This window comes from Rhamphochromis sp. 'chilingali', assembly GCF_963969265.1.
Source record: "Rhamphochromis sp. 'chilingali' genome assembly, chromosome: 11".
NCBI classification, from domain to species: Eukaryota; Metazoa; Chordata; class Actinopteri; order Cichliformes; family Cichlidae; genus Rhamphochromis; species Rhamphochromis sp. 'chilingali'.
The window spans coordinates 26210251-26784778 of NC_137938.1; the positions used below are offsets into that span (position 1 = coordinate 26210251).

General features: G+C 40.1%; 34 protein-coding genes across 59 annotated transcripts in view; 24 read left to right on the forward strand and 10 right to left on the reverse strand.

Moving 5' to 3' along the window:
• Positions 1–2870: 2870 nt before the first annotated feature.
• Positions 2871–7132, forward strand: LOC308405958 (C-X-C chemokine receptor type 3-like). Of its 3 annotated transcripts, none has more exons than XM_080896776.1 (3): positions 2871–3317; positions 3966–4400; positions 4665–7132. In XM_080896776.1, the coding sequence occupies exons 2-3, from the start codon at positions 3969–3971 to the stop codon at positions 5412–5414; spliced, it is 1182 nt and encodes a 393-aa protein (XP_080752902.1). In that variant the 5' UTR covers positions 2871–3317; positions 3966–3968; the 3' UTR covers positions 5415–7132. The 3 variants fall into 3 exon arrangements, with proteins under 3 accessions (XP_080752902.1, XP_080752900.1, XP_080752901.1); XM_080896774.1 differs by having other exon boundaries at positions 2871–3090; XM_080896775.1 differs by having other exon boundaries at positions 2871–3063.
• Positions 7133–10178: 3046 nt separating this feature from the next.
• Positions 10179–15949, forward strand: LOC308406192 (C-X-C chemokine receptor type 3-like). 4 transcript variants are annotated; one of them, XM_080897058.1, is made up of 4 exons: positions 10186–10449; positions 10618–10808; positions 11343–11711; positions 12042–15949. In XM_080897058.1, exons 3-4 carry the CDS (start codon positions 11352–11354, stop codon positions 12786–12788), a joined length of 1107 nt encoding a protein of 368 aa, XP_080753184.1. In that variant the 5' UTR covers positions 10186–10449; positions 10618–10808; positions 11343–11351; the 3' UTR covers positions 12789–15949. The 4 variants fall into 4 exon arrangements, with proteins under 4 accessions (XP_080753185.1, XP_080753184.1, XP_080753183.1 ...); XM_080897059.1 differs by lacking the exon at positions 10618–10808 and having other exon boundaries at positions 10179–10449; XM_080897057.1 differs by having other exon boundaries at positions 10186–10808.
• Positions 15950–16451: 502 nt separating this feature from the next.
• LOC308406034 (uncharacterized protein) lies at positions 16452–27609 on the reverse strand (the record flags this gene model as incomplete). The annotated part of the gene is made up of 5 exons (XM_080896840.1): positions 27544–27609; positions 24674–25054; positions 23842–24567; positions 17222–17602; positions 16452–17129 (listed from the first exon to the last, which is right to left on the reverse strand). Exons 2-5 carry the CDS (start codon positions 25052–25054, stop codon positions 16452–16454), a joined length of 2166 nt encoding a protein of 721 aa, XP_080752966.1. The 5' UTR covers positions 27544–27609.
• Positions 27610–28498: 889 nt separating this feature from the next.
• On the reverse strand, positions 28499–33191 carry LOC308405974 (C-X-C chemokine receptor type 3-like). Of its 2 annotated transcripts, XM_080896789.1 has the most exons (3): positions 33079–33191; positions 29714–30100; positions 28499–29607 (listed from the first exon to the last, which is right to left on the reverse strand). In XM_080896789.1, the coding sequence occupies exons 1-3, from the start codon at positions 33079–33081 to the stop codon at positions 28873–28875; spliced, it is 1125 nt and encodes a 374-aa protein (XP_080752915.1). In that variant the 5' UTR covers positions 33082–33191; the 3' UTR covers positions 28499–28872. The 2 variants fall into 2 exon arrangements, with proteins under 2 accessions (XP_080752915.1, XP_080752916.1); XM_080896790.1 differs by lacking the exon at positions 33079–33191 and having other exon boundaries at positions 29714–31097.
• A 9874-nt stretch (positions 33192–43065) lies between these two features.
• trim35-28 (tripartite motif containing 35-28) lies at positions 43066–48016 on the forward strand. Its single transcript, XM_080897156.1, has 6 exons — positions 43066–43718; positions 44543–44638; positions 45296–45526; positions 45634–45656; positions 45876–45994; positions 46530–48016. The coding sequence occupies exons 1-6, from the start codon at positions 43305–43307 to the stop codon at positions 47102–47104; spliced, it is 1458 nt and encodes a 485-aa protein (XP_080753282.1). The 5' UTR covers positions 43066–43304; the 3' UTR covers positions 47105–48016.
• A 746-nt stretch (positions 48017–48762) lies between these two features.
• On the forward strand, positions 48763–73766 carry megf8 (multiple EGF-like-domains 8). Its single transcript, XM_080897125.1, has 44 exons — positions 48763–49199; positions 49888–50077; positions 50164–50327; positions 50433–50642; positions 50799–50979; positions 51247–51335; positions 52620–52833; positions 52933–53116; positions 53577–53722; positions 53800–53904; positions 54399–54550; positions 54686–54787; positions 54953–55100; positions 55490–55653; positions 55984–56187; positions 56458–56655; positions 56933–57193; positions 57296–57414; positions 57508–57639; positions 62032–62145; positions 62300–62383; positions 62495–62734; positions 62839–63023; positions 63165–63378; positions 63480–63720; positions 63805–63937; positions 64043–64290; positions 64580–64690; positions 64789–64907; positions 65698–65923; positions 66010–66181; positions 66350–66513; positions 66609–66744; positions 66827–67058; positions 67157–67283; positions 67374–67584; positions 67697–67911; positions 68944–69139; positions 69260–69428; positions 69515–69707; positions 69815–69985; positions 70097–70227; positions 70422–70554; positions 70683–73766. The coding sequence occupies exons 1-44, from the start codon at positions 49176–49178 to the stop codon at positions 72171–72173; spliced, it is 8643 nt and encodes a 2880-aa protein (XP_080753251.1). The 5' UTR covers positions 48763–49175; the 3' UTR covers positions 72174–73766.
• Positions 73767–75088: 1322 nt separating this feature from the next.
• On the forward strand, positions 75089–80661 carry LOC308405615 (uncharacterized protein). Its single transcript, XM_080896302.1, has 3 exons — positions 75089–75204; positions 75456–75916; positions 78131–80661. The coding sequence occupies exons 2-3, from the start codon at positions 75493–75495 to the stop codon at positions 79513–79515; spliced, it is 1809 nt and encodes a 602-aa protein (XP_080752428.1). The 5' UTR covers positions 75089–75204; positions 75456–75492; the 3' UTR covers positions 79516–80661.
• A 48905-nt stretch (positions 80662–129566) lies between these two features.
• On the forward strand, positions 129567–168585 carry erfl1 (Ets2 repressor factor like 1). The gene is made up of 7 exons (XM_080896224.1): positions 129567–129645; positions 133344–133499; positions 159891–159964; positions 160661–160895; positions 162549–162726; positions 164426–164555; positions 166117–168585. The coding sequence occupies exons 3-7, from the start codon at positions 159904–159906 to the stop codon at positions 166926–166928; spliced, it is 1416 nt and encodes a 471-aa protein (XP_080752350.1). The 5' UTR covers positions 129567–129645; positions 133344–133499; positions 159891–159903; the 3' UTR covers positions 166929–168585.
• A 2277-nt stretch (positions 168586–170862) lies between these two features.
• arhgef1 (Rho guanine nucleotide exchange factor (GEF) 1) lies at positions 170863–213720 on the forward strand. Of its 5 annotated transcripts, none has more exons than XM_080896930.1 (30): positions 170863–171145; positions 187952–188038; positions 188148–188261; positions 189273–189371; positions 190521–190563; positions 190674–190779; positions 193721–193861; positions 195632–195661; positions 196808–196916; positions 197113–197182; positions 197322–197354; positions 197923–198111; positions 198551–198686; positions 201561–201748; positions 201860–202006; positions 202325–202407; positions 202656–202781; positions 203000–203114; positions 205012–205112; positions 205292–205366; positions 205482–205557; positions 205916–206083; positions 206172–206259; positions 206352–206468; positions 208256–208308; positions 208401–208544; positions 208668–208793; positions 209436–209617; positions 210059–210163; positions 210654–213720. In XM_080896930.1, exons 2-29 carry the CDS (start codon positions 187988–187990, stop codon positions 210128–210130), a joined length of 2982 nt encoding a protein of 993 aa, XP_080753056.1. In that variant the 5' UTR covers positions 170863–171145; positions 187952–187987; the 3' UTR covers positions 210131–210163; positions 210654–213720. The 5 variants fall into 5 exon arrangements, with proteins under 5 accessions (XP_080753056.1, XP_080753058.1, XP_080753059.1 ...); XM_080896932.1 differs by having other exon boundaries at positions 197926–198111; XM_080896933.1 differs by having other exon boundaries at positions 197328–197354.
• A 925-nt stretch (positions 213721–214645) lies between these two features.
• On the forward strand, positions 214646–217955 carry cd79a (CD79a molecule, immunoglobulin-associated alpha). Of its 2 annotated transcripts, none has more exons than XM_080896334.1 (6): positions 214646–214995; positions 215380–215440; positions 215899–216222; positions 216845–216960; positions 217182–217244; positions 217404–217955. In XM_080896334.1, exons 2-6 carry the CDS (start codon positions 215401–215403, stop codon positions 217527–217529), a joined length of 669 nt encoding a protein of 222 aa, XP_080752460.1. In that variant the 5' UTR covers positions 214646–214995; positions 215380–215400; the 3' UTR covers positions 217530–217955. The 2 variants fall into 2 exon arrangements, with proteins under 2 accessions (XP_080752460.1, XP_080752461.1); XM_080896335.1 differs by having other exon boundaries at positions 214646–214836.
• A 256-nt stretch (positions 217956–218211) lies between these two features.
• On the forward strand, positions 218212–246947 carry lipeb (lipase, hormone-sensitive b). Of its 2 annotated transcripts, XM_080896269.1 has the most exons (14): positions 218244–218331; positions 221785–221825; positions 225620–225861; positions 226745–227029; positions 227764–227854; positions 228903–229048; positions 229478–229663; positions 232142–232294; positions 234947–235091; positions 236742–236969; positions 239530–239715; positions 240653–240834; positions 241780–242046; positions 242832–246947. In XM_080896269.1, exons 2-14 carry the CDS (start codon positions 221798–221800, stop codon positions 243231–243233), a joined length of 2541 nt encoding a protein of 846 aa, XP_080752395.1. In that variant the 5' UTR covers positions 218244–218331; positions 221785–221797; the 3' UTR covers positions 243234–246947. The 2 variants fall into 2 exon arrangements, with proteins under 2 accessions (XP_080752394.1, XP_080752395.1); XM_080896268.1 differs by lacking the exon at positions 221785–221825 and having other exon boundaries at positions 218212–218331.
• Positions 246948–248014: 1067 nt separating this feature from the next.
• tmem145 (transmembrane protein 145) lies at positions 248015–296958 on the forward strand. Its single transcript, XM_080895518.1, has 15 exons — positions 248015–248140; positions 261585–261659; positions 262108–262185; positions 266091–266177; positions 266825–266926; positions 280370–280454; positions 281049–281120; positions 283859–283927; positions 284536–284616; positions 284923–285001; positions 286441–286534; positions 289436–289608; positions 290296–290416; positions 290770–290958; positions 292437–296958. Exons 1-15 carry the CDS (start codon positions 248030–248032, stop codon positions 292674–292676), a joined length of 1656 nt encoding a protein of 551 aa, XP_080751644.1. The 5' UTR covers positions 248015–248029; the 3' UTR covers positions 292677–296958.
• A 910-nt stretch (positions 296959–297868) lies between these two features.
• Positions 297869–301035, reverse strand: mrpl17 (mitochondrial ribosomal protein L17). Its single transcript, XM_080897008.1, has 3 exons — positions 300659–301035; positions 298522–298590; positions 297869–298415 (listed from the first exon to the last, which is right to left on the reverse strand). Exons 1-3 carry the CDS (start codon positions 300830–300832, stop codon positions 298161–298163), a joined length of 498 nt encoding a protein of 165 aa, XP_080753134.1. The 5' UTR covers positions 300833–301035; the 3' UTR covers positions 297869–298160.
• A 414-nt stretch (positions 301036–301449) lies between these two features.
• Positions 301450–302166, forward strand: LOC308406035 (trypsin-1-like; the record flags this gene model as incomplete). The annotated part of the gene is made up of 4 exons (XM_080896841.1): positions 301450–301462; positions 301553–301689; positions 301864–301965; positions 302088–302166. 4 exons carry the CDS (start codon positions 301450–301452, stop codon positions 302133–302135), a joined length of 300 nt encoding a protein of 99 aa, XP_080752967.1. The 3' UTR covers positions 302136–302166.
• A 4216-nt stretch (positions 302167–306382) lies between these two features.
• LOC308405980 (trypsin-2) lies at positions 306383–307893 on the forward strand (the record flags this gene model as incomplete). Its single annotated transcript, XM_080896795.1, has 6 exons — positions 306383–306458; positions 306688–306838; positions 306955–307205; positions 307313–307449; positions 307624–307725; positions 307846–307893. Exons 1-6 carry the CDS (start codon positions 306419–306421, stop codon positions 307891–307893), a joined length of 729 nt encoding a protein of 242 aa, XP_080752921.1. The 5' UTR covers positions 306383–306418.
• Positions 307894–310164: 2271 nt separating this feature from the next.
• LOC308406433 (trypsin-1) lies at positions 310165–311622 on the forward strand (the record flags this gene model as incomplete). The annotated part of the gene is made up of 6 exons (XM_080897446.1): positions 310165–310229; positions 310427–310577; positions 310683–310933; positions 311041–311177; positions 311352–311453; positions 311575–311622. Exons 1-6 carry the CDS (start codon positions 310190–310192, stop codon positions 311620–311622), a joined length of 729 nt encoding a protein of 242 aa, XP_080753572.1. The 5' UTR covers positions 310165–310189.
• Positions 311623–322488: 10866 nt separating this feature from the next.
• LOC308405488 (trypsin-1-like) lies at positions 322489–324322 on the forward strand (the record flags this gene model as incomplete). Its single annotated transcript, XM_080896164.1, has 6 exons — positions 322489–322603; positions 322801–322951; positions 323068–323318; positions 323426–323562; positions 323737–323838; positions 324275–324322. Exons 1-6 carry the CDS (start codon positions 322564–322566, stop codon positions 324320–324322), a joined length of 729 nt encoding a protein of 242 aa, XP_080752290.1. The 5' UTR covers positions 322489–322563.
• Positions 324323–329626: 5304 nt separating this feature from the next.
• Positions 329627–331027, reverse strand: LOC308405556 (trypsin-2-like; the record flags this gene model as incomplete). Its single annotated transcript, XM_080896225.1, has 5 exons — positions 329627–329779; positions 329901–330034; positions 330394–330653; positions 330739–330892; positions 330988–331027. 5 exons carry the CDS (start codon positions 331025–331027, stop codon positions 329627–329629), a joined length of 741 nt encoding a protein of 246 aa, XP_080752351.1.
• A 2162-nt stretch (positions 331028–333189) lies between these two features.
• On the reverse strand, positions 333190–349824 carry cblc (Cbl proto-oncogene C, E3 ubiquitin protein ligase). Of its 3 annotated transcripts, none has more exons than XM_080896560.1 (14): positions 349690–349824; positions 348614–348991; positions 342187–342333; positions 341952–342108; positions 341525–341646; positions 341019–341156; positions 340845–340932; positions 340587–340718; positions 337976–338161; positions 337288–337440; positions 337045–337091; positions 335874–335948; positions 335659–335714; positions 333190–334330 (listed from the first exon to the last, which is right to left on the reverse strand). In XM_080896560.1, the coding sequence occupies exons 2-14, from the start codon at positions 348985–348987 to the stop codon at positions 334200–334202; spliced, it is 1806 nt and encodes a 601-aa protein (XP_080752686.1). In that variant the 5' UTR covers positions 348988–348991; positions 349690–349824; the 3' UTR covers positions 333190–334199. The 3 variants fall into 3 exon arrangements, with proteins under 3 accessions (XP_080752686.1, XP_080752687.1, XP_080752685.1); XM_080896561.1 differs by having other exon boundaries at positions 337976–338158; positions 348614–348994; XM_080896559.1 differs by having other exon boundaries at positions 348614–348994.
• A 4438-nt stretch (positions 349825–354262) lies between these two features.
• bcl3 (BCL3 transcription coactivator) lies at positions 354263–372453 on the forward strand. 2 transcript variants are annotated; one of them, XM_080895638.1, is made up of 10 exons: positions 354263–354975; positions 355893–356539; positions 357314–357434; positions 365302–365410; positions 369266–369467; positions 370148–370236; positions 370354–370431; positions 370767–370934; positions 371403–371502; positions 371591–372453. In XM_080895638.1, the coding sequence occupies exons 2-10, from the start codon at positions 356068–356070 to the stop codon at positions 371821–371823; spliced, it is 1572 nt and encodes a 523-aa protein (XP_080751764.1). In that variant the 5' UTR covers positions 354263–354975; positions 355893–356067; the 3' UTR covers positions 371824–372453. The 2 variants fall into 2 exon arrangements, with proteins under 2 accessions (XP_080751764.1, XP_080751765.1); XM_080895639.1 differs by lacking the exon at positions 354263–354975 and adding an exon at positions 355310–355800.
• A 1276-nt stretch (positions 372454–373729) lies between these two features.
• Positions 373730–384010, forward strand: ddx61 (DEAD (Asp-Glu-Ala-Asp) box helicase 61). Of its 4 annotated transcripts, none has more exons than XM_080896898.1 (13): positions 373730–373868; positions 374675–375476; positions 376630–376693; positions 376832–376936; positions 377386–377515; positions 378005–378151; positions 378746–378840; positions 378952–379074; positions 379172–379300; positions 382241–382421; positions 382507–382608; positions 382702–382913; positions 383582–384010. In XM_080896898.1, exons 2-12 carry the CDS (start codon positions 375301–375303, stop codon positions 382881–382883), a joined length of 1434 nt encoding a protein of 477 aa, XP_080753024.1. In that variant the 5' UTR covers positions 373730–373868; positions 374675–375300; the 3' UTR covers positions 382884–382913; positions 383582–384010. The 4 variants fall into 4 exon arrangements, with proteins under 4 accessions (XP_080753024.1, XP_080753027.1, XP_080753025.1 ...); XM_080896901.1 differs by having other exon boundaries at positions 374731–375476; XM_080896899.1 differs by lacking the exon at positions 373730–373868 and adding an exon at positions 373870–373988.
• Positions 384011–385893: 1883 nt separating this feature from the next.
• Positions 385894–396233, forward strand: tomm40 (translocase of outer mitochondrial membrane 40 homolog (yeast)). 4 transcript variants are annotated; one of them, XM_080896904.1, is made up of 9 exons: positions 385894–386011; positions 386708–386943; positions 387072–387232; positions 391720–391821; positions 391941–392046; positions 392887–393009; positions 393165–393241; positions 394165–394267; positions 395732–396233. In XM_080896904.1, exons 2-9 carry the CDS (start codon positions 386727–386729, stop codon positions 395869–395871), a joined length of 1029 nt encoding a protein of 342 aa, XP_080753030.1. In that variant the 5' UTR covers positions 385894–386011; positions 386708–386726; the 3' UTR covers positions 395872–396233. The 4 variants fall into 4 exon arrangements, with proteins under 4 accessions (XP_080753030.1, XP_080753028.1, XP_080753029.1 ...); XM_080896902.1 differs by having other exon boundaries at positions 385899–386015; XM_080896903.1 differs by having other exon boundaries at positions 385913–386019.
• A 12457-nt stretch (positions 396234–408690) lies between these two features.
• Positions 408691–419381, reverse strand: LOC308405253 (meprin A subunit beta-like). Its single transcript, XM_080895756.1, has 18 exons — positions 419115–419381; positions 416640–416684; positions 416422–416523; positions 416064–416082; positions 415923–415961; positions 415783–415808; positions 415595–415679; positions 415118–415235; positions 413182–413360; positions 412662–412880; positions 411808–411969; positions 411407–411637; positions 410826–411278; positions 410565–410738; positions 410342–410447; positions 410091–410135; positions 409912–409956; positions 408691–409212 (listed from the first exon to the last, which is right to left on the reverse strand). Exons 3-18 carry the CDS (start codon positions 416488–416490, stop codon positions 409134–409136), a joined length of 2049 nt encoding a protein of 682 aa, XP_080751882.1. The 5' UTR covers positions 416491–416523; positions 416640–416684; positions 419115–419381; the 3' UTR covers positions 408691–409133.
• Positions 419382–424818: 5437 nt separating this feature from the next.
• LOC308405803 (uncharacterized protein) lies at positions 424819–426540 on the reverse strand. The gene is made up of 4 exons (XM_080896548.1): positions 426442–426540; positions 426285–426336; positions 425811–425961; positions 424819–425693 (listed from the first exon to the last, which is right to left on the reverse strand). The coding sequence occupies exons 2-4, from the start codon at positions 426322–426324 to the stop codon at positions 425117–425119; spliced, it is 768 nt and encodes a 255-aa protein (XP_080752674.1). The 5' UTR covers positions 426325–426336; positions 426442–426540; the 3' UTR covers positions 424819–425116.
• A 2395-nt stretch (positions 426541–428935) lies between these two features.
• apoa4b.2 (apolipoprotein A-IV b, tandem duplicate 2) lies at positions 428936–430479 on the forward strand. The gene is made up of 4 exons (XM_080897032.1): positions 428936–429041; positions 429131–429182; positions 429384–429534; positions 429672–430479. The coding sequence occupies exons 2-4, from the start codon at positions 429143–429145 to the stop codon at positions 430246–430248; spliced, it is 768 nt and encodes a 255-aa protein (XP_080753158.1). The 5' UTR covers positions 428936–429041; positions 429131–429142; the 3' UTR covers positions 430249–430479.
• Positions 430480–434203: 3724 nt separating this feature from the next.
• Positions 434204–436450, forward strand: apoeb (apolipoprotein Eb). The gene is made up of 5 exons (XM_080897320.1): positions 434204–434294; positions 434576–434641; positions 434740–434893; positions 434987–435274; positions 435357–436450. The coding sequence occupies exons 2-5, from the start codon at positions 434599–434601 to the stop codon at positions 435700–435702; spliced, it is 831 nt and encodes a 276-aa protein (XP_080753446.1). The 5' UTR covers positions 434204–434294; positions 434576–434598; the 3' UTR covers positions 435703–436450.
• Positions 436451–439934: 3484 nt separating this feature from the next.
• apoc1 (apolipoprotein C-I) lies at positions 439935–441332 on the forward strand. The gene is made up of 4 exons (XM_080896158.1): positions 439935–440068; positions 440676–440745; positions 440844–440982; positions 441071–441332. The coding sequence occupies exons 2-4, from the start codon at positions 440691–440693 to the stop codon at positions 441129–441131; spliced, it is 255 nt and encodes an 84-aa protein (XP_080752284.1). The 5' UTR covers positions 439935–440068; positions 440676–440690; the 3' UTR covers positions 441132–441332.
• Positions 441333–446167: 4835 nt separating this feature from the next.
• Positions 446168–448203, forward strand: apoc4 (apolipoprotein C-IV). Its single transcript, XM_080896811.1, has 4 exons — positions 446168–446255; positions 447583–447628; positions 447721–447805; positions 447976–448203. The coding sequence occupies exons 2-4, from the start codon at positions 447622–447624 to the stop codon at positions 448166–448168; spliced, it is 285 nt and encodes a 94-aa protein (XP_080752937.1). The 5' UTR covers positions 446168–446255; positions 447583–447621; the 3' UTR covers positions 448169–448203.
• Positions 448204–449114: 911 nt separating this feature from the next.
• On the forward strand, positions 449115–450904 carry apoa2 (apolipoprotein A-II). The gene is made up of 4 exons (XM_080897038.1): positions 449115–449223; positions 449448–449492; positions 449987–450218; positions 450474–450904. Exons 2-4 carry the CDS (start codon positions 449450–449452, stop codon positions 450628–450630), a joined length of 432 nt encoding a protein of 143 aa, XP_080753164.1. The 5' UTR covers positions 449115–449223; positions 449448–449449; the 3' UTR covers positions 450631–450904.
• A 2075-nt stretch (positions 450905–452979) lies between these two features.
• Positions 452980–454510, forward strand: apoc2 (apolipoprotein C-II). The gene is made up of 4 exons (XM_080896523.1): positions 452980–453053; positions 453325–453384; positions 453788–453947; positions 454031–454510. Exons 2-4 carry the CDS (start codon positions 453336–453338, stop codon positions 454113–454115), a joined length of 294 nt encoding a protein of 97 aa, XP_080752649.1. The 5' UTR covers positions 452980–453053; positions 453325–453335; the 3' UTR covers positions 454116–454510.
• Positions 454511–483517: 29007 nt separating this feature from the next.
• Positions 483518–532992, reverse strand: bcam (basal cell adhesion molecule (Lutheran blood group)). Of its 3 annotated transcripts, XM_080897561.1 has the most exons (17): positions 532668–532992; positions 499603–499727; positions 499189–499396; positions 497138–497205; positions 496958–497054; positions 496637–496819; positions 495961–496085; positions 495691–495829; positions 495093–495208; positions 493604–493745; positions 492164–492291; positions 491372–491513; positions 490432–490449; positions 489778–489810; positions 488129–488264; positions 487401–487500; positions 483518–485612 (listed from the first exon to the last, which is right to left on the reverse strand). In XM_080897561.1, the coding sequence occupies exons 1-17, from the start codon at positions 532729–532731 to the stop codon at positions 485610–485612; spliced, it is 1827 nt and encodes a 608-aa protein (XP_080753687.1). In that variant the 5' UTR covers positions 532732–532992; the 3' UTR covers positions 483518–485609. The 3 variants fall into 3 exon arrangements, with proteins under 3 accessions (XP_080753687.1, XP_080753688.1, XP_080753689.1); XM_080897562.1 differs by lacking the exon at positions 489778–489810 and having other exon boundaries at positions 532668–532989; XM_080897563.1 differs by lacking the exons at positions 489778–489810; positions 490432–490449 and having other exon boundaries at positions 532668–532990.
• Positions 532993–549179: 16187 nt separating this feature from the next.
• rps19 (ribosomal protein S19) lies at positions 549180–557616 on the reverse strand. The gene is made up of 6 exons (XM_080897564.1): positions 557544–557616; positions 556757–556827; positions 556446–556546; positions 555905–556088; positions 552229–552283; positions 549180–549233 (listed from the first exon to the last, which is right to left on the reverse strand). Exons 1-6 carry the CDS (start codon positions 557607–557609, stop codon positions 549204–549206), a joined length of 507 nt encoding a protein of 168 aa, XP_080753690.1. The 5' UTR covers positions 557610–557616; the 3' UTR covers positions 549180–549203.
• A 739-nt stretch (positions 557617–558355) lies between these two features.
• On the forward strand, positions 558356–562195 carry LOC308406155 (adenosine receptor A1). Of its 2 annotated transcripts, XM_080897021.1 has the most exons (4): positions 559068–559293; positions 559692–559759; positions 559919–560288; positions 561016–562195. In XM_080897021.1, exons 1-4 carry the CDS (start codon positions 559247–559249, stop codon positions 561863–561865), a joined length of 1335 nt encoding a protein of 444 aa, XP_080753147.1. In that variant the 5' UTR covers positions 559068–559246; the 3' UTR covers positions 561866–562195. The 2 variants fall into 2 exon arrangements, with proteins under 2 accessions (XP_080753148.1, XP_080753147.1); XM_080897022.1 differs by lacking the exons at positions 559068–559293; positions 559692–559759 and adding an exon at positions 558356–558624.
• Positions 562196–563578: 1383 nt separating this feature from the next.
• The window catches only part of cadm4 (cell adhesion molecule 4), a 118851-nt gene continuing 107901 nt past the window's right edge, over positions 563579–574528 (reverse strand). Inside the window, exons 7-9 of one of the 2 annotated variants that reach the window (XM_080897489.1) lie at positions 573356–573472; positions 567585–567713; positions 563579–566385 (exon numbers count right to left, since the gene is read on the reverse strand). In XM_080897489.1, the coding sequence (XP_080753615.1) occupies positions 566276–566385; positions 567585–567713; positions 573356–573472 (356 nt within the window). In that variant the 3' untranslated portion in view covers positions 563579–566275. The remainder of the gene's footprint in view (positions 566386–567584; positions 567714–573355; positions 573473–574528) is intronic. The other variant, XM_080897490.1, reaches the window with a different exon arrangement.

Here is a 574528-nt window from a genome sequence, read left to right on the forward strand (position 1 = left end):
CACAGCTGATCCATGCTGCAGGAATAACAGAAGATCATGATGGCCGAAGAAAGCATTTAGACCACTATTTCATAAATCAATGTGATTCAAGCTTCCAAGAATCTACTGCCTGTTGGCCAAACTTGGGATAGCTGTGAACACACTCTTCTCTACCTCGTCTTTCATCCAACACATCTTCTAAAAAATCCAGTCAGAGAAAGGAAGAAGCATCGACTGGCCTGAATGACCCAAGGCTTCTTTGGAAATACATCTAGTGTGGATGATCGACAGGTAGCAGTCAGGACTGTTTCAAACCAGGAAACTCATAATAGAAACTGATCTAAATGTACCAAGAAATAAACGCGCCCTCTGCTAAATGATACAGGTACAGATCCAGGCACTTTCAAAGCATCTTCACTCCAGCACAATACTTACTGTAAAAATTGTTCCAATGACATGTTTCCTATTGCTACCCTGCAAGTTTACTCCAGGAAACCCTCACACAGTACAGTATGCAGATGACAAGGTCATTTACCATAAAATGTCATTGACAGAAAAACACAATTATTCATTTCACTAATAAAATGTAGGAAGAAGCAGTAAGGTGTTGTTAGTGAATGGCATCTATTTTGCTGTTGTCTACTTGGGGGGAGGGGCAGCATCGGTGACAGAGATGCCATCAGGATCAAGAAACTAATCTGCAAGGCCGCAGTCATCATTGGTCTGAAATTGGAGGTGTTTGGAGTGAGGGACACGAGGTCACTGAACAAACTGCCCTCCATCATGGACAGCCCATCACAACAGCTCCACTCCTCACTTCTGAGGCAGCAGAGCTCCTTCCCCCTCAGACTGATTCAACCTCGCTGCCATAAAGAACTCTACAGGAAATCACTCCTACCGTTCTCTATGAAGCTCTTCATTCTGTGACACGTGATCACACCTGCCAGGCACAAAAGCCCAAACATATTTTATATTTTACTTTCATTCAGCTGTTCTTCTAATATTTACTGTATAAATATTTTTTATTAATGAAATTTGCACTTCTCTCTTACACTCTGTCAGTCTTACCTTCACTGTTTTTTACTAACTTAATTTTTACTGTTCTTTGGTTTTTATCTCTGTTGTAAATGTATTAATTCCTACTCTTATCTCACAGTATAAGCCTGTTACCAAGAGGCACTTTTCTATAACTGTGTTGTTTATTTCTTGTGAATTGTAGACTGTACTATTATTTACTTTTTATCATGTTGCTGTAACACAGCAAATTCCCGTGTGGGATCAAAAAAACATCTGTCTGTCTGTGCAAATAAAAAAACATTGTTTAAGCTGAAAACTGAGCTCACTTGCAGGTGTGACAATAAATCCCAGGTGTTGTTGGATTCTTTATTATAGATAACTGCATGTGTCGCCATACTGTAGTGGTTACCAATTTACCTGACATTCAAAAGATTTCCAGTTTTTTGTCTGTCCCCAGCCTGTATGGGACAGGAGCATCAGGAAAGGCATTTAGAATTTTATTAAAATAAATAAACCAAACAAAACTGCCATATCAAATATGCAGATGCACTCGTCGTGATGACCCTTAAGGAAATAAGACAGTGTGTGAAAGTACCGTCTATATTATAGAAAATTTCACTGACACATACACTGTAAAATTTCATTAGTTCCCAGAACTTAAAAAACTATGCAAACTCGTTGCCTCAAAAAATTTGAGTAAAACTTACTTAAGATGACTAAGTTAGGGCAACTAATTGGTTTTGAGCAGTTTGGCGCTGAGACGGTGTGGGTATAATGATGGAAAGAGAAACCTTTTAGTCAAGAGTGACTCATGACTAAGCCACTGCAACACAGCTGCACGCTTACTTGAAGCATCCTGTCAAGTGAAACGAAGGATTAACTGTCAAGATAAAAAAAAAAATCGTAACCGTCAAAAACAATACAATGATTGCTAAATGTGAAAACACAGACTTGGAGGTAACCATGCATGAATCAGCAAATAGGGGAATCTGTAACGTCTTTCTGCCTCACATAGTTCATGAAAGAAATGATTCAAACTCCAAAGAGCAGTTAATAGAAGAAGTAACAATCCAGAAAGGTTTAAAAAGACCTGGTTTATTCCGTTTAATAACATCGTAATTTGTATGGAAAATATTTATTTTAAAAAAATCTGCATGTAGTTGCTGTTACGATATTGCTTCAGGGAGCAGACATGACAGTCTTTTAGGTTTTGCCATCACTTTTTATTATGCGCTCAACACCACCCTCCTGTGGCTTCCACATGAACTGCACCTTAAACAACAACTTCACGCATATCATGACAGTTGTCAGGTCTAAAATATCTGACTTAAAAGTGTTTTAAACTAAATAAAAATACTTTGAAGTACATCAAAAAGTTCCAGAGACATTATAATGACTACCTAATAATTCCTGAAATGAAATCTATAAGAGAAGTTCAAAGGACAAAGTCTGCAGACTTTTTAAGGGGTCCCTAACATGCTTTTTTTGTCGATGGCCATTATTTAAGGTTGAATTTAAATAATACTTCAAGATAAGTGCCCAAATAAATCAAATGATAACTGATTTATGATAATTACTTTATTAACAGATGTCTTTGAGCCAGTGTTTCCTTAGGACTTTTCTTATTTATGATTTCTTGTGTCTAGTTAGATCTCCCAACTGCCCACCCCATCTCACAATATCACAATATCAACAGCTCCCTCTAGTTTAGTAGCTCTTTATTCGATTATCTTTGTTTGCTGAAATCTAGTGGATCAAGCCAGGCATATAAACTAGTAACACGGAAGTGACGTTACGTGGTTTTTCGAAACAAACCACCTGTTTTTTTCTTATTAAAGCCGGATGTCACAGAGGCTGAGCCAGTGTAACGCGTCTGTATAAGCGCTACTAAACCGCAGAGCCTCGTCTTTTTGAAAACGCATCTTTCTTTGAGATTTTTAGTCGTAGGCCTATCTGTTGCAGTTAAATTGTTATAATGCAATATTTTATTGTGAAAAACAACGAGGTGAGGCGTGGAATAGAAGTTAAGGTGTTTATAAGTCCTTTCTGTGCATGAGAGGCTTTAAGGTACGAGTCCGCATCGTCTGCATGATTGTGAGTGAAGATTCTTTGCTGAGCTCAGCTTTTCTTATCGTCTCGTTTACCATGACCCTTGTTTTTTATAGATTGAGTACTCAGCACGTGCGAGTTTTCTGTATTACAGTTTTATGATTCCTAAATTTTGAGCGCAAACGCAGCTTCTTAAGAGATTTCAGAGAAATAATGTATCTCTTCACCTGAAAAAGCTTCCCAAACTCTGCAGCTGAAGCTCTTTATGTGACGTAAGTGCATTTGTTTGCATAGATTAGCCCTCATGCAATATGAATATATTTTGACTTTTGTGAAGTGTTTTAACGTTACGCACATTTTCTTGCAGCAATTGAAGCTGCTGATAATTATCAGGCATGTCCCTTTCAGTTTCTTTTTGTATCAGCTTGCAAAAACTGTGTTGGCTGGCTTAACGTTCCTAATCTTTAACTCCTGACTGTCCATTTCAACATCACTTAATAACAAAGCTGCGAGACTTTCTTGTAGATTTTAAGTGTGTGTGTGTGTGTGTGTGTGTGTGTGTGTGTGTGTGTGTGTGTGTGTGTGTGTGTGTGTGTGTGTGTGTGACAGAGAGAGAGAGAGAAAGGGGGGGAGCGACAACTGAGTACTGTACATCACACAGAACGAGAGACAGAGGAATCTATTCTGACATACAGCTTTTGAGGCACTGCAGCGCTTTTATCTTCTCTCTGTGTTTTGACTTTTTGTTTTGGTTCAACAGAACACGAATATGAGTACAGATGGTCTGGATGTGAACAGTGGAATTGACTATGACCCTAACATTAACTATCACTATCAGATGAGCCTTTTGTGAAAAGAGGCAGTGAGGCAGTGTGGGTGGCACTGATGTATTTTCTTCTGTCCTGTTTATGTCTCCACAGTATATGGACATGGCACAGCTGCATGTGGAAACCGACGGAATCTTAAAGTCTGATGACTATTTGGAATATGGCCAGAACAACACCCGTGATTATGATTATGATTACGATGCAGCAAATACAGTGAATAACACTACAGTGTTTACAGTGTTTAACAGCACAGTGGATAATGTTCCTGTGGAAAGAGGCAGTGAGGCAGTGTGGGTCCCTGCTCTGTATGCTGTAGTGTTTTTTGTTGGAATCCTGGGAAATATTATTCTCCTGAGAGTTCTGGTTCAAAAAAGGAGACAGTGGAGCCTATCGGACACCTTTATTCTCCACCTGAGTTTTATGGACATCCTCCTCCTGTTGATGCTGCCCTTCTGGGCTGCACAGACAACTCAGCTTTGTGACTCGTTTTGGGGGATTTTCAGCCGGGTCTTTGGGGTCGTTTTCAAGGTAAGGACCAGATGTTGTGTGAAACAGAGACTGAAAGTGAAAACAAGACATTTTCAGTGAAGCTGTGAGAAAGCTGAACAGAGTCATTGTACTCAACAGGATGACAGTGACATCCACTGAGTATTTAAAATTTATATGGAAGAGAACAAGCTTAGAACAGCAGTTTAGAGTAGGACAGATGTGAAAGGGAAGAAATGAAGTGTAATTTTTATAGATGTTAGAGGTTTGTGTCTTACGCTAAAAGTTCTCCCTGTCTTCTTCTAGCTCAACTACTATTGTGGGATCTTTCTGCTGGTTTGCATCAGTCTTCAAAACTACCTCTCTGCCATCCATGGCATCCAGTTATATTCCCACAGGAGGCACTGGTTAGTTCACATCAGCTGCCTGTTAGTCTGGCTTATCTCTGTCCTCCTCACTGCACCTGACTGGATTTTCCTGGTGGGTAAAAATAATTACACAGAAGTTAATACTTGTGTTAATATCTACCCTCAATCTGGAACTGACTGGCAGTTGTGGTCACGCCTGCTCCACCACATATTTGGCTTGGTGCTACCTGGACTCATGTTGATGATCTTTTGCTCACATATGCTACGGCGGCAGTGCAGCTGTAATGGCCTCCCAATCCCGAGAAATGTCACCGTCATCCTGTCTCTGGTGGTCGTATTCTGTCTGTGTTGGATGCCGTACAACTTCATACTTGTTTTGGACACTCTCCAGAACAGACTTCGGGATCCTGCTAACGATTCACAGGAAGGTTCTGAAAGTTTATTAAAAACCTTTCTCACGGTCACCTCTGCGTTAGGCTGCCTTCACGCCAGCCTGAGGCCTCTGCTGTATCTCGGCCTGTGTGGAAACTTCAGGCAACACTTACTGGCCATGCTGAGATGTAGTAAAACTGAACCAAAAGGCTCACTCTGGGATCTTGGTGTAGGCCAGAGACAGCAGCCTGATCACGGTCAGGATCAACAGGAAGAGCTGGAACGGATGATGGCTGTAGAGAATCTGTTAGCTTAGTGAAGATGAACAGATTTTGACTCAGATGTAAGTAGAACAACTTTACACTCCTGAGAGGAAGTGAATTCAGTTTCATGTCATGAGTTCAAGGGCTGGAGGATGTTATTCTGTGTAACTGACAAACAGATGTTTATATATAAAAATGACTCTCACATTCCACACATGCATCATAGTGACATATGCTCACCCAAAAGGGTTAAAAGTAGATATCTGTAAGTATCTGTATGATGAAGACGACGAGCTGAAACAGATGATGGGTGTAGAGAACCAGTCAGTTTAGGGAAGATGAACAGAGAAACATACTCTTTCGTGAGAAAGCTCAGATGTGATCATGATGATGTTACTGTCATGGTACTGGTTCATTGACCCACAGCTTTGAGTTTATTTAGGTCCATGACGTATTTTGTAGAATGTGTTTTTGCAGTGTTTGGTCTTGTTCTTTCTTTATAGAGTTATTGCTATTCTTATGTTCAGTTTGAAGCCCTGATGTCTATTGATTTTTTTTTTTTCCTTTCGGGTCCTGTTTGCCTTGGTATTGCCTCTGCGTGTCCTCCTCAGTATCTCCTGCGTCATTTTGCCACCCAGTGGAGTCTGTCTTGTCTTGTTTATTTGCCCGTTTCCACAGGCATGTGGGCATCTGTGTGTGTGTCTGGTTTCCCTCACCCTCTCTGTCCCTCACTCTCTCACCCTCGTTCTGTGTCTCCCTAGTCGTGTCTCTGAGTTTCGTCTCCCTTTGCTTACATGTTCTTGCCTGGGTCTCTATGTGAGTGTCACTTGTTGTTTTATTTTGACAGTACCTTATCTCATGTGTGTTATGTTCAGTTTGGCTTCCCTTGTTTTGTCAGATTTGTTCCTGATGTCTTTCCACCTGTTGTCCATCCTCTCCTAATCTGGTGTATTTAAGTCCTCAGATTGTTTCTGTTTGTTGTCCGTCTTTGTGTTGGTCCTCCTGTCATGGAGCCTGAGGGGCAGCACTGATAGTCGCCAGTATTTTTACATCTTGATTTCACTGTTGTAGCATGAGTACTGGGAATGTCCAGACAGGAGACCGGATGACAACAGCATGTAGTGTTGTTTGTTTTTGTTGGCAGATTTTAATCCTGCTCTAAATGTGTCTTATGCTTAAAACTGATTCACAAATATTTTAAAAAGAATTATAGTGGAATAGTCTTTAACCTGACTAGCAATAAAATAAGTTTGCATTTAAAATGTTTACTTTTCTTTTGTTTACATAGCAGATTTTTGCTCAAAATGTGTGCTTATGTCTAAAACATTTTTTCTAATTTTGCACATATTACAGTGCACATTTCTAAGATTTTATATTTTTTTAAAGTGTTAAGTCTTTTGTTTGTTTGGGGTTTTTTTTTTTTGTTTGTTTGTTTGTTTGTTTTGTTTTTTACAGCTCAGCAAATTAAGATTCAGAAACTCACTAACATACAACCAAAACACCTTTTAGATCAATAATGGCATTTTCAAATTACATGCATTATTATTATTATTATTATGTCACTTAAAGTAAGTGGAAACGCTGTTATGTGCTTTGTGTTTTACAACCCTACATTCTTGTTTAAGATAACCTCAGAGAAGCTATAAGTCAGGGAAGGTAGCTGTCGTAGCTGTGTTTGCACGCTGCAAAGTGGCTCTACTTTTAGCATCACACCTGCCACCATTTCCTTCAGAATGCACTGTCAAGATTCTTTCTGTGTCTCTAATATATCTCTTATATCTTCTGCAGATATGCTTTGATGTTAATTATTTTCTATATACCAAAATGTATCAAATAATAATAATTGTGAAATAAAAGGAAAAGGATACATAATGTTCAATGTGTAATGTGTATTTCTTTTCAGGGTCCACAACCAGCCTGATAAAACTGTGTTCTTTTAGCTGGAAACAAAGTAAAGCTCTTTGTTTTTCTTGGTGAATTTTTTATTTTAGAAAATTGCATGCGTGCAAAAGAGCCCCAGGTTGGTACTGTCCCATGCCTAGACACGATGGGACAAGTGCATCAGGGTATTTGGCATTTAAACAAAACAAACAAGTTTAAAAACAAAAACAAAAACAAAAAACAGCCATATCAAATACGCAGATACACTTGCTGTTATGGCCCTTTAGGAAATAAGAGTGTGGGAAAATACCATATATAGTGTAAAAAAAACTCCCTGACACAAAGTTTGGAGCTGAGATGTTCTGGGTATGATGATGGAAAGAGAAACCTCAGAAGAGGTTGTTATTTTTTTTAAATCTTCTGTACCTTGTAGCTGACATCAGGTCTGGCTTGATTACAGAATTATGTCATTTTCTTACACCTCAAATTATTTTTGAGGGGATTTCCTTACTCTTTTACTTAGAATGGTGAAAGTGTAGTCATACAAACGAGGTGGAGGAGGGTCAAACATTACAGTAAGAAAGTAAAGGCTCAGACGAGGACGTACCAGCTTTTGAGCCTGAAAAGAGGGAACACGATGGCCTCCAAAGTCCATTGTGGGTAAGAAGTGGTGTACAAGCTAGGGCTCTGAAGTTGTGAAATTTGGTTTCTCAACTGGCATATACGCACTGACCTGTGCAGGGAGTCAATCCGGTTTAAGTGTTGTTGAAAGTTAACTGACAAAGACGGGAGGCTCACAATTCAAAGCATTTTTATCATATATCCTATTAATCAAAAAGGATAAAGAAAGCGTGTGTGTGTGTGTGCACGCGCGCGCGCACGTGCCTGCGTATGCGTGCATGTGAGCCGTACAATTAATACTTGTTATTATGGATGGTATGGGTGGCAGCACATTGTTCATGCTAAGGCACCTTAAACGCTTATATGTCTTCCTCTGAGCTTTCACCTTCCTGTTCTAATGTCTTGCCTTCCTCTACCTCATGACAGCAGTGAGTCTGACTTCCCTTCCACACTTTCAAGTAAAATCTGCTTCACCCTGCCCTCTGCTTTCTGAAGTGAGGACATATAGGTTGGAAATGGTGGTACATTTCTGAAATCCTACACATAACCACTAAGAGTTTCAAATTGAAACAATTTGAGTTTTGGCAATAGAATCATAATATCAGCAAAACAAGGTATCTGTTTCCCATCTGGACATAAAATGTGCATGCTGCAATTCCCATCCTTTTGAAAAGAAAGTCTATGTAGTCTGTTAGCTCAACCCCCACAAATGTGTTGTTAATTGAAAGCCCTAGATATCACATTGATAGTGCAGCAGGACTCATAAATCATATAAATGTCCCCAACAGAGGACAAAAATTAAATTCTGGGTTTCAGAGGATAATAAATGTGAGCATAATTTATTCTCAGAAGCCACTATAAAGTTAAGAAGACAAAGGACCACACATTGAACAACTGAGATGAAACACACTGAGTGCTGCATTGAGTTAAACTTAATATTTACAGTTAAGCTGGGATTCCTGTTTAGGACCTTTCTTTTAGAAAAAAAACAGACCTTTGTGTCAAAATAGCAAAGTCAGATATAAATCCTGTAAAGACCATGATACTACATACGTACTTACATGTATGGAACGCCACATGCACATCATCACGCATCGTTTGATTGCAATGGAGCGCCCTCTGCTGGATTTGGGTTAAACGGCAGACATCTAAACTTTTTGTTTTTAACCTTACACGTTGTATAAGTACGGAAGAGGATTAGGGCCACTGGGGGGAAAAAAAGAATTCTGACTTTAATCTCAGAATTCTGACTTTTTTCTCAGAATTCTGACTTTAATCTCAGAATTCTGACTTTTTTCTCAGAATTCTGACTTTAATCTCAGAATTCTGACTTTAATCTCAGAATTCTGAGATTAAAGTCAGAATTCTGAGATTCTTCATATAAAAAAAGAATTCTGACTTTAATCTCAGAATTCTGACTTTTTTCTCAGAATTCTGACTTTAATCTCAGAATTCTGAGATTAAAGTCAGAATTCTGAGATTCTTCATATAAAAAAAGAATTCTGACTTTAATCTCAGAATTCTGACTTTTTTCTCAGAATTCTGACTTTAATCTCAGAATTCTGAGATTAAAGTCAGAATTCTGAGATTCTTCATATAAAAAAAGAATTCTGACTTTAATCTCAGAATTCTGACGAGATTAAAGTCAGAGTTCTTTTTTTCCCCCAGTGGCCCTAATCCTCTTCCGTATATAAGCATGTTTACACATTGACTTATTTCCTATTTTTCCAGAAAAAAAATTAAAAACGAAGGACGGCTTGAAACTTTTTCAAAGTATTGCATGTTATAAATATTCTGACACCTGCACCAACAAACAACAGCTGCATTCGTCTTGGCCACAGACTGCGGTAAACGACTTTTGAGCAGGTCATGTTAAAAATCAGTTTAATTAAAATAACTAATATGAAACTTACATTAGTGTCTCTTTCACAATTAAAGTTAGATTGGCATCATTTTGATATTTAGCTCTCTACTTCATTCTAATTATCTGCTACACTCTTAGGTTTGTTTAAATAGCAACATCATCACTTTATGAGTGGAGTTAGGTAACTCCAGCCGGCCAACCCATCTCACAATCTCAACAGCTCCCTCTAGTTTAGCAGCTATTTATGCGACGCTTTGTCTGTTTTGTTTCCTTCTTTTCAGAAGTCCGAATCAAGCCAGACGTCTAAAGGCGAGACACGGAAGTGAGTTGGGGGCCACCTTCAAAACAAACCACCTGTTTTTCCACATTAAACACGGAGGTCACAGAGAATTAGCCAGTGTCGCCACTGGAAGGTGTCTGTCTGAGCGCCGCAAAACCACAGAGCCTAGTCTTTTTCTTAAATTCTCTTTCTTTTGGATTTTCAGTCGTATCCGCTGTAGTGTAATTATTATGCAGTATTTTATTTTGAAAAATAAAATATTGTATTTTCGTGTATTGTATTATTTGACTGAAGTGGCAATTTGCGAGCGAGGTGACGTGTGATGAACCAAAACAAGTCAGTGGAGTAAAAATTAAAATGTTTATAATTCCTTTATGTGCGTGACACGTTTAAAGGTAGCAGTTTGTGTGCGGGGCGTGTCTCCGATAAGCGAACTACTGTGGTGAGCTCAGCTTTTTTTTTCACCGTCTCCTTCTAAGTTACGTCTGCTCGCCGGAGCGCTTATGTTTGTGGATCTACTTTCAGCGTATTGTTCTGTAATTACAGTTTCATGGTTCTATAATTTAACTGTGTTTGGTAGCTGTAAAGAACGCTATCGCGCCTTTTTCAGTTGTACTTGACAGGCGTCGGACAGCTGCGGGAGTTCGTCTGTGCTCCCTCCAAAAACACCCGACCGGTAGTCACCCTATAAAACTGAGTGACCCGAGGTTGAAGGCTATGTGCGGGTCCTGTTTTTAGTAACATCGACCTACAGCGCGCAGAAAGCTGCTCAAACTCTACAGCCGAAGCTCTTTATGTGAAGTACGTACATTTATTTGCATATATCAGCCCTCCTACAATATGTATTTTAACATATGAACATTTTACTGGCAGCCATGAAAGTTACTGATAATTCTGTCTACTTTCTGTTTGCAATAACTGTGTGCGCAAACTTAGCGTTCCCTATCCTTAACTCTTGACTCTTCTGGTTTTGTAGAAGCTTTATTTTAACAACGGTAAAAAGCAAAGCTGGGAGGCAGTTTTATAGATTAAAATGTGTGTGTGTGTGTGTGTGTGTGTGTGTGTGTGTGTGTGTGTGTGTGTGTGTGTGTGTGTGTGACTAAGGAGAACTGTACTTTCCGTTTGTCAGCCCCACAATTGCTACATCACAACATGTGAGTTGTTGTATGTTTGTGCATTTACTATAAGCTGGGTTTACCAACGGGAAATTTCAGGGAACTAACATGACTTTTACCCAGAGAGAAAGAAAGAGAGGAATCTATTCTGACATAGAGCTTCTGAGGCACTGCAGCATTTTTGTCTGGTCTCAGTGTTTCAACATTTTTGTCTTCACAGTTCACGAACATGGGTGATCTAGATGTGGATCTCGATGGAATATTTAAAGAGAATGACACATTTCCTGAGGAGGACTATGAGTATGAGTATCCAGGGGATGAGTCTTTTGTGAAAAGAGGCAGTGAGGCAGTGTGGGTCCCTGCTCTGTACTCCATAGTGTTTGTTGTTGGAATCCTGGGAAATATTATTCTCCTGACAGTTCTGGTTCAAAAGAGGAGACTGTGGAGCATATCGGACACCTTTATTCTCCACCTGAGTATCGCGGACATCCTCCTCCTGTTAATGCTGCCCTTCTGGGCTGCACAGACAAGTCAGCCTTGTGACTGGTCCTTGGGCATTTTCAGCCAGATCTTTGGAGTCGTTTTCAAGGTAAGGACTAGATGTTGTATGGATCAGATAGAGACTGAAAATAAAAGCAAGACATTTTCAGTGAAGCTGTGAGAAAGTTTTTTTTGTTTTGCTGTACTCCATCATTTTTCTGCTGAATTTAGTTTCTTGGCAGAACGTGCAGAACAGAGTCATTGTACTCAACAGGATGACAGTGACATCCACTGAGTATTTAACATTTTTAAGGAAGAGAACAAGCTTAGAACAGCAGTTTAGAGTAGGACAGATGTGAAAGGGAAGAAATGAAGTGTAATTTTTATAGAAGTTAGAGGTTTGTGTCTTACGCTAAAAGTTCTCCCTGTCTTCTTCTAGCTCAACTACTACTGTGGAATCTTTCTGCTGTTTTGCATCAGTCTTCAAAACTACCTCTCTGCCATCCATGGCATCCAGTTGTATTCCCACGAGAAGCCCTTCTTTGTTCACATCAGCTGCCTGTCAGTCTGGCTTATCTCTGTCATCCTCACCGTACCTGACTGGATTTCCCCAGGGGCTAAAAAGGACTCCACAGAAGAGAAAACATGTGTTCACATCTACCCTCAATCTGGAACTGACTGGCAGTTGTGGTCACGCCTGTTCCACCACATATTTGGCTTGGTGCTACCTGCATTCATGCTGATGATCTTCTCACATATGCTATGGTGGCAGTGCAGCTCTAATGGGGCCCGAAGGCAGAGAAATGTCACCGTCATCCTGCCTCTGGTGGTCGTATTCTGTGTGTGTTGGATGCCGTACAACTTCATATTTTTTTTGGACACTGTCCAGAACAGACTTCAGAAACATCCTGATGATTTACATAAAAGCTCTGAAGGTTCACTAAAAATACTTCTTATGGGCACCTCTGCGTTAGGCTGCCTTCACGCCAGCCTGAGGCCTCTGCTGTATCTCGGCCTGTGTGGAAACTTCAGGCAACACTTACTGGCCATGCTGAGATGTAGTAAAACTGAACCAAAAGGCTCACTCTGGGATCTTGGTGTAGGCCAGAGACAGCAGCCTGATCACGGTCAGGATCAACAGCAAGAGCTGGAACAGATGACGGATGCAGAGAATCCGTTAGCTTAGTGAAGATGAACATACTCTCTTGCGACTCAAGTGTGAGATGAGCAACTTTACACTCCTGAGACGAAGTGAATTCAGTTTCATGTCATGAGTTGATGGGGTGGAGGACTTGTTTCTGCGTAACTGACAAGCAGATTTTTATATATAAAAATGACTCTCACATTCCACACATGCATCATAGTGACATATGCTCACCCAAAAGGGTTAAAACGGATGTCTGTATTTTATTTTTGAATTATTTAAAATAAAGGTATTTAGTTTTTTATGATTAGTAAAACATTTGTGTTGCCAATTAACAGTTTTCAACACAGTTTTCGTAAAGCTAATATCATAATCTTTGAAATTCAGTGTAATGCAAGTTGTTACCTTTGGCAGTGTTATTGACATCGTATGTTAAACAGTCCCAAACAGTTTATAACTTTAACACCATTAAAACAATTCGGTGTTTAAGCTTTCTCTCTTGTGCTCTCTTTGACTTGTCTTGAAGCAGTAAATCCCGAGATTGCGTAATGACATGTCAGCGTGTGATTGCTTTGCAGTTAAGGGATTTTCCCTCAGGCCAGTTTACTTAACTTTAAAAATCGTTGTTTCTGGGAATGTACAAATGTGACACAGGAAGAAAAGAAAAAAGTGGTGATGTCATCAGTCAGGTGACAGAGCGCGGTGGAGGAGGGGTGCTGCACCCTTTTCGTAGCTTTCTATTTACAGTCATCTGAAGACGTGTCTGTGTTTAGTAGGAAGAACTGTGTGAGGCTTTGTGAACAGAGCCAGCTGACAGAAAACCAGCAGACCAGTATGTGGGAGAAGAACGCACGTTAGAGAAGATAAAAACTTATTGTGATGATAATAGTCTGTGTTGTGCTGCACACACACACAAAAGCCTGTGGTTTTATGCTTTCACACTGCTCAGCACGTCGTGACCTGCCATGCTTGCCTGGTTTCAAATCCTAACAATCTTGAGAAATGTAACTATGTTCAGAAATAAATGTACTTTCGGTACTGAGTGTTCTTCTGAAAACTCGCTGTGCAGTAATTTCACACTTGAAAATATTCAGTTTCCTCGTTTCGACGCACTCCTTCCTCTGTTTAGTGTTTTGTGACTCCAGAGAGTCTGTAAGAGCGCATGATGCAATAAAAGAAATGGTGGCTGTCGAAAGCAGCAGAAACATTCTTCGTGTTTAAGATGTGGTTTACAGTTTTCAGCTGCACCTCAAGCATTATTTCCTGCTTCAGCTTATCTGGCAACTAAGATAGAGAAAACCAGCTAATCAGGTCTTTTGTTTAATGAGTAACAAATCTGGTATGAGCAAAGAGAAAGTCTTTGTATACAACTCGATCAAATGTAAGCACATTTAGCAAAAATACTAAATGATTAACACAAATCCAGGGCTAGTTGACCCTGTTTGGCTGTGTTTGCAGACAGTGTCTTTAATCCACCTTACTCTCTGTTGCTTTACTGAAATGTTTATAGTGTAGACATCCTGACTGTGGTTGGGATGATCTAAGCACTGCTGTCATCAGCCTGCTATTGTCAGATATTTGCCTTTCACGTAATTATGAAAACAAAAGCAGTCATGTCATTGTCCACATGTTTTTCTGAATGTCGATCATGTGGATGTCATTTGTTTTGGAGAAGTGAGTCACATGTCATATTATATCTCATTGTTTCCATCTGTTACGTAAGATCTCTGTCACCGAGCCAGTGCGTCTACCTTTCATTTTTATGGTTTCAGTTTCCAGTTAAAAGCATGTAAGCTGTTTTTACAAAAACTGCTGGATGTGAGTTTAAAATTTTCTCTATCATTCTTACATCCATTCTTCATCTGTTTGCCAAAATCGGTCGTGAACTTAACTTCTGCTCGGTTTACACAGGCCATTATAAAAATTTTATATATACAGAAAAAAAGAGGGAAGAAATAGACCAAAATGTTGCGCTGTCTTCTGTCACGTCAGTCGACATGTACTGAGTAAAGACTTCATGAGCAGAAGACAAACAAGTCACACAGTGGTTTCATAACGTGATTTGAAAGCTGCTTTTTTTGTTTAGATAATGTTTAAAGCAGGTAGAAATAAGCAAATAATGCATGTAATAATGCAGCTTTTTTATCTTTGCAGGCTCCTCTCCTGCACTGAACTCTATACTGTAAACATTAAATATTGGGAGTCGTTATAATAAGTAGAGTTATGGTATGTTGTAAACAGGAAAGTTCCCTTCAGCTCAATAAGATTGTAGAGCAGCATCTATACTGACAACCAATAAACTAACCAAAACAATAACTTACTCATTTTTTTTGTTCTTTTAAAAAATGTTTTTTACACGTTTATTTTGTCAGCAATTGTAACAGTTATTTCTCTGGTTTTACTTTTTATTTATTTAGCAACAAAATTGTTATTACCACAAATATAAACTCTGGGAAATAAAATTCCTCAAAAAAGAGCCAAAAGCTTTTACTGAGGAGTAGAATTTTTGATTTAACTACCTATAAACTCACCAACAAACATGTTCACTCATTTAAGTGTTCATTTTACATTTTTATTTTACTTTTGCTTTTAAGTTTTGTTAAAAATGTGTGTTTTATGTCTAAAATTGCTTTTTAGAAACATGTTCTAACATACCTCAGATTTTGAATTTTCCAAACTGTTAAGTATTTTTTATACAGCTCAGAAAAACAGTTTGTTTAACATAAAAACATTAAAATAATAGAACGTTGTATAACAGTAAGAGTAATGGTGGCCTTCATTATGGTTTTAAAATCACCAGCGATAGACAACATTTCCAAACTGCATGCATTATAGGCCACAGAAATTATGCAATCCCACACACAAAAAAAGCTGAAGTAATTCTGGGAAGTAATTATAAACCTATGCATACATTAATTATACTTGTATAGGAGAGCCACAGAGAGTCAAGTCAGCAAAAGTAGCAGTGTCAATGCCTGTAATTTAAGCCTCACACCTCATCTTTCTTGCGGTGTGGACTGGAAAGAATCTCTCTGCATGTCTAATATATCTCTTTAAATCCACTACAGATTTGCTTTCTTATTAATTAATTCCATATATTTCAAAATGTAGTAAATATCCATATTGTTTACAGTAATTTTGTTGGTTGGTTTTAAAATGCCATTTTGAAGTAATGTAAATAAAGTGTGTGTAGTAAATTTGAATTTTGAAAGATGTGGTGGCTGAATATTCATTGGGTTGACTTTTGCTTTGTCAACTATGTGAAGTTTTTAAAACAAAATTTCATTACTTTAAACATTTTTTGCGCAAATTAAAAAAATATTTGTCTGTAAAAGTGAATTTAGCCTTTAATCCTGAGAGTAAAATCCTCATCTAATGGTGCTTTCCAGAAGTATTCCAAGAGAATATATATCCCTGGGTATAAATCCTGATATTTTCAAAAGCAGCCTATATAAACAGGAACAAACCCAGCTTAAAACGACTGGGCCCCCGCATAACACCAGTGGGTCCTTCCTATTTAAAGAACTGCTTTCAGTCAGTCAGAATTCTCTGTAACATCAACTAAAACTTTACACTTTGTACCAGAGAAGGTGGGGTGCTGCTGCCTTCAACTGAGGACATAGCCAGACTGTGGAAGAAATACTTAGAGGAGCTCCTTAATCTGGCTGACTGTTCTTTAGAGGAAGCACGGTCAGGGGGAAGAATTCACCTATGATTTGTTTGATGACTTGAAACATTTAAGTCTGACATGAACACTGTTTCCCTGCTCAGGAGCCGACGCCGGAACTTCTCACTCACAAAAGCATACAGGATGGGATTGAGGCAGCAGTGAAAGAAGCCCAGAGAGGTGGTCACTGTCTTTGCTTTCTCCAGAGATATTGTGTCTGAACAAGTTTGATTACTGATATCAAAATTAAACGTTTCCACTAACAGTGTGATGTTGTACGGGGTCCAGCAGATAAAGAAAACCACCACCACAGCCACAATGACTTTGAAAGCTCTCTGCTTTTGATGGCTCTGGGCACCACACCTCAGCTGATGCAAAATGCAGGAGTAGCAGAACATCATGATGGCGAAAGGAAGCACAAAACCCACTATGAGATAAATCATGCGTGATCCCAACCTCCAATAATATACTGCATTCTCACCAAATTTGCTATAGTTGTGAATACACTCTCTCCTGCCTCGTCTATCATCAAATATTTCTTCCAAAAAGATCCAGTCAGTGATAGAGAGAAGCAGTGAAAAGCACCACACCATCAGGCAGCTGGCCTGAACAACCCAAGGCTTCTTTCTTGAGTACATCTGTGTAGCATGGACGATGGACAGGTAGCGGTCCAGACTGATGCAGGCCAGGAGAAGGATCCCACTGTAGAAGTTAATCTAAAGAAATCAATGAGAGACAAGACACCTCTGCTAAATTAATTGAAAGTACAGATATTTTCACTGCATCTTTACTTCAGCACAATACTTACTGTAAAAACACTTCCAGCGATCTTGCAAAGGGGAGTACCAAATGTCCATCCATCACTTTTGGCATACTGTGCAGCCCAGATGGGCAGCGTCACCAGCATCAGGATATCTGCCACTCCCAGATGGAGGATGAAGGTATCTGTTACGCTCCAGGTCTTTCTACTCCGAGCCAGTATCCTCAACAGCAATCCGTTCCCAGTTAGACCAACAGCAAACACCACAGAGTACAGAACTGGTATGAACACAGCTTCAAAGTCCACAGTCTCAGTCAGGCTGCAAATATCACTCCCCTCATAAGAGATGTTCCCGTCTGAATAGTTATAGTTTTCATACAAATCAGACCAGTCAAGGTCCTCCCCTGTAAACTTTTTATATTCCATCATCTGTGGACAGAAAGAGGAATGGCCATTAATTTTATTTTCACTTAGACTCTGACTTGTGAAGTGGCTTTCAACCACATGGTCGCTCAGTCAGCCGGTCTGTAAAGTATTGGATGGATTGTTGGATTGTTCATGTTGAAATGCAAAAATAATGTTTTTTGTGTTCTGTATTTAGTCTTTTGTTTGTTTATTTGTTTGTTTGTTTGTTTTTAATGCATGCATTTTTTTTAAACTGCTGCATTAGATATTCAGTGCCTTCCAAGTATTTGGAAACACTACTATTATTTTCCAGGTAAAGAACACAGTGTTTATTATTATTTTTATTTTTTTTGTTAACTGAATTACTTGTACCAATCAACATAAGGCAGTGTCAACCATTTCAGTCATACTATTGGTTTATTTTTTAATTTCTTAATTTGTTTTAACTGTTTTGTATTCAATCTTCTTCTTCTTTTATTTATGTTGGTAAAATTTAGGGAAGAGAAACTGAAATACATCAACAAAGAGGAAGCATGTAAATTCACATTTTACAACAAATTAAGAGTCAGGAGGCTGTAGACATTAGTGTGTCATAAACATAATGTCATAAACTTAATGAATGTTAAAAAAAATATGTAACAGGAAAATATCACCCTTCACAACATCACAGTTTAATATACTGTAGTTTGTCACTGAGAGCTAAAGGTGTGTATACAAACAGAAAAACAAACAGTAAAGAAAACAACACAAAACATCCTTTCTGCATCAAAATTTCATTTGTGATTATTTAGTAAATTCTTAAACTCATAATTAATTAATGTATAAAGAGAGTGGTCAGTGTACTTCAAATACATAATATGATGTTAACCCAAATTTTACAATAATGACATACTCGAGAAAAATGAGAAATAGCCAGCATAGGATTATATATATATATATATATATATATATATATATATATATATATATATATATATATATATATATATATAGGAATAACATAAAAACATACCAAACATACCAAAGAAGTCTCTGATATCGTAGATCATAAGAATCTGACCAGTAAAAGAGCTCTACCTCCAGAAGTGCTGATAAAAAGCATCCGATAAAAGCATGTAAAGCAGTTAAAGAGGAAGCTTGCACAAACACTAAAGACAAAAACAAAACATTACCTCCTCTACCTTGTGCTGTGTAAGAGGTTTGATGGGGTTTTTATTATAGAAAATTGTTCATGTTGTTTTGAAACAGTATTTTTGTGAAAAAATATAACAATAACTTTAAAATTTCAGCTTTACTTTTTAATTTACTCTTTTTTCCAAGACGCTGAGAATTAGGTTTCAGGCCTCATTTAAAAATGTAGCTTACATTTTTACAGAGCTATAAAATAATCCAAATATATGAAATGTAACTGCACTTCATATATTTAAATTGTGTGTTTAAGATGTCTGGAATTAACTACAGCAGAGATAACTGAACCCATTTATAAATTTGCTGTAAAACTACAATTTTCTTTCTCCTTGTTGACCTTCCATTTTTGTTAATAATGTGAAGATAAATATATGATATAAACTTTTATGGAATCTGTGTGCAAGTTGCGGTTCCACTTTAGATTTACACATTTCATAACCCTGTCAAATAAAGAAAAGTTAACAAATTACTCAACTGGTGTCAAATGGAAACTGAAACCTAGGAACCAGTAGTGCCAATCAAAGTAAAGTAGCAACTGTTTGATGGGGGTTTTTTCCTAATCTATCTTTCGGTTTTGATAGCTGCCCTTGTATAACTTTAACGATCATTAAGTCAGTGTCAGTAAGATTTCTTTACCTGGCTTTTTGGTCCTGTGAGTGTACTGTATTAAAATGGACTTGTTTGTATTAATTTTAATAATGCATGTTGTATGTTCTGATGTTTTTTTTTTACTTCATGTTTGTCTATTTTCATTTGTAAGCTCAGTCAAGATTTGTTATTTTTGTCTTTTTTAGAGACATATTGCCAAAAGTATTCCCTCACCCATCTAATTTATTGAATTCAGCTGTTCTGCTCACTTCCACGGTCACAGGTGTACGAAATCAGGCAGCTAGGCCTGCAGACTGCTTCTACAAATATTTGTGAGAGAATGGCTCGCTCTCAGGAGCTCAGTGGATATCAGTGTGGTATTGTGATAGGATGCCACCTGTGCAACTTGTACAGTTGTGAAATTTCCTCACTAATAAATATTCCACAGTCAGTTGTTAGTGGTATTATAACAAAGTGGATGTGTTTGGGAACAACAGCCACAAATAAGTAGCCAACCTAAAATCACAAAGTTGGCTCAGCGGTTGGGTATGGGGTTGTGAACCTTCTGCAGAGCCAGTCAGTATAGACCTCCAAACTTCATGTGGCCTTCAGATTAGCCCAAGAACAGTGTGTAGAAAGCTTCATGGAATGCATTTACACTAGTGTGAAAATATGTATATGATGAAAAACGTTACTGAATAAGCATGTAAGTAAGGTAGTCACACTTTCTGTAAATATTCCTGTGAAATCAAAGACTAAACCTGAAAATAATCATCAGTTTAATTTAGTTGTAAGTCGTGCTTCTGAATTTTTTAATCTTTTTTTTTCAAAAAAACAAATATAGCATTTTTAACCCTAGAACACTATCGCTGGGTGATTTACACCCGAGAAAATACATTTACATGATTTCTCTCTCCTGAAGCTGTTTGCGTGTCGAGGAGCCTGTGCCATCACCAGGGAAGTCTCAAATGTCCCAGGAATGGGTGGACCAAAGACCAGCTTTCCAGAGTCATTATTTTGTTTTAGGAGTTTTATTTTTCATTTTGTTAGACATGGCACAGTTGAAAGTAAAAGAAGACCACTCTAATTTGTCATGTGTTGTCATATTTTGATATATTTGATTACTTTTCATTGGTTATATTATACCGGGTATAAATCACCCGGCATTAGTGATCGTGTTACTATTTATAGCGATAGTGTTCTAGGGTTAATATATGCCAGTGTCCCCTTATTATTTTAGTCCATTGCAATTAATGGGTAAACAAATAAATGAATGAGCCATAATCTTTCTGAGCTTAATGCTGAAAAACAGAAATAATCATTTTTGGTTCCAAAAATTAAAGTAAATGAAATTCAATACTACAGATCAATTTTTAAAAAAAAATAGCATAGTTATGGATGCTGATTTAAATTTTAATAGTTATACAAAGACCATTACAAAATCCGTTTCCATCTTAAGGATATTAGAATTACAATTAAGAGATACTAAAATGCTTATTATGCATTTATTTTTTGTAAGCAAAATTACTGTAATTCAATGTATATCCAAAATCCTGTTGCTAGGACCGACACCAGGAAAAATTTATCATATTGAAATAAATTTAATCATTCTACTGGCTTCCTGTCTGTAAAGGGACTGATTGTAAAATACTGTTAATGGTTTATAAAGTATTGAGGGCACTGGACCTAAATATACTGGTGATCTACTTGAAGTCTGTGAGGCTCTTAGGTCTGTTAGGCTTACTTAATATCCTTAGCTTGCCTCCACCAGTGTATGAATGTGAGAGTGAATGAATAGTGGTATTGTAAAGCGCTTTGGGTGCCTTGAAAAGCGCTATATAAATCCAATCCATTATTATTATTATTATTATTATTAGGTCTAGAACCAAAACAGGTGAGGTAGCATTTAGTATTTATGTTTCTCAGTTGAGGAATAAACTTCCTGTGGTGTGCAGAATCTTTTTAAAATTTGGGTTAAACGTTGTTTTGTTTTCTGAAGCTTTTATATTGAATATTTACTTCATTTTCATTTAAATATTGTCTTCCTATTTTTTTTTATATAATGTTTGCCTTTTTATGTCATTTTTTTGTCTTTGTAAACAATGTTGGATTCTTTTTGTATGAAAGATGCTATATGAATAAATTTGACTTGAAAAGAGGTTTTCGATTTTAGTCTAGACGTGTTTTCTGTGTGTCAGTAACTTTTGTAGTAACTTGTATTCATATTTTAAGTTTTTGTAGTTTCCGGCACAAAGTCAAATTTAAAACAAATTTTATGCCATTTCTATATAAAATAAAGTAAATTAAACTAATTAGTCACCAGGCTTCAAATGGAAACTGAAACTTGGAGACCAAACTCATCAAAGGAAGGTCTCAACTGTTTGATGAACTGCTTGTAGTTTTGACACGTTTCCAATTTTGCCTTCATAGTTTAGTGATTTTAGTGAATAATCATCAAAGTTCCATTGATTGGCATTTTGGTGCTGTGGGGATTGTTATATTGGAAACAGACTTTATTATGGTTTAAAATTATATAGTCTTCATTTTAATATTTTTTACAAAATATAAATCAAGATACAAAAAAATAGTATGAAATATAAGCTGTTGAAAACATGTTAATCTTTTTAAACTAATGATTCTCATGTTGTTGTGACTTATTTCTATTACAATACTGCCCGGCAATTAGAAAAAAGAAATATTATTAGCTGTCATGTTCAACTACAGAAGATACCAAAATAACCAATGCCCATTTCAGGTTATCTAACACAACAATATACAAAAGCACACTGTACATTCTGACGTTTATGTATTTCCCTGGTCTTGTCTTTGTCAGATAGCAAGGGAGTTGGAGGTCTCAGCAGATTCAAAAATGGTGCATCTGTTGCTGACAAAAGACTGGATTTTTGCACTAGTCACCTTGCAGGCAAGAGACCTGAGGATGCTCAGGAATTAACAGCAAAACTTCACACCCACAAAAGCATACAGGATGGGATTGAGGCAGCAGTGAATGAAACCCACACAGGTGGTCACTGTCTTTGCTTTCTCCAGAGATGTTGTGCCTGAACAAGTTTCTGTGTTGTTCTAAAAATGAAAGGCTTCCACCAAAATCATGATGTTGTACGGTGTCCAGCAAATAAAGAAAACCACCACCACAGCCACAATAAATTTAAAAGCTCTCTGCTTTTGAAGGCTCTGGGCACCACACCTCAGGATGCGGGAGTAGGAGAACATCATGATGACTGAAGGGAGCGCAAAGCCCACTATGAGATAAATCATGTGTGATGCCAACCTCCAATTATATACGGCATTCTCACCAAATTTATAATAGATGCGAACACATTCTCTTCTGCCTTGTCTATCATCATCCATTAAACCCTCATCTTTGAGAAAATGTCAACAACTTCTTGAGTGAAAAAAAAAATGCTAGCAAGCTATCACACTTCAAACCACAGCAGATTTTAACACACAGTGGTCTGCTACCTTCAATTAAAGGTGTGTCTACAAACTGGAAAAACAAATGATTAAATAATACAAAGTAAAGCAAGTGTTCATCCTCAAAAGTAGGGCTGGGTATCGTCACTGATTTCTAGAATCGATTTGATTCCAATTCACAAGGTCCCGAATCGATTCGATCCACGATTCGATTCAATTCGATTTGAATCTGGGAAATTTTGACAGTCAGAAATATTATAATTCAGATCAGTACATTTACATATTTTTGTATGTATAAAAAGGAAGCTGACACACGCAAGTCTTTATAAAAGGTGTGCGTCCACCATATGATGGGCCACACAGGGTTCTTAAGCCAGACGAAAAACATTTCATTTTGGACTTTGGCGGTCGGCAGGAGGTTGTCTCTGTTGACAGACTTGTGTCATGTGAGGAGAAAAGACACAGGCACACTATGCTGACAGAATGTGATGAGACGATGCTCGTCAAATATTATTATATAATATATTTGTTAAAAGCATATTTCTTTGTTGTGGAATAAGATAAATAAAAGGAATTGTAATAGCTAGAACTCCATGTATATAATAATCCAAAAATAAAATAAACAAATGCATTTCATTTAGCTGATGGTTTATTTGAACATTTTGCACAAAACATAAATCAATATACCCAAAGAATTTGTATAAAATACAAGCTATTGAAAACAGATTAATCTCAAACATATAAATCTCTTTACACTTATAATTCTCATGCTCTCGTGGCTTATTTCTATTACAATGCTGCCCGGCAATCAGAAAAAAGGAATAAATTTTAGCTGCTAACAAAAACGTATGAGTGGCGGATTGACAAAATCATTTCTGTCTTGTCACGTACAACTACAGAAAACAACACAATAACCACTGCCCATTTCAGCAATTAAACAAAACAATATACAAAAACATACTGTATGCTCTGATATTCATGTATTTGTCTTAATGTCCATTCAGCTTAGTTGGTCAGCTGGATCAGATTTGTTGTTTTTGTCTTTCTCAGATAGCAAGGGAGTGGGAGGTGTCTGCAGACTCGGACCACATGGAGCTTCTCCTGTTGCTGACAAAAGACTGGATTTTTGCACTTGCCACTTTGCAGCCCAGAGACCTGAGGATGCTCATGAGCTGACGGCGGAACTTCACACCCACAAAAGCATACAGGATGGGATTGAGGCAGCAGTGAATGAAACACACACACTTGGTCACTGTTTCAGCTTTTGCCACAGATTTTGTGACAGAACAAGTCACATTATTTTTGGAGCAATTTATTGTATCCACCAAAATCATAATGTTGTATGGCATCCAGCAGATAAAGAAAACCACCACCACAGCCACAATAACTTTAAAAGCTCTCTGCTTTTGAAGGCTCTGGGCACCATACCTCAGCTGATCCAGGATACGGGCGTAGCAGAAAATCATGCTGGCTGAAGGAAGCACAAAACCCACTATGAGATAAATCATGCGTGATGCCAACCTCCAATTATATACAGCCTTCTCACCAAATTTGTAATAATTGGGAACACACTCTCTCCTGCCTTGTCTAGCATCAAATAGTTCTTCTAAAAAAATCCAGTCAATGATAGAGAGAAGCAGGGAAAAGCACCACACCATCAGGCAGCTGGTCTGAGCAACCCAAGGCTTCTTTCTTGAGTACATCTGTGTAGCATGGACGATGGACAGGTAGCGGTCCAGACTGATGCAGGCCAGGAGAAGGATCCCACTGTAGAAGTTAATCTAAAGAGATAAACGAGAGATGAGAAAGGCATACTTTGAAACCTCTGCTAAATTAATTGAAAATACAGATATTTTCACTGCATTTTTACTTCAGGACAATACTTACTGTAAAAACACTTCCAATGATCTTGCAAAGGGGAGTACCAAATGTCCATCCATCACTTTGGGCATACTGTACTGCCCATATGGGCAGCGTCACCAGCATCAGGATATCTGCCACTCCCAGATGGAGGATGAAAATATCTGTCACACTCCAGGTCTTCCTACTCCGAGCCAGTATTCCCAACAGCACGCCATTCCCAAGCAGACCAACAACAAACACCACAGAGTACAGAACTGGTATGAACACAGCTTCAAAGTTCACAACCTTAGTCAGGTCATAAATATCACCCCCTTCATAAGAGCTGTTCCAGTATGAAACGTTTTCAAATAAATCAGACCAGTCAAGGTCCTCCCCTGTCACTGTAATCTTTCCATCTTCCATCATCTGTGGACAAACAGAGAAAAGGCCGTTAGTTTGGTTTTCACTTAGATTTAATTATCTGGCTTGTGAAGTGTCTTTGAACCACATGGTCAATCAGTCATCAGTCTAAGTACTGTGTTTTGAAGATTGTTTGCTTTTGTTGAAAAGCAAAAATGATGTTTTCCTTCAGGCCTTTTTTAAAAACATTTACATTATAAAAAGGTTGCATGTGAGCTAAGGGCTTTATAAAAAAAAAAAAAAAAGTAAAGCTGCTGCATTATCTATTTAGTGCCTTCCAACTAAAGTAGTAAACTTTTTCCAGGTAAAGAACACAGTGTTTTTTAATAGATAACATTTTAACTGTGAGAACAGAGTGAGATACCACAGAAACTGGATACATAACACTTCGCTTTGTAAGGTTTATAATTTTATTTTTGATGAACTGAATTATTTGTACCAATCAACATGAGGCAGTGTCAAGCATTTCAGTCATACTATTGGTTTATTTTTTAATTTATTAATTTATTTTAACTGTTTTGTATTCAATCTTCCTCTTCTTTTATTTTGTGGTACAACCTGAGTTAGGTCATATATATCACTCCCCTCATAAGAAATGTTGTCCCCTGTCCCTGTAATCTTTTCATCTTCCATCATCTGTGGACAGACAGAGAAAAGGACATTAATTTGGTTTGATCATCTGACGTGTCAAATGTTTTTCAACCACATGGTGGTGCCATCAAACTATACATCTGCAGTGCTTTTGCTTGGTTGTTTTTGGTGACACAAACTAAATGCAAAAAATAATGTACTATTTTTCTGTATTTAGCTTAATGAATTCAACAAAATTTTCACAGTAATTTTATTTATACACTGCCAAATTTACAACAATGGTTCCTATTAAGGCACTTTAAATTGTAAGGTAAAGACCCTACAATAATATAAAGAACCCAGAAGAATCAGACAATCTAACACGATGAAGCTTCTGGCAGAACCGGGCTTAGGTAGTGGCTGCCATCTGCTGCAAACAGGTGGAGGTGACGAGAGGAAGACAAGACAAAACACAGAACATTTAGGTTTTTTTAAAATCTCAGCTATCAGATTTATTGTATCAAGACAAAACTGCTCTATTAGACATCCAGTGCATTTCAGAGAACGTTAGAAACACTTTCCAAATGTTTTCCAGGTAAAGAACTAATACCAACTACAAACCATAAGGACAGCATGGAAAACCACAGAACCTGCATATATCACATTTGAATGTGTGGAAGCCAGATTGTAAACTCAAGAAGCAGGAGATAAGCACAAACATCAATTTTAATACTGTTAGTATTACAAAACACTTGCAGAGAATGGCACATGACATTAGGAACCTCCTAGGAAACCACGCAGCAAGGAGCACACAACCATGTGGGACAACACAACAAATGACAAAGGGAGACCGAAACAATATTTACACACACAGGCTAATGAAGGGAGAGGTAACAGGCGGGAGGAGTGCTGACACTGATCGGGAAAACAAGAAAATGTTTCTGATGTACAAACTTGACACAGAAAGACAAAACAACAAATACAGAGACATGACTGAAGGAACAGAATGGGTTCACAAAAGGGAACTAACAAACCTTTCGGCAACTTAAATCTAAGCAAGGAACTAAGAATGTAGATTTTAAAAAAACTCATCAGCACAGAGAATACAAAATTACTTAAGTAACAAAAGGCTAGAAAGCCTGTACATAAATCCCATCTCAAAACCAAAAAGAAATCATCAACACACACACACCATCATACCATCACAGGATCCATAATATTTTGCTCTGTAAAGTTTTCAGGCATCTGAAATGTTAATTTATTCTTTATGGTTTTTTTGTCCCTTTAATTTGTTTTACATTCATTTTTTTTAAAAAAATCTAGTGTTAAAATTTTGGGAGGACAAATTAATGTGCACATTCAAGAGGAAGCACATTTAAATTCAGTTTTCAAAAAATTAAGAGCCAGAAGGCTCTAAACATTAATCTGAATTTTAATTCTCTGTGACTCAATGGTATATCATGAAAAAATAATCATTCTTTTGTTAAAATAAAGGATCCAAAGAGTAGTATCACATCCATTAAACCCTCATGTTTGAGAAAATGTCAGCAACTTCTTGAATGCTAAAAAATATATATTGTAACAAACTATCACACTTCAAACCACAGCGCATTTTAACACGCCGTGGTCTGTTACTGTGAACTAAAGGTGTGTCTACAAACTGAAAAAGAAATAAGCAAATAATACAAATTAAAGCAAGTGTTCATCCTCAAAAGTCAATTTGTGCTCATTTTGTAAATTGATAACCACATTTATTTGTCCAGAGAGGAGAAAGTGCAATTTAATCCATAATGTGATGTGTGTAAAGAAAGGTGAACAAAAATTCTATAATAATGAACTGCAAGAGGAATCAAAACTAACTAGTATACAATGATAAAACAGTAAATACATTAAAAAAAAAAGATAGGCATGAAATAAAAACATACCAAAGCAGAAGTCGTTGATATTTTAGATCACAGAAATATGCTCAGTGAAAAACACCTCTACCTCCAGCAGCACCGATAAAAGCATGTATTACCACTGAAGAGGAAGCTGACATAAGACAGACTCAGACAAAAGCCAAAAAACCCCTCCTCCACCTTGCAGAGCACATTATACATAAAAACTTTCATAAACCTCCATCAAGATGTTTGGTAGTTTTACACAGTCTTAGAGACACCATAACTAAAGTGAAGATAATCTCACTATTAATATTTATTCTATTTCTTTTTTCTTTTTTTTTCAAGACAGTGAGAATAAATTTGATCCCTTATTTAAAATGTCATATGTATTTTTAACTATCTATAAAATAATCCCAATCTGTAATTGTTGCCCCTCTGTTTATGTTAGACCCTTTCACCAACATGAAGATTTGCATATGATAAGAACGTTTACGGGGTAAGTCTGTAAGTAAGGTGGTTACACTTTCTGCAAATGTTTCTGTCAAATCAGAGACTAAACCTGAAAACGCACATCAGTTTCATTTGTTTTAAGTTTTGTTTCAGATTCTTTTGACATTTAAAAGAGGTTTTGATTTTAGTCGATATGTGTAATCTGTATGTGAATAATATGTGTCCTTTTTTATTCATATTTTAGGTTGTTGTTTTAAGTACAAAGGTGAAAGAAAATTATTTTTTTAATGCAATTTCTTTCATCAAATTAGTCACCAGGGCTCAAATAGAAACTGGAACCCGGAGACCAGTTCACCTCATCAAAGGACTGTACACACTGTCTGATGAACTGTCTTGTAGTTTTGATATGTTTCCAAAACTCCTCCCAAAGTTGTAACAATAAGTAAGTTTACTTCAGTGAAAATACATCCAATATTCCTTTAATAAACCTGTTGGTCCTAATATTGAAAACAGACTTTATTATGATAATAAAGATTTATTGTGCATTTGAACATTTTACACATAAAACATTAATCAATATACAAAAGCAAATGTCGCATAAAATACATTCTGTTCAAAACATTTTAAGATAAAATAGTAGCTCTTTACGTTAATAATTCTCGTGCTGTCATAACTTATTTCTATTACAATACTGCCCAGAAAACAGACAAAGGAAATCTCATACACTGCCAACAAATGCAGGTGTGAGTTATTTCTGTCCTGTCACATTCAACTACTGGTGCACTAAGAACTGTAGCAAATAACCAGTGCTGATTTCAGGTAATGTAACACAAAAAATATACAAACACAAGTTGTATGTGCTGATGTTCATGTATTTGTCTCCATGTTTGTTTAGGTCAGTCAGATTTGTTGTTTTTGTCTTTCTCAGATAGCAAGCGAGTGGGAAGTTTCAGCAGACTCGGACCACATGGAGCTTCTCCTGTTGCTGACAAAAGACTGGATTTTTGCACTTGCCACTTTGCAGCCCAGAGACCTGAGGATGCTCATGAGCTGACGGCGGAACTTCACACCCACAAAAGCATACAGGATGGGATTGAGGCAGCAGTGAATGAAACCCACACAGGTGGTCACTGTCTTAATTTTCTCCAGAGATGTTGTGCCTGAACAAGTTTCTGTTTTGTTGTCAAAATGAATTGTTTCCACTAAGAGTGTGAAGTTGTACGGAGTCCAGCAGATAAAGAAAACCACCACCACAGCCACAATAACTTTAAAAGCTCTCTGCTTTTGAAGGCTCTGGGCACCACACCTCAGCTGATCCAGGATGCGGGAGTAGCAGAAAATCATTACACCAGAAGGAAGTACAAAGCCCACTATGAGATAAATCATGCGTGATGCCAACCTCCAATTATATACAGCCTTCTCACCAAATTTGTAATAATTGGGAACACACTCTCTTCTGCCTCGTCTATCATCAAACACATCTTCTAAAAAGATCCAGTCAATGATAGAGAGAAGCAGGGAAAAGCACCACACCATCAGGCAGCTGGCCTGAACAACCCAAGGCTTCTTCCTTGAGTACATCTGTGTAGCATGGACGATGGACAGGTAGCGGTCCAGACTGATGCAGGCCAGGAGAAGGATCCCACTGTAGAAGTTAATCTAAAGAAATCAATGAGAGATGAGCAAGACATATTTTGAAACCTCTGCTAAATTAATTGAAAGTACAGATATTTTCACTGCATCTTTACTTCAGCACAATACTTACTGTAAAAACACTTCCAGCGATCTTGCACAGGGGAGTACCAAAAGTCCATCCATCACTTTGGGCATACTGTACTGCCCAGATGGGCAGCGTCACCAGCATCAGGATATCTGCCACTCCCAGATGGAGGATGAAGGTATCTGTTACGCTCCAGGTCTTCCTACTCCGAGCCAGTATTCCCAACAGCAATCCGTTCCCAAGTAGACCAACAACAAACACCACAGAGTACAGAACTGGTATGAACACAGCTTCAAAATTCACATTCTCAGTCAGGTCGCAAATATCACCCCCTTCATAAGAGCCATTCGAGTCTGAATAGTTATAGTTTTCATAGAAATCAGACCAGTCAAGGTCCTCCCCTGTCACTGTAATCTTTTCATCTTCCATCATCTGTGGACAGACAGAGAAAAGGCCGTTAATTTGGTTTCAGCACAAATGTTTTCTACCACATGGTGGTGCTATCTATCATCTATCTATCTATCTATCTATCTATCTATCTATCTATCTATCTATCTATCTATCTATCTATCTATCTATCTATCTATCTATCTATCTATCTATCTAGCATTTAGTTTGGTCATTTAGATATTCTTGATGATCACATTATAAGCAGGTAAAAAACACCGTGTTTTGTAAATAATGTCATAACTGTAAGGACAGAGTAACACCACATGAACATACATACATATATACAAGTTTTGTGATATTTTTTTTTAATAAATGGAATTTATTATATCAATAAACATAAAAGTAAAGGATTCAAAAGAGCTCTATCACATCTCATCTTTACAAAACCTGGAAACTTACTCAGTGACAAAAATATAATAGCAAACTATAACACTTCACACCACATCAGAGTTTAATATGCTGTGGTCTGTCACTGTGAGCTAAAGGTGTGCGTACAAACAGAAAAACAAATGAGCACAATGAAAGCAATGCAAACATCAAAATTCAATCATACGCAAATTGAATTTTTATGCAGAATTCATCGTTTGCATTGTTTTCAATACAAACCGATTTTAATTATTTCTTAATTACATACTTAACTGCATGCATTTGTGCAGAGAGGGGAGAGTGCAGTTTAAATGTTCAATGTAATGTGTGTACTCTTATGTAAGCACAACTGAAATTTTACAACAAGGAATGACAAATGCATGAAATTTAACTAGTATAGCCTGATTGAAAACAGCATAAAATAAAAAACATACCAAACTAGGAGTCTCTGATATTGTAGATCACATAAATCTGCCCTGCGAAAAAGAGCTCTACCTCTAGCAGTCCCGATAAAAGCATCTAAAGCTACTACAAAGGAAGCTGACATAAGACAAAGGCTCAGGCACACAAACCAAAAAAAAAACCCTCCTCCACCTCACAGGGTACGTTATGACAGTATGAAAACTCTCATAAGCTGTAAATAAGAAGTCTGATGATTTACAGAAATTTAATGAAATAATTGCTAAGACAGTTTTAAGAAACGTCTTACTTTTAAAAAGTTTTATTTTTTATTTCCTCTTTTTTCCGAGACGCTAAGAATAAAGTTTTATCCTTTAATTTAAAAAAAAACAATTAACAAACTTAAAATGTTAAACTATGTGTTTCAGATGTCTGAAACAAGCCTACAATAGAAACAACTTAACATATTTATAAATTCTCAAAAAAATTGTAAAATTTTCTTTCTCCTTGTCGCCCTTCTGTTTATGTTAAAGTAGTAGTAAAGGGCCTTTACACCAATGTGGAGATATGAATACGTAAAAACACTTTCGGGGTCACTGTGTGAGTAACGTAGTCGCACTTTCCGTGAACGTTTCTGTGAAATCAGAGACTAAAAATGAAAACACTCATCAGTTTCATTTGGTTTGGAAGTTGTGTTTCAGAATTTGTTGCCATTTAAGAGAAACACACGATTTAAAAGAAATGCATTGTGTTGAGTGCTGAATTTGTCATATGTATTTGACATATATTACATGCAAATATGCTCTGATCCTGGACAAGCTCGGGCACATTGTTTCTGGCCACTGATCACAAATGTTGATGGGGTTCTTTTTTTTAAGCTTTTTTTGGGGGGGTAGACATGAGCTTAAGCTCTCTGTCACCACCAAAGATCAACCATCATCATGCAGTTTGACCAGATTTATTTCAGTGAGTAGTGTCTGATTGTCTTATTTGTATATTTTGCAGTGTTTAACTTGTTATGTATTATTCATGCATGTGCACATGTCCTCACACATCAGTTGAAAGCTGTAAAACGCTCTCTGGAATATGTTAAATTTATAAACTGCAAATTTAGATTAGATGACAATGTCATAGCACACAAGTAATGGACTTTGCATACATCCATTTAGTTTTGCCACAAAATTGAAAGACAGTGTCATAAAAGTTGATCAAATATACGTTTCTGTATTGCTTTAACTGAATTGTGCACCAGTGTTTTGTTGCATTTGTTTGCTTCAGGCCTGAAAACTTAAAAACAATTCTAAAATGTGCTCAAGCAATCAAGAAAAACTGCAATAAGGACAAGAAATGCATATAAAATAAACAACATACATGAAATCCAAATTTTAAAACAGTTTTCACAGCAAGAAATTACAACACAAATATTGTTGTAAATGCACTCTTCTTGTTACTCATGTCAGGGCGACACATTCACACTTATTTCTAATTTAGAAAAGAAAAAGTTCTCTAAAGTGGCAACGGAAGATATGCACACATAGAAATGCCTTTGGAGACCACTGATGTTCAAACCAGAAACCTTCGTGCAGTGAGGTGACAGTGCTAACCACTGCCCTACAGCACCCTTTTATAGGTCTAATTTATGTTACTATCATATTTTTCAAAAGCAGACTCTATGCAGAGAACATAAAACTGACTGAACGTGCAGTGAAATAATAGTGTAGTCATGCTGTGCATCTTTTTGTCTTACATGTCTGTTTACACAAACAAATCACACTCTGGTTTTATTAGAACAGTAGTAGTGAAGAATATTGGTGCAGAATGCATGCCCAGAGACACAGCAGCAATTCACACCATTCATATAAAGCTCCTGGACTACACAGTCTCGTCAAAATGAATGAAAAAAACAAACTGAAATTATGAATGAACAGCTACATGTTGATAGATAAGCTCCTGGCATGTCTTAACAAACCAAAAAAAAAGATAGCGTTTTATGACACTCATATCAGTGTTAAATCTCACTTTATATCATTTTCAAGATCAGCATTTCAAAGATTTAGTTACCTTCCCCCAAAACCTCAAGATATTTCTCACACCTTTTTTTTTCACTGTATTGCTCATGCTTTGTACGCAGCCACCAAACATGCAAAGATGACACCTGTGACAGAACTTGGTTTCAAATGTCTGTTTCCCCTTACCATTTACAAAAGCTTCAGATCGTGTTCCTGTTGTTTTTCACACCTTTCCTCGGCTGGTTGTGCAGCTCTTATGCAATTCATCTTAGAGGCAAATGGAAATGTAGGTACCTGTCAGAGAAAGAGAGAAAAGCACAGCTAGAAAACAGTTCTGTTGTGACCCAGATTATACATTTTACAAAGCAGCATGCATGTCTGGCTTTTTGGTTCATTCTGCAGTGGGATGCAGCACGCTGGAAACAGTGGGATTTAAACACAAGTCATTCAAATCTAACATAACATGACAACATTCTGATACAAACAAAAATATATAATATAAACACACGAATACTACTTTTTTGTCTCTAAGAAACTAATTAAAACTTGTTTGTTCACCATAAAATCTGTGCTTCTAAACTGAGGTTTGTTTTTTTTAAGCTACAGTGAAACCATTGAGATGTTGTTTTGGGCAGTTTGAGGAACTGAGAGAAGAAAACTGGCAGTTTTAATTCCTAAAATCGTTTTTGTATTGCTAAGTTTTAGCAGTAGTGAATCATTTCCTATAGCACATAGGAATCACAGTTCCAGTTTACAGGTTCAATCACATCTGCTCACTGATGTAATACCATCGGCTTCGTGTGATGTTGATGGTGTGATTGGATGTAAGATAAGATTCACAGAAGATGAATAAGCCTCTTGGCAAGATTTTTCTTTAGCAACTGTTTGAACATTTGCAGAATGGCTTCAACTTGAACCACCTCTTCCTTTTGCTTAGGCGGTTAATTTGACCACATTGTAGGTTAGTGTGCCACTAACCTGTGCCACTTGCTGAAAAAGGTTTCCGTTGTAATGCATGACTATCTATGATTGACAGAAGGGTCGGGAAGGAAAGACATAGTTCATATTGGGAAATCTATTTGATAGCGTGCTTGTTTCGACACTTCATTGGTAAGGGGACAGGCTTAGGTACACACTCGCACTCTATACAACTTACATTTAACGATGAAAAGACTTCCTCGGATATAATTCGTCATAGGTGTGAATGCTACTTTGTTTTGTTTTTGCGAAACTGCTACCATTATATAATGCACCCAGAATAAACTATTAAAACAGTACTTGATTTTAAATCCCTGAGTGATGGCAAAACAAACAGCAACAACAACAAAAAAATGTCACTTGTGCAGGTTCAACTTGTAAACAGAAGGAACTCACAGCACCTCTGTGGATTTCCTGTGTGACATTCAGTCTCAAAAAATATATTCACCCTTTCAGCTGTAGTTAAGTAAAACAGAGCTCAACAACAGTGCTGATGTCACAACAAATATGTACAGTTTATTTTGCAGATGGAAGCGTGCAAAATCCACCACCCTGTCACAGTCATGATGTATTCAGAAGTGAATTATTAATGAATCTCATTGCTAAATGTGTGGTTTTAAAGCTGCACCCTTAAAAACGCCCAACATTACAGTTACCATCAAATCAGTGCCATACACCCTACGTGATTGTCCATGATCATATGAACCATCTGGGCTGGCTGTCAGGGAACAATCATTAAACCTTAGTACCATCAGTCTAAGACACAGTACTAGACAACAGACAAAAAGAGTTGTAATGACCAAACAGTTAAAACTGGTTTGGTGTGACAGATAAGCCTCTTCTGAGCATTAATCACTTAGTTCTTCCATGGTGCACACAGGAAAATCAGTCCATCACACTTTACTACTCTATTGTGAGCAGAGTAACAAAGCTAAGTTGAGGAACTCCTCCATAACCTGGTGTTTGGTAGAGCACAGCACATTACTCTTGCTGTCTGCTCTTACTGATAGTCAGGCTTCAGCCTAATTGAGGAAGGCATCCTTCACCTGTCTGTGAACTTGGGATTACACGGAAGACAAAGTTTTGCAATGTCTCAAAGTATCATTTTCACAGTGAATAGTGGGAGGAGGTGTTCTATGTGCAAGCTGCACGCTCAGCTCTGGGGCATCCCAGGCAGGAAATACAAGGCGCTGAAAGGTCAGGTTGAGCTGTTTTCCTCTTCCCGAGCAGCAGGCAGCAGATTGGCAGGATTTTATAAAATTGCAGTGTTTGCAGTGATGTTTGTTCTATATTTGACCATAAGGGCCAAAATCCTCTCATCTGTCACTGCCGTGCTTTGAGAGCAGCACATAAGGATCAGATTTGGTGCATTAAGCTGTGTGGCTGCTTCACGGCCACAACAGATTTCTAAAGTCTCAATAAGCATGTGCATCAAAGCCTCATGAGGCAGAATGTGATATCAAATATTTCCAAACTGGGGAGTGCTAAAAGTAAGAAGTTTTTCTCTTTATTTTTTGGTTTATTTTAGTTTTCCAAACAAACAAAATCATTTCAGGAGTTATAATTTTTTCCCTCAGAATCTATTTTTCATGTTTTTTCCTTAACTGACTGAAAAAACTAAATATTTCACATCTAGTTTTAATTCATGTTAAAAACCTTGCTGTCTATAGTGTGCATTCCCAGTTCCTATTATTTCACCACATATTCAGTCAGCGCTAAAAGTTGGAAACTACTTTTGGTCTTTTCAAATTATGAGAGTTTTTATTAATACCAGCCAATCAGGACTGACACTGTGAGATTTAGGCTCAAACCCTTCAGGTTTAACTACTCTGAGGGCTTTCAAAAATGACAAACAACACTTTAGATAACAGTCTAAAAAAGTTGTTTAAAAACAGACAGACAGTAAAATTGCCTGTTTAAAAGTTAGATTTTCTCCAGTTCATCAAGTGATAAAGTAAAATGTTCTCTCTCAACTTACTCCCACACACTGATAGAGTGAACTTAGTTGCCACTAACTTGTGAAGGAGTTACTCAAGTGTGAGCTCAGGCTGGTATACTATCATGTGCATGTGCCAAAGGCGTGGTACCGTCAACTTCAGGTATCAGATGAGTCAGAATAGTTGCACGTCTCTCGTTGTCATTTCTTGTGGCAATGCTGTCCCGGTTGAGGCATTCCTTCTGATAGCACTTGAAACAGGTCATATCATCCTCATCCTCTGGAGTTCTGGCAAAGAGGCTGTAGCTTGAACTGATCGGTACAGGGTTTGGATCATCAGGTGGAGCACTTTGTCCATTTTCTCCTTTTTTCTTCTTCTGCTGGGTTCTGATGGTATTCTCAGTGTGAACGAGATGGTGTCTTGCATTACATGGCTGCTATGGCCTCCCTGTATGCCCTCTCTCAATGCCCTGCCCCGATCTCATCATCGCCTCAATCACAATCTTGATGTTTATGTAGGAAATTTGCTAGGACCTTTTGCAAGTGATGAGTCAAGACTTTTCTCTTGAGCTTCTCCTTTCCCTCTGTTCCAGCATTCTGCTTCATATTTCCACAGATGTAATGTCTTTTCAGTTTCTTTTCTTCTTTATTCTATGATCTATTTTTTTCCTTCCAAATAAATTAGCTCATGCTGAGTGTTCCTCTCTGTGGAGCCCCAAAGTTTTTTACCCAAACATACGTAACACTTATAGCACCATCACCATATTTTCCCCTCATATAAACAGCATCCACCTCTTCAGTCTTCAGTGGGATTTTCTTTACCAGACCTATCCCCATGCTCACAAATGCTTAATTGTATCTATCTGGCACATTAATTTCTATCAATGTCACCTCAAATCCAAACTGTCTTTCGCTACAACCAGGCAAAACAGTCACAACAGACTTAAACGTTCGGAAAACCCTTGTCCTCAATTTACTTTCCCATTGAGAAAGTACTCTTTGTTCCCTGAGCACTGAATTTACTCAGCCTTGTGATGACAAATCTCTAGACCAAAAGCGGGCAATCAGTTTTTGTGCGGGGGTTTTGTTTGTTTGTTGTCTTTTCCCCAAAGAATTATCACAATTTATTTCACATATCTGACCTCTGAGAACAACATTTCTGGATACACAATGGGAATACATCTAGGGTCTACACTGTTTGGCCTTTTTGTGTCTCAACTATGGAAGGTAAAGCTAAAAAAAATAGATTATTCCAGTATGATCTGTCTCTGTCCATCTCACACCCCTCATTCAATCAACCAAGGCGTCAATGCTGAAGCTTGTTATGGAAATCTGAAATAAACCTCAAACAGTCAGTTTGAGTTTGAATTTACTTTGCAAAGGGATCAGCCAACAGCACAGCATGCATAATCCTGTCATGCATACATGACAGGATTATGCATGCTATACAAAGAGGTATCGTAAGTCTAGATTATGTGTCTATCTGCCATGATCACAGTATAAAGTCAGTGTGCAAAAGATACTTTACAGCTCAACATGTGGTATATCTGAAAGATCACGCTGAGAAAGAATAAGACTGTAGGGAGCTTCTCACTGAGTAGGTTCAGCTTTACACAGGGAAAAAGAGAATCGTAAAATTTTCCATCACAGTATGCATTGGGGTATTAATAAAGTCTGTATGACTAAGCCCAGTAGCCCCTGGTTACAGTGGCTTAATATAACATACAGCAAACAAAACACTTTCTGAAGTTGCATCAGAAAGTGCTCGGACTCTTTCACTTTCTGCATAACTTGTCTTACAGTTTCTAAATGTCTCAAATGACTTGCATAAATGGCCTAAAATTCATGAACCATAAATAACAATGAGAATATTTTTTGTGTTTTTTATAGAATTGATTAAAAGTCAAAATATGAAATTGCTCACTTAATAAAAACTTAAGACCTTTAAATTCGCATATCTCAGAAATGCACACGTAGATTTGTGCAGTTTATCCCCACTCAGTGTGGTGCATGCTCTCGAGCCCTGTCAGAAATGTGTGAACTGGACTCTTCACAGATACTCTGGGGGGTGGAAACCTTATCTGAACCAAGTTCCTGAGGTTACTTCAGTAATATCTTTTGCTTTGGGTCATTAAAATGCTGAAAGCTAAACCATTGCCCTATTCTCAGATCACATGCACTGTGGGAAAGGTTTTCTTTGAGTACCTCTGTGTGGGACTACATTCATCTTTTCTTTAGTTCTGGGCAGCCTCCCTGTGCCTCTGCCGAGAAGCGCTGCCATACTACAGTGCTAAGGCTCGAGGATGGTGCTAGTCCAGGGGCTTTTTTCCTTATGCGCTCACTTTACATTTAAGTCAAACCCTCACCACGGTCTCCAAGTAGCTGATTGCCAGAGGAAGCAGAGAAATACTGAACCTCTATTACAGCGATGCGTTGGGCTCTTGATCACCTCCCTGACTCAGGCCCTTCTTGCTTTATTTCCCATTTTAGCCAAATGGTCAACTCTAGATGGAGTCCAGTCCAGACACAGTGATTTGGTTATGCTTTTGTAAAATAATGTAATTTTCCACTGCATTCGGGTTCTGCCATCTGTTCACAGCTTTATTAACAGTAAAAAGTATTTTTTAATGTTGAGGTTGTCAGAAAAAGAGCATTAGTTTCACAGCAAATGCATGTTTGTTTGTTGGTTGGTTAAATGAGGACTTTCTGAAGCCTCTTTACAGTTTGTTGTCCAAAATACCAAACTTGCACTGAATTGTTGCTACTGGGAGCTTCACTGTTTTGGTTCCTTTTTAAAACGTTACCAAGATTGTTCAAAAGACACACATACAAACCAAACCACACATTTTCCACACGCTGTCACTGTCCTTCTAAAAGGAATTTTTCTCTTTTATTTGTTTTCTTTTACTTGTTGTTGCAGAATTCACAGTGTCTCTGAGTTTGGTAACTTTACCGTGCTCAGTGGTTTTCAAGTATTTTGAGGCAAAAACACACTAAAGGTTAAACTGGATTATTCACACCTGCCAAAAACAAAAAAACATATCTTACCCACAGAAGAACAGTGTCATCAGTTCTTCTCTTAACTGTAAACACTTTTCTTAAAGCAACACCATCATCATCACTCCATCATCAAATTTTCTACATTTCTGGTAACGGTCTCTTTGTCGCAAACAGATGTTAAAGGCTGAGTTTAATTCATTTACTGACAAAGAGAGAAAACACACATTAATAAAAGTCAAAGATGTTTTCATTGGAAAAACTCTCCTTGTTATTTTTATTCAAATTTCCAGTGGATAATGCAGGAATATTCATTTCACCATGATGGAAATGTAGTAAAAATCAGATAAAGTGAAAGCTTTTGTTCAGCTCAAGCCTTTCCTTTGAGAAGCCAAGTTTCTCTCAGAAAGGATGGGTTAGGTTTCCTTTTCAGCTTGCTTGGCACCATGTCAGCCAACTTCTCCCCACAGTGGAGGCATTTAGGCTGAAACTATGGCCAAGCTAAAAACTCTGTAGTTAGTAGATTGTGTTGGCTGCTTGTGTTTTGCTTTAAAACAAAAGCAGTCCCCCACCACCACCACCACCACCACCCTCGCAGATTTTTGTTTTCCTCATCGACACCAGTGAGGGCCTTTGATGTGCACTAATGGTAAATGCAACTGCAGTTAAAGGGAAAGTTTACAAGATGTTGGTGATGGTTTGGAGATGATGGCACACATAAAACAGAAAGGAGGCAGAGCTGGAGTTGACAACTCCTTTTAAGCATTTTGGAGACAAAGTAAGAAAAGCAAGACTGAGATGATTTGAACTTGTGCAGAGGAGGAATAGTGGATATATTGGGAAAATTATCTTAAATATGGAGCTGCCAGGCAGGAGGAAAAGAGGAAGACCACAGAGAAGATTCATGGATGTAGCAACCCCTAAGGGGACCAGCTGAAGAAAGAAAGGTTTATGGTCAGTTGCAACGACAATTTATGGTTGAAGCCACATTTCAAGGGGCACACCTTTGGGGAACCACTCTTTAACAATCACCACTCAGAGTACGTCACGCAGTAGTGCTGCAGTGCCATCTGTTGGATACCCCGCTATCATCTCTCAGAACAGTGTTTTGTAAAACAAATCTACTGTATGATTGCATCAGTGACTAAAGGATTGATGTTCCAAATAACGCAAAGACTGTTTAATAAACTAAGATAAACAGAGGAAACCAGATTAAGTGCAAAATCCTGCTCCAGCTCTTTTATAAACTCTAAGCAGCAAACAGGAAAATGTTTTAGATTCTTCACTGGCAAGTAAAAATAAAGAGAAAATATACAAAAACAATGTGCTTGTGTGCTGCAGTTATGTATCTTCATAGATTATGCTTGCCTGGTTTAAGAATTGGTTAAGTCACCTTAAGTTATTTCTACTGCACAATGACAGCTGCTGTGTTATCTGAGCTTCCAGGGAGACGTGTTGGTACTCCATGATGTACATCAAAATATGAGGCAAAAGTAAAGGAAACACAAAAAGTAATAAAACCATCTCAAATAATATTTATTCATTGTGACAGCCTCAAGCGGCCTAAATGTACAAAAACTGTCATTCATTTGGGAAATGCATAGTGGGCATGCCTTTTTATAAATCTATGCCGTAGTTCATAGGTTTCATTTCTCCTTTCACTGGGGTGAAAACACCTTCTGTTTTATATGGGACCGCAACACATTTTTGTCCTTTGCTCTCCCCATACTGAAAAAATGTTCTACATTTTGATTACCTTTAATTTTTGAAAATCAACACCCACCGTAAGGGAAGATAGTTTTCTAAAATCTGCCTGCAAAAGCACCAAAACGTTTCACTGTGGGTCTCCTGCAGGCTAAAGTGTTATTTAGTTTCCACGCTGCAGCAAAGTGGAAAAATGTTTGTCACTGCAGATTTCAAAGGTTGTGCAGATTTCTTTGGAATAGGCTTTAAAAAAAAATAACCACAAAGAGAAAGAAAGACAGCCACAAGAATTGCAAACATCCAGTGGGTGAAACTTGCTTGACAGTACCTGGCACAGGGTTTTCCCCTGTGGTGACACCTATCTGTCAGTGTCATGAGAAAGCTGTCGCTCTGAAAGAAATGTGCTAGCAGATGGATGGATGGCACCATCTCTGAAACCTGAACTGAAATAACAGCAAGGAGCTCATATAAATGTTACTGGGACAAAATGGAGAATGCATGAAAGTAAAACTATGATCGAAGGAAAAGAAGAAACCTCATGTTCCTTTAATCGCTGGTCTGTTTCAGACCACAAAAGGAACATCGAGTCCCACCTGTCCAGCAACAACACACGAGAGGTGTGGCAGGGAATGCAAGACATCATCAACCACAGAGGCAGCACTGCGAAAACAGAAAACCCGAATGGGCAGCTGGCAGAGGAAATAAACAGCTTCTTCGCCCGCTTTGAAACACCACAACTGCAACACTCATCTGCTTCAGCCCTGCTCCCATCCTCATCCTCACCTGGTTCCTGCACCGCTCCACTCACTGTAACGGAGCACGATGTCAGACGTGTGCTCCTAAAAGTGAACCCCAGGAAGGCGGCCGGTGCAGATGGAGTACCTAGCAAGGTACTAAGAGCATGCGCACACCAGCTCACCCTCATCTTCACCAGACTCTTCAACCTCTCACTGGATCAGGCAGCCATCCCATCCTGTCTAAAATCAGCCACAATCATCCCAGTGCCGAAGAAGTCTCCCATCTCCAGCCTGAATGATTACCGCCCTGTGGCCCTCACACCGGTAATCATGAAATGCTTTGAGAGACTAGTCCTTCAGCACATCAAGGATTACCTCCCCCCAGAATTCGACCCCCACCAGTTTGCATACCGTGCAAACAGATCCACAGAAGACGCCATCGCCACAGCCCTCCACGCTGTGCTGAGTCACCTACAGTAGAGCAGCGGCAATGCTACGTCCGAATGCTCTTTGTGGACTACAGCTCAGCCTTTAATACAATCATCCCGGACATCCTCATCACCAAACTGGTCACTCTTGGCCTCCCTCCTCTCACATGTGCCTGGATAAAGGATTTCCTCACAAACCGGCCCCAGACTGTAAGACTCGGCCCTCATCTCTCCTCCACTCGCACACTGAGCACCGGCTCCCCACAGGGCTGTGTGCTGAGCCCCCTCTTGTGTTCTCTCTACACCCACGACTGCAGTTCGACCCACAACAACACTCTCATCATCAAGTTTGCTGATGACACCACGGTAGTCGGACTCATCTCGAAGGGAGACAAGGCAGAGTACAGAGAGGAAGTCCTGAAGCTGGCAGCATGGTGTTCAAAAAACAACCTGGCACTGAACACTAAGAAAACCAAAGAGCTCATTGTTGACTTCAGGAGACACAGCACTGACTTGGCCCCCCTCTACATCAACGGGGAGTGTGTGGAGAGGGTCCACACTTTCCGGTTCCTTGGTGTCCTCATCTCTGCTGACATCTCCTGGACAGGAAACATCTCAGTGGTCATCAAGAAGGCTCAACAGCGGCTGCACTTCCTGAGAGTCCTCAGGAAGTACAAGCTGAACTCCAACCTGCTGCTGACCTTCTACCGCTCGTCCATTGAGAGCCTGCTAACCTACTGCATCACGGTATGTTACGGCAGCTGCACCAAAAACAGTTTCTTCCCCAAAGCGATAACCACCCTGAACTCACACATGCACAGATAACACAGCCCCCCACTTCCCACTTCCTCTATATGGACCACCACTGTGCAATACCAATTCTACGTGCAACAACTCAACTGTATATACAAAACACTATTTATACTATTTATACCAATTCCATGTGCAATACTCAACTGTATATACATAACGCTATTTATTACATATTACTTACATATTACCTGTATATTGTACATTATATATATATATATATATGGTTTTTTCCCTATGTTAATACTGTCCATATGTACATAATGCTGCAGAACTGTATCCCCCCCCCCAGCATGTTTAGACTGAGTAGGAGATGCTCTATATCTCATTGTACAACTGTATAGTGACAATAAAGGCATTCTATTCTATTCTATTCTATTATGGAATTTTTGAATGTCAAATTTCAGAAAAAATAAATTTCTTCACATCCTTTTCAGCACTAGAAGCGTGTCCCTCATTTTCCCACAAACAAACTCTTTGTCCTATATTGGGTTTGTTGGGATCAGCTCATCCTGCTCCCCACCAGATATTTATTGTTCCCTCCAGGACCACTAGAGGGCAGTGCTTCAAAAAACAGTGAGTAGATCTGCTTCCTGTATCACAAACACGGAAAAGGAGTTGCGGGAAGAAGTTGTTGAACTTTGTCAACGCAATGATAGTAAATCTTCGTTATTTTTTGCTTTCTGTTCTAATCTAACCAACATTTCGCCAGTTGATTTCGCCTAACCCACGGAGGCGGGTGGATACGTGTCTGTCTGCCTTTATTTGTCGATTTTCGCTGTTTTTGAAAGCGAAAGCAAATTGAAGCGGGCCTGTGAAGCCATGTCTGACAACATGGAAGAGGATGAGCCTTTACCTCTCCAGCAGGAGCTGACCTGCCCTGTATGCCAGGGCATATTCCGGGACCCGATGCTGCTGCCCTGCACCCACAGCTTCTGTCGGCAGTGTCTGGAGGAAAATTTTAAGTACAGCAAAAAGTGTCCCGTCTGCAGGGAGGAGTGTGAGAAAGACAAGGCCATCGCCAATCGTGCGCTCAATAGCACCTGCGAGTCCTTCCTTAAACAGACGAACAAACGACCGAAAACCATTCAGCCCAGTGACGCAGTCTGCAACCTGCACCTGAAACCCCTGGAGCTGTACTGCGAGAAGGACGAGGAGCCGGTGTGCGTGGAATGCGTCACTCTGCACAGCACCCACAGGCTGTACACACTGAGCGATGGGGCGCCCATGTGCAAGGTAAGAGTTCCCCTAACCAGTTTGTCAGATTCTTCTTGAGAAAGAAAAAAAGTGCTATGCAATCCTGTTTCCACCAGCAGGAACTGGTTTGTTTGAGATTTCTTAAAAGCTGACAAACTGTAGTTGCAGCTGCTCATTTAGTAATATGTTATGTAAAGGTGTTAACAGTAAGTTTACCAAACTTGGTTTAAGGCCAGTGCCAGACTAAAAAAGAAAAACTGAATGTGGATTCAAATTACAAATGCGTTTTTAGTTAGCGTTAATGTCCTTTCTATCAGCTATGTAGGCTCTGATATAATGTCATCAGCAGCAACGGTGGCAATTTTGGATCTTCTGTAAAAGGAGATAATCAAGAAGTATATCAGATGCCCGTTATCTGCCATCAAAGACAGAAAATTGTTCACAGGATTGTTATTGCAGTCTGTACAACCACCTGAAGCACCACAGTGAATGCTTGTGAATATCTTGGCCTGCAATAAACGTTGTCACCCTTTTTTGGTAACAGCTCTCTGGTAACTCTATCCCCCTACAACAATTGTTTTAAAGCACAATCTTTTGGGCAGCAGTGGCTCTGGTAGCAGAAAGGGTCAATCCCCAGATCCTACAGTCTGTTGAAGTATCCTTGAGCAAGATACTGATAGATGGATAGACATAGTAGGAAGAACTTTGAATGCTCATATTAAATAGAAGGCACTATATAAGTATCTCCTATAAGTACCAGACCATTTACAATTTGATATCCTGTTATCTGTCTAACATGTGTATATTTGTGTTGTGTGTGTAACCCTTGTCACTGGCCTAAAACATTTTGTGCTTTTTTGCAGAAGGAGCTGAGCGAGAGAGTCCACATTTTTGAAAAGAAAGTGGACTCGTACAAGAAAACATCTCGCAATCTCAAAAACGCAGTGACCTATATCAAGGTAAGGTGACTGACATGTCTCACGGTGTTCTTATTACATGAATAGTGATTAAGCTGGTTATTAATAGCAGCAGGACTGTTATTTTGAATTCAGACATCTTCAGTTTCTAAAGCGTGGCTTCCTGGGGCGATCTGTAAAGTACTTTGCCCCCTTATGTTAAACTGATCCGGTGCAGATTAAATAAATTAGAGAGAAATATGACTCAGAAACATCGCAAATACGTACAATGTTATCCACAGGCAAAAAGTAAGATACACAATTGTGTACAGTGATTCATGTGTAACTTCTGTGGACTCACAAATACATGCTTCAATCCACGCACTAATACAAAGCAATTTGACCACACGTGCACGGTTCTGTCTATTGAGAACAAGAAAAGACTTTTTCATTAAAAAAAAAAAGGTAATACATTAAAAAAAGACAAATACAGAGAGAAAGCCCAGATGTCTCCATTTCAGTCTGTGACATGAAACAAAAGTTACACACAAATCACTGTACACAATTGTACGCTTGTGGATCATATCGTTCATATTTGCAACGCTTTTAAAGCATATTTCTGTCCATAGGTTATGGGGTATTAATTTCACTGCTTCACGTTAATATTTTTCTGGCATACAGCACAAATGTACAGTACAAATCTGCTCTGTCTTAATACAGTATCAGGCTGAAGAAGCAGAAAAGCAGATCAAAGCAGAGTTTCAGAGGCTTCACGACGTGCTCACCGCAGAAGAAGCGATGCGTCTTAAAGCTCTGTCTGATGAGGAGGGGGAGAAGATCGCTGGCATACAGAAACAGATTGAAAGCACAGAAAAGGATGTTGTCGCTATGAAGGAGCTCATTGATACAATTAAGAAGGAGATGGGCAATGAGGATCTACCACTCCTCCGGGTAAAAAAAAACAAAAAAAAAGTCTGTTATCACAATGTCGTTTTGTGTCTCACGAGCGCTTTACATGACTTGAATCAAACTGATTTCGGTCACTTTTTTTGTTTCAGAATTTCCAGAATTTAAAAAGACAGTAAGTCCCTGCAAAACTTGCTGTAATCAGAAATAATCTTTGCAAAAACAATCTCTGTTATAGATTAAATACATCTAAAAAATTCATTACAATGATGTTTTTGATAAATATTTGCACAATCGTCACATTACAGTTTTTTCTTTTATTTAGCTCTCTGCTGTCTTTTGCTAAGTTACAACTGTCTCTCATTAACTTTCCACATTGCCGTCTCTTGTCTAGAGCTCACTGGTCTCGTTCAGAGCCTCGCCTTCCCTACGGATCCCTTTTGAACGTGGCCAAACACGTTGGTGGTCTGGGCTTCAACGTATGGAAGAAAATGCAGTCTCATGTGAAATATTGTGAGTACGTTACACAGTGGGATTTTGGAACAGTGGAACTGCCTTTATTGCCCGAAATATACACAAATTTTAGAAGACACACGTGCACTAGAGTGCATCTGATAGGCTAAACTTTATTATAAGAATTGTGAATGTAGATCAGTATTGCACTTCAGTCATTGCCTGAAAACCAGTGTTGTATGGACTGAGCTGTTCATCATGTATTTGTTATCATTTGACAGTGATCCAGATCCTCCATGAAAACTAAGCTTGAGCTTGAGGATGGCTATACTACAGTATTTCAGGACCGAATACAAAAATAACTAGTCTGTTTATTTATTTCAGACAGAAAAAAATGCCACTGAACCTTGGAATCAGTACATTTTAATACTAGTTAGTCTTTTCCTGCCAGCACTTAATAGTGGATGTTTGTAGTCTTGAGCTCTAGAACAGTACATGGAGATTGTACATGACTTTCCTACATTTAGTACATTTAGCATATCTCTTCACAAGAAATTTGACCCCCATTGTGCCTTTTCTCACCCTGTGTGTGCAGATCCAGTGCTGTTGAACCCGAACACAGCCTCGCCTTGGCTGTCTTTGAGTTCAGACCTGGTCAGTGTGAAGGAAAGCTCAGAGCGGCTGACCATCCCCGATAACCCACAGCGCTTTGATCCCTGCGTCTTTGTCCTAGGTGCTGAAGCTTACACCTCCGGGAAACACAAATGGGATGTCTTTGTAGGTGACAACCCCAAGTGGATAGTGGGAGTGTGCAGAGAGTCATTGCAGCGTAAAAAGAAGTTTACAGTTGCAACAAACCGCGGTGTGTGGGCCTTAGGACTGAGCAAAGGGGTGTATAATGTAATGACGACTAAGCGTGAAGAGCTGCAGCTTCAGCAGCGACCTGAAAAGATTCGAGTCAAGCTTAATATAGAAAAGGGAGAGGTGTCATTTTGGGATGGAGGGTTAGGGAAGCACCTGGTCACACTTACACACAAGTTTGAAGGTGCGATATTTCCTATTTTTGGTCCCGGCCTCCATAGCTCGCCCATGGCTCTGGTTCCAGGAAAAATAGCTATACACATGTCAACAACCCAAGATAAGGTTATTGACGTGAAGATGCAAGATTGAAAATCAATGATGAAAAACTTTTAAAAGCAAGAGAAACTCGACAAGCCTTTATCAGTCGATCAGGGGCAACGAGAACATCAAATAAAAGTTTAAAAGATTAAATCTGCCAGTAGATGAAACATCAGTTTAAGTATAAAGATGAAAATAATGACACTGACATAATGTTCGAAGCGTGTGATAAAACACAATGTCAGAAACACAATTTAGAGTGAAATGCCTAAACTTTAAAACATGCAAACCAGCCTGCAAAAGACAGTCAAGATGAAACGTGTTGACGGCGTGCAGAAGACAGAAACCAAGAAGTGATCAAAGGATGACACTTTGTGCCGTAGTGCCTTTGCTGAGGGAAACCGAATCCACTGATCTTTTGGCACCTTGCTAGTGACCGACCAAAGGAGGAAAAAGTAAACTGAATTTGGGATGTCACGCTATGTTGTATCGAAGATGATCGCCATGATCGAAAGGTTCTTGCTGTGTTAATATTACTGATATGATAGTCTCATAAATAATTAACAGTGACTGTGACATATGACACCACCAACATAGGTGGTGATATTACAGCTTAATGCGGGCTGCCGTTCAGGCTGTGATTTACAACCACAGTAAGGATGTGGTTATTTATATCAGAGCGATGAAATATCAGCCTGTGGTCCACACACAGACACTCACGCTTTCTGTCTCGTCTCTACTCATAGGTGTATTTTGTTATTTCTTTCTTTTTTCTTTGTTTTCACCTTGCATTGCAATGATGGAAGATTTCAGGCTGTATTGATTTGTTTATGAGTTCACAGCGTTGCCTTTACAGTGTTTATTTTGCACAACTGTTTTCTGGCCCTCTGCACCTCCCTACCCTCGTGTTTTGAGCGTAGTTAATGTGGCCAAACAGAAACAAAACACATGACAAAAACAAAGGATTGGACTGAGAGCTTTATTTTTTTTTAACCCTTCAATGAAATAAAGGCGATGATGGTGATTAAGTTTGAAACTTCACTGTTATAAAGTCACTTGCTTCTGGGTTTTAGGGGATGATATTGTAGTTGTTGTTAGCCTTTGATTCATTTGATTTCTGTGAGTAATAGGAATATTTCTTGAAATATACACTTAAATGCGCTTCAAATGTTTTTGGTAATGCTGATGTTTTGGATTAAAATGCAAAATGAAACTGCTGATTGTTGGGATAGTTAGACTGCTATGCTGGCTATCATTCACTATACTAAGTTCATGCTTAGCAACACTTTGTGATATAAAATATGCTACTACAGTGTGTGTAAACATTAACACTTGTGTGTAAGTCTTCAATTAAAAACTGTTTCAAATTAAATGTGTGTTGAGTTCTTTTCAAAACGTTTGCAAACAGTATGGGGAACTTTATTCGGCAGGGAGCAGATGAGTTCAGCAGTGGTGAAAATAATACTTTAACTTGTTAATTTGCAGAAAATCAATAAGTGCTTACAGATACCCAAACAAACAAAAAGCAAGAACATAAGAATGCAAATAGATGATCCGCTGCTGAACCTCTAAAGGCATTCACTTTATCCACAAATAAGTGATATAAATAATGAACAAAATATTTCATAAACAACCCTCCGTTTATGGCTTACACAAGATCCAAGTGTAAATCTTGATTGTCTCCGCTGGGTGGCAGTAGTGGGATGGGTCTTTGTGTTGGTCACCGTTGGTTATTGCTCGCCTGCCAAAAAGCACCAAAACACTGGCTTCTCACCACAACATGGTCCGCAGGAGTAGCGTCGATGCTTTTAAAACGTGTCGCTGATAGCTGCAAGCAGTTCCCCGAGGTGTACCATCATTTTGTTATTACATAATGAAGAATTACTCTCAAGAATGACTGATTCTTTTAGGGTCTGCAGCAACCAACGATTGCGCATCTGGATTTGGCCGAGCCGCTACCACTAGCTAGCGGACAGGCTAGCAGAGCAGAATGCTGTAGCGCTCTCCTCTGCAGTGAATCCAATTTAGTATCGACTGGATAGCCAGCTGTCAGTTTGCAGCCCTCACTAGTTAGCTCGTGCAGTAACTGACGTTTAAAGGCCTGCCGAAAATGTAAACCACCATGCGAACAAAGAGACGGGAAATGGTAAGTGTTATTTTGTATCCAGACCAACTGATGAGCTCAGATTAACTGTATTCCGTTTGCTACCTTAGCTTAGCTACCCTTTCGTTAGCTTTGTTGTGATAGCCTGCAGAGACCCTTGCTGCTAATTGTCGTAGGTTCATCCTTTGGCTAGTTTTTTGTAAGAAACCCAGATAATAAAAGTTAAACTGTGTTGTGTGCTATTCTAATGTAACACTGCAGATGTGGATTATCGTCGTTTCACCTTGACGTTTGTGTGGTATGATTTCTGGAGTCGTAATGTTTACGAGCTACTTCCCTGTACACGTTAGCAACATCAGCATAAGAATTTTTGCAATAGCTTTTCTTGAGTCTGGCAATTTGTAGTAATCCTTGTAATCTGATCATTAAGCCTGATTGGTTGTTGCTGCAGGGTTAATGGCATTGCAGTTGACATATGACTCATAGCGCTTTAAATTGGACCCTTTCAGTGGCATAAGACTGAACAGCGAGACCTGAGAACAACTAGGGGGACTTTGATGTCCATAAGGCGTTCCCTTGTATCCAGATCGGATCGTTCAGTTGTTATATGTAGTCGATAAACGAACCTTAAGAGATTGGTCTTCATATGTGCTGAAAATGTTCAAGGTTTGTTATTAGGACACCAACACCAACCGATTCCCACCTTGCTCTTTCCCTTTCCATCTTTCAGGCAGTGCCAGTGATGGCCTCCCCCCTCCCTGTCTCCTTCATACTGGTGGTTCTCCTGTTGGCCAAGTCGCCTTTGTGCCAGGCAGGGGACTGCAAGGGCCACAGGCAGGTTTTGAGGGGACCACCTGGCTATGTGACAGATGGAGCAGGAAACTACTCTGTCAATGGGAATTGCGAGTGGCTCATCAAAGGTGGAGAAAATGGTTTTTGTCATTATTTTTTGTTGTTTTCTGTGATTATTCAAAGTGATATTTATCGAATTCTTCATATTTTCCAGCTCCCAACAACAGTCACCGCATTGTCTTGAATTTCACCTTCATGAACACAGAGTGCACTTATGACTACCTTTTTGTGTATGATGGGGACTCCTACCAAAGCCCCCTGCTAGCCAGTCTGAGTGGCCACACGTTGCCCCAGCCCGTTGAAGCAAAGTCTGGCAAGGTAACCAAGAAAAGATACCACAGCTGAAAGGCCAGGATGATTCTTGAAACTTCATTAGCATTGAATTCTAACTTAATTTGTGTTCACTCTTAAACTGTGTTCCAGATGCTGCTTCACCTCTTCAGTGACGCTAATTACAACCTCCTGGGTTTCAATGCAACTTACACCTTCTCTTTGTGCCCTGGAGCGTGTGGCGGTCATGGTCGTTGTGATTCCTCTACATCAAAGTGCCATTGTCATCAGGGTTGGGGTGGGCCCTCATGTACAACCCCTCTGTGCACTCAAGCTTGTTCTGTGAACGGCCAGTGTGACAAGGTAAGAGTAGGGATAGGGACGATTAAATGAACACACACAAAAAATATATACTATAGTCGCACAGTAACGCGTTTCTCAACCTGATTAGGTTATTCATTTGTGTGCCGTGATGAAACTTTTCATATTTGCCTTCATTCATTTATTGATTTTTTTCAGAAAGGAGAGCGTTGTCTGTGTAAGCCAGGCTTTGTGGGTCAAAACTGCCAGCTTGGTCTCTATAATGACAGCGGTGCAGGGAAGTGGTGGCGTGTGAGTGAAGAAAACCCCTACACACCTCCCAGGACAGGTTCTGCAGGCGTGTACCTCTCCTCCACAGGAGCCATGTACCTGTTTGGCGGTAAGAGCAACACACAGTTAAATTCCACTGATACAATTTTTCTGCTTAGAAAAACATTTTTAACACACAAGACAACGGCAAGGTTTTTGACTTTGATTCTTTGGTATATGTTAATAATCATAACTCAACACAATTTGTTGCTGTGTTACATATTAACCATCAGTGATGTTGATGTCTTTGTTAGAGCTGAATGTCAATGTCTGAGTCATCAGTCTCATATCTCATTATTGGCTTGTTTGAATTATATTTTGCTTATCTTCTTTGCAGGATTTGATCTGAACAGAGCTCTTGGTGACTTGATCAAATACAATTTTACATCCAACCAATGGGAAAGCAGGTCTTATGGTCATTCACCTGTAAGTGAACATACACTCAAACATGTGCTGTTTTTCTTTCCTTCTGCTATTGCATTTGCTTTGTCATTCTCTATGCAAACAAGTGTCCAAGTTACTGTCAGCACTTTACAATAAATTGATCCTCAAAATGTCATGTAGGCAAGAAATGTAGTTTCCTTAATCAGGAGAATGGATTCAAAGATATCCATTCCAAGATTTTCTCTCAATGACTTGTCAGGCCCCAACTTATCCTCTGACAACCAGGAACTCAGGAACAACTCTGGAATCAGGATTTCTTTTTAAAATAACTTTAAAAGACAATATTAAAACTATAGAGAAGGATTAAAGCCAAAACATATTACTATTACTTATAACTTATACTAGTTTAACCATTTACTTATGGCCATTTATTGCAATAGCCTAAATGCAAAATCTTAAAAAACAGAAACATATTACTAGCTAATGCAGGACTATACCAGTCTCACAAAGTTGGTCTCTACAGCTGTTTAATATCATTTGTAAAATTTTAATACAAATGCTCAATTTTTTCACTCCAACAACTCAGTTAATGCAGTCCATTATTCACACTTTTTAAACATTTTATTTTATGCTTCTCTCTGGTTACTGTCCAAACGTACGATCTAATCTCAACATGGCACAGCTGTTTAACCAGTTTCTGACAGTTAGCACCTCTTACACTTATTTGAAGTGTGGCTGAAGGGCACATGGTAGCTAGTGCTCTGTGATGCAGTCATCCAGTAGCAAAAGACTGGCAGACATGCAGACATCTGCACAGATCCTTAAGGTCACCATCTAGTGTTAAAATTTCCATCACTTGAATTTAAGTAGATCCTAGCATACTTGTGGATATCAAAACTTTTAACATGCCTTTCTTGCTTTCATTTATTTATTTATTTATTTTTGTTGTTCAGTGCTCATTGACCGTATTTATTTAATGCCACTTTGTGGTGATAGAGTATTACATTCTACTGATTGCTTGTTAAAAACAAGGTAAATCGATAAAGTCAAGAATATTTGCTTATTTTTTTTGTAAATAATGTTGTAACTGTTTAAGAATTTATTTTTTAATTTATCGAACCTGTTTATGACAAATGTGCATTTTTAGTTTTTATAGAAATCAGTTTATTGCAGTGTATACTCTGCTCACTCATTTTTTTTTATATATCCTATTTGTTTGCACATGTAAACATAGTCGATGGGAATTCTAGCATTCTCATTTTTTGGTTTAACATCTCAATCGTATTCCTTTCCTTCGTGCTCTCTTTGGCTCTCCTACTCTGTCAGGTGGCTCGTCATTCCCACACAGCAGTAGAGTATATGGGTAAAATGGTTGTCTTTGGAGGAGAGCTAGCCAACGGCTCCCTGGCCAATGATGTGTGGATGTACCGGCCTCTCAATGATGACTGGCAACAGCTTGGCTTTTCCACTTCACGTGGTGCTCCTAAACTGGCTAATCACGCTGCGGCTATAGTAGACAGTTATCTCTATGTGTTTGGAGGTGGGTTCGCATGTATACTGTCACGTTGCACTTTGTCTTTTTTTTATATCAGCATTTTTAATCCACTAAGAAACGAACAAACCCAAATTTGTTTCCCAGGTCGTACTGAGGAGGATATGTTTTCCTCGACTCTGTATCGGTTTGGCCTGCATGGCTCTGGACGGTGGGAGACGGTTCAGCCCACAGGTGGGAAGCCACCTGCCACTGCTGGGCACTCCATGGTCTTCCACGGCCCTTCCAGGACATTGCTTGTCTATGGAGGGCACAGGCCTACCACTGCCAGGTATGTACCTTCTCATACATTAGAAGGTAGAGGTTGAGAGGAGAGTGGGAATCTGTCTTTTATGTAGAAGACCACATCACACTCACTTAAACATTGATTTCCTAAGTTTATTAATTATACTATTAGTTTAGTCTATGTTATTTTATCAATCCCTCCTGCTAGTGATGCACTAGCATCACTGACATTTGCTGACATTTTGTGTAAGCAACACACAATCTGTTCCCTAGACAGGCTCATTGTCATCGATGTCCACTTGAGCTTTTTAAGTCAGTATTGGACCAATATCTCACCAGTGGATCCCAACATAATAAGATATATTTTATCCCAAGATTTAATTCTTTTGTGATAACTTGCTACACAAAGTTAGTTAAGTGCTTCAGAAAAATCCAGGAAGTGGGGACTTTTAAAAAACGGCATCTTTATAGACAATAGAAATATACATACTGTATATGTTTCTTAGGTTTAGTGTCAGGGTGAACAAAACAGACGTGTTCCATGTGGATCGACGATTTTGGACATCCTTCCGTTCGCGTTTCGCAGCAACTGGCCCAAGAGAGCGAGCTTTCCATTCAGCCACTGTCATCGGAAACTACATGGTTGTCTACGGTGAGTCCTGAGATAATTAGCAGTTTGTTTCGTAATCAGTCCAGCCATGTTTATATTTATCTCTGTTTGTCTTGCAGGAGGAAATGTGCACATTCATTTCCATGAGGAAAAGTGCTATGATGAGGAAATCTTTTTCTACCATCTGGGTTGTCACCAGTGGGTCTCGGCAAAGGAGAAACTCAGTGAGTATGAAAGTGAACAAAACAGCCGACTTCTAGATTGCACCTTCCTTGTTTTATTTATTTTTCTAACACATTATATTTTATTTGGTCTTGAAATGGTTGTGATTAGACAGCCAAATAAAGTCCACTTTGTATATGTAGATGAAATAAGCACTAAATGTCTTTATGCTCCACTGTGAGTATATTTGTACAAACCTAAGGGACAATCAGAAGATTTGGGGCTAAAATCTGTTTGAGATCTGAGCAGGTTGCACAAATGCACAAGTTTATTTTCACTTCTCCTTTTTACTTCAACTTTTTTTATTTTCACCATCTTCAGTTTTTTCCTGAGTGGGTAGCCTTATGCCAGAACTCTGAAATGCAAAGGCACATGCAGTTTTTTCTTGTTGTTTTACATTTGTTTTTTTATTTAAGGTCCATTTTAAACACCATCCATCTTAGTGATTGTTACCTCTGCATGTGAAGTGGTCACAGAGCTTTCATATTTTTCCAAGGTGGTGATGCTGTGAGGGGGCGTTACTCACATGTTGCTGCAGTGATGGAGGGACGAGTGTTGCTGGTTGCTGGAGGTTACAGTGGCATTGCGCGTGGAGACCTTGTGGCTTACAAAGTTCCCCTTTTTGTCAGTAGCGACCAAGGTGACAGGGTGAGTGAAAGCGCTGTAAACCAATAGTATTTGGAAGACTGTCTGTGGCTGGAAGAATCTCAGTGGTTGAAAATTATGTTGACTAAGAGCATCTAATGGTAATGAAATTGTTGTGTTTGTTTGTTTCATCATCAGGATGCTGTTTGTGCTGAGGCAGTAGATGAAAATATGTGCCTGAAGAACCCAGAGTGCAGCTGGTGTGAAGGCCGCTGTCGAGAGTACCAGCCCACTAACCCGGTAACGCTTCTCTCAGACTTTGTGTTAAATTGTAACAATGCCTGTTTTTTTTGTTTTTTTTTTGGGGGGGGGATCCATTTCTACGTTTTCAGAAATCTAATCCTTTCCTTTTCAGACTGTTTGTTTAGGTATAGCTAAAGTGCAAATTCTGTTTTCTGGTCGCAGTGTGGAAGTACTGGTTGCTTGGGCCTTGCTCGCTTCCTGTCTGACTGCCAGTCCTGTCTGGTGTTCAGTGGCACTCCAGCTTCTCTGGCCCGTGCCCCTGGTGAATTTGGCTGGTGTGTTCAGAATGAGTCCTGCCTACCAGTGTCAGGTGAGTCCCAGGGAGGGAGGAATGAGGGCAGACGAAAAGGGTCAAGACTGGAAAATGATGTTGGGAGTTGACATGGGAGGGACGTAATTGACTCGTGTTTGGTGTGTTTCAGAGGTGAAGTACAGTGACTTGGCTATACCCAGCTGAGACTGGACAGGTTCCTCAAACCACAGTTTGACTCGCCTGTCTAGTCACATACTTCTGGTGCAGTGAGGTCATTTTACTCCTTCAGAACACACGTCAAACAAGACTCACCAATTACATTCATTTCAGTACAGTAGTGCACAGTAGAAAGCTGCTGTAATATGAGATTTAAGAGGCCCGATGTGTGGGGGTATTTTAGGGGTTTTTTTTGTGCATGTGCTGACCTTTCCCTCTCGGTCTCACAGAGCGAAGTGCGTGCCGTGTGGACCAGATCTCAGGGGCGTACGGCTGGTGGGGGGAGCGTACCCTTTTCCTAACCTCCCTCCACTCCTGTCGCACCGAGAACTATGTCCCGGGACTGCACCTGCTCACCTTCCAGCACCCCCGCAACGACTCCCAGCCTGACCAGGTACGGAGTCCAAATGTTTTGACTTTACCAGTTGAGCCTGTAACTACTTCCCTCTCTGCTTATACTTACTCCTCCTTCCTGCCACCAATATTGCATTCGAGCTTGGATATAATGATTCTATTTTTGTTAGTTTTTCTTTGTGCTTTATGCTTTTTAACCTCGTCATGTCTCTTTTTCTTTTTCTCTGTTTGCTTTGGGTAGAAAGGATATTTTTGTTCAAGTTGTTTGTGAAACTTTGTGGAGCAGTTAGTAGAGAATAGTGCCTCTGTTGATGTGTTTCCACTTCCATCATCCTCCACTGTCCTCCATCCTCCTCACCCCTCACATTAGGTAACCATCCTCCGCAGCGCCACCATCATGCTTGGCCCCACCACAGAAATGGACGTAGCCTTACAGTTTAGGGGGTTTGTCCACCCATTGTGGGGCGGGCCTCCACCTGCACCCCCTCCTACAGAGACAGTCTCCATGTGGGCTCGCATCCAGAGGCTTCACTTTGAGGCTCGAATGGCAACAGGACCCAACTCCAGCCAGATGGTGAGGAGAAGTGCATGTCAGCTGGAATTTCTTTGTCTCTTTCTTTACAGCATAATTCTTTAGAGGATTATTTGTAGTAGATTTGATAATAAATTAAAATAATTTCAATTTCATATGGCCAAACATTGGAACTGTTGGAATGCTTAAGAATTGTCGGCGAAAGCCAATATCCTTGTCCCCAGGGCTCAATATTGTTATGAAACACTATTGTTTTATCCATATTTTCTTCATGTCCATATTTTGTGCATTGTGAACCCATTTGCTGATCAGGAGGTGGTGGGTCACTGGGCAGCTCAGCAGGAAAAGGAGCTGAAGCTCCTGACTCGACCAGATGGGAGTCGACTTTTCTCTAACCTCACTCGGGGAAACCATTACCTTGTTCAGGCGGAGGGCTACCTGAACAACTCGGGCTCAGGACAAACAAGTGAGATGGCCTTGATCTGGAACAGAACGTTGCCTGGAGGAAGTGTGAGTTTAACTTTAGCAGCAAAACTAATTTATGCAAAATTCTTTTGTGATTTTTCTTAGATCATGAAACAAAAGCATAGTTTTAATACCCTTTCCTTTATATCAGAATCAGAATACTTTATTGATCCCTGGGGGAAATTATTTTTTGTTACAGTGCTCCATTATAAACCAACATTAAGACAAGACAGACAATACACTAACTAAGAATAGTACAATATATACATATATATACATACATACATAAGTCACTCAAATATCTTGTGATATCTCCTTCTAGGAGATCTCCTTCCTATTCTCGGAGCCGTACCGCTCAGGTTCCTGCTCAGGGTACATGTCCTGTCTGGCCTGCCTGTCAGACCAGTCTTGTGGCTGGTGCCCGTCTTTGTCCCGCTGTCTGCTGCGTGACAGCCCAGACCTCGAACCCTGCCCTGAGGGGCTGAACAGTGAAGGGAAGATGGAAGGTCAGCTCCATCTGCTGTTAGCACCCCAGCACTGCACCATGTGTGAAGAATACAGAGACTGCTCTGCTTGTACTCAGGTATAACACAGATGCACATAAAAACTGACATTATCTGTCATTATTCTGACTTGTATACCATAACTATATTCTTGACTCATGCTGTGCTAACTTTGATTGTAGGACCCTTATTGTGAGTGGCAGATAAACTCCAGCAAGAAAGGCGACTACCAGTGCAGTCGGCGAGGAAGAGTAGATGGATCCATACGTGATCCAAGGGGGTGTCCTAAAGTGTGCAACCAGTAAGTTGAAAAATAATATTCATTTTACATATTTTCGGTCATACAAACATCTCCAGCTCATCTTTTCTACTCTACTTTCACTTTCTTTTACAGGAGAAAGACATGTGGTGAATGCCTTTCCAACTCCAGCCAGTGTGCGTGGTGTGAATCTGCTCAAGCCTGCTTCTATTTTGCTGCCTACCTCACAAAGTACCCCTATGGAGAGTGTAGGGATTGGTATGACAGGTAAGATGAGAACATTGTTAAGATATTTTTGTTTTTTCCTTTTGTTTTATTTATAATCATTATAAATACTATAATAATATAGTCATCATGTCTATAATGCTGTAATGACTATAATCATTTTCTTTTTTACATTTTAAATGTAAAGTCATGCTTAACATAATCAAATGACTCATGAATACCTAAGAGTAAGTAAGTCAGTAAAGTCATCATATTAAATATTTTGTAAGATAAGATAACCGTTATTAGTCCCAGCAGAAAGTGGACAGTGCAAAGTTATATAGCAAAAATTAAAAACCCATAGTCATCAGCATTTAAGCGGTTTCCCTGGTTACGCGCTCTCATCTCTTTATTTGTCCAAAGGTTTCTTTGCCTTTTTCTGGGTGTTAGCAACTGCACAGTTGGACTGGCATTACATAATTGGCTCTGACATTTCAAGACTGTTCCTACTGTATTTTTATCCTGTGAAATGATGAAATGTGTTTGACTGCCTCTAAAAATTCAAGTTTTGTTCTTATGCTCATCCCTAAGACTACTGCTGGTCAGGGCTCCTGCTTGTACCTGTCTTATTTATAATTTACTTCTTACTATGTCTAATGGAAAATAAGTTCATATTGCTTTTTCTGAGCCTTATTATTATGATTTGTAGTACTACTACTAGTAGTAGTAGTATTTCCCTTGCATGGCCAGGTCAACACAGACTAACAACTCCACTTCAATTTAAATTGCAACTTTCACCTCATAATCAGCTGTGAGTGTAATTTCTGCTAATAGCAGCAAGCACCCTTTCATTTGGTCACTGTATTCATCCATCCATCCATCCATCCATCCATCTTCATCCGCTTTATCCGAGGCTGGGTCGCGGGGGCAGCAGCCTAAGCAAAGAGGCCCAGACCTCCCTCTCCCCAGCCACCTCCTCCAGCTTATCCGAGGGAACACCAAGGCTTTCCCAGGCCAGCCGAGAGATATAATCTCTCCAGCGTGTCCTGGGTCTGCCCCGGGGCCTCCTCCCGGTGGGACATGCCCGGAACACCTCACCCAGGAGGCGCCCAGGAGGTATCCTTGTCAGATGCCTGAACCACCTCAGCTGGCTCCTTTCGATGTGGAGCAGCAGCTGCTCTACTCTGAGCCCCTCCCGGATGGCCGAACTTCTCACCCTATCTCTAAGGGAGAGGCCAGCCACCCTTCGGAGGAAGCTCATTTCTGCCGCTTGTATCCGCGATCTCGTTCTTTCGGTCACTACCCACAGCTCATGGCCATAGGGTAGGGACGTAGATTGACCGGTAAATTGAGAGCTTCGCTTTTACACTCAGCTCCCTCTTCACCACGACGGACCGGTGCAGCGTCCACATCGCCTCTGTCAGTGTGCCCCAGGGCAGCTGTGGCTACAATGTAGCTTGCTATCGCCAGTGTGTGAATGTGTGTGTGAATGGGTGAATGACTGAATGTGGTGTAAAGCGCTTTGGGGTCCTATGGACTAGAAAAGCGCTATACAAATGCAGGCCATTTACCATTTACCATTTACATCACTGCAGCCGCAGCCCCAATCCGTCTGTCGATCTCCTGCTCCCTTCTCCCATCACTCGCGCACAAAACCCCGAGATATTTGAACTCCTCCACTTGGGGCAGGAACTCATCCCCGACCCGGAGTGGGCACTCCACCCTTTTCCAGCTGAGAACCATGGCCTCAGATTTGGAGGTGCTGATCCTCATTCCCGCTGCTTCACACTTGGCTGCGAACCGTTTCAGTGCGAGCTGGAGGCCCTCACCCGATGAAGTCAACAGAACCACATCATCCGCAAAAAGCAGAGATGAGATTCTGAGGCCACCAAAGTGAAAGCCCTCAGCCACTTGGCTGCGCCTAGAAATCCTGTCCATAAAAATTATGAACAGAACCGGTGACAAAGGGCAGCCACGGCAGAGCCCATCACCCACCGGGAACGAGTCCGACTTATTGCCGGCAATGCAAACCAAGCTCTTGCAACAGTTGTATAGGGATCGAATGGCCTGTAGCAATGGGCCAGACACCCCATACTCCTGCAACACCTCCCACAGGACACCCAGGGGGACACGGTCGAATGCCTTCTCCAAGTCCACAAAACACATGTAGACTGGTTTGGCAAACTCCCATGCACCCTCAAGTATCCTTGAGAGGATAAAGAGCTGGTCCTGTGTTCTGCGACCAGGACGAAAACCGCATTGTTCCTCCTGTATCCGAGGTTCGACTAGCAGACGAACTCTCCTTTCCAGCACCCTGGCATAGACTTTCCCAGGGAGGCTGAGGAGTGTGATTCCCCCTGTAGTTGGAACACACCCTCCGGTCTCCCTTCTTAAAGATGGGGACCACCACCCCGGTCTGCCAGTCCAGGGGTACGGCCCTGATCTCCACGCAACATTGTAGAGGCGTGTCAACCAGGACAGCCCTACAACGTCCAGAGCCTTCATGAATTCGGGGAGGACCTCATCAACACCAGGGGCTCTGCCACCAAGGAGTTGTTTAACTGCCTCACTGACCTCGCCCCTGGAAATTGGCAGGTCATTCCCCTCATCCCCAGACTCTGCTTCCTCCTCGGAAGACGTGTCAGTGGGATTAAAGAGGTCCTCGAAGTATTCCTTCCACCGCCTGACAATTTTCTCAGTCGACATCAGCAGCGCTCCGCCAGCACTATACACAGTGCAAGTAGAGCACCGCTTTCCCCTCCTGAGACGCCTGACAGTTTGCCAGAATCTCTTCGAGGCAGTCCGAAAGTCTTTTTCCATGGCCTCTCCGAGCTCCTCCCACACCCGAGTTTTTGCTTCAGCCACTGCCCGAGCCACATTCCGCTTGGCTTGTCGATAGCTGTCGGCTGCCTCCGGAGTCCCACAGGCTAACCAAGCCCGATAGGACTCCTTCTTCAGCCTGGTGGCTCCCTTCACCTCTGGTGTCCACCATTTGGTTCGGGGATTACCACCACGGCAGGCACCAACCACCTTGCGGCCGCAGCTCAGTGCAGCAGTTTCAGCAATGGAGACGCTGAACATGGTCCATTCGGACTCAATGTCCCCAGTCTCCCTCGGAATGCTGTTGAAGCTCTGCCGGAGGTGTGCGTTGAAGATCTCGCGGACTGGGGCCTCTGCTAGACGTTCCCAGCACACCCTCACTACGCGTTTAGGTGCACCGGGTCTGTCCAGCATCCTCCCCCGCCACATGATCCAACTCACCACCAGGTGGTGATCAGTTGACAGCTCAGCCCCTCTCTTTACCCGAGTGTCCAAAACATATGGTCGCAGGTCTGGTGATACGATTACAACGGCCTACGGCCTAGAGCGTCCTGGTGCCACGTGCACTTATGGACACTCTTATGTTCGAACAAGGTGTTCGTTATGGCCAAACTGTGATTTGCACAGAAGTCCAATAACAAAACACCGCTCAGGTTCAGATCAGGGAGGCCGTTCCTCCCAATCACACCCCTCCAGGTCTCGCTGTCGTTACCCACGTGAGCATTGAAGTCTCCCAGCAGGACAACAGAGACTCCAGGTGGAGCACCTTCCAGCACCCCGCCGCGTCTCACCAGGGGCAACTCCAGACTGAGACAGAGTCCAGCCCATCTCCAGGAGACTGGTTCCAGAGCCCAAGAGGTGAGCCCGACTATATCTAGCCGGTACCTCTCAACCTCACGCACTAACTCAGGCTCCTTCCCCACCAGAGAGGTGACATTCCATGTCCCTATTACCAGTCTTGGTAGCCGGGGATCAGTCCGCCAGGGCCTCCGCTCCTGGCCGCCATCCGGCACACAATGCACCCGACCCCTATGGCGCCTGCGGGAGGATGGGCCCATGTCTCCTCTTCGGGCTGTGCCCGGCCGGGCCCCATGGACTAAGGCCCAGACGCTCGCCCTCGGGCACCCTCCCCGGGCCTGGCTCCAGGGCGGGGCCCCGGTAACCCTATCCCGGGCAGGGTAAACTGTTCCCTCGATGTTCTCTTCATAAGGGTCTTCTGAATCGCTCTTTGTCTGGTCCCTCACCCACAACCAATTTGCCATGGGAGACCCTACCAGGGGGCAAAAGCCCCCAGTCAACATAGCCCCTGGGATCCCTGGGACACACAAACCCCTCCACCACGATAAGGTAGCGATTCACGGAGAGGCTGTATTCATGTAAACTCAATTTAAAACAAGGATTTTGGATTTGGTATCAAAAGCAGTTGCCAGTATTTGATTAAAAGTGGAAGGTACTGAAGCGTCAGCCCTGAAGAGAGAATTTTTTTTCTTAACTTTCCAAATGCTTTCACATGCAGTAATATACTCGCATTAGATGAGCAAAAACACAAGAAACAACACATTTAGATTTTGCCAGACAGTTGAATTGACCCTTTAATGGCAATCAATAATAAAATATTATTTTTTTGCTTGTCAGTGTTCACTCAGTTCCCCAGTGTAAGCAGTGTTCAGCTTTAAACACATGTACAGAGTGCCTGAAGACTTTTCAGTGTGGCTGGTGTGGTGACTACAATAATCCCACAATTGGAAAGTAAGTACAGCAAACCCATAACAACACAAAAAAGTATACAGATTCCCAGAACTGCATATAAGGCAAATGCAATCTTTATAGTATCAGGTTGCTGATAAGTTAACACTCATTGTGATTTCTGTGTGTATTTCGTATTTTCTGCCCTTCTTTTCAGATGCTTGAGGGGAGACTGGGCAGGAATGGATGATCCATCAGTGTATAACTGTAGTGTGGCTGTGGCTGAAGCTCGGGCTGCAAAGTGAGATATCTCTCATCATGTTTCTTGTACATATATCCTGAACAAACTGATAGCCAGATGTGTGTGTAGTATATCAGTCCAAGTTTACATTTGTCTTTCTTGCTTCTCTAGCCCTGAACCCCAAACTTCAGCCCCACCTCGCCCCTTAGAAATGGAGATGGAGTTGGAGCATTTGAGTGATGAAGAGCAAGATGCAATCTGGGCCTATCCCACATGTCCTGATGTAGAGGAATGCAGGCTGGGCCTCCACAACTGTCACCCCTCTGCTACCTGCATCAACACTCCCACTTCATATGAGTGCCATTGTGAGAGAGGATTCACAGGGGATGGCACACTGCACTGCAACCAAACGTAAGTGCATTAAAATACAGTAATCCACGAATTCCTTCTTTAAATCTCTTAATAAAATCTTTTTATTCGTCTTGCTCATTGAGTTATCTTCCTTCGTCCCACAGCTGTTACAATGAGTGTCGTGAGGGCCAGTGTAGCGGCAGCCCACGGTTTGAGTGTGAATGCGCCCTGGGCTGGACATCTGATCCCGCTACTCTGGTTCTGAGTGGCGTAGAATGTGATGTTGACTGTGGCTGCAACTTCCACTCCACCTGTATTACTGCTCCAGGGATCTGTGATGAATGCCAAGGTCAGATTTTGATAAAGGGATTATAGTGATTTGATTTCAGTCACTATTCATAAAACTGAAACTGTGGGAGGCATTTTGGTGTTTGATAGATAAAGGCTGTCGTGTTGTTTATTGGTTAACATTCACTTGCTTCACTTTCAGACTGGACTACAGGGCCTCACTGTGAGCACTGCCGTCCAGGTAGCTTTGGCTCAGCCCTGGCTGGTGGCAGCGGCTGTGTTCCCTGTGAGTGTAACGGACACGGCGACTCTCTCCAGGGATACTGTCACAACCAGACAGGCCAGTGTTACTGCACCCACAACACTCAGGGACCACACTGCGAGTCCTGTCTGCCTGGCTACTATGGAGATCCCAGGTAAAGATCTTCACTATTTTGCTGAGTAGGAATAATTTCCTTGAATGATTTTCAGTGTATTCTGTGATCGTGACTTGTCTATGCTATCCTGTACCATCTAGGAACAATGGAACATGTTACCGCCAGTGCCAGGGCCGCTCTGTCCTGCTGTCCTCCACTTCCTCCACCACCATTCCCCTGTCCTCTTCTTTGGGGTGGCGGAGTGGCACAGAGGGGAAAGGTGGACTTTCTCATTGCCTGTGGGTCCTCTCTGTGACTGAAAACTTGGCACCCTGTCTGCCCAGACAGTTTTGTCCCCCAGTAGCTCTCACACTACACCCAGACTCTCATACCCATTGTAAAGTGAGTTCAAATAAACACAAATTACTTAACAGCTCACTGTACCTGAAATTGTGTTCATGACATTCAGGATGCTTTATTTTTCAGAGTTCGTATGTCTATGTGTTCGATGGCCTGCCTCGTTTTCTGGGTAACGGAGTCATACATTCTGATCACAATCTAATTGGAGCATTTTGTGGCACCACGAGGACTCAGCCTATCACAGTGGAGGCCACTTCAGGTTTATCTTTAACTCATTGATTAATAAATACACAGTTTAGACTACAAAACCAGTTTACATATACACAATCACTCAGCATCGTATAATCGTCTCTTCTACCTCCAGGTGTGATCTCAGTCTACTTTGAAGCCAACGTCACTTCAGACAGACCTCAAGGCTTCAATGCATCTTTCTGGGTACGACGGTGTCAGCAGAGCTCTGATGAGGATGAAGATGGATCTGTATGTCCAGGTGGAGCCCAGTGCCAGGGTGGGCTCTGCCAGTGCCCTCAGGGATATGGGGGACCACATTGTGACCGGCTAGTGTGCCCACAGGATTGTGGAATAGCAGAAGGAAGAGGAACTTGTAATATAGTAAGAGCTGTGAACTTTTTTTTTTTTTAAAGTTTGCTTTTCTTAAATTTCCAAGTGTCTCTTTTTTCAAAAGTAAAACTTAATTAAATATACTGTGACATTTTTATTTTTATTTTATTTGTAACGCTCATAAAAACATATTTCTAGTTGTGTACTTGATAATTTTGGTGTTTTTCTTTTTTTGTTTGTTTGGTTGGTTTTTGAGGGTTTTTTTGTTTAGGAAGTCAGTTTTAAAAAAATTATAAAATAAAACACAGAACATTAACCAGCATAACTCTGTTTGTCTTAGTCTCTGGGAGTGTGCGTGTGCTCAGAGAGCTGGGTTGGGTCAGACTGCTCTATTCCTCGAGACTTCAACAGCTTGGTGTGGGAAACCTTACTGGACACACAGATGACTGTGGTAAGGACCAAAGAAAAACAAACGAGAACAATACTGAAGTGTGCATGGCTGACACAATGCAGCACACACAAATAAACATTGTGCTTTCCCCCCAACAGAACCAGGCCCACAGGTTCCTCCACAGGATGGGACACTCTCTGGTGTCTGGACCACAGGGCAACCTCTGGATGTATGGAGGGCTTTCTCTGACAGAAGGAATTCTGGGAAATGTCTATAGGTAAGAAAGTGCACCAACAGTCTATAAATGCTTAGACAAAGAGCTTGTAAGAATCAATTTTCAGTAGTATTCATGTTTCAGGTTGGGGCACATGTGACTCAGGAGCTAAAGTAGGTTGTCTATTGGAAGGTGAGAGGTTTGATACCTGGCTACTCTAGTCTTCATGTCAAAGTATCTTTGGGTAAAATACTGAAGCCCAAGTTGCACTTGATGAATCTATCAGAGTGAGTGTGTATGAATGCTAGGTTATATGCACTCAAATGCATGTGTGTTTGAATGGGTGAATGGATATGGTAGTAGAAATGCATTTGGAGTGCTCAGAGTAGAAAAATGCCATTTCAGGCAACAAGCCCATCCATTTGTGAAAACTACTGAAAACCTTCTGTCTTATTACTGTGAAAGTGTCATGTGTTTAACTCCTTGAAGGAGTTTGTTCATATTTGGGACAAACCTTTGTTCAACTTGTAACTCCGAATAAGTTACATTTTGATTTTGGTTTTATGGAATTGGTAACACGAATGTTGAATCTTGAAATGCATTGCTTTCTTTGCAGCAGCATCTTAAACATTTTGAAATATAATCTTCAACATTTTAATCTATCACAATCACCTTTATTGGCATAATAATAATAATATTCTGAGACTGTAGCATAGGAACAATAAAACTTACATAACCCTTTTGCACATAGCTTGGCGTAGGCATCCAGCAACAAGTTGGTTAGGTAATCTCACAGTCACATAGTGCAGTGTTGCCTCTGTATGTGTGTAATAATTCCTTCTGGTTGGTTTAGATATTCTGTGTTGGAACGTCGTTGGACACAAATGTTGACAAGCTCTGTGGAAGAAGGGTCGATGCCAAACCCTCGCTACCATCACGCCTCTGCAATGCTGAGTCATGAGTCTGGCGCTGGAGCCAATCATAACTTTATGTTGGTAGTAGGTGGGGTCACACAAGATGGCGTTTCCATGGATACCTGGACTCTCAATCTCAGCAGTTTAGTCTGGAGAGAGCACAAGGTTGGTATCTGACTTGATATGGAAATAAAGAATATGTGAAAAATCTTTTTTCTTTCTTTAACTAATGAATTTTGTTCTGCTGACAGAGCACAGTGCTTCCTCCAGTGGCAGGTCACACTTTAACTGTACGGCGAGACTGCTCTGTGCTGTTGATTGGCGGTTACTCTCCTGAAAATGGTTTCAATCACCATTTACTTGAGTTCAACCCTCAGTCTGGAAACTGGACCATTGCCCCCCACACTGGCACACCACCTACAGGTTTTTGAAGCCTTTCATAATGTCAATAACTCACTGATGCACCGCTTATTGTTATAACAATACAAAATCACATTGTGAAAAAAATTTTTTTTTAAAGAGACAAATATAGCTCTAAACACTCTTTTCATTGCACATAAACCTATTTTACTTGCTTTGTTCTTGAATCAGGTTTGTATGGCCACACGGCAGTCTACCATGAACAGACTGATGCCATCTATGTCTTTGGAGGCTACCGCTTTCACGTGGAAAGTGTAGAGCCATCTGCTGAGCTCTACAGCCTGTATTACCCCAACCTCACCTGGTCTTTGCTGGCCACCTCTCAGGGTATTAAGGTAAGAAGTTGGAAAATCCAAGCAGTTGACATCCATCCATCCACTTTAGAAAGATAACTTCTGGATTCCTGCTGTGTCATCTCTCTCCTGTGTAGCCCCTGTCCCGTTTCTTCCATGCTGCTGCACTGATTAAAGACACTATGGTGATTGTGGGCGGCAGGACAGAAGCAGAAGACTACAGTAACTCTGTCTCTCTGTACCAGATCAACTGTAACACCTGGATACAACCAGGTAACTATACATTTCTAGCTGCAGGTTAATTTGTAAATCATAAAACATCATAGGCTAATCTCTTCTCGTGTTTTTGTTTTAGTGTCAGCTGTTGGAGATCCAGTTAATGGTTCGGTGTCCCTTGCTATGACGAGCTGGGGCGGTCGTCTCTTCCTGTCAGGAGGCTTCAATGGCGTCACCCTTGGCAGACTCCTAACCCTGTCTGTGCCCTCTGACCCCTGCGCCCTTCTTCTCACACCAGAGGCTTGCAACACCACCACAGGCAGCTGCATATGGTGTAGAGGGAGCTGTGCTTCTTCTGACACTGCTGAGAGGTAACACGTTGTTTGACAGCAACTCTGAGCTTGAAGTTATGTGCAGCTATGAAATAAAATGCATATGACATTCACTTCTGTTCCTTGTTCTCCATCAGAATGGGATGCTTCACTGGACAGTCTCCCTGTTCTCCAACCCCTCGTGAGCCAGACCAATGTCGCAGACTCAAGACATGCAGTGAATGCCTTGCACGACACCCTAAAACATTTTCCAGTCAATCCCAGGTAACATGTAATGCCCCTTCTCAAACACAGTTAATCACTCAAAGAGAGACCGTTACTGTGAACTAAAGTCTGTTCTTAATAAATTCCCAGCCTGTTTTACAGTGTAAGTGGTGCACAAATTGTCCAGAGGGGGCTTGTATCAGCAGCTCTCTCAGCTGTACAGCTGTACATGACTGTCGAATCAACCAGAGAGAGATCTTCCTGTCCAGCAACTGCACTGAGACTAGCTGTGAGGCTTCTGACTGCCCCAAGTGTACAGCTTCTGGAAAATGCATGTGGACTCGCCAGTTCAAACGCACAGGTACCCAGGTTCAGATGATGTGTTGGTGTTACAGAAAATGAATTTTATGATTAATAAATATTTTCCAATAAGAAATGTCGACCCCCTTCTCTTCTTTTTTTCCCTTCTCCAGGCGAAACGAGGCGCATCTTGAGTGTGAATCCCACTTATGACTGGACATGTTTCAGCTACGCTCTGCTCAACGTCTCACCCATGCAGGTGGAGTCATCCCCTCCTCTGCCGTGCCCTCCGCCATGCCACAGTCTCCATAACTGCAGCCTTTGTCTGAGCTCCAATGGCTCTGATGGGGGCTGGCAGCACTGTGTGTGGAGCATGGCCCTGCAGCGGGTAAGATTGTCATCATCATAAGATCACGTCACAATATCACAGCTATAGCAATGCAATTAAAGAATAACTTAAAAAAGAGCTACTTCAACAACCTCTAACAAAGCTCAATATGCAAGAAAATAGTTCCAACTGAAGGTGGAAACGACCAGTTGAAGCCAAAAAACCCACTAACAAGTGCAAACAGGATGTGAAGGGGGCAATATTAGCGATCGGTGTTGTGCTGTCAATGTGTGAAAGACCCGCTCTACCCAGTGTCGCCGTAGCACTCGCTAATTTCACTCGCAGGTTGTACATGACAGAAAGACCAAACAGTGGATGTAGTTGTCTTTTATTTGGCTAAAGATATGATGCAATACAGATTGTGGTGAAAGGGGCTTTGACCAGCTGGTTAAGACTTTACTCAAGAAATGATATCCCAGGTAGAAAACATTTTTCAGTTTCTCATGTAACAAAGTAGTGGTTTACATGTTCTCCTAACAAGTAGCAGATCTCTATCCCAATTCTGGGTGGATAGTTTTATGGTTGCATCAGGAAGAGTGTCTAATGTAAAAAATCTACCAGATCAAACATGATGAGCCACTGTGGCGACTCCTTGTAAGTGAGGGAGCAGTTGAAATTAGCTCTGATAATGCATTATTTAACAGTAGCTAAGCTAAATTTTTGTGCTTAGGTTTTACTTTACTCTCACTGGATGTGGTGCTGTGTCACTACTATTGTACTATGTTGCTGCTACCTCTGGCACCTTGTTTTAGTAGATTGCTAAGGTTAGCATCAGTGATAGTAGCTCATTGGAAGGAAGGATAGAAAATGCAGTTCATTTACTTACACTTATAAATGTTGCTGTGCGCAACCATCATTAAAATGTTCCTATATTTTTTATGTTGTAGTGTTATCATTAAAACATATGTTTTCTGAAAATATTGTGACATAACTTTGAGGCCGTATCACCCACCCCTGATTGGAATGTTGGACTTTAAGTTAATTTATTTTCTTTTTAATTTAACTGAGCAAATCTCTTTCCCCTTCCTGTAGTGCATGAGCCGATCTTTTCTGCCCCTCCGGTGTGAGGCAGGCCAGTGCGGTCGACTGCTTTCTAGGGGAGACTCCTGCTCTCCCCAGTGCTCCCAGCTCACTCAGTGCTCCCAGTGCATTGCTAGGCCTCAGTGTGGTTGGTGTTCTTCTCGCGGGGGCAATGGAGCTGGACGCTGCCTACAGGGAGGACTTGATGGTGAGAACAATGTTAAATTTATGGTTTTGAAGAAGCTGAGCATCTTGGCATGTTATGAGTGGATTGTTTTGTTATTTATCAGCATACCTCTGTGTCTTTCTCTCTCTCCCCCCTCCACAGGTGTGAGTGAGGGTGTCTGCCCTTTGACAAACAGCAGCTGGTCTTTTCTCCATTGTCCAGAGGAGGATGAATGCGCCAACGGTCATCACAACTGTAACAGCACTCAGGACTGCCACGATCTGCCACAAGGATACCACTGCACCTGCAAACAGGGTTACATACTTAGCAGGTAATATAAGAGGATAGTTTGAACTTTATTGTGTAGTGACTGAAGAAGTTCACTGAAATCTCTGCTTTTTGCGTCCTTCTGTGCAGTATTTCTGGTCAGTGTGAGCCAGTGTGTGCACAAGGCTGTGTGAATGGGACATGCACATCCCCTGGAGTTTGCCAGTGTCACTTTGGCTTTGTAGGGGATAACTGCTCCTCTCAGTGCAGCTGCAACAAACACAGCAACTGTGCTGGTGTTAACAAACCAGATGTTTGTTTGGAGTGTCACAATAACACCATGGTAAGTGCTTATAATAATCTACATTCACGTGCCTTAAACGTTTTTTGTTTTTTTTTTTTTTTTCATATTCAGTAATCCACTTTGTTTCCTCTATGCCCCAAATCTAGGGTAAACATTGTGAGAAGTGTAAGCCTCTGTTTGTGGGCTCTGCCAAGGGGGGTGGCACTTGCCATCCATGTCGGGAATTTTGCAAGGGAAACAGCGCTGTGTGTCTATCCCGGGATGAACTTAAGAAGGCACAGGAAACTCTACAATTATATCCTCTTGACCCTAACAGCGTAAGTAACTGAAATCCGTGAGGGTTTGTGTATGTGAATATATTTATATTAAAAAAACAAACACAAACCACTTTAGTTTTAAAGTTCTGTCACTTTTTGTCCTCCTATTAGATTCAGTCCTGGGTGTCTGAGGGTCCAACAGAGGAGAATGCTGTATGTGTAAATTGTCAGAACAACAGCGTAGGGGATCGGTGTGAGAGCTGCCTTAGTGGCTACTTCCTGCTGCAGGGGAAGTGTGAGAAGTGAGTAAAATCTGCTGCTGAGCTGTCACTGGAGTGTTATTATATAAAGTTATTATATAAAGTTTTAATGTGTGATTTTGATTACTCAGTACCTGGTCTGTCAGTTATAATCAGCAGATGTGTCTTTTACTATTAAGAGAAATGCTTATACATGCACAGTTGTAGTGAATGTTAATTTCTCCTCTTCATCACAGGTGTCAGTGTAATGGCCACGCAGACACATGCAATGAACACGATGGCACAGGCTGCCCCTGCCAAAACAACACAGAGACCTCCTCCTGCCTCAGCAGCCCCCAGAGTGATCGCAAAGATTGCTACAGACAACAGGTATGTGCATGCTGGAGTTCACAGTTTCCACTTTTTACAGTTTTGACTTGTTGAAATCCACATTTTTCTTTTTTTTTTTGTCAGTGAATGAAACATGCTTAAATTCTGTGTTTTACTCTTTCATTTAGTGTGCAAAGTGCAAGGATTCTTTCAATGGTACACCAGTGAATGGGCGTCAGTGCTACCGTCAGTTTAATGTGGACACAGAGTGCTGCTTTGACCCCACATCGCAGACCAACTGCTTTCATGATCCCACCATTCGCAACCTGCCCAAGGGGCGCACTGTATTCTTTGCTGCCCAGCCAAAGTTCACCAATGTGGACATTCGGGTCACCATTGATGTCACTTTTGGTGAGGTGGAGGTGTACGTGTCCAACTCTCATGACACCTTCATTGTGGACGTAGATCGATACACAGGGATTCACACCATCAAGATCGAGGAGGAATCTGTAGTTCCAGGGAAAACTGCCGGGACAGAAAAGGATTCACCTCCATCCCCTATAAAGGTGTTTGCCAACACCTCATCCAACTTTGCAGGTTCTGTGCTTTCCCAAAGCCTGCAAGCAAAACCTCCAGGAGCGGAAAGGGAAATTAGAGAGGAACGTGCTGAAGGACTCATCACCTATATCACCGTGTGGAAACCCCAGACGGTGCTGATTGTCCGTGGTGTTCGAGATCGTGTGGTGATCACCTTCCCCCATGAGGTGCACTCCTTGAAATCTAGTCGCTTTTACATCGCTCTGAGAGGTGTTGGAACTGAAGAGAGACAAGGAGAGTCCCAGGGCCTGCTGTTTCTGCGACAGGACCAAGCCCACATTGACCTTTTTGTCTTCTTCTCTGTCTTCTTCTCCTGCTTTTTCCTCTTCCTGTCTGTCTGCGTCCTCCTGTGGAAGGTTAAGCAGTTCCTGGACTTCCGTCGGGAGCAGCGTCGCCACATTCAGGAGATGACAAAGATGGCATCAAGGCCTTTTGCTAAGCTCACTATATACCTTGAGCCGGAGGAGCCTCAGCTCATCTACTTGCCTTCATCTGGTGGAGGGGTAGGGGGCAGCACTGTGTCGCTTGCTCATGCCCGCACAAGCAAGTTAAGTGGAGTGGTGGTTGGCCAGAGGGGCAGAGCAGGACCTGTCTCCTATAAACATGACCCATCCTCCGGACCCACAGCCCATCACCACCATCACCTCACCTTGGGTGGAGGAGGCAACAGCGGCCAGCATTTACCACTGCACTACTTGAACACCCATCATTATGCCAGTACCACAGCTGGCAACCCAGCCTCACATCATCACCACCCATCCACATACAGCGCTTACCAGCACTTTTGCCGTCCTGACCCTTTCCTCTCTCAGCTTATGGGCTTTTCCTATTCCTCCTTCAAGGTGGGGCCCATTACCCTGGAGCCCACAGATGATGGTATGGCTGGAGTGGCTACAGTCCTCTTCCAGCTGCCGGGGGGTGTCTTGGCTCCGAACCGCGCCTGTCTGGGCTCCGCACTGGTTACTTTGCGACAGAACCTGCAGGAATACTGTGGCCACGGCAATGGAGGCGGGCATCCAGGAGCGGGTGCAGGCCGCAAGGGGCTGCTGGGGCATCAGCACCTGACCACTATGGCTATGTAGAGAAACAAGTAACATTTTTATGAGAGATAGAATAAGTCTTTAAAGGGTTTGGTATATAATAAATTAATTTTGAAAGAAACAGCCACAAGGCAATGACAATATCCAGAAGTAAGAGCAACTTGAGCATTTTGAAGAGATGTACATATACTGTATAATGAATTTAAAGTGTCTTTTATTCTATTATGTGTTGCTATACTGTATTTCAGTGCTTCACATGACCAAGCCAGCTGTCTCTAGAATACACTACAACTGCTATACGTATCAGCAAAATGCGTCACATCGTGTCTGTGATCACTAAAGAAGTATGAGTGCACTCGACAGATTATGCGACTGAAGACTGAAGCTGGACTCATTGACCAACAGAGGTGTAAAACCATGTGCTTGCTTTGAACCAACATGTGCTTTATACCCCCCTCCCCCAAAAAGTGACAATCAGAATTGCCATTGAGAACAAAAGACTTGATTTCGGCATAATGTGCAACATTTTGATTGTCAGCGCAGGAAAAAAGTCTGAGTTACTTGTGAGATGGTTTTTATATCATAGTCGATATGAATGATTTATTAATTGTAGCTAAGTATATGGCAGGCTTCTAAGCTACACGTTTATGTTAAACAGACTCAGTATGTTTCCGCATATGCATTCACCTGCTCTGTTACGTTATACATCTTTTTGCTCGTCTGCCTTCACTTCTTGCCTTGTCTGTGTGTCAGATGGCTTACACTGAATACTTGTGTTAATGGAAATGTGTTTGGTGCAGCTCCTGGAAGATGTTAAAGTGACATTTAGAGTTTTCTTTCATGAGTTGTTTTGAATTGAGAAGTTGTGAAGGATAATGTTTTCAGTATCGTTTTTGCACTCACGACACTACACTAACTTAACAGAACTCGTCCATTAAAATGAAGAAATTGTCCTTTTTTATGATTATTTTTTGTTCACATTAAATGTGTGTCGGTGTTGAGATGGTTCATTAAGCTGCCTTTTTTATGGCAGCTTGCCTTCTTAGGTGATTGTATGCACCAATCAAACTATGGTCTAACTAAAAATAAATAAATACAGTATGAACAGTTACATTTCATTAACAGTGGAAAGTGTTACATTAGAAAGTTCTCCTGGTGAGAGGTTTGTAAAGGTTTTGCAGCATTATTTTAATTGAATTACATGTTCACTGGTTTGTGTTAACGGGAGTATTTTGATTTACTTTTTTGCACTGCACAGAGCCATGGGGCTTTAAAATTCATGTGAAACACAAGAGCGGGGTGTCATCCATGCTCGGATGGCAAACATTGTCGTGGACGAACTCAGAATGGTGCTACTGGCGTTTTGTTTTTCTTTTCTTTTTTTTCCATTTTTTTTGGGTAGTTCAGCAAAATAAAGCTCATATGAATACTGTCACTATTTATAGCAGCCATGCCCAAATGAGCATTAAAATTGTTGTGTCTTGTATCTCTGTAATTTTTTTTAACATGCTTTATTTTTGTACATAACTTTTATTGTGTTTGTATTTTCGTTTTCAAAGAAGGGAACAGTGTTGTACAGAGGATTGTGTGAGGAGTCTGTCTTGAGTCAGCTGAAATAAAGTCTGTGGAACCTGATTATGCGCTTTTTTTTCTGTTACAAGTAAAAATACTTTAATATTTAAAAGCTGTAAAATTCTGGTGTTTGTGGCTCAGACATTAATCTTGTCACATTGACCACAAGAAACCTAGCAATGGCTTACAACTGAAGTTTTAGTAAAAATAAGCGTGCTGTAATGGTAACATTTTAATGTTGAGGTAAAAGTAATTTACAGTGATTTTAAATTTTTAAATCTGACAGTTAAGAGTTCAAAACTGCAAATGACTTGCCCAGAAGGTACTGCCTAATACATCGGTGTAACTTTGTGCTGAACATTGGGGGGTCAAGATCTGTCTAAATAAATAAATCTGGGTAAATTCCTAGATGATTAAACATGCAACTAATTTGCTGTTAAAACCTGAAAGGAGTAAAGAAAACAGCCTATTTATGCAAGATAATTCATAATTTTATTAGGGGGTTATATTGGTTGGGTCTTTTTATGGGGGGTCATAACACCCCCCCCCCCCCCCCTGGAAATTACCCCCCTGGCCCAATATGATATTTTGGAGGAGAGCTGGAAAACCCTACAACATATTTATACCTGGTACAGACTAATGTGCTTCTAATTGAGAAGCCTAAGTATTTCAAGTTCTTGCATACATTTTCTGATGCAACACATCAACAGTGATGCAATCTGGTTTCAGTGAGTGTTTCGGGTCGTTCAACGTCATACACCCTCACCCGTGCAACCCAGGCACTGACTGTCCAAGTAGCAATTGTCATCCATGGATTGGTCCGCTTGATCCATAGGCTGCTTGGCACCTTTTCTGCTGCATCTGTGTCGTTCTTGATTGCTCTATGGTTTTGGAGTCCTCTAGTGCCCAGACACTTTAGTGCCTGCAGAGACTGGCCTGCAAAGCCTCTGCATCTTTACCTCCCCTGGCCCTGCTTTGGCATTCAAGGCAACAGCAAATCAAATAACCACTTGCCATCAAGGATATGTATCTGACAAATCTACAGCAACTGTGTAATGCTCTCATGTCAATATGTAATGTTCCCAAAACTTTGTTGATTCTATACCATGAATAATTAGGACAAAGGAGGTTGTAACGCAGTATTATCAAGGTGAACTTAACGAATTGACCAGTGAGAATTTGTTAAAACTGAGGATATTTTTCTTTTTGTAGTTTTTCTTTTTCTTTTTTATCTTTCTTAACCCATCTACATCACGTATAGCATGACAGATAAGTTATGATGCAGGATGGCGTGATTTGTTGTGACGCTTGTTTTTTGTAGCTGTCACTTTAAAAGCGGGTTCAAGGTAAACAAGGCTGGTGTGCTCTGGTTGGCCAGCACCAGAGGAAGTGTGCGGTGCTCTTCCTGTGTTTTTATCCATTTATAACTGATGCAGGCTGCCAGTAAATGGTCGCTTAAATGTGAAGAAGCTGCTGCGGCTTAAGCGCCCGATTTAACACTGTGAGTCTCTTCTTTGTGGCGGAATATAAGCGAAACGGTGACAGTTGCACAGCTGTAGGAAAGTAAACGGCGTTAGCCTATTGCTAGGCTAATGCTTCTTAGCTAATATGAGCTAACAAAGATCAGATAACCAGAGTCAGGGAATATTTAGATGACGCTTGCTTCTGTTCCCTGTGTTTTTCGGACTGCCTTTTTAAATCTAAGTGTCCATCGAGATATTCGACATAACGGTGTTTTCCTCTGCTCCACAGCACGCCACGACGAAACCCTAATGGTGATTACGTGAAGATGAAATCCACAAAAGGGGAGGCAAAGACAGAAGAGACACAAAGCGATGCGGTCACTATTAAAGCTGAGCATAAATTAGAGCAGGGGAGTGATGGCGAGGAAGGCTTCAGTGAAGTATACACTAATGGGCACGGCCTCAATATCCAGATAAAGGAGGAGCCACATTCGCAGGAGATCAGCGAGGAGCACAGTGAAGGCACAGAAGACACTAAGCCTGACACTATTACAGATGCTTATATTTCACAAGGACACATAAAGGAGGAGTTTGACTCCTACCATCCACCACATTATGAATTCACTGAAGCTGCTGTCAAGGAGGAGCCGGAGTCGTGGGTCAAAGAAGAGAGAGAGAGTGAAGAAGAGGTGGAGGATGCAAGCAGCGCCCGAGAGGGGTTTGAAGAGGGAGAGGAGGAGGCTTGCAGAGGTAGAGACCGGCCTTAAGTCTGGGTCTTTTTGCTTTTAGTTGTTATTCACCTTTTCCAAATTTTACAAATAGCCAGTTTTAGCTTGAAAAGTATGTATAAGAAACACATTAATGCAAGCTCTAGAGGTGTATCTGCATTTACATTTTTTTAATCAGCTGAGGGTTAAATACATATGTTTTAAAAAAAGTTAAGAAATAACAGGAGCACTGTTAGTGATCCTTAAGCTAGACACCCTCATTGAAGGGAATAGCAAGACAAGAAAATGGAAAGATTCTGACCAAAAACTACATTACATTAAAAAAATCCAGATCCAGCCACTGAATATATACAGTGGGGCAAAAAAGTATTTAGTCAGCCACCGATTGTGCAAGTTCCCCCACTTAAAATGATGACAGAGGTCAGTAATTTGCACCAGAGGTACACTTCAACTGTGAGAGACAGAATGTGAAAAAAAAATCCATGAATTCACATGGTAGGATTTGTAAAGAATTTATTCGTAAATCAGGGTGGAAAATAAGTATTTGGTCACCTCAAACAAGGAAAATCTCTGGCTCTCACAGACCTGTAACATCTTCTGTAAGACGCTTTTCTGTCCCCCACTCGTTACCTGTATGAATGGCACCTGTTTGAACCCATCATCTGTATAAATGACACCTGTCCACAGCCTCAAACAGTCAGACTCCAAACTCCGCCATGGCCAAGACCAAAGAGCTTTCGAAGGACACCAGGAAAAGTATTGTAGACCTGCACCAGACTGGGAAGAGTGAATCTACAATAGGCAAGCAGCTTGGTGTGAAAAAAATCAACTGTGGGAGCAATCATCAGAAAATGGAAGACATACAAGACCACTGATAATCTCCCACGATCTGGGGCTCCACGCAAGATCTCATCCCGTGGGGTCAAAATGATCATGAGAACGGTGAGCAAAGATCCCAGAACCACACGGGGGGACCTGGTGAATGACCTGCAGAGAGCTGGGACCAAAGTAACAAAGGTCACCATCAGTAACACACTACAACGGCAGGGAATCAAATCCCGCAGTGCCAGACGTGTTCCGCTGCTGAAGCCAGTGCATGTCCAGGCCCGTCTGAAGTTTGCCAGAGAGCACATGGATGATACAGCAGAGGATTGGGAGAATGTCATGTGGTCAGATGAAACCAAAGTAGAACTTTTTGGTATAAACTCAACTCGTCGTGTTTGGAGGACGAAGAATACTGAGTTGCATCCCAAGAACACCATACCTACTGTGAAGCATGGGGGTGGAAACATCATGCTATGGGGCTGTTTTTCTGCCAAGGGGACAGGACGACTGATCCGTGTTAAGGACAGAATGAATGGGGCCATGTATCGTGAGATTTTGAGCCAAAACCTCCTTCCATCAGTGAGAACTTTGAAGATGAAACGAGGCTGGGTCTTCCAACATGACAATGATCCAAAACACACCACCCGGGCAACAAAGGAGTGGCTCCGTAAGAAGCATTTGAAAGTCCTGGAGTGGCCTAGCCAGTCTCCAGACCTCAACCCCATAGAAAATCTGTGGCGGGAGTTGAAAGTCCGTGTTGCTCGGCGACAGCCCCAAAACATCACTGCTCTCGAGAAGATCTGCATGGAGGAATGGGCCAAAATACCAGCTACTGTGTGTGCAAACCTGGTAAAGACCTATAGTAAACGTTTGACCTCTGTTATTGCCAACAAAGGTTATGTTACAAAGTATTGAGTTGTATTTTTGTTATTGACCAAATACTTATTTTCCACCCTGATTTACGAATAAATTCTTTACAAATCCTACCATGTGGATTCATGGATTTTTTTTTTCACATTCTGTCTCTCACAGTTGAAGTGTACCTCTGGTGCAAATTACTGACCTCTGTCATGATTTTAGGTGGGGGAACTTGCACAATCGGTGGCTGACTAAATACTTTTTTGCCCCACTGTAGTTATAGTCAGAAGTTTACATAGTCTCATCATGGGCATGAATTTAGGGCTTTAAATTATTTATTTGAACTGCTCTTTTTCAAGAGTGGAATTATCTTACAGCATACATCTTTAATAACTTTAAAAACAAAAATTGGGTGCAAATTGGGTGACACAGCTTAAATGTCTTTATTATAAATCAAGAGAGTTTCCTATTACTGTAACAGGAAAAGTCTAATCATACATTCTTACCTTTGCTTGATGTGACTCCTGTCTATTTTTTTGTCACTCCTATGTAGAGTCGTCATCTGAGTTTTTTCCATGTCCGCACTGCACTGTCTCCTTTACTGACTTGGACTTCCTGGAGAAGCATGTTAAGTGGGTCCATCAGAAACAGTACCTTGCGAAACTCAACACGTGCTTCTCAAGCCGCACACTAAATCTCATCCCCAAATACAGCTGCAGTGCATGCAGCAGTACCTTTAACTCTAAAGTACACCTCAGGGTCCACGTACGTGAAGTCCACCCTTCTGCCCCTCCCCGCAGGCTTCACCCTTGCCCAACCTGTGCTCGCAGCTTCCAGTACCTGAAGAACCTAAAAAATCACTGTCAGCGCTGGCACAACATGTCTGTGGTTACTAGAGGAGGATATCTCAGTTGTGCTGATTGTGGGAAGAGTTTCAAAACTACCTGGGGTCAAGGACCTCATTTGTGTCATGAACTAGATAGCACGGAGCCTGAAGATAAACCAATCTGTCTGGACACTGGTGTGGAGTGTCCAGAATGTGGTAAGAAAGTGCGCACACCTCAAAGCCTGGAAGACCACATGCGCACCCACACAGGCGACCGGCCGTTTGTCTGCAAGGATTGCGGCAGGAGGTTTGTAGAGCGCAGCGGCTGGCGACAACACATGAAAATACACACAGGGGAGAAGCCCTACAAATGTCAGGTGTGTGAGAAAGCCTTTTTAAGGTCCCACCATCTTAAGTGCCATTTAACCACACACTCTGGCAAGAAGGAATATTCCTGCTCGGAATGTGGAAAGGAGTTTGGATTGAAGTCTAGCCTGGATCTACACCTGAGGACACATTCAAGTGAAAGACCCTTCCACTGCAATGTGTGCGGGAAAAATTTTAACACTCAGAGAAACCTGAGGGTTCACACTAAACTTCATACCAACGAGAAAGCTCATCAGTGCGGAGACTGCGGGTTGAAGATCGGAGATCTTGGCGCTTTAAAAATACACTTACGAACACACACTGGTGAAAGGCCTTACCACTGCACTGTCTGCGGCAGTAGGTTCATTCGCCTTGCCCATTTAAGAAATCACCAACGCACCCACACTGGTGAGAGACCCTACAAATGTACTGAATGCGATAAGAGTTTCACACAGTCCGGTGACTTGGTGAAACACAAACGGATACACTCTGGGGAAAAGCCCTTTGAATGTCCCGAGTGCCACCGCTGTTACACTTCATCTGGTGATCTGGGGAAGCACAGGAGGAGTCACACTAACCTGCGCCCCTACACATGTCAAGAATGTGGGAAAAGCTTTCGCCTGTCGGGCCATTTGAAAACTCACATGTTAACTCACACGGGCGAGAAGCCGTATTCTTGCCCTAAATGCCTCCGCAGGTTTGCCCGCTCTCACCATCTTTCCGGTCACGTTGCCAAATGCCGCTAAGCTTTAAAGAGAAGATTGTAAATAGGACAGTGCTGACTTTAAGTTGCAAGTAAAAGTACACTACCCAGTCTGTTTTTGTTTGGTTTTTTTAAATGAATGTGTTAAAGCAAACTCTTACCTGTAAATGTAATGCATGACATTTTTTACCCATCAAAAGTAAAAGGCTGTTGTCACGCTGCTGGAGCGGCGTGGGGAACCAAGTTTGTGTAAAAACCTAAGTTCAAATCTCAGTGAGCTTGATGTAAAGGTCAGAGGTCAGCATTTCTGAAAATCATCTAGTATTTTCAAATGTATAGCATAGGTCCATCTACAAGGAGGCTGCTGGGTAGAACTGGTGGTTGCCAGTAGTTTTTCTTTTAACGGCACTGTCGCAACAATAATCTGTTTTTGCAAAACACTATAAAGATAGCTTGAACAAATCATATGAAATTCTGCTAATGGATTGTTTTTGTTCTTCCACTTGTTGATTACTAAATTATCTGTAATACATCAATGAAAGTTTGAAGTGCAAGGTGTATCCCTGTATTTATTGCTTTTATATATTTATTTTTAGTATTATATTTTATTGTCTATAATTTATATAATTAATGTTGTGAATGGTTTTAATGTCATTCTGTGTCGTTTTGGTTTTGCTGTGTGAAGCGCTTTAAGCTGCATGTTTGTCTGAATGTTTGTGTGTAAATAAAGTGAAGTTGAGTCAGTTTATGTGACGAATGCATTAACACTGAGTCACGTGTGAGATCTAGCATCAACCTAACACACGCAGAACAGATCATCTTACAAATGCAGAATTAGCTTATGATTGGTGTTTTTGCCTCCTCCCCCCCCCGACTTGGCAGTAAATGGGTTATGTTAGGTTGGTTTTTTTGCACTGAAAAAAGAAGGAATCTAATTACTTCACCACCTTAAAAATAATAAGCAGAAGTAGAAGTAAGAGTGTAGACTGTTATTTTTTTTTTAGTAGCTGGCTAATTAATTGGCCAGAATTGTGTAATTATTTTGGGAGATGATTATATTCTTGAAAACTTATTGTGCATGTAGGACACATACAAAAATTCTGGATATTCTTCCTGTACAGTTGGATTATTATTAAATCAGTCTTGCATTTTAATGCCTTAATACAGTTTCTTTTATCCTTATACTGCAATGTTGTGTGGGCAGCCACTTGTCCCACCAATCTTAATAAAATTAAAAGAATTTTGAGAATAATTTGTTGTGCTAATGTTATTTAAGACATTTTTTTTGGTTTTAGTTGAATGTTCCTCAGTCTGACTGTATTGAAGCTTCCTCTGAGGTATGTAAGAAATTTCTGAATTTCTTTGTGGAAAAGGTGAATAACACCAGGGCTCAGAAAACACCACCTGCTCTTGACCCTTCAGTCCCTGTTTCTTGCTGTGCTGTTTTCTACCAGTTTAAGCCTGTAACTTTCTCTTTATTCTATGAGGTTGTTAGTCATCTGAAGCCCTCAGGTTCCCCTACTGATGTTGTTCTACTTCAATTATTTAAAGAGGTCGTTTCTACTCTTGGGCTATTCATTCTTGTTATTGTTATTACCAGTTTCTCATCTGGTATTTTTCCTAAAATTTTGAAGCATGCTATAGTTCAGCCTCTGCTTTAGAAAACTAGCCTGGGTCCCTCTGTTTTATCAAATTTTAGGCCTATTTCCAAGCTTCCTTTTTCTCTAAAATTCTGGAGAAAATTACATATAATCAGCTGAAAACCTTTTTAAATGAAAATAATGTCCTTGAGATTTTTCAGTCTGGTTTTAAATCTCTGCATAGCACCAAATCTGCATTGCTTACAGTTGTTAACGACGTCCTCCTGGCTACAAATAGGGGATCATGTGATCTTGGTTCTCCGAGACTTAACAGTTGCCTTTGACACAGTGGATCACAATATTTTACTATGATTCTTGGTACACTGTGTAGGCATTCATGGTACTGCTCTGAAGTGATTTAGGTCTTACCTGGCTGAGAGAACATTTTGTGTCAGCCTTTCAGATTTTAGATCCTCCCCAGCTCTAGTCTCATGTGGGGTACCACAGAGATCAATACTTGGACCTCTGCTTTTCTCCCCTTTTTTTTTAGAAGGCAAAAAATTGCTTTCCATTTATATGCAGATGATACGCAGGTTTATATGCCCCTAAAAAAGACAAATTGTGGAACGCATTGCCATTACAAATTAGAAAGGCCTCCTCAAGCGATCAAAGATCCACCTTTTCAGTTTGTCTTTTAACCCAGTATAGAAATGTTAAATTTATTTGCATTTTATTTTTGATGTTAGTGTTCTATTTGTTTACTGTATTTTTATTTTTAGTATTTATATTTATTTTGATATTTTTTCTTATTTTATGTTCAGCACTTTGGTCAGTGCTCGCTGTTTTTAAAGTACATTATAGAGGCACTTTAAGTGGGGCAGAGGCAGGATTTAGTGCAGATGAACTTTTGTTATTTTTATTTACCAAAGTGAAAACAGGTGAATAAATGTTAGACCACAAATCCACCCCTGCATTAAAATCCGCACTTCTCCGGAATACATTGCATAACATAATATTATTTTCGGTTAATATTGTCTTTTTATCTTATAGCATCTGTCCACCACAAACGTAGCTGCCTGGAAGACCGATCCACAGCAATCAGTAAAATGCTCAGTAAATAATTCATATTTAAGGGTTTTCATGTGCAAGTTTATGCGTCATAATGTTTTTTTTTTCTGTCATTAATCTCTATAATCTTCTCATATAATGTGAAACTAAAGTAAGTTTGTGCTTTTCTCCACCAACCTTCAAGTGTTCAACATAAACGCCACGCCTCTGCGGTGCTGGAGGGAATTTAAAACGACCGCTTCCTTTTCCGCTTAGCCGAGAGCTCCGGCAGGTAGAGTTTGGATAAAAAACAATAACACAAGCCAGTGTAGCTTACAAGTGAAATGACGCTCCTTCCGAGATATTCCAGCTTCAATAACCAGGCTCAAGAATACCGTGTCCAGATGCGAGTTCATTTTAGGTATGTACGAAGTACTGCACCCATCATTAAAGGTTCAAGGAAAACCAAAAAACCAAGTCCGGAGTAATAAGCAATATAGTGAATGACGCAGTAGGTCAGTTAAGTGGGTTTAGTTTTATGTGAAGTTAAGTCTATCAGTTTTATTGCTGAGAAAAGTAGCATTTAATACCTTTAATCCACATTTCTATTCATATAATCTAATTTAAAATACAAACAAAATATAAAAATTATTAACCAGAAAAAAATATTTTCATAACCAAATGTGTTATGTATTGCAAAATTGGTAGATAGACAAGCTGGCTTTTATAAGCTAACGTTAGCTGAAAACACGTCCATGTAAAGTAATAGATGCCTCCACTGTGGATTGCAGATAGCTGTAGACATTAGATGGCTGTTGTACTTTTCTCCCAACTTTCTCTGGACCTGAGATGATTTAAACCATAATTTTTCTAAACTGGATTAACTCCACTCCATAAGACCTATTGCACCTAATTTTCAGTCCAGTTCTAGTGTGATTTGGCATACTGGAGCATTTTCTTCAGTGTAGCAGAGAAAATGCTTGTTTAAGAATGGCTTTGTGACAGCTACACATCCACTGAGACCATTTCTGACAAGAAAACAGATCAATTGAATAGCCAGATTTATCTCTCAGGTCCTGTGTTGCTGGAGCTTTACCTATTAAGGGCATGACTTATAGAAAGTGTTCATCTGATGTAGGTAGACCAGCCCCTAAAGTTGTTGGCTAATAGCTCTTTGGGAATCAACATGCTGATGTAAAAAACACGACTTTTTTCCAGTCTGTGTTGTCTTTGGCATTTTTTGGTTCTTTGCTAGGTTGTCTGTTATGCATAGACAAAATACTCGTTCATCCCCCTTTTTTCTTTTTATTTAGTGTCAATCACAACAGCAATCAAGGGGCTTTATATTGCAACCCCAACAATCAAATGACCCTCTTTGAGCAAGCACGTAGTGACAGTGGGAGGGAAAAACTCACTTTTAACAGGAAGAAACCTTCAGCAGAACCAAGCTCAGAGAAAGGCAGACATTTGCCACGACTGGTTGAGGGCTAGGGGAGAAAGACAGGCCCAAATACACACTATGGAAGAGAGCCCAAGATTAATAATGACTAATGATTACATGCAGAGTGATGTGTAAGCACATAGTGAGTGAAAAAGGTAGGTAGGAAGGCCCCAGTCTTGGCCTAGTGCAGAGGGAGAATCCAGGGTTACCTTGTTGAGCCCCAATTATATGCTTGAATATGTCAGCATTAAGTGGATTAACAAACAAGACATGCCTCGTAAAATGGTCAGGTGCAAGGAGTCAACTGAAAATGAGTGAAAAAGCAATCAAATCCAAAGACCAACATTAAAGGACCTGTAGAAAGCCTGGAAAACTATAAATCGAGGCCACTTTTAAAAAACTCACAAAGTCTGGCTCCTTGAAAGCAGACTATCTAGAAATCAGGGATGGCTCAAGACCTTTTCACAGTACAGGCATTTGAAGTAGGCATTTGCGTTAGGTCCTTAAAATGACCTTAATCTAGTATGCATAAACCACGGCTACCCATTAAGTGGCATGCACCACTGTTAATACACCTGTGCTTTTCCTGCTATGATATGTCAGATTGTCAGCTGTGAAAAGAAGGTATGCCGGCCAGGATTGCCTCCAAGACATGTCCAAGACTGTGCTGTTGAGCATCATATGCTTAAATTGGCCTCTTCAGTTTGTCATATAATCAATAACTTTCCCTTTGTATTTAAAATGAAGCGAGGGGATGTGACATATTTTCATTTGATATGTTTTTAGTTCACACTTCTGCTTTCAGAACTACACAGATGATGTAGAAACACTGAAAATAATCTCAGCAAACAAAAACCTCAGAGACTGAAACCTCATGGGATTTAGGCATTAAGTAACAAGCCACAGAAGTTCAGTTTGAGTCGGTCCTGTTTATGATATACCTCAGTACTACTCTTTGTAATAATGTAAGCATTTACTTTACATTACAATGACATAATAATAAAATCCCTTTTTAGGTTAATATATGACATTAAATGTCTGTACACTGCAGTTATTTTTGTCTACACTGATGAGAAGGCAGCTGGTAAGATGACCAAGCTTGCTAAGACAGATCTGCAGTCAGATTGCAAACACCATGCAGAATTCAAAGACATACAAGACTGCCATTATAAGCCGGAGACTGCAGGAAATGAGGCAGATCTTTGGCGAGATTCTGTTCCCCAAAATCATTTATTGACCCAAAACCAAAACTACAGTTTTCAATCCCACAAAAACTGAGGTATGTTGACCAGGATTGCCTCCAAGCAGTTCTAAAAAAACATTACACACTTTGGGAGAATGACAGACATTATCTTGCACTGAAAAGAATACTTTACAGTGCAGTGAAGTACACACCATTAATAACAACTTTGTCAAGTCTGCAAAATGAGCTAGAATCACACTGTACTAAATATAAAGGAGAGCTGAGGAGTGAACAAGAGAGCTCAGGCTGGAATAATGTTAACTGTAAACAATTCAAAGAGGTGCCAGCAGAAACCGAGATGCATGAAACGTACCTTTTAACAAAGTTTGGGTATTGGGAATTTAAAGGCTTGGAGGCATTTGTTAAGGAAGATACTGATGCATGCTTAACTGGACTCTATGAGGTGACACCACAAGCTGAGGCAGTGGAAAGCAACATTGGTAAGTTGCTTCATACATAATCTTTTACTGATCCTTGTCTTTCAGCTAGATGTATGATAAGGTATTTTAAGCTTTAAACAATTGGAACTCTCATTGGAATATCTTTTTTTTATTTGTTCAGATCAGAGCAGGGTTGTTTTCAAGATTCAGCTTTCGTTTTGCCATTTCTGCTTATTTTTTGTTATAGTTCCTGCTGTAGCAAACAGTCAATCAAGTTCAGGAGAACTCATACAATCACATTTGATACCTTTTCAAACCATTCATTACAAGTAAACCATGTACACTCATGCAACTCCTCATCTAAATCCCTTTTCAAACAGAGTAGTTGTATTGTGCTGGTCAACACAAAGTTATTATTTTCTGAACAGTAAGATTTGAATGCTGTAATTTGTCTGGCCTCTCAGACCCAGATTGAGAAAAAAACTCCTAATGCTGCCACTATTGTTGCACTACAATAAAAAGCAGAGCTGAATTATTAAAATGTTCAGTCTCCAAGCAGTTCTTTATAACTTCACCATCACAAGGTTTTAACTTTCATCTAAAATAAAAACACCTAAGAGAAAAAAATCAGTTTCCTGAAATGAAAGAGGGTTTTTATTTTTGCAAATACCAAAGGACTAAATGCCAGCACTGATATTTGATGTTTGTTGTGTAGGAAACCAGAAAGGTGCTGAGCAGTATGTAAAAACAGATCAACAGGCTATAAGAAACAAGAAGAAGAATGTTTCTCGTTTTCATGTCGTTTCTGGGAAATCACACATGCCCAGTTTGTTTTGAGGAGTTGCTGTCACCAGGTATAGCATGGTATTGGGAATAGTGGTAACTACATTGCTCCCATTGTACAGGTAATATCTATAGTTCCTGGTGACACAAACCTCATGAGTGTGTTTACAAAAAACGATAGAAAGGTGCAGGAGTTGAAAGTATATTCGCATGAAAATACCAGAGAAAATGCCTTATCACTGCAAGGTGCATGACAGGCTGTGGGATTTATTCTATGTGTGAGGTGACACAGTGGTAAGACGGCACACGGATGGTGACAGACCTAAAGGTGTAACTGCATTAAAGGCCCAGCTGAGCATCTCACAGTAGGAAATGTAGAACTTGATGTTGTCCATGGGTCTCGAGTTCAGACAGTCACTGAATGCAAAGGATTTGATTATGATGATTATATCTGCAAAAGATTAACAGACTAGCATAATAAAGGCCTGTTTTGCCAGTTAGAAATGCTAGATTATTATAGGGCTTATTATAGGGCACACAAGACATCTGATTTAAAAGCCCAAAACAAAAGTATATTTTGAACATGAGAAAAAAAAAACCCAGTGGGCCTAATGGAATGTTTAGTAGGAAAAAAATAAATGATAAACTTAATAAATGACAAAGCTCTGTGAGAGGGAAACATATTCTGAAACAATGCATAGAAAAGAAAAGCTCCATTTATATCTTTCAGATGCGTAAAATGCATTGCTTTGTGTCTTTTTCACTTTATTTCCTATTTGGATTGTTATATATAAATATGTGTGTATATCTACCTCTAGTAAGGCAGTCATCAGAGGAAAACCTTGTTCACGTTCATTTACACCCAGGATATGCATCACTAGGACACGGGCCGCAACCAAACCTGTCTCGATCAATTCAGTGGGAATTGGTCTATTATTTTTATGTCCGCAATTACAGGGACAGAGTAGTAACTACGATTCCAGCACAGATAACAAAGATATATTTAGGAGTAAATAATATTGACTGTACCTTTGTTTAAAGCTGGAATCAATACTTCTTAAAGCGTGTCCATTTTTCATTTAGCTGCGTCATGTCTGTGTGGAGGAGGGGCAGAGAGATGAATGGGTGGATTCTCTAATTCCCCCTGTTGCAGTTATCATAATTGTTGAACATCCACGGTTTTTAAAGATCGGGCTCGAGGAGAGGCAGGCCACACAAAGAAAGTTAATAGATTTGGAAAATTGAGATAGATTGCACAGCAGCCATTTTTGGAATGTTCCATCGGCGTGGCAGGCAGATGGACAAATATGATCCAGGGATGAGAAAGTGGTGGGGGGAGCGATGGAGCACACAAACACAGGATGGGAGAGAATGGGTCCTGATAAATAATGGTGTTACTCTTTACCCTTTCCATACAGTGTTATGCGTATCTTATCCCCAGTTGAGTGACAGCTGGATGCGTCACAGTTTGAGGCCTACACCAGTCTTAGACCGGGCGAGCTGGCTGAAGATTTCTCCCCAAAGAGACCACCTTTTGAAATGGCAGTAGTTCCTCTCTTGAGACACCAGGGGGAAATGGATAGCTGTGGAAAGGATGCTTCGGGGAATGAGTGAGCTCAGGAAATGTCTCCTGCTCAGAAGTTTAGGCGATTTGTTTGAACTACCGTATGGAGTGAGCGTGCGGTTGGCACTGTATGTAGAAAATATGTTTTATGTTCCATTGTAAAGTAACATTTTACCTCCTCCCTCATCATAAACAGTGCTGCTTCATCTTACAGCGCTCCCCGTGAAAGACCTCTGACCTTCTCATTTGTCAGCTGAAGATGGCTTTTAGGATCTCTAAAAGAGATTTTACAGCAGTGATTTATCCACAGGGGCCCGCATTTGTTTCCATCCGTTTTGATATCCGTCATTGTTTTCACATTTGATGCATTCAGGCTTTCCTCTGCTCTTCAGAAATCTTTCCCATATCCAATTTTCGCCTTTCCTATGTCCAATTTTCCCTAATATTCAGATGATTATGGCAGGATGCTTTCCTTCCCCCCCTCTCAGCGTTCTGCTCTTTTCCTCCCCTGCTTCTATTTTCCCTTCATTCTCTTTCACTGTCCTTCTTGGATTCGAACATGCAGCTGTATTATTTCAATGTTTACAGTGACATTACATTTTATCAGGGAAGATATAGAAGCACTAAAATGGCCAAGAATCTACTGCAAATCATCAACAAATTGACAACGTAAAACCTTACATTTATTTAGGTTTCCCCGTCTGAAAGCCAAATGGCCAAAAACATTTTCAATCAGCCACCTTTGACAGACACTTGGTAGTGTTTTAGGTTGCAGACTGAGAATTAAATTACCCCATATTGAATCTTATAAAAGTCCAGTTGAGAGGATTTTCTTTTTGTGATGTAATTTGAGCTATCCAATTTTCCTTGTATTTACTGTCTATATTTTTGTCAATTTGGCAGAGGAACACATTGCGCGCGTTGGCGCTGCGTGTCACTGATGTCGTCATGCTACAGTGGTTTTGGTGTTGGCTGGCCTCCGAGGTCAGTGTGTGGGAAGAGATGGTGGCTCTGCAGGGCTTTGCGGCGGCTCTTGGCCTGTCCCTTTGGGCTCTGGTAGGCCCACATCCATTCCTCTCATTCATGAAGGGGTCAACACACGGGTCAAAACACACAGTTTGACTCGCTGCAACACACTGCTGCATGTAGGCGTAGATGAAACCAGGTATTTTGTGGGCCTTTGGTAAGCTGCTGCTGGTAGCGGCTCTTACTTCTCTCCCTCTCAAGTCCACTTTGCCTAAAAGCATGGCTCACACAAAGGAAGGAGAGAAAACTGAGAGTGGGCTGCTGAGTTACACATAAAAGGATGGAAAGACGCTGTTTATTCCCTATTACCATCACCACATTGACAGCTTGGTCGAGAGGTACGCGGGATTTCTCTCTCACTCCGACGCCAAATGCTAGCATTGACAAACTATGCTAGTCCATACTAACGTGGTCCCCACCAGGCCAGCTGCTATCGTGCTGACTGCTGAAGTGGATCTCTTTGCATTGGCCTCCCTCCTCCTCTCATCCCACTGTAACCTCTTGCTCTCTCTGTCTCTTTAGTGGAGGAATAGAGATGTGGAGGGCAAGAGAGACTGACAGTGTGCGCTCCCCTGCTCAGTAAATATGAACTGCACCCAGCAGACAGACTCATTCATCACAGGGGAAAGAGGGGGAAAAGAGGGTGTAGAGGCAGGGTGGAGGGATACCGAAAGGACCAAGAGAAGTGTCCAAAAGACAGAAAGACAGAGGGAGGAAGAGGAGAGGTGGGAGGAATAGGAAGCAGATGGAGAGAGAATGAAAGAAAGGAAAGTGTTCTGGGAGAAGTGAGTGGGAGAAAGGGATAACAGGCTGAAAAAGAAGAGAGTGCCTTGGATGATTGAAGGATAAATAAAGGATGGAAGAAAGGATGTGCAAGGGAGGAGAAACCTCAAGCATGGGAAAACTGATGAAATATAGGAGGACATTTTATATCTCATCACCAAGAGATCTTGTGTTGTGATCGGTGCCCTTAAGCATCTTGTTACAACAGAAATATTAGTTTTTCTGCCCTGCAGTCAGAAAGCTTGCGTCTCACACAGACTTGGTGTTTTTAGCCTTTTTTTTTAACCTTAAATATGTAGTTGTACTACATAGTGAGTGTATTAATTCCTGCATAAACATACCCCCCCCCCCCCCCCAAAAAAAAGAAGTTATTAGGTTTTCAAAAAAGTATTAACATTACATTAAGAGTACCTAGTTTGCTTTTTTTTAAAGAGAAAAAAAATAAATGTCTTGATTTATTTAATGTGGGAAATAAGCCGGTATCACATATCTGTGCGTGGATGAAGTATGTGATCCTTGTGTAATAGTTTTAGAGGTAACTAAAGGAACAAGGCTAATTCAAGCCACCGAAGTCCTCTGTCATATTTGATCATGCTTATGGTGGCCCATCAGGAGAACCCTAAACAACAATGAGCTTCAAAGATAAAGTCAGTCTGAGCAGCAAAGAACATCATTGGCCATCTGCATCTTGCTAAATATCACAGGAATAAATTGGAAGGTTGTTTTAACTATGTTAATGAATGAGACCAATAAGAAACATTCTGTTGGGAGGAAGGTAAATACCTTAAATAGCTCATCTGTGAAATGGGGTGGTTGTAGTATCATGGTGGAGCAATGAATTGTGAAATATGCCAGCACCTTTTAATGGAAAATGTCTTTTAACTAAAAAGAATAAAGTTGGTCATGTAGAAAGACAGTGTTTTACCTTAATGCTTTTAATGAAGATAATGCTTTGGAAATGTAAAATCAAAGTCCTGCCTGTAATCTAGCTGAAAGATTTGGACTTTTGAAAATATTTGAAATAAGCAGTCCATGAGAGCACACCAACCATAAAGGCTATCTTATATCCAGGGCTGACTGACAGATATTTAAATGCATTTATTGCTTCACAAAGGTACTGAAATATATCCCCCCCCCCCCCCCCCCCCCCACACACACACACACACACACAGATATTTTGATTATGTAATGACAATGTATCCATCTGCCATTATCTCTACAATTCACAGGACTCACTTCTTCTCACATAGTTTGGGTCTTCACCCAAACTGCACTTAAAGGGGAAAGTCACATTTGGAGTTTCACAAGAATTGCTACTCCTGCTACAGAAATGACTGTTTGTGAGCCTCCTTCACTTCTCAGTGGATTTTAATTCTCATCATTTTGAACAATTCAGCAAACTAGTGATAACTAAACTTAGAACTTTCTTTCTGTAGTCCACAAATTACAAACCTATGAATTGTGATGGATCATGAGCAGGGTGAGCCACTACATCACTGACATTCTGGTTTTCTCGTTTGTTGTACTTTAAGGATGCTTTAGGTCATATCTCTGCAGAAATATAGAAAATATTAAAGGGTTGACAAACATTGTGTATGCGTTTGGATATTAGGTCATATTTCATCACTGGAAACAATGATTTTTTTTCATCCATATTATGAGTATATTTCCAGTTAGGACTCAGTCAGGAGAATGTACTAGCTGTCTATATCTAAATTTCATGTTTTTAAAGTTTAAGGCTAACAATGCTCCAGGTTTTATTTTTGTCAGTAAGTCATGCATAAAGCACTCCCAGTACTTTATATGCCTCAAACAAAATATTTCTTGGAAACCCCATATAGTCCTTTGCCCTTTCTGGTCCATGTCTGCAATTTCCAACAACTTCCCCGTCTTCACTCTCACCAGCACCACCTCCTTTCCATCTTTTTCCACTCCAAAGAAAGACAGGAGAGAGGGAAGATGATGTGTGACAGATGCCATATTTCGACTTTCTGTCAGGGAGATTAATATTGACACATTGTGTTTCTTGGGGCTTGTTGACTGTGTGTGTTGGGCTTTGATTTCATTATCCTCTGCTCAGCCACTTTTTTCTTAAGAATCAGACAATAACAGATGTGGCGACTGAAATAGAGACAGCGATATTGGAGGGGCTGAGTGAGCAAGTCATATTGGGTGGGTCGGCCATCAGTCCTGTTTGCTGTGGAAGTGCAAACCCCCCAAGGATATCCAGAGTACAGAGACCTTTCCATCTTATCAAGCCTTTCAGCTCATCAGTAGCACGAGCCTTAAGCTTGTCCTACAGTAGTTTCCATGCATAAATGCTTTAGTTTGAACTTAATGTAGCAGTGTATCATTATAACATAGAACCTGCATGTTTTACAATTATTTAATTTTCTGTTATAGACTGATTTACTCCCTTCATAGCCACATATTGGACTTTTAATACATGTATTTGGCAGTTATAGTCAATAATATATTATATTAAGAGTCTGAGCAAAAGATCAAATGTATTTTAACACAATAACTATGAAGCAAGACTGATATGGAGCAGATTTTTTGAAGTTGGTATTTGAATTTAAAATATTCTCATACAAATGTATCTGCCAGTGCACCTTTTATAAAGAGAAACACACCTTTTAATAAGAGTTGAGCTTTAACACATTTTAAAGATAATATAAAGTGAGTGAAGTTTAATTGTGTCACAGTTTTTAAATGACTTAAAAACCATAAAAATCTGTCTATAAATATAAATGAATGAATATGCTGTTTATACATGATTTTGGATCTTTAATCAAGGATTGATGATGTTTTAGCTGAATGACAATTATTTTGCGATATATCAAAGTACTGGTAACTGTGGTCCCTTTGCCTGGCCATAGATTGCCTTTCAGGGCTATAAATGAACTCCTAAATTTATCAGTGTAAAATAAAATCAAATTAGTTCAACATTAATTACTTTGCTGATCTAAAGTTGGATCTGAAAGTGGATTCATTTCTCTGAGACAAAACTCACCGGCCTTCGTCTCCAACCTGTAAGCCTTTGAGAACTTTCTGATGATTATCGAAATATTTCTGAGGTGGATACGAGAGATGGATTCTACAGCTTCCTGATTTTGTAATTTCAAAGTGTGGAGCTTGCTGTTAGTGGAAGAATAAAATCAATAGGCCTCTCTTGAGAGGAATAGGTATAGGCTTGTAGTCCTATGATATGAGAGAGGATCCGAAACAGGAAACACAGGCAAAGGATGAGGAAATAGGGAGGAGCAAAGCACCTTCAGTGAATAAACAAATAGAAAGCAAAGCAAGAGAGATAATGCAAGAAGGAGACGAGAGACCAAGGGGGGAAACAGTTGTCGCCAGAGACTTTTATTGACTTTTTCCCCCCTCCTCTGGCCACGTGACTACCAGATAAATTCACACAGAGAGGGAGAAGGGTAGTGAGGGGAGAGAGAGAGAAATGAGAAAATAAATTACTCTGGAAAGATATGACGATAGGCTACACGCGGCTTTAAATCTAAAAGGGAATTCACGACACACTCGACCAATTTGTCACTGTGCTTTTTGCCTCTTTTCATTTCTTTTTTGATACTTTGCCCCCCTATTATTTTTCACCCCCTCTATACCCCGATGCCCCTAATTTACCCCACTTTTCTCATGCAGGCCTGTCCAATTCTTCTTCACTTCATGTTTTCCTAATCTTCTTCAGGATCTACACATTGTGGAGACATCATTGAGTCTTTCTTTTGTTCGTTCCTTTTTCTTTCTTTCTTAAACGAATTTCCCATGAATGGAAAACCTGTAAATCCATCCAACCTAACTCATCCTACCTTCATCTGTAACTACAGTCAGATCCACGCCGCCACCAGCTTCGCAAACGCGGGTCTATCAAAATCTAAGAGAAAAGAGGAAATGAGATGCATCGTAAAAAAGGAATGAGCGGGCGGACGGTAAAGGATGGCTGGAAAAGAGGTGGAAGAATGGAATGGAAAAGAGAAAAGAAAGAAAATGCAGACTTAAAGTATACCCCCCTCTCTTTTATTTAATTTAGACGCCAGGCGAAAATCGATCCTGCCATTCGATACGCAATCCGAATCAAGGCGAATTAAGCGGGCGGAAATTAACTCTGAAAATATTTTTGATGGAGTGGCTTGTAGTCTCTCGGCCAAATGGACTGCAAAGTGGAACAAATGACAGGGGCCTAGTGGTGGAGACAGCGCCGCTCCATCTTCCATTAGGCCGTAATGGGATAGGTCCAGCCCCCTAGCTCGACTCGGCTGCATTAATCAAAACAGCCGCTATATGAAGATTTATGGTTCTCCACTCCAGCGAAGCTGGAGCTGGAGCCAGTTCTCGGTGTGTATGTTTGAAGGAGGGGGTCGGGAGTCTTTCTCCCCTTCTTTCTCTCTCCTTCCTTTCCATCTATCCTGTAGACTTTGCCCCTACCTGTGGGCCTACACACACACACACACACACACACACACTGCATCTTTAATCCAGGGACTGTGTAATCGCATCTTGTCATATATTGTCAACATTCATGTCAAGTCATTCATGTCAAGTAATATACCTGTAATAGCCAGTCTATATGCATATGAGCATGCTCCTTAATCAAACATTATGTTAAGTGATGTGGTGGGAAATAAAAAAGGGATCTAGATGACCTTCAGATGATGTAAGGTAAACTATAAACAGTAAGTCGGGCATTAGAAAAAAAACGACCACATTTTCTTTATTTAAGAAAAATCTGTATTGTGGATAAGTGTGTTTTTCTTATCCCCTTAGATCAGAACAGAAAATGTTGCCAACACTTGATTTGCTGCTTTTTGGTTTTTTCAGATCTTTCATTTCTCCTTCTCATCCACTGCCTGTGCAGTTTTCCTATTGCCACATATTTCTCGTCCAACACAACAAACAGCAGACAAACTAACACGGGGATCCTCTGCTGTTCAGAAGTGAGACTTTAGATTATAGCCTGTATTGCTGCAGCTCCTCTCTCTGTGGCAGCCGATTAGGAGCGTATAGCCCAGTAAGCAGGCCACTGCTGTGACGAGCCAAAGGGACAGACAGGGGGAGACAGTGTGACGGAGAAGAGTGTGGCGCCTTGAGTAGATTGGAGCTGGAAGCCATCCAAAAAACTTCAGCCAAGTTTTGATGAGATGAGACTGATGGGACCCACTGCTGAGAAACCCTGTTTTACTTTCTTTCATTCTCTTTGTTTCTCACTGTTTCTTCAATAGGGGGAGGATGGATGAACTCTTCCCAACAGATGGATCGTACCTCCATCTATTCACACACACACACCTCTATTACCTAACTTTCACCGCTCTTTCCTATTCTCCTCTCCCTTAACCCGTGTATCTTGTCAGTGTTTTTCCCCATTATTTGTGTCCTATCTCTGCTTCTTCTAGCTCCCTATCTTATTCCACTTCAGTCTATATATTCCTCCACTCTCCTTTCCTCTCCTCTGGCCTCTAACGATCCCATGCGGATAAGCAAACCAGCACAGAGACATCTCAATATCCATCTATCTATCGCTCCTTTCCTTTTGCCCTCCCTTTTTTCCCTTTTTGCTTTCTTCTCCATCTTTTCCTTGCAAGCAAAGGGGAAGCTCGCTGCCAGTTTCAGTCTGCCAAAGGGTTTATTTAAATTAGAAACGCTTCAGTCTCCTCATCCCCCTTTCCCATCTCTCCCCCCTCTCTCTCTCACACACACACACTCATTTCCTTTCTTACCCCTTTCTCTTGGCTGGGGGTGAGTCCCTCTCTTTCCTGCTGACAGCCTCTCGGGTCCCGTCAATGCCAGGCAACTTTGTTTTGTAGATGTTATTGGTGGAAAGGAGGCTTGGAAGGAGAGAGGAAGAGGAAAAGTAGAGTTGGGAGAGCGGGAGTTGGAGAAGGGTCAGGGGAGACCTGTTAGTCGGTGTACTTTAGTTCCTTCTTCCTCTCACGGCTCATTCCACCCAGATTAGGACCTGTAAATGGCTTTAGACTACCTCACCTGGCTTTGGATTTCCCCATTTCACAGGAACACAAGCAAACTATTACCTTTCACTCCCTCATTATCACAGCCTCAGATATGCCTTGTACTCACCTTTGTCATTTTTTTCCAGTTCTGGTGCAGAGTTTGACCTCTAATTATTGCCAAACAACTCTTCCACTGTTTCTGTGACCAGGAAGGGCCACTCATTGCACCTAATCATCTTGTCTGTTAACAATGACCCATCTCCCTGATAATCCTTCTATTCCTCCCTCCCCAGGCTCTAATCCCCCTCACGCCCACCCTTCTCCCCCATTAACACACAATTATCTCGGGGTGGGGGGGGGGGGGGGGACACGGGCGAGGGGGAGGAAACGAGGTGTGGAGAACACAGAGAGTCTGTCTCTCTAATGGCTGACTGACATCAGACGAGCTCATAGATCATGGAGATTATTAATACCACTGTTAAACACCCCATTCAGGGGCCACCACTATCCGCACGCGCTATCGCACACAACCGAAATCCACACACCCACATTCTCAGATCCCCCATCATATCTCATTCCCAGCACACATCTTCATATGAGCTGTCATTCATGCTTGGTGAATCGGCATCAATTTAATTTGAGTCATTTAAAAAATGCCGGGTGTTCATTACAGCGTGTGGTTTAGGGGTAGAATCAGATTTACAATTACAACTCTCATTGGCAGTGTTGGCTATTATTCACAGAGTCTTTTCCTTATGATTCGCCTCCTGCAATATTTCTAATGATGGTAATCCCAGGTTTGATCTGATTATTGTGCATACAGTGAGGTGAGAGATTCTCTTTGACTCACTAGTAATGACCAGGGAAATGTGGCCTTTATGTGGGAGTGGGGCCTATCTAGGGGAAGGGAGATTGAAAGATAGGCAGAGAGGGGGTGTGTGTGCGCCTGTGTGTATCAATGACCTGTCCGTTTAACCGGTGGGGTTCTGGGGAGATGGCAGTGGGAGCCAGGCATCCCTGGGGAGCAGGGTCTGGGGAAATCACACTCTCACTTTCACCAAACAACAAGGAGGCTGCATGGCAGCTGGCAACAGCCAATAAGCACACTCCCACTCTCCATATTCTAGTTTATATGCAAAGAGATTGGTAAACACACTTGATCTGCTATGTATAGACTATGTAAAAAATGATATGTGGCTCCTCTGCCAGAAACAGCCACTGGTTCTGTTTCTCAAACACACCGGAGAAGGGAACCCAAATGCATCCAGAGCTTCATCCATTATTGTTAATATTTATTGGAAGTTTTATTTGGCACTTGAGTGGCTTTTTAAAACATCCCTTGCTTTCTGGATCGGGAGATTACGCTTGCAGAAACGAGCCAATAACAAAAGGAGTTTGTAGTCAGAGCAGGGGTGTAAAAGCTTACTTTGGAGTTCTACTGCTCCATTAGCTGATCCCAGGTCTCCCTCTGAGCTCTGCTAGTGCCAGCTCATTGATTCCTTAACTAATCACTCTAATTAAAATGCCTTTTATTCATTCAGTGGTTTACATGCCAGCCTACTGCTTGCATTTAAAGATCAATTGCCACTCAGATATACAGAAATTTCTGTCAACAATTTCAGTGTCTGCTTGTCTGCCTGGTGTTTTTTTGTTTTTGTTTTTTTTTGGTAAAGCTCTGCATTTGTACAGATTTTTTTGTTTGTTTGTACCCTTGTTTGGCAATTCACTATTTAATTAAGTGAGAAGATTCTGGTTCAAGCGAGTAGCAGGCCAGGACCACATGAAGCATGAATGTAGCCACTGGCTGGCTTTTCCTAAAAATAATTTGTCACCTGAGGAAGTTAGTTTCCTGTTTATGCTGCATTGTTCTCTTTGTCTATGAGTAATTCAGGCAGAAAGAACATACAACCTCATTATTTGAAGACATTAGAATGGTATAGTCATTAAATAATTAAATTATACTGCCAAAGAATTATACATTGTCTCAAGCTGTCTTGTTTTGATGGATGTCTGTTTATGACTCGTTCCGCCTAGAAATTCCTACAACATTTCTTTCCTGATAATATATCAATTTATCAGCAGAGATTTTTATGTTAATTTCCTCCCCCTCCCCCCCAAAACAAAGTATCTCACTCTCAAACGATCTCGAACTAATTAAGCAAGCGTTAATTAAAAATTCGAGAGAGAGAATAAACGTGGTAGGATTGTTATGGAAACGTTGAAGTTAATCAAGCTTTCAAATTATTGATAACATCCTTAGTACAGTGATCGATCGGGAAGACATTAAGTGGCAAAATAAAGCAGCAGCATTCAGATGTGATGGGTGTCCTTGCGTGCGCGCGCAAAGCAATGTGCAAAAACAATTAGGCCCATAATATATAATATTAGTCCGCGTGTCAAAGAGGATATCTTCTGTGTCATTCTAAACTTGCCTGCGTGCGCGTGCGAAACCACGCGCCGTGCACGCGCACACGCATGCGGGTGACTGAGTGCGGGGCGGAGGCATCTCTTTATCACGCGAACGCCATTAATCAAATGCGTGCGTTCAAATTGCGCCGTGAACTCCGCCAGACTGAAATATTGACGTCTGCTGATATGAATATTTCCCTGTTTGCGCCTGTTTTAAAAGCGGCGCGCTTCCCCGCGTGTTTACATGTTTCTCCCCGGCCTGCATGTCTGTTTACCCCGGTGTCAAAGCCTGTGTGGCATGTACTTACAAGGCGCTTCATCATCCCACCAGCGATAGGAGCAATTCACCCATAAAGTGGGTCTTTCGCCCATAAATAATATTCAAGTCCCTCTATTGTTAAGTGAAAAGTTGACTGGTGTTTGATTTTTTTCTTATTTTTTTTCTTCTTCTTCTTTTCCGCAGCGACCTCGGGTTAGGACTCATACATCACGGGATGACAGCTATAGAAAGGCCCTAAATTAGCAACTAAATCGAATATTGATCAGCTATGTGCGGCCCTGTGAGTCGCGCCTCCTTGCCGTTTTTTTTCCAGAGAGAAAGAGAGAGGGAGTTAGGGGAGGGGAGGGGGGGGGGGGGGGGGGGGGGGGGGCGAAAACGAGAGATAGAGGGGAGACGGAGGAGAGGAGGAGAGGGGGGGGGGGGGGGTGAAAGGTGCATCACTCCTCTCTTTCTCCTCTCTGTTTGAGTTAAAGTGTTGTGTGCATTTTATTGTCCATCGCTAGAGCAAAAGCATATGTCCTGAAATTGTTATTATTATTATTATTATTATTATTATTATTATTATTTATGCATTCGTACGCCTGTTTTGTTTGTTTTATAAGCTGCGAGTCTACAGTGACACTAGTCTTTATATTTATATATTTATATTTAGCCAAATATAGCTTCTTATTGTTATATAAAGTCCCTCATTACCCGCTCGCCTATTGGCTCCTGTTTATGGATCATTGACTATGTTGCATCGACCCCCCATCCCCGCTGCTGGGACGTGTGGGAGGTCGGCGGCGCGCACTTGCGCTTAAGCGGGGACGCATTTGATGAAACGATCAAGCGGGCTCTTTTGTCTCTCCTGGGAAGCTTGTGTGTCCGGGGCGGCGATGAGCCAGGCACAATGCTGGGGGGAGTGGGTGGTCAAGGTTGCACCGGGTCAGTGAGATTACCCCCGGCGTGCTGTGTAACAAAGGGCCTGATCGTCAGGTACCTCAAAGTTCGGATCAAAGTACTGGTTGTAAAACAAGGCTGCCATAAGACAGGGATGAGCTGTGGATTATAGGGGGCTAATTGGAGAGGGTACTTTCCCTTTGCTGGTACTCTTATATGGATCAGGGTTCCTTAATTGTTGATGTTTCTTTTACTTTTGCAAAGATTTTGAATAAGGGTCCGGAAATATGCTGCATTTCGCAGCATAAGCGTTTGGTGATTTGCAGGCAGTTGTGGACGAAGTGCTGAAACTCTTTAGTGGAATTACCACGTCGTAAAATGGTCTGTTGAGTGAAAATGTATCTAAAATGATATTTAATATACCTGGATTCGTTTGTTTTTTTTTAACAGATTTTGTTTTTTAATTCTCTCGTTTTACTGCGATTTGTCTTGTTACAGTGGCATCACTCTGTCTGACACGCAATCATTCAATCGTCGCTCTCCTCTATTTAGTTCGCCTCTGTCCATAAATGACACAACTTCAGTACTGTGATTACCTCACCAAGGTCAGCACTTATCGGTGTTTTTCGCTTCGCTGTCCACGGTGCTGAATTTGCCGACCCCACCGTGAACATAAAGTTTGCTGTCCAAGGTGCTGAAACTACCACAGCGCACACTCTTCAAGTTCAAACTCTCGCCTTCTTTTCTTCTTTTAGCCACTTCTTGAGTTCGACGCAGATGAAGAATGCCAGTTTATCTTCCCAGGGTTTTTTTTTAATAACAAAAAAAAGGTTAGACTGAAACAACCAATAAATACCCATCTGTAACCAAGTAACCGGAAACCACATCTCACCCTGAAGAGGTCACGTCATTTAACTCCAAGCTTCTCTAGCTTTGTCATATCAGCGACCCATGAAACAAGACATGCTTCCTGCTGAAATCTGTTCATATCAGCGGGGATGCAGTGGTGAAATAAAAACTGGTAAACTTAACCTGACAGAGTGGCTTATCATTCCCAGTCTAAGACATAATATAGCTACCTCTGTTTGTCTTTTTCCCAGATTTTATGAGTTGGGAAAATGTTGTGTAGGTGCTTCCACTACAGCTCTGCATCACTGTTTGTAGTCTAAACAACAATGGTGTTAGATGATAAGGTAAAGTGAGTAAGATAACAGTGAACTGAATCTGCTTTAAGAGCTCACTGCGTGGCAACATAATCACATTGAACTATTATTAAGTATCCTAATGGAGCGGGAAGATGGAGAGCTACACAGAGAGAGAGACACGAGAAGTTAAGTTTGTCTGAGAGACATCGCGCTCCCTCCCTCCTTCACGCGCCTCGGAGGCTAGTCGCAGCTCCTCTGAAGTCTGCTCGAGGACATTCCGGGAACCATCTGTTTCCGGGAGAGTGCCGGGCGCGAGGCATACAGGAAGCGAGGCTCACAAATTTGCGAGGAAAGGGTGGTTGTCTGCCAATGTGCTTGTTGAGAAATACCCCTCCCCTTGAATTCTTATCAGTCTTGTTATAAACCTAACAGGAGCAATGAAGTGCTGCAGAACAGAGCATCGGCCTAATAACTCTGCAGGAGGAGAGAGGGTGAAAGCACAGTGCAGTATATTACAGAGTAGTTGACTGCATACAGTCGTGAGCAACTAACCTGTTAATGGCAGTTTGGCCTGGTCCAGGCAAACACAGAACAGGTGTTAGGGCAAGTCCTAGGTTGCTAACGATATTACACATGGGCGTAAATACACTTCAGATGAAGTCCCCTCATTTGCAACATCCAGTCCATCAATGCAAGAAACATATGATCCATGTTTCTGCTCTGCGGATCTGCTTACGCACATACAGAGAGTACTGTCAGCAGCACGGTGACTAATAGCATGCTTGTTTCAGCATACAGCAATAAAGCCTTTGTGCCCTCATCTCTTTTGCATTCTGTTGCTGGATTTGGGGCTAATCCAGGAAAATTTGCTCGTTCTCTCTTTAGGAGGCAAGTTTTTTTCTACTCGGGTTGATTGTGCCCTGCAGAAGTGGCACCTGAGACCAAAGTAACCTACAGACACTTTAACAGTGAGTGGAAAGTGTTAACAGGTCTGTAGCCTAAGGTCGAAGCGTGCAGTGCCAATTAATGTATATTCAACAGAACACATTATTCCATTCCTGTGCTGCGAATGGATTTCATTGTTGTATTTGCTGCTTTTTTAATTAAATAATTCAAATTACCAGATACAGAATCCACACAGTGCTCTTGTTTTAAACTGTATAGATTTTTTTTAATTTCTCTTTAAACCTATAAATGACAGGGTTTTGATAAAACAGTGCAAACTTATAATGAAACAGACTTTAAATACACACAACCTGTAAATAACTTAATCACAATTACAAATGCTGCAACAATCATTGCAGGTACAATGCCAATTAGCAGGTATCCTCAGCCAAAAACAGGTCTGGCAATTAACGCTTTGATCTGTGAGTTTTCAAAGAAACAGAAGCTAACAGAAAAGTCAGGCTATCTGTGAAAAAAAAAAAACCATTTCAGTCAACAAAACTGCAAAATGATTTCCCCGTTTCAGAAACAACTTAAAATCTGGACAAATAGCATCAAATAATTACTTATTCAACAAAGGGATGCGATGAATATATTTATATAGACCTAGCAGACACTGCAGATGGTCATGTATCCTAAAGTAGCATACCTTTTCAATGCTAAATCTTGAGTAGTAAATTGGTTGTTTTTCTCACCTCTACATTTGTTCACAAGTGTAATGTATGTTTTTTTTTCTTTTTTTTTTCTTGGCCAGATTGCAGAGGCTCAGAGAAGAATGTTACACATTTGGAGAGTGATATTGATTAATGAGAACCTTGTTGTCACACACAGAGGATACGGGAGACTGATCACTAAAGATCAAAACAAAGAAGAGAGCCAGGTAAGAGCAAACAACCAGGAACAATAAGTACAACTGACAATGGTAGACACGGTGTTGTTAGCAGAACATGACTGGAGAGACAAAGAAAAAGAGGAAAGAGACACTAAAAAAAGAAAAGAAAAGAAAATCTCAGAAAGTGAATCTGAGTAGCGCCTGGAGGAGAAGGATAGAAGTCGTATAAAGAGAGGGAAAGAGGTAGGAAAGAATGAATGAGGGATAATTGCATTAGAAAGAAGAGAGGCCCAAAAGGAAGGAAATGATTAGAGGAGAAGGGACTGATATCCGATAGAAAGAAGGAGCATGAAGGAGAGAATGGGCGGGAGAGGAGGGCTCACTTACCGCCCGCCGTTCAATACATGCTGACACTCTCTCTCTCTGTGTCAATACACACTGTATGTGTGCGTGCTGGTATAGGTCTGTTAATCCTAGTCTAGCATCCTATCTCATCGCTGTCCCATGCAGACTCTTCAAGAACCTTCATGTCAGCCTTGCTTGATCCCTGCTCTTCAGTTCCTATTCAAACTTCCATATTGCCACCTTGAATTTAAAGAAAAGACCTGGCAAAATAAAATTTTCATCATTTGTTACCTCCTGCTCAAATCTTTTTGGCAATAAAATTAGTCAAATCACATTTACTACAGTCTGAACCATTACTAAATATTGTCTGGTTTGGTCTTGACACCTTCTCTACTTCATGTTTCTCTTTCTTCCTCTGTCTGCCATCTTCCCATTTGTTTCTTTTGTCTTTCACCTTTTACGTCTTTTTCTTCAGCTGTATTATCTCAGTGCATATCTTGTGCCTCCCTATCTATGAACCTTCTTCCCCTCCTATCCCCTCAGCTTTCTCTCTCCTTTCTGTGTTCCCTCTTTCCAGGCGGCCTACCTTTTGTCATTGACCCCCTGCCCCGGGTGTCTGGGCATTGACTGGCTCTCTCCGTGTCACTGGAGCTCCCTGTCAATACTTACCAGGTTTGGCCACCCTCTGCGCTGTGGTCAGAGAGTCGGGGAGAGAGGGAGATACACGAGATGCTCCACAGCACCGGGAGATAAAATAAAAATGAATGTGAGGGAGAGTAAAACAAAGAGCGATGGCGAAGAAAATGACAGAGTGAGGCTGTGTGTGAAACAGCTGGTCAGCAACCTTATAAGGCTGTTACACTTTGGTGGCAAACTGTAACTCTACATCTTCTTACCCTGCAGCAGATTATGTCTGGCACATAAAAACAAAATGAAGAAATATGACATCGACCATTTTTAAAATAATTAAAACGGCAATTAACTTAGCCAGTTTATGGGCAGACAGCTGCATTTAGTCAATATTTATTTTAAAATTACTGTTACAAGTCAAACAGCTGTTATATTGCTTATTAATGATTGGTTACATGATTGGATTCATTTTGGCTAGCCTGTATTTTTGCTCACACAAACTACAGTTAGCTTAGCTTCACATAGTCACTGACGCACATAATCCCTCACCCCCCTATTCATGTTTCTTAAATATGAAAATACCTTAAATATGATATATTTTTGTGATGTAGCCTCGTGGAAATAAATCAGTACTGGTATATTGGCTAAATGTAATTTAAACTTCAAGTATATCTGAAGAATTTAAACATATATATTTCGGTTAAGCTAAAAATCTTGGAGTAATACATTCTAACAATCCAAATGTCCAAGGTCAGTCAGAAAAAAATGAATAAGAACTGTAAAATATTTGTCAATGTTTGGAAATTCTGTTGTGATTGGTGGACAAACCAAAGTAAAACACACCCAAACAGAAGAAACCAATACTGAGAATAAGTGAAAGGCAAACATAATGATTGCTGGTAATAAGTATTTATTGTTCACACTGATTCTACACACATTCATGGTGTACGCTGAGGTAAACAATGACATGTATCTGGTATGAGGTATCCCAAATCATGGTTTGCGGTTGTCATCGTAGATTCATAAAGTATCGTTCATAAACTATGTGGGCGTCACTCCCTGTTTTACAGTCTACTCCATCTGCAACACGCTCGGCCTCCCATTCCCTCTTCCCCTCTTTCCTCTTTACTCTTTTCATTTCCTCTAATCTCTCGCTCCCCCTTGCTCTACCTCCATGTCACTTTGATTTCCCTATCCACTGGCCTGTGGCGTGTGTGTGTGTGTGAGTGAGTGAGTGAGTCAGAGAGAGAGGAAGGAAAGAGTGTGCATGTGTATTGTGTGTTAAGAGAGCAAGACTTAATTGTGTAAAGCAGTCTCACAATTGTAAGTGAATCAGTGGATGTGTCCTTTAGCACATCAGTAGACGTGGCATTGGAATTACATGGAAAGTCTTGTGTAATCCATGTACCCCAGAAACACACACGCTCACGTTTTTATTTTGCTTGCAGATGTCCCAAAACATTTTCTGCTCTGTTTAAAAAGAGTTGATATTGATATCAGCGAGAGAGCTTTTCGTGAATACATATGTGTATGTCTCCATATATATATATACATGCATGTCTGCGAGTCCATCCGTGCATATGCGATTGTGTCGTGCATATGTCTGTGTTTACCAACGTGTGCGTGTAAATGCAGGAGTAAATCTGTGTGTTTTCGTACTTGTGTGCATGTGTGTGTGTGTGCGCACAGATGCCCCCGCGTCTGGGCTCAAGCCTGGATGGGCCTGTGTATATGAGAGTAGACAGTGTGCGCGAGGAGAGCAGGGGAGTGAGAAGGACGTAGCGGCAGTTGGGGGGGGGGGGAGGCAGGCCAGGCCGAGGGGCCCCCCTCTCGTAGACAGTTTGACTGATGACATGCATTAAACAGTTAATCTGTCTGATTGAATGTTTGCTTCCTCCAAATTGAAACATTAAACAACAAGGCGAGAGAGAGAGGGAGGGGAGAGCCCGAAGAGGAGAGAGGGATATGGCTTCATCTATTGCCCAAATCATGCAAAGCATGAGACTGGAATATATAATACTGTCCTGTGAGCTAGAGAGAGGGGGAGGCAAGGGGAGGAGAGAGATTGGAAGGGACAGAGCGAGGAGTGTGAATGAGGGAAAGAAAAAACGAGTGAGGGAGAGAGATGAGAATGGAAAGGTTCAGGGTAGGTGGATGGGATCGGGGGGGGGGGATGGGTGAGACGCAGAGGATGCAGCAGAATAGGCCCATAGAGAGGAGGAGGCTCTGTAAAATAAAAGTTTTATTTATCCTACAGCTCAATGGAAATGCACAGATGAAATTGTATCTTTAAAAGGATCATATCTCTATTTTAAACAAGGAAAAACTTTAACAATTAGGACAGTTTTGTCTCTTTGGAAACTTCTTCGGTGAAAACGAACTTTTGGGCACTTCCATTTATTTATTTGTCAAAAATGCCTTGTCTGGCTTTAAGTTCCAGGCAGGAGACTTTGAAGCAGTTGTTGTCTGGTTTTACTTCCTGGGTTCATGACCCTCGAGCATCTTAAAAGCTCCTTATGTTATCAGCGCTCTCCCGGTGGAACGGACACAAAGTAAGGTGCTGCTTTTCAAACAACATAATGTGATCATCGATTACATCCATCTTTGGGTAATTTCCTCAGTATTTCTGACACTGGCAGGATTTGTCTTTAGTGAGAGAAATGTACAGTAAAGTAGAAAATTGCTCTAAAGTAGACCAATTATATTCACACTTTTTTTCATAAATCATTTTATGGATCAAAGATGCTCTGCTTTTATTTTTTTATAGCACATCAGATGATTTCATGGGCAGAAGAATAGAAGAACACTAAAAGACAGACATATAAACGAGACATTAGTTTTGAACAGAGCTGTTGCCACAGAAATGCTGCTACTAGATTGGGAGAAATTGGGTGACCCCTAGCTGGTAATGTGATATGTCATTTAGCCTTAGCCTGACCCTGTCCCCTCCCAGGGTTCACCATCATCACCATGTTCCAAATGGGCTTCCCTTCCCTTTGTCTCAAGTGCATATTCTCCTCTGTCAAAATGACCCTCATTTTCTCCAACAGCTGATTTTGGTCCAGCTCTAAGACTGTGGTATAATTGCACAAACACACACCTTGTGTCTTGATGAGCACATGAGCTTAAAGCCACTTTTCCACCCAACAGCCGGCACCCAGAGAGAAGGGGGGGGGGGGGGGGACAGGGAAAGATGAAAACATTAATGGATAGGTTGCAGGATGGACGGATAAATTGATAGATCTTTTAGAGAAGGTCAAACTTCTGTGCCCACACGCGGGACCATCATGAAGAGAAGAGAAATTGATTGCCGCTCACAAAGGCACTAAAATGACTAGAGAAATTATTTTCTGGGCAATGAACATTCTAGGAGGTATGGTGGTGGTGGTGGTGGTGGGGGGAGCGCTGGGGGAAAGTGCAAACCTTTCTCAAAGGGTACAAAATGGCTCAAGCAAGCTGCTGTCAAGTGCAGTTGTTGGTGAGAAAGCCCAATGAGTGTATCTTCAGGTAGATCCTCAACAAGCTCAGGTTGTTAGGGCATGTATGTGTGTAAGTGTGTGTATGTACAGTACATATACACACCAGGTGGTGTGGTGTCTAAAAAGGCTGTGTGGGGTCTTCTATTATTAGATACCTCATCCAAACTGCAGCAGAGCCTTGGTATTAAATAGCATCTATCTTTTGTAACTCATGTGTAGGGATGGGTATTGATAAGATTTTCACGATTCCGATTCTATTTTCGATTCTGTTTAACGATTCGATTCTTTATCGATTCTCTTATCGATTTTTTTTTTAAAAAGGAGAACACTAAGGTCGATTAGCATAGAACTTTGTTTCATATCTTCTCTTTGAACAAGATAGAAATTTAGGAGTAACATGGCCTTACAAACCCAACAGTGAGATCTTAAGAGATCAGCCTACAGCTCTTCAATGGGGTGTCACAGGGTCCCCAGGGAAAAAAATTGTAAATGTAAAATAATAAAATAAATATTCTTCTGTAGCAATAACAAAGTATAACATAAATTATTCTGTAGAAATTACACAAGAATATCCAGTAATGTCCCTGCCTACAATTAAACACATTCACTTACTGAAAATCGGGGGCATCTTCTGTGGCAAATGGGTTCAAGCCTTTTACCACAAACTTAGTCACTGCTCGGTGACATTCGTCTATCCTGGCCTGAAAGGAGACGCTACCGGTAGACTGCAGGGAGAACTGCCAGCATCTGAGCCAGACTCTGTCTGTCTCATCATGGTCACCTAAATGCACAGTAATGGCAGGTTTTGTAATAAGGCAGATCTCACTAACATAATATGCACTGTTAGTTGATTATTTACCTGCCGCATTAACGGGAGAGGACGTGCAAACGTTACCGCTGCTGCTGGGTTGAGATTCACGAGTCCGGAGCGGAATTAAAAACATGACATTCATTTAAGGTCATCGCGTGTTTTGTGAGCAAATGCTTTTGCATATTCGTAGTGTTTCCTCCCTTAAATGAAATATCTACTTTGCAAGTTGCCCTGTTGCAAGTATAACCAAACTTTTGAGCCGCCATGTTTCCTGCCAGGTAAATGACGCTCCGCAACGTGGTGACATCATTTGGGGCGACTGGAATCGATAAGGGATTCGTTTGCAAAAATGGCAAACAATTCCAAGGAATTGAATCAGTGGGAACAGGTTCTCAACAAGAACCGGTTTTCGATACCCATCCCTACTCATGTGACAACTGAATTGTCAGCACCTTCTGAAATTTTACAGATCATTTTTCCCAACATAAATCCATGGACACTGCTGCGGTTTAGGTTTATTTAAGCACAGAATAAGTTAAGCCTGAGTTAAAATTTGTGGAAACAGTTAAAACTCTTCTTTTCACCGAAGGACGGGGCAAACATGCCTGTTAATGTAGTGCAAATGTGGGAGAAATCTCCCTGCTGAAATATTTGCTTTGGGTGAACTATAGGCTATATTTCTATAAATTCCAAGGAGTATGAATTTTGATTTGCCATATTATCTATGTTTTAGCTCTTTGAGTGCACAGGTAGAGTAGAAGAGCGCTGTATAAGAACTAGTACGCTTACCATTTACTTTCAGACATCAAACAGTGATGCTGCACTTGCTAGTCTTTAAAGAAAATACAATAACCTCAACAGCTTTTTGCTGTGACTCTTACATGGTTTTAACTTTGCTCCCTTTTTAGTCATCATAAAAGCTATTTCCAACATGTCCACATGTGTGCAGTTTTATCCCCATCTGAACATATCGTGGCCCTTTTGTTTGACGATCCTTTAACTGTGGTCCTTTTGGAAAAGCTATGAACATCTTTATCATCGGCTGCTTCTACCTCATATTTTCTGCATTTTCCCTGGAGTTGCACTAGGAAGGGAACTCAGGTGAGAATGATCTCAATGGCAAATGGATCTTTCACTATACATATATATACATATGTCTTTACTAACAAAGGCCCAGAGTGGCATCACTAGTATTGCTCATGTAATTTAGCTATCAGTGTTGTATTAAACACCTCCATCGTGAATGCGAAACGATAAACAAACTGCTCCCATGAGACTTCAAATAAATTCGTTTTCATCACATTACAAGAGTCACACTCCTTGAGCGCTCCCCCATTAAACCCCACACCTAAAATTACAACATAATGAATTAATCTCATTCTTGTTTATGTTGTGGATTTGATGAGGGATGATGAGTGATCCCTTGACACACAAAGTCTTCTTTCTACCAACTTATTGCCGCACTTGGTAAATATATTAATTCCTTCATACATAAACAAATCTTTGACCTCCGCATCTAAACCTCATCACAAAAATGAGTGATCCTCCTGTCTGCTGACAGTCCCCCACTTTCTGATGACAGTGGGGCCCCTTCCTCCTCTGAGCTTGCCTAATGACACTCAGATTGATAGAGACCTCCACCAGCAGCCCAATAAATGGCCCAGCTTCAGGACCAGAAGAATGGAGTACAGTGGCGGATATGTAGATTGGGGGGAGAGCAGACAGAGATGGATCAGGGGGGCTTATGTGTGGATAAACAGAGTGAGTTTGATTGCTAGCACAGAGAGGGGCCATTACGGCGAATCCGCACGCTAATCATAATGAATCACTTACTTATTAAGCGTTAATTATGGCATGCAAATACATCCCATGCAGGCGAGCGAGCAGGGATGGTGCTTGCCACTGTTCTGGGGGGTACAGGAGGAGGCGAGGAGGCCACATTAATTTATTCTTATTTATTAATTTCCCTAATTAAAACAACAAGGCTGTGGAATAGAAGTGTTTTCTTTGGGTGAAACAAATGAAGGCCCTGGAAAAGCGATATGAAACCAGGCGTGGCATGGTGTAAACATTAAATCATGTGAAGTGATGGTGCTTGTTCAGCTGTTCATTATTAGAATAGCTTTATCCAATTGGGCTGCCCCCTCTTACCCTTTTTCTTTGTTATTATACCACACGGCAGCCCCTCCTCAGTCATGACGAACACACACACATTCCCAAACACTTGTACTCTGGTGATGGGGATGGCAGATTTCATCATCATTATTCAGTAAATGGTTTACTTGCCACAGGCAGTATCACAATAAGCCACAGTTCCTCTTTAAACGCATCCTGCACAAATGCCATAAAATCAGACAAACGCCCCATCTTCCCCATTTGATTGTCAGATGTTTATACCTCCTCTGCACAACTGTAGAGGCCTTTACTGAATCTAAACTGCTTCTCCCATTTTCTCAAATTCATCTATCTCATCGTTACCCTCCCTCCTTCTCCACAGCGCCTTCTCTCAATTTCCTGATCTCTCTCTTTTGGTCCCGGAGTGGCCCACCTGAGCGGGCGGAGCGCAATAATGGCGTTAATGCCCAGTAATACGGGCCAGATATTATAATCTCAACACTGTCACATTGCGTTAGCTGCGGGAGACTGACGTGTCAATGCCACGGCGAGCAGGTGACGCGCGGGGCTCAGGAAGCGTGGCCCGGTAATCGTCCAATACAGACACATTTATTTTAGAGTTGAATATTTCGCCACGCTGCTTTTGCAGGAGCGCAGCAGGTATTTGTGGGGAAACTTGTGTCAGCCTGTCCAGGGATGAGGCACAGCTCCTTCTGGTATAAACTTTTTAGCTGCTCTGAAATAGGTTTCTGTTTTCTTGAGCTGGTTAAAATTTAAATCTCTGTGATTTCTCTGCAGTGCATAGGTGGTGCTGTGAATACAGATTACTATAATAACTACAGGATTTATAGAGTATCAGAAAGTATAACAGCATTTGTATTTTACAGGTCTGAAACTGAATTTTTGAATCAAGAAATGCAGCAGCCTGGTTAGCATTTTTGCTTTTTCATGTTGATAAAAATCCAAAGCCCAACTTTAGGTCCTGTAATGTAAAATATTGCTATAATTGTATTTTAGATTGGAAAAATTCACAAATGGTGAATTTTGCCTGATTTTGCTGAAAAAAAGAGCAAAATCTTTGTGATTCTTTGGATTTTCATGTAGTGCTAATACTGTTATTTTACGCAAAACATCATCAGCATCAGAAGACCTTAAAAGGCTGCTTTTGGTTAATTTGTGTCACTCCTAGTATATTTAAACACTGCAGATGACAACATGTACAGAAGGAAACAGGCAGTATTAAATCCTTATTAATACACAATATTATCACACACATAGCGATAGTGCTATTTACAGATACAAACATTTTCCTTACACATACATAATGCAGAAAAATAACCCGTGGAGTAATTATTTAAAAATGGTCTTATCCCATAATTTGTCTACTTAGGCTCCTGATTTCATTGTTTACAACATGCCCAGGCTGCAGCACATGTAGCTGTGTAGCATTACAGCTGAACAGACGGTGATATAAAGCAAAGTGTTGCCTTCACAGCAATTTAGTAAGTTTATACACAATGACACTATCATTTTTTTCTTTTCACCTCAACCATCCAAAGATTTAAAAGCAGTATCAACTCCTAAAACTATCAGCTGGTGCTCTACCAGATAAGATAACATGTAACAGGATACATTTCATACTTTAATATTGATTGTTGGGGGTGTTTGAGAAATCATATTTGTTTGTGAGTCTTGCAAAGTTCTTCACATTCAATATTAAGTAGTGCAATATACACTCATGGGACACTTTACTAGGTACTAATGTTGGTACTGAGTTGGACCCCCTTTACAGCAAGGTGCTGAAAACATTCCTCAGAGGTTTATACTCACATACTGACGTGATTACTGGTAATAATCTGACTCTCTGCTTTTGGCCTGTCTCTCTCCCCTCACCCCCAACCAGCTGCACTAGATGGCTCCTGTTTCCTGAACCTGGTTCTATCGGAGGTTTCTTCATGTTAAAAAGGAGATTTTCCTTGTCCTTGTCACCAATTGCTTGCTCATAGAGGATTGTCTGATTGTTGGGGTTTTCGCTCTGTTATTGTAGGGTTTTTACTTTACAATATAAATCACCTTGATGCCCCTTCTCCCAAAGGTGCTCTGTTGGATTGGATTAATGACTGTGGAGGGCATTTAAGTACATTATCATGTTCAAGAAACCAGTTTGAGATGATTTGTGCTTTCTGCCGTGGTGTGTTATCTTACTGGAAGTATAGCCATCAGAATATGGGATGGACGGGTAGCTGTGGAAATACCTGGTAGGCTGTGGAGTTTAAATAATCCTCGCTTGGTGCTAAGGGGCTCGAAGTGCGCTAAGAACCATTACACCATATGAGGCACTGATACAAGGCAGGATGATCTGTGCTTTAATGCTGTTTACGTCAAATTGTGTTGCAGCAGAAATCGAGATTCATCAGATCAGATAATGTTTTTCCAATCTTCTGTTGTTCAATATGGTGAGCCTGAGCAGATTGTAGCCTCAGTTTTCCACCCCATCTGACAACAACAACCACACGACGCTTAAAGTCACTGTAATTACCTTTCTTCCCCATTCTGATGCTGGGCTTGCACTTCAGCAGGTTTTCTTGACCATGTCTACAAGCCTAGATGCATTGAGTTTCTGCCATGTGATTGGCTGATTACATATATGTATTAATGAGCAGACAAATAGGCATGCCTAACAAAGAGGTATCATATGTTGCATTTCATAACTTGCTGCATGCTAGGTATATAGACTGCTTACAGGTACGTGGTGTAATGTTATACACAATATTTTGATAGCATTTTGATTCCCAAACCGGTCTATCTGCAGTGACTCCATATTTTTTCCATATTGTTTTTATCTAAGCCCCATATCTTTGCATTTTAGGAAGACAGTGGGACAGAGAGTCAGTAAAACCTCCCTTCGTAAAGGTTTATAGCTCATTTTGGTGATAAATCCAACAATTGTTTTTATTTAGAAGGTGAACTTCGTTTGCACTGGAACTTTGATTTTGGGACACGGCCAGACAAATAACATATTATTACATATGTTATGCATACATGGTCTCGTATTTTCAAACCAAGAATGCACTTAATAAATACTTTGTAAGCTCACACCATTCCAACTTTGCCTGCAGCCGTGCTCTTCCTTCTACTGTATATACGTCTGAAAATCTTTGTTCTTTTCTAGCTGCAGAAGAAGAAGAAGAAAAAAGAATGGAAAAAGAAAATGATCCATCCCTCAAATGTCTGTGTGGGGACTCATGGGTGCACGGTTCGTCAGTGATTTATGCGTGTGTGTAATTGAGTGTTAATAAAAAGTGTGTCCGGAGCGCGTGTAATTGTGTGTTTTCAAGACCCACCATGTGTGAGCTTGTGTGTAATTGGGTGTTATCGATGTTGTGAGAGTATGTCGGGGATGAAAGACCAAATGGACAGGTTACAGTGTGATTGCTGTGTGAAAAGTCGAAAGTTTATTTTTATTTATATATAGTTGGAAGGATATTTTTATATTTTCCAGGAAGGAATATTTTATTATCTTCTTGAACTTACAGTTAACAGATTAGAAATAATAGCAGTAACCTTTACTCTGTGCTCTGTTTGCGTGAGAACATGGCAATGACTAATTTATCATATAACACAAAAGACTTAAGAGCAGGTACATTTCAAAGTCAGTCTTTTTTTGTATATATTTAGAAATCAATTGCGCTGGGAACATATAACAAACCAGCATAGCTATGAAACATAGATCACTAAAGATAGAGTCATTTATTTTTTGCATTTTGCTTTTTTTGTGTTAGTTTTGATATGCATGTATGCTGTATTTGTGCACACGCCTATGTTGAGTGTTGCGGTAACAGAAAAGGCATGTGTGTGGAAGGTGTGTGTGTTTGTATGTGGTGGTGATGGTAGTAGATAGAATAGGTATATGTGTGTGTGTATATATAGTGCGGTGCGGGTGCTGTTTAATTGATGCGGGCTGGCCATCGATCCCTCCCGCCCAGCCTAATGAAGGCCTGATTGGTTTGTGAGGGCTGGCTGGTTCTGCTTAGCTGCCTCTGTCTGCTGCCCTGGCTGCACACACTATAACACACACGCACACACTAAATTCAAGATCATTCTTTTTTCTCTCTCTCTCGGTCTCATGCTTTGTCTCTGTCTCCCACTTTACATTTTTGTTTGGACTTTCTCTTTGTCTCACTGTCTCTAACGGTCTCTACAGCCTTCTCTGGTTTACTCTTTGTGGTGGCGAATCCATTCTCTCTGAATCCTAAAATGGCAACGAAATTCCCCATAATTTAGAGCAAAGTGCTACACTTACTGATAATGAAAATTCATTTTGTGGTGAAATTTCAAGATACAACACTCAGTGATCCATTAACTGGAAATCTTGTGTGCTCAAACTTGACCCGAGCTGTGTGAAATCTTGGCCCGCTCTTTTTATGATCGATTTGAAAAAACTTGGAGTCGGCGTGTCAGTACAATAAGTAAAATTATGTTGACATATTCCTGTGTGTTGCTATCCCATGTGTAAGCCTTGTAGAACATGTGACTCTTCCCTTACTCGGACGTGATCCATGTCCCATCTCTTGTCTCCATCGCTGTTTCGGTGGTGTCGGTGTCTCTGTGTGCCTTTATCTGTCAACCAGCTTGCAGTCCACTCACTCAGTCAGTCAGATGTCACAGTGCTTCTCCTGTCATGGCAGTGCCCATAAATGTCTTTCTGTGTCATTCAGCTCACTACAGACACAGGCATTACACCACCCTGTTAATGGCTTTGTCAGATGGCCTTTTCACAGAGCCACTCACGAAGACAGACGGGACCTTCTATCAGTTCGTGCATGTGCGTCCCTGTGTGCGTGCGTGTAAATGTGTATGTTTCACTCACTGGCATCTGTTCAGGAAATAAAAGACCACCCAAATATCTGCCAGTCATGTATCAACAAAATTCCTCAGAGTGGCTTTTCAGTCAGGCCACAGAACAGTTATTCTTTTCTGTCACTGTCATTCAACCTGCCATCGCACTGAGGAATCTGTCTGATACATTCTTCCTCTAAAAGCAAAATTACTTCCCAAACCAGGTCACTTAACAAATCTGCATCACATAAGTTAGAGTTTACGTCTCTGCGGTGTAGTGCTATGATCCCACTTAGAACTGTCATTGCTGTGGGGCCAAAACTGGATGCTATAAACTGTGGAAACAGAACACACATCCTAATTTTTCTAGTGTGTTTACAGTATTATGACGTGCCTCGTAATGTGATCAGGGAAATGTATCTTTAATGTAATGATGCAGTTGCTTTTAGCTATTTTAAAGGTTGAGGCTAGTAATGCTTTTGCCATTTTAATAAATATAGCTCGCATTTAATCCAGATCAACGTACATGAAACAATATTTACATCACCAGGACCTGGTTTTAAAAAACAACAAAAAACCTCTCATTAAAGAACACAAGTGGGTTTTTAAAATGTCTTTTTAATATTTTGAGATTTAGTTGTGACGTGTAAAAAGTGGGAAATGGCCAGACGAGGCTCACAGACAGTATAAAAGTGCAGACACCACAAGCCTTATTCCATAGCGTCTGTATAAATATTCAGCGTTTTCTGTAACCATCCACATTGCGGTAGTTGCAGTTTTAGAGCAAAAGGGTGTCGAGAGTGACCGGCAGCGCACTGATCAAACTGCTTTTCAACCTGTTGTGCATCTTTATTTCACGTCTGTCCGTCTGCTAAGGCAGCCAACACCTCTGGCCTCATATACCACAGCCTTCACCTCTCCAGCCTTCACCAACAAATACACAACAGCATACACTGTGATAAGTGGTGTGTGTTTACAGCTTGTTCATTTCCACTCTCCAGCTCTCAGCAGAGGAAAAAGAACGGGGGAGAGTGGGAAAAAAGAGAGAAGGGTAGAAACGATGGGGAGAGAGAAGGGGGCTATCGGAAAGTAGAGGGAGGGCTTGCGGGGAGTGTTTTTGTCCTGGAGAGAAATAGCCCTCTAGGTTGTAATTGGAGGTAGAGAAAGGGACAGAGGGAGAGAAAGAGAGTGAGGGAGAGGAGGGAGGAAGAGACAGCAGAAATTGCTTGGCTGGGGCTGTGTGGGATGATAGTGTTTTTGACAGGTAAATAAGGCTGTGATTGTCGACAGTTACACTGCACCTCGCTGACCCTCACACACACCGGCCTCCTCCATCTATATTTCACTCTGACACACATGCTGACTCTCTGCCTCTCTCATGTCTCTGCTTACACACACACACACACACACACACACACACACACACACACACACACACACACACACACACACACACACACACACACACACACACACACACACACACACACATAAACAAACACACACGCATTTATGCACATGAATGGCATGCGCACAAGTTTGCTTATGTTATATTAAATGCACATGTTAAGAGTGCTGTTGAAATGATTTTAAGCTACTGTCATATGAATGATCACTGAATAGCAACTTCCCACTTCCAAGAGCATTTCTCATTTGTAGTGATCCTTAAGTCCATACACGTTACTTGAATGATGGTGACTCACTGCAAAGTTTACCACATAACATTTTAAAATGCACAAAAAAAAAAAAAAGCCCAAACAACATTTAATCAGTGTACCATCCATCTACCCTAGCATCTAAATCTAGGCAGGGAGAAAATAACAGGAAACATCATCAAAAATAACTACAGAGTTATTGCAACATATCTTTAACAAAATAGAGACACACATAAGATTCTCAAATATGGCAGTTTTTATTTCAAGTGGATTGTACGTCTAATTTTATCCACCTTTGTGTAGATCTGCCTTTATCTTCTGCTTTTAAAGATAGATAGACTGCTGCTGTTTCTGCAACACCACCAGTAGTATCTCTTCTTCCTACCCCCTTTCCCCTTCCTTCCATCTTCCCATTCTCTTTTATCAAGTCAACAGCAGTCTCCCCCTCCCCTCCTGCCTGCCCTTGCCTCCCTCCTCTCCTCGCTTCTCTCTTGCTCACTCCCTCTCTCTCCCTCTCTCACTTCAATCTCAAGTGTTTTCAATTTTATTCTAGAGTGGAATTAACTACCCCCGATGTCAAATTGCCGACGAAATCGATAATAATATCTTTACAAAAGAGGATATTCCAGTCTCTCGCGTCGGCTTTTGAAAAATGGAAAATTTAGCCGAGATTGATTCATTAGTTGACACGTTATAGGACGGTATAAGTATTGATCGCGGCCTGTCATGTCCCATCTCGGCTAATCGAAGCTGAGGCGCTCTGTCGATGGGCGCATTTTTCATAATTCCGTCGCCGGGGAGAGAGACCAGCCGGCAGAGGCGACTGCAAGGCACAGAGAGAAAAAGGGGAGAGTATAGGGGGGCAGAAGAAAGATAGACGGGGGGAGAGAGATGACTTGGGGGGAAATAGGTAGGGGGCAAAGAGTGGAAGAGCGAGAAATAGAGTGAAAAAGAGGCATGGGGTAAAAAGGAACAGGGAGAGAAAGAGAGAGCGGTTTTGTGTGTCTGTGCGTGTGCGCGGGTATAGCCGTGTGTCCATACGGCATCTCCTGCCCAGAGGCCTCGGGGTGAGGCAGTGATGGAGCCACGGGAAGGAGAGGCTATGTTAATGGTGCAGGTATTGGGGCGTAGATAATTAATGCATTAACTAATTAAAGCCAAATGGGGGAGATAACGAGGTGGAGGCAAGTATAAGGAAAGGGAAAAGACAGCGGGGTGGAGAATTAGGGCGACAACAGGGGGAAGAATGGATTTTAATGGCGAGCGGGGAGATGCGGAGAGGTGTGAAAAGGGAGAGATGAGAAGGAGGATGAGGGAGACGGGGGAGGTGTTGGGTGGCGCGGGTGGGAGAGCTTGAGGAGTGGAGGGGTGAAATAAATAGAAATTGAATGGTTTGGGTGCGAGCAGAGAGAAGTTCTGAGGCGGAAAAAAAATATAAAGAGGAGTGAGAGAAGACACAACGACAATGATGGAGAAACTTTTGATAGTTGTGCAGTTCGTTTGGAAAGTTGGCATTGGCGTGCTCAAGACTTATAAGTCCAACATAATGCCACTCCTCTGGCAGTCTTGTCACGAGCTGCACAAATCCAGGGTCCCCGTCAATCAACAAAAGGAGTTTGTTGGAAAGGAATGGAGCCTACCTGTTTGTCTTTTGGTCTAAAGTCTCAAACCCGCAAACTCCATTGTCCCATGTTGGGTATAAAACGCTAGATTATAGGCCATCATATTGCACAGGGATCCATAGAGGTTTTCTAATAAATGCCAAAAAGGTGCAGTCACCTACTCCACTGAAAGATCCAAACAGACGCCCCAAAAACACACTTGGTCAATAGTGCCTGTGCACTTTTATCCTTTAGATTTTTTTTTCGCTGGGCTCTTTTAAGCTTTTGTTTTTGTGTTAATTCATCATAAAGAAGGCCCTACTGTCCCAAGAAAGGGTCTCTCAAAGGTCAAGTGGATCTGTCATGAACTCATCCTTTCATTATTTATCATCTAATAGCCCCAAATAACCCAAATGTATTGTTAATTTCTTGACCTGCCTCTACATTTTGGAAACTGTGGCAAGGAGCTTCACACAGTTTTACGCACCAAAAAAATAAAATTAAAAACCCCATAAAGAAAAACCAAAGAGTTCACCAGGAGACAACGTCAAAGAGTTGCTATGTGTTGCAGTGGCTAGAGCCTTTGCTCTAACATCTACGCGGGAGAGAACCACGCGAATCTCAATCCCATAATTGATTTTGATAAACTAACATGCATGGTGTGAGGAAGTCCTTTTGCACTGAGAGAAAATGAGAGTGTGTCCAAGAGGCCACCCCCAAATCAGCAATGATAAAAGTGGAGCTGAAATGGGTTGTGGGATGGAATCAAGAGAAATGAGATACACCAAATTAGAAGAGATTGGCCTGATGGACTTGGATTAGAAGGAAAAGAGGTATATAGGGAGGGGATGACGAGAAAAGGAGGAGAGTGAGTGAGGGACTGTGTGAGTGAGTGCATATGTGGAAGATGGGGGGGAAAGGGGAAGGGAGGAGGGGGTCTCGGTACTTGGCAGTCTCTGGGTATCTCAGGTTCTCTCCGGCCGGGAAAGCGGTCGATATTTAATTGTTATTGCTAGCATGGAACGCACGGAAGCGGGGCCTGTACGAAAATTTCTCATTTATTTGGTATTCTTGTTTTCTCTCCTTTGCCTCCCTTCACCCACCACCCCTGTTTGCGGGGTGGAGGAAAGTGAAAGGAGGTGTGGGGGTCTTGTGCGCACACTGGGGGCAAATGGAGAAAGGGGATGAGATCCTTGGATGACTCTGAAGGGGGGAAAAACACTGCGTCCTCCTCGCCCAAGTTTAGTTTCTGTCCCTAGACACATCATATCCACCCACCATCACCTCCACTCTGCCCCCCACCTCACTCACTCTATCTACCCCCACCTGTCCAAAATGAAAAATCCGTCATTTTCATCAAACGTCCAACCAAATATTATCTACACTCCATTCCCGAAGATCGAATCTTATTTAGGGGCGACGGGATTCGCCATCTGTTTTTAAATTTCATTCCTCCATGAACTTTATTTTCCCTCGACTTTTGGACAAAATTATAACCCGATCGATCCGCTTTCTGGCCACCACCCGTCTACATATATTTTCCTTGTGCGGTCTCTTCACTGTGTGGGTCAATTTTCTGTCTCACGTCCACATGAACACGTGCAGAACACCGTCTGCAGCTGATAGAAACTTAAATGCAGTCCGGCTGATGTGGGGTGGAGGTTCAGGCTCTGCACCTTCGTTTTTTTTAAACCTTCCCCCTATTTCTGCGCTCTCATCCTTACATCCCTCCCAGCGCCCGGATCTCTACCTTTTCGCGCGCTCTCCCCTCGCACCTCTGACCGTTTCTCCTTGTTTTCCTTTTCATGTTTTGCTAACATTGCTAATATAAACTATATCATAACAGAATAGGGACACAAGCAGATTGGGGTCCCTTTTTTTCCTCGTCAACTTTTTTTCCCGCTCCGAGGATAACTTTTCTCCGGCTATAGTCCGCGCGCTGTTTGCTCATCTTGATTTTTTTTCTGACGCCCTACGGGCGGTATTCACTCTTATTGCCGCTCATACGTCATGCCAGTGTAACACTTCACCAATGTGGTTTAATGCAGGAGGAAGGATTCGCTGTCCGATCTGTTAAATTGCTCGATTGCCACCAGTCCTCTGCGCACGTCGACAGGATTCCCATCAACCTAAGTAGGAGCTGCCGGACAAGTCAATGAAGGTGCTTCGATGAAGGTAAGCATCCTACTTTCCCATTCTGTTACAGACAAGTGGCATTAATAATAGAGAAAAGCGTCAGGAATAAGAATCCCACGAGAAATATAATGCACTTTAGTGCGAGGGAAACATGCGCACCTACTGCAGAAATTGATTGATGTAGGCTGTGTACGCTTGTGCGCCGGAGTTTGTCGAACAGCGCGCTGTACGCGGTACTTTCCCCTCAAATAGATCGGCAACAACTCCTAAAAGGTTCCTGCTTTAAAGTGAAAGCGTGTTTATGCGTTGAATTCGTGGGTTTGTATCCTACAGCGGCTTCGGGGACTCAGACGCTAAGGAGAGGGGATGAAGGTAAACAAATGTGCGGTGGAAAGTATAGCAGCTGTCGGGGAACTGAAACATGAACTTGGCAAATGAAGATATTCGCTTCAAAAACTTGTTCAGCCAGGATGGAGCGTGTCCATTTGCGAGCATATCTCAGTACTCCATGCATTTAATTCCAGTGTGCATATGCATGGAATTATGGATTCATTTTAATCGTAAAAGTGGCTAAAGACATAGATCCTCTCAGATGCTAACCTGTACCTCTAGAAGAGTTTACACGGGGGTATTTAACAGTAGTTTATGTCCGTAAAGCTAAACCACAATAATTTTACCAGCTGAAAATTCAAATGCAGCTCCTTCTTTTGTGTATTATGCTTCACAAACGCCTATCTTATTACTTTTAAAAATATTTACCTTTTGGATTATGTCAAGTGTAATGTGTGTGGGTGCTGCGATGAAAGGGAATTTCACACAGTTCAAGATCCCAGCATCATCCTCGTGCTTTTGTCGTGCGTTTTCGTGTTTTTGTGATTATGAAGAACAACCCAAACATAGACAGCAGAGAAATGAGACTCTAATCTTTGAGGTCCCACTGATGTCACTCTGCAGCTGCTGCTTTGATGCAGGAAATCAGACTGACTTTGTGTATTCATACAGCGCTGGAATTTTTATACTTTTAATACTTTTTCATGCATTTTGTTGTGTTAATTTTAGTTACAAATCAGTGAAGGTTGGCCAAAAGGTCAAGGTCACATGGACCTTTCCTCTATACGTGTATAACCTTTTTTCATCTAACAATTTTTCACATTCCCAAACCTGAACATGTGCAGTTTTATTATGATAATTTTTATGACCAGTCCTTAAATAAATTTAAGGTGATGGCTTTTTTATGTGGAATAATGAAAAATGTACTGAAAAGCGCTGCGAAAATTTTAGTGTAAAAACTGTTTCTCACACTCTGCCCTGCTTGTGGGTCCACAGTGGCCTGAAGGGCAGTCTGGATACTGTCAGCTTGACCTTTGCATTGATTTCAACTTCACGTCACACAAGGTCAAAAGCATCACACTGATGGCTCGGGTGCTTTTCAAATATACACTCGAAATGATGCATTTACATCGACATGTGTGCACGTCTCAGTAGCCTATGCAACTGCATGCAAGTTATTTATCTATGTAATTATGGATTAATAATAATGTATTCTATAATGCATAATTATTAATCAATCAGTATTATTAATCATACAGATCCTCTCAGATACTAATCTAAGAATGTAGAAGAGTTTACATATATTTATGTCTGTGCCAACAGACATAAAGCACCCAGGAATTATTTTGGAAAATAAGAAATGTCGTCCATGTCTGTGTTAGCCGTGCAGTCACACGTGAGAGAGCCAGACTGTTGCTGCTGTTGTTAGATGATATATAATTTACAGTGTTTAGGTAATATTCTGAAGTAGTGTAATAAAAAAAATCAGTGCAAACAGCCTGAAAATGGCTGAGAGTGTTTAATCTCAGCCAAATTGATTATATGTTTTTGCTGCTAAGATGTGACAAAATTGGTTTTCCCTATAAATCGTTGAGCAGAACCCAAAGACAAAGCATGAGCTTTAACTCCCCCCCCCCCCCCCCCCCCAATTAATCTTGAATACATGCACAAATTCCATTTTAGAGTCATATTAATTATTACTTTTCATAAATGTGCATCATTGCTGTTGCCAAGATGCTGCCTATCAGTGACATCTGTGCCGCTAATCAGAAAGAAACCTGTTAAGATATTAGAGAAAACTTTTGCGTGACTAAAAGTAGAAAAAAAAAGCTTTTTCTTGTTGTATTTCTGTATTGTTTGTGTTTACTTTGTTTTGAAAGATAAAAACTCATTTGAACATATTTTCAGATTGATCATATGAAAGTTTTCACATAACTTAGTGTTTTACTCCTTGAAGTATTTGAAATGTAACAGGATGCCTTGCTTAAGGCTTCGGAAACCATCTTATCTCACTTAATCACACGAGAAACCTTCCTTTTGTGAACTGGGAAATGTTTTGATTTCCTAGGCTTGTAGAACCTGGACTCACAACTAATCTGTAACACCGGCACCCAACAATGGGAGAGTGACCCTGCCGTAGAGTTAAGTCTGAATTTCTCTCAGGGGCAGGCAGGAAGGTGTGTAGTTCCCACTGCAGTCTTTTCATGTTTTTTTTTTCAACAGCTATCCCAGTACCCCTGCAGTTTTTACTTCTTCCTGAAAAACCCTTTCCTATTGACACTGATAATGTGTTAATCAATATGGTAGTTTTGTGCTTATTCTAAACAACATTATATCCGCACCCACAGTATGAATCAAGGCTCTGCGAGGGCCCACTCCAAGAGAGTTCCCCTCCATTGATTAAGTATTAGCTTCAGCACCTCCAACGCCCAGCCACTTGTTTGCAAACGGTGCTCTATTTCCGAGGTAATTCAAACGATCACTAAGCATGGGAGCCAATATTTATAGAGGCTTTAACAGGTTCATTATAGTCAGAGGAGCCAGTTCCACCGGGGGATGAAGCACTCATAAAGGGCCCAGCAGAGTTAGTCCCTATCCACTGAGCATTTGACAGTACAGTCAATGGCTCCAATCATTCCTCATCTGCTTTATGGCTGCATCAATGTTTATAGCTGTTATGGGGTTAAAATAAAGCATTAACGGATGCAAAGGGTAAGGTGGTGCATTTAATCAAAGGTCACTCTGTGTGAAGTCTATAATCCACTTGGTGACAGCTAGAGCCATCCAGAGTTTTGACTGTGTGCACACTTTGTTTTGTTGACAATTGTTGAAATGCATTTTACTGTTTTGGGGGGGGGGCTGTCCTGAACACTGTTGATCACTTATACTCAGTCTAGTTTTGATGCTGAAAGCTTCACCAGCTAAAATATATACAGACAAAAGTATAAGTATCCATAATTTTGCATCAATTTCATCTATTGATAAGCTTTTTCGGGAATACTTTCGGTATTTGTTAAATATAAACACTTTAAAATCCCTGAATGCCCCAAGTCAACTTTTACTCCTTTATACTATTTATATGTATTCTGACATGCAAGTGCTGCTGAAATGTAGTTTCTGTCTTAACACACACTTTTATTTCCTTTCATGTGTTCAGACGTAAACTTAAACTTGCAGCTTGTGTATACTAATTCCTCTCTCACATCATTATTATTCTCTTACACTTCCTGCTTTACCTTCTTCAGCCCTGCTGAATGTTACTAAAACTATCCATTTGTGTTCCTGCTTCATTTTCTATCATCGCCATCTTCTTCTGCTCCTAAAGCAGCATTTCTTTTAGACAATTTGAACCCTGTTTTGGAGTCACTGACCCCACTACTCGGCTTCTCTTCTCCATACCCCGTCTCCCACTTAACCCCATATTTCACAGCTGAACTACGGTTAATTTCCCCCCAGTCCTGCGAACAACGCTCTCTATACTGCTGGAGCACGCTTAATTACCCACAATTAAAGCCAAACGCTAACAAGAAAATTGCCCTGTTATGAAATGACTTCAAAAGGACTAGAGTAAGTAGAATAGATTGAAGGAAAAGTTGGGTGGTAGCCTCGGGTGGAAGGGAAGAGATTCTCTGCTGTGTTTTCCCCTCAAGCTGTCTCAGTGGAAGTCAGTAAGCAAAGTCTCTGTTGGCAATACCCAAAGCTGTAGACTCCAGTTTTTAACAGCTAAATTAAAGCACTGGTACTGAGAAAGCACAAGTAAGGCTGTTCATTTTACTAATGGAAGAAGGACTCTGTGAAAGCTTTGTTTTGAAAAGGGAAACTTTGGCTTCATCTTTGGTTTCTTTTATAACATCAGTTCAAAAATATACTCACCTGGACAGCTTAACTTGCGTCTTATGTGTCTCACTTAAAAAATATATACTGTGGATCATGTTTCATGACTGCACAGGAATAATCATGGTCACCGGAACAAGTGTGGCCAAATGAATTCCAACAGTTTGCCATAAATAACTCTCAAAGATATACATGATGTGTAACCCTGTTACAAATGTAAAATGTAAATCACAGAATTCAGTGTTTTTATAATAATTAAAAACCTTCATCCATGTGTATTTGAAAACAGTACCAAAACAACATATCAAGTGGCAACAATTAAAGTTTTACAGTAAAAGATCAAGTGAATGTATCTTCAGAGTATCCAGTTCAGGTACAATGTGGAGCTAATACACCCTGAACAGGCTGCCAGTTTTTCGCAGGGCTAATACAGACAGATGGGCCGCCCGTAATGCTCACATTCATTTTGGAATTTTAGAATCGCCAGTAAACCTGATCCATGCATAGCTTTGGACTGTGAGAAAACACCAGGGAAAAACTCCTGCAGATCCTGGAGGAACATGTAAACTCCACACAGAAAGGTCTCTGCCTGGTTTCAAACCCAGGGCCTTCTTGCTGCAAAGCAACAGTGCTAACCACCACAGCTCCTCATGTGGCACCGGCCAGAAAAGACAATTCAGTAATATAAGATCAATACATGAGCTCTGAAACACTCTATCCATGAGTGCAAGTTTAATCTTCCATACAGTGACAAAAACGTATTTACATAAGGTCCTGAAATTCCATTAAATGCTCTTGGTACACCAAATAGAGGTGAAGTGGAAAGCGCACCTCTGGGTTGAAGAGGAGACGGATCATCCAGCTTATTAACAACACACTTTTTAAATGTGTATCAACTCCTTGTGTTCCTCTAGGCTTGATACGGTAACTTTGCCACCACTGCTGTGTGAGCCTGTGTCTCAGTGGGTGAAACACATTATAAAGCTCTTTATAGACTCAAGCTAAAGTTAAAAGATATAAGTGCAATCCTTTTTCTGCTTGGTTATTTGCGTATCTATGAAGGCTGCATTAGGAGAACTTATGCTGCCATACAAACATCTAATATATCGTAGACCTAGCTTATTTCAACAAGACAACGCCAAAGCAGACTAACCTCATATCACAACAGCATGGCTCCATGCTGTTGTGATATGTTAGAAAACAGTCACATTCTCTGTTAAAATGTTTCCTGTCATGTCCCTATGCCCTATTTAGCAGTTAGGTACATTGTTCAAATTATTGCGATTTTTGTGTATTTGGGTTTTTTTTAAGCTACCCTCACAGTATCTGACTTTTGGGAGACCGGCGATCTATATCAGTCGCAGGTGCATCTTTGAAGAAACAGCTGCAAAGGATTTTAGTCACGTATTTGGACACAGGGCTGCAGAGTTTTGCACCCTATAGGTGAGGGTTCACAAAAACATGTTTTTTTTTTCCCAACTACAACAAAATATAATGCTGCACAGTCAAGAATTTGACATGATCAGCTCACTCAGATGTTAAAACTGAAACATTTGGAATCTGCAACTAGTCTAGCGATTAAAAAAAAAAAGGGCAAATATACTCTTTTAAAACATTTGTCTAGAAAACATCTGCTTTCTTTACCTAACGCCATGCTGAACAAAAGCTATTGTCAGTATTTTGATATATACAAACTAAAAATGTTCAAAAGGTTTAACTAAATTTAAAGTTAAGGGACTGCCAAGTTATTCGAGTTTGGAAGACATGGATTTTACTATGGTGTTTGAGGAAAATTCAGGGAATAACCAGTGCGAAGGGGCTTCTTCCCATGGTATTATTGGATGGTAAATGTACTAATTGTTGAAAAACATTTATTCTGTAAAAAAGTAATCAACCAACCACAAAGGGATACATTTTTCTAGAGAAAGGGTTGTGTCACTCTGGAAAATTCACCAGTTTTATTAAGAAAAGCATAGAAAATAATGAAATTCTTCACATGTTGTGTGTGGGCTGAGAAACGTATTGTTGGGAAGAGATACTGATCTAAAATGTTATTTCTCCTATTTCTCATCACTGTCAGCACACAGCTGTAATTCCATTCAAGTCCATTTTTGGGGGGTTGGGATTTGAGACCCATGTAGTTCAATATGAGGCCACAAAAACTGAAGATATACACATGACTAGTCAACAGACGTAAGACAGAAAATAGAGTACTGTGAAACAGTTCCTAAAACCAAAAACTAAAGCACAAACTCAAAATAATTTATGTGAATAATATTGCATAATGGGTAAGTAGTCTTCAAAGTGGATGAGTGGTTAGCATGGTTGCCTCGCAGGATGGGTTCCTGGGTTCAAACCTGGGTAGAACCTCCTGTATGGACCCTGTATGTCCTCATCACGCTTAAGTGGGTTTTCTCCAGGAGCTCCCACTACTGAAAAACATTGTAGGTCTTGCAAAAAATGTTCTTAATCTCAAGAGTTTCAGTTTCTTGTTAAAGAGAAAGGTTATAAAAGTGCCTCGTTTTCTTCCACAACACTTTATCCAGAGTATTTTCTGTTGTGTTTAGGTGCGCCCCCACCATTAAAGCCGAGGATCTGAGATGCCTGACAGAATTAAAAAAAAATAATGGTGCAATATAAGATCCAGAACACAACCACCAATAAGAAGATCGTGAACACATTCTTGTAACAAAACAGTACCTATTGAAGCCCTGCTGGTACAACCTCACAGCAGCTGAGAGGAATTGAGACACCCAGATGTTGGAGTGTGTCTAGGACAATATAACTGACCACAGATCCCATTCTCTGTCACTGAGGAATGGGCCGAGCCTTCAATGCCATCAACAACCCTCCCTGCACGCTTCCCCTCCATCCTCCCAAAGCAATCCAATCTACAGCTGGCAAAATGAAACAAATAAACACTAATTTGGATTATTTACGTCCAGTTTACACCACAGGAGGCAAGGTATGAGACGGAGGAAAGAAGAGCTATATGGTCGGAGGATAATTGTAACAGTGGTAGTAATAAGTGCAGCAGCTACAGTGATAACAATTAGATTTGATTTCATTTGAGAATGCCTCCACAGCTGCTCCTCACTCACCCCCTTAACCCCCTTCTTTCCCTTCCCCCTCCTCTCCCTCCCCTCACTCCTCTCCCCCTAGATTAAAGTGGGTGTGTTAATTCCGTGGTGTAGCGATCGAACAGCTCTGGCAACAATGGGAAATGGGCTATTGATCAGAACAGCTCAGATTAAGACTAGGCAGTGGAGCTCTTTCTTGCTCTCTTTCCCCTCCTTTTCTCTCCATTTCCCACCTTCTACTGCCTGTCTTCCTGTCTGTCCTGCTTGTGTCACCCCCTCCTATACACACACACGCACACACGGACACGCACACTTCTCTCTCTTGTCTTTCAACCTCAAAGAGGAAGAGAGTGTTTGCATGCATAAGAGTCTATGAGGATTTCCTGTCCTTTCCTCCTTGTCCCTTCTCTCTATCTCGGCTCCTCCCACTTCTAATTTCTCTGCTGACAACGCCTCTCCTAACTCAATGTCCCAAAAACATAATATTTTAGCTTCATCAAAAGCAAAGAATGCACGGAATCCAATAACTACGGTAGTCTCAAAAGGCATAGAGCTCGAGTCTTTTAACGGTTCACTCTGCAGCAATTTGACATCCATTCACATGAGATTTTATATCAGTCAGTCACAGGGAGGCCTTGTGTTGTGCCACCACAATTAAAATCTGCCCTATCAAAATGCCTCGCATACCAAAATTAGCTGTCATGATTGTGCTGCAGGACGGAACACATTGAGTTTGCATTGAATAGACATAGAACATGCCAAATGTGAGGAGACAGCAAATCCATACAGTGAAAAGTGAGCTAAGAATCCCCAGCTCTACTTATATTAATTAACTCAGTCAATGGGGATGTGATAGGTCAGTTATTCATCCTCTTCCAGCGCCTCCCCACTCTGTCACATATACCTCCCAGGTGTCAGAGGCTCAGACGCTCCAGCTGCTGAGCAGATATCATTGGGAGGGAAAAAAACATGGATGAATGGGCTGGTCTGAGATCAGTGGCTGGAGGTTACTAGCATGTTTCAGTGTTTCTCTATGTGCTTTTGCCCTTTTGGATTTTAGAGGTGACATGGAGAAATGCAGCAGACACCGTATACATGTACATGCACCAGCAATATTTACGCACACACACACACCAGTGGTCACATCAATATTGCTGTGACCCTCAGGGGACTCAGAGTACTGGCGAAGCTTTTATCTGCAGAGTGTGTGAGTGTCCTTGCTCCTGACATGGCCATCCGTACAAAGCTGATGTACATTAAAGACAAAAGCTATGCGCACAAGCAAATACACTCATAAACTGGTGTTGCAGCATGGCGTTATGTCCAATGTGAGCCGAAAATCCGGGCAAAAAAGTTGAGAAGCACTGGTGTCTGCTGGAAGCCTTAACAAGCTGTGATGGAAGGCTGAGATCAAAAGTGGACACCAGAGGGCGATAAAGAGGTCCGTGTGTCGTTGTCTGAATTTATTGTATGGACTCCGTGTGTGTGCGTGGCTGTGGCCATAGCCGTGTTGTGCAACTGATGCTCATTCAGTAGTTTTGGCCCTTCCAAATATTTTTGGAAAGATCTTTCTGTTTGTGTGTTTTCGCGGGAATTAGAGCCAATTTGCATTTTTCTAATTGCTGATTAGGACAGAAACTAATAATATTTTGCTTCACGGCTGATTTTTTAATCAATCAACAAGCCTTTGAAAGCTTCTGAAAACACTGAAACGTACTCACCGTGTTTTTGTAGAGTCCAACGTGTGGCTTTCAGCTTCTTTCCCATGCTTCCATCTCCAACCCCTTCCCTTGATACCCTTGTCATAGGCTTTGGCTCTCTGCACTCAAGTGAGTTTCATTGGTTTACCTAATTGATTATTAACTTGCTTATTGAGGATCAATTAAATAATTAAAGTTTGTTAAGGGCAGAGTTGATTCAGTCGCACAAGAGCTGGGGCATTCTTTCCGCTGCGCTGCGTGCTTGTGCGGGTGTGTGGTTTTCATTTATGCAGACACTTGATGGAAGTCACGAGTTGAAGGAAGACGATTTGTTTCACTGTAGTGTGGATTTTGCTACAGGGACAGCAAACAAATAACAGTTTGCTTAAGCCAGACTGACAGGTGGGGCTCGACCTTTAGTGAATGTCGTTTAAGGTTTCCTTTATATTCATTGAAAACAAAGAAAATATTGCTTTGGCTAGGTAGCATTTTATTTAGCACATAGGAAATCACAGTGATACCTCTAGTCTCAGACTTCAATCCGACTTCAGCTGTAGGTGGAAGGTTTTTGTGTCATAGAAAACACTGTCAGGCACATCAGTCCCCAGTCGCATTGGCACTGGAAACGCACTGAAGTGGCCACTTTCATTGCTTGTTTGGGGAATTGGTGCCCAATTCAATGTGAGTAACTTTTAGGGTCAGGTCAACAGGGTGGTGAGTACTGTGACTCTTCAAAGCCGGCGGGGGGAGACGCGATGGAGGGGCTCCTCTTGTGGCAGCAAAGAGAGCCCTGAATAAGAGAGAGGGAGAAAGAAAAACACACCCAGTCACAAACACACACAATTACACTACACACATACACACACACACACTCTCTCACACACAGAGACCTCATATATGAGACACGGGAGCGGAAACGGGTCGAATCCTACTTCAAATTCTCTTTCCTCTCGGCTTGTCGACCGGGGAAAACAAACCGACCCGAGGCACAGCGAATAGGGATTTACTAATTAACTGCTTACACACACACACACACACACACACACACACACACACACACACACACACACACACACACACACACACACACACACACACACACACAGGGAGAAAGAGAAGAGAGAGAGAAGAGAGAGAGAAAGATACACACCTTCTCTCCTCCCTCCTCCCCCCTCCCTCTGCTCTCCTTCCCGGGTTCAGGCTGGTAGTAGTGCTGCCTCTCCGGTCTCTGGCTCGGTGCGCCGTCAGAGTGAATGCGTGTGGATAGACTGGTCGCCGGTGAGAAAACAATTTACTAAAAAAAAAAATCATACTAGAGGTATGTTTTCCTCTTTGTGCATTTTATTTATTGCGTGTAATATTTATAGACATTGAATTTGATATTTTTATTGTTTGTTTTGGGGGTTTTTCCCCTCGAGGAAAAAAGTTGGGGTTCTAGTGAGTTAGTAAGTGTTTTTAAAAAAGCATTTCACGATACGTCTGCGCTGGGCGATATTATTCTTCACGGCTGTCATTTTTGCTATAAATAAGATGTTTATGTTTTCCTGTATGGCATTCTCTCCGCAGTGTAATCTTGTAACAAAAAAGTTGGACTGCACGTAATTCACACAGGCTCTTTTAGCCACCATTACTGGGATTTTGTGTTGTTGTTGTTTTTTGTTTTTAAATATTTGTCTTTTTTGAAATATTGCAAACGTTTAAGTGCTCTTTGCATCCTTTGCAAGTAGACACTCACACAAACACACCAGAAAGGTGGTTAAATAGTCCACTTCTTCAGTGCATGTGTGAAGCCTCGCCTGTTCGGGCGCACTTGGATGCGTTCAGCTGTCTGCGTTGGCCCGGATTAGCCTTTAAATGTCTCTATTTGTTAAGGCGTCCAGATCTCACCTCCACACCGCCTTATCAATCAGTCAATTAAACAGCCACTCACACGCGGCGAGCTGCACAAGTCCTCAGCCGGTGTATCTCTCTCTCTCTCTGTCTCTCTCTCGCTCTGCTCCATTTGTTTGTGTGTGTGCGAGTGGCCTCATGCAATTTATAAATATTGTATAATAAAGTGTGCCTGTGTGACGTTTGGATCTTGTTTTTTGTGGGGGGGTTTCATTGTGCGAGTGCGTCTTGTTGCCTGCATGCTTGTGCCATGTCCTCAACTTTGGGACGTGCACGTGTTGCACGTGGTCATATTTTGATTTGGTTTTAGTTTATTTCATTATTTGACTTTTTGTTTTCTTTAATTTCTCGTCTTTAAGTTAGAGTCAGCTTTCACGGTTATCGACAGTACAGCTACCAACGTTTAGGTTGTTCGAGTTTATTCCAAGTTTTGGCCCAACACACACACACACACACACACACACACACACACACACACACACACACACACACACACACACACACACACACACACACACACACACAAGAGAAAATAAATAAATAAATCAACAACCAAGCAGCAAAGAAGTGGTTTGCTCTCTGTGACCATCCTTCAGTGTGCTCACCACAGAAAAATATTGAAGTTTACTCCAGCAGGAATGAAGCCGGCGATATGTGTGTGTGTGTGTGTGTGCGCGCGCGCGCGCGCGCGCGCACGCGCGTGTATCTGCCTGTATATGTGTTTTCAGACTCACATGGGAGTTTGTTTCAGAAGTGGGCGCATCGATACATTTCGGAGTCTAGCTTAAAAATATATATATTTGGAATAATCTTTATTTGATTTCGCTGGTCTCTCCCTCATATGGTGTTTTCTTTTTAGGTGTTTGCCCCTTTGCAACTTTGATGCATATTTATGCGCGCCGTGGGTGTACTCCATCAATTATTTGTGCCAGTATAATTCTAGATAAACAGTGTTTGTAAATCAATACATGCATGTAACTATTGCAGATTAAGAGATCGATCAATGGATCCACCGTAACCCCAACCAGTGCTGTTTTTTCCTTCCTCTCTCTCTTTTTTCGAGTCAGTTACAACTCACATCTAACTTTTCACATCTGTCTAAAAAGAAGTTTTAATGCGTGTGAAAGTGCTTGTTTGTGTCTGTGAAAAACATTTTTGACATTTGAGGAAACTTTAGTTTTCTATTTTATAATAACCAGAAATTACTTAAATATGCCCAGATTGTGCGTAATAATGTTAATAATAATAATAATAATAATAATAATAATAATAATAATAATAATAATAATAATAATAATGTCTTGTTCTTATAATTAATTTTGTTTTTGTATTTATTTTTCGTCACCCTCGTGGCCTCCGTCAGTTTTCCCCTCTCTGTGTTTCCTGTGTGTGAACTTTCAGACCAACGTGTTGAACCTCGGTAATTGGATAATATTCCTGCTTTTTGCGCCGCTCCTTGCCAGTCGCCTCATCCGTCTCACTGCTGTCAATACAATAACATAATAATGTTGGAAATGTTTCCGACATTAAATGCCATTCGGGGAAATTTCTCTCCACGTCACTCACCCTCCCCTCCTTAATCGTTCACCTCTGCACGGCTTGAACTTGTTAACGTGTCCAATTTATTATAATACCAGCACTTTAACGCAAATGTTTATTTAAACACACGGTTCACACAGTAATTAAGAATATGTCTCCGTTCCTTCCTGCCTAATAATAATAATAATAATAATAATAATAATAATAATAATAATAATAATAATAATAACTAGTGTATTTTCGTTTTAAAATAATGGACATTTTCGATTATTATTATTATTATTATTATTATTATTATTATTATTATTATTATTATTATTATTATTACATCAAATAACATGCCTTGCCTAAATGCCTAAAACTTCAAATTTCTCTTTCCGATTATCTTACTTCGTTGTTAGGACAATTGTTTATTAATTTAATTTGCTCGGATTCATATTTTAGTTTTTCTTTTATGTCTACAGAAAAAAATACATTTACTCTTGCTCTTTTTTCTGCAATTCATTTGTATTTTACCTGCCGTCACTTCTAAAAGGTAAATATAAATATCGTTTCTTCCTTTTATGTCCGTGTTTTTATTCGTTTCTCGCTTTGTTATTATTATATTTTATTATTATTACGTTAGTTTTTTTTAAGCCGTCCCAGCTTTTTAATGTCAGTTACATCAAATCAAACTTACTTTTCAGGCTTATGATCATAATTATTTGATAAGGAATTTGGATATTGGATGCGCCCTCGCTTCCTCATTTTCTCCTTTGTTTTTCGCCTTTTTCCTTTACTCGTTTCTGAAATAGACTATTGACTTCATTTTATTCATCAAGACAATCCACCTATGGGGTCTCGCACCTCTCCTCATCTCCATCTCGTCTAGAGGAGAAACTTCTGACAGGTGCGAGAAGCGGGTTTGATTTTTAAAAAATGCTCTCATCCTTAATGTGTTGTCATCTGGAAAGCAATTTCGTATGATCAAAGTGCGGCTAGTTAGTGCGGTCAATATTCTTTCCAGCAAGCATCTCATATATCGATAACAAGACAGCAAAGCCTCTCGCCGAACTGCATTCAGGCCCTGTATGTGCCGATAATCCCGGGTACATCCTGTGCGTAAAATGCGTTATAGCCTCATATACATTTCAGGAAGCTTTAATATAAATATAGGAAAGAATATACCTCATTTATAAGGATTTTATAGGAATACTGCAGAGAGAAAAACTCGAGGAAATGCTGTCTAGTGCGATAAGGTCATCCACAAATGGGTGGCAAATACGCACGAAGTCATTATGTGAGTATTATAAGCTCTAACTAGCTCTTCCTCTCTCTTGCTGTCACGGTTACTGTATGACAGTAAGGAGTAAATAAGGTGATTGATCTGTGGTCTATGAAGCAGCAGTGGTCCTGCGGGAAAACATCAGAACACAAGCCAAAGGATCGACTCCAGTCAGCTGGGCCAAAGCGCCACCTCCCCTGTTTCCTGTTACTTCATTTATTTTCATTAATTATTTGAATTGAGGGCAACCCCGCGTACGTACTTGTCCTTTTAACGGAGGATCTTCCAGTCGTACTAATATATATATATAATTTTTTTTTCAGTGACGCCTTCGTGCGACAGCGACACTTTCCTCCTTGTTTCCTCCTTTCCGGTCGGATCAAGCGAAGCAGCGAAGAAACTTCAAGTCCAGTCCGTGAGACCGTGATCGGGCTTCGGCCTCAGGTGCATCTCTGAGGCGGAGCGACGCGGAGGTCCAGGTGGGTGAATTCAACCCCCCCCCCCCCCCCCTCCTTTTTTATTTCTTTCTAATTTTTTTTAACCGTGTGTCTTTAGTGTTTATTTTCTTCCATTGCTTCTCTTCTGCGGTTGCATTTTCTAATTACAGTCGAACCTTTTTCTATAATAATTAAAATAGTTTAAAATGTTTTTAAGGTAATCTGAGGTCACTTAAGTCAAGATGCTTTCCAGTGGGTGGAGTCATTTGTTGCTGATTTAAAAAAAAGAAAAGAAAACGGAACTGTATTTTACAAAGAGAGTCCGTGTAGAGATGCAACGTTAAACCAACGTAACCATTCAAAGTGGTAATTTAAACTTTATAAGACAGCTTTCTGCACTCTATGAAATCTTTCAGACTCACCTATTTCTTAAAGATTCACAGAAGAACAACTTCTAAAAATTATGAAAAGAAAATAATTTTTTTAATGTGTGGAAATGCTTTTCAAAATTTCAAGATTGTCCTGTTTTTCTATTTTAAAAAACACTGCAATTAAAAAAATAAATAAATAAATCCAAACACCTCTTTTTGGATTTTGAAAATGTGTCAGTGACAAAGTGGCACAGAACTATCTACAAATAATCAAAGGTGTCCAGTCTACTATCCAGTAACCCTTGGCCATGTGCAAGATTGCTCTCCATCAAGGTAATGAATGCTTCCTTCGTTTCTTCTGCACCCGTCTAATTCTTCCCGTTTGATATTACACTCTTAAAATTTGTATTTTAGTATTTATGATTCAATATTCATTAATGTCTGCTGGAAGAGAAAATTCTACCTCTTACTCTCGTAGCCTTATAGGGGAACTGAAGGACTTCTCCATATCTTTTCCATCATCTGCAAACACTCCCTCTTTCTCCGCCCCCCAACCCCCTCCTGTCGTCTTTCCCTGCCACACCTGGTAACTACAAACTTGTACACAATAATAACAGCCAGATGTATCCATCTATCTCTCTATCTAGCCTGTCGACAGTTAGTGGAGTGGCTGAGAGACTTGCAGGCGTGAAAGGTCAGTTAATCAATGGCGCACAATTTGACAAATCCCAGTGACTCTTATCATCCTCACGGGTGTTTAGGGCCGAAAGGAGGACCACCGAGATAAATGCTTAATCCTGAGTGCTCAGTGAAAGAGAGAGAGCGAGAAAGAGAAAGGACAAGGACGGGAGCGCTCTGAAGCAGATGGGCATGCAGAGAGGTTGAACGCCAGGGTTGGTAGTGGAGGGCAGTGGACTTTGGAAGAGTTGACAAGTAGAGATAGAAATTGAAGAAAGAAAGAGATTCGGAAGTGACTCAGTGCAACAACTGGAAGGTGAAAAATGTGCCTGCTTTTGGAAATGACAGATTATACTTTTGTCTGTCGCAATCAAAGGACATGTGCAACTTTGTGGCTCTCAGATCACAGAACATTGCCTCAGGCTGGACAGGCCGAACACATGCCTTCTGGTCTGACAAAGAAATCCTGGTTCACTCTCGGTTATGGCTCTGCTTCTGTGTGTAAAGTTGAGAAAAACCTGAGGAAAACAAAGGTGTATGAGTGGTTGAATTCTCCTGTGGCATGTTAGCCCGCCTGCAGCAGTGTGCAACCAAGAGGAAAATGAGCTTTTGTCCACAAGGCTGGCCTCTTTTTTCCTTCAGTTTTTTTTAAACTGCAGGGGTTTTGGAAGAGGGAACAATTTCTCTGTCCTTATACCCTTAACAAACATCACCTCAGTAGGACATGTCGTCACTTGTTTTCTATACTGAACTGCTAGGACCTTGTTATTTCCTGTTTTTATATTGGCATACATCACATTTAGTTAAAGAATCCAAATAGCATTACTGTCACCAAAAGTGATGGCTTGAATCTGAGGGCATGAATGGAATTTCCTTGCCGTGTGTGTTTTATCTTTTTTTCACATGGGTGCAAGAGAACTGGAGCTCTTTGAGCAATCACACAGACAGACCCTCATGTCCTTTATCTCCATCTCAATACAAGTTCAATGTAATTCAATTGAGATTAGTTGAACTGGCATGACAGCAGATCCGTAGTATTGCCAAAGCACTTAGGAGGCAATGACAGAACCACATCGATGTGGACTAACACATACACAACGCTGCACGACCAGCCAACCTTGTAGTGAGACTAAGACACACACATGCACACACAAAGTATAGGATCGAGCGAGAGAGTGACAGTCAAGTCAAAGAGGTTTTGGCAAATCTCGGGATGATGAAGTTAAAGGCTGATAGAAACTTGTCTAAAAAATGCGAAAAGAAGGAGAGAGGAATGATAAAGGGACCCGGACGATGAGTAGAGCTCATGTATGACAGAGTTCGTCCAAAAAAGATGAAAGAATGATTGACTCTCGGGGAGCACGATGGAGAGAGAAGAAGAAGGAAGGACAGGAAAAGGGGAAGAGGAGGACGTGACAAAGTGAAAGAGGTGAGCGATGCTGAGGAGAGCGAGAGAAGAGAAGGAGCGAGTGAGGAGAAAGCGCTGAAGGCGAAAAAAAGGAGAGGACAAGAGATAAAGAGAGCAAAGGGGGGGGGGGGCAAGAAAGGATAAAATGTATAAGAGTGATGTACGAGAAGAGGGGAGAGGAAGAGATTTACTAGAAGAGAGATTAAGTCAAGTTGTCCCCGGTCAGTCATTAATCCGATTTAAGAGCAATTAAGGTGAGACTGATTCCTTCCTAGAGAGAAAGAAATAGATGGAGAGGGTGAAGAGAAGGGGGGAAGAAAAGAGGAGACAGGGAGGGAGACAAGGAAGGAGTGATTGAAAGAGAAAAGTGGGAAAATAGAACAGGTGCCTGAACTCTGGATGTCAGTTAGTGGACAAATTACAAGCAATGTACTGAAAAACTAACAGGAACACTGGCAGAATACTCTAATCTGTTTATTTGACTGTCATGTAAAATTGGACAAATCTAAAACTTGCTAAAAGTCACAGGTTAGGGAGCGAGGTGAAATCAATTTTTCAAAAGGCACTCCAGAAGTTTGGTCGTGGCTTTTCGTGTATTCTCGCATTCGTTGACTAACACACATTCCCTTTTGATCAAACCATGGATTTTCCGTGACATTGGGATCATAGAAGGGTACCTCCACACTCTGTTAACAGAAACTAACATCTAAAGTCTGCGTGCTATAGCTCAGTTATCTGTGAGATTTGTTTTGTGAGAGTGGACAGGAGACGTGAAGTTGAATTTCAGGTGAAAGTGCAGCGGCTGCTTCCCTCCAGTCAACATTAGACAGCGAAGGGCAAAGAGGAGAAAGAGACAGTGTTAGAGAGAAGGAGAGTGAAAGACAAAGTGGATGACTCTCCTCTGAATGAAAATGAAAAGCACGGGAGCAATGAAGAGTTTCCCTCCTCCTCCTCTTCCTCTTCCTCCTACTGCAACAAACCCCTCCAATCCCCACTCGGTGTGCTCTGTTGTTCCAGATATGTATCAGGGGTCTCGGGGTCAGCAGAGGGGTCCCTCCACTTGCTGTAGTGTTTCTATGTCTATTGGGAGATGGTGGTCCTGATAGCTTGGCCGTCTGACACGTACACAACAGTACATAAATCAAAGGCGCACATACACACCCTCACTCCGTTTATCTCCCACTCAAACAGTGCGGTGATAGCAGCCAACTCTGCATAGAGTCAGACAGAGGGAGAGGTTGTGGTCTGTCTTGTTAAGTGGGAAAGTAATAGGTAGCTGTAAAAGGTTTACTTCTGTTGCTGCCATCTCTATTGTTCAGGCTTTTCCAGTGTTTGTGCCTCTTTTGTTTGATGTGCTTCAATAGTATATAGCACACTCAACTACGTACATAATTGCTGTTCCACATAACTGCAGGACAGCAGCATGTTATTATGAAGTCTTTTAAGGCAAAGAATGTAGCAAATTGAAAGTGAGGTTATAGATTTTGTTTGTAACATTTTAGGTATCTGAATGGAAATGGTTTTACATGATTTCATTGACTTACATCAGTCACAAATGCACGTTTTTCAAAAGAACTCGGCCATTACTGGGAAAATGCACTTATACACATCTCTTTATTTCATTTTCTGTTTTGTCCTGGCTTTTCTCCTATTAAGATTCTCTCTATATTTCTGTGGCGCATCTATTGCAGTTTCTGTGGACCAATCTGTAGACCATCGCAAGTCACAGATTGAGAGGCCATTTGGCTGCTGTTGACAGGAGACAGCAGCTATTGACAGGGCCCTGCCGGGGAGGCGTGTCTCAGGCCCCACGTCCAAAGCGTTTGTGGCATTTAATACACTGTAGCAGTGGTCCTCACAGCCCTCACCCTGCGTGCTACTGCCATAGGGATCAATATGCACTGGGTTAGAGAGAAATGGACCATCTGATGCACACTCAGAGAGGGGGATGAGAGGAAAAAAGAGTGTAAGAGATGGAATCAGCGGGGAGGGGTGGGGTAGCAAGGGATTTAAGGGAAGAGAGGCAAAAGACTTGAAAAGGGGGAAATGGTGAGACCTAAAAGTGAAGAAAAGAAGAGAGGAAATGATTAGAGGCATGGTTTAAAAAGACATGGAGGCAGAGTGTTGCCCAGCACAGAGATAGATAGCAAGGGAGAGAAAGTGGTCAGTGGTTGAAAGAGACATTCAGCTGGGAAAGAAAACAGATTGGAGGGAACGGGGATAGACACTGAAAAAGAGGAAGGCTCTAGACACCAGGGAGGATACACACAGGAAAGGAAAAAAGACATAAGGGAAGAGACGAGTGGGAGATAGGAAGGGAGAGGGGGAGTAGAAGGAAGAAAGGAGAGGGGAGAAAAACAGAGGTGGTGGTGGTGGTGGTGGTGGGGGGGGGGGGGTGCTGGGAAGGATGAGGAGGAAAGGAGGGGAGTGGGGGGGGGACTAAAATTTCCATCAGGTTTTCAATTGGGGCGGATCAATAGTGTATTAGAGCTCACCTTGACCCCATCCCTCCCCCCTCTCCCTGGCCCAGCACACAGGCCAAGCTACTCTCCCTCACAGCAGGGGACAGAGAGGGGGAGAGATTGCATTACGGCCCCCCTTTCTTGGACCAAAGTGGCAGAAAATGGCACAATAAAAGCAAGAGCGGACAGAAAGAAAGAGGAAAACTAAGTCGCGGCAGGTAGAAACAGAGAAAGTGGGAGACGAGGAGTAAGAGACCACGGAATGAGCTGGAGGAGAACCCAGCAGGTGCTGCCGTGCTTGTTCGGATGGAACTTTCTAAGAGAGGAAACTTGTTGGGCAGGGTGGTGTGTGCATGACTTGTGTGCATTTGTATCACTATAACACTCAAAAGGACAGATTGGAACTGAAATGTGTGATCCACATAAAACACAAGCATGTTTTTTGAACATGTATAGAATTTGGTTAAGTAACTGTGCTAAGTGTTGACGCAGTCACGGGGCTGCTGAACCTTGAAAGACGGAGAGTTTTGTTCATCAGTGTAAAAAAAATGCACTCATATGGACTCGAACAAGTCCGTGCATTAGTATTTTTATTTTATTAATATGCCACTAGTTTAAAAATTGTAATATTCTGCATAGAATACCTTAAATATATAACTATTGGCATTGGTTAGGCTACAAAGCCTACCAATGCTTTTAAGGTGTGGTGTACAAATCGGTGATCTGCTGCACGGTTACACACAAATGCTCAGTTAAATAAGTTGGTAGATGTGCACGAGACTGGTAGGACACCCTCCATCACTGGAGGACAGCGGGACTTGAAGCTGTTGCAGAAGGACAGAGGCAGGGGCCAGAGTGAGGGTGATGATGGGGGGAGAGGTTGAATAAAAAAATTGATCTAGGAATTTAGCATTTAGACACAGTTTGCAAAGTGATATAGAGGGGAGGCAGAGGAGCAGAGGGGACAGTGCGGGGGAGGACACTTAACTTTACAATAGGTCAGCTCTGCTGCTAAGTCTCTTACTAACTGGAATCTTGACATCCTGCCTCATATGCCGCTCTGTGCATATTCCCCAGAAAATAAACACAAAATGCGATTCCGAGATTCTTTCAATGATCCATCTTGAGCGTGTGATTTAGCTGTTTAGACAGGAGCTTGTTTGTAAAAGCACAGACCTACTAGCAGCACCATCCTCATCTCTTCTCCACATTTCCTAATGCTGTTCCTATTGTCACCCATCCACACTCCAGTGCACATACACACGCCAAGATGCCCGGCAAAACAACACGCAAATGCACACGCGCACCCTGTGTCAGGCGTACGCACACACAGTAACACACAAACTCGTCCCACTCACTGAGGGGGAGAAAAGGAAAGAAAAAAGGAGAGAAAAAAGAAATCGATCGCCGGGGATAGCGGTGCGCGTCGGAGGATCGTATCTTGTCAAAATAATATATTACCCTCATCCCCGCCTGATCGATGCGGTGGATTAGGGACGGAGGGCTCCCTCTCTCCCCTCCTCTCTCTCCCTCTCTTCCTCCTCGGTGCTTGGTGCAGTTTAATATTTACCTCCGTGAAAGAACGGCCGCGACGGCTCTCAGCCCTAATTGATTCCGACACATGGGGCTCTGTGCTCAGGCTGCGGATGAGAGAGGGAGGGCCGGCTGGAATGCAGAGGTAGAGAGGCGAAAGAAAGAAAAAGAAAAGAGGAGGGAGAGAAGGAACCTCAGGACAGCAGCATCAAAAAACAAAATAGCAGGAATATGTGAAAAGGAAGGCTAGGAAAAGAAAAGATTTCCATAAGGAAGAAAAAAGAAGCTGTGGGAAGAAATGGAAAACTGAAAAGGGTGAGATAAAGTATGGAGTTTGAAAAAATGGATGGATAAAGGTTAGGGTGGTGGAAGAGAGACGAATGAACTTAAAACCTTGGAGGAAAACCTGGGAGGTCAGAGGAAATACAGTTAGAAAGGTATAAGATGGAGACAGCTGAGCCAGAGGGTGGAGAGGAATGGCAATGTATGTGGCACAAATAGAGGAGAGAGGGATGAATGGAACGGATAGCAGATAGGAAATGAATCAGGAAGAATGAGGGAAACGGGGAGAGTAGGTGGAAATGGGACTGCACGCGAAAGTGGCTTCAGGAGAGCAGGAAGAGAAACGGGAGGGATGAGGGCAGAGGAGAGCAAATGAGAGGGGATTAAGAGAGCGACAGGAAGATGGATAGAAATGGAGGAGTGAAACATGACGGGTGGAATGTAGAGCACCAATAAAAAGGCAAGAACGGGGAGCAAAGAAATAGGGGGATGATGGAAAAAAGAGCCCGGCGCAGAGGTGACAGAATGATATCAGGTGGGATAGACAGAAAACAGGAGTGATAGCGGAGCGAGAGGCGGGAGGGTATAGAGGGACCATATTTTCCGCTGAAGGAACTGGCCTGTCATGCTGTTCCGCCAGCGCAGAGCGGCTCTATAAAATACAGGGAGCAGGCGGGTCGTGTCGGGTGACTTATGTGTATATCTAGGCTTTGTCAATATTTCTTTCTGTCTTCCTTCCTCTGTGCTCTCCCTATTGCTCCCTGACTTTCTTTTTCCAATTGTGCTTCCACTGTCTCCCCATTTCTTACTACGAGTGTGTGTTCGTCCCAGTTAAGTGCTCACTCCATCTCCAGCACTGTTTGTCCACCTTCCTGTTCTTTCTGGGAAGTGAGAGCACATACAAGAGATATAAGCTGTAGAAGTCACCTGCACCTTTTGAGCTTGCAAGCCAAACACGACTGTGGTGCAACAACTTGAGGACTTATTGAGGTTTTATTCTTCAGTCATTCTCCATTATGAGGCGATAGAGGCAGGATGATGAGGCTTGCGGTTAAATTTACATCAACAGAGCACCAACACAAATACTCTCATTGGGGTTCATATTTTAAAGTCTATCTCCAGATTAAGAACATAGAGACACACACGGCTGGTTCCCTCTCTCAAACAGAAGCCGTCTTACCTGTTAAGACGGCTTCTCTTTTGCATAAGTGCGGGGATAAATGAATTCATCTGGTTGTGTACATCTTTCTGTAAATCCACTTTTCTAGTTTGTGTTTCTCCAAGTACAGAAGCACCGGGTGGTAGGCTGATTTATTCATGTGATCCCACGTTGGGTTACACCTCCTCTTCCTCATTTGGCATGGTTTAGTATCCTGCACACAGGTCTGTGGAGACCTGGATCCATGGGGGGGCCAGGCATCCTGCAGATACACTACCCCAGTGCACAACTAGTGGACACTCACAAATTACCCTGCTCTACATTTCATGTATATTTATTAAGAAAATACATTAAAACTTCTCCGAACTGTTTCTGTCTTGCCATGTAAGTGAGAGTACTACAATGTTGCCCTCATTTTTGACTTCACCAAAGTCCTGGTGGGACTTGGCGATGAGAAAAACATTCAGTTCTATTTCTACCTACCTGTGTCGCCACAGAAAAAGTGAGGAGGGGAGGGGGAACATAGAGGACACAGAAGTTGAAATGGAATGAAACAGAACTTATTTATTTTTTAAAAATAAGCCCCAAATTTCCAATCTATCCCCATGACTTCCTCTGCCTCGGTGCTATGGTTTCTTTTTCCTTCCCCTTTCTCTCTCTCTCTCTCTCTCTCTCTGTCGCTGTGTCTGTTCTTTATTTACACCTCTCTCCTGCTCTCTGCAGTGGCTCAGGGAGCGGTAACAGAAGTGTCACTTGTCATTATTGGTCTAATTCAGTAATCCGTCATCGTGCACTCACTGTATGCAGCGCATTATACGCCAGCACAGCAGGTGTACTACGCACCGAGGTGGAGATTCGATTTGACACGCACACACAGGCGAGAGAGCCAATGGGGGCCGGAGCAGACGGGCACCGAATGTGTGTGTTTGTGTGCGTACATTTTGTTTTCTGTGTGTCGGAGAAAGTGGAAGGGGAACAGATAGAAAGATGGAGAAATTGAATTTTTGTGTGCATGTCTGTGGATATATTGTAGTTTCAATAGAAATACAGCGGTCTAAGATGTCTCTGTAGTGGGACGAGACATCAGCGACGGGACAGAGACAGCAGAACGAGTCAGAGCAGAGACTGTGAGCGGTAGCACGTGTGGGACCAGATGCGAAAGAAGATATTTGCAGTAAAGAAAAATGAACAAAATCCAACAATATATTATTACAGCGTGCTTTCCACTCATTTACAATCTGCAATTATCAAATCAAAGTTTACGTCTTCATCTGAGGGCTGAATATGTTTTATAACCCAGCCTGGAAGCAAAGCTATAACACAATCTACTGTTCAAAACACGGTATTGAGTTTCCATGATTCTGTTGTTCAACACTTTTACTTGGCTATAAAAGTTTTGCTTTATCCTCATAGCATTTTCTAAAGCAGTTCATTAGAAAGTAATATTTTTATTTCTTAAGCGAATATGATGGCTGACCAGCCAAGAAAGTCAATTCAGTCTGATTTATAAATTAGTTGTCTGACTTTTAAGTTTGGTGAAACTTATAGTTTATTATGTTTTTCCCAATTGAACTGCTTGGCTATTTAAACCACATTAATGCCAATTTTTCTCCAGTATTTTCATTTAGCTGCTACACTACACAAATAGGACCACATGCCTCTACCTACCAGTGGAGAAAGAAAAAGAATAGACACAATGACATGCAAGACAAGGAACATCCAGCTTATGTGGTCAGCGTCTTGGACTTCACCTGGACTCTCTAGATTTAATTATGAGAGTATATGGACTCATTGTCATTGTACAAAAACATAATGTGTTGTGCTTTTCACCTACCTCATCCTGCTATAGTGGGAAAAAAATCCATAAAGCGATATGATTGCTAAGTCTCCCAGATCTCTGTTCAGCTTGCGGCATTGCTAACTTCTGCACTACAGTGTGAAATTATGGATTCTCCTGAGATTATGCTTAGAAGCACCTAGATAGATCTCCAAACCCAATGTTTGTTTTATATAACGGTCAAGTCTAGATTCAAGTTAGACATGGTGAGGTGAACCCTGCTGCAGTCAGGGTTGTGGTCTGTAAGACTGATCCATTATCCATGAAGTCAAACACCGATTTTATCTGCTTTAGTCTCGCCCATATTTATGTTTGTTTTTGCCAGTATAGGCATCACAGATGGCTAATCAATCAGTCAATCAATCAATAATCAATATTGGTACAGATTTTTTTTTAATTTAACCTGTTAGTGCTTTATCAGTTTAAATGATTTTAAGTGTAGTTTAGCGTTTTTAGTGCCGCTTTCCTCAGCTTACACATAGATATCATTTTAGATGCAAGAATGTCAGACACTTTATCAACTTGACTTATGCTTGGTATTGGTAGCTGTTATTCAAGTTCATTTTATTCATTTATTTTTTAGTTTGTTTATTCTGCATGTAGTATATACAGCTGGATGCTTTCATATCAAGGAAATAAACACAAAGGCAAAGTCCGATAAAAACAAAGGAAAGTGGAAGTACCATCCCTGAAAATCCTTTCACTTCATGTATGATATGTAAATATGATATGAATGGATCTTAAAACAGGAGTAGGTAGAAGCTTAACACTGCACTGCACACAAAAATGTGCATACAGTCCAAACTTGGCACACTTCTAAGTCAAAGCTATCTACAACTTGGTGCTCCGGTGGGTCCAATCGAAAGAAAGGCAAAGCCAAGCTTTGTATGCAGCATTGACAGTCCCACCTCCCTTGGGGTTGGAGATGGTTCCCCCTACATTCTGGGTACTAGAGTTTTATTCTATGTGAACAAGTGTAAGGGTGATAGGGTTTAAGATGTGATGGAGCTTCACCTCTTCTCTTTATCAATGGCAATTTGTATGTGAGCACACACCTCTGGAGTCCCAGCGGACACAGTGGATTTCATCAAGTTCTTAACCCCACAAGGCTACAAATCCGGTTACCACTGTAAGTGTTTTAAACTGTTTAAACTATCACAGCACTCCATGCTGAGTCCCAGCCCGTGTGCAAGTCACGCCCAGATCACACCGAAGCATATGAGTGTAACTGCATTTACTCTACTTTTTTCTCTTATTTTATTTTTGCTTTATATAACACCTGCCATTTCCACCAGCACATCAAACCCCGGCTGTAAGCTGACTCCGAGGGGATTCACTTCTATTGTTTTGTGAAACCTTTTTACAGCTGCTTTTATTGATTCATTTTTATCATTCCTTTTTTCATTAAGAACATATGGAAGACATTTTTTATGTGATTTGACTACACCCCAAATTTCTGCTGCTGATTTTACTGTAAGATTGTGAGATCCTCTCGGTGATACTGATGATGCAGAGTAGGGCAATGCAGTTTATACACTGAATACTAATAGCCACGGTTGCTAATTGTTAATTGCAAGATTTTTCTAATTACTACTCATTAGTGTAATTTGCATAACTCTAAATGTATGGTGAACTATGATGTGCCCAGTTCAGAATCAACAGCTCAACCAATGAAAACAATGAAAAAACATCACAGTATGTCTTTATTTGCCATTTCTTAGAAATTATTTTGTCATTGGTCATCAGTAGAATTTCAGACATGTGATTGAGCTAAATCACCAATCCTCTTTTACATCAGGAGCAAACCAAAACACTTTTTCAAACAGACATCGACTGCACAATTTAAAGCTGTCGCTGCATCTGATTGTTTACTAATCGCTAATTTATCCGAGAAAGTATTCAGTTCAAGAAAGTGAGGTGAGAAATTACAATTGAACTAAGAGAGAGAGAGAAAAATAGATTTTTATGTTAAAGATGTTAGACTTTTACTTATTTTTTCTCCAGAGGCCTTCTTCCCCTTCACCCACCCAAAAGACAAGAGTAAAGCCTTTCAGTCACATATAGCCAGAGAATTAGAGATAGGTATATGAGGCTAATCCTTCAATGTGGTATAAACAGTAACAGGTAGTTTCTCATTGTTGTTGGTTTATAAATTATAGCTCTTGAATTTAAATTACAAAAAAAACCTTTTACTATACAATATTATTAGGTTAACATGAACTGTAAACAAAACATGCTTAAAAGTTGAAAGAATGAAATGGCAGGAGCTGTTTGTTTTGGATTTCACAGAGCAGACAAAAAATGTTATGTCAAAACATCTTAATTTTATAATGAACTAGTTATTTTGACTTAAAGGCTACACTGAAAGGTCATTAATATCTGAAGGTTTGCTTATTTGCTTATATCTCCAATGGATCATTTAACCTATTGACAAAGAGCCCTTTGATTTTATCTATTGCCTGCCTGATGGTGATCATCGACTGGGGAGTTATTTTGTATTAAATAATCAGAGGTGATCAATACCGCTCAATAACTGTCTTCCTTCTCCTTCTTATCAGCCCCACAATGTCTCCATGTTGAAAGACCCATAGGCGCACACTGCTGACATGGTTATAAGATGGTCGGAATATATATATATATATATGTAATCTGTTGATCCTCTGGCGTTTTACAGTTACTTTGTCTTTGTTAAGGAGCTGAATTGCACAATAGCATCCACCAAATGATGGCCAGCGCACAATGAGCTACTTCTCCTCCTCTGCATCAGTTGATCAAAACCGCCTGGAGTTATGCAGTTAATGGCATCATTATTGTAAAAGAGAGAGAGAGAGAGAAAAGGAGATAGGAGAGCGAGAAAAAAGGGGGTGGGAAGAACAAAGTTGGAAAAGGAGAAGGAGGAGGAGGGAAGGAAGGAAAGTGTTTGAATTATTATCCTGTATATGCTCGAGTGGACACGAGACAGAGAGCAGGGGGCGATTTGGCGAGTTGTTGAAGAAAAGATGAGAGGTGAGGCCTACGGTGGGGAGGAGAGAGCAGGAGGGAGGGCCGGTGATGAATGGAAGGAGAACAGGGATGAGAGACGGAGCAGCATGAAAGAGTATATACGGTGCGCGGTCCCGCTCCGAGGATGATGAAACGTTAATTAAAGTAAACGAGCTACCTGAGCTCCCCGGCTAACCCCCTGTCACACTCTGTCAGGAGACAGAAAGAGGGAGGTGGGGGGCAAGGGGGGAAAGAGGGGGGGCGGGGGGGGGGGGGGCGGTGGAAATTTGACTGGAGAGGAGAGAAGTTGGATAATCCAGCTGTGGCTTTAGTTCAAGGTTGATTGCTGTCACAGTTTCTAGCACAGATATCATGTATGTGCACACCAGCGAATGTGAATAAATATGACTTCAATATGATCATTTAATCATTTACGGGGTTTTTTGTGCATTATTATTAAAGTATTTCCCATTAATTCCTCGCAGGCTCCATCCAAGATTTCGTGTGAGACCCGCCGAGCTCTCCGCAATGACATCTCACATGCGGGAACAGAACATTTTGAATGAATCGATCAGCCGTGCGAATGTGCCTGAAATGTTGCTGCGTGGATCAGTAATTACAAACTACTTTTTGGGCAAAAGTGTGCCCTAATTTTCAAAAGAAAGCCCCACCCATCCTCTCCCCCTCGAATATGTTTCAGCCTGTTCTCCTCTGTGTATGTAATCCTTATTTCCCGTTCAATCCACGCAAGGTTTCATCCGCCAAGATCACCTTTGTTTCTTTTTAATGCTCATATTCATTCAATTAATCTGGGCTCTAATTCGTTTATATATTTATTTACTCGGTCTCGCCATCACTCTCTTCTTTTTTTCATCTCTCTCCAACGATTATCCTGGCGTCTAATTAGAAATCGATGCCGCTTGGCCGCCGGGTATTTGCAATGTGTTTGTGGACGTTGAGAACAATTCCCCGGACAGAAAAGACTGAGAGAAGAAAGAGAGAGGAAGAGGAAACGCTACACTACACCGCACTGCACTATATGCACACACACACACGCGAGCGCGCAGATTCTGACAACCGACTTAACTGCTTGCAGCGATTCTTCTTTCTAAAAAAGCAGTAGGCTAAGTTTAAAAAAACAGAAAAGAAAGAATGCAAGGAAAGGAAAAATGAAAAGAAAATGATTTTTTTAACGACTGACGCGAGGGATTTGTGCAGAATTGTTGAGGACTGTTTCCCCGTCTTTTAGGAAAACAAACAAACCTCGAAGTGGAAAAGCACTTTAAATGTGATGGCCTGCATCTAACCCTAGCCAAAAGTCGAAGGAGCCAATTCATCACAAGGTTATAACAATCCAGTGCGCCGAGCCTCTATTGCAATGGTATTCTTATTTTAGCATCGGGCTTCTATTTTTGAGCGTTTGGGGCCTGCGTATGTAATTAATGCATTAGTCCGAAATGCAAACTTCAATGAAAAAAAGTGTAAGAGCCTCTACGTGCGTTTAATAGCAGCCAAACTTTGTTGAAATTAGCCTTCAGTAATTGAGCAATCGTTCATTTGCCTTTCTCCCTTTAAGGCGAATATTTCGGGAAGTTGGAAACTCAAAGTCTAAATTACTACAAACTTTGTGTGAACTATGGCACCCGTTCTCTTTTCCCTTTTTTGTGCCATAACCGGTGTCTTCTCTGATGCTCATTCCGAGCCGGCATCGCCTCCTCTCTGTCGCGTCCCGCGGAGAGGAGTCGGTATGGAGACGACGGGTTAGCGCTATTACCGGGGCCAATCGAACCAAACCGGATTAGCAGCTGCCAGATGAAAAACGAAATCGTTCCAACCAAGTGAAAAAAAATGTAGGGAACCAGAGCCTCGCACTTTTATTAGTTCAGCTTTACACCACAGTGTGTTTACCATCTGTGCGCAACCTTTTATTGGCTCTCCCCATAATCTGTTTTTCAGACGCCGTTTCTCTCTGTTTACTGTGTTCATCATCCCAAACGAGATGCATCACTTTCTCTCCCCCCTTTCCCTCCCCTCCCCGTGTGTGTGTGTTTCTCCAATAACTCCGTGGGTTCACCAGTCAGGAAGTGTCATATCGGGAAATGCAGTGTTGGAGTGTCACCCCCCTCTGCATGATAAGGAAAACTGAATAACTTGCTTCTTCTCCTTGTTGCTTCACATTTCATCAACCCCTGTGATGCTTTACTTGTGCCAAAACCATCAGCCTGGGCTCCCTGGTGTCTGTGTGTGTGTGTTGTGTGGTTCCACATGTGTGCATGTGTATGCATGTGAGTGTCTGTGTGTCTTTGTTGCTCTGTGCAGTAAGTCATATTTGAGACTTCATCCTTGCATTTTCTGTCAGTCTATCTTTCCATCTTGCACGCTCATTAAACGTCCCTCCCTCACACAGACACACAGACACCATCTCTCTCTCTCTCTCTCTCTCTCTCTCTCTCTCTCTCACTCACACACACACATACACACACACACACACACACATTCCCTCTCTCACTCTCTCTCTGAGTCTCTCCCTCTCCTTCTTCTTCCTCCGCGCCTCACGCTCCCCTTGCCCGTGGCTATATGATCGTGAAAAATGTGTTTACAAAACTCGCTCTCTTGCAGATCAAACCGTACGGACGAATCAAAGACTTTGGAGAGAGAGGCAGAAAAGAAGCGAGGGAAGATAGAGAAAGAGAGATAGAAGGGGTATGAGCAGAGGGTGTGTAGAGGCCTTATAATTTTAAAATTCTCTGTGTGTTATTCTCTCTCTCTCCCTCTCACTTTTTTTCCTCCTCATGTAGTTGTGTGTGCGTCTGCATCTCCTTTGGTAATACAATATCTTTAAGGCCCCCAAAACAACTATCTGTGTCTCACAGTTAAACATGAGATAATGCAATATTGATGTCTCCTTGTCTTTGCTATAACGCAATACTAGACCCATTCAGGCTGGACACGCTAACATAGGCCGATAGTGCCCTTGCACTTAAAAGAATTACTCTGCTCCTGTAATAAATTTTAGAGGGATGCTACACAAATATGAAGTCCCACAAGGAATATAGAAGCCTGTGAGAACATAGAAGTAAAAAAAAAAAAAAACACTCCCAAAGAAGCATCAGGTCACCTTTCATATTATGTATTCAGTACAAGGCACATAGTAATATTGGGCTGTATTAGCTTTCAGCTGGTTCTTTGTGCATTTGGGTTTCAAGGGAGTGATTTGAGACATGTTTACTGGTCCAAGTTTTGAGCGACTTTGTGTTAGCTGAGGCCTCTGGAAGTCCTCAGAGTTATGAAGGCTATTTGCGCTTCATTTTGTGCATCACTTGTTCACGTAATTAAAATTTCAGACTTTTTAGTTCATTAACAAACAAGGACATTATTCTGAAGTCCAACGCTGGGTGCTTGTCACTGCTGTCTTACTAAAAGTTGTTGAACTGTTTAAAGACCAGGAACACTATTCAATCAGTGCTGGTGGTATACAATTTGGGTGCATTATTTTACTAAGATTTTATTAAGTAGCCGAACCAAATAGAACCAAAACTGCGTCATTTTAGAATCCATAAACGCACAAAATCTGACATGGTGTTGTACATAACAAATGACATCAAGTGCAATAAAACGTGTGATAACCTTTTTAAAACTGGTTTATACTCTTGTGGTTGGAAATATGTTTCTCAAGTGCCCATATGATACATTACTTCTATGACAAGACTTCTTTTTTTTATCACAATGTCAAATTGCCTGATGAGGGTGCAAAGGCAGGAAAGGTGTGAGGAGTTATTTTTAAATAGAAATATCAGAATTGCTGCTCTTAATGTTTATGACAGGTTTGATAATTATGAGAAAAGAGCATCTAAAATCCACAGACAAGGACAGGAAGAAGACACAAAAAGATGAAGGAAGGGGAGGAAAGGGATTGTGAGGGGATGATGGTGAATGTGGTGAAGGAGGAGAGGGGAATTAGGGGGGTGGGGGGCAGACAGACAGGCAGGGGGAGCGATTATAGCAGGGTTTATGTATGAGCTATTGATTGAGTCGGTGGTGACTTCTTGAGTGGTTAATTCGGGAAGTGAGAGCGATAGAGAGAGTAACTCACTGACCAGAGAGGGGAGGGAGAGTGAATGGGGGGGATAAAGAGAGAGATAGAGTAGGAGAGCGTGAGGAGGAGGAGGAGAGATACAGAGGAAGAAAAAAGTGGACTTCCCAAAGTTAAAAGTGTGGAACATAAGATTCTATTTGGCAAGGAATTAATTTGTGGTTCATGATTACTAACAGGAGCAATTTATGAAAGAATGAAGCAGGGTTGTTTTGTTTTTTTGTCTTTTGACCCTTCTCAAAACTGCTGAACTTTTCTCCAAGTGTTTCACACAAACACTTGGAAAAAAATTCAGCCAATATTTAAAGGATTTCTATTACAGAAAAAAAGTCTTAAGATTTGTTTATTATGTGGATTATGCATATATGCTCCTTCTGTTTGGCACAAAACAGCAACTAAAAGGGAAAATAAATGAAATCCACATTTACCTGTGTAGGGTTTTAGAGAGGGCACGGTACCTCGGAGCAGGAAGGGTTCAAATCCAGTCTGAGGCTTTTTGTGTGATGTGTGCATGTTCTCCCCATGAATGTGTGGGTTCTATCCAAGTACTCCGACTTCCTCCAAAAGTCCAACAACATGGACTGGTTTAGGTGAACTTCTGATTCCAAAGGGGCCGTAGGTGTGAATGTGAGCATGAATGGTTGTCTTTCTCTACGTGTTAGCCCTGCAACCCATCCCGGGTGTTCCTTGTCTCTTGCCCTATGACAGCTGGGATGGGCTCCAGCCCCCTTTCAGCAACCCTGAATTAGATAAGGGGAAGGAGGTGGATGGCTGGATGGATTTTAGAGTAACATATAACCAGGCTTTGAGCTGGAGTCTCTACCTCAAATCTAAATTCTCAATCATACTGGTTCCAAAGCAGTTATCACTAATTTAGAGGGGAAGTGTCATTAAGCATGAAGGTGATTAAACACCATTATGAGCTGCTAAAGGGTCTCTATGACCCCAAACACACAGAAAACAGTGCAGTCACATTCAAACACTGTGTAAGTTATAATGATCACACAGCTTCTGATCTGCCTTAGTATTGCTTCAGTCCCACCACGGGTTTCTTTGGGAAATTAACTGAAGATCTGAGCAACCTGCGTTCATGTCCTGAACATACTCAACTCAATTAAAGCCTTCCGCTCTCCATCACACATAAACACTGAGCGAGATCAGACAGTTTCTTCTCTGGACTTAAGCCTATAGGACACTCGTGCGATCGCTGGAAACCACAGAAGGATCTGTTGGTCTCACTGCATCACCTTGTCTGAGGAAAAAATAGTCAAGAGCAACAACTCTGAGTGGGAAACAGGGTGGTGTGTGCGTTTGTTGGACGTGTTTGTAGTGTAGTGAGCGTGAAGGTTCTCAGTAATAGCCTATAGACAGAGTGGTTATTATTCCAAATGTGTCCGATGCATATTCGCCCGCAGTTTGATTTGCAATGCATCTCTCAGTTTGTTCGCTGGTAGGATATCCTGGATAGGATATCAAATTCCGAAAAGCTGCGCGCGCGAGTGACGCTACGTGGGTTTTGCGTGCATCGGTGTGTGTGTGTGCGTGCGTGCGTGCGTGCGTGCGTGCGTGCGTGCGCATGTGTGTGTGAAGGTCAGCTCGCCGGCGCAGTTTCTTTTCCTATTTCTCTTCCCTCTCGCGCAGGTTTTGATCTCTCAGCCGCGAGATCAAAGGCGCTCTCTGGCTATTAGTCAGCGCGAGCCATTGATCCCTCATCGATCCACGCGAGACACAGCCGCCCCGTGAACACCGCGCGAGGCTCCCAAAAGCTCCTCCCGCGCGTCAGGAGAGAGAGGGAGAGAGAAAGCAGAGGAGGGAGATGGAGCGGTGTCTGTGTGTGCGCGCGCGCGTGTGTATTTTTCTACTGGCGCGGGCAGAGCCAAACTCGAGCTTTTTCTTTGCCGCGGGACATGAAACAATGAGGCTCGAGCCGGTTTTAATAAAGCGCGCTTTCCCTCCTTTCAACTCTGGCGCGAGGCGGACGAGCCGGCAGCGGAGAGCGATCGATAATTAATGACGATGAATAATTTAACCCTATCGATTGATACTTTTTTCTTCATCCTTTTTCCCCTTCTTTTCCTTATTTTCTTAAGGCCAGCGTTCTATATCATACTAATGCCGTTTTCACGCGCTCAACATCCTCATCTTCACTCACCTCTTCTTAAACTTGTTGGAGTTCACCACGGATCGTGAAAGTCTGGAGAAAAAAAAATCAGGTTTCCTTATTTATCAAAGTAGGGGAGACCGGGGATAGTTGTAACGTGGGTCAGTTGTAACACTTCCAATTTCTCCAATCAGGGCTAAGTTTCAAATGATGTGACTCATCCTGTGCACGCCCAACTCAGTTCTGCTATCACATGTGAAAAATCAGCACATTTTGTCAAACACAGACAATTTAACATGAAAAAAAGTAATTTGTATGCCAAAAAGTAAGTTTTTCTACTTTATTTCAATGTTTAATAGCATTATCTGCTTTGCAGTTAAACTCATCAAACTTAAATTATGTTATTTGTATGTCTATGGGGATATATTCTGTGTAGGTCTTTAGTGCTAATGTTTTAGCCGTTGGCTGTAATGTTAGCTAGTTCATGGCTATAGGAGTCTGGGTCAGTTGTAACAATAATGCAGATGTTACAACTTACCACACTATTACTTTAACTTATATTAAACAAGTTGGGGCAACGGCATCAGCAGAGAGAGGTTCACTGGTCGCTTTTGTATATGCGGTTAATGCCATTGGCAACACAATTCCTCCACTGTTTGTGTTCCCACACACACATTATGCAGACCACTGTGTCAGAGATGGACCAGTAGGAAGTATTGGTAGTGGAAATAAATCAGGATGGGTGCAAGAAACAGATTTCCTCATCTTTCTGAAGCACTTTGCAAACCACACCAAGGTAAGCCAGGATAAAAAGTAATGGAATTGCGATGCTGGTGAACAACTACATTTTTTCAGCTTCATTGTTATGTTCAAAATTGGTGCAAGAGCTGTAGGTTATAATGCCCACTGAGCCAATGAGGCCAAACTCAAGGAAGACCAACCAAAATTAATGAAATATTCAGTTGCAGAAAATTCCATAATTTGTCTTTTTTGGGGGGTTGGAATATGTTCAAAAGTTAGATTTCTGCATTCTGTCACACACACACGTAGCTACATAAATGGCTCTAAGTGCATTCATGTGTTGAATAAACAAAGATTACATGTTAATATTTTGTCAGTACCCTTATTTCATTGTGTTACATTTCACCCCAGGATATGTTACAACTAACCCAGACTATGGGGTTAATTGTAACATTTCACTCTTTGTGTTTGAGACCATACCATGCAATGGGCAATTGTGCTGCAGAGAAAATAGCTGCACTATTTAATAGCCGAGACATGTAAATACTTTGCATTACATTTTGAATCCACTACCTTAAACGAGCTCCAATTTACAGACAGAAATGTCAAAAATGTTACAACTATCCCCGGTCTCCCCTACTCTATTTATGACCCGAGCTGGAGTCTAAATTTCTCTCCGTGAATTGAGCTGGCCTTTTCTTCTTCTTCTTTTTAAAACCGCAAGGTGTTGTGTTTGTCATAAAAGCCAAATATGCACATCATACCCCATTACAATTAGCCCAAGAAACGAGCCATGATATTCGACCTTTTAACATATTTTTTCTGCTAACACTTCATTTATTACAGTCAATCCCTCTCACACACTCCTGGTGTTACTCTGTGACTTAAAGTAGTGTTATAATGTAGTAAAATCTCCAAAGCTCAACTCATGAAAGAACACATAAAGCTCTTACTCATTTTAAAGCACTCATATTTTCAGCAGGGGTATCTGTGCTCAGCGTTGACTTTAAGCTATGTATTCATAGATTTAGGAACTTGATGCAAATTCTAAACCCAGCCTTATTCCTTAAGCCGTGAACCAAACAGTTCAGTGTGAAATTATGTTTCTTAAGTTTTCAGATATGGACTTTAATATTTCTCTGCCCTATTACTCCCTGCCTCTGTTGTCACATCTTGTACCGCTGCTCTACTGTATCTTTCAAAGTACATTTCACTGGATGATATTCTGGCCGGGCAGTCCTGTCAGATGATAGCCTGTCTCAGTGTGAAGGACTCAGTATTAGCTTTGCCCCTGCAGTGTGGAGTAATGGGTGCTCTGTGGGAGAACAACTAGATTCAGCCAGTACTCCTGTAACGATATGTCTTGGTTAAATACACTGATGCTGCTGCACCGCTGCCTGCTCCTATTATAGTGACTGCACTGATTTCTCACTCTTTCACATTGCAGTGTGATGGGTGTGTAAGGTACAAAGGAGGGATTGTGGGGAAATCTAGCGGCTATAAGTTGCAACATGATCAGTATTGCTGTGATTATCTGCGCAGTTTCAGTGATTAAAATGTAATCTTTTTTCATTTTTTATGGATTTTCACAGATTCAAAGCTTAAATGGTAAAAGTGAAAACCTTAATGTACAACATGAAATGCAGAACAAAAAAAATAAATATCAATAATTTAAAAAAAACAACCAGTGATGGTTTTAATGTTTTATGATTCATCGAGTGTGTAATATCCTGCGAACAGGTCAAATTGTCTGAAAAACCTAGTAATTGAGACCAAATTTTTAACTTGTGAAGTTTTGAGAGTCTTTGGGATGCTGAGGTTGACTCTTTTTTTCGTTATGTAAAGGGGAAGTTAATTTTGTTGATGGCAAGGTTTCAGTCATTGTTTGTCTTAGTTTGAAAAAGCACGTAGAACTTTTTGTTTGTCACATACAAAATCCAAAGAACCTTTTTAATTGGATGCTCAAACAAGATGTAGATGAGATGCATATTTGGGCTTCAAAACAAAATTTGTAGCTTGATATTTTAAGATGTAACTAAATATTATTTTTAAAAATCATATAAAGAATGTTTTTTTGGTAATTAAGATGGAACTTAAGCTAAATAAGAAGGTTTATAGGCCAGTGTATGGATAGAATTTAATTCTGTGTTGACTTTTCTCTTCAACATTTGGATAGATAGGTTCTTTTCCCTCTTCCTGACCAACCCCCTTTCCTCCTCTCCTCCTCCTTCTTCTCTCTTCTGTCTCTCTCCTCATTTCTCCTCTCTCCTTCTTTCCATCTCCTCTAACAAACCCATAGCAGAGTCCCTCTGTTCTTCCACCCTGAGGCTGACCAGTGTGTCAGAGCTAACCAGGGAGAGGAACAGAGAGAGAAAGACAGAGATAGCAGGAGAGAGGCAAGCAGAGTGAAAGGAAGAGAGAGAGAGAGTTTTCAGTCGGGCCTTTTTCAGGGGCAACCAAAAAAAGGAAGATGAGACAGATGTACAGAGTCCTTTTCATCTAGTGGAAAAAGAAAGCGGGAGAGGCCAGACTTTTCATGCCTCTCACATTTTTCTATCTTTTTATATCGTGACCCATCACTCTTTCCTTCTTTAGACAGCACTGGAGACATAATGTTGCCTGAATGTCAGGCTGCCCTCCTTCCTCGCTCTACCCCAGTCACTCTGCAGAATTTCAAAACGTAGTTTGTACTACAGTATATCCCTCACACTGGTTTCTTTTCACTCCCGTCAGTGTCCTACTAACCTTGGCATCACAAGTATGCCAGTTCTGCCTTTACTTTAGCAACATTGTTACAGAGTTGATGTTTGGGAGATACATGCAAAAGTTACAAATACAAATCTGTGACCTTTGTGGCGAGACTGACCTCTTAAAACTCAGTGGGACTGGTCCAATCCTGACTCTTGGATATGCTTTTTCAGTCCTTTTCTTACTCTTAGTCCCCACTTGGGCAAGAAAGTCGAGAGGTCACAGGAAGTTCATCAGTTGAGAAAATACAAGTTTCAGTTTACTGCTGAAAGAAGGATGGTTCACGCACACGTTTACCTGAACATGATGCAAACATACCAATTTGGTCATTGCAACACTGTAGTAATTTTCATCTTTCTTTCTTTGGACTTTGTCCCTCGTCAGTTACAATAGATGGAAACGATTGCTCTCGTTGATGTAGGAGTTTGTCTTTAGAAGACCCATCTGCTTGTCCTATTGTCCTTTTTTTCCAAAGCAGTTTTCCAATGATCAAAACAGGTTTGGCATTACATGACTGAAAGGTTATTTATAGGAAGCGACTGAACTTTATTTGCACTGTGTGAAATTCAAGAAGAAGAGAAATAAACTGAGTGAAAAATGCATTTTATCTCCTCTCCAATCATTATTAAATCTGCAGTGAGCAGTATAACAGTATAGTACCTTGCACTGTGGGTTTGCTAGCAGACAGCTTAATTTCTTATATTGTATGAATTTTGAGGGACTTTGTCCATAATTTTCACTCTCTAAGGCTTTGAAAATGGCTAAAAGTAAGTACAGAGAGCAAATGTGGAGGGATTTCTGAGATTTACATGTTGAGCAGTGACAACAGCAGAAACCTTTAACCTTTCAGCCATGACACAGGAAGTTTGTGTATCCCTGCAATGTTGTTGTGTCCTAAAGTCACAAAAAACAAAGTGCACTCTTTCAAGCGTTAAACTATAGAAAAGCCTCTGAATCATCAACACACCAGAGATTTTCCAGCAGTAATGATCCATTTGCTAGATCTAGTGCAGGCCTACACTTCAGATTATGTGTAGGAACACAGCTGAGGTGTTTTTGTGAAGATGTGATTGTGTGAAGTAACTTAGTGAATCTATTGAGTGTGCTTACTATTGTCACCGGTAGCCGTGTGATCCATCATCCACGCTGGGTTTCACAGGTGACCTTTTGTGGGAGAGGGGTCCTTTGTTTGGACTCTGTGTCTCTTTGTCCAAATAAAGCAGTGTTTTTTCTGCCCACATCTCTCTATCAGTAAACCAGAATCTTTAGTAAGCAAAGTGCATTCTCTTTTTCAGCTCGGTGAGATCTGTGTTAGTGTGCCGATATTGATTCAGTCAATATCTATGGGCTCCATGTCTTACTTTGTGTGCTGCGTCGTACAGTGTGTGTGCGACGGCTACCTGAATGCCTGCGTATTTGTGCCATATCTGCTTGAGACTGTGTTTACTGTGCATGCACAATCCCTTACAATCTGTGAGTGTCTGTATCTGACAGTCTGTGCATGCATGTGTGTGTTCGAGTGTGTGCGTATGAGGAGCAGTATTCCCTGGGCTGCTAGTTATAATGTTTCTGGGGGTGATGGGGGGAACTTGAAAGCCCTGTGCTGCCCAAATCAAAACTAACAAGGAAATGATGGGGGCTCCTTTATCTCCTCTCTGGCCTGGGGGGCCGAGGGGGGGGCGAGAACGGGAGACTGGGCAGGGAGGGAAAGAAGAAGAGGTGGGAGGGAGGGAGAGAGAGAGAAAGGGAGAGAGTGAGGGGAGGAGGAGGAGGAGGAGGAGAAGGGGGGGGGGGTAGCCTGGCTTCCTCTTTGATTTGTAAAAAATGCATTACCTCCGAAATCAAACGGAAAATTACTGCGCCGAAGCAAAACACACAGAGCAGAAGAGAGGGAGAAGGGTGGAGTGGAAGGGAGGGCGGGGGAGAAGACAGTGGATAGGTGTGTGAATAGAAAGGAGGTGGGAAAGAGGAAAGGAGGAGTCACCTGTATAGATATGCTGTTGGATATGAAAAGGGAAGGAAGAGTATAGATTTGAGGTAATGCGTAGGTGGTATGAGAGGAAGTTGGAAAGACTGTGAAAGACAGGAGCTCACATATATGTTTTCCGCAGAGGAGATGAGCTTATACATGCCGTGGACCATGAGAATACGGCAAATGAAAGAGATGATGCAGTATTGATGACCTGTAGCCCACGGGGAAGAGGAAAGTTATGGATTGCTACCTCCAACACAACGTATATCTCATTTTGTAAAGACCAATCTTCGCAACGGCCTTCCTGTCAGATGAGGTCAACATTTTCATGGAAAGATGACAGTTTTAAATGTTTTCAAAAATCTCCAAACATGTGAACAGCGGGGTGTATTTTGATATCCTACTGGTAAACGGTCTAATCAAAATATTTGATCCTTTTCTAAAAATGAGTCGCACGGGATGAGTGCAGACAGAGTCTCCAGATAGTTTAATGACCAAAAAAAAGAGAGAAAAGGAACAATAAGAGTAAAAATAATAATGATTATTATAATAAATAGAATTAATGTCAGCTCTGCACTCATAGACAGAGAGAGCAGACTGAAAACAAGGAAGATGAAGAGCGGGAGGGGAGGGGAGAGAGGAGACAGCGAGCGGGGCCACAATCCAAAGGCTTGAAGCGGGGTGAGAGCGAACGTGAGACAGAAAGAGTCAGAGAGTGAGAGAGTGAGAAATGCCTGGAGTTAGCAATAATAATTTATACAAACACACCTTAATAATTCACGTTTCATTTCAATGCTGGAGGGAAAATCCAAAATTCACAGAGCATAATTAAATAGAGGCAGAGAGTGAAGGGAGAGATAGAGAGGCCAGCATTAAAGATACCAGTGTAGCAGCAGGCTATCTCTTCCATCTGAGCTTTGTAAAACAACCCTGATGAAACTGTGATATCCAAACTAGATTCCATCTCAGAGTTCCCCTCTTCATCACAGAAACACCAAGATCTCCTCATCTTCTCGCATCAGCAGATGTCTATATGAATATATTTAGGAGGCCTTATGATCATAAGCTCTTGTATTATAAAAAGGCCTACCCTACCTCACTGACACGTGCACGTATCATTCAACATTCAATGCAGAGCATGAAGCGATGTGATGGGGTGAAAAAATAAAAGTTTGGGGGTTTTTTTGTAAATCTTCAGATTTCAAAATGCACAGAAGTAAAAACAAAATCAGGTTTTTAAATAGTTTGGACAGTTTATTTTCTTGTGATATTAAACATGGACGTGTTCACTGGACTCACTGCATCATTTCTGACTTTTATTCCAACAATTTTGTGTGTTTTAAAAAAAAACGTGTAGTTTTATATAACCATATACTATAATTATAGGGGGTATAATTTAATATTACAAGTACAGATGTGAAGTGTTTTCTCGCTTTTGCTTGTTCACACTCAGCTATGCAGTGACTACTAAACAGTACATCCGACAATTAAAATAGCTCTAACTCAATCAACTAATAAAACGACACTCTTGTATGTTCAAATCTTTATGCAATTTGGCACTATTTGTAGTACTTACCTGACTTACCTAGGATACCTAAGGTGATATGAAAGACATTTTACCAAAAACTATAGCCCTTTAAATCCTTTTGAAACTTTCCTCATCTGGCAGACAATTAAACCTAACCTCTAATAGTTGGTTTTCAAAAGTCTATTTAATTCCTCCTGTTCATAAATGCACTATAGGGATGTCCACCACGTTGCATCAGACACAGCCTCAGGTGGCCACATCCATCAAACACCTGATCTCTACCAAAGACATATGAAACATAACCTTGCTATATTTCACATCGATTTAAAGTATCATTTTGAACTCATGTTGTGCCTTTAGACCTTATGCAATACCTTCAGTTTCAACAAAATGTACTCTCTTCTACTCTGACTTGGTGTAATAAATGCAATAAACATGCTGGGTAGTTGAAACTGGCTTAAGCAAATACATCTCTGCAAAATTCTCTGTTTTTCATTTGTAAAAGTTAATGCCTTCTCTCTCTTTTGTTTTGTTCCAGGTTTTGTGGAGGCATGGACTGTAACTGCGTCAGTGATCTGCTGCTCCCCCCGGTGCCCGCCCTCTGGACGCCAGGTCGGTACTCTCATCAAAGTTAGTGACATGAAGGCAGGAGACTATTACATTCTTGCTTTTCTGCATCAAATCTCCTTAAAGTTCTTATTTGTAACATTTAAAATCTTTCAACTTATCTTTAAATCTAGTCCTAAGCCACATGTGTAAATCGGGTGAACCCAGACAGCCAAAACAAGCAAATACTTAAGAAGCAGCTACTTCATTATTAAAATTGCATGTTGAAATTCATCCCCAATATTCATCTATTTAAAAAGATTAACCATACACATTCATGTTTGCCAAACAAGTTCAGACTCTGGTAGTAATTGGTTCAATGTGTAATGTATTTACAAGGCTAGTTAGTGCCAGATTCACTTTGGCCTGAGTCAAAAAGCTACTTAACTTCATCTCTGATGGTCATAGAGTTGGCTTTTAAAATTCAGACCTGAGCAGCATCAGTCAGATCTCTCCCAGTGAGCTGTCATCATCCCACTGACCAATCTGTTGAGGCTAGAGGGCATTAGCTCAGACTAACATTGCTCAAGGCACGTGCTGTGATATTAAACACATCATCCCTCACCTCCATCACTCATCAGTCATTCAGACAGTGAACTCCCCCCCCCCAGACACACACACACACATGCACACACTCCCTGTGAGCAACTGGACAAACAGGCATGAACCTCACCCTGCTTCTTCCTCCTCCCCTTTGCCCAGGGATCGCCTTCCCAGAGTGGGCCTACAAGCCCGAGTCGAGCCCCGGCTCCAGACAGATCCAGCTGTGGCACTTCATCCTAGAGCTCCTGCAGAAGGAAGAGTACCAAGGGGTGATAGCCTGGCAGGGAGACTACGGGGAGTTTGTCATCAAGGACCCAGACGAGGTGGCCCGACTGTGGGGGATAAGGAAATGCAAACCTCACATGAACTATGACAAACTGAGCAGGGCTCTGAGGTATGTGTTCATACGAGATGTGTTGAATGTCAGGCAGCCGCACTGTTTGCATCAGATAAATCAGGCTACAACCCTGCGGTTTCCATAAATTGTTTACTCTTGTTGGATTTAATCCCCACTTAACATCTCTCTTTTCCATGTTGGCAAAAATGGAAAGATAAAGGTGGGATTTTTCCTGGGGAACGTCAATACCCTCAATTTCTCCTTATCTCTGGACATCCTAATGGAAAGTTCACCATTGAGCTGCCAAATAAAAAATTCAATAGGGATTTCAAAATTAAGCCCCAGTGTGAAATTGGACTTTTTCAGAACAGCAAAACTACTCGACACTGAACTTGCTGAAGGTGATTAAAACAATGCCACACTCCATACCTTCAGCAGTTTACACCCCCAGCCAGTCACACACAATCTTCTTATGCAAATACCCACTACCCAACTTGTTCCCCTACCCCACCCCCTCCCTCTGCTTTCCTTCGGCCTCTCGTTAATGGGGACTGTCGTCAGAGTTTAATTGTTATAAATTGGCTGGGGCCACAATTAGCCTTCTTAATTAGCCTTACTTAATTGCTCAATTAAGGGCCATGGCACAATTGCCACGCAAAGCAAAACATGTACACATCATTGCACTGGGCTCAGCCAGTGTGGATACATGCAGATATGTACACGCTGCTGTGTTTGTTGATATAGTGTGCCTGCATAATGAGCTCACCACTATTTAATGCTGAGGTTGTCTCATGAATTCTGTGTTTAGCACGCTCACTGTGGCTGCACTCACACAAAGGAGTCCAAAAAGTCCACAAGGAAACCAGATTTAAACTTGTATTTCACAATAAGACATCTGCAGGTTTTTTAATTTGTCGCATCCCACTTCGCCCCCACCCCCTACGCTCCTCCACCTGAGCACTCAGCTTTTACCTGGGCCAGATGGCTCCATGTTTTTCCTTTGCTGCCGATCAACGTGGCATCCTGGCAGATTGTACATTGTGACACCTCTGTGGGTGGCAAAGGAAACTGGTACGATGACGACCTGACATGCCCAGCGGGAGACACTGGGGGTCGTTACCATGGAGACCTCTCTTGCTGTCCCACCTCTTTGTGAATGTGCTTTGCTATTGGAAACGGTGATGTCTTTTGGTGTCATGTCAAATGGTGTCATTCCGACAAATTTCTAATTTTCTGGAAACAAAAAAGTCTCGAGCTCATCTGATAGTGTAACGTGATGCTCACATTATTTCTTCAATTGATAAATAGTCCTGTGCATAATGAAAGGAACATTTACTTCTTGTGTAGTATTTCTGTGTGAGAGGTTCAAACGAATTTAGATTTTGGGGGGTTTTGAGGCGGGGGGGGGGGGGGGGGGGGGTTGATAATTGCTGAATATAAAATTCACTTTACAAAACCATATTGTATTGAATAGAGGCAGCCAGACATGAATTGATTTGAGAAAGGAGGAGATGAATAAAAACACTGGGAAATCAGCACAGCTCTTGCCTCACAGCACTGAAGTTGTTTATACTTTACTTATAGTGATGAAACACAAAACCTTGATGTGTATTATATTAATCCTTCCCACCTCTTTTCCTTTTCCTCTTCCTTTTTCGTTTATCACTTCACTCCATCCCTCCATCAATATTCTCTCCCGCTCCTTTGCAGGTATTACTACAACAAGCGTATTTTGCACAAAACCAAAGGGAAGCGTTTCACCTACAAGTTTAACTTCAGTAAGGTTGTGCTGGTGAACTACCCCATCCTGGACATGGCCAGCTCGCCCTTCTTCCTTGCCCAGAACCATTTCAACGGGGGCTCCACCACACCAGACTGCAGCCCAGAGGTACACAGGGTAGGATGGAGGGTTTGTGAGAGGGGGTGGATGGGTAAAAGGATATATGCTGTATGCAAGTAGTAGATTTAGTAGCATATAAATAGAAAATTGTGTGAATAATGTGAGAAATCATACCTATGTATGTTCAAATTGTGTCTCTATAGCAGGTAATAAAAAGAACTAACATTTTAAAACAGAGGGAATTTAAAAAAGCCAAACTTTAAACAAAGAAAAAGGATGAAATATAGCAGGACACCGCACTCTGCTTCCTTAAATTTTTATCAACAAAAATTTAATTCAGGTAACTGAAAACCATTCAACTCGAGCTGTTATATTTCTCAGGCACCTGCTGTGCATTCCCCCTTTTTTGCAAAAGAATGGTGGTATTCATCGTAGCTATCTTTTATTCACTCTGTCTAATGGGGGTCATAATAGACTACAGTTTGATTATTATTTGCCCTAAGAGATTGTAAAATTTTTACAGAGATAAAATGTGTCAGAACACAAAAAAAGATGGAGGCGTAAACAAAAATGTCCTAATTTGGTTAAAAAAAAATAATGTTATGACTTTACTTGTGTTTATAAGATATTTAGAGATTTTTCTTTCTTTCTTTTTAATGGAAAAAAAATCAATTTCTGCGTTTCAGATTCTACACTAAATTATAGATGTGGCTGCACAAATTGATGAAGAAGGCTATTTTTTTTTACTTGGGTATAAGTGCTGGTGTGCAGATAATTTTATTTTAGATGACTAATGTCCTAGAAAGTACAAGTAACTTGAAAGTACAGTAAGAGAGAATCATTCATCAATTGTCTGTGCCGTCCTTAAGATGGGGATAAGGAGACGCGAGCTCTGAAGGAGACCGTGGAGGGGGGACGGTTTTAACTTGCCCTTAAAACAAAAGAAGACGTTATCCCCTCTTTCTCTCATCCCTGTCTCCTATGGCGTATCCATCTGTCATCGATTGAAAATGAAAGAAATAGAAAGAAAAGGGGTCGCGTCAGATCAGATCAATGGCGGGTCATTAATGCGGTTTGTTAAGCAACGCAGATCTCGCAGCTTGGGAGTACAGTCTCGCCTTTCAAACTTGGGGCTGCAGGGTGACAGATACTACTGATCCGCAATCACGCTAGGGGGGAAAAGAAATCCCCCCGTGTCCCCTTGATTCCTAAGATTAAACTGTTCCACTTATTTTACCTCTTCTTTGCAAATTTTAGACAGAAAAAAATCTACGCACTCACTGACACGCACACAGCTGCCCTACTTCTAAATGGATGTCATTCTCTCACATCTCACTGCTATTCGTCCTGTGTCCCTTTACACAAGCTGGCCCACAATCCCTCTTTCTTCTTTTCATTTATCCTTTGTGCCCACAATCTTAATCATTGGTCTCCATTTGACTCTGTACTTTTCCTCCCTTTGAGTCTCTGAGCCCGTGCGTCCTCCTGCCTCCCGTTTTTTTTTTACCCCAAGTCCCATGGCTTCCCTTTTTATCCTGTCCTTGCTGCGACTGTGTCACTGTTTGCATCACACTCTGCAGGGTGCTGCTGTCAACATATGACTTTACCCAGCAAAGTGCAGCAGCATCATAAAGGCAGATTTGTAGGAATATGTACGCAAGCTTTTTTTATTATTATTATTTCATGGTACAAACTCATCTCTAACCTCCTTTTCTACTCTTTGCTTGTGTCTCTTTCTGCCGCTCAGGCCATACAGTCCTTGTTTCCTCGTTTGCCAGACACCAGCAGAGGAACTTCCCTTTTCGATCGGGGGACCACAGCACCAGGACCTGAAGGGGACAAACTGAGACTGGACTCATTTCCTTTCCTAAGTTCAGGTGAGCAGAGAGAATGACAAAGTTGGTCAGATACATGCCGGTCTTCCTCTATTGCATGAAGAAAAATACACTTATATATATATATATAAAGTGTATGATTGGCAGTGTACAAACAAAGGGAGGAGGAGAAGGTAGCAATGTAAGTTGAGCAGAGAGAGAAATGAGGATACAGTGAGGCATGAACATTTATTGTTAAAGGAAATAAGAGAGATGGCTGTCCCATAGCAGTCTACAGTGAGACTGTGCTCCAGGTGAGAAAGCCCAGGTTAGCTGGTGAATTATGCATGTCAGCTGTAGTGAGACACAAGTCGAGGGCTGGAGAAATCATCCACTTTTTCAGCGCAACTGTTCACATTTGTCCCCTTCTATCTCAGAAAGTGAGTTCAACCAAACACAGCACGGAAGTGTCATTGTTTGCTTGACTGATGGCACGCATGCACAAATGCATTTCATTTGCAATCTCTGCACACGCATAAGAAGGTATACGAATCTGCAGAGCTCGAGAGGTAGTGTGTAAACAGACTCACTCACACACAGATGCAATTCTCATCCCAGAACCGGCACCCTCTCCCTCCTCCCTATTCTGTTTGTCCTCAGGTCCTATTCCCCCCTTCTTCCCTTCTCACCCTCCTCTCCCTCCCATGTGTCCCCGCTGTCCTAATCCCTTCCCAGGCAGGAAGGCCCTAATTGAGGGTGCAGGCTTCAGTTTGTGGCCTGTGGGCGCCCATTACTGTGTTTTCATAAGCAAGTGAGGCCTGCCTGACTGATTCAATATTCATGTGTCTGCCAGCTACTCCTGGCCCAGCACGCAGAGACTTCACCACTGTCAAATTAGCCCTGCATAGTAAATAACAGAGTGAAAGAGAAAAAGAGAGTGAGAACGGCTGGGAGAGAGGTGGAGGGTGCAGCAGAGAGAGAATCTTTGAGTCGGTTGTCATTTAGAAGGAAGTAGACTAGGTTGAGAGGCAATGCGTTTGTTTGTTCATTAAAATTGCATTCCTGCATCACCTCAAATTTGCCCCCTCGTTCTGTTTTCAAGTGATTGAATTCAAATACGCAACGCAATTTGCTGCACCATAAGTGTTTTTTGCTTAATTTGAAATGATATCATGACATGTCAGAGCATTGCGGGGACAAATGTCGACATTATTTCTCAGTGAGAATTTTCAACAGTGTGACTGGTTTCACCGCAATGATGCGCAATCAAAACAGAAGCAGAGTCACTTCACATATTTCTTTTCTTTTAAATATACAAGGAAATGATAAGCCGTTTGGAAGACGGGAACTCTTCTTAATTGTTTTTCACTGCAGTGGAGAATCTTTGTGTTGACATCTGGTTTGCAGCGGTGTGAAGTGGGTGTACTACACAGTACCGGCATGCATAAATGAACCATCAGGTTTTGTGTTGAAAGCAGCCGTGCCAGAATTAGCCCCTGTGGCTCCTGATTAGAATTGCTAATACCACTGACTATAATTAGTGAACATTCTTGGATGTTGTATGTCAGGAAACCTTTGCCCCTTCTGAGAGCTAACCTCCATCTCTGGATTTTCTCTGTCCTAGGTGCACCGTGCTATTCAAAACCCCCGTCCCTGCTGGGCCCGTACCCTCGCAACCCACCCTTTGACTACCCCTGGGGCTTCAATCCCTACCTCCCAGGGGCCTTCTCTCTCAACAACTGCCCAAAACTGCCCCCTGGCTCCCTCTACCCCTCCCAGTTTTACCCCAACCCCTTGCAGAGCAGCCTTTCACAGCTGCCTCACCCCTTCTCCTCCCTGCTCCCGCCTGGAGAGGCAGGTGGGGGTGAGAGGGGAGCAGCGGGGCAAACTGGCGGGACAAATGGCACAGCGGGTGGTCAGCCGGCCAGACTCTGCCTGCCGCCGTACCAGGGCAGCCTGTCGATGGGTCGGACAGACATTGGCAGCGGGGCGACACTGGGAGAAAGGGTGGAGCCCAATCCTCCGGGTCTCGGCTTGACCTTGGGCCTGGGAGCGGTCAGCTTAGGAGCTGGGACTGGGACAGACCAGCAGAGCCCCACAGAGAGAAGAGGAGGGGTGAAGCAGGACCCAGAGTCAGACTCAGACCTGGAGATAACAGATCTGAGCGACTGCAGCTCGGACAATGAAAATGAGCATGAATTTGGCATTCGGAAGGAATCCAGCCATGCGAACCGATCACAGCTTGTGTTAGATGGGAAGAAAGGAAGCGTGTTGCCTCCCATCTCCTCTCTTCCTCCACCAGTGTCCCCACATCCACTGAAGAGCCTGATGCCCATTACTCCTCCTCCCCCATCCCTGCCTAGGTCACTCTCACCTTCCATGGCTCTGCATGAAAGACACAGGGAGACAGAGACTCTCAAACTGATACACAGCTAAGACATTTTCTGATGTGTCCTCCATCTTGCCAGTCTATGGTCTGATAACTCTCTTTTTCTCTCCTTTTGTTTCTCTGAGATGAATTTTCCACTTTAAATCATCAGATCTTTTCCAGCCCTTTTCCAGGAATGGCAGTTAACTTCTTTTACTTCTAAAACTGCAGTTTTCCTGTTTGCTGTGCAAGTTTTGAGCTTGCCAGCAGTCCATTACACTACTGATTCATTCATCTTAGAATATATGGGGTGTACAGTTTTTAGAGTGTCGGCTGTCTCGTCCTTTTTATTTTGATCTCTCGCACCAAATGGTTTGTAGATTTGCTTTATGCATTGCCAGCACTAGTCTACAATTTGCTGTCTGCAGCTGAGCTACGAAAGAAGGCATCGAGGTGGGAAATTACAACACAGCAATTCCTGCCTTGACAAACATTAACAAACAACATCCCTAAACTAACAGAACAACAAATGATGCTCAGATCGATCCAATTTTACAGATTTGTCCTGTAATTCTACAGATTTAGACTATAAATAATTACTGTGGCTTTTAAGACATGGTCAAATACTGCCACCTAGTGGTCCTTTCACTCAATGTCGTTTTCAAAGAACTGCAAGTGTGTGAGTGAAGCTACTGCCCTGAGTTCATTTTGCACTGTTTTTTAAAATATATATATTGTTTATTGTGGGTTAATTTAAATGTTAACAATCCATCTGTTCAATAGTGCTAACTGTGACGGTCTGTGCGTATTTACTTTGTCTTGGTGCACATTTTCTAACAGGAAAGAAAAAGAGAGCAGGAAGGAGCTGGACCAATCTAGAATTTGTAGGAATATTTCTGTATATATTTTAATATGGTGTACATGACATTTAATTATAATTCACTATGATAAGATTTAGCTGTATTGTTGTGATTTTATTCAGTATTTAAACATGTTGGAAAATTATAAGCTTAGGTGTATCAAAATTGAAATTATTAATGGCAGAAGATCTGCACTCTGAAGACTTTTTTTTAATGTTGAGGACTGAGCTCACGTTGGGATTTGTCTCTGATTTCCTCAACCCCAGTTAATTGTGCCCTTTGGTCATTTTGTTCTTGCCAGATGCCCAGTGTACAAACCCTTTGGGTTCAAAAACATGCCGGCAGACTTATTTTTCTAGTTAGCATTCACCCAATGTTCCTGTACTGTAATTAATCTAATGTGAATAATATTGGTCTTTGCATTTTCTTCTTTAAATCCTCCCCCCAAAATCTGTTTTGATTATTTTTCAATCGATTCTTTTTGTCCATGCCAGCAGCAGAGCAATTTGTTTTGCTTGAGGACACTAAACAGTGGTGGGAGGGAATACTTACAAAAAAAACTGTACCTTTCCTCTCCCCAGATCTTATGACCAACATCCTTTCTACAGCCCTGTTTCTCAGCGTGGAGTGAACAGTGAATCATATTGTACAGTTTCATAGCCTTTATGCCGATGGTTTGTCAAACAGTGGCAGTATACCGATTATTTGTGAAAGCTCTATTGTAAAGTTAATGTAAAACTCTATGTTTGTTGAGTTGCTCCAGGAAAGGCCTCCAGTCACCTCCACAGGAAGAACACTAACAGCTGTAAATACTATTTCCTCGTGTGTGTGTGTGTATGTGTGTACACATCCAGAAATGACAGTGCAGTGGTTTTACCTGTCATCTTTCTTTGTTTTACTGTAAAGAGGAAAAATGGAAAGTGCAAAAAGAAGAAAAAGAGTAATATCTTCAAAAGCAATAAATATTATTCTGGATAGCGGACTGTTGACTGTGTTGTTGAAAAGATTTAAAAAATACGGTGCTTCATACATCACAATTCTGACACAATCTGTGGAATTCAGGTCAGTGAAAAGAAATATTATATTATATTATATTATATTATATTATATTATATTATATTATATTATATTATATTATATTATATTATATTATATTATATTGACACCAATAATGATTTGATTTTTTTATGCATTGGTGAAAAGTCCATGAAAAGTGTCTCTTAAACTGAAAAAGCACAGTAATTGCACACCATGCCAATTTAATCTGAACTTTTCTTTTCCTATAAATAATTAAATCTTGTTTACATTTAGAGATCTCTGCCCAAACTTTCTGTTACTTTCTGTTGTGTTTAACTAATTGTTTACCTGCTTTTCTTTTAGATTGGCTTTTACAAGCTGGCAAAATGCAGACAAATGAGACATTACAATTACACATGCAGAAGTTGTTATCACCATTTTGATGTATATTTTAATGTTTTAAGATGATTGTTAGGATGTTTTATATATGCCACTTAATGATAGGAAACATATTCCATTCAGGGAATGTAAAATTTTAAAACTGTTTGTTTGCCATCTACAAAAAAAGGGGGAATTTATAAAGCATTGCGTAATAGCACAAATCATACTGAGGCACTTTCAATGAACCTCTTAGTATTACAGAGAGGAATTTATTACTCGCACTTAAGCTCAGTCAGCATGTGAAAAATATTTTAAAGAAAAAACACCTCACTATCAAACAAGAAACGTCACTGTGCTTGTGATGATCACTGGTACTCACTAGACAAAACATTTGCAATTGTCATTATCAACTGTAACTAAATTTGTTTGACAAATACACAAGGAGTGGGGCTGCAGACATAGAGGGTGAGTCTTTTAGAAAGGTGTGCAACAGAAAATAGTAACATCATCATTAAAGTTCAGATCATTTAATGTATATGTGGCATCCACGTCATGTGTACATCATTTGTCACCAAGCGCTTAGGCCTCACTACTTTTCTACGTTAATCCAGGGAGAGATTAAATTAATTTTCAAAGAAGTTTGTCAACCTGGAAAAAGATTTAAAGGTCAAAGAGAATTTATAAGCTGACACAGTACAGGTAGAGACATGTATTAATGATTTAGAGGTCAATTTGGAGACATTGTTTGCATCTACAATGTGTTCTTTCAGACTAGTGACACAAAAAATTCCCAAATACACATTTAAGGGTTTATTTTGCTACATTTTTTTTATTTATGTAACACAGTGCATATTAATCAGACATTATATTTGTATATGTAAACACTTTACTCATGTTACAAGAAACAGTTGCCTTAATGTAAGAAAAAAAAACAAATCTTCTAAATCTTTATTGTTAGATGTATTTGGAACGTTTGCCCTTTTTATCTCAGGGTCAAAAAATCTCAATGTAGAGCAAAAATAAATACTTAAATATTCATTCAGTCAGTCAATACACACACACACACACACACACACACACACACACACACACACACACACACACACACACACACATATATCGTTAGGTGTAGATTTGTTGCCTGGTCGTTATCATATTTCTCCACAGTGCGGCGCCAGAAGGCTGGAAAATAAGTGAAGCATCGAGAAAACCAGGGAGAAAAGTTTTTTGAGAGTTCAAGCCTGTAAAATATAAATAATTCATATTAATACTTAATTTCCCGCAGACATAGTTCCTTCAGACATTTCTGATTTCTTAGCTTCGCAGTAGTGAAGATAATTTTTTTCTAAGCAGATACAGAGATTGACACCATCCTACATATCAATAATTTATGCTTTACACTGTCGGTCTTTGTTCAGAACATAATACACATTTTTAGAAAGAAAAAACTGTTTTGTTTTTGCTGCAACATTAATTATAAAAGAAAACTGAAGACGAATGGGTTTAACAGGTTTCATGTAAGTAGCGGACTGGCTAAGTAAACAATAGACAGAGGAAGGGTTTCATTTTGTATTGTGTTAATAACACTTTTTGGGTATCTCGTCTAGATATTTCTAAATGGTAGTAAGCGAATTCGTGTTTACACAAATATAAAGGGTCCATAAACACCGTGCTAATAAAATTCTCTTGTGTTGCAGAGAGTAGGTTCTTAATGGGGACAGGTTACTGTGTAACACAGTGCGGAAACAAGCCGTTTGTAGGGGTTACTGTTACGTTTTTATATAACATTCAAACCTTAAAACACACGTAAATTGACAAAAAGTTATAATATTGCCACTTTTATTTATTGCGTACTCGATAATTTCGAAGCGGTACACTGTAACTTCCCCCCCTCGCGGTTAATCACTCAGTTTTTTTTATGTGTACTTCCGCGTACAATGTTATTTTTTTTCTTCCCACTGACACACGGCAACTTCGAACAGGAAACCTCTTAGACGTCTCGCCTGTCGGTTTCTCTGTATTTACGGGTAAGTACACCATTCATAATGTTCACATGCTTGTGAACATTATCACGCTTTTGGACTTTTACGGGTTTCAGTGCTATAGTTTGAGTGGTTTTTGGCTATTTGTTGGCGCTGGCTTCCCCCCCATACAGCCAGAGCGGCAGACGATAGCGTCCGCATACAGGAACGCTGTACTCGGCTCACTGCACGACATCTCGTCCTGTGCGATCAAAGCCCATCTGCAGACGATTTTATTCAACATTTTGGCCATTTTCATTAGCACTGGGATAGCCACAGGTTTATTTTGTGAACTTGTTTAACAAAGGCATGGGAGTAACAGGGGAAAGAAAAAAGAAAAGGAAAAAAAAACTTAAGGTAGCAAACTTGTCTTTGTGTATTTTTTGGCAAAGCCATCGAAATTTTATACGACTGTCCTCAGTTTCGGTTTAGCCCAAACTACAAATCACTTTAATATTCTCAAATGGAGTTATGCTTTGTATTGAGCTAGTCAGTGGGAAGTTTATAGCTTGTGACCTTGAGAATTTTTATGTATTTTTTTCTTATCTTCTTTGAAATAGTATCTTTATGAAATGTATCATATGGGTAATCTGGTTGTTACAGCTATACAGTGTGAACCTGTGTGTATTTTACCTCATAAATGTTTTTATTATATCCAGCCTGTGATGCAAGTATACACACACATACAAAAAATACTCTCAGCACATTATAGAGGCTTAGGAAACCACTACCAGATCAATTCCTCTGTTTTCCTCTCATTTATTTGTCGACACTTTTTTCCCACAACATGAAAAGTAGCATCTGTCTTATCCCTCCCAGTTTTTCCCCCCTCCCCCTTTGCTTCCTGTTTCTATATAACTCACTTATCAGATCGGCCTATAGACTGGGGGTCTCAATGCAGACAAAGTTCAATAATTAGTGTCTGTATGTAATTGATTGCCAGTGGTGATGTTTTTTCTCTCACCAAGTGCATTGCCTGTGCAAAACAGGCAACAGTTTCCTGTGCTCACAGGAAACTATAATTACTGTACATCTAGTGGTGCATCTAGTACAGCTTCAGTATCTCATGCTACCCTAGACAGAGGATGCTAGGGTAGTGTGGGCTGTGTATGCCAGTAAGCTGTAAGTTAGTAATTAGTCCTCAAAGAAAAACGGTTGCTTTTAAACAAGTTGTCAGGGCAGTTTATCCAGGCTTTTTTTTTAAAGTCACCAATCATGAGCTCAGTCAAAGCCACCTTAGAATCACCCTAAATTTTGATGATGCTTATTGCCCATTATTTGACTCTGCCTGTGTGGTAAGGGCATTGGAGCTGGCGGTTTTAGAGACTGTGACTTGTTCCCAGTCAGCCGCTGCACCCCAGAGGCCCCATGTGAAGCAGGCTCTGCCACTTCCTGTTACGCTCTGTTAGACTAGAGGTGCACTGCACTTGTCATCTTTCTCTCGCTACATTTTACAAGTGCAGGCTTGTCTGGAGCCCAAAGGCTACCTTCTCTTCCTTTTAAAGGAGTGTTGGCTATTTAATCTGAGTTGCTGCACTGCTCTCTCCCTCTCTTTCTTCCACTCTCTATTGTTTTAGACCTACATAAACTCAGCCATATCCCCTCTTTCTTAGTGAGGAGGAAGATAAACTCAGGATATCGCTACAGTGAGCCATTTTCAGTTGTTGTTTAGCCTATGTGAACGATACCAAACAACTGGAATGACGGGTAATGCACTTTCAGTGGAACAGCCAGCAGCTGTCCTAAGGGCCTGGTGGTGTATTGCTAGCACAATGATAATTTACTGTACTTGGGCTCTGACTTCAAAGGGAGCACAGGTATTCTTCTCTGGCTGAAGATAGTCTGACAAACAGTCAGCAGATAATGAGAGATGGAGTGGACTCCCTGCTATTCTCTCTGTGAGTCAGAAATCTCCTGATTCCTCCTGAATGAGCTCACTAGGTGAGGTGGGGTGAAGTTCCAAACAACTGTGTGAGATGGTGAACAGGAAGGTGCTCATGCTCTTCGGCGTGTGTGACGTGAGTTTTTGTGAAACCGCAACATATGACCTCTGATCAAGGCACAACACTATTGTGTCATTGTAACTACTTCTGCATTGGTTTGCATGGATCTCTCATACAGCAATAGCAGCACAGATTTGTTGGCTGCATAGATATAATGTTGTAGCTTCTTTGCATAGTTTTTTTTGTTGTTGTTGTTTTTGCACGGTTGTGAAATTGTACCTGTACCTTTTTGTTGCATTTGCATAAAGAGAAAAAGGAGGCACTTTGCAACATCATATTTTTATTCTTGGACTTTGCTTGTGTAGCTTTGCGTGATTCACAGTTCAGACTAAAGTCGTGTCGTCTTGTACTGGGCTTCAGTGCAGTCTCTCTCTCTACATCCACCCCTGAGCAACACATTTCAGGACCTATCTATTTCTGACTGTCTTCTGATTGGCAGTCTCTTGCAAACAAAGGATTTGAACAGTAGGTGGGTTGGGCTGCAGTGCTTACAGGTTGACCATATTATTAGGGGTTATCAGTGCTCGCTGAAAGGAAATGTTTAGACCAGTCTCACGTTGTGAGCTTTTGCCTCCGCTGAATCATTTGCATATATGCTCATGATTAATATGAGCATCCATCATTGTAATAGCGCATATGTGTCAGAAAATAAGAAAGAGCGTAATAGAGAGCGAGCAGTATGTTTCTATGAGTATTTATGGTGCCTATGTGGCCTACATGTGGGAGTTCCCCTTTAATTGAGTAATACATTATTCATGTGTCATTATGGCTTTCCAGCATAGACCAGAATGTATCTGTTCTGGGCTTCTTCTGTGTTTTTACTTGGCTTGTCTGTTTTTGTTTTTGTTTTTCTCACCTGTTAAGTTCCGTCTTCCCTCTGCTGTCATTTATGTTCTGCTCAAACTGCATGTGCTCGAAGTGGATTTGCAACTTATGAGTCATATGTGTGCAGCAGTGATGTCCCGCTGCAAATGAAGCAGCCCTTTTGATTTCAAAATGAATGCAGCACGAATCCTTATGAGCTTTCTGACTGATGATAGGAGTTTTTTGTGCAATTTCAGCCTTGTCTCCAGGAGCTTAAGCGTCTCGTATGAAAAAGAAAGAAAATGGAAAGACTTGCATCTATCTGTCCAAATGTGAGTCAGACGGGCTGGCTGGAAGGCCGATGTGACAGGGGGTGAGGGAGTGAAGAAGCAGAGAATGAGCTCTTTCATTTGAGGGTCAGAGTGGAAAAAGCGAGACCAGACTCCACTCTTATGTTTACTCTCGAGGAGTGAAAGATGGTGGGGGCTTGGTGGGGTGAAAGGTCCTCCAGTCAAGTGTGTGGAGACAGTGTGTTGACTGTGTGTTAGCACACAGCTCTTTACAAACAATCGCTCATCCTGTGTTATACAATAAGTCATCATTTCCATTGTCATTTTAAATAATGGCAACTTCTATATTTATATTTTGATTACACTGTTCCACTGCTAGTCTACTCTACATAATGTATTACTTTTAACTGTGATGTTTGGTGCACATTTAGCCTTACAGCTTCATACATGTTCAAGGGAAAAATTAAAAAGAGAAACCCCAGAAAAAGCAAGAGGAGAGGATGAGGGATTCGTCTTTTATGCTGGCTAGGTAGTTGGATAGTTTTCACACACAGAAATGTGGCTCTGAACTTGAAGCATTCCTTGTGAAGTACCGGTACACTGGAAGATTATTATTGTGACATACCGAAAATAATTCAGATACCTCTCCTAATACATGGAGCTTATTCTTAGAGCTTTATCTATCGACCTTAAAAATAGGCCCCTGATAAAAGTAGTAGCATTGCAACTAAGTGTTCCTATTATTAGGAGTGTTATAGTATAGCATTGTTTGTTAATTGGAAATATTTAAAAAATGAAATATTAATTTGTTGTTTTGTTAATGACAGAGCCCAACTGATACAGGAGACTGACACCGATATTTAGAGATTTAAAGAATGAGATATTATTTTATATCAGCCGATGTTTTTTTTTCTTCTTTCATACACATGAAAGATAAACATTTATTTATTCCTTTACACTCTTTCCAACTCTGCCGGGATCAGGTTGTTGTTGTGTTTGTGGTGTTCCAAACACTTGTGTTTCCATCAGCGAAGTTGCCCTTTTGAGGACAAACTATGCAACATCAACTCTTATAATATTACTGAAGGGTGTTTCTTCCATCTCTTATTTACTTTTTAAATTTGAATTTATGAGGGTTTTAACATCCACATACCTGTGTTGATTTCATTGACCAATAGTTGTCGTCATTTTTTTTCCTGACAATGCAAGACAAGACAATAGCTAAATAAAAACTAATGCACAAAGGCAAAAATTATGATGAAATGTGTCAACACTTTCCTCAACTAATAAAAATGCAACTAAACTAATTTGGCTGTATAGAAAGGCGGGACAAGTTTGAAAGTGATCCAATCAGAAGTAATATCTTTGTGCAGTAAAGCTAGATGCACACATCTGATATGCCGCCGACAAACAAGGTGGAGGTGGGGGCAGAGGTGGTGGTTTCTCAAGAAAACACAGCAAAATGTCAACGCTTGGGAGGAAGAGCAGAAATTTCACAGCTGATGTGAAGGGAAAGATGCTGCTTTGTAAACTGAGTGGAGCCACTGTCACCAGAAAAAGACAACAAACATTTACAATTTAAATTTAGAAAATAATTTAGATGCCCAAATTATGAGTTTTAGTCAAAAGGTTATGACTAAAACTAAATTTAAAAAAAAAAAACTGTCAAAATTAACACTGCTAGATTAGCAAAAGTTAAAATCATTGGAGTGCATCTGCCGACTGATACATTGGTGGCTCTATACATGCAGCTCTAGTTAATAACACAGAGCTGTGGGGCTGGTTTAGTTATATCTTAACTAAACCAGCCCCAATGACTAGCTAACCATTGTATCTGGTTGTATTTTCACAATTCACATTTTTGCTTTTTGTAGCTTTTAAAATTTCCTTCATTTATTGTGATATCATCATCATTCATTCCTTTGGTTGTGTTTACAATGTGGTAAAAAATCTTTAGAGACAGGTCAATTTTCAGTAATGAATAATTCAATAATCAGTTTAATGTATGGTCTATAAAAATTTAAAAAGAAGTGCATTATTTCACTATGGTTGGCCGCTTTGGGGGTGCTCTCTATACTGTGCTCCAGTTTTTCCATCCAGTGTTTCCATTTTTAACTGCAGTCCTAGCAGTGAAAAATGGAAACCTTTCTCCAAAGTTGGAGTTGATGTATTTCAAAGGTTATTTTGCCAGCAGTCTTTTAATGTAAGAGCTCTGTATAGTAAGAGAATCGGATCAAAATATGACCCAAGTTACACTTTTTTAGAGGTAGCATACAGCGTGAGATAATCCACTAAATATCCAGTCACAGTTCTGCAGATTCTTCCATTTGGTTTAGACAAGGGCATTGGTCGTGCGGATCATAGCACACCAGACAACCATTTTCTCATTGCGGTTTACCAGAAAATTTACCTATGCCAGTCTCACATTGGTTCAGTTGGACATCACACAAGCTTCTTACTAGGAAACTAACATGTAATGTTAGTTGGGTAATGTTTAGAAAGGTTCAAGGCTACAGTGCATATGTGAAAGAAGGAAATTATTTCTGTTGGCAAAATTGGAGCCAGTGAATATTGGCATCTGTGTCTTTAAAAAAGGCACAAGAACCATAATCTCTAGCTGAATGACTTGTAACTAATTTGGAGACCGGATTTTGACAAGAAAGAAGCCTGTGGGGATATTTGCAGTCCTGCTGCACTCTTTTCATTTTTTTCTTTTTTCTTTTTTTTTTTTTAAACTGCAGGCACACTTTGAGAAATATTATTTCTCAACATGTGTATTTCATTACTTGGAATGCTACTGGCTATAGCCTCCCAAATGTATTGTCAGTCAGTGTTTGCTTTAAGTTTTTATATTGATAACTGTCAATAATATTGACATATCAATTCACACTTGAATAACTGTGTTCTTAGAAAAATCTTCATTGCCAACCATGAGAATGATGTTTGAAGCATCCTGAACCAAGGTGCGCCTGTGTGCAAGTACACAAGCATTTTTTGGCAATGTTAACCTCAGAAGCTTTGAATCTGGGCAGGCTAAATTCCTTCCAGAAATATTCATCCTGTTCCCTGGCATTTCTGGCTTTGTTTGGTATAGTCTTAAAATCAGCAGCAAACGAACCTACAGTGGACACACTAATGCACGCAACAGACTTGTGAATTAGTCGGGAGTTGTTTTGGTCCGAAAATGCTAATCAGAGATGTCTGTGTTTGGTTTTTAGCAATTACTGCTACACACACACACACACACACACACACACACACACACGGAAGCAGTTAGGACAAGCTAGAGGTTCACTGTGAACTGCCAATCCATGCCAGTCGATTTGCCTCAGCCTATCAACTGTTTCCATGAAGCCAGTGACCTCTATATGGGGATAAGGCGAGAGAGAGGGGATGGGGCGTTTTTGGCTTGGAGTTGAGGGTTATGAGAGTAGGAAAGTGAAGTATGCTTTAGCTCTGAGGAGCGACAAGAAAATGAATCAAACGTCTGTTAAGCCTTCATGAATATGTGTGCATGAGGACATGGAGGGGAGGTTATAGCTCTCGTTATATGGGATGCCTTGTTAACCTCTTTAAACTAACAAACACTGAGGAGTATTGCGCTGAGAGTTGGTTGGGGGGTTCTGTCCAGCATCATTAAAAACCTCTGAATCTGCTCAACTAAAACCATATGAAAAGAAGGTCATTGATTCTTTGCAGAGGTTTTGTCCAGATAAAGGTCACTGGACTGTTGCAACAGTCCAGTGGCCAATGTAGGATCTTGTGAAGCAATGAAGAAAAAAATCTGCCTGTGCTTTGCCCGCTCTGTTGGCCATAATCTTATTTTAGCCACTACGTAATGGTTGTTGAATTACATAATTGACCCTTGTCTACTAGCTATGAATGCACTGGCTGTTTTAGAAGTGAGTGTAAAAGGGGCCACTTTGTTTAACGCCAGAGGTAGAGGAGAAGAAAGTAATATATACTTAGAGAGATGAAAGTCACAGAGGGGAAAAAAATGAATGGTAGACGAAAGCTGTGGTAATGCAGAGGAGGAGAAAAGGCAGTCTTACCTCTTCAGTGCTGATGAGCCACTCCCTTATTGCACATGCACTGATGCACCGACTTCCCCTGTGCATGCACGCTGCTGTGCAACATAATTATGTCACAGGTAGCCTTTTTTTGTTTTTTGCTCATTCCCTGCCTAGTGACAAGGTTTCAAGGATAACTTTGCCCTCATGTAATGCTCAGACTTCTGTTCTGTTGCCCTTTTATCTCACACAACATTCATAATGTGACATTCAGTCACATCAGGACTACTTATCCTGAAATGTCTTATTGCTGAGAATATGACTTTTAATCAGATATGTTTGTTTCCTATGTCTTTGAGCTGATCTCTGCAGGAGTAATGCCCATGAGTCATACAAATTAAATAACATTCTCTTTGTACTGCACTGAGGCATTTTACACCTCACACGTGTTCTGCTCAAACCCTGCTCCTTCCTTCCAGCCCAACCCATAGCCTTTCAGTGCATGTGCATTTAGGCCTGCACTTTTTCATACTTGTGGATGTTCGATTTATATGCCATCATGTCCATAGGTTTGAACCTGATGTGGTTGGAATGCAAACTTTATGTTTTAATTCAAGGCTTGAGTTGGTTAGATGCTGGGAAAGGATTAGTGATCCTCCATTTCAGTTGTCATCTGTGGTCTTTCATGCTGTTTGGTGTTCCTGAGCTGGCCAGTGCATTCCTTCTATTTAAGAATGTACCAGATTGTTGATATGGCCACTCCTCAAGTTTTTGTTATCTCTCTGATAGGTTTATTTTGTTTATTCAGCCTAATGACAGCCTCCCTCGCTTTCATCAACATCGCTTTGAGAGTTTCGGTAAAAAGATGCCAAATACAAGTTGAATCTTGTCTTTGTTTTGTCAACTGGCCATGGCTTGTCAGTTAGATGTCCAATTACTTTTGAGCCTATAAAAATAGGGCTTATATATAAAAATGTGTATAATGCGATACTTTTGTTAAACACCAAAAATTCAAGCTGAAGGTCTGCACTTCAATCAAATCTTAACTGTTTGATTTTTAAATCAACTGTGATGGTGCACAGACACAAAATTACAAAAGAATGTGTCCAAATTCCTATGGATCTTACTGTGACCTTTTTGTGACCACAGGATGCTTATTAAGTATAAAGATGTATAAACACAACATCGGGGCTTTATGTGTTGCCACATCAATTTTGTGCTGGCTAAACATTCAAAGATAATGTGATGATGAGCTGAAAGACTTTAAAACTGTTGAGTTATTTTCTTTATAGAGCCGGCTGTCGGCTAAGTTGTTAATCTAAACATCTGTGTGGACTTGACATCCCAACACACAGCACATGCTCTACAGTCAAGAGTTCCCTTTGGTTTTGTTTATCCTGAGGTGCTAGCTTACTGTCAGCTCTGCCAGCTGCAGCTAAAACCATTTGGTCAAGGTTGGAAGAATCTAGTGTGCGTGCTTGTTTATACTTGCTGAAGAGCAGATGTATACTCTGTAGGCCTTCAGGTGCAGGGCCATGCTCTTAACAGTGTTTCTCAGTACTTACATGCTTGCTACTCTTTCCAGGGTGTTTCACATTTATGTTTCCATTGCCTGTTTTCTCTGTTTTTCCATCGTGGCAGCCTTGTTCTTAATTTCCTGTTGAAGTGTGTCCCTTCTTTCTTTCTTTTTTTAAATTTCTGCTCCACACTCTCTCTCCTCCTCCTCCTCCACCTTCACCTCCTTCCTTACCAGACCACTGGTTTTACTTCTTCTGTCTTCCATAAGGTCAGTATAAACTATATACTGGTGCTTATAGCCACAGTTTGTTTTTTGTTTTGTTTGGTTTCTTGCTTTCTTAGTTATTCAAGAGCTTTAGATTCCAAGATCACTAAAACAGGATATATGTAATACATATAATCATTTTTTGGGAGTTTTTTTTTTTAACATGTGTGTAGTTAACAAAAGAAAAATCCTGATCCACTGAAGCCATGCCTGCTCTTTAAACAGTTAAATGGTTGTGCTGCATAAGTGGGTACATTTGAAGAATGTGCAACTTATTAAATAATTTTTCATATCCGGCCAATTTTACATTTTGATAAGCGAGCCGCTACCTTTGTTATGTGGCCACATTTGGCCTTAAGTGTTAACCACAAGAGATGACTAGACCTAATACAGGAAAGTCAGGTTACCAGTTTTAGATGTCAGGCTTTTGTTGGTAGCAGCGTTGTGATATAACAACTACTGGAAAGTCCAAACTTGACTTTTTGCACAGTAGATTTAACAAAATGCAGCCACACTGCTGTCTTATTTGATGTGGCGTCAGTTTGGAGCCAAGTCTAAGCAAATCTTCAGAAAATGTAATCAAGCTAGTTTTCATAATAAGGTTTGAGTAAGTCCACAGTTGTGAAAACTTGGGAGTGTTCTTCAGAAGCAGCTTGTTTCTCCTGCTGCTCAATGAGTTAGTCATGAAAAGCTATTGTAGCAGTGCCTGCTGTTGTCTCGCCAATGGGAATTTAATTGGATGAGAGCATATTGACCAAACAATCAACCAGATTTTGAGATCAGTCTGATATGTCTAAGTGTCTTATTTAGCTTTTATTTTAAATATATATAATGTTGGAAAAAAATATTTTGAATATGTTTTAGCTGCAAGTCAGAGCACAATGTGTAGCCAGGCCCTGTAATTTAAGGCCATTTGCCCCTATTCACACCATTATCATTTGAGTTCTGTTCCTCATTTGTTCAACACTGGGTTTCATTTATGCACTGCATTAACTTCCTTATCTGGTTCCCATGTGAACTAAGAGATGAGCGGGACCGGAGGTTTGTTTGATTCAGTTTTGACAACCATGTTTCATGCGGAAACACTTGTGGGCACCAACTTTTTTTTTTTCTTTTCAAAATGTCTCACTCATTCTCATCTCTTTTCTGTCTCGCTTCCTCTCTCTCTTCGCATCTGATAGGTCATACAGGAAATGGTTCTGATAGCTTCCTGAGGAAATTACACCCACTTCCTGTCTGTGTGCCTCCCCATTTGCCACCTTGTCCATTTTTTTTCCAAGTCTTTTCTCAGGCTCCTCAAGGATAAGCCACTGGGGGAGTGGAGGAGCAGCAATACTGCTAGAAATCCCCCAGTTAGTGCTAATGAGGTTGAGGCCTGATGAGCAAGCCAGATAAACCATACAGCAGTACAAACACAGCAGGCAATGGCCATTAGCTGTTGGGTTATTTTTGGATGCTACCCTCATAGCATATAGAGAACAGGACACAACCTATTGTGACCAAGTATAAGAAGGGAGCAGTGACATATGTGTATACAATGGATTCTGTAGCCAGGTGCACCAAGTAATTGTAAACAAGTCTACATCTATCTAAATTTAGTGTTTTCAGTACAGGATGTATGTGTCTACATCAACTGGTTCCTCACAAATTTCTCATATTTTCACTTAGAATAATTTCTTACTCTATCAGATATTTACTTATTCCAACTTGAGAGCCACTTGCTCACACTTCCTTTTTTTTCTCTCTCACAATCTCTTGGGTGGTTCAGTTTGACTTTTAAAGCACTTTCAAAATATCAGCAAACCCTTGACCTGGTGTGAAAACCTTTTCTAATCTCTCTGATTAAGAACTTCAAATTTGACATCACCAATGGGGCTGACTAGCAGTGTGGTTTGTTGCAGAAATATGAAATCTTTTACTGCAATAGTTCAACTTTTTTTTTTAAACTAAAACATGAAAAGAAAAGAAGGGATCCTAAAGTTCCCCTCCAGACAAAAGTGTATTTTGTTTATTGTTACATTACATTTGACCTCCATTGTGTTCAAGGAAGCATGCTAAAGTTTTACTCCATTAAGCGGTTTTCATTTTCAATTTCTAAGGAGAGAAAACTACTGTGATCAAATCAAATGTGTAAGGATGATTTTGTGATAGCATAACTAGTTTGTAAACTCCTTGTTGTTGTGTTGTGAACTTCAAAAGTGTCAGTGCACAGTTACTAAGAGTGGACCAAAAATCATAGATTTGGGATTTTCGTGTAAGCAAGAAGCAGAGGTAGTTTAGAATTCGGGAATTGAATTGATTTCTGTGTACGTGTGCAAAAATGAAATACATGTCAGACACAAGTTATTATGTAAAGCATGGATTTTAAACATCTCTTCTGAACACATATGTTAATAAAATGTGTCCATAGCAAATGATCAAAATTCATCCAGTGTTGCACTGTTTATCTTTCTGTGCACACTTGGCTGAACGTATACTTCCACAGGTTTATAGCGTTCCTCTTGTTGCTGGCACTAGTTTTTCAAACTGCGGCATGGTTCGGGGTGACCTCTTAAGCTCTGTAAATAAATGTCTGCATAATATTATGTTAACATAATGTTGCAGTGGAGATTGCTCCTGTGGTTCAGTAACCTGAATGTGTTTTTTCTTTGGATAATGAACCTTTTAGTTCTTGGTTTTAAAAATGTTGCCATGCCATTTCTCCTCTGCGGTGCATCATTTAAACTTATTTATAACACAGGGGTCTGACAGCCACTGCAATGTGATTGCAGGAGTTTGATTGACAGGTGCAATGCAGATTTTGGGGTGATGTCACAGTTTGACGACTCCACTCTTCTTGGTCATAGGAGTTGTGCTAAAAAGCTCATTGTTTTAATGTCTTGCAAGTGAATGTGGGGTTTACATGAGAGCTGATGCAAGTGTTATCATGCTGCAGCAAAACCTTGGTGACCTGGTGGAAATATAAAATGTTAAACTGTGCAGGCTGGTTGCTGCTTTTTTTTTTTTTTTTTCCCTCCCATCTTTTTTTCCAATTTTAAGTGTTAGACGTCTGCATGGTCTGAGATGAAGAGGAATGCTTTGTAAAGACCAGCTGTCAGAGAGCACACACACAAACACACAAGTTTACCAGCAGCTCTCTACAATAACATAGGAATGGCCCCCTCCCATATACGTGCTAGGTCCTAATGCACACACACACACACACACAAAGGCACGTACGCTTGATGGCTATCATTAGATTGATGCCACCTGACACTTAGTTAGTACTGGAATGTGATGGAAGGGAGGGGTGGTGGGCAGCTGCCGACTCAGGAGCACCGGACCTGATCTCCGCGCTTCTGGGACGCTCTGTTCAAAAACTCACACCCTTCCTTTTTTTCCCCTTAGCAACGCCTGTATCAGACTGGAAAGACACTTGCAGCCTAGAGCTTATGCCAGTTATCCTGTAATGTATGTGATGGGCAGAGGGTCTGGTTATTGCTCAAGACCAAGACTGTATCCATCTGTTGTCTGAATTGTGCCATATGCTGGAATGCACCACTTGGCTCATTCTGGTCAGAGGAGTCCCTTCATAGTCCTAACCCTGCAATTAGCTTCCCTCTGCCTACCCCAGTTTGTCTTTCAATGTGTGAACTTGTACTGCAGCTCCTCTGAAATCAACCAAGACATAACAATAACAAAGGCTCAGATTTCGCTGTCCTGTAATAAGGAGAGTGAAATGCTGAGAACCAGTATTAAAAGCATTTTATGAATGTTTATATTCTTTAAACATTTAGTCAGTAATAATTGGGGAAACTACTATAAATAACTGCTATAACTACTATACCAGTATAGTAAGTTTGTGCACTTTAAGACAGTTGTTGGCTCATTTTTTCAGCTAAAACTCCAGTGCGGTTTGATGGTCAGAGAGTAAGTAAAGAATAAATATAAAATCTAATTCAAACAGTTACTTGGTATATGTGAACTTTAGAACCTCTTACTGTACACTGAGCTCCATGGATCTTACAAGATTGCTGATGCAATTTTCTGGTGAATTGACTGGTTAGTAGACATTTATTTTGTACCTGTAAGTCTGCATAAGTTACCATAGCAATGTACCCCGTTTTAAAAGTTGACCACTTTCACAGCACTGAAAACACAGTATTAGTAATGGAGTTAGCTGGTTAAGCCCAAATTCTACTTCATATTATGACCCTCTGGACATATACATAATACAGTAGCAACATGTCCATAATAGCCTTTATAATAGGTATTACTACTGATTAAATAAATTAAGCTAATTATTTCTGGTTATTTTTGGTTAAACTCAATAGGAATGGCCAAAATTGTTCAGGAGTTCTGGGCACTTTTTGCCAAACAGAAGTAACCAGAAGTCAATAGGAATGGCTAAATTTGCCCAGGATTTTCTTTCTCAGTTCAGTTTTTGTTCTCACGCACCTATTGTTAAAACTTGAGTGTGTTAAGAAACGTCCACAGCATTTTATCTTTCCAGTAAATGCGTAGATATGTTTTTCCAGCACTAATCATTGTCGTCATGGTGTCAGAACTTCTTCAGTGGCATGATAAGGTATCTTTGATGGTCTCACTTTAGTATGGCGTTGGCGGTTGGGTCTATGGGTGTGAAAAAGAGGAGACGTTTCCCTCTGTGTCATGTTTGTGTATGTCCGTGCAGATGTGCGTTCATGGCCCTGGCAGGCCTGTGTCTCTCTGTTTGGCTAACCCCTCCTACGCATGTTGCTCCAACACTGGCCTTTCTCAACCTGCAGCCCACTGGAAATGGCCATGAATGAACACATTCTCTCACTTTCTGCCTGTTTGCAATCTTACCCACTGTTTCACTCCCTCACTTTACCAGAGCTCACGGTGACTTTCATGTCTTTCTCACCCCACTTATCTTCTATTGAACACATACACTGAAATCAGGCCATAAATCAAATAATGATCATCTACACAGTCACATTTCCTTATAAACTCTAACCACTTAGTGAGTTATTTGTTCCTACTTAACAGACAACATGCAAAACCGCATATGTGAGCAAGTTTACAATGGCACAAAAAGTGTACTTAAAGTATGAAAAGACACTGAGAAACTCTGTGGATTTCATGAATCTTTTTTTTTTTTAGAAGAAGCTAATATAGTGAGTTTATCAAATATCTTACAAATTACAAGTTATGTAACTACATTGATGTAATAATCCTGAGAATTTAATATTGCTATAACAGGATATTCTTGTCTACACTGGTTAAAAAATAGTAAAGGTACAATTACCGGAGTATAAATGGCGATGCAAAGCTGAATAGCTGACACCTTTTCATAGTTTGCACTGTATACAGATTATAATAGGAAACTTGCTGTAAAAAGCACAACACTTATCCAAATCTGACTGTCTTTAGTCTTGACTCTGGGCTAGAATAGAATGTAAAGCTCTATATCATTAGTCCCTCCTACACTAAATACATACAGGTACTCTGCTATTTAAACAAAATTAAATAGAAAAGAATGAATGTAAATAAGTCCTTATACTAAAGAGGTGCTAGATGAAACGTTCAAATATGCTTCTTGCTAACATTTGGTCATGACTTTCTCTTCTTTTTCCCCCTCCTATGTTTTTAAGATGAATCAGTTTTTAACCATTTTGTCTCTGTACTCACTGTGCCTTGTGTTCTCACCTAACACTACAGTGCAGCTTTTTAACGTGTGTTTGTGTGACTGTGTGTATGTAATTGGGTGTTCCCTGGTGGCGGCTCTGGGTCTGCAACCTTCAGAGGACTGAATACAAGGGCTGTGTGTTGTTTGTGTGTTTTGGGGAAGAGGAAATGGTTTGGGCTGTAAAAGGGTGCGGCTAAATTGATGTACTTTTTCCCATTCATCATTTTCTAAAGCAAAAATTAGAATAAACCTTTTATTTCCAATTACTTGAGCTGCATTTTTAGACCTGAAGAGCTTGTGTCCCAACTAGAGGAGAGATTTCTGCAGAATGTTTTTACTGAACCCAACACAAGTCTGGAAAAATAAGGGACAAAATCTGGACACACTTCAGAGAATGTGATATTTTCCAATGCATGTTATACCCCAGGGAGAATTGAAGGAAGAAGTAGAATCCAAGGAAATCTCTCTAAAAAATTAAAAAGGAACAAGGTTGAAAACCAATATTTAAAGCCTGTTATCTTCAAGTCATCAGCCAGCACTGCATTGCAAACAGCCGTATAAATCACTGTGTGGACTCCAGAATTCTTCCTAAACCTATCATGAGTGAACACAGTTTGTCACAGGGTCCATAATTGCCTATTAAATAAATTAAAGGTTCACCTAAGAAAAGTGGGAAAACTTGAACCCATACCCTGGGTTTAAGAGTAGATGGCCATATAGTTTCTCAGTAGATGGTTCAAAAGCCTCTATCCATAATGGTACTACATGGGAGATGCAACAAGGCATGGCTGTCTTATTCATCTATAAAGGCCCCATAAATGCTAATGTATACAAGTTTTGTAGCAGCATATGCCACCATCCATATGATGTCTTTCCTATTTCAGCAGGGCAACATTCAGTTCATGTTACAACAGCACTGGTCTATGGAGGGAAGAAACCCTGGTGCTAAACTGGACTATGTTTTCTTATTGAGTAAAAATCGTAAAACAATTCCCCTCAATTCCCAAAAGGTTGAGTGTGGTTATAAAGGTACTCACTGTAAACTCATAAGTTCAAAACGATTACAGCCTCACCAAAATGTAATGCATCCCTCACTCATTATGAGCCAACCAGCTGACACACAGATGGATATGTATAAGTAGCTGCTCTCCTCATTTGTGCAAACGGATAGTAAAGGTCAAGTTACTAACTTAGTTCCAAAAATACAACTATATGTGATTAGCTGTCTATCAAATTGTTACCGGGGGCACCTCTAAATGGATTTCCTAAACATTTTGGTGCTTTACTCTAGAGATAAGTTTTTGTTCTCATGTTCATACCTATAGTAAGTTTAGAATCACGTTTAACATCTTGATCCATACTCAATAATCCAGTTAAAGTAAATCCCAGAAAGATGATTGTGTTCATCATTCTATTTTGATTGTTATGCAACTGTACTGTTTATAAGGTTGGAGAAACCTGCAGGGAGCTGAGACTGAAGAAGTCAGTGATGAAACATTCTCCCACGGTGCCTCCAGATGAACAGAATCAACTTTCTGGGAATCACCAGTTAACGAAACTTGTATATTTAAACACAAACTTCACACAGAACAGGAAGTTTTAACCCAGAACTTCGTAGAGTAAGGCAGCAGTACTAACCACACCTATCTTGTCTAATTTACTTTTTTTTAAAATTTGTGTTACGATGGTGGCTATATTAACACAGTCTCATAAAGCATTGTCTTCTAGTCATTTAAAAAAACAATTTTAAATCAAATTCAGAAATACAGTTAGCAATAGTTCCTTTTAAAAGAAGTAGTAAGGACATTGGTAAGCATACCCCAGCTTTTCATTTAACAGGTATTAAATTTAAAATGAACAGATCTTCTTTAAAAACATTTATAAATTTTTATTTAATAGCACTCATTGTTAGTGAAAAATAAATAATGCATTGAATTTTTGTGACTTTCTTGGATTGTATGAATGGGATTCTACTTAAAGCAGGTCTCTGCTTCTAATACAAGGACCCCACAACTATTATGGCCCATCAGGATTGTCTCGATCTCTCTCCAGAAGGCTGGTTTAGAAGCTGTGACATTTTTCCCCATCTTTCTGCTTGAACTTGTAGAACACTGGGAAAGTTCACTGTGTGTAAACTGTCATCTGGCTTTATGTCTGGCTCTGCTCAGTGGGAGCCCAGGACGTCAAAGAGATACCCTACCACTTCAAAGTATAGCACATAACTTTTGCTAATTGTTTTGTTTTCTTCCCCTCCCTGCCTCTTTCTCCATAGCAGGGTGTGTCTGGACCTCAGTGCTCTAACCCAGCCATGAGCATCATCGGGGCTGAGGATGAGGATTTTGAAAACGATCTGAATGAGGTGAGTGCAGAAAACAGTGGCACATGAAGGACTGAATGTTACTTGATCATCATATCTCAGATAAGTTATTCCATCTCCTTTTACACCTATTTATTTTTGTCTGTCTCAGTACGTGGAAGACCGGTCCAACACCTTTAACCACATAGAGCAGTTGAAGAGTCGGCCGACCCACCTGCTGGTTTTCCTGCAACATGTCATTCTGCAGTTTGACCCTGCTCCCCTGGTGAGAACTCACATTATGCAAGGTCCACTACAGCCAACAAGCTATATGAAACTGAGATAACACAAGCTTCCACAGAGCAGCTGCTGTTAACAGATATTTTTACAAAGTTAGTGACGATAATGATGAGTAACTCTAAATGCAGAGTTAGTATATCACCTTTTAGATATGATCTAATCATGAAATCCAAATCATAATAGTCATCAGTTTCTGTCTGGCTTGTGTGAAACACATGAAACAGCTATTTTGATGTCCACTGTACCTCAGTGTGGATTAAGACTGTTTTACCTATGAGTCCAATTTTACTTTTCAGAGTTAATATTTGGATTTAGGATAAAGGTTAGAATTAGTTGTTGGTTGGGGTTAAATTGGAGACCATGGAATGCATAATACCGATGAGTAACCCCCATGGGAATAGAGAAAAAGGTTTGTTTGAGTGTGTATGTCAGTGCTGATCAAAGGCATGCCTGTCCTTTTCCCTTTATTCTGCATGCAGAGAACATGACCCACCCAGGTACTGTTACACGTTTCACACCCATGATGTGCTCCATCACCCCCCTGCTTTTCCCTCATGTTTGTCACGACTTGAGTCGTGTAGTCTGTTAACAAAATATTTGTAATTCTGCAGCATTTAAGAAAATGTGGTTTGCATCAGTGGTTGCGTGCTCAATTTGCTTTGGGGTTATAGTGCGTCCACTAGACAAATGCAGGTTGGTCTATGTGCATGATAATCTCTGGAGGGGACAATAACTACTTTATGGGATACTGTCATTAGGATTCAACTATTAAATTGATGTCAGTCATTTTGTGTTAGACATGTAAGCACACTGAGTCAAACTGAAGTTAGGTTTTTATGTCTGGCATGCCTTTATGTGATGTAGGTGTTTGTGATCTTTAGTGGTCATGTCAAATAAAATTGTGACAGCTGTGGTCATAAATTGGCACAAGTAGTTATTTTAAAAGATTTTGGAGCTATTCAGTACTAAATAAAATTGTCTTTTTCCCAATTGTCAGCTCTGTTACCTCCATGCTGAGCTCTTCAAAAACCTCAGTGCCAAAGAGACCAAAAAGCAGTTTGGGGATTTTTACACAACCTTCTTGGACAAGGGTGCAGTAAGTAGCAGACTACTCAACATTTCTGTCTTTTTTAAAGCCGTCTCGATTATCAAAAATTGGCCCAAATGTTTATACCTTTCATAGCCAAAATAGAGATAAAGATGTAAAGCTTGAAACATTAAATTTATTGCAGACTTCATGCAAAAAACAAAAGCAAAAAAAAAAAACACAGAACAATTCAGTACAGAGAGGGAATGAAGTCACTCTGATAATTAAATACAAAGTATTTTATACTCTTTATACTCTTTATCTTATCTGTCCTTATTTACCTTTTGCTGTAAATGGAGTTATAATTGCACTGTAAAAAAAATTGATAACCACTAAAATGATTTCTTCCCTCAGATTCTTTTGGCTCAAGTTCTGCTTGCATGATTTGAAATATACCCATAATAACAGACTGTAGGGTTGGCTCCTTGTCTATGTATTTTTAGATCATTGATATTCTCTTAATTCTTAGGTTTAAACTTATCTTTGAGCTTCTTAACTTCAAGGTTAGTAAGACAAAAGTAGCCTTTGTATGATCAGTACAATATTGTGTTTTATTTTTCTAAAATTATGAATTTACTGAGCTGCTCAGCTCAATAAATAAGATGAACTTATGAGAGAGGAATCCATTGTTTTTGTTTGCTTTGTCTGTACAGTATCTGTCTTGCACACCTGGCCCACATTACTGTCCGTTATATTTGCTCCTCAGAGCTCATGCACTGTACATGTCTATCAGTTGAGTCAAACTCCCTGCCAGCCCGTACAGCCTCACAGCTTCCTGTCGAGATCGTGGGAAAGCCCTGTAGAAGGAATCATCTTCGCTCAGTCCCTCCTTTCAGGGTGGAAAAAGGAGGGACTGAAAAAAGGAGGTTAACCCTCTGTTAACCTATTGACGTAAAGTTGGCCCATGTGGTTATTTTCATGTCAATGACAGAGCTGACATGAGCACAGAGCATCCCCCTTTGGAGTATCTGTTTTTTCTCTTATCTATATTTCCTGTGTTAAAATGCCACCCTGTGGTGACATCTAGCTACTGCATCACAGTGTTTTACAAAACAAACTGAGAATCCATACTGTCAGTTAGTCTGAATGTTGTCTGAATCGTATCTCATTTTTCTATTTTTCACTCTGTATCTTTTTGTCATTTGCTTCACATTACAGGTTCTGAAAGTGGCAGTACCAGCTCACGTAAACTCTGAGTTGGGTAAGTTATTTTCCAGTGATGTTTATAGATATAAGTCAGTGCATTGTTGTTTTGTTCCTCTCTAGTTTTTGACTCACTCTTTCCTTTCTCTTTTCCGTCTTCTCCCTAAGATCGATCCCGTCTAGATGTGCTCACAGATGATATCCAAAAGCGCTTTGTTCAGGACATTCAGAGCGTCCAAGTTGCTGAAGTGGCCAAACAGTTGGAGGATTTCAGGTGAGAACTCTACTCAGTCTTTACATACTTTACTAAATTGGCAAGAAGTTTATAAATGCACAACAAGCATCTCACAACATGATTAGAACATCCAGGGTTGGGATTAATGGCTGGTATGTGATCAGGGACATTCTTGAAACTTTGGTTAATTAATTTTTAAAAAATTACTACAATAATAATTACACTTTTTATTAATCTAAAGGTTGGTGTTGTTGGTGTTTCTCCTCACTAAAAAAAAGAAAGCTTCCGTTTGATGATCTGTCTTGTTATTGTCTTTGATACATTTTCAGTGAGTTACTTCAAAACAAGCTGAAAAATAATTTTCAAATTTTGGTCTCAAAAAGTTTATTTTGTTTGTTGTTGGAAATGAGAGTTAAAAGGTGTAACAACACTTATCTGGACACTGAGCTGCTTTAAATTACCATCTCAGTTCTTTTGCATTGTTAACCCAATAACTACAATTCTGCATTACTCGAGTAACTTGAAACAGTTTTTTAAAGTAATTAATTGGATTCAACTTCTAGGTCTAGAGCTATTTATGAATGTTAGTATTTGACAACATTCAACAGTTATGTGAACTTAACATTACTGTGCATATCCTGATTGTAGGTATGTAATTTATAAAATCTAGCCCTCCTCCATTTAGAATTGCAACAGTGACTAATACACATTAGTCACTAAAGGGAAGATTAATACAAAACTACCAGTGTTTACACATAAAGATTTCAATATGAAATTTTTATGTGTAAACACTACAAAAGGTTGTCTTGTCTTTCTCTATTCTACAGTGGGGCAAAAAAGTATTTAGTCAGCCACCGATTGTGCAAGTTCCCCCACTTAAAATGATGACAGAGGTCAGTAATTTGCACCAGAGGTACACTTCAACTGTGAGAGACAGAATGTGAAAAAAAAATCCATGAATCCACATGGTAGGATTTGTAAAGAATTTATTCGTAAATCAGGGTGGCAAATAAGTATTTGGTCACCTCAAACAAGGAAAATCTCTGGCTCTCACAGACCTGTAACATCTTCTGTAAGACGCTTTTCTGTCCCCCACTCGTTACCTGTATGAATGGCACCTGTTTGAATTCATCATCTGTATAAAAGACACCTGACACAGCCTCAAACAGTCAGACTCCAAACTCCGCCATGGTCAAGACCAAAGAGCTCTCGAAGGACACCAGGAAAAGTATTGTAGACCTGCACCAGACTGGGAAGAGTGAATCTACAATAGGAAAGCAGCTTGGTGTGAAAAAATCAACTGTGGGAGCAATCATCAGAAAATGGAAGACATACAAGACCACTGATAATCTCCCTCGATCTGGGGCTCCACGCAAGATCTCATCCCGTGGGGTCAAAATGATCATGAGAACGGTGAGCAAAGATCCCAGAACCACACGGGGGGACCTGGTGAATGACCTGCAGAGAGCTGGGACCAAAGTAACAAAGGTCACCATCAGTAACACACTACAACGGCAGGGAATCAAATCCCGCAGTGCCAGACGTGTTCCGCTGCTGAAGCCAGTGCATGTCCAGGCCCGTCTGAAGTTTGCCAGAGAGCACATGGATGATACAGCAGAGGATTGGGAGAATGTCATGTGGTCAGATGAAACCAAAGTAGAACTTTTTGGTATAAACTCAACTCGTCGTGTTTGGAGGAAGAAGAATACTGAGTTGCATCCCAAGAACACCATACCTACTGTGAAGCATGGGGGTGGAAACATCATGCTATGGGGCTGTTTTTCTGCCAAGGAGACAGGACGACTGATCTGTGTTAAGGACAGAATGAATGGGGCCATGTATCGTGAGATTTTGAGCCAGAACCTCCTTCCATCAGTGAGAACTTTGAAGATGACACGAGGCTGGGTCTTCCAACATGACAATGATCCAAAACACACCGCCCGGGCAACAAAGGAGTGGCTCCGTAAGAAGCATTTGAAAGTCCTGGAGTGGCCTAGCCAGTCTCCAGACCTCAACCCCATAGAAAATCTGTGGCGGGAGTTGAAAGTCCGTGTTGCTCGGCGACAGCCCCAAAACATCACTGCTCTCGAGAAGATCTGCATGGAGGAATGGGCCAAAATACCAGCTACTGTGTGTGCAAACCTGGTAAAGACCTATAGTAAACGTTTGACCTCTGTTATTGCCAACAAAGGTTATGTTACAAAGTATTGAGTTGTATTTTTGTTATTGACCAAATACTTATTTGCCACTCTGATTTACGAATAAATTCTTTACAAATCCTACCATGTGGATTCATGGATTTTTTTTTTTCACATTCTGTCTCTCACAGTTGAAGTGTACCTCTGATGCAAATTACTGACCTCTGTCATCATTTTAGGTGGGGGAACTTGCACAATCGGTGGCTGACTAAATACTTTTTTGCCCCACTGTATGTTAATGACACCTGTGCTTAGGTAAACAGAAATATGCAGGCTACTCTTTACCAAAATCCATATGAAGGACACTGATCTGACATTTGAGAGTAAGATGACAAAGGAAGGTTGAAGGTCATGGAGAAAAAATGAGTAGGTGATTCTATAATTTAAAAGGTTGCCCATTTTTTGCCCATTTCTCAGTCCTAGATTTCTTTGGATGCTATCTGCCTTTTGTTCACTTTTTCACCAAGATGAACTCACACTGCTTCAATGTTGTTGAGGTCTGACCTCTGGAGAGACCAGTCCATGACTGGTTCTATTGTATGTTTTTCTATCTGGGTGTACTTTTACTGCTTTAGCAGTGTGTTTGGGGATCACTGTGATGCTGACAAATGATGCTATTGCTACTCATACACTTACCAGTCGGTATTACATGGTGGATCAAAAGCTGACTGTGCTTTTCTGTTACTTTTGCACAACACTGTCTTCATTTTATCCTTTTAGTGTTAAAAGTTTGAGATGTTTTTGCTAAACTTGATTCTCTGCTCTTGCTCTGTGTTGCCTAGGCAAAAGAGGATGATGGGTATGACCCTCAGTGAGGCTGAGCTAAATGACGTGGACAGCCACTATCCCACCGACCGTGTCCCAACGGATATGAAGGAGAAGTCTGTTGCTGAGAACCTCCTAGAGAAGATGTCTGAGACACAGTGAGTTTTACTCCACTTTTCAACAAATATTTCAGGTATCCAGCCTCCACAAAGTGAAGTTCAAGTCATTTTCTGCATAGAGATTCTGCTGGATGTGCTTAAAATGCCAACGATTACTAATAATGGGTAACCACTTTACATATTACAATAATTTTTTGTTAGATGTTCTTGGGAGCTATTTTCTCTGCTATTACTTTCTGCTGTGCACATGAAGATGACTGATCTGTTGGCTAAAGCTGGTAGTTTTGTATTAATCTTCCCTTATCTTGCTTCTAAACTTCCTTAAAAGGAAAGCGTTAGCATTAGTCGTGCACAAATCCATTTCCAAACAGCTTATAAAGCAGGTAATTGATGAAATTAAGATGACAAGGGACTTGTGATTGAAACACAACAAAACAGAGCCAGAAAGACATGAGGAAGCGGAGAAGAAAAATGGAGTCAGTAGTGCCACGCTGGCAGGAAGGCTCTCCCCTGGCATTTTGCCAACTGAAGGAGGGCTGGTAGTGGGAGGTGGAGGGGGTAAGACAGCAGAAGAGACAAAGGAAAAGAAAGGGCCAGAGGGTTATCGATGCTGGATAGCTCCTGCCCTGAACACAGTTAAAGAAAGAAAGTAAGAGATCTAGGGGAAAGTTAATCTATCCTTGACCCCGTGGCAAACCACAATGTGTTATCCTCTACAAGAAATGAGTCAGACAGAGAGGGAGACGAGGCCAGGGAAAGGGGCAGAAGACTGTCTAACTTCATCTTGTCAAAGAGAGAAAAAAAGATCAGCAGAAACGAAAAGAGGTGCACTGTGCACAAGCAGCACTCATCCTGTGAATATAACCACGATGAGAGTGGAGGAGACACAAAAAGCCTGCAAAGGAGTCTCTATCAAAGACGTGATAATTCAGTTTTGACTCACTCAATTACTATCACACAGTTGGATCTTTATCTCCAGTGCACAAACGATTCATTCAGCCTCACTCCATTCAGTCCTGCTCGCTATTCCTCTCCGGCACTCCCACACTCAGTCACCCCTCTGCACTCACACGCACACACCTCCCTCCATTCTTGACCACAACACAGTGACCTCACCCCATCTGTTTCTTATTGGTCTCTTTGATGAAGCGAACAAGGCAACCAGTCGATGTGATTGGATTATGCAAGGAAATCCCGAGGAAACCCCTCCCATCCTTTATGTTCATCTCAAAACATCAGTATCCAATTTCCACAGTCTTGCCTGCATGTTGCATCAGACAAACATGGTTAAATAGACATTTCCGCTGCGCTGGAGCACTTCTGATTTTGCTTTGCAGGCGGCTGACTGAAGAGACAAAGCAGGGCAGAGAATTTTTGATACTGAGGACAGCAGTTTGGTTTTTCTTTTGCAAATCGCCAAGTGTGCAGATTGAGTTTAAAATTTCTGGAACAGGCAGAAGAGTAGCTTTTGAAGCATCTTTTGCACTTTTAATCTTTTTTTTTTGTTTTAGATTTTTAGTTTTTCTTTCCTTTTTTGGTGGATTCTTAGAATATGATCAATAGCTGCAGCTCTGACCCCAACAGCATAACAATCAGTTTTGAGTTGTATCAAGAAAAGCTTAATCACTTCAGATTCCACAGGCCTAAAACAGAGTTCATAGTTAGTCGAGCAAGAGAAAGAAAAAATGTTACTTAAAAGGAAGAGGTGAGTTAGATGCAGCATCAGAATTACTTTTGTTGTTTGTTTCTTTGTTTTGTTTTTTCTGTCTACAATAGTGACATCGCTGACACTTGTCTCTGTTCTTTCAGATCAACAGGTGCCTTTGATGAGGATAAATGGTGAGTCAATGGTGTTGTTGTGTATATATATTTTTTCTTCTTTGTGTAGCAGCTTTGACCTCTGCAAGCCTGGGTGTGGTCCGGCCAAACATTTGGCATACTGTTTCAAAATGTATGTTGCTGTAGAAGTATGTTAGAAAATCCAATCCAAAAATATATATTTTTTCTGTATTGTCACTGCACTCGTTTTTATTCTATTTGCATTAAATTTTTCTTTTAATGTCCTTATTAGACAATATATTCTCTTAGTGCATATATTTGACTAACCTTGTCATGCATGCCTTAGTGTCTTTAGGCTACTCTCTGAGGACTCCTCGTCCTCTTCAGTTCAAATTCTTTATTGTACGCCTTGTACTCAGGCGGCAGACTCTGAGAAACTGTGCAGTGTCTGGTAATGTGATGCACTTTTGTTCTATGCACATCCCCAGTGTCTCCTCCCTTTCCTAGCTCCTTTAATATCTCCTCAGCTCTTTGTGTCTCTTCTTTTTCCCTTCCCACTCTTCTGAGCTCCTCCTCTCATGCTCCTCCTCTGGACATCTGCAATTCTCCAACTCCCTCTTTCCTTCTAGTCTTTCATGAAGTTCGTCCTTTTTTTTTTTAAAACCAAGTGTCTCAACTGTATTACTTGGAGATAGAATAAGCACACTGGTATTTTTGCTGCCATTAATGTGAGGACACATGCGTCTGTAGGGACTTTAAATATAAAATAAATATATATATATATATATATATATATATATATATATATATATATATATATATATATATATATATATATATATATATATATATATATATATATATATATATATATATATATATATATATATATATATATATATATATATATATATATATATAGAGATATATATATAGAGATATATATATAGAGAGATATATATATATAGAGAGATATATATATAGATATATAGATATAGATATATAGAGAGATATATAGATATAGATATATATAGATATAGATATAGATATATATAGATATAGATATAGATATATAGATATAGATATAGATATATAGATATAGATATATATATAGATATATAGATATATATTCTGGGAATTTAAGCAAGTTCATTTGTTTAAAAACTATATATTATTATTAACACAAGTTTCTTGTTTCTCCACTAGCCAAACCATCTTTAATGCTGTGGTCTTGTACATGAAACACCTCGGGGTTAAAAACAAGGCAGCTGACAGTAAGAAGTCCAAAGGAGGTTTCTTCACTAGAAAGACTAAGGTAAGGTAAACTGACAGCATTGGTATCCTATTAGAAAGCTAAATAAATGCATCAACAATCAGAACAGTGCAAGGCAATTATTGGCCTGCAGTGTTCTTCTTAAACCATTTTGTAGTTGAATTTGTATTTTTTCAGCCTTTTGATCTTATTTTAATTTTACCTTATTTTTTTAATTTCCTACCTGGTGATATTGCAGCCCAAGAGTAAGGATGATATCCCAAAGGCCAAAAGCTCAAGAGTGTTTCCTGTTTTACCAAACTGGATGGGTGTGTATAAATTTTTTTTATTTTTCCTGTGTTATAATTAATATACTAAACTATATAATATACTGACTTTTAAAATTTGCTAAGTGATGTTGATGAATAATGTGGATATGAAAATATTTTGTCCTACCCTTCTTTCCAGTTACAGTTGAGTCCAAAATTAAAGTGGATGAAGGTAGTCACTGTTCAGAATCCTCCCCTTCTGCTTTTTAACTTGTAGATTGAGAATGGTACTAATTAACCCGCAAGCATGTGTGCATGTCCTGAATCAGTACAGCAAAGCATGTGGGTGGAGCATTGTTTAATTGATGTTGTGCATTGGAGTGGTTCTTTACAAATATTATACTAGCACTGAGTCTTTAAACACTGAAAATGTCATAAGTTTTCATAAATATTTTCTAATCTAAATGGTTGTTCCTCAACTCTTAGACCTTGTTGGCTAAAATCACTTGTGTGGCCCCCTAACCCATACCCATCCAAATCTCGTAGTTGATGACTTTGCACTTTAACTCAGGATTCCCCATTTGTTTTGTGTCTTGCAGAGACTTGCATTAATCTAAAAAACATTGTTGATATACTTTTTGTTTCAAACCAGTCCTTTTGTTAGCTGCAGAAGTCCTGTCTGTCTGACTTACAAAATCTGCTGTGTGCTGTTTTTTGTTTTTGTTTGTTGTTAAGTGAATGAGGTTCTTTGTGGTCATGGTTTTTTGTTTGTTTGGGTTTTTTTTCTTCGTCCTCTCAAGCAGACAGGGATAGAGGGTCAGTCGATCGCAAAGGTCCTGGTGCTAAAACCACCCCGAATGACTCTGGAGTTCCCACTATATCGTTGAACAAGAAGCAGAGTCTAGTCCCTCCTGTGCAACCTGCGGTAGATGTTGATTCCCCAAGCAACAACGCCACCAGCACGACTACCATAGAGGCACACAGTGACGGTAAGGTTGCTCATTGATACTGATGAATGAGATACACCACAGTTGTTTTGGTGTCCTTGTTTAGTATTTTATTGCACTGCCGCTGTCATGGTGTCATGACATGCTTTTTCAGGAGATTATTTGAAATGATGGTGAAACATTTATCTGGCCAGAAATAGTTTTCAGTTTAAAACTATTTTCTAAAATGAAAACATGTTGTGATTTGGGCTAAATTCTAACATTCTCCTAAAAGTCGCACCCTGACAGTACTAATGTACACAAGATATAACACACAGGCATTTTATGGGCACATAAAAATTGTATCACTATTATATTATACCAGCCTTCAGAGTGATTTGATGTGTTCTTGTAAAATGATTTCCATTATTTCTTTTGCTTAAAACAGAAGGTCAATTTTATTTAACAGAAAAATGCTAAATTTAATTTTCAATTCTTCTAGCTGTCCCAAGCAATCGTTTAGAGCTTCCAACTCTGCAAGATGACTTGCCCTCTGGGCCTGCAGGTGGGCTGATCGAGCCCATCTCGCCCATCTCACCCAGTGACATCCCGCCTGAGGAGCCTGTGGAGAAAGAAAGGTGAGAAGGACGGAGATAGTAATAACAAGTATTGTCTAGGGAGTAAGATAATATCTGCAGTGTAATGAGTAAGAGATTATAAGCATTTCACAGATTTAGAGATTGTAATCAGATTATAATTAGACTTTATGGGAGACGAATGACCAGGGTAAAGTGGGGGAACAAAATGTGTTTGAATTGCTGAGGCTGGGGCGAGCATGGTAAAACTCCCCCAGCAGTCTGTCCCTGCTGTGTGCTAGCTTTTGTCATGCTGCCCATTGCTCGCTAGCTAACAGAGTCTTCAGTCTTGAGATGGACCCCGATCAGGTGAACCCAAATCCAGCCTTCTACTTCCAGCACTCTGCCTTTCCTTTCCTCATTCCCTCTCTCCTTTTTCTTCTCCATAATGGCACGTGTGCTCTTTCAAATATCTTCTGTGTTTTTTGTGTCTGCGTCCTTTGCATCTCTTGTTGATGTTTACAGCAGAGCTTTATTGCAGGTTTTGTCGCATATAGACATCCGCTGTGCAATTCTATCTTTTTTGGGGGGGATTGAGGTACATGTTGGCAATAAAAAGGCATATTTATCCATACTTGCATATTTGTGATCATAATAGTGCCATTGCATCAATATTGACTCTTTCTAAGTCACAGCCATTAGCCTTGTTAAGCCAAAGTAAAAGCTTTATAAGAATTTGAATATTGGCAAGTTGTTCTACTGCCAGGCTTGAGACAAAACTTAACACTATGTAATTACATTAATAGTCAAATATAGACACTACATTTAGTTCAGCGTTTTTAGTTCATTAGAGCTTTTTATTTTATGTGCTTTTCAAGGTGTCTCTGTCTGTTGCCATGGTCAGGGCCCGTCCTTTGTCCTGCTTGTGTCCACCGTATGTGGTGTTAAATGTTGTGCCAGGGGCTTTGGCATCGTTTTTGGCATGCTATTCTGACAGAGGTTTTAAAATTAGTTTAGGATAGTATGGAGGGATGTGCTTTTTGAACGTTATGGTTGTCACTGTGGCTTACAATAGTTGTGTAAAGGCGAGTGTGTAACAATGTGGTGTCCCGTGTTTTTGCAGACGGAAGACAAGGTGGGTGTCAGCGCCTTGACAGAGTCATGGACATGCTTCAGGCCTTATACTGATCGCATATCACACAAACACAGAACACAACACTCACATGCACATGCTCACATTGAGCTTCACAGTGCTTTGCAGATACGTAACATAAACATGGTGAAACATTTTTAACCTGCTTGTGAAAGAATTAGCTGATTGTTGAGATTAGCTGGATTTTTTGTTGTGTGAAACTGGAGAACTGCTGAGATAGCTTAAAGTTGCAAAACTGGAAACTTGTACAGTATAGTCCACAAAGTACAAGCAATGCCTGGCTAGTTTAACATACCTTTTGTAGATTGGCAGTTTAATGCAGTGTATGAAATATACTTTTACTATCTAAACATATGCATGTCATATCATGCATATTTGCTTGTTATCCATTTTCTTTTTCTCTACCTTTTGCTGATATGATTTATATTTTTGTGTAAATTCTCTATTGATTTATCTCATCCTCTTTATCATCCTAATTACCTATCTTCATATGTACATCTGCTACGTACATCTGCTGTCTTTTCCTTCTATGTTTTCTGTTTTTTCTTTTTATTCTCTGGCCTCCCTTTTCCTCTTAAAATCCACACATTTTCCTCTTTTCTTCCTGCTGCTTTCTTTTGTTTCCACCTGTCATTTCTCTTTATTCTGTCTCAAACTGACTCCTTCCTCCCACATCCTTTCCCAACTTCAACCCCTTCAGTAGGAAAGTGGCACGCAGTGAAAGTGCCCGAGTGGACCGACAGTCATCACGGCGGCGTGGCTCTTCTCGGGCCAAACAGTCTCGCTCCCGTAGCGATGTGGACCTGCAGCCACCCTCTTCCACGACAACAACACCTGCCCCGCTCACCCCCCAACACCTCCATCCGTAAGATGGGCAAACCTTCTCTTAATGCCTCTCTTCCTCGTGAGGTGCACAGCAGGGACAGACAGGATGTCAAGTTGAAGTAGGAACAGTGCTGCAGTCCTGAAATAATCAGGAAGCACTTTAAAAATAAAAAATAATTTTGAAGGCTTAAAGCCACCTGGCTCACCACTGTAAAGATCACTTAGGAGGCATATCTGTTAATATCTGTTAAATATTCATGGAAAATAGTGCTAATTGTGTGGATGAGTGGAAATTATTTAAAAAGGCACATTTCTGTTTTCTCCTGTTGAAATTGATCACTCTGGCACTGTTACTGACTAACAGTTGCCTGACACATTGGCTGCTTTCTAATAGTTGACCTGTGCTGTGAGCATCGGGGAGTGAAGCATTTAAACAGCACTCTCATTTACAATGATAACGAGGTTCTTTAGGGGAACGAGGTCGGTCAATATTGACCGTTTGATAAACATTAAGTGCCCTTTTATTAGCTTAACTTGCTGTTTTCGAATGTAAAGAATTTTGCAGTTTCTTCTTTGATTATATTTTTATACAGTAATAGGAAATGGTGCGTTTTTCAAAGTTTAGATTTAATCTCAATTATTCTTGAATCACTTTAAAGCCAAAAAAATCTCGGTTTTATCTGAGCCATTGCCTGTTATTTATTGGTGAATTATCACAAGCTACTGAAATCGTGTTATTCTCAGTGAACATTTACTACCTAGATTATCTAATGTTAACATGTCCCTGATATGCATTTAGAAAGACCAGCTGTTTCACAACTACTTTTGTTCCACAGCCAACAGCCTCCAGCTGTGCTGCCAGAAAGAGTCACATAATTTGATAACTGACTGGTCGCATTTCGTCTAAGCTGTAGTTCTTGTTCTGAAGTAATCCCTCTCGCCCCACATTCATTCTTCAGCCCAGAAGGACTAAGTTTTGCCCCAGACCCTGGCCACTCCCCCACCAGCCCTTTCCCGCAGGTGGAGGAGGTGGATCCGCGGCTGCAGGAGTTTGAGTCTGATCCACCCAACTGGAGGGAGCTGGCCTCTCCTGAGGCTCTGTCCAAACTGACCAAGAAGGAGACCAAAATGCAAGAAGTCATAAATGGTAATTAGAGAGAGACAAACAGTTGATGAGACGATAGAGGAGTTTGTTGTATAGACTATATTTAAATTTCCTATTAATCACTCATACTTTTACTACTGTCTTTCCTCTCAGAGTTGTTTACAACAGAGCACGCACATGTGCGAATGCTGAGTGTCCTTCAGGTGATCTTTGTCAGACCATTGGAGAGAGAGGAGCTTCTGACCTCAACTGAGTTGGCCGCCGTCTTCCCCAACCTTGATGAGATCACTGAAATGCACAGTAAGGGCTGCTGCAAAGAAGCATTTGTAAACACAGCCAGACAGCTGAATATAGCACCCTTCCTTCAACGAATATGCCATTATGCAAATAACACTCTTCCTTACTCATTAGTGAAATCACTAACTGCATGTACTACCTGCAATTGAGGGCACTGTCGTTAAAAAAGCATGATGCTAAATTTGTTCTGGCCAATAGTACCAAGTGTAGATACAAGACGAATGCATAGTGCTGCCTGAATTGCCAACACAGTGTTAGGAAAGAGAATATGCTCACTATCTACTTATAAGTCAGTTGTCTTTTTCTAACTTTCAATTTCAGGTAACTTCTATGAGAGCCTTAAGAAACAGCGTTTGGATAACAACTTCATAGTTAAATCCATCAGCACCACAGTGCTCAACAGAGTGAGTCGTCACAGTCTTTCACTTCATTTCATCATACAATATTTCTCTTTTCTCTCTGTGCATATTGTACAAAGTCAGTATGTGCCAACAAGTTCATTTTACACAATATTACTGTAAAAATGCAACAAGGATTTTGGCCTTTTCTGCACTTCTCGAGTTTGACTCACTTCATTATTATGATTTTTTTTTTCCAACTAGCCACAACACAATCTTTGATTGTAATGTTTGTGTGTGCACGTGTGTTTCAGTTTGGTGGTACAGAGGGGGAGTGGTTCCAGAAACTGACAGCAAGGTTCTGCAGCCACCAGTCATGGGCCCTGGACCAGATCAAGACCAGGCAGAAGCGAGATCCACGCTTCAACATTTTCATACAGGTACCACATACACACAAACATATCCCCCAAGATTGAACAGAGACATACATGGACGCACTTTGCAGATGCAAAGTAATGCAAAATGTGACAAAGGTGTTCTAGTCTGACTGTGTGTGTGTGTGTGTGTGTGTGTGTGTGTGTGTGTGTGTGTGTGTGTGTGTGTGTGTGTGTGTGTGTGTGTGTGTGTGTGTGTGTGTGTGTGTGTGTGTGTGTCTCAGGAGGCGGAGAGTAAGCCCCAGTGCCGTAGGCTGCAGCTCAAGGACATCATTCCCATAGAGATGCAGAGGCTGACCAAGTACCCACTGCTGCTGGAGAATATCGCAAAGAACACAGGTGTGTGTCTGTATGTGTCCCTGGCCTGTTTGTTGCTCACTTTCATGTGTCAGTATATATGCATCGATATTGTAAAACTTATTGCATTCTTACTTTCCTTACATTCTTACTTTTTACATTTATTCTTTCCTGATATATAAGATAGTCAAATGCATTTTTATTACACTGTGTATCATCATATTACTCAGCTATATAATGCTGTATATCTGGGTTTGAAAATGTAATCGGAAGTACCACCATCACCAATGATTATGATAGATGTTTGTGGTGTGATACATGAACGTGCACGTGCATGATCCATAAGAATTTCCCTCCTGCTCAGAATCTCTTTCTCTCTCACTTGCTTTATATAATGCTCTGTTTGTTATATACATAACAAGCCAAGGAAGAGAATGGTGAAGGAAGGTGGTTTAAATGACTTTGAATCTGGCATGATTTTTGGTGCCAGATGAGGTTGTCTGAGCATTTCAGAAACTGCTGCTCTACTGTGATTTTCCTGCCCAGCCATCTCTTGGGTTTACAGACTGGTCCAAAAAAGAGAGAAATATTCATTGAGTGGTTGTTCTCTAAGCAAAAATGCCTGGTTGACGCCAGATAGGGCTGTTCGATATAACGATATATATCGGATGACGATGTAAAAACGTCTATTGTTTCATTTTACGCTATCGTTTGTTTCGTGGTGTCGCAAAATAAACTGTTTACGGCAATATTTTTTCGGTTGATCTGATATCCTCGTGTTGGTGTTGTTCCCAGACCATCATGAAAATGTTGTTCCAGGATCAACATTGCAAGTGACCAATCAGAATGATGGTCTGGGAACAACACCAACACGAGGATATCAGATCATCCCTCTCTTTCATCGTTTTGATGGTCACTGGTAGTGGCTATATTAATTTCTTGAAGTTCTCTCTTTCTCTTATATTTAATATAACCACACTACGGACGGGCAAGCGCCTGTTTTTATGCATTGTGGTTAGCAACAACAACAGTAACACCATGTTTCACATAAACCTTTCACAATAAAGCTCAAGATCCTGTTGAGACTTTTCAAAATAAACCGAATCACGTGAAAGACCAGATTATTTACGGATGAGAAATAAAAAAGAGCCGCCAGGTGCTAAAAAATAAACCTTAGACTCAAATGTTAGAACAGGCTTTTCCCCGCACAGCCCTAACACCCAGAGGTCATTGGAGAACGGCCAGACTGCTGTAAGCTGATAGAAAAGTAGCCAAAATAATCATTTTACGATCAAGATATGCAAAAGAGCATCTCTGAATGCACAACTCAAGAGTATTTACAGCAACTTGTTAAATCTGTGACACAGAGAATTAAAAATGCATAGAACTGTGATGTTCTTTAAGGGACATTAAAGTAAAATAAACATATCTTGAGAATTTACAGCCTAAAGAGGTTTCAGCAGGATTCCTGTCTTCCTTCGTTTGAAGGATCAGCACAGAGTTCTATTGCAGTAAATCTTTTATATTCTTCAATACCTCCATCAAAACAACTCACTGAAATAGGCAGCACCCTGATTGGGTGCCCCCAAGAGTATCGTAGAGTATCCCCAAAAGCTAAGGAAGAAAGCCAGAGTTAACAAAGAAAGTTACTAATTGCCCTTATGATAGCTGTCATCTCTTGCTTCAAAGTATATCCCCCTTCTGCAGGTGTTGATGTATGAACTATAACATAACACTTCTTGAGTACTTTGACTCTGTGACCAGAAAGTTGGTACCACGAGGAGGACCAATGGAAAGTTTTGGTGTGGGTTTTTTTTTTTGTTTGTTTGTTTGTTTATTTTTTGTTAGTGTTTTGTTACACTCTTGATTTATGGCTTTTGTCTGGGCTTTGCTGTTAAAGACATATTTTTCTCATCTCTGTATTTCTCTCTAACTGCAGAGGATCTAACGGAGAAGGCAGCAATTGAGAAGAGTGCAGAGTGTTGCAGAAAGATCCTCAACCACGTCAATGAGGAAGTCAAAGTGATGGAAAACCTGTTGGTAAGAAATGCTCAATTCACCACTCAGCCAACAGCTGCGTGGTAACTTGGCACCAATTGAAGTTTTGTAAATGAATTTTGAGACTTCTTTAGCTCACTGCTTATAAGAGTACATCTTTTTCTGTGCTATGTTATCAAACAGACCACAGTCTGACTCACAATCATTCTCTCTGCTCCCAGACTCTGAGGGAATACCAGCGCAAATTAGACACATCAGGACTAAAACCCAGTAATGAGCTCTATAGTGAATATAGGGTGGGTTTCTTTCAACTAAACTTGTCTTTTGCACACAGTGTTGCAATATTCCTTTTTTTTTCCTCCAAGATTTTGTTGAAACATATTCATGTTATTCTCCTCCTGTCTGTACTAGAACATTGACTTGACTCAGAAGAAGATGCTTTATGAAGGCCCACTGATATGGAAAGTCACCAAAGAAAAGGCCGTTGGTAAATATGTGCTATATTACAGGCCTTTCTTTCACAGCAACAAGGTCAAACATTTCAATATATTGCAAAGTAATACTTTTCACACTTAAACTAAAAAAGATTTTTAAAAGGAAGAAAAGATTTTGTAGAACGCCATACAGATTTTATGTCTTTCACTTCTCTTTTATGAACATCAAAATCGGCAAAAAAACCCCCAAAGAAACAGACTGACATAGTGATTTATTTACTTCCCCTTTAGCATTATTTCAGTTGAATTACCGAAATTTGGCAAGTTAATGAGAATCAAATAGGCAGCATAATGGTTGGCCTGTTGCCTCGCAGCAAGAAGGTCCCACTCTTTCTGTTCCCTGTCCTTCAGAGGTGCAATGTGTGTTGCTTGCGGACTTACTGGTGCTCCTCCAGAAGCAGGATGACAAGATGGTCGTCAAATGCCACAGTAAGAGTAACATCGCTGCACAGGACGGCAAGCTGATGCTGAGCCCAATTATTAAGCTGGACTCAGTCTTTCTCCGTGATGTGGCCACAGGTTAGCAGTGCACCACAGTACAGTAGTTTGCAAGTCACTCTAATCGTAAGATAAGTCTTTGAATTGCTGTTTTCTCCTGTTGTGTCAGATCGAAAGGCTTTCTACGTGATATTTACCTGGGAAAGCGGCGCTCAGATTTATGAACTAGTGGCTCAGTCTGTTGGAGAAGTAAAAATGTAAATACCAAAGAGAATTGTATTCATAAATCATGTTTCCTTTTGATTTCAAAGCGCAGGATAATTTTCCCCCCGTATTTCCATATTTTTAGTTGGACTCAAGTGATAAAGAAAGCAGTGGATGACCTGAAGAAGAGTGGCAGCACAACCAAGAAGTTGACGGTGGCTCCTGGAGTTGGAGTTGTAGGACCTCCCTTCAGTCCCATCAGGTAAGTGTGTGTGTGTGTGTGTGTTCCTGTCTAACTATCTTTGTGAAGACTGAAATGTGCATTCTACTATAAGATAAGATAACCTTTATTAGTCCCACACGTGGGAAATTTGTTTTGTCACAGCAGGAAGTGGACAGTGCAAAAGTTATGAGGCAAAAATTAGAATACAATAAGAATAAATACAGTACACAACTGTACAGAATAGAATAAAATAAAATACTATATACAGTAGAATAAAATAAAATAAATATACAATAAGATAAAAATAGAATACAAATACAAATACTATATACAACTGAGTAAAAATACAACGATGACAGAAAGGATTATTGCACTTAGTATTATTGCATATGTATGGATGTGTGTGCTTGATCAGTTAAAGTCTTTATTATGGAGTCTGACAGCAGTGGGGAGGAAAGACCTGCGAAATCTCTCCGTCCCACACCGTGGGTGCCGCAGTCTCCCACTGAAGGAGCTGCTCAGTGCTGTCACAGTCTGCTGCATGGGGTGGGAGATGTTGTCCATCAGGGATGACAGCTTAGCCGCCGTTCTCCTGTCACTCACCACCTCCACTGGGTCCAGAGGGCATCCTAGAACAGAGCTGGCCCTTCGGATCACCCTGTTCAGTCTCTTCCTGTCCCCAGCAGAGATGCTGCCGCCCCAGCAGACCACACCATAAAAGATAGCAGAAGCCACAACAGAGTCATAGAATTTCTTCAGGAGTGGGCCCTCCACCCCAAACGACCTGAGTCTCCACAGCAGGTACAGCCTGCTCTGCCCTTTCCTGTAGAGGGCGTCTGAGTTATGAGTCCAGTCCAGTCTATTGTTCAGATGAACACCAAGGTACCTGTAGCTGTCCACAGCCTCAATGTCCATACCTTGGATGTTCAGTGGTTGCAGTGGAGAATGCTTGTGCCTGCGGAAGTCTACCACCAGTTCCTTGGTTTTACTGGCGTTGATCTGGAGGTAGTTCAGCTGGCACCAGTCCACAAAGTCTTGAGTCAGTCCTCTGTACTCCTTGTCGTCCCCATCAGTGATGAGGCTGACTATTGCAGAGTCATCAGAGAACTTCTGCAGGAAGCACTGGGTGGAATTGTGGGAGAAGTCTGCAGTGTAGATGGTGAAGAGGAACGGAGCCAGAACCGTTCCCTGTGGGGCCCCCGTACTGCAGACGACCCTGTCCGACACACAGCCCTGAGTCCTCACATACTGTGGTCGGTCGGTGAGGTAGTCCAGGATCCAGGTAGTGAGGTGATGGTCCACTCCAGAGTTCACCAGCTTGTCCTTTAGAACCGAGGGAAGAATGGTGTCGAAGGCACTGGAGAAATCAAAGAACATGATTCTCACAGTGCTTCCAGCGGTCTCCAGGTGAGCGAGGGAACGATGTAGGAGGTGAATACTTGTGAGAACCAACAGTCACTTGTGAGGACACACGCACCGGTCCGCACAAATTTGAAGGCCTTTTTGAGCCTCAAAATGCGGTTTTAGAGTCAGGGTTACAATTAGGTTATGGTTAGGTTTAGGGTCAGGGTTAGGCATTCATTTTTAATGGTTAGGGTAAGGGGCTAGGGAAACCATTATGTCAGTGAAGGTCCTCACTAAGATGGCTGAACGTGTGTGTGTGTGTGTGTGTGTGTGTGTGTGTGTGTGTGTGTGTGTGTGTGTGTGTGTGTGTGTGTGTGTGTGTGTGTTTGGAAAAAGTGAGAGATATTCATATATTGCCAAAGTTTATTTATCAAAAAATCCAATTTCCTTGTTTTTACTTTTTTTTTCCTCCTTTCTTTTAGTCTGAATCCCCCTATGAGCCCGATTGAGAATGGAGCTTTGAAAAGCAGCAGTGGTGAGACCGTTGTGACTGCACACCTACAAATTTGCCATTGTTACACACTCATAAAGACATAAGCAAAATTTAAGACTTATCTCTGTCTGTAGATCAAGATAAGGACAACTTGAAAGATAAAAAGTCGACCGATCCCAGGCACAGGCTGATTGATTTCCTGTCTGACAAAGGGTTTGACTTGATAGGCCACACCAAAAATGATCAGGAGAAAGTGGCTAACAGTGCATTAGATGAAGGTGAATAGGGGTCTTCCTTGTACTTATATTCATGAACTATAAATGACTATATTTTTGGCTTTACTTTCTTTCAAAGTAGCTTACCTATCCTAATAAAGCCAATGAATCTGTCTCCTCTGTTAGTCATGTCCCTGAAAAGGCTCCTGGTCGGCAGCATCAGTCTATCAGAGGACTCACAACCTGATGAAGAACATGAAGTAGGGCAATCAAAAGGCCCTGGGCAAGATGTGGAACAGCATCAGTTAACAGGTTTGGCCTATTTTTTTGTCTTTCTTTTTTCTTTTCTTTTTTCTTATTTTTTTAAAGGAATAGTTTCATAGCGATAGATGAAGAGAAGCTTAATACCACTCATATCTGTAAGCTAAATAGAGCCATCTTAGCTTAGTCTTGGTAGTTTTATCTGTACAACTTCCCAGAATATTTTTTTTCTTAAGCAGTGACTTTCCAGAGTTGTTAACATTAGCGGATGCAGCAAGGCTAGCTGCTTCCTATCTCCTCTTGATGAATTGTTATTAAGCATTTAATGTTGAAACCTCTGGCATGTAGTTTCTTGTCCTTATTTTTCACCCTCAAAACCCCAGTGTTACCTGATTTATTTGTTTTTTTTAATTAGCGACTTTACACATGATTCTACACATTAATCAAAAGTATTAAAGTATTTCTAATATCACAATTTGATATCAGTATATCCATTTTAAAAGCAGGATTGCAAATCCCCTCGCGTTAAAGCAGGATTTCGTGTATGTGTGTACTATTCTATTTAATGCAGTATTACAAGGAACTTACAATGTCAAAGGATTTTTGCAGTGCTAATTATTAATGGCCAGAATTTATTATTATTTAAAGACTGCTGACTCTTGACACTTTCAAACTAAATATTTCTATCCACAGATGAAAGTCAGACCACGAACGAAGTAGCTGAGGAGACGAACCCCACGAGTACAGACAAAGAAGGTCAAAACCCAAAAGGAGACGATGAGAGCATCAGCGCGCCCCTGGTGCTGTCCCAGGAGAGGAAGGAGGAAGTGTGCAGGAGGCTACGCAGCCTGGAGGAACAACTAAAGAGACTACAGGTGAACAGAGGGGGAGATGGAGGGGAATATTGAGAGAAAACTGTAAGCAGGGAGCAGGACGTATGACAGGGGCAAATAGAAATGTCAGCTCTAACAAAAGATTGGAACTGACTAGAAAGAGACTCAAAGCTGGGCATCAAGATTTCAGTGGGGATAACTTGAGTAAGGAGTGAGCTGTGGACAAATGGGGCCAAATGGCACAAAAGAGAAACCAGAGAATAGAAAACCATTTAACTGCTGCTGTTATTGCTTTGCTGAAAATTGCCTTGTGAAATTGGACTTCTCTAAAAATGGCTATTATGTCCAGCACTTGCAATGGGATGTGTCAGAGAAGCAGTGAGGGAGACGAAGAGAGGATGTTAAGAGGAGAAGGTTGAATTGTGTGTGTGTGTGTTTGTGTGTTCTCAGTTCCTAAGGTTATATTGATTTTGTGTGTTGCAGACTGTAGAAGAGGAACACCACAAGCTGCAGGAGGCCCTTTCCAAGTTCTCACTGGAGGGGGGCAGCTTCTAGTGACCCACCTTAATGCCTCCTGCTGGCCATTAGGTGAGAACACTAAACTAGATAGTCATGTTAAGTATTGAATTGTCATTATGATTAATGGTATAGAGCCATTTCCACTCATGAATGGACAAGGTTAAAAGAATCAGGTTTAGCTTTTGGACAGCTTTTTATTTCACCCTGAAAAATATGTGCAGTGTTATAGTTAAGCTGTGTATATCTCAAGAAAAATCCATAAACAGGTTGGGGCAGCTTGTACGTGGCCTGAGAGGTGAAGCCCAAGGCAAAAACAAAAACCACTTACTGCTGGTAGTTGCAACTATTGGCCGTGAGCTAATGGCAACATTTGAAGGTGACTGATGACAGCAGCTGCATTTTTATGAGCTCTTCTCAAGCTGCATTTGCATTTTTGTGACTGTAAAGTCTGAAGAATCAAAATGAGTCTACAAAAATACTAGATTTAAAAAAACAAAAACAAAACAGGATTTATATTTAAAAAAATGTTTGTTTTTTGTTTGTTTTGTTTTCTGTGCAGGTTTTGACTGGTTCTGGTTTGGACTGAGTGACTTTCAGAGGCTTTCCTGGAAATTCCTATACCATCACACGTCTATGACCGGACCATCGATACATTTCTTTTTCTTCCCCTCTTGCGTGTGTGTGGGTGTGTATGTCAGCTGTTTGCAGCCAATCAGAAGTTTTATTTTATTTTTTCTCCTTTTACCAATTGGCCATTTAGGGAAGGGCTTTGTGCACAGTGCAGTGGTTCAGTAATGGAACATGTGTATGTGCGCGTGCATGCTGGATAGAGGGCTATACAAAAAAGAAAAAAACAATCCTAAATTGGGGTTTGAGGATGCTGTTAGCGAGAGGTGCCAAAGGAAATGAAGCAATATTTTGCTGTTAGTGAGTTGCTGCCTAAGAAAATATAGTGATTTGAGTCTGCTGTAACACACATACGCAAACCAGAAACATGCATGATGGAAAATAATTTACAGTAATGCCAAATTCTAATGTACAGTAACAGAGAGAGCCTTAAATGGCCAATATAGCATTAGGTCTATTGAAATACTACTACTGATATATAGTGTTATTTCTAGTCTATGCCAAAGTAAAACAGAGATGCACTTTTAATCAAAACAAGATGAACGCACACAGTTATTGCTAAATTTGTTACTTTTAGCTCTGTATTCTGTATGGTTATTAAGGCACCCCTCATTATTGAAACGATGCATGCAAGAAAGTGTGTGTGTGTATGTGCGTTACAATTTTTTTAATTAAGGATATATTTCTTCAGATGATTCTTACTGTAATTAGGTCACATAAAAATCATTTATAAATAGTGGCAGTATAAGTAATCTTGCTGTTAATAGTGGAGATTTGTTTGTATGTACCGCTTTTATTTATTCCCTTGAGTCCTTGTGTGTCAGTGAGCTTCTTCACCTGAGTGAAGCTGATACAATGCCAGGCCAGAAACAAAAAGTGATGTGCAACTGTCGGACAGGACAGACAAAAACGAAGCTGGCGTGTGTGAAGCAGATCAGAGTGGAATAGAAAAGTGAAAGAACTGGGAACTGGTTTCAAGGGGGTTGCTTTTTAGAAACCTTTAACTTGATGGTCATGAGAGAGTAGAAAGTAGGAGATTGGGATTTGCGCCCCTATATTAAATAAATAAATATATATAGCGCTCAGTATTACTATGCTCATATCATTTCAGAAGTTTCAACTTACCTTTAGAGAGGGTTCCCAAATGCTCGTCCAAAACACTTTAGTTGGGGTTATACTTTTCAGACGTATTATGAGATCAGATTGATTTAGTATATTGCAAATTTGAGCTAAGGTGATATTTTATTGAGCGTTGACTATGGTAATATAATTTCTGATCTGTGGCGTAACTGGGGCTGTGCACACAGGACCAAAGAAGTAACAGCAAACCGCTAGATCCTCATTTGTACAACAGCTTTATTAGTGACGTGCATCATCTGTGTAGTAGTGTGTCACAAAATGTTGATGCGGGAATGGTGGCTCAGTAATGCAGTCTGGAATCAGCAGCCGCTTTTCTTCACCCCAAACACGAAGGGATTTTAAAAGCACATTGAATAATAAAAACACTTCTTTCTTTTTTTAAAGTTAATGTAAAGAAAATACCAAGATGAAAAACGTTAGATTATTTGGGATTAGTCATAAGACATGAACAATCTATAGGACTGGGAAGTTTAAAATTGAATGAAAAAGTTGCGCTATAGAGGATTAAGAGACGCACCGAACATGCCCCTGGTACTAAGCTGAACATATGGGGCTGATACTGACACAGCAGCAATACTGTAGCCAGATGAGGACACAAAGGAAATGCTGAAGGTCTGGAGGAAGGAAAACTGTAGACTCATTCCTACAGAAGCACGTCAGGAGCACTTCCTGACATCCATTCTTATTGTTGTTGTTGCCACAACAACAAATGCCACCTTTGAACCTACTGAACCTCACCGGGTTTGCTCATTTTGATCACTTAAGTGTTCATAGGCTTCAAAAACTATATATGATTCTAGCATCTCTCTCCACGTATTGTTCTTTGGAAGTGTATATAAATGTAGTTTGAAGGCAAAAAAAGACAAAGACAAAAAAATAATAGCTCCCCTCTGTGTCTTAAGCTCTTTTTTTTTTTTTTAGCTACACACTCTTCTTCATAACACACTCACACCTTTTAATTGCGTAATCACTTGTTTCTACTGCACAGTTTTATCCTACATTTTGTGTATTGAGTCACTTAAGTAGGTTGGGGAGGGAGTATTTTCCACAGAGGCTTTTGTAATTTTTTACTATGCATTTTCCACAATGGTGAGAGAGGCAGGACTTGCCTGTAACTTGTCTTTGCATTTTGATGATTGTGAATCAATTGAAAAAAAAATATTCAGTGCCAACCAGCTCTGTACTGTGGGTACTATACCTCAGGCTACCCACAGTGCTTTTTAAGAAAAATTCAATGTCAGTGGTAGACATTTGGAGTCCAGCTACCACCAGCATCAGCTGATTCCTTCAGTCTCCACTGGCTCAACGACTACTACAGGCACTTCTCGCGCTCTCTCCTTTAAATGCTTTTCCTCATGTATTCCATATACAAAATGTATAGAAAACTTTATTTATAGAGTGGTGCCTTGTTCTAACGATCAAGTTGTTTGCTTCATAAAAGACTCTTTAGTTGAACACAATCACTGCTGTGTACCTCAATGAGAAACATGACTAGTAAGCAGAGAAAAATCATGACAGGATTCAGATTTTGGTGGTTTAAGGTTTGAGGGTTGTTTCTATATGTAGATTTAACTTGGGCTTCATCGCACTATTTTTGTGTCCATCTCTATCTCATAGTGAGGATGTAAGCCCTCTACCAACTCAGCCGACCAGTGCCCAGTATATTTAAAAAAACAAAATAGACATTGCTCCTTGCCATACTGGTGTTTGCCACCTTATCTATAAACATTGTATATGCAAGAACTATACTGTGTATTTGGGTTTGATTTTTATTGTGTAAGATGCTCTTTAATGATGTATACCTAAACAAATTTGTGGTACGTTCTATTTTTTAATTCTTTTTTTTTTTTTTTTTTTTTTTTTCAATAAACTGGGGAAATTTTTTTCTGTTTTCTTATTTACAGTTGGGAGAACATCATGACAATTGTTTAGGGTTCAACCATAGTTGGGCTTCACTCCATTTGTTTTGAAATATACAGTGCATATTTTAAAACACATGAATTATAGAATATCAGGATTCCATGTAAATCCCAGTCCTTTAAATTCTAAATATTTAATTGAAAAAATGATGTGTCAAATCTCAAAGCTGATAATATTAATCTGCAATATTCAGTTAAATAATTGTGCCCAGAAAGGTATTTAAAAGGTAAAGATAATGGCTTTATATGCAAGTAGCTATCTCTTTCTAAATGTTGAATTGCAAAGAATTTACAGGGTTTTTTTTAATAGACAGGGAACAAGGCTGAAAAATATTAAATGGATATTAAGGCAAAGCTGTTTGAAACAATAGATTTCTGTAGTGAAAGGCACTGCATTAGTTCAGGAACACAGTTCATGACACTGCATGCACCAATTAAACAAAGCTCCGCTATAAAACAAGAAAGGTAAACAAGATCCAGAAACTCTCCACCTATGGGTCTGACCTCATTTGAGACAAAGTGTTTGTTTTGTCTGATTAATCTAAATTTGACATTCTTTTAGTTTTGATGGGTGCACTCTGTAACAATCCAGCTATATCACTGGAAGGTTTGGATCAGCCATCAAACAGGACAAGAACAGACTACAAAGGACTGTGAGGTCTGCAAAAAAATAAAACACACCCTAGACATGACCTCTTCCAACTATTCCCCTCCAGTAGGTGCTATAACAAGCAGTGTCACTACTAGAATTTGGCAACACTGGGACCTTAAACAGGTTGCACAGGTATTCCAACTCCTCCAGGAAAGTACAGCAATATTTGCCATTGCCAGAAAGCTTCCAGTGTCTTCCAGTAATGGTCTTAAGAGCATAAAGGTTCCAAGAGACAGGCAGTTACTTTAAGAGAGCAGAAAAGGTACCTGCTCCTTTGTGCAAGGAGGAACAGCTGGAAAACTACAAAATGACCTTCAGCAGACTTCAGAGGGTGGCCGGAACATTGATGTCCTCTAGTGGGTCCTGTGCTCACTGGAGATGATATGTATTCATATCATTAGCAGGTAATGTAGATGTTTAAATGTTAGGGATTTAAATGTTAATCAGAGTGGTGATGAGTGGGAGGAACAACAGCATGGCTCCAAACTGAAATGGTCTCACCCAGTGGAAACACAAGACACTGAAAAGAAAAACGACTGACCAAGGCTCCGAACTGTTTAAAAGTAAGACTTTTACTTCAAAGCTCGAACAGTTTGTCTCCTGAGTTAATGCTTTCAGAAAGAAGAAGAAATGCAATACATTGTCCCTCTATCAACTGTTCCATTTCCACTTTTTATATTTGCAATTTTCAGTCAAGAGCAGCATTTAGTTGCTATTTGCATGTTTAACAGACTTTTTTTTTCTTTTTTTTTTTAAACAAAGTTCTATTTTTTTAAGCATTTGGATGCAGCACTTAAGCAAATGTGGGCTGGTGGAAATTTATTCAAGCATAAATCCTGCCACTGAAAAACAAGACACCAGTGTGATCTTGCAGAAGAGAAGACTGAAGCAGAGCTGTGTGTAGAATTTTTTTTTTTAATCAGAATTTTATCCTTTTTTATTCCTAGATTGAATTTTGGCTTACAAAAATGGGGATGGTTGTAATATTTGTCCTCTCCAGCTTGGTGGGTGAGTCAGATTATATTTTTAATACCGTACATTCAAGTATTTGAACTTGTTTTATTTAGAAGTAATCATTGACATCATCCATTTATTATATATTTCAGTAATATCAGTTATGTTTTTGAAAGATTAATTATTTCAGCGTGTCATATTTCTACATATCGGTTCAGTATATATGTACTTATGTATTCATTTTTGTTTAACTCTTTTGAGTTCTGCTTCAGTGAACCACATTTCCTGTCAAAACAGATGGCTGTGCTATCATGATGACATTTTTGCTTCAGTCGTTCTGGTTACTTATGCTATACAATTATAGATCATTTGGCATTTTTAAAGCATATTTTAATACTTTGTCAGTTTTGAATATGGGTTGTGAAATTATATGCAGTCATCATTAAATAATCGGAGACCTCAATAACAAATCCTACAACATAACCTGTCTTAACATGCGCTTTCTTCAACAGTGGGTTTTGCTTGGGGTGAGCTGATTTTAGAACCAGACAGACCCTCACTGAGTGTGCCAGTCTCTGAAAATGCTTCACTGGAATGCTGCTATAAATCACCGTCGGGGAGAGTGAATGTCCACTGGATCCACTATTATAACAAAACTCGGCAGATGTTGTTAGATAAAACAGCTGAATCACAGAAAGATTCCAAATCTGAAAAAATATATTGTGCCCAACTGAACTTCCCTGAAGTAAAGCTGGAGAACCTTGGATTTTACCATTGTCTGCTGAATGATAGTGGCAACACATATTACACACATGGAACCTACCTGCGTGTCTACAGTGAGTGTGTGTGTGTGCATGTGTTGTTGTTGGGGCGGGGTGTCACTACTTCATAAACCATAAATCCTGTTATTGTTAATCTGCCCAAAAGCTGTGAAAGTGGCAGCATCCACATATATTCAATTTATTTAATCTTTACATCTTCAGGATTGTTGCATTGCAGTATGCTGCACCATTCATTCACTTTAAATAGCACCAAATTTAGAATTAAATTTCAGTCAATGTGCAAAGGCATTAGTCACACTGAAAGGCCACTTCACACACTAATCTCATTAAAACCAGATGGTAGATGAGGAAACATAAAACTGCCAATCTGAGGGATTATGTGTGCGATAACCTGCATTGTTAACGTGACTTAACAGTACCACCAATTGTATGTTTAACTGTGATCCTTATGCTAAATTTAACCGTTATATAACAAAACTATCAGTGTCATAATAAATCTCCCAGTAAGGCTTTTGAGTAATTATTTTGTTAGCCTGCGTTTTCATGTGCAGGCTAACAAATACGCAGCATTCACGTGTTCACACTTAAAGCAGAAAAAGATAACTCGTGTTTAAAAACCAATACGTGCAACTGCTAATTTGTTTGTTTGACCTCTGAACCCTTTCTGCATTCCTAGAGCCAATGGAGAAGACCATAAACCTGAGAGAAACCACCAAAAACAAGATCCTGATAGCTGAGGGATTCTTACTGTTACTGTGTGTGATGCTGCCTTCTGCCATTCTTCTGTTCAAGGTCGTTGCATTATTATACAATGATCAGCAGCACTACTGTTGAAGCTATGCTTAATTTCAAGCATTTTCCCAAAAGAGCATTACTTTTACTTTATTATTCATGCATTTAAAAGTAATGGCAGAGCTGTGCGACTCTGGCATGGATTTGTTTTTCTTCCTTCTCCGTCAACAATGGGAATTTGCAACATTTGACTGATTTATTACTTTTGGTTTGCCCTACAGTCAAAGAAGCTTAATGAACTGGAGAAAAAGAAAGCAAAGAAAGAAGAGGAAAATATATATCAGGTCAACATTACATATTCTCAATCTCTTTCCATTACACAAGGCAAAGCAGGAAAGCAGGAGCTAAGAAATGAACACCATTTCTAGTTGTTGTTGATGTGTATATCTTTCACTGATAATAGCCTTTGCATGATTTCCTTTTTGCATTTTCTCAAAAACCAGGGGCTAAATCTGGATGACTGTTGTGCAACATACGATCAGATTGAACGCTCCCAAGCACAGGGCCCGTACCAGGATGTGGGCAACATTAAGGAAGAAGAGGAAGAAATCCAGCTGGAGAAACCATAAAACAAAGTGAATAACAGACAGTTACGAGTGTTACATGTAAATAGCAGGCTTCTTACAACACGCTCTGATTTCAGAGTTTTGTTCTCTGAAGTTTTTTATTTTTTAAGATTTTATCTGTATTTGTCAAAACAATCATAACACAATATCCACTGGTCTGCAACCAGGATTTTAGAAATACTTCCTTATCAACATATCAACTATAAACTTTTTTTCAGTTTTTTTATGATGTTTTTAAATATACTCCTTTACATTTTTAAATATATGTAGGTGTTTTGCTTTAGCTTTTTTATTCTAATTTTGCACACAGATTCCAGAAAAAAAATGACGGGTCAGACTGGTTACGTATGTACCCCAGGTTGCGTTGTCGGCTTTTTAAATATTCATTGACGTGCATCTGCTACAATTATGTGTTTTTTGCTATTTCTGTGAGTGCTGTAATAATAAAATAATATTTAAAAAATCCATCAAATCTCTCTGTAAATTGTCTGAGTAATACAATTGCCCTCTGTGTGCAGTGAATAGGATAGGATTGTTTCTTTTAGGGGGTTGCACAATAAAGAGAGTAGGGCGGCACTTACGAAATTTTGATTTGTCCTGATTGGTTACTAAACAGAAGTAGGTTTTCATTGGCTTACATTTCTTGCGCGGGCGTGGTCTCATGGCTTCTCAGGTAGAAATGTGAGAGGCGGCGCATAAACAGAGTGGGCGAATATGGCGTCCAGCAAGAAGGGTAGTGGGACTAGCAGACTGGAAAAAGGTGTGAATGGAAGGCGCTCGTCCAAACACAAAGAGGGTCCACTGGGTGAGGTTTTTTTTTTTTTTTTTTAATTTGGTGTACCTACTACGCTCCCTCTGTGGCTTGTCCCTTTAATAACACCCCCGCCCCCCAATTTGTACGCTGTGTCCTCCTGCTAACGTTCGTTAGCGGCTAAGTTAGCTGTCCTTTGGTAGCTGCCGCTAGGTCTGTTTTAGCAGTAAAAGTCTCGTGATTCTTGTATGACAGAAAGAGGCGCTGAGTTAACATGTGTGAGCTGTTGGTGAAATAATTGTCAAGACAAACTCTGACACTCTGTTGCTGGCATGTCTCTAGTTAGAGCATCCTTTAGACGTAGAAGCCGCCTGCACACTGTTAGTAGTCATTGTAACGTTAGCAGCTAGGTTATCTATGTAATAGACTTTAATTAACGGGACACATACTGTATGTAGCACGTGCTCGTATTTATGTTCACTTGTCACTTTTCGTGACTCTAGCGTCGACCGCTGACACCGACCGGACCCACCTGAACAGGTACGCCAAAAACAACCACTAGAGGAGAAGACTAGATTAACCAGATTAAAGCTGCGAGCGTAACACATGCACACAAAGGGGGAGTTTATAGTTGTACTGCCCTGTGCACTAATCGATTAAGGTGGACTGATGGTGACGCTGTCACTAGTTCGACCGGTGTGACGCAAGAGCAGGGTGACACATGGTGACTAACAGCAAGTCTCTGAAAGGCGGTGGCAGACTTTCAAAGCACGCTGCTCGTAGGGACTGTGGACGTGCTATTATTACTAAACACACTCTCGATTTTGCTCTGTTCGTCTGGTAACTAGTCTTCTGTCTCATTGTTTCTAAGAACAGTCCAGGCCACCACGTTCAAAAGGCCATATTTCTGACCGCAGTCTGAATCTTATCTTTGTCTTTGCTATCTAAACAAATGGCATTGTGTGTTGTAAGCACTTATAACTGGATAGGAAACGCTTCTCTAATCTTATTTGTTATGTAAATTTCCTAACATGCTCAGGTTTTATCATCAGACTTATAATTTTCTTTTCCTATAATGCTATGATGTTATAAAACTTACGTGAACCTATTTATGTAAAGGGTGTGGAGGCTCATTGTTGCAAGTTTCCTGTTGTTGAGTTTGGACTTGTGTGCGTGTGAAGGTGCTCTGTTTGGTAGAAAGGTCAAAACTTCGTTCTCATTATACTACTGGGCTCCTGCTGTGCGCTCTTCTGTTTTGCCTTTGCCCTGGACAAAGATGTCTTTCTATAGATTTAATTCTTTGAGTATGACACATGATGTGGCAACTGTCACATCATATGTAAAGAGACCATCTTTCAGAGGTTGTGCTGTGATGGAGGGTGCCTTTTGAAAAACAGCCATTATGTGCTTGGGACTATAATTACCCACTTTTCTACAGCATGGGTCTGTTTAGGCTTGATAAAGTGGGGAAACAAACACCAACGAGTCAGAGAAGGCTTAGACAAGATCAGTACAGTAAGTCAAACTGGCATTGAGAAGATACTTCAATATAACAACTTCGGTAGTGTTTTCTGAGTGGAAGGAATTTCAAGTGAGAATTTATAGTCAAGACAAAAGGAAAGCTCTTAAGTTTATTTATTCACTGCAGTCACCTGACATTTGGAAAAGCACAGGTGTTACAAGCAATGACAAGAATTCCCATGGGGCAGTGAGCCGGTCCTCACAGTCAGTCCAAATCCAGATGGAATGAGAAACATTCATTTTATTATTTACATCTGTTTCTCATTATAAAATGTTTTTATATCTCCTGAAAATTAACATAAAAATAAACATCTGTCTGTCCATTTTCTTAACTGAATCAGAATCGTGTTTATTGGCCAAATATATGTGCAGACACATACAGGGAAACTGCTTAAGAAAATGAGAAGAGCCCTGTATTACAAAGTCAGTTCAATGTACCAAGGTATTTTTTTTTTTTTTGTCATCATCTGGATTCACTTGCTCTACCCTGGTAACAATAAAAGCAATAAAATTGTTTTAGATTTTCAGCAAAGAGGGGAAAAAAAACAATCAAGGAATAATGTTGCGACTAAGAATCTGTTTCTTAGTAATGCTCATCAGGGACATAAAATTAAAAAAACAAAACAAAAAAAACCCAAAACCAAAATATTAGATGCTTTTTAAAAACAAAACTTAAACCCCTCCTAGTGTCTGTGCCCAAAGGTCTGAGTGATGTTCCTGGAATGGTGACACCATTTTTCCGGAGAAGGTCAGTAGGTGGTGATTTCATATCTGTCGTTTTCTAATCTGAAACTTAACCTGTACTTATGCCGAAATGTATTCTGCTCAGGAGGTTAAGTTAGGCAGTTCATGCTCATACTCTCACTTAAGGCCAGTTTAGAAGCACCAATTTCAACAATATCTTTGGACTGGGAGAGAGATGCAGGCACTGGGAGAGAATGCAGCGGAGCCTTTTGTTCTGCTGCACAGTAGTGTGTGTGTGTGTGTGTGTGTGTGTGTGTGTGTGTGTGTGTGTGTGTGTGTGTGTGTGTGTGTGTGTGTAAAAGTTTGTTTATCTCAGTATTTCTATAAGTAGGTGAAGGTTCATGACTCCATTCACTGAGTTATGAAACTGTGATATCAGTCAAAAAGTTCTCACTGAGGTCCGAAAGGAAAATATCCTTCAAATCATGTTTTCACCATCTGTTTTTGGGTGTTCACGTGCTGTCCATGTCCTGCATTCATCCCTGAACATTAGTGTTTCTCAAGAGTTGGTGCAAACTGCATGTTTCTGATGCTTAAATTAATACGAATGTATTAAAGGCACCTCAAATACTCAAAACTCTAACACATGGGGTCACAACACTAAAGTGTTATTGGCACTTTAGGTGTAATGCATATGAGTTAGACTAATGCTGGTGCTAAGTGGTGGAAGGTTTAGTTAATTAATCATAATGTTTTGATAATTTAACAATTTTAAAGTGAATTTTGTTGGGGTAACCATTTGTGAAGGTAGTTTTGTGTAGGGTTTTTTTTATGTAGTTTTTCCTAAAAAGTCTAACTGTTAGTTCTTGGTAACAAGTAAACTTTGTTCTATTATATTTAATATTAAAAACCAAACAAACATTTTAACAGTTAATATATTGCTATCATATCATAATCTTATGGTTGTAGTTTGCCAATTAAGTTTAAGGTCACAGGGAGTTCCAAGCTGATCTGCCAATAGCAAAATAGCCTCGAGTTACAGGGAGAAAGTTAACTGGGCAAGGGTCGTCCTTGCTGTCCGTCCTTTTAAAAGAGGCATGGTTAGGATCAACAGAACACAGGGAAGAGCAGCATATTGCTTCTTGTTACAACGTCTGAGAGGTAAAGAGATACATCACAAAGACAAGCGAGCAAGACAACAGAGCTGGAAATCACTTTCTCTTTCCTTTAGACAACACCAGCATCTATTTTTCTTTCTCTCTCATTCTCTCCTTTTTTCCCTCCATGCTCTCATTGTGGAAGAGAGGACACAGACATGGACAGAGCCTTGAACTCAGATGCTGGTAAACACTTTCACTTTTTTCTCTTTAAGCTATTCAGTTTTGATTTTTGTTTTTTTGTTTTTTTTACTACTTCATCCTGTCAGTTGTATGTTATGCCAGTGGCAGTCAGCAGGTATTTTTATGGATGCTAAATTCACACTGTCTTTGGGCCCCACAGGGAACATTATGTGTCTGTAATGTTGTTGGTGTTGGTTGTTGTACATGACTTATTAATGCTGACTCTCATCCATCTTTAATGTGGAGAGACTAGGTACAGCTTAATGGTTGCAGTGGCCACTTGTTTTACAAAAATATGGAAAACAAGGCATGTTGAGACATTTTCAGTATTGACATACTAGCTAGAGGAAGCCTGGAGCATTTGTGAATGCATACAAAGCGGATGTGATAAGGACAGTAGGTGAGTCATGTCTGATGGTATATTTACCATCTGTAAATGTACCGTTCCTGTAATGTTATCAGCTTGTGTGGGTGCATGTGTTTCATTATGGAAAATCCTGGCAAGATGACAAGATTATATGCCTGTGGAGAAGTTTTATCAATGCAAAACTTTATCACAACTTTGCACGACGGTTTCACAAAACATCACAAGTTTGTAGTTGAGTCTAGCTGAAGATGAATGTGGTTTTATGCATGGTGTAATGTACCATTGTTTACGCCAACACATGGGTTGAATGCCAGCATTTGACAGGTGTTTAAATGCTTTGCAAGATACTTTCTAGTAACAGCTATCCTTTTCCCTCTGTTCTAGGCATTATCATTTGTCAAACAAAGGTGAAGTCTTTATTGGATCATTGTATGTTTGAACTCTTAATAAGATGGTACTGGTTTGCCTAACTTTGTTCATTTGCGTGTAATTTGGTCCCTGCAGTTAGATAGGGTTGTAATGTCTCCTGGCTTAATTTTCATTAAACAAGTTTCAGAGCAGCTTATGCTTATCCAAGGGTTCATAAAGTTCAGGCCCTTTCAACATCAAGCTTATTGGCATGCTCAGATGAGAGAGTTGCACCGCCGGCTCTAATTAGGCAATGTAATTTTAATATTGGGTTTGTGCCCAAACTGGTTTGACTGCATTAGCATTGCTTTTGGGTGATTACTTGACTAGCACCACTCACTGTATCACTTTAGGTCACACTGCTGTGAATGTGTTTATGCAGAAAGATAAAAGTATATTTATAGATGTTCTTTGTTTGTGTCCTTTGGTACTTCATTCTGATGTCATTGTACATTACATGACTGCTTCCTGTGTTGTCAGGCTCTGAACGTTTGCAGTCCACACATAATCCACTAGCTCTTGGTCAAATCCTGAAATTGAGCAAGAGTTGTATAGATCTGCAGGTAGCTGTTGAGTTGTTTTGAGTCTTAGTCTAGGTTTACTTCATTGATCTTTACCAGGAATATGAGTAAGTAATGCTTGTGTAACATGTCAGGGTGAGTGGGACATTGAAACTCTGGAAAACATCCACCAAATAAATGTAAATCGCCATTGTTTTCCTTTGTCTGATACACCTGGGCTTGCTTGCAAACATGGACGAGTCAATCTGAGAAGCTGTCAATATTGAGACAAATCTAAAAAAGTGAGAGAAGTCCTACCAGTCTACAAACCTAAAAAGTATTGATGTTTAAGGAGTTTAAGTAATTGTCCATATTTCTAAATGATAAACTCGTGGTTCATTGAGTTTGAGCAGCACAACGTTTCAGAATCCCCAGAAATCATGTGATGATATTAGAGCACAAAAAGTATTCCTTTCACATGGCTGAACTGGTTGGAAATTTGCCCTGAAGCTGCTTCATTAAGCTTTGGATGAATAAACAGAACTATTTTAAGCTGAAATTTTTAAAAAAGAAACCCTTTTCCCACTGCAATGCTGTCCTGTTTAGTTCAGTGATTTTTGGTTCCACATTTGTTTTGGTCTTTCTGTATTCCCCAGGGTCAATAAATGCAGAAACTAACATTGCTCACATAAATCACATAAATTCAGAGGGTTTTGTGTTTGTAGAGAAACGTTTTCTGCTTTTGACAAAAGCAAGTTAAAACAGACACAACTGAGTGGACAGTGGACATAATATCACAGCACATAATGACTGTTTGCTGATTTGGAAAACAAACAAGCCTCAGCTCTGTAAAATGTGGACTTGGAATTAGGTGTATTCAGATGATGCATATTTTAAAACAATCAAGGAAGATCTGCTTGATGTAATTAAATCATTTATTACTAAGTGTACAACAGTTACAAAAGTTGATTCTTCAGAGGCTCTCTTCTAGGATATGAACAAATTGTTGTTTTTTGTGTTTGTTTGTTTTGTTTTTGGGGTTTTTCTTTGTCAGAGTAGGGGAGTGAGAAGCAGATGCCAGTCAGGAAAATGCGCGTGTGCGTGCGTGCTATAAGTTGTCTGGCTGATAAATGTCTCTTTGCAGATATCAGGGGGACGTGATTCCTCCCAGCAGTCTGAAATTGCCTCTCCTATTACTCTTCCTGAATGGCAGAGAATAGCAGAATAATTGTGCGATTAGGGCTCCATTATTTCTTTGACCCTTGAAACAATATTTCTCTCTGTTATCTGTTCACTTTTCAGCATGCAGAGCCTACTCCTGCTTCCCAATCAATTATGTCTCTTTGGGCATTGTTTTACCAGAGTTATTTATCTGCATTTGTTCTGTATTGCTTTTTCAAAGTTGAAAATGTAAAATCCAAAGTTAAAGGATTGAGGCTAATTCTTAGAGTTGTCATTTAATTTAGCATCACTTAAGTGGTGATAATTTACTCTACGAACTGATTACTATCGACATATTGCCATACTAATGAAAATCTATTAAATCAAGAAACAACAAAAAAACCTGTTTCCATTTCTCCCATAGTTTCTCGTCTTTTTTTTTTTTTTTTTTTTGTTGTTGTTGTTTTGTTTTGAATTGAATTGAACTTTTCTGCGTGTCCAGTGCCCCTTCTTTTCTTTCCTCTTTCTCAGCATGCCAGAAACCTTATACAAGTACCAGCTAGTTCCCAGAGATGTTATGGAAACTCTGATCTCAAGTGACTCAGTAGGAGAACGCCATCCTACAGTGATAATCCAACAGGGCAAAAGTGCTACATCTTTGTTATTATTGTTTTTTGTTTGTAATTTCACTAGAGAGGTGGGCACACTTAATAAACACAGTCTGCTGATGGTTGTCTACTGTATACCTCCCTTTGGGATTCGTATGCAAGTTTGTTTATGTGTTTTTTGTCAGTGTATGACTAATCTGTGTTTGTTTCCCAGCAGCATGATACCAGATCTTGGTGGATTTTTGGTGTGCAGCTTTGGTTTACATCATTTAATTTCAAGCCTCGCTTAACACGTTTCAGTTCATGAGATTCCATACATCAGGATGTAGGGGCTCAGTTAATAAGACTAAGAACATTTTGTAGGATATATCCAAAAATATCCCACTTGGTACAGTTTCTACATGCTGATTACAGCTGTGGGTGTGGTGCAGAATATTGATCAGGGTGCTACTTTTTATGGTAGTTGGAGCAGATGCCAGCTTTCAGTCAGGTTTTTAGAAACGCAGCATATAAGAATACATTTGGGATTAGAAGGATAGTGGTATTAGTAACAACAATGTTACTAATAACAGGAACTGCAAATTATTGCGATTACACCCCTAAATCATCAGTTACGTGCCTACAAGTGAAAAGAGACATTCCCCAGTGGAATACATACTCATGTTAAAAGAATGTTGTTATTCTTACCCACAGTAAATCTGATTCTTTCATTGTTTCATTCGTGGCCTTTTCCTTTTGTTTCACTGCTTTTAGTGATGGATACCAAAGCAGTATTTGCGGCCCTGTACGGTGTGTGCGAAGAAAATGCAGCTTTCTTCTCAGGGGGAGCCAAGGGGTCACAGGGTGATGCTGCACGGCGGCTGGTGGAGGCCATGAAGCAGATTCAGGAGCACGCTCGCAATCTGGAACCTGTTATTTCTGGCTTTGCTAATGTTTACCATCACTTTGATTTTGATCCACATATACCAGCTAATGGCTATCGCTCCCTGGTCAAGGTAGGCTTTCTGATGTTTTAAGGTCTTTTTGCGTGTATAAATGAACTCTTGGATGTGTGTTTTGTTTTGTTTTTATTTAATCTCTGTGCAGCTTGGAGAAATGGTACCTCTTCTGCAATACATTCTTATCAATATTCTTTCCACACTGTGAGAAACTATTCACAGCACCTCTTTGCTTGAATATCACTTTGTTTCAAGGTCAGTCCATTTGTTTTACAGATTGATTTTATGTTACAAAGTGGGCAAGATAAATTCCTCCAGCTGCGAATATCTGCCTCTACTGTATCCACTGTACTTTATCTTGTACAGTTATTGATGAAACATCATGACCTTCGGTTACTGCAGCCCACCACAACAGAATGAGTCTAGTAGAGCAGCAAATGAATCCTGTTCTGTTTTCTGGCTTCTCTGTTTCCACATTTATAATCCTTCTCATTCCAGCAGTACCACTCTTGCTAATCTGTAACACCCAGTGAAGCAGGAAGTTTTTTACATGTTCTCATTTAGCCATGCTTTCACACATCCTCTCCTTTCCCTTTAGGCTTACCACACTAATCTTAATCACAACTTAAGCACACCCAGAAGACTTGTCTCTTTAATGAGTGCACAAATGGAGATTTTAGGTTTTGTTTTTTGTTCTTTCAAATAATGCGTATTGCTGTGTATCTTCATTTCAAGAATAAATATAATTCTATAAAATTGTAACCCTTTAACACCTAGTAATACAATGTTTCCTAATACTTATATTAGTACTTAATAAAGTTTTTAAGGTTCGTGTAATGTGATTTAGAATTTGCTGAATGTCAAAGTAAACTTTATTGTGTGGCGGATGTTTTCTAATTTTAGGTACCGGTATTTTATTGTCACTTTTTTTATTTTCTAGGTTGTGCGTTGCTGCCTTCTCCACATCATCCACAAGGGCCACTACATCACAGCCAACCGCCGCAGCATCTTCTTCCGAGCAGCACATAATGCAGGGGAAATGGAGGCGTACTGTAATGCTCTGTGCCAGCTGCGTGCCCTGCTTTACCTGGCTCAGCGCATGCTACATGACAACAGCCACGGCAATTTGTTTTTCCAGGATGAAAGCGGGCTCAGCGAAAGTTTTGTCCGTGAATATGCATCCATGCACAAGGGTTGCTTCTATGGCCGTTGTCTGGGCTTTCAGGTGAGATGAGCTGTTTTAGCAGTCATATGATGTGACAAGGATAAGCACTGGGAACTGTGGAGTGGTGAGAGTAAGAAAACGTGTAAAACTCTTATAACAGTATAGATGAGCAGCACTACTCATAGCTACAGTTCTGGTAAAGGTTATATACATTTTTCATTCATCAAATTTTTCATATTGCATTCTACACCTTTAACTTTTTTATATTTTGTGTTGTGTTAGGACTAGTTAGTTGCGGAATAGAGGTCTCAAAGATTTCTATAGTAATTTGTAAAGTATTCTTTAGTTTTGTAAAAGAAAGAACTTGTTTATGTTTGAGGCAACTGGCCTGTTACCTGGTCTGTGTATATTCCCCTGCTTTTATTTTAGAAATAGGAATTGACCCTAAAAAGAGATGTTAAGGCTATGAGAAATACAGAACGACGATCTGGTCATCTTTACAGCAGTTCCCATTTTTCTCAGTTGAGCTTAACAAGGGAGGCTGAACTCTCACAGCACAGAGGTCAAAAGCAAACTAAAGGGAAAAAATGATGAAGCTCCCTTTGAGTCTATTTTCTATCAATTTGTAATCTCTTACAATTCTGATATTATGAGATCTTCTCATTCTTTTTTTCACTTTCTTTTGTAGTGATTCTAGTCACATTTGTGTTCTATTTCTTATGTTTAAATGTGTGGATAGTGGACTGGAATTGAAATTATTTTCTCTGTTTTTGTACATGCCTTCTCCCCTCTAGTTCACTCCAGCCATTCGCCCCTTTCTTCAGACCATCGCTATCGGCCTTGTGGCCTTTGGAGAAAACTACAAGCGGCATCAGTCAGGAATAGGTCAGCAACATCTTGTCTGCATCTGCACCCTCTCATCATCCAGCCAGATCGTTTTCATTCATAGATCGTACTCATCCAGCCCCACACCTCTTCTACATTGCTCCCTTGCCCCTGACTGTGTAACTTTTGATGTTGTGTTTGGATTGTAGATGCTCTTTCATCCCTTGGAATCTTGAGGGCTTGCTGCTGTGCTTCTTTTATATTTCAGAATGTTTTGAACATGCACATAGTCATGTACAGAGGCAGCAAGAGAAGAACATGCACTGTCATAGACACACATGTATTGTGCATGTGTGTACACAGACAGAAAACTATTTAACATTCAGTAAAGAATTATCCATTTCTCATGGTTTCTTGTGCTCTCTGCTGCACCACAGTGGAAGCAGGAGGTATTGCACCATATGGTGAGTGTGCTAGACCACCACCCCTTTTATAATATTCCTCTGTAGTGGTCTGTATAACTGTGTGAAGAAACTTATTTTATTCTAAAGCTCTTACTCTGCCAAATTGTTCTGCATTTAGCACTGTAAGCTACATTAGCATTCCTGTGCCTGTATATCATCATGATAAAAGGCCTTTCCTTACTGCCCATCCTTGACCCATAATCGTGGGCAGTAAATAAACCGCTGAAAGCAAGAGAAGATTGATAATACAATTGAGTCCTTGTGTGGCTTACCATGAGCCCAGTACAGTAGACTTAAAAATCCCTGTGGCAAAAATGACTATAGTGTTTTGACTATGTAAAAGCCAATTTCACCCTTCTGTTTTTTTTTGTTTTTTTTTCTCCCCTGCTAGGGACCAGACACTTGAAACTTTAATGTTCATTCCCTCCTCCACTTGTTCCTGCTCTTTGTCTGTGTGTTAAATGTGGCTCCCTTACCTGTTATTTTTTTTAAATCTTTTGTCCTTGCTATTTAGTTTCTGTTCCATTTTTAACCCATCATTATCATAATATGCATTTCTTTTTTTTTTCTTTTTTTTTTTTTTTTTTCCATCGCCTTATCTCGGTCTCCTCCTCATCATATATGCTTCTCCCTACTTTTTTCAGGGGTAGCAGCCAGCTCTTTCTTTACCTCAGGAAAGTATGCCATTGACCCCGAGTTGAGGGGGACTGAATTTGACCGCATCACCCAGAACCTGGATGTCCATTTCTGGAAGACATTCTGGAACATCACTGAAACTGAAGTCCTGTCTGTGAGTAGACTGTTAATGGTTTTTGTGTCTGTCTGTTGACAAACACACAGAGACACCCGCTCTTGGACATCTGTAATTGAGAAGAGTTATCTTTGCTAACTCATGTACCAGGATCTGCACAGTGCTGTTTTTAATTTCGACGCAGTATCAGGGATACTTTGCTTTCCTCTGGTAATGGTACCTTTCTATCATTATGCATTTCACCTACAGGCTGTTAGTAATAATAGAGTGGAATTCAATTTATTCAATGGGGTTCATGATTTATTCATTCAGTTTCTCTTTCCCTCCAGTGGCCTGCCTCACTCTGAAACTTGGACTTTTTTTTTTTCCCTCATCTTTCTTTGACTTGTTTTCTCACTAAATGTCTGGGGTTTGTTTTTTTTGTTTTGTTTTTTTTCTTTTTCTTTCTGTCTGTCTCTTTTACCACAGAGTCTCGCCAGTATGACATCCACTCAAGTCAAGGTAAACCGAGCTCTTTCTGTGCCTCCTGCGACCTTTGACCTTCCCTTGGCGGCCAACCACAGAGCATCAGTAACTATAGCTCCACCATCAGCGCACATCGGCACTGCTCCTGTTCAGATGAGACTCATTTCTTATGATCTGCGTGAAGGACAGGTACTTGAATCTTTATTCAGTCCATACTATAGTGGCATACTTGAAAATTCAATAAAATCTTTATAATCTCAAACTCTCTGCAAAAGTTTATGGAGCTTTTAAAGACTAATGCTGGCACTTGCTGTACACTTGTCTCTATGTCATTGTTATGTTGAGTTCTAATCTCATTCTGGATGACTGCCAGAGATGGGATTGTAATACGTTAATACGGTAATGTGCTTTTCATGCCTGCGTAGTAGGTTGAGACATAACAACAAAGTCAAACTTGTGATCTGAATGACATAAACAACCTGATGAAAGACCCTGGCACTGATCTGATTATTCTCAAAAAGATTTTAAGTAGGGTTGTAACAGGTCTGAAACTGCTAAGGATACACTGCAGGCACTGCCAGTTAGCATCTGACTTAAGGGCTTCATCTGGAAGCAAGGGAGGCATCAGTCGCTGGTGTTTGATCTAAACCTTGGTGGGCCTGCACACAGCCTTGGTCTGGCTAGCATTTGTGAAGTCTGTTAAAGAAAAACATATAAGGGGAACCTTCCTAACTCACAAGGACACCACCAAGGCAAAAGAATATAGAAAAGTGCAGCTACAAATTTAAATTGTTAAATTGCTTTTAGCATGTACAGCACTTTGTGAACTCTGGTTTTATGTTAAAGTGCTTTATAAATAAAGGTGGTATGGTATTGTCCTTGTGTTGCCCACAATCCACATATGTCTCCATGGTAGAGGTTAAATGTCAGAGAAGTGGTTAGTTATTAGCTGGAGAAGACGGACAGATTCTTTGCTATAGTTCAACATAGTCACAATAACAAAGAACAGTACAACAAAACTAGTAGTCAGAATTTAAAAAAGCAAAAGATACAACGGCGTGAAGCAGTAATCTACCTGTACAATGATTGGAGGTGCAGCGTGGTTTGCAAAGTGTGCCCCTTGAGGAAGTGAACTACTGAAACTCCTGTTAATTGATATTTATACAAAGCCGTTTGTGGAAATGAACTCTTGTCTATGCTCACTCTGGGCTAAAAGGTAGCTAAGACTTGCAGGTTACAAGACAACTGGCATACGCAGTAAAGCACTGACAGCCATTTATCCATCCATTTTCTGCTGCTTGTCCAGATCACGGGGAGCAGCCATAGCAGAGATGCTCAGACCCCTTCTCCCCAGCCACTGGCTTCAACTGCTTTGGAATCACCACTGAAACCTTCACAGGCCCAACATAATCTATCCAGCAGCTGACCCAGAAGGCAACTGGGAAGCATCATAGACTGATGTCCAGACCACTTTATCTAGCTTCTTTTAATGCCAAGCAGTATCTGCTCTTCTCTGAGCCCCTCTTGAATGCCTTAAGCTTCCCACTGTGTCTCTAAGGCTAAGCTCAGGCTCCCCACCACTTGTAGGCACAATTTTATTCTTTCTGTAATTACCCACAGCTTGTAGCTGTAGGCTATGTAGCCAGCTTTGCCTTTGCACTCAGTTCTCTTGATCACTTCAGTGCAGTGTCTGCATCACTGTAGGAGCTGCACCAATTCTTTGTCAATCTTTGACAACCAGTGACAACAAATACAACCTGAGCACTTAGACAAGAAGATAAGTAGACCGCCAGTGCTGGGTGCTAGGCCAGTCCACAGGTTGTTTGTGTCAACCAGATGACACCTGCATCTTTCTTGGTATTATCTGTGTGTGTGATGCATATTTAAGTAGCCAATTCTGGTGGTTAGGAAAGTGTACTGAAATAGGTTAGTTTTCCTCCATATGTTTTTGCTGACCTTGCATATATCAGACATTTAAAAAAAAAAAAATCTTTCAGTGAACAACTCAACAATATTTGTTGGCATATGTGGCATTTTCCTTGTTTCTTGTTTAAACAGCAGCTTGAAATCATCATCTTATTCTGCTTAATTCTCACACACACACACACACACACACACACACACACACACACACACACACACACACACACACACACACACAAAATGTCATTACTTTCTTTCTTTCTTTCTTTTTCTTTTCCCTTTGCCTCCCTTTTTCTCTTGGGAGACTCCCCCTTTATCCGAGCTGCTCTTGTAGCCTGGCAGTTAACCAGACATACAATTTCTCACATTGATCATCCAACAAACAACAGTCCTTTTTATGTCACAAAACACAAGCCTGCATCAGTCGAAACACTTTCTTAGCCTCCGTCCTTGTTTCTGTTAATTAATGGGAATTAGTATGTGTTCCTGCAGCCAAGCAAGGTTGTCAGCAAGCTGCTGCAGAACAACTGGTTAATCCACTTCTCAAAGGAACCCTGTTGCTAACATTAGAAAATTTATCAGCAATAAGACACTGTTTGGAACCACAGACACTGTGAATACTAGACCCAAATAGGAGATCTTGATTGTTTGTCTTTCTGTTCATCTTCTAAGTTATTCGTTCTCCTAATAATGTTTTGTTTTTTTTTTTTTTTTTTAAATATATATATAATCTCACTCTCTCAGGACAGTGAAACACTGCTGTCTCTGTCCCGCTCCGAGGGGGGTGCTATCTCTCTTTCCCTGGGGCTGAAGACCAAGCGCCTCCCCTCTTCTCCATGTCTCCTGATCCATTTCCATGGTGGAGGCTTTGTGGCACAGACCTCAAAGTCTCATGAGGTGAGAAACTACTGTTCTACTGAAGTTAGCTCAGTTTCAGAAGTGTTTTATTTTGACTAGAGATTCATTATGATTACCTCTGTCTTGCATGATAAAGCTGGTTAGATTCAATGGACTGCTTTTCCTTGTATTTAATGGAGGTTTGTATAGGACAGTATTGATGTGTTTGTAAGATTTTATAATAGAACACAGACCAAGAAAACGTGGCACTTACCTGTCAAAGCACTAACAACAATACACCTCTAGCATTAGATGCCAAGTTCAGGTTTTGAGCCTCTATCACCAAAGCTGTCATCCAGCTAATTTCATCCTCTCATCCCTTCAATCATGTTTTCTCAGACTAATTGTAATGAAAACCCAACTAATTAAAGTGTTGATGAGACAGACACTAGTTGACAGCAGAGGAGAAGAGGGGTTACCAGTCTGAGTCTCTTCCCCTGTCAATAGTGTGACATGGATTGAGAATTTAGACTAATTATTTTTATAATTATCCCCTGAAAACTTAACAGAGACTCTCTGACCTTACTCTGTGGCTTACTTACTGGTAAGGTGCTTGCAGAGCTGACCCTTGTCTGTCATTGCTTTCTGTCATCTAATTCATCCTCACTCCTTTTTGTTCTCATAAAGGAGGAACTTGTATCCTAGATTTAATTTCTGGATCACTGTGCTAGAAAAAAGAAGCACACAGACACTAGCCTTGTATATTATTACTATGTAAAAAACCCTTAAAGTCTTTTTTTTTACCCTTTTGATCATAAGTTTAAATTGGTGGCAGTAAATAAATTTTAACAGGAAGACTGCATATTAGTGTGGTTTGTTGATTTATAAATAGGAAGATTTTTTTTAAAAATATAGTTTGTACCCCTGTACTTTATCCTGTGCTTGTGTGGTCATTATGTGGCATGAAGCTACTTATAGCTGCTTTAAGACAGGGCTCTGTGAAATTGCAAAGGACATTGGCATCCTTGATCTGCAGCTGCATAGCAACCAAAGGATGAGAGGGAGCAATCAGAGAAGGGATGTGTGGGGCTGTCATGTTGAATTAACAGAGAACTGTACAACCCCGCAGAGAAAGATTACCCAGGGCACTAATGGAAGACTTGTCAGACTATCCTTCTCTCTCTTTTTTCTAGGCGCTCGTTTCTTTTTCTTTTCTTATTACATCCTCCTTCTCAATCTTTTTGATATCACAAAATCATTTTTGTTCACTTTGTGTCCTTTTTCTACATCTCAGTTTAGTTGTATTTGGACATCACTTTACTTTCTTTCCCCCTTTTGCCTTTTTGGATCCCTCTACCAAGACCCAGAAATGAGGAATACAAAAATGAAAGATTTTATGATGGAGTGGAGATGAGCATTTTTGCCTTCAGTAGCTCATTTAACCTCTTCTGGATCCTGTATCTCCCATCATATGGGTGAGATGAACAGTTCAACCTCAGATGAAGAAGCCTGTGGTGGTCTCAGTGCATAATGATGCTGATATCACAGGAATAAATGTACTTAGAGTCTATGTATTTAGTAACTTGGGCACAAACCCACATTCAGTAAATGTTGAGGTATTTGCAGATTAACTGCTATTTCTGTCTAAGAATCAGTAGGACAGCAGCTCCTCTTAATTCCAGCTTAGAGGATAGATTTGGGACCCTTTAAAATTATGTGTGTGAGAAGAGTTTCCTGAGTCATTTAAATTTATACAGCCTGGTTCCCACCCATTAAAACTCTTGCACACACCTCTTCTCATATTGACTTGTTGTAGACTACCAGTAATGGCTGTTGTTCTCACTAAGTAGAACGCATATACACCTTGGGAGCAGCTTTACTGATTTGCACAAACTCACATTGCCTTTCCTGCTCAGTGCTCGGACTGCATGCACACACTTATCTGTGTCCTCACACCGAGATTTATCGTGACAGGTAGAGTTTTAAGACATCACAGCTGACTGCTGGAGCTGCTACTTTTCTTTTTGTCATACTACGGTAAATCAATGAGGGATGAGACAGCACATAAACATGTACACACTGTGCTCTTCCTGCCATTGTGAATGGTGATCTGTTGCTTTTACCAACACCTATCACAGCAAACGTATAGGTGTTGGAATTTGATAAAGACAGAAGAGGAAAAGTAATATTGTCAGAACTCATCGTGCCTTTCTCACATTTCAAGGTCACTGCCTAAGCAGAGTAAACACTTAACCTGACTGTAACAATATAAAAAAACGATCAGTATTCTGACAGCAAGTCTGTATCTATGGATTTTCTTTGTATATCCACACCACCTCCTTCTCTTTGTCCTCTCTCTTCATACTTCACCAAATAGGACATGTGGGCACATTTGTTATTGCAGTGCAAAAAGAAGGAAAATGGATTTGACTGTGAGGGCAGCGCTCATTCTCCCTTTGTCTAGACAGTAAGCCAGAAAGCAGACAGATGACATCAGAAGAAAGCATAATTTTCATAACTTTTTGTCCTTCTTTTCAAATGTTCCACACAGCAGGCTTTTCCTCAATCACTTCTCTTTTTTATTTCTCTCTCCCTGCCTCTGTGTTTTATTATGGCTGCTGTTGTGTGTCATAAATTTACCAACATAAAAAAAGCATTGTTTTTCCTTTTATAAAGTCATGTCTTTGTATCATTATCTTCTGTTTGAAACAGCCCTATCTAAAGAGTTGGTCCCAGGACCTTGGTGTTCCCATACTGTCAGTGGACTACTCTCTGGCCCCTGAGGCACCCTTCCCACGCGCCCTAGAGGAATGTTTCTATGCCTACTGCTGGGCTTTGAGAAACCACCACCTATTAGGTATATGCATCACACAGCATTGTTTATACTTGAGTATGGCTGTGTATCTCTCTTGTATATTTTCTGTTTCTTCTTTAAAGTCATGGGAATAGTATACAGCAGATTCACAAAGTACTCAAACCCTCTCATATTTTGTTCACTTTATTGTACTAAAGATTTAATTTAAAATGGATAAACAAAGCCATGGAGTCAGCTGGGAGCTTTCTGTAGATATATGCAGTAAGACTTGAGGCATAAATCAAAGTGAGGGGTACAAAGCAACTTTTAAATCTGAGTGTTCCCAGGAGTCCGGTGTCCTCAATAACTGTGAAATGAAAGAAATTAACTACCAGGAATGTTCCTAGTATTAACTTTGTAGTGACATAGACCTTCAGTGTGATTTGATAGACATATTGGTCTTTGGGCAAAACTCTGAGCCTTATACCTTTCAAACACCAGGCACTGCTCATTACTTGCTAATACTAGCCTATGGTGAGGCATGGTGGTAGCAGCATGGGGTTATGGAGGAACTCTGTGACAGAATAAGCAATAACTTGTCAGAACTGACGAAACGCAGCAATGATTTCAAGCATGGAAAGGCATATTCTGGACCACTCAAGGATCAAAGTATGTCCTAAAGCCCACAGTTAAACCCCGGAGAGTGGAGATACCTCAAGATACAAGTTCATTTTCTTGCAATCCAGTCTGTTGGAGGTTGAGAGGATCCGCAAGGAAGAGTAGATAAACTGCCCAAATCGAGCTTGTATAAGCTGCCAGGGATCTTCTACAAGCTACTGATTTCATGTCTGAATACGTTAAATGGTTTTAAAGGAGATTTGAGTTTTTGATTTCTGGTTTTTAAAAAAAAAAAAAAGAGAAGAAAAAAATCTAAACAATTTTGTGTTAAAAGTAAAGCTGTCTCTCTCTGTGTGTGTGTGTGTGTGTGTGTGTGTGTGTGTGTGTGTGTGTGTGTGTGTGTGTATTCTACATCTTTGTATGCAGAAGTAACAGTATGTCCCTTAGGCAGATGAAAGAGAAGAACGTTATTAGAATTACTGAGCAGGCACGTTGAAGGGATAACACCCACCTATTTCAGCGTGAAGGTTTCTGTGGAGTGCTTCTCTAAATCCTCCGCTGCGTTCACCAATTGCTTGTACCTCCTGAGAGGATTCATTTATCACTTTGAAAGTGATCATGCTGTATGCTTCTTGCACTTTACTTGCTGTTCAGTGCTATCACACCAGTTGTGATGCTCAGTATTTCGACAGAAAAAAAGAAGCCATCTGGTCGGTTTGGGGTACGCTCGTCCGCTGAAGCACACTGTGTCAAATTAACAGAGATTGCAGTGCAATATGCTACTGCTGTAGTACAAGTCCTCAATATCATGGCTATGAAGTAGATAGGGAAACCCTAGTTACAAGAGCTGCCTATTACCACAATGGTGAACAGAAAAGAGAGTGTTGCTGTTACACTGCCTTTTTTTTTTCTTCTTTCATCTCAGTAATGTCATAGTTTTTTTTGTTTTTTTTCCCTTTAGAAAAGATGTATAAAAAAAGAAGTTCTTGTCCCCTTCATGTTATCTCATTTTTCAAAGTTTTCCCTGTGAATTACTTTTCTTTCTATCCGTCCTTGTACCAGAAGTCTATAATTTTTATTTATTTTTCCTTACAGGGTGGACTGGAGAGAAGGTGTGTCTGGCTGGTGACAGTGCAGGAGGCAATTTATGTGTGACGACATCGATGCGAGCTGCTGCTTTTGGTGTGCGAATGCCAGATGGCATCGTGGCAGCCTATCCAGCTACCCTGCTGACAGCCTACGCATCCCCTTCCCGTCTGCTAACACTCATGGATCCCCTGCTGCCACTCAGTGTGCTCTCTAGGTGTCTCAGTGCCTACGCAGGTAGGTTTGTGTGCATGTGTGTATTTCTGATTTTTACCTGAAGTTGAGATTTAAGTTGAATCCTATTTTTCATTTCTGTCGAGCACATCTGTCTACTCCTTGTTATACATTACATAAACATATTGGTCAACCACCAGGTGACAGCTTTACTCTACTGGATGTATGATAAATTTTTATTGAAATAAGTTGTCAGGTGGGTAACAAACATTAAAAGATAAAAGGTCAAGTTTTCAGCTCAACACACAAACAACTCACACAAAAAAAACCTAGAGTTACATCACTATATTCAGGAGGCCAACAACGGCAGGGAGAAATGAGTTCTTAAATCTGCATCTTGGCAGATTAAATCTGCAGCTAGAAGGAAGAAACCTGCACTGTTGAGTAGTGATATCCGATACCAAGTAATATTCAGGGTGGTATCGACGATACTGATCCGATACCGGTACTTTGTACAAAAACTTATTTTATTTATTGTATCTCAAATTATAGCATAATAATGATTATAGGACATCAGATTACTTGTTCTTATCGCTTAATGCAGGGTTTATCATATAGAAATAAAAAACTGAAGTTGTGGCTATTTGAACACCTTGCCTGCCTGCAGCACTAAAGGACTCCGTGAGAGACGTCTGTCTCGCCCTAGCAGCACCTGTCCCTGTCCTCCTCTTCAGTTCGTCTCAACATACGCTCGTCATATTCTGTGATATGATTTACTCTGAGGTGTTTGACAAGGTTAGTGATGTTGCCACAACCATACATGCCAACCCTCCCGATTTTTCCGGGAGAATCCGGAATTTCAGTGCCCCTCCCGAAAATCTCCCGGCGCCACCATTCTCCCAAATTTCTCTGAATTTTCCACCTGGACAACAAAATTGAAAAACCATATTGCAGAATTCATAGCGCGGCCCAGCCAATTCCAGTCTCCAACAATGACGACAGCTACTTAGTTTTAATATTACTCTTATTTCTCTTTCTGGGTCGCAAAAAAAAACGTTTAACATATTTTCAGGTGAGAATGTAGCTGTGTAAACTTCAAATATCTGAGCCAACCGACACATCGTTTTCAAACCCCCGTGGTCTTGCGCTACTCGGGTTAAACATGATATATAAGTCACTTTGATAACTTAAAAATGTTATTGTTTGGCTTTTTCAGTGTTTTATTTGTTCGTGGGTAAATCGGTTTGGCTGAGATTAAAGTTATTCGATTAGATTAAATTAAATGTAACTTTATTAATCCATCGGGTGGGTTCCTCTGGGGTTTTCACACAGCTGAATAAACGTCAAACAGAAAACGATTAAAGAGAAGCGTGAAACGGTCGAGAGTTTACGTCAGCGCCCGGTTATATTTTAGATAGCAAGGAGCAGACGGCCGAGTTTCACTCCACGGAGGGAGCTCGTGACGTGCTACCCGGTTTTCTTTAGGCCGCGAAGGCCGGGTCCTCAGGTGGAAGCAGCCTCTGAATTTGGACACCCCCGCTGTTTCCAGGCCGGTCAATAATAATGGTGACATTTAATGTATTTTATCCGATAAATAAACACTGTAAAATGTATTTATCACCCCCCCCACCCCAACAGCCCTTTTGAATATCTCTCTAATTCTGAGTTCTCAAGGTTTGCAAGTATGGCCACAACACCTCACTCTTGGAGCACTTTTTTGCCACATGTATCGCAAACTACGTCTCAGCTGTTTGTGGAGATAAAATAAATCCGCACATGACTCCAATTACGCTCAGCCATTGTTGTGAGTGCGCACGCCAGCGGTTGCGAGACATTAATACAGCTGTATTTCGCACATAACTATGAAAGGCAGAAGAGGAAGTAGTTCCTTTGAATGTAGACAATCCGAATGTTATAGTTTCTTTCCACTGTGTTCCTGTTAATGATAAACTACAAATTTACCCTAAATTACTAAAATATCGATATTTTAATGTGAGAATCGATTCTAGAACATAATTGATTGGTACGTTGAAACCAAGCACACCATTGTTTTTTCTTGTGACATTACCAATAAGTTTGATGTGTTACATGGCCCTCTTCCTATTGAAAAAAACAAAAGTTGTATCCAAGATGGCCGACTTCTAAATGGCCACCATGGTCACCACCCATCTTGAGGAGTTTGCCCCCTCACATATACTAATGTGCCACAAACAGGACTTTAATATCACCAACCATCCCCGTGTGTGTGTGTGTGTGTGTGTGTGTGTGTGTGTGAGATAAATTTTAGTTTCACAAGGCAGGAGAACTGAGGACAATGAATGACTGCAGGAATTGGCTAACAATTTGTGACAAAGAGATTGGCTATGCTGACTCTCCTTTCAATAACTGAACTAAAACACTCATTTTTCTGTTCCTTCCTGCTGTCCACATTGTGTATTGTTGGCTTTGCAAATAATTGTATGGCAGTATTGAACGCACTCTGTCAGCGTTTACTGGACTATTATACCTCTTATTATTGCTTTCCTGTCTTCTCTGTTGTTATTCATTTGTGCTTACTGAAGAATAACAAACACTTTTATCCATTTTGTACATTTACTTCCTTCTTTTATGTCTTCTTCTCCAGGCAGTGGGCCACAGACCGAGAAGCAGGTGGAGAAGGTGAGCACGCTGAGCCTGGTGAGGAGAGACACTGCACTTCTGCTGCGAGATTTCCGACAGGGAGCCTCCAACTGGATCCACTCTCTGATCGATTCTAGCAGAGCTCCAGCCTCCACCAGCACAGCACCAGAGGCACCAACAGAAGCCACAGGTATACAAGTAACTGTTATAGTTGTTAGTTGTCAGGTTGGAACATTAGGTGTGGCTTGAATGTATTTGATAGGCAGTTGCAGTCTGTCCATGTCTTGGTCATCTGCCCCTGCTCAGATATGTGTGGGTGTATATCTCCCACATTCTGTGTTTTCATTGAGCCAATTAATATAAGTGTTCCCCAAGTTCATTTACACCTCTCATGAAAGAGGTCAGTGATATGAGAACTTCTTATGCAGCATCTAACTAATTATTGCTTTAGCCAAACCATTTGTGTAGTACTCCTGTGTCCATATTCATATCAGTTCTCATCTTTGGGATAGCAAAGCATTGACAGTAATTGTTAATTGTAGCCACCGTAAATCTGGTGGCGAATTGTAATTTTCATGGTGTGCCCCTTACCTTGGTGACACCCCCACAGCTGCAAGCCCAGTCTAATGAGAGTATCATTGGTGGGTGTACATTAGTAAAAGGCCATCGTGGTGCTGAGATGGTTCATTATTAAAGAGATAGGAGATCGGTAGAGCTTTGTGAGACCAGCTACTAACTGCTGTGTTTTGACAGTTCAGGGCGGGCAGATGCTATCATCGTGTGACAGCACTTTTTGAATTTCCTCCACCTACTTCTCATCTCTTCCAGATATAGCTCAATTTGCATTCTAGGCTTTTAACTATTGGCTGTCAACCAGAGGACATATGATAAGTGGAAACAGTAGATGAAGTGAAAGTGATTGTGTGTCACCAGTGTTATTTTTCATGTGTCCTTCAACTGTGGTTAGTCCAAATGAACTAAATGCCCTCTTCATTCTTAATATGCTCTGATCTGTCAATCCTGTGTCGTTTCTGAAACTTAATTGTACTATATGTTTGTTTCTCATTGGCATTCTTAATTTCAGTTGTGCATTCATCAATATGGTTCCTTCTGTCCTTGCTTCCTAGATGCAGTGAGGAAGAGCATTTCGGAGGCGAACATCTCTTCTCCTCATACAGACCCACCTGTCCCCACGGATCTTTCGGAGTTCCCCAACAGGAAATTATCAGTGAAGAGCCAGACGTGCCAGAACTTGGGATCCCACAGCAATCCCATTCCCAGCAGTGCACCGCTGCTCTCTGAGCGTGCTGTAGGTCATGCTTGAACAGCTTGCTTTCAGCTGATGCTCTTATGCAGAAGAACCTAACAGTATTAAATGGCCAAGATCTGTTTCTTTAATAACACCTGGCTGTTAGTGGGAATCATTGTGAGAATTAAACCTGTCGTTATTTGACAATGGGTAATTTAATGATGATTGTAGCACCACTTTAGTGAAGTGAAATCCTACTAGCCTCTTGTCTTTGATCAGGATATCTCTGCTTTCAGCTTGCTTTAAAAGGATTTGGCACGCAGTTGTAGCCTTTTTAAGAGGTCGAACATTTTTGGGGCATTGAAATATTTTGGCCGTTGATCAAACAATGCTGTCTACCCTGTAGTGATGTGCATGTGTCACTTTGATGAACTCATCCGAGATTGTGTCACCCATCCCTCACAAACAGATTTGGCTTTGAAATGCTGACAGGATATCAAAAGGTTTTGGTTGTGCGAGTACTGGCAAGGTGTTGCAGATTATCCTCATATTTTCTCGCAGGCACACTGGATTAGTGGCTGGCGCAAGCAAAATTAGCAAGCAGAGGTGACGTAAGATATTAAATATGCTTTTCCTTCTGAAATGGGAATCGCTCAGCCAAGAGTCAGGCACTGAGCCAAGATTTTTCCAAGGACAAAGTGGCGTGTGTGTTTACATAACTGTGGCTCATGGCTCATCGCTAGGCAGTGGTGCAAGTTTCAGTCATTATGCAACTGTAATGTTTAGTAAGTTTGGGGAAACCTGCAGTCAGCTTAGATTGAAGAAGTCATTTGGACGAGTGATGAAGCAGTTCTCCCATTGAAAACTGAATCCAGATGGATAGAATAAACTTTATAGGACTTATAAAACCAACTTTTCTTGTAAAAATGTTTTAGCCTTTCTTATTTTTTATTGATATAAAGATATCCTTTGAACTAACCTAATATTTTCTCATCCTTTATGTAGCCAGAAGATGTCAGTTTCTTCTTTGCCAAAGATGAAGATCCCTCAGTGATCACTGACCTGTCTTCAGTGGCCATACCACCCCCTGCTGGAGAGGAGGGCTCACAGCAGGAGCACCCCAGGGAATTTCCTCTTGGGTTTGAGCCACTGCGCTCAGAGCAACTAGCAGAGATGAAGGTGGAGAGCTCTCCAGTGGTCAAGGATCCTTTCTGCTCACCTCTGCTAGCCCCTGACAGCATGCTGAAAGGGCTGCCACCTGTACACATAGTGGTAAGAGGACGTAAACGGTTAATTACTGAAATTACTGGTTCGCAGGTTACTTGTACAAATCTATTGTTTGCGTTACTCATTGTGTGCTAACAGTAGTCTATATTTTATAGCAAAGTGTTTTCTGTGAGAACGTGTGTGAGATTCAACTTCAAGTATAAGTTGAGCATTATAAAGGTAGACTGGCAAAAGCACATGCTCCCATGGTAGTGGCTATGGAGTTTTCTGTGGAAGCGCAGCCTCCCTCAGTAGATGGAGTTTAACTGTGTGTCACATAACTGTACATATTTACTGTCTAGTCTTCTGAGCACTTTCTGAAGACTTATTGTTCACTTAAAAGTTGAGACTTGGGGGGCAATGGTGTCATCACTGGCTGGAATTGGAGCTTTTGATTGTATTACACAATCCCTTTCGATGCATTATATACTATACATGGTGCTGCAGAGGCATTAAAGTGTTAACTGACAGCATACCAAAAGATGTACGTGGTTTACAGATATTGAAGTGAAACAGTGTGATGGGAGAGAGAGGGTAGGTTAAAGTTATGTTTTTCCTTTTCTCTTTTCTTATTTTTGTTGTTGTTGGGTTTTTGTTTTGTTTTGTTTTTTTTTTTTAATTCGCTGGAGTGAGTCAGTGAGAATGTAAAGAAATTGGGGACAAAAGAGACTGAGGATGCTTGGCTTCGTTTTCTTCATCCACTAATTAAGATTCATGACATGTCTGAAGGGAATCCAGATTTGCTTCTCACCATTTCTAACCCTTCTTTTCCTCTCTCTCCCCACCCTCAGGCTTGTGCACTAGACCCCATGCTGGACGACTCTGTAATGTTTGCCAAGCGTTTGAGGAACATAAACCAGCCCGTCACTCTCTGTGTGGTGGACGACTTACCCCATGGCTTTCTCAGCCTATCTCAACTCTCAAGGGAGACGAGGGAGGCTGCCAATGTCTGCGTGGAGCGAATTCGCGCCGTCTTCACACAGGACACACCCCCAGAGCCACGGAAGCACCGCAAGTTGGAACGGACCGACGGGGGTGTGTCAGCATCTTCAGGGGAAACCAGTTCTCTCTTTGTTGGCCCCACTGAGGGAGGAGAGCTAGCTGTCGGGAGAGGGGCTAAAATTGCTGATGGGGAGGGCGCAGTTGCTGTGGCAGCCCAGAATAACACTGATGCTGGTGGCATTGGGGCTTAAATAAGGGTATATAATAAAAAAGGGGGACTGCATTTCACTCGAGGAGCGAAGAGAGAAGGAGTAAATGAAAGTCGGACAAATTTAGGCAGCGTAGTGCCTATATGCAAGGCAAAGCATCCTGAAAACAGACAGGGGGTGGGAAATGCAGTCTAGCATATCGCCCAGTGTTTGAGAGACAAAAAAACAGCAGAGGAGGAGCACTGAAATATAACTTCCTCTGCTTTACAATTCCTGCCACTTGTCTGTGCACCATTATACACCAACGCAAATCTGGCAGACAAAGTGAATGCACCCACAAGAGACAGTCATGTTTTAGAATAAAATTATTTAGCAGCTACTTAGATCAAAGACCAGCACTCACCCACACACACACAGCAGTTGTACTTAACAGAGTTGCTGTGAGGCAGCAAAGGCTCGGACATAAAGAGGCACAGACTATTCTCGAGACGAGGCCTGAATGGGTGATTCATATAGGCCGAGGCAGTGATTCAAGGCCCTAATCAGATAGTAGTAGGGACACTATATGCTTCAGTGTGGAGTCACCTCTATCAGAATGGCCATTTGTCCGTTAGGGAGCGACTCTAAATAACACTTAATAGCTCCACATTGTGTTCTCAATTATGCCAGTTTAGCAGTCAATACAGCTCACTTTGTGGATGGTAACTGTGTAGACTCTCTCCAAAATAGAATTACAAAGCTAGAACAACAGCGTGAAACACTTGAAACTGGATAATTGATTCACTTCTTTTCTCATATTTGTTGCAGTTTTAAATCATTTTATGAATTCTATGCAGTAGTATTAGTTTTGTTATTTATATCAGTTTTTATTGCAGTTATGCCAGGCTTAAATGTTCTTTTCTGTTCTATATTATATAATGAACTCTTTTCATTTCTTTCCCCCCATGTTTTTCAGTGTGCTGAATATTTACCTCTGCTTTTGTGTGTGTGTGTGTGTGTAGCAGCAGCTGTTCTGACATCGCTGGCCTTTCCAATTAAGCTTCTGTTCTACCCTCAGCAATATACAATGATCAGAGTAAATGTAGAACATTACACAGGCACAGAGTGCCCTGCCTTGTGCATTTTTGTAGTGATATAATAATGCTAGTACAAAGACTGGACTGCATTAGTTTGTAGAAAAGTACACTTAGGATACATCTTGTAGGTCTTTCAGTGACAATCATTGCTTTGATATTTTAAAATGTTTTTTCTTTTTTTCTTTTTTTTTTCCTTTTTTTGTTACAGCAGCAAAAAGTCCAGCTCTCAGCTATCAATACACATTTAAAATTTCACTACAGTGATTTCCTCTCAAGTTGCCCTGGTCACTGACTGTGTGCTACTGTTCACTACTTCTCTGCACAGTAGGGACTGTGTCAAAGTGCCACTTCTCTGTAGCTGTGGGATTTCCTGCCTGACAACTCTTTTTCTTTCTTTCTTTCTTTCTTTCTTTCTTTCTTTCTTTTTTTTAATTACAAATTGGAGGCTTTTAGGAAAAACTTAAGCAAAGGAAAGGGATTGCAGAGGTGCGCTGTAAAAGCCATTAAGACTTTTGTAAGACATTTTTGACCAACTAAATGTGTCTGGTCCATCATATATATATTTTTTAGCTCCCCACTGTCAGATTTGGGCGTTTCTTTGTTTACGATAACCTGAGGACACTCCCTTTTGCATGTTGCTATCAAAACACTTTTAAGTATGCAAAAATGTCCTTTGTAGGGTCAGTCCCTCTATCACGTCTAAGTAAATATAGATGCCAACAATGCTGGCACTGTCCTGCCCTTGCCTGGTAAGAGGGCTGGGGTTGTCAGGTCTGTAGAGAGGGATGCTGTGTGATGAATTGGATTTAGCTGATGCTCAGAGAGCAAAATCCTCCCCCTGTTGAAGAGCAGGATTTTCAGTAGGAAAGTCATGCTACAGGATTATACCATACTCAGTTGTCAGCTTCAAGTACTTACTGCAGTATTTTTAGTCAGATTGATGGAGAGAACAAGGACCGAGAAGAGGAAGAAAGTTATACAGTCGCTCTTTCCGAGATGCTGGGCTGAAGCAAGTGTTTGCTTTACTAGCCGCTGTTTATGCTCACTGTGCACTTTTGCAGTAGTTGCACTGTCGCTCAGTACAAGTTTAATTTAAGCAAAGCTTGAACATGTCACCTCCCTCCCCTCTCTGTGCCTCTGTCTGTGGCTGAAATGGAGAATGGCTGCACACATAATCACAGTTGTCTGCTACGTGTTGAGAAACACGACCTCTTTGTGTTGTGTTCATATCAGACAGGAATGGCACTTCACACTCTAAACTATTCATAGTATTAATTAGCTGTTGTTGAGAGATGTCTCTAATGTAGTCAAGCCTCTGTGAGACAACAGTTTTTATCTGATATAATGTACACAACCTCATCCATACTGAAGTCAACACCGCACAGGATGAACAACAAAGGTGACGGGCCATTAGCAGTTTCTTCTATAAGGAATTTGAGTTAACTTGCTTTATTTTGATTTTGTTTAAATTGTGTCAAATTCTTATAGGCCTTCCTATGCCTCATATCCTTGATGACCCTCGAGCATCAGGCTAACCTGAGTGCAGGCGGTGGACCAGGGAGTCCTTGTGGTGTTCTGATCAGACAGGCTTGCTGATTCTCATTTTTGCTTCTTTTGTTGAACCGTTTGGTGCTTTAATGCTGCCTACAACTATTAGCTGAAATATTTTGTTCAGTATTGATTCATTTAAAGCTCGGTTGATGTTGTCTCGTGTGTTGATTATTTTGTTTAATGAGCAGCTGCTGTGGTAGTTGTTTAATATAGCTGTGTTGTTGTTGTTGTTGTTATTATTATTATTATTATTATTATTATTATTATTAATTCAGTCTCAAGTCGTGCAGTATACCTCTACAGTTTGACTCTATTCACTAGAGATTTTCTTTGCCTCAGGCTGTTTCCAGTGAAATGCAATGCTAAGTGCAATACTGCTACAACATGAGCCATTGGAGCAACATTTGCAGCAAACCTGTGTAGTTACACACCAGCACAATATTTTTTTCTTTTCATTCCCTGCTTCCTCCATCACATTTCTTCCTCCATCACTTTTTTTTTTTTTTTTTTTTTTTTTTTTTTTTGGTGCAATATGTTTGACTCACTTCACAGCTCATATGTAGGTTCCTTGAAGCTTGCTTCCTTTACAAACACCTCTGTGTTAAACTGACTTTAAGCACTTTGCAGAAATGTTACATGTCATTCATTTATGGATAAAGTTTCAAGTTGAACCAAAGACTGAAGCCAGAGTCTTGTAACAGAGATGTGCTGACATTACTGCTTAATGTTCACTGTTCTCATTGAAAATGCAGGTGCTAGTCAGTGTCATAGTCTGCCTGCACTCCATATGCAAATTGCACTGCATCAGTTCTGATGTAGAATATGATTAGCCTTTAAAAAAAAAAGCTTGTATACATGACAAGCCATAGACTATAAAAGTGAGATGTTTTTAAGTTTGTTTTGTTGCTGTTCTTTAAAAACACCGTAAGTGCAAACCCATGAATAAAAAGAATGTATATTAAATATTATGATTTATGTAGATATTTTTACTTAAATTTGTTAATCAGATTGGTTGTAGATTGATTTTTGACTGCATTTCTTTGCAGGTTCCACGTTAGGGTGATGTGTCTGCTGCGCCAGGCTAGTTACTTCCTTTGTTGATTTTTATCCAAATAAAATTCTGACATGAACCCTGCTGTTTTTGTATTTAAATTTTTTGAATTAACCTTTGTTTATCATTGATCTCACAAAAGGTTAACTAAAAGTCACAGACTATGACATACTGGTTATAATTCAATCAGATATGACTTTTTATACAAATTGAATTAGGATTCGGGATTACATTTTTGGACAACGAAATTGCTTAAATTAACTTTTCTAACATTTTGATTCAGCTTAGACTTTGGAAAAGGTCAATAAGAAGTGTGACCTTTAGCTAAAAAGTGTCATCTAAAACCAAAAGTACACAGCACAGACGGCTCTCTGCAGAGAGGTGCGAAATGAAAAAGTACTCTTAAGTAGTTTTGAGGCGCTTGCCATTTGCATGAGTGTTTTCATGTGATGCCACTTCTCTCCACATTGCACATGCAAAGACCTGCAAGCTCACAAACTGCTGAACTTCTGATTGCTACAATTATTTTACAGATCAACGTGGTCATAAAGGTGATTGTGTGACTCGAACAACACAACCGCAAGTAAATATGTAAATTGGCTCTATTTCATCCACTTCAATTGGAACTGTAACAAAGTAATACTTAAGTTTGCATATAGTAATTTTATTGTAACAGCATTTTACATCCTAAAAATGCCCTATACCTAAATGATGGAACCCCCCCCCCCCAATCTTTTTCTCATGGGTAATTTTCCAAGTAACTCGGCCCATTGAGTCACGTTGCCGCTGATTCTTCTGGTTAGTAATATCATATTTGGGGCCAGGAGACCAACCAGCATCTGTCTCAGCGCAACTTCATTAGAAGTGCGTGACCTCTAATGGAAACATGATTGTAATCAGCCATGGCATTTTGAGCGTGTGGACATGTCGCATTGACGAAGCACGAGCGGAACCGTGCGCGCGCTCGGCAGCCGCCACCCCCTCCCTCCTAAACAACCGCCATCCAGCTTCACCTGCCGGAGGGGGGGGCACATGCATTGAGGCAGCCGGCGCGAGCGCGCCTGATTCCTCTCTCTCTCTCCGTCAACGCGCGCTCTCGCGCGGAGACTGGCTTCTGGGAGCTCGGAGAGCAGACGAGCGGCAGCTGAGGAGAGAGAAAGATGGAGGTGAGGGTCGGGGAGAGACTCCTGTGCCTGGCCGTGCTGTCCAGCGTCCTCTGCATGGATTCAGTCCTCGGGAAATACGTGAGAGGCGTCGTCAACACAAAAGAGGTGAGCGTTTGTTTCCCCCCCCCCCTCTATCTTTAATTTGTTGCCTTGCGACAATGACCCCACCGCTCGCTGACAGAAGCGAAACCGACTTGACTGCGAATCCGTTCGCAGGTGTCTCTTTGGTGGACTGTTCCGTTAGACGAGGGGCCAACAGCCGATTCACGGATCAAGTTGCCTCGCATATGTGCACGGCTCTAGTGTCAGCGTGTGAAACACACTCACCTCTATTCTGCCCTAAAATCCCGCGCCATCTACGTGCGTATCATGCGTGGCGTATGTTTTACCCTCATCACGATAGTCTTCTGTATTATTGCTGCCTCTAAAGCGGCATCACGCCAGTTCAGAGCTGGAAATAAATCCTAGGAAGTGGTTACTCTTCTTTAAGTCCCATCCGTGTGTCCGGGGTTTTGTTGCCATGCTTGGATGTAAATTAGCAGCGGCTTTTCTGTTTATGATCGGAGGACCTGTCACAGGTGTGAGTCATATGGCCCGTGGCACGCGGCGGTGGTTTGCTGTTTGTTGAACCTGGGCTTAGTACCGCCTGTTAAGGGTTTGGGGGGAAGCTGTCAGCATCGGGATCACTGTTGTCCTGACGAGATCTGCGAGTTCAAATGTTGACTCTGCAGCTGGAGCAGGTATCTCTGCGCTGCTTGGAATTTACCACCTCCTGTGTCACATCTCTGCAGGCATCCACGCGAGTTTGTTGGGATCAACTTTTACATAAATGAGCAGTAGAGTTGGGTCTACCATTTTGTTGTGAGTGAAGCAATAGCTCAATCAGAAGAAAGAAGCAACCACCTCCGACAAAGTTATTAATGGCTGTTTTGAACGTGATCGGGATACTTAGAATATCTGGTAAAAAGCGAAGGAGACAATGTGGAATCAGCTGTTAGTGTGTAACATACACACAACATTGAGATTATGAAGTCAAAATGCATATGCTGCCGAAGTAGTTTCTTTTTCATCGCGGGTTTGTTTTTACTTGATAAAATAATAGTTTCAGCTTAACAGGGGCGCTCTCAGCTCTTAAAGCCTCCTGTTGCCACAGTGGAGTCACTCAGTGACCAGAAGCAGGGAGGTAGGGTCCATTGTTCCACTGTGTGGCTCAGATATCTCTTTGAAAAAGGCGGTGGTGGTGTTTGGTCAGATATTTTGCTCACGTCATTGTACAGTTTTACCTCACTCGTCCCAAAAAGAAGATTTAAACAGAAACACCAGACATAATAAGCTTTGATGATTCCTCTTACCTGCTGACATGCACTGCTGGCTTGTGTGCTCTTGACTGCAGTTTAAGAGGAGTTGAGCCAAACGGTGACATTGAAGTCACCATTTTTAAATCTGCAGGATGACGATGGAGATCAGAATAGATAAATTGAACAGGAGGCACTCATCCATCCATCACGGCTGGAGAGATGCCCTTGAACACAGGCTGAATGTGCACCTGCTCCAGTGGAGCTGCACAGTGGCCAGCAATATAGGCTGCACTGGGCAACTTCCAACTGTTTGTGTGCATGTGTGTGACTGTCCAGCTGCTGAGCAGAAGGACAGCCATCTACTCTTCTAGAAAACCACAGTGAAAAAAGATTTAGTTTTTCTTTATTGCTGGCCTTGTTGTGGCAGGCTGGTAATAAAATATTATTCATGAAAAGTAAATCTCATAATTTCATGAACCACTGTAGGCTGATTTTTTTTGTTCTCACAGTTAATTATTTCATCAATCAGAAGTGGACAAAATTTCACCAAAAAGGGCGATGCCAGTGAATTTCTTTTCTTTTTCTTGCTTAAAAATTATTAAAATAATTGCTGAAATTGTTGCTATTGGGTTACTTGTTAATTTATCAGCATGTACCTTTTTTGGTTTTATTGCAGAAGAAAAAAGAAGAAGAAATATTATGAGAATAAATAAATGAATAAAAGGAAAAAAACGAACGCTTGGTGTCTCCTAAAAAGTTGTGGTGCACTTTTTTTTTTTGGTTTCGTTCTGTAGCTGGTCAGATATTAGTTGAGTGCCTAAAGAAAACAGAGCACTTTGAATGACATCCTGCAACACTGGGCTTGACATATTGATATTGCGTGTGTGCGTGTGTCTCTGTGGTTCACTCCTCATCAGTCTTGCTTGCGCATTCCTGCCCCAAGGTCATCCACTAACTTTACTCAATATCCTGCCTCTCTTAGATACAGACACACACACACTCCCATGCACACAATCATGTTGACTTCACACTCCTATCAGTCTGTCGCGCTCACATGCTCACTCATTGAATAAACTCTGCTTCGGTCCCTTGATGCAGTAGCTGTGTCAATGCCTGCAGAGGTGAAGGCTGAGTTTGTGCAGAGCTGCAAATTGATAAATGAAATTTACCTCACTGGGAGAGGGATGAGCTGTTGAAAAGTGCTGGACAGCTGGAGAAATATATGGAGAGGCACACGCCTAGTTGTCCAAAGGCAGTGGTGCGGACTTGTCAACAGCTTTCTTGGGGCTGGTCGATGTGTACAATTAGTCTAAGTGGCTCATAGTGTGTGGACGCACTGATAAAATGTCCCTACAGAGGGGTGGTGGTGCTGTTAGATTAAAGGACAGGAGAAGGACGCCATTTTTAAAACCAGTTGGGAAATTTTGAGAGGGAGAAAAAGTTTGCCCTTCTTTAGCACACAATGGCACAGGACCTCTGAGTAAGGCAGTAAATCCACCCTATGCTTCAGTCTGGGTCTCTTGTGTTAATGTCCATAGAAGCGTATGAGTTTGTAGCATACTGATATTAAAAATCAGCTGAAGCAAAGACTTTATTCAACCAAGCTATATACAGCTGAGCTGTATCTCGGTTACATTTTAGCGGCACACACCTGCCGTTGAACCGTGAAAGTTTAAGTGCCCGCCTTTAGCTTTGGTGTTTTAAGTACTAAAGCTGAGAAACGTTAAACGCTCAGAAATCTTGTATTTTGTCCTGCCATGAATGAAACGTCTGTTACTGACACCATCCAAGCAAATATTGCAATCCAGTTAGAAAAAGTGAATAAACTTGGTTAGTGAGCTGTAAAAATGACTTCTTTGTATTTTTCCCCAGGATGCTGGGAGTTGGTTTTAGAATGGGGCGGGGAAGCCCATTGAGCAGAGGTGTGCTGATAAATATCGTTGCTAATGTTTCCAATTGTTTAGCACCATTATGCAGACTTTTAAAACAGCTGGAACTTTTCATTGTTTGACTTACAGACAGAACAGATAATTATAGATTTCAGTTTATTAAGGGTCATTTAATTGCAGTTAATCAAAGTAAATTTGTCTACAGCAGTTGTTAAGTAGCTAAAAAACACTGTAAATTGATTTGTAGAGAAGTGTTGTTATTGAAGGAAAAGAAATGGAGCAGTTTCTGGGTCAAACTTGCTTGATTAGAAACTTTTTGAGTATTTAACTGCAATTTAAAAGCAGTGGACTCTTTCAAATTACAGTTTTGGTATTGATAAATCAGTAAATTAATCATTTAGTCCTAGTTTTCTGCCAACTATTGGGCATTAAAAGGGAGGTGGGCTTGAGGATTCAGTGCTGAATACAGATATTAAATAAAAATGTCCATGAGCAGGTTTAAATGTTTGTGTTCTTCACAGTTAATTAAAATTTGTGGTTTTATAAAGAAAGGTCTTCAAACGGTTGCCTTTTAAAAATCAACAAATGGCCTTGAAACTTCTGTTTCTAAATGAAAAATCTAACACCACGTTCAGCAGCATACTGCTGCCCACCGGGCCTTTCCCCGTCCTAAAAATCAGCACCTCACATCACATAACACTGACATATGTCTGGGTTGATAAAAGCAGCAGATCTGAAATGAGGGATTTTGCCAGGAGTTCTTGGTTTAATAGGATCATGAAGAAGCCTCATATGTGATGTCTTACTTTAATTAATGCCGTGTCTTATCTTAAAACATGCCAGTTTTGAACTCTTGAAATTCACCCAGCAAGACTTTTAAGAGTCACTTAAAAGTCCTTTAGCTTGACTTTGAAGTAAGTTTTGGGAACCCTGTGTGGATAGTTTTATCTAGTCCACAACTCAATCAGTTTTCCTTTATCTCTTTTTAATGAGGACATTGTGATCAGATACAGGTGCCGTATGTGTGTAAGTAGGTGTGGCGAGTGGGCGTTTCATGTGCTCATAAGCTGGGTTTGACATGTATGTGTATTTTTATGTCTGCAAACCCAGCGTGTGCTCACTGAACCCCCCCCCCCCCCCCCCCCCCCAAAAGACAAAAAAGAGAGCTGAGTGTGTTTGCATGTGTGCCTGTGCGTGAGTGTGTTTAATGCATTGCAGCATTGTGTAACCCTGACTAATGAATCATTGAGAAGCCCAGCGGGCCAGGGGTGACTTGACTAGCTGATTGGTAATTAATTGTTAATGAGGCTTAGCAAGCAAACAGGGTTTTTGGTGAGAAAGAGAAAAAAGATAGAAAGCTACTGAGATGAAAGGACAAAGTGTGAGGGAGGGGGAAAGAAAGGAGGAAAGAATAAGACTGCGAGAGGCTGAATTGACCAGATACTGCATCAAGGCATCGCACTTGATTAATGGGCGTACATACACACATGTACAAGTGCAACAATGCACACACACTCTGGAAGGTGGTTGAGTGACTCTGCATCACAATGCAGCGGCCTTGGGGAAATAGGAAGACTAAAAGGGGATTAAGGTAGACACCTCATCCACTGTTGCTGTTCTCCCAGGCTCATTGTCTTTTCTGGACTTCACTCACACACACACATACACACACACAAACACACACACACACTAGTGGGAACGTAGTTGTTAACGTTTGTGGAATTGCTCAACACCTGTGTTGAACTATCTTTGCATCCAACCAACAGTATACAAGCTTGCTGATGTTGTCATGACTCAGTTAGACTCTGTTAGCTGCTTGATTTAAAGCATCCACTGTGGAATTGCAGTGCTGGGAAAGTTAAGTAGGAAACATAGCTGCATTTAAAAAATTATTAATAAATTGCTAAGTAAATAAATGAATACTGCACTATTCACAGAAAAATGTCATCCTTGACTCTGCATGTCAGTCAGACCCCTGCCTTCTAGAAACTTTGGGGTATTGGACATAACATGATTAATAAGTCAGGCAACTTCACTGGTAATGTTTTAATAGATGTAATGAATCAGTACTAATAATGAGTACAACTGGAACCTAATATGTGCTAGTTACCGGTGAGCTTACTGTCCAACTTCCCAGAATCATCCTGAGACCTAAATCTGTCCCTAAAACACATCACCTCAGCACTGTGGGCTTTTCATAAGAACAAATTACAAGCAATGTAATATTTTTGTTGATAGCACATCTAGTTTGTTTTAAATATGGGTGGTCAGCAGGGGTTCAGTAATGTATAGTAATAATCCCCCAGATTTATAGTTTTATTAGTAAACGACACAGAAATGACAATTTGCATGTAACTTAACTACTGAAATCTAAAAGCACACATGGGTAGTTGATCTGCTAGCAAGCTACTGAAAAATGTAGTTAAACTGGTTTAACTACATTCATTGTATCACATGCTGTTTAACTCTGTAGCAGCAGCAAAATATATTTTTCTTCATTTATTAATCCTGCTCATCAAATCATTGACTGATCACTTGATCAACAAGGTTGAAGGTTGTAATTATATACAGTCACCAGTCTGAAATCACTGTTTGGTGTTTTAGCCTGAAAAGTGACCAAAGCTACTCCAGTAATTAGAATAATTACCTGCTATACCAATAATATTTATTCTTTTGCGTTCAATGCTGGAGCCACATTTTCTGCTTCAGCGTGATGATATCATATACACAAGGGCAGGTCCATAGAAAGGGCTCTCTGAGTGTGTTGAGGAAATACTTGACTGGTGTGCACAGAATGCTCAGACCCATCAAACACCTTTCGGGATGAAGTGGATTGCCAATTGCAAGCCGGGCCTTATCGCTGACATCAGTGCCTGACCTCAGTAATGCTACTGCGGCAGAAAAGAACCAAATCCCTGCAGCCAGGTTCAGAAAACTTGAGTAAAGACTTTCTACAATAATATTGACTTTTATAGTGATATTCTTATGTCTATGGCTTAGGAATATTTGTTCTCAAACACATATAGATGTGATGACTGGATGTCAACGGGCTTTGTTCAGCAGTTCACATAATTTTGACTATGTACTGTGTTTTATTTTGTGTTTGGCTCCACTACTTTGTTGTTTCCCACACATAGACTTGGGGGAACCATCCAGGTCTATTAACAGTTGCCCAATGAAGGCAAATTAGCCTTTTTTCTTTTATCTATCCAAAATAATAACATAATCAAGCTCATTTGCTCTTACTGTGAAAGTTCAGTTGCAGGAAATCAGCTAGTCCTGTCTCCTGTTTCAGGTTGCTGTTACGGCAGTCCTTCAAGTCGCTCAGCTTGCTTGTCTCTCGATCATACACTCCTACTCCTACGTTACCTTCTTGGAATGCAGCTGGTAACTGTGGTCCCGTTTCGCACTGGAGATTTGCTGTAAGCTGAAGGGTGACTCTCACCAGAACGTGTAGCAGGTGGAGAGCTGAGGCTCAACGAAGCTGCAGAGCAGAACAAGGACTGCCATCAGTACCTGGGGTTCAAGACAGTGGAATTTGAGTCTGTTCAGGGGTCTTGGACATTAGTGTGCACCCACTGCAGTCTAATTATGTGGCAAACACTGAAGTCTTTTAAGTCTATTAAGCATTTAATGGCAGTATGCATGACCAGTAGATACTGGGTCACTCATTGATGGTTTAGTTGATGCAATGCTTAAATTTGAGATGAGAAATTTTCAGTAGGATCTTGATAACTGGAAATTCATCAACTCTGTTTTTATTCTCGAGTCTTTTAGATTCATTTTTTTGTCACTTCATTAATCAGTAATTCACTTATTTGAACTTGATCCAGAAATTAGTGTGTGAAATTCCTGACTGTCCTCTTCAGTGTGAGAAGCTTATAGAGTTGGCAAGTAAGTTGAACTTAAATCCGCATTGAACCTCATTGTTTGGACTTGTATTCTACTCCCGGGTACCTGTGCAGGAAATTGAAGGACAAGTACACAGCAAAAACACAAAACAAGGATTGTGTGTTGCTTAATGTTTCTATGGCAGCTGCAAATGAAGGTATGCTGTGGTTGCTATGGCACTAATGGGGGAGGAGAGAGGTTTGTGTGTGCATTAAGTGATCTTTATCGAAGGGTAGGCATGTGTCACGTTGGCCATGGCATGCTGTAAAGTGTGTGATGGATGCATTCGAGCAATTCTGTGTGTGTTCGTGTAACAAAAGGGTCTTTCACAGTCCTGGCCTGTGGTGAGTTAAATTACACCCCCCACTATCTCAATAACCCAACTGGACCACCCCTCTCTCCTCTCTCCAGGGATTCATCTCTGGGTCAGTGTTTTCCTCTCCTGCCCTGGTTGTCGTGGTTACTGCCTTAAGCGTCACCCAGGACGACGCACGGAGGTGGACTTGAGTCCCGGGCTTCACTGACTTTTGGAGTTTGCCATGAATTATAACCCAGAGGCTCCAGGGGCTGAAGCTGGCTGGCAGTAGCTGAAATATGGCTGCAGTTTTGTTTTGCTGTGATATATGGAGGCGGCGGCGCTAGCCATGCTACGCTGCTCTGGATGCACTTTATTTCTCAGCACAGAAATCACCGTGCTTGTTTATGTAGGGAGAAGGCAGGGCAGAGGTAATTACAGTATAATGGTGCATGGGGAGTTTTCTTGGTTGGTTGGAGATCAAGAGTTCATAACAACTAACCTCAAGGCTTGTTTTAATAAGAAAGAGGCAAACTGTGGTCTTTGGAGAGGTTGAAACGTGCAACAGGATGATACGCACACTGTGCAAGAAAATGTGCTCATGTTTTGGATCAGTGTGTTTTTAACATTTGAGGAGCACAATTGATTTTAAGGATAGTAAATATTAAGCACAACTCTGAGATCAGCGTGAAGTTTGGACACACTAACCGACTCGTATAGGTGCTGGTACTGCACAATAATAAAATATTTTATCCACATTTCAGGGGCTATATCTGATTTTCTGCACAGCATGTTATAGTTTAAATGAGCTTTTACCAGTGAAGCTAAATTAGTTAATTCAGTTATCATCTTATATGTTATATGCATGTGCCTGTTCCATTGTCATAGCCTCAATAGTAATCAGCAATCTTAGGTTAGTAAATAACTTAAAAGCCTCATATGTGGCCACACCAAGTCAAGCCGAACCAAAATTTCGAAGACAGAATAGAGTAAAATAGCCTCTACGTCCTCTGATTTGTTGTCAGATAGTATTGTCAAAGAAAAGCACTTTTGATAGACCATATGCAGCATATGGACGCAGCATGATACCTGCAATTTTTTAGTAGTGTTTCTACTTCAGTAGCATTTACCTACTCTGTATTGTCTTATCAGTGAATTTTGTACAATTCGGTGAACTGTCTTGCTGACGTGAATCGGCTAATATTAGCCAGCTTCTGTTGACAGATTACACACTCGGGCTGAGACCTGTTCACAGACCAGTGAAAGCAAAAGATAGATAGCTTCTGCTGTTAAGTCGCACCTTTTTTTTCTCTTTTGTTTAGGTGGTGGACATCTGCACTGGTGGTTAGTTGCAATTGCTCTACGTGCGAGTGATTTATTTATATTTTTTCCCCTCACGGGATTTACTATCCTTCTCGCTTTCAATCAAACATTCATTGTGTCACGCTGTCATGATTTCCACCATCTGGCAGCTGCACGAAGGGACTGGAGTTCCTTTTGACAGTTTAAAGATGTATTTTTAGGAGAAATGAATGTGTACAAACCACTGATACAGTAGACTAATGATTAATTCATACCTTTTGTGCAGTTGCATCTTGCAATAATAATGAATAGTTGTAAAAAGGTTGGTAGGGCTTCTTGACTGAAATTTTTGTTTGGTAAAAGCCAAATAAAATGAGTTTTCAAGTTTATCATCAGTTCAAGTCTTAATTAGGAAATCAGAACAAATTGTAATTTTATAGCAAAATTCTTGAATGGTTACATTTTTTTAGAACAAATTAAAGTGCAGATTTCTTCATTGTAACTTACTGTAAACCTTTAGTGCAGCTTTTAGGATGTGATGATCAGCATGTGCTTATGTGCGTATTGGTATCTCATGATAAAGTTTTGTGGGAGTTTGCGAAAGGCTTTTGGAGCCTCGTTTCTTCGACATATGTGACAGTGTATTTCTTTTATATGTTTCTTGTCAATTAAATAGACCAGCAGCATCTCTCCTTAGGTGACAACCTCAGAGAATATCTGGGATTGTGACATTTATAATGCAACACCTGCTGTCAAGGTTACCATATGCATCTTATATAGCTTGTAGAACCACTTTTAACAGGAATATTTTAAAGCAACCATTTTCTGTATGACTTGATAAGTCTCCCATCATTGTTGAGGAATTATGGCTCACTCTTCTTTATAAGGTTGTTTATTGAGTTCATTGATTTTTGGGCATTTGTTTATGCACAGCTCTCTTAAGGTCCCCCTCATCATGAAAATCTGAACTTTGTCTAGAAAACACCTTTTTAATTATTTTGTTTTTCAGCAGATTTGCTGCTGTGTTTGGGGCCAATGTCCTCTTGCATGACCTAATTGTGGTCAAGCTCCAGCTTGGCTCTAGAATACTTAAGCACACAGAAGAGTTCATGTTTAACTCAATGACTGCAAGGAACCCAGGGTCTGTGGCTGCACAGTAAGCTCATACATAACCTCTCCACCATTGTGCTTGACAGTTGGTGTGAGGTGCAATATGAGCAAACATCTCCACTTTGGTCTCATCTCACCAAAGACATTGTTCCATAAGTCTCATGCTTTGTTCAGATGCAACTTCACACACTTAAGCTGTGCTGCAAGGTACTTTTTTAGAGAGAAGATGACTTCTGCAGGCAAAACAGGCCATTCTTGTTCAGTCTTCTGAGGCCTGTAGAATCTGAGATGTAGAACTTGGGTTTTTTGCAGTTTCCTTAAGCATTGCATCGTCTGATCTTTGGGTGGGTTTGCTGGGACATCCACTCCTGGGAAGAATGATGTTTTCCACTAATGAATCATCATTCTCACTGTAGGTGGAATTCAGATTGTTTGGAAATGACCTTATAACGCTTCTTAGATTTATGTGCGGCAACAATTACTTCTTTAAGACTGCTAATGACTTTCCTCTTTAGCATTTTGTTAACACACGCTTGAATACTCCAGACCAAAACATCTGCATTTATAGAGGTGGTCACACTTACTGATGATCAGTTAATTAAGTGCATTTGATTAGCAGCGCCTGGCTGCTCCTTGTAAATTGCAGCATGTAAATTGTTCTAATCTTTAAGATAACAGTCTTGCTTCATTTGACGTCATCTGTGGATCAGCATTAAAGCTTTTTCGTATTGTTTTTTTTGTCACAAATACAACAGAAGCTAAACTGGAAATTGTTTTAGTGCTGGAAGTAAATACTGTAATTGTAGGTAAGTACAGCTCAGTGCTTGTAACAAAAATGTGTTGTATTGTATGTAGTTTGATTTCAAAAATGAAAATTGTAAAAAGAAAATGAGGAGCTGCTTTTGGCTGCTCATTATTTCTCATGGGGTTACTCTGTTAGATGGATCTGTATGTTTGATTTCCCATTTTTATACTGGATGCTTTTCCTGATTCAAGCCTCCTCTTTATCTGGACTCGGGACAGGGGTTAAGTCTCCTGCTGGTCTCGAGCCAGGGGTCCTAGTGTGCAAGTTGAATTTGTTAACTGCTACGTATAAATCAAAATTCACAATGTTTCTTGCCTCAATGATTTATTTATTTACATTTCAAATGCATTGTTTAAACAGCTTTGTATTGTGTAAGTATCAAAATGAATCTAATACCAGCAGTGTGCAAACCTTTAAAAATGACATCCAGCACTAGATGTAAGCCAGAAATACTTTGACTTTGTCAGAAACGCCCAGCCTGTACCCTAAATTTAATCAGCTACTTTTGTAAACTGCAGAGGCCATTGTCTGTCATTTTGCTAGCCAAGCACTTAAGATATTGTTAATCACAGGCGACACCCTAGTGACTGTGAGGCTTTTACCACAAACCTGCAGTATTTCAAATATAAATCCAGCCTCAGTCTTTCCCCTAATGCCATTTGTACAAATGAGACTTCTACCATTTGGTGTATTAATTTTACAAGATTAGCTGTTACAACTTCTTAAGGATTTGATGTCTCATTTTAGTTTTAAAGCAGTTCATTCATTCTGGCTGCCTCAGTAGGGCCTACTCGCACTGGGTAGTCATCCAGACGGAGAAGCGTGTGTAAACAACATATAAGTGATGTGGTGTTAGTGCTGTGTTCAGCACTATGATCCATATCTACAGTGTGTGTCTACCTACAGCTGTATAGAACAATTTATAGAGAGATCACCAGTGACTGATCCACCATCCTCACGCTGCTGCAAGTACCTTATGTAAGCTCAGTGAAGTACACCATCAGCACTGTTATCTGGTCTCATGCTGCTAAGTTTATGGATGAATAATATTAAGAAGAAATACTTTTTTCTTCCTCTCCACCTCTTTCTTATTAATGTGCTCAGCAGCCCCCTAATGCCCTTTCTGCTTACCCTTTCTAGAAGTTTATGCTCTTGGCACTAGCTCTTTCATTTATACTTTTCTTTTTGTTCTTATTCTGTCAACTTCTTGGTTTTTCACTGCTTTTCTGCTTTCTTTTTTTTCTTTTAATGCTTCTTAACTCTTCCCTGCTGTTATAACTCGCTTTCCCGGTGTTTGCTCTTACTTGTTTTTATAGCTCCATTTATGTCCTCACCATCTCTTATTTTCTTTCTTCTCTTCCCTCCGGCTCCCCTTCCTTTTATATCTTTAACTTCCATATGTCTCCTTCCCCGCAGTCTCTCTGTTCTTTAGCCGAGCTGGTGCTGTAGCTTTCAGGCAAGTTAATGTCTGGCTGCTGGTTGGTCTGTTTACTGATATATCCAAGTAATTATTGGATAAGCTTTTAAATACATTTTGGATGCAATATCAGCATTACCCAGAGAATGTACGCAATTAAAAGTTTTTTGTTTTTTAACTTGTGTAACATCTAAATGTCTAATCTATTCTCCAACTTTACCTAAAGAAAAAACTCAACCATTGGAGTTGACTTTATCAGTCCTTGTGGAGGAATTTTGTGGGTTGTGGGGATTCATTTATGCACATCTCTCTAAGGTCATGCCGCAGCAGTTTTATGCAGTTTAGGTCTGGACTTTAACTGGGTCATTGCAACACCTTGATTCTTTTCTTTCTCAGACATCCTGCTGTGGATTTGTTGCTGTGCTTGGGCTCATTGTCCTATTTCATAACCCACTTTCAGCCAAATTTTAGCTATCAGACAGATGGCCTGACATTTGACTCTAGAATACTTTGGTATTTCATGGATGACTCAGTGACTGCAAGGTGCCCAGGTCCTGTGGCTGCACAGTAAGCCTAAATCATCACCTCCACCACTGTGTTTGACAGTTAGTATGAGGTGTTTGTGCTGATATGCTGTGGCGCTGTGCATCTCCACTTTAGTCTCTGCATTTTTTTTTCTTTTTAGAGAGAAAAGGCTTTTTCCTCACCTTTTTGAATTTTCATAACTTGCTTTAGATTAATCTAATGAACAAGTAAGAATTTTAATTTATCTAATACTTTTGAAATAAGCCTTAGTATTTAGTGCTAATTAGCTTATAGCTGGCATATAAAGATAATATGATGGGGACCATAATTTGCTAGACAAGCTCCATGTTGTATTGTGAAACAGTTGAAACTACTGATTGAATTTATGAACTCCACGGAAAAATGTTAACTGAGGTCATAGCTCAAAATGTTTCTCTGACAAGTTTAAGGCACTTCCACAGGCTTCAATCTTTAGACCTGGAAGCCTCCAAAATGGCCTCATCACTGCAGCCAACACTTTTCTAAGGTGCAGCTTTTATTTTGAAAGCAAACGGTCTCCTTTTCTGGTTTGTGTTACACTTATCAAACTTTCTTCACTGCTGCGATTGTAGTTGGACAGTTCTTATGGATGAGGTTGCGTGCTCCATGCAAACTACGAATGAGGTTTTTACCAACCGGTTGGGGAAAACACATTTATTTCCTCACAAACGTTGGTTGCCAGATGGTTGCAGACTGGTGTCTTGGCCCATGTGTGTGACTTGAGGCTTATTAACTTGATCCTATAGTGTCACAAATCCAAAATAGTGGACAATCTAAGATTGCATGGTTAGTGGTCTTTTAACTACAAAACTTCAATACAGTCTGATATTGACAGCAGCGTGAGGCAAATGCTTAGAGAACTGCTGTGATGGCTGAAAAAATGAATAGTAGCATGCTGGTAAAAGTTTCATTTTACCTTGATTATATCAATTTTTTAATTTATTTTACATTTTAGCTTCTTTCTTTTCTTGATTACAGGACTGGGTTTTCCTTACACGCTTCTGCTTTCTTACCGAGTTTGGGCGGTTGGATTTCCGATTTCGCTACCCAAAGGTAGGATGCCTCATGTTAAGTTTAATGTGTGTCTGTTACACATTACTTTTGCGTTCATCATCTGCTCTGTCTTCACAATTTTTTTTTAATTGTTTAGTGTTTTCCTCTCGGCTAATTCTGTCTTTTTTCTCACCTAATAAAAACTGATACCACTGCTCTTTTCCTTCTCTCCTCCTTCCTCTGGCTGTTCCTGCTCTATCTGCTTCATCCCTTTTGTTAATGCCCTAAAAAAAAGAAAAAGGAGGAGTCCTTTTTTCCCTTTAGAGTGTTTTGTACATCCACTCCATCCTTTCTTTCCCTTGCGTTGCTTTACTGCTTTTGCCCGCAGACTTTGGAAACAATTTTGTCAAATAAATCTCATATTGTCTCACTGCCTCCTCTCTGATATCCACAAACCAGCGCAATCTCTTTCTCATTCTCCTTTTCTCTCTCTGTCTCCTCTTTGCAGTCTCGTTGCTGTCAGAACATATTGCTCTACTTTGATGACAGTTCTCAGTGGCCAGCTGTGTACAAGAGGCCTGAAAAGGTGAGACATCGACACCCTCAGCATCATGTCCCTGACAAGCTATTATCAAAGGAAAGTGCTGCTCCATTTGCTTATTCACATGTCATCGCTGGTGCTAATTTTCACATTTAAACCTTTGGATCACACGTTTCTCGCTCTGCTCCGAATAAAGAAAAGTTGTCCTTAAAAGCTGACAGTCTGGGGGGAAAAGGAGGTTGTTTTTTTTTTTTAAGGTTTTTTTTACTATCTTTTTACTATTTACTATCAGGCAATTGTGTATTATTGATGATATTTGCAGTGAACACAAAGCAAGACACTAGGGAGCCCCGTGTGAACCGAAATGACAGAATAAGCTTCCTTCATATAAATGTCTACTTTCTAAAAGTAATACGGTAACACAAAATTAAAGGCTGGTTCAAGAACATTTTTTGTTGTTCCCATGCTTTTCCCTAACATATTGGATTACAGTGCATACTCATGAGCTTAATTTGATCACATTTATATCAGTTTTGGTGAGCAACATAACCTTGTCTTTATACGAGGAAACTGATCAAAGGCTCGGGCTCTATCTTTAAATGGTCTGTAAATCCTTTGCACTGACTGAATAGACTTTTAGCTTCAAATACCCTCAAAGCAAACAGCCTGCACTTCATTAGTGTATTAATGCAGTTTGTTTAATCCAATATACTTGAGAGAAAAGGCAAAACAATAGAACAATTTATGTATGTGCACATATCAACCCACATTTAGTAAAACTCATATCTATCTATCTATCTATCTATCTAGATATCTAGATATATAGATATATATATATCGATATAGATATATATCTATATATATATATATATAGATAGATATATATATAGATAGATATATATCTAGATATATATATAGATAGATATATATATATATAGATATATATCTAGATATATATATAGATAGATATATATATATATCGATATAGATATATATCTAGATAGATATATATATATATCGATATAGATATATATCTAGATATATATATATCGATATAGATATATATCTAGATATATATATATCGATATAGATATATATCTAGATATATATATATATCGATATAGATATATATCTAGATATATATATATATCGATATAGATATATATCTAGATATATATATATCGATATAGATAGATATATCTAGATATATAGATTATATATCTATATAGATAGATATATCTAGATATATAGATTATATATCTATATAGATAGATAGATATATATATATATATATATATATATATATATATATATATATATATATATCTATATATCTATCTATCTATAGATATATATATATATATATATATATATATATATATATATATATATATATATATATATATATATATATAAAAAAACACCCAGCACGCCCCTGCGGGCGGTTTATCCTTCAAGCTCGGGTCCTCTACCAGAGGCCTGGGAGCTTGAGGGTCCTGCGCAGTATCTTAGCTGTTCCCAGGACTGCGCTCTTCTGGACAGAGATCTCCGATGTTGTTCCCGGGATCTGCTGGAGCCACTCGCCTAGCTTGGGAGTCACCGCACCTAGTGCTCCGATTACCACGGGGACCACCGTTACCTTCACCCTCCACATCCTCTCGAGCTCTTCTCTGAGCCCTTGGTATTTCTCCAGCTTCTCGTGTTCCTTCTTCCTGATATTGCTGTCATTCGGAACCGCTACATCGATCACTACGGCCGTCTTCTTCTGTTTGTCTACCACCACTATGTCCGGTTGGTTAGCCACCACCATTTTGTCCGTCTGTATCTGGAAGTCCCACAGGATCTTAGCTCGGTCATTCTCCACCACCCTTGGGGGCATCTCCCATTTTGACCTCGGGACTTCTAGGTTATACTCGGCACAGATGTTCCTGTACACTATGCCGGCCACTTGGTTATGGCGTTCCATGTATGCCTTGCCTGCTAGCATCTTGCACCCTGCTGTTATGTGCTGGATTGTCTCTGGGGCATCTTTACACAGCCTGCACCTGGGGTCTTGCCTGGTGTGATAGACCCCAGCCTCTATGGATCTTGTACTCAGAGCTTGTTCTTGTGCTGCCATGATTAGTGCCTCTGTGCTGTCTTTCAGTCCAGCTTTGTCCAGCCACTGGTAGGATTTCTGGATATCAGCCACCTCCTCTATCTGCCGGTGGTACATACCGTGCAGGGGCCTGTCCTTCCATGATGGTTCCTCGTCTCCCTCCTCTTTCTTGGGTTTCTGCTGCCTGAGGTATTCACTGAGCACTCGGTCAGTTGGGGCCATCTTCCCAATGTATTCTTGGATGTTCCTTGTCTCATCCTGGACTGTGGTGCTGACACTCACCAGTCCCCGGCCCCCTTCCTTCCGCTTAGCGTACAGCCTCAGGGTGCTGGACTTGGGGTGAAACCCTCCATGCATGGTCAGGAGCTTTCTTGTCTTTATGTCAGTGGCTTCTATCTCCTCCTTTGGCCAGCCTATTACCCCAGCAGGGTACCTGATCACGGGCAGGGCGTATGTGTTGATGGCCCGGATCTTGTTCTTACCATTCAGCTGACTCCTCAGGACTTGCCTGACCCTCTGCAGGTACTTGGTGGTTGCAGCCTTTCTAGCGGCCTCTTCATGGTTCCCATTTGCCTGCGGGATCCCCAGGTACTTGTAACTGTCCTCTATGTCTGCAATGTTGCCTTCTGGTAGTTCAATCCCCTCAGTTCTGACTACCTTCCCTCTCTTTGTTACCATCCGACTACACTTCTCCAGTCCGAACGACATTCCAATGTCATTGCTGTATAGCCTGGTAGTGTGGATCAGTGAATCGATGTCTCGTTCACTCTTGGCATACAGCTTGATGTCATCCATGTACAGGAGGTGGCTGACAACTGCTCCGTTCCGTAGTCGGTATCCGTAGCCAGTCTTGTTAATGATCTCACTGAGGGGGTTCAGGCCTATGCAGAACAGCAGTGGGGACAGAGCATCTCCTTGGTAGATCCCGCACTTGATGGTAACTTGTGCTATGGGCTTGGAGTTGGCCTCTAGTGTTGTTCGCTATTAAACTGTTTTTTTTAATGATCCTATTAAATGCTGCTGTAATTTTCTTCGTAAGTTAAGCTGTGTGACGAGAGTGAAGGTATATCTACTGTAGGAAATGTGTTTGTCGCTTTGATGATGAAAAGTGGTCAGTTTAAAGTACTTTTTGACCTTTGATTTACCCTCTGTCAGTATATAATTTTACATCTGTCTTCTGTAAAAGCCTTGTGGTCCAGCAGCATGTGTGGAAATTAACCTTCTGTTTTTTTATAAGTTTCTAGTGTTTTTTAAACCAGGGCGAATTTCAGAGTTGGAAATGTAACAGTTATTTAGGTTATGAAGTGTTTTGCGGCATATTGGAAAAATCCGTGCTAAAATGGTTTAGAACAGCCAAAAAAAAAATAAAAAATGACCCAAATACAGTGCATTTCTTGGCTGGTGCACTAAAGTAATTTGGTTGGTGGTGTATTCTTCTTCTCCCTGACATCTTGTGACACACAGACATCATGTTGAGATATTTTCAGTGCACTTACAAACAGCACATCATTTCTCAGCTTTCAGTCAGTTTCTCGTGTCAGATTCTCTAAATCAAACACTGCGGCTCTTATACGTCACACAGCTTTTAACATTAATGTCAAACAGTCAGACAGGGAACAGAAATCCACTGCAGAAGAGTCAGAAAACATCAGTTTTATTTGCAGCATTCAAACAGATCAGAAGCACGTTTTCAATCAGATTTCAACTAAAATCACCATGAATTCTGTGCACGGAGAAATATCTCTCTGGGAGCCCAACAACTGTGGGTACATCTTGTCCTGAGGTTTACTGAAAAGCACTTCGTGGAGGCTTTAAAAACTTGTTTTGATATTTCTGTGTCCGCTGATGTCAGAACTGCTACCAGAAGGAAGCCGTGCTGAGGCCTGAAAACAACCAGGTCATCAACCTCACCACACGCTACACCTGGTCAGGCTGTGTGGTAAGAGCATCACACAAACACAGATTTATATATACACGCACAGTTGCACTCTACAGCATCTTGTCCCTAAGCGAGAAACAAAGCAAATCTTTGGAAATCCAGTGCAGGGATGCTTTTCTGTATTTGAAGTTGACCACTGAGCTTGCTGTCTTGAACAGCATGTGTGTCCTTTACAGAGTATGATGTTTTCTCCTTTTATCATCCGACAGTTGAGCATATTATTTTCGTTCCTATTGTATACTCTTCTGTAAAGTAAGAGAGCAAATCAGTAAACCGAGAGGGAGTGAGAGCTAAAGGCGAGTAATGTGTTTGCATAACGTTTTACTTATTTACATTTTTCCTCTGGTAATGATGCATCTCAATCAAACAGAAAGGTTCCCAAAGATCTTTCTTCACACTTTTTTTTTTTTTTTTAACTAAGCAACACAAAGTGGTGTATTACTTTAGAATGTGTGACTAACAGCATGACTCTGTTGTTGTTGCGGTTACTGGATCTTGTTGCCACATTTCAGGCTACGCTGGGGTGTGAAATATGTTTGTATCTTGATATTTCAGGCTCCAAAATCTACTATGACAGCTCAGTGTCTCTGTGAGGCAAAATGTGCTGCATTTCTGGATAATAATACGTGCATTTTTTCCCCTCCCAGGTGGAAGGGGATGGAAACGAGGAGGTCCTGAGCTGCGTGGGTGGCCGCAGCTTCCGCTCGGTGAGGGAGCGATGGTGGTATATCGCTCTCAGCAAGTGCGGGGTAAGCACTGACCTCTGACCCTCCGCAGCCTTCCCTGACCCTGCTGCCCTGGTTTTCTTTAGAAAGAGCAGGTTCACCACCAGACAATGCCGTGATGACGCAACACCTTTTTAAATGGAAAAACACAGAGAGAGCTCACAAACCCACTCCTGTGGTCACTGTGTGATTCTGTTTGTATTCTAAGACAAACGCGCGTCATTACTGCCATCACCCTCCACGTCATCGTCTGCTCTAGCCCCCCCCTCTAGACACTGAGGAAGCAGGGAGTTATATTCTTGTCTTAGATACCAATAAATTGATTTAAATGCTTTTTTTTTTTTTTGCGCATTCCGGCAGAAAGCTCATACATTTCTGGTGCAAACAGCTGAATCAGATATTAAAATAGGAAAGCTCAGGCAAAAATACATCCAGCACACCCCGAGGAGGGCTCTGTGAAATATTGGATATTTTAAGGCTACTTTTTTGTGCTGCTTCCCAATAAATTTTAAATCAATGTGAGCATAATTTCTGTCCCAGTGTATGCTTACCCATTTGGGCATTTTGCACCAGGCTAGACTTTAAATAGTGGAAGTAAAAATATCTAAATAGGGGAAAAAAGAATTATAATCCAGTGATTTAGAGTACTTATTCAAGCTCCTAACCCAGTTAGACAGATACTCTTACAAACATTTAGAAACTGGTCTTCAGATAAGGATTATGCCACATGTTACGTTAAAGATTTGTGTGTAAAATGCCACACAGACACCCCTAAATTCATCTCCTCAGATGTTACAACCGATCCTTTATCTGTGTATCTGTCTCTGGATTTCCGCCTGACACTCTGAAGTGTCTTATCTCTCCCTTCATACTGCTACACTTTCTGCATCAAAGCACAGAGACTCTGAGTATGCAGCCGTCTGCTTCAACTGAGTTAAACATGCCTTGTGAGGCCTCCGCTGTAGCTGACTGGCTCGCTTTGGGGACATTGATGCATTGTGTTGCTTTATAATGGGATTGGTGTTGTGGTAATGGTGTGCCGGGAGAAAATGACCAAAGTGCTAGCTGTGGTGTGTTGTTTGTTGATACGAGTCTAGGCTGGGGCACCCTGTCCAAAAATTGTGAGCCTGGCTGATGATAGCTCAGTGATGATACCGTATATCCTCCTTCAGTCAAGGACAAATCCCAGTGATAGCTGTGTTTTTTGTTGTTGTTGTTGTTTCTTTCTTTCTTTTTATTTTTTAGAATGCAGGTAAGAGAAAGTGTTAAATATCTGCTGAAGGTGTACCCCAGCATGCCTGCCTATCAATGGCACACTCACCTGTACGCGAGCATGTCATGCTCCGATTCTGTGTGTAATTGTGTGTGAGCATTCCTGGCCTTATATTTTTTGGGGGAGGGGTACGTAGGGTTGTTTTTGTGCTGCCACTTGAGAGCCCTAGCTGAAGAGGGATATGATTAGAATGGATGCTTCCTGGAGAGTATGGTTTAGTGTCACGCCAGCATCCGCTGAAAGACACGCTGCCTAATGCTGTTGGACTTGAGAATAAAGGCTCGCCTCCACTCCTGGGGAAATATGCATGCTACGTCCCGCAGCCAATTTCCACCCCTCGTCTCTCACGGCTTGCGTTCTCGCTTCCGTTTTGCTTCCACACCTCTTCATCTTTCTTACCTCTGTCGCTCACAATCTTTAGCTGTGTCTCTCTTTCAACTCTGTCACCAAGCTGTGACGCACTCCACGCCATTTCATATCTATTTACTCCTGCATCTCCTGTTCCTCTCTGTCAGCCTGTGCCTAATTGTGTTTCTCCTCTCCATCTTGCAATCTCACTGGTCTCATTTCTTTTTTTGCCTCTCGCTCATTTAATGCATTTTCCCCAGCACCCTCACTTTTATCTGCTACTCCCTGTTTCCCACTTTGTTCCTGTTTCTCTCTTATCCGGCTCTTTTTTTGTTTCGTGTACTTTCCATCTCACTCTTTACCTGTGGAAGTGGGTCTAAATCCAAATCAGCTCCTAAGTCCTTAAAACAAGAGGACGTCTGTTCTCAATTCCCTTGCCAGCATAAACTGGTAAAATGTGAGGCTGGTCTTTATTTAACATTTCCAAGAAATTTCACTTGATTAATTATAGCAGGAAACCTCAAGGCTGCAAATAATTATTATTTCATCAGGGGAGGAAAAAAAAAAAAGACATTAATAAATAAACTTGAAGTCATCCCAGAATTTCACATGATGATTCATAACATCAAAACTTTTACAAAGCTTTACAAAAAAAATCGTTGTTATTATACTGTTGTCATTAGACTGTTTTGAAAAGTTGGTATATTAATAAAACTTGTCATGTAACTAATTGGGTACCATCAATAGAAAGTGAAGAGAAAACAGAGCAAATGCAGAATAATTACTTGCATTTGTACGAGCAACTGTTGTCGGAGCATTATTGTGTACTTTCAAACACAAGTGAAGATGTAGAAGGCTTTGAATTGCTGTAATCAACTTTTTCTTTATTATTCCAAGCAGAACTACTGCTAATGAAGCAAAATTACTTCAGCAGGGAACCAAGAAAGAACTGAAATTAGCTTGGCTGTAAAGAGGCAGGGGTTAAAGAAACGGCCAGAACTTTGCAGCTGTCAGCTTGGCCGAGCGACAAATCACAGCTACTGTATTTTGTCCAGGTTCTCCTGTTCTAGACGGGGAGCCAGTTTGAACATGAAACATTGCGCTTGTTCAGTGTAATAAATAACAACAACAAAAAAATAACAGGATTAGCTGACAGTGTTATGAGTCTTCTGGGAGATATATTTACCCATATAAAAAAAAATCAGACTTTGTGATTTGTAGAATGTAGTAGTAGTTCTGGTGTGAACACAGAGTGCAACAGTTAAAACTGTGATTCTAGTAACATGTTCCTACAGTACACAGTGTATGCACCATCTGTGTGTGAGCTGCAACTAACATTTACCTGAACGATTAGGTGCTAATTACTTTTTTCATCAACTATCAGCTCACGGTCATCACAATTCCTGAAAGTGCAAGGTGATGCCAACACCTAAATATAAATTACATTATGTTATTTTACATTGTATAGATTAAAAAATATGTGGACAGGATCCCTCGCTGAAGAAACCTAACAAAAAATCTCGTCTGCTATTTTACCCATCTGTCACCTTCTTCTTCACTGCAATTTAAAAATTTCATTCATATGATAAATCGCCACCACAAAGGGTCATGGAGCAGTGACTCTGGCAGGGAACTTTTTAAAGGGTTTGCATGTTTTTCTATTTTAAAAGCGTAAAGGATTTTGCAGCCATGATACAGTATATTTCTGTGTTTTGTCCTACACTGATACAGGAGTGTACTTTTGGCCTGAAGGTGCTTATCATGGTCTGGGCTCTGCTCCTTAGATCTATAAAAGGAAATCTTAATCTGTTAATCTGAGTTTGTTGTTGAAGCATTTCTCTGACCGTCTGGCAATTTCAGTATGAGTTGTAGCACCAACTGCGAGTCAGGTCTTATCTCCCGACATCCATGCCTGACCTCACTGATACTTCAGTACCTGGCTGTGAGAAAATCCCCTGGTTATAAAATCCTGTGGCAGGCCTTCCTAGAAGAATGGCTGCAATTTCAGCATTATGGGAGATTTCACCTAAATTTTAATAACCACTTGAATTTACTGGTCATGCTCAGTGCTACAAGCTTGTGAAAGCAGATGTTTAATGGCCTCTGTAGCTTTAGAGAAGCAAATGATGCTTAAATAATCATAGTCATCAGGGCTAAGCTGACTTTAGTCAGGGAATTACCCAAGTAGATGCTATAATATTGCTACAGTGGTTTGGGTTTATTGGAGGCAAACGGGGACTACAAATCGGGATTTCTCCCCAAAGATGTCACGGATCGATCATCAAATAAAGCAGCTTTAGAAACCATCTGATCTTGACTGATTGTATGTTGGACATGGACAAATGTTCAAAAAAGTCTTTCTGTTAATTAACTTCAATATTACCAGGCTAAGGGGTCTTATCCCACCTTCCCTTTATTTCTTGTAAGAAATAAGTCAACTCTCATTTGAAAAGTGAGGTTTTTTGAGAGTATAGGTCATGATATTGAGATCATCATACCACAAAAAGAGTTTAGTGAATGCTACTAATGATCTGGACCATGAACTTGTGTCTGTGCTTGTCTGAGTGCAGCATCCAGCATTACCAACATTTTACATCAGAGGAAAAACAGCAGTGCTGGTTGGAGTCATGATTATCTGATGATGAATTGTTTTATTCACGTAAATGACACACAAAAGATAGTCTTAGAGTTTTACAGGGTTCTATTCTTGGGCCAGTGTGTATGACATCATCCATGCCTTGCTCAAGTAACATTCATTGAAAATGTTGCATACATTTCCACTGCTCTGCAAGTAATATTTAAATCTGCATTGCAGATTAACTACTATCAAGTCCCAATTAAATTAAAGCCTAGATGACTTGAAATGTTCTAATTCTAAATTCACACTAAACTGAAGTTACTGTATTTTTAAAAACCCATTCTGGATGGCATTACCTTGGCCTCCGGTATTACTTTGAAGAACCTTGGAGACATTTTTGAAAAGGATACATATTTATACTCACACATAAAACTGACTGTGCAAACACAATTTTTGGAGAAAAAAGGGTTTGTTGCACTCAAACGCTACCCGAACATTTACGTTCCAGAGGCACACTCTCTCAAAAGACTCAGACATCCTTTGAAAATATTGTTATCTGCAGCTTAAGGGATCAAAAGTTGTATCAGACTGTTTTGATGTTGGGTGAGAACACCTTCAGTGTGCGATACATCAGTGCGGTACGTCGAAAGTGGGTGCCTTTTACACCAGAAACCACCCAGCAACCCTAAACTCATCTGTGAACCCTGTGGAGAGAAGTCCTGCAGTGAAGTGCCACTTCTTCCCTCATCTCCCCTCTTTCCCGTGCATCTATTTCTCTCTCTCCCTTTTTGCATTTTCTTGTTTCCTCAACCTCTCTTTCTCTCTACCTGTATTTTAAACTTTCTCTCTCCACATCTATCACTCTCCTTATCTCTGTCTCCTTGCTCTTTGTGTCTGTATTGATTTTGTGGCAGTGCACGCTCCACGCTTCTCGCCCTTTTTTGATAGAGGGAGTGAGATGGAGTCTCAGGCTGCCAAATGAAATCAAAGTCTTTTCCCTCCCCCTCCCTCTCTGGTCCCTCGCTCAAGCAACAAGCGCGAACTCCATCGGCTTTGAACTTACGTCTGTGAAATGAGCTCTCTGTGCTCTGATTGTCAACCCATCTTTGTGCACTTTCTCTTGTTCTTGCTCCCCATACGTCTTTTTTCTCACCTCCCAAATTCATTTCAATTTGATGCTTTTTGTGTTGAGAACTGACAAGTAAACATTCACATTAATCCAATATTGGCTTGCCACAGGGGCATGCTAGTTTTCTTTGTGATGTTTCTCCTGACTTAAATAAAAATAAATATTCTCTCTTTGTGATAGCTTTCATACCACCGCACTGTCAGGCAGTTATATCAGATCAACATTTGAAGATATTGAGCTTAACAAATAATTAAAATCACAGTATTAATAATTGAGACCAAGAATACTCAGACTTAAGCAAGAGAAAGCTGTTGCTATGGCTATGATCTTTTCATCTTTCCTGTAATTTGAGCATCTCTGGATTTGCAGCACAGTGTCGGCAGAACAGCCCAGATTCCCTTTTCTTTACCCATCAACTTTTTCCGTACACCTGGAGGATCCTGAGGTGCGCCGAGGCCAGCTCGAAGAATGACTAAATGACACAGTTGCATTCAATGCATTCAGTTGTAATCAGGTATACCATACCTGTCTCCTCATAGTAAATTACCAGATATGCACCAATTGCCATTTTCTTAGTCGAGTCCAATTCCTCTGTCGATTTTTTGCAGAACTCCGATTTTCTTTCTGGGAACAATGACTTGCAGTATATGCAACCAAAAAATAAATAAATAAATACAAAATATAATTTTCATAATAAAAGAAATAATTAAAATTCACAATTTTCCCCAAACTGGAGAAGGTTACAGAAACGTCACTTAATCAACTGAAAATAAATCGCTCTGCTACTGGAACGAGGCACAGATAATTAACTGAAAACGAATTACTGGACACCCACCTTTACCTGACATATTTTTCACCTTACCAAACAAAAGCAGGTGCAACATATTTATTTATTTATTTATTTATTTATTTATTTATTTATTTTTTTCCCCTTAAATGACATCAGAAACAGCAGTATGCGACATTACGTGATGGCAGAGCTTCAGTTCATCCTTTGTCATTTTTTTTTTTTTTTTTTTTTTTTTTAATAAATAGGACAGGGGGAATGAATGAGAGAAAGAAGGGGAGAGAAAGAAAGAAAACCAAAGGGGAGAAGAGACGGTGAGAAGGGGGGGGAAGAGAGAGAAAAAAAAAAAAAAAAAAAAAAAAAGAACTCCTGGGTCACCTGTATGGAGAAAAAAAACAAACAAACAGAGGAGACAGCAAACAACAAAGAGCAACATAATAATAGAGAAAACAAAGCACCATCACAATAAACTAGCTAGCCATAGATATCAATATTTACTAAATAATAAACGATATTGTGCAGCACGCAAGATAGACAGCGCACAGTGTGCTTTGAGGTAGCAGCCAAGAAAGCTTTAGTCCGCGTCTGTGAATACCCATGTGTGCATACCTGTGTGGATCAGCATGCTTGCATTCCAAAGGTTTCTCCATGTAATGATCTGCTAGGGAGTGTGGGGGGGCCACAGCCCCGTCCTCCAGGGTGTGAAGCGGGTATGGAGGAGATCAAAACTCCAGACATCCAGAGGCCCCCAGAACACAAGAGACCATGGAAGACCAACAGAGGGGCAGCCGCGCCACTGTTCCAGTAAGAGCTGAGGAGAGTCCCAGATGAGGGCTCGCCCAGCAGCCGCGGAGCAGAAGTCAGGGGGAGTTGCAGTGACGCGCCCGTGAGCTCCGCCGGCCCCCAGCTGCGCCTGAGTGACCGAGCCCCAGGCCGAGAGGCCGGGGGCACCCCACCTCCAAAGGGGCCCGAGCGAGCCCCAGGCCCCGACAAGCGACCGCCAAGGAGTGAGCCGGTGTGTACCCGGACGCCCACCCCCAGACACAAAGAACCACCAACACACCGACACCTGAGGGAGTCCGCCACTGGCAGGGGAAGTGGTGGTGGGTGGAGATAGGCCTCCAAACCTTGGAGGGCCTGAGGTGTCCCCAGAGAGGTGGCGTCTGATACCCAACCTGACATATAGACACAGACATACAGGCACACACAGACACAAACATCCATTCCCACCCTCATGCTCTCATATGCACTCACTCCACACTCAACCAACGTGGAGACAGACATAAAGAGACGCTGTACACACAATCACACTCCCCAAGCGTACTCTACAAACCGGGTCTAGGTACCCTTGTCCCTGGAGGGGGGAATTGCACCCAGACCCAGGTGGTGTTACCCTTTTCCCTGCGGTGGGGAGAGGCAGACCACCCCGACTCCGCAGCAGCAGGGAGGCCCCACACCCCAGACCGCAGTCGGACGGCCAACTCCTCCTACTAGCCCTCCCGCTCCAGCAGGCCGCAGAGAATGGGGGTGGGAGAAGACTCCAAACCTCCCTCCACCCGCTCATTGTAGTGTTGATGCATATGTGTTCTAAGGTGCAATTAAAACCCAGGAGGGCATGGAGCTACCTGCCATGGAGCAGCAGGTAAGCGCATAGTCCCTCCTGCTAGCCCTCAATGACTAAGTGTATTTAAAATTGAGAGGTGGGCAACGACGTCAGGGGTGAGGTATACACCCTGATGGTAAATTGGACTCCGTGATTGTGCCCACCCCCAAGATCCTATATGTATGTGTAATGAGAGTGTGAATAATGTGAATGTCTAAGTTGTGGGATAAAATTGAGGCAGAGGCAGCCAGAAGGGGACGGGGGGGGGTAGCCTCCTCTGCACCCTGGTGACATACCCCCACTCCAAGGCCCTGCATGTGTGGGTGGTTGTGGAGGAGCGGGAAGAGGGAGGCAGCTGGAGATGGGGAGGGAAGGAAGGGAGGGGCAGGTAACCCCTCCCTGGGGCCAGCTCCCCCGCTGACCCCAGTAGGCACTCCCACCCTCCGCGACCCGCCAGGGAAGGGGGGCCCAGGCCCATCAGACCGGGGCCCAGTGCAGTAGCGCCCTCCGGCTCCACAGAGCCCTGGACAGTCCACCCAACCCCACCACAGAGAAAACTGCACCCACCCCACCATCCACACATCTTCCAGACTACATAAGACGGTAAACGCCCAGGCTGAGATCTTCCTCCACCTCTCCTGTATCTCCCCCTCCCGCAGAGAGTTCCTGAAGAGAAGAAAGCTCCTGCAAGATGTGACCATCCCCCCCACCAGATGAAGAGCCCCCCAGGCGGCTCGACGCACCGGCGGCACCCTGCTCCAGGGCCGGGCCCCCATGCACCCACCCGCCCACAACCCCGGCAACACACCAACCAGGACCCAAGCCCCCGAGGCCCGGCCCGGGCCCCAGCCCAGAGACGGAGCGCCCCCAGAACCTCACGCCCATCCCGGACCCACCCAGGGGCAGCCAGGTTGCCAGGTCAGTAACCCACGTCCGTCAGCACAGACCCTCCCCTAGCCCCGCTGCACGCAGCCGCGAGGAAACAGTCACCTGAGAGCCAACAGAGCCCCCAACCGGACGTGACCGCTACCCCGGGTTGAGCCCCCCAAGGAAGATGCCTCCGGGGAACCCCCCGACGCCCTAAGCCTGTCCCTACCCCCTCACCAATCACAACAGTGAAGGCGGGACCAAACTATGACCCCCCACCCCCACTAGGTGATGGAGCTGATAAAAGGGGCCCAGAGCAATTGATCTAATGTGGTGGCAGAGGCTGTGTCAAGACTAATGTAATCTAATAGATAATTTCTATATTGGTTAGAATTAAGATTATTTTTATTTTTCCAGTTCATGAGGACTGTTTTCTTGGCTATGCATAGGGCAGTGAAAATCATATGGGCTATATTCTTTTCTGAAGTGACATTATCTAAGCTGCCCAACAAACACACTAAGGGGGAAGTTGGAATGTTACATTTCAGACACTTTGATAAGTCTTCACATATCTCGCGCCAAAACTTTTGCACTGGTGGACAGAACCAAAGAGCGTGGATGTAATTGTCTGGTGTATTGCCTTGACAGTGTGAGCAGTTGTTGGAAAATGTAAAGCCCATCTTGAACATCCGATGACCTGTATAGTGCACTCTATGAAGTATTTTGTATTGTATTAATTGCAGACTGGGATTTTTAATTAATTTGAAAGTTTTTAAGCAAATCTGAGACCAGAAGTTTTGGTCTAGGTTGACTGATAAATCTGCTTCCCACTTTGCAGTAGGAAGGGATATTGATTCATCTAATTTAGAAAGTGTTCTGTATATTTTAGATAATAATTTGGGGGATTTAAGAGTAAAAAAATGTGCCACACTTAGTGGTGTTTGTAATTCAACTTGACTGAGGTTAAATTTCTTTTTTACTATGGATTTAATTTGTTGATATTCTAAAAACCTTGTCTTGTTGATCCCATATTGTTCAACTAGTCTGTCAAATGGAATAAATTCTGTTCCCTCTAATATATGTTCTAAGTATTTAATTCCTTTACAACTCCATTCTGGGAAATTAATCATATTATTGTTTTGTAATATGTCAGGGTTATTCCAGATAGGTGTACGTTTGCATGGGATTAATGAAGACTCCGTTATTTTTAGAAACTCCCACCATGCTGTTAGAGAAAAGCTGATGTTGATACTTTTAAAGCATTCATGTCTTTTGATGTTTGAGCTAATAAATGGTAGGTCTGAAATCTCTAGATCCTTGCATAGTGCCTGTTCAACATCTAGCCAGGGCTCAACTAAGAAGGTATGTTTTAACCATTCTGAGATGAACTGAAGCCTGTTGGCTAAGAAGTATTGGTGAAAATTAGGCAGATCTAATCCTCCTCTATCCTTGGTTCTTTGTAGCGTTTTTAAGCTAATACGCGGGGGTTTATCTTTCCAAAGGAATTTGGAAATATATGAATCCAGAGATCTGAACCAATCTTGTGATGGTTTGTTAGGGATCATCAAAAATAAGTAATTTATTTTTGGCAAGATCATCATTTTTATAGTGGCGACCCTTCCCATGAGTGATATGGGTAAAGATTTCCATCTAGTCAGATCGCCTTCTACTTTCTTTAGAAGTGGGATGTGGTTTAGTTTAGTTAAGTCTGAAAGCTTAGGAGAGACATTAATACCTAAATATTTAATATTTCCGGATTGCAGTGGGGCAGAGGAAGAATTATGGAAGGAGCAGTTAATGGGGAGAACTGTAGATTTTGGCCAGTTAATTGAATAATCTGAAACTCTTGAAAACCAGTTTATTAAAGTAATTACCTCAGAGAGGTTGGTTTGTGTGTTTTGCAGAAAAAGCAACACATCATCCGCATAGAGACTGATTTTATGTTCTATGTTCTTACATGTTATGCCCTTAATTGTTGTAGCCTGTCTAAATGCTGCTGCTAGAGGTTCGATAAAAATTGCAAAAAGTGAAGGGGAGAGTGGGCATCCCTGTCTGGTGCCCCTCAGGAGACAGAAGCTGGAGGATGTCTGGTCATTTGTTCTGATACGAGCCGTTGGGGAATTGTATAATATTCTTATCCAGTTTATGAAAGAGTTTCCAAAACCAAATTTGTGTAAAGTTGCGAATAAAAATTTCCAATTAACTCTGTCAAATGCTTTTTCTGCATCTAGAGATAATATTATGGTTTCGATGTTTTTATCGTATGAGTAGTCTATTAAATTAAGTAATCTACGAGTGTTTGTTGAGGAGTGCCGACCTTTTATGAAACCAGATTGGTCAGGATGAATTAAGAGGGGGGTCATTTTCTCTAACCTCTTTGAGAGAGCTTTGCAGATTATTTTAAGGTCTACATTTAAAAGAGAAATTGGACGATAGCTTGAGGGAAATAAAGGGTCTTTGCCTGGTTTTAGCAGGAGACTAATGTTGGCAGAATTCATATTTGGTGGTAGTCTGCCCTTTTCCTCGATTTCCTGCAACATGCTGTGGAATACTGGTGCCAAAATTGTCCAGAATTCTTTGTAGAATTCTGCAGGGAAGCCGTCTGGACCTGGAGCCTTATTATTGGGCATACTTATCAGGGCTTCCTGGAGTTCACTTGGCGTCAGTGGCGAATCCAGTTCCATTGCTTGACTGTCTAGTAATTTTGGAAGAGTTACGTTGTCAAGAAACAGATCAATTTCATTTTTAGATGGGTTTATTTGTGGTGAGTATAAAGTTTCATAGAAATCCCTAAAAATGTTGTTTATTCTTCCAGGATCATATATTGTGTTCCCCGATAAATCTTTAGCAGCACATATAGTTATTTTTTCTTTATTTATTTTTAGCTGGTTAGCTAGAAATCGACCTGATTTGTTACTGTGTTCAAAATTCTGCAAGCGAAGTCTTTGTATAAGGAATTGTGTTTTTTTATTAATAGTTTCATTTAATTCTAGTTTTGTTTTGCATATTTTGTTCAATGTTTCCTGATCTTGGTGGGACGCGTAGGCTTCTTCTAGTGATTTGATGTTTTTTTCTAATTCCTGAATATTTTTGTTTTCTTCTTTCTTTTTGTGTGATGAGAAAGAAATTATTTTACCTCTCATCACAGCTTTCCCTGCTTCCCATAGAACAGAAGCAGATATTCCGGGAGTGTCATTAAAGTCTAAATATGAAGTCCATTCCTTTTTAAAGTATTTAATAAAGTCTTCATCTTTAAGTAGTGATATATTAAATCTCCAGTTTTTACTTGGCGTAGTATTATTCTTGTGCATTAGTGTTAAAGATACAGGAGCATGATCGCTGACAGCTATAGGATGAATCTCAGTGTCTGAAATGTCACACAGCAGTGAGCTGCTGACCAAAAAATAATCCAGACGAGAGTAAGAGTGATGAACATGCGAGAAAAAAGTATATTCCTTACTGGTGGGGTGAAGAGAGCGCCATGCATCGCAAAGACCAAAGTCGTTCATATACTGTTTGATTATATTTGTGGACTGCCAATTACGCTGAGTTCCTGTTGTGTTGAGCCTATCCATTTCTTCATTTAGTCCAAGCAACATATTTATATAACAAAACAACTGTCAGGTACTTAACAACACTTTCCAATATATGCGTAACTTCACCAGGATGTTGACCCTTTTTTCGCTCATCTCTATAATTTTCCTAGTATCTGCTTTGATTCTTTGTTCACACTGAGGCTGCAGGCTTGTGGCTGGCTCCTGAGCTCTGGATGGCTTTGTCCAGTTTTCCTTTGTAACCTCTTTCAAAAAACCAATGTTGATTTAAGTGCTGGAATAAGTTTGTGTTCATGAACCTTTTCGTGGTGGTCCCGCATTATTTACTTTCACATACTTTGTTTTTATCTTCACAGTGAAAAGCCTCCATGGTAATGGCACACCAGCATGTGGCTCTAAATATGCATGTATTTAAATATATATATTTCGGGTTTCTAAGACTTTAATTATGACAGACATTTGAGAGTAAACAGGAAAGGTGGGAGAGCGGGGCAAAGTAAATAGCAAATGGCACACGGTGGAACCGAACTAAGGCCTCTGTAATAGCCTTGAAGCATATGGATCACCTGCTTAACCCCGTGAGCTTGTGGATAAATATTTGACTGCGACAGTGTATGTGGTGCGCATACAAGAAAGGGAGCTGCTCCTAATCTATAATTTACAACAATGCAACCATTAACTGTATTTGGTAGTTATAATGATATCACTCATTAGCCTAACATTATTATTCTTTGGAGCCATATTTGGAGGAGAAAGCTTCCAGCTAATGTTAGCAAGTTGGTTAGCTAGGTTCAGTAACAAACAATGCATACAAATAAAAGGCCACAATATGACTCACCTAAACTTCTTGGGCAAGTTCTTGATACAATTAGCTGCAAAGAAAGCTAAATAATTTGTCATTAAAAATGCTTCACAAGGGCCCAAGTACACAAAAACGGTCAAGGAGTTGAATTAGCCAAATGGATGTCTAACAGCCGGCTAATGTCACTCGAAATGCCCATGCCCCTAATAATGCATAACTTTAAATGGGTAAGTTATGAAAAATTCACCCACCCTGTATGGTTGCATACAGGGTAAAAAATAGCTATAGAGACCAAAATCATTTTTCGGAACTAGCTGTAAACATGTTTACTTCCCCTCTAAAGTAATTTGGTCTGTGGGAGTGGATTTGCTTTTTTTGAGCCAGCCTTGAGTGACCATTTGTAAAAGCAAAAATATCACCCAAATTCATTTTTATGAAGATCATAGATAAACATAGTGCATTAATATTTTGTACAAATCTGCTAACCATCCACTGTCCACTTCTGCTGCTCTCTTATGTCTTGCAGGGAGATGGCCTGCAGCTGGAGTATGAGATGAAACTGACCAATGGCCAGTCTTTCTGGACGCAGCATTTCTCTGCTGACGAGTTTGGTAAGTGTGATTAGACTGAAAGTGAGAGATTATGGAATGAATCGCTGATGGCACAAGCCTACGCCACTTAGCACGGCCAATAAAGCACCTTCAACTGAACAAATTACACAAATGACAATAATGAAGGGATGGCTGAATGAATTAATGATGCTAGATAAACTGAGAGGAAGGGATGAAAAGAATAAAAGAGGGCCAACGTAGCATCTAAATTAATTATTCCTACATCACTAATGTTTCCTCCAATCTCTCACACTCTTGCTCTACTGTAACTGCCTCTCACTTTTTCTCATTTAATCCAATATATGGCTATAGGATCAAATGAGAATCCAAAGAGCAGGGTGCTTGATATGGATCAAGCACCCTGCTCTTTGGATTTATTGTCCCTTGTAAATTATCTGTCTTTCCCTCATACGTTCTACTTTCTTTTATTGATCTGAACACTTTGTACACCTTATTTACTCCTTCTTCCTTTGTATCTAAACCCACTGTGTATCTTGTACATTTGCCTTCTTTCATATTTCTATTTCGTTCTTTCTCCTCAAATGTTCTCCTTTTATCACAAGTTTTCTTGAATTTTTCTTCCTCCTTTCACAGGCATCTTGGAAACAGACATCACGTTCCTGATCATCTTCTCCATGGTGTTCCTTCTCTCCTGCTACTTTGCTTGTAAGTACTGCCTTTTATTTCACTCTTTTAATGTAATAGGAATTCAAAGCCCCCCAGAAATGCAATTTTTGTGTCAGATCTATTATAAAATCTACATGGTTTCTTGATGGGATGGGAGTAAGTTCTCGTGTTTGTTCAGATAAGTAAAGGTGGAGCCTGTGCCGTTTTCATTTTGGGCTGAGACTGAACACGAGCATCAGGGAAGCAGGAAAGAGGAGACGGTGATAGCGAGCCTTGGTTTTCAAGTAAAGGTGAACGGTTGAGTGGAGAAGGTAGCTGCAGCCTTAAGGTTACTGAAGCGAGTTTGTCACGTAAAGGTCAAAGCTGAAATAACCCTGAAGCAACTGAGAACAACAGCTCCTGGCAAAATCCCCTGCTTTCTTCACGTCGGGCGTTTCTGTGCTATCATATGCATATCTTCCTTTTTATAAACTGGCAAGGGGGCAGAATCACTTGTATTGCACCTAATCTGTAGTTTGCTTCTCTAGACGATCACAATTAAGCATCCATTTAATGATCTTTGGACCCAATGAGGCACGCTTCAGATTAAGAATGGAAGGTTGAATCGCACAATCTTTCACAGCACTGAGAGTCAGATTTATATTTTTAAGTCTGCCTACTAAATTAAGTTCTGGTGAGATTTTTCTGTTAGCGCTGTTAACTCTCACTTTTTGTCCAGCTGTGAACAAACTGATGCATGTGTTTTGTTTGGTTTTTCCCATGTGAATGCTTTTTCTGACATCTTTATTGGGGTCCTTACTGACGCTGGGTCTTGAGATTGACTTCATTCTGAAAATCTTCAGAGGATTTTAAATTAAACAGTCAAGATGTGGCTGAATTGACTTTTAGCTTTAATACAAGGATTTTAACAAAAGTAATGCATTAACTGTTTAGCAATTGCAGTCAATTCTATATGTAATTTTTAGTATAGAGACACAAAATTGTGTCATTGTCCTTATGAACATAGAAGAAAAGCCATATAACCAAACAGAACGCAAGGATTTCACCCTTTATTTGACTAAAAATGACAACAAAAAAGAACAAGAAAAAGAAAAGATCTCAAATTTTGAAATGGGTAAATATGTGTGTTTTTAAGTATGTAGTCCTATCTGAAATTTGTTGACAGAAATAAACTTCAAAAAATTGAAACAGGGTAAAAAATACTTCGAAAAGTTGTGTAATGTCTTAAAAAAAAAACCTTAGTCGAATCTACACATACACACACTGTTGTAACAGATTGGCTGTTTTACCTTTGGTCGCTGAAACTATTTTTCCTGCAGTTTTTTTTCTTCCTCTTTTGATGTTGCCTTTACTAAAGCCAAAAATGTGTCCAAACAACAGATGTAGATTTTTTTATTTGGCACAAGCTGCTCGAGTTGCACAGTGGGCTCGGTGTTTGAGTTTTTCCTCCATGATGTTACCATGGCGCAGGCTGGACGGGGCGGGCTCACGTGACAACGCTCTGAGTACTGTTTTAAAGGGGACTGTAAATACCGGCTGGAGTATTAACAGAGTTCGAAAAAAGCAACAAGAAAAACGAAACAAACTCAGAAATAACCAACGTGGGCAAGATTACGTCGATTAGAGGTTCTGACTGTCGGTTTCAGTTCTCTTTGGATTAATCCCCCTGCTCCACTTGAGTCTCTAGTGGAAATCACTGCATGCTCTCAGAAACACTTCTGAGCACTGTTTGTTGCTGCATCCATAAAATGCAAGTTGCAATACTACTACGCAGGAAAAAAGCACTTGTAAACAAGATCCAGAAATGCCTTAGCTTCTCTGGGCTCAGCTCATTAAAGGCTGACTGAGGAGAAATGGAAACTGTTCTCAAGTCTGAATAATCAAAAATGTAATATCTTTTTAGAATTCATGGACGCTTTGTCCGTTAGAGTACAGAGGAGAGGGCACTTGTTAACAGCACACAGTCCAAAAGACGATGAGGGTAAAAAGGAAACGTGGGATGGGTAACTTGCACATCTGTATGCAGCATTAATACTGAACCACACATGGAGATTTTGGAGCAGCATGTCCTGTCATTGAGATTAAGGCTTTGTTCTTTAGGGGAGGCCTTGCTTTATTATCACCACATTCTATACATACTACAGCAACGTGTCTCTGTTTTAAAAAACAGGAACAGAAAACTCGAGAGACGCGCACTCGCAGAGAGGGGGGGAAAGCGCAACAACAGTGTTTGCAAAAGCTTCAAAGGGCTGTAAATGAATATGAAATTTTTTGGAAGTTTTTGTCTCTTTAAAAAATATCATTAGAGCACCCGCAAAATTCCCAGGAGGATTCAGCAACACTTGGCTGGCTAAGCCTGCTGTAATACAGGAGAGCTAAAAGAGTGTGATCGTTTATGACCCTTCTTCTCTCTATAAATTTTCCCCCTAGGCCACTGCTGTTTGCCGGAGTGTTTTGGTAGTAAAATAGGCTGCTTAAATACGCATTAAGAATATTTCCTCTCGGATTATGTGCCGTGAACAGAGAAGATGTATAAGGCGTCATCTGGAGATGTGCATCATGAGATGGATGCATACTAATGATCGCTCCCGCCCATTTATCTGGCCCGTTCCCTTGTTCTTGCTCTTTTCTTCTGCCTCCCAGTCTCTGTACCTCTCCTGCTCTCCTTCGCCATCTGTCAGTGTATCCTCATCCTTTTTATCTTTCCCCCAGCACACACACCTCTGTCACCTTTATCTCTTGTTATTTTATTTATTTATTTATTTTTTTACCTGTAGACAATCTGAAGGGAAGACAGCTTCTTCACACAACCTACAAAATGTTTATGACGGCAGCAGGTGTGGAAGGTGAGAGCTTCTGTCCTGAACAGACACGCACACTGACAGAACACACACACTCAAGATGACTGAGCCTCTTGCACGGTTGCAGCATCTCACACCTTAATCCCCACTTCAAGAGCACAGATATTATCGCACTTATTAGCCTCTGAATAGGACCTACTGCAAACAGTCGCCCTGTGTTACAGTGTTTAGTGGAGCATGCTGTTACTGATGAACCCCCTCCCCGCTCTCCTCATCCTGTCCTCTTCTTTTTCTTCACCCCCTTATCTCACTTTCTTCTTTCTTGCCTGCTTGTCCTCTGTCTAAATCCCTTCTCGATTCTCGTGCCACCCCTGAATTCGCTTTCACCCACTCCTCCCACTTCTCTCAAGGATTTTGCTCCTTTTATAAATTCCTTCTTTTTTTCTGTCTTGCTTCCCTTCTCTCCTCCCTCATTATCATCTGCCTGTCACCTTTGTTCTGTGTATTTTCTTAACTCCCACATCTCTTCCTCTTAATGCCTTTTCTCCTCTTCTGTAACGCCTGCTCACCCATCTCTTTTCCCTCTTTTCTTCCTTCTGGTGTTTTTTTTTTTTTTAAATTTCTCTCCTCCCTGCATCCTTTCCACTTGGCAGTGCTCAGCCTGCTGTTCCATTGTGTCTACTGGGGCCTGTATGCTAGAGAAGGAGTTGGCAATGGCAGCCTCAAAATACTTGGTGAGTTCCTCTCCTGCATCGATCACTGACTCAATGACTGACACTAACTCTGCACTGGAAAATCGCTCACTGCCTGAGCAGAATGAATGATAGGATGCTGATGGGTGCGTGTGCAGCTGAAGAAATGTAATAGGTGGTTCAGCGTGCACGGGCTGGATTGGGTGTGATTGTATGTGACTGTGTGCGGTGACCTGATTTTATCGTTCCCCTCTGATATCTCAGATTCGGAAACCACAACCTAATTACCCCTTCTGTCTCCTCTCTCTCATTTTCTGTCTCTCCCTCCACCTCTGTGACCATCTCCAGGGAAATTACTGTTCTCCGTCAGTTTCTTGGTGTTCCTTCTGATGCTCATATTGTTGGGCAAAGGTTTCACTGTCACCAGGTGGGCGCTTTGTCTGTGTGTACATGTATTATCTCACTACACTGCAGTGTTGTGCGCGTGTGTGTCTGTTTATACAAGCCTGTCACATTTTGTAGGTATTTTTATGCTGAGAATGTCACTCACTGTCAGCACTTACCGTCACCATGATGACTTGATGATGCCGGGTGACAGGAGTCAAAAAGTCAGTTAGGATGCTGCGTCTAATAATGTGGGCGAGCGCCTGATGTGTGTGAAGGGATGTCATGGATAAATGATGTTATGGTGTGAACTTTCTGATGCTGAAGCATTACCTTTGGCTCGCAGAGCCGGCTGACAGGTTTTTTGTTTGCTCACTAGTTTCTGGCAAGAGTTAGCAGACATTTGCTTGGGACAGGCAGTTAGACAGCACAATGGATTATTTAAGAGTGCTTTTCTTCACTGGAATGTCAGCATTTATCCATCTTCCACATGACTGGACAAATGCCCTGCTCATCCAACTGTCATTGGTCTTGCCTGTTTTCGAATGCTGGATTCAAACTCCAGTTATCAAACGGGAGAAACGTGCCAGTTTTTAATTTGACATCAGTTTCTGAGTTAGCTTTATGTGCGAAGAAAAAGTCATGCAGCTATACGATCTTGCTTTTTTACAAATCACCTCTGTTTATAAGGTATTTTTTAGAATCTTGATTTTATTTTTCTGGCAAGTCATCATCTAAACATGTGTCAAAGTTTGAAGATTGGTTTTGCTTTGGCTTGGCACAAACTAAATCTCTTTTTTCATACAGAACTCACAGCAAAAACTTAGCTTGCAAAATTTTTAAGCTGGCTTTTTTGACTCTAGGATTAGATCCTCCTCTGGGTTCAGAAGATTTCTAGACGTATTAAACTCTCTTAAAACCCCAGTGAATAAAACGAACTGCTTCACGGCTAAGCATGAGGCAGAGCTATTTATCTGCAGCGTTTAACTAGTTGACAATTTGCAGATAACTACTCAACAACTTTGATTTCTTTTTTCTTTTCTTTTTTGGTTGAGCGTAATGATGAATTAGCTGTGCAAAAAGATCTTTGAAATGCTGATGAAGGCTTAACGCTGAAATGCTTATTTGTTGACAGCTACAAATAGAGAAGCATTAATTTCTGTTTTTGCTCCATCCATAAGCCTGCAGCTGTTTTAAATATATAAATAGCAGAGAGTTTAATGCTCACATATCTTTGTGCTGTGTAGTTCTGAATAGCTGTTTTTTGATTAAGCTGTCTGCTTGAGTGTAAAGAAGCAAATGCAGGATTTTGTGTCTTTCTGTGTGTGTGTGTGTGTGTGCGTGCGTCTGTGTGTGTGTGTGTGTGTGTTTTGTATCTTAGCTTTCCTTTGTGTCTCTTAAAGTGTGTCATTGTATTTTCTTCTTATCTTCCTCCAACTTGTGTGCAACCTCTGACCCTGTGTTTATCCTTGCATATCACAGGGCGAGGATCAGTCACAGTGGGTCTGTGAAACTGAGCATCTACATGACGGTTTACACAATCACCTACGTCATCCTCTTCATCTATGAGGCGGAGGTACTGTTTACACAATCACCAACACTGCTGGAAGGGACTGGAAGTTTATTTTTAATATCGATTTTATCTATACATATATTTCTAGCCAGCAGTATAGCATCATACTTTTAGAGCCAGTTACTGTGCCCAGAAATAATCATGCTGACTTTTTCCACTATGTAAGATTGACAGGCTTGTGATAATGTGAGTAGGTGTGCAGGGAAGTAGCTTGGCAGCTATAGTGTGGATTGTTGGCAAAATTTGAACGCCATGCAGTCGACTGGCATAACTCTGAAGTTCTTATTGTTTTAATTTGTCCAATAATTCTTTGGTAACAAAATGCCTGCGAAACTGTACTGGAGCATCAGCTGTGTTCTTGTTTTAATCGCCAATTAGTTTGAGCAGACTAGGACATTTAACTAAGATAGTAAGCGAAATCTTAATCCTGCTAAACATTAGCACATCTTCACCCCTGTGAAGCTGTAAAATGCTCAGTAATGAAAAAAATAATCTTAATTGTTAATGATGCTGATACAGTATGACCATAAACATGTGTGATTCATTTTTAGTTTTCAAAAGATTGCTATACAAATACATATTTGAGGGCTACGTGTGAGAATATTGTTGATGTTATTTACTTAAGCCTGAGCCTGTTCGGTCACGATTTGTTATATAGGTGGGGATCTTATATTCATTTTTTTGCACAGTCTGTTTACTATGTGGTGACTGAATAGATAAATATTAATTATCAAAATTGTGGTCAGGCCCTGTGATAGACTGGGCACCTGTTGAGGCTGTACTTTGCCTCTCACTCTGACATCTGGGATAAACTTCAGGCCCCGGGAGACCCCGAATTGGAGAAAGTTGAAGGAAAATGTATGGATGGATAGAAAATTGTTCTAAATTAATTGAATATTGATTAATTTGCTAATTCAACTATAGCTCCAGAGTCAAAATGAATTAATAATTATGCTAATAATGATTTAATACCAAGCATTTTCTGGTTTCACCTTGTCAAATGTGTGAATTTCATGCTTTTTATAATGCTTTGGTTTTGAAGTCTTCAGTGGATAGAATGAAATAGTTGTCTTTTGTACGGATATATTAATTAAAGCAAGATTGATTGCTTCAATGGGGGAATAACTGAAAGAATAATCAAGACTGAAAATATCCTTTAGTGCCAGTCCTGTGAACGGTGGCGATCAAAGCTTTCAGTTCAAATACGAAAACTTTCCGATCCCTTTGCCCTTCAGGTGTGACATGAAAATAGCGTCTGAATTATATCCGGGATGATTGGGTACAAGATTTCTCACACACCTAAACTCGACACAGCATCTGCACTTGTGTTATTGCTGTCTTTGGCTTTTTTAATAATCTCATAAATATTCATAGAAGAGTTGGGCCCATAGATCAGCGTGGGGCGTAATGGGTTTTCCTGTCAAGTTATTCATTACATTGATACATTACTAATTATGAAAATGCATCAAGTTGATTGTAAAAACAAAATGCTGAAATTCATTGATGAGTTACAAATTTTCTATCTTGACAGAAACAACCAGACAGTTCCCAAGTGCAACCACAACATTTATGGTTCCTTATGATCAAGAACCTTTAGAGTTTTCCTTGACAGGGACGTTAGACTTTGTAATCAGCCTCCACTCATTAATTCTTATGCCTCTCTAGGTTCCAGCTTCGATGAGCTTATGAATTAATAACAGACTCGTTGCATACATCTCTGCATACTGTAAAGCCTGCAGCAACGTGACATGTAAACATGGTAAATGCAGGGACGGTGGATTACAGTGTTTGAGGACAGCACGGTGGTGATACATTTGGCACAGTGTAGTGGAAGCTCACTGATAACTCTCACAATACAATATGTGGATCTGAGGCAGTATAATTTCTCTGGTGCCTGCCCTCTTATATGGTCGCTGCTATTAAAGAGCTCAAAACTCCAGGGAGCTCCTGCTAAAAATAAGCTTAACTAGGTTACAATTGGAACTGAAAGGAAAACTTGTACACTGTTTCTTGGGTTGCAGTCAGGAATCTGCCAGGCCCTCTGAAATCAAAGCAGGGCTGTGTTCTAAGTGTTATAGCTGTCTATTACCATATCTGAATGTGTGAAAGCATTTAGTGTGACTCTTTCCAAGTGTCTGAATGAGTGAAAACAATGTTGAATTATTTCTAATCATTCCTACTGGCGATTCAGGAGGAAGTATCAAAAGTGTTTGTACTTCAAATTTTATTTGTGCTTTAAGAGCAAACTCGTGGCTGTAAAAGTGGGATTTTGTCATAGTTAAGTTCTGCCTGAATTTCCTTTTCACCCTTAAATCATAGACAGACAACTTCAAGCTGTTGTGGAAAACCTGTTCACAAAATTCATCCACAGCACAACCACACGTGTCCCTGCAGGTTCAAATCTACATCTTTGCATCTTCTTTTCTCATTCTTAAATTTATACAAAAATTGTGTACCCTTTTAGATATTGCAATACAGAATTAAAATACTTTGTGACTCTCTGGTGTGCTGGGGAGGTTTCAAGCAGGTCCACACAAACTACTCAGATCTATGCATTATGCAGTATGAGTAACCCTGGATGGCCCATGCTATCCTGTCACTGGACTGTGAAATGCAATCTAGTATCAGCAGATTCAAGCACATGCCCCAAATACACACATACAAAGCCGTGCACACAAATACCAGTGACCTAGTTGTGAAGTATCGGTGTCAAAGACTCACACTGAATGCTACAAGCAGAGCTTTGCCTCTGTCATCACAGTGGATCTGCTGAACCATGAGCTATCCATCTTAGTAATTAAAGCACCAGCTTCAGTATAAAGCTTCTTCCCTCCTTTTGTGTAAAATATTTTGTACTTGTTTTAATGTGTGCGTGGTAATTTTGGCATCATTTCCTCCTGCCAGTTCTTTGACCCAGGTGAAGTGCTGTACGCCTACGACAGCCCTGCAGGATACGGACTCATGGGCCTGCAGCTGGTTGCGTATGTGTGGTTCTGCTATGCCGTGCTGGTCTCCCTGAAGCACTACCCCGAGAAGCAGCCCTTCTACGTCCCTTTCTTCACCACATACACACTATGGTGAGACCTGCACTGCTCTCTGCGCTTAATAGCACCAGAGATGGTACTGGGGTTTTGATTGCACAAGTATAAAAAAAATACACATTTCTCTGCTTGAGGACTCTCGATTTGAATAATTTATGCTGTTCTGTGGGAAAAAAGTGCATGAGAAAGCTCATGTTTGAGCTATCTGGGAATAAAAAGGTGTTTACACATCTTCTCTGCAGTAGTGTGCGGCCAAACACTTTTACCTCACACGGTTGCAGTGTATCATTGTTTCTGACTGCATGATTGCTAAACAATACTGTGTGTTTTTCTGAGTTGGTGAGATATCTTCTATTAGAATAATTTATGCTTCTTTATATGTGTGCCAGATATTCAGTGCTTTGTACTGGATCAGCTACATACTTCTACACAATCCTGAGAAAAAAAAATCTTGAAATTACACTGCTTAGTATCTCTAGCCGTCACCCACTTATATATAACAGCAGAGGCTTGAAATGAAGAGTAGATTACAAAGACTAATATTATCTATGTATTTCTCCCTCATTGCAACCACAATCCCCCGCCTCATTATCCACATCTCTGCTCTTTCCATCTTTATCTCTCTATATGCTTTAAATCTTTTAATCTCTCCCACCATCAGACCACATTCTTGTAGTTTTTTGGGGGTCTTTATGTCTAAATGTGTTCACTTTTCCTCCTCAGGTTTTTTGCTGTCCCTGTTATGGCTCTGATTGCCAACTTTGGGATTCCTCGTTGGGCTCGGGAGAAGATCGTCAACGGCATTCAGCTCGGGATCCATCTCTACGCTCACATCGTCTTTCTTGTTCGTATCGATCGCCCACTCGCATGCAGACGAGTTCATATTATTTAAGTCACTTTTTCCGTTGTCAGTCATACATTATTTCTTACTTAACTTCCTCATGCTGGTTGTCTTTTACACACATCATTATCTTCCTTTTTCTCACCTTCGACACGTTATTATTTAGTAATGAGCCCGGCTCAGGCAAATTTCCGTTCGCATGCCTGCTCACTACATTCCTCGCACTTTCCTCTTCTCGCTTGGATCTGGATGCGTGAAAGCTATTATATACCCTGATTTTAAACTGCGTCTATATGTATATGTGTGTTTATTTTATATGCACATCTGTGTCATTTTCTAATCTGTTTGCCTTTTAGGTTATCACACGGCCTTCAGCTGCCAATAAGAACTTCCCATATCATGTACGGACATCCCAAATCGGGATTCTGCTGTCCAGTCCGAAAGGCGGTGAGGGGGCGGAGAGTTTTCCTCATCATGCCTATGGAAATAGCTCCTTCCTGGGAGACTCGCAACCCAACTTCACCGAACTTTTCTCCATCCAATCAGTAAGTGTAAACTGCAAGTGTTTATGTATATTTGAATTTATACTATATAGAATATAACTGGATCAGTTGTTTCCTAATCCTTTTCAAATGTGCACATTTCTGTGAAAAGTGAAATTACCTCATTGCCTCACCCTAAAAAATTCCATTAGCTTAATAATAAAGTAACTAAGGGAAAATGTTTACAGGGATTACTTCTTCCCAGAAACTTTCATAGCTTCCTAAATGTGACAGGCGAGTGCAGTGAACACAGACTGATATTAAAACACTTTAGCACAGTGAAATAATAATTAAATAGGAACTTTGACCTGATTTGACCAGAAGTATTTTTTAGTCAGATGCATTTACAACCCCCCCCCCCCCCCCCCCCCCCCCCTCCCAAAAAAACAAACAAACATCAAGCCCCTGACATTTAGGTGGTGCAACATATCTACAAACTTGTTTTTCTGCCCCTACGAGGTTGTGGTGTTCAGGTTTCAAGTTGAGTAGCAATTTTCTTAGAATAATTCCTCCTCTTGAAGCCCTTGACTGTGAAAGTTGAGACCTGATAGATGAGTGCCATGAACAAACTCTAGGTTGGTATATCCAGACCTTGGACTTCTCTGGCAGGCCTGATTTGTTAGTGGAAACCAGCCAAGTTTCCAGTCTTTGGTTGATATTTGATCGATGCCGCGTCACTCAGGCTGTTGTAAGGGACTCTTCTCAAGCCCTTCACTGGTTTCTTGTGATGGATGGTATCTGAAAGTTTCAGCTTCAATTAGAGCATGGAGACTTTTCTTTCCTTCAGCACCAGCAATCTAAACCAACTAGATAATCTGGCATTGCAGTCAAGACACATTTTGAGTGTGGTCCCACTTGCATTTCATCCACTGGACCACTATTTCTCCTGTGCTTTCCAGTTTTATCTCCATACCTGTGTACTACAGACACCTCTATTAGGATTCATGCTTTCTGGAGTAACTGAGGAGGTATTCTGCCCCCTCAGGCACCTGTCAGGCCCACTAAGCAGGAAGATGGTTGGGTAGATCTGGGGCATTCATCACCGTGGGCTGCACTGGCCTGTGAGCCAGAGCCCAATAGCTGTAGTTACTGTGAACAATTACACTTCCATCAGAGGCCTAGAGACCTGGTAGATATTCAGAGAGCACAAGGTGTTACACACGCTTTCCAAAACACATTTTATACCTTTTTGTTTTCCACTGGTGTTCTTTCTTCTTCAAGAAGAAATACTAGGTCAGACTAAAGACTAAAGATATTTCTGTGTCTTCTGGTGTTATCATTCTGTTATTGGTAGTCATTAAAGGCCACTGTTCCAGTCAGGTAAACCTGTATATGTTTAATTTCCCTCAAAGTATCTCGGGCATTTGCTGCCATAGTTGGTTTACTGATTGGTGTCTGCAAAGTCCTAATTTATGGTCAAGACAGCCTATGTAGAGGATCAGACCATGACAAATGTGAAACTCTCTTCTTCTTTTTTCCAGGAACCGGTAAAGACGGTGGAGGAGACAGTGGCCCGTAAAGGGCCAGATGTGCAGAGAAATAGCGAACAGAAGATCGTCACCACTGCTGCAGACTTAACGTCGATATTGCCCTCACCTCCGCCTCCAATACCCCCGCGCCCGGCCACACGATCACCCCCACTCCCACCCCGGCTTCCGTCCTTTACAGAGTATTTCACCATGCAGAGTGGAGGAGGAGCAGGATTTGGAACAAAGGCATGAGATGGAGAGAAAGGCAGGACAGAGGAAGTTGGGCAGTAGGGCGGGGGGGAGCATGAAAGCAAGGACAGAATGACAATAAAAATAGAAATAGTGACAATAACTTAAGAAATATAGTGGAATTCAAAGTATTACACTTATGACAGAAAAGGTCAGCCGAAAAAAAAAAGAAATGAAAATGTTTGGAAGGACGAAGAAGAGATCATCAGAAAAGTGAATCCCTAAACGGTCGCTTTTCACCTTTGAATGGAAACGATCAGAATGGAGGAGTGAGGAGAAATGGCTGAGGCACAAGTGCAGAGCTTGTTAAAGAATAAAGAAGCAATAAATATTTGATGTTGACCAGTAAAAGGCACACAGGGAGAAAGATGACAAAGTGGATGTAGCCAGAGCAAAAAATGATAGCTGTGCACAAAGCGGAAATGAACAAAATTCTTGAAATAGTTTTCATTCAAAAATTCATGAGGCATTGATGGTGTGCCTGAAAGAGTTTGTAAATAGCTAAACCCGGTGAGTGCTACCAATCTACATAATTTTTTATTTTTTTTTAAAGAAGGAAAGATTTATTTTTGTTTTTTCCACATCATTAAATTGTAGTTGGTGCTGTGACCATAGAGAAACATCATGCCATTACATGTTCTGGGTTAATCTAAAAAAGGATTTTTTTTTTAATTTTTGACACTGTTTGATAAAGCTTAGATACATTTACTCTATACGAAATCTGTTCGGTTTATTTATATTCTTATATGCCTTCATTGCAGCTGGCTATACTGGATTGATATGCTGATGTGTAACTGTAAATGTCACGTTTACTGTGGGCACTCCTAGGTACAGTGCTTGTAAAAACACGCATGTTTGTATTGTATTTCCTGTCTGATTATATGTACTCAACATGACCACACAATATTTGCATATTGTGTGTATTGAACTCTTTCATTTTGTAAATGCATACAATAAGCTTCAGTATATTTCGACTGGATAAACTCTGTTGTTACTCCAGTCAAAAGCGTCTTGCGCTGTTTGAGACACAATATAAAACAAATGTTATATTGTTTTTTTGTTTTTTTTTCTTTGGTTGAATTTTCACTAGAGTACAGAATATGCCTGTTTAAAAAAAAAAGTCATTTCTGTGTATGTAGACGTTGGTGAATGTACTGATGCAATACAGCACAAGGACAGGGGTGATTTTCAAGTTACTGGAATTACTCTAGTATACCTTTTGTCAATTTTTCTTTTTGCCTCTCTTTGGCTTCCTTACATCTGACACATCCATGACTTAAAAGCTGGAGGCTGCCTTTTTTTATAGAATACAAGTAACTTCATTCTCACCTCTGTCTCAATCCTGAAACACGAATATTATATTTGTCGGGTTCTCGCGCCTGAATAATTTACCCAGTGTGAGAAGCTGAACAAATATTACTAGTTTTGTATCCCCTAATATTGAGCTATAACAAGAAAAAACAACAAAAAAAAACTTGTAGATGAACTGTGAAACAGATACCGTGTACATTTCGTCTGTCCTGCATGGAGCACTTTAATGTTCCTGGTCTTAGTCTGTTTATTCGTGATGATGTCACCTTATAAGACTGCTTTGAAACCTGTATTCCTACAACATCGAGTACTATTCCAGATGCATACACCTGTAAATACAGTCCAAAAACGCCATCAACTGTCCAAACGTTTGAAGTTAACGTTTCATGCTTAGTCAGTGTAACACAACACTGAGTCTCACATGCTGGTAAGATTTATGTAAGGGTGTCATTGAGACTGAGTACACTTGACAAATTCAGTGTTTTTTTTTATCTCGACCTTTCATTCATTTCTGGCTTATAAAATCTGTGGCTCTGCTAATTATCCACAGATGTGTCACTGGCAATCTTTCTGTAATGGAGTTTAGGCAACGTTAGGACTGTGGTGTGTACCTTGTAATGTAATCAGAGGTGTAACTTAGTCTGTGCAGCTGAATGATACTTGAATTGGAGTATTAGCTGTTATTTCTGATTATGTTTCTGATTTGTATTTGGCATGTCTGCCATTTCGTCATCTGTTGACCATTGTTATGGTTGCCATGACTTGACAGATTAGAAACTGGGTGACTCAATATACCTACTGAATTGTGTATCCCTGCTTCAACCTTGTTTATAATGACTTTTAATTACAGAAATGACACAAAGAACTGGGGACAGAGCGCAAAGAAAAGAGATTGTGTATGCATGACAGAAAACAGCACAGCTTTTAGGCTACTCAGAGTGATCTGGTTAAGAGCACATCATTAAAGCACCGTCAAATGCATTTTAATGGTGTCAAATAATAATTCTAAAGAAGCTGTACATATACACTTTTTGCCAAAATAATAAAAAAAATCTTTGGTTTTATTAGAGGCTTTGCCTGGCTTTGTGTTATATGGCTCCTGTGTTACGATCCAGTTAGGACAAGGGCACGTGTCCAAAGGAGTAAATCTAATATTTGTAAATCAAATTTAGAATCTGTTCTCATTACAAGTCCATTAAAGTAAAACACCACAGGGACAGACTCCAGCCTGCTCACAATCTGATGTAGGCTAGCCTAATTGTTTCGCAGTCACTGCCAATATCCTGTTTGGTGACCCCTGAAGTACAGAGCCACAACAAAATGCCAGTGTTTGAGTTTCAGGTAGAGACACAAGCTTTCATTATGACTAATGTAACAGTCTTCAGAGAAAAAAATGAAAAAATATAATGCTTGGTAATGAGCAGTGTGATATAAAGCAATGTTGCTTCCCAGCAAGAAGGTGCCTGGTTTAAAGCCAGGCTGGGGCCTTTTTTCTGTGGAGTTTGCATGTTAGAGTAACCGGTGAATCTAAACCGAGAATGAGTGGTTATCTGTCTCTATGTGTTAGCTCTGCAATAGACTGGCAGCCTGTCCAGCCCAGCTGTGATCCTGAATTGGATAAGAGGATGGATGAATTTGTTTTTTTCTTTAGTTTAAAAATACACAGCTATTGCTGGAGCCATGGCTAATGTTATTAGTTACACGTGTGCTTCCACACTGAGTCATTCACTGCTCCCTAGATGATAAACACTGTATACCAAAAGGTGCACTTTTATAGTCTAGTAAGCAATAAACTGACAATTTGAGCACATGAATCACCGCTGTTATTGTTCCCAGAAAAAGTGACATGTGACACATTGTATTAGGGATTTGTCAGTATGAAGTAGTGTATATGCAAAGGCACTAATAACAGGATGGTGGAGGGAAGATGTAGGCCATTATTTTGTAAATTTAGGTCTTAGATGTGAGATTGGCTGCCACTTTATTAGGTACATTTTACTAGTTATCATTTTGGACCCTGTTTTGTCTTCAGAACTCCATTAATTTATTGTGACATGGATCTAACAAGGTGCTTGACACAATCCTGAGAGATTTGGTCCTTATTGACATAATATCACAGAGTTCCTGAAGAACCCAAAGATGCTCTGTTGGATTGAGGTCTGGTGACTGTTCAGGCAATTTGAGTGCAGTGAACTAATTTCTATTTTCAAGAAACCAGTTTGAGGAAATGCACTGTGATGCTAACCTGCTGGAAGCATCCACCAGCAGACGGGTACATCGTGCTCATAAAGGGTGAGCAACAATACTCAGATTGTGACATGTAAATTACACTGTTTGTGCCAAATTCTGACGTTCCCATCAAAATGTTGCAACAGAAATCAAGACCAGGAAATCTTTTGTTACTCATTTTTTTGTGAGTCTGTGCAAATTGTAGCCTTGGCTTCCTGTTTCTGACAGCAGTGCACCTAGTGTGAACTTCTGCTGCTATAGTCCATCTGCTTCAAGGTTCAACATGTTGTGCATTCAGAGTTGTTCTGATCATGGTGGTCCAGGAAAATCAGAGTAGATCAGCAGTTTCTGAAATACTGACCAGCCCATCTGCCATGAATGAATTGAGCTTCTGCCACAGATTATCTGATTAGATATTTGCAACAGTGAGTCGCTGAACAGGTGTACCTAACAAGATGGGTAGTGATTGTACAGTTGTGCTTTATATAAATGAAATTTGAACATGTCCATAATTCCTTGTGTTAGTTCCGCTGTTGACTAATTTTATTTATGGCGTGTCTACCATTGTCTGTGCTGTTGCATGTCAATAGACGTGACTCAGGTGGCTGAATCACTACTTCAACCTTGTCTATACTGACATTAACTACAAGACTGGAAAACGATTAGTGAAGAGAACTTAGAGACAACGTACTGTCCAGAAGTCCTCCTTTAAACTGGAATTACACCAATTTGCACATGAAAGCAACCCTGTATAACCCTGCCACGTGTATTATATTTGAAGTTTAGAGACTTTTACATCATCACTGCAATCCTTATCCTGAAAAACATAAACTGCGCAAAAATAACAGATGTAGCAACAAGTATATATATTAAAACTCATATATGTAAATTGCTAGTTTTAATTTGTTTTTTGTTAACACTCAACAGTCAACACTCTGAATTTTCTGGCAATTATTTAATTGCTCAGGCTTTACAGGGTTAAAACCAGTCATATGTAAATTACATTACTCACCTGGTTACAGTGCACTGTACTACTGGTAAACTGATTGCTGCTGTTCATGGGGTTACTTTAACATGCATCGCACACCTAAACAGTACTGCAGGACAAGCATACCCTAACGCTGCAGTGCCCATACCAAGCAGGACAATGAGCTCTGGCACACCGCAAAAAGTGCAACAGCTCAGGGGACTTGACAAAGAGTTCAAGGGGTTGACCCAGCCTCCAAACTCCCCAGATCCCAGTCCAATCGAACATCCGTGGAATGCGCCATTACAAATCCCATTCCACGGAGGCTCCACTGTGCAACCCACAGGACTCACAATCATCTACTGCCATTCACCACAGAACTCTCCCAGAGGTCCCATGCCCCAGCAGGTCAGAGCTATTTCGCCAGCTTGAGGAGAGCTGTGTAATGTAATTCAGGAGGTTTTAATGTTGTGGTTGATTGGTGTATATGTCACAAGGAGCGCTATGCATCCTGTAACGCCTTCAGAAAATTGATGACATGTCCAAAAATAATAGTAACATTGCTTGTGCTTGAAAACAAAAAAATTTATAAGAGTCATGCTGTTATAAACAGGAGATATGGAATATGCAGTTGTAGAGTAGCACAATTTTGATCATTACTTTGACTCTTTTAAAATTATAACCACAATCACCACACAGGAAAAGCAGTTTATTTGTGAACCTATTTATGAATGCTCAACAGCATGAATCTGGATTCATTAACAATCAAAGGAAAACCAAACATTTCTTGCTTATCTTAAGAAAGAATATTTATTAATACACAATCAGAAATACTTTACAGAGCTGCGGCTTCTTTTGGTAAAGAACTGCATCAGTGTCTTTAAGCCACAGTCTGCAGAATATGCAAGTGGCTCTTCAGGAGCATTTCAGTACCCCACCATCACCCTTCAGCAATCTTTGATCCATCTCCATGGTGGCAACTACGGCTTTGTGTCTAACTGTTGTGCCCTGTCCTCTCTGTAGCCTTTGAGGAGCTGGTTGATAAGAGTCAGTTCATTTTCCTTTTTTGCAGGATAAAGGGGTGGGAAAGGGTTGCCTTTGTACTCCAGAACAGCCATCTTAGCTCTGTCCAGGTTCTGTCTGTTGGGGATGCGTGCCAGCCGTGTGTAGCTGTTTGAGTGGTTCTCAAACCGTGGAGCCAGGACCTTGAAGAGCTTTGGGACCAGATCCTTCTCCTGAAGAGAAGAAGCATACTTAAAATAAGCTTCACATCAACTGTTTTATATTCAGAGCTACACGGTTATTATCTTTACAAAGTGAAGAAGAGCTGCAGACACATACCGTCAGCCAAAAACTGGCCATTTTCATCGCCTTCTCATCAGTGTCTCCCTTTTTGGCATAGTCTACCAGCTAGAGGGAAAAAAGAAAAGATAAAAGAAAACATCGAAAGTCAGACGCATGTCAAAGAAAATGAATTAAAGACCTCTTTCAAAAAATATAAGGCTTTCAAACCTTGTTAAGAAGTTTGAACCATGTTTTTTTAATATGCTAGAAGACAAGTCATGAACAAATAAAACAAATTTAAAAAAACAAAACAAAAACAGCTACTATTGCAGCATGCTAATTAAAATGAAAATCACAAATTCAGGCAGTCAGGATTTCACACATATACCGAATATTAGGGCAGGGCTCATGTTATCTGCATGTCCTCGTTTTGTTTCAGTTAAGTGTGAGAATCTGCTGCTTTTTCTGTCATTTACAGTTGCGTGAGTTTCGTCATCTCATCCGTGTCTTACACTGATCCACGTGAAAACAGAGCAAAGAAGTGATGATTAATTTGACTTGACAACTTGTGATGTTGCCCTGAGAGAGGGGAAAAAACAAACCTTTCTTACAAGTGTTAATCTATTTAATTGTTATATTTGTATTAACATGTTTTGTTGATTCACTTTAATAGCTGAAACTTGCTAATTCTCAGTGTGGTACAGGCTCTGTATATTTTGTCAGGATCCTCTAAAACACTCAGTTTTACGTAGCGAGCAATTTTGTGAGTGCGGAGCCAAGGCGTGTGGCGAAGACCAATTTACATATTCACAGATGTCTGCATACTGAATAAGGCAAAGTTTTAGAGTTAGAACAATTTTAATGCAATAAAGGGTTATTTTTATATGAAAGACAACTTCTAAACAGGGATGAGCAAAACTATTTCAACTTCCTTCTAATAACACTCAGTAGGAGTCTACACAGTGCAGACATGCACACATATTAATATGCATAACCAGTTCCTATCAACTGAATAATGAAAAACTTTTAAGCCGCAAACTGCTCAGTGACATACTATATGCACAAATTTCCCACACAGGGGTTCTCCACCGCAATATGATGAAACTTGAGTGTGCTTCACACACACCTAAACCCAATTTAAACTACACACCAGGACTCACTAAACACTATTCGTGTTCAACGCAAATAAAGGATCCCTATAAGATAAAAGGCAGTTAGAGACATCTCTCTAATCCAGTGGAAGGTGCGACATGAGAAAGCCTAACCCTAACCATAGTGGGGAACAGATGTTTTGAGAGGCATGTGCACACCTCATCCCATGCTGCTGTAGGGCAGGCGTGTGCAGAAACACTAATATGTGTCCCTTTGGGAGTGGATACACCTGTTAGTCAATATTCCACAGCACCAGTGATCCGCTACCTGCTCTTGCTGTGGAAGTATTTTTTATACTCTTTTTGTTATTCTGGGGGGTGGGTGGGGTATTCTCACAAATCATATCAAGACATTTGGAGCCAGAAAGAAGTGGAAAGGTAAAAGCTACAATCAGTTTTGGCAAAATGGCCAAGAAAGCTGCAGAAATTGCAGTCAAAACATAACATAGCAGTGGTATTATAAATATTTTAAGCAGCCAAGAAGTACTGTTTTGATAGTAGGTACAATAGTACAGAAATTACTTTTTTGCTTACAAAAAAGGTCACTTATTTAATATATAAATTACTTATAAAACTCCTTTAATATTGTCTATATACAGCCTATACGGCTCAGATCTCAGTCAGACGGTGCAGGCTTATGAATGAATGAATGTGTATTTTCACAATCTGCAGTGGAAACAATGAGCTGTGAAAACCAGCAAGCGTTCAATTCATTGATTGGTTGGAAGAACGTGTCTGTTTCAGCTGACCGGAGAGTGACCCGAGTGTTGCACTGGCCAATATGAACTGATTGATTAAAACGTTGTTTATATTAATTGTTATGTTAGTAACATTAGTGAGCTGCTGTGGGTGTAACAATCCTCTTAAGATGCGAGTCCACGTGTTTCTACCTAATAACTGTACTGGCCTTATTAGAAAGGCATCCCCGCAGATTAAACAATAATGTTATTAATAATTACTCATATTGAATTTGGCTAGTTAGAACTACTCAGATACTGTTAGATTTCACCGTTTCTAAGCATACTGGTTCCTCACATGGTCACCTTTTCGGCGTAGAAGCGGACTTCATCTGCTCGGGCCAGCGTGGTTTCTATCCTCTCGTGTCGGACCAGTCCTGTCAAAATGTTGCGCAGCATGTCGATCCTGGACCGCGGGCCCAAACCCATCCTCCGGGCCATCCGGCCGTGGGAGATCAACATTTGCAACGTGAGGCGCATTTTGTCGGATAGCTTCGCCTACGAGAGCCCGCGTCAGACAAAATAAAACTCAAAAAGCAAAGAAACGTTTAGAATATAATCTACCTAAACCACTGTTTATACACAAAATAGAGCAGGTTACCTAAATGTTAGAAATATTCCGGAGGTCACATATATCAACGATATATGTGCAAGAGTTGACATTGGTGGTACGTCGGCTAATACGTCCGACTGGGTTGCGAAATTGCGAGAAGATAGTTCCGCTTAACACCGCCGCTACCTCACCTACAACTGGGGTCCTTTTTAAAAAAACACCTTCTCTATATGTTTTTGTTTGCTTGGTTAAAAAGCATTGTTATACTGTTGTTGCGTGTGTGCATGTAAACTGTGTAAACTGATGAATGTTACGAAACTATTCATATCTAGATAACTTTTAGGCATTGTTGTGCCTGATAAACTATCAGAGCATTATTAACCCAAGAGTTTGCAGGCTGATTTTAAAAGGGTTAGCTGGACTGAACTAGACCCATTCACCACTGAGTCAAGACAGAAGTACAGATACACCTGAAAGGGCTGAGAAAAGACAAATAACACCAGCCAAGTAGACCAATCATTTGTTAAAATGTAATTGCATAGAGATGGCTTCTGCACGTTAGCAGTTTAAAGTTAAAAATGTTTCATGACATTTGGTTCCATCAGCATGAATCGTTGTTCATCCATACGCTGTTTCAAACATTGCAGCTGCTGATCAGGACAGGCTGCAGTGCCTGAACATCCCCATCCTGTCCTACAGTGACTGTAATAACTCCTACCCTGGCATGATCACTGACTCCATGTTCTGCGCTGGATACCTGGAGGGAGGCAAGGACTCTTGCCAGGTATGTAATAAGTCAAACCTGCAACTGTCCCCTTCTCGAATAGTAAAGCTTTCTTAAAATGCCACAAGAGTGGACGTATCCCACAATGACAACAACACATTTAATTTATATTTAATTAGATTTAAATAATAATTTCTTGACATCCATCTTTGTTTTCTTTACTTTTATTTTCAGGGTGACTCTGGTGGTCCTGTTGTGTGCAACGGTGAGCTGCAGGGTATTGTGTCCTGGGGCTATGGATGTGCTGAGAGGGACCACCCCGGTGTCTATACCAAGGTAAAACTATATGCTTTCTTTAATTTAAACAGTTATGTCATATTCAATTCACATTGTGTGGCTTCAGTTAAACTTCATCATCCTGTCTACATTAACAAATCTCAATCTGTCTCCATTCACAGGTCTGCATCTTCAACGACTGGATTCAGCAAACCATGGCCAGCTATTAAGTCTGATCCTTCGATCACCACTCTGCTTGGCTGCATTTTTTTTAACCAGTTTAACTCTGCTCTTCTGTAGAGTTCTGAATAACATGCAGTCAACTAAATCAATAAAATCACACAAACTGAGTACTGTTTTTTCATTTGTTTTACAATATATACATTTGATCAATAAAGAACTAACATAGACACGATAGCCAACAGCTATTTAAGATGTAGCAGACAGTCATTCACAGTATTGTACATATAAATGTAAGGCACACACAGAACGTTATACACCTTGACCTTCATTAGTTTTACCTGATTATCTGCAAATTGTTTGACAAAAAAAAAAAGAAGATAAATCAGTGCCAGAGATGCCAGCAGGATCAACAAACTAATCCGCAAGGCTGGAAGCATCATTGGTCAGAATTTGGAGGTCTTTGAGTCAGTGAGGGACAGGCGGACACTGAACAAACTGGCCTCCATCATGGAAAACCCATTCCACTCACTCCATTTCACACTTCTGAGGTGGCAGATCTCCTTCTCCATCAGACTGATTCAACCTCACTGCCATAAAGAACACTTTGGGAAATTATTCCTACCGTTCTCTGTAAAGCTGTATAACAACTCTTTACTCTGTGACAGGTGAACACACCTGCCAGGCATAAGATCCCAAACATATTTTGTATGTTTTGTTGTATTTTAATCTGATTACTTCTAAGTAATCAGAATAAAATTAATCTGATTACTTAGAAGCTTTTTAATTTATTAGTCTCGATGAATCGCATTTAATTGCTCAAGAAAATTTGCCCCAGAGTCTGAAGACAATGAAGAGAGGTGGAGGCTCTTTGCCTTTGCTGGCTCCTTTGTGCTGGCATCTTTACACTGTTCCTGCAGCAGGACCTCAAGGCTGGTCCAAACCTCTTCTCGCTCTCCCCTTGCAAGACACTTTAAATCCTTAAAGCCTGGGTCAAGCACAGTAGCTATCTTGAGCCACTGATGGTTGAGTGTAGTTACACGTTGGGATAGGTCCTTTGTGAAGGCAGTCTTAAATTTCACCAAGTAGTTTGAGTCATCATCAGAGGCCTCCATGGTGTGATGCAGATGGCAGAAAGCAGTTAAAACTACTAAACCTAAGACATATGTCTCACCTCCAAGAAGCTCAGTCACAAACCTGTAGTAGACAGTTCAAGAAAGTAATTATTCATCTACACAGTAACTGTCAACTATAGAGCTTTTTGAAGAAACACTAACAAAGTTAAAAAATAGCTTTATTTGGCTGCAAGGACAGTCACCAGCTTTTGGAGTTTTACCAGCTCTGATGGAGTTAAAATGACTAACTTGTGCTTTTTTTTGTCTAAAGCAGCGAGACAGCCTCTTGATTCTTTAGTAGACAAGAAACCATATCCAGCGTTGAATTCCATCATGTGGAAACATCCTGTATGAGTGGCTCTTTGTGTTGCCCCAGTCTTGTTTGCTGCTGGTGCAGTTCCTCCATATTAGCAGGGCTGTCTGTAATGCATCTAATTTTGCTTGCTTTTCAAGCTGTTGAATTTTACTTGAAATAGTCGTTCAGCACAGCAGTTGAAAAGTTGGATCACCTGACACTAACTGTAGCACATTGTCTAACCCCCTATCTTCTACTACCAATAGTGGTCTACAGTCCAGAGCAATCCATTTTGCAAGAGTAAGTTTGTCTGATGTTGACTTACTAATTTTGCCCTGAAGTCAGTCTTGATGCATTCTCAATCATCCAGGAAAGTAAATTGCCATCTTACAATGCTGTGATTGCAGCCATTCCCCAACTCTCTGTGAATGGTACTCATGGCCATTGATCAGTGGGTTTTGGTCAGTGGTTGTTGACCAATGGTCATGAGAATTTGCATAATTATGATGAAGGAACTGACCTCCCAGCTCATTGTTCCCTCAGTGGGCTGGTTTCAGTCATTATGCAAATGTAGTGTTTATAAGATTGGGGAAACCTGCAGTCAGCTGAGACGGAAGAAGTCACTCGGATGAGTGACGAAACGTTTCTCCCACAAAACGCTACGTCCAGATGAAAAGAATCAACTTTTGGAGATCAGAAGTCAGTCATTTCATCAAGTTTGGGCTGCCGACACCTTTTTTGGTACTCGGACTGAGACTCATAGTGCTAACAGCTCCAACTGTTTCGGTCCTTGCTGTTTTGTATTTAGATGGTACCATAAGGTTGAAGTGCTTCGGTGGTATGCAAACTCCTTTTTACACAGTTTGCACAAACCCACGCTTTTATCAAGGCTTCTGTCAGGTAGTCCTTTCAAAATGAACTTTGCCTTTGATCAGTCCTAGCAACAGGCTTTCTTCTGATTGTTGCTCTGATGTGAGCAGCAGTTTAATCTATACCAGGAAATTGTGCATTAACAAAAGTTCCCCTTTGCTTGGAATGCAAAAGCTGTGTCCAAATTCAGAGGCTGCATCCTCCTGAGGCCGATTACGTCACACAGCGACATGACAAAGGCTGCCCAAATTCGAAGACTCCTCCAAATGCAGCTGACAAATGCGTCCTTTATTTCCCCAGATTTGAAGGATGGATTGGGTGTATCCTTCGTGGCTCAGCCTATCCCAGAATTCATAGCATGGCACAGCTAATTCCAATTTTCAACAATGGCAGCAGCAACTTAGATTTAATACTACTCTTATTACTCTTATAAACTTTTAAGATATTATCAGGCGAGGATGTAGCTGTGTAAACTTCAAATATCTGTGGGATTTATCAAGATATCACACATTTGCAAAAGTGCTCCAACGTTTTCAGAGACGTCTGTTACCCACCAACTTGAGGCAATCAGGGAAAGAGACACAGGTGGGGAAAACAAGCAGCAGGGTCAACAGAATCAATTTAGGCGCACGAGGGACGCAAAACTGAACACAACACACACAGGACAAGAGACTATCAAAATAAAACAGGAACCTAAGACTGAGACTGACACTGAGACACATCGACGTAACAGGCAAAAGACAAAACTGACAAAACACAAGAGATATCACATAAATGTAAACACAGGAGGGCCAGAAAAACTCTAGAACAACAAAAAAATATGATGAATACAAAATCAGAATGAAAACCGCCACAGGACAACCACTTCCTCCACTCCTAAATGGCCTGTATTTGTATAGCGCTTTACTTAGTCCCGATAGACCCCAAAGCACTTTACACTACATTCAGTCATCCACACACACAGGTGATGGCAAGCTACACAGCTGCCCTGGGACGCACTGACAGAGGGGAGGCTGCTGGACACTGGCGCCACCGGGGCCTCTGACCACCACCAGGCAACGGGTGAAGTGTCTTGCCCAGCGACCGAGACTGTCGGAGCCGGGGCTCGAACCAGCAACCTTCTGATAACAAGACGAACTGCCAACTCTTGAGCCACGATCGCCCCCTTCACAGATTTACTGTAAGAAATCCTACTTTAGGTAAGAAGGTTTTTAATTTGCTGCTCACAGCACTTCAATGTCCAGTGTGAATTTAGTTTTCAAGTGCTGTGAAACACACAGATGTGAGATAGTGTGTTCCAGATATCTAAATATAGAGATTATATTTACCTTTGTCGAAGTCTGACCAGAGACACACTAATTTCAAACAATAGGGGCTGACTTATTAGTCTATTGTTTTATGAAAATATACATTTAAATTTGTATTTTATGAGAGCTTATGCATGAAAATGGTTGCATATACAAAGGAATCCTTTGAAAGAGTTCTGTTGGAGATATTAAAACCACTAGGATTTGTTATTATATCATGCTCCACTGTCAGTGCATAAAAGTCTGGGCATAGGGAAAAAGTGACCCTTAAGTGCTTATTGAAGTGAAACAGTTCAGGTCTGCGAGGCTACAGAAACAACCACAAAAAACTATTTAAGAAATAAAATAATCCTATTTTCAAACATTCCTATGAAATTTTCCTCATTTGCTAAAAAGAAAGCCATCCCTTTTCACTATTCTGCTCATTACTGTCATCAAATATTGGCAGGATTGAAATTAACTTTTCCCAGTATTACAAAAAAAATTGTAATAAGTTACTAGCAATTAAAATATAGATTAATACAATGATACAAAAGAGTAATCTATTTATGTGCATGATTTATATCAAGATATTTCTAAAAAAATAAGCCATCTCTATTCAAACAAATCACCAACCCCAACGAGCCACACAAGAGATTGGCTCTTTGCTGACCAATAGGAGTGCTCAGAGAGCTGGGCAGCTCTCCTGTGGATATAAATGAGAGCTCCAGGTGAAGTCCTCTCATCTCCAGAATCACTCAGCAACCATGAGGTCTCTGATCTTTGTTCTGCTCATTGGAGCTGCTTGTGAGTGTGAAGTTTTATCTGAGCAGATTGTCTTCCTCTCTGACTGGCAGATGTTTTTCTTATTAGACTAAAACTTCATCCAACATAACTTTAGCTGCTCATGGCTGCAGCTTCACAATGATTCTAATCAAATACAATGTACTTTGGGCTGGAAATCAAACAGCATAGATGTTTCACTCCTGATGTAAAAGTGTAGGAGTAAACAGTTTGTTTACACTTGTGTTTTCAGTTGCCCTGGATGACGACAAGATCGTCGGAGGGTTTGAGTGCACACCTTACTCTGAACCCCATCAGGTGTCTCTGAACTCTGGCTATCACTTCTGTGGTGGCTCCCTGATCAATCAGAACTGGATTGTGTCTGCTGCTCACTGCTACGAGTCGTAAGTATATTTCAGTAAGATTTTAAATCTTATTTAAGTGAGTGATCCACAATTAATATTTGTTGGTAGTTTCTGAGTGTTTGAATCTATTCTTTCTGTTTTTCAAATGTTTTCAGTCGTATCCAGGTGCGTCTGGGAGAGCACGACATTTCGGTCAATGAGGGAACTGAGCAGTTCATCGACTCCTCCCGTGTCATCCGCCATCCACAGTATGATTCCTGGAATATTGACAATGACATCATGCTGATCCAGCTGAGCCAGCCTGCCTCCCTCAACAGTTATGTGCAGCCTGTGGCTCTGCCCAGGAGCTGTGCTCCTGCTGGCACCATGTGCACAGTCTCTGGATGGGGCAACACCATGAGCTCTAGTGAGTAACTTCTGCACGTTAGCAGTTTAAAGTTAAAAATGTTTCATGACATTTGGTTCCATCAGCATGAATCGTTGTTCATCCATACTCTGTTTCAAACATTGCAGCTGCTGATCGGGACAGGCTGCAGTGCCTGAACATCCCCATCCTGTCCTACAGTGACTGTAATAACTCCTACCCTGGCATGATCACTGACTCCATGTTCTGCGCTGGATACCTGGAGGGAGGCAAGGACTCTTGCCAGGTATGTAATAAGTCAAACCTGCAACTGTCCCCTTCTCGAATAGTAAAGCTTTCTTAAAATGCCACAAGAGTGGACGTATCCCACAATGACAACAACACATTTAATTTATATTTAATTAGATTTAAATAATTATTTCTTGACATCCATCTTTGTTTTCTTTACTTTTATTTTCAGGGTGACTCTGGTGGTCCTGTTGTGTGCAACGGTGAGCTGCAGGGTATTGTGTCCTGGGGCTATGGATGTGCTGAGAGGGACCACCCCGGTGTCTATACCAAGGTAAAGCTAAATAATTTCTTGAATGTAAACAGCTCTCTTAAACTAAGTTCTCATTGTAGAACGTTCATCATCCCATCATCCTCTTTTCAATAACAAACCTTGATCTGTTTCCATTCACAGGTCTGCATCTTCAATGACTGGATTCAGCAAACCATGGCCAGCTATTAAGTCTGATCCTTCAACTTCTTTCCGACTCTGCTGCAATTCTTCTATCATTTTAACTCCATTGTTGTTGTCGAGTTCTAAACAACTTGCAGTCAGAAGCCACCTAAATCAATAAAGTTATTCACCTTGACTTCCATTTTTTGCCTTCTGTTTTCCTACAAAACTGTTTTTTGATATTTAAAATAGTAAAACAAACATTTTACAATCATATCCTGGAATTTAGGAAGTAGGAGAAAGGCAGTTACTTTGTACATAAATCATCTGAACTGCTGAAATCTTCTCTCTACTTCAATTTGCCACTGCTGCTGCTGTTTAGAAAGGGATTGATACATGCCCAATAATCTGGGACTGGTAATAACAAATTACATATTTATATATTGTTTGCTATACAACAGTCTATGTATCCTTAAATAGAATTTTGAGCTAATTTTGATCAGTGACTGTCTCTGAGTTTTTTTATTTGGTAAGTTCATGTAATCTGCTTCAAACCTTTTCTGTGGACATAAGTACGACTGAATCTGAGGCCATCTGGATATAGGGTGGGCTCCTTTTAAGGGTCTTTTTACTCCTTTCTAACATGCAATGGCAATTGATTGGCAGAGCCTGTTACCACTGTCGCAAGACATCATCATCAGTCACTCTTATGGTGTAACTTTACACGTGGCCAGAGTTCAGAATTAAGACAGAAACCAGCTGTAGTGCATGTACATTCTAGCGAGCACTGCACAGTAATTTATAACAATAGCATCTTATTTAAAACAGTAAACCTACTATTAAACATATTCCTAATACCTAAACAGCACCTTTTCAAAGCTAGGTTAAGAAACTTTATGCAAAAGTATCCCTGCATTAATTCAATTGTTATTTTTATCATTGTGTATATTTCCAGTTTTTATCTGTTGTACAGTGTCCTTGGGTGCTTTGAAAGGCGCTATTTAAATAAAATGTATTATTATTATTATTATTATTATTATTATTATTATCTGCTGAAGTAATTATCCATGTGAGGGATAAATCAATATAATCCCTAACCCTATGGTGTCAGAATGTGTGATTTCTGGCTTTTAAAAAATGTTTCCACTGTACTTTTTTTTTGGACATCACACAGTACACGACATGATTATAAGTCAAAAAGAAATATATATAGTCATTCTGCCTCTGTTTTCTAGATAACTTTGATGGATTTCTTTTCAGGATATATTTTCATCTTTAAAATGATAACGAATTATTTTAGTAAGAACCTTTTAAAAAAACGAAATTAAACTTGCAAACAGTCTGTCAGCTTCATAAAAGAACCTCAGTTCAGTTTTTTCATGGGGCAAAAAACACATTCCCAGAAAAGTCACAAAGACAAAATGTATAATGAAAGCTGTCATGGCGTTTTTATTTTTGAAAGAAAAAAACAACAAAAGCCAACAAAAAATCAAATCAAAACAAAACAAAAGTAATTAAAGTAATCTAAAACCAAACAGGCCTAATATAAAAAAAAAAAAAAAGTCCCTAAAGTCTGGATGTTAACATAAGATGTTCTATAAATCTAACAAGAAAAAACAGCACACAATTAAAAATAATATGATGTTCTTTCGTTAAAATTTAAAAAAATATATATAAATATAAACCTACTGTACAGCAAGTCACTACTTCTGTATCAATTTCTTTATCAGCTCACCTGGAGTTGCTGATTGTCTGGATATTTTTCACACTGTGGTATTTCATTATTTACTTTAAAGTGAGGTATTTCACACCCACAAAGAATAATTTATACATATAATATTAACTATCAACTTATTTTTTGCTCATGGCAGCCTCAATGTCCATTTGTGACTTTAGTTTCTAGGTCATAGGTGCTGAGAAGTACACAGCTGTGAGATACCGTGTTCCATTCATCCATTTCTCCTGCTTATCCAGCCACAAATATCTAAATATAGAGGTTATATTTACCTCTATAACCTGACCAAACACATGCACACAAATTTCTGAGAACACAAGCTAACTTTTTATTTCATGTTTTTTTTTAAACCAAAATCTAAGTGTATAAGTGTGTTTTGGTACATTGGAAAGCCACATGAGTACAATATACATATTATTAGGATTTTTTCTATTTAAGTGCATGATTTATATCAAGATTTTAAAAAGAAAGCTATTCCTATGTTAATCTGGTCTCCAGCCCAACGACCCACCAAAGAGATTGGCTCCTCGCTAACCAATAGGATTGCCCAGAGAGCTGGGCAGCTCTCTCTGTGGATATAAATGAGAGCTCCAGGTGAAGTCCTCTCATCTAAAGGATCACTCAGCAATCATGAGGTCTCTGGTCTTTGTTCTGCTCATTGGAGCTGCTTGTGAGTGTGAAGTTTTAAGGCTTTTCTCAGATCACACCTTTATTCACCATAGCTTTATTATCTCAAATTTCATATGTTTCTGTGGCCAATCAAATAGGTTTGATTTATGCATTTGACTGGAAATCAAACAGCATAGATGTTTCCCTCCTGATGTAAAAGTGTAGGAGTAAACAGTTTGTTTACACTTGTGTTTTCAGTTGCCCTGGATGACGACAAGATCGTCGGAGGGTTTGAGTGCACACCTTACTCTGAGCCCCATCAGGTGTCTCTGAACTCTGGCTACCACTTCTGTGGTGGCTCCCTGATCAATCAGAACTGGATTGTGTCTGCTGCTCACTGCTACAAATCGTAAGTAAGATTTTAAATCTTATTTAAGTGAGTGATCCACAATTAATATTTGTTGGTAGTTTCTGAGTGTTTGAATCTATTCTCCTGTTTTTCAAATGTTTTCAGTCGTATCCAGGTGCGTCTGGGAGAGCACGACATTTCGGTCAATGAGGGAACTGAGCAGTTCATCGACTCCTCCCGTGTCATCCGCCATCCACAGTATGATTCCTGGAATATTGACAATGACATCATGCTGATCCAGCTGAGCCAGCCTGCCTCCCTCAACAGTTATGTGCAGCCTGTGGCTCTGCCCAGGAGCTGTGCTCCCGCTGGCACCATGTGCACAGTCTCTGGATGGGGCAACACCATGAGCTCTAGTGAGTAACTTCTGCACGTTAGCAGTTTAAAGTTAAAAATGTTTCATGACATTTGGTTCCATCAGCATGAATCTTCTTTCATCCATACTCTGTTTCAAACATTGCAGCTGCTGATCAGGACAGGCTGCAGTGCCTGAACATCCCCATCCTGTCCTACAGTGACTGTAATAACTCCTACCCTGGCATGATCACTGACTCCATGTTCTGCGCTGGATACCTGGAGGGAGGCAAGGACTCTTGCCAGGTATGTAATAAGTCAAACCTGCAACTGTCCCCTTCTCGAATAGTAAAGCTTTCTTAAAATGCCACAAGCATGGATGTATCCCACAATGACAACAACACATTTAATTTATATTTAATTAGATTTAAATAATTATTTCTTGACATCCATCTTTGTTTTCTTTACTTTTATTTTCAGGGTGACTCTGGTGGTCCTGTTGTGTGCAACGGTGAGCTGCAGGGTATTGTGTCCTGGGGCTACGGATGTGCTGAGAGGGACCACCCTGGTGTCTATACCAAGGTAAAGCTAAATAAGTTTCATGAATGTAAACAGCTCTCTTAAACTAAGTTCTCATTGTAGAACGTTCATCATCCCATCATCCTCTTTTTAATAACAAACCTTGATCTGTTTCCATTCACAGGTCTGCATCTTCAATGACTGGATTCAGCAAACCATGGCCAGCTATTAAGTCTGATCCTTCAACTTCTTTCCGACTCTGCTGCAATTCTTCTATCATTTTAACTCCATTGTTGTTGTCGAGTTCTAAACAACTTGCAGTCAGAAGCCACCTAAATCAATAAAGTTATTCACCTTGACTTCCATTTTTTTTTACCTTCTGTTTTCCTACAAAACTGTTTTTTTTTGATATTTAAAATAGTAAAACAAACATTTTACAATCATATCCTGGAATTTAGGAAGTAGGAGAAAGGCAGTTACTTTGTACATAAATCATCTGAACTGCTGTTACCACTGTCGCAAGACATCATCATCAGTCACTCTTACTGTGTAACTTTACACGTGGCCAGAGTTCAGAATTAAGACAGAAACCAGCTGTAGTGCATGTACATTCTAGCGAGCACTGCACAGTAATTTATAACAATAACATCTTATTTACAACAGTAAACCTACTATTAAACATATTCCTAATACCTAAACAGCACCTTTTCAAAGCTAGGTTAAGAAACTTTATGCAAAAGTATCCCTGCATTAATTCAATTATTATCTGCTGAAGTAATTATCCATGTGAGGGATAAATCAATATAATCCCTAACCCTATGGTGTCAGAATGTGTGATTTCTGGCTTTTAAAAAATGTTTCCACTGTACTTTATTTGGACATCACACAGTACACGACATGATTATAAGTCAAAAAGAAATATATATAGTCATTCTGCCTGTTTTCTAGATAACTTTGATGTATTTTTTTTTCAGGATATATTTTCATCTTTAAAATGATAACGAATTATTTTAGTAAGAACCTTTTAAAAAAAACTAAATTATGTTTGCAAACATAATTTTTGACCCCTATGAAAAGGCCATCGAGGGAACAGTTCACCCTGCCCGGGATAGGGTTACCGGGGCCCCGCCATGGGGCCAGCCCCGGGGAGGGTGTCTGAGGGCGAGCGTCTGGTGGCCGGGCCCTAGTCCATGGGGCCTGGCCGGGCACAGCTCGAAAGAGGGACATGGGCCCATCTTCCTGCTGGCTCACCACCCGCAGGAGGCACTGTAGGGGTTGGGTACAATGTGAGTCGGGCGGCGGCCAGGAGCGGAGGCCCTGGCGGACCGATCCCCGCCTACCAAGACTGGCAATTGGGACATGGGATGTGACCTCTCTGGTGGGGAAGAAGCCTGACCTAGTGCGTGAGGTTGAGAGGTACCCGCTCGATATAGTCGGGCTCACCTCAACGCATGGCCTGGGCTCTGGAACCAGTCTCCTGGAGAGGGGCTGGACTCTGTCTCAGTCTGGAGTTGCCCCTGGTGAGAGGCGTTGGGCTGGGGTGGATATGTTGTTATCCCCTTGGCTTGCTGCTAGTATATTGGGGTTTCTCCCAGTGGACGAGAGGGTTTGTTCCCTTCGCCTTCGGGTCAGGGAATGGGTCCAGACTGTGGTCTGTGCTTGTGTGCCGAGCGGCAGTTCAGAGTACCCAGCTTTCTTGTAGTCCCTGAGTGGGGCCTCCTGGGGACTCTTTTGTCCTACTGGGAGACTTCAGTGCTCATGTGGGTAATGACAGCAAGACCTGGAAGGGCGTGATTGGGAGGAACGGCCTCCCGGATCTGATCCCGAGCAGTGTCTTATTATTGGACTTCTGTGCAAACCACAGTTTGGCCATAACGAACACCTTGTTCGAACATAAGAGTGTCCATAAGTACCAACTTCCCCCTTAGTGTGTTTGTTGGGCAGCTTAGATAATGTCACTTCAGAAAAGAATATCGCCCATATGGTTTTCACTGCCCTATGCATAGCCAAGAAAACAGTCCTCATGAACTGGAAAAATAAAAATAATCTTAATTCTAACCAATATAGAAATTATCTATTAGATTACATTAGTCTTGATACAGCCTCTGCCACCACATCAGATCAATTGCTCTGGGCTCCTTTGATCAGCTCCATCACCTAGTGGGGGTGGGGGGTCATAGTTTGGTCCCGCCTTCACTGTTGTGATTGGTGTGGGGGTAGGGACAGGCTTAGGGCGTCGGGGGGTTCCCCGGAGGCATCTTCCTTGGGGGGCTCAACCCGGGGTAGCGGTCATGTCCGGTTAGGGGCTCTGTTGGCTCTCCGGTGACTGTTTCCTCACGGCTGCGTGCAGCAGGGCTAGGGGAGGGTCTGTGCTGACGGACGTGGGTTACTGACCTGGTAGCCTGTCTGCCCCTGGGTGGGTCCGGGATGGGCGTGAGGTTCTGGGGGCGCTCCGTCTCTGGGCTGGGACCCGGACCGGGCCTCGGGGGCTTGGGTCCTGGTTGGTGTGTTGCCGGGGTTGTGGGCGGGTGGGTGCATGGGGGCCCAGCCCTGGAGCAGGGTGCCGCCGGTGCGTCGAGCCACCTGGGGGGCTCTTCAACTGGTGGGGGAGATTGTCACATCTTGCAGGAGCTTTCCTCTCCTCAGGAGCTGCCTCTGCAGGAGGGGGAGATACAGGAGAGGTGGAGGAAGATCTCAGCCTGGGTGTTTATTGTCTTATGTAGTCTGGAAGATGAGTGGATGGTGGGGTGGGTGCAGTTTTCTCTGTGGTGGGGTTGGGTGGACTGTCCCGGGCTCTGTGGGGCCGGGCGGCGCTGCTGCACTGGGCCCGGTCTGGATGGGCCTGGGCCCCCTTTCCCTGGCGGGTCGCGGAGTATGGGGGTGCCTACTGGGGTCAGCGGGGGAGCTGGCCCCAGGGAGGGGTCACTTGCCCCTCCCTTCCTTCCCTCCCCATCTCCAGCTGCCTCCCTCTTCCCGCTCCACCACAACCACCCACACATGCAGGGCCTTGGAGTAGGGGTATGTCACCAGGGTGCAGAGGAGGCTACCCCCCCCCCCCCCCCCCCCTCTGTCCCCTTCTGGCTGCCTCTGCCTCAATTTTATCCCACAACTTAGACATTCACATTACTCACACTCTCATTACACATACATATAGGATCTTGGGGGTGGGCACGATACACGGAGTCCAAAGTACCATCAGGGTGTACACCCCACCCCTGGCATCATTGCCCACCTCTCAATTTTAAATACACGTAGACATTGAGGGCTAGCAGGAGGGACCATGCGCTTACCTGCTGCTCTCTGGCAGGTAGCTCCATGCCCTCCTGGGTTTTAAATGCACCTTAGAACACACATGCATCAACATTACAATGAGCGGGTGGAGGGAGGTTCGGAGTCTTCTCTCACCCCCGTTCTCTGCGACCTGCTGGAGCAGGGGGGCTAGGACTAGGAGGAGGAGTTGGCCGTCCGACTGCGGTCTGGAGTGTGGAGCCTTCCTGCTGCTGCGGAGTCGGGGCGATCTGCCTCCCCCCACCGCAGGGAAAAGGGAAACACCACCTGGGTCTGGGTGCAGTTCCCCCCTCCAGGGGCGGGGGCACCTAGACCCGGTTTGTAGAGTACGCTTGGGGAGTGTGATCGTGTGTACAGCGTCTCTTTATGTCTGTCTCCACGTTGGTTGAGTGTGGAGTAAGTGCATATGAGAGCATGAGGGTGGGAATGGATGTTTGTATCTGTGTGTGCCTGTATGTCTGTGTCTATATGTCAGGTTGGGTGTCAGGCGCCACCTCTCTGGGGACATCTCAGGCCCTCCAAGGTTTGGAGGCCTATCTCCCCCTACCACCACTTCCCCTGCCAGTGGCGGACCCCCTCAGACATCGGTGCGTTGGTGGTTCTTTGTGTCCGGGGATGGGCGTCCAGGTACACACCGGCTCACTCCTTGGCGGCCGCTTATCGGGGCCTGGAGCCTGGGGCTCGCTCGGGCCACTTCGGAAGTGGGGTGCCCCCGGCCTCTCGGCCTGGGGCTCGGTCACTCAGGCGCAGCTGGCTGCCGGCGGAGCTCACGGGCGCGTCACTGCAACTCCCCCTGGCTTCTGCTCCGCGGCTGCTGAGTGAGCCCTCATCTGGGACTCTCCTCAGCTCTTTCCGGGACAGTGGCGCAGCTGCCCCTCTGTTGGTCTTCCTTGGTCTCTTGTGTTCTGGGGGCCTCTGGATGTCTGGAGTTTTGATCTCCTCCACACCTGCTTCACGCCCTGGAGGACGGGGCTGTGGCCCCCCCACACCCTCTAGCAGATTATTACATGAAGGAACCTTTTAAAAAAACAAAAAACAAGCGCGTCCATGCTCACAGGTGTACACACGGGTGATCACACCCACAAACTACACCCTTTTTGGCTCCTACCTCAAAGCACACTGTGTTCTGTTGATCTTATGTGCTGCACAATAATGTTTAACATTTAGTATTTACTGTCATATTCCCATATATCATTGTGATGTTGTTTATTCTATTACTCTTGTTCTCTTCTGCTTGCTTTCTTTTTTCTTTCTCAGCAGGTGATCCAGGTGATTGATATATGCATTTTTTTTTCTCTGCCCGTTCTGTTGGTTTTTGTCTTTTGCCCTTCTCCCCCGTCCCTCTTCTCAGCTGTTTCTCTTTCCCTCTTTCTTTCTCCCCTTCTTTCCCCCAGTCAAGTCTGTCCCGTATTCAGTAAGTGAAAATAAAATAAACAATAAAAGGTGAATCAAATGGACCATTACGGCAAGGCTGGGATGGTCAATTTGGTAAAGTAAATCCGTTGGGCATCTTTCTTTGCCTTTAGACAACAATTCTGATGGCAAAAGAGCCAAACGGGACAGGCCAAAAAAAAAAAAAAAAAGAAAAAAAGAAAAAAAAGAAATAAAGAACATGTTAACTTAAAAAAAAAAAAAAAAAAAAAAAAAAAAAAGAGTGTCCATAAGTGCACGTGGCACCAGAACACTTTAGGCCATAGGTCGGTGATCGATTTTGTAATCGTATCACCAGACCTGAGGCCATATGTTTTGGACACTCGGGTAAAGAGAGGGGCTGAGCTGTCAACTGATCACCACCTGGTGGTGAGTTGGATCAGGTGGCGAGGGAGGACACTGGACAGACCTGGCTCACGTACAGTGAGGGTGTGCTGGGAACGTCTAGCAGAGGTCCCGATCCGCAAGATCTTCAAAGCACACCTCCTGCAGAGCTTCAACAGCATTCCAAGGGAGACTGGAGACATTGAGTCCGAATGGACCATGTTCATCACCTCCATTGCCGAAGCCGCTGCACGGAGCTGCAGCCGCAAGGTAGTTGGTGCCTGTCGTGGTGGTAACCACGGGACCAAATGGTGGACACCTGAGGTGAGGGGAGCGACCAAGGTGAAGGAGTCCTACCGTTTAAAAGAAAAAAGCAAAACAAAAAACCCCCAAAAGAACAAAAAAAGAAAAGAAAAAATAGTTAAAGTAAAAAACCAAAGAGGCCTAAAATTAAAAAAGAAAGAATACTTTATACATATAATATTCACTGTCAACTTATTTTTTGGGTACCACTTTACAATAAGGCTCCCCTTATAGATGCTAATAAATAGTTTATAGCTATATTATTAATTAATTTGTAAATGCTTTATAAACCATTATTAATGGTTTATTATGCATTAGTTAAGGGTGAGAAAGAGGAAAAAAACTGACCGGTTTCTTGCCAAATAGTGAGCCAAATGTGTTCACCTATATATTTCATCTAGAGTTGCTATATTAAACATTTCAGACTAAGTTACTATCCTGTAAGCACAATCAGCATTTGTAAACATATTTTTTATCATATAAAATTGTACTTCAGAAATGCATTATAAATATCCACAACTATCAATCGGAGCTTTGTTGTAAAGTGTAAAGCATAAAACCATTTATTAATGAATAATAAATATTTATAAATGCCAAATGGGAGCCTTATTGTAAAGTGTAAAGCATGACACCATTTATTTATGACTAATAAACATTTATAAATGCCAAATGGGAGCCTTATTGTAAAGTGTAAAGCATAACACCATTTATTAATGACTACTAAACATAAATGACAAAAGAGAGTTTTGTTGTAAAGTTTAAAACATGTCAACATTTATTAAGGACTAATAAACATTTATAAATGCCAAATGGGAGCCTTATTGTAAAGTGTAAAGCATAACACCATTTATTAATGACTACTAAACATTATAAATGACAAAAGAGAGTTTTGTTGTAAAGTTTAAAACATGTCAACATTTATTAAGGACTAATAAACATTTATAAATGCCAAATGGGAGCCTTATTGTAAAGTGTAAAGCATAACACCATTTATTAATCACTAATAAACATTTATAAATGACAAAAGATAGCTTTGTCGTAAAGTTTAAAACATGTCAACATTTATTAATCACTAATAAACATTTATAATTGCCAAAAGTGAGTCTTAAATGTATAATGTCACCATTTATAACACTTAGACCTAAATTACAATCAGTGCTTGAAATAACATTTAACTACTGTCAAAAATGGCAATGTATTGTAAGAGTAACACATGTAACATTAAATGTGTTTTTTAAAACACCAAACAGTCACCCACTCCAAAAAAAGTTCATGCCAGACTGGTTCAAACTGGAAATATTTTTTGTATGTCCTTAAATAAGCGTCTCAGTGGTCCATCAGGGTGTCGCGAACCAAGCCAAGATGACCACTCAAGAACCATCAGGTGTTCCTCCAGCAACTTCTCAGTGCGATTTCCTCTTAGTCTACGGACATGTCCTTTGATGGTCATCCAAGCCCTTTCGATATGCTGTGTATGACTGCCAGATTGAGGATCTACAAACCACCTGCTGTGATTTACAGTGTAATGTCTGTACCCTATGTTTGTCAAAACATTTTTCTAGGCTCTCCACTCATCACTGATAATGGCACTACCCAACTTAACATGCTGTCTGATCAGAGGAACAAGGTGGCGCCTTGATCGTTTTTCAACAAGTTTTAACACGAGCCTTCGCCTTTTGTCTTTAATTCCCATCATTCCAAATACCCATTTCTTCCTTTTCCATGCATTTCCAAAGCGTCCACGTGCATACTGAAAACAAAAAGAATAAAATTAAACAGAATTAAATTGAAAAAGAATAAAATTAAATATCTACAAAGAAACATTCAAAAAGATGGTTGCTTCTACTAATTTTTTTTACTTATGGTAAAGGTTTCCATGTTTAGAGGACACAGTCAGATCTGCATTGATTCTAACAAACCTGTCTGAGAGTTTACCAACCTTTCGCTGATGACGGAGACAGCTTTCATCTATAACCACAAATTCTCTGTCACCACCAAGACGGTGTCCATTGTTTATTCTGTGTCTTTTAATTGCACGTATACAAACATGTCGAATGTGTCTTGCCATGCTACTTAGTGTTCTGGAGCTGCCAGCCACTTCATCTGAGCACTGTAACAAAAAATAATTTCCCCCAGGGATCAATAAAGTATTCTGATTCTGATTCTGATCATCGATCATATCTACTTGTCTGAGCCTGAGCCCTTGTGAAAATCTGTGATAGAAATTGAGGCAATTATTACTTACTGAGGCCCTAATTTTATTTCACAAGTCTCGTATTGGTGTTCAATTATGAAAGGTGCATTGCTATTAATGTCTACATCTACATATACCTGTAAATGAACTTCATCCAACTGAAAAGAGATGTTTTTGATTTCTCAAAGAGGGAGCCAGTTCTAATTGTTCTGGAAACTCTCCTATGACTTGCTCTTTTGCAACACCTGAGAACATATCAATGAGTTAAGTAAAGAAATGGACCCTTAAACAAGAGCATTAATTGAAAAGATAATCACAAAATTAAGTATGAAGAAAATAATAATGAAAAGAGGTTAATGCTCCCTCTTGCATTGATAACCGAAATATTTTGTTATATTTACTACATGCACTACATTATCATGCATTATACATACCACATATATTGGTCTTTCTTCACCACGGAAATCATTTTCATCTCATGGTGACAAACAGGACATCTAAGCTTCTTTTTTAGCAGGTGTTTCTTCTGCAGCCATTTAATGAGCCTTAGTGCCTTATATTTAGTTTGTTTTCCTTCTATTCTGGCGCGCAATCTCATTCCCAAAGACATTCTGGTGGGAAAAAATGAGTAATTTATTTTATTATCACCTCGAAACACCGTAAAATACTCTATGGGAGTCTAGTGCAAATCGGTTCAGAGTTAAAGAACTTCACATGCTATATAAAACAAGCCCTATAATCAAAAATAGTCCCACGCAAAAAAGAGGATTGTCTCACCTGTTATAATGTATCTCCGACTTTGTTATGTAGATCTAACCCGCTGGATTCATGCTAAAAAAATATGTTCTGCTGCCAAAGGGAGGGAAAACAAATTTAATTTAAACGCAGAGGAGCTTATACAACCATCCAATCACAGTTAACTTTATTAAGGAAAGCCCCTCCTCTCAGAGCGCGACAGGCAGTGGAGCGCTCTGGAAGGTCAAGCCAAAGGGGCACGAACAGACACACTGAAGGCGCTCGTTCAAGTTGCTGCGCCATGGATGGAGCAGAAGATAAAAATTTGTGTGCGTCTGCGACTTACACAGTTAGCACACGTTCGAAGAGATACAAAAAGCAGAGACTGGATGATCTAGATTGCACTAAGCCAACGACGTCAGCAGTTAGACATGAAGGTGAGTATAATGCTAGCTAGCTAGCTACCGAGCCATTTGGCTGCTAGCTACAGTGGCTAACTAACATCACATAACATGTGAATAGCTCTATTGGTTATTCCAAACGATTGATATCACTTAGTTGTATATTTTTAGTTTTGTTTATGTGCATCATTAAATTTATATTAAACACCCTGGTAAAGCAGTACACATAAGAATTATTTGCCTTGTTTTAGAAATGTCTGAACCACCACATGTGTATATAACATAATTTTTACAAAGTGGCTTTTTATAAATTCAAGTTGTAACCGTTTTTAATCAATATTTTATTTGAGTTTCCCAAGTTTAGATTATAAATTATTTTAGTATTGTAATTTAATAATTGTTTGTTCTTTAGATTCTTCTTCTAATCCTGCCCCTACTGCAACTGCCCTTCTTAACAAGGAGCGAGAGAAACTGACTTTTCTTAAGGAGGAACTGGAGCGCGACACCCTGATGGACCACTGGGACGCTTATTTAAGGACATACAAAAAATATTTCCAGTTTGAACCAGTCTGGCATGAACTTTTTTTGGAGTGGGTGACTGTTTGGTGTTTTAAAAAACACATTTAATGTTACATGTGTTACTCTTACAATACATTGCCATTTTTGACAGTAGTTAAATGTTATTTCAAGCACTGATTGTAATTTAGGTCTAAGTGTTATAAATGGTGACATTATACATTTAAGACTCACTTTTGGCAATTATAAATGTTTATTAGTGATTAATAAATGTTGACATGTTTTAAACTTTACGACAAAGCTATCTTTTGTCATTTATAAATGTTTATTAGTGATTAATAAATGGTGTTATGCTTTACACTTTACAATAAGGCTCCCATTTGGCATTTATAAATGTTTATTAGTCCTTAATAAATGTTGACATGTTTTAAACTTTACAACAAAACTCTCTTTTGTCATTTATAATGTTTAGTAGTCATTAATAAATGGTGTTATGCTTTACACTTTACAATAAGGCTCCCATTTGGCATTTATAAATGTTTATTAGTCATAAATAAATGGTGTCATGCTTCACACTTTACAATAAGGCTCCCATTTGGCATTTATAAATATTTATTATTCATTGATAAATGGTTTTATGCTTTACACTTTACAACAAAGCTCCGATTGATAGTTGTGGATATTTATAATGCATTTCTGAAGTACAATTTTATATGATAAAAAATATGTTTACAAATGCTGATTGTGCTTACAGGATAGTAACTTAGTCTGAAATGTTTAATATAGCAACTCTAGATGAAATATATAGGTGAACACATTTGGCTCACTATTTGGCAAGAAACCGGTCAGTTTTTTTCCTCTTTCTCACCCTTAACTAATGCATAATAAACCATTAATAATGGTTTATAAAGCATTTACAAATTAATTAATAATATAGCTATAAACTATTTATTAGCATCTATAAGGGGAGCCTTATTGTAAAGTGGTACCATTTTTTGCTCATGGCAGCCTCAATGTCCATTTGTGACTTTAGTTTCTAGGTCATAGGTGCTGAGAAGTACACAGCTGTGAGATACCGTCCTCTATTCATCCATTTCTCCTGCTTATCCAGTCACAAATATCTAAATATAGAGGTTATATTTACCTCTATAACCTGACCAAACACATGCACACTAATTTCTGAGAACATGAGCTAACTTTTTATTTCATGTCTATGTTTTTTTTAAACCAAAATCTAAGTGTATAAGTGTGTTTTGGTACATTGGAAAGCCACACGAGTACAATATACATATTATTAGGATTTTCTCAGATAAAACTGAAATGCTAGAATGCTCTCCAGTTATTAGTTATTAAAATTACCAGTTATTATTGTCATAATATATTGACTGGATTGAAACAATTGATATCAAACAGTAATATATTACTCCAAGTAAATGAACAATTATATGTTAAACTATATCAAATTAAAGTTTTCCTGATATTATAAAACAAAACAATACAATAGTTTACCAGGGGCAGGGATAGCTCAGTAGGTAGAGTGGTGGCCTCATGATCGTGAGGTTAGGGTTCGAATCCACTGAATCGCTACCCTGACGTACACCTGAGCAAGGTACTGTCCCTACACACTGCTCCCTGGGTGCCCAATGGCTGCCCGCTGCCTCACTGATGAATGGGTTAAATGCGAAGAGTAATTTCCCCACGGGGATCAATAAAGTATACGTTATTGTTATTATTATTATTAATTAAAATATAGACTGATATAGTTATACTAAAGAATAATGTATTTATGTACATAATTTATAGCAAGATTTTAAAAAGAAAGCCATTCCAATGTAAATCTGGTCTCCAACCCAACGACCCACCAAAGAGATTGGCTCCTCGCTAACCAATAGGATTGCTCAGAGAGTTGGGCAGCTCTCTCTGTGGATATAAATGAGAGCTCCAGGTGAAGTCCTCTCATCTAAAGGATCACTCAGCAATCATGAGGTCTCTGGTCTTTGTTCTGCTCATTGGAGCTGCTTGTGAGTGTGAAGTTTTAAGGCTTTTCTCAGATCACACCTTTATTCACCATAGCTTTATTATCTCAAATTTCATATGTTTCTGTGGCCAATCAAATAGGTTTGATTTATGCATTTGACTGGAAATCAAACAGCATAGATGTTTCACTCCTGATGTAAAAGTGTAGGAGTAAACAGTTTGTTTACACTTGTGTTTTCAGTTGCCCTGGAAGAGGACAAGATCGTCGGAGGGTTTGAGTGCAGACCTTACTCTGAGCCCCATCAGGTGTCTCTCAACATTGGCTACCACACCTGTGGTGGCTCCCTGGTCAATCAGAATTGGATTGTGTCTGCTGCTCACTGCTACAAATCGTAAGTATATTTCAGTAAGATTTTAAATCTTATTTAAGTGAGTGATCCACAATTAATATTTGTTGGTAGTTTCTGAGTGTTTGAATCTATTCTTTCTGTTTTTCAAATGTTTTCAGTCGTATCCAGGTGCGTCTGGGAGAGCACGACATTTCGGTCAATGAGGGAACTGAGCAGTTCATCGACTCCTCCCGTGTCATCCGCCATCCAGATTATAATTCCAGGACCATTGACAATGACATCATGCTGATCCAGCTGAGCCAGCCTGCCTCCCTCAACAGTTATGTGCAGCCTGTGGCTCTGCCCAGGAGCTGTGCTCCTGCTGGCACCATGTGCACAGTCTCTGGATGGGGCAACACCATGAGCTCTAGTGAGTAACTTCTGCACGTTAGCAGTTTAAAGTTAAAAATGTTTCATGACATTTGGTTCCATCAGCATGAATCGTTGTTCATCCATACTCTGTTTCAAACATTGCAGCTGCTGATCAGGACAGGCTGCAGTGCCTGAACATCCCCATCCTGTCCTACAGTGACTGTAATAACTCCTACCCTGGCATGATCACTGACTCCATGTTCTGCGCTGGATACCTGGAGGGAGGCAAGGACTCTTGCCAGGTATGTAATAAGTCAAACCTGCAACTGTCCCCTTCTCGAATAGTAAAGCTTTCTTAAAATGCCACAAGAGTGGACGTATCCCACAATGACAACAACACATTTAATTTATATTTAATTAGATTTAAATAATTATTTCTTGACATCCATCTTTGTTTTCTTTACTTTTATTTTCAGGGTGACTCTGGTGGTCCTGTTGTGTGCAAGGGTGAGCTGCAGGGTATTGTGTCCTGGGGCTATGGATGTGCTGAGAGGGACCACCCCGGTGTTTATACCAAGGTAAAGCTAAATAAGTTCTTGATTGTCAACAGCTATGTGAAAAAAAGTTCTCATTGTGGAACTTTCATCATTCCACCATCCTCTTTTTATTGGAGATTATGTACTGGAATTTCAGGAGCAGGAGTCCTCCAAATATGCTCCTTCCAGCTGTCATTTATATAGCTTCCCCCAGTTCTGCAAGCTGATCATTCTCGTTTACGTGCCCCACCGTCCCTCCCTCCTTGTTTTCCATTCTTTAACTTCTTTACTTTTATTTAGTGCATGGGAATCTGCTAGGCCCGGGAGCCATCGCCAGTCCACTTCGAGGCCTTCCCCAAACCGCAGCTCAATTCATGTCAAAGCATTCACTTTTACCCACTAAAACACTCTCAAACCTAAAATGAGGACTTGGGCCCAGCTAGTGAAATAACAAACATTGATCTGTTTCCTTTCACAGGTCTGCATCTTCAATGACTGGATCGAGCAAACCATGGCGAGCTATTAAGTCTGATCCTTCAATCATCACCTTACTCCACTGAATTTAGTTTTTTACCAGTTTAACTCTACTCTGTTGTAGAGTTCTGGTGCAGTCAGTTTTCATGCAAATCAATAAAAACATACAGACTGAGTTTTGTTTGTTTTGCCATTTCTTTGCCATTTATATATTTGGCAACAAATATTTTAAAAAGGACTTTATGATCATCATCATATTTACAGTGTAGCAGGCAGTTCTTTACAGTACTGACCTTTAGAGAGTCAGTTTAGAGAGATACTAATGTTTACTATTGAGTTTCCTTTGATGCATTTTAGTTGTTTATTTAGTTAGTTTGATATTTAAAAGAAATTGGTCAAATTTGAATCCAAATTATTATTATTACATTATAATTACAACACCAAATCCACACTGGCATGTTGTGTAGTTTTGGACCCAAATTCATTTGAGGTAGACAGAAAAACAAAAAGCCGACCTTTTATTTGGTGATTTAAAAAGTCTAAAAGGACAGATACTGTTAGAGGCAGAACAGAAATCCAATAGCTTGCAGAAAAATTTAGAGGAAGAATAAATGGAAGAAAGGACCATGTAGTATAGGGAATGAGGCACAGTAGAAAACAATGACAAGACAAGCAGACAAACAGGAAGTCATAACACCCCCCCCCAAGGCAATACAAACAAAAAAACAATACACAAGACACTTACAGATACAAAAAACTGAGGAAGCAAGAATAATTCATTTCATTTCTTTCACACATGGTTCAACAGTGTTTCGAATCATTAACGTTACGACAAAAACCAAAATGAAAACGGTAACAGTAACTCAACTTGAAGCAGATAGGCTACAGCAGCAGGACAAAAAATACTAGGTGTCACACCGGGCAGCTATTATCAGGAACCCGAGGCTACAGTGCACTCTGGCTCACCATAACTGAACACAAGACTGTAAAAATGTTGCCTGTTCTGATGAGTCGATTTCTGCAGCAAAATTGAGATTTTGAAGTCAAAATTTGGCACAAACTACATGAAAGCATGGATCCATGCTGTCTTGTATTAGAGGTTTAACCTGGTGGTGGTGTAATGGTGTGGCACACTTTGAGCCCTTTAGTGCATTTGTTACCATTAAAATCAATCTAGTCTTAGCAAGATGTAACTAATGAAGTGGCTCGAATTTTAAACTTAGGAGTCCAGAGTCAAAAACATAACCAGTCAAATGGACCATGACAGTTGAAAGGTTTCTCCCTCTTCTTCGTAAACACACAGACGCATCTAAATGCTGATTTCACACTTTTTTCACACTTTTTTTTCACATTTTTAAAATTTGTTCTAAAACCCTCTCAGTATTTTAGTAAATATGCCAAGAACTTCATCTGCAATATAGAGTCAGATTCTCACACATCATTAAAGGATGAATGTTTGCTTTGGTTGTTGCACATTAATGATTCCATTTCATTTTCCTGCATTTGAATTGTGAATAAGTTAATTATAAATGAATATGCAAAATGATTTTTAAAAAGGACTTTGAATTTTACATTCTGCCATTAATTTACTAATCAGTCTTCGTCTCATATTCCATTTAATCTTCTCATGTCTGTCACACCACAATCCTGGAAAGAGCACTAATTTCTGTGAAGAGCGCATTAGAAATATTCCTGCACAACTGTCCACTGGTTTTGGAGTGATGGTTTGTCTGATCTGACACAATCATCAACTCAGGACAAGTGAATGATGGCTGTCTATTCTCTGCTTCTGCTGACCTTTCATAGACAAATTCTGTGTGTGTGTGTGGATGAATTGTGTCAAACAAGCCAGTTTAAAAAGTAGAGTTAACTACAGTGCTTGTTTTTTTAACCTTCAGGTCCTTTTCTTTTGATGCTTTTAGACCATCAATAAAAACCCTTTAATAGCAGCACACGTTGCCTCAGTTCTTTAAAAATTACAAATAATTTAAAAAAAAGAAAACACTATATAGCTCTAAAATTTAGAGCTATATAGAGCAAATGCTCTAAAAGGAGTCGGGAACAACTCTGAACGTTCTGCTTTTGACCGAAACGATCTGTCAGGGGTCTGTGACCCAGAATTTATTGAGTTTATTTTGTATTTTTGATTTCTTATGTTATATATATATATATATATATATATATATATATATATATATATATATATATATATATATATATATATATATATATATATATATATATATATATATATTGGAAATATGTTAAGTTGTTGTGTTATTAGTTAGGATTTATCCATCCATTCCCGCTTATCCTTTTTCAGGGTCGTGGAGGGTGCTGGAGCCTATCCCAGCTGTCATAGGGGGAGAGGCAGGGTACACCCTGGACAGGTCGCCAGTCTGTCGCAGGGCCAACACTCGCACTCACATTCACACCTATGGGCAATTTGGATTATCCAATTAACCTATCCCCACAAGACGCATGTCTTTGGACGGTGGGAGGAAGCCGGAGTACCCGGAGAGAACCCACGCAAACACGGGGAGAACATGCAAACTCCACACAGAAAGACCCTGGCCTGATGGTGGAATTGAACTCTTGAACCTTCGTGCTGTGCAGCTACAGTGCTAACCACCGTGCCACCGTGCTGTCCTTAGGATTAGTTATGACGTAGTTGAGTTTTATTCTACTTTTTAATCTATGTTTCTTGATTTAAACGTTTTTTCCTGTCGTCTATGCAGTTTGTCTTGACGTCAGTGTTTTTCTTTCAGTTATGCCGGTGTGTTGGTGTCTCCCAGTGTTCCATGTTCTAATTGTCAAGCTTGTGTTGTCATGTCTACATCTCTCTTTGTTTCCTGTTTTTTGTTTTGTTTTTTGGTGGTGTTTCGATGTTCAAGGTGTTTCATTTTAATTTCACCTGTGGTGCCATGTTCATTTGTGTCAACTGTGCTTCCCAGGTATTTCCACTTCCATAGCTGGACTGGCCATCGGGCATACCGGGCATTTTGTTTTTATGGACCGATCGTTTTATTTTTTTTTTATTTTTGGAAGGGTATAAATAATGAAAGGTGTTGGATTGGCCAATTGGTCATGATCGACTCTGGGCTGGACCAATTACAGCCGAGGAGGTCGGATGCACCCTCCCCCTTGTTTAGCAATCTTATAGACGAACTAAAGAAAATGGAGAACAAAAAAAGGAAAGGAGGTGCAGAAAAAATTAGGGCCAAAAAGAAACAAGCCCTTCAGGCAGACGCTGCCAAAGGTGTAAAAAATAACTGAATTGTTTGGCGGTAGCTATGGCATAGCTTCCACAGATTTAGCAACATCAGCAAGTGGTGGAGGCCAGCAGGTGGATAAGGGAAAGGGGAGGCAAGAGGAGGAGAGACCCGAGGCGGCCGCCGGTCATAGTGGCAGACGAACTGAACTTAAGGTAAGAAGTTATGACCTGCTGTCTATCTGTGTCAGATATAAACCAAGTTTAGTTGTAGTTTGTTTAAGTTGTGCTGACTTTTTACAGTCGCTTAGAATAACTGGTACTGCGTACTAGCTAGCATGACGGAGTTTATATACTGCTGGGCGGGTGCTATGAAGTTACTGATAGTAAATTTTATTTTATGCTTAAGGTTAGTTTCTCAAACTCCTCAAAATCTTAACAGATTGTGCCAATCCTTACATGTTGCACCAGGCTGATTTATCATCAAAAGTGGAGAAGTCTGTGACAGAGGAGACAGAAGAGCAGCAGAGAGAGATGGAGCGAGAGAGAGAAATAAAAGACCAGGAGAGAGAGATGGAGAGATGACTTTATGTCATCCATGAGGGATGCATTTGACATATGTTTCACATATTATAGCCCAACAAGTTACTTATAGCAATTTAAATACCAGAAATCAGTTTTTGGCAGACAATCACTTTTTGGCACAACACCGGCTATTGCAGTTAATAATACAACAGCTTCTTGCCATTTTTTGTGTTTCTTTTTATCGCTGTGTAACTGAGTTCAATTGAAGGCCTGCATGCGCTAGTACCTCTTGCCACAAGTTCCCAGAATCCTTTGCGGTTTTACCCCTGAATGACGTCACATTTTTGGTGGGCCGGTCTCTAGTCAAAATGCCCGGGCCGATTTTTTGTCCCAGTCCAGCCCTGTCCACTTCCCTCATTTTCGCTCTGTGTTTTTAAGTCCTCTGTCTTCCTCTGTTCTTTGTCGGGTCGTTTGTTTGTCTTATTGTCAGGTCATGTCATGTCAGGTCACGTCACAGAGTTTTTGCTCGTACTCATGCTCATGTTTAAATTTTTTCACTTTTATGTTTTGCATGTTCCTGTTCAGGTTCATGTTCTTGTCTCTTGCTGTTGTTTTATAGCTGGTTTAGTTCTTTCCTAGTTTAAGTTTTAGTTTAGTTTCGCCCTTGTTTCGCTTTGCCTTGTTTCTTTTGTTTTTGGACATCAGTCTTCTGTGTCTGCTTTTCGGTCCGTAAACACACCGGCGTACCCCGCCATGACAGGATCTAGTGATGTACTGATGTACTCATGGCTTTTCTGCACCTTATATCTATGATCATTAATTGCTTTTTTTCTTTCTTCTTTTTTTTAATATAGTATATAACAATTATGTAAATAAGTTTGTTTTTTATGCTGTTTAGGCAACAAATATTTGGGAGAAAAAAATGCATCCCCAAAATAAGCGGCCAGGAGGTAAAGCTTGTCCAAGCATCTGCACACTTTAACATTAACTATGACTTTTTTCAAAGGTCCATGTTTTGAAAAGACACTTTGGAAAAATGCCTTATATCTTCAACTACAGGTCTTCATGAAATCTCCTTGTGTGTTTCTGCCACCAGATCTTCTGTTGAAGTAAACACTTCTTATAAAACTTTCGATCTTACGTGCTGCACAATAATTTTCAATATTTAGTATTTACTGTTATATTCACATAGGGGGTGGGGGAGTACAACTTCTGACAAAACCGCATCAAAAGCATGCATAAATAAGTTGAATATAAAAACTGTTTCCATTGTTGAATGAAGCAACTTTATGTGTTGAGTTTTGCATCAGTCACTCATGATTGTAAAAGGGTAGCCACACTTTGACACAATAATTACATTTTTTTAATATGAGACATTACAGAAATGTCTTATAGTAAGAAATTTGCCAAAGTGGCAGAAACATTACAAATAAATACAAACATATTGATGCAGAATAGCTGATTTTATTTATTGTGCCCTCAGATTGGTTTTTCCTTGTGACTCTGTCTTAGCCTGCTGCTTTTCTTTCTGACACTACCCACAACCACCTCCGTTCTCTGTCTCCTTCAATTTCAATCTCTCTGTTTTCCCTTCTCTCGTGAAGTTCTAGAGATGACAGTCTAGCTGTATCGAGAAATAGTGTCATTGATCCAGGAAACCAGAGAGCAGACTTTGGTGTAGACACCTGGAAGGTTGGGCTCAGCACAGCCCACGCCCCAAGAGATGATTCCCTGCAGCTCCCCATTACACACCAGAGGGCCACCAGAGTCCCCCTGAGCAGGGGAGAGGAAGCGTATGAAGAGAGCAGGGTTTGTTCATCATCTCATCTCATTAAGGTTTACTAATGAGTATACTATTCAATGGTATACTATTCAAGTAACTGGGTAAAAATACCTGACAAGCATCCTTGCCCCCTTCCAGGTATCCAGCACACATCATGCTCTCAGTAATCCTTCCAGGGTAGGAGTTCTCACAGTCGTTGTCAGACAGAATTGGGACTTCTACACAATGTAGCTCATATGAAAATTCTGCAGTTGAGAGAAAGGAGAGGGGATTGTTATCTTTACTAAAGTATTCAGAGCATCTGTGTGCATCACAACCACATCATGCTTGCATGCCAACAATAACTGGCTTCTGAAACTGGTGTAAAATAAGTGCTCTGCATTCATTTTTTTTTGTTTAGAGTCATCACATTAAGCCAAAAACAAGATTTCTACAGAAAAGATTTCTTAATTATTGAAGGCTTTAGTTCAAATGTCTTCATATCTATGAAACGTTTTAACTATATTTTTTAAATTTACCAAGGTTTGTGAGAAAATTCTTAATATGTTGCCAAAAGCAAGTCAATTTTTCAAAACCTTTTTTGTCAAAATCAGGTGGGCCTTACCTTGACCAGGGAATGTCTGCCCCCATCCAGATGCTGTGCACATATCCCCAGGTGTGGGGCAGGCTTTGGGTAAAGCAATAGGCTTGACGTACTCGTCCACAGTAACAGGGTATTTCAGTTTCATTAGCATGATGTCATAGTCTAGGGTAAAGTAATCAAAACTCTCATGTGTGTAGATGTCGTCAATTGGCATATACTGCTCTGTGCCCTCAGTATACCAGATTGTATGTTCACCCACAATGGCAACATGGGTAGAGGGTCTGAAAAGCAAGCAACAATTAAATTATTACAGTTCTCTTAGACACACATAGCAAGAATTTTAAGATACAAGAAGTCGGTACAAACATTTTCCAGCAGTGGGCAGCAGAAATGACCCACTGGTTGTTAATGAGAGCACCGCCGCAAAAGTGGTAGCCCTCATTGAGGGATACTTGCCAGGGTTGAGAATGAGCTGGACACTCGTAACCCCCCACAATCTTGTCATCCAAAGGGACTGCAGCTGTAATATGAAGGAAATACAACAAAGTTCTACTCATCAAAGTTAAAAATCTGTGTTACTCTAAAATCTTTGAGCATGATGCAAATAGTCTTTACCTGCAGTGCCCAGGATCATGAAAACAATCAGACCAATCATCTTTTAGCTTGCTCAAGAGCAGACTGGATGCGACTGACCTGTTATTCACTGTATTTATACATCAGCTTCTCTGTGACCTTCCATCCACCCCTCGCCCTGGACACCTTCATTTTTCCATCCACCTACAAACCTGCCCACTAAAGTCAACAACATATCCCTTTTAAAAAAAACACAACTTTGTCTTATTTTTGACAGTCTTATTTGCATACCTTCTATTTATGTTGGTGACAGGTGCAGAAATGATTCCTCCCCCCCCCCCTTTTTTTAAGCAACTATCAACTACTGTGTTTGTACATACTGCCATAATTCAGGAAAAACAAACAAACAAAAAAAAACAAACAATGTAGGACTGCTTTTATTTTCTTGCTCCTGAGAGCACAGATGGTTTCTTTCTCACTTCATTTGGCTTTTATACAAACATGACCAAAAGCAGACCCAAACATTGACACATTTGAGCATTTTCTATATTTTTTAAACAGAACTATCATTCATAAAATGTTTTGACATTATTTCTCCAGCACAACTTTATATGTATTGTATTTTCTGCACAAAATAATGTTTAGAATTTTTTTTTCTTGAAGAAAGGACAAATCTTTCATATCTGACTTTAGTATCCAGGTAACAGATGTCGACATGTACGTACAGACTAGTTTTAGCAATTAGGGGGTTAATTCATTGAAATTTATACGATAATTAAAATGCCAGCATATAATTTTTGATTTGGGGTTCCGGAGTCTTACGATTTGCTTTATAAAATATTGCACATCATTACTGTCAGTAAGAATTTACAGGAAAGCTTCCATACGAGAGTTCAGGCTGTGAATGAAATACAGACTTTCAAGCTCAAGAAGTCTAAAGGACATTGCACACACACACACACGCACGCATGCACACATCAAGGCCATTCACTCAATCACGCACACACACATACCCACCTGCAAATGACACACAAAGACCCCCACCCCCCTTCCCAAATGAAGCCAAGCAGATGCCCCACGGAATCAGCAGCAAAACTGGGATGCAGCCAGATGGGGATCCACCAGTGGACCCCCATCCCAGGCTGTAGCTTGCCAACAATGAGTGACCTATGTGAGAAGCTTAAACAGGTGTTAAATGTGGGGAGATAAGCGATTTGGATGAACACTTAGCACCAAGCGGTAAGAACAGAATGCAGAGATACAGACGGGGTCAACATAACCAGGCAAGAGAGGAGGAGCAGGAATAGTTGGAGCACACAGACTATTGCAATATGAGTCAGAGTGTGCCTAGGTGTCTTCTGGGCATTTGCCAGACACCATGAGACTGTTGACTCTGCTGAAGGTTGGATTTGCTGGTAAAAATACAGAGATACACACATACATACAATGTACATATCTCTGTTGTAATGACACAGATTTGAAATGAAATTCACTTCAACTGTTGTGCAACAGTGGCAGTTACTCGTAAAGATGGCAGGAGTGTGAACATCACCATACATGGCCTCACTGAACAGACTACCACATCAGTGATGGTGTGCTCATCAGCAAGCAGCGGGTGCTCTCTGTTGCCCACTGTTGGTACAAGTAAGTACTCAGTGTTGGAAACATGAGTTTGTGCATTACTTTCTTTATTAAAAAAATAGATAAACTAAATAACTACATTAAAAAGATCATGTTGGTGTATGACAAATTTTTGGATCTTAGATAATCTGTTTTAAGGATTTTGTTTTTCTTGTTTAATCTGCCTGTACAGAGAAGCTGAAGAATGACATCATCATCTGGCTCCCTCAGTGAGTGAAAGAAAGGATCGGCCCTGTCTGCGATTTACTTTTACACGACACAGTTTAATATTTCCATTCACTGATGAAATACTTCAGACAAACAGCTGAGGCTTATTTTATATTTCTGTGTGTGCAGGTACGACTATCAGACTCTAGATTACGACATCACACTGGCCAAAATCTACCAGCCCTCAGAGGTGATTGAGGCTGTTATACTGATCCCATCGCCCACGTGCTGGACAAAAAAAACTAATAAATGAAACTTCTTAGTATACACACATTTTTTGATTGGTCTGTTTGTATTTAATGGAAAAAAAACATCAAATAAAACTTGAAGACCAAAAATGCATCAGTTACAGGTTACTGTATTTATAATCAGTTACAGATGTAAATAAAGCGCCTTCACATTATTCTGACTGCCTTTTAATGTATCACTTTATGTCTGGATCAATTCAGCATTTATCATTTCCTGTACAGTTTTGATGGTAATCCTTCTACGTCAGATATAGTAACACTTACATATCACTTTCAATATAGTTCACGTCTGAACTGCCTGAAGTCACACAAACTGTGCATGTTTCTCATGCATCTTTCCAAGTTACTCTGTTCACTAGAGAATGACCTAAACAGCAATAACCTGTACATAATAACGCTCTCTCTCATTCTTAGACTGAAATGTTCCTCTGTGATGCATCTTTGCTTTTGCCCTTCCAGAGAAAGGGTCTTTCTGTGACTCTGTCTTGGAGGTACTTGATACAGCTTGCTTAGCAATATCCTGCAGCACCTTAACACTCACACATACTCAAAGACCCTTATTTGGAGTGACGGGGAGAGAGAAATAAATGTTCAACAAGTCTGGTTAAAGTACACATGCAGCATGTCTTCTGCATGTAGGTCAAATATCATATCTGAAGAAATTGTGAAACACTTTTATGTAAAACTGAATGACTGTAATGTTATTTATCTGCTGTTTTCAAAGGGTTACAACTGCTTTATCAATATAGAGGCCCTTCTCTACTCTTATAACATTTACAAGAACAAACTTATGTTATAGATTAAAGAAAGAGGTAGGGTTTTTCTATTATTTAATAAAAATCACATTGTCAATTATTAAGCCTCTCCTTAATTTCTGTTTCAGAGTGTCAGTAAATACTTTAACTCCAAAGAAGATCTAATGTGACACTATATTTAGGAATTAGTACTGAACCTACCGTGTTGCTAATGGCAGTGCAATTATCAAACAGTAGGAGGCCACAGTGGGCAATTTTTCTGTTAGTCCCAAACACTCCACTCATTTTCAGCAGTGCAGCATGCACATGGTAGTTTGCAGCATTAAATATTATTTTTTACATTCAACAAAGGCTGATTTCTTGGATGAAATTAAGTCTATTGACTCTACATGTTGTTTGTCACTCAGGATGACATTGTTCTCTTCATCTCTCCCTGAGCGTACTTGTCTTTTCTGAGCCCTGGTCTGCTCATCTCCTTTTCCTTATGTCTTCTCTCCATTACAGGGATGTTGGGTCCGAGCCAGGGTACTCCACCTATACACAATCAAACAGAGATTTCACGTGAAATGCACAATATTCACAAGAAGTCTAGCGGGTTAAGGTGACTTACGTTATTCATGTAAGTGTATAGAATCTCATCTCCAACTTCTGATAAAATACTAAAACAATAATACCTAAACCTAATAAATAAGAGCACCTAAGGGGAATTCAAAACAAATCAATTTCACAGTTTTGACCTGAGAAAAATGATCTCGGTGCTACCATTATTATGCTAATGTACTGCAATGCGTCAAATATGAAACTATTTTTAACAGTATGAGTTCAATTTTCTAATTTCCTGTCATGACAAGGTGAACATGTCTGAGATGTAGAATAAAAATCATAAAGAAAAGCAAGTAAAGCTTATTAAGCAAACAAATATATCCCATTCAAGACCTGAAGAGGCCTATTTTTCTCTGCAGTGCAGCTGTGTGTCTTTAATGTGTTTTTCATTTTTTTTAGAGAAACACCCGTAAAAAACATGTGGTTCAAAGCGTTGAATGATTTCAGTATGTTTCTAACTGTTTTCCAGTCTTGTGCATCAGGTGAAATTTCTTTAGTTCGTTTTAAGATGGAAGGTCCTCTGCATGTTTGCTCACATTACTGTATGTAAATGGCCTGTATTTATATAGCGATTTTCTAGTCCCTAAGGACCCCAAAGCACTGTACACATCCAGTCACACACACATTCACACATGATGGCAAGCTACATTGTAGCCACAGCCACCCAGACGGTATCTGAAAGAAATTTAAGAAGCACGCATACAGCATAACAACATATGTAATTCACACTTCTGTATTAACTTGTTGCACATTATACTTTTTAAAACATGTTTAAGGAAGCATTATTCTTATTTCACCAATCATGCAGCAAGTATTCAGACAAGTCAAATTAGCAATACCACGCTGCACTGACAATGTTATTGAAATAGTCAGTTATAAGTATTATCAGCTCCTCACGTATGGTAAATGGCCTGTATTTATATAGCGCTTTTCTAGTCCCTAAGGACCCCAAAGCGCTTTACATATCCAGTCATCCACCCATTCACACACTGGTGATGGCAAGCTACATTGTAGCCACAGCCACCCTGGGGCGCACTGACAGAAGCGAGGCTGCCGGACACTGGTGCCACCGGGCCCTCTGACCACCACCAGTAGGCAACGGGTGAAGGGTCTTGCCCAAGGACACAACGACCGAGAATGTCCAAGCCGTGGATTGAACCGGCAACCTTCCGATTACAAGGCGAACTCCAAACTCTTGAGCCAAACTCTCATCGCCCAGCAAAAGAAGACGAAAGAAGGTTGTAACAACTATGACTTACTGTCGTCAGCTCTCTGAGAGGAGGAAGGAAAGTTTGCTTCTCTCAGGTGTTCCACGCTGTTTTACAAACACATAAACATACCAGTAAATTAACTGCTTCACATGAACCATCCTGTCATTATGACTACTAACTGCACTACATGCATAAAATTGAATAAAAAAAAAAAAAAACTTGTTTATTGCTGTGAAATTTAAGTGGAGACAGGAGTCAATCACCTGTGAGAGAAAGGGCGTGGTCTCAGCTCACCAGCGTATTCCTGTTCACTGCCGCGTAAACCCTCCGTTCGACAACTAAATAAAGACAGAAAAATATATTTTATCACCTGAGTTGTTTTTTTAAAATTTGATAAATCATTGTGTAAATAATGTATTTTCCATTAACCTAAGCTAGTGATCCTAGATAGAACAACCATCAAGAATAACCTAACAAGCAAAAACAGAAACATTTGGATTTTTAAAAATTACCTCTCGGCTTTAATGCGTAGTTACAAAGCATAGAAACATTTTAATTATTTTAATAGTCTCAATATCTGTATAGATTCAGTAACTTGGCTTGCAGGTCGCCTAACCATTTTTAATCATTTTATGATTCCTCTAATTAAATATTGTTTGCCAAATAACAATTAAATCTTCCTTTCCAAAACAAAATGAGAAAATAACATTAAAACCGGTGTAGTTTGTAAAATTAGTTCATCAAAGCCATCAGTTGTCACAGAAGCAGCTTTTTACTTCTCTGAAAGAAGACTACCAGGTGACTATAAATAAAGCTAGAATGTCATGGATCTTAATTGAGTAGCAGGAAAATGCTCTTTCTAGCATACAAGCAGAGAACCTTGATGTAATACTACTGCGATCTCACCTGCAAGGTTATTAAAGTAAACTAAAATCAAACTAAGAACTAAAACAAGGTGTGAAAAAACATTGTAAAACATTGTAACATTGAAAAAAAGAAAAGAAAATTAAGGTAGAAATATAAAGGTAATATCTTTAGTTTTAGTATCTCTTAGGTTGGTAAAAATGTTATTAAAACTTGCTGGTGAGGCAATTTGCAATAAAGGATTGGACATGGTTTGTAAGACTACTACTTTCCACTACTTAAAAAAAGGTTTTTATTGTAATACGTATAATGATTTTCCTAAATCTTGATTTAGGATCATGATTTAGGATCATAATTTAATAATTATGAGACTAAAGACATAAAGAGACTAAAAAAAACCTAAATTAAAACTTTTAAATTAAAACATTTTTTTGTTTTCAAACAATAAAAACTCAACTAAAACTTGACGATCCACTCTGGACAGAGATAGAAACTAACCTGAACTAAAAAAGAAATGGAATGAAAATAAAAACTAATTACAAAATACAAAACTATAACAACTCTGCTCACCTGTTTGTCTGTTTTCTGTACCTTTCCGTTTCACTGCTACTTTGAGGCTGCAGGAGAGAACAAACACAGTGACTGTACGGGCGTCGGCTATTGCGCATATGCACACGGCAGTTGGTAAATCTTTTCATTACTTTTTAAAAAGTTTAGTCTCTTGGAGAACTGGACAAATGCAACATCTCACATTTTCAAGCTGCCATAACCAAGAAGAATATGCAACTAACCTGAATGCCAGCAAGAACTTACCGAATAAGAGTTGGAGTGTTTGGGCAGTGTCTTAATTTCAGATGTCTGAGACTGGACGGAGGGAGAGGGACAGCGTGGCATTGTATTATTTTTAGGGGGTAAAGGTGGAGCGCTAATGTGAGAGCTGGGATACTGGAAGTCCAAACTGGAAAACTGGAAAATAAATAAATAAAAATGATAATAAAAAAAATATCACTCAATAGAGAGAACTTCTTTTAAAATCGCAGAAATGCGAATGAGGATGCATGGTGCACACAAGGTGCCTGGATTTTACTGTATAACAACTATTTAAACACAGAACTACAAATGTCTATTTGTATAGTCAAAAAGATGTGCAGGTGGTTTTATGAATCTATACTTGGGCGATGTTGCTTTCAAGTGACTATATATAGCATCCTATAACTAGTATTGACATTAAGCAGAAGGTACATTGCAGTCTAATGAGTTTGCATGTGCTTATTTTATTAACCAAAGATTAATGACTAATTTAATTTTGTCCAAACGATGACGTCGAATGAAAACTACATGACAAAGTTGACCTGCTAGAGGCTATACATGCAAACAATTATTTTCTCTTAACCCGATGGCGGGCCATACTATGGCTGTTGATGGCAGACCAAAAACTCAATTTGCTAGCACAGCACAGCTAAAATTAAACAACATGGAACACGGAAATGTATTTACACACCTTCCTCAGGGCAGCTATTTCCTTTACCATTTCTTCAATATCCACATGATCCTCTTCGTCGTCGTCATCATCGCCCTCCTCCACCAGCACCTGATCGCTGACTGGCACGTACGGCTCCAGGAGGATGGACTCTGTTCCTCTGATGTCGCAGCGGCAGTATGGGCAGGTTTGGCCAGCTGACTTCTGCTAGATGAATATCAACAACCCATCATCGGAAGAGGAAAAGAGAACGTTCACGTGAATGTGAAGAAACACCCATTCTCTTCAGCAGATTAATATCTTTTAAATTGTACAGTATGTAGTGGAATATGTTGAACATGTCTTCAAAGACAAAGGCCTCTGGCTGTTTGAAAGATAAAGGTAGTGGAAAATACCACGTTCAACAGACCCTGTAGATTGTGGTTTTCCACCTCAACATAAAAGGGAATCGTTGTAACATTCTGCTTTTGCTTCCGCTACTATAGCACAGAGCCTTTGTGTTTTTCCAGGTTTTGATGTGACCTCGATTTGTTAATATGATTACACTGCTCGCCATACTATGTTATCTATTTTTGTACGCTGGTACGTCTCTAGTTTTAACAGGGATTAATGTTTATAGGGAACCTCACTACAAAATAGTTCTTTTCATTACATTAGTTAAATCTAACTGCCCGGAAGTCTTTTGTTGTGTCAGATGATCGTCATTAAAATCCCTACTTACAAATTTTTCACAAAAGAAACAAGACATAGATTTCACTATAGCTGTGTTTATGACTAACAGAAACACCTTTAACCTCTCATGAACAGTATGCCAAGATAATGGTTTATGCATCTTGCACACAGTTGTACAGAAGGAGCAATGCATACTCAGCAGGAGTTTTTTTTCTAGATGTTTATCAGCAGCTAAATTATTGGGCCGTACTCCAGATATGACAGAATGAATGAGTTAGCAACATGCAACAGGACAGAAATGAGAGGATATGTAGGACATTTCCTTGAAACAGTGATGCTGTTTGCCATCTTGGAGATGACATAATCGATATGATGAGACCAAGATAAAGAGACGTCTGACTTAAAAACTTCATGTTTACGTTTCCAAACAACAAATCAATCGAGATCCTATCAATAAAAAAATTCAGGGCCACTGTAAAAGCATCCCTACTACAGAAATATGATGCATGTAGTCTATAAATGTTCTATTTCAAACTCTTACTGAATTTAACATACACATTCTGATATTTGGTATGCTGCTGCAATGCTGATTTTGTTTTTGGGTTATGTTCCTTACACCTTACATGTCTATGTAAAGTAAACTTACAGTTAAAAAGAAAGTTTGCTTAACCTTAATCTCATAAAACTTACAACTTTTCCGTTGTGGTGTGGCATCCATGAAGCTCTTTGAACTTTCTTTTCAAGTTAGTCTCTTTTTCTCTCTCTCCCTTTCTCCCTCTCTCTGCCTTTCTCCTTCTCACATTACATGCGCACACTTTTTCTCATAGTGAATGTCACCGATGCAGCTTAAGGAGGATGTGAGGCTAAGCTCACACAGGAAGTCCTGAGCCAAATGTCAGGACATGTTGCTCTGCACCTTCAAAAAAACAAACAAAACACCTACTGAATAGGTGGAGGGCTTCTAGCTGGGATTGTCTGAGTAAAAGAACTAGCCAGAACCATGAAGCTATACTTTGACAGCTCCAGCTTTAATTCTGATTGGACGTCTTCTTTGTCACTCTGTAACTCGAAAGAGGAAGCAGGAAGTTGGGGAAGCCCCCCTGGAAGAGAACAAACGAAGTGCATACAGGACATGCTGTACACATGATGACTGAATTTTCTTTGGCTGAGAAATTTCTGTCATCTAAAGAGGTCAAATGTAAAGTGTATTGAAACATCAATATCACATGATATTCTGTACATTGTCCTCAGATTTTCACGTTTATATTATAGTGAATAGGCTATGAGCTACTTTGTATTATCTCTATTATATACAAATAAATAATGGTGACATTATGAGAGGATGATTCTTGAGTGTCATGCCTTGGCTATCAAGCTATAAAATCTAATAGGTAATCTAAAAATAGCTCAACAGAGCACATATTACAGGTGCTTTATAAGCATTGGTGCACTCGATATTGCCTGAGCTCGACTATAATTTTTCATGTAAACAAAAAAAAAGGAAAAAAAGAAAAGTGGAAGAGGAAAATCACAGCCATGTAGAAGTGTGATAATTCCATATTATTTTTTGAAGATAATATGTGAATACTGGGGGAAAAAATAAATCAAGGTAGTTTTTCAGAGTTAAAATAACTTCTTGCCAATCCTACATTTTAATAAAGTGTTTGCATGAGAAATCTTTTTTTGCACCAACCCCAAACCACATTCAAATAACCCGCATTGTTACAGTACAGCAGGACTGCAACCAACGACCAACCCGTGGCCTAAAAAACTATATCTAGTTCAGCCAGCCCAGACTGTTTCACCCCAATGAACACACAACAACGGTTACAGTAACTGTCTGTCTCCCTTCAACGTCTCTGTATGAGCGGGATATATTTGAACATGCGTCTGTGAATTTGAATGGATTTAAATAGGTTACAGATTTGAAAACTTTGAGTCCGTGGATGAAGATTCATACCTGCCAGCCTGTGAGGCAGGTTTGGCACAGGAGATGGCCACAGGGCTGAATCCGGGTGTCTTTATCCCTCTCTGTGCATATCTTACATAGCTGGTAGGTGCTGCCGATCTCACAGTAAAGCTCATACTGTTCCTGTTTGGTGGTTGTATTTAGTCAGAGAGACAAGACAACATCTCAGGATATTATCTGTTTTGTCTTGGCAAAGGTTCAAGATGCTGCAGTTAAATAGATAATGATGTATAAATTGCAGTCACTCACTTCTGTAACTTTAACTTTTCCTCTGCTGGCTGGTTCACACAAGCTTTTCAAGTCAGGGTTCACATCCCGGCCATCTGGGTACAAGTAGCTGCAGGCACAGAAAAGCACGGAGCTTAGAGAAAAAACACATAAACAAAAGAAGCAATTCAGAGAAATGTACATGTTTGTCCTAACCAGCCCTGATTGAAGCCTTGAATCAGAGCTTGGTAGAGAGGTATGTCCTCCGGGATAGTCTGGATGATGGCACCATCAAATGTCACGTGGCCAATAGCCCACTCTCCCATTTTTGTACAGCTCAGACGAAAGATATAGCTGCAAGGAAAAGGAAAACATGTAGCTCACACAGAAAATGGAAAAATAACCACATTAAGAGACATTGAGGTTTTCCAGAAATATCAGCAGAAGATTTTACACAATTTTCAAATGGGGCTAATCAAATTAAATTCCTCTCATTCTCAGCTATAATAACAATAAAAAATTTGCACTGCATGATACTTTTGGCCATGGCTAATGTTTGTTTGCAGAAACATTTCTTGAATAAACCCCCAGAAAACTAAAGGTATAATATTGGAGCAATAAATGAAAAGATTCTCTTATTTATATATATATTTAGAATCTTGAGACCTTTTTCATATTTTCATACTTTTTGAATATTTTCTGAGTGATGCATGAATCCTCACCTCCCAGGTCTGTGCAGGTAGTGTTCCAGACGAGCTATAACCTGGTCATAGGTGAGGAAGGCCATGTAGCCTGGATGAGTCACGGCCAGCTGGTTCCAGTTCATTAAAAGAGTCCTCCACGGCTAAAAGAGATGAGGGAAGAGGATTTGATCTTGGATACTGCATGCCTTAATCTTTTGCACGCCCTTGTTAGTGACACTGTCCGGTCATCTCCTCTAAAAGGGCAACTGATCTGTTTAGTGTTTGGATTTGTTCTCTTTGAACAAACATGAGCTTTAGCGGTGCTGTACAGTTTTCTTATTTCATCTATCGTGCGAAGCTACAGTAACTAGCTACTGGTAACAAACCATTCTCCGACAAGCAAAAATGCAAATAGACATATTTCCTACACCATCTGGTTCTTAATGTAACAAAACTTTCACCTTACCTGAAACAGTCGCGTGAAAACATCAAACTCAAACACAGAGATGTGATCGTTGCAAGTTAAGTCAATGGTTGACTTCAGAGCCATAGATTCCATCCCTTCCTCAAATGGATGTACATTTCTCAGCTGTTCTTTAAAGGTATTCCACTGCACTATACACCTGTCAGAACACATGCTTAATGTTTGGTAGATGTAAACATACACATAAGACGATGTCAAGAAATGTTTCAATACTAACTTGTCGCCAAATGACTCCCTCCAAAAGTCCTCAGCTGCAGATAACGCCACCCTGTATTTGTCACCCTGAAAACATCCTCCTGGATAAAAGGCCTTCAGCTCCCACAGCATGTGACTGAACAACAAAGTCAGCTTGGTCAAATTCCTCCTGAGAATGAAAGACGTCACAGACTTTAAGCTCTGGCTGCAGAAACTTTTATAGAAACATTTATAGTTTTGCTCCACAGTGTCTGAGTAATCATGCAATACAATCTTTTTCTAGGCAGAAACCCTTGTGTTTGTGAATCTCAAGTATACACAGTGTTCCTATTTAAAATGAGTTTTCCTAAAGCTTTATGTAATTGCATTAAGTACAAATAGATATCTGAACTTTTAGCACTGGTGCACAAATATAGGCACTGTTATATACTACCTTTCTGTTTCAGTTGCAAGAAATACAGACACTTTCCATAGATACAAACACACAAACAGAATCAAACACACTCAACAGGTAGTCCACCTTGCAAACAGGATGCTGCCTGCTGCATGCTTGTCTGTAAATACCACAAAATGTTCCATTGGCCAGTGTGTCACTTTAGGCCAGTCTCAATAGTCTTCTCAGGCACTTCAAAGGCTTTCTATAAATATAATTGATATTTTTGATAGTTTTATTTTGATGCTACACATATTTATAACTTTTAGTTTAGTTAACAAAAAACTTTCTCTTTTTGCTAGAAGCAACTTGGTGCAACTCTCAAATGGGAGTATATTAAAAAAAAAAAAACAACAACAACAACAACAGCAATAACACCTCCCCACCACATACACACACATACACATGTTACATTCAAGCATGCCATAATGTGTAGTGTTAACAAGTAAGGGTCTGTCCTCCTCCATGTGTTTTATGCAGCACAACATGTATAAAAATGTGTTAAAAAGCTAGTGCATGTACTACTACTGAACTTTGAAAACACAGAAGCTACGGACATTTAGATATGCTTTCACTTTTTACATGTGGGCATTACTTTACAATAAATACAATGAACAAGTAGAGGAGGGCTTTAATTTATGTTTCCATATTTATTGTCTATATTGACTAAAAAACACTACTGTCTGTTTCAGCTCTCTGTGCACTAATCCCAATCAATAATTCGAGTATTTAAACTTACTAAGGAAACTAAATTTCGTAACACAAAGTATTTCCTCTTTTCTAACACTTTTATGATGCAACTCTGGAGGCAATCATAACTGTTGAAATATTTAAAATTCTTTAGAAATCTGCTATTGTGGAAAGTGGTTATAGACTTTCCACCTCAATGAGAAAAAGAAAACCCTCTATGGTGTTAAATAGAGTACTCAAGAGTAATAGTAGAGGAGGAGGCGGGAGGAAATGTGTAAGCCACATCTCTCACTCTGGCTGGGCCTTTGTACTTAAAAATATCATTCAAAAGACAGAAACACTGCACTGAATAGAACCATAAACACATCAGCTAACATTAGGGGAAGTGCTTTAATTCCTTTTATTATGAGATATAATAATTTGCATTATAGTAATTTGGTGTCATTTGTAGCTGAACATTGTTGGCATGTTCCTCACCAGCTTGTGCGTGACCTCAAACAGTTTGATGTGAAGTTCCTTGTTACTGTTGCTTTCTTTCTTTTTTTTGCATCACGCAGCAAAACAGAATTACTTCAAGTAATCTCTGGGTCAGTAACCACCTTTGAACTCTGCCAGCACCAAACAAGATGTTCCATGGTGCAAGATTTCAGATTTAATTGACAGGTATGTAAGTGAAAGAGAGCCGCTTGCATCGAACACTATGGGAATATTTCTCCAATTTGAAACAATTCTGCATGTTAATATTTAGAATCATAATCATATAGCTATTATCAGTGTTTCTTGTCTTTTCAAAGAATACAGATTCGTGTTTAAAACCATTTGCAACACCCAAACTATGTGGTAACCACTACTTGTTTTATAATATAAATTCTGCCACAATTCAGAGCAAGACTATTATAAATCTACTCCACTTCAGAAATTTGATAGTTGTGTGTAGTTCTACAAAACACTATGTGAGGCCCCTTCCTCAGTCAAAATGACAGTGCACAAATATAAAAAAAAAAATAGATAAATAACTGACAGACTTAAATGCATCATAAGTAAGTAGCTAGAGCTCTTTAGATATAACGTGGCTTGAGGGCGATCGTGGTTCAAGAGTTGGGAGTTCGCCTTGTAATCGGAAGGTTGCCGGTTTGAGTCTCGGTCCTTGGGCGAGACAGTCAGTGCGCCCCAGGGTGGCTGTGGCTACAATGTAGCTTGCCATCACCAGTGTGTGAATGGATGGATGACTGGTTGTGTAAAGCACTTTGGGGAACTAGTAAAGCGTTATATAAATACAGACCATTTACCATACGTGAGGAGCTGATAATACTTATAATTGACTATTTCAATAACATTGTCGGTATTGCTAATTTGACTTGTCTGAATACTTACTGCATGATTGGTGAAATAAGAATAGTGCTTCCTTAAACATGTTTAAAAAAGTATAATGTGCAACAAGTTAATACAGAAGTGTGAACTACCTATGTTGTTATGCTAATGCTGCAGCTGTATGCGTGCTTCTTAAATTTCTTTCAGATACCCTCAAAGTTGTCAGTGTTTCGCTTATGATAATCTTCCAACCGCTAAAGCTTCCACTGTTGGTTTCTGTCGTCTCAAATAATAATTAGATCTCACTTCTGTTTTTAATTTTTAACAGGCAGAACTTTCATGTAAAGAACTGCTATTTCAGCTTCCAACAGTCAAATACTTTAAAAGCAGACTGAAAATTTGCTTATTTGTATGAGCTGTAGCAGTACAATCCAAAAAAAATGATGAGAATATAAAAGAGATTTGTTCTGATGTCTAAACCACAATATGTATAACAATTTGTGAACTTGCCACATGACTGACCATGCAGGATTTGTGGTATGAGGGCCATCTGTTGTACATGCTTGAGATTCTTGAAGATGACGACATAAAACTGTAAATATGGGTTATGTGATTTTCATATTCTACGGGAAAATCATCTTTGAAAACAGCTGCTGGCTGTGAAATTTTAGCAGAACTGAGCGTACATTGTGCAGCATGCAGTGGACTCTATAGAGTTACAGCCAGCTCCCCAAATGAACCAGCAGAAGGGATAAGAATGATATTTAAACTGTAATTTTGATGTTGATATAATTATTTGTTTATTAACTTTGTCTTTTAACATGCTAAACAAAGATTTTTTCAATGTATAATATAACCGAGCTACTTCAGTTAGTAGATCACTGTCACCTCAAGCAGTTTTGTGGTTTGAACTGACTATGGTCAGGTGGAACCTTTCTGTGTCTATTTTTACTGTGCGCCCCAGTTACTTTTCACCGGTTAAAGGTTTACATGCAAGCTTAACTAATGGTGCTAAGTTGGTTGCAGGAGTGGGGGCTGCTCTCTATATTAACCCTGTGATGGAGTAGTGACCCGTCCAGGACAAAACTCCACTTATTTCGCAGTTGCTGCACAAATTTTGAGCGCTGCTTTTCAACAGCAAACCGGCCAGCGCCTTGGAATAAAGCTAAAACATTAAAATGTAATATCAAAGCACATGAAGGTTAATGCAACTACATCCAGTCAGAACAAAAAAAAAAATCATCATCAATCATCATCACCAGCTAGTTGATAAAAGATTGGACTATATTTTAGTTGGTGCTCACCGAGAACACTGCAAATCAGCTTTTCTTTATTCAGCATTCACGCTAGCTAATAAATTTGGCAGGGCGCTAAACTTGTGACAACAGAATAGTTATTTGCTCACTCAGTTCTGAACTAACACCGGTTGCAGGTTGGTATATTCGTAGGCAAATGCGGGCAAAAAATCGTGCTCAAGGTTAGACAGTCTCTTTCTCACACTGCTCAAATTCAAAGGATGTTGTTGTTGTTTTTTCTAGTTTCCCCATATTAGCATCACAAAAGTGCAAGGTTGGCTCTTTTCCACCTTAATTATTAGTATTCCAAACAGGTGCAGGAAAATGCAGCCAACACTCCACATATAAGTAAGTCTATTAAGCTGTTCCAGAATATCCACTTGAATGAAACAGCAGACAGAAAGTTATAGTACAAACAGAAAATATAAGTACAGAGAGTAAAGTCTTATTTTATTTTGCCTCAGCTTCTATAGGTGGTTTAAAATAGTTTTTTCTTCAGTGCATTTAATTTGTTTAAGGATGAGCTTAAACCTCTATCACTGCTTTCAAGTAAGACTTTTAAATCAGGCAATTATAATGGGCTATATTTAATTTGAACTTTTTTTCCTTTAGTAATGCACAAGTGGTATAAAACCCTTGGTCACAGGATACTGGAAGAAGAAATGGGGGAAGGTTTTGCTTTTTTCTTTTATAGTCTATTTAATATTCCTGCAGAAGTTGAGTTTAGAGAGACAAAACTCTTATGGTTTCTGTTACTTAAATTCATTCCCACAAAATTGACTAGCCACAGCACCTACATTAGATACTCTACACAAGATTTGACACTAGATCAAATGACGTAAATTGAGAGTCTTCGTATTTTACAGTTCCTTTGGTATATCAGAAAAAAAAATTGGCTTGAGAACATGATCTGGTTGAGAGTGAAGGAATCGTAGTGTAATCTGGCAATAATAATATCAGATGGATGTTCACTCATTTTGCTTTTTATAATTTTCTGTCCAGCTTCTTTTATTAGCATCCGGTTAAAAACACATTGTATTTGCTTCGATTAGGAAAGCTCGGGTATTTGCGTTACTTGGATCGGCATGGCCGATTTCATTTGTGGCACCAAAAGAAATGGAAAGTCTGGAAAATTCGAATCTAAGATCTTACAGTGACTTGCAAGACAATTGGTATGAAGCGGAGATGTCAGACTCATGGTCAGTGGCCACATACAGACTGTTTTAATCTCATTTTGGTCAACTGTTGCACAATACCAGATTAAATAAGACCTCAGACCTCTTTTAGTCTTAAAGAAATAGAGGTACATTTTAACAGTATTTAAACTTCAAGCTTAAAAGTCGTTTATGACTCCATTATATTTCATACAGGAATATGCCACATAAAATGTCTTGTTTCCCTAATCTGACAGAAGTTCTAAAACCTTCTTAGATAATTAAATAATTTCATTTTTCAACAATTTTACGCAAAGAAAAGTTAACCCAATTCATCTCCGTCAGCTGAATGGCTTTCATCATCACTTTTGGCATTAAGTATCTGCCTACAGTAAAGCTTGATATTCCAGGTCTGACAGCCATGGATTACTGCAAAACACTACAAAGCAGTGATTAGAAGTGGTAAATTAAAATAACACAAGTCCATAATGATGACAAGCACGTATATTTACATAGCAATAAATTATCCAACAGAACTTTCTATTGTCCCTGCCACACGAACAGACTGGTTCCTGCAAGAAACTATGAAAAATTGCAAACAAAGTGGACAAATTCATGGGTGAGAAGCATTTTGATAATTAAAAACATCACATAGGTACATATAAAGGTATGACTGGCATCATAAATGACCACTACCTGAAGATTATTTAAATAATAAAACAAATATCCGAGCTGTATTGTGAAAAATAAGTGCTGTTGGTCAGTTTTTCCATATTCAGTCAGGCTGCCATCGTTACAGTTAGTAATGCATAGGCACGGCTCCTTAGCTTAACCATCCCTATAATCGAGGCGTCGTGGTAGGCCGTGCTTTTGAGAAGTCTGACAATGCTTCACACCTCGTTCGGACAAAGGCCAACATTTCAGACAATCACCTTTATGACATGTTCAGTTCTTAACAACTTGATACACAACGCTTCCAAAATTCGGTCAGAAACTGATTTCCTACTTCCGTACATATGCTGCTGTTAAGGAAATTTGACCTGTGAGACTTCTGGAAAGTTTAGTGAGGATTTTCTTAATTACTCTCTGAAAATCTAAAAACATATTTTTGGGGCCAAAGAAACAGAAATTTGGCAGATTAACCTGTTAATCTGTCGCCCCCCCCCCCCAAAAGAAAAAAAAAAAAAAAACGAAAGAAAATTTATTATTATTTGCGATGACTTCACATGTCTTGTCACTTGTCTGAACAAGGCCAAAATACTGAAAAAAAGTGCACGCTTTCACATATAAGAGACTGGAGCTAGGATGAGTTTGCATTTTTGGTTAAACTGATGAAAAACATAAATGTAATCTAAACAAATGCTAATTTTACAAATGTCACAATGTTCTGTTATAGTAAAAATGTAATAATGAGTATGTTACACAGAGTTTTCTTTTTCTTAAAAAACAAAGTTGTTCTTTGTTTTCTAAACAATTTCTTGGTCTTGAAACATTTTGGTGTTTCAAGACCAAACTTTCCCTCTTCCCCTGCATGTGTATGTAGATGCCAGCCAGGGGCCCTCTCACCTGTAAGTTGAAGTCTCTTCATATATCTTCCTCCGTCCTTCTTTAAACAGCAGTAGAGCCCGCTCTGTCTTATCAAAGAGGTTTTTGATATGGATCCTCAGGTACTCTGCCTCGTCTCCGTGTGGCACCTGTCCACCTGCCTGCCTGAAGCCTTGGAAAGGCTCCCAGACCTGGATGAGCAGCACTGAGGTCTCTGACAGCAGCTGTGGTAGGTATGGCGGACTATTTCTCAGTCCAAGCCGAGGGGTACTGCACAGCTGTTGGAGTTTATCCAGTCTTCTGAGGGTCTTGCCCACGAGCCGAAGATCACCACGAGTGGGGGGCCCGGAGCTCAAATTCGGGCTCCTGGACGCGCCCAAATCTGCTGCCGCCATTGTTCTGCTAATGTGAGGTTTCAGGTGAAGTCAACCAAAAACTCAGTCTGTGAGTCTGTGAGTGTGTGTGTGTGTGTGTGTGTGTGTGGGGGGGGGTGTCAATAAATATCTACAGTTCTTCTGTGTCAAGAGATGTGTAATCGCAATTTTTGAATGTGTGAATATTCATAAGCAATGAAGCTAGTGGTTGGTTCAAGTTTTTGAGCGTTCACTCTGATATTTGTCTTTAGAACGATATTTGCATGCCATCATGTTAATCTCAGAAGCATGCATCTTGTCCTCCTTAAACTGCATCCATTGTTGAGCCATAACAATCCAGTAGTATTACATTATCCAGCAACAGACAATAGGAGCAGTTACAATTACGTTTCATTTAAAAAGGAAAAGAAAAGTGTGCTCTTCCAGCCAATACAGCCACTTCTACTGATTTTTCGCTCACTCCTGTGTTCGTCTTTCAGAAATACGAAAATACAAGTGCTACAAAACAAATTCTACATTGTAAGTTTAACTTAATACGGGCCTTACAACACTCGAGGCCAAGAAAAGCACTAAAAATAAAACACAAAGAGGCACTGAGGCTAACACCAAGCCCTCAAAACATTTGAAACTTCTGCCATCACGCTCCCTTCTCCTCTCTCTCTCTCTCTCTCTCTCCACCCCTACACATTTATAGCAGATTTTAAGCACTGTACTCTTGCTTACCAACATCTCAGCAGCAATGCAGTCCTAGAGCTAGTGCATCTACTGTCAGCGCAGCGGAAACATGTTTTCTGTCATGGCCTGAAACATTACTGTTTCTCCTTTGACTTGCTTGATGTCACTCTGCCCCTCGTCTTGATTGTCTTGCTGCAACCAGGAAACCAAATAGGTTTGTTTCTTTGGTCTATTGCTCAGGCAGACAAGCGGAGGGAGAGAGAGAGAGAGAAACAGAGGGAGGGAGAGAGGTGGGTGGCAGGGAGGGAGGAAGACAGAGAGGTGTGGACTCAAAACTAAACTTTTACTAAGAATGAAAGCAGAGTGCAGCTAAACTAGTCACTATCCAGACAGGTATAGTAACTAATGAGCTGGACGCCTGTGAAATGAATACAAAGGTCAAAGAACCGTAATCTTCACCTCACTGTTTTGTCTGTATAACATTTAAATTAAATTTAAAAATTAAATTAATTTAAATTAATTTAAATTTAAATTTTTATTTTTTATTTTTTATTTTTTTTAAAAACTGTATGATATTTTCTTGAACAATGTATATGTAAACTTCATAATCTTAACACCTCATCTGCTGTGCTTTTCAAAACATTTTGAAGACTTCTGGGCACTGAGTTTAGAAATTTCTTGAGTTTTGGTCTCAGAATTTAGTCCAATTCTTTTTTCTTTAAAAAAAATTAGTCCTATTGTTGCCTGATATAGGTTTTCAGCTGCTGAAGAGTTTGTGGTCACACTTGATGTATTTTTTTATTTAACCATTGAGCAAACATTCTCAAGGTGAAAGATCTGGACTGCAGTCCAATTCAGCACTCGGACTCTTCTCCGATGAAGCCATGCTGTTGTAATAGCTGCAGTATGTGGTTTTGCATTGTCCTGCTCAAAAATACAAGGCCTTCCTTGAAACAGACATCATCTTTAGGGGAGCATATGTTCCTCTAAAACCTTTATATGACTTTTAGGATTCACAGTTCCTTAAAAATCATGCAAGCTGCCCATACTGTGTACACTTACACTGCATCCCTATACCATCAAAGAAGATGCTGGAAGGTCTCCCTCTTCTTTAGCCTGGAGGCCACGGCGTCTGTGATTAACAACAAGAATATAAAATTTGGACTCATATGACCATGGATCAAATTCCGACTTTTAAAATGAGTCTTGGCCCACAGGACACAACGGCGTTTCTGGAGTATGTTTAACTATAGCTTCCATTTCATTTGATAGAGCTTTAGTTGCTCTCTGAATCTTTTGATGATGTTATGCATGTTATGTTATGTTATGTAGATCATGAGAGTTGCAAAGTATTTGCAATTTGATGTTGGAAACACATCAAACTGGATGTTGGGAAACACTGTTTTTAAATATTCCATTATCTTTTTATGCATTACTTCACCGATTTGACAGCATCTCCCAATCTTTAATTCTGAAAGACTCTCCCTCTCTAAGACGTCTCTAGCTAATCATGTAACAGATCACTTTGCTTAATTACTTTCTAGATTAATTGCTGGATGTTCTCCCTTTTTGACATTTCCCACTTTTTCAGCTGTTTGTTGCCCTGTGGCAGAATTCTTTTGACCTGTAGAGACATCAAATTTGAAATGAACACATTTAGTGGATGAAGGTGTCCAGTTTCCCAGTTTGAACATTTGTTCTATTGTGCATAAAATATTGTTTTCTAGTTTTCATTACGTTCAAATTTAAAGAATGTCACAACTTTTCTGGAATTTGTGTTGTACTTGGGGACCAAGACAGAACACATTTTTAAGGTAATTATATATAGCTATGGGAGCCAATGAAGTGTCTTCAATCCTGAGGCAATGTTATCACATTTTCATGTATCTGTGAGGATTCTGACTACTGCATTTTTAAAGTTTGTCTTTTTTTTAATCATCTTATATCAGCACAACTCAAAACACCTCCCCGGTATTTAGTAAAACTCAACATATACATTGTTCAAGAAAATATCATACAGTTTTTAAAAAGCAAAATTTGCTGTTTTTGTCAGTTTCTGTGGTCAGGTATTTCTTTCATACTTTGCTATCCACCTAACCACTTCATAGCAAAGAGCACTGATCTGCTAATGGCTTTTCAGGAGGCTGATAGCACAAATAATAACCATGTCAAATATACGATGTTCACAAAATGCTAAAGTTAAAAGAAAACAAACTAAATATTAGTCTGGAAAACCTCCAAATTTTTCATTTGGATTCATCACTTCTTAAAATCTGTTGCTACTAATTTTTAGTCCAGTTCATGTGCAGCCTTTTCTCCATTTTCCCCTTCATTAAGAATAAGATCTCGACAGGCACCTTTCCACCGAGAGCATTTCTGATGAGGCTTCAGTGAACAGTACTGAAAGGCCAGATGCATCTTTTAGGCTCTGTGTCAGATCCTTGTTGGATTTGTTCCTTTTTCTTAAGGACACGACTTTCATCTACTGTATATATTTTTTTCTAGGCCTGACACTTCAATCAATACATAAAAGGTGAAAATAGTCAGGTATGAAGACTGAACTGAAAATGAGTGAAAAGGCAGCCCAAGAAAAACTTTAAAAGACCAACTACAGATCAAGTCCTTCTAAAAATAATTACAACAAAGTCTGGTTCCTTGGAAGGGAAAAAAATGAAGCAAGGAGAGGTGGCTTGAGATTTTGGCACAGTATGTAAACTGTACTGGGACTCAATCCAGAATGGACAGGAGCAGATACAAATCCCCAGGTGTGAAATGTAAATGAAAAGATTTTCATTTTACATTTACTGACATATTTTCATTCTTGCTCTTTTTTGATACCGAGTCAGTATCTTGTTTAAATTACATTTCAAACAGGTATTACATATACAGTAGATACATCTAATCATGCATCGTCTAAATGAAGCCTGGCTTGAAGTATCCACAAGGGGGAGACACTAACTCAGCCTATCAGACTAAGCACATCCAGTTTTCAGCTGCCATGCAGTCTTTTCATTTTATTTTTATTTTTACTTTACTTACATTACTTTTCACTTAAATTCCAGTTGACTCTGCGTTAAGTGAAGAACATACATATCACATTTCAAAAATGCTTTGGTCTTTTGACTCACTAAAAGTCACATTTTCTGTAGCTGTAAATGCTGCAGTAGGTTAGTGCTCCTCCATCTGCTAGTAATAACAGCTATCAAACCCACTAATCAGGGGAACACATCAGAAGTTTGTTTAGGCCCAAATTATTTATTTATGTTTTTGCAAGATTCAATTCATGTCTGCATTTTTTAAAAAGATTCAAGATGCACCTGTGCTCTCAGAGCACAAGAGGGCCCCATTTCAGTGTTTTGCAGCTTGTGTCCATATTTTACTTTCTATCATCTATGATTATTACTTCACCTGAAGCCTGAATTAAGTCCCTAAAATGTTAAATGAGTGTGAGAAGATGTTCTGTTGACATATATTTGCATCTTCTTAAATGTCACCAAACTTCAGTAACTTCACCAAACTTTCATCCTGCTGTAATCGATATGAAGTGCGTGTTCAGGATCAGGCCGGGTGTAAAAGAAGTAAGCATGTAATTTTCATAAAGGCTGACACTTAAATCCAGACCATAATGCTTGAATAACCCAACAGCTGCAGATCTTGTTTGTATAGTGTCAGGGCTTTTTAGGGACTTTAGACACTATACTTAACTTTCCGTTGCCCACTCCACACTTCAGTGGAAAGAGGAAAGTCCCAAATTGACCAAGGTAATCTGAACATGGCAGAGGGTGGGGTGGGATAAGATTAAAGATAAGAAGATGAGATGTGATTTTTGCATGTGTTTGCATTTTCAGGATTGCATGCAGAATTTGATATCAGGAAAGGTGGGTACCTGTAAGCGTAGCAGTAACATGAATTAACTGATGAGTCAATCTTCCTTTATCCCTAATCCCTTTGGAGATTGCTTGAATTCAGCTCTGATCTGCAGCCTGGTGATATCACCAACTCAAGGCAAGGGATAAACTAATCAAATATTTGAGACAAATGCTGACAATGTCACATTAAGCCTTATTTGAACTAAGGCAGCATTGTGGTGAAGGTGTTAGCACTCAACTCCACCATCTGGCTGGGACCCCGTGCTTGCACAGTTTCTCCCAGACATGCAGTTAGTGGGGTTAGGTTAACTGGTAATTTTTAAATTGCCCCCTAGGTGTGAGTGTGAATGGTTGTCTATATCTCTGTGTTTGCTCTGCGACAGGCTGTTGAGCTGTCCAGGATGTATGCAACCTCTCATCATTAGGGGATCCTTGAAAATTTCAAAAGGGAAGTTTACCTTTCAAAATCTTTTGTCTTTTGTCACCTCTTCCTCATGAAATGTGTTTGCTTGCTATATGGCAGAAACAGCTTAAATTACTCTAAATACAAGGTAGAAGCCATGGTCCAAGCATGTGGCTATGCTTGCACAGTGAACATATTTACAGTAACAGAAAGGAAAACACTAAATGCATTGTTGGAGTAGCTTGTTTCAGTAACCTGCTGGTTTCAGTAACTTTCTGGTAGCTGCACTACTTCTTTGCATAATGAGTTGAGTAGTTCAACTATTCCTTTGCTAGTCTTTGCTTACTGAAAACACAGAGAACTCTGGGGCATGACCTTGATATAGATCATGACATTGAACTATAAAGGTATGGCCAGCGCGTTTGTCAGGCAGGGCATCACCACAGATAGCATACAAAACGATGTCACACATTAATTTGTGGTCTGCTTTATAACTGTCACAATGTTGTTTTATTAGATGTCACAAAATTTAGAAGAGTCAAAAAGCTTGCAAGCTTGATTTTCAAACTATATAGATGCCTGGCACAGACATAGAGACCTACTTATTAGTGCTAACAAGAGGATGGATGGATAGATGGATGGATAGGACTACCCAAATTACTAGTCAGATAATTGCATTAAAAACGCTCCAAAAGCTATAGTAGGACCACAATTATGGACTTTAATTAAAATAAATTGTGCTGTTAAACTGGTTACTTTAATACTGGAGTCCATGTGGACGGACTTTCTTTAGGAGTCAGCCTGAAGTGGTCATTTGAGGAACTGCAGTTCCAATATTGCTTAATTTTCTTTAGCCCTGAAAGGTCTCATTTGGCCACCACCACATGGCTGTGCAGAGCATGCGCAGAAGAGCCCATAACTCACAGCATCAAGTAATCAATGATAGGCCTTCCAAATACACAGGTAAGTAACAAAATCTTAGGGAAGTTCATGCTTCTTTTAGAAGTTACTGCACGACTGGATGAACCTGCGTGAGCCTTCACCTGTTCTGTTCTCTGAGAGGTTGGTGTCTGACTGATTGCTATGGTTTAAGGCTCCTTGGGGCAGTATTTGTTGTGATTTGAGGATATATAGCTGAACCTGAATTGAATTATAAAAAAACAAACAAAAAAGACAGAAAGCAAAGCAATATTCATGTAGTTCCCAGTTAATAGTGTGGCTATTCGTTTATTTACTCATGACCAGTCTCTAGCAAAATAAAATATTTTGCTCTAAACTCGGCTGAGACAGCCTTAAAAAATTATTATGTTTGAATCTAGCATCAAGTCATCTTTTCCTTGACTTCGTCTTTGTAACAGAAAGGGTTGTTTTTTCATGTTTTGATAGTAGTTAGTAGTAATAGTTTCTGCAAGGTAATTTAATGAATACTTTGATTACCTTGCTAAACTGAAAGTTGCTCACAAATCAAAATTTGTATTGAATCCAAATTTAATGTTGAAACATTAAATGTGAAACAATGTTGAACTATTTTAAAAGAAAAAAGTTGTCACCTATTGATCATGTGCTGGACAGTCGATCGACAGTCGACTAGTTCCTCCGTGTTTGTTCTGTACATTGCTATTGCACAGAGTCTCTGAACAAGCAACGAGCCATGAACTTCTTGCGAAATTCGGTGTTAAATGTTTTTAACTTGCATGCAAAACAGACAGATGTCAGAAGTCGGAAATGCAAGAATGCTATGAATTCGTCGCTGTTTTCCTGCCTTTCTTAGTATAAAGTTAAGTGGTAGAATCGTTTTGTTTCGGTTTAAAGGGAAAGCACCGTGTCGCTCTGACACTTCATTAAAAGCAGATGAAAGTCGCGCAGCTGCACTCTACCTTGTCATAGGTGCACTAGGACACACATAAGTACCTTATCTCTTAGCGTTTCTTCACATGTAGACTATTTTATTTTAAATTTTTGTGTTTTTCCCCCCACAGGTCATTGAATTCGAACGCTTATCTAAACCCCACTAGTGACTCAAAAGGAAACAGGGTGATGGTCTGATCGCTGTCCAGTTGATTTCATGGATATGGGAATTGCGCACGGTCGGTTCACTTTGCTTTGACTGATTCCAATAAACTTCTTCAGATCTCGAAGAATCTCTCCCAGTTGATGCCAAGGATCATGACCATGAACGGTACCCACAAGTCGGTTGCCCCAGTGCCGCTGGATTTGCGCACCAATGTCCGAGTGCGTGGGAACGCCGGGGGGACTCCAGCCTGTGGCTCCAGGGACGCTCGGGTAACAGGCGGTTCACCTGCACCTCCGGCGTTCACAGGGGCGGACAGTTTAGATGAAAACTGCCCCACGGTCAGAGGCGTATCGGTCTCACCAACCAGTACTTCTCGCAAGCGTCCAGCGGATAGATCTGCCTCACAGCTTCCTTTTAGGAAACGCCCGATTCCTGTCGAACCGGAGACCAAGAGACTGTCACCGTCTAAAGCAGAAAGAGAAGACCGATTTTCTCCTCCGGAAGATAAGACTTTAGCCGATCCCGTGGAAAGAGTCGGCATAGCACCAGTGACTCCCAGGCAGCTGGAAGGACAGATTCCAAATGGATACCCCATATGCTTTTTCCCTTACGGTAAGCCCTGCTGGCCAACATTAAGTCTAATACTGCAGTATGTTGTGCAACAGCTTTATTATTTTGTTTTGTTTTTAAATATTGTAAGTGTTTAAACCCCAAAGTAAGAATTGGACCATGAGACTATGAGACCATGAGATGTCTGTAAAATTACCATCTGAAGTTTTGATTTCACTGTTCTCCAAAGAAAAACGCATTGAATATTTGTTTGGTTTAACCAATAATACGTGAAATAGCAGCCTGTGGGTAAAATGATCAGACTAGCTGACAAAATGTAGGTTTGGAGGACAGAGCAAGGCACTACATGTTGGGGCATATCATTTTTGTGGTATTACAGGGCATTACCTGCTAATGCTGTTTTGATTTTTAAAACTGTGGCAACAGACAGCTCCTCCTCCCCTTTCTTTAGTGGTTTTCTCTGCCAGTGTGACATTGTGGCAGAAAAGACAGTGAAGTCAGAGACCATAGAGAAGCTACTGCTGCTGAAAATGCCCACTAAGCTATTTTACACCTACTGTACCCCTCATTAGTGTGTTCACTGCATGAATCAAAGTAGCTCATAATTTATAATTGAATACAGCACACTCATATTTACAGTATATGACTTGTAACTTATCCACTTCCTTATTACAGAAATCACTTGCTTGCCAGGAGCTTTTCTAATTATTCATTTATATCTTCATCATTTCTCTTTTCTTTCTCTCTCCCTGCAAACTTCTTTTTATTTCTCTTTCTCATTGTTTCTATTTCTCATTCTGTGTCATCCCTGCTTAGGTCATTACCCAGTGTTCTGCCTGCCTCATCTCTCAGAGCCAAATAATGTTGTGGCCCACCAAACTGAAAACGTCCTGGCTAGTATCGCTCAAGCAACAAGACAAGATGAAGATGGAGATACGTATGTTGATTCTTTTCTTTTTCATTCTGATATTTGGGTGTCACTTTATGATATACAATCAATCCATCCATCCAGGTAACTGGTGTATATAGTAAACTTAAAAGATGATTCATCCACCTTGTGCATGATTGTGTCATTTGTCATTTTGAAAGTCATAACTTGGCACATTTTATGGATTTGAAAATTCAGCACAATCATTTCACTTCAAGAAATTTTCATTAGAGGGACTTCTAAGAGGATAATGGTTTGAAAATTGAGGTCTACTGTACAGTATGAGTCTGAGATTCAAGTCAATCCCAACTTCTCAGAAGTGGTGACTCATCAATTGCCAGATATGAAAGTTGCACTCAGCTTAAACTTTGTCAGAAAAAAGTTTATTGTTACAAAAAAATGTAAAGTTTAAATCTGACTCATATTGTCATTTTTAAACCGTATAACATGGCCAGTGACAGTAAATAGAAGGACATATGCAACAAGTTCAGACTCATCCTCAACACCATGAACATTAAAATCACAAACTGTATGTAAAAGATGGCCATGGTATAATGATTGCAACTTTAGCTTCATGATGGTGGTCATTTGGGAGCAAAAAGTTTCTATAGATATAAAAAGGACATGGAGAGTTAACTTTACAGTGCCACTTAGCTAGCTTGGTTAGGAAAGCGTGTGGGTATATCACATACATATGGGAGTCAATATGAGTTGATTTAACTTAAAATAGCTAAGTCAACTAACATGCATGTACATGTTGGCTTCATTTTTCAGCTCCTGACCACGCCTCTTTATTCAAACATGCAAATGATAGCAAGTGATTATATTTAAGCTATAGGTTTCACACATATCCCATTATCTCAATGTGTTTTCCAGTGTATAGGTGTATGAGTACGCATCCTAATCCAGTTTCACAACAGACGTTTTGAGTTTCACCGTAGGAAAACCATATGCAGTTAATGATGCTTTTGTTTGATTCAACTTTCCCAGTCACCCTTCGTAATGCGACGATACCCCTGAAACTAAAGCAGCTGCATGGAATTGTGCAGTCATATTATTCCTACTGTATTATATATCAAAGTGTTTTTATTAGAAAGCTTTCTAACATTAATCATGTATCACAACTTCTTACCAAAAATCAAAAGGCCCTTGTGATGAAAACGTGCAGTCTGATCATTACTATTGCTTTCACTTTTTTAAGTCTAAACTAAGTTCTCAAGGAAAACTGTTCACTTCAATAAGATGTCAGTGCAATTGATTTACGAGGAACAACCCAAACAACATTAATGTCAATGTCCTGCTGTCGAAGACAAAACTTCTGCTGTTGCACAATCTGGACGTGAGATATCAGTAGCGTTCTTTGTTTATTTGATCTCCATGACTCACCTGACTGTGCATACTGAGTAGGTACAGTCAGTCAGTGTGCCCTCCCATTATTGACTGCATTTTCACTGCTGATAAGGACTTATTGAGATTTAACATACCTAACATATTAACCTGGAAGCTACAGGTATACTATAGATCTAGGCTGAGAGTGATTTGTTGGTATTCACATGTTGAACAATCCAGAGTCAGCTGACTGGTCCCTCGAGGCGTGAGGTGGTGGTAGTGAGAATACACAGGGCACCAGAGGAGTTTTCGAGACCACATGAATGCAAATATTAAACTTTAACGCATGGTTACTTTACTTTGTCAAAATCTACCACCCACACACTAATAAACTACAGAAATTCATACAAAGACACAAAGAATCATGTGACCGAAAGCAAAGCATGTCCAAGAATTTATTGGCACTTTGATCATGCAGTTTCAAAAAGTATCATCATCATTTGCATTCACTCAAAAAAAACCAAACCTCATGATGACCAATATTTAGCCGAGCCACAAGTTAAGTCCCGTGGTATCTTACAGCTGCTTATTATCTCATATTTGCTTTGTAACTGCAATGACATATCCATCTTTAACAGATGGTTCCACGGAAGTAGATGAATGCATGTCTCAGATCAAAAAAAGCTTTAAAAACAACAGTTTTTATTTTATATTCTATTAAAGTAAGTTTTTTTTTTTTAAACCACCTTTGACATCTTAGCTGTGCTCTGATTTTATTTTTTTTTATCTCCACTTGTGCACCTCACAGTTGTACACTAAACTTGCTGTGTAGGCATAATGCAAATCAAAAGTCTGTCTCATTAGCAGAAACTCGGTGCAAGACAGATTAAGTGCAGAAACCTTACACAACACCTAGTCCCTTTGCTTTCGCAGGCATCGGTTACCTTCTTGCTGCTTTGTGGTTGTTTAAAATTTTGTGTGAATTCTTCAGAAAGAAACATTTACAGCACCCTCTCGTTTTTCACACTGTATGCATATGAGTGTGAGTGTGTGTTTGTGTGTGTGTGTATGTATGTGCGTGTATACATAATGTGTTTGATGGTGAGCATGCGCCTGCTTTTACGTCAATGGGATTTGTTCTCAGCGCCTCTGAGCCCCTTAGTTTCGGGAAAACCAGTGAGTGCTCAGTTTTAAAAAGCTGTTGTGGTTTTTCTCAGGTGTCTCTGTCTCTCTCTTTTCTTCTCTGTGTTTTTTAAATGAATGGGCTCAAAAAACCCAAACATCCGCTCTTGACTTCCTCATTTACCGCTTTCTTTCTATCAGGTTCATCTCTCTCTCTCTCTCTCTCTTTCTCACTCTCTCTCTCTCTCTCTCTCTCTCACTCCTCTTTTCTGTTCTGTTACACTGTCATTTCAATGGAAGATGTGCAAAACTGTTGATTTACTTACAGCTCCTACATGTATGCTTCCAGTCAGTCAGTTACATAGTTACATACCATGACATACATAGTTTAGCAATGCTCTTATTCAAACTGCATTTATTCAGCTTTATCAGCTTGCATCCATTCAGTGCATAGGTTTAAACTGACACATTTAAGTTTGATTAGATGAAAACTAAAAAATTATTAGGTTTGTCCTCTGGGAGCATGGATATTTGAGTTGTGTTTAGATGTAAGTTTATCAGTTGAAAAACTCTAAACTGGAATTTCTGTTTTCTTTCTCTTTTTGTGTAATGGTGAGATGGTCTTGAGAACACTAACTTGCACTTAATCTTGAAAGTCCACAAAAATGATAAGACTGAATCACTTATCACTTGCATGTGAAGGATCACTTTTGTTAATGTAACCAGTCCATCCATCCAAGGCCTTTTCTGGTTGAGGACATATAGAAACATATAAAAACTTTGAAAGACCTTCAGAAAATCTGGAGAACTATTATTGAAGACCACTGGCTCTGGTGGCTCAAGACTTTTGGATAGTCCTGTAAAGCCGTTTTACATTAGTTGGCACTGATGGTGCCTCCACAGATATGAAAGTTCAAGATCTTATAGAATTATGAGTGCTTTTGATTGAACTCTAACAGCTAGTATTTCTCCTCTTTAACTTGCATCCATCCACGATTAAAGGATTTAAAATGTGAGTCAGGCCAGAACTGCTTTTTCTTTGCATAGTAAAGTTTTTAACTTGCTCTAGTGGATGCAATGACAAACAGTATATTTATATAATAAACTACTTGCTCATCAAAGTTCCCACATAAATATATTTGCACCATCATAGACTGAAAGTAGTATAATTGTTAATGACGAGCACAGTAGGATGTGAAGTAAGTCGTCATTTCTTGTTAACTGGACTGTGGTGTGACTCTGCTTCTCTTTTGTTTACTACACGTTCAAACTGACACATCATCTCATTGCTCAGCTGGTCCACAGACCACAGGAAATGTTAGGCTTCAGTCTGATCATTCAGTCTGGCTGCACTCTCACCCTCCATACCAAACAGGATACCACATGCCTTCTCTCTCTCTCTCTCTCTCTCTCTCTCTCTCTCTCTCTCTCTCTCTCTCTCTCTCTCACACATACACACAGTTACCATCTGTGTTAAGCTTGGGACTCCTGTGTGCGTCAGGGCTGCTGGGCCTGGGGTTATCTGGGGCTGTGGTCTGCCCCACTTCCAGGAACAAGAAACAGTGCAGTTTCATCTTAAGAGAAAAGAGACACATAGATGATGATATAAAAGGGCTGCGCAAGATAAACAGAATGATAATAGGCATACATGGAGGCAAAGGATCTGAATATTAAGTTTGTTAAGGGTTATTGATGAATGATCCAAAGATAAATCTATTTTTCACACTTTTCTCAGGGCTCAGAATCACAAAACTCTGCTAAAGTCATATATGAATTGCCTGTCACTATGTTTGAGACCAGGTATACTGTGCCATGAATGATTATCTCCTTTACTGTAGTGTTTATTGTGGAGACACTGCAGGTGCTTTTTAAAGCTAGTTATGGGTAGCCAATAACATGTACAGTAAATATAACCAAACCTTTGTTGATGCAGATTTCTTCACTCTGCTGAGCTTAGTTACAGGAACAGGGATCTGCTGAGGGAAGAACCGCCCTGCACACTTGACATACAAAATTGTTTATTGCAGTCACACTTGAAAACTACTCTTGCACAGAGAACATTTGTTTTGCCTTGCTTAAGCGTGGCTTTTAGAATTAAGCATGCATATACATATGCACAGATGGTTTATCTACTTTTTGCATTTATTTTGCATTCTTTTAGTACACACACACACACACACACACACACACACACACACACACACACACACACACACACACACACACACACACACACACACACACACACACACACACATATTTCCTGCAACTGCCAAGTGAATGTTGGTTACAGAACACACTTTGAAGGAATATTTATGATCATTAAATGCCAGGACACAGATAAAAAAAATAATACTGGGGAAATCTTAATATGTAGTATGTAATGTTGAAAATTGTAATCAGTTTAAGCTATTTCTTTTCAAGCGCGACTCTTCTTTAACTTAACTTTGTGTCACTGGGACACATCTCACTTAACTGAGAGTGTTGCAAAGTGTTGCAAGTGCTTTTGTCATTATATGAACTTATGTTTTTGACCTCATATTGCCTTCAAAGGTACTTTTAACTTGTTCTAAAGAACTGTCTCTGTTTCCTGTTGCATAATTGCACTGTATGTCTGATTATGACTTATCTGTTGAAGCTGACTGAGCAAAACTAAAGAAAGCCCCTGTCAGAAACCATACGGCTTAATAACTAGATTTCAGTGCACATAGACCAAGATAGAGGAAAAAGAATGCTGTCTTTGTTAGTGACAACAGGAAGTGACATAAAACTTGTCTGGGTCTTACTGGAAGCTGCTTCTTCTGATAGAGCAAAAAAAGAAAAATGTGAAAACTGATAAACTGTTTTCTACAACATGCCTCTGCACCACCAATCAGTTTCCTGCCCTTCCCTGCCCCAAACCCCGCCCTGTGTTTGTTCATTTGCTTCATGTATAGATCACAGACAGTGGTTTCTTGATAAGGTTGTGTGATAAAGGAACTGTGAGTCAGTGCTGTACATCTACTGAACTTGTCAGTGCAACTTTCAGTGTTATAACTTATATCAAGTGATCAAGCAGAATTGGCTGATTTTGATCAAAAAACAAGCTTTAGTCCTCCACATGTTAAGTTTAAAGGCCACAAAATAATCGCCCCCTTCTTTGGTTATCGCAGGTTAGCTTAGTTTAGCATACATGCTAACGACAGGGAGAAAACAATTAAAAAGTACAATTATGAAGATGCTATGTCTCAGTCATTTAATCTAGAGCAGCACAGCAAAGAGGGACTCATCCAGGCTGGAGAAACTGATCAGGAAGGCTAGCTCTGTGGTCGGCATGAAGCTGGACACTCTGGTGACAGTGGCAGAGAAAAGGACATTAAAGAAACTGATGGACATTATGAACAATGCTGGGCATCCTCTGCACACGGCCATAAACAATCAGAAGAGTCTGTTCAGTGACAGGTTGCTTCTCCCCAAGACAAGAACTAACAGACTTAAAAACTCCTTTGTCCCACACGCCATCAAACTGTTTAACTCCTCTCTGGAGGGGAGAGGGAGGGGAAACAGGAGGACAAAGGAGGGGGGAACAACTAAGCTGTAGTGCCTCTTCACCTCACTGTACAATACCTTGTGCAATACTTTTTGTAAATAGTCAACAGTGCAATAGACTCAATACTTGAAATGTGCAATTCACTTGTATTTTTATTTTTTATTCCTATTTATTCTATTTATCCCCTTTGTATATTTTATTTATATTTGTCTCTGTATTTATATATGTGTGTGTGTGTGTGTGTATATATATATATATATATATATATATATATATATATATATATATATATATATATATATATATATATATATATATATATATATATATATATATATATATATAACAATTCTGTAACTGTAACTTCGGTCGTTGCTGTGCTTTTTGGAAGTCGAATTTCCCAGAGGAACCCACCCGAGGGATTAATAAAGTTCTATCTTATCTTATCTTATCTTATCTTATCTATATATAAATGTGATGTACATGTTAAAATAAAACAAACAAAAAGTTTGTTGCCACAGTAAAGTTGCCGGGCAACCATCTAAGACGTTTTTCCAGGCACTGACTTAGTCTGGCTCATCGCTTTAGCAAAACCACAGCTGTTGTTTTTCGTTTTTACATGCTACGTGTTAATTAAGGTGTTTTTACACTTGCACGGAAGTTATGAACTTTTACCTGAGGACGATGCATGGAGAATTCAGTTGTCATTTATAAGTGGATTGGACTTTAAAACTGCCAGCTTCCTGTCTAAAGTTCATGTGATATATACTTGTGACAGTCTGACAATAGCACAAGTAATAGTCTGGTGACCTGGTTCTCCTACTTCTTCAATAGGCCATGTGTGAACAAAGCTTCATTGTGCTTTAGTGTGTAAGTGCTACTAGGTGGCTTCTAATAAAGACTCAGCCAGGCTCGCTATTGTTCCATTTCCACTTGTTGTTTTAAGTTGTTTATGATGGGGATGCATTAATTTTAAAGGTTAATTCTGTATATGATGTAAAGAACTGCCATTACTCATGCAAGCACATAATCACACAGTAGTTTTGCAGTTTAATCTTGTTAACCTATCCAAAAGGTATTGTTTTATATACTAGAGGACATACAATGTTATAAACAAAGCAAGCATTCATGAACGTGGCTGAGCATTTTTGCTTTGGAGTCAATACTGAGAGCCCAGGTTTCACAGTAAGAAAATGAAATAAAAGAAAACAGTTCTGTCAGCTTGCAGAGCGAGACTAACTTGTCAGGCTTGGTAATTTGGAACAAGTCTTTGCTCATGTGTGTGTCTGTGTATGTCTATGCTCCATCTCTGGAAATGCTTCTGGAGTTGACTATAACTCATTACTTTACACATGTTGCATTATGCCCAACAGTATGTTTCCTAACAAGTAAATAGCTTTGGTTTGACGAGAACTTTATCGTCTGCAACAACTTGTTATACGCTATCCAATACACTTCCTGCAATTTAAAAAAAATTAAATGATTTTCTTCTCCTGACTAATATTGTGGGTTGTGTGCATGTGCTGCCTTCTTTTATTTAGCACAATAATTAGTGAGTGAGTGAGTGAGTGAGTGAGTGAGTGAGACTCACAGATGCAGAGAGAGAGTGGTTGCAGGTTTCTGACAAGAGGTCAGGAATGAGGCACACACTAATTTCCATATATGTACATATATTGATTCATATTGGGGAAATAGTGAAGAGTTACATGTACCACTTTTTCAGCCATGAAGGGGTTTTGGGATTGGGATTGGGATTTGGTTGAAAAGAGATTAGCTTTTAAAGGTTTGATCAATGATAATCAGGTTGAAAATGAGAAATAGGTTATGTTAAATCCAATTTGAAAATGCAACACTTGTTGACTGTGTCATTTTTTTGTGTGCATGTGTCCTTCACAGAGCTCTCCACATAGCCGTGGTCCAGGGAGCATTGGCCATAGTCTACAAACTCATCCAGCTCTTGGTGTTGGGTCATAAAGACGTTGATATCTACAACAATCTCCGCCAGGTAAAACAGATGCATTGATAAAGCTACTGACAAATATACACATGCACACAGTTCTGACCATTAAATGCCAGGAGACAGAGCTTTTATAGTCATAGGGATTTGCAAAGAAATTTAAATAGTTTAAAGCGAAGAATCTTTGCTGATTATGGAGCTGTTGGCATGTGTGGACATGTGCACGCTTGCAGAAAAAGCTTAGCATGTAAAACAGCCTCAGCATGCACAATATATTTCCCCGTCTCACCCTTCTGATAACACTTACATGGAAAAGAAAGAAAGAGGAAGTGAATTGGTTTCCTCCTTGCCTTGCAGTGCATTATCACACACTTACGGTCATGGCAGCTGAGGGTTGTGCAGTGGAATTCACCCTTCCCGGTTTCTCCACCTGTACTTGCCACAAGCCAAAGCCATGCACATTCTGGGAAGGACTATGTGTGATTTCCAGTGTTCTGTATTTTGCACATGGTTTTCTAGTGGTCACTTTCTGTATATGTAGCAAGGGATTTTTCAGTGTTTACATGTAGGATTTACCATGTTGTGAAATTCAGAAAGAAGAAAGCCAATATGATTAATTGGCACAAAAATGACTCACACTAACTCCCAGAAACCCTAGTGTGTTTACCTTAAGTAAAAAAATGTTCATATGCAAAATTACACAGTAAAATTTTCAAAAGCGCCTTTTAAACTTGTATTTTGCACATGTTTTAATTTGTGCAGGGCAATTTTGGATTTTTGACAAATAGATCCAATGCAGTTTCACTAGGGTGACTTTTCCCAAAAAAAATGATGGAGCAGTGCAACTCCCTACTTACTCTATCAACATGTTTTATTGGGATTGTGTATATGGAGTTGCTTTTAAGTGTTTCCCAATCCAGGGCTGTCCCAGGCACTGGTGCCAAGCCAACAGTTCAACATTCTTTTCTCCTTTGTTGTCTCCTGATTTCTGCTGGCTTTCTCTTTTCCATTCCTCAATAGAAAAGCAACCAAGCTTTTTCAGAGCTTCAGTTCTCAAGTCTGGAGTTTGTTCTCAAGTGTGGGGTTTCACACCACATTGAACGCCACAGGCAAGCTTACCAGAAATAATGCTTGTGCTATCATCAGTTGTTGTCTCTCCTCATCGCTGAGGCTTGACAGCATAGGTTTTATGATATCCTGTGTTTGCCCTATGTATGAAAATGCATGCACGCAATACACACACTCACACACACATACATGCACATACACACTCACATTTGAAGTCATACACAGTTATAACCAAAAAGGGAGATTTACAGGCATAGGTCCCGCCACAGTCATTTGCCTACCAGATTGTGTGGTTTTGACTGAAAACCAGGCACAATGAATAAACTTATCAACATGAAGGTAGGGAACTTTTTAAATTTTAAAAACACTGAGTTCACTTCGTAGTCCAGAAGACACAGGCCATTTTCTAATACAAAAAAAAACCCAGGCACAATTAAAATACAACTTATCCAATGATGACAAATCCTGAGTTTCTGTGGTTTTGCATATGGAACATTTTGACAGAGTGTTACTATCAGTATTGTAACTGAAGAGCAGTGCAAGTGTCACGGCATGATTTGCCTTCCACTCCCAGAACTACAACAATAGTATAGAGACAGCTGTTTGATACTCCCACATGCTATCAGCTACACAAACACATACTACAATGGTAAACTTTTGCTTCTCTTACGACAGCGGATAATGTAGCGTGATGCTGACACTGTGGGGTTTGGGGACTAAATCCTTTGGGGCCACCCACACTAAAACGTGCACTGACTGCCATGTGGATTAGAACAGAGACTACCATGTGGACGTGTTACCGTTACAGTGCAGTATGCGGTTGGCAGTTTAACAATTGAATAATTGTTTTCTTTTTGTTTATGGTACGTTGGTGGTATGCCATTTTATTTTTCAGTGTGAGCGTGTGTGCATGTGTGTGCACAAACAAGGCATCCGTGTGTGTACTTTAGTGTCCTCGTTCCGAGAAGTCACATGACCCCTCCCTCCCCCCCGCCTTGCTTTGGGCTGTTTCTCAACATACCTTGCAGTGAGGTTCAGAGGGTAGTTTACAGGGACTTTCCCTTCATGCGCGTGCCTCTCTCTCTCTGTCTCACTTGTGTTGTTTCTCTATCTCCCTCAGTCTCTCGCTCTCTTTTTTTATATCTCTCACTGCATATATCTTTGGTTATAGAATTTGGTTTCTAACCATAGTTGATGAACTGACTGATCCTATCAGTGTAACTGCCAACAACACTGACGTAAGCATGTGATGTTTATTTGTGCAATAGGCCTGGCTTTACCCTCTTGTGCTCACAGCAGAAGACAAGTCTTTGGCGCTTTGTGCTGCCTTCCCCTTGTTTGGAACTGCCTGGGGTTGTTTTTCATGCCTCCAAACCTCTACTGCTGTCATCTTTTTACCTCATCCATGATGATCCACTCATCTTTCGGGAATGTAAGCCTATGAGGACAGACCCAAGGGAAAGAGAAGGGATTTTCCCTTGTTCTCCTGTCTTTCCCTTGGACTCCCCTCTGCCACTTCCGTTTTTTTCCCCTTGTTCTCCACCCCTTCATTCCCTTCCTACCTTTCCTCTTATCTTGGCTGAAATTTAGTTTAGTCACTGTGAAATCTATTACAGGAAACCAAAGCCAGAGCCTGCCAGCTCTAAGGGGGTCTATATTAAAGGCCATAAAAGGCCTTAGTGGTAAAGTAATATCGAAAGGGATTTAAGACATGTCCTTAATGGCGTTTGGGAAAAGTTAATAGTATGGTAGCATTTCATAATATTGTTCTATAGTAAATGTTTATAGCAGAAAGTTCAAATACTGGAAATCTTTCAGGGAACATGATTGTGTATATGACTGTGTACTTATGCATGTTTGTGAGTCATAGGATTCAGGGAAGTTGCATTGACACATTGGAGGAATTCCACAAAGATGTTCTCCCACTGCTACCCTACCTACTTTAATAGTCTTTACTGGAACGAACTCTCTGTGCACAGACACACACACACGTTAGTAGTAACACAGCAAAAGTGAAACTTGGAGAAGCAGTCCGTTCCTACTTGCTGCATTTATTGTGTAACTAGAATAGCAGCTAAAAAAGTCCAGGTTTAAATACTTCCCTTTTATGACTGAACTATGAACTAAGGATTGCTTAATGAACCCCAGGTTGCCTGCGCCCTCCCAAGCCTTAATTGACATAATATAAACAGGATGATACATGGTGACCTCACCCACAGGAACATCCTAGATTGCTAAAGGGATTTTTGTCAGTGCTTACAATATTCATCCAGGCAAACACCTGGTGAACAGTGACTTTTGCTTTTCCCGGCATTGTCGACTGCGGTTCAGAACAGGTTCTTCCTCATTTTCAGTTAATCACAAAGTCTGATGCTTCTACTCTTGTTGACAGTGTTTGTTCTGTAAGATATATTAATTTAAGTGCTGAAAACTTTGCACTTAGTGAGTGTATTTGTGTAAATCTAGGAATACACATGCATAGGTGAAGCCAGCTCATGGTCATTGTGTGTTTCTTCTAGGTGTTGATGTGTTCTTGCTTCTTTTTTGTTGTTGTTGTTTTTTGTCTCATTGACCTTTAACCTGTTGAACAGGTTATAGGTAAACAGAGGCCTTTACAAGAAAACACCGCGTTCTTAACTTCACTGAGAAGAATAGTTATCGTAAATTAGCCAAAGTAAACACTGTGCTTTTTTATGTCAAGTATGTATTTCCCTTGTTTGTGGGCTTTGTGAAAAAACCAAAAGCTTGAGAAACACTGCACTGCATCTTTATGGTTATCAGCTGTGATATATCTGGCTTGTTTAAACTATAATTTTTGTTGTTATTCCCCCTCAGACTCCCCTTCATCTGGCAGTGATAACTAAGCAGGCAAACATGGTGGAAGCTTTGTTGAAAGCAGGGGCTGACCCTGCAGCCTTGGACCGTAATGGGCAAACAGCGCTCCACCTCTGCTGTGAATATGACCAGCGGGATTGCCTGTCTGTAGTGCTTTCTATGCCATCATCTGCCACCTGCCTTGAGATCCGAAATTTTGATGGTGAGTTACTAAAGATACTTCTTGGCATGTATTACACTAAAAGGGTTGCTTACACCTCTTTAGCTCTCACTAAGTGTGATAAAGCCTGTAATTATTTGCAAGCATCTTTTTATCTCAGATTATTATAATTTTTGATTTAGTTTAACTGATTCATAAAATATCAAATATAACATGGTTGGCTAGCAATCAAATTATACTTCCTGATATATTTTCTGTTTATTTTTGTTGTTTTTGTCACATGCCCCCTGTATTTGTGACCCAGTTTACGTTTACATCTATCAGTTGAAACATGTGCACAACCAGGTGAAGTGAATTAAAAACCGCTGACACAGTTTCCAGACTGAAAGCGCTATGAAAAGAAAAATGCATTACTACATTACTACAGTGAATACACCTATTCTTATAATCTCCTTAACTGCCTTAACAGTCTGTTGGTGGGTATGAAAAATGTAAAGCCACCCTCAGGTATGGGTTGGGTTGGTTGTTTTGGGTGTGTGGGTGGGAAGAGGACATTTCCTTCCTTTGTGGTCTGGTGTCAGTGTAGTGTCGCATTGCCAAATCTCCAAGCAGCTTTGAAGACATTTATTTGTACCTCTGTAACTGATATCTGTTTTTTCAATGCGTATAAAATCTGAACATGAATATAAAATGCAGGCTTTTCCTTTTTTTATTATTCTTAGGTTTGAGCCCTCTCCATCTGGCTGTTCTGCAGGGCCGTAAGGATTTGGCAAGAATGTTACTGGATGCTGGAGCTGACATCAATGCCATGGTCAGTCCCTGTTGTACCGACTCAGCACTGTGGGTTTCACAGCATCACGGCTTTTTTGCATTTCCGCTCTGCATTCTCTGACTTTTCCCATGGTGCTTTTTTTTTCTCTCTAATCAGGACATCAAAAGTGGCCAGAGTCCTCTCATGCATGCTGTGGAGAGCAATAACGCAGACATGGTCTACTTCCTCATTGAGGTAATGAATTTGTGTGGGTAGAAGAGGGGAGAGAAGGGTTGTGACTCAGCAGAGTTAAATAATTCTGCTTTTCTCTTTCCACCTCATTATCAGTGCATAATTTTGTATTCTTTTTTCTTCTTAGGGTCCTTTTTAAAGTATTGCAATATAATTGTAGTTTTTCTTTATTTTTAGAGTTTAGCAGCTATGCTGTATATGTGAATCTTTTCTCCTTTCTTCATCACAGACTGCACTCAACCTCTTTGGGACATTATCTCTTGTTTCATTTTCTAAGTTACCGACATCTACTCTGGCTTCCTTTATGAATCATTTTCTGGTGATTTTCTATTTTGCAGAATAGATGTGATGTCAACAGCCAGTCATATAGTGGGAACACGGCCCTACACAGCGCATGTGGCCGAGGTCAGGTGGAGACAGTGCGGCTGCTGCTGAAGAGTGGAGCTGACAGTAGCCTCAAGAACTACCACAATGACACCCCAGTGATGGTGGCCAAGAACAAAAAAGTGAGTGAGGCGATGACAAAGAGGAAAAACAATAAATATAATGGACATTGCTGTAATTCCATTGATACAGTGTTGTTCCTTTTATTCTGTTTTATGGTTGTATGTTCCTGCTTCTTGTGCTGGAAAACAATAAACCTCCTAAAGGTTACTGATCTAACAGTAAATCAGTTCCTTATATTTGTACAAATTTTCAGTCTCTCTCTATGATTTTACTATGGGAATTCACAGCTATGTGTTACATAATTTATGTCAGAACAGATACAAACAGTTGCAAAACCTACTTGGCCTAGCTCTTATTAGTGGGAAGAAAGAGTTGAAGCCAAAATGGGAAGTAAATGTGTGTATCGTTCCCTCTAGAGGCCAAACCTGAATAGTGCACCATTTCCCTCTAGTTATTTTAGTATATCACTATGAGACTTATTTTAAGTCACGTACAAAGTTTTTAATGAACAATAAATTGTTTTACAGATAGCAGATGTGTTACGAGGAAGAGGCTCCAGGCAAATAAGAGTCCAAGATCAGCACTGTATGTCAGTCTCACCAGTTGAGAGCAACCTAACAGAAAACGGTGAGGAGCATTCAAGCGTCTTTTTGTCTCACACACAGAAACAACAAAAGTTGCAGTATTTAATTTATACTCTGTGCTTCTCCTTTAGGGTCTCCATCTCCCAGCCATAGTCGTGGGTGCTCACCTTCAACTACGCCACACATTGTTCATCAGAATGCTTCCCACTCTCCAGAGACTTCCATTTTACGATCTCAGACTTATTTTCCAGTAAGACTTGCATCTATGTCCACACAGTCGAGCATCAAGGAAGCAATCAGACAACATCATGCTGGAGAGGGCTTCACCCAATGGGATGGCGGGGCAGGAATGGACTGCACCTGAAATCAGGCCAAACCTCCCATTTTTCTTCCCTGGACAATCATAGTTTGTGTCCTTTCTCAGGCTTTCATGCCTTGACAGACTTGCCTGCAACCTCCCTGCTTAGCTTGCTGCTTCTAAGGAGACTCCGGTCCTGTACTGACTCTTTGAAAACTGGGGAGTGAAACACTGCTGGAAAACTATGCATCAGTAGAAATATTCCACTGCATGCATTCAAGACTGAACATAAAAAAACATTTTTTAAAACTATGTACAGACATGAGTAAATGACTGCTACGGACCAAAGCTCAGTGAACTCAGAGTCCCATCGTAAAAGTATTTCTAGGCACTTTGTCTTAATTTCTGATTAGCAGATTAGAGGGGATGATGGTATGCAACAAATGTACCTGGCCTTACTTGAACTGTGGATATTGCATTAAGAGTGTCTTCATCATTATGCCACCAAGACTTCTTAAGTTTGCAGTATCCTTGTAAGACTTATATATTGCACAGTCAAATACCTGGTTTCCTTTCTTTTGATAATCTGTGCACAGGCATTGTACCTCTTATGTCTGTTAGTGTGCGTGTTGATGTGTTTTTTTAATGTTAAAAAAAATGTAGATATTTTTATAAATAAAAACAATAAAACATAAAAATATAATAAATCAATATAATAAAAAAATGTGATGTCTTGCTTTAGCTTTATTATTCACCTTAAACCTTTTTGTGATCAAGTATTTATGTAACAAGAAGAAAAGATTAAAAAGGGGTATGATGACAGGCACACAGGTGACAGAACAGGATGTGAGACAAAACAGTTTCCATCCCCTCTTCACTTTCCTTTTTTAACCAAGCCGCTCTACGCCCACCCACAAACCCCTAACACAATAAGCAAGGGTAGCACGAGGGAAATGAAACACCTCACTGCTGCCAAAGCATCATCTGAACATTACAGATAAATCACCAATGTTTAAACACAAAGCAAAATAGATGATTATACAAATCTCTTCAAAATAACTCAAGATAGCCAAGAACACAAAAAACAAATTGCCAACAGCATCTATAATAACACAGATTTTCTCTGTCAGCTTTGACAAAAACATAACACCTTTTTTGTTTGGACATAATATAACTGTGGTGCGGAAAGCTCCACCTGTGCAATATCCCAGTAATAATAGAGCCATTCCCACACTAACAGCATTTGTGAAACTCATGAGACCAGCTAACAACGGGTGCCTGTTATCTATAGTTGGCTCCAAAGAGGATGCGATATTGATTAATAGTAAAAATTATATTCTCTGTTTTAACAACCACAATAAGAATTCACACTGGTATTTGTTATATGAGATGTACGACTTGTGCATAAATTTAAGGCTATCAGATACTGGTTTGGATTTCTGGATGACATGAATATATTTGACCATATTAACGGGAAAAACTCATATTCTTCTTTACTTGGCTGCTCCCTTTAAAGGTTTCCACAGTGGCCACCTCCAGCTCTCATGTCTTTTTGTCAGAGCCCGTGTTTGCAAGGTGTTACTGTCATCAGGCACACCTTCCCTGTCACTCTTGCTGCTATCCTTTTTTTACACAAATCACCCCTGACACTCATTTCCACCCACTCTAACCTGCCAGACCTCTCTTCTTCACCTCTCTGGTGCACTGTCATTACTTCACAGGGCTGACTGCATGTATTTAAGCTCACCCACCTTCACTACCTCAATAAGCAACATTCATATGAGATCATAATAATAAAAGTATTAAGGTTAATGTCAGCGTCATTATATTTACATATTGCCAGTATTTTGGGCTTCAGAGTCGGTGCCTCAGTGATGGCCTGAGCTGAGTAGCTAAAACTTTTGAGGCGTTTGAAAACAGGCCCGTGATTGGCCAATTGGCAGTTCCATTGGTTCAAACAGCCAACCCCAAAACGAGCGCGGCCATGTTGAATTGTCAGTTCTCTCAAAGAAGAGACAAAAGGTTAAAAAAAACTTCTGTGCCTTTGTCAAAAGTAGTGCCTACCAAGCTTAAACGAAAAGCCGATATACAGTTGAATCACGACACAGGCGGTAAGTTTGTAAGGGAAAGGTAGCATCTTTCTCTGACTGGTAGAGTTAAGCGTCACCGTTAGCGTATACTGCCTAGGCTAGAATCAGCGTGCTCGGATGGTTGAATGAAAGTGCTGAAGGGTGAGATGTAAACGGATGCAGATGCGGTTTCTTTGTAAACGACAGATATTTTGAAACAGTTTCTCACAAACCGGAAAAAAAAGACGCAATCTTAGCTTGTTAGCTCGATGGCAAAGCCCACGTAGCTGTACGTGAAGTTTTAACGGCGCGTACACTCGTGTAAGTTAAAGTATTCTAGCTAACTTTGTTATCGATAGCGGTAACTTTATGGATAAACTAAACACATGTCGGTCACTGTTGGCTTTACTTTGTTGTTTAACATGGCTAACAATTGCACTGGCTAGCTAAGTGACCATAACACTGGCTGCTAAAATTCAAAACTGCTTGCAGCTGTTATTAAGTTTACACTGGTTGTTAGCCTCGGCATCAAAACAAAGGCAAAGTTGTCCGAATTAAAATGTTAACTCCACGTTTTTCAACCTCCTCATTTTACTTATATTTCCATAAATACTTGATAGACTTTCTTGCCATCTACCACCAGTCTTGTGGTGGCAGCATTATTTGTCACAATATAACAAAGGTGAGCTTTGCCTTTGGTACACATCTGAAATGTATTTCGTTGATCTGGTCAGGTGCCTTTGAGTAATACCACTTTGAAGCGCTTGTTATTTTTGTGCTCTTCTCTTTTGACTAGCCTGTTAATGCTTAAAAAAACAACAACAACCGCCATTGTTTATTTCTTGCAGGAAACCTGGACTACTTTTCTTGTGTATTGTTCATCATTTCCTTTAACATTTTGTAGGCTTCCATCTTGGCGTTTTGCTACAGGAGAATTGAAAACCGAAAAAAATGACCCCCAAAAATTAAATGTAGCCTGCCAGTGCTTTAAAAAAATTGCAGGGATTGTAATTTTTTTCAGACCACTATTAAGAACAATCCAGTATTAAACCCCAGCAGTACGAGTTATATACTTGAACATGAGAGCAGTTAGATATGTGATCAAGTTGTCCATATTTTAATACTACCCATTTTCAGTCAATGTAACAGTCAAACTCATACTCACAAGTGCACACTAAAAACACACACAAGTTTATTCTTTGGTCATATTAGTCACGCTATTTATATTGATTTCTCCTTTTTGGAGAGTTGTATTGTAAATAGGCAGAATTTACACACAAACTTCTTTTTATGAAGAGGTCTGAATGTTAGATTGTGAACACATGGTTTAAAAAGGATAGATAAGAGAAAAGGGTTTTATTTTTCTCACGTTTTAGTTTTGCAATACATGTGCACATTAAAGTAGAGCAGTGAAAAGGAACTGAGCTGAAATATTACAATACTGCGAGGAAAATCCAGTTAAGGTGTTGGACACATGGCGACAGCAAGAACCGCAAACCCAGCACCAATGGCTGGATTGAACAAACCAGCAAATGGGCAGCTCAGGGGACAGACCAAGACAGGTGGACAACAGTCTGAACTCCTGTCAAATGTCCAACATCCCAGTGCCCATAAAAGGACCAGCATACCTCAGAGCAGTGGAGGCATCAAGTAAGATACTTGCTTTAGTAATGTTTCTCTTCTACTTTGAAAACAGAAAAGTGTCGTTTTTTCCTCACGTAATCATTTTTTGCAGCTTGACAGCTTGTGCTTTAGAGAAAACCTGCATGAGAACCCCATGGGAAAGTTCAGGACTTCTCACCAAATCTTCTAAACAGTCAAAGCCTTTTTTAAATCCCTGCTATCAGCTCTAATTACCATTACACCTGTCCTGACATGACTTAATAATTTAAGGTTTAACAGTAAGATGTTTTTGCTGTTGGCAGCACTTAGTACTTTGTTTGGAAGTTCATGAATTACAGAATTGTTAATTTTGTGAAGATCATGTACTTCACATTTGGTTTGTGTGCATATGTGACAATTTTAGAACATCATCAGCATTCACACCAGGGCTAGCTTGGGTGTTAAAAGCAAGATCCAAAATAAATTAACCAAAAGAAGTAGATTTGCATTTAACACTTATTTAGATGTTTGCCCACTTACCAAACAGGGACATGCATACAGGTCGAGGGCAAGTATCTGCCTACCCAAAGGAATATAATTTGAAATTGTTTTTAGTTCTTCTTAACCAGTGGGCATCAAAAATAACCCTGGTTTCCAGAGTGCAGTTTTAAAGGCGTCAGCATGCTCTCTGTGCTCTTCAATATTATGGCCAGCAGCAGAACTGCTTTAGAATACAATAGGTTATTGTCATTGTACATATAAATTTTAAAAAACAAAACAAACTAGACTAGTAATACACATATGGACAAGTGAAAGTTATTCTTTATATCTGGCTAATTTCTGCCATCTAGTTGAAACAATGAGTACTTCTAATAATTGGTTAGTCCATTGTGTGGGTCTTAGAAGTTATAATATTAGCCTTGCATACATTAGTTTTAGTATTGCTGTGCTGCTTTGAAGTTGCTTTCACCAATGCTCGCCATAGAAATTACTACATTAAGCTGTTGTGTATTTTTAGTATATTAGGTCTTCATCTTTCCAAGTTGAGCCAAATCACACTGCTTAAAGCCCTTTTCCCTCTCTGAAGATTATGAAATAAAGAACTAAATGTTGCAGTGCTTATTTTAACATTTTGTTTTCTTTTTTCACTTGATATGGTCTGGGTCTTCCCTACAAAAATTGTACTCCTGATTACGACTAGGTTTGGTGATGACTGGAAGAAATGCCTGGAGCTTCCTCCAAAAGATACCAGGGTGAAAACTTCGGTAGGTGACTGCCATTAGACGCAAGTATAGTTATACATGCTTACTTAGACTCAGTCCATGCTGCCATCTAGTGCTGTAATCCTCAACCTCTGGATCGTTTTAAACAGTAAACTAAAATGATTGAGTTGTGTTCTCCAGGATGTGACATCCACCAAGGGAAATGAATTTGAAGACTACTGCTTAAAGCGAGAACTGCTTATGGGAATCTTTGAAATGGGATGGGAGAAACCTTCCCCTGTCCAGGTAAATAAAGTAGCCAGAACTCTGGTTCCTGTTTCTGGTGTTAATTTAGATGTATAAATAGTTGCACCCTTTAACAGAATCCCATTACCCCCACTTTGCCTTGATACAGCCCCATGCCTCAGCCATATGCTTTGCAGGGAAGTTGTCCACAAATGGAAAAAACAGCAGGAGAAACACTAATATGCATCTACCAAACAGAAGAGAAGCATTTTTGATTAATTTACTCTGGAACAAGTTTTAATTTCAGTGAGTAGGAGGCTAAATGAGTCCAATCTCTAGTCCTCCTGATTACATATAAGTATGAAGTGTTAAACATTGGTGCCACTTTGCGCGTTTTTGACTGTTAGAAGAAACAGTAGGGGTGATCCTTTAGTCCTGTCTATTTACATTGCTTCATGCCTAATGAACCATGCCCATTTTTCTGAATCGACTTGTTTGTCTGCCAACAGGAGGAGAGCATCCCTATTGCCTTATCAGGACGAGATATTTTGGCAAGGGCTAAAAATGGAACGGGAAAAAGTGGTGCCTACCTCATTCCTCTCCTGGAGAGGATAGACCTTAAGAAGGATCATATCCAGGGTGAGTTTCTTCTAGGTCTGGGCTGATGGCTTACAGTCAGTGTTGAGACAACCAACTACAGTTTAAGATGATGCCTGGTGGCTAGACAACAGTGGAAGAAAGTAGCGACAGACTGTACATGATTAGTGGCTTCACAGCGTATGAGTAGTGCATGAAAGTACCGTGCAGAATCAGTGGTCTGCAGCACTGCAGACTACTGAAAACTAAGTGAAGTGCAATAAAATAAACTGAGACATGAGCATGAATATATGACAGCCATGACTGAAAAGTAGAGATAATTTCATGAACTGTAGGGATGTTGTGCTCAAGCTGCACACATGCACACTTTGATCAGTGGTTCTTTTGTTGCTCTAAAACTAATGGAAAATATTGATAATATACTGATTATGATCGCTGCACTGCACTACTCCATCAATAGTTTTTCTGCTGCTGGAAACCTTAATTTTTTCTGCATTAATATCAGCCCTTATTGTATCCGTTTCCTTCCAGCCATGGTAATGGTGCCAACAAGAGAGCTGGCCCTGCAGATGAGCCAGATCAGCATTCAACTCAGCAAGCACCTGGGAGGAGTCAAGATCATGGCTACAACGGGTGGGACAAACTTGAGGGATGACATCATGCGTCTTGATGAGACTGGTATTTAACATTTTAAGACAATTTTAAAAAAGTTATTTTTATGGCTGCAACTGAATCTTTTTTTTTTTTTTTTTAAATATTGTTAAAGATATTTACTATTTTTCCCCCAACATATAGTTAAATTTAAATTGCTTATCTGACTAATTAACTAAGTAGCAAATATGTTCATATTTGAGGTTCAAATTGTTCCTTTATCTTGACTCTTGTTTGTTGGCTCTTAAGTCTCCAATGAATGGGGCCAGGAAGAGAGAAAGTTTGTAAGCTGGACTTAAAGGGCAGAGAACACAATGGCCATATAGCGCTTTACACTGAACCCATTGACACACACATTCAAACACTGGTGATGGCAAGCTACATTGTAGCCACAGCCACCCTGGGGCGCATTGACAGAGGCGAGGCTGCTGAACACTGGCGGGTGAAGTGTAGTGTGAAGTGTCTTGCCCAAGGACACAATGACCGAAACTGTCCAAGCCGGGACTCAAACTGGCAACCTTCCGATTACAAGGCGAACTCCCAACTCTTGAGCCATGATGGCTCCCAGTAACCATGGCAGTAATACTTTTCTTGGTTTTTTCATGCTTGCTTCTCCTGCAGTGCATGTAGTGATTGCCACACCAGGGAGGATACTGGACCTAATTAAGAAGGGTGTGGCAAAAGTGGACAAGACTCAAATGATGGTGATGGATGAAGTACGATTTGCTCTCTTTTTTTCTATATTGTTTATTGTTGACTTTTTTTTTTTTTAAGTTTGTGGACATACTATTCCTTTTGATGTTTTACCTCCCCCTCCCTTTATTCAGGCAGATAAGTTGCTCTCCCGGGACTTTGTGGTTCTGATCGAAAATATCATCAGTTTCATGCCAAAGGATCGTCAGATTTTGCTTTACTCTGCCACTTTTCCCATCAGTGTGCAAAAATTCATGGTAAGATGTCAAACATTAAATCTTCTGCATGAGTAAGAATTCACTTTGTTTGTACTCTCGTTTAACAGTTTAAGTTGTTGTAAACTGTTTTGTGTAGAGTAAGCACATGCAGAAGCCTTATGAAATCAACCTGATGGAGGAACTCACACTGAAGGGCATCACTCAGTACTATGCCTATGTGACTGAAAGACAGAAGGTACACTGTCTTAACACACTCTTCTCCAGGGTAAGTAATCAAAATTTCGATTAGTTTTGACTACGGGTGCAACAATATACAAAAATCACGGTTCAGTTCGGTACTTTGGTGTCACGGTTTGATATTTTTTTTCAATACAAAAAAAATGTTCATGTCTTTTTTTTAATCTGTAATGTATTAAAATTATGAATATTTCTTTTAACTCAAAAGTACAGTTTTCAAATTAGATGTTGCTGAAACAACAAAATAATAAAAGAAATCTATCTTATCAAGAAATCACTCATCTGTGGGAAAAAAAAGTTTATTACAGAGAAATGTCTCTTTCCAAAATCAAAACTATAATATACCCTTCTTGTGGGGTATATTCTTACCCCCAGCCCAGCATTAACTATGTTCTTAGCATTGTCAGTAGTTACAGGTATTATAGCATTTGGTCGCACTAACTTACAATCTTTCACAGCTTCTGACAGATCTTTGGCTAAGTCGTCAGTGGTGTGACTTTCGATGATGTGTGTCTGCAAAACACTGTTTTTCATCTGCCATTCCAGATCAATGTAATGTGCAATGACGGTTAAGTAGCTCTGTGTAGCTCTTGAAGTCCAGCCGTCTGAGGTCAGAGCAACACTGGGTGCTGCTGACACTGCCGTCTCTAATTTGGCTTTTGTCTCCTTGCACAAAGCAGGAACTGCAGTATCGGTGAAATAGGTTCGTGAAGGAATATTGTATCGGGGCTCAAGTACTCTCAGCATTTGCTGAAACCCGGTGTTTTTCTACAACAGAAAAGGGTCGCATGTCGACAGCATAAAAAATGGCAATTGTCCTGTCTATTTCTTTTGCCCTCTTAGAATCATGTACTAACGGCTGTCTAAATGACTCGGGTAAAGTTTGTAGCATGTGTGCTTGTTGTTGTTTTTATCTGCTTCCACTTATCTTTGCACTAGGGTTCTGTCTCGCTAGCTTGAGTGAATGCATGTAGGCGGCGTTCTGTGGATCTGCACTCGACAATGCATCCTAGGCGGAGTAGTCGAACGCAGATCCACTGAGCTCTCAACACAGACAGCATCATCAGAAGAAAAGTTGATAAAATAAATTTTAAAAATTTGTATTGTTCAATACATATGTGTACCGAACCAAAAGCACTGTATCGAATGGTTCAATACAGATACATGTATTGTTGCACCCCTAGTTTTGACCAACCAGTTGTGCTATCCAGTCTTTAAGTCTGACGTCATTAACCATTTCTGGGTCCAAAGTCAAACAAACACTGGGGCGTCACTAAGAGTTACAAACTGTCTAAATTTCCTCTTTCATCTTTAATAAAATGATCAGTGTGGCTGCTCTAATAGGTGTAACAATTAAGTTTAACATCCAGGCATCCATAAAAACAGAATTTATGAAATGTAAGAGTTAGAAGTTGGCAGGGAGTTAGCTCACTAGTTTCCATCTAAACATGACATACCGTGTTCTGCATTAGGGATTTCTGAAAAAAACAAAACGTTTTTTCACTTCTGAGATAAATGAAGACAGGAAACTAAACAGCAGCAGTGACGTTTGCAGGGTTATTGAAGTTGGGCTAGCTGATATATAATGGTGTGCTACATGGTGGCTAGCTACGCAGCTATGGTTGGCATAATATAAACACAGTAAGCTGATGAACGCTAAATTTTTCCCTACTCGATAAAAGTTAATGCAAGGGTTCCCCATGGTTGGGGACAAATTCAGTTCCATAGCAGGATCCTTTAAATGGACCAAACTTCAGTCAGGAGAACAACTGAGACAATCCAGCCACAATACGAGGTTGGTCATTAATTTACCGCATGGGCTCGGCTGTAGTTACATCGTAAGGTTTTAAAAATTGAGCTTTAAAATGAATAGTTGTAATAAAAACCGAGAGGGGCCGACAGTGATCACTGCTTTTTCTTTTTTTCTTTTCTTTTTTTTTAGTGCTTGTTCAGATTAAATAGAACAAGATACAAAGTATTAAAACATGTAAAAAAAAAAAAAATCACAACAGCCTCAATAAATGAAGAGCAGTTTGGACCCAGAAGCACAATTAATGCATCATCACTTAAAGACTGGATTGCTGCACCATTAAGAAGAGAAACTCTGCCCCCTTGGGGTGATAGTGGTTTTTTTTGTGTTGTATGACATGTGTTGTAGTCGAAGATATTAGTAGGAAAATATGCAAAAATAAATTGAAAATCTAAGAAGACAGGTTTGGGCATCCCTTGTCAGAATACTGTGACCGTCCAGGTGAGATGAAATTACAAATGAGGCATTTCATAAAAAATGAAAAGACACATTTTCATGTCTTTTATGAAAGTATTCATGAAATCAGTCTTTCACTGCCATCCAAAATATTGCTAGCTTGCCCAGTAACCAACATATTCATCATTCATATTCATGTTTTACACCTGGAGGCTGACTGAAAAGTCGGCAGTGGTATACAATGATTTAGCCTGTGGACCATTATGAGGTATAGAGTAAATATAATTGGCTCCTACATTGTGTTCACGCAGTACTGACCCTAGTAAAAAGACAATGGTTTGTTTGTTTGTTTTTTTTAGTTGAAATTACACCAATGTTGCTTCACATATGATCATGTAATGCATTTACCTTTTGATTTTCTGTTGCTCTTTGTTTTCTCTGACCTGAGGACCACTGAACAAATCCTTCCTTTTTTTTGGGGGGGGGGGGGGTGTCTGTCCTCCTTTCTTCCTTCCTTAACTATTCACAGTAATGGAAATTTTGACCCAGCCTTTGCGTGCCACTGTGCCTGTAACGTGTATTTGAATTCACTTTTTTTTTTGTTAGATTAAGTAAAAAGGAAAATGTATTTATGATAAACATAAAATTTGCACTTAAAGCTAATAAAACAAAAATACAACGCAATGTAAACACAGCTTCCAACAAAACAGTTTTGTTCACATTTTGTGAACTAACCCTTCATTTTGTATTTTTCTCTTCCAGCTCCAGATCAATCAGTCTATCATCTTCTGTAACTCCACTCAGAGAGTTGAGCTTCTTGCAAAGAAAATCACTCAACTTGGTTATTCATGCTTCTACATTCATGCAAAGATGATGCAGGAGTACAGAAACCGTGTGTTCCATGACTTCAGAAATGGATTGTGCAGAAACCTAGTCTGCACAGGTAGGTGAAGAGTTTTTGCATTGGAAAAATGTGAAGTGGAAGAACAAATGTTCACTGGGTTGAGTAAGCACATGTTTTCTTGTAGACCTCTTCACTCGGGGAATTGACATCCAGGCTGTAAACGTGGTTATTAATTTTGACTTCCCCAAAAATGCAGAGACCTACCTCCACCGCATTGGCAGATCAGGTAACCTGTCGTTTTGTCAATAAGTTAGGTTTACAGCTACTGTTTGTAATACCACTACTAATACAAGCTTGACACCATGTTGATTTTCCACAGGGCGTTTTGGTCACTTGGGTCTGGCTATCAACCTCATAACTTCAGATGATCGCTACAATTTGAAGAATATTGAGGACCAGCTGGTTACTGACATTAAGCCCATACCCAGCAGCATTGACAAGAGCCTGTATGTTGCAGAGTTTCACTCTGTTGACGCAGAAGATGGTGAAGAGAAGGCATAAACTAAGGACTGGGAGCTGCACAAATCAATGGTCAGTTCCTTGAATGGCTCAAACTGAAGCATTACTGAAAAATAAATCTCTAAGAGTCAAAAGTTTGGTTTATAAATAAAACAAGATGGGATGTTTGCTGCCCTTTGGTTGCTCAGGACTAGGTTGTTGCAACCGTGTAAACACAGATTTTAATTGCATTTGTCAGTTAATCTACATCAAAATGTTATTCAGGGTTCATGCTTGGCCTTGAACGCGCCTGCTGAAAAGCTGTTTGATCTGTGGCCAGTGAGTATTCACTGCCCTATTCTGTGTTTCCAGTATTATGATTGTGAGGTGAATTCATCAGCAAGGAATAGCTTAAAAAGTATATCATGTACAGGTGAAACCAGAGAGAATATTCTTGCTCGCTGTGTTCTGAACCATAAGAAGAGTACATATATAGGGGTATTTTAGGATGTAGTGCATCTGAACACTCTTCCTGAAGCAACCTTTTTAATTGATTAGTTAATCTTCATGAAAGAGGATATAAAGCTTTACAAGATTTAAAGGTGAAGGGGTTACAGAACAGTCAGCATAGATTTGGACAGAGCTGATCTGCACACAGGGCCAGCTATCTGCTCTGTGGGTTTACTACAGTAGTGACACATTGACATGGTTGGAACTGGAGATTATAATTTTATTCCTGGCTTTTTTCTTTTGTTTTGCAGAACAAACATGGTGCCTGGCATTTGTCACACAATACTGGCTACACATCAGACAAGATTCAAAGTGAAGATTTTCTTTCTGCTCCTTCCTCCCTCAAAATAATATTTTTGTACATTTTTCATTTCCTGTTTGAGTTTACTAGTAAACTGGTGTCCCACAGAAAATTCCCACTTGAGCATGGACAGTGATTTCTATCAGTGTGGCAGACTACACTGCTAGAAATCATGCCTATGTGATTTGAGCTAAGGTTGAAGGACCTCACCAAATTCAGCCACTATTGAAATGATCTGCTTTTGGTGCTTTGTTGTAAGAATAAAACCGTAACCAAAGGTGAACTCGGTGGATAGTGCCAACTGTGAACTACAATGTTTGTGTCCACATCCTGCTGAAATGCATTTGAGCCAGTGACATAAAGAAAAACTGCAACTTTGGTCACGTACGTTTGGTCATTTCTTATACTGTCTGTGATAATTATGACATGCTCAGTATTATGATGTATTTTATCAGTTTAAAAAAAGTTTTGAAGATCACCAACCCCAAATTAATTTGATGCATGGTCTGCAGTATTGAATTAAGTAATCTGGTATTTTATTACATTACTGCATTACTTTCACAGGCCTTGTGTGAAATCTGACCCTTCTTCTGTGGAGGTTTTTAAAATCTTAGCAGAAACTAAGGATTGAAAGACCATTCAATATAAAATTTGCATATACTGCATTAGGGTAAAGCCACAGTTTTTGTCTGGACACATTTGCTACAACATGACACACATGGAAAAAAAATTTCCCTCTCCCCAACTTCCTTATTTCTGTCAGCTAGAACAGATGTGGCCATTCTTACTTGACCCTTCTCATTAGCATTTTTACCCTCACAAGCAGTCTCCCGGGGTTTATTTTTGTAACACTGAGACAAACTGTGTGGAAAATACAATGGAATCAGCACCAGTAATCCTTTCATTCTTGTCATCACCATTTCATTAACATTCAGATGATTGGGCAGAAAATCTGAATGGTGTGACCACTTCTTGCCTTTACAGGTGAAGTTTCTGCCCCTTGATTTACTAAAGATATTTGCATTAATTGTGAGACGCACCTAATATTTTGGAATATAGTACACAAAGAGACCAAAGAAGAGCACGAGTTGGAACAAACCTTCATAAACCAAAATGGCAAAAAATTCTTTCCTCTGACGAACCTTTAAAAAGGGCTGCTGTGCTGCTGCAGTGCACAAAGCTTGACACCCGTTTCTTATGATAAACATTACACTTTTTCTTTTCTTCACCAATAGTACAAACAGTTGTGAGTTCTAATAGCAAAGTTTCAATAATGTTGCACTTACTAATAAATGCATTTCATGTAGCACATGTCACATATCAGTAGTCGTAACTACACTAATGACTTTGAACTATTTGACATCAGGGATTGGTTTGTATATAGAACTTTTTTATTCTAGTGGCGCATTCTAAGTGTTTTAAACAGCATGCCTCATTCACCCATTCACACCGCAACTTTGTTTCTATGGCAAACTGCTTTGTAGCATTCACACACATTTACACTCCAATGAATGTGTCATTGGGTCATCATCTATTTAAAATATGTATTTATGTTTGTTTCTCTGGCTGACTTTCACATTAGTGCTAAGCACCCAGGGAGGGGACTCGTTTTTGTCATGCGCATCTGTATTTTTCTTCCAGTGTGTCTGAACTAGTAATTGGACTCGTGGATTTGGTTACTGGATTAGAACAGCAATCCTTTGTTTTATTCTTAGAAGAAAATTATCTCTATGGCTTGATGAACCATGTTTTTCTTGACTATATTTATTTTTTAAAATCAGGTGTTGCAATGCTAATTCCAAGCAGATAAAAAGTTCAAGTGACTGCACTCCACAGCTGCACTTTCTGTTTTTTTTTAATTTCATGAATGATTGCATTTTGGTGTAAGCCTGATCCATGTAACCTAATATTTCTTGCTAAGACAGAATCCAAGTCAAACCATAAATCTGTCTTTTATTTGCCTAAAATGCAGTATAACATTTCATTATTTACATTTTAGTTAGAACCTGTTTGAATAACCCTGTCCACTGGGAGATGATCCCATTCTTTTTGAAAAATACACAAAACCCGTATTCTCATATTAGTATAATTAATATATTTTTGTTCCTCGCATATAATTGTGTAAACACTCCTGTTCGCTCCATACCCTTGGAATGTCTTTCAGTGAAAGGCCGAATTATGCGAATGTTCAGTAAATGAATCTAATGATACGTCACTACAAAAGGGTTGTCCTAGCTTCAGCCAATTGTTGCCGGCATGAGATGCACATGAGCCAATGCACAGACGAGTCTGGTAATGGGCGGATCCTTGTCAACTACGGTCACTGACGTTGTCGTGAACTTTACCGGTGTTGAACTACCCCTGGACCCAAACCGTCACCGTAAGTAGGTAAACCGCAGAAAGGAAGGGGGTGTTTTGTCATTTGGGGGCAGGGGGGGTATTTCATGGCGTTACTCTGTCTTGCGTCGTAAATCTAGTTACCGCTCTATTCACATATGGGCGAATAGATCTCGTGGTCAATTCCACATGGCTACCTAGCCAGCCAGTTAGCTAACCAACCTCTGCTAGCTCGCTTTAGCATTCATAGGTTAAATGCTGCTAGTGAATAGTTTTGTCAGCTGGTGGCTTAAATCCATATGTGGCTTAACTAACAAATAACCAACTGCAGTACAACATGTCTTACTATCAGGTTATACTGTTTTTATTGTATTTAAAATCTCGAGAGTCTAACTAAATTGGGCCTTAGCTGAAACCAACATGCTGCACCAATGCTTCAATGAGGGTAGCGGTGTTGATGGTCGCTGAAGTCTTGTGAGCAAATGCTTTAAGAGCTCCGTGTTACTAAAGGGCTTACAGATATACTGTATGAAGCATGAGTAACAGATCTCTGAGCAGAATATGCGCGTGTATGTATTTGTGTATTTACCTCACAGGATATGCAGTTCATGTTCAAATTTACTTTTTGACCATTTCTACAAGATCAGTTTAACAGTTTGTAATCTGAATGCAAATATGCAGCTTTTATTGCTGTTTTGAAACAATAATGTATTTATACACTGCCTGTCTCTCTCAATAGGCTGTTACCATCTAAAACTATGGGCAGTGTGTTGGCTGCCGCCTCCCCCAGTCCAGCCCCAGCTGTAGCTGGAAGTGGACAAGGGGTGCCAGGCTTGGTGTCGGTCCCTCCTGGGTTCACTATGCCCTCAGTGTCTTCCGTCCCTCCAGCAGCTGGATCTGACCAGCCGACGGCAGATGCACAAGCCTCTCTCCCAAATCCAGGATCATATGACGAATGCCACCGCAAATGTAAAGGTCTGGAAATGAGGCGCTCTCTCTGCATTTCTTCATTTGTTTTTCAACTTTTGCATCATAATTATGCTGTTGTATCATTGCATCAAGTGTCATTGTTAAGCCGTGTTGTTCTCCCTGCTTTGTTTCAGAGGTGTTTCCACTTCAGATGGAAGGGGTGCGGTTAGTGGTCAACAAAGGCTTGAGTAACCACTTCCAGGTCAGCCATACTGTTACCCTCAGCACCCTGGGTGATTCTGGTTATCGATTTGGTGCTACCTATGTAGGCAGTAAACAGACTGGGCCAGCAGAGGTAATGCTCTCTTTTTTTCTTTTTTCTTTGCCTTTGCCTTAACATACTACTGATGTGATTCTGACCGTTGTGTGTAAATCTTTGTAATGTTTACAGAATTGAATGTTAATTCCATAAATACATCAACATTTCATTTAAAATGCATGAATATTATTGAGGTCGCGGTTATTTGTCACGAATAATCATTAGAACAAAATTGTCCTTTTTTTCTTTTTTTTGCACTGTCATGTAAATGTAGCATAGCTTTTATATTCATGTTGCCTTACATTCCTTATGTACAATGCTTTGCAAAAAATAAGTCACCTAGATTCAGTGCATCTTTTAGAAGAAAAATAGAAAACTTACCAAAGTGTAAGATAAAATCAAAACAAACAGGACACTCTTTGTATTTGTATATTGTGCTAAATTCCTGTTAATTAAATCTTTTTAAAGTGTTTATTCACCTCTTTGAGGTGAAATATATTGTCTTGTGTCATTCAAACATTTGAATTTGAACTAAATAAAGTTGTGTCCAAACTACAGGATAAAAAACAAACACAAAAAAACAAACTAAAGTGGCCATCCCTGAGTGTAGCCAAATGAAAATAAAAGGTAGGATTATGCAGGAAACGACCTACTGTTTTAGTATTATTTTAGTATTGCTTAATGCTTAAGGGTTAACACATCTTTGTCCAGCATTTTGACTATTTTCCTAAAGCCTTCATTAATCACTGTGTTTACTGGATGAATATATCTTTGGTAAAACGTGTTGGCAATTTCACTATGTCTTCATGAGCTGGGTGGATAAACTGTACATGCTTGATTTTCTGGACACCTGACCTGCTATTGGAGGATTTCAATAAGAAACAATTGCATTGTTTACGTTGCCTTTATGCAATCATCTTACTACAGTTAGCTGTGTGACTTTGCCACACAGACGTGAGTCTGCTATACTTTTTGCACATTGTTTGTTCTTGGTTTATGTCACTTGTTTTAAATTCCCAGTATTTTATAAACCAACGGATGATAATCTGCTTTGAGAAACAAGTTCCACACCTTCTGTTGTACCAGATGTTTGACTTTTTAATCTAGTGATACTTGTTCAGATGACATCCAATACATTTTATGGTGCAGGTAACAGCTGTTATTTGGCATATGCAGGGGACTTCATCAGGGGGTAATTTTAGAGAGCGATTTATTTGATTTTGTTTTGTGTTTGATTGGCAGAACACATTTTTAATATCACTTGATCATGTTCATTTATTTGGTTGAAGTCAAACTCGTGATCACCATTAATAGTGTATCTCTACTTCAGTGTGAATCTTCACATAAATGTCTAATAAGCCATAATGGATGATTAGTGATATTTTATATCCATCTTCTTCTTTCTATCCGGGGGCTGGTTTACGGGGACAGCAGCTCCCACAGGGAAGCCCAGAAATCAATCTCTCCAGCTACCTCGTCCTGCTTGTCCAGGGGAACACCAAGGCGTTCCCAGGCCAGCTGACAGATATAATCACTCCAGTGTGTCCTGGGTCTGCCCAGGGGCCTCCTCCCGGTGGGACATGCCCAGAACACCTTGCCCAGGAGGCATCCTTGTCAGATGCTCGAACCACCTCTACGGGCTCCTATCAATGCGGAGGAGCAGCGGCTCTACTCTGAGCCCCTCCTGGATGGCTGAGCTTCTCACCCTATCTGTAAGGGAGAAGCTAGCCACGCTTAAGAGGAAGCTCATTTCTGCCGCTTGTATCCGCGATCTTGTTCTTTTGGTCACTTCTTTCGGTCACTACCCAGAGCTTATGACCATAGGTAAAGGTAGGGACGTAGATCGACTTTGCTTTTATCCTCGCCTCGCTCTTTACCACGTCTTACCGGTACAGTGTCCGCATCACTGCAGCCGTAGCACCAATCTGTCTGTCGATCTCCTGCTTTCTTCTCCTGTCACTCGTGAACAAGACCCTGAGATACTTAAAGTCCTCCACTTGAGGCAGGAACTCGTCCCTGACTCAGAGTGGTCACTCCATCCTTTTCCGGCTGAGGACCATTGCGTCAGATTTGGCAGTGCTGATTCTTATTCCCACCGCTTCACACTAGGCTGCAAACCGTTCCAGTGTGAGCTGGAGGCCATCACCCAATGAAGCAAACAGAACCACATCGTCCATGAAAAGCAGAGATAAGAGACCACCCAAGTGAAGGCCTTCTGCTACTTGGCTATGCCTAAAAATTCTATCCATAAAATATTCTATTCTACTCATAGGGATCTTGTGAATTGCTCTTTGTCCGGTGTCTCACCCAGGACCAATTTTCCATGGGAGACCCTACCAGGGGGCAAAAGCCCCTGGACAACACAGCTCCTGGGATCCCTGGGATTGCATTTTATATGCAAACAGTAAAAGATCTTGTCTGTCACTGTGACTTGAGTGATCTGTGCATAATCATTTTTTTTTTTTATCAATTTCTTTTGAAAAAATTACAATATATGTTGAATGCATGTGGAAACTAACTGTAGACGTTCACATACAGTAGAGCAATAGCAATATTATATGCATCAGAAATTCATCTAGAGCACCAAAATGTGGCCACCTAACCTAAAAACTAACTTGTTGATTTGGATTATTGAGCCAAAGTAGTAGAGGTGGGAATCACCATACATCCCACGATACGATATTATCACAATACTTAACGCACGATACGATATTATTGCAATTTTTAAAATATTTTGCGATATTCAGATTCTGTACATAAAGGTAAACTTTATCAATATTCATTTTATCTAATATCAAAGTCTCACACTCAGTCTTTCTGTCATTTCAGTCAGTTTTATTGTTGACAAACTGAATGGTTTGTATTACAGTCTAGTCCAACTTAACTGAATGCAACCATCTGGTACAATTATAGCTATTCTGAACTATGCAATTTATGAAAACTATGCAGCCCATTCAGCAACTGAAGAATTTGAAAGTAAATTAAAATAAAATAATATTTTATTTTAACATTAAATAAAAAAGTTTTAAACTTAATTAAAATAAAACATGTCTTAAATTAAAATAAGTAAACTGTCATGTTTATTGCTGCCAAAAAACAAGTTAAACACATTTGGACAGTGAAGGAATGTCAGGATCCTTGCTCAGAAAAAGGATCAACATGCTCTGAAGTCAGAGTTCCAGTCCACAAAAACTTTTTTTGTAACAAAATATCGATTTCTGCTGTCCCTGTATCGATACATTATTAGCAAACAAAATATCACGATACTACACAGTATCGATTTTCCCCCCCACCCCTACAAAGTAGTGTCACCTTAAATGCCTGTCTCAAAAATTTAGGGGACCTCATGATAGTTCACTAATTTAGTGGGATGCTGAGATACGCTACAATGAGGCTTACAGTGACATTCATAAATATCTTGAGTATAGTTGTGGATATTGACATCAAAAACAACCGGCTATAATACACTGAATGTTTCAAGACCATTAGGAAATGTTGGTCTGTGAACGTGATAGGTCTTTTTATGGAATTTAGGGTCCTGTGTAATTGTAAAGCATCAGCCACTTATGTGAAATCTGTATTTTTGTCGTGCAAAACAATTGGACAAAACAAAACTGAAAAACATAATTTTGGAGCATTATGGAAGCTGTTTAAACACCAGATGTATTCCAGACCATTAAAGTCTGACCTGTGGTTGACAAAAACAATTGAATATAGTGATGACAAAAATCATTATTGTGTGTGCTATATTATATTATTAATAACCAATGCCACTCCTGAAACATACAAAGTGTGCCTAAATTAAAGATAACTCAACTTTATTATGGTGTTAATTGTGTGCATTTCCCCCCATTTAGAGTTTGTCTCTAAAGCCTCTTTTCCATTAGTACCTACCTGGCTCGACTAACTTCAACTTGGATCGACTGTTTTTTCATTACAATTCAGTACTACCTAACATGCGTGGTTGTCGTCATAGCAACACGTCCAAGCGTCCCGCAGAGTAATTAACATGACACGAACGCTACGAAAAAGGTGGACGTTGTGGCAAGAATATACCTTTTGCTCAGTCTGTGCCTTTTCTTCGGTCTCAGGGATCACCGTATTGTTTTTTGTAGCCATTTTTCTTATTGGTGGGTTTCAAAAATGGTGTTAATGATATGCCTTCATGACTCATCGAGTGACGCTACTGACCAGCCAATCAGTGGCATGCAGGCTGACGACGTCACATTTTAGTACTTGATCGAAAAGTACCTGATACCAAGTACTTTTACTAAATGGAAAAACCAATTGAAGTTGATCCCAGTAGGTACTAATGGAAAAGGGGCTTAAATGACATATTATTAGTGTGTTTGACATTTAGTGTATTATTAGAGTTCAAAACTTCAAAAACACCTGGTTGGATTGTTTTTCTTCACATTTTCACAGCCCCAGATTCTGTATTACCGGTATTGATGCTGACTGCCATTTTATGCAGCTGTTGACATAGTTTTGAAAAGCTGACAGTGAAGTGGTATTCTCTCTAGTCATTCCCAGTGATGGTTGGAGATATGGACAACACCGGCAGTCTGAATGCGCAGGTCATCCACCATCTTACAACAGCTGTACGCTCCAAAATAGCCATACAGGTATGTAGACATGCAATAGCATGTAGATGTGATCCTTTAGAATTTTTATTAAGCGTTTCAGTGAATGTTTTGTTGTCCTTTCAGTATTTTATATTTTCTTTTTATTTATTTATTTTCAGACTCAGCAGCATAAGTTTGTGAACTGGCAGTGTGACATGGAGTATCGAGGAGAGGACTTCACATCTGCTGTGACGCTCGGAAATCCAGATGTACTTGTTGGATCTGGTATGATAAAGATTAGTTTGATCAGTTATCCTTTATTTATTGAAGAAAAAGTCACATTGAAATTAAAATCTCTTTTCCAAGAGAGACCTAGACAAAACTGTAGCAGAAGTTGCAACAAAAAAAGTAAAAAATGTGCTGCAAAATGAAATATAAAAATATTATTCTTAATAATGAATATGAAACCTGATGCATTTAGTTCAATAAACAAAGGTCCAAAAGGAAGATTTTTTTTTTTTTAATAGCAAAATAATAAATTGAGCGTCATTGGGCCTTTCATGCTTTCGTGTGTCAATAAAACACTTTCCAGATGTTCTTTCAGAACCACAGCTGATGTGACTGAATTTCAGCTTGCTGCTGAGTTGAATTGTGTGATGTCTGAGAAGCAAAGCATCAACCTAATAATCTAATAAACATTAATGGAAACCAGGGGGCGCCTGATGTCCATGAATGAGTGCTGCCTCACCTACAGAAAGTAATACATTGCTAGTTCAGTCTATGTGTCCAAACTGTGACTCCTGGAAGAAGTTCTCATTTCTTAGAATACTACTACTATACTCTGTCACGTATTCACAACCATTGATAATAAAACCCAACTCGACAGCAACAACAACAACAAAAAAACCTAGCGAACTACACAGGAGGGATTATAACAGCTTTTAATGAAAAGCTAGGAGTGCTTATAGACTACAAACATCCTCTGTGGGCGCCAGTTTAGCTCAGTGCGTTGAGCAGGCAATCGCATGACATACGGCTTAGAAAATATAAAAAAGTGTACAACGGGAATGTGTCTCAAAAGAAAATATAATCTGTATTTGTAATAGATGCTTTTTACTGCTGCAGGCATTTTGGTGGCCCACTATCTTCAGTCTATTACTCCAGCACTGACTCTCGGTGGAGAGCTTGTGTATCACAGGAGACCAGGGGAGGAAGGAGCGGTCACCTCTCTCTTGGGCAGGTACACAGGTAAAATCGCTCTTTAAGATTCACATTCTGCACTGTAAGACTACGTTGTGCTAAAATTTATATATTTTATCATGAAGCTTTAAGGGTATGGTAAAATGTGAGCTATCTAAGAGATGGATTAGTAATTCTCCCCGCCTTTTTTAAAAACTCCACAGGTGAAAACTATGTTGCTACGTTGACTTTGGGAGGAGCAGGAGCTCATGCTACATACTATCACAAAGCCAATGATCAGGTATCTAACTTCAGTTAAATTGTGTTGCTATACTACTCAGGTCACACTACACTTGCATAAATCCTCACAGTGGATCTGAGGATTTCATCTTGGGCATGTGGAAGTTTGGCCTCCTGAGGCCATCACTGACACAATGCCAAACCTGTCATAATTTTGCGGGCAACATAACCACCTGTAACTGTCTTTAACAGTAATGGTTAAAATGTTTTGTAGCTCAAACGAAAAAAACACAACAAAAAGATTCTCTTCTTTCATCCAGTGCATAGCCAAAGTCTAGAGAATCATGAGGGACGTTTACAAGAAAATCCCTGTAACTTGCAAATGTACTTTAGATAAGCAATGGCTTCTTTCTCCTGAGCACATAATACATTTTTACAATAAAAACAATAAGTCAAAAACGCATGCAGCCAGAGAGATTGAGCAATTCACAACCATATATTAACATCAGAGACAATTTTGCTTCTGATGGTCAAAGATTATGAATGTTGGTAAAATTTTGCAAAGAGTGTTGATGAGACTCGATTGTGGGTTTGACTGCTGCACATTGGAGTCTGGATAAAGGAACAAATATACTGAGGGGGGGTTTTTTTTGTTTGTTTTTTTGCAAAAATCACAGGTGAAGTAAATCCTGTGTTGTTCTGTGTTGTCCTTAAAGTGACACATTTGGCGTGAACAGTTTGCAGTGTTGGGAATCCTAGCAAAACAGTGTTTTGGGGTTGTTTTGATTTTCTACTCCACATTCAGTGAAAACTGGCCTTAACTCTGATGTGAGTAACAAAATCTAAATTCTGGAATATATTTTTTGCAAGTCTGCTGATTTTGGCTTTGAAAATATTTTGCACACGTGCAATGTGCATATGGGTACTTTAATATTGAATTAACAGACTTAATGTTACATGTACTTTAAATTTCTTCTTTCACAGTTGCAGGTAGGAGTTGAATTTGAAGCCAACACGAGGATGCAAGACACAACAACATCCTTTGGTTACCAGTTGGACCTCCCCAAAGCAAATTTGCTCTTTAAAGGTAAATACCGTACACAAGTTGTAACAATCAGTAAGAACTAGAGATGGACCGATCTGATATTACGTATCGGTATCGGTCCGATACTGACGTAAATTACTGGATTGGATATCGGACAGAAATAAAAAATGTAATTCGATCCATTAAATATCAAAAAAGCACCTCACAAAACTTGCGACATGGCGTAACTCGGCTCATAACCGTTGCACTTCGCTGCAGTATGCCTCACGTGATAGAGCAGCTGTGTGTATTTGGAGCCTCGCTACCAAACCGGCATTTCATCTCGAGGAAGTTATCCCTAAGAGAAGTAAAGCAAGTGTGTAAGTTCATCTCTTAATGTTTGTAAAGCATTCCTGCGTTAAGCTTAACAACCGATATATGGAGCGACTGCCTCTTCTCTCTCCTTCCCTCTCCTGCTGCTACTTCAATCGTGAAACTGCTTAATCATCAGCTGATCGGCTTTTCTGTCGCAAGTCCGTCTCTCTTCTTTGTTTTTGGCCCACTTTGCACGAGAAAGAGGAAACCAGCGGCTGAACAACAGTAGCACGTTTAAGCTTGATAAGCTGTTGTTAGAATTTATTTAATATTACTTTCTAGACCAGGATCTTTTTCTACAGCTGACGGCTGGTAACTGTGTAGGGGCGGATCTAGCAAAGTTTAGCCAGGGGGGCCGATAGGGCATGAAAAGGGGGCACAAAGACATACTTTTCTTTCTTATTCTCACTTAAAATGTCTAGCTTTTAATAAATAATTATCTGAATCTTACACCCAAAGTTTTAATCTGATGTAAAATGTATAGAAGTCCATTACTGTATATAGTAACTGTTAAGTCTAATATACCCTAGTAAGCTATAGTACTTTTTCCTTTGGGAAAGTATCATCTGTGAATTCTGGAATTGTGTTGAAGAAAGATGTTGAATCTATTTAATTATTCTTGAAAAATAATTTATTTCTGTGCATTTTTTTTTTTCACCCTACATCGAAATTAAGGTTGATTACGTCGATTAAGCATCATGAGGTGGAGGGGGGGGTGGTTCCCTATTTTTATTTTTTGCTGGGAGTTGGCAACCCTGTTAGTTAGGTTGCTTAATATTTCTGCTAAGTACTCTTTAAAATACCAGAATAGGGAGGATGGAGTAGGTTTAAGTTTATTAGATTGATCAGTATTGCTGAACTATGAAATATTTTGGGTGCAGTGTATTTTTTACATACAGGTATAACAGAATAGCTTTAGTGTTGTTGTTTATTTAAACTTGAGTATGAACTTATACAAAATGCAGCAAGATATTAAAAAAACAGTTTTATTGATTAAAAAACACTATTGGATTCATATCGGTATCGGCAGATATCCAAATGTATCGGACATAAAAAAGTGGTATCGTGCCATCTCTAGTAAGAACATTACCAAAAAAGGGGAAGCAAACATTTCCATTTCAAAATTCATCACTTCTATGTTCTCTTCTGCAGGATCAGTTGACAGTAACTGGGTGGTTGGAGCAACTCTTGAGAAAAAGCTCTTGCCGCTGCCTCTCACACTGGCCCTCGGGGCTTTCCTCAACCACCGTAAGAACAAATTCCAGTGTGGCTTTGGTGTCACGATTGGCTAGAGGTTCGGGGGCTGCTTGGAACCAGCCCACAGGCCACCGTTTGGACCGGCACAGAGACACACAGGAAACCTGGACTAAGTTTTAAAAATTGGATTGAGAGACTCTCTTATAACTGATTTTCTGAGGCAGACAGAGAGACAAAAATGACTCAAGGAGCCAGGACTGGCCAAGCCATGCCTACATACTGTAGCACAAATGTCTTTCCTTTATGGTGTGTTGGATGTACCCAGAGTCTAGAGAGATGTATATCAGAGGGGATCATGTGACGCATGACAACATGTGATGTGAAAATCAAAGTAAGTGGTGAGACATAATATATGGTGGTTATGTATAAATTGAAATAAATGTGATTACTTTTTGTACATTTGCCTGTGTCATTGTTTATAAAATACAACATGTATACCTGGATTATGTGTATCACATGAGCTGCAATACATTCATGAAAGGGATTCTTTGAGTCTGTGAGTGATATGCTGGGTTTACTTTAGTGAGTTGTTTCCATCCAGCTTAAAATAAATTTAGCAAAGCTATGGTTACATTTTTAGGCTGAAATCATATTTTTGTTGTTAACTTTAGACTTTAATGTTGGAATAATTGTTATGGAAAGAAGAATATTCAGTGATGAAACTACAGAGGATCCTACAGTTTTGTGAAAAAACAAAATGTTACTATTTGTGTATATTGCTGTATGATAAACTAGGCAAGAATTTCGAGTAGATTCACCATAAGCATATAACTGATTTTACATCATTGCTTTATGAAGTAATGCATGTTTTTTTTTTAATACTTGAAAAAAAAAAACAGTCTTCGAATCTACAACTAATATTATAAGTTGTTTTCTAGAGTTCTTCACTTACACTAAAAAAAATTGCTATTTCCTGTATTCTTTAGTCATAGTTGGATTAGTACTGTTTAGAAAGGTACAAGGTTTACTTATGTTCACAAGTTTCTGAAATATACAGTACCTGCCCAGTTACATCTGTCAGAAATGTTCAAATTGATTAAGAAGTTGCGCAATTACCAAACTAAAACTTGACCTGGAACTTCTTTAATGCCGTATAGTGGAATATGGTGAAGCATGCAGTGAGATGTTATTGTAGCTGGAGAGAAAACTATTAGATGTATGTGTTCATTAATAACAGACACATTAAAACAGAAAATGTACTTTAAGTAACAGAAGTAAAATGTCAAATATTAACAGTTCATGTATGTAAGTATTAAACACGTCGCCAATTTTATAAGTAAATGTATTTCTATAGGTGGTATTGATATGCAGACTCATCTATCTTGCTGATGAGACCCACCATAGTCACATGGGACAGAAAGAGAATTAGGGTCTTGTTTTCTGCTTAGCCGTCACCTAAGGATTTACATCCTTTATAAGCAGAAGGAGTCTCACTATCTGTTTTAACGTCTCCCATTACAATGGCCTCACTGTGTTTGTAGAGCAAAAGGCCCCTCTGTAGTGAACATGCATACTATAGGTAAATGAATACCACAAACATAAACTAAATTCAATGTTAGCGTTTCTCAAAGTCTGGGGTAAAACCCAGAAGTAGCCATGAATTTCCACATAGCCAACATATATCAAACATTTCTGAGCTAAATTTACAACAGAGTGATAGATCTTTCCTCTCTATCTATGCAGTGTACTGTACTCTTTACTATTGTAGGGCCATCAGCCCATTTAAACAGTATAAACCCTCTCAAAGCCATTTACAGTTATCTTTACTGACCCCACATCAGCATGTTTGAGGCCAATCAAAATCCCTCAGTGAAATGTGATAAACTGAAAATCTTACCTTTAGCGTGTCAAATAATACGTTAAAGTTCCGTACACATGTCAAAGGAACTCACAACTGTTGTTACAATAAGGGTCTAATGCACTTACGCATCAGGAACTGACATGCTAGAAAATCAGTCTAGCTACCCTACAAAATGTGCACAAGTTGCTGTAAAACTTGCATGCTATAATTACTCCAATCACTTTTACTCATGTTCAGGACTCTAACAGAGTTTGTGATGTTCAGAGAGTCATATAAATGCATATCATTTATAAAATGATTATTAACTTCACACCAACGACCACCTTAACTCAAAAACACACTAAGCTTTCCAGGGAAACTGCCTGTCTGTTTAATCAGGTGCCATCTGCATTCATTCGCTGATCCCTCTTGGGTGGCAAAATCATAAAAAACTGATGGGAAACATAGAAAGCATTGTTTCATGTTAACCGTAGAATCCCCCATTTTGACACATGGTCTCTCCCATGAGTCAACTCATCAGAACTAGGAGAATAACAAAAAGGAAAAGGTTAGTTAGACAATTTCTCAGACAACATCAGCTGCTTCTCCTCCAGAGTAACTTCGCTGCAGCCCAGGGTTACACCCTGTGTTAGAGAATAAAATCAGCATTATTGTCATGTTAAGTGGGTCTAACTCTTGGCTCTGCCTGGAGCCTGCATCCACACCACAGTTACCTAGAAACCAAAATCAGTGAGTAAATGCAAACTTCACGCTTGCAAACAACTGTAGGTTATAAGAGCATTAAGGCATCCCACACCACAGACACAAGTGTGCCATGTGCAGTTTATTTCCCCAAATCATTAAAAACACTACTGTTGACATAATTTGCCCAAACCATGGATCATCCCATGTGTTTAATTAAAACTACTGTAACCAATAACTTTTCTTAAGTAATGTCACCCACTTGTTTTAAACACTATGGGCTCAACACCTTAAAATGAATAATGATATGATAATGAGCCCCGCACTAAGATGTTCTGTAATCACTGCACAACCTGCTTCATTTCACTCATGTCTGCCTGTGTGATGCCAAAACCCTTAGAGAGGAAACAAAAAAACAGAGAGAGAATTATGACCTTGTTTTCTGCTCAGCCGTCACCTAAGGATTTACATCCCTGATAAGCAGGAGTCTCACATCTGTTTAACGTCTCCCATTACAATGGCCTCACTATGTGTGTAGAGCAGAAGGCCCCTCTGTAGTGAACATGCAAACAACTAAGTGAGAAAGTGAAATTACTATTACTAATGTGATATGATTAAATATGCGATTAATAAGTGAGAAAAGAAATCTGCCACCACACCCCCTATGAGCAAGCACTTTGGCGACAGTGGGAAGGAAAAACTGCCTTTTAACAGGAAGAAACCTCCTGCTGACCCAGGCTCAGGGAGGGGCGGCCATCTGATGCGACCGGTTGGGGTGAGAGAAGGAAAACAGGATGAAGAGAGACGGAGATTAATAACAGGTATGATTCAATGCAGAGAGGTCTATTAACACATAGACCTGGACACGTGTACCAGTACTTTTAGCCACTTTTGGCTGGAATTTCTCTGCCTTCACTCTTAGCTGGTTTGTGACCTGGCTTGAGATTCAAACTAGTTGGTTATATTTCTTCTTTGCCTGCTTTTTCTCTAGCCTCTTTTCTTCCATGGGCAGAGACTAACAGGATAGTACAGGTACCTGTGTAGAACTCAGATCTGACCTGGGCCTCTCTCTGACTGTTACGACAAGAAGTCCTCATCTTCCTGGCTCCACCTTTGTAACAGAAACTTTAAAGAGTGTTCTATGCCTACACATTTTTGACTAAGAAACTTTTCCAGTTCAACTTGGCTCTCTCTGTTTTCAAGCATGAAGAGTAGTGTTCAGTTAACTCTTTCAGCTTTGACTGTTTCCAGCTGCATAACGAGGCTCTGTCAGACTTGGATGCTGCAATATTGTTCTATCATGGCAAACTCCTTTCCCTGATTATTATAGTTGAATACAAAGTCTACAAAGATCTTTTCATGACACTGTGGATTTTATGTGATTGTGTTCTACATTTGCAAATAGCAAATACCAGTATGACCCCATGTGGAATTTACTAGGGCTGTGGGAGTTCCAAGTGGGCAGACCCACTGAGGACCCACATGAGCCAGCCCAGATGGGCTATGTTCTATGGGTACCATATGGATAAGATATAGGAAGTAGGTTGAACAGGCAACTGAGTTTAACTACCTCAGCTGAGTATAAGTATTACTGTGTTATCTTGTTGTTTTATAAGATTAGCATTAATAAATGTCTGTACAAGACCAATTTTACTGGGTTCTAGATTTTTTTAGAGGAATATAGCTGCATGTAACCTTCTTACGTTTTTCTTTTAATGCCATCTCACAGTGCAATGAGGGTAGGGGTATATAAAAACGGCCTTGAGCAAGAAGTAGTTCCCCTGTGTTGGGAGCACGCACAACAGTCAGAAAGGCAGATCAATGAGCACACTTTCTCTGCAGAACACAGAAGATCATCATCATTTTTATTGTCACTGTTTTTATTCTCCTAGAAAAGCAAATAAAATATACAATTTTTTTTACACACAGTGTTTTTTTGCAGAGAGAATTTTGATCAGAAATAGTGTACTGACTGTAGAATCCATCTCTGGCTGCTGTGCCTGCTCCCAAAACAAAGGAAACTGATTATTTAAGGGGAACTGAACGGTCTTGTAGGGCCACAGTCCCAACTGCTTTTACTGTGATTGCTGTGGCCCTCTGTTTTTAACCTGTGTTAATGTTACTTTGTTAGAATTCCTTTTTCCTGCATTTACAGCTTGTGTGATTATTGGCCAGGAGGGTTTGCAGTTTCCTCAAAACACGAGTTATTTGCTGTTTTGATTATGACTTTAACTAATGGCTGCTTATAAATTGCATTGTCACACTATTACATAAATATATTATTAATATGTGTATATTGGTTTAATTTTGCTGGTGTCACTCCCTGGAGTAATCAAAGTGCAGTTTGACTTGGCCTACAAAGAGCACTAGGCTGGGGTGTCACATCTGAATAAGCTGGTTGTAGGGTTAGTCTCAGGTTTTGTGCTAGACTATATGCACCTTGTGTGCCTGGGGGTAATCGCTCTGAGTCCCAATTTGTGTATTGATAACTGTGGTCATGCAGGGGATGTTTTGAAGCAGCTTGTAAAAACACATATGGTTTTATTTATGGTCTTGAATTTGGTAGCTATAATGTATATTCTTTAATACACCTTGCACAAGATACAGAACATTTTGGCCTTTTGGATAGCATTTCTTGATTCCCATTTGAAACCTTCCTGGGAAAACTGAAGAACACTGTGCAGAGGCCACAGAAACCTGTGGAACAAATTCTCAAGTACGTCTATGAGACGCAAAGTATTCGGAAAAAAAGAAAAGAGATTATCCCTGTTTCCTCTCCATTTAAAAAAGCCTCTTAACTCTGGACCAATAAGAAGTGAACTTGTAAGCAGTTCAGAAAATACGCTGATGGACAGACACATGTTTCTTGCTCCATGGGAGATAACTGTTTCAGGGTAGTGGGAAAGATTCCTATTGTGACAAACATTTTACATGGTTGCCATGTTGTCAAAGCACTGTGTGTTAGGTCTTTGAAAACCGTAATGCCTTTTTCAGCTACCCATTGGACTCAAAATGCCTTGGAAATTGCTTTGCTGCAAATCTGTCCAAACAAATGCATGTTGATGAATTAAAAAAGAAAAGGGTGCTTTTGCCACTGAAGTCTGGATATTTGGCATTGGCACTGCTGTACTAGTTGGCTTCTTTTTGATTTCCCCTCTGCATGCTATGATTTGCAGTTGTTGGTTTCCTGGATGGTGAAGGTGTATCCATAATTCTTTACAAGTGGTTTACAGGACTAGTGGAAAATTCTTGTTTCTGCCTACCACGGGTAGTCAGTATCAATCACTCATGGTGCCGTGACTTTAGCTGAATCACATTTTGTAAAAACAAATTATATTCTCCTTTGATGGCTGCTGAGAGAAGTAGTTTTTTCAGATAGAGATGACTGATTCATGATAACAAGAAATTATTCCTCTTTCAATTATGTTTTACATATCACACAGTGCCCTCATACATTAAACCGTAGGACTGAAAGAAAGTTTACTTTCTTTTTCACAAAACTATGGTGCAACATGCTGGCAGTTACGTGCAAGAATGTACAGTATGTTGTGCATACAGGAAGATAAGAGAATCTGATAAAGGGGATGAGGCACAGACATAGCTAAAGGTCATGCATAGAGGACAAGACAGACTTGGCAGGAAACAGGAAAGGACACCTAAACAAGGAAACATGGGTGATAACTACCTGAGACATACTAATAATAAACACTAGAACGTAACATTTCTCCAATACATCATAAGAAATCAAAAATACAAAAAACAACTGCAAAATCCTGGGTCACAGATGAAGCGTCTTGACACAGTTCTCCTTATAGATACACATCACTGGTGACCATATTACATGGCTTGTGCATTTAACGTGCTATGTTTAAAAAAAAAGAAAGAAAGAAAGAAAGAAAACAAGGGCAAAATTAGGACCTCTACCATAGTTTCCTAACCTTATATCTTGATATAATAATCTAAATAGTAATAATTCAGGAGGAAGTTTACTATCTTTTCCATTTGTACAACGTATTTTACATTCTTCCGCATAACTATACTGCCAGTATGTTCCACCAATGAAAGTAAAACTTCTTTCAGTTCTAAGTTTTGAGACCATATTAAAAAGCATAATTATGTGGGGTCTTTACCAGGTTCTAATATGATTTAAATGCAGCCTCAGATGAAAAAAACTAAAACATGACATAATATGCAGAGTCATTAAAGTGAACTGCAGACGATTAAACACAATACTGACATCACTACACAAATCCAATAATCTACTTTCTTCCTTTTTTGAGGTAATCAACTCTGTCAGTTCAATTAAGTTCAGAGCAGGTCAGCCACTAATCAGAGGGTCAGTGGTTTGATCCCAGGCTGTCTCCTGGCTGCATGCCAAATATCCTTGGGCAAGATACTAACCCCATGTTTGTCTACTGGCGGTGGTCAGAGGGCCCGGTGGCGCCTGTGTCCGGCAGCCTCGCCTCTGTCAGTGCGCTCCAGGGTGGCTGTGGCTACAATGTAGCTTGCCATCGCCAGTGTGTGAATGTGTGTGTGAATGGGTGAATGACTGAATGTAGTGTGAAGCGCTTTGGGGTCCTTAGGGACTAGAAAATACAAATGCAGGCCATTTACCATTTGTTTATACAATATCAAGTCACAACAACAGTCAACTCAATGTGCTTTCTATTGTAAATGGACTGATTCTTATATAGCCCTTTTCTATTCTCCTGGATTACTCTATACAGCACGCTGCATTCACCCATACACACCCATTCACACGAGCACTCTATGCTTTTTGTCAGTGCTTTAACTCAGCGTTCCCTAACCCCGGGCCTCGGACCGGTACCGGTCCGTGAGTCATTTGGTACCGGGCCGTGAGAGTTGAGGCTCAGGTGTGAAATGTATGGTTTTCAGGGTTTTTATCGGTTTTGAGCGTTATTTTGTTATCATTTTTATTGTTAACTCGGTTTTCCTGGGTCTTTTCACGTGTGTTATGAATAAATCTTCTTTTTTTCGGTACCGGTACTGGTTTTATTTTGTTGTATTTATCCGCGACACCTTAAAGGCCGGTCCGTGAAAATATTGTCGGGCATAAACCGGTCCGTGGCGCAAAAAAGGTTGGAGACCGCTGCCAACTTACACTCATACATATTTATACTCTAATGGATGCATCGAAGAGCAAATCGGGGTTAGTATCTGGCCCAATGATATTTGGCCTGATTATTCATGACTTTGTATTTGATTAGGACTTTAAATTCAATTCTGGATTTACAGGGACCCAGTGAAGTGAAGCCAATATAGGAGACATATGCTCTTTCTCTAGTAATAACGACCTATTATTTAGTAGGTCATTTATTTATATTATAAGTCGTGATTTTATATTATTTTTATTTTTACATTTATTTATGTATTTTTTAATTAATTTTATTCTACTTTTTTAGGTCATTACTTATTTTAACGATTATTAGCACTGAGATTCGAGTAACAACATCTTGCTCTGTCAAGCTTCTTTGTGAAGAATGATAATTAAGAATCATTGAACCTTTAACATAAGAAAACCAGTGTGTTGTTGTCATCCACACACCGTTTTCAAATAGGTTAGGCATGTGACTGCATGTGTAGCTACCAGTGTTTAAAAGATGATATGTTCCACATGTGGTCTTGCTTACTTTGGCAAAACTATTGGAAAATTGAACTACTGTACAATTATTAAAACTGAAGGGCAATTGCGCACTGATGGCACGGTCTCTGAGCAGCAAAAATCTGCGTTCAATTCATGAACGTCAACAAACATCATTGTGATGTTTATTATATTGCTCTTTTTTTTCTTCTGCTTGTTTTCTCTTTTTTCTTTCTCAACAGGTGATCCAGGTGATTGATACATGTATTTTTTGTCTGCTTATTTTGTTGGTTTTTGTTGTTTGCCCCTTATCATCTTTCCTCTTCCCTGCTGTTTTTCTTTCCCTCTTTCCCCAGTCAAGTCTGTCCTGTATTTAGCAAAGTGAAAATAAAATAAAATAAACAATAAAAGGTGAATCAAATAGACCATTACCGCAAGGCTGGGAGGGTCCATTTAGTAAAGTAAATCCGTTGGGCAACTTTCTTCACCTTTAGACAATAATTCTGATGGCAAAAGAGCCAAACGGGACAGGCGAAAAAAGAAGAAGAAAAAAAACAGAAAGAAGAAGAAGAAGAATTAACTATATAATTAATTGCCCAAAATTGGTCTTTATATACTGTATTTTGCAGACAGAGAGTTACAGGACTCTCTCCCAGACCACATACTCATACTCATACTACAAGTCAGAGCTTTATAAAAAACAAAAAAGAAAAAAAAAGAAGTTGTGTTTTTAAAATTGTTATTTTATTTCCAATAGTGTTAACATACTACACAGGGAGTTTGTGCGTTCGCTCAGACACAGAGGGAACATTGGTTGTAAATTATATATGATTTTTATGTTTTACAAGCATGTTTGTTAATTCACATTTTTGGAGAGAACAGAAACTTTCCAGATCTTTCCTGGCCAGACAGGTATCCAAGTACTGCTGAAAAACATAGAGGACCAATGATGTACTCTAAAATGTTTATTTTTTAAATTAAATGTTATTATTAAAGGTTTAAAAAGTTGTTACTAACATTATTTTTGATATAGCAAATCACCAAGACCCATGAACGTACAGTGTTTCTAAACATAATAGTGCTTTCTTTATATTTGAATAGGTTCAAACTCCTAACTATTTAGATTTGTCACAGTTCAGAATTGCAGTTAACCAAAGTAACGTTTACGTATTGTTTAACAGGTGTCAAAGATTTAAATAATAAAATATACATATGTGTTAACACAAGATTTCATAATTTAGTTTACCACTTGGATGAAGTAAGACTTCTCTAAAAATGTTTGGGTGGAGGTAAATCTGCTCTTTGTTTATCTGTTGTGAACTGAGTGTTGAAATGTGCATTTCAAGTGGGATGCCAGTAGGGATGGCTACCGGTTCTGACATAAACGGTAGTAACCAGACCGAAAAGCAACGCACATTTCGGTGCTTTATTTCGGTGCTTTTTTTTCCTGAGATGTCATACACTTTGGATTATAGCCAATCATTTTACCCTTCCGAGGATAGTAGGTGGGCCCAGTACGTACGTTCTTTTAGAGGAGAGCTACAGATTAAAAATGCCCAAAGCGAAGCGGTCAAATTCTGGCTGTACTTCACAGCAAAAGATGCAAACTCAGCAGCCTGCAACAAGTGCTTTAAAGTGATACTGTGCAAACTCGAATCTGATGAATCAACGGGCAATGTAAAGCATTTTGTTAAAAGCCGAGAAATGCACCGTATTTGGTAGCTTGCTGCGAGACCTCACACCGTGCACATCTACTGTGGGTGGATTGCCTGTTATCGGACCCAGAGTTAGCAACATCCCCCAAAACCCGAAGAGTAGAGTCCTGGCCCCTAGCCCTGCCAGTGTAGCAGAAATGATGACGGATGATGATGGCAGCAGCAGCCGTTCTTCTCTGCATGAGTAGCTTAATGTTGTTCGTGTGTAAGCTAACCACGTTATTAAATTAATGCATGTAAGGTGATCTATCAAACACTGTCATAGTTACATGCGGCTGTCTTCTTGTTTGATGGCAGATACTCCCTTCACCCTGGCCAAAAAGGCTAAAATGACCAAAGAAAAAGTGGAAAACAGCTAAACATGAGAGGTTTTTGGACAAAGTTTGTGTTTTTTCCATTGATTAAGCACTGCTTCCAACAAAGAGTGATGCCATAAATTCCCTATAGCTGCAGAAAAGGCTAACATTGTTATCATTTTACAAAAAAACAGCTGAACATGAGAGGTTTTTGGACCAATTTTGTGTTCTCCATTCTTTAAGCACCGGTTCGAGCACCGTTTGAGCACCGGCACCGTTTCAAAAGTACCGGTTTGGTACTGGTTCGGATAAAACCTAAACGATACCCATCCCTAGCAGCCAGAGGTTCAGCTGATGTTACTAAGGTTGGTCACACAGTGGCAGCATTGTGTAAGACAGTCTTTAGATTTCATTAATAATCCAAACAGGTAGTCACTGTTGCAGTTAAGGAAGTTTCATATCTCTTCCCAAATGTACAACATAGTGTACATTCTTCCATGTACAGTAACTGACTGCCAGTATGTTCCACCTACAGTTATGTGAAAAAGAAAGTAAACCAATGTCAAGTTGTGCCACAGCACCATGGGCCATCTCTATGTTTTACATTTGTAGGTGCAGGTGTAGGTGACAACCATCTTGTCCATGGTAGAATGAGAATGTGATCAGTTGTGTTCTTCCCCTTCCCCTTACATCGTGCTCAGGAGTTCAACAGCCATTCTTTTCTTTCTGACATAGCTAACCATGATAAGACTGCCACTGAAAACCAATGTTCTGTAAACCTCCCTGAATTTGGAAGACTTCATCAGAGGAGGGATGCCGACCTTGTCCTATTGTAGAGTCCCCATAATAGTCGTGCTTTTCGACTCTCCTTTTTCTCCCACCTCACGCTCAAAGACACATAACGAGTCCATTCTCCCTGCAGCACGGACTACACTGCCCATGAAGCTACATTCTGCATTCTGCCTATTAGCTTAGCACAACAACAAAGGCGCTCTCTCACCCAGGAAGCACGCAGAGCGAGAGCGTCACCCTGTAACCATGGCAACCGTAACGCTGCCGCCTGGAACTACAGAACGTAGCTGTCAAACAAAACCCAAACAGTCCTGACCCGCGACAATATGAAACAGGAAAGTACCGCCGTGTAATCCATTTATTTCAACAAAGTAACTGTATTCTAAATACCACCTTTTACCTGTAACGGAATACAGTTACTCATATTTTGTATTTTAAATACGTAACGGCGGTACATGTATTCCGTTACTCCCCAACACTGGTTATTGCTGTGTAAAATATTATTCTTAAGTAGTGACACTCTTTATGGTCCATTAGGTATATATTCCTGACAGTTGATAAGAATCAAAGGTTCACATGAAATTCCATAGGAAATGAATGGGGGTCATTTTTGACTCACTTATGGAAGTTTGTAGTAGTAAAACAAAAACAAAAATGTTGTAAAATGTACAAAAGGTAATTTAAATATTTAAATATTTAGCTAGAATATGAAATAATTACAACTTTTCATTACAAAAGTATTGCAAGCAAAAACAACCCGACAGGGTCATTTTTGACTCACTTATACATCCAAGGGTTAAGTTAAAATCGCTGCATTATGAGTGATCCTGAGTGGAGTTGCATGATGTCATGGTTTAGTCACACATATCTCCTGCATCACTTGAAAGCCAAAAGGTATCTTATGTATGAAAATAATGTCACAGCTTAAGCTTTTTTAGGAAGTGACTAGTAATCAACAAAGGCATACTAACTTTGCAGATATTTGTTATACAAGAAAGATGTGATTATTAATGTTTTATTATGAAACGTCATTGCAATGAAGTATTACCATATGGGAATACTTCAGTGCAATCTGCATTTTGGCGTAGTTGTGTGCCTGTGTGTGTTTGATAGACATAATACCTTATATTGCCAAGTGACATCAGCCCCACCTTTTGGTGGTTTGGTCTGGATCATTCAATCATTTTACTGAGGTAGAGAAGCATCCTGTTAATACTTATGTAAAAAGCTCATTACAAACGTCAGTCTCACTACAGACATTACTCTAATCCAATCATCTTCTTGTCCCTTTTTTAACTAATCAACCTGCACTCAGTGTGGTTTCAGTACCCTCCATTTTGCCTTTCAGATTCTCGTTTATGCAACCCACTTCCTCAGCATATCCACCATATCCAAGTCATTCAGAGCTCCAGTCCTCATCTTCGTCTTCACCACTACCAGTGTCTAGACTCTAGACCCTTGGGGATCCTGTCCTAATCCTATCACCACTGGGATTCCATGCTGCCATGATGAGTCAAAATAATTAATTTCTCTATCTTAGTAAATTATGTTCACCACTGCCAAATGATTAAAATCCAAGTAACGCTGAAAAAAATCATGAACCAAGAATGTTTGTGTGTGGTGGAGCTGTGGTCCCTGGGTCAGCTGCAGGGGAGGGGTGGTGCAGTGAGCTCAAGGGGCGGTGCCAGGGAGGCTGGAGGTGGAGGTGATTGGACTAATGAGATTTTCCTTTTTTATAGTGAGATGGGAGAACAGAAGGGGGGAGTGTGTGAAAAGCTGTCGTTCATGGGTGCCAAACCAAAGAAATTATATGTGTGTAAAATCAATGAAACTAAATTGATCACAAGAAGAGTTCATTTACATTTTGTTTTAAAGGTTATTTATTTATTTATTTATTTATTTTTGTTGAGCATCGGTACACCAACATCCAAGAAAGCACACTGTTGCTAATCATAGTAGTATAGTCCCCCCCCCCCCCCCCCCCCACACACACACACACACACACACACACACACACACTATATTATAGTAACTTCAAACTATGTGGACTGCACATGATTGAAAACTGCAGTAAACAAAACTGTCATATGATTATAAATTGATATTGGTCAAAAGCAGTTTAAAAGCTACACATATTTTACATATTTTTTGCTTGCTTTATTTTAGTCGCTATATTGTATACACAAAATGAAAACATTGTTGCAAATGATTATTATTAAACCAACAACCACAATGAAAGGTTTCACCACCAAAAAAGCAAATCATTATATTAGAAACATCTATAATAAATCAAAAAGGAACAGATAGTTATCAGGTCATACAGAAGCAAAATCCAAAAATAACAAAAAGTAATCTGGCAGCGTCAATTGTGCTGCTCATGTAAAGATTCCAGATGTGGATGAAATACACATCAGGGTATCAAAAGCAGCAGCGCTAGCAGGAGTGTGAGGAAAGGAGAGGCCATCATACCAGGAGAGAATCCAAAAAGGCTAAAACACAAAGAAACGAATTAAGGAATTAAATGAGTTATACATTTCAGAAGAAGGTGTACATCGCCATCAGCACTGTTGTGTTTTACTGGGCATAATCTATGTGTGCTGTAAGCTGCAACAAATAATACACTCAGTTGTCTTGTAATTTTACAGATTGGTGCTGAAAACAATTCATTATTATGGCAAATGTGAATTACAGACATTCTGATTGGCTGGTGACTATATTCTTGTGGGTCACTGCATAAATCATTATTACCCATGCAAGAAATACATGGGCAGAGACAAAAGACTTTAATATTAGCATTACTAGTGTCATCATCATCACTGGGCAAGGTCATGTGTAAGTCAAAGCATTATACGGTATGTATGTGAAAATAACATGTTGATTTCAAATCCTGCATCAAATATTGAAATGATTACAGCTTCCAAAATGAGCTTTTTCTTTTGTCTACTCCATTAAGTGTTCACCACTGCAGATCAGCTTTCACCATCTCACCCTATTCCTCCATTGGTACACCAAGCCTCTGCATGTGCTGCTTCATTATAAGTTTTGCTGATGACTATCCTTAAATAAAGCTTTTTGTGTTGAGCACAAAATTATACTGTGTTCAGCAGTAGAATGTCTAAAATTTCAGGTCCAGCAGAGTTTACAGCTTGTGACAACAACACGATCTTACAAACAGATGATTGTTGTACCTGTCATCTGTTGTCTCTGGAATTGGAATTGTGGTAGGTGAGATCCTGTAAACAACAAAGTATTTTTAACAGGTAGGTCAAAATTCTTATGTGTGTAAGAGTTTTAGTGTTTCTGGCTGCAAGAAACACATTCTATTTATTTAAAAAAAAACTGAAAATGTTTGAGAAATGTGGAGTACCTGCCATCTGTTGTGTCTGGAATTGGAATTGTGGTGGTTGAGATCCTGTAAAAGCATTTTCGAGAGGTCTATTAAAACTTTCATGGGTGCAGAAGTCAGTGCTAGAGTTTCTAGCACTAGTGTGCACTAGCTTTCAGATCTAGTAACAACAGACATACAAACTGCTTACTGCTATTTTCTTATGAATTTGTATATTGTTTCATATGATATGTTTTCTCTTCATATGAATCCTAATTTAATAAATTTTGTACCGTGATGAGCAAGGTCCTTTATCCTGGTCTCCAGGAGGATGTGTAATATTAACTGTTCTCACTTGAAGACATGGCAGTGAACTTCCATTAACTAGAGGAGTGAGATCTATTGAAAGAAGAAATTTAAAATATGTATACAGAAACTTGCATCACTTCATGCATTTCTGTTGTAAAAGTTTCAAGTACAATATTTAAATTTAACAATGAAAATATTTAAATTTGCCTTGTGCACTGAAGATGAAAATGGCACTCCCTCCCTTGAGGTAATCTCTGGATTTGATGTCTTCCAAAGATGCAAAATAATATCTACCATACAGGTTATTAGCATAGATGAGCTCATTGTTCTCATCAACAATTTGAGTTCCAACATCACGAGGTTTGCCCCAAAAGGGAACACCTATTTATAGAAAGCATATGTAACATAGTGGTTAATAATTTAGTTAGTAGATTTTTTAAGCATTACTTCATTTTTCTGCAAACGTACCAGTGGTGGTGAGCAGATTTGGGTCAGTGGTGAGACTCATTTGCCTTGACATCTGTAGCTGGATGTTGGGGTTCTGATCCACCATTTGGACAGTAAATTGCCTTTGTGGGCAAGGCCATTTCAGTTGGTCATCATAGACACCAGAGACAAGATGCACATATACTCCAAAATCTGTCTGCCTTAGATATAACGCTACCCGGTAAGCATAGCCCTCACTGGAATACTGCCTTGGGCTATATATCAGGGCCGGAGTATGAGTACTGTTCCAAAATCTCTCAAAATCATTAATCTGCCAGGTTCCATCTGGACACTCGAGCTCTGACAGATTGATGTCATCAATAGAGAAGCCACCTGTAGAGTTTCCTGCTCCTTTACGAACCTCAAACTCCACCTGGAACTGCTTGGTGGCATTCAGAGGAACATGGTGGAGAGTCCAGTGAGATGTCGGTGGACCTGAAGTTAGAATTTTTAGATTAATAGGTGAATGTGACGTATGTCTTCATGACAAAATGTGAAATATGAAACATTTATACTTCATCTGGAGAAAATCATCATAAATAATCACGCAAATGATTCATTACCAGTGATCTGTCCCATTAGGTAGAGAGTTCCTGTGGAGTCCCATTCATCTTGAAACTCTCTGATCCAGATGTTAAGTTTGTCTGTCTGGCTCCCATTGTGGTAATAGTAGAACTGCAGACACTGGACATGACACTCCCTCTGGGGACTCATCCTCTTTGTCTCCAGCCAGGCTGAGTCTCCCTCCTGACCTGGTCCTGTGCTAGCATACATGAAGTAACCCGCATCCTGACCTACAATACAGTTCAAAATTATCTTTAAATTTTAAGTATCAAAAGTATTTATTATTATCTCTGGCAGCTTACTTTTGATGTTAGTAATGCTGAGGTGGAAAACTACATTTTCCATTTAAAACTGTATATTAAACACTGCAATAAAAAAAATGCAATATTTGAAACCTTACCTTGATTACCATTTCCACTGGGCAGATTGGTGTGGTCAGAGCTGGGACCACCATAAACACCAGTTACCATTTCCCAGCCATTGCCACTCTTTGAACAGCGGTTCATTTGACACATGGTCCCATTAGTAAAGCCACAGTACATCTTAAAGGCAATGGATGAGCCTGTAGAGATGAATTAAAAGCGCAAGTTTTTTTTTCCAAGGAAGGTTGGAGGGAAAAGGCAAAATTGTCAACTCACAAAACTGTCATCTCAAGGGAGTGAACTGTTTTCACGTGAGCAATTTTCTACACACATTCAGCACTTTTAGGCTTAGTTAATTACTGACAATGAGCAACAGAAAGTTGATTATTGGAGTACCCGTGATATTGCTGAAATCGCAGCCTGACAATCCCGGTATGTTGATTTTTGTATGAATTAAACAAATGGGGTGAGATTATTTGCCTATTATAAATTGGCCATAGGTGCGAATATGAGCATGGTTGTCTGTTTGTTTAAACCATTTTCAAATCATAATTGTGACTTGTTGAACTTTTCTTATGACAAATAGACTTGATCATTGTGCCAGTTCAAAAAGTGATCATAATAGATATTTTGGAATTCAATAATATATAAATTTATGGCCTCATGAATATAAGTAAAAACCCCTAGTAAAGAGCCCTACTAAGTTTAAATGCGCGTAGTAACTCTAAAAACAATGTAAAAACTATTTACAAATGTGAGTGTGAGAAAGAAAATGGTTACTTTCTATTGGTTAAGAGCACAATGTTCTCATGGTGTTCTTAGTAACTTTAACCAATAATCCCAGAGTATTCCTAAAACTGGATGCTGGTCCCCATAATCTTTAAGCACTTACTGCATTTGTAGAGTAGATTCAGCTCCTGAACATCACTAGCACTCATTTCCAGTCGTTGACCAATAAGATTCTGGAATTTGGGGTCTTTGGTGATAATTGTAGATCCATTGCCATTGGTGAAATCATCTTTGCCATAGTGCATCACGGACAAATAGTCATATGGGACTCCGTGGGTGGTGCTCTCATCACTGCTGACTATTCTAAAATTGTGCTTGTAAGCTATAAAAATCATATATAAAAGCCAAACATCACATACAGAAAACAGATACTGAAAAAAATTTGATAATATGAGAGAAGGTCAAACCATAAAAGGAAATATTTTGTATGCTCACTATAGTGATTTCATTGATTTTATAACTCAATCTCAGATTATTAAATAGTTATGATTTTATGTTAACAATTTCAGAGTGGTTATTACATTTATGCAGACTGCTTTATACAGCTTTAAGATAAGTATTTGAATAGAAATATTGAACAAAGACATTAACTTTGTTATAATTAGTATAAGTGTTAACCAAACCCTCTAGGATGTTTTCAAAGTTAATCGTCACATAATCATCTCTGTCATATCTGGACTGTTCATGGTAGAAGCCAAGAGCATGAAGGAACTCATGTTCAACAATTGCAATGTAACCACAGCCTATTCCAATGGAGAGTTCCTGTCCATTGGAAAATATTCGTCCAATGTATGACCAACATCTGAAATTAAAGGCAGAACACTGATGAATATTTGTCCTATAACTAGTTATGTATTCTGTAATTTATTTAGTTTAATCTATAAAATCACAATTAAATAAATCAGAAAAGAAATAACAAAAACATAACCATTCTTAAAAATTTCACTGTATTCATCTTGTTCTTTTGCTAGAACTATATATTTTGATTTGATATACCTTTATTAGTCCCATAAGGGGAAATTTCATAAGGCTGCCGACCTATTGCGCGCAATGGCGGCGCCATCTTACCCTCCGACCATACATACATTACACAAAACATCACATGGGGAAGACAGGTCAGAGAGGTATAACAATGGAAAATGCACCACAGGAGGAAAGATAAGGAGAAAAAATAACTCCCCCCAGACTGAACTCCAACAGGGAGATCAGTTTGAGAACAGAAAAAAACACCTCTGCACATAGCACATGAAAAAACTCTTAATACACCAAAGAAACACATGACAAGCAACAGGGGTGGGTAAAGGGTGAGAGACAGCTGATTTAGACAGTATCCGGTCCTGCAGCCTGTGCGCTGGTCTCCTTGATCCACCGTCAGCATCGGAAGGGAATAAGCGTCGAAGGCATTTGGAAAGGGAGGGGGGATGAGTGTGTGCATATCAGTGTATATGTATGTGTGTGCGTGTCCAGAGTTCAGCTGAGACAGTGTCCTTCGCCCTGCTAGGCTAAGTAAACAGTCTTCCAGCCAACCCAGGTGGCCTTGCATGGAATGGGAAGGAACAGTCTAAACAGTCGTTATCAGGGTGTTTTTGTTCGGCTGCAACCTTGCGACCGCAGCTGGCGCCGAGAGGGTATCAACATGAAGTGATGGTGTTTCTTACTTTAGTGCAAACAGCTCATATGAATTTCAAAGCAGTTCTACAGTCTAACACTGGTCTCTCAATCTCCCATTGGAGAGCCGCGAGCTTCGCCATACTTGCGTTCTGTGATGTTGTCATTTTTTGTGCTCAAGGAGCCGATTCTGAGAACTCACGACAGTGTGCCTCCCCGAGATGTCATCCAATTTGCGTTCAGAGATGTTATTCCGAGCTAGCCCTCTGAGATGTAATCCAGTCTGCAGTCAGAGATCTTATTCTGAGTATTCACAGCAGCCGTAGCCTTTCCAAGATCTTATCCGTGCTGCACTCAATGAGCCCATTGAGTGCAGCAATCGTTTCAATCCCATCGTTTCAATCCCAGCGGGCAGCCTTGTGGGGGTTTGAACAGCCGGTTCCGCTTTCTTAATTCTTCGATAAGTCAGGGCCAAGCCAGTTCCGATCAGCCAGAACACTGTTACCATGGTTCCAAATAGGTAGATATCTTCAGCACTCAGGCTCACCCAAGCCCAAACTTCTCGTTGAGAAAGGGGTGTCAATTGCATTTAGGGACCAGTTGATCAAATCCATAATTCCTCTTTTAGGTTTTAGAGAACAGACTGTGAGTGAGTGTTCCTGGGAAAAGTAATACAAAAAACACGAGACTAGACAAGGACACAAGAGGCTAAGCAGGGAAGCTAAGGGAGAGGAGGAGGAGGAGAGGAGAAAAGTGCAACTGCCTTCGTCAAGAGCAAGAGCAGAAGTATATCACATATATATATATCACAAATTAAACTAAACTAAACGAACAAAAAGTCTAATTGAAAAATCAGCATAGTCATTTTTAGAATATATATGCTAATTGCAGCTAAGTAGGAAATTTTACTTTTAAAAACAACAACAACAACAAAGAGCAGAAAAAACATACCCATTTAACTGTTTGACAGAAATGTAATAGTCCTCAGAGTCCCTTGGTTTGAAGTCAATGCATGATTTCAACCTGAACTGGTCAAAGGCTCTCAGAATGACTCCTTTAGAATTAATGTCTACCATTGTTGTGTTGTAGAGATTAAAAGAAAAGAAGAAGATATTTTAGACAACCAATAAAGGTCCTTAGCCTTGCCCATGCATTTTACTGTAAGGCTATAAAGCATGGAGCTATAAAAATTTTTTTTTTTCCAGTTTTAGCAAAGGCGTGGGTGGTTGCTTTGCAAAACTATTCCATTAAAGTAGCTCTGTTCACTCGCACACGCTACTGTATTTTTTTTCAATATGTGGCTTCTATGTGTCAAAAGCGTCCAGCTGACATGGAAAAAATGCATTTTCAGGTATGACATCACAAAGATGTGTTCCCATAGAAATAAAGATTTCTTTCAGGTGTATTTGTAAGAAAACACATATTTACCAAGGTCATTATTTAAGAGGTAGGGGACTGGAGATGTCCACAGGATGTTTTCATTGATAATGGTACTCCTCTGCTTGCCTATAGGCTAAAGTGTAAGAAACATGTATATTGTGACATAATGCAAAGTTACTATGCACACAGATGTTTTTAGAACAAATACATTTTTATCTTCATACAAAAAAACTCACCTCCAAAATATCATCATGTAAAAATTCTAAGATAAAATTAAAAAAATTAGAAACAAGTCACTAATATTCAACTACAGTTGCATGAAGAACAAAAATATCCTTATAAAAAGGTTTAGTTATAAGTAGATGTTGAACTTTACCCTTGTTTATTTCAGGAATGTCCTTCACTTCACCAACATCTACAAAAACAGATGAGGTATTTTTGTATACAGTTTTTTTAATATTTAAAAAAAATTTGAATTTCATCAAATGATGTGGAAAATTAAAAAAATAGAACTTACCCACTATTTCTAGCCCATTCTGTAAAAATATCAATATAATATTAAAATAAATGTACCATCATTTAACATACTGTATGTAGTACTGTGAATAAATGTTGTTGTTTTTTTTCCATTTTAAGAATTTGATAGAAAACACACTCCATACTTGTTGGTCAACATGCAAAATTAAAATTTTTCTTTTTCTTTTTGAAAAACCAAAATCATTGTTTGTAGCTGATATTTAATATTCAGTATTATTGTTCAACAAACTTGATTACAAAACAAACCAGACAAATAATAATAAAAAAATCTCTTTAAGTTCTCTTTGCATATTGATATTTACGATTTCTGAAATATCACTATGCAACTAATCACTTACTGGGTTTAAGGAGAATGCTTCAGAAATTGCCATGATCACAAAAATAAAAACACATCCTTTCATCCTCATGGTGCGTCTTTGATGAAACCTAAATCAGAGATTCTACCAAGAATGAGGAAAAACAATCACAAAATTAAAAAAATATATAAATATTAAAGATTTATATATATATATAAACTTTATGTTTGTTCTCATAGAAATATGAAACTTGTCTTTACCTTGTGCCACACTTGTCTCTTCCTCATCTGCATGAGAAGTTGTACCTGTGACAGGAGTGTTAGAACCAGTTTTATACGACTAAAGCTACGTGCTTGACACATCAGGGAGTCATGCATATTCTATCTAGATTTGTTCCTGCTTTAGCCCACGTCATCATTTCCTGTTATCTGATGTCTGTGACATTAAAAAATCCCGAGTGTTTGCATTACTTAAAGACATTCCACTTCACACCTAATTTTTACCAGGAAAACATGAACAACAGTTGATAACAATGATAAACTCAACATTTGACTATGAACTTTTGTCTTTTACTCTTAGTGGGGAACATTTTTTTTCTGTGTGTAATTGATAGATGACCTAAGGTAATATATTATCTTTCCTCTGTCTCTGATGTGAAACAAATATTTCGTTGTGGGAGTTGGATGTGGATATGGATCTCAGTCATCTACTTCATCAAATCTTCTGTTTTCTTTTATTTGTAAAAATGTTTGAAAAGAGGACTGATCAATGAAATCTCTCACCTTTGACTGTTTTCAGTTGTATAACAAGGCTTTGTCTGTCAGGCTTGGATGCTGCGATATTGTTCCATAATGGCCAACTCATTTCCCTGATGATGATACTTGAGTACAAAGTCTACAAAGATCTTTTCAGCTCCAGTTTTTGCTGACTTGTTGGGTGAAATGATCCATAGTATCTACAATGTACTTATATCCTCCATTACAAACTTCCAGATACAGCTCCAGTGATTCTCTGTTCGACTTGTTTGGAGATTTCTGTTCCAGGCAGCTAATGATCACCTAATAATCCATATCTCTTTGCATATGTGTTATTTATCATGCTGAGTGTCTGTTCTACTCTAAGATGACACTGTGGATTTTATGCGCTTGTGTTCTACATCCAGGGCTTCCAGAATATTACATCTCCTGGAAGTCAGTATAAAGAGCTCCTGGAAGTCTCCTGGAACTAGGTATAAAGAGCATCAGGAGAATATGTATTGTGATAAAAGGATAAAACCATTTGCCACACACTGAGTAAGGACATGTTCAGCCTGGACAGTTGTTCTGTGAGGAAGCATTCAGAAATCGGCTGCTTTATCACAGTTCTGCTTTATAAAATTGAAATGTGTCTAATGTGTTTAGATTAGTCAGAATACTGCCAGATTCTGACTAATCTAAACTGTTGGCAAAAACAGGAAAAAAAAGAAAAATTCAAGCAGTATTCTAACACTTTTCAGATTTAACCAAGGCACATTAATAACAGGGTTTTTTTTTTCAAGAAGTTGTAAAACAGATACAGGTCTGTGCCTACAAATGCCCTGCTGACTAATGTACTGTGACATGATCTCCGTGCAGAAATGCAATGATAAACCAGAAATACTGGAAACCTCAACCTAAGAGGTACTTTTCTATTCTGTATGCATCAAGGCTTTTGCTTTGCTACATTATTGAGGACCCAAATGTGGTTCTAAACATTTGGAATCAGGACTCAAACATGTGCTTAGAAGTAACGTATACATAGCTCATAAAAATGAACTTATATGTGACTGTGAATTTTCCCAAATACAAATAAAAATCCTTTGATTGTTTTTAATCAGATCTTTTGTTTAGTCTTTACAAGTGTTTCCTGCTGGATTAAGAAGACCAACATAATGTCAATGTTTAAAGTGTGAAACTTCCAGCTTTACTAACTGTGTGTAAAACTATACATCAAGTGAAAGTACACACTTGTGCAGACTACCAAAATAAATAAATAAATGAAAACCCATGTCTCCCCTTGGCAGCACACACTACTTTCTTAATCACACGAAGCAAACACGGGGCTGTAAGGACTGAACTGCACATAAAAATAAAATCCAAAATCTTAAATACAATTATATATATATATATATTTATATATTTATATTATTTATAGAACCTGCATACAAAGGAAAAACCTTGTTTATATTAACATTTATTTTCAGTCATATTTTACTTGTGAACCACTTCATTTGATGTTTTTACATTTCTAAACTTTATCATACCACCCTTTTGACAGTTAACACTAATGCACTCAGAATTCACAGTAGCAGCTGCCATGACACCGTATAATAACAAAAACCAATGACGTGTGACAGTGGTCTGTTCACCTTTCTGACACCTAAAGGAAAGAATTTTATCTTGTTTTGAAACCACATTCTTTGAAGCAACATCATAATTTGCACTTGTTTTGTTTTCTATTTTTTGTTTTTCTTCCCCTTTAGTTAAGGCATTGTATGTCTGTCTGCTTTAGAGCCATATGGTTTAGACTAGCTCACACGTGAGGAAGGTATCTGTCAGGGTTTCTGGGTCTTTGACCCAGTATTCTTAGTTCATGTTCACTGTTTATATTCTGTCTGCTTCACCTCCTGTTTTATTGTGTTAGCCTTGGTCCATGTGCATTATGTTCCGTCCTCTTCCCGTTTATCATTAGGTCATTATGTTCAGCTGTGTACTCACCAGGTTCTAATCTCTCATCACTCAGCCTGTGTATTTATGTCCCTCAGTTCAACCAGTCCAATGTCGTGTCATTGATGTTATTGTGATGTTGTTCTCGCCGCTGTTAGGTTGTCCTCTGTTCAGTTCCGTCAGGTCAGCCGGTCAGTTGTCAGTCAGTCTTTCATTCATCCATTCAGTCAGTCGTCCAGCCGGCCAGCCGTTTCCTACTTCTGTTCTGTTTGTTCACTCCGTTGACAATAAAACACCAATCTTCACCTACCTGTGAGTCCAGCGTTTGGGTCCTCCTTCTTTCGTCCACGACCTCATCCTGACAGTATCACTCAGTAAAAGTAAAACAAAGATGTATGAATATTCATCATGTTAACAGAGTTTAACATAGGTGCAAGAGCCCCCCCCCCCGAAAACAAACAGCAGAATACAAGGACAGACCACTGGCTGTAAAAATGTGAAAGGAATGAGAGATGTGCATCAGAGATAAATAAAGGCTCATGTGGGTTCCTGGAAAGGGGGATAATGGTAAGTGTTAATGCTGGTAATTTGCACAAACATCTCTGATGTGGTGGATGATTGTCATGACCCAGAAAAACACTGTTGAAACACCCAGATAAAATTATTTCCCTTTGTTAGAGCAAAGATAGGCATTGTTCTAGAACTGAAAGAACCCATCTGCAAACATACAAAGAGGCGACCGACTTTATTGGTTAACACAGAATAGATCTAATAGGCAAGGCCTTATTCTTGTTTTTTTTGTATAATTTTGAATAATAGAAATTAGAGGTAATGTTGATATGGTGAACTACCATCATTGCAAGCACTGAAATAAGTTTTCTTTTTATTTGCTGCCATTTTATTTTGTCCGCACACATTCAGTTCCAATAAACTCTGCCTATTTTCTGTGCATTCAAAATGATGTTCAAAAGAAATTATTATTATCCACTGACAAAATGTTTTACTTTTTACTTTTTAATTAACATTACAGCTTTATTCTTTGTAAATTTGATAAATTTAACTGGTTGTACTTGTTATCATCTAACTTAGTACAGCAACATTTGTGTGCATCTTAACCTGACCTAACTGCAGTCCAGAAATTTGAACCACTAAAAACATTATTTTATTTACATTTTACAATAACAACAAATTTGTATAACATTTAGTAAATAATGGTTTATTTGCTAAATAAAATTATCAAAGGGATAAAATAAGCTTTTATTAATAATTATTAATGATCCAATAAAATAATGCTTCATATCAACATCATGTGCACTTATGGTGATGCAGCTTAACCTAGTTTTGTACTGAGAATTCTCAGTAGGAGCTGTCATGACATGCAACAATGACAAAAGGCATGGCAAGACAATGACGTGCTTGACTCGGGCCTATTTTCCACTCTGAAGAATAAGGAAAAGATTTTTTTTGCAGTCAAACTACCAGCATTTACGCATTCTTTTGTTCAGCACAGTCCCCAACAGTGTTGCCAGCAAAGCACCCCCACAAATCATCACACCTCCTCCTCGATGCTTCACTGTGGGAACCATACATGTAGACCATCCATTCACCTTTTCTGCATCCCACAAAGACATGGTGGATGGAACTAAAGATCTCAAATTTGGACTGATCAGACCAAAGTGCACATTTCCACTGGTCTAATGTCCATTTCTTGAGTGTTTTGGTTCAAATAAATATCTTCTGCTTGTTGCTTTTCCTTAGTAGTGGTTTCCTAGCAGCTGACCATAAAGGCCTGATTCACACAGTCTCCTCTGATCAGTTGATATAGAGATGTGTCTGCTACTAGAACTCTGTGTGGCATTTATCTGGGCACTGCTAACTTGTGATATCTGACGCTGGTGACTCTGATGAATTTATCCTTAGCAGCAGAGGTGATTCCTGGTGTTCCTTTCCTCGGGTGGTCCTCATTGTGAGCCAGTTTCGTCGTACTGCTGAATGAATCTTAGGACTGCACTTGGGGACACATTCAAAGTTTTAGCAATTTTCTGGACTGACTGACCTTCAGTTCTTAAAGTAATGATGGACTGTTGTTTCTCGTTACTTAGCTGATTGGTTCTTACCATAATATGAATTCTAACAGTTGTCAAATAGGGCTGTCAGCTGTGTACCAACCTGACTTCTGCAAAAACAATTGATGGTCCCAAACCCATTAAGAAGACAAGAAATTCCACAAATGAACCCTGACAAGGCTGAGCTGTAAAGTTGAAACCATTTCAGGTGACTACATCATAAAGCTCATTGGGAGAAAGCCAAGGGTTTGCAGCAATGCCAAAAAAGCAAAGGGTATCTACTTTGAGGAATCTAAAATATAAAACATATTTATATTTATTTATCAATTTTTTCTTTGGTACAATTCATATAATTGATGTCATCAGTATGTATCTACAGTGCAGAAAGCAGTGAAAATAAAGAAAAAACATTATATGAGAACGTGTGTCCAAACCTTACCACTCGATGGCAGTGTAACCTTGTTTTAGAACAGAAAACCTTCATGTTTACAGTGTCACGTGGGGCATTGTAGTTGCTTGGAAAAGCTGTTGTTGTTGTTTTTTTTCTTTTAGAATTCACAAATTAACATGACCTAAAAAAGTAATATGTAACAATGTAACAAAAGTATTAGACTTCAAAGTTTTTTAAGGAAAATGACCAAGTATGAGGTACATCTGTATGTATTTGAGTATTATATCTGTAGGCTAAGCATTTAAGCCTGTAGGAGTAATTTTAACAAATAGAATGACAGTCATGTAGAAAAGTTGTACTATTGATATTCATACATATTCTGATTTTAATAGCAGAAAATGAATTATGAACAAACCATGAACAAATAAGATTTATTACCATACCATAACAGCTTTATTTATAAAGCACTTTAACATAAAACCAGGGTTCACAAACTGCTGTACATATACAAATAGCATAAACACAATAAAAGAAAAATAAGATAAATGAATAAAATGAAATAAAACATGTTAAAACAAATTGAGCCACCCCCTTAAAGATAGCCAAAGGCTTCAGCAAATTAATATGTTTTAAGAAGATTTTTAAAGTCAGAAAGATAAGTTTTCACAAATTACCTGAGGGGAGTCAACACCAACAGTCTGTACAGCATGAAGGACCATGTCAATAGTTTTAAATAAGGCTTGAGGCTTACAGGAATTAGCCTGCATAATAGCAGCAAAATGTTTTCTCTTAACAGTTTTCTGATATGAATTCCAGTAATACTGTAATATTTGGTATGAAAGCTGAAGTTTATCCTTCTTCCATTTACGTTCAGCTCTCCTACACTTTCTTCTGACAGCACGGGTGGCTTCATTCAGACCTGAACCCTTCAGCTTAAAGGGGGCCACCGACTGAGTAAAACCATGAGCTGAGCTCTTCTGGATCATTACATATAGAATCAGGAAGGCTGCTGTTCTGATGAAAAACAACAGAGAACTGACCAGCAGTGAATGGGTTAAAAATACCACCGCTCTGAGCAACAGCAGGAGGATTAACTTGAGTACAAGGAAGGGAAACCTCAAACAAGACAGGCTTATGGTCCAGCCATACAGCATCACAGACCTCTAAGTTAAAGACCGGTAAACCGCGAGTTAAAACAAAATCCCATATTTTTGTGTAGGCACAGACACAGGTTTTGCGAGTGTACACTAAAAGAGAGTAAACTCTAGCACACAAAAAATAGCCTAAATAGCACAAACAAACGCAACAGGAACAGGGCTAGATGGCAAGCCAAACACACTGGTGCCATCTTGGGCACAGGACCAAGATACTTGATAGCCATCACGTGGGAACGGCAAAGCTAGACTGTGTACAAAGGGAGGAAATTCAAGATAGAAAGTGGGCCATACAATAAGACAACATCCTCTTGGAGCAAAGAAAACTAAAAGTCAGTGCTTTGAAATGTTCTGGTCAAAACCATGGACGAGCTGCCCATGTCAGGAAAACACCAGCATGGCAGAATCGAATGTGTTCCTCTAGGCTGGTGACTAGGACTGGTCAATATAAATGTTTAGTTGCATTTACTGCTTCACAAAGTGGTAAATCAAATATTTAAATAATTGATCATTGCCTCAATTATTTTAAAAAAAAAATCCACATTTAGTTAGTTTTGCTTAATATACTCTGAAAACTTGCAGAAAATGAAAAAGAAAACCCACAAAAACATACGAGGTTGTTTTATGATGTATTTATAGGGGACTCTGAAAACTTCCAGAGCTGTAACAAAACATTTCCAGTAGAGGTACAGTTGGAGGTTTAAACACTGGCATGGAAAATGTGAACATGATGATATGCTGCATACAACAGTTTTCTCATGGCAATTTCAAATTATTCTAAATTCCAAGTACTAGGTGAAATTGTTGTGTTACATTTTTCTTTCTTGTCAAGAACGTCTCTTCATAACAACCCTGCTCTAAAGCATGGCCATATTCATATGATTGAGAAACAAACGCCATGACCTGAGATAATTTCTAATGATCCAATGACATGCGATACTTATCTTATCACTGCTTGTCAAGCAGAGAAGAAAAGGTCTAGTAACAACCTGTTATCTACATCAAAACAAAATCAGATCGCCGTTTGCTTTCGTGGTGTGCAAGGCAAGATGTGTCTTGTTCGGGGGAAAAAAAGAAAAAAAGAACCTAGTGGACTGTGTTGTAGAGTTTAATGGGAGCAGATACCAGCAAAGGCTCCTTAACAATACCTTTTGGCCATTTGACTGATAAGAGAATCTGAATAGTCCTTTTTGCTTCCCACACAAGTGCTAATGAGGTATAAAGACAGGCTGAAACACAAACATTTGTAATCAGATTTGCATTTCAAAAGTCTCACAGAGCTTTTAGAGCAATTTGAGGAGCGTGTCTCTCATTGAATGCAATCCTTATCACTAACTGCATTTAGGGAAGAATGGATGCTAAGGATTTAGATTTATTTATGTAGGACAGACCTTTAGACATACAAGTAAATTACCCATTGAATCAGTCAAAAAAAAAAGCAGAGCAGTAGTAAATAATCAGGAAACAGATGTTTTGTGTGTGTTGTGTGTGCATGTGAATGCGTTGTTATTGTTATTGGACTCTAACCCTCCACGTTGGATGCTGGCACTGTCAGTAGGGGCAAGATAAGAGGGATAAGACCAGGCGTTATACAGTTACAACAACAGGGGTGGGGGGGTTCAATAAATGCAAAATATGTCAAATTTCATGACAATGTAAAATCCTAAATTCTTTGAATCGAAGGGATTAACTTCTTAGTCTCTTGGATTACATTGGTCAGCTTTTTTTTTTCAGTTTTGCTGTTGATATATGTAATGTGTAGTTTTAATGGCAAGCACTGAGAAGAACAAAAGTGCCTCTGGAAAAACTAGAAGCCGAAACTCTTGCAGAAGCCAGGACATGTTAAGACATTGGAGTCAAAATACTTTTTGCCTCCTGGGGGAAAAAAAAGAAAGAAAGAAAAAGCAAACACATGCATGAACAGACACACACACACACACACACTACTGTTTCTTGTGACCCCGTGTGGTCCCTCCATCTATCTGTGCATCACTCAAACACATGGAAGAATTCACTGTTGTGTGCTTTCAGAACCACTTCTCATCATACTTTGTCATAGTTTGTGTTGAAACAAGATGTTTCGCGATGAGATTTCTTTCTAGAGTTTCACTTTATGTAAAAGAGAGAAGTCGATTCAAAAGTTAGCCAGATGAATAATTTCCAGATTTTTGTATTTATTTCAGATAACTTAGTGAAATTACAAAAGGGTCACAGTTTCAAACTTCACAACACAATAAAAATGGAATATTTACATTTTTGATAAGTGCAGGGATTTGTTTTAATATGTTTGCACTTATCCATAAATAATGCGGTGGAGGGTGGGGTGCAAACACAATATTGTTTACAGTACAAGACAGATATTCAATTATTGTATTTCTTCAAAACAGAGGTAGACCAGCAAGTCCGGTATCTTTGAAAATGATATAGTAGATGGAGGGTGACTTAGTTTGTGTTGACAAAGGACTGGTAGAGGGACATGAGTTGGGCCTGGAGGTCTTGGGCATAGGGGTCAAGCTTTTCCTTAAGGTCTTCTGCATAAGGGGCAACCATTTGTTTCACCAGGTGCGCTCTGTGAGTGAGCTCTACATGGACTTTTTCAGTCATAGGGGCAACACGTTTTTGGAAGTCCCGCAGGTGCTGGTCCACTTTCTGCTTCAGGTCATCTGTGTAGGGACCCAGTTGAGACTGCAGATCCTTTACACTCTGCTCCAAGCTGGTCTTTAGCTCCTCACTCTTCTGCATCAGGGTGGTCCTTAGGGCTTCAGAGTCCAGGGAATCTGCATAAGTAACCAACTCTTGCTTGAGCTGCTCCACTCTCTGATGAACCTGGGTCTGCATGTTCTCAGTGTAGGGCTGGAGCTTCTCCTTGACTGTGTTTAGTTCCTGCGTGACACGTTCTCTCAACACATCAGCCTCTGTGGTAACTTTGGTGATCAGGTCCTGGGCTGCAGGCTGAAGCTGTTCCTGGAGGGTGACTGCATACTTGCTGGCTAAGTCAGCGCTTTCTGTCAGCCGGGCACTAGAGGACAGATAGTGATTGCCAGATCATCAGTGGCTTGAATGACCCCATAACAGTCATGAGGCATATGCCCATCATAGGGCCAGTCATGCTAGTGCAGTGTGTCAAAGAACTTACTTGACTTCTTGTCCAATTGGAGAGTTTCTTATCATCTGGAGTGTATCATCAGCTGTCTGTGTGGCCTTGGCAATGTAATCCCAGAAAACATCGGTCAGCACTTCCAACTGTGGCTTGGGAGCATCAGCATAGAAAAGGTTGGCATGGCAGCCTGTTGGATGGAAACACGCGTGGTGTGAGAACAGTACAGATGTTCAGTTAATTATTGCCATTGCCATTAACGTTGAACTATAATCAGAAAGTCTTGATGCATGCTCAATCATCCAGGTAAGGAAATCACAAAAAGTTGATTCTGTTCATCTGGACATAGCGTTTTCAGTGAGAAAAAGGTTTTGTCATTCATCCAAGTGACTTCTTTAGTCTCTGTGAGAGACTCATCCAACTGACTGACACTTGGATTCTTTCAGTGAAAATGCTACGTCCAGATCAACAGAATCACATTTTTGGGATATAATTAAGAAGCTTGGAAATTACCAGAGAGCGCTGCGACGACTAGTACCATAAACACCTTCATGACTGCAACTAGCTGAAAAACAATAACAGTCTGATTAAGTTTTAAGTAGTCTTAAAAAGGTCATAACTTTTAGATTTGCCTCTTAAAATATTGTTTAAAATGTAGTGAGATTCTCACCTGCTTTGGGCTTGTGTATCTCTTGAGGTTTAGTGTATGTGTGTTGGAACAGTGCTTCCGTGTATATATACTGATGTCAGATGACAGTAATAGTTAAGAGCACAAAGTCCAGAAGTCCTTGCCGTGTTGTAACACCACTCCCCCCCCCCCCCCCCCCCCCCCCCCCCCCCCGCTTCTACTGTTTCTTCTGGTTACTATTGTGGTAGCACTTCTGGATTTTAGTATTCTCCTAATGTGAATACATTTATCACTCAACAATAAATCTTGTATTAGTTCTTCTCTCACCCCTCTCTATAAAGTCTTTAGGGTATCATCGGCTTATTAACTGCCCACATTGCTGTTCAGCAGTACCAGCCTCTAGATAACTTCAGATAACTTTGGTATGCTAAGATTAGTGGACTTTGTATGAGGGTCAGTGTGACTTAAGTAGTATGAGATGCTTAAATGGTTTCTTAAATTGAAAACTGTGGTTTAAAAAGACCTCAAAATAATCATGTATAATAAGATTTTCTTTCACTTCTACTGAACACTTCATAGGTACATTATTTTTTAGCTACTGACATAGTGGTACCTTATTCCTTTGATTGGCATAGATACTAGGGCATGTTAAGTTATTAAAAGAAACTGTTAGAAGAAAGAGTAAGTAAATGTTATTTCCAACTCTCTGGAATGACTTAAAATTTTCATCATAACGACAAGCAATCATTAAGGGTGGAAGCATATCTGACATATTTACATGAAGCACGCAAAAAGCAATTTTCTGTAAATAAGACCTGTCTATGAGATGTATGCATAATGTTGTACATCATGAATTGTGCAAAATGAATTGACCTGCAGGAGTATTGAAAAACAATAAGGTTTAAAAAGAGAAATGTACTGCTTTTAGTGTCAAAAACAGGTAGAAACGGTTTGATATTTGAATTCCCTAATGGAATATTAAGGTAGAGGTTAATAATCTACATTCAGTTACAATACAATATGCCAAATGTCACTATCCATAGTAAAAATGTTTTATTTTCTATAGCTTAGAAAAGTAAGTGACACCTGTGAAAGTAACTATTCTCCCACAGGTAGTTTCAGTTGATGCTGATATTGTTTATATTGTTGGTAAGACCTGAGCCCTTTATATCAGGCAGGGACAGCTCAGTAGGTAGCGTGGTGGCCCCATGATCAGAAGGTCAGTGGTTTGAATCCACTGAATGGCTAACCTGAGGTACCCCTGAGCAAGGTACCGTCCCTACACACTGCTCCCCGGGCGCCCAATGGCTGCCCACTGCTTCACAGCGTGAATGGGTTAAATGCAGAGAGGAATTTCTCCATTGGGATCAATAAAGTATACTTTCTTTCTATTACTATTATATGACTTCTCTGTGCAGACTTCTAGGTCTGCACAGATAAGACCTAGAAGACAATGACATAGGTATCACCAACAAATCACAATATACTGTTTAAGTAGCTGTTCACCAGTAGTTTTATTGGTTACCCAATTTCTAGTACTAGATTGGATTCTATTGTACCTACAGAACTGTCTTAATTCCTCATGGCATATATTCAACAGCTGGAAACATTCCTCTGAGATTCTGGTCCATACTGACATGAAAGCATCACACAGTTTCTCCAGATTTGTTGGTTGTGCTTCCATGATGCAAATCTCATGTTTGACCATTTTCAAAAATTGATCTATTGGATTTTTGGACGGAAACGTTAATTTGTACTTTTGTCGGACAATTTTTTCAGCTTTATAAATAGTCAAACTGCACTCACAGTACTTTATAGAGGTACCATTTTCAAAAAAAAAAATTCTGGTAAAATTGAGATTCAAGTTTCATACACATACACTTGAGAAAAAGAGAAGAACAACGGGGAAAAATGAAATAATTAATACTCGGGACTCCAAAGTGGTTTCTGGCAATTGGACTATGGCATGTCTGACGTGAAACAGCAGTTACTTTGGCCTTCACAAGCTGACAGTGCTCAAGTCTGCTAACCTTTGGTCAGACTTACACATAGGCCTGCTGAACACTGCCCTGACACAGAAGCAGTGTTGCTGGCAAAATGTAAAACTAAGAGAGACAATAAAATACCTACTGTACACGTAATCAAGTAGGACAACAAAGACATTAAAGCAATAGACACTATCTGTCTTGGCAGAGAGTTATCACTGACTTGGAAAAAACCTATCAGCTAAGTGATTACAGACTAGCCTGTGTGGGTCGGTTGAGGTTAGACTTATGGATTTTGTATCACTCTAACAGTGGTCAATCATCAAAATACAGCATTCGAGTAGTTTTTAAATTTAAGACAATAGGTGTTCTTGTTTTTTTCTTGTTTTTTAATGGACAACTCACAAATGATGACTAATGTGTACTTGTGTATATTGGGGTATACGCTCAGTGTGTATTCGTGTCAAAGAGGCGTGCTGCATGGATTATCTGGCACAAGATGTCAGCAAAGATAGCTGAGTGAGGCAAGGTGACAGCAAAGCACTAATGTTTGGACTTTGTGATCATTGCTGTCTGCCTTGCTATATAAGCCTCAGTTCCTCACCAGTTTAATACAAGCACTACCAAGTGGACTTACAGATACACTAACAAACTCAGGTAAGATGGAGAGCTAAAAGAATCTTTCTTTGACTGTTAACTGTGTTGTTAACATGCTGTGGTAACTAACTGGTCTTTTCTTGTTACAGTGTCTAAGAACCATGAAGGTCCTTGCTGTGCTCGTCCTAGCTGTTTTCACTGGTGAGTATAAGAAAAATCATTATTCTACTATAAATTTTGGCTCATGAGAACATATATACATAATTAGCAACTATTCCGCTCAAGATAAAGAAAAACGTTGGTGATCAGTGAATATGACCTGTATAAATGTCAAATCCCAGTGAATATACAAAGCTGAAATATCTGCACTACTCTGAATTTATTCATGTCTCCATTAAACAGGCTGCAATGCCAACCTTTTTTATGCTGATGCACCCAAGCCACAGCTGGAGGTGGTGACTGATGCCTTCTGGGATTATGTTGCCAAAGCTACACAGACAGCTGAAGAAACCGTGAAGATGATTAGATCATCTCAGTTCGGACAGGATGTCAGGTAGATCATACAAAACTTGCTAATTATGTTAACAGACAACAAATTATAGTATTGCCTAAAATATTCAGGATAAGCTAGAAATATAACTGCGCTGCCTTGTATTCACTAGCTTTTTTTTTCTTCTTATTTTAATCTAGTGCCCGCCTGACAGAAAGTGTTGATGCTGCCAACAAGTATGCCGTCACCCTCCAGGAGCAGCTTCCACCTACAGCCCAGGACCTGATCACCAAAGTCACAACAGAGGCTGATGTGTTGAGAGATCGTGTGATCCAAGAGCTGAGCACAGTCAGAGAGAGGCTCGAGCCTTACACTGACAACATTCAGACACAGGTCCAGCAGAAGGTTGAGCAGCTCAAACAGGAGGTGGCCACCTACACAGATTCCCTGGACACTGAGGCCCTGAGGACCACCCTGACGCAGAAGAGCGAAGAGCTAAAGACCAGCCTGGAGCAGAGCATGAAAGACCTGCAGACTCAGCTTGGTCCCTACACTGATGACCTGAAGCAGAAGGTGGACCAGCATCTGCAAGACTTCAAGGAAAAAGTGGCCCCCTTGACTGAGCGGGTGCAGAGTCAGATTGCACAGAGAGCCCAGCAGGTGAAAGAAATGGCCACCCCCTACGTTGATGAGCTGAGGGAAAGGCTGGACCCATATGCTCAGGACCTCCAGTCTCGTCTCACCTCCCTTTATGAATCCTTTGTTAAAGCCAATTAAGTTAACATCCACCTCACATGAAACAGAAAAAAGTGCATCTAAAGTGCATCTAAAGAATTCCAAATACCAAGGACATGTTCCTGGTATCTGGAATTTAAAAAAAAATCAGATGTTGTTTGATATATTTACAGTTTTAAAAAAACAGTTGATACATACAAAAAATATGTGTTGGTCTGTGACCACAAACAGTTTTCATATGTTGTAGAAAATAAAGTGAAAGCAAAACTATAATTTCTGAGCCTGTTGTCTTATTTGAGTCAAGGTGATGTTAGATAAGTGTGGGTACCTGGAAAATATATTTCTTTAAACTTTAACACAAGAAGTAACTAGACAAAATTAAAAAAAAAGATTTGTATCATGACCTAAGAGATTTGCGGTTTGTTCATGTTAGTTGGCTTTAAAAGCACTTTTTTCAGGACTGGTGATTTGATGACTCGTTAGTAGCTATTATAAAAAAGTTTTCATGCTATAAAGTACATAGATCTGTATGAGGTTTTACTTGTAGATTTGGGCAACTTGGACAGCTGGAAGGAAGCTTGTACATTGTCATTTAGCAAAAATCACTGGTTAAGCTTTCTTGTTTGTTCAGTAGCTGCTTGCAAAGGTTTGGCCCACCGGCACACCCCTGTTAGATAAAATTGTGGGTATTGGACAGGGCATGTTCAGGTTTGTTTCTGCAAGTCTGGAAGTTCATAAACATCTCCAGCTCCCACTTTGTTTTCGCTTTTGTGCCTCCATCCCCGCTGCCAGATTGCTCCCACGCTGCCTTACCCAGTGGCAAACAACATTCCTCTGCTCTGCCCCAAGCTGTCACAGACTCTCCACAATGTTACTCTCCAAGATCAGCTAAATTTTACAATATTATTCTTACCATTATTAAAACATAATATCTTGGTTTAAGAAAAACTGTATGACAGTGGAAGAAAAAAATAGGAGAAAACAAAAAAATGTTTTGAGCTCCTGGCTCACTTTTAATTTTGTTCACTTTGACACAGAATTCGGTTGAAAAAAAATACAACATAGACAAAAAAAAGGCTGTGTCATTCTGAAAAGCACATGCTGGTACATTTCACATGAAGTGCTTTCAGAATTAAATATGAGGGGGGGTTAACCCCTCTCTGAAGAACTGCACTGGCAAATTGTTCAAAAGTGCAAGAATGACTTTTCTCAGTGTAAAGCTCCAAGAATTACTTCAATAACTCATTTATTTAATCAGTAGAGGTAATTAGTGATTGGCAGCATGAAAGTATGAAAATGTAATTATCTTTCTAGTGATAAATAAACAAATAAATAAATAAACCTATTTCCCAATAATATCAACTGACTTTGTTGGTGACCAAGGATGAACATGTTGCTGTATGATCTCTGTTGCTGGATCCACATATGAGGCTTTATTAATTTAACCTGAAACACTGAATGCAATGTTGGCTTACACTTTCACTCTCAGAAGTCTGCAGTGTAACTTTTGGTTATGGAAATTCTGCTGTTGCAAGCATTTGATTCGAGTCAGCATGCTACAGTCATGCCACTCCCCCTATCAGGGATTCAAACCACAGATGTTGAGGTTGTGTGGGTTGTGTGGTTTTATAGCTTTTAACGTGAAAACAGGCATTAACTGCAGTAACCTCACTGACTCATCTAAACAGATGACTGCCTATTTAATGGAGTGAGATCATCCCAACCAAAAAGTCAAATTCCTTAAACTTTATTCAAGTGAACAACATCAGGGTTACTTTTGTTCAAACTGTCTGTTGCTGTGAAACAAAAAAGGAGAAGCCGTTACAGTAGGGATGAATGTGCCAGATGTTTTATTGTATTACCTCATAGTTCCTCTTGTTTCTCTCTCTTTCACTTCTCCGTCTGTCTTGTTGATCTTTGTCCTGATGGCATGGCAAAGTTAGGATGAGACTGAGTTCCTGCAGTCTGGCCACTTGTTACACGCATAGTCAAGATGGTCTATTTTTTTCTGCAAGAATAGTCACAAAGCCTCTTGTCTGTATTTGTAATCACCAAGATGAAAATAAGTCTTAGTAGCTAATGTTGGAGACTGTTGCATACAAACTGTTGAACATGCTCCTCATGGAAATAAGATCCCAAATGTTGCATGACAATGTTTTTGGTAGTAAGTTGTAATTACTTTGTGTTTGAACAAATGAACTGTAGTTGAACATACAGTATTTTAGCTTGTGACTCCTGCAGTGACATACACTATACCCGTTTTTGTCTTGGAATAAGGATCAAAAGGTCTTTACTTTAGCACAGCTGTACCTAAACCTTGACTTCATGACTTCTTTCTTCTCATTGTTCTCCCCTTTTAAGGAGAACAAAGGATTTTTCAAATACCTCTATACAGACTGACCTCTTTGGGTTATCATGTTGTAATGTTATCACGTAAACATGTTAATTACCTGACCAAACCCATTTGAACTTTGGCCCTAATTACAAAAGAGAAAAACCAAATGGGCTGACAACAAAAAAGACAAGGCCCGAAGGGCAAATGTCATTATACGTGGGCAAGAGTGAACTCATCCTGCAACTTGTTCGGCAGAAATATGTGAATTTTATCAAATGTAACAATAATAATTCACAGCCAATGCAACAACAAACCTTTAAAGCTTTTAAAGCAATGTAAATGCAGGAAAAATATGCACAATGTCCCATGACTGTTCTGTCCTGCTGCTAAACAAATATTTGGTGTTTAACAAGCAGGGGTAAGTAACTTCTTTCTACACCAAACTTCCTCTGACTTACACCAGTTTCAAAATCCTGGAAATTTTCAGAATACAATTGGTTGTGAAAGCCTTCAACATAAAACCCATGTTTTATTTTTTTCCTCTGTCACATCTGTATAATTTAGATCTTTTGCTCAATATGTTCACTTTGTTCATTGGATTTATTACCTGTAATCCTTCTTTTGTACAGCGGGCATGTTGAGGGTTACCTAATGTGTCCCCGAGTCTGAACATGCTCATCATGTTGGGGTAACGCCTTCTGGCACTTACTGGATATTTGTTTTATTTTATGTCTGCACGAAAAAAAAAAAAAAGATTTAGAAACTAGAAAGTGGAAAATACATGGAGGTGCATATGATATGCAAACAGTAAAACCACTCATACTATATTCAGTTGAATGTGAGAGCAGGATTGTCATGCAAATGTGCCATGTGTTTGGGGGTTGCATGTCTATATGGGGTGAAAAGGTGAGGTGTCAATACTGTCTGTGTATTTAGATTGAAATGCATCTGTGAAAGGCTGCTTTACATCCTGGAGCCGAAACATGAGGATTTGTATTCAGGGAGCACATGGTGATAACATCAAAGAAAACATGCAAAGTTGTGAACAGCCTCCTAAGTTATTCAAGCATCTGTAACAAACCTACAATGAGCACTAGAGGGGGGGGGGGACTATTTGCCAAATGGCAATACTGCAATAAAAAGGTTAGAAAGAGGAAAAACATACAAGTGATTTGCGAAATAAACTCCGATGACGCTATCTAAAACTTGTGTTTCTGCATGCTCACAAACGGTTTAATTGTTTTGGCAACTGTTCAAAACAATTAAAAACGTATGAGTAGGCTACTTTAATAGATTGTGTAGGTTATGGCTTTATTTCTATTTCATTTTGCACTAATAATCTATACGTCAATAAGGGCATTAAATCTCTGACGGAGAAACTTTTACTCTAAAGTTTTTATTTTTTATTTCTTCAGATACTGCTTTTGCTAATAAATCTAAGAATAAAAACGTGAAAACTGAATAATGTGACGAATATTTGTCGTTGCGTTGAACGTGGAACTTTTACCCCGTTTGTTCTCGTGACAACCAGATTGCTCAATTCCCCCTCCAACAAAGCACACCGTTTAGGTTTCGGTGGCACGTTAGGCAGAAGAAAACATGATTATCTGCAGACAAATCAACATCATCATCACCATCGCGCGAGCGTGCCCGCGCGATCGCTCTCTGCGCAACACGCGCAGAGACAGCCTCCCAGGGCTATAAAAACCCCCAGTCACCAACTAAAGAGCACGGAGGAATCTCAACCTCACAGGTGAGTGAAAGACGATAGAAAGAACGGAGAAACACGCTGTCCTCTTTTGTTTGATGCCAAGTCTTAGAAATTATGAAGTTTCACTTTAGTTATTGGCTGAGTTTACTTTTGCACATATGTGTTAAACGTAAAACTCGCGTTGTTTTTTTTTTTTTTTTTTTTTTTTTTTTAATTTCCAGTCCATATCGTAGTTTATAAAAACACAGTAAATAGTGTGGAAGATGCAAATGTAAATGTTATTGTATTGCTGATTTTCTGAGCGTTCCTTATGCTTTTCATAGGTGTATCTGACTGTCTAACAACCATGAAGGCTGTAGCCCTGATCCTTGCTCTGGCAGTCATCACTGGTAGGTGGATTTACTTGCTGGTTTAGTATTTATCAGTCACACTTTATTATATTTGGGTTACTTTATTTATCCATGCTTTCTATGTGTGCCCATTATAGGCTGCAATGGCCGTGCTGTTCGCCAGGCTGAAGCCACTAAAAATCCATGGGAGGAAAGTGTGGATCGCTTCTGGGAGTACATTGCCAAGCTGGGCCAAAATGCTGATGGAGTTGTGGAGAACCTCAAGGCCTCTCAGCTCAGCAGGGAGTTAGAGTAAGTGAAGCTGAGCAATTAATCAGTACTTTCCTTTGTTTTTTCTTGCACTGAACTTACATTGATTAGTGTTTCTTGTTCTTCTGCTTCTAGCACTCTGATCACTGACACCATGGCAGAGCTTGAAACATACAAAAATAACATTCAGACCAAGCTGGTTCCCTACACTGAGACCTCCACTGCCCAGCTTTCTCAAGACGTTCAGCTTCTGATCAACAGACTGCAGAAGGACATGCTGGATGCCAAAGAGCGCGGCACTGAGTATCACAGTGAGCTCCAGGCTGTGGTGGACCATAACACTGGTGATCTCAAAAGCCGCATGAACAACTTCATCCATAAACTGCAGAAGCGCCTCAATAAGGACATTGAGGAGATTCACAAGTAAGTTGGGCAGAAACTTTTAGAATTCTCTCTTGCGTTTAGAAATATAAACTTTAATCGAACCATTCCTTTCTTATTTTAGCACTGTGGCCACCTACATAGGTGAGATCCAGTCCCGTGCCTCCCAGAACCTGGATACAGTGAAGGAGCATGTTGAGCCCTATGTCCAGCAGGCCAATGACAACACCAATAAGAAGCTGAGTGACATCACTGCTATGTTGCAGACACAGGCTGAGGGCCTGGGTCAGCAGCTGGAGACCCAGGCTGAGGGCATCAGGACCCAGCTGGAGGCCACTGCAGAGGAACTGCGCACCTCAGTTCAGGGGAAGATTGAAGAGATGACAGAATTGTTCTCCCCCTATGCCACCAAGATCCGTGAGCAGTTTGAGGAGATTGTAGACAAGATCAAGGAGTCAACCACTGCCTAAAGAGAGACTCTGAAAGTGGTAGATGGTTGGTGAAATGGCTACACTGCTGATTTCTTTACACCCAGGTAAAATGAGAAAAGGAGAAAGTTGCTGATGATCTTTACACTGAGTGTTCTAGTGTTCAGGATATGGGGGTTGAATAGAGAGACAAGGGAGGATAAGGTGCAGAACAGTCAGCAGGTGTGTTCTTCCTTCTGCACAGTCACCTTTTCTTATTTTCTCATTGACTCCCTTAATCAGTGAACACAAGCACCACAGTCAATAACAACCTTTCTTATGCAAAAAGACAACAATTATTTGTAATATCCTTTGCTTTTCTACTTTGAATTAACTGTTATATCGGTCTATTCCCACAAGTTTTTGTATTCAATTTCTACATTTTGTTTGGTTATTACCGCAGAGTTTCAGCTTGAGCTTGAGATTTCATCCCGTTATCCTCCGATGCACATAACAACAATGTCTTTCATTTCAATAAATGCAGTGAACAACGATCTCGTTTCTTCTAGAAGTGATACCGAACCAACAAAAATGAGTCCTGTTTATTGTTGTTTCTGTGTTGCACTTCACAGAGAAATGGATCGTAAAATTACTTGATGCAAATAATCAGTGAGTAAAATGTAACACCTGTCTGTACTTCACAAGTGTGGTTAACATGTTGTATGCCCACCATGCTGCTCTCTGTAAGTGCACTTTCTTTAACTGCAGTGTGCTGAACAGTGCTGAGTAAATAAAGAACCTAGAAAAAATAGTTCCTGTCACTGTTTTTCTTATCAAACATTAATGAGCAATCTATTATTTAACTTTGGGTTCAGTTACACCTGATGAGTGGAAACAGCTGATGCTGTTGGTGACTATTTTAAATAATTACATTACTGCTTTATAATGTAGATGAGATGCAATTAATGCTTGGAAACTGGATTATTTTGCATAATGATGCTATGGCATTATAAAGTATAACATGTCTAAAATCATCTATAAAAGAATAGCGGTCTTGATGGCTTTTACTAGTAAGATTATCAAGCCATTTAAAAAACGTAGCGCCCCTGTGCTGCTGTCACATTGTTACATTTGGCAGTGGTTACATAAGACCATGTGAGTATTTATATAATGGCTTATATAAAGCAGGGGTTAGCACTGTTGCCTCATGTTAAAAAGGTTCTGGGTTCAAAGACCAGCTGGGTCGTACTGTGTTGCTTTTCCTTGTGGTTAAGTTTCTTCTGGGTGCTTCAGTTTCCTCCCACAGTGGAAAAACATGCTTATTAGGTTACTTGACTAATCTAAATTGCTCATTGGTGGAACGCATAAAACATGATGACTTATATGTCTCTACTTGTCCATTTTGTGATTGACAGGTGACTTCTTCCTGGTGTAAAAGTGTTAAAAGGGATGGGTTCAGTTCCAAATCCCCCCACCTACATCCTCCATAGCAATCATAATGGATAAGTGCAATAACAAGAACATTTGAAATTAAAGCCAGGCTCCCTGTCTGTTCCTCTACTCCACCATAAGCATCAGGATTCTTTTGGTTTGCCTTCCTTGTTCAGCCACCCCCTTACATCCCTTAGTTTACCCTTTTCTAGTCCAAACTTGTTAAAATCTCCCTTGAGATTCCTTTCTCTTGATCCCAGCAGGCATTTGGGAACATTCTGTGCCACAGATTAAATTACCATTGAGGTGATGGTTATCTTGCCTAAAATTTATTTTATAAGTAAACCACCACCAATATAGAATAAGAGACTTTGACATATATAGAAAACTGCTTATTTTTTCCCATCTTTCCCCGTATTTTGTCCAAAACCTTTTTCAACTAGCGGTTTTAGTAGTGTAAGAGGATTTTAAGAACAAAATTATGTTTTTTAACTTCAGTTCAAAGGCACCATTCACAGGAAAAAAGGTGGCTTTGGCTGTCATACGCTGGAAATGGTCCTTTAAATGAAAAAGGGTAAAAATGGCTGTTTAAACACAGCATGATTTTCTCTTTGAAGTTTGAGCCCGAGGCCAGTAGGGGACACCATTTGTCCCCTGTTCAGATTTTCTTCTCCACTTGAATCCAGGAAACACAAAGATGCAGCTGTGTTTTCTTTATTGGGAGAATAAGTAAACTATATGTGCCACATAAAGAAACATAAACGGTGCTTCGAGAGCACACATTTTTGAGGATTAAGTTTCTGCAGTCGCGACACAAAATGACTTTAGAAATTTCACATTATTTGATAAAAATACAAATTATTGTGAATACAACCTGAAATTAAAAGCAATACAAGAATAGTGAAACACAATAAAAGGATTCTTGATGAGAAGTATAAGACTTGTCCATGTTCCTGCCACACCAAACGTTGGATTCTAATGGAAAAACTTTGATAACACTCTACTTACTTTCCCTGACTTTCTACTTTACTTTTTTTTTTTTCAAAATAATCATCAGGTCTCTCTGATACAGAAAGTTATATCTATTTTATTCTGTGTTTTTTTCCCTGAATTGACTAGATTTAATCCGTTTCTTTTCTCTTCAAAACATGTTTACCCTTTCTACCAGTGCTAAAGGGCATTGAAGAGTGACTAATGATATGACTACGTGTTTATCCTCGGTGAAATCACTTCTTTCAGGAACCAGGGTTTATTTGGAACAGACAAGTGAAACTCCTACAGTACACAGTCAACTGTGTTAAAGGATCAGTCATGGATGGTAAAAACAGGAAAACCACAAGCATCCTGCTACCTCAGCAATTCGGCTCTGTCTGCACTCTAAGTGCTAAGAATTAAAGGAAAAGAAGAAGGGAAAAAAAGCAGGTGCTATCTAGCCCATGACTGCTAGTAACCCCAAAAACATCCCTGCAGAGATTTTACCTCCTTTTAAAACCCCCACTCTTCTCACCATCCTTTTCACCTTCTTCAGAGCTGGCACACAACATCAGTCACCACAGGGGCCTTGGCCAAACACAAAAACAGCCCTCCTGTAAGCTTGTTATTCCAAATTGTGAGCACACAAGACATGCACTTTCACGCCCTATGCCTCCTACAATTATTCAAGAGGAGTTTCTGTGCACGCAAGCTCAAGCTCATAAATAAGCCCACCAGCCACTCCATTACAAAAGAGATGGAGATGCTGAGGCATGTTAAGTCGTATTTAAGTCAATTAGACCAGTCATCATAGCAGTAACACCTTATAGGCCAAGTCATCAGCAACAAATGGACATTGGCCTTTTGCATCAGACTGCTTGCTGTGAAAACAAAATGTTAAGCAATGAGGTCTTTGAATTGGTAGATGCAGACTTCCTGGCTCTAACTCGGCTCATAATAGGGATTACTGCAGTTCATTCAACTGTACTGTTTTTCCGGTGCAAACTGACAAATTGGAGCATGTATAGTTTTGTCCACTTACTCCTCTTATAAGCAAGGGGAGGTTTGTATAAGACAGATATGAAAAGAAGAACTTTATCTGCTGCTTTTGACTTTCTAAAACCAAACAAATAACAAATGATGTCATGTTACATCAATGTTAATGTTCATTAGGGTTGAGCTATTATGACACTATCCGTAGGAGTAGAGGTGGAAAAAAAGTTGCTGAACAGTTATTTAATGATAGCAGTTAAGGTTTGCTCCAACCTCTAAAATATTATGTAATATGCAAGAAAAGAAAGAAAAAAGGACATTTCAGAGAAAGTTTGTGTTAAAAAACGTGCACCATGTATCAAAAGCAGGCAGATTTAACCAGTATTCATTGCAGTCTAGTCACCCCACATTAAAAAGTATTAAAGGCAAAGTGTTTGATATAATTAAACATTTAGCCAGAGCTTCAGGTCCAAAGGAGGTTCCAAATGGTCAGTTGGTGATGATTATATCACTATTGAACTATTGTTCTTCTACATCATATCTCACCTTATCTACTAAGCTGCTGTTTCTGCCATGAATGCACATATCTTCATATCCTTGTGATTTGATTTTTTCAAAAGTATATATACACATACTTATATTGTCTTTATGCTTTTCAATGTCTCTCATGCTTTTTTTCTGAGTACTACCTGTAAATAATAATTACACATAATACATCACTTCATGACTGTAATCTAGAGTCTCTCTCTCTCTCTCTTTCTCTCTCTCTTCCTCGCTCTCTCTCTTTTATCACCGTGGTGGATATCACACAATCTTGCTGCATAATAAATTTGAGCACGTCTCTATTACAATCAACATATCTTCATGTAACTCATGTGCTGGTCAATAAAAGGGGCAGAGACGACTCAAGGTCACCACTCGTACGTGTTGTCTGGTGTTTGCGTCACTCTCCTAAAACCAAGCGCTTATAAAGAGGGACGCACATAGGCTTTTAAAGGCACTTGATTTTTTTCACTTCTGAGACAAAAAACAGGTATGTATATTTTTTTAATTTATATATATATATATATATATATATATATATATATATATATATGTATATATATATATATATATATATATGTATATATATATATATATATATATATATATATATATATATATATGTATATATATATATATATATATATATATATATATATATATATATATATATATATATATATATATATATATATATATATATTATTTTATAGGACTAAAAAAGAATCTTTTGAAAGTTTATTAAAGATTGCAGAGACATGCACTTTAGTAGACAAAGAGCATGAAATAATTCAAAACCTTTGTTTGTTTGTTTGTGTTTTGCGTGTGTGTGTCTGTGGTTCTTTTTGTTTTTTTTTGTTTTCTTTAATAAAAATATCATGACCAAATGTGCTTTATCGGTAAAATGGTCAGTTTTTTAAACTCAAAGTAGAGAAATAACGGACGAAAAGTAAAAGGAGCTGTCCAGTCACCTTGGTGCTGACATGCAGAGGCGCAATTTTTAAAGAAAGATAAACGTTAACTGTTTTCCACTTTCATTAGTGATCCTCAGCAAATGTGTGAAAAAAGACAAAAATCTGTCCCTTTTATATTCTCAGTCATTTACAGCAAAAATGAGACTGTACCTTGCAGTTGCCGTGCTGATGCTGGCTTTTGTGGCATACACAGGTAGGCTACTTGGCCTTAAACATATCCTGTTCCAGTCATACTGTTCTTATTTCACATGATGCAAATTTCCCTCTCTTTGAATATGCCTCCATCTACAGAGGCCCAAGACGATACCAGCTTTACGGACAAATTTGACAGGTTTGGTCAGAAATTGACTGAAATTGGCCAGTCCCTCGCTGAAAAAACTAAGACTGCCTTCGATGATATACACAACAGCGAATTTGGAACCAGCACCAGGTACTCTAACATACAGGGAATAAGAAGATTTATTCATATAGGCACACACACAATTCAACGTCATCTAACTCGTGTTTATTTTGCCCAGGAACTGGTTCTCAGATGCCTTTGAGAAGATGAAAGCCAAATTCGGGGAAATGAGTCAGTAGAAAAGCGGACAGGAACCTGTCGCTAGCCAGCAACCAGCCTAAGATACTCACTCTGCTCGTGGGTGGCCGATATTTCACATGTCATGTTGCTCTACACAGACTAAATAATTATGTTACCTGTAAAGAGTGTAATCTTTTATTTTTTTTTGAAAAGTGCAATAAATAAATTGCAAATATTTTAAAACATAAATTGTGGGTGATCCTCAATTTGTGGCCATGCAAAGCAAGAAAACATGACATGACGTGTGTGTGTGAGTGTGTGTGTGTGTATGTATTGTTGTATTCACTGATTAAAAGAGTTCTTGATTGTACTGTGGCATTATAGCAGTAGCATCTTGTAGGTCAAGTCAACAGCAACAAATGGACATTGGCCTTTTGCATCAGACGGCTTGCTGTGAAAACAAAATGTTGAGAAATTAGGTCTTTGACTTCCTGGCTCTAACTCAGGTCACAGTTACTATAGGTTATTGTTGTAGTTCATTCTCCTTTTTTCATTGCAACTATCTGACAAAATGGACCACATAAAGTTTTGCCCACTTACTCCTCTTTTAAATGAGGACAGGAATGTCTAAAAAAAAGTCTAAAGAAGGTAGGATGTGAAAAAAAGGGAAACAAGACAAAAAGGACAGTTTGAGCAAAGGAAACAAAAAAACATTCACGTCTGTTAGATAAACTGCTCAGCATTGTAGTAAGCACTCAGTTAATTTAAAAGCAATCATCTAACATGTAAGTAATGGCGATTGCATATTTCAGCAGAATGATTTTTTTCCCATTAAAGTTTTACTGTTGCTGATGCATAAAAATAAAACTTACTTTCCCCTTTTATTAAGTATGTGTGTGGTACAATGAGACTTTTAAGTTAAAAAAATTTTTTTTATACAATTGCAAATGTTTTTAAGTCAGACTTCTCAATTCTTGAATCAATGAACAACAGAAGTTACAATAATGCAAACAAACAAACAAAAAAATATTTTCAGATACAGTCTGATCTTAACAATTTACATAATCTTTACAAAGACAAATTTTTATTCAGTATTCAGTGCAGTCTAGTCATTAATTATTAAAAAGCAGTAAATCACTTTTTCTTTTTACACAGTTTGAAATCTTGGCCACCACTCCAGATTTTAAGGAGCTCCCAAATAGCTTGCGTCAATTGTTAATAATTATATCACTACTGAAATATGTTATTTTACGTAATGAACTGATCCCTTAGGAAAGTACATATCTAAATATATTCAATATACAATTTAAATTTGATAAATATTTCTGTTTTTTTAATCAATGCATACATTAGAATACATTTCATTACAATTAATGTCGTTCAGAAAGTGCTGTAACTAAGTTCATAGATTTAATTCCTCCACTGTTGCCATGTGCCAACACAAGCTACGTAAACACTATTCCCAAAGACATTGATTATTTTATTAGTACAGTTACATCCTTGCTGCATATGACCCTGGATACTCTGGATACTCCTCTGAAAAAGAAAACCTAAAATCAGAAGTAAAATCAGAAGTAAAATCAGAAGTACTTGTCAGCCTTAAATGAGAACCCAAAGCTGAAGATGAAATTCTGTCTCATTAATGTAGAAGATCCTCACTTATCCTGGAAAAAGAGTTTGTTGCTCTATAAGTAAGCACCTGTAAAGCTAGACCATCTTTCTGCTTGTCACCGATTGAAGACAATAAGGACAACCTTGGGTTTTTTGTTGTTAGGCTGACAAAAAGTCATAGCTCTGTTTAGCTAATGATCAATAAAGCCAGTAGTTAATTCCTCTAATGACTTCACGAATTCCCACACAAATACAATCCTAAAACTATTAGAAACACGGATTTAAGATCTTAGTTTTGTTTGGCTTTTCTCTTTATTATTGTTGTGTTTACCTCACAAGATAAAATATCTACAGCCAACAACTGTTGAGATTTTTTGACATACTTGTGACTATCACTTGTAAATGATAATTAAACAAGTAGTGGTTTTTGAATTCTAATCTAAGAGTTATTTTTCAGCACACAGTCTTGCTGAATAAAATTGAGCTTGTCTCTATCCAGCATTCTGCATTTTGCATTCTTTGTCTAACATTTAGATTTGTGTGATGATCTGAAACATCTAAATGTGACAAACATAGAAAGAAATAGGACATCGGGAAGGGGCAAACACTTTTTCCACACTACTGTAACTACATCAGTGCTGACCACTAAAGTGGGCAGAGATGCCTCAAGGTCACCACTTGTCCATGTTGCATGGTGTTTGGGCCACCCTCCTGAAACGCAGCGTGCTTACAAAGTGAGATGCACATAGATTTTTTTAAAGACACTTCTAAGATTGAAAACAGGTATGTTTTTCATTTTTATGACTAATACTGATTTATTTTTATTAAAACTGATTTTGATTGATGATTGATTGGTTATTTATTTCAACATGTGAACAATTTACAGGTACATTTAGAAAATAAAATAAGAGAGAAAAAAAATACTATACAAAATACATACAAAAAAATGTTCTGATTAATTTACATGTTGAAAGGGAGTGGGAAGAATCCCACCCCTTTGACATAAATTATAAAGCTGATTTTATTATTAAAGCTGAAAGCTTTTTAATTTATGTATTAGTTTATTAAAACTTTATATACTGGCATGGAGACTTGCAGGTCAATGATGAAGAGAATGAGCTTTTCTCAGGAAACTAATGTACTCAAAACATCAACTTTTGGTTTGTTTGTTTGTTTGCTTTACAATTATTCATATAGTAAACTTTGATATTTTAAAACTCAAAGTAAACATACACAGGTAGGCCACTCTTGGCTTTAAACATATCCTGTCTCAGGCGTTCCTTTCTTTGCACTCCTTGTAAATTTTCCTCTCTGTGATTATCAGATTATCACCTCCATCTGCAGAGGCTTTTCCAGTTAAAAGTTAAGAAATATCAATTTGGTTTGATTGAAAGTAGAAAAGATGACAAGATCCTATCACTAGCCTGCAGCTAGCCCTTCACCAACAAGATGCTCACTCTCACGCATGAAGGCTGATATTTCAGATAACATGTTGCTCTGCACACATAAGTCTGTAATCTTTGAAGATTTTTTTTTCAAGTTTTATTTTTTTAAGTTATCCTCAGTTTTTAACCATACAATAATAATAACAATGTATATTTTATTGATCCATGTGGGGAAATTCCTCTATGCATTTAACCCATTCACTCAGTGAAGCAGTGGGCAGCCACTGGGCACCCGGGGAGCAGTGTGTAGGACGGTACCTCAGGGTAGCCGATTAGTGCATTTGATCCACCGATCTTCCGATTATGGGACCACCACTCAACTGAGCTATCCTTGCCCTAGGAAATTCTGTAATAAATTTAAGCACTAATTAAATGCTTCCTGTCTATTACAGAAGACCATCCATATGCTTTGCACACCTTTGGATCCTAACTGGATTGAAGTTTTTAAACTCTCACTTGTTGCTTAAACTCCATGGAAAATCAATAACAACCTGAGAGGTGTGATTCATTTTAACAGATGAAATTATTATTTATTATTATTATTATTATTATTACATTTTTAAAAATTTATTAGCAATTAAAACTTAAATCAAATAGCAATTTGTACGTATGATTTACAAATTAAATTGATTTCAGAGTTGTGATTTATTGCTCAGATTTACATACAAGCGGCAGAAATGAGCTTTTTCCCAAGGTTGGCTGTCCCCTCCATTAGTGATTGGGTAAGGATCTCTACTTCATTAGGGAGTGGATTCCGAGCTGCTACTCCTCCACATTAAAAGGAGTTGGTTGGGGTGTTTCGGGCATCTGACAAGAATTCCCCTTGGGTGCCTCCTGGGTGAGGTGTTCTGGGCATGTCCCACCGGCAGGAGGCCCCGGAGCCGACCCAGGACACGCTGGAGATTGTATCTTTTGGCTGGTCTGGGAACTGAGAACATTGTTCCTTGGTACTCCCCTGGACAAGCAAGGGAAGAGGGAGGTCTGGGCTTCTCTGCTTAGGCTGCTGCCCCCGGATAAGGAGAAGAAAATGGATGGATGGATGGATGGATGGATGGATACATAGATGGATTATTGCTCACACTCTATTTATTTTCTATCCATCTATCCATTCACTTCCGCTTATCCTTTTCAGGGTCGCGGGGGGCGCTGGAACCTATCCCAGCTGTCATAGGGCGAGAGGCGGGGTACACCCTGGACAGTTCGCCAGTCTTTCACAGGGTAACACAGAGACAGACAACCAGCCACGCTCACATTCACTCCCGCATTCACACCTATGGGCAATTTGGATTAATCAATTAACCGAACCCCACAAACTGCATGTCTTTGGACGGTGGGAGGATGCCGGAGTACCCGGAGGGAACCCAAGCAAACACAGGGAGAACATGCAAACTCCACACAGAAAGACCCCGGCCTGAGGGTGGAATTGAACTCAGGACCTTCTTGCTGTGCAGCAACAGTGCTAACCACCGTGCCCTGTTTATCTAAAATATATCTCAATCAAGTGCCAGAGACTGTCAACTTGATTAAAATAAATAAATAGATAAATGGAAAAAAAAACTGGTTGGAGTATCAAGTGACTAAAGGCAATATTGTTTTGATACATCATTTCAAAGTGTCTGCTCAGATTATTTTTGTTTTTTATAGAAACACATAACTACGCTATTCCAATTTTGTCCATTCTAAAAACAACAAAAGGTCTGTGAACCACCTTTGAAGTACTTCCAGAATCCAGGCCTAAACACTGTTATATGAACTTCTTTAATTACCTACTATTAACATATGTGGAATGTCTAAGTAAATTTGGAGAATTATGTATTTGTCTACCAATGGCCACTAAAAATCTGACTAGTTTTTTCAAAGGCTACCAAGTAACATCTAATAGATATTAATCCATTTGTGTCAGTAATTTGAAGCAAAGGTCAAGTGCCAACATGGCTTTGTGCATTTCACAACACCTGGGATAAAGCCACTGTTTATGATGAGTTAATAATCAGCAAGTTGTTCCAGTTCATTGATTTCTGTTTCCCTGAAGAGAACAACCTGACAGAGGTCAGCTGCTGGTGCAGACATGGGCACGCAATTGATATCACCTGTTTGAAATTGTTGTGAAATTAGTTTCACTTTAAGGTAATGTCAGGTAAAGTTTCAAAGCTTTGATGTTCTTGAAGGTGAGATCTTTTGCAACGCTGTTTATACATCACTTTTATCTTGGTGTACCTTATGAACAGGCCTTTTTCTGCATTGTAATAGTTTTTCTTCTGTTTTTTTGCTAAGTTGCAGCCTTTTCAGGGACACACATACACAATGTTTTCTTTGTACTGTCCAGATGTTTAACATAAAGCAGTTTAAAGACAAGGGCAACAGAATTTTGATCCAGCATATTTAGACAGCTGCAAGACCAGGTTTGTGAGTACAGTGCTCTTATGAAACATAATCTGAACATTAGTGCTGAGCTGTTTCCATATGGAAGAGCAGACTCTGAGGACTGCGACACAAAATCAATTTTATGGTGGACTCTGCCCACAGAAATGCTTCGCTTAGCTGAAAATGTTTGTCTATCGGAACCTTTTGCTCCAGATTTTTACTTAAAATCTGTGGTGCTGTAAGACAGACTTTGACTTCTCTGTAAATACAGCGCATATCAACGTCTGCCAAAAATAGAGATACCTAAACCAAAGTGTATTTGCTCAGTGGTGGAACTCAGCTTTGGTTGATTAGTAAAAGATCCCAAGAGTTTGGGACTTTATTTTAAAAAATTAGATTTTACTAACATTCATATTGTAACACAGTGATACTTAACATGAAAGACAAATCATAACACATTGTAAATGGTAGATCTGTGTTAAATGGATTAAACCAATTTTTCCTAAACAAGTAAAAGTTCCATCTTTCAAAAAGGTATAAAACTAACTACCTCAACTAAAACTTAACTCAAATGTCTTTGAATGCCCTGTCAGATGTGAGTGTTTTTTTTTAGCTAAGACAACAAAACTTTTCAAAGTCAAATTAGGGAGAAAATAAAACCATAATAAGACTTGTTGATTTGCTACCGGTGAATCAAAGAAAAAAAAAAAAACCTGATGAATGATCATCCGATCAGGACCAATGTTCACATTGCCAAGGTTACCAAATACAAATAAAGTGGCCAGATAACATTTGGTTCGTTTAACTCCTGCTGACCAGAGCCAGAGGAAATGGTAAAATATATTCTTTTGATCATGGTAGTTTTAATGACAATGCACAAACTGACAAATTTTATTTTGAAATCTGTGTTTTTCTTGTAGCTGTCAAAGACAAAGAACCAGTATGTTTTGATATAATCTGCTGAGAACTTTGTTGTTTTTGCATCCAATGTGAACTGCATATGGACTGTGCGGACAAAGAGTTCTGTTATATTAATAACAATATCATGAAGTGTTATGATGTATGTTTTTTTTTTAATTCTCCATGACAGCCCCATACGAAAGCACTTCTTTTCAGTCTTTTCTTACTAATGCAAGGTATGACTTTATACTATCTTCAGTATTGATTCTGTCATTTCTGATCACGTTTTGTTTTGTTCTAATTGACTGACAAGCATCTTTCTTTGCAGCATGTGGGCCACTTCTGGCCCAAATAGAGCCCACAAAAGAACCTGACTCACCAGGACTGCTGCAGAAGCTGGCAGAGAGGGTCAGGTATTTCAGAAAAAAAAACCCTGTTGACCACTGAATGCAGTTCATTCATAAGTTCAGACTAGAACTCTTTGTAAATGATCAGTAAATTATCAGAATTATTGTGTCAAAATGTTTGCACAATAACATATTTATTTGTGTATTATATGTACTTTGCTGCTTTTATCTCACAGGGCAGCCAAAAATAAAATCCTGGCGCTTGGGGCACTAACACAAGGCTTTGCTGGTGCTTATTATGAAGACCACATTCAACCGGTGACTGACAGCTATGTTGAATGGGCCTCTGGTGTCAAAAGCTCAGTGTGGGAGAGGATTCAGACTACCATCGGCCACTACACACCGTTTAACACAACTCAAGTTGATTAACTCACTCAACTGAGTAAATCAGTATTCTTACTAAACGTCATGGCTTTACTGCTGAAGTGATCATAATTTAATGTTTATCATTAGGCTTGTACTAATGTATGATGCATAAAAAAATCAAATGAGTTGTTAATAAATATCCGTACAACATATCTGTTTGCCTCTGCTGCAGGTTTTAGAGTTTTTGTATTTGTTTGGTTGTTATTAAACAAAGAGCACACCAACTGAATCCGATTAACCAACATTTTGGTTTTGGTTTTAATCGAAGCTGAAAAGCTTGTCTTCTTGATTACGTGAGTACAAGTCACACACAGGTGCATTAATCGACAAGTAAAACAAATCTCAAGCATTAAATGGATGCATGTGGATATGTGAAAAATAAGGTTAAAAAGAAAAAGAAAACAGTGAGATGAAGGGTGAAGGAGAAACCTTTTTAAAACACTATTGAAAAGAGAACTGATCACATTGCTGGCAGGGTATTAGGGTGAAAGGTGAGGGCAGAATGCCCAGCAGCCATTGCTCAGTACAATGCGTTGGGGCAGGTTCTGAAAGTTTGACCTGTTGACCATTTGACACCAATATCTGAGTACACACTATAAAATCTGCTGTTAAAAAAGTGCTGATTATCAAGAGCCAATACAGTTAACATTATCTTTTGTCATAACAGATACAGACACACGAGCTGCTTTAGTTTTTTCTATAAAATGAGGTGTAATTGTTATGACATTCTGCAAACATGCAACTTCCACAGTGCCACAGTGCATCCTGCCATATGGATAAGGATAAACGTACATTTCAGAAAGATTACATAACAACTAAGCCATATTTCCACATTCTGTATTTAAAGATTGTCACATACACTGGACTTTGTGTAGGTGTATGTGTGTGTGTGTTTGCGTGCATGTGCATGCAAGCATGTGTGTGTATGCTCATCAGATGACGTTTGTTTGCAGTCCCCCCCTATATCTTCCTGTCCAGATGTGCGCTCTGAGTTACAGACAACTCGGTTTGAGAGAAGACTGTCACTTCTCGGATCTGTGCATCCAACGCAACAGCAGGTAATCCCTTTTTCTTCCTGCAGCTGCCCTTGCAGCTTCTCTTCTGCAACTACAGAGTAGATTTCACTAAAACAGCTTTTCGTGAAATATTTAGGAAATGCAGTTTTGCTTTAAATGTTAGCAATTTAATCACCTTGTTCATGATCTTAAGTTGATAAAATATGAAAACAATTCAATAAGTTGAAATGTGAATTTCATTTGCTTTTTCTTCTTTTGTCTTTCAGAAATGAATGCAAAATATGTTTTTGCACTGATCTTGGTGCTGCAGGGTAAGTCACCCTGTAAACCTTAAATGTTCTGTAACAGTTAAGTTAAATTGAGTTTGATGTGACTGTTTTTAATGATGTTTGATTGGCCCAGTCTAACATGCTTTTATTGCACTCAGGGATTTAATGAACACTGCGCCATGGATGAATATTGCATGTATTTATATGTAGCTGACATGCAACACAAGTGCTTAATTTTATAATATAGTGAGCTGCTGTAGCAGAAAAATTTCAAATGTAAATACTGACCAAGGAACTCTGATACTGAGAGTGAGGTGCCAAGATATGTGGGACAGTTTTTATTTGGCTTTTAAATAAAAATTTACACACTAACCCCCAAACAGTTTAGTGAAATTTCCCAGTGCAACAATTAATCTTTTTTGTTGTCTCTTTTTAACATGTGTATACACCAGTAATTATTGAATTTACTTGCAACTGTTTTAATAGTACTAGTTCTCATCTCTCTCTCTAAAAATCTCAACTCTGTTGCCTTCCAGTCTCTATGAGCCTGTGTGCACTTCCCGAACCATCGCCAGAAATGGTTGAGTTATATAACACCCACAAAGCCACATTCATGAAGAGACTGATGAATTTTTACAACAAGGTGCACGCTGCTGCCACTCCCGTTGTGGAGGGCTTACGTGACAATGAGCGTTCACAGGATGTCAGGGAATTTGCTGAAAATCTGCAGAGCAAGCCTGAGTACCAAGCCTTTGTGAAAGTTGCCTCGTAAGTTTTCACCTATAACTATCCTAGTAACGCTTAATGTTTCACAGGCGGCTCCAAAAGAAAATAAACCTTTGTAAGCTGCTAATGTCATTACTTGAAACATAATTTGCTATTAGATGCTACTTAATTAACATTTAGATTTCACAATTTCAGCACAAACACATACAGACAGTTTTTATGGTTTTGTTGATTTATTTGGTAAATTCTTTAATCATGGATACTTTTAAAATCATCCATTTTTCCTCTTTTCATCAGTGCTATCGGTCAGGAAGCAATTCCCTTAGTGGACAAGGCTCGTACAGCAGCACTGGGTGTCTATGAACACTACCTGCGCCCCCACATTGGCATCACCCTGGGCAGGGGCATTGACCACGCTAAATCAATCCTGGACGAAGTCCTGCCCGCTGAGTAAAGAAGACCAACTGGAGCAAACTGCCTCTCAGCAGCCCTTGTTAGATGATAGGTCATAGTAACTACACCGGAGAAGAAGAATACAAATACTATTCTTTGCCTCTTTTAAATCAAAATACTTGTCCAATCATGCAGAGTTAAAACCATGAAAAACATGTCAACACCACATATGCAAATTGAGCATGTACAGTATTTTATGTTTGAAACACTAACCAGAGTTTGTGTGTGACTGTGTATGTAATGTGGGCGTGTTCAATAAAATGAAGTGAAAACTCTGTGAAATATGTTTCTTCATATACACTCAGATCCTCTCCTGTTATGATACAAGGAAAAAGTTCTAGGCTTTGATAATTCTGTTATTTCATAATCTTCTAATGTATCTTTTAAAGTATGTATAGAGTTTTTTCATACATTTCATACTTTTAATTATGAAGAAAACACATTATTTATTACAACATAAATTTAAAAAGAAAACTCAATTAAACACCATGGGTTTATTTTTTACTCACTGTGGTTTTGCAGTGAGCTGTCCCCTTGATAAAACTGGAAATATAATGAAAAGCTGGTGCTTTAAACACAAGCTAATAATATCATTAATACCCTGAAATAAGTCAAACTCTGTCCCCTGAGTAGTGAATTTGTATAATCCCATATGAAAACTTTTTTTAGTGCCAGAAATACTGAAAACACATTATTAATGTGTCTTTTGTATCTTTACATAAATTGATTGTTAACCTAGAATTACTAAAGAGAACTGTACAATAATCTCAGACGTTTTTATTTGAATTAACTTTCCATAATTTGAATATTGATACAGGTTTCCTGTTGAATAGCACTTTGCAAGAACATGTGGAATATCTGCCTTATTCTACTCATATGAGCAGCAAACAAATACTCTTCCTGCGTTCACGGCATGATAGCAGAAATCACTGATTGAATTTATAATGCAATGATACACCAACGTTATTTTCAGCTACAGCAATAACCATGCCGAGATGAGCCATCACAGCGTTTATTCAGTTGGATTGAATCAAAAGTGCAAATTCTCAAACAGTTTGAACCCCACTGCTGCCCACAGCTGCACTCAACTGACCTGAGTTCTTGGGGTCGCACACAACATGACATGTGAGACTGGAACACATGATTGGATTGAATGTTTACTTAGGCCTCTATCAACATGTAGACATCGCAGGAGAAAGCTCTTAACTCAGTTTTTTTTTGTCACATTAACAATTATTCCCAGCACAAACTGAAATGTTTTTAAACCTGTCCCCTCGTGAATTCTGGCAAATTCTGTCTTCTCCAAAAAGAGATCTAACATCTCACAAATATTTCCGTAGGTCAGAATTTTATTTGAAATTGTTTCCTCATAAAATTGTTTTTACTCTGGCTAAAAAACAAACAAAAAAAAAAGAAGCATGTGACTGATATTGACAAAGCTGTCTGGACTCTGAATTCTGTTCACCAAATGTTCACCGATGGCAAGCAAGAAACTGTCACTTATTACCCAGAGCCACAATATTTACTTTAATATATAACCACAGCCTCAAGGCTAAAAAGACAGATTTTGTCTCAAGAATGAATATTATAATTATGTTATAATTATTAGGGAAAATAGGAAATAAAGAGCACATGAGAACAAAACAACATAACATGAACAGCCGGCTTTAGACTTGTATTTTCATTTCAAATTGAGAAGAATCAAGACGGGGATTCAATGTTTTCCGCATGTAACTGTGACCAAACTTCTCCTTTCCTGAAGGTTTTTGAAGAGACGAGTGGAAAGAGATTGTTTTTTGTTCTAAAAAAAACCTAAAATAAATAAATTCTTAAGAGTTTTCAATGCAACACCATATATTCATTAATGCGGCCTAACTGTTTCATAACCAGAATCAGTGTGGGTGACGTGTTCAGCACACTTTAGACTTTGGACCATTTTAAAAGGACTTGGGACTGTTGCAGTGTGTCATGAATGACTGAGTCTTGTTATACAAATCTAAAGTGCCTCCTTATGTAGACTGTGAACAGCGCAAGGAGTAACAGTCTGCTGATACTGACCTTATCAATGGAAAAGAATTGACTGGGCCACATTTATTTGTCAGTATTCTTCTACAATGCTGTTTTCAGTCTATACTATGAAAGTCACTCCTAACCACAGCTGTGCTACCACTGTTATAAGTACCTTGTCATGCTTTATTCACTATCCTTGTATTTGCATTATCCCAATATCTGCTTTATCAAGACACAATGATGAACCACTCCAAAAAAACGCACAGCTGACAGCAGTCCAGGTTTATCTCCCACAGAGTGCACTTTGGCTCTGAGAGCAACAAGTCACCACTTTTACACTCCTATATAAACAAGCTGGGCCGGCACTACCTCTTACTTTTTTTCTTTTCACAGTCACTTCTGAAGAGGAATAGAGTGAGTACCAACACTTTTGATTCATTTACTGAGCAGTTTTAAAATAGACGCATGCTGTTTCACTGTATATGAGAAAAAGCCAAAAGATGACCTAACCGTTTGGGAGATTTGGGGAGATCTTCTGTGTTTTAATGTTAGAAGTGGACTAAAACAACATATATGCACAGTTAATGTAACAAACACATCGGCTGGATGAGTGGGTAAATCTTGGACAATGTCTCACCCTAGTGGATGGAAAGAAGGAAGCTTCAAATGTTTTTTTTCCTCACAGATCCAAGGACCATGAATAAGCTGCTGGTCATCACTGTGCTTGTTGCACTTTTTGCACTCAGTAAGTTTGTCCTCAGAGAGTAAAACCAACAACACAAATATATAATATACCAGGAGGTTTTTATGAATCAGTGATAATAAAACTTTAAGCTTTTCAATCCTAACCTGTTTGTAACATAAGCGAGATCTCTACAGAGTAATAATGAGCACATTCAGTTCAAGAAAATGGATACAAACCAGATGACTAAATGATATGTTTTTGTTTTTCATTTTGGTTAAAACTGAAATTCACATCACATATTCTGATATAGAAAAGCTATTGAATGCATTGACATACCATCTTTAGCAGGAAATGAAGTTTTGTTTTAAGTGAAGACATTAGGGTGAAAGACTTTTCTTCTTCTCTGTCTTTTTTGCCTCTCGTGTCTTTAACCCTCTAACTAATGTGGCCTGTTTTTGCATAGGTGCTGAAAGCTTCCGTGTGCCGAGGCAGGTTGATGAGGAAGAGCAAGGGACCATCACAAAAATAACAGATACTGTCAAGTCCTATTATGCAGGTGCGGTCAACACTGCCAGTGATTACCTGGAACAGATCAAAGGCCTGAAGCTGGAGGAGAAGGCAAAGTAAGACATTTTGATATTAAGATGAATTCAAAAAAACTTTCATTTTAATCTATAACTGCTCTCATTCTGTGTTTTTACCACAGGAATCTTTACACTGAAACTTCCAACATTATGAGCACCTATCTTGGCATTGCACAGGACCAGCTTTACCATATTTTTCACCATTAATAGTGAAAAAAAAGTTATCCAATGACCTCCACAACGTTACATGGTTGTGTAAGGACTTTCAACCTACACAAGAAAGGTTCAGAATTCATTTTACATTCTGTCCTTGGCGATACTCTCCCCACACGCAAGTGTCAAACTCTCTAACACAATGGACGAGGTGCATTTTGTAGCACTTTCTCAATCCACTGCATTGGAGGTAAATAATGATAACCACCCAATGGGGACTTTAGCCCTTTGAAAAACAACTAAGAGCTTGGAATGAGAAAATGGACATGAGAATTTGGCAAGCACAAGAAAGGGAGCATTTTAAGATCTGCTACCACCATGGCATCTCTGAATAAATTTTCAGTTTGTTATATCTTGAAATAAAATATTTATACTGAAAAAAACATAAACAGGTGTCTGTGGTTGGTACATGGTATTTTTGTGAAGTGTTTGATGTAGTAAATTCAGCCCATTTTGCCCCCGTCTGTTTGTGTAAGATCGGTGTCATCTTTCAACTCAGTGATGCAAAAGGTCGTGATTTTGTCTGAACGAATCTGCAGTGAGACACGAGACTTTTATCGGCTCAGGCAGCACAAGAACAGAGGCTTCTGTTGTAATTAATAATGGATGAAAAGAAACAACATGCAAAATGTGAGCGGCGGGAAATTGACAGAGATGAATAAACAACAAAGACTCTGAAGTTTGTTTTATGGATACTGACAATCAGTGATGCAAGAGCAAGTGATTTTTAATTAATGCACAAATCTACAACATGCGGCTTCTTCTGAAGCTATTACCAACAGAAACAAACCAAGCAAAAAAAAATCTGCTTTAAAGAATCTTGTCTTGTGTAGTCGTTGCAAAGGATCTAAACTGCATCAGAGAAGCACAGAACAAATTACACATTTGTGTGGGTTTTAAGGACTACAGTGATCCAACACTACCACTCCTGGTTCATCTACAATGACTATAATCACTGGAACAAAAAGAATAGACAAATATTAATATTAAAATAATGGTTTCAGATCCTTGAGTTGCAACTGAACATGCATACAGATCTGTCCAGAGTGGAGGAGCTTGAAAGGAGCTGCATTCTGCAGTGTTTTCTCCTCTATCCATTAGTTTTCTTAACCTTCTTGTCCAATTGAGGCTCACATAATGGGAGCAGCCTATCATAGGTGACATAAGGTGAAGGCAGGTGACAGTCTGGACAGGTTGCCAGTCAATTGCAGGGTTATTAACACATAGAAACGAGCAGTGATTCCCAGCAGAATTTACAATCTCCAATTAGCCTAACACACATGTCTCTGGACTGTGCAAGGAAGCTGAAGTACTCAATGAGAATTCATGCAGGCACAGGCAGAACATGCAAACTCCTCACAGAAAGGCCCCGGCTGGCTGGTGGCTTCAAATGCAGGAACTTCAATTCCAGCTTTTATTTGGAAAAAATCTGTTTCCACTTGCTTTAAACATGTATTGATAATTAAAATGCATATCAAATGTTTGTATGTCAAACAAAAAAAAAAGTCAACTGTACCTATTAATTAAACATCAGACAGCTGAATAACACTGACCATATTGAATACCTCTAAAGCTGTTTTATAATGTCTGCAAAACATACATTCACATTTCATCAGTCAGTGATTTGCTTGCCTGGAATGTTGATTTTTTTCCACAAAACAAAGTTCATGAAACATTAACAAGCTGTGTGAGATCTCCATCTTTTAGATTTTTATAAATATCTACACATGATCATGTTATTAACTGATAAAACAAATCTGATATCTTTTTATAGACTTAAAGGACAAAATAAAATTATAAACACATTTTGTTTTCCCAAGAGGCCATGCAGTATTTTAAGGGTTTTGAAATGATATGATAAATATTCCATTTATAAACAGAAGCGGGAATCCAGTCGTATTGTCTTTTTTTTTTTTTTTACTTTTTCTTTTTTTTTATTACTTCTTGTACTATTGCAAAAGCTTTTCCCATTTATCTATGACACCACTGACCGCTATAGAGTCCACTTAGCATGGCCTAACCTTAAAAAATGGCTTTAATATTGCCCACTGAGCCAAAAGAGCCTGTCCTGCAGGTCTTGTATGTTATAAAAGATATTAACTTGACCAAAGAACACAAAAACTGTAACTAGAATCTGTTACATCTGAATAAAAAATGTGATAAACCACAGGCAAGAGTCTTTTTATGGTTTTCAGGAAAGCAACAAATTGGCACAGGAAGGAAAGTATATCACCCTAAATGAACTGATAACATTGTTACAAAGGTTACAGCTGAGCAGGAAGTGGTGCTGGAAAGTGATAAAGCAGTCTGTTCCTCCAACTGAACCCTAAAAAGCTTGCAGATATATAAAAAAATAAAATAAGGACTGATCAAAGTGCCTATACAGGAGAAAACTGCAAAGAATATGTATAGCATGAATCTTCCCTTGTGGTCATTATATCCATATATTCAGGCTCACAGGTAGATATTTCCAATTTTGTGTCTATAATAAAGGGAATAAATATTATAAAGGACATTTCTATTTTCTCTTTGATCTTTTTGACGGGTTACAGAAGCTCCCCTGAGGGACAGCAAGATGTCCCAGCCTCTGTCTAGACCCTGCCATGTCTATTGATCTGACAAATATCCTGCATAGTAACCTTGGGTGATTGTGAAGCCACATATTTATTAGTGAATGATTTTGCCAAATAAAACCTTAAACCTTAAAACCTTAAAGATAATTTTTGGTTTATTGGTCGGATTTGTTAAGAAATTATCGTCACTAATCGAAGTCATTCAAAACCAATGTGGAAATGGCAGTGAATGAATTCAGCGGCATTTCACCAAACAATTATATTTGATGAAATGGGAAAGTAATTTTAAGAGGACGTGTAATCTGTCTGTGTCAGATGAGTCAATCAGTCATTGTATTCAGCTTTGTCATTTTGGTTTTACGTAGTCAGTGTTAGAAAGCCTCAATAATGCTGACAGAACTGCTGCAAATCCCAATTGGGATTTTGCTTAATTAAATCACATTCATCAGCCTGCTGTTCATGTCTGATTAAAGCTCACTGTTCTTCAGTCACAGGCCTATTCCTGCCAGTGGCCTAAGAAGTCTGCCTGAGCATAATAAATTGGATTTTCTCTTCTGTCCTTTGCACATCCTACCAAACCGCTGCATGTCTTGGGGAACATGACAAAGGCACAGAGCAGAACATTTATGTTACTTTGGGATCATTCACAGTCCCTACCATTCAACTCTCCAGAGTCTAAGTTGTTGTACATCTGGCTGAACCTGCCTATTTGCAGCCTATTTCTCTGACCTGTTGCTTGCCTGGGGAGACTTGCCATGGCAGTGGTTAGGGCTCCACTATCGCAAATCAGTGTAAGTGGATTTAAAAGTGATACTGTTGCTTTTATCCCTCATTAAGAATTTAGCATAGCTGCAGATAAGCTGTTTTTTCCCCTTTTAATCTGGTCCTCAAATATGCTTTTTAGCTAAATGTCCCAGGAGTTTCCTTTTTTTAAACAATTTGGGAAATGAGCTTCTATATACTTTTTTACTGAGAGTGAGATAAGAACTCTTGATTAGGTAAACAAGACATATTAACTAATTGGTGTTTCTTTCTGTAATCAGACTATGAAGGGAAGCCAGCTGCTAGACCCCACTGGTCTATTCAGTGTCCAAATCTGACTCATATATATGGAACATGATCCTGATCTGTGAATGAATTAACAGTGTCAGGACTTTGTTTCAATCCAGCCTCCTCATACAATCGATGTGCAACAGTTTAATCCTCTCTGTAGCTGTATATTATGTTACATAGGGTTTCAGTTGGTTCAAAAGTAAACAGTACTCATTTTAGGCCCATGGCTTGTTACCATAAACTGTAGTGAAGAAAAACTGCCATAAACAGACACAGCAAGATATGAGACTGAGGAGCTCTCAGCCGCTGGTGTCTTTGATTTCAGACAAACAGGAAAATATTTGGGGAAATGTATTTTTTACCTTCTTGAAAAGATATACAGTAAAAGACTCTTAAGCTCCTAAGCGTGTCCACTTAGTATAAAGCAACAGCCAGCTTACATCAGCTTAGCATCAAATAAAGAAATAGCTTCTGTCTGAAGGTCACAAAAACCACCTACTGACACACTTAAAGCTTCCTAATCATCATGTGATTTCTTATCTGTCTATTTCATGCAAAAAGCTGAATTTTTAAAAAATGACGTATGCTTTTACAAGTGTAGAGCAAGTGATGTCCCTGTAACTTGTAACTCAGTGATTCTCTGAACTCTTTACTTTCTATTCTACTTGAGCTTTGTAAACCTGTCTTCAAAATAAGTACACCAGAGAACAAGCAGTACCTTCAGAGCAGAAAGCACAAAATTTGGGCTTAATCTGGAGAGATACACAATTCAGTGGGTATATTTTGGGGGAATGTTGGGTTCATCAGCAGGTGGGAATGTATGTGTTATGAAGCTCATTATTATTCTGGTCATCGCTGCTTTAACAAGGCATGAACATTCTATTTTAATCATGGCTTTCTTTAATCAGGGGAGTTTATAATTGCCTGCCAAAATGCCCAGTCAGTGATCAGGACTAATTAAAAGAGGTAGACCTTGAAAATAGTATTTACTCAAGGTTTAGACCTCATGCTTTTGTGAGAGAAGTGGCAATGCATAAAAATAGGAAGCAATCCGTAGACGTTCTGAATAAAATGAAGGAAGTTTTTGTCAAAAAATAGGTCGTTTGATAAGAGATGGCATAGATTATACCACAAATACTGCATTGTTATTGTTCACCCTGGTAGAAATCCAGGGTGTCCCTCTGAAACAGATGAGCCCACTCACCACATGAGGAGCATAACTGTACCTGTTGTGGATGATCAGACTTGCATGGACACTTTGCCTGAGTTTGTATACTGGGGCCCATTCATGGTCACAGATAACTGCTGGGTGAGCATGGCCAGAACCTCAGGAAGCTGCCACTCACACAGCTATGTTCATTCCCTTGACTTCTGTTGCACCACTTACTCTAATTTGTCATTTGTCTCTTGCAGTATCAGATAATTTGGATTTCATTTTAATTAAATTATTTGCATCTGTTTCCTGTAAAAAGCCCCAATAGAGAGTTGTGTTCTCTCCCCAGAAGAAAATGGGCAGTGCGAGTTTGTTTTGGTCCATGAGGAGAACATTACCCTAAAATGAAAGTTATGTTGATGCTGTGAAAAACAAAAAACAGATTCAATATCATAAACTTAAAGCTGTGCTCGTCAATACTTATATCAATAATAGATCAAAGTAAATGACAGTTCTAATTCTGTAATGTGTAATATGAAAGATGGTGCCCATAGTGAAGCATCCAAAGAGAATTATAACCCAGTTCCGCTCCCTCGGATCAACATTTTTTTTTATTTATGTTTTTTACAGTCCATAGCATTTGATTCACTTTCCCATTGCTGTAGTTTTAAACTGAAGCACACAGCTTTTTTGATCTGATAAATTCACACTGCACTACCTTTCTTGTGCTAAACTGCAGGCAGACAAACCGACTGGTGATTATAGTGGAACATTTAGCAGCTAAAGAGCCATATATTTTTCTTACAGAGTTAAAAGAGGAGCAAATGTTAAAATTACATTTGTCAGGTGGTTGGGGACATGATTATACATGCATTATAATGTTCTTCCATTTGCTGGCTCTGTAACTGTACATATTGCACTGTTAGTCATAATAATGATACTCCATCCCACTGTTATATCTCACTGCTGGAGCTGTGGTGCCACAACTGACCAACAAACGTAATTTCATGCAATTGTACCAATTTAACACTTAATAATTTCCAACTATTAAGTAAACATAATGTCATTAAGAGCAAGCAGACATTTATGTTTTTGACTGAAATGTACTTTGTACTTTGAAAACAAACTGTACAGTTACATGTTAAAAACTCTGCAATTATATTTATGACACTAAAATCCAATTAAGTGAACCTTACTTTGCCTGATAATGAGGTGTGCAGCACATTATGCAACTGATCCAAAGGCAGTAACATGAAGCACCACTAGATGGGGGTAAAGCCCAGTAATAAAGAAGCACACACAGCAAGAGAGAGAGAGAGAGAGAGAGAGAGAGAGAGAGAGAGAGAGAGAGAGAGCGAGCGAGCTTGTCAAAGTGTGGACAGGTGACCTGAATCTTACATTCCTTGCAATGTTTTGCCTGAACTCTGATCTGGCATTTGAGCTCTGTCAAGACACCAATATCTCAGAAATATGTACAGCCATAAACACGCAGCTGCAATGCAACATTACCAAGACACACTGAGAACAAAGAAACTGGAGAACACATGGGGGAGTTACAGGCACACACACATACACACAAAATACACTCACAAAGACACAAGTACTGACACAAAATCAAACCCACACACGCACGCACACTTACATGTGAAGTGACTGACAGCTGTGTCCATAATCACCCAGGCAGTTGAACATAGGGGCCACTCTGCCATCTGTTCTTAAAATTTCCCTCCCGTTGCTCATCCCCCCCTTCCTTCTCTTTTCCCACCTCAGTGGGACACAGAAAGCAAACTGGGGGGCTGACTTTGGTAGCTGAGATGTCACTTTAGAAAGCAGTGTGATATTAATTGCATGGGGATTTGAAGCCGCTGTTTGTGTTTGCTTCTTTCTTTCAATTTGGATAGCCATTGTTCGTAATGTTGGGGGATTTGACTGAAACCAAATTGATGTAATAGCTGCTATGTCACTAATTGCCTTTGTAATTGATACAATAGAAACTTCACTTATTCCCTCAGGCTGGATGCTCAATATAGCAAACCTCAAGCCCCATGGGATTTCACACCAAATATATTTTAGGTGGTTTTCTACACAGAATGCTAAATAACATGCAGTCTGGAGGCTTGGAGTCTACCTACCCCCAAACAAGGCGTGGTTTCTGGTGTGTTTTGAAGATCTGAAGCACCAAGCATCAATAATGATGCTACCTGAACTCTCTGTCAACTGAAACAGATTATCATATGTGCTTTTGCAAACACCCTGCGCCTTCTTTGTAAACTCCAGTTTCAACCTTCAATTTTCTCTTCAAATAAAGAGAATCAAGGTCTTTCAGTAAGATTTAACGGGCATATATACAGAGGGTTTACGTCATTAAAAGCAAACATTAGGCTTGGCTCGGTAAACTCATGCAACAGAAAAGATAATACAACATTTTTCATGAGCGTCTACTAACAAAACCTTTTGCATTAGAATATTTTCAGCTAATGACTACTTCACTGCACCCTAAATGTGGCAGGTCAAAAGTTAAAAAGTTAAAAGTGTGTTTTTTTTTTAAAAAAAACATGTTGAGATATTACAAGGTCCATCCATCCATCCATTCGCTTCCGCTTATCCTTTTCAGGGTCGCGGGGGGCGCTGGAGCCTATCCCAGCTGTCATAGGGCGAGAGGCGGGGTACACCCTGGACAGGTCGCCAGTCTGTCGCAGGGCCAGACAACCATTCGCACTCACATTCACTCGCACATTCACACAATGGCAATTTGGATTTTCCAATTAACCTATCCCCTCAAGCTGCATGTCTTTGGACGGTGGGAGGAAGCCGGAGTACCCGGAGAGAACCCACGCAAACACGGGGAGAACATGCAAACTCCACACAGAAAGACCCCGGCCTGATGTTGGAATTGAACTCAGGACCTTCTTGCTGTGTGGCAACAGTGCTAACCACCGTGCCACCGTGCTGCCATATATATATGGCATATATTACAAGGTCAACCAGCTAAAAACAACATCAACCTTAACGTGACACAGATTTACTGTTAATGGGTCAAATAGCCTCAGGAAATGTACTTCCTTTAAACCACTTGCATATAAATCTCTAGTAGAGCAGGAATGCCTGAAATATTATGCTGGATAAGAGCCAAATGCATCTTTTAAGGTACAAATATCCATATTCTATCCAGAATTTAACAGTGCAGAGAATCCACAGCAATGCTAGCGACTATGGTAAGGGACAGGGACTATGGTAATTTATGCTAACTGCTAATGTAATTATGCTAACATCTTCACAGTCACAAAGCTAATGTTGTGATGTTTAGCATCCATCTATTCATTTTCTTCCGCTTATCCAGTTCAAGGACCATATTTACCATTTATGTTTAGGTTTAGCATTATTTTCATTAGTGAGTTGATGTGAATGCAGGTACCTGGTCAGAAACTAAAGGAAAAATTCAAATTTGGATCCAGCGAGGCAAAATAAAAAGTTGATGAATATCTGTAATTATGACATCGTTTCATTCCAGAGAGAATGCCTGTAAACTAAGCAGCCACTTGTCATCTATGTAGCTCTCAGTTTTGTTTGTATCACAATCACTGGGATTTGCAAAATCACACAAACAAACACACATACATAAATAAAACTGCATAACCAATTCCTACCATGGCATAATGCAACTAACTTTAAAAGTAGCAAAGTTGTTTGCTGTACAGAAACATACTTGAGATCTTGGAGTTTCCTGGCCTGAAGAGGTCAAATGCACCTTCCTGTTCTCCCACTTAGAATTTAATAGGCCAACACAATCAGAAGTTGTGCAGGTAACATAAATATCACTGACTGATTAACAGACTGTGGAATTGTTTCTCTAAGCCCAGTTAGCTCTAATATGCATACCTTTATTAATAGTTAACCATTACACTTGTCTTTCCTGCTATACTCCCTGCTACATTCTATAAATTATTTCCCAATTTCAAAAGGTCCTCCTTACCTCCTACTCTCTCTCGGGGCTTTCATAACTCATGCATGCAAGGCTGGCCCACATTGAAAACAAATATCATCTTTAACTGCCCAAACACTGTGGTATAAACTGATTAATGAGGGAATTAAAATGAACAATGATTCATATGGGGGAATCTTTTTCCTGGGGTGTGACAGAGTTTATCAGTGGTGGGTACAATATCTGTAGAGTAAAGGAAGACTTCTCTCTCCCTTGCACTGTTTCTCTGGCAAACTGTCACCATCACTCATCGCCAGCTTACATTCTCTGCATTCCCCTGTGGCACCTGGCTCCTGAGAAGCAAAAAGTGGCAAACATGCACTGAACTGCACATTCACAAACTGAGAGAAAGTGCACACTGCACACACACCTTCACACTCACATCCCTCCATCATGTAATTACGCTTCCTTACAACTGACAGGTCTTTTTCCCAGAGATGTAAATGAATATGGTAAGCTGACATGGAGTGCATTAGCACAAGCCTGTGTGTGTACATGTGTGTGTGTGTGTGTTTGTTTCCTTGCACTAGACTAATGGCTCATTGAGAAAAGCATAGGCCAAGTCAATCATGCTGGATCTCTCCCTGTCGCCCCATTGAGACCTTCGGCTCATCGGGGGAGATAATTAGTCTGAAGAGCTTTAATGATGCAGGCCTAATAGCTACAACGGCACACTAAGCGGCAGCAGTGTGTCTGTGTGTTCACATCCATGTGTGGGCTGTGGTGTGGGCAAAGGTGTGGGACGTGTCTCCAAGAGTGGATGAGTAAGCGAATAAGTGATTAAAATCATGTTTTGTTAATGCATATGTTTGTGTGTGTGAATGGTGCTACTAAGGGAGCTGATGGGATAATGAATGTTGTGGCTATCAGTCTCCAACCTGCTACACACACGCATACACAACATCCCTCACTCAGCTTTTCTCCCACTCCCTGCATCATTGTTAGCATGACAGTGAAGCAGGGAGTTCGCTTATAGCCTCTGAAAAACACAACCCTTACACACAAAACCACCACCCTGGTGTGTGTGTGTGTGTGTGTGTGTGTGTGTGTGTGTGTGTGTGTGTGTGTGTGTGTGTGTGTGTGTGTGTGTGTGTGTGTGTGTGGGTGTGGGTGTCCATGTGAGAGAGGCAGACAGACAGAAAGATACATAAACATTTATACTGGAATTTATTGTGAATTTAAATGAGCATGTGCACATGAGCAGTTTAGTAAATGCTGCTGCAAAGTGCTCTGCAAATAAATGAATGAATACATAAAAGCAGAGACTCAATATTCAGGCTAGAGTGCTAAAAGAATACTACTAAACACAAGACCTGACAATCTGAGTGTTCCTAATAATCATTTTTTAAATCTGTGTGCACCCTAATAACTTTAATCATTGTTTTTAAACAGTTTTATAGAAGGTAAAACCAATGCAGTAGGACCCAAAAACAGCAAATACACAACTCCTGACTAAACCCAGTTTAATGCTAAGTTTTAAGAATTCAGTAAAAGCTACAACATAGGCAAACAAAAACAGTAAAATATACTTCCATCTCAAAGCCACTGTTTCTCTAAAATGATAGACAATGATATTTATTATTCACACTGTTATCGATTTGTTTTCCCCTAGAAAAGCAATAAAGTGCGACCAAATCTTGCCTCAAATAATCCAATTTAAGCTGCAGGGAAAACCTATTTAAAATTCTAAGATGGAGGGTATGACAAATCATTTAGCCAATGCTCCAGTGAAGAGGTTTCAGATGTATTCAAATAATAAAGTTTCTTTGCAAGCCGATATAAAACTGTTTCTAAGGAAAAACAATATCTCCATGTGTTGGATATGCTCAGCATGGGTTCAAGTTGCAATATTACATCACTGCTTTGGCAAAAAATTCAAAAACAATTCCTGCACTAAAAATTTACTTATTATTTTCACATTTGTTTATCAGAGCACAAGAGCACAAACAAAAGCCTCAATGTGGTTTTGTGTTATAAAAACCAACTTTTCTTCAGATGAAAAGAATAAAGCGAGCAATAACTGATCATATTTGTTTTTGTGCATGAGGCTGCAACTGCACATATGAAGTAATGGAAGTGCATCTAGTGATCACGTATTGTCTTAAACTGGGACGTGGAAGAAAGAGATCAAACAGTGATCACTCTGCTAATGCATTAGTACACCTATATAGGCCCACACATTCAGTGATATGACAGACATGGATTTCAGTAATTGCTTTTCTCAAAAAAGGAAGCACTGCATACAAAAAGGCAAACCCCGCAGGGACTGCATTTGAGTTCACTTGTAATCATCACACACTTCTGTAAAAAAAAACACAAAAAAACACATTGCACTAGACTGGTGCCGTTGCCATGGATACACAGCAATGCATTCAGCCTTTTTACGATCTTATACAGTGGGGCAAAAAAGTATTTAGTCAGCCACCGATTGTGCAAGTTCCCCCACCTAAAATGATGACAGAGGTCAGTAATTTGCACCAGAGGTACACTTCAACTGTGAGAGACAGAATGTGAAAAAAAAATCCATGAATTCACATGGTAGGATTTGTAAAGAATTTATTCGTAAATCAGGGTGGAAAATAAGTATTTGGTCAATAACAAAAATACAACTCAATACTTTGTAACATAACCTTTGTTGGCAATAACAGAGGTCAAACGTTTACTATAGGTCTTTACCAGGTTTGCACACAGTAGCTGGTATTTTGGCCCATTCCTCCATGCAGATCTTCTCGAGAGCAGTGATGTTTTGGGGCTGTCGCCGAGCAACACGGACTTTCAACTCCCGCCACAGATTTTCTATGGGGTTGAGGTCTGGAGACTGGCTAGGCCACTCCAGGACTTTCAAATGCTTCTTACGGAGCCACTCCTTTGTTGCCCGGGCGGTGTGTTTTGGATCATTGTCATGTTGGAAGACCCAGCCTCGTTTCATCTTCAAAGTTCTCACTGATGGAAGGAGGTTTTGGCTCAAAATCTCACGATACATGGCCCCATTCATTCTGTCCTTAACACGGATCAGTCGTCCTGTCCCCTTGGCAGAAAAACAGCCCCATAGCATGATGTTTCCACCCCCATGCTTCACAGTAGGTATGGTGTTCTTGGGATGCAACTCAGTATTCTTCTTCCTCCAAACACGACGAGTTGAGTTTATACCAAAAAGTTCTACTTTGGTTTCATCTGACCACATGACATTCTCCCAATCCTCTGCTGTATCATCCATGTGCTTTCTGGCAAACTTCAGACGGGCCTGGACATGCACTGGCTTCAGCAGCGGAACACGTCTGGCACTGCGGGATTTGATTCCCTGCCGTTGTAGTGTGTTACTGATGGTGACCTTTGTTACTTTGGTCCCAGCTCTCTGCAGGTCATTCACCAGGTCCCCCCGTGTGGTTCTGGGATCTTTGCTCACCGTTCTCATGATCATTTTGACCCCACGGGATGAGATCTTGTGTGGAGCCCCAGATCGAGGTAGATTATCAGTGGTCTTGTATGTCTTCCATTTTCTGATGATTGCTCCCACAGTTGATTTTTTCACACCAAGCTGCTTGCCTATTGTAGATTCACTCTTCCCAGTCTGGTGCAGGTCTACAATACTTTTCCTGGTGTCCTTCGAAAGCTCTTTGTCTTGGCCATGGCGGAGTTTGGAGTCTGACTGTTTGAGGCTGTGGACAGGTGTCTTTTATACAGATGATGAGTTCAAACAGGTGCCATTCATACAGGTAACGAATGGGGGACAGAAAAGCTTCTTACAGAAGACGTTACAGGTCTGTGAGAGCCAGAGATTTTCCTTGTTTGAGGTGACCAAATACTTATTTTCCACCCTGATTTACGAATAAATTCTTTACAAATCCTACCATGTGGATTCATGGATTTTTTTTTCACATTCTGTCTCTCACAGTTGAAGTGTACCTCTGGTGCAAATTACTGACCTCTGTCATCATTTGTCATAGCTCTGTGGTCGGCATGAAGCTGGACACTCTGGTGACAGTGGCAGAGAAAAGGACATTAAAGAAACTGCTGGACATTATGAACAATGCTGGGCATCCTCTGCACACGGCCATAAACAATCAGAAGAGTCTGTTCAGTGACAGGTTGCTTCTCCCCAAGACAAGAACTAACAGACTTAAAAACTCCTTTGTCCCACACGCCATCAGGCTGTTTAACTCCTCTCTGGAGGGGAGAGGGAGGGGAAACAGGAGGACAAAGGAGGGGGGAACAACTAAGCTGTAGTGCCTCTTCACCTCACTGTACAATACTTTTGTAAATAGTCAACAGTGCAATAGACTCAATACTTGAAATGTGCAATTCACTTGTATTTTTATTTTTTATTCCTATTTATTCTATTTATCCCCTTTGTATATTTTATTTATATTTGTCTCTGTATTTATATATGTGTGTGTGTGTGTGTGTGTGTGTGTGTGTGTGTGTGTGTGTGTGTGTGTGTGTGTGTGTGTGTGTGTGTGTGTGTGTGTGTATATATAACAATTCTGTAACTGTAACTTCGGTCGTTGCTGTGCTTTTTTTGGAAGTCGAATTTCCCAGAGGAACCCACCCGAGGGATTAATAAAGTTCTATCTTATCTTATCTTATCTTATTTTAAGTGGGGGAACTTGCACAATCGGTGGCTGACTAAATACTTTTTTGCCCCACTGTATTTCTAATGCAACATTCTTTCTCTGGTAGGTTTGTTAACACTTCTGTAGAAAACCAGAACGTGTTGTTTCATGTTTGTAAGTGTGTCCCGAAGGGAAGAAAATGTACATGTGCCTTTGAAATACAGGGAAAAAAGCTTTACCTGAAGGCACGCTTTACATCAACAAGGCAGAAAATACATCCATCAACAAATATGCAACATGTTATTGTATGAGCTGCTGAATACCACAGCAATTAGGTAATTTCATACCTTCCACATACACAGACACACAAACTGTGTCACACGCACAGCACCACATACATAATGGTCCGATGGTTAACACCAGGTAAGCCCGACAAACTCCCCTGAGCTATGCTGCGGCTCTCTGAAAGGTCTGTCACAAAGAAGTCGACTCATATATCACCGCAAATCTGGAAAGTCCCGACCTGCAGAAAAAAAGACATCCACGGAGGACTGGAACTGCCACAAATTGTGTTCATTTTTGAAAGTTAACAAAAGACATGTTCGACAAATGATTGTTACTCGTGATTTCAGGAGTTTTTGAGGGGGGTGGTCCTGCTGTAAACAACATTAAGTTGACAGTTTGTTGGAGAAAGACACAGTTTCTGTAGTAAAATCCACAATGGGTTTTAAATCAAACACTCAATATGTAATTGAACACTTTGAGTTTTTATCCAATGGGTTTTTACAAAAAACCTCTAACTACTTAGGAATTATAACCACTGTTAAAAATAGTCTGCCATTCTCAGAGACTCATAAAAATGGATCTATTAACTGACAAGTTCCATGGCTTGGTGAGGCCTTTTCCCCAGTTATATGTGCTATATATTACTATTCATTCAGATGTCTTAATGTGCCATAATCCAGTCTGTAGCAGTTGATTTAAACAAATAACCAATAGGTGTAGACTATAAAAAGAATAAGAAAAGATGCCAATGTAAGAATAAATATAGTAAATCCTTTCCCAAATTATACAAGTTTACCAACTGCAAAACATCTCTCACAAAATGTAAAACAGCACGTTCCACAACATTTAAAATGAATTATCTGAGTGTGCATTCGGATTACATTTTTGCTGTTTTGATTTCTGATTAAAAAACAACAACAACAACAACAACAACAAAACAGGCATCTTGTGACAGCCAGATAAAAGATGAACATGCTGAATGAGATATTGTTGATTTGGGTTCTTTTTGCTGATAGGAAAAGATAGAAATTTACTCAGTTGGGCTGTTATTGTAGGCCAGTTCAAGCAAATTTCCTGTCACAGAATAACAATCACATCAGCATTATTTGTGTTTCACATCTATAATGCAGCATATTTGCAGCAGACTGCGTTTTCCTGTGATTTTATTGTACAACTGTGCCGCCATGTTATCACCGATAACAGCCGACTTCTATTTATTTTATATAAACTGCTACTGCTGTTGCCACAAGGGTAAATTGCACCCTTTCCTGTGCAACAATAGCTTTCCATTTGGAAAAGTCTGTTCCCCTGGGGGCTAAAACGGCAAATATAAAATCTTTCATGAGCTGGGCATAGATTGAATCAATAATGTGCCACATCTTTTGCCAGCAGAGCAAATGTTGCAAAGAATATACAGATTTATAGACACAGTGCCACATTCATGATGGGACAAACATCCAGGGATATGACCCTGACCTTTTTCATTACCGCAGCCAAAGGTCGGATGCTTTGTTGGCAATTTTCTAAATTATTTTGCACAATGAAGCATAAAGAAAAAACACGCATGCACACTCTGAGAGGAGGGTGGGGTGTTGGGCAAACACAATTAGCAAGGAATGTTAGACCCCACCCGGCAAGTGGTTAGAAAAATAGCTGACACTCATACAGTTTACAAAATTTAAGAAGAGACAGCTTCACAGAGCACAAAGGCTGTGACTAATATGTGTAGGAAGAAATATATACAGTGCATTTATATTCTGTGGCATGAGAAATGAGACGGCAAAGCAGTGCAAGGAGCAGGTAGGAGAAACTGTGGAATGCAAAGTTAAATAAATGACTCTAACTCACGCTTCTTATAATATTTGAGAATCTGCAAAATATCTCCCAAATCAAAAAAGAAGAAAAAACCCTCAGTCTTGCATTTATATACATTGCCCTTTCCCCCCTCTATATGTGAGCTTATGCAGAGCTGTGCCCTGTGATCCAGCATCAAATAAAGTAGAACGGTCTAGTAAGCTGATAAGGATGTAGCTGGGAGAAATACCAGTGACCTCACAGTGCACTTACATACAAACTGGAGATGGCGAGAAAAGAAACCTTAACAGTGGTAACACACTGACACAGGAGCTGCAAGTGATAAACACTCTTGTCTTTTCCATTGCTGGCAGAGACCCTCTGGCTCTGTAATAATAAGGGCTCTCTCTTCACTAGGAAGTGAGTATTTTTTTTTCTTTTCCATTGAGGTAAAGGTAGTGGGAAGGGTCACAGCTGTGAAAGAACATAAAACAGGCTGAGACTGAAAATGGAAAATAGGGTATAAATAATCCTATCCTCGTCTCGCTCAACACCGTTGCCCTTGCTTAAAAAAAAGTGACACACACACTAAATCCTTTTTTTGAATATGGTAGCAAGATACACAAGACAGAATACACGAGTGTAAGAAAAGGAGAACATGCTTGGATACGATTGCAAAGCTTCATCGGTAAGTCAGCAGAGCATATAGTAATTATAAGGTGTAAGTTACTCTGATTGTCACTGCTATTATTGTTTTACACACAAGAGCAGCAAGCAGTTTTCAGTGTGAGTGTGTGCATGTACATGTGTAATGGAAATGGAAAGAGGAGATATAGGAGAGTGATGGAGTGATATAAGCTGGCATTCTGCTGCTGGGTGATGCAAAAGCAATCACTTTTACTGCGTGTTTGGCCTCAGGAAAGTGTGTGTTTGTGTGTGTTCTATATGTATCTGCAGTGAGTGTTGAGCAACAAGGTCAAATGGGAGTCTTTCATTATGCTATACAGGTCCACCTCCCTCCAGGTGTGTATGCCATATCAGAAGCTCTGGTTTAGCACACACAAGTACAGTTTCTGTGTACACTGATGTGTTTTTAAGTGCAGACGATCACTGAAAACACAAGTGTGCAAGCGCGCGCGCGTGTGTGTGCGTTACTCTCCAGACAGCTGCCGTGCTGTAATGTTAGCCGATGGGAGGAGCCTGTAGAATGTAAAGAAGTTCTCAGAGGAGAAACTCTCAACAGCTGCTCTTCAGTTCCTTCGGGCTGTTCTCCCTCTTTTGAACAGCAACTTTCTTCTCTGATCCTCTCTCTCGCTTTCTTTCTCTCACTCCCTCCTACTTTCTCTCTTTCTCTTGACTCTTTCCCAGGGGATTTTTTTTTTGCTCTCAGCAGTTCTTTAACCCCAGCAAGTATGTGTAAGAATATACTAACAGAGCTGCCTTTTAAGTATTTTAAAACATTACTCAGTATTTCAGTGTGTTGGAAAACTAGTCTTAGTGCAGTTTATTATGAGTTTTTACTCTAAAGATAATCTGTTTTATAGGTTTTAAAATGGAGGCTAACTGTGGGTTATTGGTGTGATGATAAAGATGTAATTATTAGGTCAACGAATATATACATATGCCAAAAAGATTAACCAAGTAATAGCCTTGTTTTAACAAAAAGTAAGTCTGGATGATTCATTCATGTTCTGCTTATCCAAATCCAAGACAGGACATGGTGGTAGGTGGGTAAGCAGGGTACTCCTGACATCCCTCTCCCCAGGTACATGTTTGCAGTTCATTCTGATGCATCCCAGGGTGCTTGCAAGCCAAGTGAAATATATCACCTCTCCATTGACTTGTAGGCCTAGCCTCAGATCTCCTTCCAGTTGGATGTGCCCAGAGATCCTCTGAAGCAGAGCTATCAAACAGAAGGCTCCCGGGCCAGAAACAGCCCAGCAAAGACTCCAATCTGGTCCATTGGATGGAAAATGTGAATGAAGGCATACATTATGGACTTTTAACTTTATTTTTATACATTTAACAACTTTTCCTGCTGATAAAGGCCTCCTCCTTGTGCATTTTGACAAGCTTTTGCTTCTTTGTTTGTTAATCAATCAGCTACAACTTTTATTTCTTACAATTTAAGCCCAAAGAGTCATGCTAACAGATTTTTCGTTTATTACAGCAGCATTTTTAATCATGGAGGAAAAACTGAGACACAAAGTTGAAATTGTACTTTTTCTTATATTAAGATGTCTTAAACATTAAATATACAGTTCAGCTTCTTTACGCTGACAGCGATGGAAGTTTCGCTGGTGTGGCCCAATAAGATCAGAGTGGGATGTATGTGGCCCTGATGTAAAATGAATTTGACTTCCATGCTCTAAAGGGGGGATGATGCCCAAACGACCCCACCTGCTTCTTTTGACACAAACAAGCAGTGGCCCTTTTATGAGCTCACTTCCAGATACCAAGCTCCTAAGGCTGGGCCCAAGCACTCAACAGAGGAAACTCCTTTTGCCATCTTGTTTTTGTGTCCTTATTCTTTGGGTCACTACCAAAATCTCATGAATGTAGGGTGGGAACTAAGATTGACTGATAAATCGCCTTCCGGCTCAGCTCTCCCTTCACTACAAAGGTCTGGCCTACATTACTGTTAACACTGCGTCAATGCAGCACTCCACCCCACACTCCATCCTACCATCAGATCCTGAGATATCTGAACTTCTTTGCTTTTGGAATCCTCCCTCCTCCAACAGAGAGGGAGCAATACACCAGGTTAATCATTCATCTCACTAGTTGGCTAATACTAAGCCAAAATATGTGTAATAACAATAATAAGCAAGAATAGCAATAACACTAAGCTAAATACTAATACACCAAGTACTTAAATATGAGGTGACAACCAAAGTGATCAGAGAAAAAAAACAGTGCAGTATGTATGATTTAAAAAGTAATATCATATTAATGGGGTCAGAACCTTATAATAATGAGATAACATGAGCACATGATTTTTCCTATTATGTGCAGCCTAATACCTCTATAAAGCACATACAAATCATCTGAGGTAAAAATGGGTTATTATCATATCATAGTAATGAGTTGTGTGCTCCTAACATTTGCTTTTATTTAAAGGTAATAATATAAAATTATGCTTAATGGTTCAAGTTGTTAAACTGAAAAATTGAGTGAAAAATGTGAATTGGGGCTGCAAAATGCATCCCAGACCCCAGGCTTTTAGACTCTAATGCTTATAGATTCAAAATATTTTTTTCCGAAGGAGGAAGAGTACATGACTATCTATCGCAGACCACCATTAGTTATTTCACATGAGGGATTTGTGTTGTCTCAGGGCGCTCCCTCTCGCTCCATTTTGGACCAATAGTTTAAGCAGTTCTGCTTAAAAATAGTCCTGACCTTCTGTCTAAATACTTGCACTAAATCGTGAAGTTGACTTAGGCTGTCATGGAAAAATGTAAGTGAACTTTGACCCTTATGGATTGATTCATGGAGCACAACATTCCATTAAAATAGATAAACATAGAGAAAGTGAAATTTTCAAAATAGACCTTTGTTTAAACACATCGATTCTACATATTTATTGTTTTCAGCTCATAAACTCAGCTGGAAATTCATCTCCGTCTATTGTACTTGTCCTTCATTCCCTCACACTAAACACAAAATTGCCAAACCAATTAAAATTAAAATACAACCAGCTGTGCCTTAATAACTAAACATCCCACAGGTGGTCCGGCTCTGCTGAGTGACACGTACTCACACGCTTGCTGAAACTCAAGCAGCGGGGGATCTGCCGCTATTTGGCTTAATAGCACGCTCGCTGATACAATCAATGAAACAAATCTTTCTCTTGGTGAGATGCGTATCAGAAATACAACAAATAAATGCAAACTCACACAAGTATATGCACACACACGCACTTAATACACAGGTACCAGCTCTACGTTCTGTGACTCATCATTGCGTCGAGACAGTAAACAGAGTCAGGCCACACAGGATATTAAACCTTAGGACTGTGAGAGATAAACATTTAACACAAGCGCTTTCATTTTTATCATGCTTTTTCTCCTTTCCTCCTCCTATCCCCCTTATTCCTTTAAAGCCCATATTTGTTTAAAGCCTGGAGCCAATGTAGATTTATGACCTCTTTACAAGGCATCCTGTTTTGTCCTTCATCACCAATCACTACTTTCATTTCCTCTCATCCTAGCAGTAACTGCCTACTACACCATCTCCTCCCTTCAATTCACTCTCCACCCCATCCTGCCTTTAAATCTATTTTCAGCTCACTACATCTACCTTTCTCCCCCCCTTTGTCCTCTTTGCTTTTTGAAGTCTCGCTATCAATTATCTTCTTCCCTTGGTGCAAGCAGTCCCCTATTAATCTCTACATACATGCTGATCTTATTCTTTTTTCATTGCTCTGGGGGGGTCATGTGTGCTGCTGATTATGCAGGATGATGGAGCACATATCGCCGGTGAGGTTGCCACTGGAGTCTTGTTCATCCTGGATTCATCTCAACAGTGCTGAATAACGCAGTGTATGTCTGTTTATGTCTTTGTATACCGTAACGGTATGGAGGACCAAACCTGCCAAAAAAAAGAAAGATTATGGCTATGCTGGTTCCATCTAGAACTGTCCAGTTTCTCAGCTGAACTATGACATATTTTGAATGGGTTACTGGTTATACAATAAATCAGAAAAGGGACTTTGTGGGGAAAGAAATGGGGGAAATAATGCAGGAGTTTTGCATAGATAAATAAAAATGAACATTAAACTGTAAATTTTACGGGAAGGTAAATAAATAAGGGAATTAATACAAAGGTAAATACAGGTAAAAAGAAAACACTGCAAGTTTACACTGTGTCTTTTTATGTCAATTTATTTTAAAAAATGAAGCCAATATGTAGAAAAATAGTACAATCTTACTGGACCCATAGGAATTAACAAAATAAATACCAGCAAATCAACTATACTTAATGAACTGATGATCAGCAAGTGTGAGCACCTCAGGAAATGCAGACGTTTTGGATGGAGGACTGCAGTATTTAGATGGGTCTTATCATAATACCAAGCAGGAAAGATGTCAGCAAGCACTCTAGAGAAGCTGCTGTTGTTGCCCATTAATCTGGGAAGGGTTATTTGGCCATTTATAGATAATCTGAAGTCCACCATTCTACAGTGAGAAAGATCATTCATAAGTTGAAAACATTCAAGACAGTCACCAATCTTCCCAGGACTGAACACCACAGCAAATACACTTCAAGATCAGGCTGTGCAAGGCTCAGAGAAACTGCAGAAATAAGTCAATAAATAAATAAAAATGAAACATAAAAAAGACCCAAAAATTATGGCTTGTTTTGAAAGGTTGTCAGGAGAAATTATTTCTTCTTTAAAAAGCACATAGCAGCACTGAGGCTAGGGTTTGCAAATATGCATCTGAACAAACCACAAGATAAGCCAAAGTGGAGATGTTTGACCACATTTGCACAAACACGATTTACCAACTTGATTTATGTGTTGTTGCTTTTTTTTTTTTTTTTTTTTTTTTACATCAGCCACAGGAACTGGGAAACTTGTGTCGACCATAAACCCCTATGTATACCAAAGTACTGGAGAGTCAAATCTAGGCCATTTGTTTGGCAGCTAAAGTTTGGCCCAAATGACACCATGCAACAGGACAATGATCACAAGGACAATGATCACAATGATCACAAGCACAGCATCAAATCTACAACAGAATGGCTGTTGTAGACCGAGTGCTCAACAGAAGTCCAGACCTCAACCCAAGTTTTTCCTGTTTACACACACATACACATATATATATATATATTAGGGGTGCAACGATATTCATATCGATATTGAACCGTTCGATACAGTGCTTTCGGTTCGGTACGCATATGTATCGAACAATACAACATTTGTAATTTATTTTATCAACTTTCCTTCTGATGATGCTGTCTGTGTTGAGCGCTCAGTGAATCTGCGTTCGACTACTCTGCCTAGGCTGCACTGTCGAGCGCAGATCCACTGAGCGCTCAACACAGACAGCATCGTTAGAAGGAAGAGCGCAGGGCAAGCTAGCAAGACAGAAGTTAAGCTCTCCTTGCAACATGGACCTCCCCCACCCTCATTCAGATCTGGCGTTTGGAATTATTTTGGTTTTCATGTGACGTATGACCCTGAAGGTAAGCGAGTCATGGACTAAAGTAAAACAGTATGTTGGATGTGCCGTGCAATGCTCAATTACATGGGTGGGAGCTAGTGTGTTAGCGCAGTTAGCTCGTTAACGTGTTGGCCGTCTAGCCCTATGCACGGGGCGATCGGCGGAAGCTCGTTAACGGAGATTTGCCGTGTTGTGGCGTTAAGGTCATTTCAACGAGATTAACCTGAAAGCACTAGTGGGAACACAACGAATATGACTGCACATTTACGCAGACATCATCCTAGTGCAAAGACAAAAACAACAAGCATGCTACTAACTTTAGCCGAGTCATTTAGACAGCTGTTAGCACAGGATTCTCCTTATGCTGCTGAGAATATAGCCCAGAAGAAGCGGATAGTATAGCTTTTATTTTGGAAAGAGACATTTCTCTGTAATAAACTCTCTTTTCCAAAGATGAGTGATTCCTCAATCAGATACAGGGCTCGCAAAATCGCTAGCCCGACGTCCCGGAGCTAGCGATTTTTTCAGTCGGGCTACCAAAATCTATCTCTGCCCTGCCCGTCCGGCTATTGTAGGAAGGAAAAATATATGTCAATGCTTTTGCATTCTTTCAGAAATGTAGCTGGGTAATTATGTCATTGGCATCAGTGAGCCACTGTCAATATGTGACATATTGAAATCGCGTTTGAATTTGCGCTTGTTTTTTTGCTTTCACTTTGCAATCGTGCAAACTGTGTATAGAGAGCGACAGCACTGATCTGTGAGTGATGATAATTTGCGCACCAATTCCTCTGACATCGTCTTATTAATCGTTAGCTTACTATGCAAACATGACAAGTGAAATCTCCCGCAGCAAGCTTAAACATGTGAGAGGTTGATCGCGCAGAGAATCGCTGAGCTTATGTGAGTGCGCGTGTAAAAGCATTTCAGTTCTGCTGAGCCAAATAAGACAGGTCAGGGAGAAGAAGTGACAGCCAAAGAAAAGCTTACCACAAAACGGAGAAGTTATGACAAATGAGACTATAAGGCAAAAAGAAAGTGCAGCTTTATGGTTTCATGGACAAAATAATTTCTGTGGCTGCAATATGACGAGCTAAATAACCAGGGCTGCACATAAGTGGTCCGCAGGTGCGCATTCGCTGTCAAAATAAAAAACACGCACAAGGGTTAGGGTTAAATTTAAAAACTGTACTTTTGAGTTAAAATATATATTTATAATTTTAATAAATGACAAATTAAAAAGGCATGAACATTTTTTTGTATCGAAAAAATATCGAACCGTGACACCAAAGTATCGAACCGAACCGAACCGTGAATTTTGTGTATCGTTGCACCCCTAATATATATATATATATATATATATATATATATATATATATATATATATATATATATATATATATATATATATTAGGGGTGCAACGATACACAAAATCGTTGCACGGTTCGATATTTTTTCATGCCTTTTTAATTTGTCATTTATTAAAATTATAAATATATATTTTAACTCAAAAGTACAGTTTTTAAATTTAACCCTAACCCTTGTGCGTGTTTTTTATTTTGACAGCGAATGCGCACCTGCGGACCACTTATGTGCAGCCCTGGTTATTTAGCTCGTCATATTGCAGCCACAGAAATTCTTTTGTCCATGAAACCATAGAGCTGCACTTTCTTTTTGCCTTATAGTCTGATTTGTCATAACTTCTCAGTTTTGTGGTAAGCTTTTCTTTGGCTGTCACTTCTTCACCCTGAATGTCTTATTTGGCTCAGCAGAACTAAAATATATATCTGTCTGTGAAGGTCATCGTAGTCAAATATAAATCCTGCTGCTTTTACACACGCACTCACATAAGCTCAGCGGTTCTCTGCGCGATCAACCTCTCACATGTTTAAGCTTGCTGCGGGAGATTTCACTTGTCATGTTTGCATAGTAAGCTAACAATTAATAAGACTATGTCAGAGGAATTGGTGCACAAATTATCATCACTCACAGATCAGTGCTGTCATTGCAAAGTGAAAGCAAAAAAACAAGCGCAAATTCAAACGCGATTTCAATATGTCACATATTGACAGTGGCTCACCGATGCCAATGACATAATTACCCAGCTACATTTCTGAAAGAATGCAAAAGCATTGACATATATTTTTCCTTCCTATAATAGCCTGACGGGCAGGGCAGAGATAGATTTTGGTAGCCCGACTGAAAAGATCGCTAGCCCCGGGACGTCGGGCTAGCGATATTGCGAGCCCTGTATCTGATTGAGGAATCACTCATCTTTGGAAAAAGAGAGTTTATTACAGAGAAATGTCTCTTTCCAAAATAAAAGCTATACTATCCGCTTCTTCTGGGCTATATTCTCAGCAGCATATTAAACATATAAGGAGAATCATGTGCTAACAGCTGTCTAAATGACTCGGCTAAAGTTAGTAGCATGCTTGCTTGTTTTTTTTCTGCTTCCACTTGTCTTTGCACTAGGATGATGTCGGCGTAAATGTGCAGTCATATTCGTTGTGTTCCCACTAGTGCTTTCAGGTTAATCTCGTTGAAATGACCTTAACGCCACAACACGGCAAATCTCCGTTAACGAGCTACCGCCGATCGCCCCGTGCATGGGGCTAGACGGCCAACACGTTAACGAGCTAACTGCGCTAACACACTAGCTCCCACCCATGTAATTGAGCATTGCACGGCACATCCAACATACTGTTTTACTTTAGTGCATGACTCGCTTACCTTCAGGGTCATACGTCACATGAAAACCAAAATAATTCCAAATGCCAGATCTGAATGAGGGTGCGGGAGGTCCATGTTGTAAGGAGAGCTTAACTTCTGTCTCGCTAGCTTGCCCTGCGCTCTTCCTTCTGATGATGCTGTCTGTGTTGAGCGCTCAGTGGATCTGCGCTCGACAGTGCAGCCTAGGCGGAGTAGTCGAACGCAGATTCACTGAGCGCTCAACACAGACAGCATCGTCAGAAGGAAAGTTGATAAAATAAATTAAAAATTTTGTATTGTTCGATACATATGCGTACCGAACCGAAAGCACTGTATCAAACGGTTCAATATCGATACGAATATCGTTGCACCCCTAATATATATATATATATGTATGTGTGTGTATATATATATATATATATACACAATATATATCAACACGTACGCCCTGCCCGTGATCAGGTACCCTGCTGGGGTAATAGGCTGGCCAAAGGAGGAGATATAAGCCACTGACATAAAGACAAGAAAGCTCCTTACCATGCATGGAGGGTTTCACCCCAAGTCCAGCACCCTGAGGCTGTACGCTAAGCGGAAGGAAGGGGGCCGGGGACTGGTGAGTGTCAGCACCACAGTCCAGGATGAGACAAGGAATATGGCCCCAACTGACCGAGTGCTCAGTGAATACCTCAGGCAGCAGAAACCCAAGAAAGAAGGGGGAGACGAGGAACCATCATGGAAGGACAGGCCCCTGCACGGTATGTACCACCGGCAGATAGAGGAGGTGGCTGATATCCAGAAATCCTACCAGTGGCTGGACAAAGCTGGACTGAAAGACAGCACAGAGGCACTAATCATGGCAGCACAAGAACAAGCTCTGAGTACAAGATCCATAGAGGCTGGGGTCTATCACACCAGGCAAGACCCCAGTTGCAGGCTGTGTAAAGATGCCCCAGAGATAATCCAGCACATAACAGCAGGGTGCAAGATGCTAGCAGGCAAGGCATACATGGAACGCCATAACCAAGTGGCCGGCATAGTGTACAGGAACATCTGTGCCGAGTATAACCTGGAAGTCCCGAGGTCAAAATGGGAGATGCCCCCAAGGGTGGTGGAGAATGACCGAGCTAAGATCCTGTGGGACTTCCAGATACAGACGGACAAAATGGTGGTGGCTAACCAACCGGACATAGTGGTGGTAGACAAACAGAAGAAGACGGCCGTAGTGATCGATGTAGCGGTTCCGAATGACAGCAATATCAGGAAGAAGGAACACGAGAAGCTGGAGAAATACCAAGGGCTCAGAGAAGAGCTCGAGAGGATGTGGAGGGTGAAGGTAATGGTGGTCCCCGTGGTAATCGGAGCACTAGGTGCGGTGACTCCCAAGCTAGGCGAGTGGCTCCAGCAGATCCCGGGAATAACATCGGAGATCTCTGTCCAGAAGAGCGCAGTCCTGGGAACAGCTAAGATACTGCGCAGGACCCTCAAGCTCCCAGGCCTCTGGTAGAGGACCCGAGCTTGAAGGATAAACCGCCCGCAGGGGCGTGCTGGGTTTTTTTTTTTTTTATATGTATATATATATATACATGTATATGTCATTAAAAGTGAAAGTAGATATACGTTTTTGACTGAAAATACAGAAGCAACTTATAAAACAAAATATTTATGGAAGTAATGTAACAGCAGTGAATTATTTCCATAGTTTAAGTCCTCCAAAGTGCTAAGACCAACCCAATGCTACCGAGTGGCCATCAGATCCAGGCTGAGCAAGCAGAAGGGACAGACAGTGACTGTCATCCCTCAATAGGCCAACACTAAATTACTAAATCAGTTTAAAGCTACTGTAACCAAACCCAGAAGGGAGCATGAAGACTCTCAGCAGGCAGAGCAAGAGATAAGGGAAAAGGGAAAGGACACTGGGTGGAGTGACCGTAATCCCCCCTCATTGTTAGCAAGACTGAAAAGCACTGATCCACTTGTTCTTTGTAAAATAAAGCACAAGAAGATCTCAAAGTGCACACACAAACAGCACGGTAGAAAAATGTGCATTATGTCAATACTGTCAATCCATATCGGACCTTTAGAGCTTGTGATTACATCAGCACAAACTGACACTGACATCTTTACTTGCATTTTCTAATTCTCTCCTGTCGACCTGTGCTCTTATCCTGCTGGTCTCCATCTTCGCTACTTTGTATTCAAAGCACAGATGGATTTCAGCGGGTCACATTGATGGGAGACTTTTAATTTCCTAATGGAACACGAGTGGTGTAGTGGGTGCGTGTCAGAACAATGGCGCTAATAGGCCCACAAGCACAGAGGCTGTGTAGATGCACGGTGTTGGGCTAAACTGTCAAAAGGTAATACAAGGTTAGCATACACTATTACAAAAGCTAAGAGATGAGATTTTTAATGAAGAGAATGAACCAGCATTTTTTTTCCCCTCCTCACTCTTGATTAATGGTTGGTTTTGATATATCATTATAGCCGCTATTGATAAGAATCATCCTACTAAGTGCTACTGATCTATAAACAAAGCTGCACCGCAATTGGTTGATGATTGATGGATTCATTTAAACTGGTTCCCAAGTATAAAAGTGAGTCGACAGAATGCTGCATCATGAAGTCGGCAGCAAGCTCATCCATAAAGCAGTTATTGATGCAAAACATGGGCTTCCTCGATTTGTCTGCTCTGTCACAACAAATTATGGAATCAATCAATGTGGGGGAAATTTACATAATGCCGGTTATATCAAAGAGATTAAAATTGGGTGCAAGCTAGGAATCAATTTAGATGTCATCTTCTAGGAAGTGCAAGAAAAAACACACGGATGAATTACATCAAGAGCAATTAGATTTCTGGTGTGTGAATATTTTAGAGATGGTGTTCAATGCTGTGCAAGGATTTTAGCTGGCACGTTATATGGCCAGACCTGCGTCCTTCAAACATTTTCTTAGTTATTAGAACATATATACGTTTTAAAAAAAAAAAAAAAAAACAATTTTTATCTACTTTTGTCATAAAAGGTGATGAATCCAAATTCCAAAAATACCAGTGACCACCAGTGCTAGCCCTTAGCCTCCGTATAGACCAGGGGTGCACAATCCCGGTCCTCGAGAGCTACCGTCCTGCAGCTTTTAGATGCATCCTTGTTCCCACACACCCGAATCAAATGAATGGCTTGTTATCAGGCCTTTGCCAAACACGATGGCATGCTGAAGAGGTAATCAAACCATTTGATTCAGCTGTGTTGGAGTAGGGATGCATCTAAAAGCTGCAGGATAGTAGCTCTCAAGGACTGGGATTGGGCAGCCCTGGTATAGACACTACTGTATCAATTTCAAACTCCTATAGTTATTCCATCCCAGTTTTTCAGAAAACCTTTTTCAGACTTTTGAACCGATGATGCACCTCGCATTCACACACTTAGGTATTCACACTGCCCACCTGTCCAGCTGATGGCATACCCCATCAGCCTTTTACAGCTGAGGGGTAAAAGGGACTGGAAGACCTGGAAACATGTTGCAATGACAGGAATAACAACACAGGGAGGAGCCGTGCTGCTCTCTGGCAGGAAGCACCATGCCCTCCTGTGTTTTAAATGCACTGTAAAACAGCATGCAGCAACACTACATATGAGCGGGTGGAGGAAGGTTTGGGGTCTTCATTCACCCTGTTCTGTTAACCGTCAGGGGTGGGATGCGGGGCCTCCTTGCTACTGCAGATAAGGAGGCGGACTGCTTTCCTCCACCCCAGAGAGAAGGGTTACATCTCCTGGATCCGGGTATGGTTTGCCCCTCTGGGGGCGGGGGTACCCAGACCTGGGATATAGAGTATGTTTGGGGAGTGTGAATGTGTGTACAGTGCCTATCTGTGTTTGTCTCCATGTCAGATGAGTGCCGAGTATTTGTTTGTGTATATGGGGGTGGGAATGCCAATTTGTGTCTCCGTGCGCCTGTTCGTCTGTGTCAGCTTGGGTCTTAGACTCCACCTCTCTGGGAACATCTCAGGCTCTCCAAGGTATGGAGGCCTTTCTCCCCTCACCACACTCCCTGCCAGTGGCTGATGCCGTCAGACGTTGGTGTGTTGGTGGTTCTTGGTGTCTGGGGCTGGGCGCTCATGTATGTCCCAACTCACCCCTGGTGGCCGATTGGCGGGGCCTGGCGCCTGTGGCCTGGCTGGGCCCCTTCCGGGGGGTGGGGTGCCCTCAGGCCTCTGGGCCTGAGGCCCGGTCCTCTCTGGCACAGCTGGCTGCTGGCAGATCCCTCGGGCACGTCACTGCAACCCCCTCTGGCCTCTGCTCCGTGGCTGCTGGGTGACCTCTCGTTTGGGGCTCTCCTCAGCTCTTCCTAGGAAGGTGGCACGGTTGCCCCTGTGGTGGTCCACCTTGGGCCCTCGTACGCTGGGGCCTTTGGATGTCTGGGGCCTGGATCTCCTCCATACCTGCTTCATGCCCTGGGGGACGGGGCTATAGCGTCCACACTCCCTAGCAGATCGTTGCATGGAGAAACCTTTTGAATACAAGCGTGCTGATCCACACAGGTGTGCAAACGGGTGTACACACGGGTGTTCACTGACACAAACTACACCCTTCCTGCCTGCTACCACGAAGCACATTGTGCGCTGTCGATCTTGCGTGCTGCACAATAACATGTAATATTTAGTATCTACTGTTATCTACTTTTGGCTAGTTTATTGTGATGGTGTTGTATTTATTATGTTGCTTTTTTATGTTTGTTTTCTCTTCTGTTTTTTTTTTTTTTTTATCTCCATACAGGTGATCCACGTGTTTTGTTTGTTTTTCTTTTTTTTCTTCACCCTTTCTCACCATCTCTTCTCCCCTCTATTTTTCTTTCTCTCCCTCTCTTTTTTCATTCTCTCTCCCAGTCCTATCCCCCAGTCATGTCTGTCCCGTCTGTAACAACCGAAAATCAAATAAATACATAATTATAATAAAGGTCAATCAAATGGACCAATATGGCAAGGCCATGATGATCCACTTGGTAAAGTAAATCCTCTGGGCATCTTTCTTGGCCTTCAGACAACAATTCTGATGGCTAAAGATCCAAAAAGGACAGGCAAAAAAAAGAAAAAAGAAAAAGGAATAACAACACAGAGAATATTTGGGTGAATGGGGTAATTTTTCTTTTTTTTTCTTTTTTTTCATTATAAACTCTACATGGCTGGAGCAAAATAAAAAGATACATCAACACGTCACAACAATGTACCACAAAATATACAGTATACAGTAAAGAGAGAAGAGTAAACCATTTAAATGGAATCTAAAAAAAAAAAAAAAAATTCTCTTCTCTCAGCGAGTGGAAACACATTGGAAAAAAACATCAGTAGTTCAAATATTGACAATCCCCTTTCTAAACAACTTTTATACTGTACCATATTATTTTGATATAAAACAAGTGGGAAAAAAAGAAATCAACTATCTATCTTCACCTGCCCCCACAGGGTTGCTAACACTCAACATGTTTTGGTAAGATCAGCAGACAGACAGTGAAAACACAATGAGCTTTGTGGGCACAGAGAGTGGTTTGAGGTGACCTTTTTAAAAAAAAATATAAATCAAGGCCAATACTTCCAGTGTAAAACAAAGTAAAAGGGCATGTACCCCTTTATCAAAGCTTTTGTTTTCCTTTTTTTGCCTGCCGACAGTGTAGGGGATAAACAAAAACATCGTACCTAAACACAGACACACCTGCTGTGACACTGAAAAGCTTTCATTTGGTAAAAAATAAAAGGTAGATACCCCAAGAACATCCCCAGTCTCTCCCACACCTCCCTCCCCTGCCTGTTTCAAACTAGAGTGAGCCTGTGCAAGTGATTACTCCCAACAGGTGAATCTGCGACTAGTGCACCGCAGCTGCTCAAAGTCCCAGTTTGTTGTCATGGGAAAACAACAGCACAGCGGGCTACTGTTTGAGATTGTCAACCATTTCACCAAATTACACCAATTTCTGGTGAAAACTGGGCTTTCTGAGCAAAACCACTGTGTGCTGTGCTGTTCCTCAGTTTTCACTTCACTGGCCCCAGCTTTCATCCTGAAGTAGGGGACCAAAACGCTGTGAAACACTGAGAAATAAATAGTAGCCATTACTGCTGGCAACTCAGTAACCACAAACACCTTGGACTCCACATCATGCACAGTACTCCTCCTGCTTGATAGGCAGAGTGAGCATTATTTGAATTTACAGAGGAAAACACAAGCACATAGGAAAACAAGTGAACAGTTGGTATACTGACATAATATACAAGTGCGCTGCAAATGGCAGGAACAAATTTGTACAACCTAATAGCTTGCTTGTTTGGTTGCTTTTCAGCTAGATTAAAAAAGGCAAGCAATTTTAGAGACAGAATTGGTGTTATTAAAAGCCTGGATTGTTTCTACTGAAAGCTAATTAGAGATACTGAAAGACATACATATATAAATATATATATGTATAAACAGTCACAGGTGGCAAAACTGCAATTAAACAACACTAATGCAAACACAGAGATTCTTTGAACAAAAACTCGACAGTTACGAGTGCCAAACAGTGTGCTCGGGGATTAAATGTGAGCGTACATCATAGCTTGTTAGGGAGGTGAATCAAACAGAGTAACAGCCGGGTGTATTTTTGCCTAATGTTACCAGCAGAAAGGAAAGATATTTTAACTGCAGACTCCAAAACAGAAAAGCTGTTCAGTGTTATGCTTAAATGCAGACTAACACTAGAAGAAAATGAATTTGAGGTTTCCTTTGGGGCGAAAAAGAAGATTCTGTCACTGTGTTTAAGCATGTGCCAATCATACTTCTTAGTACAGCTCTTCTCTGCAGAGGAGTGAAAGACATGATTGGTAAATTAATGAATTATCCAGTGTTGTCAGAATATGATTTCGCACATGTATCGTTTTAAACCTGCGGCAGCACAAGTTGGATAGAGGTCTAAGAACTCTATCTTTAAAAAAAGGCAAAGTAAAAAAAAAAAAAAACTCCACCCAACTTGGCTATTGCAGGTTGTAAAACAAGAATAGCCAATGCTGAACATGCTGAGCAGCCACACCGCTCAACCTACACCCATGTCCCTGCTCCACCTCTCATTGCCCCCACAACTTTAATATCACCAGTCTAGTAAAAAAAAAAAAATTAGCCCTGTTGTCTTCATATCCTGTTGTCCTCTTCGCTTCATCCTTCTGGGAGCCTTTTTCATCATCTGGTTTTATCACTGTCAGAGAGAAATGACAAAACTTAATAAATATGACCAATATGCAAAAACAACAAGAAACAAACATGCCTATTTTTTTGACAAATTCCAGAAAATATGCATTTATTGTCCACATCAAATGCAATTAAATGGAAAAATAATCCATATTTTCCTAAATTCTTCATACATATTCTTTTTTTCTTCTTATTCAACAGTTAATTGCTGGTAAATTAATTCATTTAGATCACGGCACAACAACGACAATAGCGTAAAATCATTTGAATGTCGAATAAACGTTGTATCAGAAATATCTACAGCTAGGTGCCCAAAAGATCCAGCAGCTTTCCTGGTTTGTGGATGAAATCTAAATCTAAAGCATAAACCAAACCCATGGTTTTACAACACTCATTAAATTTGCTTCTGCATGGCATTGAATAGTGCTGTTCTGTCAGCAGAGATGCACACAAAGTATTCAATAGGAGGTTGGAGGGTTTGAAAGGATACTTCAGATTTCACCTGCTTTTACTTTTTGATTAAGTTTAGGTTAAAGATTGGGACTTGGGCTGAGGTCTGCAAATTAACAAGTTATTTTTACAAAGTGTACATGTGAGGCACTGGGAGTGAAACCTCTGGTGCCACTGCCAAAACCACAGTCACAGCACTGGTGCCAAATAGACACCTTATGTTGTAATGTTTTCTTTTCATATCTTGCAGTATTTTCAGAGAACTTTATTACTTGGAGTTGACAGATAAATATAAGATACACAACATTTTATCACAAAATACCACTTTTTATGGACGAGATATCACTGCTGTGTTATTAAACTTTTACAGACTTGTGTTACTTTACTTGGCATTGTAAGAAAATCCTTTGTCAAATGTAGAAGTCGAGATTTACTTTCAGAATCCAGTGAAGTGCATCTGTGGCACGAAGGCTCTTTTCATATTTTAATAGCATCTCAGTAAAGAAATATTAACTTGATTATGTATGGAGAGACAGACTTTTACATCTTTCTTCTCTTCTTGTTATATCCATTTCAAAAGCAAAGGTAAATGTCCCTGATATCTCCTTGCAGTTATGAAATGTCATCCAGTTTGCTGTCAGCAGTTTCAAAAGTGACATAAAACAAGACTTTGAAATTCAAGTCACACATGCCACTACAGTAAATTTAAAGATGAAATGTTCTATATTTGTGATCACATTTCTAGATGACTCCCCGCAGCTTTCACACCACATCACGATGGAGGAACCACTTTTCCAAGCCAGCTTCCCTTGAACTAAAACTGACTTTAGACACTCAATCAGAATGACGGAGCTGTGTGAAGAGATTTCTGGTGACTGTATCGCTCATGGTCATGTCAACCAGGTATCAAGGATTCTTTTAGGTTAGTAAATGTCTGCAGGACTGTGCTCATCCTTGGTGATGCTAAAAATACAAAGAGGAATACTGGCACTACCCCGTTTAAATTACTATAAGAGGCTTTTACATCACTAACATTTCTTGATGTTTCCAGCAAAAAGTGAGGCCTGACCACAGACACTGGCTGAAAATAACCTTTATTTCTATGCAAACAGTCTCTCAAAATATGCAAAGGCTTTGTTTTTATCCACTGTGCTGAATTGTCCTTGACTTGCTCCTGCCCACTATTGTTCTGTTGTGTGACTCACACTCATGAATGCAGAATCAGACAAAGTCACCTAAATTCTTAGAAAAGATAAAATGTAGAGGTCAAGTGTTTACTTGCTCAGCCATTATAACTGTCAGCTGTACCATTCTCAATTCACATTCATGGCTCTATAGGCCTAACCTGTTCTGTTGCATTTTTTTTGTTTAAGAGACCATCCTCTTCATTGAGCTTGTCTGTCTTCAGCTCCACCACAACGCTACTGTTCGTCATTCCAGAGTTCCTAGAAATAGAAATGGCATAGAGAAAAAACAGTGAAAACAAAAGAAAAAATCGGGGAGTTAAGTGTTTGTTGGGGCGAATATTTGCTTAGTTTTACAAATGCATGTAGACAAGAACGATTCAGTCTGACAACTTGTTTGCAAAATAAACCTGTGCAGTATTAATGCAGTTCTCCCAGTGGACCTGAAATGTATGTATCCTGTAACTCTATTCTGCAAACTTAACATTTACAAATCGTACTTTATTGTGTCAAATCTCCAAGCAAATAAAGAAAAAGAAACCCTGCTCTTGCTGCTAATCAGGATATTCTGATTATTTAAAAGAAAATTTATTCTTGCAGGACAGATGGCACATTTGCAATTAAAAAGGATTATGAAAACAAGCTTAGGAAAGTTGGTATTCTATATTGTAAAAACTTCAGATGTATTTTGCAATCAGCAACATCGTCAGTGCATACAAATAGATATCTATAGTCTTTTTAACAAATATTCTGGCATGAGCAAACCAAACACTTTTGTTTTTTTGTTACAGATTTTCCAACTTGTTAAGCACTTTGACTTTTAGTGTTTTTTGATTCATGTGATTATTAATCCCCCCTCCCATCCCTTTTGTCCCTGATCTCTACTCACACTTCCTTCGGGTCCTTCTTGCTGCAAGACAGCTTGTTGTTCTTGCTTAGGCAGTAGAGGAGGCCAACCAGCAACAGGAGGAGCAGAACACACACCACCACAGCTATCACCACCGCACTGGAGCCTCCCTGTCCAGCTACAGTGCCGCAATGGAAGTACATATGGGAGGAGGGATGGGGGGAGGGTCGGGGGGCAGGTGGGAGGTTTGCGAGGTGGAGGGTTGGTGGGAAAGTTTGGGGAAATTTGATTGGAGGGCAGATGTTTAGGGGAATCATGGAAGGATTGATCATGGTGGAGGAGGTGTGAGGATGGAATGGAGAGTTTTCGATTTTCAAAAAATCAGTGGTAGGGAGAGAGGCATCGTTAGGGGTGGTTGATTGGTGAGAGAAAGAGGAAGGAAATTGATTTGATTTGGTGTTATCATGGGAGGGAGAGAATGGGAAGATAGAGAGCGAGAGAATGAGATTTGATGGAGTCCAGGTGAAGACAGTTGATGGATGGGTAGTTGGAAAGGTGGAGGGCAGAGGATAAGGGGCGGGGATTGGGATGTGGGGTTAGTCTATCTTTTGAATGCAATGACTGAAATGTGATGCGACCCAAAAACAGGGCCTATGTCTACGCAGATAATACTAGACAGCTAATGAGAGCAATGAAACAACACTGAACATACTCACCCAACCACCTACACTTGTATTACTGTACTTGTGAAGACATGATGCTATAATAAGTTTTCTCAAGCTAACATTACTAACCCTACAAAGATTACTGAAGCCTATTAAGATCCAGTCATAATCGAAAACTATATTTGTTTCTGCTCCTGTCACTGTCCAAGGGATAAAAAAATCTGCCCACCTGCAACACATCATTAGCAAGTAAAATGTGAATTATTCATTGGTTTTACAGAGGGGCATTTGAAATGTTATTGTGTATTGGTTCTGAGTATTGATTTTCTGATATCCCCAGGAAAATGTTGGCAGGAGTACTTTTAGTACTTTTCTAACTTAAACTGCAGTGCTACAGTGTGAGCCTGATATTACAGTCTGTGGTGTCCTTACAGACAAGGTCAAAGATGCTTCCTTTCCTGTGTATGCTAAAAAAGGAAACCTGGAACATTTCCACCAAAATGTTGAAAATGAGTAGGATGCATGAAGTCTTCTCTGAATCCCGAAGTTATAAAATTCAATTGATGTTCCCAAAGAATACATTTTTTAACTAATTTGAATATTTTCATGACTATTTTGTTAAATTATCACTTTTTTAATTATTATTTTTACTCGCTTTTTCATAATGTGGGGGTTTGGGGCCTGTTTATTAGACAATGGCATTTGGATATGCTCGATAACATTTTGGCAGGCAGCTTTTTTAGTTTTTAACATTAAATTATTTAGGAAATAAGCAGGCTGATCAAAAAGGAAAATATTCATGATTGGTCTTTGAATTGTGTGATACTTCATACAGGACCTATCCATTCTCACTTCTCTAGAAGCATATCTTCTCAGCTACAGTAATACAAGTACAGATACACAAAAACTCTTGTAAACACAGATACATAAAACCTTTGTGTGTGTAAACAGCCATCAATACACACACAGCAACTTACATTTGTAGACGAACACCATACACATGTCAATAGGGTTAGCGATACAGACCTGACGTTAGCACAGGGTTTCCAGAAAGCAGCACTTTAAGAGAAAAAGAGTTTCTCAGTCCCATAGCATAGCAAAGCAACAACCACAACACACACAATGCACACCACTAAAAAGATACTTAGCTAAAGTTACTTAATCTACACACAGCACCGGATGAGCGGAGAAAAGCAGAAAAAGCAAGGAATAAGAAGGCAGCTGGAAAGAAGAGGTGACCAAATAGACACAGTAAAGAGACGAAGAGAAGAGTGGAAGGAACAGAATAGAATAGAATCCTTTATTGTCCCCAAGGGGCCACAAAAGCTTTTGGTACCATCCACAAAATATAGGACAGACATTATACAAAGGTGACAAGAGAAGAAGAATAACAATGTACAATATCCACAGTGTTCGGTAGTTAAGAGGGCAAATATACAAGGTTACAGTACAGCAGAGGAGAGTGTGTGTGTGCGTGTGTGTGTGTGTGTGTGTGTGTGTGTGTGTGTGTGTGTGTGTGTGTGTGTGTGTGTGTGTGTGTGTGTGTGTGTGTGTGTGACATGGAAGGGCTGGGGCAATAGGAAGCGGATGGAGGGGAGTTTCTAAATTACAGGGTCTGTACAACAAAGAGTCCTGAGAGAAGAAGGGAGGAGAGGAAGAGGAGGAGGGAGAAGGTTCTACCTTCAGCTGAGCTGCCAACTGCAAAAAGAGAGGAGGAGAAAAAAAAACAAGAAAAGCGAGATCACGAAGATGTAAAACAGCAATTCAGGCACCAGCTACAGCTTTATTATCAATAACTTTAGTGAGAGCCCATTTTAAAAAGCAAACCATGAAAGAAGCAAGCTATAAAGGTGTAGATGCAGTTTACAAAAGGTGAAAGAAGATCAGACTGTAGTTGATGTTATTAGCAGGCTAAGAAGTTACTGGCATGGCATTAAGACACACTGTGTTACCTTAGAGACTTGTAATCATGAAATTATAAAAAAAGAAATTTGTCAGTTTAGATCATTATGTGTTATAATGTATTTTACAAGTTTTTCTTCACTCATAACTACTTGTGTTAGATCTTAAATGTTACTCCTAGACACTTCTATAGCAATGAAGATGACATACAAATGAGTTTTAGTGTTGTGGCTGCACGGATCGTTGCAATTTCTGGGCGTTATTCTGTGTGTTCCCTTTGTGTACACACACAATAAGACTAACCATTTGGTCACGTACACAAAATATATGTCATATCCACAACTGGCTAACTGTAAAAACATTTGTTTTTTTTGCCATAACTTTCATTTCAATAGTGAACAGCTTTTACAGAATTGAAGATGATATCCAGTTTTCCTCACTGCATCCATGTAAGTATTTATAAGAAGAACTAATGAGCAGTGCATTCCATTTTAATTTGGTAATATGCCAATCTCCAAACACTTATTTTTTAATTACTGAATATGTGATTATGCTATGCAACTTTTTTTTTTGTTGGTAAGTTTTAAAATATAATTTGACTAAAAACAGCGAACGCTGGTTTCATCTGTTCTGCATGTCCAACGCAACTTTTTAACTGAATCACATTTTCAGGTTAATGAGGAAAACCCAGTGGAGAAAGAGAGCTTGTTACACTGACCTTGTTCGAGAGAAAGTGGGAAGACCGTGATATCTTTTCCATGCTCATTTTCGACCTCGCAGGTCACCCCGCCATTTATCATATCAGCAGTGGTTTTCAGGGTCAAAGTGCTCACCCACTTGTTACCTTTCACTGTTATCGACTGGAGGGGAAGATAAAAAGGAAGGAAGAGAGATAAAGGAAAAAGGCCAAAGTAAATTAGTGTCGTTTGTCAAAATCCTTCTTTGCCTTTTGCCTATATGAGTTTGCAGTATAATTCTTCTTTTATTATTACTATCCACTTGTCTTATGAGTCCCATTCCTATTATTTTAAACAAACTTCTCATATGTGATATTTCTCTCTACCTCTCACTTACAAACAAAAAATCTGCTCGTGAAAATTATTAGTTGTGCTCTCATTTTTAATCTTCCAAACATCCCTACTAGTTTCTGACATTATCACATTTTTCAAAAAGATGATTAACGTTTTATCTTATTTTATCAGTTTATGTAATATTTAATAATGAAGGCGTACTCCCTCTACAAGTTTCTTAAAAGCTGTTTTCGCTTTTTTTTTAGTAGAGCTTTTGAAGTTTTACACAGTACTCTACCAAGAGTGATCTTAATACGTTATGAAACATAACACTTTAATCTTCTCATATTGACTCTAATGGAAACACAAATAGTAGCAGGGCGCTTTTCATTTGAAATACGCCTTACTATTATTTCCAAATGAGTTCCAATACATTCATTTTACTGATTCCTGTAAACTGTAAAGACTCATTTTTCTCTCAGCTTGACTCAGATGTCTACCTGTTCTCCTCCTGAGGGCTGCCAGGTGAAGTTAGGGGTAGGCACACCGTATGCTACGCACATAAGGGTCACCTTGTCTCCTTCCTTCCCCACCTTCACAGGAGCAGGAGGGTCAATCACTGGCTTTCCTGGACAGGGAATGAGAATGTCATGGGTAAACAAAGTGAACAATGCTGCATAACCTTAAACACATACAGTTATACCTCAGTTCTCCTTTCAACTTCTACTTCCAAGCTGCTCCCAATTCCTTCCTCTAACCAAAACAATACGCTGCACACTCTGGCACTGACCACTGTTATTATACTTTGTGTATTGGTATAGCGGTAGCAGTTCAGTGTGTAGTACATAGCAAGAGTTCATGAGTTAGTGAGCTATATCAAGCATAAAGTCAGAGTTTTCTGTCATTCTAAAGGCTCTATTTTCACCTCACTGAATCATCGTGGCAACTTTTGCTGAAGACATAACGTGGTTAGTACCAGAGTGTTCACAAATGTTTTTATTTACAGCATGCTTTACATACAATTCCCTGCTGGGGGAATGCGCTTAATATGTGAAAGCTGTTAAGCTGTACCTTAGATCAAGAAAGATGCCCAGTTGTAAAGTTACAGCAGTGAAAACATCTGTGTCACACTGTCACTAGAATGTAGATGTACTCAGAAAAGCCATACATGTATTTTTTGCCTACTGCTATGTCTCTTTTACACTGTTCAATTAACAAACTTTATTTCACTTTGATCTTCTGACAGACTGGTCTCCTTTTATGAGCTGTGAGACTCTAATCGGCACATCTAATTTGGCTGTTACATTAGCAATAAACATCAGCACCAAGAGCACACTTGGCATAAAATAATTAACTTGAATTAAAATGTTTGTTTTACTGCAGTGTGCAATAAATTCCAAGATTTAGCATTAATTTCTTGTCTTATGTGCGGAAGTATTACATTTTATTGTAATATTTTTTGCATTATTTATAGATTTTTATCACCGTTTTATCGTCATCATCTGATATTGGCTCTGACTTGAGTAGGTGGCACACATGCAGATCATTTTTTTAGGGAAAAAGAGTCATGTGACATGTGAAACACCCCGTTTCTCTGAGTGTGCAGAGAGAAGGAAACAGAGAAAGTTGATATATGACCATCTCGATACTACTCATTTTACCTGGAGTTTTTGGTTTTGTCAAGCCAAAGAGCTCAAAGAATGCCTGGCCTTGCTGAACATCCTTTATAGTATATAAACTCTTCTTACAATGAAGTTGGAATTCCACTTTTGTTTCCAAATAGTAGGCTCTAGAATGCTTACAGTTACCTTAACGGATTTAGCAGTGGAGAAACATGACAGCCTCTACAGCATGGCTTAAATTCTTCTATTTACTCTGAGATAAAGTTTTATAGTGTTCCTGTGAGTGTGGGTGTACTTGTTTCGTGCATGCACTTTTACCTTTGACTGTGAGGTTGACGCTAGCCTGGGACATCAGTCCTGGCACAGACGGAACAGCTCCAACACAAACATATTCTCCAGCATTTTGATAGGAAACATTTTGTATTGACAGAGTCCCGTTCTGAGACAGCACCTCAGAGCCCTGCAGAAACACAAGCACACTGAAGAAGAACTGGACTCATAATATTATGCTTCTGCTCTTTTTTTTTGTGAGTAGAACAGCGCTGTCAATATCTAATTTGATGGCACACCACTGTGATGGGAAAGCAGAAAAGGAATCTTCACACACACTGTTTGAAAGCGCAGTGATAACAAATCAAAGTCAGTCCTCCATGATGAACCTGTCTCTTGCACTTCTTCTCATAGGAATTCATCTTTCTAAGAACAAACACATTCTCTGCCCAGAAAACCAGCTGCCTGCGAGTTTCCATCACACCCAAGAGACACAACAATAGATACATAGGTTACAACAACAGACCTAACACTGGAGGAGCACTCTGCACATCACAAGTGGAGAAACAGGAATGAAGACTAAACACACCAAAGGTATATTTATGTGCAGTTTTACAGTATTAAATGTACCCAGATCCTTGAAATAGACAATCGAGAACAAATAATCTGTAAATAAAAAAATGTTTTTAAACATATTAAAGACAGAAAAGACGCTGTGCATGCTGTAGCTATCACTATGAATTTCTGTGTCAAGGAAGACAAGGTTTTTTTGCTACCGTAAAACTGAAAATATCCACAACAGAGTGAAACTGCATATGTAGTAGCAGTGTACTGCAGGCATAAGATTATGACCACTCAGATGTGACGCAGATAACACTGATTATCTCTCTGTCATAGCACCAGTGGGATATATTAGGGAGCATGTGAACATTTGGCACTCCTCTGACATCAACAAGGCATTTTCAGCCAAAGGACTGCCGCTGACTGGATATTTTTGTGAAAAAATCAGTATATCACCAGTTTCTGAAACACTTGAACCACCTTCCTTCCTTGTTCAGATGCTCAGTTTAAACTTCAGAAGGTAGTCTTAACCATGTCTACCTGTCTACATGCACTAATTTAAAGGAGTGCGATGGGCTAATTGGACACTTGCATTAACTGGTGTGTCTAATACAGTGGTCGGTGCATTGAGCCAAAATAAGGAATGAATTCTTGTTGACTTGGTGAATGTTGTTACTGTATGACACTGACAAGTTTTCATTTTAAAAACTGAGCATGCTTAGAAAGAACTTATTGGAAATGTGAGGATTTTATTTATTTATTGATTTCTTTTGTCCTAATGTTGACTCTGTACCTGTATCAAGCTTCAAGTCAGCTAAACAATCAATCATAGTGCCAGGCTGGTTGGTGTTTCTGATTTTATGTGAAAAACAGAAAGAATGCACACAAATACCACAACTCTTTTAAAGGGGGGGGGGGATGGCACACTTATTTACAACAAAAAAGAAAGAAAAATTGAGAAAATGATGAAACACACCTTTTTCCACTGAACTGTATGATTACGAGAAGCCTTGATCCTACACTGCCATGCTGCTTTGTCTCCAAGCATGACAACTTTAGATACAGCTGGTGTCACTTTTACTGGGTCAATGTCTGACAGAGAGAAAACAGAGAGCAATTAAAGATAAGATGGGGGGGGGGAGTCGACTGAAAACTATAGACCTTCTACACATTCTGAGGTGTTAAATAAGTGCCAATTCAAATTAAACAACAGTACAAAGCTAATGCACTTATTCTGAAGTCAAGCCCATTTTGAGCCCAAGTTAAGCCTATTCCATACACTTTCGAGGTTATCACTGCTTAATGTGTGTGATAAGATCAGATTAAACAGTGTGCTTGGGATAACATTAAAGTAACAGATGAAGTGTGAAAAATTGAATTGGATATCAGCCGGCTGACTGAACTTCATTAGAGCCTATTCCATGGAAACCTTTTAATTCTATGATTTACTGATGAAAAGAAAGGCTTCCTACATGGGAAGAACCACACAAACCGGAGATGCATTGTTCTTTCTGTGTGTTAACCCTCTTTAATTCAGCAATGTGTGTGTCTTTATGTGTATTTGGCTTACTCACAGTCGACAGTGAGGGCAATCGTCTTTTCCAAGGTAAAGTCAATCTCGAAATCTAATGCTGTGCACTTGTACTGTGCAGCATCAGAGCGCTTGACAGATTTCAGTATGAGAAGACCATCTTTACCTTGGGCCTCTTCTCCCTGAATATTAAAAAACAGGAATTACGAGTAAAAACCAAGCAAGAAGGTGACAGAGGTTGCAGTAGAGAAACAAATTTGCAACTAAATGTTGCCTTTTCTTTATCAAATGTGTGCATGAAATGATCTCATACATTTTTAGTGAACTCAAATGGAGGCTGGGGGTTCCCATCAGTCTCACATTTCATGGTTACAGTATCACCCTCTTTGACTGGTTGACTTGTGTTAAACAGCGAAAAGTAGATTTTGTCAGAAGGATCTAGACAGAGAAGAACACACATGGAACAGATGAAAATTCCTTCAGTGGTTACATTTCACTGTTACACTATACATCATCAATCATAAATGAGTAATGCATTCCAGAAGAAATGCTTTCCCAGTGCCTCCTCCTGAGCCAACTGAGTCTTTTTCCTAAATGGGGTTTCTATCATATAATTCTCATCACCTTGATGTAGGTATAAGGACAGAAGTGAATATTTCTATATCTTTTGACTTTCTAACAGGGCATGTGGTGGATCGATTGATGCACAATAAAGATATATACAGAATCTAACATAATTAAATAAGAAATTGCAGAAACAATGTACTATTGACCTTCCTACACAAGAAGAATTATGAATTAATTTGTGTGTGAAGCAAATAAAAATTTATATGTGGTTAAAATATCTGATTTAAAATGTTCTTGCTAACTGGAATAAATTAATATGTCACCAAAGTTCATAAACCAAATGCAATTCCTCCCAACTACAAGAGGGAAGGGAAAGACCTCTGACTGGATACCCTCCCAAACGGCCTGCGCCCACCACTCACAGTTTAGGTTGATCTTGATGCGGTTAGAATCCATCGTTTCGATCTTGTTCCCCGGCATGCTGTACTCTACAGTACAGTAAAACTCTGAATCCTTGTCCTCTTTCATGGGCTGCATGTACAGGCTGCTCGTTACAGTGATGAGACCCGAAGTCTCCTTCACTTGTTTGGCAACCATGTATGTTTCTGACGGACAGGAAGGAAGGAAAAAGGGAAAACAGTTCTAAAATTAAAGGAATGCAGCAGATCAGGTTACAAATGAACGCAAACGGTGAAGATATATACATATCTATATATATCTATATATATATAAAGAACACATACTCTCTTGTTTGTCTTTGACCTCAGGAAGGGGTTTGGCATCTCTGAACCAGACAATTCTTGGAAGAGGAAACCCATTCTTCGTTTCACAGGTGCCGACCTGAAAAAACGACAATGGAAAAGCTATCAGAGAGTATGTATTTTTGGTCAGAATCGATAAATGTGCAAACAACGCATACAGACCTCTGAGCTAGAAGGAATTCCTGCAGTGATGGCCTGAGATGTTGTCAGTTTTGGGTGTTCGGGCGCAGCTGAGACAGAAAAAAGGACAACACAAGTTACAATTACAACACTATGATTCCCTTAATGAAAATCATTTTACAAACAGTATGTGCGCATAAACGCTCAACTTCCATATTTGTAATCCATCTCTCCTGACTTTCTGTAATTAAATTACACAGCAAACAGCCTTCTTCACATGATTTCATTTTGGCTTTCTTTGTGTTGGTTGAAGCGGGGTCAAATCACACATAAACACACACACATATACAGTAGGTTATGCTACACTATTTTGTCTGAGATAATATCGATATAACATTTTCCATTATATAATATAAGCGGAGATATATGCGGGGGCAAGTTTGGGCATGTCTAAGAGCAAGAGCTGTGTGTCAGCCTCCAGTGACGATGTAGTACCTGAAAAGGGAGCTGCTTTAACAGACTCCTGTGACGCATGATCCCTTGCAAAATACAAGAAAACTGTTCCCTCTGAAGGAGTGAACTACAAACTAGTTGCATCCCTACAGGCAAACACACACTGTCACATACAAGTAACTGAGTTACTTCAGTTAAATAAAGTAAGAAGGCATTGTTTTGTAGTTTTACTTAAAAATAAAAAAGACTATCTCTGTTACTTCTATGCTTACATTTGACTCCTGCTCCGTCACTACTCTTGCAATATAACGCTGCTGCTAATGGTTCTTGTTTTAGTACATTCACACTACAAATTAAGCAGTTTGTGGCTAACACTTGCTGATGTAAGCGTCAAACATCAACCAAACATCAACCAAATGTTGATGTTGGACACACACTGGTGCACACACGCAACCACAGGTGTGAGTATTCACTTACGTCGAGGTCAGCTTATCACTGCTTGCAACTGTTATCCACTTATATTAATAAACAGTAGATTTCTTTCTGTGTCTAAGTCATTACTCAGTATTTTTAAACTCTGGTCATTCCCACATGCCAGATGCACAGAAATGAATTTAGATCCACATTGACGACTTGATTCATTGTGTGGGAGCAACTCTGCCAATAAAAAATGTTTAGCTTGTAAGTTTCCTGAGAGAAAGACCCCAGGCTATTGCAGCTTAACCCACTGGAGACCTCATAACTCAGTCCCATTAAGTTAAGCCAGGGCAGCCACACTATAACTCAACCCCAATGAGTCAAATGGTCAAATGGGAACAAAGAATAATTGCTATTCTATAAGACAGCCTGTTTTCTTAGTACTGTGGGCCTTAAGTACACCTCAAAGTCCTTTGTCAAATAACACTATTGAGGTATTGTTGAACACTGGTGTTTTCACAATTAATAGCTTATTTTATGAGATTTTTTTAAACTTTGGTGCCTCTGAGTGCATAAATGTTAATGGATAACCTGAAAGCTTCAAGCGGACTGATCACTAAACAAAAGGCTATTCTGTCACTCTCACAATGCATATTCTCCCCTTTTCTCCCTTTAATCCAGATACCAGTGAATCCTACTCATTTTGGTGCTTTGGAGGGGCAAAGACAGAGTAGTCTGCACCATGATTAGCTGGCGGCATGTTAGTGATAAATCTGGACTCTTAAAAAGGAGAGATATATTAGAAATGACACGTGTGATTGAACTATTCATCAGTAGTGTCAAGAGTGATTAGGTTGTGGTTAATTGAACTCTGGAGATCTTATCAAAAGGAAATGGTAATCTCAAGTATTGGAGAAAGCTCCAAAGAACTACATGCAGTGAAAGAAATAAGATATTCTTCAAGGACAATTTTGGTAAATTATACTATATGATAAAAACTTTTCTAAAGATATATAGAATGGGCGTAATGTAAATATTTACAAATTCAAATCAGCAACATGCATGAGATACAATTAAGCTACCTCGTAATCAAAGTATGCATTAATGCAGATCTCATATATTAAAGTCATAAACATTAGTGGCAATGACAATTAAATGAAAACTTAACTTCAGGGAGTAACCTTGAGGTCAAGTAAAGGGCTAAAGGGCACTGGCAAACTTACAAAAGACCTTCAGAGAAGTGGTACCATCTGGAGACCCAGCAGGGTCAGTGACTTGACAGGTGAAGTTTAGCTCATCAGAGGGTTTAACAGAGGAAATGGTCAAAGTGAAGTCTTCTCCAATCTTGATCCGATCTGTCAGAGGGGTGCCAGGGTCAACCTTTTTCTCCTTACCCTGACAGAAAGCTATACGTGTTCTAGTTCCCAAATCCTGAATGGATGGTTCCAAGGAAGAACATAAGAAGATAGAAGTCAGATGAAACAAGAACAAGAAAATTGTATTTTTTCACAGAGCATTACTTTTAAACTTTGGGTGCAAAATAGCTCTAATGTCACTTTTTTTTCTTTTTGTTTTGTTTTTTGCTATTTAGAAATGTTAAAACTGTGGAAGAAAATGAACATCTAGAAATTACTTACAATGTACCATTCAACAATTGTGCCAGTTGTTAATGGGGTGACTGTGCAGGGCAGTGAGGCATTCTCTTCCTTTAACACCTCCACTTTAGGCTTCACAACCACATTCACGTTTCCACTGCTTACGACTGAAAAGAACACACAAAAAAGAAAAAAGAACAAGGATCACTGCAAAATGCAACATGTAGCAGAATTTTACAAAATATATGGAGAGACACAATGTGATATTACGGCAATAATATTGTTGTATGATTGAAGAAAAAATCATTTTTTTGCATATAAATATTTCTTGTAATTTCTGCTGCCCTCTTGGTGAGGTCTGGTAATCCTCAAATACATATCAGTTACAGTAATTATTTATCCCTTGGACTGCTACACTACTGCACAGCAGTCATCTCAAAGATAGGCAACTATAAAACCACTATATGTTATTAGATTGAAGGCTTCTGTGTTTGTTTAAAACCCTCAGGGCTTCTGATTGTTCAAATTCTGTGTTACAAGAAACAGGCTCAGACGTGTAATCTCCGTGAGGGACACAGCACTAGAACAGACCTTTTCATGAAGCACCTTGGGCTTTTTGCACTCGTCAGCACTCACATAAACATCAGCAACAAAAAGCTGTAGTCTATGATTACCACATGCCTAGTGGAAACACATAATGTAGCCACGAACAATTCCCTCATGCATTGATCCCCCTCTGCAGACAATATTATAAAGAGTTACACATAGTTGAATCCCTTCAGAGATGACAACTGACACCAAGAATTACACAATCTGCTACAGCAAAATATTATTATCTTAAGCGTATACGCTATGTAAAACTGACATTAAAAGAAGTATTTAACTGATATCTCTTAACCACTTCCAATGTGTAAGCTTTAGGTGTATATCTCAACATCATTAAATCCGGACTACAGTAGCTAATGAATGCAGGACTTGCAAGCTACAAGTATCAGTCCTCCCATACAGGTGTATCAGCAGGAGTGGAAGCTGTTAAGGGACCAAGGGGGAAGCTATAAATCCCTGGTGACTGGCACTGTCAGTGTTCTGCATTCAGTAGAGACTAGAGCTGGGCGATATGAGATTTTTTCATATCACGATATGTTTTTTTCATTTCAGGCGATAACGATATCTATCACGATATAAGCCAAATAACTATATTTGTAAGATTTAAATGTGCCGTTGCTCACAAGTAAAATGTGAAATAATCAGCAGCTTGTTTTTATTTAAATATTTATTTCCCATAATAAGTTCAACAGGGTAGATGTACTTAAGGAACATGAGACTTTTTCAGATAAATAAAGGCAAATATTGCAAACTACACAAAAGGCAGCCGCTAAAGCGTTTAAGTTTCAAAATAGAACAAATGAAACAGACTAAATTGTCAATTCCACTTAGAAACAAAATATTAATTCTAAAAATAAATCTTAGTTTGTTTTACAGAAGAACAGACAAAACTGACTAACTTTTGTCAATATCAAATAAACTGAGAACTAAAAGGAAATTCTCAATCTCTCCTTGTTGTATAGCTTAGCTTTTCAAACAGTTTTAACAGTTACTTTAGTCTGACAAAAGCCGAATGACGAATTAGCGCTTCCAGTCAGAGACTGAGGCTACGTCCACACGTACACGGGTATTTTTGAAAACAGAGATTTTCCGTTTTCGTTTTAAAAAATAATCCCGTCCACACATAAAGGCAGAAATGAAGGAAAACGCTGCTATGAACATGCCAAAGCAGCAGGTGGCGCTAGATTCCTAACCGTGCAGAAATGTTGGCCAATCAGAAGTCTAGAAGCCTCGGTGGGAAAAAGTAAACAAAGCTGGGGCATAGAAGCAGAACCGAGTCGTATATGTGGAGGGACAGTAACTGTGTGTATATGTAAGCATTTAAACACTGCAGAGAGTAGAATTAACAGTAACAGTATTGTAGAAATTCATTTCACCGAAACAATAACGTGGCGCACAGTGTGACGCATGCACCAGTTTATTGTATTTCCAGACTTGCTTTCGGCACAATTTACAGTGCACGCTACTCTGTTTTTTGTCAGACTTGAAATAGCCGAAATACCTTCACACTACGGAACTTCTATGGCTCTTCCGTTCGACAATCTCTCCGGCATTGGAACCATCATCTGTTTTCTCTTCGGTCACGCTCGGTTGATTTTTCTAGTCGGCACACTCATTTCCTCCATTACCCGCTGGCTGCTTCGCAAACAAACACACGTGCGGCTTGGCACTTGTGCTGTACGTAACAAGTCACGCGACGTGACGCTGCAGCTGTGATTGGTTCGGCTCTGCGCTACTTAATTTGGATTGGCTGACCTTTTTTTTTTTTTTTTTTTAAGAGGACAAGAGCGGCGAGGTCTATCGCGATAGCTTAATTTCTCTATCGAGTAAAAGTTATATCGCGATACATATCGTTATCGTTCTATCGCCCAGCTCTAGTAGAGACATTAGGATACACACAGTGTCCCAGATTTTTATGCGAGAATATGCAGCTGGGAACAGAAGGACCCTGACTGGTTCCTGTGGGGATAAGGAATAGTACAGCTCTTTAAACTCTCTTCACATCCAGCTATGGACAAACAATGTGACAACTAGAACACATTCCTCAGAGGAGAGGCTAGAAAAAAGCACGGATATTAATGGAGAGCTGGAGAGGAAAGGAAAGGAAAGGAAAGGAAAGGTAAGGGAAGGAAAGGAAAGAACGAGAAAGGAAAGGAAAGGAGCTCAATTTCTGCTAATGAAGTCAGTGCAGCAAATACTTTATTATAAATCATATAGCGGTCGTCATACACATGCCAGCAGACTGCTGTGATTGTGAAGCTTTAATGCATTGAAACAAATGACAATGTCACTTGGGTGACACTCGGTGATTCATATCATATAAAAATATTTTGCCAAGAATAGTTATACGGATGACATTCCAAAAATCTAAATGTCTAGACTTTATCTGTTTAGCTACACTTCCTAAGAAACATTCCCATTTTTTTCTCACAGTACTGATGCTACAGATCTAGAGTCAAATTAATATTAAAATTGGAGGAATATATATGGCTAATGAACAACCAACCCCAATATTTTTTATGATATCATAAATTAATTATTGCATCCATTTCTGGACCAAAAAATCTACAGCTGAATAATTCATTTGTTGTGAGAAAGCACCAAGAGTGCAGAGTATGGACTGCTGGGGGATCAGAGCTGTTTGACAGCCTAGTTTTAATAACAGCGTGGAGAAATGCAGATGGAGAAGATGAAAGAGTGTTTGCTCAAAATGTCTGAAGAGAGATGAGAGCAGCTGAGCGATGGTCACCTTGTTAGGAGTCTACTGTGAGGAGAGAGGGGAAAGGATGCAAGGAAAGACGGAGAGCACATATAGATAAAGATAGTGGTGGAGTAAGTACTCAGACACAGAGTGTTTGCTCTTTGTTTTGCATGTCTGTTAGTGGGACACATTCCACTGGGGTCAAATACCGTGATTCACCACATGGGTCAAAGGTCAGTTACGTGCTGACATTTTGATGAAATGACTCACTTCTTCTGCATTTCCTCTTTCACTTGCCTTAGATCTATTTTTATCCCCATGCTTGTTTTCATGTATATTTATCCTTTTTTTTCCTCTACAGTCCCATACAGCATCCCTCTCTCTCACTAAATATTTTGGTTGGTCAACTCAGCAGCTCTCAGACGAACCAACATTAGTTTTACAAACCAAGTCTCATGTTCTGAGCTTGTAAGAGGGATGTGGCCCAGAGAAATCCACTGTTTCTGCGCCAACACAAACAGCGAGGCAGACTAGCAAATGTACGAGAATGCGTGAGTAAATGAAGTGCAGCACTTTCAGACAGCACTCAGGATTTAAGAGTCCCGTCGAGTGGCGCATGGGAAAAACACACACTCAAACACACCACATTAAATCAAGTGACTTTCTGGCAGATCCACAGAGAGCCCAGGTCTTTAGCTGGTTGGACGATTTGGTTGGCTAATATCCACGTTAGTCTCATGGCTCAAAGGATGGTAACACTCATTGGCCTGGCCACCACTTTGGCGCAGACTGCAGTATCCCCGAAAATGTTTAAGTAAATTGTGATCTGGTGTGACCTGGTGTAAGGCAGCCTGTCCCTGTTGTCCAGCTTGGACTGACTAACTGCAACTAACTGCCATCTAATTTATAAATGCAGACTTGCCAACACTCTGCAAACAAGCTGAGTTCGTTTGTGTCAGCGAGCACAACTCATGTGTGACGTGCCTTCTCACAACAAGAGACTCAACTCAACTGTTTGCCATTTGGTTGTATTCTGGTTATAATGACAACTAACTGTCATCTTAGCAGTTATAGACTTAGTCCCAGTCTCTAATGTAACCATTTTAAAGGCAGAGAAACTGCAAGTTTATTGCCCACAGTTTCAATAATTTTGGTTGTGTCATGGTCTCAAACTGCTGTTTTCCTTAATGTGATTGTAACATTACTGTGGACAATTTTATAGCACTATCATAAATTTGCTAGGCACAATGAAATAACCACTACTGAAGTCTTACTTCAAGTACTGTTAAAAGCCCTATTTGTTTATTTTATGCGACTATAATAGTCAGCTACTATCTGTCGAAACAGCCTGTGTAAAAGCGTTAGCATAAAGCCCAGAACAAAAAAGTCCAGTCAGGATTACTGGAAGAGAAGAAGGAATATTATAGCTTAAAAGAGCTCATCGGTACCCTGCCCCTCTCCCTATGCCAACCTCTTTTTTTGCCTCCAACTATTTGTCACTTTACTCTCGGTCATGCTCTCTTTCAAATGCATCCTTTGGTGTCATTCACAGTATGTTTGAGTCCAGAGGGAGGTCTCCTGCTCTGTGTTTTACACATGAGGCAGCTGGACAGACAGAGATAGGCAATTAAAGCATAATTAGAGAGTCCTCTGTCCAATCTGAGCCTAGAGCAGCATCTGTGTGCGCGCAAGAGTGTTTGTGTTTTTAGAAACATAGGCAGTTGGCTGTCACTGTATGTGTGAGTGAGTGTGAGAGAGAGAAAGAGAGTGGTGGGGGCTGTCTGAGGGAGTACTAGCTGCATGGGGGTCTCGTTAACTGATGCGGGCTAGATAATCGGATTTAGCCAAAGAGAAGGAAAGTGTGTGTGTGAGGTGGTGTGCGATGGGGTGCATGACCGGATAGAAAGACAGATGGGAACAAGACGGTCAGACTGTGACCTGTACACACACTCTCACATGCACACACACACACAGTTACTCTTACAGTATATCTATAATGCATGTGATATGTATGAGCAACTGAACTGCCCCAAAAGCTACAGTTGAGCACATTGTGTGTAGAAAAAAAAAGAAATCAAGTCTGCAGTCAAAGTATCATGGTGGAGTGCAGCATATCCAGAGAGTCCCACATCTACTGAAAAGTTAATGTGAAACGCTATGTGTCTGCCTCGTTTTGCCCTTTTCTTCAACTTGTTTTTCTGCCTACTTCTTGTCTATACACTTGTTATTAACACACTGGCACACACACAAACACACACAAGTGGGTGCCCCTCATTATGAAAAGAACCAGCTGGATCCTCTTTCTCCTGTCCTCGTTTTCTCTGTTGTTTTTGCTTCACCTACTGCCGCATTCTGGACATCAAACCAGGAGCCTCTTTCTCTATTCGACACTCCTCTGCTTATCCCTCATTCTCAAAGAGCATTCTTTAATACCCAATGCACAATCTTGCCTATGTGTCTTTTCTGTGCATGAGAGCAAAAAGAATAGAAGAAAGAAAATAATGACAGGAGAAGAAAGGGAGAGTGGAGAAAAAGAAAGTGGAAGAAGAGACAGTATATGCTCAAAACTAGCCTAATCTACAGGGGAATCACTGGAATTTACTAACTAGCCTTACTATTTGATGACACTATACCCCTGTTGTTACTAGTAGCACCTGCTTGCCTACCTTTCTACTTGGGTAAGGACTGATGGATGATGCCAGTATTACATTTCACTTAACATGTGTCAGAGACATTAACTCTGGTGCCAACACTGTGATAAAATGTGCAGGAAGATCATCAGGAATCAAGTATAAAGTTGGAACAGGGGGAAAAAGGTGTGTGTGTTTGTGAAAATGTGTGTGGTCCAAAACATCCTTGGCCTCTAACAGGATTAGTGTGTTTGACTGTTGGCAAAGCAAACAGCATGCAGCAGGAGACACTGCCATCAATGTCATAAGAACAGAGTCACCTACAGCACAAGGTTACTAAAAAAACCCACATCTATAATTCTTCACTTTCCACTGAACAGCAGCTTTTACAATAGAAAGCAATATTTCTCCATCTCTTTACACTTTTCTTCTATTTTTTGTACAAACTGCAGCTGATTCTCTTCTTGTTCATATTCATGTACATAGAATGTACAGTACTGTAGCTACCAAGGAGACATGCATTTTTCATTAGCTAAGCTGTAGGCTACACAGTGGCTTGTGTTGTTGGGTCTTTGTGTATTTAGAGACTATTAATGTTCAACTGAACCTTCAGTCAAGAGTCTCATTTTCTATCACAAAGCGAAATAAGGAATGAAAGCAAAAAAATTACAACTTAAGACTGCACTTCTTTGTATCAGTGATGGAAATTAATTGTATTAAAAGAGGTAAAAAAAAATTGCTGCCAACACATAGTAGAATTGGACACTATCACCAGAAATACTGTGTGAGCAGCACACAGGCCAGAGTGTGTGGCAGGGTTCCCTCAGCTCAGTGATACTGATAGTGGCTGTTAATGTTGCAGACTGGATCGTACTCAAATTGTGTGTTTACAGCGCCCTTCATGTTCGCTCACTTCTCACATTCATCTGCTACCAGGGAACAGTCGGCCCTGCTCTGGAAATTCACTTTGTTCGGTGAGTTTCATTTTGGCGGACAAATTCAATCCATGTCAGAAACTTACCCATGAGGGCCAGATATAAAAAAGCTAAAGTGAATACAAAGAGTTTAAATGTATTGTGACATGGGTACACAATATATATGTGTGTGGTAAGTGTTGGTGTGCGTGTCTGTTAGGGGTCTGGCTGGGTCACGCTGCCAGAGTCGGGGTGGGTCCTTGTATGGCCTGGAGTCGTCAACGCCTGACTGATGAGAGAAGAACAGGTGCAGCACGGGAGCAGCAGCTGCTGCAAAACACACACAGCAGACACACATCCCACACAGACGTCCCACACACCAACCATAAATGCCCCATAGACAGGGCAGGGAGAGAAAGGGGAAGTCTGCCAATCAAAAAAAAAGAAAAAAGCAACCCAAGGTTTGTGGAAGTAAAACTTTTAGATACCAAGGTGATGAAAAATAGAAACTATTTTTTGTCAAACAGACAGAAACACAGCACAGATTCTCAGTCTGTCTCCTTGGTAACTGCTACTGATAAGTGTATCTATACTAGATCTGACTGAGTGCTGCAATGTATGTGGGATTTCTGTTAAGTGTTGACCTTTGAGAAAGACTTTCAGATATGAATCTGATGGTGATTAGATTCCCACTGTGGTTTACTTTATTAATGAGGGAGAAGAAAAGAATGAATACAATAGAGTGAAGAAAAAATGTGAAGTCAGAGTCAATACTGGGGTCAAAGGACAGTTATTATATGAGCGATATGGCCATAAATGTTGCTGGTGTTTTTTTTCTCTCTCCAAGTGCTTTACATCCTATAACGCTAAAAAGTAAACATGTCTTGTTACTTTCCCTGCTCTCACCACAATATATGTAAATCAGTTTGGCAAAACATCTCATACTCTGATGTACTAACACAGATATTTTGCAGTGCATGCAGAGCAAGTAGCTCTTTTTGTGCTACTTGTGTTCGCCACTGTGTTGATACATACCACGAGAAAGACGTTTCCCCAAGTGGGAATGAAAGCATTTCAAGTGTCTTAACAGAAGATTCATGAGAGTCCCAGAAGAACTTGATGTTCTAAACAAATTCCTTTATGCCTGATTAATTTGCAACTGCAATTTGTAACTGTGCTTCGAAATTAAAATAGATGGTCTGTTAGTGAATATGCACCAAAGAATTGATAGAAATTCTTCAGCAGCTCCTAATAAAAAAGGAAGAAGAAAGAAAGAAAACACAAAAAGCCAGGGATTGACTGTAATGAACTTCACAAGAATTCCCAGGCAAAAAACTCTTCTTTGAGGATTGTTTCAAGCCAATGTTACACAGACAGCAGCACTCAAGTACCAATTACAGCAACCAGAGATTTACCTTCAGTCTTGTAAATCTCATCTCACCGTTCACAACCCAGTTTAAAGCCTCCTTAGTCATAACTCTGGGTCGATAGCAGAGGTCTATTGTACCTCGAAGATGATATCTGATCTAATTGGTGTCAAACACAATAATATGTTTAGTGCTCATATTTCATTGCTTGGTGCATCTGGGTGCTCGTGTTTTTTATCGATTGTTGTATCTGTACGGGTTTTCAAGTGGGTCTTGATTAAAAGGAAGATAGATGGATCCAGGATATTCAGATGCCATATATTAACATCCGGACATGCGGGATAGGAAGATGCCTTGCTGTCTTCCTGTCTGGGCTTGTACTGATGTACCACCTAAGAAGAAGTACAATTCACACCTGGGACCCTGCAGCAAAACATAACCCCCACACCCTCCCACACCCCAAGCACACACACACACACACACACACACACACACACACACACACACATTCAGGTTGCTACAACTTTTTTATGAGAGGGGAGGCAAAGGAGAGCCTGTAAAGGGAAGACAGATTTTAGATGTCAAATAAGATTTCTGTGACCTGTTATTAACTTTTTTCTTGCATTAGCTTAATTTGTTTCCTCTCTTGGGCTGCAGCATCAGCCTTCTTGCTTAAAATCTGTTTTATCTTTGGCGTCTGAAGTCCAAGGCATGCTCTCAATGACGCTGAAGTGATTAGCACTTAAAACACGTTTCACTTGATGTGGATTCAGAGGTCGAGCTTCATTTGAAATGAGTAAGGGAGACAGAGGACAGAGTAAGGAGGGAACATGGAAATTAGTTTAGGTCTGATCTTCCCGGGGACTTGATGTTGACGTAATGCAGCTGAGCCAAATACAAGGCTTATAGCAGTTAGCCTTGTTTGCATCATGGGTGCATCCAACTTAGTGCTGCAACATGCAGAGCCCCCAGTCATCACAAAGTCTGATTACTCTACATTCCAAGCTGCCTGTGTGTAGGAGAGGGTTGGAGTGGAGGGCAAAAAGGTAGCATCACAGTGGGTGCCGTTACGACAGATAAATCAAAGCTTTACTAGTGTGTGCGTCGTGTCATCTTGCGGCAGTTTAGGGGTTCAATACAAACAGTGTGAAGAGGGCTACAAGGTCGGCCCCTCACTCTCTCTTTTGTGTGCTGGAAGATTCCCTTTTGTCGGTCTTGCTGCTCCGGCAACGGGGTGAGAAGTCAGCCCCTTTCAAACACAGGAGTTTGGAGCTATGTGGTCAATAAGAGCATGTTTGTATGTGTGTGAGGTGGTGTGATTGTCCTCTTCGACATGAGCCTGTGAGTCAGAAGGAGAAAATCAGGATGAGGATAGAAGGTACAAGCCATGTTATATATATATATAAAAAAAATTACAAAAGACAGGGCATGAGCAGAATATGAATGTGCCGAGCTGACACTGCGGTCCTACGCCTCTTTCTGCAGAGGCAATTGTAAAAAAAAATATAAGAAAAAAATTAGAACAAAGCCAGTAAATCTTACAAAGAAATTATAAATAGAGCTATTATGCATGAGTCTTGTGAGTTTAAGTGCTGTGTAAGGGCTTCTGCAAAAGTAGGTTTGATACATCACCTCACTGATAAACCAAAGGATTCTCTGAGTGTCCTTCCCCATTAGAGTTAGCTGGGTAAAACCAAACTCATCTCTCATACAGACTAATTCTTTTATAAGGCTAATGTCTTTTAGCTGACACAATCTTGTACCATTATATCTGACTCCATTAAGAGTGAGTTAGCACAACAATGGCCAGTGTCTTGCTCCTAGCAGAATTCGCATTAGGGGTTTAATATCGGGGAAAAAAGCAATACGTGCAAGATTGGATAAAAATATCAAGTAGATTTCATTACTTTTTGAATCAAAGGGGACAAAACAGAGAGGGTCGCCAATTACAGCAGTATGTCTCCTCCTTGCTGCCTTTCATTTTCAGTGGGAACTCAATTTGGTGAAAGGGGTAAGGCAAGAGAGGGTGGGTGTGTATGTGTGTCCCGATCGACTCTGAGAGAACCCAATCAGTGGATGTCACTAAAAGGGCAAAGATGAGAAAAGGTGTTAATATTTAATGTTTCAGGGGCCTCCGAATCTGGGCATCCTTTCCATCTTCTCCCTCTTCCATCCATCCTGCCTCAGGCGTTCCAATTAACATACCCTGTCCCCCACCCACCACCCCCATCCCAACACCGTCTCCCAGTCTTTCCCGCTATTCCTGTCCTTTCTTGAAACACAGCCCGTGGCAAAAATAAAATGTATAAATAGGATGAGAGAGGAGGCAGGAATGGTGAGATATGCAGAAAAAAATGAGAAGAGGAGCTTGACTGCAGTGTGGTGCAAAGTTTGAATGAGAAGTTGAGAAAGCTAGAGGGTCTCGAGGAAGAGGGAAAGCAGGAGACGCAGGAGAAAAAGGAGGAGTTAAAAATGAAGTGCAGGAGAGGGAGAAAGACAAAGTGAGGGAAGGAGAAGCTCTCTTGTGTGTTTCCAATTCCACTCTGCCTCTACCTATTTATTAAGGTAAATGACTTGCTTTAATGGGCCAAAATGATATGCAGTGTTTGGCAGAAGCAATCTGCTTGCATATGTTGTCAGTAATGTCGCTGGCGTCCATAATAGGCTATCCTAATGAGGTGCATTCAGTGATGAGAGAGGCAGTAAAGATTATAAATTGCTCACAGGATCCCATAAAGGATGGGGCAGCCCTGGAAAGATGATGGATGAATGACAAGCGACTGACAATCATGAGGGGCAAACTGGAGTATTATAAATGTTCTGTTTGTGTATGTGCTTTTACAGATTTCAGCAAAAGCAGAGTGATGTACGGCTCTTATAGTGATTTAAGTGGGTGACTCACAGCAGGCTGATTTTATCCTGTGTCCTGAGTTTTAGTCTCTAGCAAGAGTCAAGCTCCAGCCCACATTTCCTCTGATGTAACCACTAGAATCTTTTATTAAATCTCAGTGCCTAATGCCTGCTTTGCCTCAGTTCCATAACAGAGAGCAGAGCTTTATCCGGAGCAAAAACATAACTGTTTGTACAAACTATGACTGGCCAACTATATATTTTTTTGTACAGTCACATGGCCATGAGTTGCAATGTGGTCTAAAATGATAAGTTCACATCTAAATGTGACACATTTACATATTTCAGAGAAAAGCCTCAACAAAAGGGGAGGTGCCACAACATTGTGTGCAGAACTACAGTTTAATACCATACTCTTAGAAGTAAGCTTTGTTTAAAACTACTCATGGTTTATCAGGTTTCCATTGTTCAGCATTTTGCAAATGTATTTTACAATTTATTCCTCCGTTTTCGTGAACAGTGCTGCCTTGGTAATCAAGGCTTTAAGTGAAAACCAAGGCTTCATTTTGTTCTTAAAGGGGACTTGTGGCCCATCATTTTCAGTGTTCCACTGAAAAAAATAATAAAATAACAGGTTAAAGGAAAACTCTTCCCAGGATTCGCCGTCCGTCCTTTTTTCTTTATTAAAGCCAAAACACACATGGATCCACACTGTTTGGAGCTAGCAGAAACAAAATGGTTGGATTATGTTAAGTTAAGCTACATCCTACATATGAACTATACCAATGGCACTAGGGGGAGCAATGGCTGAGGTTAACGACTGTGACACAGAGACATCGAGACTTCTGTCTGCAGCCCAGAAATGCACTTTAAGTTATAAGGTAGAGCTTTAAATATTGAATATGCTTTTCTAGGCCAACCTGAAGGGGCTAAGTGGTTAGGTTCCATACCACAAGCAGGTGCAACCCCCTACCTACCCACCCACCCAAAGTAGCTGAGACCCCAGCCAGGTAAGCTCTTACAGCATGTAGCTTCCCTCTTTCCCCACATTTTCTGTCCATATCTATGTCTAATAATATCTGTTTCTTCTAAACCTGGTTTCTTCATTACTTGTGTATAAATGTAGGATACACAAAGTAGAATAAGAACACACTCATGTCACACAACATGTCATACTCCAGATAAAGAAGCTGTTTCTCCAAAATGAAAACTTGCTGGCACCTCTGCCTTTTGCACTCAGGCCACATTGTGAGACAGAGGAGAGACGGAGGGCGGAGAGGCTGACTCAGTATAAATAAGGGGAGAGACATTAAGACTACAGTTAATCTCACTAAAAGGGTTAGGACAAAGTGCTGCTGCTTCTGCTGTCTCTCCCGTTTCCCCTCTCTCTCAATCCTTTAATCAATTCATTCTGCAAGTCATTTCCTAACATACTCTGCAGATAAATACTCTGCATAAAGTGGCTCTTATGCTCATTTACTGTAAGAAAAACCCCACCTGAACATTGCCATTACAGTGTTTATATATATGTGTGGGTCCTTGAAAATACAATGGCTTACAGTTTGACTAAGGTTAAAAAAAACAAGAAAAAAGATACCAGAAGCCTGTGGTCGAGAGGGGAAGCAAGATAAGCTGTACGGTGAGGAAAAGGTGAAAGCCAACATGTCTCTTTGTGGGTCTTTCTCTTGTTGACCCTATTAACTAACACACACACACACACACGCGCGCACACACACACACACACACACACACACACACACACACACACACACACACACACAGTAAAGACTAAAACAGGTTGTCCTGAAAACCCATGTGTATATAATTACTTCTGAGCGCGGAGACGAATGTCTCACGGTCTATTTACAGAAGCCTATTTACGGTATCATACTGTAACATTCACAAACAGCGAAACAGACCCACATAAACACACCTGCCTGCCCTTCACATCTCAACAACTGACTTCCACAAACACTGCCTCCCTCCGTCACCTTTTTTTTCCACCTATCATTTCTTTCTGAATTGTAGTACCCAGGTGTTTTGTTGGTCTGACAAAGGCTCTGTTCCTGGGTGGATGGGTTATGCACACACTGCACAAGCTGAAGTCAACAAATAACACGGTGGGTATATAACAGCAAGACGCTAGAGCTCGCGTAGCAATCTTCTTTGTGAGCTTTCCTAACCTGAAAGCTGTTTTGGCAGTAATGTGAAGATGACAACACTCCTCTCTGATAATAAATTTTAACATCAGTTGAGGCTCCAGTGATTAATAAATATGTGCAACGTAATACGAGACAAACTAACGCTGCAAACAATGTGTTACTGCACAATGGGAACAACCATATTGTCTAAACGTAAACTCCAAATGACCTCACCAGTGGATAACAGAGGTTTTAAAATCATAGACTTAAACTGTCAGATTAAATGTCCAACTTGCTTACTAGGAGGAGTTTGCATGTTCTCCAGGTGTTTGCTTGGGTTCTCCCCAGGTACCCCTTAGATTCATTGGTAATTCTAAATTGCCCATAAGCATGAATGTGAGTTCTCTGTGAATTGTTGTCTGTCTCTCTGTGTTGGATTAGCGACTTGTCCAGTCTGTACCCCTCACACCCTATGGTAGTTGGGATATGCTTGAGCCCCCCTGTGACCCTGGATTGGATAAGCAGGAGAGGATGGATGATGGATGGATGGATGGATGGATGGATGGATGGATGGATGGATGGATGGATGGATGGATGGATGGATGGATGGATGATGGATGGATGGATGGATGGATGGATGGATGGATGGATGATGGATGGATGGATGGATGATGGATGGATGGATGGATGAATGATGGATGGATGGATGTGTGAACAGAAAACACCAGAGAGGAGTTTTCATTTTCACATGAAACTGGCATCTTGCAGTTAGCCTGTTTAGCACGATTTCTCCACATTTGCTTTTACTGATTAAATTCAGGGGGTGTTCATTTACCTTTTCTGCTCCACTTTAGGAGAACTGTCTAAGTCTTTCACATCTTTCACAGTCTTCTTCCCCAATCTCGCTCTGTCTGTCTGTAGGAGTGCTGAATAGCACTATATCCATTTCATTTTAGACACAGCCCTCCCTTCACTTCTAATGAGCCTTCATTTTGGCAGAAGAGATAGAAAAGCAAGAGAGAGGCACACCATTTCCACTACTTTAGCTGACAGCAGTTCCCTCTTGAATTCCTCTCCTAATACCCACATGGGACCAGACGAGAGGGCTGGAATAGGGAGAAAATGGTGGAACAAATGGATATCCACTCTCTCTATTAGCTTCCATTATCTGCAAGCATGATTTCATAACTGCCGACTAAAAGGCTGCTCTATGTGCCTGTGTTGTACGTTTGAATGTGTTCCTTGGCTAAGTCAGGATGCACAAATCTGGTGTGGACGGCTCAAAAACCAGAGAGAATTGCCCGTCTTTGTGTCCAAGCTGAAATACGAGTGCGCTTGCTGAATAAAGAGGGTCTTATAAGGGGGGTGAGAGTCTTCCTTAGGGGGTCAGTCAGTCGGGCATGACAAGAAAGGTACCGCTGTAATGAGATAACAGGCCGCTGGAGTACGCCTCGATTCATTCCTCTTTTCTTTTCTTTCTCTGCGTCCCTTATCCTTTTGCTGTTTTCTTATCCAGTCATTGCTCCGTGTTTTAAAAACAGGCCATCGTGCTCAGCAGGCTGGTTAAGTCTGCGTGTAAGGAGCAGATAGAGGGATAGAGAGGAATGGGTAAACCCACTGGAAGGCAGATAGGGTGAAGGTGAAAGAAAAGAGCCAAAAGTGTGGTAATGACAGCTTTAAAAGGCACATGCCTCTTTGTGCCTGGAAGCTGACTAAAGTGCACGATAACAGCTTGGAAATCTTAATTTCTAGAAGAACCACAAAAAAAATGAAAATGAGGAAATGCAGAAAGGCAGTGGTCAAGAGATAGTGAGAAACAGTATATAGAGAATGGACCACTGCTCAGAGACAGGCTGGGTAAAGCTTAACTCCACTCCTCAGCCATCACAAAATTACCCTTCACCTGCCCTTCAGCTCTTCCCTCTTCTTAGGTCTTCATGGTCTGGACAAACAGACTAATACAATGTTGACAGTGAAAACACTCGGTGTTTAAGAGGTACTGCGAGTCTCGGCTAAAGGTGAGCTCATTCAATTCGTGCTCGGAATATATGACTCTCGACTCGGCACACTATATGTTTTGTTGTTTCCTTAAGAACGGCAAAATTCACTGCCACTGCTGACCTCCATGCAGTATATCAGCAAAACCACTAGACTCTAACTTGTCTTCCTCACCTCTACTTACTAGATCAATTAGTCACTTGAGAAAAAAAAACAATTTTTTTTAGCATGTTTGGAGGGATTTATAGCTTTGATTTAGGGCAGCCAAAGTCATGATTTTATCTGAATGACGTGCTGTTTTCCTGACTGGCTTATCAACACTTGCTGTCCCAACAGCACATAAACCTGGGATTTAAAACGATGTGTCTAGCCCTGAATCTGCACTCTCCTGACTGACATACCTCACACATAGCAGACTGTTATGCATACACAGAGACAAAGAAACACACATTCACTATGTTTTAATGCCCTGCACCCACCCTCAACCCTACCTACCATGACCCCCACTTTCTGTTTTTTTGCCTATTATGGCGGATTAACTTATAATGCTTGGATGAACTTCAGTAAGTGTGGGGTACAAAGTCACACATCAATACACACACCAGCACTGGCTGGCTGGGTGGCTGGTAGATATGGTCACAAGCCCACTGGCACAGACACATGAAGCCTTCTGGACTACACCACGACACATGCGGGCATGCACACAGAAAATGTGTGCACACACAAACACGCATTTGCATACAGGAACCAGACTCCCATGGTGCAACAGAGGGAAAGGTGCAGAATCCAAACCAAAGCCTCGATTAATCCCCCTGATCCCTCAAAGATAGAATAATTCAGAGTTAATTACTATTCTCCATCATTTTCCTCCTCCTTCTTCTCCCTGATTTCTAAATCCACTAAATTCCCTCTTTTCCTTCATAAGGCAATCATTTGAATGTGCTGTCTACTGTAGATCCTTCTTTGTTTCTACTCCCACATTTCCATTTGTTCTTCCACTGGTCCTCCTGTGCCTTGGCACATTCTTCTACTACATCTTGACTAAGTAAAAAGAGAAGCAAATGTGCTTATAACACCACTCTTCCCTCTCCATTTTTCTCATTCTGACACACCCGTACATGCACGGGTTTTGGCAGCAGCTGACACAAAGTTTGGCATAGAGGTTGTGTCTTTGGAACCACGGTGAGTTTAATTAGAGTGGAGAGGGACCACATGGCTGACTGACTGGCTAGTGTTAGGCTGGCTGAGAGGCTGGGAACTGGAAAAACCCACTAACAACCACACTGTAAGACGTTAGGTGGTAGGAGAAAATATACACGGCCATGTGCACACATAGCTAACTGCAACATATTTATGGATGGAGACACAGTAGCTGCACACTCATTCGTATGCAGGCTGCTTTTCCAAATAGAATTCTGAGTCAAACTGATGCCAACAGTTTTCTCATGCAGATAACTCATTATAAAAATGAAAAAAGGCCTTACTGATAGTTAAAAGCATTCCACATCACTGTTCACATCCCACTGCATTACTTTTTTTTTCTTGCACGGTATTTTGCTGCATGTGAAGGACATATTTCAAACAAGGAAAGGAAAAAAGAATGAATTCCCACTAAGTAGTTTCTATTTTCTGCACCAACACTCCAAGACAGGCAAGCAGATAAGCTGGAGACTAGAAGATAGCGAGGTCCTAGCACTCAGCCACACATGGGTAGGGCAAGGAGACCGAAGAAAGATGTGGTATGCACACGCACACACATACATTTACACACCCAGTGAGCATATTTCAAATATCATTCAGCATATGGACAGGGCAAGCATACATATCATGACAAGCATTCAGATCATGTATTATACACACACACACACTGATTTTAATGCAATTCCAGAGGAATATGAGCTCGCACACAAATGCACATCTGAGTTAGGCAGACTGTTTTAACCTTCTAGCATTCTTTGCTAATCTGCAGTATAATGGCACACCTGTCTTCTCCCACTCTCTATTAGCTCTTCAGAAATACAGTGGGGGTTCAACAGAGGGAGAAAGAGTTGGGGTGGGTGGGGGTGGGAATATGGTGGGCTCGGCAAATATATTCATGAACAAGCAGCTGTTCATCTCTTGATTAGATTTTTTTCACTTTCTTTATGCTTCCCCGTGTCCATTCTTACTCTTCCAGACTTGATCTGTTTTCATTAGGAACAGACTATTTTTTAAACAAGAGAAGCAGGGGGTCGCTTTTGCTTTACAGGGCTGTATGTTACCACAGTAACAGACACATAGGTTATTGTCATAGCTAGACAGGCATTATTGGTAAAAGCAGTATTGGGAATATGGGGTTTCTTCAGGGGCAGGGGCAGCTCAGAGATTGGAACCGTGCAGCCAGTGGGGTGAATAACTTGAGCAGTGGGTAGTCAAGAGTAGATAGGTAGGTCACATTATTATTGATTGCCTGACATTATGTGGACAACAGGGGAATCCACAGAGACAGACGAATAAATTGTGGCTTGACATCAAAGTCGAGCTGCTGACACTGAGCCTATAGGGGACAGAAACTGCCCAAGGCTGGATTAGAGGTGGATATATACACGGTGGCACGCACAGGGACAGAAATAAACACACAATGAGAACACTGTCGGCCAGTTACCTGATAAAACCAAGGTTGTAACGACAGAGCCTGAAAATTAAAATGGCAGAATGAAACACGAGGAAATGTCAACCATGAATAATTTCAATTTCAAGCTCTGATTTTTTTATGAAGCCACTTCTCATAAATTGGACATTTTTCTGACTTAGGCACCACTGATGTCTTACTCATTTACACATCAAGGCTCGCCAGAGACTTTCAGAAGGTGCATTATTCCGGTCCTCATAAAATTCCAATCTGCTACCCCGTACATTTTTCACTTTCATTAATGCTTCATTAAATTATTATTCATAGCTTGGATGATGATGTGATTAGAAAAGAAATGGGAGACAACAGATGAAATAATTAGGCAAATGAAGCAAAGATTTAAATAATAATCATTCATTTTAATTTGAACGGATCTCGGGGACACTTTTCTGGTGAGTCTGCGAGATAAATCGGAAAGTAACCACAACAGGAGAGCAAAGTTATTTGAAATGATAACTAGACGACTGTCCAACATGACAAGGCCACCCCTTCGGCAGGCCTTTCATCTGGAGTCATCAGGCTTGACTCAGAGGGCGCAATCTATCATTGTCTGTCAAATGATTGACCGCCTTTCCTTAGATAAGCTAACTGGAGCCTGGAGATAATATCTGGAATGTGTGAAACCCGAGAGAGACAAAACAACACGTGTCTCAACGTGCGCAGACCTGCAGGTCCAGGAGATGGAAAACAAAGATACTGCGGGGCTAATGTGTGGACAGGGGGAGGGGGAGGTACAGGTGAGGGCTCTCGAGTTTGCTGGAAGAGTCAAAGAAAGAACAAATCAGCGGGGTGTTGTCATGGAAAGAGAATGCGACAGATGAATGTTGGTTGGTCAATGGGAAGTGAGTAGAGGCTGAGAGGGGAGAAGGTTAGACGGAATAATGTCAATGAAAAATGTCTAACCCAAACTCTGCTCCCCTACCATGCTTTTGAACCACAAAGCATTCGCAGTCCCTTTTTATAACCCAGACAACACAAAAACAGATTGGACCTATTCTATGCCAGTTCTCCGTGATAACACGGTGCCTGTGGCCTGCTTTTCGCAGAATAAAACACAGGACCATTAATCCTTTTCGTCTTTTTAATGGTGTACATATTCAAGGTCAAATGCTGATGTGTGATGTGTTTGGCTTCCCATGAGATCTTCACACCAGATGGATCTCTGACCCTTTGAGTTGTGCTTCTTTTCACAAAAACACAGCAAACACACACTACAAATCATCCTAACATGAATACACAATACATATAAATGTACAATTATGCAAGGCCTTTGTTTGCCACAGACATTTCATCAGTATAGTGGTCTTTAGTATGCTTTCTCTTTTGATAGAAAATGGCGTGCATGAGAGCAACATTAGCACATGAGTCATCATCTAAAATTAGGCTCATTTTTGAAAGGTTGAAACTAACTGGGGGGGAGGGGATTCGTTTAATGTTAAAAGCTTAAGTGTGTTTGACTATTTTCAGATAATTAAAAATAAATCATTAGATTTTTGATCATTTTGATCATTTTTAGCTTTTTATCATGTCAGGATTTGTTACTTTTCTGTAATTTGTAGCAGTACAGACAACATGTATCTTTGGGTCACGAAGCACAGGAAATAAAGACGTGCAAACATGTGACAGCCATGCGACACTGTGTGACAGTAAATGATCGTTACCAACTATTCTTTCTTTCCATTTTGTTATCAGATGCAAACAAACATCCCATCTCTTCTTGCAACATCCACGTTTGTCTCAAATTCTCATGCAAGATACCATATCAAGGAAAACAAAACATTTATGAAGTTAGAATGACTCGAGTGATTTCATGAAGAGATTACAGAGATTACAGAGATGACAGACGCTGACAGGAAGAAAAAAACACTAAAGTAAATACACCAGACTGGCCTGGAGATGTGAAGCTAATTTTCAGAGATACAAAGATCAAAGGAAAAATGAAGCATATGAAAGGAGTGTGTCAGGGTGTCCTTGTATCACTTTAATCATGGCTGCAGCATACCACAGAGGCTGACTGTGTGGAGAGTGATTTGTTCCTCTTCTTTAATTAAAGTGTGGAGAAAAGTCATATTAATGAACACTAACTTTCAGTGATTAAATATTGGTCTGAGAATCCTCAACAACACCAGAAAATATATTCTTGACTATCGTTGTTTTCCTTGAAAACACATTCTCTGTTAAATTACAATATAAAGCTCTTAGCCTGAAAGAAAATCCTGCTTTCTGACCCAGTAGGCTTGCTTTGGGTTTTTTACAGAAGCAGATGGTCCGTGTGGGCATCGTAAGTGCTGGTTGTTTAGCATAATGGAGGAAATAAAACATCATATGTTTGTAAGCCAAGGATTGCTGTGCACATCCAAGAGAAGGAGGTTTCTGTAAGTTTTCAGGGGTGTTGAAGAACAACTATCGACACCTCTACAACCCTGGCACCATCCATCCCCTCTAAGAATCAGGTGATGTAGTGACATGAACACATGTGATGCTAGAAGAAGGAAGATAGCATTGATGAATGGTTAAAGAACAAGGAGGAGAAAAGGGAGTCAAACAAAGGGTAAAGGACTGGAGATAACAACCACGATCAAGATGGAAAAAGATAAAAGTGCTTTTATGTTTTGCTAATTTTGAAAGCAACATATGGGAAATGAAAATCAGCGCAATGTATCACCCATTGCTAAACTGAAGTGAAAATTAAGAGAAGGGGGTGAAATGAAATACATCCTGAATATTACCAGACATCTGCGACCTTCTGGCTATATCCATAGCTGTTAGCTATTCCTTTCATTACGGGAATGGGGGTGGGGGAGGTGGAGAGCAGAGGGGAAAGCAGACGTAACGCAACTGAACTCATTTTAATAAAACAAACTCAAAGGTGATGACGCTGCCTTACCGGATCTCGACTCGTCATCATCCATACTTTACTGATAAAACTGCTTTCAAGATCACGAGGGAGCTATTCAATTTACATTTTCAGAATTGTTTTCATGATTATATTTTGAGTTAACAGTGTTGGGAGGTTTTCTGAAAGAATGTATCTTGAGTCCGTATGTCAGAAAAAAACACAGAACTGCATGCTGTTGTAAAACCTATAATTAGATACATTCTGCAGTTATGTTGGGGGCTCTTGGGCAAATCTTGACATTTATGATGGGGTGTTTGAGAGAGGTTTTCACTGGCAAGTAAAAGCTTGTCCATACAGGTATAAGGCAGGGGTAGAATGAGGAGGAAAGAGGGGGGTATCTGTCAAATCCTTGAAGAAGCAAGTAATACTAACCAGGTGTGACCTAAGGAATGTGAAAGAGAGGTGAGCTAAGTTGATGGACAGAAGACGTGGAAGCTGTCTGTCATTAGACCTCCAGAATTTTCCATGACTTCAGCGATCCATCTCTAAGCAGAAATGCAGCTGGAAGGGAAGCGGGGCCAACCATGTGTCTCAATAATGAGCTGTGAGATACAGGCTGAGGTAGCAGGGAGACACATGGAGGTAACACTTTAGTTTAAGTTTTAGCCATGCACAAGTGAAGGCAGATGGCTCGAAAGATTGGGGACAGTGTGTTCCTAAGATTAAAGAGGTTTTATACTCAGAGTATACATTCAGCATACTAGCACCCAGATGCTCACCACCCTTTCCTGTCATGAATCACACCAACTGGTTGCTTCACCTCTAACATTTCACAAATACCAGGAAACATATAGAAAGCTGAACAGAATATAGTTTATATACACGAATTAGAGCTGCAACGAATAGTCAATTAACAGAAAATTAAGGGACAGCTACTTGAAAAAGAGTTTATAGCAATTTGGGGAAACCTTTCTATTTAGTAAAGATGGAGGAGGTAAACATTTGCTGGACTCATTGGTGGCTAAATATGCCCTTATTAACTACTGAAAAAAAAACAGACTTCTTTCAGCTGCTCTCTTTAGGGGTCACCACAGCAGATCATCTTCCTCCATCTCACGCTTTCCCTACCATCCATCCCCTCATGTCACACAAGCCCACTGCATGTCCTCCTTCACTACATCCACAAAATCTCTTCTGTGTTCTCTGTCTTCCTCTTTCTTCCTTCCTGGCCATTACTGTAATTACTTTACATGAATTTCGCATAGTAAACTCTACCTCTCAGTAATACGCATTATAACTGCATGTAAAAGCAATCGATCACAGTTTCTATATTCATCTGATAATTTATTCCATTTTGGATTGTGCTACACCAGAAGCCAGTTGCAGCAAACAAAGAAAAACACTACAGTGTATCAGTGTTACAGCATAATGTGGTCTATGGGCAGACCTGTGGACCAAGCCTGGCTCAGCCTGATATGGCAGCTTGTTTCCATGGTCCAGAGCCAAGCAGCCAATCATTTGGATATTGTCTCATGTTTGTACTGGAGGCTTTAGCTGCCCTTTGTGAGTCAACTGACTGATAATCCACTGCAGGGGCTCTGACCACATAGTCGAGTGGGAATAGATGACGAGAAACAGCAGAAGAAGGCCCTGACACTGGGATGTGGTGTAAAAAGTCAAATGAGCGAAACAAAATTGAAGGACTACCAATGATGATAGCAGTAGCAAGAAAAGATATGAGGACATAAAAGTAGCTGAATGAAGGTGAAACAGGCAAAAAGGCCTGGGTGGCTAATAGGAGAGATAAAAAAAAGAGATAATGTGAAAGCGTAAGATACAGCCGGTGCAATTAAAATCTTAAGTCTATGACTGTACGGTTCTTTCTGCTTCACCTGTACCCACTGCCAGTTTCCTCCTTCCTGCTAAACTAGCTAACTGTGCATTGGGAGAAAGCCAAGAAAGAGTGGAAAACAGGAAGAAGTGGGTAGAAGGGGAGGATTATTCAGTGAAGGACAGTCAGTACTGCTTTGATACTTGGATATAACCAAGGCGGGAGAAGAGAGAGCAGGCTGATAGCAGCAGGAAGACAAGCATGACATTGTTTGGCTGGTAGCATCATAACCATAAGGTCTGGATCTCCTCAAACTGCTCCTAGCATGAAGCACCTCCAAGTGTATATAAGCAGAGAGTTAGCATTAGCTTTGCTTATTCCAGCACCCTGAGCCTTAACTATCTTTGCCCTGTCATGCCGATAGTGGGCCGGGCTTTGGTGCTCTTGTGAACCGTTACACCAACTGCCCCTTTATCTGTGCCAAATAGGCACACATACACACAAACACAAACAGATGGGGCGAGGTGGAGAGTTTGTATGTGGGTGAGGGGCTACAGAAAAGGGTGTATGTGATAGATGGTAGATTTTTGGCTAGCTTTAACCTGCTAACTTCCTTGCCAAGGAGAACAGGCTTTTTCTCTGACAGGCTGGATCATATACCACCAGCTGGTAAACTAGGAGCCACAACCATTGCAGCGTCGTATGATACACTGTAAATCAAAAAAAGACAGAGTCTAATAAAAGAAACTATCACTGATCAAAAAGAGAGAAGTTAAGCTAGCATCCTTAAGAGAGAAAAAAAGATTAAAGAAATTTTTTCCTTATGTTGAAGCAAATGGGGGGAAAGCCAGTAAGAGTTAAGAATGAAAATGAAAGAGAAAAGAAAAAGTGGGATTGTTCAAGCCGTTGAGGACCCTTTCTGCATTCTCGTGTGGGCTTGCCTACAAACTCACCACTGTCCCATCACAAGCTGGTACTGCCATTGACATGGGATTGAACACACACACACACCTATTTATAACTTCTGTTAAGTCCGGATTCTAAGTTATGTTGGGGTTGCAGTAATGTTCACATGCTTCTAACAGCTTTAGCTGCTTCAAGTGACGAGTGCCCACACACAGAGCAACGTCTGGCCCCACACCCAGCGCGAACTCTCCCCTTTGTGACATGTACACACATCTACTAGTTCTGTTAATGTGGTTTGCATTCTAGACATGAACTCCCACATAGTTACAACTATAATTCAGTAAGTACCATACTTCACTGGGCAACCCTGCTGCCTTCCTCTGCTCCCTTTACTCGGCACCTCCTCTCTTCGACATGCCTCCTTTCTTTCCTTGACTCTCTCCCTGTCTTTCTTTCTCTCTCTGCTATGTGTGTAATCTGCCCAGTATTAATACCTGCATTCCAACAGCCTACAGGAATGCCTTAACAATGTAGCACTGTTCAGGTGCAGAGAGTCCTCCTTGTAAAATACATAACACAGTGAAGCTCTGAGGAGTCCCAAAGCTACAGCATGTGTGAACGGTTGAGTGGAATACACTTGTATCTTACCCTGCCTCATAGCTTCTGTCTCTGCTATTACTCTACTACTATCTACTACTACTGCCTAAAAACCTCTCATGTCACATAACCTCTAATCAGGACAATGTATGAAAAAAAGATGATTAAGTACACTTGTTCACATACAGAGGTCTACAAATCCAGGGTGTAGGAGAGATCACATAAAAAGCTGAGATATGCAGCTTCATTTGTATTCACTAGTATAATTATCATTCAAGTGATGATAAATTATGTCATCTTTTATGCACAGATCCAAATTAGAGATGCAATCATAACTTTTTTTTGTCTTTCTTCAATATTGCTATAGTTAAAATAGCAATTAAATGATTACAGCATCAATTCGTAGTTGCACTCCTAGTTTAAATCAATAATTCCAAGCAAAATAAGCCCTTATATGCTTAGCTCTGTGTATGCAGTCTGCTTTTGTTACGTGATTGATCATATTGTGATGAAGTTCAATGTGGGAGCATATTTTAGTTATCATAATATTGATTTCTAGCTGTAAGAAGAAGGGAGCGATGAAAATGAAAAGCAGTGACATACCGAATGCTCCATCATCCTCCCATTCTCCCTCTATCCCTCCCTCTGCCTGTCCCTCTTTGTCAGGCCTTATTATTGAACATGTGTCCTCTCTGCCCCTGCCATTAACCAATCCCACCCTCACACACAGCTTTCAATGCACAGGCACACGCATACACACAAAGAGCAGTGCACACGCCTAGACTGCTAATCAACATGAAGAGTTGGCATATCTTTCATCATTCTCCGCGGAGACAAATCTCAAAGAGTATGAGTGTGTGAGGATGGTGTGAGTGGGAAATGGGATCAAAGCAGGTCCACCAAACTCCTATCCTAGACCTCTCAGCCTCTCTCAAAGACCAAATACCCAGTCTCATGATTCACAAGTGCTCCATCAAATTACTGCATCAGTGCATAGAACGCTTAGGTCCCAACCGCTTGATAATAATTCAGTAAGAATAATGGTTAAGTAAATGTAGTCTTAATGCTGCACTATGCCTGCTGGGGCAGAATGCGAGATGCTTTTGCGGCAAACTACTAGGAATATAATTACTTTAGTCCTTAATAACAAGAGACTAAATCAATTAGGCACTATGTTAGTCTGCCATTATACCCACAATAACTATCCATCATATCATGATTGTTGTTCCGAAGAATTCACAGACATGCAATTGGGGAGTCATTTAGCCGATGGAGTCATAACCCAATTGAACGCTATTGATTTTGGATGTAATATTCATATGGGCCAGGAACACATTTGGACATTTTTCTGTTAGACTAAATAAAAAATGAAAACATGAAAGTTGACTCCTCTTGTATTACCCAAATATGGAGGCAACCGGGGAACAAACCCACACGGTTCAGTTTCGGCGCTGCCAACAAAGACGGGCATGAATGCTCTCTGCTACTGCACCAAACTGATGCAACTTTACAAATACTGTTACAAAATCAGAAAGTTGCTGCTCAGCGAGTCAAACCCCTTCTGGTTTGAATATTGTCATTAGCTGAAATGTCAGTTATAGAAAAAATGACTCCTTTTCCTCACTGCACCGAAAACCCACGGATTTGAGAGATGCTGCTTCTATTGGCGCATTCTGCTTGAGCTGTGGTGATGTTTCGACAACACATGCTCAGGAGGATAAAGGATGCATGTATTAGGTCCTGATGGGGTTGATAGACAGATAATGGATGAAATATTAAAAAAAGAGGTTACTGGATCAGAAACACTAATGAGTTTGAGAGACGTAGAGAAGTTAAAGTCGAGAGCAGCAAAGAGACTGACAACCAAATTCCAGAGAGAAATGCAACAGAGCAAAAGAGACTTCCACAAGATGGGACTTGCGGAGAACATTAACAGTCAGGACATTGAAACGTTACTCCTCCACTCTTCTCTTTCAAACTCAAGTTCACACAGGCAGAGATGAGCAAAGAAAACTTAAGTGTTATGGTCGATGCTTCAGCTTCGCTCTAGTAAAGTAAAGCCTCCATAAAACAAAGGCCAACTATGTCCTCAGGTGAATTCTTTAACTCAAAGCCTCTGAAACTGACACTGGAGCTGTTCAGTGACTATATTATGGACTTGCTCTCAGGTAACATGCTCTCACACATAAAGGCATGAAGTCATAGAAAACATCCAATTCAAAGAACCAAACACCCACAAAGGTGTTTGCTAGAGGTGTAACACAAACACCGCCTCTGAGCCTAACCCACAGATGCCTCCACAAGCCCCCTCCCCCTCCTCCGCATTCTGCTTTACCTCTTCCTTCCCATTGCAAAGGATTAATGTTCACTACTCCAGTCTCCCAGGTCCCCATGGCCTAGTTAAAGCAATAAGATCTCATTGTCAAACAGTGACCAATCATACTGGAGAGGTTAACCACTGGTGTTTAACCATTAACTAGATTAAACTCAAGGGGCACAAGAATGTTCTGACAGATGCAACAGGGTGATAGGGCATGAAATGTGGCTTAAAAGACAGATTACTCATTGAGGTTTGGGAAAACCACCGGAGAAGTTTGAGTAAATAGAAAAAACTCAGTTACCTACTGAACTTCAAGTCACCCTCATCTCCTTCTTATCATTATGTGATACAGATAAAAGAAGTAAAAATCCCTCGAGGCTCCACTATAGTGCAGCCCCACCCTCGAAACAATTCCTGGGAGAGGGGTCCATTCAGGTCTCTGTCCACATTTAGAAAACTATACTTTAGTGGCACATGAAGTGTGTAAAATTTCACCCTCATTTTTCAGTAGCCTTTATTAAAATGTTTGATAAATACACAATGAACCACAGACCAACCAAGTTTAGTTCCGAGTACATTCACAGCACCAGTTCTACAATTTTACTCTCGCCTTTCGCCATACCAGACAAAGCCAGTGGTATGGAAAGACACAAGGTGGTAATGGACCCCAAGTGTTAGTGTGTGAAGGAAGGGGGGTGACAGGGCTTTTTTGGAGGGGTTGCATTCAACAACTGCTGCTGAGGCAACTGTTGATGTCTGAAAAGCAACAGCTTGCGGGGCTCCCTGAGGACCTTCTGCCAGCCAACAGTCAGATGGAGGCTTTAAGGTTGGAGGGGCACAGGGGTTAGGATTTCTTCTCCACTGCCAAGAAAATGATCTTCTTGGCCACAGATGCAGGCTTTCTCCGTGACATTCCCCGTTCCTAATTGGCATTCGTCAATCCAGACACACTCAGCCTGACTGATCTTACTCCCGCTATCTCTGCCTTTATCACTTTTGTCAGTTTTATCTGTCTCTTGGCTGCTATTTGATTGCCGAAAACTACTGCACAGGACAGGATTTGCGAATCCATGTTGTGTGGCAGAAACAAATGACTGTAGCTCGTTTTTGTTTTATGGCACAGATTAAAACACTGGATATATAAAAGAGCTCAAGCCATTGCTCCTATTTTGTACCTTCCTCCCCCAAACACAGTGAGACATAACGGTTTTTATCTGCATGTTGCTCCGGCACTCTCGTGCTAAATGGACTGGTAGCACTTAACCTCGTCTCTTGAAAAAGCTTTGTGTGAATTTTCAATTTTGCTGCAACCCTGAATTGCAACCGCCAGCCCCAATTTGCCACCACATATACACATTTTGAGGCAAGGACGCACAATTAAGGAAGTGCTTCTTTTCAAGGTTGTATTTGAAATTACCCACTGCTGTCAACTTCCTCCCCTGGGGTAAGAAGAACAAGACTACACAGTGGCAAGACAATAGTGAGCTGTAATCATCTCTCATCCCATCCCTTGATCTGTCTCCATCCTACCCTTCCTCTCCGCTTCCTTCCTTCGTTCTTTACACATCCACTAATGGCAAGCCTTAAAACAAACAGGCCAAACCATATGATTACATTGGTTACTGCTTAATATTTGTGGCATTATTATAAAGTAGTAGCTTTAATATTTTTCTACTAAAACAAATCGAAATAAATATTCAAATGCAAACTGTGACAGAGACAGACATGATTACTGAAATGAGTGCACTGGAAAGTGCAAAACAAGGACGTGTCTAGTGGCCAAAAATCTGTCATATAACAGCTCTAGAGATGGGTGTAAAAGCAACCAAAAGCCTCACCAACAAAATAAAGAAAAAAGAAACATTAAATCTTTATAAGTCATAATGCAGGGACTTAGATATATAAAGATCAAGATATAAAGACCAACCAGACCAAGACAGCATGTAAAGCAGACAGAGGAATACAAAGATGAGACAAGTAATAAGAAACATGATTATAGAGTGAGAGAGATGGGAACATAGACAAAGCAAATCTGGAGAAACAGACCTTTTGTTTGTTTGTTTGCGTGTGTGTGTGTGTGTGTGTGTGTGTGTGTGTGTGTGTGTGTGTGTGTGTGTGTGTGTGTGTGTGTGTGTGTGTGTAATCACAGTTTTGCCTTGCCATTCTGACACTCTTGTTATATATGAGAGTGACAAAAAACTTTTCCATTACATTTGCGAGCCACATCCTTCTCTCGTTCTTACTGACTGATTTTTCCAAGATTAACCACACAGTCTACCATCTGTAGATTCCCAGTAGACTATCAGAGCTGAGTGCCAGCTCACGAGCTAACATTAGCGCCCTATCGAACTGCTGCAAAGGGCTTTAACGTTTTACTCACTGCGAATTATAAACACTAGCGGGCATGCTAAAATTCCCTTCTCTAAACCCAGTGATTACTAAATGGACTTCCAACCACAAGTCAAACCTGAATGTGCCCTTTACTTTTACTGAATAATGTTCAATTTGTGGCCAGAGGTTGTTCGACTGAGTCAAATCCATTTAAAGCACAAGAATGCAACCTGGCAGTGAAGAGTCTCCAGCTTTTCACCTATAAAACTGTCTCGAGATGGTGAGGTGAAAAGCGCATTTTAACTGTTTGTTTATATGTGGATTACTGCCTGTGAATTGTGGTCAGAGGGGGCTTTAAAGTGAGAAAGGAAGTCCTCCATAGAATTTGAGGTGAAGACAAACAAACACACACATCGCAGGGCAAGCTATGACGCGTCCACAGGTATGCCTCTCATTCCATCAGTGATTTATTTCGTTACTGTTACACAGACACATATATTCCCAAACATCATAATTACAGCCTTCCAACTCCAAACCCACCACCCCTAGAGGCTTAAATAACACTGAGATACGTATGTTGCTTCTTCCCAGTATTGAACATCAGACTCCAGTGCAGTGCACATTAACTAGGTATCTATGTTTTTGGGTTCTTTCAGTGCAAACATATCCATTGTAGGATTCACAAATTTAAGAATGGATACAAGCGTGTGGTTCCTCAAAATTCTAACCAAGTGACCCAGGACAGCCGTGAAAAAGGTCTTCTAGATTCTACCTCCTTGCGGCTAAATGGCTCTTTTTCTGACCTAATACCATAATAATTACACATCACTGCAGGGGGTGCACTTTTGAAGCTGGTCTGGCAGGGGGCACAGAAATTAAACGTGAGGAAATGACTGTGGGAATTAGGGCGGTGTTAGACAAAGAGGCTGACCGTACATGTTAAGGGATAACACCTTGAACTCAGCTGATGCTTGTCACAATGATTCTCTTCACTTGTTCGTAACCATCTTGACTATCTTTAGTAGTTTTTACCATAATCCCACAGTACTTTTCATTAGGATAAAAAAAAAACCTTTACAGTCACTTTAATGTGTGTGTTTTACAACACAAACAACACAAAAACACTGACAACAGAACTTTAAGAAACTTTTTCTCCAAAAAAGGAAGCACAGCATGAGAAAGGATGAAAAGAGTATGGGCACCACGACCACATGTTCCTTTAAATTACCACTGGCTGATCATAGCTATGGTGTTAACACAACTTATGCAAATACCCACTAACAAATTTTGATAAACTTATTTTTGACATATACAAAACAACTAAGAAGCCACTGTTGACTATAAATATACTGTATTACAGGGCACTTTTTGAGGCGTGAAGGGTCCAATTGGAAATAAAATATCCATTAAAGTAAGTGAACTTAAGAAAACACAAGGTAAAAAGCTTAATGTTTGGTTAAAAATGACAGATTCTGATTTTTTTTTTTTAATTCATGAAAACTGCATTTGTTTCTATTAGGGATGCCAGAGAAAGACATTGCAGGAAGCATAGTGTGAGAAAGTCAACCACCATCTTTCTAACACCAACACCACAGGCTCTTTCTAACACCACAGGTTGGTCACAGATAAAAAGTTGAGACAAACATTTACAGTAAATTCCCACAAAAAATACTCTTATCATTTTTGTCATACACACAACCACAAAGAACGCACTGTTGACTTAAACTCTGCTTTTCTTTACTCTGCATCACAGAGTGTGTCTTCTAGAGGTATTGGGGGGTGTGGGAGGCTATAACCTGTAAGTATACTTAAAACAGCCTTAAACTTCAGCAACTTTACTGTTTATATTTTACAAAAGCAATAACACAAAACACTAACTTCACCAATTAAATTTTTTCTAATTGCTTTTTTTTGTCTCAGCTGTAAATATTGTGTTGCTAATTTCCAACAGACTTACAAATTTTTTCAATGCTGATTCCTACGGGAGGAATGTGTGAGTGAACGGGTCAGTGGGTCAGTATGACTCAGGGCGTCAGCATGCTGAGCACCTAAGGGTGATCCAGGCTGCCATAGTACACATACACATGTGTCACTTAAATAATTACTGGCATGCCCATACATACGGCCTTTTTCCTTTTGAGTAAACTAAGAGCATGTGCATCCAACACATCCAATGCAGAGGTGCCCGTTGGCTCCAGTACACATAGATGGTAAGACCTAAAATAAATAAATAAATAAATCCTAAGCCTCTATAAACTGTATCCGTCTTTAGCACTCAGACTGTGATAGAAAAAAAGTAGAAATAAATATCATTACCAAAAGAATAATTTTACTGTCCTTTTACATTTTAACCTCAGAAATAATTATGATATCTTTTAATAGTCCAACTTTTCCAGTGACTGTAATCCTCTCTGACCTTCTTCGTTGCACACTTTGAAGTTCTGTAACTCCTCACTTCCTTCACTGTTCCTGTCAAAATGTTTACAGTCAGTAGAGGGTGCTGTCATGGTATCTGTGGCTATCATGAGTGGTTGTACCATTTGTAGATAACTTTTTTTCCCATGCCCGAACAGTCTCAAACAAACTATAAAATATGACTACCGGGTGGTTTATATTTGTGCATCTGTTCTATTTAGCTCAGGTCCATGTTCACCACTGACACAGTTGGAGCTTGCACTGCTTGCATGTAGAAAATGGAAATGCAAGTGGAAGTGAAATGCCCTGACTGGCATTAAAGTTTAACTTCTCCTATGTGCACAATCTCTACTTAAGAGACAGCAGACTTGAGAATGTAGGTCTGTATGAAACAATCCCAAGATAACAAGATGGTATTATTAGACAAAGCCAAGCCAAAAGAAAGACAAAGAAAAAGAGAACTTCGACAAACTTTACCTCCAAGGAAAAAAGGAAAGGAAAGATTTATCCTCAGACTTAAGCAGACCTTCCGGCAGCAACTCTAGGGCGTGGCACAGAGGGAACGGGGCAGGCGGGTAGGGGGGAGCACAGCACCTGGAGCCAAGCCTTTAAATCAATGCGGCACAGCTGCCTGATGCGTGATGCACTACTTACTTCATTAATTACAGGGCACTTTTTTTGTAGGTACCTGTTTAAAGCTCAATAAAGGGCAAACAGACAGCAAAGCACAACTGTTGTGATGTGATGCAGGAAACAGAGTGTAAGAAAAGACAAAAAGATAACCATCATCCTTCAGGTCATCTTAAGTGCTGAACCCACAATGTCTATTATTGCCATAGACAACCAAAAAGCTACCACTCTTGACTACACCTCTACCTTTCTCATGCATGTGGAAAATGCCAAAAAAAAATCATGATGTAGTCGATGTTTTAAGGAAATTAAGCAATGAAATATTACAGTGATATTATGAGGAGAGATCGCCTCAGCCACACTTAGAACAGCTATAAACCTGATGCAGCTCCACATCATCTCTCTGAAATATGGGCTTTGATCACAATCCTAAACTTTTCTCTGACAAAGAACATGCAAGGCTAAAATCAAGTTGCATTTAAACTGGCTTAGTTTCCCTGACAGCACCTAGGGGTGCTTAGGGTAAGGCTCACTGCCAACACAGGAGACAGAAAATCCCGCAGATCAGACATCAAAGCGCTGGAAACTGCACCGCAGCAGCCAGACGTGAATGAGACAGAATAAGAGAGGAGCAACATGGTCTTCACAATAAAAGCTTATGACTTTCACTCCAGGGTAAGAGATTCACTGAAGTGATCAGAGGATTTAAAGCTTTTTGTAGATTCTCTTCCAGCTACAGGCTACTTTATCTGAACTTGGACATCTTTTTTTCTTGTTGGGGGGCGTTTTGTTTGTTTGTTTGTTTGTGTGTTGTTGTTGCTGTTGTCGGGTTTCGGGGTTTTTTTTTGGGGGGGGGGGGGGGGTAGCACATCAAACTAACGTACCGCAGTCAAAAAGTGCATTTAGCTGCAGAAATGCAACTCCCGCACATCCACACAAAGCCAAAGGTGCAACACGCAACATCCCGTTAGTGAACAACTCATCGAGACTGCGCGACCTGTGTCTGGTGCAAAGCTGAACCGGGAATAAATCCGGTTTCCACTAGATTCGGTTTGTCCTGCTTCACTCATTTGTAAATACGTCGGTTACGGTTTCTCAGGAAAAAACAATAAATTACAGACACGGCAAACTTAATGAAATAGCTCAGAACTTAATAAGCCGCTGCAGCACGCAGCCGACAGACAGGTTTGTGGCTTAAGCGGCGGACATCTCAAAGTCGGACTCCCCTACTAAAAAAAAGAAAGTATACATTTTCAGCCCGAAGGCATAGAAATCCTGTCAGCACGCTGCCATCAGCATGGGAAAGTTAATCAGGAGTGAGTCCGTTTAAAATATAACGGAAAGTACTAAAGACACTTACCTTGAAATACCCAGAGGAGCAAGGTGCACAAGAGCAGCGTGCGTCCGTATGTTATCCCGTCCATGGCCGCGTTTCCAACTTTTTCGGGAAAATGTATTTACGGTGTCTTTTAAGGGTGAACAGAGTGGAAATGTTGCACAGCAGCAAGTCGTTTCTTCTTTAAACGCTCCAAAGCTTTCTGAACCTCTCTCACTCTCTGTCGCTCGCTCACTCTGGAAAATGAGTCCAGCGCACTCTTCGTGTCTCTCTCTCACACACACACACGGAAATTTGATGCTGGTGGCAGTCTACTTGGCTGATATATTTGCACAAAAGGTGACCCCCTCTCCGCTCAAAACAACCCCCTCCTTCCTCTCTCTCTCTCTCTCTCTCTCCCTCTCTCTCTCTCTCTCTCTCTCCCTTGAAATGAAAAGACTTGCCTGACGTGGGCCTATATGTCCATGGGGGCCCGCAGGATCTCTTAAAGGGAAGTTAAAAGTGATTTTATCATGAGCCTCACTGACTCTCAGCTCAAAAAGAGTACCCCTTACGTAAAAATCTAACTAAGCTTATAAGGAACACGCTATGAAATGCATAAGGTTGAATCACAGTCATAATTAATAGTTTGGTTTGTCTAGGAACCTTTGAATTCAATCTAGACATGGGCCAAAGCTCAAAGTATGTGTTTGACCAGGACATTGAGAAGGTAATGACTTAGCTAAATAAATAAATAAATGGCCTTAATAAAATAGGCTTTAGAACAACCCATGCCCATCCATAATATTCTTCTTAAATTTCCTGCCCTGCTTAGACCCTTAACGTGGAACATCCCCAACTTGCATATATTGCAAATAATGTTTTTCATTTTCAAAGCAACTGGAGGCCATTTCTTGGAGCAAGATAAGCTGTCTGTCATTGACAGACATACCATTCATTCTTAGACATGAAATCTCTTCAGAATCTCTTTGGGTTTTTAAAGGGTGTGCCACAGCCTATTTTGGTATTTACTGCTCACATAAACAATTATCATGAGGATCTAAGTGGCTTATCCACAGTATAGTCATACAAGTCTTTGTGCTGGGAGTGGATCTTGCCTGACCGATGAAACCGATTGATGTCAAATCCCATAAGCTTGGAACTGAAAAACAAAAACCACCATGGGTTTACGATCTGAAGACAACATAAACATCTACCCAGCTGCAGTTTCTTTCTAGCGGGGAACTTGATGACCATGAGCAGCTCTAAACAATCGACACTCCCTGCAGGTAATAATAGCCCCCTTGTGGAGCAGTTGCACTCAAAGACACGCATTCCAAACATAGTTGGCTCAAAAGTGCTCGTTAATATTTTTTCAGTCCTGTTCAAAGAGGAAAGGCGATAGGATCCTTGCAAACTTGCTCTACTTTAACATAGACTTATTTATAGATCTACACTAGCCATGGATGTGATTTGTTGATGGGGTTGGCTGGATCCCAAACAGCTCTCTCTACACTTGACAGGGTTCCTGGGAAGTAGCTAAGACTAAGGCAGCTTGTGCACACTTAGACACTTTGATTCTTCTAAACTCTCTTTTCTTCACTGTGTTTCTGGCTATGAAGGAGGGAGGGAAGAAATTCTTCCCATCAGCTATCTAACATCAATACAGCCACTCGTCCCTGATATCGACCCAGCCATAATCATCTCTCCATGCTGTAGAGATTTACTAACAAAACGTCTGTCATATGGTGGAAGAAGTAATCAGTCTTGCACCAACTTAAATACGACTTATCATCCTGCATAGCTGTGGATTACGTTGACTTATCCAAGAATAGGGCATTTTTACAAAAGGCTTTTAGTCATAGATACAGTAGCTGTATTGACTCATTACCTAATGGAGCTGCAGCTGAAGGGAGAAGTGATTTGGATGAAAGAGGACAAAGTATGAGACTGAAGTGGATTATACAAGTCCGTGCAATTGAGGAATGAAGGAAACAAAGTAATAAGCAGGTGGCAACGAGAGAGATAAGTACTGTAGAGGTGAGGAATATGCAGGAAGAAAATAGTGGAAGTGGATGTACCCAGTCCATTAATACATAAAGTGATTAGTGTGGTTACTATTTGCTGAAGCCAGCAGAATGGTCGATTTGTTCCAGGTGACACAAAAGTGAAACATATTAAAAATGAAACCAGTTTTTGTTAAAACCGCGTAAGATGAGTGGTTCAATGAAATTAATGTACTTGTGCTTGTTTAAACAATTACTATTTCATCCACTGTAAGCCAACTAATTACAGAATTGTATATTCAAATGTTACTCAAGAATTACAGCTGTCATAATTAGTATAAATATAAACATGTGTTCAAAAGCCAAGCCCCGTGAAAATATAAATGATCGTGCTGGTGCTGGTCTCAGCATAGCATTGAAATGACCCAATATAACACCAACAGCCCACACTTTTTGAGAAGGCCATTGCTTCATTTGCAGCCTTTAATCAAGACGATTTCTGCTTGCCTCTAAATATTGCCATTATGCTGATTTGTTTCTTAATAGCTGACTTAAAAAAATTAAATGCACTCCATTAACCCATTTATTGCAGCTCCCTGGGACCTATTTCATAACTAGCGCAGAGCAAGAAAGGTAACCCATATGCCTGCTGTCTTCCAGCTTCATACAAGATCCTTGGTATGTTTCCAATCTAGGTGGGATTAAACATCCACAGAATCCCTCCAAAAGGACATCCATTAATAAATTAATAATGCCACAATGCAACTCGGTCCATCTAAAGAGTCTTACTCCAAGCACTGGATGTCCAGGCACCTTGCTCTGCAAAGGAAACGTATGCTAGCTGCATGAGTCAGCTAACTGTTTTGGTCACTATCCAAAGTTCATACACTTAGACTAGGACTGGAATGCAGTTTGGCCAATAATTTAAAAGCACTGTTTTCAGACTCAAGTGTCTCTTTAACATCACATCCTGGGTAGATTTTATCTCTCCTGATTCCATCACTAACAAATATCAGAGAGTGCTGAATAGGACACTTCCTAATCCTAGTCTGCACTGAGATTCATTTCATAAACAAAAGAACAGGTGCCCAGGTACAAGTTTTCAGTGACGACAGACAGTAGATGGGGATGCTGGATGGTGCTCTTTGGTTATACAACCAGTTTTCTTGTATCAACAGCCTTGTCGCACATCTCGTACTCCCACCCCCAGCTCGTGACAAGAAACAGACACATCAGCCATCTTCGAGTTCAGGGAACAAAGACTGGTTGAAGTAGCCTCCGGTGTCTTTGCAAGAAAACAAAGACGGTCGACCAAGATGACTGGAAAAGTGGAAAGTATGTTTACTGACCCATTGTTCACCATATTCAGATCATATGATAACATTTGCCAAGCGCAAAACGTTCATTCTCTTAACTGCACCAGTAAAGTGGCCAGTTTTTAATTTTGATTTTCCTTTTGTATTTTTTTCATTAGCATGCAAAAGGATTTTTAAACAAGTATCTTTAAAACAACTTGCAAAATTTGTATTATTGTCACAACTTGTAGGAATTCTGCAAGCACCAACACTTGTCAGCATTTTTAGACACTCATTGAACTTCCGTATAAGACACTGACACACCTTCAAAAACTAAATCCGACAGACTACTTTATAGTCCCTTGTTTTATGTGATTTCCCACCCTTACCCCATGTCAAAAATTAAGCTACCTGACAGAGAGAATATTTGACACATCAGCCTAAAGCAAAGGGATAAAGAGGAACTGAGACACAGAGACACTACAAAGGAAACAGAGATGTGTAATGAAAGAATAATGAAGGGAACAGATTAGAAGTGGAAGAGGAGGGAAGAACTGTAATTCCAAAGTCAAGGGATGGGTAACATATAGCCCTGGGGAATTATAGCAAAGTATAGGCAGAGAAAAAAAGAGGGGAAAAGATAAAAAGTGAAGGTAGCTGTAATCTTGCATTAATTCTCATGCCTCCACAATGCAGGAAAGAAAGAATGATGTGCTGTAGCGCCATCTTTCACATCCCACCATGATTCTTTGATCTATCCTTTTGTCTCACTCTTGGCCTCTCTTTCCATATGTGCCTTCCATCTCTGTCCACTCCAGTGTCTCTATGTGTCTCTATTACCCCCTTTCAACCGTTCTTCTTTTGGCCTCTTTCTTCATGGCTGAGCAATAGATGATCACATAGCTATTTTCCAAGCAATCATACATAGTGGCGTGTGAGTCACAGTGCAGGATTTGCACAGTGATGAAGCATTTCTGAGTGAAATGGAAACTCGGGATGCTGCAGTCTCATATCACTCACATTTCTTCCAAGTGGCTCTGTTGATCAATAGAGCACCATCACCATGATTCACCTGGCATCATTTCTGTTTTCTGTTCCAGTCATTTACCTAAATGAGCCCAACAAAAGTACTTTGTTACAAAACATCTCCGGGTGGTGTGAATACAGTGTTGGTTAAAACCAGACAAAGTGAAATCCAGCACTTTGTTAATTTTCCCTAATGGGTGTCATTGGGACAACCCCTTTCAGTATATGTTTCTGGCTTTCACAGTGGATTCTGCCTGACTCGGAGCCAGGCACCATACATTATACTAAACACTCTGACAGTAACTCTGTGGGAGGGAAATCTGTTATGCTCACTTTAAACAGGGCCAAGTTCCAGGAAATGATGCCGAAGAATATAGTGGTCACATACCCGCCTCTGTGCCTACTGAGCAGGAAACTGCATCATAAAGTTCATCTCTGTGGTCAACTGCTGGCAGCGTCTTTGACAATAAATTGGTCACACAAGAACAAGGAGCAAGGGACAAGGAACAAATGTCCTTTATGATAGCATTCTACAGTACCGTTTTAATGCACAAGGTTGGAATTATACCGCCTACTGCAGCAGCAGAGAGTGATGACGTAATGTACAGTCAAATGTTGGAGCCACTCCATATACAGTCCATCAATTTTCTTCCACTTTTCCCAAGTTGGGCCTGGCGGTATCAGGCTAAAAACTGTAATCCAAGCAGCTTTCTGCCCAGCAATGTTTTCCACTCCTCCCCCTTTCCTTGTCATGGCATGGATTAAACAAGGTGCAGGAAAAATCTCTCAGAGATTTTGGTACATATAGCATCACAGTTATTGCAGCTTTGTCAGCCGCACAATCATGAGCCAAATCTCCAGTTCTACCACATCCCAAATGTGCTCTATTAGAGGTTGTGGAGGCTATTTTCACTGTAATGTTTAAGAAATCAGTTTGAGATGATCTGAGCTTTGTCACGTCAGAAGATGTCTACACTGTGGTTATAAATGGATGAGCAACAATAGTCAAGTATTCTGTGGTGTTTGAATACTGCTCAGTTGCTACTTAGGGGGCTAAAGTATCCCAATAAAAATATCCCCCACTCCATTACACCAACACCACCAACAACAACCTGAGCCATTGATACAAAGCAGGATGCATGCTGTCATATTGTTTACACCAAATTGTCAAAACAACAACTAAAAAAAACTATAATTAAGACACAAACATCTGTTTTTCAGCTTTCACAGTTATTTTCAACAGAACAATGATAAACATAATGCAATGTATTTAATTCTATACATAATATCATATGAAATTAAACCAATACCATTTGATCTCCCTGTTATAGCACACTAATTAATGCACTGTATTTCTGCTCATCACAAAAAGGTTATAAAGCAATAAATAGAAGCTCATGGTTTTGAAAAGAAATTAAGTCTGGGTGCAGAAAGGATGAACAACAGAATGAACCGAAAGGGTTTTACAAGCAAGACCATATAAATGTGGCTCTGCAAAATAATATATTTTTAGGCTTTTCATGCAGCTTAATCTTTTATACGCTTGAACGCCGTCTTTTTCTGCAATGCATGTAAATGTAGCTTTCAGAGGGAAATTAATTAGGAATCAGCTCTTATGCCTTCAAAGTCTCTGCATTGCACTTTAAGTTGCTTACAAATACACACTCATAATCCTCCATGCCTGCTGGGCAGCGTGGACTTTATCATGCTTACACCAACTCTACGTTGGCGTTGTCTCTGCATTCAAACCCTGAAGCTTTGAACATGAATACATAAACCATTTTGAAGAATATTAATCATCCACTCAATGAATTGTGGGCAATTGCAATTTCTCTGTGTCCTCCCCGGGGTTACAACAGCAGTATGAAAGCCTTAGCATCCCTGTCAAGCCTAAATGGTGTATTTATGAAGACACTTTATTTGCATCTTTAGCTGTTTTGGTGGTTTTTCCTGATAGGACCCAAAGCATTGTTATCTTGCAATTTAAATGCTATTTTGCTGTGAACATTCCCAAATGAACACACAAGTGTTTGTGCAAACATGCTGTGCTTTGAGCTCAATTCTAGGAGGTATCGCTATCCGAAGTAAGATGCTCAACACTGGAAAAATTCCACCCTGACAGAAGTTGATGTTCTATCCATTATGTTATAACTGCCTCTACAGATAATATAAATTATATATATTTCAGCTGTGTTCTATAATTCAGCTGCTTATAAATTCTAAATCACCAAAAGAAGATGTTTGATCAGGGCAAGTTTTCTGATTTAGTATTTGGGGGTTTAGTAGGAAGTAGGTGGAATATTGATGCTTTTAACTCCAGAACTTTTGTGTTTACATGGCCTTTTAATTGCAATCTGATGACGAGCTTATGATTTGAGATAAACTATATCTGACTCCATGTTTCTCTTGTGCTCCTTGATTTTTTTTCTTCCACCTACATGTCCATGTGTTTGTTTTCTGTGTTTAAAGGGAGTGGCCCATCCATGTGTGTCCAACGAAGCTTAAGATATTGCATCTCTACTAATGTCACTCTTCACAACAGGGGTGGGACTGTCCCCTGAGACACACCAGCTCCAAGACTGTGTCCATTGTGATTTATCTATTGACCACCATATTAATCCCCAAACGTCTTTCACTGTTTTTCTCACTATTTCTGACACACTCCAGCATTTTCACCCTCACTCATCCCTCCGTTCAGCCGATCTGTACCCCCACCTCCATCTCTCATCACATCGAACCCCCCGTCTCTCCCTGTATCTTTCGCTTTGAACATACCTCTCTCTCAATCTCTGTTGCCCGTAATGGGGGGTAATTATGACATTACTGCCACAAAGACTGTGCAGTGGGGTTGGAGAACCATGACACACGCTCACAGACTGTGGCCAAGTGTTGTCTTCAATACAGACTTCTGTGGCTCCACAGGAGGGCATTAAGGGAGAGGAGAGGTAGGCTAGAAAGGAAAGGAAGGGAAATGATGGTTTGTGGAGAGGTGTTGTAAAGAATTAATTAGTGCAAGGGAACAGGAAAGATGAAGGCAAAAAGAAGTGCGGGAGCAGGTTAGTTAGATCTTTTTAAGGGCAGAGATAGTGTGAAAAAAGAGAGAAGATTCAAGACAGCCTGGATCATAAGATATCGACTGAATGAAGGGAAACAGTAGGGGAGAGTTATGTGCTTCAGACTGCATTAAATCAACTTGGGGCAGAAGATGTAGAGAGTGGAAAAGAAGAACAAGAATAGCTGAAAGAGGCTTCTGTCAATAAAAGAAACAGTGAGTGCTTTGCAGGCTGGTAGGTCCCCACTGATCAGCAGTGCAGTTTGTCTAACCTGACTTGCTGTGCTGGGCAGACCGTTTGGCATGATGAGATTTAATGCAACTCTGTTGCGGGTTGCCAACAGGAATGAGGCTAGTAGCAAGGCTGTATATTACACTGCTGTGACAGAACAAGAGGAGGCAGAATGTATGTGTGTGTGTGTGTGTGTGTGTGTGTCAGGGTGTGGGGGTTACTTTCCATTCCATTAATTTCTATTTGAATGATGTGCACAGAGAAACAGCATGTCTTTTACATTTTTCTGAATTTAGGAAGTTTTTTTTTTTCAGAGATCTTGTAATTCAAGAATATTCAATATGACAATAAAGATTTAATAGCTATATTAAGTGGTCAGTATGTTTTGTCATACCTCATTGCCTTCTTATAACAAAATTACTTCTGCTGCTGAGGCTGCCTGTTCAAATCAATATTTGTTATTTTAATCAACTGACAGCAGATGGTTTTTTACCATAAGTGGGATTCAACTGACATCTGAGTGGCCCTCTGTGAAGCAATTGAGCAGAGTGCATTAGGGGCCCTGTTCCTCAACAATAAGATCTATGAGTGTTTATGTGTTTGTATCTGAGCCCTCTACAGTGGGTGATGATGGAAGATCATATGACAGCCAAAAAGTTCTCTGTGTGCAGTCAGCCAAAAACAATACTGCACATTCATCATTAATAACTTCACCAACATGACTCGTGTTGTTCTTCTGTTAATTAACCAAAGTCTGATGTCATGGACATGGTCCCGCTTGTTAAGACTCATTCTTAGCGGTGACCTAGTGGTCTTGTGTCATCATTGCCGGGATGTGAGGGATGGTGACACAGCACTCAACTATGCATAGAGATGAGCAAAATTCTCTGATCATGAGGTGTCATATGGTCATGAGGTGTCTATGGTCATAAGGCAGGGGGCATGAAAGTGTATCTTTGTGTTTGGTTTATTGAGTTTTGTGATGTAGTGTGTGAATCAGCTTTGTGTAAATTCTGTAAGAAATCGATTATTCAAAAGAAATCAGTTTGAAGGTTTCTATTCTTGCAGTCGTTCCAGTTACAAAGAACACAGGGAATAATTTAGATTTTCTAAGTCTTAGCTGAAGTAGCAGATCCATAATTAACACAAGGCCATATGGAAACTGTTTTGTTTTTTTTCCAATAAAACACAAGCCCAGAGACCAACATGTTATTCAAATTTCAAGGTGCACTTTTCTCTTACCTTAAAATATACACCTCTGAATGGTGAATCCTCATTGCTGTTCTCAAAGTAAAAAGACAATCACCTTTTTTTTTGTTTTTTTTTTTTGATGGGCTTCACTATTTTGCTTTTTACATTTGATTTTATTCTAACCTAGAGTTTGATGGATGGACTTGATTTTCCTGTCACTTTGTTGTGTTGTTCTTATTTGGAGATGCTGTGACCTGCAAAAACATGTCATCTTCCTCTGTGCATTTCTCTAAGGCTGAATGACAATGAGTTTGAATTGAACGATTTCCCCCCCATCAGTAACTGTTGCTTTTCTTTATGACTGAATCTTCTAACTTCAGTTGTCCCTCTCTCTCTCTTTATCCACCCCTCCTCCCCCTCATCTCCTGCCCATCTTGTGTCTGAATATACTTTCTGGAAAAAGTCAACTCTTACTCATCTGCATGCAGAGTGCCTTGGTTCCAGCTGTGAACGGAGGATTGAAATGGAAATGGGAATGAGAGAAAAAGCAGATTACGCTCCTCAAATGCATGCACAGCCTCCTGGCTGGCCCACCAGCTGAGTAGAGGGAGTGGGTGGGTGGATAATGGGGGTAAAGGAAACAGAGTTAAACAGCAACAAAGTGAAGGGTGAGGAAATGTCGGGAGAAAGGTGAAAGAGCAAATAAAGATGTTTTGGGGAAATGTAGAAAATTGAAATGGCAGACCTAAAATTGTGTAAAACTCAATCAAGACTATCTCAAAGACACCAAATGTTCCCACACAGACAGGAAAGTGCCCCCACACACAATCTCAAATAGGCGAGACAAGGTTCATGTGAATAAACTCAGACTGGCCTCAGAGATGACCAGACCTTGAACCTTAGAAGCTGATTTGAAAAATGCAGACAGAGGCAGAAAGGGATGATCAGCTGTGTGTGTGAATGCATGTAAAACGATACACTGTGTTGCAAAGAGAAAAGACGCACGTCTTTCTCTTCTGATAAATATGCAACAACCAGGTTTGTCTAAATGACACACAAAATAAAAAGATGATTTAACTTTCATTTCCCAGATTGGAAAAGGCCAAAAATAAAAGAGAAGCATTCATTGGCAGACACTTTAACTTGCAATCAAAATCTTGAAATGATCTTTAGTTTAACACACACTTTTTAAATGTCAGGGTGCCTGTCAGTTTGATACATTGCTATTCATGAGATTTCCATGTGCCCTGTGTTACAGGACCTTCAGCTGGAACAGTCAGATGGGGGAAAGGGAGAGCAGCAGAGACCAGGAGGGTGAGAAAAACTGCATAATGGAGAGTGAAAAAATATGAAATAATGAGAAGAGAAATTGAGACAGAGAGAAACCAGGAGAACAGTTTCTCTATCAGGGCCCAGAGAAGCGTGACCCTGCCTGCCCATTTTGGGCAGGCCCAGAGGCTAGTGCACGATGTTAACTGAATGTTCTAGCAAACGTCTGCCACAGCAGGACCCGGCTGTCAAATTAAATTCTCTCTCAGAAGATGGGTCCCCGTGGTGTGCCTGAATTTCCACGGAGGAAGAGTACTATTTCGATGATTGTTGTGAGTAGTCTAATGCAGCTTTTGGTATCCGCTTCTTTCTCACCCCGTAGTCATGAATCCAACGGGTCCCAAACGGCACCCAATCTCGTCTCACAAACTAGCAGCTGCAAAAGACCAGAGTCATTATGTGCTTTTGGAGAAGAATTCAATTTTGTGGAAATGTGCAGAAATATGCCCAATCTGCATCCGCAGCTAGTTTCAAAAGAGTAAATGAAGTGCAGAGCCGAGGAGTTTCTCAGGAACTGTTTTAAAGAATTAACGAGAGGGGCAGCTCGGTAGTTAATAAGATTTCTGCTAACACAATCGCATGTCTGTCTGTCAGTTTTTGCATGCACACATTTACGCAGGCAGTGTCCACAGATTTTCACTCACACGGGACCTGCCTAGCCTCTCTTTGACATGCACTTGCACGCGCACAAGAGTCGGCAACACAATCACAACACATATTTTACATATTTGTTTGTCTGGCCTGAGTTGCAAAAGCAGCCAGAATCAGGTAAGAAAAACCAACACAAAAAAATATGACTGCAAACTCTATATTAGGGCACAAGTGCTTGATGGAAAACAATAATATTCGCAGAAAACAGTTTGGAACAGATACAGGTATGAGGGGAAAAATGTGGGCATGTTGGGATTTGCACAAAGGGAGGCAGAGGACACTGAGACAAGGAGGTCACTGTGTGAAATAGACACACTGGGCATGCAGCAGTGTAACAAAAGTCTGAAACTACAGTTCTCTAACCTCTGCAACCCTCCCTGCACAATATATATTCTCCACTCACATGTGCCCACATAAAGCACACACACAGCACACTGTGTTGGGCGTTGTGAATACATCTGGCAAATGTGTCCATGGACAGTAAGTAAAGTCAGTCCTGGTTAAGGTATTGGAAAACTGGTAAAAATTTTAGAACTGTAGATCTACTTCCCTCACTAACATCACTGCATCATTATTTTCACATTTGAAAATAATGTAAAAGTAAAAGTGTTTCTTAAACAATAGTTTATAGATCTATATACTTGATAAACCACAAGTTTCATAGTAGGAAACACAGTTTTGATGTCCAATAATGTATGTTATTACCACATTTCATTGAACTTTAAACCATATAAAGTGATTTTTTAAAACATATATATAAATGAATATTATACAACTAAACAAGGCAGTGGTGGAGGAATTATTTAAAACTTAGCTCTAACTAAAAATACTCTGTTACAAGTCAAACTCTTACAGTATTATGAGAAAAAATGACTTGAAAATAGGAGAAGTAGAACCATGCAACTGGCACCACTAAAAATAAAAACAAAAAACATAGCAACAACATAAAACAATGAAAGTACATTTAACAGCTAAAGCAATTTCATTCGCCACTTTCATGAATTCCCTTCTGAGAAACTGCAATTCCGTTTCAAGTTATGTACTGAAAATTATTTTTCATGATTATTTATTCATTTCTTTTGAAGAGGTGAAGAGACTTTTAGCAAACCTTTTTTTTAAGAAGAGGTAAAGCACGGCACAATGTCAAATCATAAAGCTGGTGAGCTTTCAGTCCTGATAGGGAAGGGGGAACACCGGGGGAAGGGCTAATGGGGTGCTAATGGCACTGAGGGATAAAAGGGAGAAGAGGAAAGAGGATAGCAGAAGGGGAAAACAGCCAAACAATATAAAAAAAAAAGTGGAAGATCATTAGAGCAATGAAGAGGTAGCTGGAAGGATTTGTTAAGACTTTAGAGGGAGTAGGAGAAAGGGTGATGATTAAGAGAGAAAAAAGGAAGGAATGAAGGCGAGAAGCCAGAAATGGACTTTGATAAAGTCTCAACTCTTAAATTATTTTAAGAGCTGTGTTTACAACTGATAATTTTTATTTCTTTTATATAATTTGGATATTTAATACCCATTTATAATCTTTAACAGTTTGCCACAGCTGGGATGTTTCTCCCCATAATTTTCATTGGAAAACTCAGACTGTTTTTCAGTCTAGTGTTCATGTTCACAGTAAACCAGCATGAAGTAAGATGTGGCAAAAAAAAAAAAAAAAGTACAGTGGGAGCTCAGCCAATCAGGAGGATCTCAGATATCATCTTATGCATGTCAAAATTCTAATAAACATTTCCACACAGACATATTTTTCAAAAGATATTAATAAATATCTTACAGAGCTGTGTGTGAGAGAGCTGTGGAGTTTTAGATACTGGCCCTGAGAAGCTAGTGGAAGCCGCAGTGTTGGTTGGGTTCTTACATGGTTTGGTCACTTTTGACACCTCTGCTTGGCATTTCTTTGGAGATTTTTCCCTCCCTGCTACACTTAGAAAGATAGTGAGGGAGATAGAGGGATGATGAAGCACAGGACTCCAAACACACACACACACACTTCGTCCTATCTCAGTCTGTCACTGTGTCAACTATCTCCACAGCCGTTCAGTGTCACACTGGTGTCTAGCTGTCTCCCTCTGTCAGTCTTTTGTTCTGTGCTGAAGAAAGCGCAGGGCCGCAGCATCAAAGTATGAATGACTTGAAAGCTCTGATCTCAATGTGAGCACACACAAGCATGGGCACAGCTTAGAAAATAATATGGTCTGCATACACACATGTACAGAGAGCACACTGTGCAATTCAGTCGGTTCGGCTGGCTTTGTAGACAGCATCTGTTCTGCACCCCGTCATCTTCCCTTTGCACCCCACCCTCTGTGACAGGTGGAAGGGATTCAGACTCAAAAGCTGAGGAGACACACACTAAACTCCACTGACACATGGTTAGTGTTTCGCCTACACACACACACTCATATATACACACCTGCTGTGGTGCAGAGCTACAGTGCCCCATGGTGCCAGGCAGGCTGAGCAGTGCGTCGCGTGTTTATACCACCTGCTCTTAGGCCAAACAGAGGATGAGGGATTAGACCTGACAGCCCACAGAAGAACAGCAACATACAGTAGACAGATGTAGGTCTATATACCACCTTTAAACTACCCAGGAAGTCAACCAGGTCAAACTAATTCTTTCTTCCATACGCACACACAACAAAACAGCAGGGCCATCCATCAATCAGCCGCTCATGCCCACTGGGAGATAAGTTTGTAAACCAGTCTTCTTATAGCTCAGGAGTTTTCTTACTCACGGATTTGTAACACACAGGGCAGCAGCTCATCTCTTCACCAAAACAACACTGACCTTTTGGCCTCAGACTAATTTCTATAAACAAGCTCTTGCAGACGAGGCCTGACCCTCACCACAGCACATGAACACACTCTGCACCCAACCTGCTGTGCTTCTTTAACCAGTGGAATTTATAGTAAGATATAAATAAATCAATAACACAGCATTAAAACATCAAGATGTAAGCAACGAGAATGAAAGAATATCTCAGCTCCCAGAAAATAAATAAATGAAAGTGAAACAACCTCAAACACGCATATAAAGCCTGCATGACACTGTGAATTTTAACTCCATAACAACTAATAAATCTGTGTGGTTTATGAGATAAATGGAAAAAAGTTGTTATCTTAACCAATCCAGTAGCATCTGGGTCAACTTTCCCAAGAAAACTATTATGGAGGAGATAGGAATGCTGGGAAAAATTCAGAGGAATGTCTTGTCTTCTGGGGAAAACATGCCACAGGGCATAGAGCTGTGCACTGACAATGTGTGTGTACATGTGTATGTGCAGGAGCTCTCCTGATAGCTGTTCTATTTTGGAAAGACTTGTGCAGAGGATTCATTTCTTAGTTATCGGCTGTTTCCAACCCCGCAGAGGTGAGAGGCAGGTCTGCATCCATTCTCAGTGTGATCAAGCCGAGCTGCCAAAGAATTGGGAGCGCAAGTAGGTGCAGCCACCTCCACACAAACACACACACAAGGCTCAAAAATCCACTTGGTTGTGCATTTGTTAAAGTGGTAATTGTTCCACAGCAGTAATTGCCATAGTGAAGCCTGCTGATAATGACACTGCACACAATGAAAAATTGTTGCACAAACAAGTTGACTGACGGCAGCTGAAATTGTTTGGGGAGAGAGGCACACATCACCAAATGTGGTTGCAGGAACTACACATACACGAACAAGCACGCACACACAGGAACAGTAACAAGTGAACAAACATAAGATGTCCTCGGATAGATTCCATACATTTCTCTCTACCACTCAAGGACATGTTGAGCCTCTCCCATCTTCTAAATTGCAGGGTAGAACAAAAAGCAGGATCATGAAAAGGGGAGGAAGGGATGATGGGTTCAGGTGTTCAGGAACAGCTGGTCGTCAAATAAAAACAGGAAGGAGGGGGCGGACAGGGGACAGGGAGATGGAGGGGATGGCAGAGACAGTGGGATAGGTGTATGAAATGATTAATATTTCTCAAGAAAAGCACTGAGTAATTGATGGAGACTGCTTATTATGAATGGCATTATGAAAAGATGAGAAAAACACACAGTCAGTTGGATGGAGCGACACACAATGCTTTGTGTGTGCTGCACAGTGTGGACAGTACACACAGATACAGTGGATGATAGACTGGCAAACACAGCAGGCTTACTGTCCATGGATCAACAACATGCTATCTTTCAAACACAGGGCCATCTATAAGCTCACTCAAACACACACAGCAGGCTGTGTACATGAGCTCGGCTGTGCGAGCACACAAAGCCAGCAGTATTTTTTCCTCCTTTAAATACAGACATAATTGACATGAAATAAATCTATTCTCAAAAAGAGGACATAGATGTGTACTGCGCTGCACCGTGACTAACGACCCACGCACTCTTCATTTGGTTGTGCTTGTAATTTTTTGTTGCCCCAAGCCTTGTGGAGACATGAAATGAGATTAAAGCATGAAAATTAAAATGCAGATGCGATGATTTTCAGTTACTTGCCTGAATATTACATCCTGAAGCTGTTGTAATAAACATTTGAGAAGTTTTGTATAATGTTCTAGTTTAATTACTTTGGGGAAATTCGTGGCTGCAGAAAATAACGAACACTAAAAACTAATAAACCAATTTCACATTTAATAGGATACTGAAATGTAACTATATTACTGCACCTCTGGATGTGAATGAGGCTGTTTTTGTATTTATTTGAAAATAACTAATGCTTAACACTTAACACTTATAAAAATCACCTCATGGCCTATTAATTCAAACTATATGTATAGACAGATTCTATTGACTTTGGCACCCTCTGCAGGATTTTAGTGTCACTGACAAATTACACATGTGACCCAGGATGCTGCTGGTCTGCCTTCATTTTTATGCAACGGAACATTCAACTGCAGATGTATTTTGAATACCACATTTTTCATATATACACACACTTACATAACTGCTTTAGATGGGGATTGAGACAATATGCCTTTTAAAACATCAAGTTAAGCATACATGAATTTGTTTACTTAAAATACAGATCACGTATCCTTCATGGAAATACCTCATGGTTAGTTTTCCCAAGTTTTGCGTCTGGGGTGGAAGTCATATGAAAAACATGTCCGATATTTTCCCCATTCTGCTGAAATTGTCAAGCATTCCTATTAAATTTGGTTTTAATCTGTAGATGGCACTGTGGCCCTGAATGAGGCTGTTAAACCATGACATCATTCTTTACAACTGAAATGTTAACTAGGTTCCTTATGGAAATGTAATCATCTGCCTTTGTTAAGTGAACCATTTCCAGCGGTTGTCATGGTATCAGCGATCAATTTGTACAAAGCACATCTGATAGATGAACAAAGTGGCAAAAACAAAAGATTAATATGGATGGGAAAAGGGGCAATGTGACAGCAGTGTCTGGCCAGTGATGAGAAGCTGCATTGGCTTAGTGATGGATCAGCTCCCCGGAAGCCTTTTCAAACTGCCCGATGAAACAGTTCCCAGTCATCAAGCTTTTAGTAGCAAGAGGATATGAGGATGTGAACAGAGCCCACGACCAATGGTCATTCACTGCCCTTTAGACAAAATGACATTTAGACCAGAGTGCCAGACATCAGCTAGGGATGAATTACTACAAAGACTTCCCTTCTTTTAGAAAGCGTGGTTCATAATATTCAGGGAAACGGGCTTATCAGCAGTTCATCTATAAAACTCATTCCAGTTCATTAGCTTGAAGACACTGATTGAATGGGTTCAAACTAATTGTTCATGCAAGTCAAAAATCACAAGACACAATTTGACTTTTCCAAAAAAGATTTATTAAACAGATTTCTTGTTTGCAGCTGCAACCTGTGGAGAAAAGAGAGAGAAAACATTATGAGATATAGCCAGTGAGTGACATCCTGCATCAAATGAAAATCTCACACCTTTGAAAACATCCCTTCAATTCAGAATAAAATTACCAGCAGTGTTAGTGGGGGGGTATTTAATCAATTCATTAGGCTGCCATGGATGAAGAAGATGATCTCAACTATTTAAACTAATTTTATTCTAAAGCAATCAAATGAAAACACACATTTAATTCATTTATTTTTAAATGTCACTCCACTGCGTTAATAGTCAGTCCACAACTTGAGGGAGCAAGATGCTATCAAAAATGTAATTTCACAGGGACTTGAGAGCAAACACAGTCTGGAAGAGAAACTGTTACTGCTGCTGCCAAAACCCACCATGAATAGTCTGATAATACATGGCAGAAACCTCACTTGCCAGGGAAAAGCCTCTCACATAAAAAGTCATCAGAAAGTACAACACACACAAGAGATTCTAGAGGTGGTAAGGGAGCCACACCAACAAGCTTCCTGCCAGTTTTTGTGCAGCAGGCAGGGCCCAGCCCAGGTCTGCTCATCTGCATACTGCTCATTAGCATGGATAAACAAGGAGAAAACTGGTGCCATACGGCGGACTTGCCAAGCATGAAATTCCCTCCTCATGTTTACCCCTTTTACCCTTGGATTATCACAACATTGCTGACTCTCTCTTGATTTTTGACAAGGCCCAAGTGTGATTTGTTTTTTAGCGAAGGCTAACAAACAATTCCAGGAGTGTGCCACACAAGAAACATAACTCAACTGGCTGGCAGAGGGAAAAAATTTGCCCAAGGACAAGTGCTTTAAAAAAAAAAAAAAAAAAAACCTTGCATGCCAAAGTGATGTACTCCCACAACAGACAAGGTGTCGCATCAAAGCAGAGGATGATATTTCTGTGGTGATCACACAAGGCACCACCCTGAGTCTGTCAGAACGTCACATAAAATGACAGAGAGCATCATACAAAATCAGTCACAGGAAACAACCTTTGCCTGGCCAGCATGAGGTCGTATGACATTTAACAGCTGGGGAGCCTGATAGTGGTCCGCTTCTTTTCTACCAATTCCATCAGGCTGGAACTAGAGCTGGCTGACATATAGCGTAGCATGTTAGATTCCATGTGATTTTAAGCATAGGCTTAATATTGAAGCTTGGTACATAACACAGGTTACTATCAAAATGTGTTTTGTGACAAACATTTTACATCCGATTTCAGTACCTACAGATCACTTTCAGATTATACTTCAGTGGCTGCAGCTTTTTACATTTGCAGCTGAGACTCATTCCCTACAAGAGACACCAAAGTTGTCTCAAAGGGGTATGCTCACTAGGAACGCCATTTTCAGACTTGCACGCGGTTGACATCTTTCATTATAAAATACACGGTTAAGTGAAATTCTTCTCAACAGTGCAGAATCTTACTTCTATAAATAGCTGCACCTTTGTTTACAAGTGGTCACCCATAGGTACCTTTGCATAGTCGATTTGGATTTCCTTCCTGAATCAACTCCCAAAGGGATGCGTCTCCCCTCCTTGTCTCACACTGGGGATTCTTTTGCATGTTACACAAATGTCTCTACAAATAATCAAAACCTACCCATCTCAATTTAGATGGTTTTCTTTGGTTTACTATGTGTAAACATTCTCAACCATTAATGATACTTACTTTCATTGTGTTAAGCCTATTTTACAGTACTACATTTATGTCTATTTGCACAGGTATTTGAAAAATACCTGCCATACTGCTAAAGCCCAATAGCATGGGCCTCAAAATGGATAATCCTCTGAGTAAGGCAAGTGCTGACTGGTTGAGAGTTGGACCAGAAAACGGAAAAGCCATACCACAAATATATATATGTGAAAAATCAAAAAAGGAGGATAACAGCAGAAGGTGACTATGAAAGTGGACACTGGTTCTTGACTCAGTTTCATTTTAACTCTTTATACGTTACAACTGCCCTTCTCTACGGTTTGCTGCCGAACCAACAGCAGCACAAGAGAGTTGCCCAAAGACCCATGGGTTGTGACACTGCCCCCAGGTGACAGAAAACAGCTACAACAAAACAGCCTGCAAAGCTGTAGCTTCTGCACAAAAGTGTGGACATACAAAAAACAAAAAGCCATCAGGAGTTCAGCAGGATCTTCTTAAACTGAAAACATCAAGTCGAATACCTATAATAACTGCAGCATTTTAGCAATACTCTCACTAGCTGCTGCCACTTAATGTTGCAGAGCACCTGAATATATTTAGTAAATGATTTCATCCAGCTGGAAGATGACAATTTGATACACATTCAAGCCAAAAAACACTACATGTATCGTAAAAAAAAAAAATTAAATAAATAAAAAACAATTGAATGCCTGATACAACGCATACAACTGAGTTGAACAGTTTAACAAAACAGCAAAAAGGTAGCAGAGAAAGGGAGACATGGTCATGGTGTTTAACAGCAGACAGGTTGTCATGTTAAAACATCAAACACAATAATTGGTGTACTGACTAGTGACAGATACAGTGCAAATTATATCATCTGAGATCATTAAGGACCATTAGTCCATCTCCCAATCTATGTGTATGGTCTTAATTTATTGAGGGGAAATGCTGCACTGGACATTGTAACCAAGAGCATTAATATTACTTAACATTAGCAAATTAATTTGTCCATTTTAGATACTTAATTGTCCTCAGAATATTTAGCTACAACCCATTTATGCCCCTCTCTAGGTTTTGTGCAGACCTAATGATTTTCAGTTTGCATAGGTTTTAGACCCCTTGAATATGTCAAGCCTCCACTGTACCGTATAAGAAGGTAAAGACCACGACGCCATCTCTGAATAAAGTTTTATTAGGATCATTTAATCAGTTGAGTTATTGTTAAGTGTATGCAAACTTCTTAGCATTTAGACAGTTTGGTGTGTTTTTAAAAAATAAAATAAAATAAAATAAAAAAAAAATCACCAAATGAGTTTCTCACCTGGCCAGCAATTCTGTCCAGATCTCTGGTTCCCTGGGAAGTCAGTCTGCGACCACTGATTTTAAAAAAGCAAGAAAAAGCAGAAATTAGCTGATACAACAGAATACCATTCACCGCTAGAAAAATGCTTAACACTACAATAATGAGTTTATGCCACACTAACCACAGCATTACAGTGAAGAAGCCACTGAACAATTTTTCTCCACAGAACTTGATTTTCTTGCTCACTTCTATCCCAAGCCAATCAATTAGCCCTGTTGTTACAGAGTGATTAAATCTTTACTGCAGTCTCAAAAAAATGATTTCTACCTTATGCATTTACAGATTTCAGTTATCCACATCACATAAGCTGGCCCATTTCACATCAGCAAATGCAATAAACAGAAAGCTGAGACACTGTTACTAAGTTCTGCAAGAATGAGTAACAGCATGCGTAGAGGCATTGGCGTAGGTGTGTACCACTGTGCCCATGTTTCCCATAAAATAAAACAAGAAAAAAAATCAATTCAAAACAATATTGTGGCATTTTCTTGAGCTCACCAAGTATCAAAATATCAACTGTCAGTTAGCTGGCATCTCCATGTTTTATCAGCAATAGAAAGCTGTGCAAAAGTATGCTACTTGGGGGATTTAAGCTTCATACTCCAATGCTGCATCCAATTGCTTACTGTGTGTGCACTGAGGTTTTGTGTGGAGAGCCATGACTCATCTGGTAGCGTTGGTCATCTGACTCCTCTAGCCATGTGCCAAAGTATACTTAGGCAAACTACTGAGCCCCGAGTTATCCTCAAAGGCATCCATCGCAGTGTGCAAGTATCCACGATGGTTACAAAGCAAATAAATAAAAAGTCTGTATGATTGTGTGAATGAGTGCTACGAATAATCAATTAAAGGTGGAGTACAGCTTTGTAAGTCCATTTACCATGATGTCCACTAATATTGGTATGCAGAGTTACAAATTAATATCTTTTTAATATCCCCAACTAAAGACCAAGTTTTTAGTGGAAATACACATTATGAAACTGTACTGTGGAGTTCAAGTAATGTACTGTGACTAAAAACAAGAAACAATTGTAGAGAATTTAAAAATGTTTAATGACCAAATTAGCCGGAAAAGGGTGGAGTGCCCACTCCGGGTCGGGGATGAGTTCCTGCCCCAAGTGGAGGAGTTCAAGTATCTCGGGGTCTTGTTCGCGAGTGATGGGAGAAGGGAGCCGGAGATCGACAGACGGATTGGGGCTGCAGCTGCAGTAATGCGGACGCTGCACCGGTCCGTCGTGGTGAAGAGGGAGCTGAGTGTAAAAGCAAAGCTCTCAATTTACCGGTCGATCTACGTCCCTACCCTCACCTATGGCCACGAGCTGTGGGTAGTGACCGAAAGAACGAGATCGCGGATACAAGCGGCAGAAATGAGCTTCCTCCGAAGTAGAGCTGGGCGATATATCGAGTTTTTAAAACATATCGATATATTTTTATACGAGATATAAGATGTGACAATATCCTTTATATCGATATAGTCTATGTTACGTTATAATTATAGTTGTGGAGCCGCAAGTTTGCCTCTCTTTCGTCCACTTTTGTCTCTACGCAACGTTACTCCGCCTCGCCTTCACTGAAGACAACTCCCCTTCCTCCCCCATCGCTTCACGTGCAGGCAGCGACAAGACGGACACGGCAAATCTCCGTTAACGAGTTACTGCGCATCGCCCCATGCGTGGGGCTGGACGGCGTCAACGTGCTAACGAGCTAACCGCGCTAACGAACTAACAGCGCTAACCCTAAAATCCTTTCATTCTCTCAAAAGTTGATAGCGCGCCTTATGTATGAATTCTGGTTGTGCTTGATGGCCGCGAACCGATTTTATGTGGTACACAGCGCTCAGCAATCTGTCAAAAATGTTTGAGTACGACTTTGGTAAGCTACGGAGCTGCACCGCTTGATAGATTGTCGGCGCATTACGGCTACCGAGGAGCTTCGCGGAGTGATACGTACTGTGCATCAACGTAATATTACCGTACTGTGTGTGTATAAGGACCATAAATGGCACCTGTAAGAGACGTGGTTATGAAGCGGATTTCAAACTCCAGGCTATCAGTCACACAGTAAAACTTGGGAACAGAGCAGCTGTGAAATCTGTCTTTGTTATTACGCTCAGCGTCTTTTAGTTTACATTTTGACTGCACAATTGTGAGCTCTTTGTTTAGCACAAAAACAACCTTGTTTTCTTTTATTTATGGAGCATTATTATTTAATGAATGCTTATAATTTAATTTTGAGTAATTTTTCATGTACATCTGTGCTGTATGTTAATAAAAGTGCCTGTGTGACATCTGGGACACAGCTTTGACTAAGAACTCTCTTTTTGTTCTTACTTTATGGCTTAAAAAAAAAAATCGAGATATATATCTTATATCGCCATCCAGCTAAAAAATATCGAGATATGAATTTTGGGTCATATCGCCCAGCCCTACTCCGAAGGGTGGCTGGCCTCTCCCTTAGAGATAGGGTGAGAAGTTCGGCCATCCGGGAGGGGCTCAGAGTAGAGCAGCTGCTGCTCCACATCGAAAGGAGCCAGCTGAGGTGGTTCGGGCATCCGACAAGGATGCCTCCTGGGCGCCTCCTGGGTGAGGTGTTCCAGGCATGTCCCACCGGGAGGAGGCCCCGGGGCAGACCCAGGACACACTGGAGAGATTATATCTCTCGGCTGGCCTGGGAACGCCTTGGTGTTCCCCCGGATAAGCTGGAGGAGGAGGTGGCTGGGGAGAGGGAGGTCTGGGCCTCTTTGCTTAGGCTGCTGCCCCCGCGACGCGGTCTCGGATAAAGCGGATGAAGATGGATGGATGGATGGACCAAATTAAGTTAATACCGAGTCAACATTTTCAATATTTGAACAGATGTAGTGTAATACTGGATAATGGTGCTGGGGTGGGAGTTATCAACTAAAGCAGTTCACTCAAGGTTGGTCAGCATGCTCCATTCCAACCAAACCTTACTGCACAGCATTAAGGGGACACGCTTCATCAATAGCATTGCAGAACTTAACACTTAGGCTACCAAGCAACTCCAAGTAAACATACGTATAATGGACAACTAGAGACGCATGCATTTTAAAGCTTTGACAGTTCAAGCTACACTTACACTCACTCTAACTGAATGTGAGTGCTCTTGAAACCCCTTCTGGACACAACAGAAAAAAGATGACTGACACGGGCACTGTTAGCCTTACGACTCGATATCTATAGCTGATTACAATTTGCAAATAAAATCAGATGTATAAAATATAAAAACTATTCCTCAGTGAGTCAATTATTTCACCCATCTCTAAGCATCATGCACATGCCAACTTATACATGCAATCAGCTTTCTTGACTGGCTCTAAACGTTAGGTGATTTCCACACATGAAGGAAGAGATGCCCCATACCATGCTTTCTTGGTAGGGCAACCAGGAGGCAGGCCATATTATGGTGACTTGCTCACCAAAGGATTCCTTGTGTCACATATATTCAGACATCACACGTACGGGTAAGTCTATCAGACAGCGTTTTTGCATTCACAGCTTTCTGTGTCTAATATTTAAAAAGGTCTGGGGCTGAAGTGTATGAAGAAAAAAAAAAAAAAAAAAAAAAAAACACTTTTAAGTTCCAACCAATAAAAACAGTAAGAACCGGCACTTACCCATTGGGATCCTTCTCAATCATCTTGAGCAACTCAAGAGCCTGCAGCACCTTGCGAGCCACATTCTTTGATCCAACACTGTAGTGGGCAGGGCACACGCCGTTCCTCTTGCGACTGCCATAGATCTTGGTCATGGAGCCAACACCTGCACCACCACGGAGGTAAAGGTGGCGAACAGTGGATGCTGCGGAAGCATGAGAGATGACAGTGTTGTCATATAATATTTAGAACCTGAAACACTAAGCATTGTACAATGTGAATATTAAGTTTTTGATAAAGTGGGCTTACTGTGTCAATGGTTATAAATTTGGAAAGAATTTAAAATGATCAGTATGTGTAGTCTGTTGCATTCAAAAACCTTTTACTAATTAAAAGCACATTTGCATGTAAAATTGTCCCATCTCAAAGCACCATTTAAACATGTAAATGGAAATGTCTTGTGGTAATACAAGCCTGAAGCTGTAATAAGTCTCAGGAGAACTTCTGAAAACCTTAGTAATTAAAAACAAAAAAAAAAAAACAAAAAACTTGCAAGACTTACCAGCTCTGATGTAGAACCAGTTCTCATCACTGGGGGCCAGCTCCTTGTGCTTACCCAGCTTGACAAGGTCCACCCAGTCAGGCACCTTCAGTTTTCCTGACCTGGTAACAGAAAAGGTACATCAGTATGAAGTACATCAGAGGACTATATCAATAATTTATTCGAGTGGGCCATTAGCATCTGTTAAGTTAAACAGCGTCACAAAATTTGATTAAAAATATGTTCAATGAAAAGTAAAGCTGCTCAGTGGAGCATACTATATAAAATATATTAACAAGCTTTGAATATGTAGAGGAGAAAATAAAACTCACTTCTTCAGGAAGGCCGCCAGGGCACGGACAAACTCCTGCTGGTTAACGTCTTTCACTGTGACACCTGGCATCTGAATGCGATTAAAATATGAATAAATACACACAAACTAACGTTTATCTACCAAAAAAAAGCAACACACCAGACAAGCATCTCTCATAATTGCTCTAAGATTTCGTTGCTCACCGCCTCAAACCAGGAGCTCTTAAACATCAATCCCAATTAGCTTCAAAGAATACGGAGCTTAGGTTAATTATTAAAATGCATCAAGAAAACAAATACTAAATAATGCTATGCAGCAAGACAAATTGGACAGGATACATGTGTACGACTCTTGGCGAAATTGCACGTTTCACCCGGTGTTTTAGCTTCATGTGCGCTAACTGACCATACACCCAACCACACTTCGTTTTCAATTGTTATCCTTACGACCTAAAAATCGACAAATAAAGAAATATCTGCCCAACCGATACACGATATCACTTCTCGTAATATGAATATTCATATATTATAGCACAGAACACAAAATGAAATCAGTACAACTAGCCAGTTGAGCAGGCCTCAACGAGGTAGCATGGGGGCAGCCATTACTAGCAGATATGATATGAGCGCAACATTCAAACAAAATTCTCGCAAAAACTTATTAATACGTCAAAATACCTCGTGTAAAGCCTAACCACTGTAATTATCTGTACTTTATACTTTAACAGACCACGTTTGAAGAACAATTGTTTGAATTTTGAATACATTTATTGCTAAATAAGCGAGGAGTGAAAAATGCGGCGTTACCTTGCTTATGGACAGCCAAGGAAGAGGGTGGAACGGGGTTTCCAACCCATGATAGAACGGGCACATCTCGTTTTTTAACGCGAGACCAGCGCGTTGTTTTTTCCTCCGATGCCGCTCATCACAAGTGTCGACCGTCCCAATCTAATCTATCTATCCGTTTTCGACTCTCTTTTGTTCGTCATTTGGGCTATTTTATTATCATCTACATAAATAGATTAGGGTTAGGGAAATTGCATACTAGTGCTACAAGTTGTACTTTACATAGTATTTAATCGGTTTTTGGTCATTTATTTTCATCTGTTTCTATCAAAAAAAATCCGCTTGTTTTCATTCTTCTCTCATGGAGATCTCCACTTTCACATTTAACTATGGCTGCATTTAAAATGGCAGCAGCCAATAGTTAGTACGTTTACATCAGTTATTGATTTGTCAGTAACTGTGCTCTTCCCGTAATGCTTGGCCCTTTTGAGGCAGACAGTTGGAGGATAAGGACCTAAATGTCAATCTTACAGTTTGATTTCTTGTATTTTGCTTGTTTGTTTGTTTCTAATTATATATATATAGGGGCAAGAGAGACTTTCTTAAAGGTGTATATAGACATCAATACACTTCTGCCTGCATATTTGTTTTCGTGTCTATAGATAGTGTAAACTGCTACATCAGAACAGCAAGCTGTTAAGAATTGCATAGTGTTTTACTCTTTATTTTAAAAAAATCTAGAGAAAACTACATATATAACATAATAAATGTATATATGGGGGGGGGGGGGGGGGGGGGGTGTGTACCTTATTTACATAGTTCCCTGGCTGGAAGAGAATGTGTTGCCCTTTGCACAAATCAGATGGAAAGGGCAGCCATGCTCCAACATTGACACAATTGATATGTTTGCAGAGACAAGGGAGAGATAGAAGGCAGGTTGATAAGCAGAGGTTTATGAATCAGGTTTATGCTGTCAGTGGGGGCAGACAGTTAGACTGAGAGGTGAGAGGGAGAGATAGAGATCCTTGAGCGGAATAAAAAAGCAAGCCAAGTCATAACCAACGATAGGTTAGAGCTCATCATCGCAGGGGCTTCACAACAGGTAACTGTACCTTTTTAATCTAATTCACCTCTTTGGCACCCACTGATTTCTCAACTCTGTCAAATTGACTGTTGCCATGATGAAAAGTTTGGCCCTATGTACTTTCAAAGAGCTTAATTGATTAATTAAGGCAATTCATTACGCTGGGAGTGTCCAGCTACCAATTTGAATTGAAAACTCACACAAGGTGGATTTGAACTACATTAATTACTTCAGTAAATCAATTTTGCTGAGCCCCTTCAAGTAGTAAGACAGGAGACAACTGTGTAAAGTGATTATGAAGTGTTATAAAGAGGTTATTTTAGCCAGTCATGATTATTATGGAAGTGAGGACTAACACCAAATGTTTCAGAAAGGTCAAACTAATTACATGGAATGGACAGGTGGCACATTGAGGCAGCAAATCTGCTATTTCAATATTCATTTACTCTGCTTTCTGGGAGACTATTGTTTGAAAACACACTAAAATTAGCTGTCAATCATGTCTGAATACATTTGCTGAAAATTACTCATCAGGCACTGGCACTGCACACTTGTGTAACTGAGTGTTGCTGTCCATTTATTTACGCATAAATGTCTAGCACTGTTTGTGCTTCAAGAAGTATGTGTCTGTGAATGAAATATGGTGGGCCAGAGGGAGAAAAGAGGTGCATTAAACATTGGAACAAGGTATGAGAAAACATAGCGTGTAACTCTATGTTGCCACCCAGCTTGGTGCTTGTTGTCATGTGTTTGCATGGTGCTCACATCCTACATGGAGAAGTTCTGTCAAGTCTGGTCTGGTCTGACCTTTTCACTCTCCAGACACGTTTACAGCTCTCCAATACCTATCAAAATATCTACTCCCTTTCTGCCTGCTTCTCTGCCCCTAGCACAAATTTGCATCACATTCTAAATCCTTCTACAACTGTACTTTTCTCCCTCTGCTGAGTGTTTTTTGTATTCTGACCCACAATCCACTGCTTAACCTTACAATTTCCTCCATCCGTTGTCACTCCTTTCTCATTTATTTTCCCTCTATTCTTTGTCTTTCTCTGTGTGTTTGACCATCGCTTTTACAATTCAAGTCAAAGCGATGCTCCAGGAGCCGTCTTGGCTCCAATAACCACATGGGAACACAGGGCAGAGGTGACAGGTAGAGTAGGAGGTTTTATTTGCATAGAAAGCATCAATATGTATTTTCTTGAATTTATGTTTGCCCACATCATTATCATCAGTGTTTTGTTTTGTTTTGTTTTCAAAATTGTAAAAACATAAATTTTTGTCTCTTTGTCTTCTTAAAAATTGTCCTCAGACATGGAGTTCACGTGGCTGTATTCCCTATGCCAGTGCATGTTATCTTTATCTATAATTGTGGTGAGCGTGCGGCTTTGCATGGCAGTCACCAGCAAGGGCACGATGGCTGATGTCCAAGACGGATCCCAGATTGCCAGGCCCCAGCCTGGGAGTGTTTCATGCTGTCTTCGACTGTGTCTGGGTTGCGTCGGAGCCATAGGAGGTGCAGCAGGACTCCCTCTGAACGTGTTACTCAACCTGCGAAGCTCCCAGTGTTTGTACACCTGCATAACCCTTGTGTGTTGCCCTATGATGGTCAGGCAGTTTACAATGTTCCTGTTGGTACTGCTTACCCTGGACACCCACCTATACCATCGTTTGGCAGACAGGTGAGCGTAACAGTTTGATCAGTAGAGGAAAAAGGACACAAGTTTTCAATTTCAGTTTCAAAGTTTAAGCAGACACACACACACACACACACACACACACACACACACACACACACACGCACACACACACACAACAAAAAATACACAAAAGCAGACATTTCTTATATAAGACTCATTTTCAAAGTAAAATAAAACTTCAAAAATGAAAAGAGTGGTTTAATACATTTTTGTATATGTGTGGGAAAGGGTGAATATGTGGGTGGCAAGAGTCAACCAAGATTTGTAAGCATGCTTTTAGCAAAAATGAGAGAAAGAAATCAATATAAGTGCAAAAGGGGGAAAAAAAAAGTCAAGGCACACCTTTGTATGTAGTAAAACAACCTGTTTGTTCAGTGCTCATAAAGATGTTCTTATTGCGAACTGCTTGTGATGCGATGTGAGTGATGGTGAGTAAATATCAATTGGCTCCAAGGCTCTTAGATGTTTGATTGACAGTGACCCACAAATTCGGACTTGAATGGAAAATCAGAAATTCATTTTAGACTGAAAATACTTTCTTCAAAGATGTACGGCGTGCCATTTTGTATTTTTGGAGTTGGTGGTAGACAGGAGTCAGTTAGGAACAATCATCTTGGTGATGTCCTAATTTCTTATCAAGTACTATTGAGTCTCAGTATTAACTCCACGCTAATATGTTGTTGTTGTTTTTCATGTCTTTGGATGCCAGATACTCCACAGTGGTCACTCGTCAGCGAACTCTGGGTGTAGTTCTGTTGTGCTGGGTGGCCTCTGTTCTCTCCTCCTTTGCTCAGTTCATCGGCACAGATGTCCTCAACGCCAGCACGAGCAGTACGGACCCAGGCACAGTGGGTCTTGAGTTGGATGGTAACTGGACAACTTCTTCACCCCATCTTACCTCTTCCCCACCCCCTAAGTATGACGTCAAAGTCATTGGGAAGTACCTTCCATACGGAGGCTTCTTGTCAAAATTTTATGTGGAGGACATGAGCAACTTTACCTATGCTGAGATTCACAGCAGCCACTGGACACTCTGTGCTCCTGACACTATTCTCAGTCCCCAATTCTTGGTCTATGTTCACGGGATGACGGCATTTATCCTCCCCTTGCTTTGGCTCCTGGCCATTTACATTGACCTGCTATGCATGAAGCAGAGGAAGACTCCTTTTAGTCATGCAGATCCCCCAAAACATGACTCCTGCTTGGCCCGCTCCCTGGCCCTCTCCCTCTCCCTTTTAGTTCTGCTGTGCCTGCCACTCCACATTATCCACGCTCTCCTGCTTTTTACCCCGAGTACTTATGTTCCTCACTGGGTTCGTATATTTGCCTTGTTCCTCTTCCAACTCTACAGTCTTGTGCCCCAGATCCTTTTCACCCCTCCTAGGAAACACATGGGGGGAGAACAGGCATCATTCCCTCTAACTGTTACCAACCTTCCACCTGCAGTAGCCCAGTCCAGAGGAAAATCTGTACGTATAGCACTGTGTGAGGCGATGCAGGCAGCTCCATGGTCTTCAGCCAAACACTCCCTTAAAGCCAAAGTGTGCCCAGAGGTCTAAATTCTTGGAAGATCTGGGCTATTGTTCACAGCAGATAGAGCAACATTCCCTCCATGTTTCGTGTGCGTAAAAAATAGTTAGTATTGGAAACAAATGACCTGTGGACTGAAGAAATGTGGCATATTTCTGTTTGTTGCTGGCTTTTAAGCAATCTGCAACCTTGTATACACACATAATGCATAACTAGCAAATGATCAGGCCAGTTAATTATCAGGTCCCACACCAAATGTCAGTGAGAAAATTAAGTCTCTAGGTGATAACTACTATCCTGATCACAGATGTCTGTTTTCTTTGACTGCTCTTCCTATGGGTCTTATTCTAAGCCTGCTTTAAATCTCTACTAAGCCAACCACCAGTAATGTAGATATATGAGTGACAGCATTTAATTAAACCTTCAGTAGTGGTCTAGAGAGAAGGTGGGATTGTAAGGAAAACATAATTAACCTGGTTATGACACAATTTTCATGGCTGCTTTGATTAAACTTGTAAATACAATACGATTCTCTCTTGTAATAAAAAGGTCCTTATTCACACTAATTGGATTGTTCATCTTGAAGCATGTTAGTATTAAGAAATCAGTGATGGAGAAAACAGTAGCAATCCATCTCCCTCTGCATAGGACATATGTATGACAGTGAACATGCCATTTACATTAGGGTGACCAACTGTCCTCTTTTTTGCACTTGTTGACTTGTAAAAACCTATATGACATTTTTTTATTTCACCATTCATTATTGAAGTTCTTCTTGGCTGGGCCAAGTGTTCTCTTTTTTGGAAATCAAAATATGGTCACCCTAATTTACATTTCCCCCCTGTTTCTCATGATCATAGACCTGCTCTGTCTCTCCAGCTTTCTATAGATCTTGTGCCTATTTTTTATTCATTTTCTCACTTTTCAAATCCTTCAGCACTTTCAGTTTTATCTTAATGTATTCAGAAAATACACAGACTGGTATGCTTCATGTCATTGCAAAAAAAAAAAAAAAACCTTTCCCTGGAACACATTATTGACAAAGAAATGTAGTAATGTCTGGGGTAAAAAAATATCACTCAGTGAAGAATTAAATTTCTCCAGCTTCCCTGGCACAGGTGCATATTCAATTGTTTTGCCTGCTTGGAAGCTCCCTACTTCCTGATTATACGCAGCTTGGAAACTTCAGTAACCTGCGCTTCAAGCTACTCTGTCACCTCTTTGCCATGCTAGGGTCGCTGGTGAAACCAAAGAGAAAGGACTGATACAATCATGCATGTTGGCAGTAAAATAAAATTACTTTTTTTCCTTTTGAACTGAAGTCAAATATTAGCTGCAAATTGTAAAAATGAAATATGACTCTCACAAATGGGAAATTCTCTGATGTGAACCCGTTCCAGGGGATTAATTTGTGAAACCAACGTCAGAGAAAAGCTATATATCCTGTCATATTATTAGCCATATTTTGGTACATTCACTGCGTGCCATAAATAGAAGTGGATTAAGAACTGATGGCTTGTTACTTTCCACTTTTTCGATTTTTATGTTTTTCGATTTGATAATCACCCTCCACGATCACAGTGGTGGTCGTATTGCTTTCAGAAATACCATATGAATTGTGTTATAAGTATGTCCAGCCTAGTTTCCCAGAAAGCCTACCCAGCCAACAGTCAATGCTGTGAATTTCCGTGTGATTATGAGGACTCTATAGGGGAACACAAACACAACTGTGAACTAAAAAGTTTACTTTTTGTAGAGTTTTATTTTTTCTTTCTCCCCTCTGTGAGGACGAGCAGAAATATCAGCATCAAACAACCAACAAAGACAACCAGACTGAGTGCTGTGTATCCCACAGGAAAACAAACAGATGAAACCTTTGTTTGAAGGACACACACTTCTGTTTTTTAAGACATAAAAAAGGGGCAATATTCTCAGTTTTATTACTCATCGACCACAGTGAGTTTGATAGCAAGCGCTTCCAGTGGTACTGTTGCGTCATCATAAACTCAAGATATGTCTAGTTTCGACTGAATTGTTTGCTGGCCAGAGTGTCAACTCATGCTGGTAGCGCCTGGCAAGTCCATTACTTTGATTGCCGTTTGACAATCTGTCTTTATGACAGGCGACCAAGGAGCTTTGCCATCGATAGAAGAAAACACATCGATCTATCACCCTGCGACCTCCAGCAGCTTTCAAATCTAGCCCTGCACACAGATGGACATGTTGAGTGCTTCCCGACAGAATCGGGTATTGATTGCGTGAAAGTTAATGGCAGAGTCATATTTTTCTGCGTGCGTCTGAATCAACCCTCCTGTCACCTTTTCTTGCCTGCTATCTGCTCTCATGATTCATTAGCACTGCCACACAAGCATCTGTTTTGTTTATTCTGAAAGAGCTGCCAGTTTTAACCGGCTCCGCTGCCTTCATCTTTATCTTCCCACCTATAACGCCACTATTCCCCATTGATCTAATCATATGCTACATCTCCTGTTCTGCATTCACAGGATTTCAAAATCAGTACCAGCTAATTATGCAGTAAACACCCTTCGCCCCCAGCCTCTCCCAAAAAGAAAAAAAAAAACAGTCTGATACCCGAAGTTATTTTTGGATTCTTTTTTTATTTTGTCGTGCTTTGTATCTTTCCCCTATAAAGAAATAGTTAGCTATATATCAACAATGACACATGGACGGTAAAATCAACAAGAGTGAAAGACAGGAGAAGAGACAACTAGGCACAGGAGACAAAGAGAGAGAAAGACTGGGAAAGAGAGGAAAGATAAGAGGAAAAGAGTGAAAAATGACAGCAATTTCTCTACAGTAGAACCAAAACAAACCATGGGAAGTGTACATTTCTTTAACATTTACAAGTATAATAATAACAACGGCAATAATAATAACAGTAACAACAATCATAATTGTTCAAATAATAATAATAATTAATAGAAAATCAATAAGACCTCTGGTTTCTCATAAAGACAAATGTTTTTTTTTTTATTCTTTTCTTCATTTTCTTTAAAGATCACTGGACAGTAGTTTGTTCGGCTTTGCACCTCTATAGGCTAGTATTCTGTGTTAGTATAGTTGCTCATAATGCGTTTCAGTAGTAAACTGTTTTCTTATTTCTTAAAAGTTTAATTTAATTTATGTCGAAGTTCTTTTTTATACAAACAAGGAATTCAGAGATATGTATACTGTCAACGTGTTTTACTGTACGTATGAATGTGTGCATGTATCTGCATATGTGTTTGAGCATTCAGGGAAAAAAGCCTTCTATTTTACTCTCTCGTTCAGTCCTTTCACTCTGATTCTTCTTGTCCCTCTTATTAAGAGTTTTAAACCTTTTTATCCTCTTAATGACATTCTAAAATAATTATACTTTTCTTTAATGCCTTAGCAAGTCATATTCCTTTCTTCTTTCTCAGGAACGCAGCCCAATACTAATCCTTTCATTATTAGGAGCCAACAAAGAAGAAGTGATAGAGGGAGAGACATACAGAGACAACGAGAGATATACGAGTAAGGGGAGAGGATTGTAACAGGTGAACGCAAAGCAAATTAAAAGAGGACCACATTTCCTCCACTGTCGCAGTGAGAGGGGAAAAAAGATGCTTCTTTTTTTTTTCTTTTTACAAATTGGCAGGCCACCCAACAAGGATAGCAAAACAGGACAGTTAGTTTGTTCATAAAGTATGGATACTTCCTGGGACTCAGTTTAGTTTTGTTAGGGAATTATATATTAGCTAAGCTGTGTAGCCAAGATGGTTTGGCAATTAAAAAAAAAAAATCCATTTTCAAGCATCAAGCACTCAGAAGCTCCTGGTCAACTCTCTCTCTCTCCCCTTTGTCCTCTCTCCCTTCTCACACAGTGCTCCCACTGTCTCCGTCAGTTAAAAAATTGAGCTTTGTGAAATGGATTCTTCTATTCTCCAGGCGGGGAATTATAGCAGTCATCTGCCTCTAATTCCCTTTCCACTTTGGTGGCTGCACAGGCAGAGTGCCGGTTTTCTTTGTGCTCCCCGTTTCCCTCTCAATCAAAATAATTATGGCATCATTTCGCTTTTGTCTACATTCACCTAACTCTGTGGCCTCACCCTCTCTCCCTTTCTCACTCCCTATATTTTCCCCAGTTTCTCCAGCTTACAGTATATGGCACAGTCGTTAATGGCTGGTGGGTCTAGAGGCTCTCTTTTCTCAGTCTGTCTCCTAGTTTATGTCTGTTTACAGGATGTATATGGAGTGGACTGGAACAGGATGGATTGGCTGTGTGCGGTATCTGTATACAGTCGTTTTCAGAAGGCTGCCTCTTATGGCGCATTGTATTTTGTGTTTGTGTGTGTGTGCGTGCGTGTGTGTGTATACTGTATATAAGGTGGGACACAAGGACAGGAAGGGGGAAAGGGTATGAGGTCAGAAGAAAAGGGAATAGGGAAGGAGAAGGGCTACAGTAGGTACTCCTTCTTGCCCTGGCTGGCGTCGTTCCCATTGAGGAAGGCCTCTTGCACTTCACCATGTTCATCCAACCCACTGGCCTCATGGGTAAGATAGGAACCTGAGTGAACAGAAAGAGAGCAGGGGACAGAGAGAGAGAGGACAAGAGGGAGATTGTAGGGGGAAGGTTAGGCGGCAAAGCGTCATGATCATTGTAGTGCCATGCAGCAAAATCAAACCAGTCAGTGCTAATATTACTCCGTAGCATACCTTTGACTGATTAATTCATTAGTTAACTGATTGTTAGGTCAATACCAGGCAAGAATTGGCTCTCGTGTACGGTATGAGCCTACCAGCAGAAATCAGAGTTGGCGAATGGATGCGTGAATAGAAGAGTCACAAGGAGAGGAGGTAATAGAGGGAGGATAATAGAAGATAATAGAGAATAAAAGACAGGGAGGGAAGAGAGATTGGCAGAAAAGGGTGGAGGGAAAGTTAGGTGCAAGAGAACAATGGCACGTTTGCGTCACTCAGAAAACCCATTAAACTCATTTTACCACCCCTCAGGTCTGTATGATTAATGAATCTGTGTAGTACAACTTGTAGAGAGCAAGAACCACTCAAGTCATCTTCATGCTGGAGTGTCCCTTCACTCCACGGGTGACTGACATCCTTATTCGTTGCACCACAGAGGTTGACTGGCATGTTGACAGTCACAAGGGACCAAGACAAAGCCCTAATACCCTGTCTCAACACTGATTGGTTGTAATGGTCCTGTCTTCATGCTGATTGGCGGTCAAGCCATACTGACTGTTGACTGACGGTGTGTCTAGCCATAGGGTAAGTTACCCTGGTTGCAGCCTGCTGCACTATTCCTAGATCATTTCTTGGCAGCTTTAGTGCATAGTACGTGGCTGCCAACAGAGGGCACTTAAAAAGATAGGGAACGCGGCGACTCTGCTTTAATAGATGAGCCTTGATACACTAACATGTAGTCATAAAACACTGGGGACCACACCTACATTTCCCACCCAACCTTTTCTCTTCCAAGGTTGTTTATCACAGACAGTGCCTGGCTGGAGAGGAGCATCCTGTCCTGCATGCTTTCTGCTGACAATTTTACACAGAGTTTCACAGACTCTGAGTGTAACTAGAATCCAATAATATTTTCACAGCGCGTTAAGTCAGAAAGTTGAGAAATGAGAAAACATGCCTGTGGAAATTTGATAAAATACCCCGATTCCCAAAAATGTGAGGTATGCTTGTGAGAGTAACTTTTGTGTCACCTGATATGTGAATTTGAGTGTGTCTGTGGATTACCTTTCTGTCGGACAGAGCACCAGATGGTGACAATGAGGACACAGATGACAGTGAAAACCAGCAGCGCCAGAACACCACCTATCACTGCATAGGGTACTGCACTGTGAGTCTCCACCACTGCACCAGGATCTGAGGAAGAGCAAGAAAGACAAATAGTGTGTGTGGGTAGACTGCATAAAGGGAAATGTTGAGAAAAAGGAAAAGAAAAGTGCTGGCAAAGAAACTGAGGGGAAAAAAAGAGAGAAATGGATCAAAAATGAAAGCAGGCGAGATAAAAGAGAAAGAAAGGCAGCACATTCCATCAGCTTGGAAGAGGGAGCAAGACACGAGAAAAGCGAAGTCGATATCTTCAGCCGAACTTGCATTATCACCTTTCATAACCCCCCCACTCACTCCACAGAATGCCAGACAGTCAAAATGAGTGAGAAAAGGGTGAAGAAATGAGGAGACTGAATAAAGGAATAAGTAGCCTATGTCAGCCACTGCAAAACCACTCCATTCAGGAACCTGTCAAGAGTACAATGCATTTTGAATGAGGGAAACTGTGTTTACACCTCAAGCAGTGCAGTCGTCAGAAATGAAACCAAACATTTCACCGCAAAATGAGTTAAGTGAGCTCAAAACCTGGAAAAAGACAAATTATGTGAAAATTTGCAGTATAAAGTTGCAGTTGTGGTAAGAAATAATGACGGCTAAAATGAGAAATGATGAAAGAAGTGCATGTTAGTATTGAAAAGATTTGTCATTTGATATCTGATCGGTCAATCAATCAAACAGTCAAATGACAGAAAATGAAAATAGAAGAATTTGTTAAGTCACACACACTCTCTGTCTCTCTCACACACACACACACGATTAGTGCTCTGAGATGTCATGCTCCTCTTTAAGCATCCATCCATTCCATCCATTCGCTTCCGCTTATCCTTTTCAGGGTCGCGGGGGGCACTGGAGCCTATCCCAGCTGTCATAGGGCGAGAGGCGGGGTACACCCTGGACAGGTCGCCAGTCTGTCGCAAGGCTAACACACAGGGACAGACAACCATTCACACTCACATTCATTCGCACATTCACACCTAGTGACAATTTGGGTTATCCAATTAACCTATCCCCACAAGCTGCATGTCTTTGGACGGTGGGAGGAAGCCGGAGTACCCGGAGGGAACCCACGCAGACACGGGGAGAACATGCAAACTCCACACAGAAAGACCCCGGCCTGATGTTGGAATTGAACTCAGGACCTTCTTGCTGTGCGGCAACAGTGCTAACCACCGTGCCACCGTGCTGCCCTTTAAGCAGTTTGTCAAAATTAAGATTACTCAAAAGTCAAAAGCTTTATTGTTAGTTGCACCTGTTGCAGATCATTTAGCTAAACCCAAAGGAAATGATTGTGTTTATGTGTGTCTTTATACAATTTCAGTAGTACATCCTGGCAAAACAACAACAAAAAAAGACACTCAGGTATTTACATGCACAGATGCAGAGATAGAGAGAATTAAGATAATTGGAATCAGCCTTGTTTCTCCTGAATTTACAGGACAGCTCTAATTATCCACCAGAGAGCTAACTTTAAATGTGTGCTTCTTGCAAGGATGTGAATTGTTCTTCACTGGATGGAGAAAAGGCCCCCTGACTCCCACATTGGCACAAAGAAACATTTTTTAGTTTTGAGCACTAATGAACCTATGTGCTGTTGCATTTTTACAGAACATAATAAAGCAAAATAAGCTAGGAGTGTGTTAGGTTTTGTATTGTTGATTGTCATTTATGCTTAGAAATATTTAACCATATATGCTTAGAGGTGTATAATCAATTGTGTAGTGATAGGATGTGTGATCTTTAGCAGGCTGCAAAGGCTTGGTGTGCATTGGAATGCACACCTACATCCTGGGAGCATGGGAAGAGGTCGTACCTTGTTTTATTGTTTTATGGTAGGATAAACGTGGCTATATCTGTTTTAGGCTAAGTGCCTTTTGTTTAGATGAACTGTTGGACTTCCAGACCAGCAGGTTTAGGGAAGTCATTAATGGGGTCACACTCTGACCCCCCCCCCCCCCACACACACACACACACACACACACAGGCAAGGTACTTTTTGTTTGTATGTAGATGTCATATGTTAAGGAACCTATGCATATTCATGTCAAAGTTAATAACCACTTACTCTTTCATTTTTCCATTTTTAGTACATACATTAATACACCCAACACTTTGTTAGGTACACCTTGCTAGTACTTGGTTGAATTGGTTTTCTTTAAGAACTGTCTTTAATTCTTATGGCATAGATTCAACTGGGTGCTAAAAACGTTCCATAGATATTTTGGGTTATGATCTATTGGATTAAGATCCCGTGACTGGGCAGGCCGTTTGAGTACAGTGGACTTAGGGAGATGATTTGAGCTTTGTGACATGGTATGGTGTACTGCTGGATGCATCAGAAACATCAGAAGGTGGTGACACAGTGGTCATAAAGGGATGGAGTTGGTCAGCAACAATACTCAGATAGGCTTTGGTGTTTAAACATGTTCATTTGGTACTACTGGGCCCAAGTTGTTTTAAAGAAATATTCCACACTCCATTAAACCACTACACCAGGAGACTGAGCCACTGATACGAGACAGGTTGGATCCATGCTTACACCACATTCTGTCGCAGCAGAAATCGAGACTCATCAGACATGCCAAATTGTAGCTGGTAGGAATTACACCCAGTGGGAACCACTTCTTCTGCTTTAGCCCATCTGCTTCAAGGTTGTATGTGTTGTGCATTCAGAGACGCTCTTCTGCACACCTTCGTTGTAACAGGTAGTTATTTGGGTTACTATTGAGTTCCTGTCCTCTTGATGCACTCTGGCCATTCTCCTTTGACCTCTGGCACCAATAAGGCATTTTCTCAGAAAGATATTTTCTCTTTTTTGGATGATTCTCTGTGAACCCTAGAGATGATTGTGTGTGAAAATCCCAGTCGGTGGTTTCTGAAATACTCAGACCAGCCTATTTGGCACCACCAACCATGATCAAAGTCACTCAAATCACCTTTCTTCTCCATTTTCATGCTCTCTTTCATTCAGCAGGTTGTCTAGATCATGTCTAGAATGCCTAAATTAATTGTGCTACTGCTGTGTGATTGTCTGATTAGATGCTAAAACAAGGAGTTGGACAGGTGTACCTAACAAAATCACCAGTGAATGTATGGATTTATGTCTATGATGAATATCCTCTCATGGGTATACTCTATTTAGTGGTATAAGACTTTTTTAGTTCATAAATATGTACTTGTGTCATATTACCACAACATACCATTACACCATCCACTGGACTCCAAATGCAACTTCTTTTAATCCTGCTGATGCTTTTAGTGGCATATTGCAAATGAATCACAGAAATAGTTTTTGTCTGCTCTTTGACATGGTATTACTAGCATGTATAAAATATAACTCATAAGTGTTGCAGATGAAGCCCATGCATCTCTGTCTTGCTTTGTCTGTGTTGTCTCGTTCTTTGTTGTTGTGAAAAAATTAATAAAACATATGTCTTTGAGTCTGGACTTGTGTCTGAGTTGCGGGCGATAACAAAAGCCTTTTGATGGGCTGAGTCAGTGTAAGAGCTGGTAAAGCCAATAGAATGCAAGGACACAGAGTTATTGATGCAGCTCTTGAACCTTGATAGAGCGGAATTAAAACATGAATCATTAATACAGTGCTAACAGATAGATATCAGCAGAAGAAGAGAGACTTGTGGGAGAGGTGAAAGAAAAGAAGAGAAAGGAGAAAACTGAGGATCAATGACTAAAAAAAAAATCCTTTCTCTACATGCATCTCTTGGACAAATGTCTTACTGAGCAACTTGCATCACTTTTCTGGTTTTGTGGATGACAAAAGACTTGCATCTATATTTATTACTTAAATGAATATTAGTTATTTGAGGACACACAGTGAGAATAAGGAATATTTCTTAGGAGCCAAAGAAAAGCAAAACAAAAGAAAAAACAGGTATACTCAAGAGATCTGTCTTTATCTCCAAAAATATGTTGTTAATCCTCAGTGGCCCAAAGCACCACAGGAAATGACTGACTAAAAAAAATAGTTGTTTCCCTAAGGAGTCCTTATGATACACCACATTGAATAAACATCCACAAAACTGTCCAAATAGAAACTTTCTTAAGACCCTTTATGACATCTCCACACATGCCCAGCAGGTGAACAACCTCTACCTGTCACGGATAGTGACAGAGGCAACAGCAGAACAAGAAGAATGCTCCTGTTCTCTTTGCTTCATCTTTCCTTTTAAAAAAAACAGAGAGCAGACAGAGAGGAGCTGAAGGTGTGGAAAGCAGGACGAAAACAGTGAGCATGTGCTTTTGTGAGTGAATGAGATAATTAGATTCTGTAGACGAAAAAAGATACGGCGTACTGAATGAGAGTGTGCAGTTATAAATATGCACACAGCAACCATGCTTATAGCTGCAGCGTAACACTCATCTGAGCAAATATGATTACAAACACCTGGATCCCTGATCTTTTCTACTTTCATGCTCTCCTTCTCTCTTTTGATGTACATTTGTGAGTCTGTGTGTGTATAAGCAGATAAAGGTTTGTGTAGCACCTTCTGATCCTGCCATAGGCTAACATTAGTCAGCTTAAAACTAGGTGTGTTGCTAACTGTTAATGCAGATTCATTAACGGTAAAAAAAACAGCACCATGGAATCCTGCTTAGGCCACACACACACACACACACACACACACACACACACACACACACACACACACACACACACACACACACACACGTGTAAAAATCTGGGCAATGAGCGCGTGTCGGGGGGAGCATCAAAGAGCTAGTGATGAGAGAAGAGAGAATAGATGGTTGCGCATGGTGCATACCCAAGCGTCTGCAGGCGGGTCGCTCATGTGGATGCAGGGCAAAGGAAGGTTGCAGCAGTACAGTGTGTGCGACTGCATGTGTGAGTGGAGGGAGGTGGAGTATAGGTAGGGCGGTGGAGGACACCATTGGAGAGAAGGAAATGACAGGGCGAGAGATGCAGCGACTATGACCTGCAAGAGCTGGGTCACAAGAACGACTAGGGAGAAACCCAAGAGAGATTAGGCACTCTGTCTTCTATCTACATTTGTGAATACATTTTATATATATTTATAATGTGTGTGTGTGTGTGTGTGTGTGTGTGTGTGTGTGTGTGTGTGTGTGTGTGTGTGTGTGTGTATATATATATATATATATATTTTTTTTTTTTTTTTTTTTTTTTTTTTGCAGTTTAGCTTAAATTATGGGACAAAAAGAATGGTAACCCGTAATTGTGAAAAGTCTTCAGTGTAATCCATGTAGCACTGCATCACAGTGCTATGGGAAATGTGGAGGGACAATGAATAGGGCTGAAATCCTGCAATTTGACAATCCACTTGAACACCTTAGTAATGGCCACAATGAAAGAGATAGAATGTATAGAAAGCATGAGGCTTTCAGTGGCAACAACAAGTACTGCTACTTTGATGTGGACAACTGCTCAAAGGGATTATAGTCTACTAATTATACTGTTCTTTGGCTCCATGTTTAAAAATACAAAAAATTTTCTGTAGTAAATCCATAATAAATTTTAAAAGGTAAGCTAGAAAAAAAACCCCTAAACTTAAGTATAGTCATTTTGGAGAAAAGAATTAGGCTAACCCAGATGTGATCTCTTCCTTGCAGGTCATAGTTATCTGTTTTCCCATTGGGGTGCAGCAAAGCCAGAAAAGAAAGATATGCATGTGTGTTACCTTCTGGATCCAGGGCCAAGGTGGGTGGTAGGAGGGTTGGGGTGGTAGAATGGGAGGTGATTGGTGGGGTGGTAGGAGTAGGAGTGGAAGGGACCATGGTAGTGACAGACACATTATCTACAGGCAGACAGGGAATGGGATAAACACAGACATACAAATACAACACAGAGGGACATTTTAAAAGGTGTTTTGTAGTAAAGTTAGTACTGGATGTAAAACATGACACATGCTTCTTTCGTTTCTGTGGCTGCAGTTGTTTCAAACACTAAAATATCAACATTAGTAATCATTTTCCCCCAAAATGTATGCAGATTTCAAGAAGAAATATATTCTGACCCATGAAAAGTGATAAACAAACACATTACCAATGTTCTTTGGCAGGTTATATACCAGCTAAGGAGGTTAAAGATGCTCACGATGTGAAAAACATGCTTTAAAGTGGCAGCTGATGAGAATTACACCTGGCAGACTGGCATTCATCTGTGAAGCAATTGGAATATATAGGAACACATTCTCTATCACTGACACATTTTCTATGGTACAATGGCAGGAGAGACAGAGACATTGTCTGTGACAGATGCATTCCCAATGGAACAGTGCCATGCAGGGACTGTCTCATTCAATGCTGAACAATAGCTTGGATCTTGACACATTCTCCAAATCAATGGCTAAGACACAATGGTAGGTAGAGAGGTAGAAAAAGACAAGTTCAGTGCTGTTAAAGATAAAAATAATGGCTGACAAGAACTAAAAGGGAGATGGTGGCGTGAGTGTGTGTGCATCAGCACTTTCAGAATGAATAATACGCCACTTCATCAGACAATTTATATAAAACTGCAACATGCAAGGAAGTCTATGTGCTCAGTGTAGGGCACACACACACACACACACACACACACACACACACACACACACACACACACACACACACACTGAAGTTATTTTGTAATAGAGGAAAATGCACTTGTGCATGAAAACACACATACTCAGTGTACATGTCCTTATACACAAATGCCTAATTGCACACACACATGCACACACGCTGCCCTTTCTGTTCAGGAGTAATTTATTGGTAAGTATTCCTCTGTCTCTTCTCTCTTTCTCCCACCGGCCCTGAGATCATCAATCTCTTTTTGCACTCCTCTTATGTCAGCACAATACCTCCCCCACTAC

What these genes read in the sequence shown, in the direction of transcription:
- LOC308405958 (XM_080896774.1), top strand. Translation starts at nt 3,049, where the DNA reads ATGAGAGGCTTTAAGGTACGAGTCCGCATCGTCTGCATGATT. An exon ending in TCCGCATCGTCTGCATGATT is followed by an intron (nt 3,091 to 3,965) that starts GTGAGTGAAGAT and finishes ATGTCTCCACAG; the next exon opens with TATATGGACATGGCACAGCT. An exon ending in TCTTTGGGGTCGTTTTCAAG is followed by an intron (nt 4,401 to 4,664) that starts GTAAGGACCAGA and finishes GTCTTCTTCTAG; the next exon opens with CTCAACTACTATTGTGGGAT.
- LOC308406192 (XM_080897059.1), top strand. Translation starts at nt 11,352, where the DNA reads ATGGGTGATCTAGATGTGGATCTCGATGGAATATTTAAAGAGAATGAC. An exon ending in TCTTTGGAGTCGTTTTCAAG is followed by an intron (nt 11,712 to 12,041) that starts GTAAGGACTAGA and finishes GTCTTCTTCTAG; the next exon opens with CTCAACTACTACTGTGGAAT.
- LOC308405974 (XM_080896789.1), bottom strand. An exon ending in TCGCTGGAAGTGTTTTTACA is followed by an intron (nt 29,608 to 29,713) that starts GTAAGTATTGTG and finishes TGATTTCTTTAG; the next exon opens with ATTAACTTCTACAGTGGGAT.
- trim35-28 (XM_080897156.1), top strand. Translation starts at nt 43,305, where the DNA reads ATGTCTGACAACATGGAAGAGGATGAGCCTTTACCTCTCCAGCAGGAG. An exon ending in AGGATCTACCACTCCTCCGG is followed by an intron (nt 45,527 to 45,633) that starts GTAAAAAAAAAC and finishes TTTTTGTTTCAG; the next exon opens with AATTTCCAGAATTTAAAAAG. An exon ending in GCAGTCTCATGTGAAATATT is followed by an intron (nt 45,995 to 46,529) that starts GTGAGTACGTTA and finishes CTGTGTGTGCAG; the next exon opens with ATCCAGTGCTGTTGAACCCG.
- megf8 (XM_080897125.1), top strand. Translation starts at nt 49,176, where the DNA reads ATGCGAACAAAGAGACGGGAAATG. An exon ending in CACTGGCACACCACCTACAG is followed by an intron (nt 66,182 to 66,349) that starts GTTTTTGAAGCC and finishes TTCTTGAATCAG; the next exon opens with GTTTGTATGGCCACACGGCA. An exon ending in GGAGCATGGCCCTGCAGCGG is followed by an intron (nt 67,912 to 68,943) that starts GTAAGATTGTCA and finishes CCCTTCCTGTAG; the next exon opens with TGCATGAGCCGATCTTTTCT.
- LOC308405615 (XM_080896302.1), top strand. Translation starts at nt 75,493, where the DNA reads ATGAAATCCACAAAAGGGGAGGCAAAGACAGAAGAGACACAAAGCGAT. An exon ending in AGAGGAGGAGGCTTGCAGAG is followed by an intron (nt 75,917 to 78,130) that starts GTAGAGACCGGC and finishes ACTCCTATGTAG; the next exon opens with AGTCGTCATCTGAGTTTTTT.
- erfl1 (XM_080896224.1), top strand. Translation starts at nt 159,904, where the DNA reads ATGGACTGTAACTGCGTCAGTGATCTGCTGCTCCCCCCGGTGCCCGCC. An exon ending in GCCCGCCCTCTGGACGCCAG is followed by an intron (nt 159,965 to 160,660) that starts GTCGGTACTCTC and finishes CCCTTTGCCCAG; the next exon opens with GGATCGCCTTCCCAGAGTGG. An exon ending in ATTTCCTTTCCTAAGTTCAG is followed by an intron (nt 164,556 to 166,116) that starts GTGAGCAGAGAG and finishes TCTCTGTCCTAG; the next exon opens with GTGCACCGTGCTATTCAAAA.
- arhgef1 (XM_080896930.1), top strand. Translation starts at nt 187,988, where the DNA reads ATGAGCATCATCGGGGCTGAGGATGAGGATTTTGAAAACGATCTGAAT. An exon ending in GAGCCTGTGGAGAAAGAAAG is followed by an intron (nt 198,687 to 201,560) that starts GTGAGAAGGACG and finishes TTCATTCTTCAG; the next exon opens with CCCAGAAGGACTAAGTTTTG. An exon ending in CCTCCCTTCAGTCCCATCAG is followed by an intron (nt 206,469 to 208,255) that starts GTAAGTGTGTGT and finishes CCTTTCTTTTAG; the next exon opens with TCTGAATCCCCCTATGAGCC.
- cd79a (XM_080896334.1), top strand. Translation starts at nt 215,401, where the DNA reads ATGGGGATGGTTGTAATATTTGTCCTCTCCAGCTTGGTGG. An exon ending in AACCTACCTGCGTGTCTACA is followed by an intron (nt 216,223 to 216,844) that starts GTGAGTGTGTGT and finishes CTGCATTCCTAG; the next exon opens with AGCCAATGGAGAAGACCATA. An exon ending in CTGCCATTCTTCTGTTCAAG is followed by an intron (nt 216,961 to 217,181) that starts GTCGTTGCATTA and finishes TTTGCCCTACAG; the next exon opens with TCAAAGAAGCTTAATGAACT.
- lipeb (XM_080896268.1), top strand. Translation starts at nt 218,241, where the DNA reads ATGGCGTCCAGCAAGAAGGGTAGTGGGACTAGCAGACTGGAAAAAGGT. An exon ending in GCTATCGCTCCCTGGTCAAG is followed by an intron (nt 225,862 to 226,744) that starts GTAGGCTTTCTG and finishes TTTATTTTCTAG; the next exon opens with GTTGTGCGTTGCTGCCTTCT. An exon ending in CTGAAACTGAAGTCCTGTCT is followed by an intron (nt 229,049 to 229,477) that starts GTGAGTAGACTG and finishes CTTTTACCACAG; the next exon opens with AGTCTCGCCAGTATGACATC.
- tmem145 (XM_080895518.1), top strand. Translation starts at nt 248,030, where the DNA reads ATGGAGGTGAGGGTCGGGGAGAGACTCCTGTGCCTGGCCGTGCTGTCC. An exon ending in GACGGCAGCAGGTGTGGAAG is followed by an intron (nt 283,928 to 284,535) that starts GTGAGAGCTTCT and finishes TCCACTTGGCAG; the next exon opens with TGCTCAGCCTGCTGTTCCAT. An exon ending in TTCACCACATACACACTATG is followed by an intron (nt 289,609 to 290,295) that starts GTGAGACCTGCA and finishes TTTCCTCCTCAG; the next exon opens with GTTTTTTGCTGTCCCTGTTA.
- mrpl17 (XM_080897008.1), bottom strand. Translation starts at nt 300,832, where the DNA reads ATGCGCCTCACGTTGCAAATGTTGATCTCCCACGGCCGGATGGCCCGG. An exon ending in TCCGCTTCTACGCCGAAAAG is followed by an intron (nt 298,591 to 300,658) that starts GTGACCATGTGA and finishes TTTTCCCTCTAG; the next exon opens with CTGGTAGACTATGCCAAAAA. An exon ending in TGGCCAGTTTTTGGCTGACG is followed by an intron (nt 298,416 to 298,521) that starts GTATGTGTCTGC and finishes TCTTCTCTTCAG; the next exon opens with GAGAAGGATCTGGTCCCAAA.
- cblc (XM_080896560.1), bottom strand. Translation starts at nt 348,987, where the DNA reads ATGGCGGCAGCAGATTTGGGCGCGTCCAGGAGCCCGAATTTGAGCTCC. An exon ending in AGGGAGTCATTTGGCGACAA is followed by an intron (nt 342,109 to 342,186) that starts GTTAGTATTGAA and finishes GTGTTCTGACAG; the next exon opens with GTGTATAGTGCAGTGGAATA. An exon ending in AAATAGCTGCCCTGAGGAAG is followed by an intron (nt 337,441 to 337,975) that starts GTGTGTAAATAC and finishes TTTATTTTCCAG; the next exon opens with TTTTCCAGTTTGGACTTCCA.
- bcl3 (XM_080895638.1), top strand. Translation starts at nt 356,068, where the DNA reads ATGCCAAGGATCATGACCATGAACGGTACCCACAAGTCGGTTGCCCCA. An exon ending in CATATGCTTTTTCCCTTACG is followed by an intron (nt 356,540 to 357,313) that starts GTAAGCCCTGCT and finishes ATCCCTGCTTAG; the next exon opens with GTCATTACCCAGTGTTCTGC. An exon ending in TCTACAACAATCTCCGCCAG is followed by an intron (nt 365,411 to 369,265) that starts GTAAAACAGATG and finishes ATTCCCCCTCAG; the next exon opens with ACTCCCCTTCATCTGGCAGT.
- ddx61 (XM_080896898.1), top strand. Translation starts at nt 375,301, where the DNA reads ATGGCGACAGCAAGAACCGCAAACCCAGCACCAATGGCTGGATTGAAC. An exon ending in CATGCGTCTTGATGAGACTG is followed by an intron (nt 378,152 to 378,745) that starts GTATTTAACATT and finishes CTTCTCCTGCAG; the next exon opens with TGCATGTAGTGATTGCCACA. An exon ending in TTAACACACTCTTCTCCAGG is followed by an intron (nt 379,301 to 382,240) that starts GTAAGTAATCAA and finishes TTTCTCTTCCAG; the next exon opens with CTCCAGATCAATCAGTCTAT.
- tomm40 (XM_080896902.1), top strand. Translation starts at nt 385,927, where the DNA reads ATGGGCGGATCCTTGTCAACTACGGTCACTGACGTTGTCGTGAACTTT. An exon ending in AACAGACTGGGCCAGCAGAG is followed by an intron (nt 387,233 to 391,719) that starts GTAATGCTCTCT and finishes TATTCTCTCTAG; the next exon opens with TCATTCCCAGTGATGGTTGG. An exon ending in AGATGTACTTGTTGGATCTG is followed by an intron (nt 392,047 to 392,886) that starts GTATGATAAAGA and finishes TTACTGCTGCAG; the next exon opens with GCATTTTGGTGGCCCACTAT.
- LOC308405253 (XM_080895756.1), bottom strand. Translation starts at nt 416,490, where the DNA reads ATGAGGATGAAAGGATGTGTTTTTATTTTTGTGATCATGGCAATTTCT. An exon ending in GAATCTACTCTACAAATGCA is followed by an intron (nt 411,970 to 412,661) that starts GTAAGTGCTTAA and finishes TCATCTCTACAG; the next exon opens with GCTCATCCATTGCCTTTAAG. An exon ending in TTTCATCTTCAGTGCACAAG is followed by an intron (nt 410,448 to 410,564) that starts GCAAATTTAAAT and finishes TTCTTTCAATAG; the next exon opens with ATCTCACTCCTCTAGTTAAT.
- LOC308405803 (XM_080896548.1), bottom strand. Translation starts at nt 426,324, where the DNA reads ATGAAGGTGTTTATGGTACTAGTCGTCGCAGCGCTCTCTG. An exon ending in AGTCGTCGCAGCGCTCTCTG is followed by an intron (nt 425,962 to 426,284) that starts GTAATTTCCAAG and finishes TCCATCCAACAG; the next exon opens with GCTGCCATGCCAACCTTTTC. An exon ending in CCAATTGGACAAGAAGTCAA is followed by an intron (nt 425,694 to 425,810) that starts GTAAGTTCTTTG and finishes TCTGTCCTCTAG; the next exon opens with TGCCCGGCTGACAGAAAGCG.
- apoa4b.2 (XM_080897032.1), top strand. Translation starts at nt 429,143, where the DNA reads ATGAAGGTCCTTGCTGTGCTCGTCCTAGCTGTTTTCACTG. An exon ending in CGTCCTAGCTGTTTTCACTG is followed by an intron (nt 429,183 to 429,383) that starts GTGAGTATAAGA and finishes TCCATTAAACAG; the next exon opens with GCTGCAATGCCAACCTTTTT. An exon ending in CAGTTCGGACAGGATGTCAG is followed by an intron (nt 429,535 to 429,671) that starts GTAGATCATACA and finishes ATTTTAATCTAG; the next exon opens with TGCCCGCCTGACAGAAAGTG.
- apoeb (XM_080897320.1), top strand. Translation starts at nt 434,599, where the DNA reads ATGAAGGCTGTAGCCCTGATCCTTGCTCTGGCAGTCATCACTG. An exon ending in TGCTCTGGCAGTCATCACTG is followed by an intron (nt 434,642 to 434,739) that starts GTAGGTGGATTT and finishes TGCCCATTATAG; the next exon opens with GCTGCAATGGCCGTGCTGTT. An exon ending in GACATTGAGGAGATTCACAA is followed by an intron (nt 435,275 to 435,356) that starts GTAAGTTGGGCA and finishes TTCTTATTTTAG; the next exon opens with CACTGTGGCCACCTACATAG.
- apoc1 (XM_080896158.1), top strand. Translation starts at nt 440,691, where the DNA reads ATGAGACTGTACCTTGCAGTTGCCGTGCTGATGCTGGCTTTTGTGGCA. An exon ending in GGCTTTTGTGGCATACACAG is followed by an intron (nt 440,746 to 440,843) that starts GTAGGCTACTTG and finishes CTCCATCTACAG; the next exon opens with AGGCCCAAGACGATACCAGC. An exon ending in GAATTTGGAACCAGCACCAG is followed by an intron (nt 440,983 to 441,070) that starts GTACTCTAACAT and finishes TATTTTGCCCAG; the next exon opens with GAACTGGTTCTCAGATGCCT.
- apoc4 (XM_080896811.1), top strand. An exon ending in AAGCTGGCAGAGAGGGTCAG is followed by an intron (nt 447,806 to 447,975) that starts GTATTTCAGAAA and finishes TTTATCTCACAG; the next exon opens with GGCAGCCAAAAATAAAATCC.
- apoa2 (XM_080897038.1), top strand. Translation starts at nt 449,450, where the DNA reads ATGAATGCAAAATATGTTTTTGCACTGATCTTGGTGCTGCAGG. An exon ending in ACTGATCTTGGTGCTGCAGG is followed by an intron (nt 449,493 to 449,986) that starts GTAAGTCACCCT and finishes GTTGCCTTCCAG; the next exon opens with TCTCTATGAGCCTGTGTGCA. An exon ending in GCCTTTGTGAAAGTTGCCTC is followed by an intron (nt 450,219 to 450,473) that starts GTAAGTTTTCAC and finishes TCTTTTCATCAG; the next exon opens with TGCTATCGGTCAGGAAGCAA.
- apoc2 (XM_080896523.1), top strand. Translation starts at nt 453,336, where the DNA reads ATGAATAAGCTGCTGGTCATCACTGTGCTTGTTGCACTTTTTGCACTC. An exon ending in TGTTGCACTTTTTGCACTCA is followed by an intron (nt 453,385 to 453,787) that starts GTAAGTTTGTCC and finishes GTTTTTGCATAG; the next exon opens with GTGCTGAAAGCTTCCGTGTG. An exon ending in AAGCTGGAGGAGAAGGCAAA is followed by an intron (nt 453,948 to 454,030) that starts GTAAGACATTTT and finishes TTTTTACCACAG; the next exon opens with GAATCTTTACACTGAAACTT.
- bcam (XM_080897561.1), bottom strand. Translation starts at nt 532,731, where the DNA reads ATGGACGGGATAACATACGGACGCACGCTGCTCTTGTGCACCTTGCTC. An exon ending in CATTTGAGTTCACTAAAAAT is followed by an intron (nt 495,830 to 495,960) that starts GTATGAGATCAT and finishes TTTAATATTCAG; the next exon opens with GGAGAAGAGGCCCAAGGTAA. An exon ending in CGTCAACCTCACAGTCAAAG is followed by an intron (nt 492,292 to 493,603) that starts GTAAAAGTGCAT and finishes TTCCCTGTCCAG; the next exon opens with GAAAGCCAGTGATTGACCCT.
- rps19 (XM_080897564.1), bottom strand. Translation starts at nt 557,609, where the DNA reads ATGTGCCCGTTCTATCATGGGTTGGAAACCCCGTTCCACCCTCTTCCT. An exon ending in CTGGTTCTACATCAGAGCTG is followed by an intron (nt 556,089 to 556,445) that starts GTAAGTCTTGCA and finishes ATGCTTCCGCAG; the next exon opens with CATCCACTGTTCGCCACCTT. An exon ending in TGGACAGAATTGCTGGCCAG is followed by an intron (nt 549,234 to 552,228) that starts GTGAGAAACTCA and finishes TTTTCTCCACAG; the next exon opens with GTTGCAGCTGCAAACAAGAA.
- LOC308406155 (XM_080897021.1), top strand. Translation starts at nt 559,247, where the DNA reads ATGGTGGGCCAGAGGGAGAAAAGAGGTGCATTAAACATTGGAACAAG. An exon ending in GCATTAAACATTGGAACAAG is followed by an intron (nt 559,294 to 559,691) that starts GTATGAGAAAAC and finishes TTACAATTCAAG; the next exon opens with TCAAAGCGATGCTCCAGGAG. An exon ending in ACACAGGGCAGAGGTGACAG is followed by an intron (nt 559,760 to 559,918) that starts GTAGAGTAGGAG and finishes AATTGTCCTCAG; the next exon opens with ACATGGAGTTCACGTGGCTG.